Source organism: Amblyraja radiata, chromosome 7 (genome assembly GCF_010909765.2).
Source record: "Amblyraja radiata isolate CabotCenter1 chromosome 7, sAmbRad1.1.pri, whole genome shotgun sequence".
Classification (NCBI taxonomy): Eukaryota; Metazoa; Chordata; class Chondrichthyes; order Rajiformes; family Rajidae; genus Amblyraja; species Amblyraja radiata.
Genome location: NC_045962.1, coordinates 22,908,069 through 23,333,917, shown reverse-complemented (window position 1 = coordinate 23,333,917; position 425,849 = coordinate 22,908,069). Strand labels below are relative to the sequence as shown.

The window sequence follows — 425,849 nt, the reverse complement described above, 5'->3', positions numbered from 1 at the left end:
AGTATGTCTATTCTTAGTGAGTAATATATATGTCTCTGCTGTTCTGACTTTTTAAGACAAAGGGCAGAAATTAATTTGTGCAAATTTGCCCCAGCTCATCAGCACATTTTGAAGTTGTGAAAACATAATATTGGGGAATGTGATGGACTTGCACATAATATCAATAAAGAAGAATTATTAAGAGATTCAGTAGTAATCTCGTCTTCGATTTAATGGACAAATGAAACCTACAGAGAAAATAAAACTAGAGTGACCTATCTGATTGTCCTCTAATTTTCTTAGGAGTGCGCAAAATAATAATTGAATGATACTATCTCCATTAAGATACCTTTTTTAAATCTCTAACATGCATTGCTAAGATTGAGAAGCATTCTTTTATATCTGATCTTAATGGGCAATTTTTCAATATGTGAACACATATGATGACTATCAGCAGCCAATTTGACCATGAAAGAGTAATCTCAAACTTGACCTCATCCAATGTCCAACATGCTGAAAAGGTTCTCCGGAACTAATTGCACATTGGACCACCTGTCCCACTACACTGTAACACTCGCAAATCACTAATAAAGTGGAAAATTACCTGGGTCTTTTCTGTCCAAATAACCCCTGATAAATTGAATCTGGCCAATTTCCGAGCCATCAACTGTGTCTTAATCATCATCAAAGCGAGGGAGGTTTTATGGATCGGACTATCAAGCAATCATCTGCACACTGATAAATGCGTTTCAGTTGTGATAATCACTCAGCTCTGAACCTCATTACAGAATTGACACTAATATGTACAAAAGAGATAAAAATCAGAGATGAGAATGACTGACCCTGACATGAAAACATTGTTTGAACGAGTTTGGCACGAATGAGGCACAGCAAAACTGATTTATAATTCTTGAGACAAAAGGAATATTGTGGCCATGAGCAGTCAGGAGAACAGTTCTTCATTAACTAGCGGCAGACGTTGCGCCAAGCAAGTTTTGCTGAGGGCCAGTCATGTCAGCCACAGGATTTGCTGCATGATTTCCTCAAGCTAATATCCTAGTCTGCTATGTCATTCTACTTTTCATTCTAGTGTCAGAAGTAGGAATCTTGACCAAGATGCCATTGTTAAAAACACATTCACAACTCCCCAGGAGACGGAACAATCCAAGGCTGTGTACTGTAACGCTCAGTCAATACCAGGGCTTGAGCAGATAATTGGCAAGTTACATAAGCTCAAATAGGAAAACCTAACCACTTTCCAATTATATTGAAAGGGATTATAATCATATCCCCAACTCTCAGTGTCCTGTGGTTTACCATTGATAAGAAATTGACTGGCCATTCCTTGTTGTGTCCATAAATCCAGGTCAGAAGCTGAGTATTTTGAAACACAAAGTCTTTACATACCTACAGGAAAAAGGTCAGAATCTAATGAAAAGCATAACAGTTTCCTGGATGTGTGCAGTTCTAAGAAGCTCAATAGCTCCCCAGTAAACTAACTGACTTAATCGTCACATCGACCACCATTATAAGTGTTCATTTTCTTCTTTTCCAGTTTATTGTTGCCACTGGATGTACACCACTTTCAGGGAACCATGTATTTGTACGCTTCGATCCAACTGCTCTACAATCTCTTGCAGGGCCCTACCATTCACTGCCCTGACCTGGTTTGACTTAACTGGGTGGCATGGTGCCACAGCAATAAAATTACTGCCTTATAGCGCCAGTAACCCGGGTTCAATCCTCACTACGGGTGCTGTCTGTATGGAGTTTGTACGTTTTCCCCATTTAGCTTCAGTAAAAATTGTAAATTGTCTCCAGCGTGTAGCATAGTGCTAGTGTATGGGGATTGCTGGTTAGTACCGACTTGGTGGACCAAAGGGCCTGTTTCCACACTGTATCTCTAAATTAAACTAAACTGAATTAAACTCCATTTGCTTTTCGAATGAATAAGTTTATTGGCCAAGTATGTACACATACCAGGAAATTGCCTTGGTGCTCCGCTCGCAAGCTCATGGAAAAAAGTTGTTTTTATTTCTGGTTATGGCGGCTTTGATAGTCCAGAATCACCTTCCAGAGGGAAGTGCTTCAAAGAGTTGTGAGAGGGGTCAGAGATTATTTTACCCGCTCGCATCCTGGCCCTTGCAGTGTACAGTTTGTCAATGGAGGGGGGGAAGGTTGCAGCCAACAACCTTCTCAGCTGATTGGACGATTCGCTGGAGCATCTGGATGTCGTGCTTGGTGGCCGAGCCAAACCAGACCATGATGGAGAAAGTGAGGACAGACTATACGATGGCAATATAGAATTGGACCATCATTGCCTGTGGCAGCTTGTGTTTCCTCAGCTGTCGCAGGAAGTACACCTTCTGTTGGACCTTTTTGACTGTGGAGTCGATGGTAGCCCCCCCTTTCAGGTCCTTGGAGATGATGCTGCCAAGGAACTTAAAAGACTCCACAGATGTGACTGTGGTGTTGTTGATGGTGAGTGAGGGGAGGGGAGGGGGAGCTCTCCTAAAGTCTACCATCAATTAAGAGCAATGAGTTCCAGGTTGTTACGAAGGCACCAGGACACCAGCTGTGTCACTTCCTGTCTGTAGGCAGATTCCTCCCCATCCTGGATCAGTCCAATCAGAGTTGTGCCGTCCGCAAACTTGACATGTGTCTGTAGAGGTGCCATCGTTGGTGTAGAATGAGTAAATGAGAGGAGAGAGTACGCAGCCTTGCGGTGCTCCTATGCTGAGGGTCTGCAGGTCCGAGATGTGCCTTCCCAACCTCACATGCTGCTTCCTGTCTGTCAGGAAGCTGGTGATCCACTGACAGAGGGGTTCAGGCACAGCCAACTTGGAGAGTGTAGTAGCTCTGGCGCAATGGTGTTAAATGCAGAGCTAAAATCAACAAACAAAATCCTTGCATAGGTCTGCTGGGGGTCAAGCTGCTGGAGGATGAAGTGCAGGCCTAGGTTAACTAGGTTAACTGATCATTGGCCCAGTATGCAAACTGCAGAGGGTCCAGCAGGGTGTTTGTGATATTTTTCAGCTGGGCCAGCATAAGTCTTTCAAGGGTTTTCATGACTACAGATGTCAGTGCGACAGACCTTTAGTCATTAAGACCAGTAATCCTTGTCTTTTTGGGTACAGGGACAACGGGATCTGGGGGTCCTTGTTCATCAGTCAATCAAAGTAAGCATGCAGGTACAGCAGTCAGTGAAGAAAGCGAATGGCATGTTGGCCTTCATAACAAGAGGAGTTGAGTATAGGAGCAGAGGTCCTTCTGCAGTTGTGTAGGGCCCTAGTGAGACCCACCTAGAGTATTGTGTGCAGTTTTGATCCCCTAATTTGAGGAAGGACACTATTGCTATTGAGGGATTGCAGCGTAAGTCACAAGGTTAATTCCCGAGATGGCGGGGCTGTCATATGCTGTGAGAATGGAGGTGCTGGGCTTGTATACTCTGGAGTTTAGAAGGATGAGAGGATATCTTATTGAAACATATAAGATTACTAGACCAAGTGCAGACCCATTGGGTCTGTTCCCCCAACGTGCGGTTGTGGGGGGGGGGCACGCAGCGTCACACACACTAACCCCCGCACTCACGCTAATTACCCCCTTGATATTATATTAATATTATTAATTTGCTCCTTTTACCCCATAACCACCCTATCTACTGACGCATAGCCCCCAACTTGCAGTCACATCTAGAGAGGGGCGGGGGGCGGGCGGGGGTAGAGAGTGAGGGCAGAGAGAGAAGGGGCAGAGACAGAGAGAGAGACAGAGACACAGAGAGAGGGGCAAGAGGGATAGGGCGGGTGGAGAGGAGGATAAGAGGGAGGGTGGGTGAGGGGGGGGGGGAAAGGTGGGGGAGGAGGGGAGGAGAGAGAGAGGGTGAGAGTGAGGGGGAGAGAGAGGGGGTGCTGAGAGGGGGGTGAGGTGGGGAGCAGGGAGGGGAGGAAGGGTGGAGGGAAGAGGGTAGGGGGTGTGGAGGGGAGAGAGGGGGGAGGAGGTGAGAGAGGGGGGAGAGGGTGTGAGAGAGGGTGTGCTGAGAGGGGAGGGGGAGAGGTGGGGAGCAGGAAGGGAGGGTGGAGGGAAGGGGGTAGGGGTGTGTGGAGGGGGTGGGGTTTAGGGGAGGAATGGTGGGGGAGGGGAGGGGGGGAGAAGAAGAGGGGAGAGAGAGGGGGGAGGGGAGGAGAGGAGGGGGAGAGGAGAGGAGAGGGGGAGAGGAGAGGAAAGGGGGAGAGGAGAATGGGGGGGGGAGAGGGGGGGAGGAGAGGGGGAGGGGGAGGGAGAAGGGAGAAGGGGGGAGAGGGAGGGGGGGAGGAGAGGGGGGGAGAGGAGAGGGGGGGAGATGAGAGGGGGGGAAAGGAGAGGCGGGGGAGCGGAGAGGGGGGAGAGGAGAGGGGGAGAGGAGAGGGGGGAGAGGAGAGGGGGGAGAGGGGGGAGGGGGGAGAGGGGGGAGGGGGGAGAGGAGAGGAGAGGGGGGGGGGGAGGAGAGGGGGGGGGGGAGAGGAGAGGGGAGGGGAAGGAGAACCTAAAAAACATTTTAGAACCAAAAAAGATACATTCTGCAAGCATTGTAGAACCAAAAGAGACACTTTTTGCAAACATTTTAGAACCAATAAACACTTTTTGCAAACAGTTTAGAACCAATAGACACATTCTGCAAGCGTTTTAGAACCACTAAGGACACTTACATTTGAGCGGACATGTGTTCAGTGTTATTCACAGCTCAGAGAAATGTGACCCTCTGCCTTCCTCCAGCTTGCAGACACTGATTGAGGCACACCACTTCCTGGTTTTATAGTCCCTCCCCCCTGCCGCCAGCAGGGGCAGCAGAGAGAATGGGGAATTTTGTAAAATCATTAATATCTCTGTCATTTTTCATCGACGGGAAAAACCCTTGGCACACATATGGCGGAGGGGGGGCTCTGAGCAAGATGGCCAAAAATGACGGCCGTAGGTGGCGGCGTTCTCTCGGAAATCGCAGCACAGATGGCCAAAACCGGTCAAGAACAGACTTTTAGTAATATAGAAGATTAAGGGTTTGGACACGCTAGAGGCAGGAAACATGTTCCCGATGTTGGGGGAGTCCAGAACCAGGGGCCACTGTTAAAGAATAAGGGGTAAGCCATTTAGAACGGAGATGAGGAAGCAACCTTTCGCACAGAGAGTTATGAGTATGTGGCATTCTCTGCTTCAGATGGCGGTGGAGGCAGGTTCTCTGGATACTTTCAAGAGAGAGTTAGATAGGGCTCTTAAAGATAGCAAAGTCGGGGGATATGGGGAGAAGGCAGGAAAGGGGTACTGATTGGGGATGATCAGCCACATGATCACATTGCATGGCAGCTGGCTCGAAGGGCCAAATGGCCTACTCCCGCACCTATTGTCTATAGTGGAGACTTTGAAGCAGACAGGGACACTACAGGTTTGCAGAGACTGGTTGAAAATGTCTGTGTAGACCGGTGCCAGTTGTTCGGCGCAGAGCTTGAGGGTAGAGGGGGAAACATTGTCCGGTCCTGGAGATTTATGGTTTTTGTCTTCTGAATAGCTTCTGCCTACATGCCCGGCTGATTCTCTTCCTAAATGCCCGGCTGATCAAGATCCCACTAACATTCTTGATAACCATCTTCATTGTCACTGATACCACCTATTCTAGTGTCCTCTGCATACATAGAAACATAGAGTAGGCCATTCGCCCTTTGAGCATGCACTGCCATTCAATATGATCATGGCTGATCATCCAACTCAGTATCCCGAACCTGCCTTCTCTCCATCCTTTAGCCACAAGGGCCACATCTAACTCCCTCTTAAATATAGCCAATGAACTGGCCTCAACTACCTCCTGTGGCAGAGAATTCCAGAGATTCACCACTCTCTGTGTGAAAAATGTTTTTCTCATCTCGGTCCTAAAAGATTTCCCCCTTATCCTCAAACTGTGAGCCCTTGTTCTGGACTTCCCCAACATCGGGAACAATCTTCCTGCATCTAGCCTGTCCAACCCCTTAAGAAGTTTGTAAGTTTCTATAAGATCCCCCCTCAATCTTCTAAATTCTAGCGAGTACAAGCCGAGTCTATCCAGTCTTTCTTCATATGAAAGTCCTGACATCCCAGGAATCAGTCTGGTAAACCTTCTCTGCACTCCCTCTATGGCAAGAATGTCTTTCCTCAGATTAGGAGACCAAAACTGTATGCAATATTCCAGGTGTGGTCTCACCAAGACCCTGTACAACTGCAGTAGAACTCCCTGCTCCTATACTCAAATCCTTTTGCTATGAATGCTAACATACCATTTCGCTTTCTTCACTGCCTGCTGCACCTGCATGCCTACTTTCAATGACTGGTGTACCATGACACCCAGGTCTCGTTGCATCTCCACTTTTCCTAATCGGCCACCATTCAGATAATAGTCTACTTACCTGTTTTTGCCACCAAAGTGGATAGCCTCGCATTTATCCACATTATACTGTATCTGCCATGCATTTGCCCACTCACCCAGCCTATCCAAGTCACCTTGCAGCCTCCTAGCATCCTCCTCGCAGCTAACACTGCCCCCCAGCTTTGTGTCATCCGCAAACTTGGAGATGTTGCATTCAATTCCCTCGTCCAAATCATTAATATATATTGTAAATAGCTGGGGTCCCAGCACTGAGCCTTGCGGTACCCCATCAATCACTGCCTGCCATTCTGAAAACGACCCGTTTACTCCTACTCTTTGCTTCCTGTCTTCCAGACAGTTCTCTATCCACATCAATACTGAACCCCCAATACCGTGTGCTTTAAGTTTGTATACTAATCTCTTATGTGGTACCATGTCGAAAGCCTTCTGAAAGTCCAGATATAACACATTCACTGGTTCTCCCTTATCCACTCTACTAGTTACATCCTCGAAAAATTCTATAAGATTCGTCAGGCATGATTTACCTTTCATAAATTCATGTTGACTTTGTCCAATGAATTCACCACTTTCCAAATGTGCTGCTATCCCATCTTTAATAACTGACTCTAGCAGTTTCCCCACTACCGATGTTAGACTAACTGGTCTGTAATTCCCCGTTTTCTCTCTCCCTCCCTTTTTAAAAAGTGGGGTTACATTAGCTACCCTCCAATCCTCAGGAACTACTCCAGAATCTAAAGAGTTTAAAAAATTATCACTAATGCATCCACTATTTCTGGGGCTACTTCCTTAAGTACTCTGGGATGCAGCCTATCTGGCCTTGGGGATTTAATCCATTCAATTTCCCTAACACCAATTCCTGGCTAACAGTTCCTCCATCTCATTTGACCCCCGGTCCCCTGCTATTTCCGGCAGATTATTTATGTCTTCCTTAGTGAAGACAGAACCAAAGTAGTTATTCAATTGGTCTGCCATGTCCTTGTTCCCCATGATCAATTCACCTGTTTCTGACCGTAAAGGGACCTACATTTGTTTTAACTAATCTTTTCACATATCTATAAAAACGTTTGCAGTCAGTCTTTATGTTCCCTGCCAGTTTTCTTTCATAATCTATTTTCCCTTTCCTAATTAAGCCCTTTGTCCTCCTCTGCTGGACTCTGAATTTCTCCCAGTCCTCTGGTAGGCTGCTTTTTCTGGCTAATTTGTATGCTTCATCTTTTGTTTTGATACTATCCCTGATTTCCCTTGTTATCCACGGATGCACTACCTTCCCTGATTTATTATTTTGCCAAACTGGGATGAACAATTTTTGTAGTTCATCCATGCAGTCTTTAAATGCCTATCCACCGTCAACCCTTTAAGAATCAATTGCCAGTCTATCTTGGCCAATTCACGTCTCATACCCTCAAAGTTACCTTTCTTTAAGTTCAGAACCCTTGTTTCTGAATTAATTATGTCACTCTCCATCCTAATGAAGAACTCAACCATATTATGGTCACTCTTGCCCAAGCGGCCACGCACAACAAGACTGTTAACTAACCCTTCCTCATTACTCAATACCCAGTCTAGAATAGCCTGCTCTCTCGTTGGTTCCTCTACATGTTGGTTTAGAAAACTATCCCGCATACATTCCAAGAAAGCCTCTTCCTCAGCACCCCTGCCAATTTGATTCACCCAATCCATATGTAGATTGAAGTCACACATTATAACTGTTTTACCTTTGTTGCACGCAATTCTAATTTCCTGTTTGATGCCATTCCCAACTCCATTACTACTGTTAGGTGGCCTGTACACAACTCCCACTAGTGTTTTCTGCCCCTTACTGTTACGCAGCTCTATCCATATCGATTCAACATCCTCCAAGCTAATATCCTTCCTTTCTGTTGCGTTAATCTCCTCTCTAACAAGCAACGCTACCCCACCTCCTTTTCCTTTCTGTCTATCCCTCCTGAATATTGAATATCCCTGGATATTCAGCTCCCAGCCTTGGTCACCCTGGAGCCATGTCTCCGTGATCCCAACTATATCATAGTCATTAATAGCTATCTGCACATTCAACTCATCCACCTTATTACGAATGCTCCTTGCATTGGGACACAAAGCCTTCAGGCAAACTATACAATTATGTTGAAAAGTGGCCCTTTTTGATTTTTGCCCTGGATGTGTCTGGCTGCCACTTTTACTTTTTCACCTTGCTACTTATTGCTTCTACCCTTATTTTACACCCCTCTGTCTCTCCGCTCACACATTTAAGAAACCCTTTCCCTTTAACTCCATCCTCGACTATCCCATTTGACACCCCACCCCCCTTATTCAGTTTAAAACCACCTGGGTAGCAGTGGCAAACCTGCCTGCCAGAATGCTGGTCCCCCACCTGTTAAGATGCAATCCGTCCCTTTTGTACAGTTCCCCCTTACTCCAAAACAGATCCCAGTGATCTAAGAATCTAAATCCCTGCCCCGTGCACCAGTTCCTCAGCCACACATTCAGGTCCCGTATCTCTCTGTTCTTGCTCTCGCCAGCACGAGGAACTGGAAGCAAACCGGAGATAACAACCCATGGATTCCTGCTTTTCAGCATTTTTCCGAGCTCTCTAAAGTCACGCTGCAGAATATTCATCCTCTTCTTTCCGACATTGTGCCGACATGCACTACCACCTCCGGCTGTTCACCTTCGCCCTTGAGGATTTTCTGCACTCTGTCCGTGACATCTTGGATCCTGGCACCAGGAAGGCAGCACACCATCCTGGAATCCCATCTGTTGCCGCAGAAACCCCTGTCCGTACCTCTCACAATGGAGTCTCCCACTACAATGGCGTTGGCTTCTTTGGTTTTGGCTCAACAGCCCTATTTGCTTCGCAAGCCAGTCTGCCGCTCAGTGTAATAATGTCTTCTGCCCCGACAGCTTCTAAGTGGGTGAACCTGTTCACAAGAGGTACAACACCCGGGGACGTTTGCATTCCATGTTTCCCTCCCTTTCTCACCGTCACCCACCTTCTCTCTTCCAGTACCTTAGGTGTAACAATCTTACTGTAGGACTTGTCGAGGAACGACTCAGTTTCTCGGACGAACCTGAGGTCATCCACTTGCTTCTCCAGTTCCCCAACACGGTCCTTCAGGAGCTGTACCTGGATGCACTTCTCACATTTGTAGCAGCCAGAGGCATCAGCGGTGTCCTTGACCTCCCACATACTGCAAGCATACTAATCATGCCTTACACATTCCTATCCGAATCTTTGATGTAGATGACAAACCACAATGGGCTCACCACTGATACTTGAGGTACACTGCCAGTGATAGGCCTCCAATCCAAAATGCAATCTTCCACCGCCATCCTCCGATTCCCACCATTAAGCTAATTCTGTATCCAGTTAGCAAGCTCTTCCTGGATCCCACAAAATCTAACCTTCCTGAGCAATCTACCATTGCAGAACCTTATCAAAGGCCTTGCTGAAGTCCATACAGACTATCTTATGGCCATGACTTCTTGGTTACTTCTTCAAAATATTATTTTTATTTTTTTATTTTATTATTTTATTTTATTAGAAGTAAGTACAATCATATGGCACCAAAGTGCCTAATATATATTTTCATAATACATTTTATGTACAACTTTTTTTTTTTGTTACATTGAAAAAAGATTAGAATAAGAAAAAGAAATTAGATAGTAAAGGATAGAAAGATGTGAAATATATAGTGTGTGAAGAAAGAAAACGAGTAAATGAAGAAAGTTGAGAATGAGAAAATAGAAGAAGAAAAAAAAAGAAAAAAAAAAAAAGAGATCATTATTTATGATCTTGACCAACCAAAATATTCTATCAAATTTGTGAAACATTATTTCCTATGCACAAAACCATGCTGACTATCACTAATCAACCAGTCTTTCCAAATGCATGTATATCTTATCCCTCAGAATCCTCCAGTAATTAGCCTCCCAAATCAATCTACAGTTATCAGTCTACAGTTCCCAGGGTTTTCTTTACACCCCTTCTTAAATAGAAGCACAACATTAGCACCCTCCGGCACTTCAACAATGTCTAAAAATTATTCATATATCTTAGCCAGCACTCCTGCAGTTTCTTTGCTAGCATCCGACAATGCCCTTGGATAAATCTGATCAGGCCCAGGGGATTCATCTACCTTCACACCTATTTTAGGACATCCAGCTACTCCTCGACTTTAATAAGAACCAACCTCAAGACATTGCCATTAACTTTCTCTGCTCCCTCGTCATTATATCTTTCCACATAGTTGTCAGAGGGCCATCGAGATGGAAAGGACTCGAATGCAGGCTCACCGAGAAGTTTTGAAGAAAACCCAAAATCCAGACGCAAATGGATCTGAAAGATAGCAACACAATGCAGAACAGATTAGTCAGCACTCAATTGCTGATGATCTCAGGTATTTATACCAAGTGAGAGATTAGGGGAGCAGATTAAATGCAGGTGTAACTCCTAATAACTCAGGGAAGGAGTGTGGAAAGAGTCTTGTATCTGGAGGCGTGGCAAGCAAAGATCATAGAGCGGAGCTTTGGTGGCAAGTGTGACAGGAGCCCCCCTCCCACGTACTCTTCTCAATCCCCTATACTCCACCAGGGATACAGTTGTTCCCAGCTGCATACATCTGACCCATGCTTCCTTGGTTTCGGCCCGAAAAGTTGCCTATTTCCTTCGCTCCATAGATGCTGCTGCACCCGCTGAGTTTCTCCAGCACTTTTGTCTACCTTCCTTTTTATCTCACAGCTTCAATTTCTCTCATCACCCAGGGTTCCTTGCTCCACCCTTCACTCTGACAGGAACATGCCTACCTTGAACTCTCACTATCACACTTTCTGGACATCCCTTTGCCATCAAACAACCAATCCCAATCAACCTTTGCAAGTTCCTGCCAAATACCATCAAAACTGGTCTTGTCCCGATTTAGAAATTTGACGTAGATCAATCTTTTCTTTCTCCATATCTATTTTAATGCCTTAGAACAATGGGCATAAAATGCTCCCCCACTGACACTTCAGTCACTTGCTCTTCCCAATTTCCTAAGAGTAGGTAAAGCATTCTCCTCTCATTTGTAGAGCCCTCTACATGTTGCCTATGGAAACTTTCCTGCACAAATTGACAGATTCCGCTCCATATAAGCATGCAGCACTCCCGGTCTGCAAACTCTCATCATATTTTGGATTTGTTTTTTTTGTTTGTGGTTCATTATCGTCACATGTATAGAAATACAGTGACGCTTGCCAGGATTTGACGTGCCCCCACCTCTCTTCCAACTTTCTCCCTCGCCCCACCACAATCAGTCTAAGGAAAGGTCCCAAGCCGAAAAGTCTCCGATCCATGGTTTCCAAAGATGCTGAGATACTCCAGCACTTTGTGTTTTTTTTACAATGAAAAACCTTTATTTGTACGCTATCCAGTCAAATCAAATCATATTAAAAATGAGTACAATCAATCTATTCACAAGTACAACTGGTAGTGCAGAAAAGAAAACTGCCAGATGGCAGAATACAGCATTATAGCTTTAAAGTTACAAAGAAAAAGTCCATGGTCTGCAATGAGGTATTTTGGAAGATTGGGACAACACCCTAGTCTATGGGAGGATCATTCAGTAGTCTGATAACAGATATTTGTTCCTCTAATTCCCATTGTCAAATTGTGTGGTACAATCCCAACAAGGTGATCATCCCCTTTCAATTTCTAGGTCCACCCATATGGCCTCGCTGGACAATGTGTCAGTAACGTAATCTCTGGCTATTGCCGTGACATTCTCTTTAATCAATAAAGCAACTCCCCCTCCTCTTTCACCCCCACTTCTATTTGGCCTTTAGCATCTGTACCCTGGAACATTAAGCTGCCAGTCCTGTCCTCCCTTAGCCAGGTTTCTGTAATGGCTATAACATCCCAGTAGCACATAACTATCCACGCCCTAATTTCATTTGCATTACCTGTCAGAATTCTTCATTGAAATCAATTGTCTTTCCTCATTCCCTGCTGAGCTCCTGCCAGTCCAGTCTACTGAACCTGCTATCATTGACTTCTGTATCAACTTCCAACCTCCCACCGATCTCACTACTTTGGATCTCATCCCCTGCCAACCTAGTTTAAATCCTCCATAGTAGCACCTGCAACGCTGCCTGCCTAGATATTGGTCTCTGACTAGTTTAGAGGCACCCTAACCCTCTGGTACAGATCACCTCTGCCCAGACGAGATAACAATCGTACAAAATCTGAATCCCTGCCACATTGCACCTACTATTCAGCCGTGCATCATCTGTCCTATCTTCCTGTTCCTACCCTCACTAGCACATGGCACTGGGAGTAGTGAAGTCCTGCTTATTAACCTTTTGCCTAACTCCCTGTATTCACTCTGCAGGATCTCATCCCTATTCCTATCTATGTCATGTTTACCAACATGCACAATGACTTCTGGCTGCTCACTATCCCCCTTGAGAATGCTCTGAAGCCACTTGGAAACATCCTAGATTTGGCACTGAGGCAACATACCATCCTAGTCTTTCTACCATCCCATAATATTTCTAACATGAATATATATTATTGTTGATTCATTGTTCAAGTGAAAATCATAAAACTTCCTATCTGACAGCAGTACCTAGCAGAGGCATCATCTTTAACACCAGGATCACTGTGGTTCAAACCAGCAATTCACCTCCAACTTCTCAAGCACAATCACAGATTAGCAATAAATTAGTAAGATTAAACGAGAACTTACCAGTTTGAAGTTTGATCTTTATTTTATGAGGAGGAACGTTGAGGGAATACGTGAAGAACCCCGCCTACGGCGCATGCGTGTCATTCTTCAAAGCAGCGGTGTGAGGTCACAGATAGAAAATAATGACCTAAGATAGTAAGATTATTAAAGAGATACCAGTTTAAGATATGACCATATAAGGGTGGGAGCGGAGGGCACGTATTCCCTCAACGTTCCTCCTCATAAAATAAAGATCAAACTTCAAACTGGTAAGTTCTCGTTTAATCTTACTATTTTACTTCGGAGTCACGTGAGTGACTTCGTGAAGACTTCAAAGCTCTGTGACCTCATGCCGTGGAACGAGTCCAATCTTCACAACTGCCTTGGTAGTTTGGGAGAAATTGTTACTGGTATTTAAAAAAAAAAAAACACAATGATACCAACATTTTTAAGCAAAAATTGTAAATAATATTTATTAAATCAATTTATCAACCTTATAAGCTTCAGGTGTAAATTAAATAGAACTCAAAATTTTGCCCGAAAACGTTTCTTCTTTTCTAACTGGTTTGTTGTAATATGTGCGAAACGTTTTCTCTGATGACCATCCTGCAGTTCTGAGGATATTGTCCATCGGTACCTCCAGGCGATTAGCTGCTGATGTAGATGCAGCCCTGGTGGAGTGAGATTTGAATACATTAGTGTCCACTCCTGCCTGAACTAAGCAATATCTCAGCCACCGTGAAATGGTCTGAGTCGAGACTTTATGGTATGGCTTCTTATGGCTAATTAAAAGAGCCTTTTCATTGCCTCTGATAGCCTTCGTTCTGTCCATATATAACATGATGTGTTTTACTACACAGAGACGTTCATCCTGTGGATAGGCTATGAACTCTATCACCTGACCCGCTGATCCTGGTCTATTTTGCTTAATAAGGCCCTGGATCACGAAAATCAGCCTTCCTGTCGCCTCCGTCAAGTTATCCAATCTTAACTTCTGTAATGACTGGACCCTTTGCGCTGTGACCAGCGCCATAAGCATAACCATTTTCATAGTTAGATAGTTTAGCGGTAATGCCGTAGCCGGTGACCAATTCCGTAACATTTTTAGGACTACGCTCACATCCCAGATTTGGCTATATCTAGCCCTTGGTGGGTTAGTGTTAAAGATGCCTCGTAGCAGTTTTATTACTAGAGGATGTGAGCCGACACCCCATATGCCGAAATGGTTCCTTCAGAGTCTACAAACCAATAAATTTAGATAATTATGGCAAGGATGGCTGTCCCCAGTCACCGGATGCACCAGCAACTGAGGACTATGTTTTAAAGTAATATATGGTGTAAGCACCAAATCCTGCAGCACCGAGAACCATGGTTGGGTAGGCCAATCAGGTACTATGAGAATCCCAGATGCCGAGTCTAGCTGAATTTTCCGTAGTACCCGATTGATGAGGCAGAAAGGAGGAAATGCATAAATGAACCATTTCCCCCAGTGCAAAGAGAATGCATCTGTAGCTTCTGCCTCAGGATCTGGTTCCCATGATATATACCTAGGTAACTGATGATTTAACCTGGATGCAAAAAGATCAATATCCGGCCTTCCGTACTTTGCTGTGATATCAGCAAATATCTTTCTGTCTAACATCCATTCCGTATTTTCATTAAATTTTCGTGACCTGGCGTCTGCCACTGAATTAAGTATCCCTGGTAGATACGTAGCCGATAACCAAATATTCCTTTGGATACACCATTCCCAAATATGGTTTGCCAATTCATCACAGGATATTGATATATTTCCACCCATATGATTTATATATGCCACCACCGTGGTATTGTCTATCTGCAATCTAACATGCTGGTTAATCATTCCCGAGCAATAAGATTTTAAACCATAAAAAGCACTCAACATTTCTAAGTAATTTATACCCTTTGTGGTAAGTAGGTTAGTTTCCTGTATATTCCATCTCCCTCCAGAGCTCGAGATGGTATCCGTTGCTCCCCAACCCAGTGCACTGGCATCTGTTTGTAATACCACAGATGGGTTTGGAATTACTATTGGGTTGGAGCTATATATAACATTTTGTTCCCACCATTGTAGTTCTTTTATAGCTCTAATTGTTAGCTCCATAGGCCTATCAAAATGGCCTCTATTAATTTTTAGTGCTCTAATTTTCTCTCTCTGTAAATTTTGGTAATGCAATCGTCCAAATTGAATGGCAGGAAACGTGGCTATAATTTTCCCAATAATCCTGGCTACCCGTCTAATGGATGGTTTAACGGTATTAATAAGCTCTGTGCAATCCTTTTGGAACTCAGTGGCTTTCCCTATAGGTAAAGTCACTAACATATCAAGTGTGTTAATAGTGAACCCCAAGTAATCAATATTAGTTGCAGGTGTTAATCTTGACTTAATTGGATGGATAATGAATCCCAGCTGTTCCATCAATTTTCTTGTGGCAACCACTGCTCTACTAGCCAATTCATAAGTTTTCCCCACAATCAAGATATCATCCAAATATGCCATCACTCTATAGTTTTGTTGTCTAAGAAATGCCAAAGCTGGTTTAAGAATTTTTGTGAATAATCTAGGGGCTGACGTTAGCCCGTTTGGTAGCGCCTTGTATTGCCAAAGCTGACCCATCCAATTAAATTTCAAAAACCGTCTGTGTTCTTCTCTGATGGGTACCGTATAGTAAGCATCTTGCAGATCAATACTTGCCATAAAGTAGCCTGCCGACACTAGCTCTGTAGCAGTACTAAAAGTATCCATTTTAAAATGAGCATATTGTACAAACTTATTAAGTGTTGATAAATCAATAATTATCCGGCAACCCCCATCTTTCTTATGTCTAATGAATATATTTGAGACAAATTCCTGTTGTTCATGTTTGGTTTTTTCAATTACTCCTTTCGTGAACAACCTTTGTATTTCAATTTTTGCTTTAGCTCTGTCTAATTTGGTAAGCATATAAGTTCTGTCCGGTGTATGTTGTACTGGAGGTTCTTGTATGTGTATAAACTCTATAAGATATCCCTTAATACTGCTAAGGATATACCTATCCACAGTTAACTTACACCATGCTTCCAAATGAAATTGCAACCTCCCTCCAAGTTCTGTGCTCCTTATTAATTTTTGAGGCACAGACCCACCTACCTCCATGGTTATCGGTGGTGTTACTTTCTTGGTCTTAACCGAGGTTGCGGAGGGCCTTGAGGTTGAAAGTGGGGTAAATGTTGAAGTGGAGGCTTCCGCATTTTCCATTGTGGGCGTCCCGGGCCAACCCCTAAAAAAGGACGCTGTTGCTGGTTTCCTCTGGCCTCTCTCCAATTTTTCGTACTATACATACTAGTACTTGCTTTTTTAGTCGTCCCATAAGGATGATACCGTTTTCCGACATATCCTTTGGTCGCTTTTATTAGGCCCAACGTTTTGGCCTCTTCCTCCAAATCTTTGACCTGTTTTGATAGGTCACCCCCAAACAACAAATTTTGAGGTTTTATGGCTTTCTGTTTGCACAGGATTGCAAATTTTGGGTCTAACGTTGGCTGAATAGCCCCTTTCCTGATGTTGTTCAGTTCAAATTGAACATTGCAAAACAGTGCTAAAGCGTCTTTCATGTCATTGGACATATCCACATTTTCCAGCCTACGGGCCAAAGCTGTTATACCCGCCGAGAGTCCTTTACTAGCATTCTGTATTTTTATATCCAGACTCCGAATATCCTGCCCCACGTGTCTCCAAATGCTTCGGTTCACCTTGGGTACATTCAGAGCCGCACAATTTCGCGGAGGTAAATGTCTTGCCCATACCTCAGCTAAGGTATCAGTTTTGAGGTGATGGGTCGTCATATAATCAATGCTGGCCGCCATCCTGGCCTCTAGGTCTTTTCCAGTTTCTTCTTGCTGGAAATATGTGTGCACCATGTCCAGCAACTGTGTTCCCTCATCCTCCATATGGGAACGTGGCTCTGACTCTTGTTCAGAGTCCGAGTCAGGCAGCCCTTGAACACCCTCTTCAGATGAGGATGATATGTCCAGCAGCCTTTTCTGGCCATGCTCTGAGGGACTTACACCTGTATGTGTGCGGCTTTTATCCATTTTCTGGAGCCTGACACTATGGAGATGTTCCTCCCACAACCGCTCCAGCCGACTTTCGTGCTCTCCCGCACTAGTCGCTCGCGGGTGTTTCTTTTTAGCCCACCGCTCCTGCCGACTTTCGTGCCCTCGGGCACTAGTCGCACGCGGTTTAAATCGCAACTCGTCGCCATGCCTACCGGCTCTGGTTGCTCCCGGCCGCTGCAAACGCCGTTTTTCGCCGTCCCGGTACTCCTCCAAACAGATAGATGACGGCCCCACATGCTGCAGCCACTCGTACTGTTTTCCGAGCTCTGCAGATGCGATCGCTGCCGGCTGCTCTATGCCCTGCAGCTGGTCATCATCACTGCTATACAAGTAAGTCTTTACCGGCGATTTTTCGGGCTCACTTTCCCAGCGGTTCGTTTTGCGTTTCGCCTTCCCGCCCGGTCTAGAATTAGTTTTTCCCGGCGCGGGGTTTGAATCTGGCACAGCTGGCTCAACGCAAACTGCCTGTGCCGTCGGCTGCTGCTGCGGGTCCCCGGCACCTTTACCGCCGACATCCTGCAGCTTCTTCACAGCCTTTCTGCGTCCTCTATCCATTCCTAAAAAACGGTGAAAATGCAGAATCACTTACCTGCCGTCGACCGGCTTTTTAACTCTCCCGTTCAAGGGGACGTCCTCCCCAGGTCCGACACGTTCAATGCGTGTATGCGATATGGCACGCATGCGCCGTAGGCGGGGTTCTTCACGAAGTCACTCACGTGACTCCGAAGTAAAATCTACCATTGCAATCCCATAATCTGCAAGAGAATAAATTAAAAGAAACATTTTGAAATAATAGAGCTAATCTCACATTTTATCATAATGTGAATGCCAATTTATTTTTTGACAAACCATGCAACTTACATTTGCACATTAATGAAGCCGTGTTATGAAGAATACAATGAAAATGTAATGAGAAATGCCACCCTGCATTCAGAATTTGAAACAATGAATAACTAAAAGCTTATACATGATTGCACAAAGACTGGGAAAGATGGCCTTAGGGTAAATTATAGGTGGAGAGCAAAGGAACAAGTAATTGGGTGGTGAAAGTTAATTGTAATGAAAATTAATACTGACCTAAAAAAGACACAAAGTGTGGGAAAAAAAGCTGGAAGAGAGAAGAGGCAGATAATAGTTTGATATGGGGAAGGAGGATTTCTGATAGGCTGATTGTTGGACAAAGACCAGAGGTGCAAAAAACAGCAGGCGTGAGACGAAACAATTGAAAAGTTGCCAATTGTGAAGCTAGAGGAAGAAATGTAGGTAGAAGGAGAAGGGAAGGGGAGAAATAGGAGGGCCCAGGTGGATCACATGAGAAGGGCAAGGGGGAAGAGAAGGGGGGTGGTATGTGGGAGAAGGGAGAGGGAGCGGAAGCGGGCTTTGTGGAAACCTAAAATTGGAGAATTCAATGTTCATAGCATTGGTGCTGGTACATAAGAGGTGCTGTTCCGTCAGTTTGCATGTGTCCTCATCCTGGCAATGGAGGAGGCCCAGGACAGTAAGGTCAATACGGGAATGGGAAGGGGAGTTAAAATGGTTATTAACTGGAAGATCCAGCAGGCCTTGGCAGACTGATCGCAAGTGTTCAGCAAACGCCTGGTCTACACAGTAGCCACATCAGGAACACTGAAAGCAGTAGATGAGGTTAGAGGAGATGCCTGTGGCTTCCGATCTGACCTGGAAGGACTGTTGGACTCCCTGAAGGTGAGAGAGGAGGAATTGGGAAAGGTGTTATATCTCCTGCGGTTGTAGGTTAAAGTACCTGGGGAGGGGGTGGTTTGGGTGGAAAGGAATGAGTGAAGCAAGGAGTTATGGAGGGAGAGGTCTCTGCGGAAAGCAGAGAGCAGGGGATGGGAAGACGTAACTGGAGGTGAGATCACGTTGGGGGTTTGAAAAATGTTTTGGATGCGGTAGCTGGTGGGTGAAATATGAGAACCAGAGAACTACCCTGTGCCCCTCCCCCTCCCCCGTGCTGTCCCAACTGGACTCACACCTTTTTTTCCCTTCCCCCTCCGCTTGCACCTACATCCCTGTCCCTAGCTTTACAATTCGCAACTCTTCAAAACTTTCATCTCACATTTTCAGTTTTTTTCAACTCTAGCCTTTGTCCAACCATCTGGCGATCAAGAAGCCCTCTTCATTCTATTAACCAGTTATCTGCCATGCTTTTTCCTGTGCCTCTTCTCTCCCAACGTTCTTTCCCATCCCCACCCCGCCTCCCCACAAACAGTCTGAAGAAGGGTCTCGACCCAAATCGTCCCCTAACCATGTTTTCCGGAGATGCTGCCCACTGAGTTTCTCCAGCACTTTGTGTTTTTTTTTCGTAAACCAGCATCTGCAGGTTTCTTTGCTAATTGTGGTCAATGGTTCCAGTTGCAGAGGGGGGTTTGGGCCCAAGGTCCAGGACTTGGGAGATGAAGCTGACAACATGCCATGTGCCTGTTATCAACATCAAATATGAATAAAAATAGCTTGAGGGAATATTAACAGAAAGCAAATATTGCTATCCAATAATGGCAACTTTTTGTAAATAAGAATGTCAATGGAAGAAAAGCTATTCATTTATTCAAAATCAAATTTGAATAAATTACCAGTTTTGTAATTGACTTAATCATAGTCATACAGCATGGAAATAGACCCTTCTGCCCACCATGTTCATGCTTCATCAACCTTCCTGACAATGCTTTTCATGCATAGTTAATAATTAACTTTAAAACAAAAGCAAAAAGTGCTGGAAAGACTTAGGCAGGCCAGGTCACATCCATGGGACAAGAAAGGGATTCAATATTTCAGGTCAGAATTGAAAATAAATCAAAGAAGGGAGGGTGAGAGAGTGAGAGTGAGAGTGAGAGAGATGTTTCCGAGAGGGTACACGGGGGTGACCATAAGCTGCAAACAAAGTTAGCTGCTCAATAAGTGAATGGGAACACTGAAGGGTCTGAAGAAGGGTCCCAACCACCAACACCACCCATCCATTCCCTCCGGAGATACTGCCTGACCCTCTGAGTTACTCTAGCACTATGTGCTTTGCTCGTGAATGGGAGCAATTAGAAGGTGAGAATCTCACTGTCACCTAACGCAGCAGAAAAAAGTTAACATTCAGAATGTTGTCATCAGTAAAAAATGTTAATAATCAGCACACAAAAACAGATAGAAGACTCAATTTCTTGAACTTGGATTATATGAACTTTGAAAACAATCATACATGTTCTGCCTGTTACTAACCTCATGAAAATTAATCTAAGGAATGGTTTGAAGTCCTTGGGAAAGAAACGGCACAAAAATCTAGGTTACTTTGTTAGACTTGTTTATTTTAACGGGGTGAACTGATTCAATTTTACCTTTATCAATAGAACCATTGTATCAAGTGCTCTGCAGGTCAGAAGTTTAAAGTCGTGTGCTCACACTACTACCACTGCCAATTTTGGCTTTCATATCGTGTTGACAGAGACTTTCAGAAAAGTCGCATCATTATCTATTTTCATTCTTAGTATACCTATAAAAGTCTCATCTTATCTGTTGTACGTACGTTTGTATTTGTATCTTCCTCAAAACGCTACACGCTAGCTGAAATTTTAAATATTCTAACTCACATTCTTCCCGTCCACGCCATAATCAGGTTTGCTTCAAATTTCATGCTATATTTCACGTTATTGATGATTAAAGCTTTAAAAAAGCCAAATTTAACGTGATTTTTAGTTAAAATACTTCCCGCCAGCTTCCAATACATTTTGATACAAAGTTGCAAGACAGGAACACTCTGAACTTTTCACCTCAATGGGATATCACAGGGGGAGGGTCAATTGGTATTACAATTGGAACTGCTGTGGCAGGCAAAGGAAGTTCAATTGGAATTTTTTTCAAAGCCCACTGCTGAGAGAGGCAGGGGAGTGCTGGAATCTTACATTCGGGAACGGGTTGCGGTGCAATGTTGCGTTGGGGAACGGGTTGCGTTGGGGGACCAGGCCTTCCGTGTGACAGGGACCCAACGGGTCCCACTTGGTCGAGTTAGACATAAAATGCTGGAATAACTCAGTGGGACACATTTGGTCCTCATGTTGATAAACAGCAATAAAGAGATACGACTGATTGGCTCTAGCCCAAGTGGGAGGAGAGAAGTGAGTCAGTGCTGGGAAAACAGTTGAAAACTGAGGAATTTGGTTTGTAAATTGGTAAATCAGGCAATTTATCAGTCAATTTAAGCAAGACTGCTCTTTGCGAGCGGCAGTGAGTGAGCGGCCTTGTGAGTGAGTGCCCTGTGAGAAAAGTGTGAGTCTTTGGCTCGAGAGTCTTCGGCGAGGAGACGAAAGAAGGAAATGTCAGGCAAGCTGATTCAGTGCGATGCTTGCAGTATGTGGGAGGTCAAGGACACCGCTAGTGCCTCTGGCTGCTACAAATGCGAGAAGTGCATCCAGGTGGAGCTCCTGAAGGGCCGTGTTGGGGAACTGGAGAAGCAAGTGGATGACCTCCGGTTCGTCCGAGAAACGGAGTCGTTCCTCGACAATTCCTACAGTACGATTGTTACACCTAAGGTACTGGAACAGAGAAGGTGGGAGACAGTGAGAATGGGAGGGAAGCATGGAATGCCAACGTCCCCGGGTGTTGTACCTCTTGTGAACAGGTTCACCCACTTAGAAGCTGTCGGGACAGAAGAGGTGTTTACACTGGGCGACGGACTGGCTTGTGATGCGAATAGGGCTGTTGAGCCAAAACCAAAAAGGCCTAAGGCAGGCAACGCCATTGTAGTGGGAGACTCCATTGTGAGAGGTACCGACAGGGGTTTCTGCGGCAACAGACGGGATGCGAGGATGGTGTGCTGCCTTCCTGGTGCCAGGATCCAGGATGTCACGGACAGAGTGCAGAAAATCCTCAAGGGCGATGGTGAACATCCGGAAGTGGTAGTGCATGTCGGCACAAACGATGTCGGAAAGAAGGGGATGAATATTCTGCAGCGTGACTTTAGAGAGCTCGGAAAAATGCTGAAAAGCAGGACCTCCAGGGTTGTTATCTCTGGTTTGCTTCCAGTTCCTCGTGCTGGCGAGAGCAGGAACAGGGAGATACGGGACCTGAACGTGTGGCTGAGGAACTGGTGCACGGGGCAGGGATTTAGATATTTAGATCACTGGGATCTGTTTTGGGGTAAGGGGGAACTGTACAAAAGGGACGGATTGCATCTTAACAGGTGGGGGACCAGCATTCTGGCAGGCAGGTTTGCCACTGCTACACGGGTGGTTTTAAACTGAATAAGGGGGGTGGGGCGTCAAATGGGATAGTCGAGGATGGAGTTAAAGGGAAAGGGTTTCTTAAATGTGTGAGCGTAGAGACAGAGGGGTGTAAAATGAGGGTAGAAGCAATAGGTAGCAAGGTGAAAAGTAAAAGTGGCAGGCAGACAAAACTAGGACAAAAATCAGAAAGGGCCACTTTTGAACATAATTGTATAAGGGGTAAGAGTGTTGTAAAAACAAGCCTGAAGGCTTTGTGTCTCAATGCAAGGAGCATTCGCAATAAGGTGGATGAGTTGAATGTGCAGATAGCTATTAATGACTATGATATAGTTGGGATCACGGAGACATGGCTCCAGGGTGACCAAGGCTGGGAGCTGAACATCCAGGGATATTCAATATTCAGGAAGGATAGAGAGAAAGGAAAAGGAGGTGGGGTAGCGTTGCTGATTAGAGAGGAGATTAACGCAATGGAAAGGAAGGACATTAGTTTGGAGGATGTGGAATCGGTATGGGTAGAGCTGCGAAACACTAAGGGGCAGAAAACGCTGGTGGGTGTTGTGTACAGGCCACCTAACAGTAGTAGTGAAGTTGGGGATGGCATCAAACAGGAAATTAGAAATGCGTGCGACAAAGGCAAAACAGTTATAATGGGTGACTTCAATCTACATATAGATTGGGTGAATCAAATTGGCAGGGGTGCTGAGGAAGAGGATTTCTTGGAATGTATGCGGGATAGTTATCTAAATCAACATGTAGAGGAACCAACGAGAGAGCAGGCTATTTTAGACTGGGTATTGAGTAATGAGGAAGGGTTAGTTAGCAGTCTTGTTGTACGTGCCCCCTTGGGCAAGAGTGACCATAATATGGTTGAGTTCTTCATTAGGATGGAGAGTGACATTGTTAATTCAGAAACAATGGTTCTGAACTTAAAGAAAGGTAACTTTGAGGGTATGAGACGTGAATTGGCCAAGATTGACTGGCAATTAATTCTAAAAGGGTTGACGGTGGATATGCAATGGAAGACATTTAAAGACTGCATGGATGAACTACAAAAATTGTTCATCCCAGTTTGGCAAAAGAATAAATCAGGGAAGGTAGTGCATCCGTGGATAACAAGGAAAATCAGGGATAGTATCAAAGCGAAGGATGATGCGTACAAATTAGCCAGAAAAAGCAGCATACCGGAGGACTGGGAGAAATTCAGAGACCAGCAGAGGAGGACAAAGGGCTTAATTAGGAAAGGAAAAATAGATTATGAAAGAAAACTGGCAGGGAACATAAAAACTGACTGCAAAAGTTTTTATAGATATGTGAAAAGAAAGAGATTAGTTAAAACAAATGTAGGTCCCTTGCAGTCAGAAACAGGTGAGTTGATCATGGGGAACAAGGATATGGCGGACCAATTGAATAACTACTTTGGTTCCGTCTTCACTAAGGAAGACATAAATAATCTGCCAGAAATAGCAGGGGACCGTGGGTCAAAGGAGTTGGAGGAATTGAGTGAAATCCAGGTTAGCCGGGAAGTGGTGTTGGGTAAATTGAATGGATTAAAGGCCGATAAATCCCCAGGGCCAGATAGGCTGCATCCCAGAGTACTTAAGGAAGTAGCTCCAGAAATAGTGGATGCATTAGTAATAATCTTTCAAAACTCTTTAGATTCTGGAGTAGTTCCTGAGGATTGGCTGGTAGCAAAGGTAACCCCACTTTTTAAGAAGGGAGGGAGAGAGAAAACGGGGAATTACAGACCAGTTAGTCTAACATCGGAAGTGGGGAAACTGCTAGAGTCAGTTATTAAAGATGGGATAGCAGCACATTTGGAAAGTGGTGAAATCATTGGACAAAGTCAGCATGGATTTACAAAAGGTAAATCATGTCTGACGAATCTTATAGAATTCTTCGAGGATGTAACTAGTAGCGTTGATAGGGGAGAACCAGTGGATGTGGTGTATCTGGACTTCCAGAAGGCTTTCGACAAGGTCCCACATAAGAGATTAGTATACAAACTTAAAGCACACGGCATTGGGGGTTCAGTATTGATGTGGATAGAGAACTGGCTGGCAAACAGGAAGCAAAGAGTAGGAGTAAACGGGTCCTTTTCACAATGGCAGGCAGTGACTAGTGGGGTACCGCAAGGCTCAGTGCTGGGACCCCAGCTATTTACAATATATATTAATGATCTGGATGAGGGAATTGAAGGCAATATCTCCACGTTTGCGGATGACACTAAGCTGGGGGGCAGGGTTAGTTGTGAGGAGGATGCTAGGAGACTGCAAGGTGACTTGGATAGGCTGGGTGAGTGGGCAAATGTTTGGCTGATGCAGTATAATGTGGATAAATGTGAGGTTATCCATTTTGGTGGCAAAAACAGGAAAGCAGACTATTATCTAAATGGTGGCCGATTAGGAAAAGGGGAGATGCAGCGAGACCTGGGTGTCATGGTACACCAGTCATTGAAAGTAGGCATGCAGGTGCAGCAGGCAGTGAAGAAAGCGAATGGTATGTTAGCTTTCATAGCAAAAGGATTTGAGTATAGGAGCAGGGAGGTTCTACTGCAGTTGTACAGGGTCTTGGTGAGACTACACCTGGAGTATTGTGTACAGTTTTGGTCTCCAAATCTGAGGAAGGACATTATTGCCATAGAGGGAGTGCAGAGAAGGTTCACCAGACTGATTCCTGGGATGTCAGGACTGTCTTATGAAGAAAGACTGGATAGACTTGGTTTATACTCTCTAGAATTTAGGAGATTGAGAGGGGATCTTATAGAAACTTACAAAATTCTTAAGGGGTTGGACAGGCTAGATGCAGGAAGATTGCTCCCGATGTTGGGGAAGTCCAGGACAAGGGGTCACAGCTTAAGGATAAGGGGGAAATCCTTTAAAACCGAGATGAGAAGAACTTTTTTCACACAGAGAGTGGTGAATCTCTGGAACTCTCTGCCACAGAGGGTAGTCGAGGCCAGTTCATTGGCTATATTTAAGAGGGAGTTAGATGTGGCCCTTGTGGCTAAGGGGATCAGAGGGTATGGAGAGAAGGCAGGTACGGGATACTGAGTTGGATGATCAGCCATGATCATATTGAATGGCGGTGCAGGCTCGAAGGGCCGAATGGCCTACTCCTGCACCTAACCTATGTTTCTATGTTTCTATATTTAGAACATCATTAAAAGAAAGAGAACACTGGTGAGCTTACTAATCGCAAAGGGACTGGCAGGCCAAGGAAGACCTCCACAACTGATGACAGAAGAATTCTCCCTATAATAAAGAAAAATCCCCAAACACCTGTTTGACAGATCAGAAACACTCTTCAGGATTCAGGTGTGGAATTGTCAATGACCATTGTCCGCAGAAGACTTCATGAACAGAAATACAGAGGCCACACTGCAAGATGCAAACTGGTTAGCCAAGAAGTACCTAAAAGAGCAACCAAAGTTCTGGAAAAAGACCTTGTGGACAGATGAGGCGAAGATTAACATATATCAGAGTGATGACAAGATCAATCTATGGAGGAGAGAAGGAACTGCCCAAGATCCAAAGCATACCACCTCATCCGTGAAACACGGTGGTGGGGGTGTTATGGCCTGGGCATGTATGGCTGCTGAAGGTACTGGCTCACTTATCTTCATTGATGATACAACTGCTGAAGGTAGTAGCATAATGAATTCTGAAGTGAATAGACATATAGAACTGCTGAAGGTAGTAGACATATCCTATCTGCTCAAGTTCAAACAAATGCTTCAAAACTCATTGGCCGGCGGTTCATTCTACAGCAAGACAATGATCCCAAACATACTGTTAAAGCAACAAAGGAGTTTTTCAAAGCCAAAAAATGGCCAATTCTTGAGTGGCCAAGTAAATCACCTGATCTGAACCCAATTGAGCATGCCTTTTATATGCTGAAGAGAAAACTGAAGGGGACTAGCCCCCCAACAAGCTTAAGCTAAAGATGGCTGCAATACAGGCCTGGCAGAGCATCACCAGAGAAGACACCCAGCAACTGGTGATGTCCTTGAATCGCAGTCTTCAAGCAGTCATTGCATGCAAAGAATATGCAACAAAATACTAAACATGACTACTTTCATTTACATGACATTGCTGTGTCCCAAACATTATGGTGACCTGAAATGGGGGGACTATGTATAAACACTGCTGTAATTTCTACATGGTGAAACCAAAATGTATAAAAATACCCTTTATTAAAATCTGAAAAATGTGCACTTTAACCACATGTGATTTTTTCTATTACAAATCTCAAATTGGGGAGTACAGAGGCAAATACTGCAAATAGATGATGGGTCTTTGTCCCAAACATTATGGAGGGCACTGTAGGCGAGAACGAAAGTTGGTGTGACTTGGGTGGGGGTGTGATGGAAGGAGAGGGAATGCAGTGGTTACTGGAAGTTAGAGAAATTAATTTTCATACCACTGGGTTGTAAGCTGCCCAAGCAAAATATGAGATGCTGTTCCTCCAATCTGCGTTTATCCTCACTCTGACAATGGAGGAGTCCTAGGACAGTGTGGGAATGGGAAGGGGAATTAAAGTGTTTAGCAACCTGGTATTCAAGGCTTATGGGAACAGACAGGAAGTGGAGTTGAATTCAAGATCATAGCATCTTCCTTTCAGGGAATAATGTAGGGCAAATGATTGAGGTGTCGTTGGGAGCACTTTGGGACTAGTTATCATAATTTAATTAGTTTTACAGTAGTTATGGAGAAGGAAAGGAAGGCACACAGTTGTCCTAAATTGGGGCAAGGTCAAATTGGAGGCTTTTGGCATGAATTTGCAGAGGTCAAGTTTGGAAAATCTGTTCGCAGTAAGGAGACGGTTGGTATGTGGGAGGCTTTCAAAAGTGTCATAGGCAAATTTCATGGGTGGTATGTTCCTGTCAGGGTGAAGGACAAAGTTGTGTAAGTAGGAACTGCAGGTGCTGGGTTATACCGAAGATGGATACAAAATTGTGGAGTAACTCAGTGGGTCAGGCAGCATCTCTGGAGAAAAGGAATAGGACGTTTCTGGTCGAGACCCTTCATCATAGAATCATAGAATCATAGAAAGTAGGTGCGAGAGTAGACCATCAGGTCCGTCGAGCCCGCACCGCCATTCACTCATGGCTGAACACTAAACAGACACACTTACCCACAAACAGTAGACACAAGACACAGAACACAAGACACTACCCTCCCCTCTATACCGCTATCACCCCTCTCCACCCCAAGAACCGCGTGATCTCCTGGGGGAGGCAAAAAACCGGATAAAAACCCAGGTCCAATTCGGGAAAAAAATCCGGGAAATTCCTCTCCGACCCCAATCCAGGCGATCGACACTTGTCCAGGAGATCACTCAGGTCTACTATACTAACCATACCTAGGTCCATATCCCTGCCCTCTCCCCGTAGCCCCTTATCCCCTTGGCAGCTAAAAAACCATCTATTTTTGACTTAAATAAATTTAACGTTTCTGCTTCCACTGCTCCCTGGGGCAGTGAACTCCACAAACTAACCACCCTCTGGGTGAAGAAGTTCTTCCTCATCTCAGTTTTAAAAGAGCCCCCCCTCACTCTGCAACTATGTCCCCTAGTTCTAGCCTCCCCGATCATCGGGAACATCCTCGGTGCATCCACCCGATCAAGGCCCCTCACGATCTCATACGTTTCAATGAGATCGCCCCTCATTCTTCTAAACTCCAAAGAGTAGAGTCCCAGCTTACTTAACCTTTCCTCATATGTCAATCCCCTCATTGCAGGAATTAATCTTGTAAACCTTCGCTGCACTGCCTCCAGGGCTAGTACATCCTTTCTTAAGTATGGACCCCAGAACTGTACACAGTATTCCAAATGTGGTCTCACTAATACCGTGTACAGCGCATTTAGATAAAGCACTTTCAGATGATTTTTACTACCCTTCCTTCCGTTTTTGCCCCTTTTACATCTAGAGCTTTATCTTCACACATTCTGGATCCTCCTGTCACATTTTGATTTTCCGCTTCCCATCAGACTGGTCCTAAAGCCAGAGGACATGAGGAATCACAGAGGGGGTGTGGCAGAACTCTCGTTGGAGAGAGGAGGAGAACTTTTTCAAAGTCGGCATACCTTGAGGAGATTTTGCAGTGGAGCAGATAAAATGTGTTAGAAGGAACTGCAGATGCTGGTTTACACTGAAGAAAGACACAAAATGCTGGAGTAACAGCATTTGGTGTCCATCTTTGAAGGACAAAGCTGGCAAGAGTAGACCTAATGGGCCAAATGGCCTAATTCTGCTCCTATGTCTTATGGTCTAATGATTTAAACAGTCAGGAGCAAATACCTCCTTGAGTATTTGAAGTGTAGTACATTTACGAAGGCAATCAAGAGGGCAAAAAGAGGACATGAAACTGAGCTGGCGGGCATGGTAAAGGAAAATCCCAAGAGATTCTACCAGTAAATTAAGAGTACAGGGTGTCTCGGGAAGGAACAAACCCCCTTAAAGATTAGCATGGCTGTTTTTGTGTCGAACCACAGGAGATGGGGCAGATATTAAATGAATACCTCTGATCAGTTTTTGCTGGGTTCATTTCAGAGGGCTGTGGGTCAAATGCAGGCAAATGGGGTTAAGTCAAGCAGCACTCCTCCACAAGCATTAATCACATTTTCCATCCAATGCAACCCACCTATCTTTGCTGTATCACTTTCAGGTATCCTGACAGAAATTATTTTCCTTTCTTTTGTACTTTCTCGCAATGCCTTACTTTTATTTCTGGATGCCTCTGCCAACTGTTCAAGAAATGGCATCAAAGTGGCATCATGTATGCAACATCCATTTCCACATCACAAATGAAACCACCATGGACTCAACTATTGGAAGCTTGAAATGATCCATGTATTGTACGAGCTGCTGCAGCTTTCAGCCTAACTTGGCTTATTAAAGGTTGCACTCGGATGCCATTACTCCTGAGGTATATGTGACATGTGCTTTTGAGCCAAAATAGATATATTAGGCAATATCAGCACTGTGCAGAAATCCCAGCTTGGGGTGTCACATAGCCTTAGACAGGATGCTGACATTCATCCATCATCGACAAATACAAATCACCCCAATTGACAGGAAAATCCTTTTAATTAAGCCTCAATTAAAGTACTGTATTGTGAATGATATACATTGTTTGTTTAAATAATATTAGGTCAATATGTAAATCATCTTCGTCCACTGGCTTTCCTTTATGCCATTGTGCAGTTATTTTCTCATGAAACCACAGTTAACTCAAAAAGCCCATCAGATGAGATTAATTTACAATAATCCCTTCTTTTATTAGCCTGTTGTTAACTACTTTGAGGGAAATAATTCAACGTAAAAATAATGAAAATAAAAATGCCTCAGAGGGTGATTTTGTTGCTAACAAATTAAACAGATGTTTAAATATCCTTCTGCGCTCCTTGTTCACATAGAATTTAACAATATTTTTCCGTACTTAATGCCAAAAGCATTCCAACATTGGGCTATGTAAATAAAGATGAAAAAATATCATGTACTCGATATGTGGTCTAACTAGTGTTTTATAGCGTAATTTCACTGCTCTCATATAAAATGTCGAACAGTAAAGCAAGGCTCTTCAACCATGTTATCTGAGGACAGCAAAGGCTAAGAGACTGCAGATGCTAGAATCTGGAACAAAGGCAGAACACTGGAAGAGTTCAATGGGTCAAGCAGCATCTGTGGAGGCAAATTATGTTTTGGGTCAAAGCCAACAACAGGATTGAGTGGGAGGTGGAAGGATTGCAAGTATATGGTGTTACGGGGGGAGGGGACAGATACTGTTGGGTGATCAGTGGAACCAGATGGGGATGGGATGTTGGGCAGATGGAACCAGGTGGGTGAGCAAGGAGGAGTAAGGAATGGGAGAGGTGAACAAGAGGAGAACAAATCCAGGTGAATAGGTAATTGTTCGTGAAGAAAGGACCAGGGATGTAGGTACCATTGGGATGTAAGCTTCCCAAGTGGAATATGAGATGCTGTTCTACCATCATGGCATTTGAAATGGCTGAAGGCAATCAGTTTTACGTGAGAGTGAGAAGTAGGAAGAGTTAAGATGACACGCTAAGAGTTAAAATGATAAGCTTGAGATGCCCAATGTGGGGAGAGCGAGTGAGGGGACCAGAGAGTCACAAAGAGTGTGGTTCCTGAAGAAAGCAGAAAGGGGGGAGACATGAGAGGTGGGAGAGGAGAAGATGTAACTAATGATGGGATTACGATGGAACTGACGGGATAGGCGAAGAATGATCAGCTGGTTGGGAATGGCGGTGGGGTGAGGGATGAAGACCATGGGTACACCATCACTGTTCTCTCTGGGATGGGCAGGCATTTAGGAAATGGAGGGAATGTGTGTGAGAGATGAACTATGCAGGGGGGAAGTCAAGTTTCTGGACAATGGAGGATACCTGATTTTCATTTTTTGTTGTTAATTATCCCCACATGGTTTCATCTGTCCATTATACTCTCCCCATAATATTGGGGAGAGTCTCAATCCCATAATATTGCTGTGTAGTGACAATCCTTTCCCTTGGTCCTTGACGCAAAACATCAACATTTATCTTTTGCTTCCACAAGTGTTGCTTGATGTGCTGAGTTCTTCCAGCATTCACTTTCTGACCTAAAGACTAAACTGCCTACAGTCCAGGGACATGTGGACACTCTTCCCAGGCCACTGTTAGTCATATAGTCACAGAGTGATACACCATGGATACATCAACTGTGTCTTTGGTGACTATCGAGCATCTGTCTACACCAATCCTATGCTATTCCCATTTTATTCTCCTCATCATCAACTTCCTCAAGATTATACTTACACAGTAGAGACAATTTACAGTAGGCAACTAGCTTAGCAACCTACAAGCCTCTAGGATTTGTTTAGTTTAATTTAGAGATGCAGCGCGGAAACAGGCCCTTCGGCCAACCGGGTCCACGTCCACCAGCGATCCCCGCACATTAATACTATCCTACACCCACTAGGGACAATTTTTACATTTACCAAGCCAATTAACCTACAAACTTGTACGTCTTTGGAATGTGGGAGGAAACCGAAGATCTCAGAGAAAACCCACGCAGGTCACAGGGTACAAACGCCGTACAGACAGCACCCGTGGTCGGGATCGAACCTGGGTCTCCAGCGCTGCATTCACTGTAAAAGCAGCAACTCTACTGCTGCACCACCATGACCGCCCATTTGGGAGAAAACTGAACCATTTGGAAGAATCTCCAAGATCACAGGGAAAACACAAAATTCACACAGACAATACCAATCAAATCTGGATCACCAGAACGGTGAAGCAGCATAGAATGTAAAACATAGAAAAGTATCACCCATGAACAGGTCCTTCCGTCCACAGTGTCTGAGCTGAACATAATGCTAAAATAAACTAATCTCATCTGCCTGCACATAATCCATATCCCTCCATTATCTGTGTGTCCATAGCCGCTTAAAACCTACTACCATATCTGCCTCCACCACCACCCCTGGCAGCGTGTTCCAGAGACCCTCCAGCCCCTATGTAAAATACGAGCCCTACAAATCTCCTTTAAACTTTGCCTCTCTCGCCTTTAAGCTCTGCTCTCTAGTCTGACATTTCCACCCTGGGAAAAGGTTCTGACTGTCTACCCCATCTAGTACAGCAGCTCTATTTGCTGCATTACTGAACCGTCCGCTGCTCCTCCACATTTTTTAATATTTTACTGCTCTTCAAATATCAAGATGAAGCGCCAATTTGTCATAGGCACGGAATTAAATTTCTGCTCGCTGCAAGTTTACGGGTGCAATAGATACAACCACCATTAAAAAAGTAAACATACAACCAATTACCAGTTATCAGTTGCATGATAATGCAAAAGGCAAAGTACATAGAGCTAAAAATCCTACTGGTGCAAAGTCCGCAGTTACTCAGTGCTGTGACAGGTACTGGTTGGCGTTGGTTAATGGGAAGAAACAGTTTGTGAATCTGTAGGTGATAGTTCTCAGTCTCCTATACTTTGTTCCCTATGATTGCAGTGAAAAGAGAGTATGACTAGGGCGGTGTGGGGCTTTAATGACATTAGCTGCCTTCTTGAGGCAAGGCTTCCTGTAGATCGTCTTGCTGCTAGGGTGGTTTAGTTTAGTTTAGAGATACAGAGTGGAAACAGGCCCTTCGGCCCACCGAGTCAGCACCAACCAGCGATCCCTGCACATTAACACCATTCTACACACTCTAGGGACAATTTACACATACACCAAGCCAATTAACCCACATCCCTGTACGTCTTTGGAGTGTGGGAGGAAACGGAAGGTCTCGGGGAAAACACACGAGGTCACGGGGAGAACGTACAAACTCTGTACAGGCAGCAGCCATAGTCAGGATCGAACTCGGGTCTCCAATGCTGCATGACTGGTCTATCTCCACCACTTCTGCAGTCTCCTTCGTTCTTGAGTCTTCACATTTTCAAACCAGGCCAGGATGCAACCAGTTAGTATGCTAGTATGTAACTAGCTACCGTAACTCATAGACATTTTTTTAGAGTATTGGATGACATGTCAAATCTCCTCAAACTCTGGGGAAGTAGAGAAGTGAATCACCGTTCTATGTGACACATCAATGTTCTGGGCCCTGGCACAGATCACTGGTGATGTGAATGCCCAGGACCTTGAAGATGTTGTCTCTCCACCATCATCCTACCAATGAAGACAGGTTCATGATCCCTTGGCTTTCCCTTTCTAGGCTGTGTAAGAAAGGATGAATATTCTGGGGGGTTTTTCTCCCAAGAAAAGTAAGCTGCAGGGTGACCTTGTAAAAGTCTTTAATATTATAAAAAAGGCTTTTATAAAGTGGATACAAAGAAAATGCTTTCACCCATGGAAAGGAGAATAACTAGGTATCGGCAATATTTGATAATTGTCAAGAAATACAATGGGAAATCTGGAACCGATGATAAAATTGAATTTGTTTCCATGTGGAGACATTAAAATAAAAAGCACAGACACATGACAGGAGGAAGTTGGATGAGTATGAAGGAGAAGGAATCGAGAGCTATACTGATAGATCTAGATGGAAAAAAGGTGGGAAGAAAGCATAGTGGAGCATAATCACCGATATAGATTGGTTGGGTAAATGGTCTGTTTCTCTGCTGTAAATCCTGTGCAGTTCTTATTATTTCATACCTCTCTCCCTCTCTCCCCCCTCTCTCTCTCTCTCTCTCTCTCTCTCTCTCTCTCTCTCTCTCTCTCTCTCTCTCTCCCTCTCTCTCTCCCTCCCCCTCTCCCTCCCCCTCTCCCTCCCTCTCTCTCCCCCTCTCAGTTTTTCTCTGTCTATCAAATGCATTTTCCCACAGCCATTTCTAACTTTTACATTTGTATCAACATCCTCTTTGTGAAGATGATATAATCAGAACTATGGCTGTTCCTTCAGTCTCCACACTCAGTTACTGCTATGGTCTCTAACTTTCCCCGAACATAACCATTTGAGAAAGATTTTGAATCTGATTAATTTAAGTAAGATGTTTTACAGTGGTAAATCGGTCAGATTAATTGCTTTGCAATTTAATGTAATATTGTAGAATGAGTCTGTGAAACATAATGCTGCTAATAATCAATGTAAAATGAAGCTTGTATGTTTAAAGTTTAAAGGTCACTTGGGTCTGAAACTAAGCACCGTTTTGGACAACTGTCTAACAACCACTCATTGCATCAGTTACCAGGGGAAATCCACGAACATATGATATCATTTAATATATTACGTTTCTCTGTAAAAATAGTAAAATAAACATAAATTTTAGTCGTATTCTAAAACTCGTGTCTGTGAAGATTACAATTATAGCAATACTAACAGTAGCATCACAACTACAAATGCATGCCTTGCCTGTGGCAAAGGATAATGATCAGACACAAACACAGCTATATATGAGTTCTATCTCATATTAACAGCTGCTAGTATTCCATTTTAACTCTCACGGCTGAAGGATTTCTCAAGCATTTCTAAATACCATGGATCTGAGTCCTTGGCTTGGAATTTGTTGCAACAGAAATATTGGCATTGAGTACTCAAAGTTAGGCCCTCTATTCCCTTGTGCCTCAGGGGTCAAATTAAAGTACAATTTGATGGGAAAATAATTCTAGACTATTACAGCGAAGCAATACGATAGCTTATAATCTTTGTTGGTCCACATTTATAGTTTCAACCAACTTCATTTGCTTATTTCTTTATATTTAGTAGAAAATCTTTGAAATCTACTGCGTCGTACATTATTGTATGAACCTTCTCTCAAAATTGAAAGGGCTCTTCAGTAACTCCCACATTGTCCACGAATGACAATGGAGATATTTCAGCATCTGGGTAATTCTTTGTAAGACCTATTCACTTGGAGCCCCTTCTCTACTCTTTCCCCAAGACCCTGTGAAATGTTTCTCTTCATCGTACATAACATTTTCTTGGTTCAATCTGAAGAAGGTTCTTGACCTGAAACGTCACCGATTCCTCTCCAGAAATACTGCCTGATATGCTCCAGAATATTGCGCCTATCTTCGGTTAAACAAGCATCTGCTGTTCCTGCCTACACATTTTCTTGGTCCATTGAAGGCATTATCCATAAAAACCTGTCATTAAACCTCTGGTGATTAGACAACTGATTGTACAGGCATTTCAATTCCCTCTGCTGAATGTTCAATCTAGCTACCCAGGGCATCAGCTCAGGTCACTTTACCTTGTACTTTCAATGCATTAAGCAAACTGTCTTCAGAGTTTGGGCCAAACTTCTGATGGTAGTTTTGGAGAATAGCAAAAAAAAACCAGAAAATATTAACTGTCTACACCATGGTCAGAGAAGTTGGTACTTCAGGTGAATTCTGATGGAACAACATTTTAGAAGGTCAACCCTCAATGGTTTCACTGGAGTTTCTGCATTTATACCTGTAAGACAGAACACTGATACTGTTATCCATTGGGAGATTGTAGTGAAATACACCAAGTTTAAAAATATTTTTATGAGGAAATATAAAATAACATTTAAAACATGTTTTAAAACATGTCCCATTGAAATACGGAAGATATAAAACATTGTAGGATGGCTCAACACAAAAGGAGAGTTTTCAAGCCATTAATCCTGCACATTCGAAGATTAATCCATTTATGACAATTCCCTTTTTCTGTTGTAGCTGGAAAGTTTGTTTCACCAAGCTATCCCCTGTGTCCTGCCCCCACCTCTCTTTTCCAACTTTTTCCCACAGACTACTATTAATCTGAAGGATTAATCTTAACGAGTTGGTCTCCATTTATCGACTTCTTGGAAGCATATGGTGCAACAAAATCGTAAAAACCAATTGTTACAGGACTGGGTGAAGGTCAGGAATATAAATACCTATCTCCTATAATCTCCTACTTTCTACTCTTTTTCTCTCCTCGTTTTTTCTCACTTTCTCTCTTTCCTCCCTTTTCCTTTTCACACACCATACAACACACGTTTTTCTATTTTTTATTATCTATTCTCTCTTTCTCTCTTTTATTATTTAAAAAAAAATGAAGCTCTACATAAAATGTAACATGCCAATATATATTAGGCACCTCAGTGCCACATTACTGTACTTACTTCTAATAAATATAAATAAAAATTAAAAAAAATCTGAAGGAGGGCCCCGACCTGAAACATTGCCAGTCCATTCCCTCCCCAGATGCTGCATGACCAGCTGAGTTCCTCCAGCACTTTGCGTTTTGCTCAAGATTCCAACATCTGCAGTTCCTTTTGTCTCGACTTTATTGGTCCTATTTTTACTCAGCCCAAGATGACTCACGAGTGAACGAGGTTTTAATTTTTAGCTCTATTAGTACGAATGATGACATTTCAAGTGCAATCATCTAATTTTTGCTCTTTGTCCATAGGGAGTTTCCATCTCCTGGATGATCTCAATATATAATGTATTATGAATAACAAACTACTCAAATGAGCCAACCAATATACTTGTCAAATACTCAACAATATTACTACTTTACCTATTGGACATTATATGACAACCTTAGAGACGATGGATTCTCAAACCAACATAATGAAACAGCACAATTAATTTTCAATAAACTGTATCAGCATTTTCTGTGACTTTTCAGAATAACATAAAGAGCAGTTAGGATGAAGTGAATGCAGCAGAGATGTGTAGCAATCTTAAAATCCCTCCACTGCCATTTTCCCCATACATTTGGTTTCGTTTGGGACTGTAGTGCATCCTCAGCATTAATGCGGAGCAAATTTAAGGTAATGTTTGCCCCAAAAAGAAATTGCAGTAGTCTTTTAAGTTCTCTCTGATTGTTGGCATGCTGTCATAGGAAACATTGATATTATCTTGAAGTAACAAGGAACTGCAGGTGCTGGAATCATGAGCAAAACGGAAAATACAGGAGGGGACTCAGCAGGTCAGGCAGCATCCGTGGGGGGAATGGACAGGCAACATTTCAGGTATCCTTTTATATGAGTCAACATGAAAAAGATTAAAATAAAATGGCAGATGCTGCAGTCTAAAACAAAAACAGAAAATGCTGGGAGCACTCAGCAAGTCAGGCAGCATCAAAGACGAGAATAACAAAGTTGCTGCTTTAGGTCAGAGTGGTGATTCTGGTAAAGTTCTTCAACTAAAATGTCAACTTTGTTTCTGTGTTACACTGATGATGAGAAAGAGTGAGCTAGGTGATATTTAAAGGGGTTGATGTGGTATCTACATCATGATACTGAGCATTATACATGTAATTTATCTTGTGGGCATCTGAAATTATGCGCATTCTAAATCCAAGAGTGCAAATTACATTGACTGGTTGAGAATTTGTGGTTCTAATCTATGTGGCATATTATATACTTTATTTAATTCACAATGATATTAAGATTAAAAACGTTCCAATTCTACATTGAATATTTAACAATCCTGCTTTAAAAAAGCCAGGCCAATGGCTTTTGGTACAGCGATTTTTTTTCTCTCTCGTTAAAACCCCTATCGCATGGTACAAGTTCATTTCAAGAGTTCTCCCGATTTTGCCCTGATTCGAACTCGGAGATTTACGGTAATGGCTACTCGTCGGTACTCGGGGCTCTCGTGGACATTTTTCATCATGTTGAAAAATCTTCACGAGTCGTCCCGTGCTTCCCTGCCGTTAGCAAGTCTTCCCGAGTACCTGCCGTTAGCGCTAAGAGATGTCCCCGAGCTCCAAGGTACCCGCCATGTTCATTCTGCGTGCTTACCACCAGTTTGATTTTTTTTTAAACTCGGGAGAGCTCTTGGAATGAACTCGCACCGTGGGACAGGGCTATAAGTTGACTGATACTACTCCAGTAATCCAGCAGGGGGCAACAGTGGTTATATTATGAGTTCCCTCAACCACTGCAGATCAGAATCTTCAAATCTTGATTAGCTGAACCAGAAATAGAAACCGAATATTCAGCTAATGAGACCCATCAGAGAAAAATCCAGATGCTTTAATTAGCTTCAAATAGAAACTTGAAAAGATGAATTATACCTCACATCAGTGGAATCTGTAGATGCAGGTTGATAATAACAGCCTTAATATAAGATTAGCAACCAGACACAACTACTTTGGAGTTACAGATTATATAAAATGTCATCACATTTATTCTTTGATTCAAGGAATAGCCCTTTGGATGACAAGAATGTGGAAGTTTGGAGAAGATTGAGAAAGCTGTGCTCCTCTGGACTAACTGATAAAGATCTTTTGCAGTCTCTTGTGTCTTTGTGGAGTTTGCATGTTTTGGTGTGGTGTGCATGGTGTGACCACATGTTTGCATGGTGTGACCACGTGGGTTTTCTCTGGGTGCTCTGGGTTCACCATATAACAATAAAAATTACGGCACGGAAACAGGCCATCTCGGTCCCTCTAGTCCGTGCCAAACACTTATTCTCACCTAGTCCCATCCACCTGCACTCAGAACATAGCCCTCCATTCCTTTCCCGTCCATATACCTATCCAATTTATTTTTAAATGATAAAATCGAACCTACCTCCACCACTTCCACTGGAAGCTCATTCCACACAGCTACCACTCTCTGAGTAAAGAAGTCCCCCTCATGTTGCCCCTAAACTTTTGTCCCTTAATTCTCAAATCATGTCCTCTTGTTTGGATCTTCCCTACTATAAATGGAAAAAGCTTATCCACGTCAACTCTGTCTATCCCTCTCATAATTTTAAAGACCTCTATCAAGTCCCCCCTTAACCTTCTGCGCTCCAAAGAATAAAGACCTATCTTGTTCAACCTTTCTCTGTAACTTAGGTGCTGAAACCCAGGCAACATTCTAGTAAATCTCCTCTGTACTCTCTCTATTTTGTTGACATCTTTCCTGTAATTTGGCGACTAGAATTGTACACCATATTCCAGAATTGGCCTCACCAATGCCTTGTACAATTTTAACATTACATCCCAACTTCTATACTCAATGCTCTGATTTATAAAGGCCAGCACACCAAAAGCTTTCTTTACCACCCTATCTACATGAGATTCCACCTTCAGGGAACTATGCACAGTTATTCCTAGATCCCTCTGTTCAACTGCATTCCTCAATTCGCTACCATTTACCATATACGTCCTATTTTGATTTGTCCTGCCAAGATGTAGCACCTCACACTTATCAGCATTAAACTCCATCTGCCATCTTTCAGCCCACTCTTCCAAATGGCTTAAATCTCTCTGTAAACTTTGAAAATCTACTTCATTATCCACAACACCACCTATCTTAGTATCATCTGCATACTTACTAATCAAATTTACCACACCATCATCCAGATCATTGATGTATATGACAAACAACAGTGGACCCAACACAGATCCCTGAGGCACCCCACTAGTCACCGGCCTCCAACCTGACAAACAGTTATCCACCATTACTCTCTGGTATCTCCCATTCAGCCACTGTTGAATCCATCTTGCTACTCCACTATTAATACCCAACAATTGAACCTCTTAACCAACCTTCCATGTGGAACCTTGTCAAAAGCCTTACTGAAGTCCATATAGACAACATCCACCGCTTTACCCTCATCAATTTCCCTAGTAATCTCTTCAGAAAATTCAAGAAGATTAGTCAAACATGACGTTCCAGGCACAAATCTATGTTGACTGTTCCTAATCAGACCCTGTTTATCCAGATGATTATATATATTATCTCTAAGTATCCTTTCCATTAATTTGCCCACCACTGACGTCAAACTAACAGGTCTATAATTGCTTGGTTTACTCATGGAACCCTTTTTAAACAATTGAACAACATGCGCAGTACGTCATCAGCTTGGTGTCCATAAATGGAAGAATGATACCAATGACATTGTCCACAATTGATACCGAATCATTATGTCATAAGGTTAAATCCTCAGATGCTGCCTGACCCACTGAGTTCCTCATACAATTCGTTTTTATTGCTCATTGAAGGAACTACACTTGATGTTGTACATCAAAAAGATCCATTGAATTAGATTGAAACCCATGGCGTGAAACTGGTCGCAGCACATAAAATGAGTGATAGTGTTTACAGGATACAGAGAGTGGTAACAACACTGTTTGTATCAGACCAAGGCAGGCAATATAGTGCCACAGAGAACGGTATTAAGGCAGCTGCTTTACATTATTTATATAAGGACTTGAACTTGGGACAACAATTTCCAAACCTGCAGATGTATGCATTAAGTTTGGAGAAGGATATTAATATGTTTCAAGGATATATGGCCAGGCGACTGGAATGAATATATGGAATATGAAGTTCAATGTTGTGAAATGTGGTGTTACATTTTGGTGGGAAGAATGACAAGGAGCACGTCATATCGATGAAAAGGAATTTGAGACTAAACCCTGTGGGTATGTGTGCATAATTCATTGAACATGCAGGGAGGCAGAGAAAGTGGTGGTAAAAACATGCAAGATGCTTGGCTTTATAAATAGTCATAAGATTCAAGATCAGGGAAGTCATGCTGAATTTTTATAAAGCACTAGTTCAATCATAATGTGCCCAGTTCTTGGGTTCTATGCTTTAGAAAAACGTGTAAAAGCTTTGCCAAGGTCAGAAGAGGCTTACAATAATGATTCCATCAATCAGGGATTTTAGTTACATGGATAGACTGGAGAAGCCAGGGATATTTTTTCTTCAAACAGAGAAGCTTATGATAGGATCTGATAGAAGTATTAAAAATCATGAAGGATATAGCTAGGGTACAGAAAAACTATTTATATTGGACAGGCATCACGAAAATGAACGAGAGTGAAGGTCAATGTTAAAGGAGGCATGAAGAGAATTATTTTAACACAGTGGTTGGGGCCAAAAATCCATTAGCCTGGGGTAATAATGGAGAAACAAGGAACTATAAATGCTGCAGACATTGGTTTACAAAAGAGGACACAAAATGCCAGAGTAACTCAGCGGGTCAGGCAGCATCTCTGGAGAACATGGATAGGTGATGTTTCTTGAGTGTGAAGTTACTCCAGCACTTTGTGTCCTCAACTGCAGATGCTGGTTTACAATGGAGGCAGATTCAAGTCTTGTGTTCAAGACAGAGCTGGGCAAGAATCTGAATGGGAAAAAAATTTAAAAGGATTGACATCGATGGAAAGAGGGGGTTTGAATTGAGGCTGGCTGGATTGCTCTTACTTTGGATCAGTACTGATCCAACAGTCCGAAAGAACTTCTGTGCCGCAGCCACTGATCAGATATATCCGAGGACACTTCGGGAAGCAAGAGAGGAGAAAGATTTAATAGGTACCGACCTGAGGGGTAACTTTTTTACATAAAGGGTGGTGGGTAGGTGGAACGAGCTGCCAGAGAAGGTAGTTGAGGCAGGTACTAACATAACATTTAAGAGACATTTGGACAGGTACATGGATAGGATAGATTAGTGGGATATGGGCCAAATACAGGCAGGTTGGACTGAATGGATGGTCAGTATGGGCATGTTGAGCAAAAGGGCCTGTTTCCACGCTGTATGACTCAACAAGTACTCTCTAATTCTGATCTACGATCTTTCTAAAAGGCCATTATGCTTTCTTTCTATGTTTAAAAAAAATATTCTATCAGAAGGTTCCTCAGAAGCTTCAGTGTGGCTGGCAGAAAGCATGTGATATTTATCAGGATGTTGGAAATACTCATGGGTTCCGCCCACAACCACCGTAGGGCTGAATGCAGACTGCAACAAATTGCTTGTTTCCAGCCCTGCTGTTATTCTGAACGCAAAAGGAACTGCAGATGCTGGTTGACAAAAAAAGACACAAAATGCTGGAATAATTCAATGAGTCAGGCAGCATCTCTGGAGAGAATAAATAGGTGATGTTTTGGGTCAGGAGCCTTCTTCAGACTGATTGTGATGAGGGGGAGAAAGCTGGATGAGAGGTGAGGGCAGGAGGTGAGAAAGACTGGCAACTGAATGGCGGATACAGACGAGGGGAGTTTTTGAAATGCAGATGGCCGGACAAGGGCCAGAGATTAAAAGACAAGAATGATGAATTAATGATAGAAGAGATGCGAATTGTGAAGCCAGAGGCAGGGATATAGATGAAAAGTCGTGGTGAAGAGGAAAGAGAAATGGATGCAAATCCAGGTGGGGCAAAAGGAAATAAGGGGGAAAAAGGAGGGTGGCTGTTTTTTGATTGGTTAACTGAAATTAGAGAATTCAATGTTCATACCATTAAGTTGTAAACTACCCAATGTGAGGTGCTGTTTCTTCAGTTTACCTGTCGCCTAACTCTGGCAATGGAGGAGGTCCTGGATAGAAGAGTATGGGAATGGAAGGGGAGTTATTCTGGCACCATCCCAAGCAGAATGTAAGAGATGGAACAGGAGTTGAAAGGCCACCGTTTTAGCAGAAAGCCGCAGCATACCACTCTAATTCTGCCACACCAGCTCCCATGGATTCCAGTCAAACTCAGAAGATACAGTAAGTGCAGATGGTAAACTTGATTTTGTCGTAGAAACCAAAGAATGGTTCAGTGGTGCTTTTATTATCACATGTGCAAAGTGCTAACACTTGAACTTATTTTTTCATACAAACAGTCCAGTAGAGTATTGCCATACCTCTGATCCTTGATTCGCAAGTGTACAGAAATAGTCCACTAAGGCCGCATGCAAGAGGTGCCATGTTTTGGTGCCATTTTCAACGTCCATGCTCTGGTTCTTATGACCGATGCCTGTAACGGTCAAGTCCCAGGCTGTTGCAGTCCTCCAACCATCTCCTTCCATAGACGCATGTCTCTCTCCTTGCCTATCCACCTTTGTTCCCCGGGGATGCCTCTCGCAGCCAACCTCGAAGGCACAGTAGGCCAGTCCCCGATTTCCTCTCCTACCATCCTTGCTCCTTGCCCTTCGTGTCTGTCGTCGCTGACTCCATCTTCCCGGTCTCCCAAAGATTTGCCAAATTATTTTCACTAAGATGTTTTACTTTTAATATACTCTGCAGTCATAATATACTCATCCATTCAACGTGGTCTGCCTGGAATGAGACAAGTATGGATCAAATAATCTAATTTTATTTGCACAAGTGACGAGATTATAAATCTCACAGGTACTCAAATAACAGCCAATGAAATTGTTGCAGAACGGTTATTATTAGATGGTTTATTAAAAAGGCATTGTTCTGGAAATAACATTGTTTTGTTTCAGTCTGATATTGTACTGTACAAGAGGAAATGGTATCTGTCACATCTTCTTCCATGTTGCATCTCTAGCGGCAGTTCTGTCACGGCTCAGTGCACAATGTAATGACTTACCAATAAACAGGAGATTGAAATTCAGGGCACTGTCATTGAAACTGGTGCCTCAGCCAGCATTCATTGAACATGCAGTCACACTATATAATGCTGTGCATCCATCCACAGATACTGATTTCACTTTCTTTTTCGAGACCAACAACAAATTGTTTCAGTTATTTTGAGACTATTTTGATTACAATGATTAAAGCCGTCTAAATTATATTGGAGTGTATTTTATTTTAATGGATTCCCACTTACAATTAACACCCCAGCAATCAGCACTCATTTAGAAAATATCCCAGGCAAGATGATTGAATTTGATGCAGCAGATTAAGCTAACTAGTGCACTAAAGAGAGGGGGATAAAGAATCACTTTTGTTTGGTACAATGATTTTATTTTTAACTGAGAACGACATTTAAGATTTCCCACCAAGCTTCCAGCAGTACATTTTCTTCAGCAACAAATTCTTAACAAAGAACAATTTAACATTCTTTCATTTCACATTTTAAAGAGAGCAAGGAAACACTTCAAGAAATGTAACAAATCTCTTAGGATCTTAATATTATGGCATTTTTTAAAATACAACATTACAATAAAATTACAAAGACGTTTTGATGAAATTACCCGTAAAACATCAAAGGCTTTTCTTTTTGTTTTGAATGGATGTAGGCAAGTATAAAATCAGCCAATGATAAAATCAGGCACAGGGATATTGACATTAGAAAAAGAAACAGCTAAGGATGAAATTGAAAAAAGAATCACAAATTATCCTCAAGATAATCAATATCGACTGGTTATCCCTCAAGGACCTGCTTGATTGATTGCAGAACATTGCCTTTTGCTTTTAAAACTATGGCGAACCTTCATAATCGGTTTATAATTCAGATAAATGTGAATAGCATCCCATAACCTGCTAATATATGAATAATTGATCGATACTTCAATTATCATGTCCCAAGCCTTTCTTAATGAGTAAAATTAATAGCAGGAAACTCTTCAGTACCCATCTGCAAGGTGCCATGGAATCCGTAAAAACCTTGAAAATAAAGACCAAAATAATTGCTGCTGACCATAGATGCACGGGCCATGTGTGATTCCAAACTGTACTGAACAGAAAGAACTTCATCATAATCTTCATTGATATTTACATCCATGGGGTCGCTCTATGACCCACTGTTTTTTGAAAGGAGCTCAGTTTGGATGGAACTTTGATCCAAGGAATGGTTCAGAAGCTCAAGTCTCACCAGGATATTTATGGAATTTATATCCAGTTCGTCAATTCGTAATTGAGAAGGAACAATAATTAATGTTAGCAGCAGTGATGACCAAATTCTACCAGATTTGTTGTAAAAAAAAAAACCCTTCTCGTTCAAGGAAGGACATGTGCCATATTTCCCCAGTCTTACCTATATGTCATCCAGATCTGCCCCATTTGAGATGGATATCACTACAACCTTTGGATGGAAACCATCAAAATGGATGGTTTGAGAAATGGATGGTTTTGAGAAATTATTTACAAATAAATCAACTTGGCTGTTTGTGGGTTACTCATGTTTATCCTTTCTTTTCTACTTCTTGTATGCTAATATATAATAGGGCCATTGAGGTATACAGCATGGCAACAGGCCATTGGGTCCAATTCTCTCTGCCGACCATGTTGCTTAACTGGGCTTGTTCCACTTGCTTGCTCGTCAGGTCTATTTAAAATCTTATCCATTGCAACATAAGCCCTATACTTTGACGTCACTACTGTGGAGAAAAGGCTGCAGATGTTCATCTTATCTGTGCCCCTTAGGATTTTATAAACATCGATAAGGTTACCCGACAGCATTGTACACTCCGAGGACAAAGGACCCAGCCTCGCCAGCCTCACCTTATACCTCAAACCCTCCAGAGCTAGTAACATTCTCAAAACCTTTCCAGTTTAATGACAGGATGACCAGAACTGATGAGTGACACAGCAGCACAGAGGTAGAGATGCTGCCTGACAGAGCTAGAGTCCTGGGTTCAATCCTGACAACAGAAGCTGCTTGATTCTGTGAAGTTTGTATGTTACCCTGTACCCGCGTTGGTTCCTCCTGGTGCTACGGATTCCTCCCACATGCCAAAGGTGTGCAACTTTGTAGGTTAATTGGCTTCGGCAAATTGTCCCCAGTGTGTAGGATAGAACTAGTGCCTGGATAATTGCTGGCCGGTGCCGACGCGCTGGGCCAAAAGGCCAATTTCCACATTGTATCTCTAAATTAAACTAAACTAAGCAGGACTCAGTACTACAAATATAGTCAACCAATGTATTGTACAGCTGTAACATGATATCTCAACTCCTGTTCTCAGTAACATTGCCTTTAAAGGCACATGTGCCAAATGCCTTCTTCACCACCATCCACCTATGTCACCACTTTCAGGGAGCAATGTATCTGCACCCCTCACACACTCTGTTGTACAACACTCCTCAGGACCCTACCATTTACTGAGCAAGCTATGCCATTTGTTGTCTTACCAAAATGGAGCACTTTACTTGTATCTGAAGAAGAATCCCGACCTGAAACGTCATCTCTCCATGTTCTCCAGAGATACTGCCTGACATGTCAAGTTACTTCAGCACTTTCTATTCATCTGCCATCCCTTTGTGCAATGGGCCAGTTAATCAAGATACTGTTGTAATCTCAGATAACTTTATTCACTGCCCACAATACCAACAATTTTTGTGTCATCTGCAAGCTTCCCAATCATGACACCTATATTCACAACCAAATCGTTAATACAATACAATACAATTCAATTTATTGTCATTTGGACCCCTTGAGGTCCAAACGAAATGCCGTTTCTGCAGCCATACATTACAAACAAATAGACCCAAGACACAACATAATTTACATAAACATCCATCACATTGCTGTGATGGAAGGCCAAAAAAACTTCTCTCTCCACTGCACTCTCCCCCCCCCGATGTCAGAGTCAAAGTCAAAGTCAAAGCCCCCGGCGGGCGATGGCGATTGTCCCGTGGCCATTAAAGCCACGCCGGGTAATGCAAGGCCGCACACCGGGTCTTGGTGTTAGAGCCCCCGGCGTGCGCTCGCAGAGACCCGCCGCCATTCCAAGCCGCGCGGGGCGGTGGTGTAAGGCCCCGCTCCAGGTGCTCTTCAACCCCGCAACTCGGGCGGGAGAAGTCGCCGCTGTGGAAGCCCCGAAAAGCGGTCTCCCTCCAGGGACCCGCGGGCTCCTGGTGTTACCGTCCGCCAAACCCGCAGTTGCAGCCACCGAATCTCCGGGGGTCGGGTCGCAGCAGCGTCCACCACAGCTCCACCCGCTCTGGACTCGGCCAGCTCCGCGACGGTGAGGTGAGTAGTCGGCACCAGAGCCCCCGGTCTTCCTGTTGGAGGCCGCTCCTCGTTGCAGCCCCAACGACAACGGAGACTCGACAAAGAAAAGGTCGGGTCTCCCGTGCAGGGAGAGATTTAAAAGTTACCCCCAACCCCCCCACACCACCCCCACCCCCCCACACACATACCCCAACAAAAATAACAAAAACTACATAAAAACATAGACATAAAATAATAAAAACGCAGACGGACTGCAGAGGCCGCTGCTGACGAGAGTCGCGCCGCCTACCAATTACACTACGCCTACTAATACAAATAACAAACAACTGTGGGCCCAGAACCAATCTCTGTGGTACATCATTTGTTACAGACCTCCATTCTGAAAAACTCCCTACCACCACTGTCTCCAACCTTCCAGCCAATGTTGTTACCAATTGGCTAGATTGCCCTGAATTCCATGTGATCTAATGTTCCAGATCAGTCTACATGTGGTACCTTGTCAAAACCTTGCTAAAATTCATATAGGCAACATCTGCACTGCCCTCATCCATTTTCTTGATCACTTCTTCAAATAACCTTATTGATGAGACACAAGTTTTCCACACACAAATCCATGCTGACCATCCCTAATCAACCTTTCCACATGCTGGTGGATCCTATCTCTCTGAATCCCCTCCAATAACTTGCCCAGCGTTGATGTCAGGCTAACCTTTCTGTAATTCCCAGGCTTTTCCATGCAGCTGTTTTTTTTTTAAAGCACCAAAACGTAGCCACCCTTCTGGGATCTCACCTGCGGCTCTATATGACACAAATACATCTGCCAGTGGCCCTGCAATTTCTTCCCCAGCTTCCCACAAGATCCTTAAGATGTTTTACCATGTGCTAATAATGAGTGTAAACTGACCATTATTAGTTTCTTTCATTAACCTCTTCATTTTAATCAGTAATGCTCCATGTTTATTCACATTGTTTTCGTTAATTCAGTAATGTACATTTAAATAACATGATAAACTTTCTTCCTTACCTTTCATACCAGGGCAGCACAGTGACACAGCTGGTAGAGTTACTGCCTCACAATGCCAGAGACCTGGCTTTGATCCTGACCTGGGTGATGTCTGTGTGCAGTTTGCACATTCTTCCTCTCCGTGTGGGTTTCCTCTGGGTGCTCCGGTTTTCTCCTACATCTTAAGAAGGTGTGGGGGTTTGTAGTTTAATTGGCCTCTGTAAATTGCACCCAGTATGTGTAATGCCCCTGTCCCACTTAGGAAACCTGAACGGAAACCTCTGGAGACTTTGCGCCCCACCCAAGGTTTCCGTGCGGTTCCCGGAGGTTTTTGTCAGTCTCCCAACCAGCTTCCACTACCTGCAACCTCCGGGAACCGCACGGAAACCTTGGGTGGGGCGCAAAGTCTCCAGAGGTTTCCGTTCAGGTTTCCTAAGTGGGACAGGGGCATAAGGAGTAGCGCGAAAGTGGTGCAAACAGGTGATTGATGGTCAGCATGGACTTGGTGGGCCAAAAAGGCCTGCATTAATACTGTATCTTTCAATCAATTCAATCACTCAATAGTTGCCATTCTGAGGTAGGGTGGCCAAAATGTAGGTAAAAGTGGTGAGTGTTGAGGAGAGGAAAAGAAAAGATAGACAGAGATGGAGTAAGCTTCACTGAAAGTATTGCAAAGGAGGGATGGCTGCTGAAGATATGGTGATGTGGAGGAATGAATGTCAGCGGTGCACAAAGCGGAGCACTATTGAGAGATCTCAGGGAACTGTAGGACTAGAGGAGGCTATCAATATTGGGAAGAGTGAGAGGAGTTGAAAAAATGGATTCATTTTCTTTAATTGATCAACATAGTGCATTATGGAATATGGACAGCAGGGGTTTGGGTGAAGTAAGATTTTAGGCCACAATATGTTCATATTTGACATAAACAATATTCTTCACAACTCATGAATCGTGTCCCCCCTAATATAAATATGTCAACTATGTTGCAGAAGCAACAATATAAATGTTAATGCCTTCCGTATGCTCCAATTTTTCTTTCTGTATTGTTGCCTTGGATCACGAATAAATGTACAAAGCTCACTTGAAAAACATTTAGATGTTTATCTTCCCCTTTTTGTTGCGCTTTTTTATTATTCCTTGAATGTGTTTGTCTTACATTATTCAGTTTCTTTTATTAGAATATTGGAACAGGAGTAGGTCATCTCATCCCTGAAGTCAATTCTGCCATTCAATGACACCTTGGCTGAGCTGTGACCTAAACCCATATCTTTGCCATATTTCTTTATACATTTGGTTATAAAAAATCTTTCAAGTTCAGATTTAATATTAAACTATTGACATAGCACCAATTGCCGTTTGCTGAGGAGAGTTAGAAACATTCTACCAGTCAATTCATTTTTGAATAGCTTTGTCTTCAGGACATCAAGCTGAACTAAATCATTAAATAAAGGATCATTAAAATTCTTATTTGTTATCTAAATCTTGCTCATTACTTATTATCAAATCAAATATGACCTAACACTTCATGCAAACTTGCTACAATGATTTCAGACTTAGGCAAGTCAGATTTTTGGGGAAAACTGCCTTGAACAATTTTATTTCTCATTTCCCTTTCCTCATTTCATTTTTTTATCTTTCCATTTTTTTTGTATTGTGCAAAGCATTATGACTGGTTATTGCTTTGGAGCTCTCCCCATGTTGACTAATATAACATTCTCACAAATGGTCTATTTACCCATGTAGGAAGGAACTGCAGAAGCTGGTTTACACTGAAGATAGACACAAAATGCTGGAGTAACTGGAGAAAAGGAATAGATGACATTTTGGGTCAAGACCCTGCTTCAGACTGAGAGTCAGGGGAAGGGGAAACAAGAGATATAAAGGGTAAAGAGAACAAATGAATGAAAGTTATGCAAAAAGCAATGATGATCAAGGAAATATAGAGCCCACAATGGTCCATTGTTGGCTGTGGGGAAGGTGATAATGAGTTATACAGACTGTGAAACTCAACAGGACAACAGTGAAACTAATACGATGACTAGGGTGGGGGAGGGATGGAGAGGGAGGGGATACAAGGGTTACATTGTTAGAGAAATCAATATTCATACCGCTGGCTTATTAGATGTCCAAGCGAAATAAGAGGTGATGTTCCTCTAATTTGCATTTAGCCTCACTCCGACAATGGAGAAGGCCCAGGACAGAAAGGTTAGTTGGGAATGGCATTTTCAAAAACCACAGCAGTAATCCAAGAAGATTAATACCCCAACATTTCTTCCCATTTTTGGTGTCAAGGTTTGTTTGAAAGTCACACTATCGGAGGATAGTCTTAAAACTTGAAAATCAATGGTGTATACAATTCTCTCATTTGTGAATTTAAAACAGTTCATGAGAAATTAAATCAACATGAAGAATAATTCAACTTTACTTCAGATTTCACGAGTTGGTCTGTTGAACAGATGAGGCAGTATCTATAGCATTTCAATGGAAAACAATCAAATGATGAGTCTGGAGAAGTGTCCCAACCCGAAACATCAACTATTCCTTTTCTGCAGAAATGCTGCCTGACCCGCTGAGTTACTCCAGCTTTTTGTGTCTGCCTTTGGTTTAAAGCAGCATCTGCAGTTCCTCTCTACACAAAACTCTTTACTTGCTTTCTCTCCTGTAGGTGTCTCTCCCATCCACAATGACAACTCTTCTACCCACAATCTTCCTTCCTACCACTGATTGTAGCTGCATTAACCATCTCCACACAGGGTGCTTATCTCCAGCAATCCATCACCACCTGCTCCCCAGGACCCACTCACGGTCTCAACATTCAGTCAGCAACTACCATTCATTTACCCTGGGCCCTACATGGGCCCCTGGTCACCAGGCCATGGCCCTAGAGACCTTCATGTGCTCTGTCATGAAACGTCGCCTCTTATTTTTCTCCAGAGATGCTGCCTGATCCGTTGTGTTACTCCAGCATTATTATTTTGAAGAGGCTTCATATCTCTTTCGCATAACTAATTGGTTAGATTTAGTCCATGTGGATAGACTATTTGAATTAGGATGAGTGGAAGGACAGAATCTCGTATAATCATTTTTACCATTATGCTTGTAGTCTCAAACCCTCTGCTTCAAGAAGGCTTAAAGTGGCACATGAACAATCATGGAATGGAGGGTTGGAGAACATGTGCAGGCTGGTGTGCGGCTTAAATTGACATTGTGATCGACACTGATATGGTGGGCATTAGGGCCTGATCCTGGGCTATGCTGTTCAATGTTTTAAATGCAAGTGCTTAAGGCATCTGAAGACCACAAGTTCAACAGAAAGGAGAGGGCGGCTGGGTTAGAACTGCAGCAATGGCACAGAATCACTGGCCCAGAGACAGGTGTTAAGGACATACACGGTAGAATGGTTCAACTACTCCTCATTACAAAACAGTACAATCAGAACTGGGCAATTCTGCTGTAAACAATCATTGAAAATCTGGGCTTGCATTGACATTTATTGGGCAATTGGATAAATTATGAAAAGGGAGATGTAGGAAATAGAATTTGAGTTTATCAGTTGCAGCTGAATTTAGCACCACCACGGGTGTGATGGGCATAGCAGTGTTTTGTGTTAAAAATTTAACAATTTTCCATGAAACATTAATTTAAATAAGCCACCTATTATTATTATTATTTTCTATCAATACATAAATAAAACTCTGATCTTGTTATCTTCCAGTTTGGCGGTCTTTCTATTTGCGTGAAAACGGTTTGCGATAGCGCTACAATTTTTAACCAGTTCACTCACCGTTCTCCTGTACTGCGAGTGCGCCAAGTTTCGTTCCGATCGGTTGAATGTCGTAAAAGTTAGCGAGGCTTAAAAATCTTAAAAACCGCGCATACGCAGATCAATCTCTTCTCCTGCCAGTCAGCGCCGCGCGGATTAGTCTCTTCCCCTGTCACTCCCCGGGACGGTCCGCCCCTTCCTGCGCCATCGCATATTTACTGGAGCTGAGGATGGCCGGCGGAGGTTTCCAACCGGACACAATATTCAGAGGGAGCCGAAGCAGCCCAGCCCCGCCTCAAGCAGCCCAGCGCCAAGGAGCCCAGCGTCGGAGACCCGACCCAGCCCAGCCCAGCGTGGGAAACCCAGCCCAGAGTCGGAGATGTCGCCAAACGGAAAGCGGAGACTCTGATCCCGGCGGAGGAGAACGACTAGTGACCAGCACACGCTGTGAGTCCCCATCGCTGTGAGTCCCCATCATGAGGCAATTCCAGCCACTACCCCTCTGGTCTCCCTCACTGGCTCCTCCCCCTCACCCCCATGATGCCCCCCTCTTCTCCATGATTTTTCTCCAAGCTCACTCCCCCCCCTCCCCCCCGCCCACACACCCCTCTCCCCCCACAAATCCTCCCCGCCCATACACCCCTCCCCCTCACAAGCCCCCCTGCCCACACACCCCCTGCCCACACACACACACACACCCACCCACACACACAACCGCACCCACAACCCCCTCGCCCACACACACAACCCCACCCCCACAACCCCCCCTTCCCCACACACCTCCCTCCCCATCCCCTCTCCCACATCCCTCCTCCCACACCCCTCTCCACATACACACCTCCCCCCACCACACCCCCCCCCCCCACACCACCTTCTCCCTCCCTCCTACATTTCCCCGTCCACACACCCCTCCTCCCCTCTCAACACACACCCCTCGCCACCCACCCCACTTCCCTCGCCCCCTGCCCTCCCACACATGAATAGGAGGGGGAGGGGCTGAGGGGAAAAGCGCCGCGCCTGCGCAGTTAGGGGCTATGGATGAGTGGTGGAATATTGCTTTGGGGAATGGGTTGCGTTGGGGGAACGGGTGAGTGATGGAATATTGCGTTGGGGAATGGGTTGCGTTGGGGGAACGGGTGAGTGGTGGAATATTGCGTTGGGGAATGGGTTATGTTGGGGGACCAGGCCTCCCGTGTGACTGGGAGGGTCCCACTTAGTCTAGTTTTAATTAAATACAACAATCCAACAACAAATGTAGCACTGGATCAGCCACTACTGCCTGTGATAATCTATTAAAGCAGCGAGTTCATAAATCACACAAGAATGAATACTTGAGCCACATATTAACAGATGGAACTCAGCATTACAATTTATTTTGATTGTTTTGTTTGAGGCTTCATTGTGATGAAAGTTTGCATCAGACAATTTAAGAACAGAAAGTAACTAGCTCCACAAAATTGCAGCATCCCACAAATAGTTACACAGATAACTTTGTACACAAGCTTTTGTGTAGGATTACAATGCCACTTTTCATACAGATGTGTTGCAATCTTCTGTGGCTGTAAAGTGTGTAGGTGCAGCATTGAACAGGGTAGAACTTGGATGTCTGAATCCAGCCACCTAGAATGAGAAGCAGGAATCATATACTAACTCACAGCTAAAAGGCGAAGTCTGCCATGTGGAGTAGGCACAAACGCCAGGAGTCCTTTACAAAGAGTCAAAGCAGGACATTAGTTCCTATCCTTTCTGTGAAAGGGAACTGACAACCATTTTAGGGTCTCTCTCCAAAACCGGTATGCCCTCATCCATCCAGCATGATCACAGAATGTGCTCACGAAAACCAGACCAAGAGATTAGCTGCAACAAAGTGGGCAAAGTGACCTACCAAATTAAATCACTGCTGGTGCTGGGAAATTTAATGGAGAACTTTGGAATTACTCAGCATGCAGGCAACACTGTGGAAAGAGAAATTAAGTTCGTCAACCATCCTTTCATTCCTTTGCCGAAAGCTGATTTTTAGCTTTTAGTTTTTGAGATACAGAGTGGAAACAGGCCCTTTGGTGCCAACCAACGATCACCTGAACACAAGTTCTGTTTCCCAATTTTGCATCCCACACACTTGGGGCAATTTATAGAAGCCAATTAACCTACAAACCAGCACGCCTTTGGAATGTGGGAGGAAACTGAAGCACACAGAAGGAACTCACGCGGTCACAGGTAGAATATGCAAACTCTGTAGTCTGGAATGAACCTGGGTCTCTGGCGCTGTAAGGTAGCAGGTCTACTGCTGTGCCACCCTAAATGTTGAATCATATCCCCATACCCAATGCATGACCCAACTTTAGTTCCAATCACTAAGTGATGAGCTTTTCTTGACCCGCCCGAACAGCACCCAGCTGAGGGCTATTGTGATACTAGCTACTGTCTGCACATGGCATTCGCTGCACTAGGAATGCTAACAGGAAGCCTGAAGTCTAACATCGGGGAAACATCTGGTTTCAACATAAGAAGGGACACCTAAACCTTTCAACCCTTGCCCTCCCTCATTCTAATATTTGTTTTCAGTTATTAGATACAGCGTGGAAACAGGCCCTTTGGCCAACCGAGTCCATGCTGACCAGCGATCGTCCATACACTAGTTCTATCCTACGTACTAGGGACAATTTACAGAAGCCAATTAACCTACAAACCTGCACGTCCTCAGAATGTCGGTGGCAACAGGAGCACGCAGAGAAAACACACGTGGTCCCAGGGAGAATGCTCAAACTCTGTACAGACAGCCCCCGTAGTCAGGATCGAACCAGGTTCTCTGGCGTTGTAAGGCAGCAGGTCTACCGCTGCGCGACTGTGTTCATTTCCAGTGCCTCATACACAAAAATAGTATAAAGCTAGATTAAGTGGGACCCGTTGAGTACCATGTTCACATGGGAGGGCTGGTCCCCCGACGCAATATTCCACCTCTCCACCAATTCCAATATTGGTGGCCAGTGGGGGGGCTTTCTGGAGACCTGTTATGGGTTCTTGGGGTGGCAGCTCAGTCCCTCAAGCCTGATCTGCTGGCAGCTCACTCACGGCTGGTGGGCTGGCAGTTGACTCATGGCTATTCCTTGAAATTCCATTTCAAGCAGGGTGCAAGGTCACCAAATTCAAATCCATTTTCCTACCATTTCAAGCAGGGTTCAAGGCAACCAAATTCAAGTGCAGTTTCCTACCACTTCAAGCAGGGTGCAAGGCCACTGAATTCAAGTGCAGTTTCATTCCACTTCAAGCAGGGTGCAAGGTCACCAAATTCAAGTGCAGTTTCATTCCATTTCAAGCAGGGTGCAAGGCTACCAAATTCAAATGCAGCTTCATACCATTTCATGCCGGGTGAAACCACCATAAAACCACACAAAACACCAAACTCACAGTTCAGTAGACATTCAGTGTGTTCAGTTGATTCACAGCTCAGACAGAGTCGTGACCTCTCCCTCCCCCATCATGCAGAGACTGAGCCACACCCACACTTCCAGGTTGTATAACCCCTCCCCCTCCCACCGGAAAAGGTGTGGCTTTCATGGCGTGATTGACAGGAGAGAGATTCTCAACATTTTTTAAACACTAATAACACTTTTATTTTTCATTTATGGGAAGAATTCTCTGCACCTGCTCAGCGGAGTGGGACTGAGTAAGATAGCCAAAAATCACAGCCGTAAGTGGTAGTGTTTTATCTAAAATCAATATACAGTGCAAACAGGAAGTAAGTGCATTTGCAGTAGTGCCTTTTAACTTCAAGCCAAAGCACCCAAGCCGCCATTTGCAGTAAGTAGTGCCTTTCAGTTTCAAGCCAAAGCACCCAAGACGCCATTTGCAGTAAGTAGTGCCTTTCAACTTCAAGCCAAAGCACCCAAAGCTACCATTTGCAGTAAGTAGTGCCTTTCAACTTCAAGCCAAAGCACCCAAGCCACCATGTGCAGTAAGTAGTGCCTTTCAACTTCGCCAAAGCACCCAAGCCACCATTTGCAGTAAGTAGTGCCTTTCAACTTCAAGCCAAAGCACCCAAGCCACCATTTAGAGTAAGTAGTGCCTTTCAACTTCAAGCCAAAGCACCCAAGCCACCATTTGCAGTAAGTAGTGCCTTTCAACTTTGAGCCAAAGCACCCAAGCCACCATTTGCAGTAAGTAGTGTCTTTCAACTTCGCCAAAGCACCCAAGCCACCATTTGCAGTAAGTAGTGCCTTTCAACTTCAAGCCAAAGCACCCACGCCACCATTTAGAGTAAGTAGTGCCTTTCAACTTCAAGCCAAAGCACCCAAGCCACCATTTGCAGTAAGTAGTGCCTTTCAACTTTGAGCCAAAGCACCCAAGCCACCATTTGCAGTAAGTAGTGTCTTTCAACTTCAAGCCAAAGCACCCAAACAACCATTTGCAGGCAGTGCCTTTTTACTTCAAACAAACCACATTTTCATTTTCAAACCACATTAAGGGGACTCACAGTTGAGTTGACATTTGTTTTGTGTTATTCAGAGCTCAGAGAGACATGACCCTTTGGCTTCATCCATCTAGCAGAGACTGAGTGAGGCACACCACTTCCTGGTTTTATAGTCCCTCCCCCTCCCTCCAGCAGGGGCAGCAGAGAGAATGGTGATTTTTAAAAAAACATTAATATTTCTCTGATTTTTCATCGATGGGAAAAATCCTCCTATCCCGGAAGGCAGAGGGGGGCTCTGAGCGAGGTGGCCAGAAATGACGGCCGTAGGTGGCGGCGATCTCTCGGAAATCACACCACAGCGATCCAAAAGCGGTCAAGATCAGACTTTTAGTAATATAGATGAATAATTTTGGATATTTTTCTCCTCAAACAGAAAGGACAGTTTTTCCCCATTCACTTCATTTATGTAATTAATATATGAAAAACTCTTGTCATGCATGAAGGTTATCCCCCTTAATTAAAACCCTTTGATTATAATTTACCATCCCTGAGAATAGCTGATGGAGCCATGCCATAACCTCTCTTTCTGTATTGTCTTTTCTACATTTTATTAAATCTGTTTACATATTATAACAACGTGTGCTTTTAATCGCAGTGAACATAATTTACATGTTGACAGGAAACTGTATACTGATCACAAGGAGGAAATGGAAACAGAAAAACGTCACCATGGAGAAAGATACAAGGAGTAGGTGGGTTCATTTACAAATGCTGAAAGTGACCTTTAAAATAATATACAAAGCTATTCTGTCGTTAGATTGAGATCAGAGTTCTTTAAATAATTAAAATATATATATAAAACCGCCGTGGGAAACATAACAGGTTCATGAAGAGACTGGGTGACTCCTCCAGCTGTCTCCAGCTTTCCTCAAGGCAGAGGTTGCTTCTTCACATCGATCCTGCCCGATTCCAAAGATTGCTCACACCAGTAACACCACACAAAAAACTTATCACACATGTTTACGACGGCACTCCTTATACATTTTGTTTTTTTTGTAGAAGCAATTGAGTATTTCAAACAGTTTCATCTGGATGTTTGCCCTTACATCATTATTTAATGGTTAACATGAAACCTCCGACATGATTGATAATATTCATGCTACCCTCCTTCTCACGCTATAGCAAAGCAGAAAACACAAGGCATCCTTCAAAACGTGTCCACTTTGCAAACATTTTCAAATCTGATTAATTCATACTGGAGGGTTGAGCAGTTTTGTTGGCAGAGGTTCAAGCCCAGCCAAAAAGATTGAGGAAGCTCGAGTTATGCTGAACATGTTTTGCATTTAAAATGCCACAATTTAAAAGATTAGGTTGCAATTGGGGAAATTGAATTGAGAAATCCAGCACGTTATTAAAAGAAAAGCCAGGCCCAAGAAATCATTTGAAAACGGAATGAGGCAGCATATCAGAGACATCTGACAAGGGAGTATTGGTGAGCAGCAGTTTGAAGGAATGCCCATAGATGGTTGATGGACAAAACAGTGAACCATTAGTGTCAGCAATTTAAGAGCCTATGTTGTGGAGGTAAAGGAAATTGTTGAGGTAAGATGTAAGATACATCAAACCCATGAATCTTGAATCTAAATTTGAATTTACTTAGATACTATGGCTGGAGAGATAGATGGAAGCAAACAGACTCAATAATAACAAGATGTTGCAAGATTGATTTTTGTGCAAGGTCTGCATTCTTAACTGATCATAAGTCTGTTTCGGATAACTGTCGCTGATAATATTTCTTCCCTCCCCATTATTTAATATGCGGCTTTGTAAAGATCTATTTGGATAAAATATACGAAGAAGATGACCCTGATCTTCTTTCAGGGTCTCCTGGCAGATAGAGTTTGGGACACTCTGGTTGAAAATCATAGGCTATACTGTCTAGCAGTTCATAATTTTGCTTAATCCTTAAGTTTGAAGATTTATTGAACCCTTTTAGCTTGTTCTTTTGAAAAAGGGAACATGGCGAAGGAAGAAATGAGAGAATTTAGTGACTGAGAGGCTCAAGTGCATTGTAGAAATGCATCCTAACAAATCCTTTTAAATAATTCAGTGAATTTCCATTGATCCGACACGATTAATTTACACCTCTATTTTAAATGCTATTGTCATATTACTAACCTCCTTAGGAAAATTCACTGTTACTGACTTTGTGAACCTTTGTTGCCTATTAATGTCTTTTACACTTGGAAGAATTGAGCTTTGGAAAAATAAAATGTAATGCTTAATCTTCACATTTATGAATCATAGTACCCTAGTTAGAATTCAATCATTCTGCATACATTATTACAAAGGGAACAAGATATTCAAACTAAGAGGAGGTTAGCCAGATCAATTTACACTGCCAGTTTAATATTGTCCATGGGTTCAGGTTGTTTAGTTAATTATTAATATTTCACTCTGAAACGACGAAGGGATGTATTTAGGTTGGATAATATTACTAACATTTTGAAAATACTTTCCATGTAACAGGCTTACAGTAAACAGACACAAAATGCTGGAGTAACTCAGCAGGGCAGGCAGCATCTCTGGAGAGAAGGAATGGGAGACGTTTCGGGTCGAGACCCTTCTTCAGACTGAAGGTTTATAAGGAAAATGTTTGTTCCTCAAATGGTACAGTGACAGTTTCATTTTAACATTCATTAAGCCACAGACATTTTACAAACAGTTGATTGATATACCCCATTATTACATGTTTTCCCCAAGTACCAAAAAATAGAAACAGCAACATTTTGCTTGTGCACTGCATATCTCGTTAGCCTTTATTTTCAAGGCAGATGGTATTGCAACACGTTCAGTAAAGCCTAAGATTATGTTGTTTTTTTCTAAAATTATTTACTTTCTGTACATTATTGCATTGAAGTGCTACAAATTAATGCAGCAACATTACAGCTAAACATAACAATGGAAGAATTCTGTGATCAGAAGAAAATTTCTGATTGTGTAAAATAAAAGATCTATATCTTTCTTTAAAAAGTTCTGCTAGAGAATCATTATGAATTGTGCAATACACCGAGCTGATACTTTAAACGCATCTTTCACATTATTTAGCAGCAAAACTGACAAAAAATGCTACCAAACAACTTAAAACAAATTTATCACAGGGCAAAATTGAAACCATATTAATTTGAACTATATCTCATGAGGCTGTGCTATCTGCAAGTTATGAACTTACTGAGGTGTTAAATGTAAACAAGAAGTTAAATGAAGAAAAGCTAACAAAAAAAGTCTGCAGAGTGCTGTGTATAGATCTGCAAGCAACTACACTGCAACTAAACATAAATTACCATTAGAGTTTTAAATCAGACCTGAACAATTCTATCACTATACAAGTTACAACAGTGTTGTATTCAGGTCTGTAACAGCCATTTCACAATCCCTGACATCACAACGTTGTTTTAAACTACAGACGCAGTTCATAAGGAATTCACAATTCACCACATAATGCATTACATTATGTACCAGATATTCATTTATATATTTTTTATACCTCTGTTTATTAGGAAGACTCTTGATGTTAAGTCTGTAGCAACAGATATTTAATGTTTGCCTGTAGATGGATTCCATCTGTGGACAGATTCATTCCAAATAAAAACAGTTATAGACTGTAAGGACTAACTCCATAAAAGTTCCCTTGCAAACACAACCCAGTGTTGGTAAATTAATTAAGAGTCGTATCACACCAGCACTGAGATCACAACTGTTCATGGAGATGCTACGAGCTGGTGTCAATCTGTATACTTCACAGCATGGACAAATACAAGGAAGAAAAATAAGTTGTTTGTTTTCCTATCTCTGCTGGCCTCGTGTTGTCCCTCGATAAGAAAGCATCAATAAGGCGCAAAGAGAAATGACCCAGGTGATGCGCGAATGGGTCCAGGTGCTGGCCTCAATAGGGCAGGTGTTAATGCCGTCTGGAACAGCGAGGTAGCAGGACGTGGGTGGAGGGAAAGCGGAGAGGCCATAGTTGCAGCAGCAAAAGGATTTGAAAGAAAACCAGGTGGCAATGGTTTTATTAAATCCTTCTGAAATGCTATCTTAGCCTGTAATAAGAAAAGACAAAAGAAAACATTTTATTGAAGTGTTAAAATTATTGATGACACACAACTTTGGCCAGTTTCTTACATTATAAAAATATTATGAGCTCTAGAATTACTCCAACGGACAAAGATAATCACATGCTTATAATGATGAGAACATTTGGCCCATTGGGTCTTTGTCGGCTCCCAGAAGAGCAATAGCATTAGTACTATTAATCTTCCCCCTATTTCTGTCTCATACATGCCCATCAACTCTCTTCTGTCTTTTCCTGCCATTATCCCATGCTTAGGGTAATTTATAATTGCTAATGAAACTATCTGATTGCTCTTGGAATGTGGGGGGAAATCAGAGTATCCAGTGAATCCACATGATCATGGGAAAAACATGTAAGCACCACACTGACAGCTCTTGAGTCAGGATCAAACCCGGGTCTCTAAAGCTGTGAAGTATCACACTAACTGCTGCACCCCTGTGCATTATTTACACCTCTGCAATTACTCATACTACCATAAACACTAAGATTTAAGTAGCCAAATTATCAAAGAAAATATACAGTATCTCCAGGCTTTGAAAACAAAATAGCAAAGTTCTTGATCATGATCCATTGAGCACCTTCGGCAACAGGGTGTGGAGTCTAAGCTCCCACATCACACCACTGCTGAAAAGGAAAGGAACACACTGAGTAATTATTGTTAGTAAGCCCAGCCTTTGCTCTCGGACACATTGTTGATCTAACTGTTTGTTGGAAACAGTTTTGAGGGATAGGATTGTCATTTAGAGAAGCACACAGGTTTGTTATGGGAGGGTCTTGACAAATGAAAGGAGATAACAAAATAAGGTTCATGATTTTGGAATTTTATAATTTAATCTACCTGGATTTCAATATGGAACTTGAAGAAATCTTAAGTGACAGACTAATATAGTATAATCCCATAACGTCAAAGGGAACGTGCAGAGTTAATCCAAAATTGGTTCAGTGGGAAGAAGCAAAAGAATGGACCAAGGGTCCTCAGTGACCAGATGGCTCTTTACAGTGGAATTTTGTCGGATGTAATACAATGTCCTTTTATTGTAAGCTCTCAATGCAAGAAGCACCAATTGACTGACCAAAGGATCAAATGGAGATTTACAAATTAATGCAGAAAGACTAGGAAAATAGGTCAAAGGACTGCATGATAAATGATAGAATATTGAGAATTGTAGGGAACAGACGGTTTTGGAGTGCATTTTTACAAATCCCTGAATGTGGGAGGGAAGTCAGAAAGAGACGTCATTAAATGCATGTGGGATATTTTATGAGACAAGGTACAGAATACAAGAGCATGGAAGCTATGCTGGAAAGGTATAAAACAACAGATAGTTCACAAACTAAGATATTACAGCTAGTATGGGATATTCCAGGGAGAACATGACATCACCAGAGAGGGGCAAAAAGATTTATGAGGACTGAGAAGATTTTAACTATCAAGAAAGATTGATTAGACTAGATATATTTTGGAATGGGAATGAGAATACATGTAATTAATTGAATAAAACCATCAGGGCCCCTGGTGGAGTTGTTAAAAAGGCACAAATCCCTTCAGCAGAATAATCAATATTATCAGGTGGCACTGATTTCCAGAGATCAGCAGATGCATATTTGTTTTCCACCACAGTGGGAGTTTGGAAATCAGTGCTTACAAGGTTACAAAGGCAGGAGCCCTTAGTGAATTTAAGTACTTGATAATGTTCTTGAAGTGCCATTAACTATATAATACGGTCCAAGTGGCTGTATCTTCTTCAGCTGCCATGGAACAATAGGATGAATAGCCTCATTTTGTGCTCCGAATATCTTATTATTTAATAATATTTATATATTTTAATAATGCACCAGATCAGAAAGTTATGTCTCACAATATATAATGCCGGTGATATTCTTCAGAAACAATTAGTTGCAACATCACTAACTTAGCGAATAATGTGAATTTGATCACTGGTCCTTGACTAGTCAAAACATAAATGCTCATTGGTAAATTCATAAAATGCATGCTCTATGAACTTACCAATGTTCATAGAGCATGCATGTAGATACGGAGATTAAAACTATGCATCTACAGAGAAATATCACAATAGAACTCTGTGGATAATAAGCTACACTGTACGTGCAGATGGTTGGCAGCATTCCATATTAATTAAGTCTAAGTTCCAAGATCAATGGCGTTATCACCCAGAAACACATGAATAAAGTCACTGGTTTCTGTAACATTTATAAGAGACTGTGTTCCATATTTTTGTCTTGGTTCTTGGTATTCAAGGCAAATCTCGGTCATTCTATACAGACCTGATTCTCGTTTAAGAGTAATGTGTGCAGTTCTGGTTGCTCCATTACAGGAAAGATGGGGAGGCTTTGGAGAGGGTGTACATTTACCAGAGGGCTGCCTGGATTAGAGGATATGAACTAAAAGGAGGTTGGACAAATTTAGATTGTTTTCTCTGGAGCATCAGCAGTTATGGGGAGATCTGATGGAAGCATATGTAATTATGAGAAGCACAGATGAGGTAGATGTTCAGAACCTTTTTCCAAGGGTGGAAATGTCAAAGATTAGAGAGCATAGTTTTAAGATCAGAAACGGAAAGTTTAAAGAGTATGCGTGGGGCAAGTTGTTTACAATGAAAGTGGTTGTCTGGAATACGCTACAGGGATTTGTGGCGTAAACAGATATGGTAGTGGCATTTAAGAGGCTTTTAGATAAGCTCATGGATATGCAGGGAATAGAGGGTTATGTATTGTGTTCAGTCATGGCACTTGGCATCATATTCAGCAAAGGCACTGTGGGCCAAAAGGCCTGGTCCTGTGCTTTGCTGTTTAATGTTCTATATCTTAGTATGGTTGTGAGGAAGAGATAGATGTACAAATATTATTTTCACAAAACAGAATGCAATATTACATGCAAACAAAATACTGCAAGTGTACAAGATCAGTAACAAGAGTTTCATGTACATTACATGCTAATAACTAAACTGTGCCAATATTGTAGTTTTCAGCGCTGAATCAACATTGCAATGGGACTTACTGCCAATATAGTTGAGTTGCGTTGCAGTTTGCTATAGGGACTGTATTTAGGTTTCAATGGTTTTCCTGCAACTCTGTCCTTATGCCTCCTGCTGGATATGTGCTACAACAAAAATACAAACAATACAGTAAATGACGGGGCATTAATTTGTATAATACAAAAAAATGCATTATTCTGTAAGTAGCTTTGCATATAAGATGTAAGTTGACATTTTGGGTCTTGCAGACCCTGCATCAGGTTTGAGATGGAAGATGAAAGATAGCCTGGGAGGAGGTGGGTGTGTGGCTTAAAGGCTAGTAGGTGATAGGTAGAAGCAGATGGGGAGGGGATGATGGGCAGATAGGACCAGCTGGGGAGGGGGAAGGGTTGGTAGGTGACTGGTTGAACCAGATGGGGAGATGATAATGTCAGATGAAACCAGGTGGGTGATAGGATGATAAAAGTGTTGGAGAAGAAAATCGGATGGACACTGTGTGTGTCGGAGAGGACACCAGGAGTATGGGTTACCTGAAATTGGAAAATTCAATGTTCATACCATTGGGTTGTAAGCTTCCCAAGCGGAATAGGACATGTTGCTTTTCCAATCTACATTTTCCTCTCTGTAGCAATGGAGAAGACCAAGGAAAGACAGATTGGTCTGCGAATGGGAAGGAGAGTTAAAAATGGCAAAAGGAAGCTCAAGATGGCCATTGCGCACCAACTAGCCTAGTTGGAAGATGTACAGATGAATCACTGCCTCAACTGGAAGGGCTGTTGATGTCCCTGGATGGTGGTGAGGGAGGAGGTAAAGGAACACCTCCTTTGGAATCTGGGGAATGTGTCAAGGGATAGGGAGGAAGCTAATTTGCATATTTGGATATCATTTATTATTTACCTGTTTGAGTTGAATTTCTGAGTTGACGTGAACATCGCACATTTCACAATGAAAAGTCCTGTTTTGCAATCCTGAACCTTTTGTACCGTTTGGAAGTTTAGCTTTTGATCCTGGTCTGGGATATGATTTAATAGGTCCGGCTCCAATCCGAGCTTCAACCATTGTTTTGTGCTTGGAGCCTGTTTATAACAAATAACAAATTTAGTATGGTTATACCAAATTTAGTATGTCAATGGTTTGTTATAGTTTATGAATTATTTGTCAATGTAATACAAGTAATTTAATGTAGTGTGGGAAGAGATCACATGGTGAACATCACAGAGTTGGTTTGTGGAAAAACATCAAGCATGGTATATGGCAAATATATGACCATTTAGGTGAACATGCAGATGCTCTGATTCATAGACTCATAGTCATACAGCACGGAAAATGGCTCTTCAGCCCAACTCGTCCACGTCGACCTCTAATCTAGTCTCATTGGCCCATATCTCTCTGCATCTTTTTTGTCCGTGATCCTGACCAACAATAATAAATGTTGTTATTACAGCTGCCTCAACCACCTTCTCTGGCTACTCGTTCCATATACCCACCACCCTCTGAGTGAAAATTATGCCCCTCAAGTTTCTATTAAACCTTTCGCCTTTTTCCGTAAACCCATGTTATCTGGCACTTGATTACCCTACCCTGGGTAGAAGACTGTGCATTCTCTCTGTCAATTTCCCTCATCATTTTATACACCTCTGTAAGATCACCTCTTAGCATCCTGCACTCCAAAGAATAAAGTCCTACCTTGTCCATCAGATGTCCACAATATGCCCTTGAGTCCTGGCAACATCCTCGTAAAATATTCTCTTGTTGATAACAATTGCCTATTTTCTAAAAGTTTATGATTTATACCTATCTGGTTTCTGTCTGACTGCTCAGGAACTGGGATTTGGAAGCTGAGATTGTAAATTTAGTGCTCCTGACAGAAGGTGACTGTCTTCCTCAATATTAAAAAATGTAGAGAGGGAAGAGGAGATTATAAAAAATAGATAAACTCTGTAACAGCATAAAAAGCAGGGTACATTAAATGATAAAGACAAATTGGGATGGGAACAGGGCAAAAATGAAAAGGCCAGACTGCAGGAATTCTGAGGAGAGCAGGAAATTTTGGAACTCATTGGGGCCCTTCATCTAATCTGCAGATTGGAGATACTTTTGAGTTTCCTCAGACACCAGTCCATTCTTATGTTGCTGACCTACTGTCAAACTCAGATCTTCTGGCCAACTTGTCAGTGGGATGCCTATATTATTAGTGATCCAGACAGTAGTGACATTTCTCCAGGTATCAGCTTAAGAGCAGGATGCACAGGCTCAGTGAGATTTGGAAAGGAAGGGAGTCCCTGCTTCATTTTAGGACTCAAGGCCAGTGGAGTGGTCTAGAATAGAATATTATGTAGCTTTTTACAGATTTTCAGAATTTCACATTTTTGTAATTTTCTGACTCCCAAGTCAAGATTTTTTCAGTATGGACGGCGCGACTCACGTCGCAGCGGCCTCTACAGTCCGTCTGTCATTTTTTAAATTTTTTGTCTCGTTTGTATGTAGTTTTTTTTTTTTTTAAACTGGGTATGTGTGTGGGGGGCGGGGGGTGGGGTGGGGAAACTTTAAAAAAAATTTCCCCTGCACGGAGAACCCGACCTTTTCTTTGTCGGGTCTCCGTTGTCGTTGGGGCCGAGCACCGTGGAGCGGCCTCCAACCGGAACGACCTGGGGCTCCAGTCGCGGAGCTGAGGACCTACTTACCATCGTGGAGCTGGCCGAGTTCGGAGCGGGAGGAGCGGTGGTGGCGCGCTGCTGCGGCCCGACCTAGGAGATTCGGAGGCTCCAGCCGCCGGCCCGGTGGACGGTGACACCGGGAGCCCGTGGGTCTCTGATGGGAGACCGCTTTTCGGGGCTTTAAATGGCCGCGGGACTTGTTAGCGCACGCCGGGGGCTCCAACATCAAGACCCGGAGCAGGGCCTTGCATCACCCGGCGCGGCTTTATAATTGCCGCGGGACTTATTTACCATCGCCCGCCGGGGGCTTTGACTCTGACATCAGGAGGAGAACGAGGAGTGCAGGGGAGAGATAAGACTTTGCCTTCCATCACAGTGAGGAGGAGATTCACTGTGATGGATGTTCGTGTAAATTGTGTTGTGTCTTGGTTCTTCTGCTTGTTTGTATGACTGCAGAAGCCAAATTTCGTTTGAACCTCTGGGTTCAAATGACAACAAATAAATTGTATTGTATTGTATTGTAAGATTTAAATGTTCTGTTTTGTCTATCTGGTAAAATCTTTTGACTCTTTACTTTTATTTCTTCCTTGACTGCCCTGGTAATGTTTCATTATTGAATGTGAGGTGCCGGTAGCTAATCTACTCTTGTTCCTAAAACTGCCACTCATTGCAGGATCTGAATGTTATTTACCTTTTAATATCTGTTCTACACGGTGATCTCAGAAATCACTGAAAAAGCTTATTTATAGTTTATTCTGCACAGGGGAAACATCACAGTCTACAAGGTCATCCCAAGTTCAGAGCTACAAATTGTAAAATCGAAGGGCAATGTTATTTGGATAACCACACTGAATAATAATTAAAATGGAACAGGCAATATATTTACTTTTCAAATTCCCTTCAGAATTGAGATTGCACAGAGCATTTTAGAGAGGTGTCTCATTCCACTGTGTGTGGCAATAATCCTCAAAGATATTTCACTCACGGGAGACATTTAGGTGAAGTGGAGATTATATATACAATCCCAAACATTCTCAATTTTTTTCTCCCTTACCCTTTGTGTATAACATACCCCAAAATTTATATTGGCGCATGTGAAGGCAGTTCATATGGTTTCCAGAGGATGCTGATAATGACTGATTCAAGCTCACAATCCAGCTCCATTGATAGTTCCACAAGGGGAGCAAGGTTCAGGGGAATAGAGCACATCAGTGCCATAAGAACCAAGTCCCTTTCCACCGACCGAGTTCATCTTTTGTGAAGTCAAAATTCTCAGCAAAGCAGAAGAAGATTGATTTCACCTTTATGGGAAAAGTAATGGTGGATCAGACAGTTTTATTGGGGCAGGGACATGAAGCAACTGTACTATTGTTGCTCAGTGATTGATAATGGTTGCCAGGACAGAAACTGTCTCCATCTGTATAGGCAGCCATCAGAATCGAGAGCAATTTGTTTCCCATCCATTTCCAAGTTGCAAAAGATGCCTGTTTTGAAGTATTTTAACGTGAATGACCATTACACCAGCCTTGACAGATGAAGATCTTACCCTAATGGCAAGGAGGTACAAATGATTTGAGACCAGTGTATGCAGTGGTAAAACTCAAAGAATGATTAAAGTACAAGATGTAACCAGAAAAGGGGATTTTGAGCTTGGAAAGAGAAAAGAGCATTATTCACAAACACGAGTAGGAAAAGGGATGTTTCTCCAGATACAAACTCTAGTTCCTCTGCCAAAAATGCTTGTGCCTGTTCAGCATACAATAATAGAGAGGGCCATGTCCGCACAAACAATCTGCTTTCTCCAGAAGGCAAGTCATGACTGATTGCCATTGACAGGCAAGGGCAGGTTATTCTGAACATTTGCTACTAGGTTTGTGTATGAATTGCAAGGCAAGGCCAAGAGGAGCAATGGGTTTTTTTCCTCTTTGAACAAGAATGATCATGAAATTTTTCATCAAACCTCTTGTGAAAGGAATTATTTAGGTATTCTATTTTCCCTTTGGCAGTCCAACAGGATAGAGGATGGCTTGCTTCCACTTTGGTGTTGTTGGTTCAGAGCAGGCTAGCAAGGCCAATGTTCCCAGGAGTAAATGGAAATATTGCATTTGACCTGTTAACGGAGGCATACGGGAAGATGAGCCACGCACTCAGCATCCACAAAACCAAAGTCGTCTAACAATCTACTACACCACACTGCTCTGTGAGCATCATCTTGAATCTTTCAATTTGTCCTCCTGATAGAATCCCCCTTTGCCAGAGCTCAGAATAGAGCTTCTGTATCAAGAGTCTTGTGTTGGGTAGGTGAATGTGGCCTGCCCAACGTAACTGCTAAGAGTAATTAGGACCTTGATAATTGGCCCCGGAAAGGACATTTATATTCTTATAGTGAATTGGAAGGAATTTGTGAAGCCTGCATAGATAGTATTTTCCCTATTACCTTGACCTGTTCACTGTAGGTAGTCAATGTCTCAGATGCGGGGATCAGGGCTGCCCTGCAGACACAAAGGCTTGTGCCAGGTCTGAGCTTCTGAATCCCAAATGCTCTTTCACTCAATCGATCAATGGGTATGTATGCTGCCACTTGAAGATGGTGATGAGTTTCAACATTTCAGTCTGCAAGTTCCGAGGGGTGGCACTGAGATACCGGAAGTGGTCTACATTTTCCAATGTTTCACTGTGAACTTTTATTGTCAGAGTGTAGTGTGGTGCAGTAGGCTGCTTTGCTAGACGCCATTGGTTTTGTGGATGTTAAGTGCAATGCCCACTCTCCCAGGTGCTTCTGTTAACAACTCAACATTGCCTTGGAGCTCGGATCCTGAGAGTTCATTGCAATTTGACGGCTGAGCAACAAACAATCTGATTGAGGAACTCGGATGAAAGGTCTTGGTCAGAAACATCAATTGTTAATTTTCTTCCAGTGTTCAACCAGCTAAGTTCCTCCAGCAGGTTGTTTGATGCTCCAGGTCCCAGCATCTGCAGTCTCTTGCGTCTCCACTTGACTACTGAGGTTCGAGTGACTGGAATGTCATTGCAGAGATTGAACAATCTCTCAATTGTTCTGAAAATTAGCAAGTCTGTTGGAGATGAGATACAATATTGAGCCGTGATAGATAAAGTGTTGGCACAATGGCACAGCCTTGATTGACCAACTTGTCTGCACAGGTCTATAAAGAACATAGAACAGTACAGCACACAATGTTTGTGCCAAACATGATGCCATGTTAAACTGATCTCATCTGCCTATACATGATCCACATCCCTCTATTCCTTACACTTCCATGTAAAAGCCTCTTAAACGCCACTATCATATCTGCTTTCACAACCACCCCTAACAATGTGTTCCAGGGTCCACTAATCTTTGTGTAAAAACAATTCCTCTGGACCTATTATATATGCAAAACCTGTAATATGAGGTTATACTAATTTAAAGGTTCTAGCATACCCTGTAGGCTAGCATTGTGGTTTGCATGCCACAAGGAGCAAATACAAATAGGTTTTTCTTAATGGTATAATATAATCCAGAGGCCAATCTAGAAATATCCTATCTTCATATAAAGTTCATATGTTGTCAATAAACGTAAAATGCAGATAGGTTGTTTCAAGATTATCTTTTGGATGTTTTATGTTAGTGGAGAAATCCAAAGTATGTCCGGACAGATATTTTGAAAATAGCCATCCACATTGAAAATCCACCTTGCAAGCTACCAAGAAGCATCTTTGTTGTTCCTCAAAACTGGCATTAATTGGAAAATATTTTATCTTTTCCTTTGATTAGCTTAATTTAATTAGACTTAATTTGCACCTGTGGCTGGGAAACAACACACCGTCCACCTACAATTTGCTGGTGCCACCTAATTAATATTTTCACCTTATGTTCTTTCAAGAATCACGATGGAACAATTACATTGCATAATAGAAAGCAGAGCAGATTTTTTGCAGCCAATCCAATTATTATAAAAGCACCAACCTGTATTGTGTGCTTCCAGCTGCGACAATGAGTTTACAGCTACTTTGCATAGTGAACAGTAGAGAAGTTTTTTTGCTTTTTCTTCTTCTGATTCAGTGGCAGGGGTTGCGTTCCCATCCACACTCACCGCTGCCAGGGATATGACTGTCTTTCTTGCATGCTCATTCATACTTGCAGTTTCCCCGACAATGGAAGCGGATTTAGGCTGTACAGTGCCAACACTCGTATGTATTAGTAGATTATTCACAGTTACACTGTTGAATGCCAGCCTGACTGCATCTGTGAGGAAAAGAAAATACATTTTGAAAAAAGTGTTACTTTAAATTAATAATTGCTAACAGTGCAACATTGCCCTTCAGTCCACAATGAGTATTAGTACCTTGTAATACCTTGCTTCTATCACCTAAAATTACAAAAACAACTTTTTTATATTTAGCTTATTATTAATATTGTTTCGTAAACAGAAATATTGCAGCCACTTTTCCCAAATGAACCATATAATCAGTGAAACGTGGTTCAAAATCACATTTACTGAATGTTTTACTGCTGCAAGTTGGGTGCCTTCCACAACCAAGAGACCCTCGATCAGTCTGTGGGAGGCAACAACTGAAAGCGGTCAAAGAAAAAACATCAGAGGTTCTTCATGCTCAAAGGCATCCAGAAAGCGGAGTTAGAAACAAAATGCGTCAACTCCCCGAAGGCTCCTGCTGCAGTTGGTGGGGGTGGATGTTGATGAGAAATGCAACAAGATTATGAGCCAGCAAGTTGTTCTTTTCCTTTCAACTCAACTTCCAATCCAGCATCTATTCCATGGAGTGGGATGAGACATGCCCGTGCTTTTATCCTCCAAAATCTTTGCAGAAGGAACTCTGTGCTCAGCAACCTTAAAGAAAGGGATGGATCAGTACCATCTTGTAACTCTTTCTATGCTGTTTTATACGTCTTTAGAGCCATAAATAACAAAGTCAGACAGAAAGTCCTATCCTTGCCCTGAACAATTTTAGATGACGTGTGGGAAAGTCTGGGGTACCCATTGACTCTGAACATATTGAGTAGGTTTATCCATTCCTTCCAGATGAATAAGACTCCCAAAAGCAAAGGCTCTCTATCTGAGGTGAGCTTAGTTCTGTGAGACTAGATTTTCCTGTCTGTGTTGCAATGCTTTCATTTGGCAGCATATTACAATCCACGAGAAAACGCATCATATCCCTGATCTACAAGTAGAAGGGAAAGAGGGAAGAATTCAGAAATTGGTAACCCATCTCATTGCTTAAAATGGATCACAAAATTCTGCCCAACGCCTTTTCAACATTTAGTTTAGAGATACAGTGTGGAAACAGGCCCTTCGGCTCACTGAGTACATGCCCACCAGCTAACAATGGCAACAGGTTCTATCCTATACACGAGGGACAATTTACCGTAGTCAATTAACCTATAAATCTGCACATCTTTGTAATGTGGGAGAAAACCTATGTGGGCACAGGGAGAATGTACAAACTCTGTACCGACAGCACCCATGGCCATGCAAAGCAGTAGCTTTACTGCTGTGCCACTGTGCCACCCTATCATTGCCAATTGAGTCAGAACTGCTCTGGAGCTGGTGATACCCGTGATGTATCCAGCAGTACGATATCTGTTAGACTTGCTCCATCAGGAATATGATCACCCATGTGTGCAACAGGGCCGCGGGCATTTGCCTGGTCAGCTTGGACCGTGAATTGATGTGATTCTTCAACATAACCATCAGTAGTGCAATTCTCAATAAATTCTGGAGTTAGCCCAGGCTGCTTACTCTCCTCCGCTTTGCGTTTCATTTTTGAACCTTTTGCTGAATTCAGCAGAAAGGATGAAAGTAAATGAGGATCTCAGAGCAAAGTCATGGATGAAAACAGTATCTTCTGCTCAGATCCACCATCAAGCCACAGTCTGGTGAGCATCAATGATCAATTTGACCAGGCCATGAAGGTCAGAGTGAATTACAGCAAATGTGAGTCTGTGTACTTTATTAGCTGATCTGACTGATATTTTGGTCCCTTCAAGGTCAGGTTCATATTGAGGTTCAAGAACTGGGCGGGGTGTACAGCAACTGTGAAACACAAAGTGGGATTGTGAGCGCTTGTTCCCTCTTGACTGCAAGGAAGAGCCTGGTCCTCAGGGGCAAGGTGCTGTCAATGTCGCTGCACAAAGCACGGACCCAGCTCTTGCATGGCAGCAGGTACATGAGCCATGTTTCACTATACAGAGCAGGCCATCTTTGTACTTGGCATCAACCTGTGTACAGGCCTTGGATGTAGAAACACCAAATGTCACTACATGCTGTGTTGTGAAGAATAGGCTTGACCATGTGGCCGATATCTGCACTACCATCAGCCCTTCCCAGATGAGTTTGTGCTACCCCTGAGCAGAAATAATCAGGCATCTGCCAGCGTGAAATGTTCTTCAGGCTCTGCGAGCTGGCGGATTCCGAAAGATGGTCCCATGACCGTCAAATAAAGGCCATGGTTTAAGGCTGTCCCACCAATGCACACTGAGAGACTGGAATCTGTGTAAAGAGCCCCTTAAAGCTCTCACTCATAGAATGTATGTGAAAATCTGTTTTAATTGATCCTGACAGTATAAATCTTGCAAGTAAATGCAATTAAATGCCTTGTGCTGCAAATGGCAACATATTACACATTCTGTACTATATCATGTATATGTTTATGAATAAAGGGCCTGTCCCACTTAAACGATTTTTTAGGAAACTGTGGCAACAGTCACTGTCGCGGCGTGACGCCGGAAATGCACCCACCCTACGACAATGTCCAAGTCAACCTACCTCCACCAGCGACAAGCTACGACCCTGTTGGCAACAAATGAAGACAACTGAATACTTTTATTGACACCGGAACTGTCGCCGGTTGATGTAGGATGATGTAGGTTGTCGCCAATGAAATTCACTGAGGTCATGACCCGGTGACAACCAACATCACCTGGCGTCATCCTGGCGACAACCTACGACAGGAGAAGACAGGCAACATCAGGCAACGTCAAGCCCACTGTCGCCGAGAGGTTTTGAACATTTCAAAATCCAGTGGCGACAAGAAATAAATAACGACACTCGAGGAGACCGCTCACGACAATACAGGCGTCACCCCGCGTCAAGCCGCGACCATGTGGCGACAGCTTATTTTTCGGCTATATCGCCGAAAAAATCGCCTAAGTGGGACAGGCCCTTTAGATACATTTTTGATTTTACAAGAGTTGGGTTAGCAGTCCAAAGACCAACAGTTCCACAGGAAGGTTTCATTAAAAAAAGAGAATTTCATTGCTGGATGAGAAAATATTGAGAGAGTAGATAATTTAACAACTAATACTAAGAAGTAGTCCATACAACCAACTTTCATATAGTAAGATCTAGTGGTTCAAGTCCATTTTCCACCCCATTCCTGAATCAAAAGGTTATGATATTGAAACGTTAGCTCTGTGTCTCTCTCCATGGATGCTGCCTGGCCTTAATATTTCCGCCGGTCTTTTTTGTATTTTGAGACACTCCAAGACTGAGTAACCATAAACAATCTTTTAAAATCTCTAATTACTTGGATTGTGGTCAGTCTGGTTCACTGCCCTTGTTCACCTCCTGCCTTTATCCCACTGCTACACCTACCTATTGCGGCTCTGCAGGTTCTATTGAAGTAGAAGTCTGGTTGCCGTGGCCATTTCCCATGACCGTCAAATAAAGGCCACGGTTTAAGGCTGTCCCACCAATGCACCAATCCCACTCATAGAATGTATGTGAAAATTTGTTTTAATTGATCCTGACAGTGTAAATCTTGCAAGCAAATGCAATTAAATGCCTTGTGCTGCAAATGGCAACATATTACACATTCTGTACTATATCATGTATACGTTTATGAATAAAGGGCCTGTCCCACTTAAACGATTTTTTAGGAAACTGTGGCAACAGTCACTGTCGCACCTGCCCTGGAACAACTGCTGAAGTTTTGGCAGCTCACGGCTGTCAATCTCCTTAATAATTGTTTTTAAAAATCTCTGTAGTCAGTTGTATTTAAAAACTGTGTAAATGGACTTAAATATTTAAGAATAATTTTTAAAAACATTGGAAATATACTTAAAAGCAGCTTAATTGACTCAAAATAAATAAATAAAATGTAGATTCATGTTCTCCAAAGATGCTGACTGACCTGCAGAATTGCACCAGAACTTGTTTCCTTTTGTGCATCATAAAAGCTTTATCAATACATCACACTATGCCGCTCCAGGAAGTTGTAGAGCAGAGTTATAAACTTAATCAATAGTTTATCTGATACACAAGGAAGCTGGATCACCAACTGTTAAATCTATTTATGAAAAGAGGCTGACCCCAAACATCACCTATCCATGTCCTCCAGAGCTGCTGCTGACCTGCTGGGTTACTCCAACAATTGTATTTTTTTAAGTAAGGGCGTGCATGAAACTGGCCTCACAAATCTTGCTGGGGGACTAGTTTCCCCTCAGGATTATGTATCTGGCAGCACACTGGGAGAAGTGCTTCTGGATGTACACCTATGTGAACATTAAGAGATACATCCCAATAAATTCTAACCTGCCAAGGTTCCAAAGGCCACATAATGTTCTGAGATTATCAACCTTCAAAATCTGAAACACACAAAATATTTGCATCGTGAAAGAACGAACGCTTGCAGTCTACCTCTCCCTGGATCGGGGGAATGCCAGGCAACCTGTTCCATGAAAACATGATGCCGCAAGATCAAAGTTCCAGGCACTCATATGCTAATATTCAGGCTGCTAAATTAGGCCTGGAAAATAAAAAAATTCTTAAATCCCCTTGAAGATCAAGGATATATCACCATCTGATTGTTTTCCATTTGTGTATTGATATGACCTGCTGATAACATTTGCAAAATATTCCCGTTAATGTGGATTTAGCAGCAAACATCAGATTTGTAATTGAGATCAATATAACTACTGTGCAACAACTAATTGTTTCACTTGATCACCACCTATAAAGCTTGTATAAAACACACGTCAAAACAGATTTATACATTCCATGCAACATAATCTCCACAGAAAGACCAAGAGAAATATTATTGTTTGGATCTACCTAGCAAATAGGTTTTGTAATTACCTTCCAGGTTATTACTAATCCTTTAGGCCATATACTGATTTTGATATTCTTGCTGATTAATAATTCTCATGTTTCGTCCCGTCTGATTCAATTGCTATACATTTTCTGTGAAATTCACACATAGAACAGTATAGCACAAGAACAGGCTCTTCGGCCCACAATGTTTGTGCTGCACATGATGCCAAGACCACCACCTATATTCCGTTGTGCTGAAGCAAAGCAAGAATTTTATTGCCCTACCTGGGACACATGACAATAAACTCTTGAATCTAGAATCTTAAATCTACCTGTGCCCAATTCACATCCCTCCATTCGCTGCATATCAATATGTCTGTCCAAAAGTCTCTTAAATGTCACTTACATATCTGCCTCAACCACCACCCCTGGCAGCTCATTCTAGGTAATCCCCCCCACCCCCCCCACCCCCCCCCCCCATGTATAAAGGTTGCTCCCGCCAAACACAACAAATACCGAGTTCCCCAGGCCCCCACCTTTCACCACACCAGCCTCCACATCACTCTCCGACATTTCTGTTACTCCCACAGGTTCCTGTCACTAATCACATCTTCACCCCTTCCCTCCTTCCGCAAAGACCGCTCCCTCCGCAACTCCTTGGTTCATTCACCCTTTTGTACCCAAATCACCGCCTCCCCAGGTACATTTCCACTGCAACCGCAGGAGATGCAACACCTCCCTTATACCTTCTCCCTCAACTCCATCCAGGGACCCTGACTGCCCTTTCAGGTTTGTCAGAGGTTCACATGTACTTCCTTGAACCTCACCTACTGTATCCAGTGTACCCGATGTGGGCTCCTGTACATCAGTGACACCAAACGTAAACTCGGCGACCATTTCGCTGAACACTTGTGCTCGGTCTGCAGAGGCCTACGGATCTCCAATGTTACAAACCATTTCAACTCCTCTTCCCATTCCTATACTGATCTTGCTGTCCTGGGCCTCTTCCATTGCCAGAGTGAGGTCACATACAAATTGGGGGAACAACACCTCATATTTTGCTTGGGTAACTTTCAACCCAGCAGAATGAATGTTGAATTCTCAAGTTTTAAGTGACTTCTCTTACACTTCCCTTCACACCTTAGCTAGCCAACAATTGGCCTACCAGGGCAATGTCCTGCCCAAGGTCATTTGTTGCCACCCTTGATTTGTCCTGGTCTTTTCTCGCCTCCAGCCTTCCCCCCCCCCCCCTCCCCCGCTACTTCCAGTCTGTTGAAGGATCCCGACCCAAAATGTCACCAATTTTTTTTCTCCAGAGATGCTGCCTGACCCGCTGAGTTATTCCAGCACTTTGTGTCTATCCAAGTTTGTCCAACCTCTCCCTGTTTCCATGCGAACATTGCCACTTCATTGACATGTTTAAAAATGTTGAATGCATACATTTTATTTCAACCAGCAATGCCGTTGGTTGGGCAGGCAACTGACAAATGAAGCACAGTGAACGTCAATGGGTGCAATTTATCACGATCAGAATATTTTTTAGTATTTTGAGATATCTTTACCACTGAGCTTTTGTTATATTGCCATTCTCTCCATTTGTATGTGGCTGAAATATTTCATTAAGATCTTCAGAAAAATCAGATATTACTACAACTGAAGTAAACATCCACCTTCAGGACTTAATTATCAGCCCATGATAATTGTAAGAAAGGCCCATTCTCTAATGTCCTGGAACACTATAAACAAGGTATTTGGCATCTGACAAATAAGATAGTAATATTACTAATTACTAATATTACTATTACTAATATTACTAATATTACTAACCTGGAATTGAAGTAGCATTGGAAAAATTGCATTTTTTAAATTGCGAATGTTCTCAAAAGTTGCATGAAAATTCATTGCATACAGGGTCAATCTTGTAATATGTTTGGGACAAGATAAAATCATGTTCTGGGGGCATCTAGTGGATTAAATCATTCAGTGGTGTCCCAGTTGTGAGTTGGTAAAATTATTATTTACAGCCATGGGTTAAACAGGGAGTAGTTTTGAATGAAATATATTTGTATTCCTTGGACCCATTTAATTATTCTTGAACATACACTGTGGTAATTTATACCCAAGCAATGAAAGATGAAAATAAATGCCTGATTTTTCTTGGGAACAATTGTATTGATATGTGCAGTCCAGATAATCTAATTTCTTCTAAATTCCCCAAGGTGACTAAAAATGCTTAATTCATGGAGCTTCTCTAAGCATTTAATATATATTAAAAATGCCAGATTGCTTCTGATATTTCAAAGATTGCAGGCCAATTAATTTTAATCCTATATAGAAACAGAAAGTTCAGATTTAAACTTTGCTGTATCCCTTTGTTCTTTTGGTATCCCATAACAGTGTAGGGATGTTAAGAAACTCAAACTATAAACAGGGGAGGGGTTTTCAATTTACACGAAAAATGACAGTGAAATATTCAAACTCTTAGTGATGCCCAATGTTGTGGACAAGGTGAAAGGAGTTTTTTAGATTAATGACTATTGATACACGAAGGTAGGCAAAAATGCTGGAGAAGCTCGGCAGGTGAGGCAGCATCTATGGAGCGAAGGAATAGGCGACGTTTCGGGTCGAGACCCTTCTACACGAGATGAGCTGTTAATATTTTAACTGCTGATTATCCTCAATGGCAGCTCATTGGGATCACAATTCTAGTGCACCCTTTAAACACTTTGCCCCCTGGTTCTTGCAATCTCTTTAAATTCATGTTATGGAAGCAAAAATGTTTAAATTGACAAATTATTCCAATTTTAAACACTTTGTAAAGGATTAAGGTTTCTGTAAAAAACTGTCTTCTTTGTTTAACTTTCTAATTTGAGCAATTCTAAGAACCAGTCAAAACTGCAAAGATCTATTTGGTTAAAGTGAAATATGTAGGAAGGAACTGCAGATGCTGGTTTGAACCGAAGATAGACACAAAATGCTGGAGTAACTCAGCGGGACAGGCAGCATCTCTGGAGAGAAGAAATGGGTTACATTTCGGGTCTACACCCTTCTTCAGACTGAAAGTCACGGGAAAGGGAAACGATAGATATAAATGATGATGTAGAGAGATATAGAGCAAATGAATGAAAGGTATGCATATATTATGTGTTTAATATTAAATCTCTATTAATGACACAACTCATAGAACAACTAACTAGGTGTAAGTGTTACATTTAATGGCATTATGGTAAATCCTTTATACCTGTTCAACACTGCAGCAGACATCTTCTGCCAAACAACCTTGAAGTTTGTCCTAGTCATATCACGAAAATGATCTCTATCCAGACAACTGTGCCATTATAATGGCAGAGAGTTGGAACATTGTTTTAGTATCAGTAGTTCAGGCCAAAAGAACTGTCGTTACTTAATATTGTAGCTAGTGCACAATATTTTTTAATGTGATAAAATTTGGTCATTTTTGTTTTTTTACAGGTATTATAGATTACATCGTAATTATATAATAAAAATATAAAAGAATGATATTTTAAATGGTTGATTCATAATTTCATTGCATTTTTAGTATTTTTTTTAGGCATTCATAGGGCATAAAACTGTTTTTCCATTTATTATTATAATAGTCCAAATAATTGGATGCAACATGTGCACCGTTTCCCTTTTAAAATGAAACAAGTCATGTTTTTGATTTCATTTTATACTCACATTATAGCTCTGCAGAAGAAAAAAATAATAGTTTTATTCACGATATGATTGTAATACAGAGAATGCTAAAGCTATGGATATAACCTGGAAATTATCATAATGGTGTGTCAAAAATTACTGATTTACTGAGCTAGTAAAATTATGAAAAATATTGCCCATTTTATCTACTTTACTAGAACATTTGTAACAGTGCCAGTATTATTTATACCTTTTTTTCCTGCTTTCATAGAATACATTTTCTCAGTTTAACAGAAACAATTATTTGTTTTAGATTTATGTAACTGAACCATGTTTGGATGCCAGAGAGAGGAAGAGAAAGAGAGACAGAGACAAGACGACAAGATTTTGTGGTATCAGATGGCTTTAATTTAAATCTCAGAGATGAACGGGTTATAAAATGTAAGGGAGATAATTTTTCTATCTGATCCCTATTCTGTCTAGACAAATGAATGTGCATTACAAATGACCCATCCTGTTAAGATTAAAGAGTGCAAATATTTCTGGGTCCAGGTCAAAATAAAGAGAAAATAGAAACAAATAAGCAGGAAATGTGTGCTGGAGCACAGAGCAGGGTCTTCCTGCTGTTGGGGGAGATCAAGGTTGATGAGGTTTCTTTGCAATGTGGGTATCCTGACAGTGTTCCCAAGTTAATCCTGAGTTCTGTTTTGATTTTTGAGCCCCCCTCTTGAAGCCCCTAGTCAGTAGGCAGCCAACGTTAATAAATTATTTTGTGACTAATAAAATTAACCCAAAGTAAAATGAGGCAAACAGCCAAAAAACCTCCCCAGTCACAATTGCATCATCACAAATGTTTGTACTCACTGTCTGCCCAGGCAGAGCTCAAACTCATTTCCCCTTCCACCTGGCAGAGAATTCCACAGATCCACAACTCTCTGGGTGAAAAACGAACAAGGCAGAGAATGTCTTGCTGAATGTGTCTCCAGTTAATTGAAATCTAAGGAGAGGCGGTGAGACGCTGAGCAGTGTGATGCTGTGGGGGTGGGTACAGAGAAAGGTGCTGGAGGTTGAGGACACAGAACAAACATAGAACATAGAATAGGACAGCACAGGAAAGGGACTATCAGTCCACAATGTTTGGCGAACATGATAAACTAATCTAAACTAAACTAAAGTAAAAAACTAAAGTAAACTTTGTTCAGTCCACCTGGACCTACCTGATCTCCCGGTTGCTAAACATTTTAATTCCCCTTCCCATTTCCACACTGACATTTCTGTCCTAGGCCTCCTCCATTGCCAGAGTGAGGCTAAACGCAAATTGGAGGAGCAGCAGCTCATATTTCGCTTGGGCAGCTTACAACCCAGTGGTATGAGAATTGATTTATCTAAATTCAAGTAACCCCTGCAATCCCGCTCTCTCCATCTCTCTCTTACCCAAGTCGCAGCAGCTTCTTATTCTCACCGAGCAAATGGCATGTTTCCCTTATCATCGTTACTTTTTTGCATATCCTTCATTCATTGTTTTACGTCTCTCTACATCACCGCCTTTATCTCTCGTTTCCCTTTTCCCTGACTGGTTTGAAGAAGAGTCTCGTCCCGAAACGTCACCCACTCCTTCTCTCCAGAGATGCTGCCTCTCCCGCTGAGTGACTCCAGCATTTTGTGTCTCTAAAGTAAAACTGATCTCATCTGCCTGCACATATCCATTTCATGTTATTCCTGCACTTCCACATGCCTATCCAGAAGCCTCTTGAACACCACTATTGCATCTGCCTCCAACACCACCCCTGCAAGTGTGTCGCAGACCCCCACCACCAACCCTGGTAGTGACAGTGAGTGTGAGTAAATATGGGTGGAGAGAGGTGAAGAATGGTAGGGAGCTGGAAAAGAGGGAGGTGGAGTTAGAGAGGGAAAGGTGGGACAGAAGAAAGGTAAGGAGAGATAGTTATAGGGGAACAGGGTGAGAGCATAGCATCTAAAACAGTACTGGACAGCGAGTGAGAGCATAGAATCTAAAACAGTACTAGTGACAGGAACACGCCCTTAGGCCCACCATGTCTTGCTGAACATGATGCCAAGATGAACTTATCTACCTGTACATGATCCATATCCCTCCATTTTCCACATGCCTATCCAAAAACCTCTTAAATGCCACTATCGTATCTGCCTCCACCCCCACCTCTGGCTGCATGTTCCAGGCACCCACCATCCACTGTGTAAAAAAAAACTTGCTCCACACATCTCCTTTACACTTTTCCCCTCTCAACTTAAAGCTGCGCCCATGAGTCTTTGACATTTCCACCCTGGGAAAGGGGTTCTGATCGTGATAGCAAAAAGAAAGAAGTGGATATAGAGATTAAGCTGCTTCACCAGTTCAAGTGGAAAGCTTCGAGAGGATAAAAAAAACTGACAGCAAACATGATTTCTAAGACTTAACAGTTAATTTCTTGTTTCAGCTTGGATGCACTAGGTAAGGAGTCATGGAACATCATAAATGTGAGTACTTAATGGACATTTTTGCTTTCAATGTTAACAGCATGTGTTTCATTTGGAATGATGACCAGTCTCAGATATTGGAATAAACATTGAATGACAATCATAAATGGTTATGAAGCTGTTAGCACAAATGCAAATGACAACAATTTTAATGCAATTCCGTTTTAGGATCAGACACAGCTTTTCTTACTATTCTGAAAGTGAGATCTTTGTCATGCAGTTCCTTATGCACAAAATAATAACTACATCAATAATTATCTCTAATTATTTGTTATTATCTCAAAGACTCTTGGTCTTATTCTGTCTATTGTCTTGATCGCTTTTGATCACTTCCTCTACACCTACAATCCTCCCCAATCCTATTTTCTTTTACATTACCATGGTAAAGTCATTTTCCCAATTTACATACAACAATTCTCAAAATCTCAACTTCTGATCTCCAATTAAAACAACATTTTGGCAGCTACCTATTTTTTCAAATACAAGATCAAGATCAAGATCAAGATACATTTATTCATCACATGTGCCAGATGGCACAGTGAAATGAAATTCCCATACAGCCATACAATAAAAATAAAGGACACAACACACGATAGAATTTAACATAAAACATCCCCACACAGCAGAATCAGAGTTTCCCACTGTGTGGGAAGGCACCAAAGTCAGAGTGTCACATCCCAGTGTCTACTCTGATGCCCCTGTCCTAACTTAGTCTCTTACCCTGGCTTTGTTTCCTTGTATTGCCTACTGCAAGACCAGAGGGTATGGATATGTAGACGACCAGAAGTAAGAACCAACAAACTGGAATCCAATCCAGTATTAATCCATTCTGTTGTTTGCCAAGACTGTTCAATACTGCACCATCATCTAAGCATACAAAGAAGACCTCTGTCCTCTAACTTCACTACAAATTGCCTTCTTAACCCATTCTTCTCGCTTTCCTCTGGAGAGAATACAGAAAAATGTCCAAGCAACACAAGGGATTCATGAACACAACCGAGAATGAAACCACCTGGTCTGCTGCTTGTAATTAATTCCCTTATATACTGGGCAAGATTTATCCCAAATAAACATTAAAAGAGATCTCGTCATTTTCACACTGATACATGCAGACTTTGCTGTGCACAAATTAGCTGCTGCATTTCCTGCATTCCAACTATGACCATACTTTGAAAATCCTTCATTGGCTGAAAGCCGCCTTGGAACATCTTGAGTCCAGTCATGAAAGGCACTAAAAACAACGATAAATCTGTCTTTATTTTCCTTTCTCCAACTCCACCAGGCCATCGTTCCTCTTGGGTTCTCCTTTGCATTGATCCTGAACATGTATTATTCTCTTGTACTTGATTCCCGTCATGCTTTTTCAAAGACCATTTTGTCCCCAAAATGCACCTCCTGTTCCCTTTAATCTATTCCCACTAAATTTCTGACCACCAATATCACAACACAACCAATATGATTCTGACAAAGATAAAACATTTATCTTTCCTAGCCCCCTAACAAGCAGCTGCATTTGTTTTCCAATATTCATATTTTCCCAGATGTGCCACAGAGTTCTATCGCATAGAGACAGGCCCTTTGGTCCAGGCACGGAAAACGCTATCAAAACATGCGGGGGACACAATTTCTTGGCGAGGCTTCAGCCGTGGGCCCTGTGGATGGTATAATCGGGAGCTGACCTGGTTGATGGCCGACTCCGAACTCCAGCAACAGCAGCTTAGTTCGCCCTGAATCTTGGAGCTTGAATTGGCACGTTCACGGGGTCTTTCATCAGCCGGCGGGGGTTTCAACATCGGGAGCCTCGATTGCCTCAACGCAGTAGTTTATTTTTAAGCCGCACCGGGAGCTGAAAGGCCCCGCGAACGGGCCGATTCAGCTCTTAGAAAGCGTCTGATAAAGTCCGGATTTCAAAACATGAGGGGGGGGATTGTCCCCCAACTCAAAGCAGGGGCCTTTTAGCCCCTGCCTCCCCCCCCCCAGGATTTTTGCCCCTGCTTTGGTCTCCAGTGTCCATGCTGCCCATCATACCTATCTAGACTAATCTCATGCCTGCATTTATTCCTTATCTCCCTAGTAGTTGCTTAATCATGTGCGTCAACTGGACAATTCCACTCCACGCCCACCACTTGCAGCTCATTCCAGAAACATGCTCTGTGTGTGAAGAATATGTGACTCACATCTCCTTTAAACTTTATCTCTTTCACATTAAAACAATGTCCTCTAGTTCAAGACATCCCTATCATAGGAAATAGACATTCGCTTTCTCTGCCTCTCATAATTTTATAGAAATCTATCGACTCACCTCTCATTTTCTTTCGCTCCAAGTAAACAATCCCAATCTATCAAATTTCTCCCTATAACTCGAGTCCTTCAAACTAGGTTCCACCCTTGTAAATCTTTTCTGCACCTCATCTAGCTGACTCACATCCTTTCTATAGTATGGTGGCCAGAACTGCACATAATACTTCAAGTGTGGCCTTATAAAATGTTGTACAACTGTAACTTGATGTCCCATCTTTTTTACTCAATACCTTGACTGATAATAGTAAAACATGCCTTGTGCCTTCCTCACAATGCTGCTAATTTGTGTTCCCATTTTGAGGGAACTATGCACTTGTACATCATAGAAACATAGAAACATAGAAAATAGGTGCAGGAGTAGGCCATTCGGCCCTTTAGAGCCTGCACCGCCATTCAATATGATCATGGCCACAAGGGCCACATCTAACTCCCTCTTAAATATAGCCAATGAACTGGCCTCGACTACCTTCTGTGACAGAGAGTTCCAGAGACTCACCACTCTCTGTGTGAAAAATGTTTTTCTCATCTCGGTCCCAAAGGATTTCCCCTTTATCCTTAAACTGTGACCCCTTGTCCTGGACTTCCCCAACATCGGGAACAATCTTCCTGCATCTAGCCTGTCCAACCCCTTAAGAATTTGGTAAGTTTCTATAAGATCCCCCCTCAATCTTCTAAATTTTAGCGAGTACAAGCCGAGTCTATCCAGTCTTTCTTCATATGAAAGTCCTGACATCCCAGGAATCAGTCTGGTGAACCTTCTCTGTACTCCCTCTCTGGCAAGAATGTCTTTCCTCTGATTTGGAGACCAAAACTGTACGCAATACTCCAGGTGTTGTCTCACCAAGACCATGTACAATTGCAGTAGAACCTCCCTGCTCCTATACTCAAATCCTTTTGCTATGAATGCTAACATACCATTCGCTTTCTTCACTGCCTGCTGCACCTGCATGCCTACTTTCAATGACTGGTGTACCATGACATCCAGGTCTCGTTGCATCTCCCCTTTCCTAATCGGCCACCATTTAGATAATAGTCTACTTTCCTGTTTTTGCCACCAAAGTGGATAACCTCACATTTATCCACTTATTACTGCATCTGCCATGCATTTGCCCACTCACCCAGCCTATCCAAGTCACCTTGCAGCCTCCTAGCATCCTCCTCACAGCTAACACTGCCCCCCAGCTTCGTGTCATCCGCAAACTTGGAGATGTTGCATTCAATTCCCTCGTCCAAATCATTAATATCTATTGTAAATAGCTGGGGTCCCAGCACTGAGCCTTGCGGTACCCCACTAGTCACTGCCTGCCATTCTGAAAAGGACCGTTTACTCCTACTCTTTGCTTCCTGTTTGCCAGCCAGTTCTCTATCCACATCAATACTGAACCCCTAATACCGTGTTTGTATACTAATCTCTTATGTGGGACCTTGTCGAAAGCCTTCTGAAAGTCCAGATATAACACATCCACTGGTTCTCTCTTATCCACTCTACTAGTTACATCCTCGAAAAAGTCTATAAGATTCGTCAGACATGATTTTCCTTTCGTAAATCCATGCTGACTTTGCCCAATGATTTCACCACTTTCCAAATGTGCTGCTATCCCATCTTTAATAACTGACTCTAGCAGTTTCCCCACTACCGATGTTAGACTAACTGGTCTGTAATTCTCCGTTTTCTCTCTCCCTCCCTTCTTAAAAAGTGGGGTTACATTAGCTACCCTCCAATCAAGGTGTATCTGATCAACAAAACTCCCTGTGGCCTGGTTATTCATTGTGTATGTCCTGGTCTGGTCCAATTTCCCCAAAATGCATCACTTCTCACTTGTCCAAGATAAATTGCATCTTCCATTCTATTGGCCACTTTACCATTTGATTTATTTCTTCTTGTAACTGGAGACAACCTTCATCACTGTCCACTATAACACTTTGGTGAGATCTGCAAATTTACTAACAATTTCATCCATATTCTCATCCAAATCATTAATATGAATGACAAATAACAGGGTACTGAGCACCAATCCTTGCAGCACAGAGGTTACAGGCTGTGATCTGAAAAACAACCCTCCACTATCACCCAAAAAGCCAATTGTGTATCTAATTTGCTAACTCAGTCTGGATCCCATGTATTCTAATATTCGAGATCAGCCTACCATGTAGGACCTCATCAAAGGCCTTGTTAAAGTCCATGTAGACAATGCCTACCACCCTGCCCTCAACAAGCCTCTCTGTCACCTCTTCAAAAAAACTCAATTAAATTTGTGAGACATGATGATCTGCTCATAGTCACGCTGACTATCCCTAATCAGTCCTTATCTTTCCAAATGCCAATAAATCCTATTCCTCAGAATCCCTTCAAATTACATTCCCACCATTAATGATTGGCCCTTGGATCTATTCTTGCCCTCTCCCTTTCTTCATTAGTTGGAACATTTTGATTCTGTTACTAGAATAGCATCTAGAGGCTGAATTGTTGATTCAGACAAATGACATTTAGTTTAGAGATACAGCACGGAAACAGGCCCTTCGGCCCACCGATTCCGCGCCGACCAGTGATCCCCGTACACTAACGTTATCCTACACACACCAGGGACAATTTACAATTATACCAAGCCAATGAATCTATAAACCTGTACATCTTTGGAGTATGGGAGGAAACTGGAGATCCCTGAGAAAACCCACGCAGGTCTCGGGGAGAAGCACCCACAGACAGGACCGAACCCGGGTCTCTGACGCTGTAAGGCAGCAACTCTACCGTTGCGACACTGTGCCATCCTTAGACATGTCCTGGAAGCTGCTGAATTGTAGTTGAACACTCATTTTGTTTGCTAATATCCTTTAGAGAATTTACAGTGCTGCCCTTGCACTGTCTGACTGAAATAAGATTCCAAACCACCAATAGTAAGTCTTTCATGGCCCTCAAATGATATTGAATGATTACTACTAATGACCAACCACTAACATCCCATTAATGAAGTTTAAAAAAATGATCAGTCTGTAGCCTTCATGGCAAAGCTTTGTCAGCAATGGCCTCATTTATCCTGGATTCATTGATTTAGATTTGGCTAAATAAAGATGTCTTAAAATAAAATATCAGTTTCCATAAGTATGCAGACAACATTCCTTGTCTATTTTGCATGCATTTCCCTCGATATGAATACTGTCTCCGAATTGTCAGAATGCTTGGCCCGACATTCAAAACTCCTTGAGCAGAAATTCAGGCTAAACATATGGAACACCACGATCTCCATCATGAACTCCACTAATTTATCATCAAATTCAGTCTGCAAATGTCTGAAACTGAACTAGATTGTTCAGAACAAAGATAGACCTAAAATGCTGGAGTAACTCAATGGGTTCTGGAAGCGTCACCCATTCCTTCTCTCCAGAGATGCTGCCTGACCCATTGATTACTCCAGCATTTTAGGTCTATCTTCAGTATAAACCATAATTTGCAGTTTCTTCCTATATAGATTGTTCATTAAACCTCTTTTCATTCATGACCATGAGATGAACTCACCACATAATCACACTATAATAGTGGGGTCACTATATAGGGCGGTCATGGTGGCTTGCTGCCTTACAGCACTTGCAGCGCCGGAGACCCGGGTTCGATCCGACTACGGGTGCAGTCTGCACGGAGTTTGTACGTTCTCCCCGAGACCGCGCGGGTTTTCTCCAAGATCTTTGGTTTCCTCCCACACTCCAAAGACATACAGGTTTGTAGGTTAATTGGCTTGGTAAATGTAAAAATTGTCCTTAGTGGGTGTAGGGTAGTGTTAATGTGGGTGTAGGGTAGTGTTAATGTGGGTGTAGGGTAGTGTTAATGTGGGTGTAGGGTAGTGTTAATGTTCACTGGTCGGTGTGGACCCAGTGGGCCGAAGGGCCTTTTTCTGTGCTGTATTTCTAAACTAAACTAAAACTAAACTAAGCAATAGTATATTAACCAGAAAAAAATACACAAAGTGCTGGAGTAACTAAGCAGATCAGGCAGCATCTCTGGAGAACATAATTTGGTTTTGACTAGGCTGAAGAAGAGTCCTGAACCAAAACATCATCTATCCATGTCCTCCATAGAAACGTAGAAACATAGAAAATAGGTGCAGGAGTAGGCCATTCGGCCCTTCGGGCCTGCACCGCCATTCAATATGATCATGGCTGATCATCCAACTCAGAATCCTGTACCTGCTTTATCTCCATACCCCCTGATCCCTTTAGCCACAAGGGCCACATCTAACTCCCTCTTAAATATAGCCAATGACTGGCCTCAATTACCTTCTGTGGCAGAGAATTCCAGAGATTCACCACTCTCTGTGTGAAAAATGTTTTCCTCATCGCGGTCCTAAAAGATTTCCCCCTTATCCTTAAACTGGGATCAGAGATGCTGCCTAATCTGCTGAGTTATTCATGCACTTTGTGTCTTTAAAAAAAAAATAAACCAGCATCTGCAGTTCCTTGTTTCTACTATCTAACCTAGATATTGGAGTTCACTCATTTTTGGTGTGTTAAATGGATAATGTCTGCAGCACTGACACCCATCAACTTCTCTCTCAACGAAAAGTGCAAAATTGGGCAATAACACATTTTTTTAAAAGCATTAGATTGCTTTGCATTAAGCTTATACATGCTCCTGCTGAGTACCCCAAGGAATCTCACTCTGTTTCGTGGATCTGTGGATACTCTGCGGCACACACTTCCCACTTTGGCATCAGCTGTTAAAAGCACACTCCCCATCACACACAGACAGTAACAACATGCATGGTGGCTGCCAGAGAGGAGCAAAAGGCTTCAGGAGAGAGGAAGAAGCACTTTGTGCTTTGTGACCTTGACATCAATCGAGAGAGCAGCCAATACATCAGAGCATTGCCTGAGGTTGCATGTATCTGTAAAAACTGCCATGAAAAATATGAGTCTGGATAGGCAATGTGCAAAGAATCTGAAGAAGGATCTAAACCCGAAACATCACCCATTCCTTCTTTCCAGTGATACTACCTATCCCGCTGAGTTACTCCAGCATTTTGTGTCTATCCTCGGTTTAAACCAGCTTCTGCAGTTCCTTCCTACATAAGTGTTCAAAGAGGTCCAGTTTCTGAACACTATGGGAGATGCTTCTATAACGGGCATGTACATCTCCTGCCTGAAGTCCCTGCCCATTCATCACCATATTGATTTTGGTTTAGTTTAGTTTGAGGATATAACATGGAAACAGGCCCTTTGGCCCACCAAGTCCACACCGACAATGATCATTCATATGGTAGTTCTATTCTACACACACTAGGAACAATTTGCTGGCCAAATAACCTACAAACCTGCACGTCTTTTGGATGTGGGAGGAAATCGGAGAACTCCGTACAGACAGCACATGTAGTCAGGATCGAACCTGGATCTTTGACGCTGTTAGGCAGCAACTCTGCTACTCCGCCACTGTAGTAGTAGATAGCTCCCATTGGTGTGACTACTGAAGGCCATTATCGCATGAGTACATGAGCACTTCGATGAAGGAAGAAGCACTGATTGTAAGTTGCAGCAAACATGGAAGACCTTTGATGGTCCTTGAGCAGCCTCCAGTAAGTTCTGTTGCCCATAAATCTTGATGTCTGTTGTGTCCCTTCATAATTCAGAACAAAGCTGGAAAGTAGCATGATGTGCTCCTCGTCGAATGGTGAGTGAACAATGAAAGTGGTAAGTTGCACTCAAGAGGCCAATTTATGCCTGGAAATGGGCATCCCACACATTGATGCTGTCAACATTTGAAGGAATGGCACCAGTGGAATCTATGCCATACTAGGTCAACAGCTCGTCATTGTGTCTGGGCCAATGTCGCATTGGTTGCTTCATCTTGAATCATGCACTAAAAAGCTTTTATGTGCTACTTGTGCTGATAAAACGAGTACAAAATGGATCTAGTTTCTAGGCAAGATTTCCCTGTCGAAAGCATTGCTTGATTCAGCTCCTACCTCAGGTCATCTGCTGTTGAAACCATCTTTGACAATTTTTAGAAGGGTCTTGACCCAAAACATCACCCATTCTTTCTTTCCAGAGATGTCTGTCCCGCTGAGTTACTCCAGCTTTTTATGTCCATCTTTGCTACTTTTGATCTCTTTAGATGTAGCTAACAAAACATTATTTTATTTCTCCTTCATTCTAACCGCAACGTCAGCTAATCAGAAACTGTTCCCTCTTCCATGTGTGGACTCAACACGCTGACAACCATTTATCACCCTTTTCATCCACGATACCTGTTATTTCCAGAACTTAGATACTCCAAGATATCTGTGCTCTTCCCATTTTGCAAGTAGTCTTTCAAAAGTTTCTGATATTGATCATTCCACCATTAGAGGTTGGATCTTCAGCTGCCAAAAGCCATAAACATTGATAATTTATCTCCTAGATTCTGAAACTCCATTCTCTTTAAGATTCTTTGTAAACTTGATTTCATATCCAAGTTTCTGGTCATCAACACTAATAACTCAATTTTTGTCTCAGCATTTATTTCCGAAATTCCTGCAAAATGCTTTAAAATGTTTAATAAGGTAGTACCAATGGAAGCAAAATAAATGCTTTAATCTCTGAAATTATTATTTAATGAATGTACGATTGCAATGGCATTTTCAGATGTTGTTACTGCAATGATAAGAACTCAAAGAATTACAAATTCTTTGTAGAATCCATTGCCTGAATAATAAATTAGAATCGCAACAAAAAATATTCAGTTATCCACCAGCTGTTCTGAGAAATTAGGCTAAAAAGCCCTTGGGCTAGAAATATGCATAGCAGAATCCATGTGAGAAAAACCTTGCATCAGTAGAAGAGGTTTGCAGAAAACATTAATAAGCTATGTGAATGTATTATCTAATCGACACATGCCATTATAGATGAATCTTTACGCGTTCTTATTTGGCTTTTAGAATGCAATCATGTAAAGTGTGAAAGTAAATATCCTGAAATAAAATTATATTTGTTGCAAAATGTATTTATTCAATATGCTTGTTTTTTAAATATAACAATTCGAAAGATAAATCATAAAGATACTAAATAATATTGATTGAAATGCAAGTTACTTACTCATATAAAATATGTTTTGAAGAAATTAAGTTGGAACATCCAGCCAGCATTGAAATGTACCAGTAAATTTACAAGTCCATGGTGTTGCAAGGTCATGTAAAATTATCTTTAATTGTTTGAATAGACCATTCCGATGCCAAAGAGACTGAAATCTCCTGATTACATTTGAAAAACTCTAATCTTTGGACAGAATTCAATTCTGATCCTCCAACAGATTGGTTTGTCCAGCATGAGTGATTGGAAAATGAAGCAAAATGTGCAGCTACCTCAGTGGGAATCATGTGAAAAACCTCAATGAATTTGGGATATAGCCAGAAAATATAATTTACCAGTTCATGGAACAAAAACAGTTTATTATATACAGCCAAACCATGTGACACAATGGAACAAATGACTGCGGCACTGATTGAGATCATATTTAAAATGCCATTTGTTCCATCATTCTTAAATAATTAGTCAGCCAGCCAAGGATCAAGCAAGTTAATAACACGTGTAGCAATAAAAGCAGAAATAAGCAGTGTCATGCAAACATACAACACAAATAAAAGGAAATACACAAATGAGGAGAACAAAAGTTTATTTTAACCTGTTTTCTCAGAGCTGTTGGGAGTGATTGCAGTGGTTGTGGTGGAGGTGGTGATAGCCTTTGTGCTGTCCTTGGTAGAAGCAGTTTTCTGCTTATTTTTCGTGGCCTCCAGTGCTTTGAGCTTCTTGGCATGTTTACTGCCTTTGTAGTGCGCCTCGGCTTGGCTCTACAAAGGAGAACAAATGAACCGTGCAATCAGGCTCATTTCTCATACTTTCACTCTTCACAGACAACATTGCAAAAAGAGCTTTCAATAACAGGCACCATACACAAATCAGCCTGCGAGAGAAAATAGCTTGCAGTATTTTCAGTAGTTAATATGCTAAACTGGTGCCTCTATTGAAAGATATGTATTAACACAACTCGTTAATAACATTATTCTACTCAAACAAAGGAACTTATAGGAAGCATGCCACTAGCATAATGACAGAGAATGACTATGTGAAGCACAGTGCTACAGGTAAAATATACTTAGTATGGAAAACATTTGGCCGGTACATGCAAAGATGTTTCTAGAACACATGGTTGTATCATTCCAAATAACTATCTTGGATACAGCTCACTGTGTTGGCAGAATTGAAACAAGCCAGGAAACAGTGGACACAGATTACACAAAACAAGGGAGCACATAACAAAATATCTTTAATTGTTTTTAGATATCTTCTCAGAGAAAAGATGTCTGCCGCGTTAGGACCACAATTGATCAGGTTAAAAGTTGCTTCCAGATCATTTCAAAAAGTATGAAAAGTATGCTAGCATTATCAGTTGTAATATCAAAAGATAAAGCATTCACCTGGAGATTCAATGTATTGGTTTTGCACAAAAACTTACAGGTCGTTAACAATTAAGTACAAAATGACAACAAAACTGTTTTCCATGTTAATACTGTAGAAACCATTTATTGGCCATTCATAATTATAGAACACATGCTATTTTGACAAATAAAGCAGAAGAGATTTCATCGCACTCGAGAAAGGCTTACTAAGTCGCTTGGCTGCTAGTAAGTCTTTCTGCTGATATTTGCAACAAATTCTTAGCCTGCAATATCAGTGTAACCTCCTACTGTCAATGTTTCACTTCTATCAATCCCCATCTATATACATGAGACCTGTTGAAACACAAATCATTTAATAAATAAACGGTATCATTGTAGGATATTGGCTGTATATCAATGAGAAAAATGCTGTATATCATTCAATAGTAAATTTTACTTTAATAAAAATGTGAAAATCTAAAATATTACCATCTACCACCAGCCCGTAATCGATATTTTCCACACCTCAATAGATCCTCTGTATTATACACCGTTTTCCACCAGATCTGGCTGTACATCACTCTTTCTCCACATTTTCAACACACTTGTAGAGCCACCGTGAAGTGCACAAAAATGGCATTTGCGTTGACTTGTTCACCAGATATTTAATGTCCTGATATGTACTTTGTCTTACCACAAGTAACTCAGATGTTATTTGTAGTTCCAACACTGAGAACCATAGGAAACGTTGACATGAGGAAAATCACTTGGAGTTTTTCAATTCATCCTTCCAAGATTTCAACCCTGCTCAGATTAAAATAGCTCCCTCTATATAGCCAAAGGATTATGCCCTGAGTGGTTATTATTGGCAATGATCAGGAGAAAGAAGTATGGAAATGATTAAGGTTTATGTTCTGCTTTAAGGTCATTTCCATTACTCTGTACTGGGTCTATCCAGCTTGGGGGAGTAACAGCTACAGGCTGAGCAAACAAGCCAATTCAGCTGATCTTTAAGAATCATTGAATTTAACTTTTGAAGTATTCTATTGGAGACAAGAATTTAATGCCATACAATTTAAGTTATTAACCTCAGGCATGATATCCTGGCTGCCTTTCAATATTCATGAATTTGTTCTCACTGGCAAAAGTTATTTCTGTGAAAACAGGTTTTGAAATAAAATGAAGTATTCGGTGTATTTTTGTTTTAATACACATCGTCCAGTAAACTGCCAACACTAACTTCATATAATGATTATATGCACTTATATCAAGCTTTAACATAAAAATGTTTCATCAACAAGAAAATAGATCTGCGCTGTGGGAATTGTCAATTACAAGCAGTAGCAGACACAAAATTCATATTTTGCTTCAATAAATTGGTCAAAATATGCCAAAATATACTGGTTCAGCTTTAATGCAACCTTGCTAGTCATAAAAAAAAAACTGTTATAAGCATTATACAAATAAAACTATTTTAACATTTGAAGAAAAAATTGTTGATTTTAAATTAAAATGGATAACAGCACAAGGAAAATATGCCTAAAACTTCTGACTTTGCATATTATTCCTAATTCCACAATTTCAGAAAATCAGCCTTTCCAGTATGTACAAGATCTGTCCAGTTCTGATGAAAGTTTCTCCCTCTCCACAGATGCATTAATGTGTTGGATATTTCAAATTGTCAATAATTCCAATGTTTTGCACATCACAGTGACAGCACTGTTTGATTTTCTCCTCATTTTATTTAACACCCCAACAGATCAATGGAGTGTAGCAAGCCTTTGCCTTTCTCTATCAGTCAGCACCATCTCCACTTGCACCATTCAGTATCTCTTGGTTTCCCCCATCACCTTCATTCTCTCCACCCCTCCCTCTTTTCTGCAAATTAAAATAAGTGATTTTGTAATGTTTCCTAATTCTGATGAAAGTTTATCAATATAGATTGTTAATTCTGTTCCTCATTCCATAGATGCTGCCCAACCTGCATTTTCTTCTGCTGGTATTCAATACTTGACTAAGTGGGACCCGTTGGGTCCCATGTTCACACGGGAGGGCTGGTCCCCCAACGCAATATTCCACCTCTCCACCAATTCCAATATTGGTGGCTGGGGGGGGGGGGGGGGGGGGCATTCAGGAGCACTAGTATGGGCATTGTGGGCTGAAGGGACTGGTTTCCAGAGGGCTAGTATGGACATTGTGGGCCAAATGGATTCTTCAGGTGACAGCTCAGTCACTCAAGCCTGATATGCTGGCAGCTCACTCACGGCTGGTGGGCGAGCAGTTGACTCACGGCTACTCCTTGAAATTCCATTTCAAGCAGGGTGCAAGGCCACCAAATTCAAATGCAGTTTCCTACAATTTCAAGCAGGGTGCAAGGCCACAGAATTCAAGTGCAGTTTCCTACCACTTCAAGCAGGGTGCAGGGCCACCAAACTCGTGCAGTTTCATGCCACTTCAAGCAGGGTGCTAAGCCACCAAATGCTAGTGCTGTTTAATGCCATTTCAAGCAGGGTGCAAGGCCACCAAATTCAAGTGCAGTTTCATACCACTTCAAGCAGGGTGTAAGACAACCAAATTGAAGTGCAGTTCCATACCATTTCAAGTAGGGTGCAAGGTCACCAAATTCAAGTGCAGTTTCATACCATTTCAAGCAGGGTGCAAGGTCATCAAATTCAAATGCAGTTTCATACCATTTCAAGCAGGGTGAAACCACCATAAAACCACACAACCACATAAACACCACACTCACAGTTCAGTAGACATTCAGTGTGTTCAGTTGATTCACAGCTCAGACAGAGTCGTGACCTCTCCCTCCCCTATCTTGCAGAGACTGTGCTACACCCACACTTCCGGGTTTTATAATCCCTCCCCCCTCAAGGGGCGTGGCTTTCATGCTGTGATTGACAGGAGAGAGATTTTCAACATTTTTTTAAACACTAATATTACTTTTATTTTTCAATGATGGGAAGAATCCTCTGCACCTGATGAGCGGAGGGGGACTGAGTAAGATGGCCAAAAATCGCAGCCGTAAGTGGTAGCGTTTTATCTAAAATCAATATAAAGTGCAAACAGGAAGTTGTCAAGTTACCACCAACAACAACCATTTGCAGTGCAGCATTTCAAAGCAGTTACCACCACCACAACTATTTGCAGTGCGGCATTTCAAACCAGTTACCACCACCAACAACCATTTGCAGTGCAGCATTTCAAAGCAACACATTTTCATTTTCAAACCACATTAAGCACACTCACAGTTGAGTAGACATGTGTTCAGTGTTATTCACAGCTCAGAGAGATGTGACCCTTTCGCTTCCTCCATCTTGCAGAGACTGAGTGAGGCACAACACTTCTGGGTTTTATAGTCCCTCCCCCTTCCCACCAGCAGGGGCAGCAGAGAGAATGTCAATATTTTTAAAACATTAATAACTCTTTTAATTTTCATCAATGGGAAAAATCCTCTTGTCCTGCACAGCAGAGGGGGACTCTGAGTAAGATGGCCAAAAATCACAGCCGTAAGTGCCAGCGCTTTTTTCAAAAATCATGAAACAGAAAAACAGAAAGTGGTCAAGATCTTACTTTTAGTAATATAGATTTGAAAACTGAGGGTGCACCAGAGTCTCTGCTAATCTTCTGGTAGGGTTACTGAGAGGTATAAAACAACCCTGCACAAAGTCAACCATACGGAGATCTTCATTGATAGAGAAACCCAATGATTAATGCATCTTGTGTGTATCTTTAATAATTAGTCCATCATAGTCAGCAATATCACCGCATTATAACCACTGAATATGAAACTAATTATGGAATTTGATATTATGCTTGTCTCTAAATTCTTAAGGCAGGAAAAAGCGCTGCTGACAATGCCTCAATTGACTGAAGCGAGCAGGAGAATGTGTTTTTAATAACCGTTCATGAATAGAGCGTATTGTTGTTGAGGTCAGTACTCATTATCACAGTCATACAGAGATACTGCACAGTAACAGGCCCTTTAGCCCAGTGAAACTGCATTGGCTATCTACCGCCATTTACACTGTTCCTATACTAATCTGATCCAATTGTATTATTTGCACATTTTCATTAACTTTCCCCTAGAATGTACTCCTCACCTACACGAGGGACAATTTACAGTGGTCAATAAAGTTACCAAGCCGCACATCTTTGGGATGATATTGGGGGGAGGACAGAGCACCAAGAGTAAACTCACTTGGCCACAGGGAGCAGTTGTAAACTCCATACAGACAAACTCCAAACCAGATCTTTCAGAAAAGGATCATGTTTTCAAATAAAACACTGCAAAACCAGCTCTGGACATCATAAGAGTGTGTGAAATGTTTATATTTGATGTTAATTGTGAAATAAACATTGAAGAATTTGCATTAAAACTAATTTTGGAGGACAGAAATTTAATGGGGAAAAAAATGCACAATTCTATTGCACCAAGAACTTTGAATGATGTGAGGCCATGTTACCACCATCTGGTAACTTTTGTTATAACATTAACATTTAAAGTCCTGTTGCCACATCATTTCCTGTCGTTATAGAGAAACATAAAAGACCAGTGTGAGCACTTCAACACTTTCCTCTTCACATGGAGGATATATATAAAACATATTATATATATATATATATATTCCAGACCTAGTGTGTGGACCCGTTGGGTTCCGTTCCCCCAATACAATATTCCACCACTCAACCATAGCCCCCAACTGCGCAGGTGCGGCTGATGTTTTTAAAGTTTAAAATGGCAATAAATTGTAAAATATAAGATCAATGTGAACACATCTCATTCTCCCTCTTCAGTCCCATATTCCCCTCCTCCATTATCTTCCCTCTCCCCACCCTCCACTAACCCTCCTCTGCTTCCTCCCTTCACTCCCTCCCTCCCCTCCTGTCTCTTCCCCCTCCCCTCCTCCATTACCTCGCCACCCCTCTTCCTACTCCTATACTCTTCCATTCCCCCTCATCCCCAGAACTCCCTCCCACTCCTCTTCACCCTCTTCTTTCCCTTCTCCTCCTCCCCTCCCCCACTCCCATCCTCACCTCTCCCTCTCTTTCGTTTCCCCTACCCACAGTTACTCCCTCCCTCCCTCCATAACCCCCTCCCCTCCCTACCCCCTCCTCCTCGCCACTTTCCCACCCCTACCCCCCCACCCACTGCCTTCCTCTACCTCTATCCCCCACTCCCTAACTCCACACTCCCTCCTCTCCCTCTATCCACTCTATCCATTCCCCACTCTCCCTCCTCACCTCCCCCACTTTCCCCTCCCTCTCCCTCCCTACCCCCTCCTCTCCCTCAATCCCACCACACTCACTCCTCACCGCCCCAGGATCTCGATGTAAACCTCTGCCGGCCCCATTTTCTCCACGATGGCGGCGATGAAGTTGTACTTGAGGCGGGTGCTGTTGGGGGGATGGGCCGAGCGGCCTGGAGCCGGGGGAGGGGGAGGCTGCGGCCTAGTCCTTGCCCTGGGTACCACTCCTCTCCCTCCCCGCGGGCCCGGAAGCCACCTCTGCCCTCCAGACCATGTTCCAGCCTCAGCGCCGCAGTCATTTCAAATCCGCGCTGGGAGACTTTCGGTTATTTCAATATCCGCACGTGCGGATACCCTCAGTCAATCTCTCCCTCCCTCCCTCTCCTTCCTCCATAACCCCCTCCTCTCTCTCTATCCCCCTGCTCCCCCACTCCTCACCTCTCCCCTATCCCATCCCCCACAATGTTGCCTGTTAATGAAAATGGAAAAAGTTGATTAAAACAAATTTCTTTTTTGCAAATCGTGATTTTATTTAATGTAAATGAGATTCGGGATCCCATTGTGATGTCATTGCGATGTGGCTGACAGGCAGAGCATGGAAAAGTGTTAAAAAATGGCTTGTATAATATTTTAAATGTCAATAACGTAAAATATAACATAAATCTGAACAAAACCTATCTCTTTTACATCCCAGGACAATGGTGAGTTAGGTGGGCCAAAAATTGTAGCGCTGTCGTGTACCGTTTTGGCGGAGTTTTGAATCGTCACACACTCACATGCACACGCACATATACAAAGAGAGTTTTAGTTATATACTAGACTAAGTGGGACCCGTTGGGTCCCAGCATCACACGGGAGGGCTGGTCACCAACGCAATATTCCACCTCTCCACCAATTCCAATATTGCTAGTCAGTGGGGGGGGGGGGGACTTTCTCGCGCTAGTATGGGTGTTGCGGGCCTAAGGTACTGGTTTCCAGAGGGCTAGTATAGACATTGTGGGCCGAATGGATTCTTGGGCAGGCAGCCAACTGTTGCAACGATTTTAAAAGCCAAGCCAAGGCAACCAAAATTCATTTTGTGAACACAAACTTTAAAAAAAGGCGAGGCAAACAATTGGGCAGAAGCCACTATACAGCCGCATCGTGGGGACTCACCGTGGAGTAGACGTGCGTTCAGTGTTATTCGCAGCTCAGAGAGCCGTGACCCTCTCGCTTCCTGGGTCTGGTAGAGACTGAGTGAGGGACTACACTTCCGTGCTTTATAGTCCCTCCCCCTGCCGCCAGCAGGGGCAACAGAGAGAATGGCGAATGTTGAATTTGAAAACCATGTATCATTTTCCTTCCACTTCACAATTATGCGCCACTTTGTGTTGGTCCATCACATAAAATCCCAATAAAATACATTTACGTTTGTGGTTGTAACGTGACAAAATGTGGAAAAGTTCAAGGGGTATGAATACTTTTGCAAGCCACTGTATATATATGTATGTGTATACACACACACACACACACACACACACACACACACGCACGCACGCACGCGCACACACACACACACACACACACACACACACACACACGCACACGCACACACACGCACACACACATATATATATAATATAACATGCATGTTTTATATATATATCCTTCATGTGAAGAGGAAAGTTAATACAAAATATTTTAAGGTTTTAAATAGAGCCACAAATTTCCTCAAAGTAGAATGAACACAAAGAAAATGTATCAATTTTAATACCTCCAAGAAGCATGTGCTTAGCAGAACACTGAAGTTCTAAATCAAATTATATTCTCATCTTTTGCAACAGAATTTAAACACACAACCTTTACTCAAGTGCGTATAATAGAAATGCTACTACTTTCTCACCCCAGTTATTAGTGATTCATTTTATTTGGTATGATTCCGGCTACTGAACAAAATGTGATTCATTAATCAGTATATAAATCCTTAATAAGTTGTTATATCTTTGCCGAAGACCTTCATTGTCCATTGGTAACTGCATAAACAATGGGGAAACACTCCTCATAACCAGAGGCTTCCATACTTGAAATCATCCCAATGAATCGGCTATATATGCATTTTTAAGATTTAAATTTCCTTCCATAAATGAGGTAAACCTTAGCCAAATAATGGCCAAATGTTTCATACTAGATAGCGTTAGAGCTGCTGCCTTACAGCACTAGAAACCCGGATTCAATCCTGTCTACCGATGCTATCTCTAGGGAGTTTGTCCATTCTCCCTGTGACCGCATGGGTTTTCTTCGGGTACTCCGATTTCCTCCCACACTCCAAAGATGTACAGGTTTGCAAGTTAATTGGCTTTGGTAAAAAAAAGTTAATTGTCCCTAATGTGTAGGTTTGTGTTAGTGTACAGGGTGATTGCTGGTCGGCGTGGACTCGGTGGGCCAAAGGGGCCATTTCCATACTGTATCTCTACAGTCTAAACTGTAAAGTAAAGACTAATTTAAATGAACCTTTTCACTTTTGCTTTCTATTCCCCATGTATAACATCCAGCACTCTTTTGATCTGTTTTCGTAGCATTAGTTTTCCTTGCTCTTTAAACCACCTCATACTCTATCCACATGCACTAGTGTCTTTCCGATTCTCATTCATTTTATACCTTTTCCTCCTAAAATTTATTTCCTCACAGTCATCCACTTTAAAATATGTGGGTTAATGTCACAGCAGATATGCAACTCCTGTTTAATTTAGTTTAGAGATACAGCGTGGAAACAGGGCCTTCAGCCCACCGAGTCCACACCGACCAGCGATCCCCGCACCTTAACACTATCCTACACACACTAGAGACAATTTACACATACACCAAGCCAATTAAACTACAAACCTGTACATCTTTGGTGTGTGGGAGGAAACCGAAGATCTCGAAGAAAACCCACGCGGTCAGGGGGAGAACAAACTCCGTACAGACAGCACCCGTTGTCGTGATCGAACCCGGGTCTCTGGCGCTGCAAGTGTGCAAGGCAGCAACTCTCCGCTGTGCCACTGTTGTTGAAACACGTATGCTTAAACTCTGAATATTCATGAGGCCAACAGCTAAGCTTCTTGTAGAAATTGCTTAATCCTGCTGTTTCAAACTTTGAGACATTGTGGTAAAATGATGCATGAACTTTCATGATTAATGACTGAGGGTTTAACTTTGAAGTATATTAGTGAATAATTATGCATTAAATTTTTCAAATTGCACTTTTGTCAAGTTCAGGGAGTGAAAAAAAGATTCAAATCTTTCTTTCCTTTGGAGAGCCCAAGTATACCAGGAAAAATTTAGCTTCTTTGAATGTTAAGGAAAAACCTCCCAGTATTTGTAAATTAATCAAAATGCGTCAAAACGTAACACATTGTACCTTGAAAGAATACGCAAATTAAGCTTTGGCCCACATGTGGGTAAATTCAAAGCATCAGTGATTATAGTTGTCTTGACCCAATATGTAAATAGATAGAGTGTTTCTAATGCAAAAAACACATTGGGCAGCCTCACTCTGCAATGCTGAAAATGAGTGTGGAAGGTGCAATGGTAGTATCAGATATCAAAGATGCTGCCAATTGGATTCCCCTCGGGACTGGACCTGATGGCTGCAACACAAATGAGAGGACGTGTGCAATGTTGAGAGGAATTAAGTGTGATTGTTTATGTTTGCTTTTAGATTCTGAAATTATCTGCTGCAGTTTCTGCTGAAATCTGGAAAAGTTCCTTGCAATATATTTTGTTATGAATAAAGTCAATGTATCGACAGCTTGATTTTGACCTTTTGGTCTGTCTTTGAGGTTTATTGGGGTGTAACCTTGAGGTGTAGTGGGGTGTAACCTTGAGGTGTAGTCGGGTGTAATTTCAACAAGCCTTCAGAAAGGGATGAGTTAACAGAACCAGGTTCAGCACTGGTAATTGGCACAGGTTAATCAATGCACACTCTGTAAAGTTCCTGTTATGATTGGGTCACTACAGACAACATGGAAATACATGTTTAATTGCAAAAACATCAGAAAAAATCTATTCACTTTGTTAAAATTCTAAGCAACATTTCATGCAATATAAACATGTTAATGAGGCAGACTATACTGTGTGTCCTGTTAGTAGTTGGGAGAGATGTTTTCAGAAGATTAAGACCACCAGTGACCAGTGGCTCCCATCACTGATGTGCTTGATATTTATGGTTGAATTTTGTGCATCCATTGATGCAAACCTGCTCTCAAAGTCAAAGCCAAAGTCCAAGTATCCTGTATTGTCATTTAGACCTTTCGGTCTGATCGAAATTTTGTTGCCTTGCAGTCATACATATAATAAAAATAACAAAAACACACAATAAACATAAATTTAACATCCACCACAGTGAGTTCACCAGGCACCTCCTCACTGTGATAGAGGCAAAAGTCTTAAAGTCTCTGTCTCTTCCCTCCTTGTTCTCCCTCTTCATTCTAAATGAAGAAATAATATTTTGTGACAAGACCTTGTGCGCTATTGCTCAGAAGAGGCGCAGAATAAATCCAGTCCATAAAACAGCTGAAAGAAACTTTAACAGCTGGTTACGTAGAGATTTTTGGTGTTTGCACCTGTCAAAAATTGCAATTGTTCTGAATTCCAAAAATGACCGTATGTTGTTATGTTTCTATGATTTAGTAGGTGGCCATTTGGCTCATCAGGTACATGCCATTCCTGGTGGAGCAATCCGAATCATCCCCTTGCCCTCCTCTTGTTATATCTGTGTATGATCTCTCACCCATCCTGTCAGCATCCCTTCTGAGTCTTTCTGCCACTGTTATAATAATGAGTGACGTAGTGCCCTACAAGCCTATCAGCATGCCTTTGAGATGTGGGAGGAGATCCCTGCTTTCATGGAGAGCCTAGGAGCTTGTGACACAGACAGCTCTCAAGCTCAGGATCAAGCTTGGGTCCATGGAGCTGTGAGGCATCAGCAACTAAATGCTGCTCCACAGTATAAAATATATACTCAAAAAAAAAGAAAACACAATACAATAGGGATTGTAAATAGAAAATTACAATAGGGATTAAAAACATTCCATTAATCTGAAGTAATTCAAAATATGGAAAGATATTTATTACTTACTTAGGTCTCTACCAGCCAGTCCCCTCCATTCAAATGGATGGACTGACTTTCATATCCCAGATCTAATCTTTTCAAGTCCAGTGCTAGGAATCACCATAAATTCCTCCTCTGCTGCTGGACTCCATGAATAATTCCACGTGCGGACGTGGCGTTGCAGGACAAAAAGCCGAAGCAAAGAAGTGGAAGCCAAATAACCGAACGGAAATGAAGCCGAAATGCCAAATAACCGAAAGCGTACAAGGCCGAAACACCAACTAACCGAAAGGGTGGGATGCCTAAAAGCAAACTAACCGATAGGGCAGGACCCTAAAAGCCAACTAACCAAAAGGGTGGGCCGCCTAAAAGCAAACTCACCGAAAGGCCGCTCTGCCGAAACGCCAACTGCATTAGTGGAGTCAGACGTGAATCCGCTCTATGGTCTTTGGCAGTGACTCGTCCGTGCTGCGATTGCCACAGAGGCTTTTCAACGTCATTTTCGTTGCCCGTCAGATTTTAAACCGAAAAACACTCTGACGCCGAGCGGACATGACGTCAAAAAGCTGACAAAAAACAAAGATACTAGAGCAAGGTCTATGATCTTTGGAAAAAAAGATCTTACTTATCGAAAAGAAAACAATCTCTTTGAATCGCTGACATTGAAAAGCTGAAAAAGAACATTACATATCAAGAAAGGTATTACTGTGTTTAAACAATAAATAAAACATTCTTCTTGTTGTCAAGGGGGGGGGGGGGAGTAGGAGGAGATAAAATTGTTTGTTGTCATGCACACTTGTCATCGGCCCGCCCGGGAATTTGTGTGTGTGTCCATGTTTTAAAAGCAATTTACAATGGCTGCCAATGCCCTGAGCCGTCTGTCCCCGTGGCCGGGGTGAATCACCCGGTGTAGGTGTCAGGGGGTAAATCACCCTGGTCGTGTGTTGGTCGGGGTCCGGGGGGTCGGGGGGGTGAATCACCCTGGTCCGATGGTGGTGCATCGCGGTCAGTGACTTTGGGTGGGCGGAGGGACCAGCCTGTCCCACACCTCTGCTCCACCGGGCGCTGCCGACACATAGCCCGTCACAGTGCGGCCTCATGGGGGAGACGAGGCGGAGGGCGGCCGTGGCTGTGGGAGAGTGGGGGCTGTCCCGAGGGATGCTCTCCTTCGGCCGCTTACAACTTGGTGCTCAGGTTCAGTGTCCAGTCACCTATGGCTTGTGTGGGAAAATGACCCCGACCCTCCCGTCTCCATCGGCAAGTGATGTGATGGACGCGGGGGTCTGGACCAATCGTTGACAAGTCCTGCCCCCCCCCCCCCCGGCGACGTCAAGTCCGTTATTTGACTTTTCGGCAGAGCGGCCATTCGGTGAGTTGGCGTTTCGGCAGAGCGGCCATTCGGTGAGTTGGCGTTTCGGCAGAGCGGCAATTCGGTGAGTTGGCGTTTCGGCAGAGCGGCCATTCCGTGAGTTGGCGTTTCGGCAGAGCAGCCATTCGGTGAGTTTGTTTTTAGGCATCCCACCATTTCGGTTAGTTGCCTTTTAGGCATCCCACCCTTTCGGTTAGTTGGCGTTTCGGCTTTGTACGCTTTCGGTTATTTGGCTTCCACTTCTTTGCTTCGGCTTCTCGTCCTTCGACGCCACGTCCGGGTACCGGAAATTCACAGGCTCACAGGAGAGTGACCAACATTTTTGAGACTTATGCGCTTGCACAGATGCCACAAACAAAGAGAAAAGTTGGCAGTTCCATACAGAACTGCTGCATTTATCAGCAAGTGTTGGCCCATTGCACTCAATTAGAGATGGTAACGTGATAATGATACAGATGTATATGTCTGGTCACGATGCTCCCAAAGTGGCAGCACACTATTGACTTTCTGAGCACACTTAGTAAAATATATCTTGAGCACATTATCCCTAAGCTTTAAATTATAGCTAATTATGAGCTAATATTAAGAAGCTATTTTTGTTTCAAAGAAGACCACCAAGGGAGTCAGCTTGTTCCAGCTATTACAAAATGAACAATGAGTTAAACAGTAAGATTGTTTATGCTCAATCTTAGTGTGACTACTGCAATAATATTGCCAACATTTCATGTTGGAGCAAAACAGGAGCATCACATTAAGACAGTGATTTGCCCCCACTTAACCAAAATTGGATGAACTGACTTCACAGAACTCCGTCAAATGCAGTTGTGTGTGATTTTCTGCAAGGTTGCCTGCTACAAAGATGCACAGTAAATGTGCCGAAGGCTTCAATGCTCATTTCATTACTAGCCTTCCAGTATTGGACGCACAAGTTTTTAATTGCAAAATTTGAGCACAATTTCTTTTTAAAGTAAGATTTATTTTTATCCCAACAAAATGGCAGCACAATTGTAATAATTTCTCAGCCTAAAGTCAATTGTTGTTGAGATCTGTTGTTTCTGAGTTTCATACTGGTAGATTAAAATAACACCTATGCTGCAAATATTTCCGTGAATACAATCTGAGAAAACAATGCAATTCATTTCCTTCGAGTAAAACTCCCCATTATAGAATTTGCGCTGCAATAAATAGAATTGCAATAAATAGTTATAATCTGCATTCATCAGCCAATTAACATTAATAAAGAAAATTTGAAGGCAGACAGTTCATTCATCATCTGGAAAGGTATATTTGTGTTGTGCATCCCTGATCAAAAGATTTTAGATGTACAGTCTACCCTCACTATTACGGATCTCTTTATAACGGATTTCAGTTATAGTGGACCGAGGTTTTTGTTCGTGGTGACGGTTGGTGGGGAGAGGATGAGCAGTAAAACACTCTTGAAGTGCGTTGAAATGGGTACGGGTCTGCAGCAATTGCAACAAGGTGACATCTCTAGGGTGTTGGATGCAGGCACAACTCGCCCTGCATGTGTGTCGCCCTGGCACCTTGCGCCTTGGTTGCCTGGTAATGGCGCACGGTGCCCTTTGTACTGCCCCTCCCTTCCGCCAGTTACTCAACAAGCTGGCGGCATGCGATGTGCTTCTAGTAACGGGTACAGAGAGAGTGAGCGGCATGAGGGCAGCGTGAGTGCTGGGCACACCGCGTGTGAGTCCAAGAACTCTGCAGCTCCCAACCCTGTGGATTCCCCCTGGCTCTAACTAGTCGATGTGTACCCCCCTTACTTGGTTATAATGGACAATTGGCAATATTAGACACCGTTCCGCTCCTCACCATTTCACACTGTTATAACGAGGGTTTCCTGTTAAAAACTGTTATATATATTAAATACATATATATTATATATACTAAGCAACAAATATATATACTAAGCAACTAAGTAATCATTGCAGAGAATAATCCATTTGAATTACCCAGAGATAAATGTTCCAACATGACTTCAGTGCAGTTCATACATTCATTTTTCATAGGTTACAATGGCATTGATTTTACTATTATCCTACACTCAAAATAAACTTCCTTCCTGAAATATAATTCTCAGCACACTTCCAGTCACCACAGAAGACAAAATAAAATGTTTTCAAATAAGTGCCAAAACTAAAATTGCACATTTATCAATAAACAAAATATTATATAGAACCAAAGAAAAGCACAGAACAGGGAACTTCAAACCAAAACTAGAGAAATGTCAGAATTGACTCAGGTGTCTATGCAGTGTTTGATGAATTTGCTTATAACCATATAATAACCATATAACAATTACAGCACGGAAACAGGCCATCTCGGCCCTTCTAGTCCGTGGCGAACGCTTATTCTCCCCTAGTCCCATCTACCTGCACCCCCCCCCCAAGTCTATGTATTTGACAAGAGGTTTTGCTTGAGGGTGTTTCATGTACCAGTTTACCCTCAAAGTTTGTTGCTCCTACTCAAGACTTAAACGTTACTTTGTGATCAACAACTAAGGAGAATTTGGAGCAGTGCTGCCAATCACATTCAATAAAAGGCACAATAACTGCACACAATTACATGAAATGCTATTGAGCTGTTAATAGGAACAGAACTGATGAGGCATAACTAATCACCCATTCCTGGTTGCCATGGAGAAATTCAGAATCATCCCCCACAATGTGGGACATCACGTTTAAGCCTAAATGCGTCTAAATAGCATGCTCCTCCAAAGTAGCAGGCTCAGTCTGAAGAAGGGTCTCGACCCGAAACATTGCCTATTCCTTCGCTCCATAGATGCTGCCTCGCCCGCTGAGCTTCTCCAGCATTTTTGTCTACCTTCGATTTTTCCAGCATCTGCAGTTCTTTCTTAAACAGGCTCCTCCTTAATGGGCCTGTCCCACTTATGTGACTTTTACGGCGACTGTCGGCACCCATCATAGGTCGTTGCAGGTCGCCGAAAATTTTCAACATGTTGAAAATCCAGCGGTGACCAGAAAGATGCTATGACTCTTTGGGCGATTGAGGAGACTACTCACGACCATTGATGCGACATGTCGCGGGGTGAAGCCTGTATGGTCGTGAGTAGTCGCCCAAAGAGTCGTACCTTGTTCTGGTCGTCCCTGGATTTTCAACATGTTGAACATTTTTGGTGACCTGCAACGACCTATGATGGGTGCCGACAGTCGCCGAAAATGTCATGTAAGTGGGACAGGCCCATAAGTATATTTACCTCCCAGTTGGGCTTTATGGATATGGTGTTTGACGTAGACCAGTATTGATTGGGAAATAATTTTTACTTTAGTACAACAATGATTCGTTTAATCTAACTTTACTTCTCAAACACAATACATTTAAGTATCTACTCAGTGGCACTGCTGTTTTATGATCATGGGAGAGGAAATAGTTAAAAACTTGATTTTGATTTCATGAATAATGGTGAGATGGAATCTGTGATTAAGGATGTTGCAATTGGGAAACCAAAAAAAGTTATGTTTTTGCAATAAAATATTATTTTATAGCATGAGAAAAACAAGCATATAAGGTGATAGGTTCCTACGCATGAATAGTAAGCGTACTTGGTTAAGATAGACAAAAATGCTGGAGGAACTCAGCGGGTGAGGCAGCATCTATGGAGCGAAGGAAATAGGCAACGTTTCGGGTCATACTTAAGCATACTTGATTAAGAGATTGATTTCAGCTGACTGCAGAAAGAGGGTGTTATGTGACATGACATGAAAGTGCATTTAATGGTGCAAAGAGGTAGAAACAGGATTCAGGTTTAGGTTGGGAGCTAGCTGCACTGTATTCCACTCAGAAGATGATTGTGGGATATCACTGTCTTCTAATTAATGGGATTGTCTCATAGCAGAAGGTAACACAATGATCCCCGCTGCTATGTGGTGAACGTTGAAACAGTAAAAAAAAAGCTTCAAAGTATTTTTCAAAGTATTTTTCATTATCCTATTTGATTGGATTGGCTTTAAACAAAATTACATTTAACAAAAAAAGCTTTGAAATGTTTTGGCACTTTGAAACTCATGGTAAAATGGTGCTTCAGGCAAGGTCACGGGAGATTTCTAACGTGCGTGACATATCAAGCACACTAGAATTGCACATCTTGGATCTTCTGCAAGTTTACACACAAAAAATATTTGCAGGTCACAAAATTGCAAGATTAGATTATTTTATTGTCATGTACTTCAGGGTGCAATAAAATTCCTTAAATTTTACCTAAAACGAACAATAACGGCACAGTGGTGCAGTGGTATAGTTGCTGACTTACAGCACCACAGAAGCGGATTCGATCCTGACTACAAGTGCTGTCTAGTTTGTACGTTTTCTCCGTGACCACGTGGGTTTTCTCTGGGTGCTCCGGTTTCTTCACACACTCCAGAGACGCACAGGTTTGGAGGTTAACTGACTTCGGTAAAATTGTAAATGGACCCTAGTGTGTAGCATAGTGTTAGTGTACGGGGATCGCTGGTCAGAACGGACTCAATGGGCCGAAGGGATTATTTTCACGCTGTATCTCTACTACATTCCAAAGAAATCTGAGACAATACATCTCCCAATACTCCAATTTGAACTCGACTTTCAAAAATAAATAATAACAGAAATTCTCAAAAAATCGTCTTTATAAAAACACAAATGAACATTGTGATGTTTTAATAGAGTTCTTTAACCTCATAAATAAATATTTGTGGGATAATCCTCAGCTTTGATTGCAAATTCAGATTTTGGACCATAGTAAACATTATGTGTGAACTTGCAAGTCAGATGATCCTAATACATATTATGTTCCACGTATAATGTTAATCCTTATCTGAGGAATTCACACAGAATGAATTTTGCAGTCTGGCAATATGGATTCTGAAATAAAGATCACCATAAAGCAGCCACTTTCCCTTTCCCATTGTGTCCTATGGGTAATACAACATGGTAGGCCACCAAGCTTTCCAGTAGTGGACCCGACAACAAGATGGCTATTGGGTCAGCAAAACTCAATTTCTCTGCAATTATTTATTTATTTGAAGATAACATGATTAAAGAAACTAATGATTGGCGTTTGCAGATAAGACAAACATCGAGGTGATTGCTATGTGGTTTCCAAGGGCATCATACAGAATCAGATGCACAGATATTCCACTTCAATATTTAATTCAGAAAATTGAGCTGATGGAATGAGTCATCATGAAAAAAAATCATACACATTTCAGTTGAGGTATTAAATTCACAGACAAACATTTGTACTCAATGTGCCAGCATAACTCTACTTGTAAGTGTTGTGATTAAACCAAATGAGGGCTTGAAAGCAAGTCTTCTCCTATAAAAGTAGGAATTGGAGGAAGACTACAATGGCGTGACTGGAACAAAACTCTGTGAATGCTGGAAATCTGAAGCAGAAAGTGGTGGGAGGGCTCTGCAGGTAAAGCAGCACCTATGAGGAGACAAACAGAGTCAATGTGTTGGGTCAAGGACCCTTCATCAGAACTGAAACAGGGAAGAAAACGAGGATGTTTCATACTGCAAAGAGGGGAGGGTGAAGATCGAAGTTGTCTCTTGAAGAATGGAGAAAATGAAGCAAAGAGACACCACGACTGTGCAGAGAGAAAACGTGGGATTTCATGAAATTGTTACATTCAGTATGGTCCTCAAGGCTGCAATGTCCCCAGGTGGAAGATGAGGTGCTATTCCTCAGGCTTACATTAGGGATTGTTGGAGCAATGTGGGAGGCCGCATCAAAAGATCAGACTGGAAGTGGTACACAGAATTAATGACAAGGGTGAAGAATCAGGTCACTCTTGTTAGCTGAATGCAAGTGTTCTGTAAAGTGGCCACACAATTGACATTTGTTTTCTCCAATGCAGAGGAGAGCCCATGTTAGCATGGAATGTACTACATCAGAATGGAAATGGCTAACAGCCAGAGTTCTGAAACAAAGACAAGTTCAGATCACAACACAACAGATAAGTCTGTTAAATAAATCTAGAATTAAAAAAAGAAACACTAAGCTTAGTAACATTATAGGGCGGCACAGTGGTGCAGCTGGTGGAGCTGCTGTCTTACAGCGCCAGCATCCCAGGTTCAATCCTAACCTCGGGAGTAGTCTGTCTGGAGTTTGTATGTTTTCCCTGTGACCATGTACTGTAGGATTCCTCCGGGTGCTCCGTTTCCTTCCACAAGTAGTGAGCAGGAAAAATTGGATCAGTAGTTATAGCTCTTAGGCCTAACGGAATCAAGGGATATGGGGAAAAACCAGGAATGGGGTACTGATTCTGGATGATCAGCCATGATCATATTGAATGGTGGTGCTGGCTCGAAGGGCCGAATGGCCTACTCCTGCACCTACTTTCTATATTTCTATGTTTCTTCCACAGCCCAAAGACATGCGGGTGTGTAGGTTAATTGACCCTGTAAGTTGCCTCTCGTACGTTGGGAGTGGATGAGAAAGTGAGATACAATAGAATGAGTGTGAACGGGCGATCGACGATCTGCGTGGACTCGGTGGGCCAAAGGGCCTGTTTGCATGTTAGAGTCATAGAGTGATACAGTGTGGAGACAGGCCCTTTGGCACAACTTGCCCACACAGGCCAACATGTCCCAGCTACACAGGTCCCACCTGCCAGCATTTGGTCAATATCCCTCCAAACCTGTCCTATCCATGTACCTGTCTGTTTCTTAAATGTTGGGATAGTCCTTGGCTCAACCACCTCCTCTGGCAGCTTGTTCCATACATCCACCCTTTGTGTGAAAAAGTTACTACTCAGATTCCTATTAAATCTTTTCCCCTTCACCTTAAACCTGTGTCCTCTGGTCCTCGATTCACCTACTCTGGGCAAGAGACTCTTTGCATCTGCCCATCGATTCCTCTCATGATCTTATACACCTCTTTAAGATAACCCCTCATCCTCCTGCGCTCCAAGGAATAGAGTCCTAGCCTACTCAATCTCTCCCTATAATTCAGATCCTCAAGTCCTGGTAACATCTTCATAAATCTTCTCTGTATCCTTTCCAGCTTGATAACATCTTTCCTATAACATGGTTCCCAGAACTGAACATAACACTAAATGTGGTCTCACCAACGTCTTATACAACTGCAACATGACCTCCCTACTTCTATACTCAATACTCTGGCTGATGAAGGCCAATGTGTCAAAATCCTCTTTGACCACACGATCTACCTGTGACTCCACCTTCAGGGAGATATGCACCTGCACTCCAAGATCCCTCTGCTCTACAACACTACCCAGAGCCCTGCCATTCACTGTGTAGGTCTTGCCCATGTTAGACGTCCCAAAATGCCACACATCACATTTATCTGCATTAAATTCCATCAACCATTCCTCAGCCCACTTGGCCAATTGATCAAGATCTTGCTGCAATTTCACAACCATCTTCAAAACCACCCACAATTACACAATCATCTGCAAAACCACACACTTTTGTATCACATGCAAACTTGCTAACCTTGCCACATATGTTCTCATCCAAATCATTGATTATAGATAACAAACAGTAACGGGCCCAGCTCCGAACCCTGAGGCACACCACTGAGTCACAGGCATCCAATCCGAGAAGCAACCTTCCGCCATCACCTTCTGCTTTCTTCCAGAGCAGCCTACCATGAGGTACCTTGTCAAATGCTTTAAACCCCTGTCTCACGGTGAGAGTTGACACACGAGGTATCCCAAGTTAAAACTCGTGGTAATAACGTACGATTAACGTAGCTGTAACGTCGGAACTCGTGGACGCAACTTAGAGACTCGTGGCGTCAACGGCAGGTACCCGTGAAACTTGTCAACTCTTGAAAAAAATCAAACATGTTTAAAGTTTTCCACGAGTCAAATTTACTCTTGTGGTTAAGAATTGAAACATTTTAACTCGTTGTAAGAACGTAGTGGCCCGTGCCGTTTACTTTAGTGTATCGTGAGTCTACCGTGGGAACTCTTTAACTCAGCGGGGAGGCAGCATTAAGCTCACAACACTGCGAGGATTATGTGTGTCATGTATTCGTGTGAATGAAGCGTGTTGGTGGGCGGGCAGTGTGTAAGATGGATAACAATACCATGGGACAAACTGGAGTCATACATAAACAATAAAGAATAGGACTCGAGAATAGAAAACTCACCACTAACCAAAGCTTCGGCGGTCGCCATATGCATGAGCGTATCGAATGGAGCTCTCCACTGTACCGGCTTCCTGAAGCCTGAGCAAGAAGCGGCCGTCCCTCGACTGGGTCGAGTCCCCTCACCGGGCTCTCCTGTAGTGTTGAAGCGTGTGGGAAGGAACTGCAGATGCTGGTTTAAACCCACGGGGAGAGAGAAAAAGCCGGAGTAACTCAGCGGGACAGACAGCATCTCTGGAGAAAAGGACAAGAAGGGTCTCGACCCAAAACATCACCTACTCCTTCTCTCCAGAGCTGCTGCCCGGCCCGGCCCCGCTGAGTTACTCCGAGAGAAGGAATGGGTGATGTTTTGGGTCGAGACCATTCTTGTCCTTTTCTCCAGAGATGCTGTCTGTCCCGCTGAGTTACTCCGGCTTTTTCTCTCTCCCCGTGGGTTTAAACCAGCATCTGCAGTTCCTTCCCACACGCTTCAACACTACAGGAGAGCCCGGTGTGGGGACTCGACCCAGTCGAGGGACGGCCGCTTCTTGCTCAGGCTTCAGGAAGCCGGTACAGTGGAGAGGTACGAGGCTACCATGGTCCTTGGAGCACTCGGGGATGCCATGGGCTATTATAACGTTACGTGTCACGGGTGCAACAAAGCTGGATTCAAGCTGACCGAGTCTGATTTATCAGCAGAGATAGACATAATGGTTTTAAAACCATTTCAGTGGAGGGCTCCATTCGATACGCTCATGCATATGGCGACCGCCGAAGCTTTGGTTAGTGGTGAGTTTTCTATTCTCGAGTCTTATGTATGACTCCAGTTTGTCCCATGGTATTGTTATCCATCTTACACACTGCCCGCCCGCCCACCATCACGCTTCATTAACACGAATACATGACACACATAATCCTCGCGTGTGTGAACTATGCTGGCACTAAAGTAGAAATAAACGCTTCGGGTATCACTGCTTCAGTGCTGTCCACCTCTTGCTTCGGGCGACTCTGCATTTTCCGTTTAGTTTCACAAGCTCTCGGGAAAGCTCAACATTCATGAAAGCGCCAAATGCGCAAGCTTCCCATTTAAAATCTTGCGGTTGTTATTAAATCGAATTTTGCAACGAATTTGCCGCCCCCTAGGTCCAACTTGTTCATGCCAAGCTAGGTCATTCCTGGATGGCTTGGGTTGCAAGAAGAAGGTGGATAGGTTTGAGTTTTTTTTCCTTTGCAGTGCAGGAGGCTGAGGGATGGTGGATGGTGGATGGCTGTTTGTCGGGTCGGAGGCAGGTGACTAGTGGGGTGCCTCAGGGATCTGTGTTGGGTCCTTTGTTGTTTGTCATGTACATCAATGATCTGGATGAAGGGGTGGTAAATTGGATTAGTAAGTATGCAGATGACACCAAGATAGGGGGTGTTGTGGATAATGAAGAGGATTTCCAAAGTCTACAGAGTGATTTAGGCCATTTGGAAAAATGGGCTGAAAGATGGCAGATGGAGTTTAATGCTGAGAAATGTGAGATGTTACACCTTGGCAGGACAAATCAAAATAGGACGTACATGATAAATGGTAGGGAATTGAAGAATACAGTTGAACAGAGGGATCTGGGAATAACCGTGCATAGTTCCTTGAACGTGGAATCTCATATAGATAGGGTGGTAAAGAAAGCTTTTGGTATGCTAGCCTTTATAAATCAGAGCATTGAGTATAGAAGCTGGGATGTAATGTTAAAATTGTACAAGGCATTGGTGAGACCAAATCTGGAGTATGGTGTACAATTTTGGTCGCCCAATTATAGGAAGGATGTCAACAAAATAGAGAGAGTACAGAGGAGATTTACTAGAATGTTGCCTGGGTTTCAACAACTAAGTTACAGAGATAGGTTGAATAAGTTAGGTCTTTATTCTCTGGAGCGCAGAAGGTTAAGGGGGGACTTGATAGAGGTCTTTAAAATGATGAGAGGGATAGACAGAGTTGATGTGATCAAGCTTTTCCCTTTGAGAATAGGGAAGATTCAAACAAGAGGACATGACTTCAGAATTAAGGGACAGAAGTTTAGGGGTAACATGAGGGGGAACTTCTTTACTCAGAGAGTGGTAGCGGTGTGGAATGAGCTTCCAGTGGAAGTGGTGGCGGCAGGTTCGTTGGTATCATTTAAAAATAAATTGGATAGGCATATGGATGAGAAGGGAATGGAGGGTTATGGTATGAGTGCAGGCAGGTGGGACTAAGGGAAAAAAGTTGTTCGGCACGGACTTGTAGGGCCGAGATGGCCTGTTTCCGTGCTGTAATTGTTATATGGTTATATGGTTATATGATGACCTCGTCTCACATTTGGCCTCTATCCCTCTATAACCTCTCATACCCACCAGGTTTCTGCAGAGTCTACATTACAGCAAGGCTTGTGTTCCATTCAATATTTCCGCCACCATCTCCCACTACCCTGGTAGTTACTCAAGAGTAACTCGGGAGAGGAACTTAGTAACACGGGAGACGAACTTGGAACATCGCAGAAAACGGCAAACTTGTCATACCCGTGGGAACTCGGTTAAACTCTTGATCATACACTTGAGATCTCGTACACAACCACGAGTCTTTCACTCGGGGTACCTCGTGGGTCAGCTCCTACCGTGAGACAGGGCTTTTACTGAAGTCCATAGATACAACATTGACAGCTCTGCCCTTATCGAACATTTTGGTCACGTTTTCACAAAACTCAATCAGATTTGTGAGACACGACCTCCCACGTACAAAACCATGCTGACTATCCCTAATCAGCCCATGCCCATCTAAATGCCTGTATATCCTATCCCTCAGAATACCCGTTAGTAACTTTCCAACAACAGGCTTCCTGAATCTTATGCTCAATGCTCTGACCTATGAAGGCAAGCAAACCGTACGCTTTCTTCACCATTCTATCTTCTTGTTTGGCACTCTCAGGAAAGTATCTCTGGACTTGGACCCCACGATCTCTCTGTAAATCAATGTTGTTTAGAGGCCGCAAGCCCCGTGGCAGGTGGATCCCGGAAAGCTGTGGCCATACCCAGAAGCAGGCCTTGCTCGCCCACCGCGGACGGGAAAACGGTCTGGAGAACACGGCTCACCCGCCGCGGACCAAGAAACTTGCCCGGATAACACGGCTCATCAACCCCAGACTGAGAACTAGCCCAGAGGATCTCGTGGCCATGGCCTGTAGCCATGGAGCCCAGTCCCTGCTCACCCTCCGAGGACTGGAACACTAAAGAGGAGGACGCCGGTGACAATGGTCATGAGGAGCAAGGCTGACAGGAAAGTGAGCCGGGGTCTTGCATCCCACGCCCTCAAGATGGACTACGTGAGGTGCCCCCGGGGCACAAAGGTGGCCGGGCGAGAAATAGAACGTCAGCACGTTGCACTATCCATGGGTCCGCTCCATGAGACCAAGTGCGCAGACTGGACTTTGGATATGGTGCCAAATCTGGTGTCTCTAAAAGAATTTCACTCTGTTTTGCATATGTGACAAGAAAACACTATTGAACTATTAACTTTTGTCATATAATAGGCTCCACACACCATTCCTTGAGTTTGTTGGTAATCACTTCATGGAAAGTGACCGAGGGAGTTCAGCATCTGTTGCTCATTGACTTAGTTTTGTTTTTCCCCAGTAGCACAGCATGTCTTACTGGACACGTCCTGCATCTTTACATTTCTTTCTTTTGCATTTTCACTCATAGAGTCATAGAGTGATACAGTGTGGAAACAGGGCCCTCGGTCCAACTCGCCCACACCGGCCAACAATGTCCCAGCTACCCTAGCCCCACTTGTCTGCGCTTGGTCCATAACCCTCCAAACCTGTCCTATCAATGTCCCTGTCCAACTGTTTCTTAAACGATGGGATAGTCCCTGCCTCAACGGCTTTCTCTGGCAGCTTGTTCCATATATCCACCACCCTTTGTGTGAAAAAGTTACCCCTCGGATCCCTATTAAATCTTTTCCCCTTCACCTTGAAACTATGTCCTCTGGTCCTCGATTCCCCTACTCTGGGTAAAAGACTGTGCATCTACCTGATCTATTATGATTTTGGAAACCTCTATAAGATCTCCCCTCATCCTCCTACGCTCCATGGAATAGAGACCCAGCCTACTCAACCTCTCCCTATAGCTCACATCCTCTAGTCCTGGGAACATCCTCGTAAATCTTTTCTGAACCCTTTCAAGCTTGACAATATCTTTCCTATAACATGGTGCCCAGAACTGTTGTATCTCTAAACTATACAATGTTGTATCACTAAACTAAACTAAACAATCAGTAACAATACTACTGGCCATAAGAAACACCCATTAGGTCCACTCAATGGAAGGAAAGGAAACCTTGTTCAATGTAAAATGTGACTGCAGATCCACCAATTTAGTTCGATCCTCTGTTCAGGGTCTATTAGGGAAGAGCAGTCAGTACAGCAATGGTCACCTTCCATAGGCTAATCGGATAAACTTTATCAGGCCAAGTTTGATTGATAGTAGGTACACAAAAAAGCTGGAGCCTGGAGAAGGGTTTTGGCCCGAAACGTTGTCTATTTCCTTCGCTCCATAGATGCTGCTGCACCCGCTGAGTTTCTCCAGCTTTTTTGTGTACCTTCGATTTTCCAGCATCTGCAGTTCCTTCTTAAACACTTTGATTGATAGTAAATGCATTTTAAACAAAATTCCAGGAAAAACACAGCAGATCAGGCTGCAGTTCTGAAAAGTGAAGCAGTCAGCATTTTAGGTCTACCATACAATGTAAAAACTGGGAAAGAGCAAAATATCATTGAGGGGATAAATTGGGGAGGGAGAGGGATGAGTAAAAAAGGAATGTCTGTGATAGAGCCATGGTCCGTCTGAAGAAGGGTCTCGACCCGAAACGTCACCCATTCCTTCTCTCCAGAGATGCTGCCTGTCCCGCTGAGTTACTCCAGCTTTTTGTGTCTATCTTTAATGCAAATAGCATCATTGGGGCAGTTACCAGCATATTAAACGCTTTGTTCTGTGCAATATGTGCCAAGATGGTGGTAAGGCTGTGGAGTGTGCCTGAATAAGACAAACTGTGTCAACATGACATAAAAAGAAACAGAAAATGCTTAAAAAGTGCAGCAAGTCAGTCGGCATCAATGGAAAGAAAACCAGTTAAGAATTAGGGAAATAAGTTGGTTTTAGCAGCAGTGTGGTGGGGGGGGCGGGGGGGGGGGGTAATAGGTGGAACAAAAGTAATTTCTTCGACTGCTAAAGTCATGCGACAGGTGAGATCGGTTTGAGCTCCAGTCACATGCCCCCAGCAGCCAGACTGCACACATTGCGGAAAAGTGAAAACCATTGCAGGCAAGCATATTCTTATGTTTTCAGGCAAAAAGAATCTCTCAAATTGGAAAATTTGATATTGAGCTCAGAAGGTTGCAACATGCCCAGACCTAACATGAGCTATTGTTCAGAGCACAAAGTGCTGGAGTAACTCAACGGTTCACATCTCTGGAGGATATGAACATGCGATGTTTCTGATCAGAACCTTGACTGATACGTCGAAGATAAAAGACACAATGTGCTGGAGCAACTCAGTAGGTCAGGCAGTGTCTCTGGAGAACATGGAGAGGTGACGTTTCAGGCCAGAACATTTCTTCAGACCTTAGGAGGAGTTTGCCAGAAGATGGTTTGTTTTGGAAGGCTGGTGGAGCGACACAGATAGAGGTTCTCAACAGTTTTCATACCTATATCAAGTGTTACCCTGATCCAGCTTGAGCATGTGTGGTTGGGAGAGGGGGGGATCCAATGGTCTCTGTCTGAGCCTGAGTCCTTTCAGCCACTTGAATCTCTTTAAGAACTTGCAGCAATTGAGAAAATTACCGGCACGCACATTTGTACGTGATGTCCGCTGTCACAAATCAGCAATTTGCTGCCACCACTCACCACCCCTCTGGCATCATGTCTTCTACTACCCATCCCAGATTGCTCCTTTAATTGGTCAATCTGAACCAAGCCCTCGAGCTTTTTATGGGTCATCAAGGAACAAGGAATGAGCTTTTTATGGGTCATCCATGCAGCATTTTCCATTTCAAAAGGAGGGGGAGCAACCTTGGTGCAGCTGCAGAGAGGACACTGCTACTTAACAGATGCACGTGGGAACCCACCTACAAGGCAGCACACAGGTGCAGCGGTAGAATTGCTGCCTTACAGTGCCAGGGACCCAGGTTCAATCCTGGCGAAGGGTGCTGTCTGTACAGAGCTTGTAAGTTCTCCCTGTGACCACGTGGGTTTTCTCCGAGTGCTCTGGTTTCTTCCCACACTCCAAAGACATGCAGGTTTGTAAGTAAATTGGCTCCTGTAAATAGTAAAAATTGTCCCTAGTGTGTAGGATAGTGCTACTGTATGCTGTGATCGCTGGTCGGTAGGCCGATGTGGCCGTTTCCACGGTGTATTTCCAAAGTCCGAATTGAAATGGCACCAGGATGTTGAACACATAAACATGTTGTGTCAATACACAATTTAATGTTGCTCTGTTATAAATTATTCTCAAGCCACTGGCATCATACAATTATGTTCTCATGGAGGATGATAACATTTCTCTGCATGCAGTGATAGGTCACACTGGTTGGCAGCAGTCGGCACTGTTGCATAACATACAATGAGTCAACTTGTCACATTGCCAATGTTGTGCATTACAGGCCAATGCACTCAAGAAAAAGCTTCAGCATCTGCAGTTTTGTGTCTCTCAAGGAAAATCCTGATTGTGACCTGACAGCAAGGGATGCTTTTCAAATAAAATGCGAGCCTTCCGGCAGTATGTGACTGATGCCGAGCCCACCAGCTTATACTGGTCATGAATAGTCTTGACCAACAACAGCATCTGCAGTTTCTTGTGACCAATAGTTCTGACCTGTTGATTTCTATTTCTTGATTATTCTCTCTGCATCCTCTGTTATTCCAGTAAATATGAAGGCGACTATTGATGAAGGTATGCATGGGAGAGTATGAGCAACATGTGTAAGGTCACTTGATGTGATGAGACATCTGCTCAAAGCCACCTGTTTGCTCAGAGCTTCATTTGTGCACAACATTGAAAGTGATGGGAATAGTTGGGAGACCATTAATCAAAAGCAAGTAGAAAACTGCAAAACTATATTGATCCCATCCAGCAATTGTGTGAACAGAATTAAATATGGTACTTCCACTATTGGGACTTCCCCAGAGGATTCTGAAATGGCCAGTTAGTTAAAGGCTTAAAATGAACAAGTATCCTAGTACATACTGTATATGTGCCGTTCATTATCCTTCGGCTGAACCAGTGTGGTTGGAGCATAAATAGCTGTGAAAAGTCACGAAAGCTGTGGGAAACCGTGTCCTTTGCTCCACAGGTTCCACCCGGCAGGGCAGTGCTGACCTCTCAAATGTCCAATAATGCAGATTCACTCAGGATAAGGTTGCTCCAGGAGCTGACAAAATACATGGCATTTGCCCTCACAAAGTTCTTCTCATGACCCGCAACCGTCTGGATGTTTAGGGAATGGGGCCCTTTGAGAAGGAGAAGATGTGGGCACACCTGAGCAGAGTGATTGGCCGATTACATTCAGGGGAAGCCAACGATTCTGGCAAATCACATATGCTACCAACTCCATGGTGAAATCAAGAGATTATTAGAATAGAGCATTTAGCTGGAGTAACTCAATGGGTCAAGCAGCATCTCTGGAGAAAAGTGACTTTTTGGTTTGGAACCCTTCTTCATACCGAAAGGTAGAGGTGGTGGGGAAACCTTTATGACTATCTTCTGCATAAATCAACATCTGCAGTTCCTTCCGACTCAAATTGAGATTATTCCTGTAACTAAAATGCCTCTGATGCTATAGCAAACTGCAAACAGAAATATGGCACAGATCAGCTTTGGTTGCCTGGAATGATCTTATGATCAAGAAGCTCAACAACTAAATGCCGCAGCAGGTACTCTGTTATTTTGATCTCATTGTGGACCATGAGAACTATGAGCCATGCAGTCAGTTTTGAAGTTATCTTATGTCTGCTGGATGTCTTATGATATCAGCAGGATGTATTTTTAAAATCATGAAAAAAGCAGAACATTCTGAGTACAGTGCATTCAGAAAGTATTCAGACCCCTTCACTTTTTCCACATTTTGTTATGTTACAGCTTTATTCTAAAATGCATTAAATTCATTTTTGTTATCATCAATCTACACACAATACCTCATAATAAAAAAGGGAAAATGTGTTTAGAAATTTTTGCTAAGTAATTAAGAATAACTAACTGAAATATCACATTTACATAAGTATTCAGACCCTTTGCTATGACACTCAAAATTGAGCTTCGGTGCATCCTGTTTCCATTGATTATCCTTGAAATGTCTCTACAACTTGGAGTCCACCAGTGGTGAATTAAATTGATTGCACATGTTTTGGATAGGCACACACCAGTCTATATAAGGTCCCGCAGTTAACAGTGCACGTCAGAGCAAAAACCAAGCCATGAAGATGAAGGAATTGTCCGTAGACCTCCGAGACAGAATTGTGCCGAGACGCAGATCTGGGGAAGGGTATAAAACATTTTTTGCAGCATTGCAGGTCCGAAGAGCATAGTGGCCTCCGTCATTCTTAAATGGAAGAATTTTGAAACCATCAGGACTCTTCATAGAGCTGGCCGCCCGTCCAAACTGAGCAATTGGGGATGAAGGGCCTTGGTCAGGTGAACAAGAGTTCCTTTGTGGAGATGGGAGAAACTTTCAGAAGGACAACTATATCTGCAGCACCCACCAATCAGGCCTTTATGGTAGAGTGGCCAGACGGAAGCCACTCATTAAAAGGCACATGACAGCCCTCTTGGAGTTTGCCAAAAGGCACCTAAACAAGATTCTCTGGTCTGATGAAACTAAGATTGAACTCTTTGGCCTGAATGCCAAGTGTCACCAGGCACTGCTCATCACCTGGCCAATACCATACCTACAGTGAAGCATGGTGATGGCAGCATCATGCTGTGGGGATTTTTTTCAGCGGCAGGAACTGGGAGACTAGTCAGGATTGAGGGAAAGATGAACGGAGCAAAGTACAGAGAGATCCTTGATGATAACCTGCTCCAGAGCGTTCAGGTCCTCAGACTGGGGCAGAGGTTCACCTTCCAACAGAACAATGACCCTAAGCACAAAGCCAAGACAACTTCGTGACAAGTCTGTGAATGTCCTTGAGTGGCCCAGCCAGAGCCCAGACTTGAACCCGATCGAATATCTCTGGAGGGAGCTGAAAATAGCTGTTCATCGACGCTTTTGAGCTTTTGAGAGGATCTACAGAGATGAATGGGAGAAATTACCCAAATACAGGTGTGCCAGGCTTGTTGCATCATACCCAAGAAGACTTGAGGCTGTAATTGCTGCCAAAGGAGTCTGAATACTTATGTAAATGTGATATTTCAACTATTTATTTTTAATTACATTGCAAAAATTTCTAAAGACCTGTTTTCACTTTTTTTATTGTGGGGTATTGTGTGTAGATTGATGATAAAAAAAAGAATTTAATCCATTTTAGAATAAGGCTGTAACGTAACAAAATGTGGAAAAAGTGAAGTGGTCTGAATACTTTCTGAATGCACTGTATGCTCTTGTTTTACTTACTTATTGCAGCAAAGAAAACCATTCAGGCCATGAGTGCATGTCAGCTCCCAATAGGTTAATCTAACTAACTAACCTAATCTAATCCAACAAACCTCTCAGCATGCATTCTGGATGTGGGAAGATACCAAAGCACCCACAGCAAATCCATGTGGAGAACATACCGACTCCACAAAAATAGCAACTGAGATTAGGATTGAACCGCTGAACTGCACAACTGAAGGCAGCACCACTGTGCTATGCTTCTGAGTGAGACTCACAAAAGGTTAGTGAATGGAGCCTTGACTCTTATTTACATTGTAATTAGCTGAAATTTGTACCACAAGAGATTGATATCCTCAAGGGCCTGTCCCACTTGGCGATTTTTTCGGAGGCTGCCGGCATGATTGACTGACGTATCAGGTCACCGAAAAAGTTGTGGTGTGTTGCGGTGTGACGACAGGTTTCAGCGACCCTGATAGGTCAGTCAATAACGCCGGCAGTCACCAGAAGAAATCGCCAAGTGGGACAGGCCCTTTTGGTAGATGTCTGATGCTGGAAAAATGCCAGGCACAACTTTGGGTCTCACAGTGGCACAGAGGTGGAGCTGCTGCCTTACAGCCCCAGACACCCAGGGTTGATCCTAACCACGGGTGCTGCTTGTATGGAGTTTGTACATTCTCCCTGTGACTGTGTGTGATTTCTCCAGGTGCTCCGGTTTCTTCCCACACTCCAAAGACGTTTATAGGTTAATTGGCTTCGGTAAAATTGTAAATTGTCCCTAGTGTGTAGGATAGTGCTAGTGTACGGGGTGATCACCAGTCAGCGCAGACTTGGTGGGCCAAAGGACATTTTTATGCACTATATCTCTAGAACAGGAAGTGCCCTCTCTAAGGAAATTGAAAATGTTGTTTACTCAAATAAATTTGGATTTTATGGTGTTAAAAACTCAGTGCCACACAGTCCAATTTCTCAGCATTCTGTTTATGATAAGATTCAGAGACTATTGTTCTTCAGAAAGAGGATTAAAAAAAAATTATAAAAAAACTAGAATGGAAAGGGAATAATTCATGCACTAAAATGCAAAACCACTCACTAATGTTTTGATCAAAGTCAGAAATGGATGGGGATAATACAGTACTGAAAAAAGGTTTGAGCTGGAGAATGTTGCCATGGATTGTACACGTGCAACTTCAAAAGCCCACCTGAAGGAAGCATGAATATTACACATCTATTTCCAAGTCTTATGTTGTCAATTAAGTAGGGTTAAATCAAACTTAAGAAAGGCTTCAAGATTCCTCACATTTTATTTTCTTAGACCAGATTCTGGATACAATGACCAATCACAAGAGCAATCCCATTACATTAACACATATTCGCACATTTGCTTTTGTCTGAGATTATTTTTTGCATGAATGTGTAACACATTGTCATTTCTTACGCAAAACCATTTTTATAACACTAACAATACAGTTCTAACACAAAATAAATGCCAAATTTTACATAGGCTCAATGTAATATCCTGAAGGCATTTTAAAAGGACAAAACTATACTGTTAAAACATTAATGATTGCAGTCCACTTCAACTGTTGGGCATTCCATACGCCCCTTAAATAATATTCTGCTGTACAAGAATTTTAATCCAAATAACTAATCACTCCACCAAACTATATGGCAGGTGTAAAATACATTGTGCAAAGCATAATCTAATTGTCATTACATTCCACATTTCTAGAAATGATACACCTACATCTGAAACAAAAAGAAAACCTAACAATTGCATTGCATGACAGCTATTCCAATCATGACATATTCCCTTGAGCTTTCCCATTATATCAGGAATTAATTCTTCTGCATTGATTTAATACGCTGTAAACCAATGGTCCATATTTATTTACCGTCATCATCTTGAGTACAGATCTTGTTTTTAATTTTCTGTTTTGAAATTATTCCCAAGCATCTTTACAATTATAGTAAGAAACATAAACAATAAATATTTTCTAAGTCTGCCAATCTGGCATCATCATCACTGCTTCCCAAAATAGAGCACGTATTTTTATCATATTTTAAAAATACTAATGGTAATCCAGATTCACAGTTTGCAAGTGCTGCAGCATAATATTGACAAATAATTTTCTCAAGCTAGTCGGAAAATTCATAAGAATCTCGGTTGAAAATATGTAACTCACTGCTAATTGCTAGCTCAGTAAAACGACTGATTCATAAGCAGAAGCACAATTTTTAAGTTAACATTTAAGTCTTTTCATCAGGACAAAAAGTATTACTTGACTATCTTGTTACAGAGGTATAGAAACGTTGTGCATTATTAATACTCACCTTGAAGACAGCCTTCACCTGGATAACTTACACAAAGTAATCAACACCACAGATCAGACAACAGCTGCTCTAAAATAGGTGTAAGCCACACTCATCACCTTTCTACATTACTGCTCCAACAATGGAAAAAGGTACCACGTATCCTAGCCACCGGCGAGGTGCTGGCTAATTTAACACCACGTGAAGTACGTCAGATTATTTCCCGAAATAAGCAATGACAATAAACATGTGAGTGGAGCCATGACTGCATTAGCATTTGTAAAATAATCAAACACAGTTATTTACAGGTATATGTACTCTCTACTTACCTCCGAATTAAATCTGAGCTGGCAGACATTACATGAAATAATTTGCTTCTTTTTAGGTGGAACTGAAACTCCAAATGTGTGGTTGATGACTGCTTTCTGCACGGGATCCATCTGGAGAGCAAACAGAATAAAAATCACTAACGGTAAATCTATTTCAGAAATGCTTGAAAATTTTCATGGGTATTGAGGATGAACGCTAGCAATGAAAGACACCCGCGTGCCGCCTATAGTAAACTGAAATACTAATGTGCATGGCAATGAAGGTTTTCAGATACAGCAATCGTATGAGAGGAAACACTTGTTTGCTGTGTGTTTTTCAGAAATATTACTACAAAATAGTTAAAACAGGCGAGTTTGGCAGGTCAACCTGTCACAGACTAGGAAGCTGGATTTAAACTAGAAATAAATATTGATGCATTTGATTGTACAAATATATTGAGGATAGATCAAACATTACCAACAGTATTTGCTCATATGTATAGTTTGAAATGCTGGTGGTTCATTCACAGTAAGAATTCTGCCACACTGCTTTACAAAGCTGTGCTTGCAGCGTCTTTGAGACAAGGTTATTCAAGATAAAATTGTGCACAGAAGCATGGAAAATTTGCTGCTCCCGCCACTGACAAGCAGTGCTGTCACAAGAGAATGCTTGTTTTTCTCTCTTACACCAGTAAATTAATTATTGAACATTTGCAGCATGCTGTATTAGGAAAATAAAATTGAAATGCCAAGTAAGGTATAGTTTGAGTACCTGGAAGTTGTCCATGAGAGTGATGAAAAAATAACAGTGAGAGAGGTGCAGGAAAGCTAAAATGCCAGCACAGTGATTCTCTGCTGTATACGGGGTAATAATCGAAAGCATTAACCGCATGCCAATGCAGGTTTTTTTTTAAACAACATAGAGCAGGCTGTGCACATACGCCTCAATTACAACAGTGAGAAGCAACACAAGGACAATCTATGCAAACACAACATGGTACGGAGTCTCTCGAGAATGAGTGAGAAAGAATTGTCATGTAATAGGCAATGTTTCTTTATACACAACCAAAGAACAGATATAGTCAGTCCATTATTAATTTACAATAAGATGGCACATTAACATTTAATAAGCTTTAACTATGTCACAAGCCATCGTGTAGTACATGTTTGCAGAAAAAAGCCATATGTTAAAAGATGTGTGCTGTTCTGATAAACTGATAACCAGAGAAACTAAATACAATTACTAGTATTGATTAACAGGTTAAATTAAGTTATTGTTCGATAATGAAAACATATGGAATTATTCCATTTTTCATAAGATATTTGTAGTTGCATTTTTGTGCAAATAAGGTAACAAATCAGGTCAAAAATTAGATGTAAATAATAAAACAATTTATATTGGAGTTAATTAGCATATATAATGGGATAAATTCTTACGATTTGAAGGAAGTAAGATAAAACAGCGCAAGATAGACTGACAATGTAAAACAGACAGACTAAGAAAAATAACTACATCTGATAAATCTATAGTGCTGTCTCTTTCTAAAACTCTGCTAATGTTTCAACCCAAACACTCTTATTGCAGCCTTTGGTTCAGTGTTAAATACATTAACAGGATTCCAGCTTTAAGAGTAAATATATGAGAACTGTAAGGGTTTTCATGCTGCTGATCATGGGAGACCTGACTTCCATCATGTTTTCTTGGGTCAACCTTATATGGCAACCAAAGTAAGTTCCTGGCTGGATTGTACCTGCAGATGCAAAATCACTTTGGGGACAGACACTCCGCGTGCCAGAATGAAAGAGATCTGACTAATCAAAGGCAAATAGCTGCATCGGGAAACATTGTTCAAATAGTTTTCTCACTTCTCTACAAATTGAATGGGGGGAAATGTCAAATGGGTGGCAAAACACATGTGGTGACAGGCAACAGTGAGTAGAAGGGGAAAAACCATCTGAACCCTATGTTTGAAAGCTGGAGTGGAAGTACTGTTGATGCACCCTGAAGCGTTACACAGTGGTTGAATTACCCGCTGAACCGTACAGTTCCTTTGTGGACAATCATGATATCTGATAAATATTGTGATAGCTGATAAGCATGGTTCAGATAAGATTGTGGCTCCTTAATGTGGCTTAGATACAGTCTAGGGTGGCGAGGCGAACTTTGCCTTCTCCGAAATGTCCCCCGTAGCTGGCTGAGAGACACCTGTGGCATACTCACATCAACCCTGAAGAGTATTGTAAGGTGATGCCCAATGCATGGTTGTAAATGTAAAGAAGGGTGGACTTCAGTGTGAGCGGTGTCAGAGTGTGTGGAGTGACGTACAGCAGTCTGACTATCAGTGGACTGTCGGTGTGACTGGTCTTTATTTCCAAGTGTGATTGAAAATCCCACAGGTGATGAATTTTGTATGATGAGCCAATATTGACCAAATTTGGGAAAAACTGCTCGCCTACATGAAAATCCCAGCTAAAGTTGTGGACAGGATGTTGACAACTGTAGATGTGACATCTGGAAACAAGCAATAATTGCTTCAATAAGCATTAATGCCGTTTTGAACAGAACAGTATCTATTTTTGTAACTGTCCAATTTAACTTCTAAGTGTATCTCCCACTTTCAGCAGGTCTGGATGGGTAATTATAATTTAATAGGGAAATGCTCCATGCCTATTTACGTATATTTAAATGGATTTGAGTATTAAAATAGAGCTGCCTCACAATCCCACTGATAGCATTCTGGTCTAGGGCGTGTTAATGTACAATTTTGAATTGGGTGAGAATTTTGAAAAAGCATGCCATGACACCAATTGTTACCAAGTTACAAATCAAGTGGAGTTTACAAGCGATTTCAGTATTCCGACTGCGCATGCCCAGGTCAAAGGTCACTGCATAAACAGCCCTGGAAAGCAGTGGAGCAGTGAAGCAGTAGACCTTCATTTCCTCTGTTTTTTCCAGCTTTGGTTCTTCTAGGTAAGAAAATACTGCTTTCAAACTATGAAATAGTTGTATTTATTGTTCCTTTGTTAAAAGCGAAGACTATTTTGTCGTTTTTATTGCTTTATGCTTTGGTGAGTGAGCGAGATCGTGCTCGTCCGTGGTCGTTGTCGGGCCCGGGTCTGTTGAGTTGCTGCTGGGCCGTCCCTGTCCCCTCCCGGGTGCCCCGACCCTGTCCCCTCCCGGGTGCCCCGTCCCTGTCCGGGGGCGGCTGGAGGCAGCCGGAGGTATCGGGCCGGGCTTGCAGCCGGCGCGGGGAGGAGGCTGTGTTGCTGCAGCACTTTGTGTGTGTGGCTGGTACTCGGCTTTCACCGGCTCGTCGGGGAGGGAGGTTGGGCTGGAGTTGCCGCTTCTTCTCCACGCTGGTGGTGGGCCTGGGGCCATGGGTCTGGGGCTGTCGGTTGGCCCGGCGGGAGTTGAGCTCGGGTTGGCTGAAGAATTCCATTGCCTTGAAATTAGCAGAATAGTGAAATTCAACTCAGATACTATCATTGTTGTTTTCCAGTTTGGAATATATTAATTTTCCTATAATGTGACCACACGATACCCCAGTTCCTCAGATTAAATATATTTTTACACATAAATTATGAATAAAGATAAGAATTTTGTTCAGCCAATGCTTCGTTCGCTTTTTCTTTATGGTGAGTGACCTTTGACAAATCCCATGATTCCTTGTGTTTTTCGGAATACCGAACTCGCTTATTGTCGTATGAGCAAGTACAGAGATAATCTTCCTTGCAGCTGCCTCACGGCACATGCTTAGACACACACCCACACTAAAATATAAATTGTACATACATTAAACATAACAGTAAAAAAGAAAAAAAATGTACAAAAACAACAAATGAGTCAAAGCACAAATGGAAAATCGGTCCATGGATGCGGGAGAGGAGGTCTGTGGTGTTTTGTTGTTGAGGTAGGATTAGGATTATGCAGGCTGATTCACAAACCTAATGGTTTGGTTTAAGTTTTGGTTTATTGTCACGTGCAGCCAAGAGCGGAACTCGCTATCAAAACATGGAGGGGATGGGGGACCCAATCTTTTGGCGGCCACGCGCGCATGCGCACACTCACACACACGCGTGCGAGGCTTCGGAGGCTCAATCCAGCGCTAAATGCAGCTCAACTCTGCCTGTCTCACCGGGTTAACTACAGCCCTGTCTGGACTGACGGGACACCAGCGCTGCATCTCCTCGCTGGTCATATTTCCCGCAAGTCCAGGAAGGGTTGTAAGCTCACCTGGCGGGACAGGCAGAGTTAGCTGGGTTTAGCGCTGTTTCTCTGCGCTGGCCCGACTGACTGCCGACCAAAAATCCTATAGCGGAGGACCTTTGCTGCCGACCTCTCTGGCCACCCACGGGGGGGGGGGGGGGGGAGGATACTCGGGAGGGGACAGGACAGCGCCGGGGAGCAGGCCAGGATCATCCTGGCTGCAGATGAAGCGCAGATCTGTGCCACGTCTCCCTCCTCCAATCACCGCGCTCTATCCTCAGTCCCACCCCCCCCCCCCACTCCTCCCTCCTCCAATCACCGCGCTGAATTATGTCCCGCCCCCATTACCTGCCGACCGACGTCTCTCTCCTCCAATCGGCGCCCTCGATCACCGGGTTTTAAAATCCGGATTACAAAAACTTGGGGGGGATGTCCCCCACCTCTCAAAACATGGAGGGAACATGTCCCCTCTGCCCCCCCCCCCCCCCGGGTTTTCCGCCCCTGCGTGCAGCAAGGTGCAGTGAAAAACTTTGTTTTGCATGCTTTCCAATCAAATCAGATAATATTAAGAAGGGTCTAGGCATTCCTTCTCTCTAGAGATGCTGCCTGTCCCGCCAGCATCTGCATTTTGCATCGCCAACACTAGCATTTTGTGTCTACTTCAGATAATATTATACGTGAGTACAATCAAGCCAAACAGCGTACAAGCCAAAAGAGGTATGAAAGGGCAGGGCCATAGTATCGGATGATAATAAATCCTCCTCTGGGTCCAGCACGCAAAGAGTCACCACCCTCCTGCACCATCTTTTACAATAATAGACCAGAGACGGGAGACGCAAGAAAAAAAATGACATCAGCAAAAGAGAATTAAGAGTAATTGGCACTTTGAGTGTGCAGTTTCATGTAAACATCCCTGTGAACTATTTTTGGAAATGTTGTTTTAAAGAATGGCAAGGACACAATTTCTGGATATACACAGCCGTTGGCATCACACTCTCCAGGGTCTATAATGAGTACATTTCTGGGAGATGTTAAGAGTTGTTGGATGGAAGCTGTTTACTGAATCTGGTGGTGTGGGACATCAGTACATCCTTCCTACTGGTAGCAGCAAGTAAAGGACATCGTCTGGATGTAGGGGTCCTTGATGATAGATACCTTCTTCATGGAGCAACGCCTCATGATGACATTTCTGAGGATGGGGTGGGCTGAGCCCATGATAGACCAGACTGAGTCCACATCCCTCTGAAGCCTCTTGCGTTCCTGTGCATTGTAACTACTATATTAGGTCAAGTAAATCGTGTTTCACTGTACCTTAATTGGTACACATGACAATAAAAAACACGAACCCCCTTGAACCCTTGATGATACAACCTGTCAGGAAAATTTCTACATGCATCTGTAGAGGTTTGTTAGAATATTCAGTAACATGCCGACTTTCTTCAAACCGAAGGAAGTTGAGGCGCTGGTGCACCTTCTTCATGATTGCATCTGTGGTCAGATGCACGACAGGTCATTCCACAACAATGTAGTTGACCTTTCACTATCCATTGATATGATCTAGCATGCCATTCAGTTGTATCAAAAAGTGCCATGCACAGCAAGAGATCCTTGTTATGGGTATGGGGGGGGATGGGGGGATGGGGGGGGGGGGGGGGTGAAGGGTCAAAGAATATTGCTGAAATAAAGTGGGAAATGCTGGGAAGACAGTGAATGGGCAGTTTAAGTTGTGTGAGATATAACAGTGTGTCAAGCCAATGAACTGTGAGAGGTTTGAGTCTTTCGATGCAAAGAAGGGTGTTGGTGGGTAATGTGTTTGGTGGGTAGCGTGGAGGGGAAGCAAACAAGCTCTGTGAAGAGGTGGAAACATAAGGGACTGAAGTGCAGGACTGGACGATCATGCAAGAATGTGCCCCACTATTGTCTCTTCATGGCCGATTAAGGTTGGCCAGTAAATGTTGACATTGCCAATGTCAGCTACACTCCAAGAATAATTAAAAAAAGTATAATAAAATCTGCTAACTGTTTGTCTGCTGGGATCCCGAATACAAGATTACTTAAGATAAATGGGTACGCCCATTCGAACTGAGATGAGGAAAAACTTTTTTAGCCAGAGAGTTGTGAATCTGTAGAATTCTCTGCCGCAGAAGGCAGTGGAGGCAAATTCACTGGATGTATTCAAGAGAGAGTTAGATTTAGCTCTTAGGGCTAATGGAATCAAGGGATATAGGGAGAAAGCAGGAACAGGGTACTGATACTGGATGACGGCGGTGCTAGCACGAATGGTCAACTCCTGCACCTATTTCCTATGTTTCTATTTTCTAAGTCACGCTAAATTCAATACTGGTACACCACCGATTTTCAGGCAACTGTTGGTCTTGCACCTCCTTTAATCTGGACAAGATTACGAGAGCATTGTGTGGCACATGCTCTTTTGGGACATGTGCCTCTGTCCGGAAATAATTAATTGTTTACTTCTTTGTTAATTGTCAATTCTTTATTAAAGTGTTTAGCAGTCCATGGTGCATTAGAGACAAGGGAGGGGTATAATTATTGGGTCAGAGGTGTATTGTTGAATTATTATCCTAACCCTAACCATAACCCTAACCCTAACCCTTGTTCAGTTTAACTCTCTCCATGGACACTACTTGGGCCTGCAGCCCTACATTTCACAGCTTTTACATTCCTTTGACTGTGTTCTCACTCTTATTGCCCCTATTTCATAGTCTTCATGAACAAGAGACAAACTTCACTCTCACCAACTGCTCACAGTAACCTCTCAACCAGATGTCCTTGTTTATGGGTTACCTTCAGAGGAAGCATGGATGCACATATGGCAATCCCTTTGTTCTTCCAAACCCTTCATCGCCCTCTCTCCAATTTAAAACTAGCTTCATCTTTCGTTATCCCAGTTCTGATGAAGATTCTTCAGCCTGGAATGTCGACACTGGTTTCTCTTTCCAAATATGCTGCCGGGCCTATTGAATGCATTGCATTTCTTGTTTTTAATTCAACTGGTCTATTTCTTTAAATTGAAGAGCATTTGCAATGGGCCAAATTTGCGGGGTTTTTTCAAGACCGCTCTGATATTTTTACCGGTATTCTGGTAATTCAACATCAACATTAGTGCCCTGAGCGTTGTTGTAAATAACAGGTCACACCAGCCACTGCCAAATGAAATAAAAACAAAATTGAGATTATAACGATTGCTTGAGGAAATTCAGGTAAATTATTTAGCAGACCAAATTTAACTCATATCCAATACTAGACTAAGTGGGAGCCGTTCCACCTCTCCACCAATTACAATATTGGTGGCCAGTGGGGGGGAGGGGGGGCTTTCTGGAGCGGTAGTATTGGTGTTGTGGGCTGAAGGGACGTTTCCAGAGGGCTAGTATGGACATTGTGGGCCGAATGGATTCTTGGGCTGGCGGCTCAGTTACTCAAGCCTGTTGTGCTGGCAGCTCAATCACTCACGGCTGGTGGGCTGGCAGTTGACTTGCGGCTATTCCTTGAAATTCCATTACAAGCATGGTGCAATGCCGCCAAATTCAAATGCAGTTTCTTACCACTTCAAGCAGGGTGCAAGGCCACCAAATTCAAGTGCAGTTGAATCCTCGGCACCTGATGAGCGGAGGGGGACTCTGAGTAAAATGGCCAAAAATCACAGCCGTACGTGGTAGCGTTTTTTCTATATATCAATATAAAGCGCAAACAGGAAGTGGTCAAGATTAGACTTTTAATTATATAGAAGGCAAGGCAACTTTTATTAGGCAAGGCAACTTTAATTAGGCAAGGCAACTTTAATTAGGCAACACAGCTTTAGCATTTCCAAACCAAAGGCAACACAGCTTTAGAATTTCCAAACTATATTTTCAAACCACATTAAGGGCACTGACAGGTCAGTAAAACCACTCACAGTTTAGTAGACTCAGTGCTCTTTTAGTAGACTTTGGTGCTCAGTGTTATTCACAGATCGGACTGAGAGACGTGACCCTCTCACTCCCCCATCTTGCAGAGACTGACTGAGGCACTCAACACTTCCGGGTTTTATAGTCCCTCCGGAAGGGGCGTGGCCTTCAGGAGAGAGAATCTCAACATTTTTTAAACACTAATAACTCTTTTATTTTTCATCGATGGGAAAAATCCTCATCCTGCGCAGCAGATGGGGACTCTGAGTAAGATGGCCAAAAATCACAGCCGTAAGTGGCAGCGTTTTTTCTAAAATCAATATACAGAACAACAGGAAGTGGTCAAGATCAGACTTTTAGTAATACAGATATCCCAGAGTTAGGTAGGAAAGACATTTAATCCTTTGGGGCAATATATAAAACCAGAGATCAGATTGTCCATTCTGGAGCTCTTGAAAGTTGTTAACATGATACAATATGGGCCGGGTAGAATCTAATTTATATATAAAAATCCATTGGATAAACTATTGAAAACAAATATTCAGTGAATAAAGTATTAGGTTTCTGCTCAGAATGTAATCCTCATACACCACAATTACCTGTAAAAGCTTTGGACAAAACAGCATATTGAAGGTTTCCTTGCATAATGTTTACGTGGGTGACAAACTATTCCGGACACTCCGGGAAGTTTAAGCAATAATGCCAAAGAATGAAATGGATCAGAATGTGTAGCTTTGTTAATAGTGTGCATCTTTGGCAGTGTCGTGATACCCCAAGCCTATTATGGTGCAGGCTTTAATGACAAGAAGAAAGCTGCAATTGACTTCAGGAAGCAGCGCAGCACACACACCTTGGTATACATTGATGCCGCTGAAGTAAAAATGGTTGAAAGCTTCAAGCTCCTAGGATTAACTATCACCAATTTGTCCTGGATCAGTCACATCGAAGCTATGGCCAAGAAAGCACACCAAACCCTGTACTTCCTCAGAAGGCTTGGAAAGTTCAGCATGTTCCTAACAACCCTCACCAGCTTCTACAGAAAACATTTTATAATGTGCACCACAGCCTGGTTTGGGAATAGCTCCATCCAAGTCCGCAAGAAATTGCAGAGTTGAAGACGTAACCCAGACCATCATGCAAACCAACCTCCCTTTCAATTACTCCATCTACACTTCACGTTGTCTTAGCAAGGCCTCTCTAAATTGTCCCCCGTGCTTAGGGAGTGGATGAGAAAGTGGGATAACATAGAACTAGTATAAATGGGTGACCGATGGTTGGTGTGGACTCGGTGGACACAAGGGCCCCTTTCCATGCTTTATCTTTCAATCAATCAAAACATTTTAAAAAAAATTGTGTCGTCAAGCAGAGGCTGGGGCTGATTAGGAAGAAAGGGGAGATTTTCAACGAAAAAGGCTAAACTCAGTGTTAAACGAATACCTTCCAGCAAACTAGAAAAGTGGATGTAGTTGGATAGGCAAAGATGATATGTGAAATTAACAGGGTACAGAAAACACTTCAAGATTAGCTGTTATAAGAATAGTCACTCAGTCCAGATGGGACGCAACATATTGTTCTCTGATAAGGGTACAAATTGTCACGATTGGAGAAAAAATATTCAATCAAATGTAATTGACATGTGAAAGGTATATAACAATGAATGTAATTTGTCACGGATTTACTGAATACAAATTATGTTTGCCAAGCTTGCCATTCCTTGAAGAAGCACCAGAAAAGTATACTAAGAATAGTTGGTCCTGTGCATATGGACTTCTACAAAGAGTTAGATTAATTAAAAGAAGAAAATGCGAGAAGCACACATCAGGTCAGGCAGGCAAAATGTATGTGCAGGAAGGAACTGTAGATGCTGGTTTACAATGAAGATAATCATAAAATGCTGAAGTAACTCAGCAGGACAGGCAGCATCTCTGGATAGAAGGAAAGGATGACGTTTCAGGTCGAGACCCTTCCTCAGACAATGTATGACAATACAACGTATGACAATATATGAGTGGAAACAGATTTAACATTTATATTGACACAACAAGCTGGAGTAACTCCAGGGAATGTTTTACACATGTTTTAATTCACGATCGGACAAGCTGAGAAGACACATTCTTGCTTTTTAAAAAAAATATAGTAGCAAAGAGTACAGAACCAATAAAATTATGCTAAAACATTATATGGAACAACAGGAGGGAGGAAAATCATTGGAGCTGAGCAACTACGATAATCATGAATGCTGGGGAGGTAATGGCAGGGACTTCTGAGGATTAAAGGCCACAAATTTTGGCAGCAATCGAAGAAAACACTTTGCAATTTCGTTATGAATACAAAGAAGAAAATAGAGGATAAATAGGAAAAATCAGTCACAAGAAGAAGTGAAGGAAAGATGCAAATAAAAAGAACAGCATGGAGAACATCATTGTCAGACACATTAAATGCAGTGTCATGACAATCTCATAAAAAAAAATTATGCAGGATGGGAAATGTCTACTCTATCATAACAAAAGTGGAGAATATCATCCATTTAAAGAAGGGTATGAACAGTACTTTATCTCTCAAGATGTATAACTTGGTTTGGCACAGCATTTCTTCAGTGCAAGCAACAGGTGAGAAAACAATATTCAATCCTCCAAATATACGCAAATATTGCTGAAAAACTTGGCAACAGTTTGGAATGTTAATAACTTTCCTAGTCGTAGAGTTATTCAGCATGGAAACAGGCCCCTCGAGGGCAGTTTGTCATGCCGAACAAGATACCAGATCTACATTAGTCCATCTGCCCTCATTTGGCCCATATCCTTTTAAACCTTTCCAATCTATGTACCTGTCCAAAAGTCTTTTCAATCTTGTTATATTACCTGCCTCAACTACCTCCTCTATTATATTACATTATCTATTATATTACATTAATAGAATTCCATGTTAGAATTTTCATGTCAATTGAACTCCTCCAATAAAATCTACTGATACCAATAACTCCCACTGAAGTATAATTATACTCAACACGTGTCCTGAATCTTTCAGGAAACACTTAGTGATTATTTATTTTGAATACAAAATCAGCATAAAAAAAATTAAAAATAAGAAACATTAATGGTGAAACATTTGAGAATCGGTTGTCAATCGGAGAATTTGAGAATCGGAGAGTCGGATTGTCAAGGAGGATTCTCTCTAACTTCTAAAGGTGTACAGTAGAGAGCATGCTGACCGGTTGCATCGTGGCAACTTGAGCGCCCTACAAAGATTACAAAAAGTAGTAAACACTGCCCAATCCATCATCGGCTCTGACCTCCCTTCCATCGAGGGGATCTATCGCAGTCGCTGCCTCAAAAAGGCTGGCAGTATCATCAAGGACTCACACCATCCTGGCCACACACTCATCTCCCTGCTACCTTCAGGTAGAAGGTACAGGAGCCTGAAGACTGCAGTATCATCAAGGACCCACACCATCCTGGCCACACACTCATCTCCCTGCTACCTTCAGGTAGAAGGTACAGGAGCCTGAAGACTGCAACAACCAGGTTCAGGAATAGCTACTTCCCCACAGCCATCAGGCTATTAAACTCGGCTCGGACAAAACTCTGAACATTAATAGCCCATTATCTGTTTATTTGCACTTTATCAGTTTATTTTCATGTGTATATATATTTATATAATGGTATATGGACACACTGATCTGTTCTGTAGTCATGCCTACTATGTTCTGTTGTGCTGAAGCAAAGCAAGAATTTCATTGTCCTATCAGGGACACATGACAATAAACTCTCATGAATCTTGAATCTTGAATCTTGAATCCGAAGCGCAATGATAATGACCCCCTAAAGCAATAATTAGAAAATACTCCAACAACATTACTTTCCACTTAACCCGTAAAATAATAATAAACCTGTTATTGAGGTCAGATAGAGTGTGAATATTTCCATCAATCTACTCTTGGGAATATAACAGATGTTTATAACAGTGAGTAAATCCATGCAATGCCAAGGAGAGATAAATATCTTTTAAAAGTTGACAACTTTTATTCCATTAGGTACTGCAACAACAATTAAAAGACATTGGGACAGGTACATGAACAGGAAAGATTTAGTGGGATGTGGGCCAGACGCAGGCAGGTGGGACTAGTGCAGATGGGGCAGCTTGATCGGCATGGCCAAGTTGGGCCGAAGGGCCTGTTTCCGTGCTGTCTTGCTCTATGACTAACTTGTTTTAATAAAACCTTGTATTATTTTGGCTGTTGCATTCTGACAACAAACGACTGTTACCATGCGATTAGGAACTTAATACACAGCTGGCTTGTTTGTGAGTAAAAAGCTTTTCAAGATGTGCGAAGCAGCAGTTTGAACTATTATGCGAGAGCAGTTCAGTATAGCATTTCAGCTTTCAAATGCAAATCCTGTGGCCATTTAATTGCTTGTTACCATGCACTTGGAAAGATAACGCAAATGATCCAAACTCAAGATGCTGTAAAGTTACACGAGGTCAGGTACAATTCTGGTGAAGCTAAATGGAAATTCTGAAAGTCTGCATGCTTCACAAACACCCACGGCTATGCTTTGCCAGGATCACCCTGCAAAAGCCACACGACAACGGGCCTTCATGGTCAGGTTAAGAAAGTCTGCACTTACAACAACTGGGACTTAGGTCTGAGGTTCCCACCTGCTTTAAGAGGGCATCAATTATAACGGTGCCCAAGAAGAGCAAAGTGACGTGCCTCAATGACTATCAACCAGTGGCACTAATGTCATAGAAACATAGAAAATAGGTGCAGGAGGAGGCCATTCGGCCCTTCGAGCCAGCACCGCCATTCATTGTGATCATGGCTGATCGTCCCCTATCAATAACCCGTGCCTGCTTTCTCCCCATATCCACTAGCCCTTAGAGCTCTATCTAACTCTCTCTAATGTCTGTGGTGATGAAGTGCTTTGAGAGGTTGATCATGGCGCAAATCAACTCCTACCTAGTTCAAAAACCTGGATCCACTGCAGTTCGCATACCGCCACAACAGATCAACGGTGGATGCAATCTCGCTGGCTCTCCACTCCGCTCTGGACCACTTGGACAACAAAATCTCATATGTCAGGCTGTTATTCATTGACTACAGCTCGGCATTTAATACAATCATCCCCTCCAAGCTGGTTACCAAACTCTCAGAACTGGGTCTCTGCGCATCCCTCTGCAATTGGATCCTCGACTTCCTTATTCACAGACCACAGTCTGTCCGTATTGGTGGAAATGTGTCAGCCTCGATAACAATCAGCACGGGAGCACCTCAAGGCTGCTCAGCCCCGTGCTGTACTCACTCTATATTCATGACTGCGTAGCCGGTCATAGTGCGAACTCCATCATCAAGTTCGCTGACGACACCACTGTTGTGGGACGTATCACTGATGGAGATGAGTCAGAGTGTAGAAGGGAGATCGACCAATTGACCAAATGGTGCCAGCAAAATAACCTGGCTCTCAACACCAGCAAAACCAAGGAAGTGATTGTGGACTTTGGAAAGGGTAGGATGGGGACCCACAGTCCCGTTTATATCAACTTGTCAATGGTGGAGAGGGTCAAGAGCTTCAAATTCCTGGCAAATTCTCTGAAGATCTCTCCTGGTCCGAGAAAACTGATGCAATTATAAAGAAAGCACATCAGCACCTCTACTTCCTGAGAAGATTTCGAAGAGTCGGTATGTCAAGGAGGACTCTCTCGAACAGGTGCACAGTAGAGAGCATGCTGACCAGTTGCATCGTGGCTTGGTTCGGCAATTTGAGCGCCCAGGAGCGGAAAAGACTGCAAAAAGTCGTAAACACTGCCCAATCCATCATCGGCTCTGACCTCCCTTCCATCGAGGGGATCTATCCCAGTTGCTGCCTCAAAAAGGCTGGCAGCATCATCAAGGATCCACACCATCCTGGCCACTCACTCATCTTCCCGCTGCCTTCAGGTAGAAGGTTAAGGAGCCTGAAATCTGCAACATCCAGGTTCAGGAATAGCTGCTTCCCCACAACCATCAGGCTATTAAACTCAACTCAAACAAAACTCTGAACATTAATAGCCCATTGCACTTTATCTGATTATTTATGTGTGTGTATATATATATATTCAATAATATATGGTCACACTGATCTGTTCTGTATCTATTTATGCCTACTATATTCTGTTGTGCTGAAGCAAAGCAAGAATTTCATTGTCCTATCTGGGACACATGACAATAAACTCTCTTGAATCTTGAATCTTGAGAATAAAGAGTGGGACAGAGAGAAAAACCATGAAGGACAATGACATGGAAGCTTCTTAACCTTCTCACCTGTCCCACAACACAGCCAAAACTCCACTACTTGCAATAAAAGATTTTTCAGAGATGGACCTTTCCTAACCATGAAAAGGCCATGATACAGGAGACGCATTAAAGTACATTATATTGCTCCTATACCGGTTAATTTGAAGGTTGAGGATTTTAGAGGTGAATTTTAAACTGTAATTTCGTTCCCCCACTCTGCATAGACTTCAAAATTTCAGCTGCGGGGAATTAGTGTTTATAAACAACATTAAACATTAAACTACTGCTGGTGTCTTCTAAGTGACTGTTGATTTAATCAGTGACAAGTTTGTTGCCCTGTGTCAAGCCTTTCGAGTATTCCAAATGATGAGGATTCAAGAGCAGATGAGGAACGGGAGATCCTTTGATGATTAGGTCATGAGCTGTCCCGACAGTATTTCATCAATATCTACGACACTCCAGGTTAGAACCTGATGAAATATTCACCACATCTGAATGAGCACAGCCTGTCAAGACATTTCTCTAAATAAATACTGTTGCAGTGATCACCAAAGTTACATTAGCAAGTCTGTTTCTTTCACTGTTCCAGGGAATTCTGTGTGATTAAAGCAGCAAAATAAAGCAATCTATGATAATACACAAAGTACTGGAGTAAGTCAGCGGGACAGGCAGCATCTCTGGAGGACGTGGATAGGTGACTGAACAAGGATTCCGAACCATAACATCACTTATCCATGTCTTCCAGCACTTTGTGTATTGTTTCGTAAACCTGCACCTGCAGTTCCTTGTGTCTCCAATTTATGAAAATGTTTGTTCCTTTGGTTTAACATAATTAATTCATCTCAATTTAAATCAAAAGCCAATTGATATGCGTAATTGAAAATTAAGAATTGACAAGCAGCTATTGACAAGCAGTGAAGAAAGCAAATGGTATGTTAGCATTCATAGCAAAAGGATTTGAGTATAAGAGCAGGGAGGTTCTACTGCAGTTGTACAGGGTCTTGGTGAGACCACACCTGGAGTATTGCATACAGATTTGGTCTCCTAATCTGAGGAAGGACATTCTTGCCATAGAGGGAGTACAGAGAAGGTTCACCAGACTGATTCCTGGGATGGCAGGACTTTCATATGATGAAAGACTGGATATACTCGGCTTGTACACACTAGAATTTAGAAGATTGAGGGGGGATCTTATAGAAACTTACAACATTCTTAAGGGGTTGGACAGGCTAGATGCAGGAAGATTATTCCCGATGTTGGGGAAGTCCAGAACTAGGGGTCACAGTTTAAGGATAAGAGGGAAGTCTTTTAGGACCGAGATGAGAAAAACATTTTTCACACAGAGAGTGGTGAATCTGTGGAATTCTCTGCCACAGAAGGTAGTTGAGGCCAGTTCATTGGCTATATTTAAGAGGGAGTTAGATGTGGCCCTTGTGGCTAAAGGGATCAGGGGGGATGGAGAGAAGGCAGGTACAGGATACTGAGTTGGATGATCAGCCATGATCATATTGAATGGCGGTGCAGGCTCGAAGGGCCGAATGGCCTACTCCTGCACCTATTTTCTATGTTTCTATGTTTCTATTGCAACAAGATTTTCAGTACCATCCACAGTCCAAACAATTTATTAGCATGCCTGTCATGTTCATCCTCATTGTGGACTGTGTTTCTCATGTTCACTGTGTATTGTGTAACATATTGAGCACTATGCAGTATCTCAACTAGGGCAGCACAGTGGTGCTGCAGTAGAGTTGCTGGCTTCCACTGCCAGAGACCCAGGATCGATGCTGATTATGGATGCTGTCTGTATAGACATGGCACCTTCTCTTAGTCATCACGTGGGTTTTCTCCGGGTGCTCCGGATTCTTCCCACTTTCCAAAGGCGTGCAGGTTTGTAGGATACTTAGCTTCTGTGGATTGTCCCTTGGTTTGTAGGATAGAACCTGTGTACAGGTGGTCATTGGTCAGCATGGACTCGGTGGGCCAAAGAGCCTGTTTCCACGTTGTATCTCTAAACTAAACAAGTTTACTTCCAGGTGACATTTCCCCTGCATCCTCTGCACTAAGGCAGCCAAGAGCAATGATTTGTGTAAACTTAATAACTCTGAGAGTAAGCTTATTCAATCACAGGTTATTGATTTGATTGAAATATTCAGCATGGAAGCATGCCCATCAGCCCACTGAGTTCACATCGACCTTTGATCATCTGTTATCGACATTGCTAGCAAGGTTGCCCTTCCTCCAATGACCCTAACATGAAGAGATAAAAGAGGCGCAAATTGTGAAGCCAGAGAAAGGAATATGTGGAAGGAGGCAGGGGGAGGAGAACGGGGAGAAATAGGTGCACATTCATATAACTGATATTGTGGGGTGAAAGGTGAGGACCAGGGGCACTCTATCCGTGTTCTGTTTGGGGTGAGGGAGAGTGAGAGCAGAATTATGGGACACATGCATGTTGTATGGCAAGAGAATGGGGTTGATAGGGAAAAATAGCTATGATCACATGATGGAGCAGACTTTATGGGCCGAATGGCCATATTGTACAGTGTCTTATGGATGTTATGATTCATAGAAAACATAGAAAATTGGTGCAGGAGTCAGCCATTCGAGCTAGTCAATATGATCATGGCTGATCATCCAAAATCAGTACCCTGTTCCTGCTTTTCCACATATCGCTTGATTCCCTCAGCCCTAAGAGCTAAATCTTACTCTCTCTCTCTTGAAAACATCCAATGAATTGGCCTCCACTGCCATCTGTGGCAGAGAATTCCACAGATTCACAACTCTCTGGGTGAAAAAGTTTTTCCTCATCTCAGTCCTAAATGGCCTACCCCTTATTCTTAAACTGTGACCCCTGGTTCTGGACTCCCCAAACATTGGGAACTTTTTTCCTGCATTCAATGATTCAATCATTTAGGGCACTGATGACTATATTTGGAGGACTGCAGGAAGTATTGGTCTCCTTATTTATTGGCAGCTTGTGAATGTGTTGGAAAGAGTTCAAAGATGTCTTTACTAGAATCAGCAGATTCACTTATGAGGAAAGATTGGATAGGTTAGACTCACATCTGCTGGAGTTTAGAAGAGTGAGCTGCATTGTGTATTTAAGATCTCGGTGTCAAGGCAGGGTGTATGTGGAGAGGATGCCTCCTGCAGTGGGAGAAGCAAACATAAAGTTCACTGTAACTCAATAAAACAAATGTAATTGTTTAGCTTATACCAATATATCCTCGAGGAAACGTAAATATCCAGAGGAACTCAGCAGGTCAAGGAGCAACAGTGGAGGGAATGGACCCAACCTGAAACATCACCTGTCCATTCCCACCTCAGGTGCAGCCTGAACCGCTAGGCCCCTCCAGCAATTGGTATCTTGCTCAAGATTCCAGCATCTGCAGTTCCTAATTTCCTAATCTCCAAATATATCTTTTCTGGTTTTTCATTATTTCTCTTTGACACTAAGCAATTTTTCGTTGCTCATCTTTATTTTTTCTATTTTGCACGTTATACATCAGGTCCAAAACAGAAGACTGTACTTAAAAAAAATGACTTTCCTTGTTCATTTGGGAGCAGCACAGTGGCACAACTAGTGAGCTGCTGCACCACAGTTCCAATGACTGAGGTTCAATCCTGACCTCCAGTGACATCTGTTTGGAGCTTGCTTGTGTGGGCTTTTCCTGGAGGTTCTGATTCCCTCCTGTAATGCAGGTCATTAGATTAATTGATGACTGTAAATTCTTCTTATCGTGTAGGTAGAATTTGCGGGGAGTTGATGGGAATGTAGAGAGAATAAAATGAGATCAATGTTCAGCATAAATTTGTGCCTGATGCTCGGCATGGACTTGATGGGCTGAAGGGCCTACTTCTCTGCTGTACAACTATGACAATTAATTATACCAAGCAAAATATTAAAGTAGGTCAGGACCAACAACAACATCGGCATAATATATCCAACAACCCAGTAATAATTAAACATCAGTAACTTTCAATTTCAGTTTCAAATTTAGTTGTTTGAAACCTTGAATCAAAATTAAAATTTCATCTCACCAACACTATTGTTCCTGTACCCAAAAAGGCAAGGATTACTTGTCTTAATGACTACAGGCCTGTCGCCCTGACCTCTGTACTCATGAAGACACTTGAAAGGCTTGTGCTGGCCAAGCTGAAAAATATCACAATCCCCCTGCTGGACCCTGTGCAGTTTGCATATCGGGCCAATAGATCTGTGGATGATGCAGTCAACCTGGGCCCACAATATCAGTTATATATCAGTTATATGAATGTGCACCTATTTCTCCCCATTCTCCTTGCCCCGTCTCCTTCCACATATTCCTTTCTCTGGCTTCACAATTTGCGCCTGATTTTAGCTCTGCATTCAACACCATTGTGCCAGAGCTAGTACACTCCAAACCTTCCGAGTTGACTGTGCCTGAACCCCTCTGTCGGTAGATCACCAGCTTCCTGACAGACAGGAAGCAGCATGTGAGGCTGGGAAAGCACATCTCGGACCCGCAAATGCTCAGCATAGGAGCACCGCAAGGCTGCGTACTCTCCCCTCTCCTCTACTCTCTCTACACCAACGACTGCACCTCCACAGACACCTCTGTCAAGCTTCTCAAATTTGTGGATGACACAACGACATAACCAGGATGGGGAGGAATCTGCCTGCAGATAGGAAGTGTCACAGATGACATCCTGGTGTCATCGCAACAACCTAGAGCTCAATGCTCTTAAGACAGTGGAATTGATTGTAGACTTCAGGAGAGCTCCCCCTCACCATCAACAACTGAGAAGGTTATTGGCTGCAACCTTCCCTCCATTGATGAACTGTATGTACACTGCAAGGGCCAGGAAGCGAGCGGGCAAGATCATCAAGTTCAAGTTCAAGTGAGTTTATTGTCATGTGTCCCTGATAGGACAATGAAATTCTTGCTTTGCTTCAGCACACAGAACATAGTAGGCATTTACTACAAAACAGATCAGTGTGTCCATATACCATAATATAAATATATACACACATGAATAAATAAACTGATAAAGTGCAAATAACAGATAATGGGTTATTGATAATCAGTGTTTTGTCCGAGCCAGGGTAATAGCCTGATGGCTGTGGGGAAGTAGCTATTCCTGAACCTGGTTGGTGCAGTCATCAGGCTCCTGTACCTTCTACCTGAAGGTAGCAGGGAGATGAGTGTGTGGCCAGGATGGTGTGGGTCTTTGATGATACTGCCAGCCTTTTTGAGGCAGCGACTGCGATAAATCCCCTCGATGGAAGGAAGGTCAGAGCCGATGATGGACTGGGCAGTGTTTACTACTTTTTGTAGTCTTTTCCTCACCAGGGCGCTCAAGTTGCTGAACCAAGCCATGATGCAACCGGTCAGCATGCTCTCTACTGTGCACCTGTAGAAGTTAGAGAGAGTCCTCCTTGACAAATCGACTCTCCGTAATCTTCTCAGGAAGTAGAGGCGCTGATGAGCTTTCTTGATAATTGCATTAGTGTTCTCGGACCAGGAAAGATCTTCAGAGATGTGCACGCCCAGGAATTTGAAGCTCTTGACCCTTTCAACCATCGACCCGTTGATATAAACGGGGCTGTGCTTCCCTATCCTACTCCTTCCAAAGTCCACAATTAGTTCCTTGGTTTTACTGGTGTTGAGGGCCAGGTTATTGTGCTGGCACCATATGGACAGTTGCTCGATCTCTCTTTTATACTCTGACTCATCCACATCTCTGACCCCTCTCACCCTGGCCACAAACTCTTTGAATCACTTCCCTCTGGAAGGCGACTCCGGACTGTCAAAGCTGCCACAGCCAGACATAAAAACAGTTTTGTCTGTTTTTATGTCAACTATCCACGAGTAGTTGCTCTACTCAACAGCCAAAACTGTAGCCTCCCTTTGATCTGGTATTTTGTTGGTTCACATGCTTGATCAATGGTGTTTTATCATTAATGTTTTATTATTATTAATGTTTAGTGTTTTCTGAGTCACTCATAAATGTCACTGTATGTCATGTTGTTACTTGTGGACGGAGCACCAAGGCAAATTCCTTGTATGTGAACACTTGGCCAATAAACTTACTTACTTATTCTCCAGAGTACTATGATAATCTACTTCCTCACTATTGCCTTCCTTGCATCAAGAAACACAATATGTACCCCTGCAAACATTGTACAGGTAAGAGAGCAATTGGTTAAAAATTCACATGTGTACTGGGAAGATTATTGAAAAGAGGATGGGTGGGTGGGGCTGGAAAGTGAAGCTTGCATTTTCATTAAGTAACAAATGACAAGTTAAAACCTATCATCCCATACAATACTCAAAAATAAATCTTATGTATTCACAAATATTTTGCTAGTCAACCAAATAAATGTTAAGTATTTTCCAGTTTTGAATTATTTTGCAAAATATGTCCCAATTCAGACAAACAATGACAGAAACATTCAAATAAACCATCAATCTTTTTTCGCTCTTTGGAAGCAAGCCTGCAGAGTTACTAAAATGCTCTGCTTTTAATCAATTTATATGTTATCTTCAGCGTTTTAACTGGAATAAGTTTTAACAAAGGCCTCGGCTCCTCCCGACTTCAATGCGGACTAAAATAAGGATCCAAGAGTCTTTTGTTTTCCATGCTGCCCCTTGTAAGTATCTACCCAGCCAAGAGGCTGGGGGTTCATAGCAAGGTAGCAGTTCACTGCGCCTGGTGATTTTTTTTCCTGATCCTGAATCACAAATTAAAGGGACACAAAAGGAAAGAAAACTTAATAGAAACAGCTAACAATAACTGAACATCTCGTCAACTTAAGTAATAGTTTCTGGTCACTCAGGTGTGCTTTCCGGAAGGAACAAAGGAGAAAGTTAATTTTCACTGCAATCAATCTCCGAAGCTCTCCTTAATACACCAGGGCATGCAGAGGGAGTTCATCATATTGTCATGAGAACAAGGCTTCAAAAATGTCGTGCTTTGTGAGGGAAGGTAGCTCAGGGACACAAGAAGCAACTCTCTCATGCAGAACCATTGCAAAAAGTTCAATGTGGACAAGGAAGATCAATTGGAGAGAAGGAATAGGCGCCGTTTCGGGTCGAGACCCTTTTCAGACTGATATCGGGGGTGGGGGAGGGGCGGGAAAGGAAGGAAGTTAGCGGAGAGTGGGACTTGTGGGAGAACTGGGAAGGGGGAGGGGAAGGAGGGAGAAAGCAAGGGCTATCAACAATTAGATAAGTTAACGTTCATACCGCTAGGGTGCAAACTACCCAAACAAAATATGAGGTGCTGTTCCTCCAATTTGCACTGGGCCTCCCTCTGACAATGGAGGAGGCCCAGGACTAAAAGGTCAGATTGGGAATGGGAGGGGGAGTTGAAGTGCTGAGCAACTGGGCGATCAGGTTGGTTAACACGGACTTCCCAGTTCTCCCACGTCCTACTGTCTCCGCCTACTTCCTTTCTCTTTCCCACCACCCCCCCCGACATCAGTCTGAAGAAGGGTCTCGACCCGAAACGTCGCCTATTCCTTCTCTCCATAGATGCTGCCTCACTCACTGAGTTTCTCCAGCACTTTTTGTCTACCTTTGATTGTTCCAGTATTTGTTGTTTTCTTTATTCATCCATGGACTTCCTCGGAACTTCTCAGCCCTAATATTGAGAGCCATACAATTAACCTGGAATGCTGTACTCCATTTATAGCAGCAATTACAATGTGTCACCATCTGCCAAAAGAATTCCTTGCTTGCATGTACAATCTTGCATCCCTTCTTCACATTGACACGGCAATTCCACTCGATCCCCTCCAGCAGCTATCTGATAATACCTGGGAGGGCACCCTCCGCCAGACTAACCTGCACGGAACAATCAGTTTTGTTGCATCTGGAACGGAATGCAAATCCATGACAAAGGCCACCAGTTGACAAGAGCTTGCGTTCTCCAAGGAGCACAATATAAATCTGTTGCAGAAGGACGTGCTTCTGCTCAGAGAGATTGAAGACGTGAGGCACGGATCCCTTGTTCAATTAACAGTTGGCATCACTCAAGCCTCATGAGCATTAGAGAGTCAAGACAATAAACTAAAACTGAAACGAGTCGCACAGAACAGAAACAGGCACTTTGGCTCAACTCGTCCATGCCAACCTACAGGCCCCATCTACTAGTCTCATTTGTCCGCAATTGGTCCATTTCCCTCTCAACTTTCCTATCCAACAGGCACGTGCCGTGACTAATTACTCAGGGTAGGCAGTCAGTCGGCTTTTAAAAAATCTTTAACATCGCATGCGCAGATTGTTCTCTCCGTAAGCTGTCAGTCGACTTTTATAAAGTCTTCAAAAGCCATATCTCTTAATAAAGTACCTAGAGCAGCGGATGCAATAGATGAGGTTGGAGGAGGTGCAGGTGAAACGCTTCAATTTTTAATAAATAAATAAATAAATAATAGAATAAAATAAATTCCAGATGCAGCAGAGGTTCACCTGCATCTTCTCCAACCTCATTTATTGCATCCGCTGTTCTTGGTGTCAGCTGCACTATATCGGTGAGACCAAGCGTAGGCTTGGCAATTGCTTTGCCCAACACCTCAGCTCAATTCGCAATAACCAACCTGATCTCCCAGTGGCTCAGCACTTCAACTCGCCCTCCCATTCCGAATCTGACATTTCTGTCCAGAGCCTCCTCCATGGCCAGAGTGAGGCCCACGGTTAATTGGAGGAGCAGCACCTCATATTTCGCTTGGGTAGTTTACACTCCAGCGGTATGAACATTGACTTCAGGTAGTCCTTGCTTTCTCCCTCTTTCCCCTCCCATTCCCAGCTCTTCCACAGCCCACTGTCTCCGCCTCTTCCTTTCTTCTTCCCGCCCGTCACCACACCCACATCAGTCTGAAGAAAGGTCTCGATCTGAAACGTCACCTATTCCTTCGCTCCATAGATGCTGTCTCACCTGCTGAGTTACTCCAGCATTTTTATCTACCTTCGATTTTTCTAGCATCTGCAGTTCCTTCTTAAACAGGGCATTATGTGGAATCTTGTTGTGGGACCTTGTTGTGCAACAGATTGTGGTACATTTTGACAATACTTCCTCCATATGGCTGCACAATGGCACAGTGGTAGAGTTGCTGCCTTACAGTGCCAGAGATCCGGTTCAATCCTGACTACTGGTGCTGTGTTTACGGGGTTCTCCCCATGACTGCGTAGGCTTTCCCCGGGTGCTCCGGTTTCCTCCCACACTCCAATAGCGTACAGGTTTTTAGGTTAATTGGCTTCGGTAAAAATTGTAAATTGTCACTAGTGTGTAGGATAACGCTAGTGTACGGGGATCGCTGGTTGGTGCAGACTCAGTGGGCCAAAGGATCTATTTCCACACAATATATCTAAACTAAACTAAACTACAAAAGTGACTGTGTTTCAAAACAGCTTTGAAAACTGAAAAACGTTCCTTGATCTCAAAGATCAGGAAATATATTATGCGCATATAACTTATTCTATCTATTTTTAATAAACAGATCTTGTGCCTGGTGGAATAAGAATAATTGGACTGGATCTGACACTTACTTTTCTCAGGACAGCAGCTCGTAGCAGACACCTGAAGATTACAATCATCAGAGTTGCAATTGCCAGTCACTTCCTTGGCTCCCTTCCAAGAGTAAGCTGCTATGTAACCTTGTAAATACTTTCAACCATTTTCCACCACATTAGTCATTGTACGTTGGCCTTTAGGATGAACCTAGGAAGAGGCTTGAATGTGTGCAAGGCAAATGCTGTGACTCTGACATACAGCATCAGAAATATGGATACAATTTATATTTGCTTTGTTGCACTGAAAAAAAATATTCATTTCCTCACATCATGGAGATTGTTTTATCCTTAATACAAAGAAGATGATTTGACCCTTTCAGTTTACGCATTCTCTGCATTCTCTTTCATGGGTCCATTAACATTTTGTCTCCCCAACAATGTGCACTTTCCTCATCACCCTCAAATACTACACAGGGGATCATATAATGGATAGTCCATTTTATCAGAAGGGTGATACAAGGAACTGCAGATGCTCTAATCTTGAGCGAAACCCAAAGTGCTGGAGGAACTCAGCGGATCAGGCAGAATGTAGTGAGGGAATGGATTTCTGGTTGGGACTCTTCACCTGAAGAAGGGTCCTGTTCCGAAAGGTCCCCTATCCATTTCCTCCCCAGATATTGCCTGACTCCTGAGTTTCTCCAGCAGTTTGTGATTTGATTAATATTGGTTTGGCAATATGGAGACAATGATTGTTTTAATATTAGATGGGTCATGGATGAACCCATTAATTATTTATTTGACAGCTAAAAGAAGGTGTTAAGGTAATGATAATGAGTGTAACAGAAAACTTCAGCAATATTTTAGTGATAATCCCTACAATGGTGACAGATCACTGATGGGGAGTCAAGGTGATACAGTCACTCAGCTATTTCTGCTTCAATAAAGTAAGGCTGATAATCTCTGTAATGATACCTCAGACCTTTTCAGGTGGTAAATGCTGAGCAAACCAGAGCAAGCTACAATGCAGGGCACATATTGGGTGATATATTACAGAACTGTCAAGGCAATGAAATTGCCCTTTTCAAAGCCTGATGGCCCTTCATCACAACCACTCCATTAGACGCAGGTGCTTCGCTGTAATGTTCTTTTTCTGTTCTCTTTGCAATTCTTACCGGGACTATTATACATTTGTCACCCACAAGCCATCTGCAATATGCTGCATCTCAAGTTACCTACTGAGTTGTAGCCTGCTGTTCCCTTCACAACTTTACTACAACAATATTTATTCAACACCTTTCATGTAGTAAAAGATCCCAAGACACCACTGACTACCAATCTGTTTACACTGTGTGACTCAACTATTTTACACAACATTTTAATGCTGCTGATCATGCAACGTGTTCTTTTTAATAAAAAGTTATGCATTTGACGCAGATTCAAACATTTTCGCTACAATGTAAAGACAAATTCGTACGGCGAGTTATTCCCGGCATTTTACTGTTATGCCATAAACTAACAACATGTTGCACAGTCATTTAAACAAGTACAAGTGAACTCTGCACATGGTTAGCCAGAGCATCCACTTACTGAATCACACTCCTTCAGTGGAATGTCCAACAGCTCATAGCAGATTCTGAACAGTGTGCAATAAAGGGAAAAATGCTCTGAAAATGAGTCCCAGTGGTGAAATATCCGGTGCTAATTACTATACCTTACTTCTTCTCTCCTCCATTTCATTCCTTTCAGTGCCAAGGCGAAGGAATAGATTTTGGACTTTCCATCTATGTTACATTGTCAAAGCCAGGGAATATTAGGAAACCAAACTAATCACAAGCTAAGTATTTTTTTATCGAAACTGATTCCTAGTCTAAACATATTCAAGGAGCTTGGTTTACATTTTAGGCAAACGTGGCATGGAGGTGACCGAAGAGCGGTCAATCAAATAATGAAAGGGTTGGATTGTTTGCCCATTCATAAATCATTCCTGTTCAATAATCTGAGGAGTAGCAGAAAATGAATCTCAACCATGTAGGTGTCATTATTAGGTCATAAGGTCATGTGATAGGAGTATAATTAGGCCATTTGGCCCATGATTCAATCATGGCTGGCCTATCTCTCCCTCCTAACCCCATTCTCCTGCCTTCTCCCCATAACCACTGACACTTGTACTAATCAAGAATCTATCTATCTCGACCTTAGATATATCCTCCTCATTTCCTTCCTAAAAGAACGTCCTTTAATTTCGAGGCTCTGACCGCTAGTCCTAGACTCTCTCATGAGTGGAAACATCCACTCTATCCAAGCCTTTCACTATTCTGTATGTTTCAATGAGGTCCCCCTCGTTCTTCTAATCTCTAGCGAGTACAGGCCCAGAGCTGACAAATGCTCATCATAGGTTAACCTACTCATTCCTGGGATCATCATTCTTATAAACCTCCTCTGGACCCATTCCAGAGCCAGCACATCCTTCTTCAGATATGGTGCCCAAAATTGCTGGCCTTTGATCTGATTTAAAAGGGAGTCCGACGAGTTCCTGGAACTAGGGGCTGCGAATTTGAACCTGGAGTGCGATCTGGTTGAAAAAGTAAGTGAGAAGTGAAAAGCTCTGTAACTGTATAATCCACATACGCACAAACACACAAGCGTACATGTGTGAGTATGTACATGCTAAGTGGCTCCAGGTGGTACTCAGAAAGGATAGACAACGATTCTACTGACATCAGATTCCAGCATCTGCAGTTTCTTGCATCTCTTAACAAATCAACTGTTGCAACTTCCGCTGGAGGAGCAAACTGGAAGGGGAGTGAGCTTTGGATTCAACAATGAGCTGGTTTGGTGCCTCAGTAACTCTCCCACCACAATTAGTGAACGCCTTACGAAACATGCACTTTTCAACATGGAGCCCAACTCTTGCACATGCCACAATCCTGCAAGCTTCAGACCTTGGAAAAAATCCTGATCTGCATCCCAAAGGGAGATAAACTGAATCCCTGGGCAACTTCTGGTGAGAAGGAACACAACACTTCGGCAAAACATGATCGGCTGTGGAGAATACTAACTCCTAGGGGGGCCCTTCCCTTGAGGAAATGCTTGGAGCATGACCTCATCTTCACAAGGACTGTTTTTCATCAGAAGACAAGCACAAGGCATAATGGCAACATCCTCAGTCCAGATACACACCTTTCAGGAGACATCATTGCCCAAGCAAGGACTCAAAAGATACTCATATCACTTTTTAAAAGTGAGGGGAGAAAAATTTAATAGGAACCTGAGGGGGAACTTTTTTTACATTAAGGGTGGTAGGTATTTGGAATGAGCTGCTGGAGGAGGTAGTTGAGGCAGGTACTGTCATATTAAAAAAAAACATTTGAACAGATACATGGATAGGATAAGTTTATCGGAATATGGGCCAAATGTGGTCAGATGGGACTAGTGTAGATCAAAGATCCTATAGGATCTTTGGTGTAGATGGGACAGTTAAGTCATTGTGGGCAAGTTGAGCCGAAGGGTCTGTTTCCACACTGGAAAGCTCTTTAACCTGATCTATGGCAGGCACCATTGTCTCTTTCAACATAACCTGAAAGCAGCAGTGTCAACAGAAGGGATGATACAATAAGATCAATATCAAACTCTCAGGGACCCTACAAGGCTGACTCTCTCAGATAGCACTGCAGAGACAAATGTGAAGTCCCAGCCTACAGAAATCACAGGGTATTCTTGATTAGTATAGATGTCAGAGGTTTTTGGGGAGAAGGCAGGAGAATGGGGTGAGGATGGAGAGATAGATCAGCCATGATTGAATGACAGAGTAGACTTGATGGGCCGAATGGCCTAATTCTACTCTTATCCCTCATGACCTTATGGTCTACAACGTATAGGCTGCCCTGAAATCCACAGTAACTGAAGCATGCGAAAAAATGCTTGGTTTCTCTACCAAGAATATCCAGGAATGGTTTTGTGAGAATGACCAGAAGATTGAGGAGCTAACTACAAATATAAGATGTTCCTGGATTGGAAGATCCACCTTTATTCAAGAGAAAAGAAACAACTCTGCCACCAGAGGTCCAGAAAGTAAAGCCCATGACTTAAAGAACAGATGTTTGCAGACAGCCCTGACATGATTGAGTTCTGTTCCTAACAAGCCATCCACATTTCAACACTCAAAGTCTAACCGCACTGAGAGCCATGAACAAGGGTGATCTTGGGAAAGGCAAAGAGGCTGTTAACATTTGATGAAAGAAACACTTCAAAAGCCTCTTCAATTGCAAATCTTTGTCCTTCATGTGGGTGTCATGAACTGCGTTTAATCCAGTCTTACTGCCATCCTTGACTAACAAGCAGCTGAGAAGTCATGTACCAACTCAAAATTGGGAGCAAATGGTATTCCGTATTGAAATCCTAGAGAGCCCAAGTTTCAAATCCATAGCCAACATTTGGGAAAAGGAGGATATACCTGGGGATCTCAGAGGAGACAAGTCTGACTGCAAAAGTTGAAGTGGAGCGTCCCTACCATTTTGCTTGGGGAAAGTCATCGATAGGGCCTTCCTTGGCCTCTTCCTCCCAGTGTCAGAAGAGCTGCCCCTTGAATTACAATGTGTTTTCCATCCATCCTGTGGCACAGTGGCCACTAATTTTGCCTCATAATAACTTGAGAAAACATGTGGAGAGCATCACACATGGCCTCCTTGAACCTCATGAAAGGCATCACAGCACTTACACACTCAAGGGGTATCGCTTCAAGACATTGCCAACTCATTCACCCAGGAGAGGATGAAATGTACACTGAACATTCACAAGACCAAGGTCTTCTACTAACCTGTCTCTCCTCCGCTGCTCCCATATTGTACCACGCTGCCCTCCAATAATAAAGATTCACAATTGAACCCTGGTGAACATGGACACTTTCAGAATCTTGTCAACCACCTCTTGAATGAGTGCAACATGCTCACCGACTCCTGGGTACCTCTAGCCCACGATCTCTCAAAGTAGAAAAGGAGCTTTAAGGGTGGTCTTAAGAAACGCAAGGCAATGCATCAGGAGTAGGCAGCAGCCTGCTCTAAGCAGCAGAAGGAAAGCATCTCCTCAACAATCCCCACCATTGAGAGACACTCCAATGAGAGACAACTCCAATGAGAGACAACTTCATTAAGAGACACCATTCCTTTCATCTCTGCAAAAATCTGTGGTTTTGCTATTCACTCCATTAACCAAGTCAAAGCCTACAACACAGGAGTGAAAGCGTCATCAATCTCGAGGAACTGCCCAAGGAAAAAGAGTAAACTAATTTTTTTGCCTTGGCAAAGGTCTTTTTGTATCTTTATAGAAATCACCTGTTCTATACAAGTTCCTGGTCCGGTGTCATTGCCTGAGTGAGTGGGTGAGGAATTGTCCACTCATTGACACTAGAAATTAGTCTCTGTCAAATGTTTACATGTCTGTGGCTGACAGGAGGAGAGGAAATGAACTTTCAGTCACTCTTTTCCTGCATTCCCATTGTATACGTTTTTAACTACAGGTTTGTGTTTTCAAATGAGTAACTGAGAATGGCATTATCATTCAGTATTCGCTTAATATTGCATTGATAAAATATTCAATTCTTGAACAACTGGGCAAAAAATTCAATCTCAAAACATTCGAAATGGGAAGTAAGCAAAAAATGCTGGAGAAACTCAGCGGGTGAGGCAGCATCTATGGAGAGAAGGACAGGCGACGTTTCGGGTCGAGACCCTTCTTCAGACTTGGGAGTTGTGATTAAATGAATTTGGGGTAATTACAGAAGACCAATTAAGGACAGAAAATGTGAACAACACCCAGCACGTCAGGTAACTTCCATTATTATTTTTACAGATGACTAAATCCACCTTTCAAATGTTCAAAATAAATTCTAAGCATATCCATTACATTCGCTCAGTCTTCCAAGCTTATGGGAGAGTTTCATATTTTCATTCAAAGTACCTTAGCTAAAGCACAAATCAATCTGTTCTCCGTTCATCTGGAAATTCAGAGTTTACATGTATGCTTCTTGCATATTTTAAAAACAAAGATGTGAACATAATAAGGGAGGAATATTTTAGCAAATACCTTCAAAGGTTTCTCTTTTTTTCTCATTGTCATTTGTAGGTTTCTTTAGAGTGTTTGGATATGAAAAAGCTGGTGGATACTGTGTCGTGACAATTATTTGGGCGTTTTGAGTCATAGAGTTGGATCGCACATTCGTGCCCACCATTTTCCCATTGACATTAATCCCATTTGCTCACATTAGGACCATATTCTTCTATGCGTTGCCTATTTAAGTGTTGTCTAAATTGTATCGGATTCTATCAAATCCTCTGGCAGCACATTCCATGTATCACCACTGAGTAAAAAAATTACCTCTCAGATCCCGTTCAAAACTCCTTAAATAAATGTCTTCTTGTTTCCGATACCCCTTCTTTAGGAAAGAAGATTTTGACTGTCTACCCTATCCATGCCTCTTATATTCTTATTAACTTCTATCAGATCAACCCGTAGCCCCCTTCACTCCAGGGTAAACAAGTCCAGCACTAAATTCCAGCAACCATCATGACATTCTAGTGAATCTCTTCCACGCTCTCTCTCATGCACTCAATCGTATATTGTGGCAATCAGACATTCACACAATACTCAAAATGCAGCCTAATCAGTGTTCTGTAAAATAGCCACATAACATCCCTTCTCATAAACTATGCCCCAACATATGAAGGAAAGCAAGTCGCTTTCAAGGAAGTATGTCCTTGGACCCGGTTCATCAAAGTTCCTTAGTAATCTACCAGTTATCATGTACGTCCAAAACCTATTTGACTTCTCAAAATGCAGCAAATTGTATCTGCCAACATTCTACCCAAATTTCCATCTGTTCAATATTCTGCTGCAGCCTTAAACAGCCTTCCTCATTATCCGTCACACCACCGATTGTTATGTCATCCACAAACTTACTAATCATATCTCCGGCATTCACCTCCAACTTGTTACTATGTGTCACAAACTGCAAATTTCCCAGCTGTACACAGACTTCCAATTAGAAAAACATCCTTCCGCCACTACTTTCTGGCTGTTATTACCAGCCAATTTTGAATCCAATTAGCTCGAATTGTATCCCATGTGCCTTAATCTTCTGGACCTGCCTGCCATATTCCATCTTGTCAAAAGCCTTACTAAAGCCAACACGTGAAGCATTTGCCTTCATCAATTTCTTCGGCTGCTTCCTCAAAAAACGCAATAGTGAGGCAGGATCTCCCCCATACAAAGCTATTTGGTTTATCAGTTGGTTGATCGATTGGTCTGGCTGGATCCTAGGTTATAAATTGATCTGATGCTATTGCCCTCAGGAGCTGTCTTTCCGAATATAGATAAATCCCGTTCCTTTGAATTTTTTCCAGTTTTGCTACCACTGATGCAAGGCTCACTGGCCTGTAGTTACCTGGCCTACCTCTGCTTCCCTTCTAAAATAAAGAACATTATCTATGCTACAGTCTTCTGGTACCTCACCCTGACTAACAATGGTGCAAAGATCTCCATCGGGACCCCAGCAATCTCTTCCCTTGTTTGTCCCATCATATTCTAGGATAGATCTCACCCTTCCTGGGATGCCTCTGCTCTTCTGTGTTGCAAGACATCCAACACCTCCACCCTCTAGATCAGCGTTTCTCAACCTTTTTACCTTTGCGGAACCCTTGAAATAATTTTCATGTCTCAGGGAACCCCAACATAAAAATTATTAAAAATCTTTATTAATCTCTTTCTTTCTCTTTCATAAAGTTCATAAGGCAAACATAATATATTTTTCTGATAACTGGTTTAAGCAAAAAATAACTTAAGTTTTTCCCAAGTTTATTGACAACGCAAAACAAAACTGAATTCAAACTGCTTGTTCAAAACTGAAGCAAATAAAGGCAAACACACATAAACTTTTCATAAACTAACAAAAACATACATAAATAAACTGTTCATAAACTAACACAAATAAACATAAACATACTTAATTTTTAAAAATTCATATAATATCCATGCTGACCCATGTTTGGCCCATATCTCTCGAAACCGTTCATGTACCTGTCCAAGTGTATTGTAAATGTTTTTATAATATCTGCCTCGAGCAACTTGTTCCATATACCCATCACCATCTAAGTGAAAAAGTTCCTCTTCAGGTTTGTATTAAATCTTGCTCTTCTCACTTTAAAACTATGTCCTCTGTTTCTTGATTCCCCCACCCAGGGTAAAAGCCTCTGTGCATCCACCTTATCTATTCCCCTCATGATTTTATACACCTCCCATAAGCTCACCCCTCAGCCTTGTGCACTCCAAGAAATAGTGTCAGACTGCCCATCCTCTCCCTGGAGCTCAGTCCCTCAACAATGTCGTAAATCCTCTCTGCACTCCAGTTTAAAACAAGAAAGAGGGCAAGGAAACTAATTCAGTCTCTTAGGTTTCTGTATGCTTTGAGACAGATTGTCCAGCCAGAGTATCTAATGGAACAATCAAGACAGCAGTTGTAATTACACACAAAAAATACCTGCTTTGATGCAATTTCGAAACAGCACTAGGTTTATGAGCACATTTCTATCGCTGAGACAAGATGACACATAAATAGCATATTCCTGAGATGTTGTTAGGCACTATTAGTGTAGGCCTGTTTGCTAACAAGATTTTTTTATTTGAATTTAAAATTAAAGCTCTGCTGTTTCATTATGTATTGAATTTGCTTTAAACAGTGTTGGAAGCTGTATTCAGTACAATTCTAACCCCCCCCCCCCCCCCCCCCCCCCCCGTTTTCTGCTATGGATTATTTGGAATGAGAATGATTCAAAGTCCTCCTAACATCTGATTAAGTCAATTGTCTGAACGTGTCCCCAATCACCAAAATTAGAGCACATGGTATTGGGGATAGGGTATTGACATGGATAAAGAACTGGTTGGCAGACAGGAAGCAAAGAGTAGGAATTAACGGGTCCTTTTCAGAATGGCAGGCAGTGACTAGTGGGGTGCTGCAAGGCTCGGTGCTGAGACCACAGTTATTTACAAAATATATTAACCATTTAAAACGAGGGAATTAAATGTGACATCTACAAGTTTGCGGAGGACACAAAGCTGGGTGGCAGTGTGAGCTGCGATGAGGATGCTGTGAGGCTGCAGGGTGACTTGGATAGGTTGGGTGAGTGGGCAGATGCATGGCAGATTCAGTATAATGTGGATAAATATGAGGTTATCCACTTTGGTGGCAAGAACAGGAAGGCAGATTATTATCTGAATTGTGTCAGATTAGGAAAAGGGGAGGTGCAACGAGACCTGGGTGTGCTTGTACATCAGTCACTGAAAGTAAGCATGCAGGTACAGCTGGCTGGGAAGAAAGCTCATGGCCTTCATTTCGAGAGAATTTGAGTTTAGGAGCAAGGAGGTCCAACTGCAGTTGTACAGGACCCTGGAGAGACCGCACCTGGAGTATTGTGTACAATTTTGGTCTCCTAATTTGAGGAAGGATATTATTGCTATTGATGGAGTGCAGCGTAGGTTCACCAGGTTAATTCCCGGAATGGTAGGACTGACATATGATGAAGGAATGGGTCGACTGGGCTTGTATTAATTTAGAAGGATGAGTGGGTCTCTTATAGAAACATATACAATTTTTAAAGGATTGGACAGGTTAGATGCAGGAAAAATGTTCCCTATGGTGGGGGAGTCCAGAACCAGGGGTCACAGTTTAAGAATAAGGGATAGGCCACTAGGACTGAGATGAGGGAAAACATCTTCACCCAGAGAGTTGTAAATCTGTGGAATTCTCTGCCACAGAAGGCAGTGGAGGCCAATTCACTGGATGCTTTCAGGAGAGAGTTAGATTTAGCTCTTTGGGCTGAAGGAATCAAGGGATATGGAGAAAATGCAGGAACGGGGTACAAAATTTAGATGATCAGCCATGATCATAGTAAATGGCAGTGTTGGTTCGAACAGCCGAATGGCCTACTCCTATACCTATTTTTCTATGTTTCTATGCACCATTTACCAGGAGCATGATTGCTGGTTTGAATACAGCCCCAAAGACTCACAAAAAGATCAGAATGATCTGGATCAAGCTGACTGCTTGACTAATAGCCCATGAACCTTAATTCCCTTTACAAATAGGATGTGGTAGCTGCAGTACAAACTTTACTGCAGTTATTCATCCAGGTTACTCTGACAGAACCGTTCAATCCTGTGACCTTTATCATCAAGGACAAGGTCAGTAAGTGCATGTGAACACGCTTACTAGTTTGCTTACTAGTTGTACACCATCCTAACTGGGAAAAACATTGCTGGTTCTAAACCCTGAAACTCCTTTACTCAACAACACATGGGAATACCTTCACCAGTAGAACCAGCAGTACTATCATAATGTTGAAGAGACATTTGGATAGATACTTGTCTAGAAAAGGTCTAGAGGGTTATGGGCCAAGTGCGGGCTGGTGGGATTAGTGTAGCTGGGACATGTTGGTCAACGTGGGGAAGTTGGGCTAAAAATCCGTGTTTCCACACTGTACCTCCATTTGACTAGTTAATACATAAACAAGGTTTTCATTACACATCTCAGTACACGTGAAAATAATAAACCAATATTATTGTTGATTGACACAAAAAGCTGGAGTAACTCAGTGGGTCAGACAGCACCTCTGGAGAAAAGGGAATAGGTGACGTTTCAGAATGTAGTCTTTACTTTTTTTAGAACATATTGTTGTCTATCGAATGCTGTCTAGCATCCCAGTGCCAAGGTCATACTGGCTTTATAAAGCTGACTGCAGAATTAGCTGAGCTGCTGTTTGGCATGCTGTTGTTACCCAGCCAAAAGACTAAACTGCAAACCATCAACATTGGTTGCTCGAGGGACTTTGGCCATTTGTTTTGTTTTGCACTAATATGGGGTTTCTATATTTCAAGTCATAGAGTCATAGAGTGGTACAGTGTGGAAACAAGTCCTTTGGCCCAACTTGCTCACACTGGCCAACATGTCCGAACTACACTAGTTCCACCTGCCCGTGTTTGGTCTATATCCCTCCAAACTTGTCCTATCCATGTACTGTTTCTTAAATGTTAAGAGAGTCCCTGCCTCAACTACCTCCTCTGGCAGCTTGTTCCATACACCCACTACCTTTTGTGTGAAAAGGTTATCCCTCAGATTCCTATTAAATCTTTTCCCCTTCACCTTAAACCTATGTTCTCCAGTCCTCGATTCATCTACTCTAGGCAAGAGACTCTGTGCATTTACCTGATCTATTCCTCATGATTTTATACACCTCTATAAGATCGCCCCTCATCCTCCTGCGCACCAAGGAATATAGTTCCAGCTTGCTCAACCTCTCCCTGTAGCTCAGACCTTCTAGCCCTGGCAACATCCTTGTCAATCTTCTCTGTACACTTTCCAGCTTGACAACATCTTCCATATAACATGGTGCCTAGAACTGAACACAATACACTAAATGTAACCTCACTAAAGCCTTATACAACTGCAACATGACCTCCCAACTTCTATACAATACTCTGACTGATGAAGGCCAATTTTTGACCACCCTGTCTACCTGCGAATCCACCATCAAGGAACCGTACACCTGCACTCCAAGATCCCTCTGCTCTACAACACTCCCCAGACCCCTACCATTCACTGTGTCGGTCCTGCCCATGTTAGACTTCCCAAAATGCAACGCCTAAATTCCTATCAACTGTTTCTCAGTCCACCTGGCCAATTGATCAATATCCTGTTGCAATTTTTCACAACCATCTTCACTATCTGCAAAACCACCCACTTATACATCATCTGCAAACTTGCTTTGTATGTTCATGTCCAAATCATTGACGTGGATGATAAACAGTAACGGGCCCAGCACGGAATCCTGGGGCGCACCACTGGTCACAGGCCTCCAGTCTGAGAAGCAACCTTCCACCATCACCCACTGTTTCCTTCCATGAAGCCAATTTGCTGTCCATTCAGCTTTCTCTCCTTGGATTCCATACGATCTAACCTTCCAGAGCAGCATACCATGCGGAACCTTGTTGAATACTTTGCTGGAGTCCATATATACAATATCTACAGCTCTGCCCTCATCGACGTTTTTGGTCACGTCTTTAAAAACCTCGTGTGACACAACTTCCCACGTACAAACCCATGCTGACTATCCCTAATCAGCCCTAGTGCGTTGAAATGCCTGTACATTTATTAGATTTATTGAACATCTTTTTTGGTTTGTTTATTACATTATCTATTGAGTACTATGTTTACAGACCTGGTATGCTGCTACAAGTAAGAATTTCATAGTTCCGTTTCAGTATATATGACAATTAAACATTCTTGAACGGCAATGCTAACTTTGGAAACAACCCAAGTATGTATGATGACAAATGAAAGACAAATCATAGCTTCAGGCGCACATTAATTAAAATAAGATACATGCAGCAAACCCTGCAAACTTAAAAAAAATACTGCCCACTTGATAAAACAGCAAGGAGATATTTTTGTGTTTCCTGTGAGATTTCCATTACCCTTTCCATTTCCATTTCATGTGATAGAAAATCTACACTAAGTATGAAAACATTAATACATACAAGTTGACTTTTGCCAAATAGTGCTTCTGGTTAAGGCACTGGTGTGGTGTGTTTTTAGAGATAATTAATGCCCACTATTATTTTAAATTTTGATATTACTGGAAGTCCAATGAATACATCTGGAGATAAAAGATTCCTAAATGTCCTTTGGAACACTTGCTTCCTTTCATCATAGCAGTAATATGTCAGATGTGAAACTGTATCCATTGATAAAAATATATGCTTAGAGGTGACCCCACATCCAATGCCATTCAGACACACCATAGACTTTGTATCTTCACCATGCATATTAGTCAAAAGGGGCCACATATTTGTCTTCAGCATCAAATCATGAATTTTTTATTCAAATGCTATTAAATGGCATTAAAACAGAATTCTCTATATTTCCAACAAGAACACCTGATAAAGATTACTCAAAAGGATGAAATACTCTTGGTTTCAGTTTGCAAATTTCAATTTAAGTATATGAAAGTATAGAAAGATTGTAAATCATTTAAGAGACACGCAGAATCAACCTTGGCTGAAAATTCGTGGCATTAACAACAGCATAATTTACAGCAGACCAGAAATCCCCTGCTACAATCTCTTTTCACACTAGATTAATTTGCTAAAAGAATTAATGTTGTTAACCACATGGCTACATTTCAAACACCCACAGTCTGCTCCTGGTGATAACACAATTCCTTATTGATTATAGACACACACATGATGCTCAATCTTCAGTCTAACTGCTATATATGTTATCTGTATTTTCTCTATAATGAGAGATGTTTTGCATTGTATATCATTATACTTCCGATGCATGAATGTTTTATTTTCATCCCATAACTTTGTAAAACACGGTATTAATTAGGACGGTTTAAATCTGGTCAGTTGTATTTTTCAGAGCTTACAAGACCCTGCACATAAAGTTATTTATAATTAAGCTGAATTGGTGATAACTAAAATGTCTTCCATGCATTCCTAATAAACCCAAAGCTTAGGCTAGTTGTGCTGTAATGTTTTTTTCAAAGCAGCTCAGTAAGCTTAAAGATTTATGGGCCAGAAACAATTGAGGCTTACCAGTATAAAGCATGTCAAAAGGGGGAGCTTATCACAAGAGAAAACAGCCACAAAACGACATCTATTTCATCACTTTTTATTTAAAAGTTCTCCAGTAATGATCTTTTACGAGCTTACGGATGCTGATTGTGTAGTCCAATTATCAAAGAAAAATTTCAAACATAAAACACTTTAAATATTGTTAATATTTTTCTGAGCAAAAATAGAAAAACGTCCTCTTACTGCTGAGATGCATATGAAATTGATATTTATGGCAAAAATGAAAACAACTGTGTCATAAACCTACCAAAATTGTGTTTCTTTCTTTTGATTCATAATCAATACTCTCCTACTCTGCTGCTCTTTTAGTTCCTCTGAAATCGGAGCAACGGCACAAACATTTTCACAGCGTGAGCAGCTCACAGTTGTTGGGAGTTTGATGCTGCATAACCACAACTACATTGCAATATAGTGGGTTAATAGGATCCAGAAGAACTGGTTGCACGGATGAGCACTGCAAGTCAACTGAATTCATGTGAAATAAAATCAACTAACATTTTGGAAGCATGTTTTATTATTTGTACCTTAGGATTTAGAATCTGTCTACAAAAAAAGCTCCATCTGCTGGATACCAACATGTGAATCAGTCTGAGAGAGGCAGAGAGAAAACAAATGCATTTCAATTTCTACTCACCGTGTTGAAATTTGGGAAAAGTCCAACAGCAGAGCCAGTATCCATTGGAAAAGGTATAAATGATTTAAAATCAAGTGATGGCTGCATCATCAGAGTAGGTGTCCGCAAAAATGCAGGAAGTGTGCTGGCATGGCATGTACTTCCTGTCAATGAGAAAGTAAACAGGGATAAATTGATAAATAAAGTCAAACATTTGTAGTCATCATGTGGAATATTTTTTAGCTGATGAATTACATCAAAGAAACAATTACACTGCATGTGTCAGTTGAGAAGCGAAGCCCACACTATCACTCCCCCGCTGAAGCACAGCATTTCCCCACAGCCGTACAAGTTGAGATGCAGAGGAGACATATGGTGTGTGAGTCATCCTGGCAGGTAGAATGAGTGCGTGTCACCCTCGTCTGTACGATTCTGCTGAGCTGAGGAGGCTGGGGGCAGCCACCTATTAAAAACAGACACTTGATGAAAGCAAGGTGGCCAATTGGAGCATTTAACCAAGTGGCTGCAAGGAGATTATGTAAATCTAGCACAATAGAGGTCATTTTATCATTTAGTGTGTTATCTGTTCACACCATTCAATGTGAAAACAGAATGTAGTTTAAATAGCTTCCGACTTACAACAACAGCATCATGGACACGACAGGAGCAAATAATATCTTTAACAATTCGGAAACATTCCTCATTAAAAATAACACATTTATTGAAAAGAATGAATATTTTACTTTGCAGCAAATGGTTAGTTCTTCTGAAGCCCTGCAAATACAGTTCAGCTTTAATTCTTTAGCTCTTTATTAAATGAAGGTAGTCCAAGTATTTTTGTCTTACGCTAAACAATACAATATTAGCATTAGGTACACAAAAATGCTGGAGAAACTCAGCGGGTGCAGCAGCATCTATGGAGCGAAGGAAATAGGCAATGTTTCGGCCCGAAACGTTGCCTATTTCCTTCGCTCCATAGATGCTGCTGCACCCGCTGAGTTTCTCCAGCATTTTTGTGTACCTTTGATTTTCCAGCATCTGCAGTTCCTTCTTAAACAATATTAGCATTCGATAGAGTCACTATTTTTCTGCTGTAAAAGAATCTTGTCAACCTTGTTACTCAATGAACAGCATTCATTGAAATCTCATTTAATAGATTCTACTTGAACATACCAGGTGACATTTATACGTTTGGTCCTCTAATGTAATAAAATGCTTCCAGGCATTAAATAGTTCAATAACAATGAAATTCAATCACCAATATATATTCCAACTTGGTTCAAGTAACCTATAACATTAAGTAATTACAGATGGCTTGGAGCACAATAAAGTATTATATACTACTAGACCAAGTGTGGACCCGTTGGGCCCCGTCCCACAACGCAATATTCCACCACTGACCAATAGCCCCCAACTGCACAGGCACGGCTGATGGGTTCCCGTTGTGACGCCAGAGATCCCCGTTGTGACGCGGGTCACGGCAAACCTCCCCCAAATGCGCAGGCCCGGCCAGCAGGTGGGAGAGCGACTGCAACGTATTTAAAGTTCAAAATGGCAATAACTTGTAAAATATAAGATAAATGTGAATGCATCTCACTCTCCCTCTTCAGCCCCCCATTCCCTTCCTCCATTATCCTCCCTCTCCCCACCCTCCACCAACCCTCCTGTTTCTTTCCATCACCCCTTCCCTCCCCTCCTCCCCATCTCCATTACGTCGCCATCCATTTTCCTACCCCTATCCTACTCCATTCCCCTCATCCCCCAGCACCCTCCACTTCAGCCTCCCTCTTCTTTCCCCTCTCCTCCTCCCCATCCCCACTCCCTCCCTCACCTCTCCCTCTCCTTTCCCCTACCCCAAGTCACTCCCTCCCTCCATAATCCCTCTCCCCTCCCTACCCCCTTCCTCTCCCTCTATCCCACTGCTCCCCAATCCTCACTTCCCCCCTATCCCATTCCCCCACAATGAAAATCGCAATTCTCAATGAACATCGCGTTTTTTCTTTAAAATAACCTAAAGACAATGTTAGCTGTCAATGAAAACGGAAGAATCTGACTGGTTGCATCGTGGCCTGGTTCGGCAATTTGAACGTCCAGGAGCGAAAAAGACTACAAAAAGTTGTGACCACTGCCAAGTCCATCACCGGCTTTGACCTCCCCACCGTCGAAGGGATCTATTGTAGTCGCTGCCTCAAAAAGGCAGCCAAAATCATCAAAGACCCACACCATACTGGCCACACACTCATTTCACCATTGCTATCAGGAAACAGGTACAGGAGCCTGAAAACTGTAACGTCAGGAATAGCGTCTTCCCTACAGCCATCAACCCTACAACAACGAATAAGCTCTGAGCTCTGAACTGCAAAAGTCTGTATTATTATTGTACGATATTTGTCATTTATTGAACTTTTTTTTCAACTTCCCCCGTTATGTACTATGTTTACATATTCACATATTCTGTGTGCTGCAGCAAGTAAGAATAACATTGTCCCATCCAGGACATATGACAATAAAACACTCTTGTCTCTTGCAAACTGATTTTTTTTTAAAGAATAAAATCAATGCTGATGAAAATCGCGATTTAAAAAAAAAGAAATTTGGGATTCCATTGTGACGTCAATGTGATGTCGAACGCGGCTGACTGGCAGGGAAAGTGGAAAATGTTTGTTGTAAAGTTTAAAATGTGTATAACTTGCAAATATACCATAAATCTGAATGAAACTTGTTTTATTTACATCACAGGACAATGGTGAGTAAGGTGGGCCAAAAATTGTAGTGCTATCATGCTCCGTTTTGGCGGAGTTTCGGGAACACATACATACATACAAACAAACAAACAAACAAGATGATAGTTTCATAATACAAGACCGTGGGACCCAGTGGGTCCCGTTCCTCCAATGAAATATTCCACCACTCGCTCGTTCCCCCAACGTAAACCGTTACCCAACGCAATATTCCACCATTCACCCATAGCCCCCAACTGCGCAGACGCGGCTCATTTCCTGTCATCCCCCAGCACTCCCTCCCCTTCCTCTTCACCCTCCCTCTTCTTTCCCTTCTCCTCCACCCCCCCACTCCCTACCCTCGGTCACCCCCTCCCTCCCTCCATAACCCCTCTCCCTCCCTACTGCCCTCCTCTCTCTATCTCCCTGCTCCCCCACTCCTCACCTCCCCTATCCCACTCCCCCACTAAACACAATGTTTAAATAACATTAAACAACAATCCTCACCCTCTGCTCCTCCCCTCCCCCACTCCCTCCTTCTCCTTACAACAATGTAACAAATCTCTCATTGCACTGGGAGTCCTGTCATTTGTTAACATTGTAACGGGCAGGGCAAGTATTTTATGTAAATGAGACCATTGTGACATCATAAACTGCTAACTGCTAGTGCAAGTTGATGTGATTTTTGTCCAACTGGTGTTTCTAAAGTTTAAAATGTGAATAACTTGTAAAATATACCATCAATCAGAACAAAACTTGATACAACACACCACAGGACAATGGTAAGGTGGTCACAAATTGTAGTACCGTGTACCATTTTGGCGTACTTTCACAGCCAGACAGACAGACAGACAGACATAGAAACAAACAAGATGAGAGCTTTAATATACTAGACCAAATGCAGACCCGTCGGGTCTGCTCCCCCAACGCTCCCGTTCCCTACCCATAGTCCCCAGGGGAGGTGTGGTCCTCCAACTCAAGCCGTTCCCGAACGTAAGATTCCAGCATTCCCCTTGCCTCCCTCCTCAGTGCTCTATAAAAAAATTCCAATTGCACTTGCCCTGCGTGTTGCAATACCAATTTGCCCTCCCCCTGCTAGCTGAGCCATTATGACGTCATCAGTTGAAGCTGGTCGATTTGAAATTCAAGGTATTTAGCCTTTTTTAGACTTTTAATCAGAAATGAGTCGAGAATAGGTCGAGAAATAAATGTTCAGATAAGGTGAAACCCGGCCTCGACGGGAACAATGTCAATCGGAATATGTAAAAATGTAATCGTTACTGCGTAGTGTTTTTGCGAAGATGTAAAGACAACCACATATACACACGTACAAGATCAGACTTTTAATAAGTATACTAGACCAAGGGGGACCCATTGGGTCCTGTCCCCTCAATGCGCGGTGTGCTCCTCGGGTTGCGGGGGCGCGAGGCAGCCTTCGGTGCCACACACACACTAACCACCCCCCCAAACACTAACCCCCCTTGATATTATATTAATATTATTCATTCGCTCCTTTTACCCCATCCCCCGCCCTATCCACTCACACATAACCCCCAACTGTGCAGGTGCGGCTAGGGAGGGGGGGTGGAGAAGGAGGGGGGTAGAGATTGAGGGGTGGGCACAGTGTCACAGGGGAGGGCTGGTTCCCGAACGCAATACCACTCACCCATAGGTCCCAATATTCCCCACTCCCTAGAGAGGGAGTCAACCGCACCAACCGGAAGAGCACAAGATCAGAGTTTTAGTTGTGTATAGATTCCATTAGATAATGTAAATAAGATCAATAGCCTGAGAATAAATGATAGTTTTTATGAAAATACAAACAGAAAATTATGGAACTACTCAGCAGATCAGTAAGCTGCAATGGAGCGAGCGACAGAATTATTATTTCAAGTTGCTGGCCTTTTATCAGAATTGGTAAAACTTAGAAACAAAACAAGATGCAGAGAAAATTAGTGGGGATGGAGGGTGGAAAGGAGATGTGGAGATGGTAAGGGGGATACATGTCACAGAGTGGAGTGCAAGAGAAACTGGATGATGTGAGTGGTGGTAGTATCAACTGAGAAATTGTTAAAGCATTATGACTAAATGTTATTCACCAACATTCATTATTTTCTTTCAGCTCACAGCACACCACTCATGCCATTTAATTTATCTTGGTCTCCAGACCACCAGACATTCCTTTGGATTCTGTCCACCTTTCTCACTTTCCAATAAAAACAGAAGAAACATTTGGCCCTTCTCCCTGCTCCTTGATTCAATAAAAAGCATAGATGATCTTTCACCTTTCCTGGGCAAACATCCTTCCTATCCAAACATCTATCAATCTTTGTCTTGCATATACTCAGGCACTGAACCAGCACAACACTCTTGGGTAGAAGATTGCCAAGATTCATCCACGTTAAACACAATGAAAGGGTGCCGACGGTTTTTAGTAGAGAATGCATTATCGCAAGGCACATCATAATAGGTAACATTTGGTCATTGAAATTGTTTGGATTCATTTTAATTGCACAAGACTTGGAAAGACGTTTTCAGCAGTGTATTTCCCTTTTGTGGCCCATGGTTTTATATAATTAATATGTTATATAATATAAGTAATTTGATAACTTTCAAGAAATTACAAAGCTGAATGATTGGTGTGAGATGAGGCAAAGGGATGAGCAGGGAGAAGCAGGAATTAATGAGATCACAGGCATTTTGGCTATGATTGATTAGTTGGTTTTTTTCTACCATTGTGTTAGTAGTATGTGATTTTATTAATTACCCAAGCAGAGTAGTTAGATCATTTGATTTAAGTAATTTTGCACCAAAGAAAAGTGAACTGTACACTTCAGGCAGATGAGTACCATGTTGCTAACATTGGCAAAAGTCCGAACTCAGACATTCTCCCAGTGAAATTTATTTTTCAGGAGACAGAATTTTATTCTTTCTTTTATTGAAATTGACCTTATCAAACTTTCAAGTTTCTGAATTATTCTATGAACATTGTTCTACTTTGATTCATCAAAAATTACAACATATGTAGCAGGATCTGCAGAACGGATTTACATGATCCCTGACAGCAATCTGCGGCTTATTTAAACAAACATTACAGAATATTTCGAGCAGTTTGCAGTGGTTTTCCAAAGTGACACCATAAATCTGCATGGACATCAATATGCTGACATTCCAAATATATGCTCTGTGTGATTAAGATAATTTTGTCTATCATTTTTAATTATATGGTGACAGACAAACATGAAACAATGCGCAGAAGCTAAGAAATTGAACTAGGGTTAACTCTTTTGGTCCCTTGTGTTATTCTGTCATCCAGATTGAGAATGACTTGCTTCCGATTACGAGCAACAAAATATACATATTTTTTTAACGAGGGTTGCTATTGTGACACATATTGGCAACTTCCATGTGCCATTTCATTCAAATACTGTATTATCTAAATATATAACATGTAATCAGACAGCAGACAAAAGCACCAACATTTTACAATGCTTAACTTCCCACTGAAAATAAAACCAAGTAAAAAGTGAAATTACGTAGTGTTTCAGTTGAACATCACGATTCTTTCACGAATATTTACCAGAGCAACAGAATTTCAATCCAAATCTACTCTTTAGCCAGGTTTAGTATTGCAATAATCTGATAGGAAACAGGCAAGCATTTCAAATTGCCAGTATTCATCTTAACACTTCAAGTCAGTAACTTTTGTCAATATTTCACAGGCTGCTTAAAACTTGAGTCCTGTTTTTCATATTCATTTACTGTATAAGCACATTCTACTCACCAATATACATTAGGTTTTCCAGAAGCCCAAGATGTTGAGGAATTCATTCTGTTTTTCGGTTTCATGCTGAAATTTGGTGAGTACTTGCAATTTACCCAAACCAGAATTTCCCTAATCCTCCCCATGAGCTAAGTCCTTCCAGATTTACCAATATAGCTCTCAGTATACACTGGTATGGAATAGCAGCAGAATTGGTGATAATGGCCAGTACATACCATCTACACCAAAGCAAGGGCTTTGATATTTATGTGAACTGCAAGGCATCCCAGAAAGTTGTTTGAAATATCTGGGGTGTGCAGGCAGTGCACTAGCAATATTCCACAGATGTTGATCCAGGAGAGGTCATGTAAAGATTCAGCTGCAGCTTTCAGAGTAGCTTAGGCATCAGCATGGTGCTGCAGCCATCAAAGGAGCCAGGCTAACTGTTCCGCCAAGCAACTTCTGTGCTTGAGGCTCAGGCTCAGGAATCATTTGTGGGCCACCCATGAAACAACAGGAACACCAGAGGCAAGAGGCACCATTGGCCCCTTATTCATTTTCACCGCATCCAGCTGAGGCAGGAGCTCTTCCAAGTTTTAGAGAGACAAGTGGCCAGCTTCTGACCCTGTTACCGAGGTGCAGCAACAGCAGCTAATGGTCAATCTGCTGGGAATAACACAATCGTTATTACATCTGTCTTTTCACATTTTCTGCCGTACCCCATAAAGAGGGTGGGCACCCCAACGACACACAGACCAGAATCTGGAAACCACAGCTCCAATGCTTTGTAAGTGCTGGTAGATGCCTTTCCGATTTGGTATCTATGAACATTTTATATCCTTGGTTGAAGCATAAATTCTCTGGGAATAATGCAGCGTCCATAACATCTTTGCTGCCATAAATTTTAGATTCAGATTCAGATTCAACATTAATTGTCATTGTCCGTGTACAGTACAGAGACAACGGAATGCATTTAGCATCTCCCTGTCATCATCAAAGCAACCTGATAGCATTTTTCAATGCACGTTGCATAATAAATGGTCTCATCTAGTGAACAAAAGAGAAAAATAAAACTGACTGTTCAATGTTGATTTTAATTAGTGCTGCCTTTATTCTTAAACTGTGACCCATGGTCCCAGACACCTCAGGCTGTAGTAATGTCCTCCCCACATCAAGCCTGTCAAAACCCTGAAGAATTTTCCACATTTCGATGACCTCCTCTTCTAGTTTTAGTTTAGAGCTGGAGCATTGACACAGTATGTCAGGAATGTTGAGAAGCATTGAAGTCCTCCACATGTTTGACAATGTGCAATGTCTGATGTCAGTTGGCAAAGCTTTCCTGGCCATCTTGTAGGCAGGGCCTAGCACATCCATATGACTGTTGTAAAAGCCCTGTCACTGTGCCAAACTTAACATGAAACATTGACATTCGTAGCGGTGGAGTTGCTGCCTTAAAGCACCAGAGACCCGGGTCTGATCCTGACCACAGGTGTTGTCTGGACAGAGGTTGTACATTTTTTCCTTGACCTGCTTGGCTTTTCCACGGGAGCTCTGGTTTCCTCCACACTCCAAAGACGTACAGGTTTGTAGGCTAATTGGCTTCGGTAAAATTGTAAATTGTCCCTAGTGTGTGCAAGATAGTGTTAGTGTGCATGGATCGCTGGTCTGCACAGAATGGGTGGGCTGAAGGGCCTGCTTCTGCAGTAACTCCAAACTAAACTAAACTAAAGACTGATTTACTTATTGAAAAGAAGAGGAATGAGATCATTGCCCAGAAAAAAACTTAGATGAATGTGCACATCAAAGACAAATTAGTGCGGCTATTGCATGTTTGATATTACAGCCATTTTTCTGTATAAATTGGCATAGATAAGCAACAGACAGTAAAAGTGAATCAACGAGTGATTTTTAAAATGTAATTTTATCTCAGAGTTCAAATCATGGGTAGAAACCAGATAAATCTTACTGTTGATGGCACTTTTGGAACACTTCAATCTGATTTTTCAGCTTCTCCTAGATAACCATTTTTATGTACGTAGGCAATTTTGCAACCTCTGCGTAAATGTGATACGTTTAGTGCATTTATTTGTCTTTCTGAGATTGATTGCATGTTTACTAGGTAGTCTACCGCAGAGGTTTTTATGATATATCATTTCAGTTATTAAAGAGAACGTTATGACATAGTTGGCACCTAAAATTAGGTCCCACTGCATTGTTTTGTATTGTACTAACTTCTAATAAAATAAACAAAAAAAAAACACAAAAAAAAAAAAAGAGAACTTGGGAAGTTTGTCTTATGTATAACTGGTGTAACCCGACAGTTTACCGAGGCAAATCTGCACACCCAACTAAAGTGTCAATCTAAGTGTCAGTCGCTTGAGTTAAATGTTCAGTCATTCTCTGCAACCTTACGATAAAATAGATCAAGTCTTTGATAAGATGCAAAAAAAATCAGTGCAACCTAAGGTTGACTGATTGTCTCAGTGTAAGCTGCATAAATTTTCAAAACCATGAATACTTCAGTAACATTACAAGCGTCACGAACAGATATACTGTGGTCTGAGTCACACGTTTGAGAGATGCTTAACTTCCTTAGTTGTTCAGGTCACTAGAAGATTTCAGCAATGCCACTGCCGATGTTGTGGTAAAGGTTATTCATTAATATACAATTCTCTCTCTGGGGTCACAACATCTGGAGCCTGGATTGCCGCGGCGCAGAGGGAGAACAAAGAGGGAAGAGACAGAGACTCTAAGATTTTGCCTTCCACCACAGTGAGGAGGTGTTTGGTGAACTCACTGTGGTGGATGTTAAATTTGTGTTGATTGTGTGTTTTTGTCATTTTTTATTATATGTATGACTGCAGGGAAACGAAATTTCGTTCAGACCGAAAGGTCTGAATGACAATAAACAAATCTAATCTCCACACTACTTATGGTTAATTCTTATTTGTGAGCCCAATTCTTGAGATCTATGTCTATGGAAAAACTCATGTCCCTTGCTAGGAGTGAACGATAGGATTCTAGAGTACGGATGGGTGAATGAAGCAAAGGTGAAAATCAACAATGTATCAACTGAGCGGACCAGAGGGCTTAAATAATTACTCCTCTTCCCAATGTTTTAAACCAGCTTCTTCTCTGATCCTTTTCAACTCATTGCAGTGAAGGGGGTGTTACTGTTTCAGGTATTCTTATCCGTGCTATTTCCCATGCACCCAGGTTTTACAGTCTCTGGTGCTGATCTTGGAGAGAATCTGAGAGAGGGGGTTCTTCTCAGGAAAGCAGCAACATTCACCACCTCACCTTGAAGGTCACGAGAGACAGGCTCACTTGCTAGAGCTGCCATTCTTCCTTCAGATGTAATAATTCCACTTAAGTCTGTGAAAGCTCTACACCTTGCGTTCCTTGTGTAATTATGCTAAGTTTTGGTCACCTGCTATAGGAAGGATATTATTAAGCTGGAAAGAGTACCCAAAGATTTAGTAGGATGTGAGGGTCTGAACTTTAGGGAGAGGTTGGGGAGACTAGGACTTTATTCCCAGGAGCATAGGATGTGATCTTATAGAAAATCTTATAGAAGATGTATAAAATCATTGGGGAATAGATAGGATGAATGCATGGAGTCTTTTACCCAGGGATGGGGAATCAAGAGCCAGAGGACATAGGTTTAAGGTGAGAGTAGCAAGATTTGATAGCAACCTGAGGGGCAACATTTTCACCCAGAGAGTGGTGGACATATGGAACGAGCTGCCGGTGGAAGTAGTTGAGGCATGTACTATAACAGCATTTAAAAGATGCATGGACAGGTCCGTGGATGGAAAAGTATGAGAGGGATATGGCCGAAACGCGGGCAAGTAGAACTAGCTTTGATGGAGCATCTTGGTCAGCATGGATGAGTTAGCTGAAGGGCATGTTTCTGTGCTGTATGACTCTTTGGCTCCAACTATAGCTTTTAAATTGATTTAGGCAGAGATATCAGCTACTTTATATTTTTCAGTATTAGCTGAAATGGTCATATTCTTGGTCTTTTTTTTAAATTTTAGATGCAACTATTATGTAAACCACATACATCTGATTAGTTTTCATTGACTAATATACAAGAAGTATATTAGGTACCCAAGTAAAAGATAAAAGGATTGGGTACAGATGCTAAACATACATTGGTATGTAACCTCTCCGAAGTCCTTGTCTGTTATCAAATCTCCTTCAACTTTCTCTAAGGGCACAATCTCATCTGTTTTAATCTATCTAGAACATTGCAAAAACCCTGCCATCTTCAACATCACAGTCCCACAGCCATGGTACAATTCTACTCCATCTATTTGAAGAATCTCTAATCCCTTACATTTGCTCTTGAAACACAACTTTAAGAAATGGCCACAATACTTCAGCTGACAGCTGAATTATAATAGCTCAACACAACCTCCTTGCTTTTGTTCTGTAAGCCATTTAAAAAGTCAAAGTTCTCATATGCCTTTTTAGCAATTTCCCAATTTGTTCTGCCACTTTCATAAGTCACACTCACTGTGAACGTAAAGGTTTAGTTCATATTATCTCTCGTCATTCTTTCTGCCGAAATACATAATTTCACACTTTTCTGCATTAAAATTCACCTGCCACTGAACTGTTTATTTAAACACTTTCTCTGCTCTCCTGAAATCTGTTGTTGTCGCCCTGCTATTTACTCCACTGGTGATATTTGTGTAATCTGAAAACTTTTCAAATTATTGAACAAAACACAAAGTTCTGGAGGCACTCAGCGGGTCAGGCGACATATGTTGAAGGAATGGAAGGCAATGTTTTGGGTCAGGGCCCTTCTTCAGATCATTCCCTCTACAAATGCTGCCTGAGTTCCAAAAGCACTTTGTGTTTTGCTCAAGATTCCAGCATCCACAGTCTCCTGTGCCCCCATTTTGAAACAATTCCTTAGTTCCCAAGGATAGTTCATTTAAAGGTCTCAAATGAGACCAAAAAGATAGAGAATTAGCTTCATGGAAGGAAGCAGAGGGTGATGGTAGAAGGCTGCTTTTCAGACTGGAGGCCTGTGACTAGTGGTGTGCCTCAGGGTTCAGTATTGGGCCCATTGCTGTCTGTCATCTATATCAAAGATTTGGATGAGAACGTACACGGCATGATTAGCAAGTTTGCAGATGACACTAAAGTGGGTGGTGTTGTGGATAGTGAAGATGGTTGTCTAAAAGGGTAGTTGGGCTAAGGAATAGTTGATGGAATACAGAGAAAGATGATGTCTTGCCTTTTGGGAAGACTTACATGGGCAGGACCTACACAATGAATGGTAAAGCTCTGGAGAGTGTTATAGAGTAGAAGAATCTAGGAGTGCTGGTACATAGTTCGTTGAAAGTGGCACCACAGGTAGATAGGCTGGTCAAAAAGGCTGTTGGCGCATTGGCCTTCATCAGTCAGAGTATTGAGTATAGAAGTTGGGAGGTCACGTTGTAGTTATATAAGATGTTGTTGAAGCCGCATTTAGAGTATTCTGTTCAGTTCTGGTCACCATTTTCTAGGAACAATGTTGTCAAGCTGGAAAGGATGCAGAGAAGATTTCCGAGGATGTTGCCAGGACTCGAGGGTCTGAGCTATAGGGAGAGGTTGAGCAGGCTGGGACTCTATTCCTTGGATAACAGGAGGATGAGGGGTGATCTTATAGAGGTGCACAAAATCATGAGCGGAATAGATCAGGTAGATGCACAGAGTCTCTTGCCCAGAGTAGGGGAATCGAGAAACAGAGAACATAGGTTTAAGGTGAGGCGGGGGGAAAGATTAAATAGGAATCTATGCGGTAACTTTTTCACATAAAGTGTGGTGGTGTATGGAATGAGCTGCCAAATAAGGTAGTTGAGGCAAGTAGTATTGTGATGTTTAAGAAACATTTGGACAGGTACATCGTAAGGACGTGTTTAGAGGGATACGGGCCAAACACAAGCAGGTGAGACTAGTGTAGATGAGACATGTTAGTCAGTGTGGGTTAGTTGGGCCGAAGGGCCTGTTTCCATGCTATGACTATGAACACTCCTGAAATGTAGAGCCAGAATTTGCTAAATAATTCCAATGTGAAAGTGTCACCTACAACACAGTGAAAAAAAACCCAATATTATGACATTATCTGCTTATGCCATGATTGACTCCACATCACAGTTTTTTGTACTCGGGGGAAATTTTACTGCTTTTCCTCGTGAAGATAATTATGAAACATACTTGAACTATCTCTGACACCTCTCACTCCTTTCTTGATCGATCTATCTCCCTCACAGGGTACAGATTATTGATAAAATTATTTTTCAGAGATGCTGCCTGACCCACTGAGTAACTCCAGTAATTTGATTTTATTAAAATAATTATAATAGCATTGCCTCTATGGCAAAGGCAATGGCACTGGTATTTAAAAGTGGTGCCAATAAAAAATGTTTACTTTATTCAGAATTTTACTCAACGCAAATGCTTGTCAAAAGTAGAAATAAAAATGTTCAAATGACATTTCAATTGACCTTTAGTTTCCAATCATTGCCTCCAGTAATATTACTGATCAGACCTTTTGTCCCATGGTCCCATATGTTTACATGGAGCTCCATCAATTTGAGAGTTTTCAGAACACATAATTATGGATTGATGCCTTCCATCAATAATTATTTTTACATTATTTTAATTATGACCATGCTAAACTCCGGGTACTAGGACCCCATGAATACTATTGTTCTTGGTATAGCTCCATCGAGTGCAGAGGGTAATTCGACAATGATAATTCGACAGATGACTACTCACATTGGATATTGGCATTATGAATGGGACTTAGTTTAGTTTTAGAGATACAGCACGTAAACCGGCCCAACCGAATCCGCGCCGACAAGCGATTCCCGCTTATTAACACTATCCAACACACACTAGGGGCAATTCACATTTTAACCAAGCCAACTAACCTACAAATCTCTGGCGCTGCAAACACTGTAAGGCAGCAATTCTACCACTGAGCCCATGCATTGGGATGCCCATAGTCAGCATGGCATATCAACATATCAGCAATTGGCACTTTAGATTTCTTCAAGAGCTTGATCAAATCATGGACTGAATATGTTCCATTTGGCCAATGTCACTGCTCGCACACAAACTATACTGTTGCTCCAGTGTACATTTCGACTGACTCTTTTTTTCTTGTTCAATGTCTATATGATAAAAAGTATCCTGGCATGATTTGTTTCTATTCCTAGCACCCATGAGGATATTTGTGCATTCTGAATATTTGAGTGCAGCACTGTTTTCACTACTTCACATGTAAGAGACACATACAAGCCTAACAAAAATATTTTTAAAACAACTTGTTTTGAGTGTAGAGCTCAACGATAGTAATCTCTCTCCACTGTATCCAATAGGAGGGGCGCCATCCTGTACGGGTATGGCTGCCCAGGGAGAAACTGCTTTTCAGGGTCCCTACCTGGTCGGAGTGGCGTCTTTTCTGCGGGCTGCACCGTCGACCTGTCCTCGCGGTCTACCAGCGGGCCTGGAGCGGCGTTTCCTGAAGGGACCACCCAGAACCTCGGTTTCGGTGGCGGCACAGCGCTGGAGCGCTATCGCGGAGTGGAGCGGGCGATGCCTTGCCCGGGTCACCCCACTGGAGCTCCGGTATGCTGGGACCGCCGATTGGAACATCGCGGAGCTGCGGGACTGTGGAGCAGCCAGCCGCGGGCGGCGGCGCTGAACTTTAACATCGAGAGCCTGGGATCTCTTGCCGAGATCACCAGTGGTGGAGCTCCGTCCAGCGCGGCCTGTTGGCTTTGGAAGCCGCGGTAAGGAAGTGGCCGTTCCAGGCATCCCAAGCCGCTGAGAGGGTTCTCCTGACGCCGGAGTACCATCACCCGGCGAAGAAGGGCCTGTAACATCGGCCCCCGTAGCGGTGACTGCGGATGCCTCAATAGGCCCGACTATGGGTGGACATGGGGATGGGGACTGGACTTTGTGCCTTCCCTCACAGTGGGAACCATTGTGGGGGGAAGTTTTTATGTTTATTGTTAAATTCTTTAATGTTGTGTCTTATCTTTATCTGTGTGCTGCAATGGCAAGTCAAATTTCACTACACCAATTGGTGTATGTGATAATAAATGTCCTTTGTATCCTTTGTATTACTCCCAGAAGCAAAACCTTTTTTTAAAGAAAAATCCAGTTGGGATGTTTAAAGGGACTTGCAATTCATTGCACATTTGAAAGATTGTAATGTTTAAAATTTAAAAGCTGATTTGAGCAAATGCCAATATGTGTCCCTGGCAAGTTACTCAGAACAACACTGGCCAATAAAACATGGAGCTGATTGAATTGACAGAAGAACTTGAACAACTTTTACTGATTTATAACCCAAATAAAAAATGTTTGTACAACATACTTTTCGCATTGACTTTCTGTAACATACATTTTGTTTTAATGATAGTATGGGGGTAGTAAATGAAAACAATGAGAAAGGTAGAATAAATTGGAATTTGCAAAAAATGAATGAAAATTCAAAGCAAAGACAAAAAACGAAGGCTCCAAGATGAAACTCTATACTTAACTCTGCCATGGTGGTGAACAAAAACATTGGGGTGAAATTTGTTATAGACAATACATCACAGAAATTGTATATCAACCCTTCTAATTTTCTGTTCATTTGTAGAAAATATATTCTCTTTACCTGAACAAATACAATTAAATGTACATCTGCATTCAGCTAACATGATTCAGAGATGTGCCAATTCTCAGTTTACAAGAACCTGTGATATTTAAAAGTTAGCCTGATATTATTGTAAAAGTCAAGCATGACATTATTGGAAATGTAAACAGGACACAAGATTTGAGTAATAAAAAGATGCAGCTGCTGCATTCCTAACCTGGCACATATCTAATATGGTTGTCTATTCAGATAAAAGGCTGTAAATTATTGGCTGAATCTTTAATGCTGCAGAACTTTCTTTCTCCTGTGACTTTACAGCGAAGAGCATTTCAAATATTAAAATGATTTGATCACTCTCATACTCAACAGTGATGCATTGTACCACAGATATCAATTAATGCTAAAGGTAATGTTACTCACATATAAAAATAGTATTATGTAAAAATATAAACAATTGAAAGTGAATAAAATACAGTCTGTATGTGGAAGCTTTTCTTAGTGGTTTATGTTGCATTACATTTACACATGATAACAATTATACAAGTTGCAGCATGGGGTGGGTCGGGACAACACCATCTGAAAAACGTCAGGAACCACAGATCTTTGTGTGTGAAATGGAAATAGTTTCCATCGGTTACTTTTATTGACACAGTATTTCATTTCATCAAGCAGCCAGTGCCAAAAACTCTTCATAACTGTTCTATGTATAAATAACTTCATTTGTCAAACATATAATTCCAATGACAGCACTGTAATCATATCCTGAAGTTCTTGTGAACGTAACTGAAAACTGCACAAATTGCCTCTTGGTGCACAGGTCAATTTTGGGTTTGCTCCAATTACATTTGTATGCTCTTTTGTTCCAGTTACACAAATTTCTCCAGCACTACAACCAAATAAGAATATCTTCCATTGCCAATAGTTCAACATCATTATCAGAAAATTAGTTTCTTACTCTGCGCAAAGTTAAAACAAAGCTCAAGGCATTAACAGAAGTATATGATTAAATAAAACGTGATTGCAAATTATAAATGATCAAAACTAAATCGTTTTTGTTGAACTGATATGGCTGCCGTTCTGGAGCTGTAACAACAAGCATGCGTGAACCGTAAGTAGCCATCGATCACTATTTTGATAAAAGCATGAGAAATTTTTTGTATATTTCAAATGGATTATCCTTGGAGTTGTTTCGGGGATATGGCTGATGTTCACTACAGGACCAGGAATGGGCAGATTCACTTGCTGAAGAGTATTGAGCAACAGAGTATAGTGCAATCATGAGTGAAAATCACCACTTCTGACCTTATGACCTGAAAAAAAGGTAATTGATGCAGATGGTTGGGGTTAGGACACTAGCCTGAGAAGCTCCTTCCTGCAGTGATGCCCTCGGGCTGAGATGATTGATCTCAAACCTGCACAACCACCTTCTTTGTACCATATATGACACCAACCTTTGAAATATATTCTCCTTGATCCCATTAAGTTCAGTTTCACCACAGCATCATGATCAAATGCTGCCTTGAAGTCATTCTTACCTCACCTCTATTATCCAGTTGTTTGGTCTATTATTGGACAAAGACCAGGTCTGGAGCTGAGTGATTTTGCTGAAACCAAACTTGCATTAACAAACCAGTTATTGGTAAATATGTGTTCAAGAAGGAACTGCAGATGCTGGAAAATCGAAGGTACACAAAAATGCTGGAGAAACTCAGCGGGTGCAGCAGCATCTATGGAGCGAAGGAAATAGGTAATATTTCGGGCCGAAACGCTTCTTCAGACTGATAGGGGGTGGCGGGGAGAAGGAAGGAAAAAGGAGGAGGAGGAGCCCGAGGGCTGGGGGATGGGAGGAGACAGCCTGAGGGCTAAGGAAGGGGAGGAGACAGCAAGGGCTAACAAAATTGGGAGAATTCAATGTTCATGCCCGCAGGATGCAGACTCCCCAAGCGGAATATGAGGTGCTGTTCCTCCAATTTCCGGTGTTGCTCACTCTGGCAATGGAGGAGACCCAGGACAGAGGGGTCGGATTGGGAATGGGAGGGGGAGTTGAAGTGCTGAGCCACTGGGAGGTCAGGTAGGTTCTTGGTAAATATGTGCTGCCTGACACTTTCCATCATTTAGCTTATGATTAGGAGTAGTAATAAACCAGATTAGATTTGTCTGATGTAATGTGAACAGGTATCTGGGCAATGTTCCACACTGTCAGGTGATTGCTTGTGCTGTAATGTACCGGAACAACTTCACTGGAAGTGTAACTAGTGCAGGAATGTAGGTCTTCTGTACTATAAAAGGGACATTACTGGAACCTATAAGCCAGTTCTCTCAATTCAATGCTCTCAACTTCTTTTGGACATCATTTGGAGTTAATCATATTGACTAAAAATTATTTTTTGTGATGGTAGAAATCTCAGGAGGAAGACAAAAAAATAATCTGGCTGCAAATGGGTCTGTCTTACCTTTTGCACTCACTTATTCTTTTGGTGGATAATCTAGTGCCATAGAAACATAATTATAGAAGATTTAATGAACTCTTATGGAGAGCCTCCAATGATCCCTTTAAATATCACTGACCAGACTGATAACACGTTAATCAATGCTTAAAGCAGCACCTTGTGCAGTTGGGAGTGGCTAGCTTTCAATGGTTGCACCCCCCCCCCCCCCCTACACACACCCACCCACCCCCCTATCACCTGATTCACCTTGATCCAGAACTAGAAACTGTGGCTCTTGATTTGACCAAAACATTCTCGCAGCAACATCAAGCTACTGAGAGGAAATGTTGTGGCTCTTACTTCTAAGAGCCACAACATTTCCTTTGACTTAGATAGGATAATCAGATAGTTAGATAGGATTTTCTCAGGGTGGAAATATCAAAGTCTAGAAGGCAGAGCTTTAAGGTGAAGGGGGCAAAGTTTAGCAAAGAAGAGCCGGGCAAATTTTTCTTTACACAGAGGTGTCTGGAAAGCGCTTCCAAGGGTGGTGATGGAGGCAGATATGATAGTGGTGTTCAGGAGACTTTTAGATAAGCACATGGATATGCCTGGAATGGAGGTATATGGGCAGATATTGGGGGCCGAAGAGCCAGTTCCAGTGGTGTACTGTTCAATATTCTATTTTCTAAAACCTATTGAAAGCGACAATTTGGATGAAATGCTAAATATCTAACTATTTTTTTTGAAAAGGAACACTTTCAATGGCATTTTGCTGGTTTTAAATATTAAAAACCCTATGTTTAAAAAAGTGTATCAAAATGTCTGGAAAGGGAGACGCCAAATATAATAAAGCCACCTATTCTGGATACTCTGATACTCTGGAACAAAAATGGTAAAATGGTAAAATGGTAAGAACATGAGAGAGCAAGATAAATTAAATCACGATCCATTCAAGTTTGCAAGCACAATGGCATAATTTTACATAGCTACTCAGAGAGGTGCAATATTTTGTGATTGTGAAAAAAAAAAGCAATGTAATCAGTATTCTTAAGGATTTTGTTTTCCTGCATTCTCATGTTTCACCTTATGTCAGAGGATATTTTTATTTAATTAAATATGCTCATAAAATTAAAATGTGATTATTGGTTAGGAGTAGGAACAACGTATTGGCTGGAACTGCATACAATCCTAAACACAATTGCTGTGTGAATAGAACTGATTTTAGCAAAGAAACATGCGTTTTGGTTCTCATATTGGACACCATTTTATATTATAATAGTATAGTAACAAATCTTGAAATTACTCAATAGATCCAAAGTGAATACATGGTTTGGTGGCTGAGAAAACCAGTTGAAGATTGACTGTGGCTAATCATTCCAGAATAGCAATTTTAGAAATTTATCACTTTGTATAGAGTTCCATTCAACCTAAATAATTCAAAATTATAGTTAGCATTATTTCAGATACAGCACAGAAATAGGCATTTAAGCTCACCAAGCCTGCTGGAACCATCAAGGCCTCTGTAAAACACTGATCCTACCCCCACCTATTTTATTCTCCCCACATTCCCACCAATTCTGCCCCTTCCCGCAGATGCTGTTACTCATCTACACACAGGCAATATGCAGTGGATAATTAACTGACAAAGCTACACATTTTGGGAAGCAGGAAGAAACTATAAGCCGGCGTCATGTGATGCAGATTCATACAAGAAGTTCCGATACAACCTGGATGCTGCCATCAAAAAGGCTAAAAGAGACTTTTGCTCTAAACTGGAGGATGAGATGGACATTCAGCAGCTGTGACAGGGCTGCATGTCATCACTACCGACACGGAAAACATGTGGCAGCTCAAGTGACAGTGAGGTATCACTCCCGGAAAAGCACCATGCGTTCTACACATGCTTCAATAGGTAGCATCATCAAGGGCCATGTTCTCATTTCATTTCTGCCAACTGGAAGAAGGTAAACCGTGATGTCCAGGTTCAGGAACAGCTTCTTCCCTTCAACCATCAGGCTATTCAACACTACAGACACAAATTAAAATTTGAACCACAAACTGTCTTGGTTGCACTCAGGACTGGCCTTTTGTTTTGCTTTTGCATTAATATGTCTCTTTAACAAATTAGGATTTTATATTCATTGAACTTATTTGTGTTATATGTTGAGTACTGTGTTTAAAGATTTGTCATGCTGTTGCAAGAATGAATGTCATTGTTCCATTTTAGTACACATTACAATTAAACACTGTTAACTGTTGAAGTCAACATGGCCATATTACTGGTCAGGATGGATTTGAGGTTGGTGAAGTTCTAATGGGCCTGTCCCACTTACGCGATTTTTTTCGGCGACTGCCGTCATAGTCGCAGCAGGTCGCCGAATAATTTCAACATGAAAAACTTATGACTCTTTGGACGACTACTCACGACCATATAGGTGTCACCCCGCGACATGTCACATAATGAACTTGGCTTCCTGAGAGACATAGAGTGATACAGTGTGGAAACAGGCCCATTGGCCCAACATGCCCACACCGGCCAACTTGTCCCAGCTACACTAGTCCCACCTGCCTGCGCTTGGTCCATATCCCTCCAAACTTGTCCTTACATTACAGAACATCCTGATAAGTGCTTAAACTGGGAAATTCCTGACTGATCATACTACTTATCAAATCGAGAATGAGCTACATCGGTTTATTGATTCAATCCTTCTGAAATCTTTATTTTTTCACTAATATTATTGTCAAGATGCCATGGTACATTTGAGCAAAAATCAGGATACATAATGCAAAGAAATGAAATAATAAAATAAAAATAATATATATATAAACGGATTTGTCACACACACTCAACTTTTCACCTTTTACCCTGTTTAAAAGCATTACCTAAAGTGAAACCAATGCACACTCAAGGGAACACAGACTTCATCCCAATGCAGCAGGCAGTGGAAAAATAATACAGTACAGGGAAGCAGGGAGAACAGATGCGATGAGCATTAAGTAGAGGGCTGGAGTAGTTCAAGTTAAAGCAAAGTAAAAGAAATCTGGTCCTGATCAGGAATAAGTAGTAATGGGTCCAGTGGGCCTGGGACGAGAACACGGGAAGTGAGAACTCATCGAAAATGTCATCGGGGAAAAGAAGAATAAAAGGAATGAAACGTTTCTGGTCTGAAAGTGCTGAGAAACGGCTGGAGTGTTACGAGCCGTGCCAGAATGAAAGTTCACAAGCATTGGTTTAGTTTGTTGCAAATCCTACATACAAACTCCAACCATTATTATTGAATAAATACGTTTGTTTAGGAGAAACAAAGTTTGTATTCACACTTGCTATTTTAGTTAATGTAAAATATTTGCATTTTACACCATTTTAATATTTGACATGCAATATTTATAACTGCATTAAAGTAAAAGCAAAAACATTGACATCCGTGTATTAAAAAAACATTATCCAAATAAAAATTTCCACCATGACCCATATGATCCATGCTCAAATCTTGCCATACTGGCCTGTGTGTCTAACGTAGATGAATTAACCATAGTTTTTAAAACGGTATTGTTTATGGTGAGCAAGGTTTGCATAAAAGCTGAGAAGACACGCAATTATCCTTCAGGGAAAGAATACTACTTGAATTATGTAATACTCCAGACCTCAGCAATGTGGTTGACCCTTCCTTCCGAAAACAGTTTAGCAGGTCACCCAAGATTAACAAACCTTTACACGAAACAATGAATGAGCTTCTAGGTGGCAAGCAACATTTTTTACACAGAGGCGTGCCAGTCAAATTGGGTGGCACAGTGGTGCAGTGGTAGTTCCTGCCTTACAGTGCCAGAGACCCGGGTTTGATCATGACTTTGGATGCTGTTTGTGGCAGAGTTATGCCCCTGTCCCACTTAGGAAACCTGAACGGAAACCTCTGGAGACTTTGCGCCCCACCCAAGGTTTCCGTGCGGTTCCCAGAGGTTCCCGGAGGTTTTTGTCAGTCTCCCTTATGGTCGAAAGTGGTTTCCACTTCTTCTATGTTCCGGCGATTATTTCAAAAAATTCAAAACTGGCCGCGACTAAAAATAGGTTGCCGTTTAATAAATCGGTAATTTTTTAATCGAAGTCGGTTGCGATGCTAGTTGAAGGTGGTTGCCGGAGGTTGCAGGTAGTGGAAGGTAAGACCTTTTTTTCACCCAGTTATATTCCACCAGGGAGGTCTTGCCTTCCACTACCTGCAACCTCCGGCAACCACCTTCAACTAGCGTCGCAACCGGCTTCGGCTAAAAAATGACCGATTTTTAAAACGGCAACCTATTTTTAGTCGCGGTCGGTTTTGAATTTTTTGAAATAATCACCGGAACATAGAAGAAGCGGAAAACACTTTCGACCATTAGGGAGACTGACAAAAACCTCCGGGAACCGCACGGAAACCTTGGGTGGGGCGCAAAGTCTCCAGAGGTTTCCGTTCAGGTTTCCTAAGTGGGACAGAGGCATTAGTATGTTCCTCCATTGGCTGCATGGGTTTCCTCCCGTGCAGTGGTTTAGGTTAACTGGCTGATTAGGTGATGGCTGATTGGCGTGCACTCCATGTGCCAAAGGGTCTGTTTCCACACAGTATCTCTAAAACTATAAACTAAAACTAAATTGACCATATACAATAAGAGGTAGTCTACCCTCCCAATCTTAAGTGCCAACAACATGATCATCACCAAACCTCCCATCTTCATATTCTGGGGTGTGTGGGTGGTTGATATGTTGTTAGACATGCATTATGGCAAGCTATATGAATACCGACACTACTAATGAAGAAGAACAGGTCAGAGATTGAGTGTACCATGCTGAATATCTTGCCCTCCTCTAGCTACAAGGCACGATTCTGGTGGAATTGTCACCGACTAGCTCCATAGAGCAATCGAGATCGAAGGACATTCCATCCAGGAGAAAGCAGCCAGTTGGACAAGCACTACGTACCCCCTCCCACCCACCAACCCAACATCATAAATCCTCACTCCCTCCACACCAGCTCACCACACCATCTAGAAATAGGCACTTCAGAAACCCACAGCCTTTATCACCAAAGCTAGTACACACTGAAGAAGAACAGGTCTCCTTCAAATTTATCTAATCCTGGAAGTCCCCATTCAACAGCATTGTGGGAATACCTGCATCCGGTGAACTGTGATGGTCCAGGAAGTCCTCAAGAGTGTTTACATCAAGCACAGGCAGTTAATGTTGGCCTTGTTAATAATATGCAGATGCCATACACAAATATATGGGCACGACTTGGAAGCTCACAATTTTTTTGTTTTTCCTTCATTCTGGGTTTAAATGCAGGAACCTCCGACTGAAGCACAATACTTGACCCCACTGACTTGGTATCCAAGAGGATAGGCCCAGTATTACCTTTTCAGAAGCAATTAGGAATGAGTAGCGGGCCAGCGACCAATGTTGTGTTTCTGACCAGAGAGACATCTCTGTGCTGGGGAGAGCTGTGCAGCAAAGCCAAGAGCACTCCCATCAAGTTAGATGCCCAGTCTCTTGCCCAGAGTAGGTGAATTGAGGACCCGAGGACATAGGTTTGAGGCGAAGGGGAAAAGATTTAATAGGAATCTGTTGGGTAACTTTTTCACACAAAGGTTGGTGCATGTATGGAACAAGCTGCCAGAGGAGGTAGTTGAGGCAGGGACTATCCCGACATTCCGACAGGCACGTGGATTGGACAGGTTTAGAGGGATATGAACCAAATGCTGGCATGTGGGACTAGTGTAGCTGGGACATGTTGGCTGGTGTGGGCAAGTTGGGCCGAAGGCCCTGTTTCCACACTGTATCACTCTATGCCCCCCATAGCAGAAGCGTCCACGTCACAGGGCTGGAAACTGGAAGTATCCCGAGCTAATTCTGCTACCACCATCATCTATTGCAACAAGTGATGGCTCCCACTGATTGTCGCCGGAACCTTGCGTCTTTTTCAGGACGGATGATGACAGCGGTCAACATTTGAAACATGGAAGATGGACACGAAAGAAGACTTCTCTATAAGTCGAAGAGGAGGTAACGAGATAAACCTTAGAATACGGGTGTTAAATCAACACACATTGCAGCCACTGCCTGTTCCCGGCAACATCGCACACTCACCATGCCAGACTTGGAGCAGCTATCGAGTGAGTCCTGCATCACGGTGCTGTGCAGCTGCACTGCTTGCCCCAGCCTGCACCATAACAGCCCTCACCTCAGGTCATGCTCCAGTCATTTGCCAATGAGATCACCGTTACTTCTGTTAACAGTCAATTACTCATCTGTAAAATGTAAGCAATCCTACCTTCTCATGCAAGAAAAACATGAATGTAACATTTAGCCCACATCCAACTCAAAGTAGGAGGAATATTAGCATGTGTTTGGGGAGGAGATGCCACCAGCTGGAGCCAACTGCATCCCCCGATCTTTTTTTATATAATATCCTGATCCACAGAGCCTCCTGCTCCACAATATATCTGTGAACGGTGCTCTGTATTGAAATGTGTTGTCTAGTGTATGCCGGATGCCAATGTTACATGGATCAATTCAGCAAAGCAAGAGGAAAGGAGTTGAAGAAAGGAGGTCACTGAAGAAACAAAAACATTTCATGTCTGCTTTTTAGGGATTCCAGATGTTAATCGTTTAAGTGCTCTGGAGCTAGTTTTCTCTTAAAAAATTGTGAATAAGCTCCTTGATCAAACCTTAATCATTTATGGACAGTATTTTTTGTGGTAACAAACAGAAACAGGGAAATGTCTGGCTAATATACAAAAGGATGCAAATTATATAAAAAGATCCTGATTAATACACGAAAGGACACCCAGTGCTGGAGTAACTCAGTAGGTTAAGCAGCATCCCTGGAGAACATCCATATTTTCGGCCAGCCGGTGACGCCATAAGTGTCGTCACCAGCCTGTCTCGTTCCTTTCTTCTTTTGTTGTTTTTAGTTTGTTTAATTTTTATGTTTTAGTGTATCTTTAGTTTTGTATTATGTAAGGGGTGGGGGGGAGGGGTTGGGGGAAACTATTTTTAATCTTTTCCCCCGACAGAGATGCAATTATTTCCGTGTCGTATCTCCGTCTGCACTGCGGCCTTAACATCGTGGAGCTGGCGGTCCCTTTGTTAGGGATCGACATCGGGAGCTCCAACCGCAGGAAATTCGACAGCTCCGATCACGGGAGCCTCGATCGCCCCGTTGTGCGGGCTTCGACCACTGACTGTGGGTGCTTCGATCGCCCCAACTCCGGATGCTTCGATTGCCACGACCGCGGGAGAAAAGGAGGAAGCCTGCCGCCTGTGCTGGTGGGGACTCGGAGGGAGTGCCGTGAGTGCAGTGATCTCAGTGTTTGTGGGGCCATCGCACCTTGAGAACATCCTGGAGTCTGGTGCAGGTGTGGACGGCTTTCTGACTGTTTGGACGGACAGGGACTGCAGAGAGAGTGACAGCGGTCGGTACAACTCTGGTCACATCACGGTGAAGGAGCGTGTGTGTGGCCCCTACATTGAACTGATGGCTGTGGGTCTCCGCTTATGCTGTGTGTCCAAGGGATTCTCACGCGCCGCTGTGGTGATTGTTTATGTTTAATCTTTATGTTGTTTTGTACCTTCTTGCTTTTTTGTATGACTGTATGTTAAATCAAATTTCACAGTACCTCTGTACACGTGACAATAAAGGCCCATTGAACCATTCTACAGGGACACTGCCTGACCCGCTGAGTTACTCCCGCACTTTGTATCATTTTTGTGGTCATAGTTAGCCATTGTATATTATTCTTCCTTGATTTCTCTGCAACGATTGCACTGGTGAACCATATTATCTTCCTATTGTAAAAAGATAAGCACAAAGTTTATTCCTCGCTAATACATTGCCCAACACAAAGTGCTTGTCCTTTGCCATACTTTTGTAGCTGTCATTGAAAGAAATGCAAAAATGTTCCAAATATCACTGTAATATTGCTTATCCTTGGCTCATTATTGACATTGGTATCACAATCCGTGTGATCAGCTTCTACACAGCCTGATGCCAACCAGCAGGGAGCCCAGCAAAGCTCTCTCAAACTTTCACTGACACTAACCTTCTGAACACAATTGCTGAATCCTGTGATGGGCCTCTGAGTAGTACATTTAATGAAATAGATATGTTAGCATAATGCGAGCATCTGCTGCCGCTTGAGTCTCAGTTTTAGCCTGATGATTTCCTGACTTATACAAACGTTTCTTCTTGAAATATTTAACCAAAATCAGGAGGAAGTGAACTTTGAAGTGTTTTAAAAATATAGTTTTTGATTTTTTCTTCTTGGTTTTAATCTTCTCAAGCTCCCCGAAAGTCTGTTATTTTCCAGTCAGGAAAGAAGAGAAGAAAAAAGTGGGACATTATTCAATCTACGTAACATTTGTATCCTTCCAAAAGGCAAATGAATATATTAGTCCATGCAGCTCAGAATCCAGTACAGCCAAAGGGATGAAGTATTAAAAAGAAACATCTTGGTGCCTTAATGGTATTCAACCAGGAATTTTTCACTTCATTTGGCTCTTCAGTTTCAGAAAGAAATTCATTTCTAAACTTTAGGGTGAGTATATATTAAGGATTGTTAGACATAGGACATCCTTCAGGAATTATGTGGAGAGCAGGCAGAACTACAATAGAGAACTGGTTGGTCTTCATGAAAAACGTTCAAATGTAAACTATAGACAGTAATCAGTTTTGAAATTAAAAGGATTGTTCAGTAAACAAGCATTGCTGTCTACAGAGTGCAGGCTAATGGCCCACACACAGCTGGAGTCCACTCGAGAGAAATGGTTTATATCCTGATCCTGAGATGTTAGGCAAAAGGCACCTGTAGATCAGCCACTATATTCCTAATCCATGATCTACAGCACCATTGTGACAAAAATCAAGGACGGGTTCCAGACTAGACTAATTTTGTTATAACACACATCATACGTGGTCATAGGCATATTTCCTCTGTTTATCAATGATTGCGATATTTATGTACACACAGCCCTCAAAACACTAATTAAGGGTATGTGGGGTTTCAGAAGCCTTTAGACCATCTGGGTGAATTATTGTCCCAGCAAAGTGTTTGATATTCAGAGGTGTCTTGTCGTTTAAGACGTGCTCCCATTGTAAATATAATTCAATTAAATCATTTATGTGCACCCAAAATATTGAAGTAAACAATGTCATTGTACCTATTGAAATTGTATTAAATCACCTGCAGTTATCTTTGTTCTTAAGATGATAAAAACTTGACATATTTTGAGTTTAGTGAGATCCTACTGCATTTCTTTGAAGAAACAGCTTTCAACTTGGTCTGCAATCTGCATGCTTGTCATGACGAATATCTTTTATTCAGAATAGCTTCAACTGACTTAATCACAGTCACAACAGTATAATTATAAGCTTCCCATTCATAGAACGCAAACCAGAGAGTACAGAGAGGCCGTCCCTGGGTTTTGAATTTGGACACCCTGAGATGAGCAACTTCCCATCAATATTATTTAATACAACCAAGAACTAGCATTGGAAAAAAAACTGGTTACGTGTAACCTTCCTGCAGTAATCAGATACCATTGGCTCTAAAGAGTACAGACAGTTTCACCCTGGGAGGCAACATAAAGAGAGTTGCTTTGGAAATTGACAAGCAATTGCTTATATTGATTCTTGTGTGATGAACTTCATTAAATAATATAATGGCCTCTAGTATGTCAAGTCCATGAAAACCAGTCATTGAACGTGAAATACTGATTTTGTACCATTGGTATTGATGTTCAGTGTGCATTTTTTGTGACAGTATGCCCTAGTACTACCACTTCTAAAGAGTTAAAAACCTAGATTGATGTACAGCAGCGATTGCATCCTGTGACCTATTGCTATGTGTGTACTGGCACCATTTTGTCAATAAAAAAAGCACTGGATATTGGGATTAGTTTATCATTGACATGTATTCCAAGATACAGTGAAACATGTTGTAACCAGGCAGAGGAAGACAATAACAACGTGTTTATTTTAATTGGCCCTGTTCAGCATCATTCACTGCTATACTGTGGGTGTATTGTTACCATATCAACTGATCTTGCTTATATTCAGACAGAGACAAAAATCGATTTATGGACATCGATATAAATGGAACCTGTTCATATCCCAGGGATGGCCTGTATAGTGGATGTGGAATTAATGGTAGCTCTTAACCAGAATAACCATAATAGAAACATAGAAACATAGAAACATAGAAATTAGGTGCAGGAGTAGGCCATTCGGCCCTTCGAGCCTGCACCGCCATTCAATATGATCATGGCTGATCATCCAACTCAGTATCCCGTACCTGCCTTCTCTCCATACCCTCTCATCCCCTTAGCCACAAGGGCCACATCTAACTCCCTCTTAAATATAGCCAATGAACTGGCCTCGACTACCCTCTGTGGCAGGGAGTTCCAGAGATTCACCACTCTCTGTGTGAAAAAAGTTCTTCTCATCTCGGTTTTAAAGGATTTCCCCCTTATCCTTAAGCTGTGACCCCTTGTCCTGGACTTCCCCAACATCGGGAGCAATCTTCCTGCATCTAGCCTGTCCAACCCCTTAAGAATTTTGTAAGTTTCTATAAGATCCCCTCTCAATCTCCTAAATTCTAGAGAGTATAAACCAAGTCTATCCAGTCTTTCTTCATAAGACAGTCCTGACATCCCAGGAATCAGTCTGGTGAACCTTCTCTGCACTCCCTCTATGGCAATAATGTCCTTCCTCAGATTTGGAGACCAAAACTGTACGCAATACTCCAGGTGTGGTCTCACCAAGACCCTGTACAACTGCAGTAGAACCTCCCTGCTCCTATACTCAAATCCTTTTGTTATGAAAGCTAACATACCATTCGCTTTCTTCACTGCCTGCTGCACCTGCATGCCCACTTTCAATGACTGGTGTACCATGACACCCAGGTCTCGCTGCATCTCCCCTTTTCCTAGTCGGCCACCATTTAGATAATAGTCTGTTTTTGCCACCAAATGAATAACCTCACATTTATCCACATTATACTGCATCTGCCAAACATTTGCCCACTCACCCAGCCTATCCAAGTCACCTTGCAGTCTCCTAGCATCCTCCTCACAGCTAACACTGCCCCCCAGCTTAGTGTCATCCGCAAACTTGGAGATATTGCCTTCAATTCCCTCATCCAGATCATTAATATATATTGTAAATAGCTGGGGTCCCAGCACTGAGCCTTGCGGTACCCCACTAGTCACTGCCTGCCATTGTGAAAAGGACCCGTTTACTCCTACTCTTTGCTTCCTGTTTGCCAGCCAGTTCTCTATCCACATCAATACTGAACCCCCAATGCCGTGTGCTTTAAGTTTGTAAACTAATCTCTTATGTGGGACCTTGTCGAAAGCCTTCTGGAAGTCCAGATACACCACATCCACTGGTTCTCCCCTATCCACGCTACTAGTTACATCCTCGAAAAATTCTATAAGATTCGTCAGACATGATTTACCTTTTGTAAATCCATGCTGACTTTGTCCAATGATTTCACCACTTTCCAAATGTGCTGCTATCCCATCTTTAATAACTGACTCTAGCTGACACAATGAAATTAATAATCTGCATAACCAGATTTGCATAAAGATCTCAACCCTGAGCCTAGAGAGTATACAAATTGTCATCAAGGCCCCTACAATATCTTTCAATAATCTGGGATAGATCCCATCAAGGCCTGGGTTTTATCCATCTTATCAAGGGATCCAACTTCGTTCTTGATCTCAAACTGCTCTAGCATATTATTATAGCTTATAATATACTCACTTTATTCCTGAAGAGTCTGAAGATGGGTCCCAACCTGAAACATTGCCAAACCATGTCCTCCAGAGATGATGCCTGACCCGCTGAATAACTTTGCACTTGGCTTTTACACAAGATTCCAGCATCTGCAGTTTCTCGTGTCTTCATTATATCTTATGTCCCTCTCCTTGGTTAATACAGACACAAAGTACTCTTTTCGCTCACATCCTCTTACTCCAAGCATAAATTCCTTGAATGGACTTACCTTCTCCATACTTAAAGAGTTCAACTTTATTGCCAATAAAGTTTTATTTCAAACCAACAACTTTACAACCAACTACACAAGGATGTAGTAATGAGAAACTTACAGTTCCTCCCAAATGAAATTATCTTTCAAGATCATTCCGTTAAACATGCTAGATGAGTCATAAAGTCACAGAGAGCTACAGCTTGGAAATAAGCGATTTTGCCCACTGAGTCCACGTTGATTATCAACTTCCTATTATCACACTAATCCTACATAAACTAATTTTATTATTCCCACATTCCTGTCAGTCCTTCACAGATTGTAACCCACACAAAACTATTTGCAATAAAACTACTCCCCTGTAATCTTTCAAGACAAGGAGTGACTTGTTGGATCAAGGCAGGCCTGGAGAAAAGTGTAAAAATATCAAGCAGCCTGATATCTTGGAGCATTTCTACACAATGAAATTAAAGGCTAAAGTGGTCTTGAGCCAAGTTAGCAGAGGTAAATATTTGAAACCAATTACAGAAGTTGGTAGATAGTGTGGTTGTAGTTTTCTATTGGGGAAAAAAACCCAGCAGAGCACGGCAAATGCATTAACTGTGGTCTGACGAAGGGACTTGAATTGAAACGTCACCTATCCATGTTCTCTGGCGATGCTGCCTGCCTTACTCCAGCACTTTGTGTCCTTAACTGTGGTCTTAGTCATCCTAACTGACGTGCCTGAACAAATAAATTATCTTTTCTTTCAGAATATAATTTACAAAATATATGTTAGTGGTAAGTTGAATGACCATCTAACTTAGTAAATCACTTTATATTTTCTGCTGCAACTTTAAAATTGATATCTGCCTTTTCCTTGTATTAAACATTGTTGCTTAATATTGGTCTTAGGCCTGACATGGAGTTTATTCTGCTAACATCACTGTATTCCAGTAAAGCCCTGCCAAGTACGTGTAAGAATAGATTACTTTCTGGAAAGCTTACTGCCTCCACAAAAATAATGTTGTTAATGCACATAGTATTATAGGTGGTGGTATTGTTCAAATGCCTGTATCAATGAGCAATCACACAACACCATTCTTCATGCTAATGCAATGGTGGATATAATGAACAATTCTGGCACACCACTATGATAAATGTAGATCACTTCAAGCAAGCATAATTGTTCATGGGTTGATCAGTTATAATCCCAGTGCCTGAAACATAGAAACACAGAAACATAGAAAATAGGTGCAGGAGGAGGCAATTCGGCCCTTCGAGCCTGCACCGCCATTCAATATGATCATGGCTGATCATCCAACTCAGTATCCCATATCTGCCTTCTCTCCATACCCCCTGATCCCTTTAGCCACAAGGGCCACATCTAACTCCCTCTTAAATATAGCCAATGAACTGGCCTCAACTACCTTCTGCGGCAGAGAATTCCACAGATTCACCACTCTCTGTGTAAAAAATGATTTTCTCATCTCGGTCCTAAAAGACTTCCCTCTTATCCTTAAACTGTGACCCCTTGTTCTGGACTTCCCCAACATCGGGAATAATCTTCCTGCATCTAGCCTGTCAAACCCTTAAGAATTGTGTAAGTTTCTATAAGATCCCCCCTCAATCTTCTAAATTCTAGCGAGTACAAGCCGAGTCTATCCAGTCTTCCTTCATATGAAAGTCCTGCCATCCCAGGAATTAGTCTGGTGAACCTTCTATGTACTCCCTCTATGGCAAGAATGTCTTTCCTCAGATTAGGAGTACGCAATACTCCTGGTGTGGTCTCACCAAGACCCTGTACAACTGCAGTAGAACCTCCCTGCTCCTATACTCAAATCCTTTTGCTATGAATGCTAACATACCATTCGCTTTCTTCACTGCCTGCTGCACCTGCATGCCTACTTTCAATGACTGGTGTACCATGACACCCAGGTCTCGTTGCATCTCCCCTTTTCCTAATCGGCCACCTGAGATAGTTTAAAATTTACAGAACAGTCCTCAATACACCCAGGATCAGATGGTCAACCTCTAATACCACAAAAGTAATGGTGCTCAGAACCCATTCTCCTCCATCCCTGCATCAGGCTTCCTGGACCTTATGATAATGCCAACAGGACTCTTCCAGAATTGCTGAAATGAATAATTCACAGGGGCAAGCAACAGCATAAAAAGATCTGCTGACTTTATGTTAGATTTCTGTTAAAGCAAAAAATGCGAGCTGTAAAATACTATTCTCCACGTTAGGTTCAAACTTATAGAAATCTTTGTTCATAAAATAATTTCAGAATAATATCAAGTGTTTCTAATTGTTGATGCATAGTGATCATCAGTTGTACTGTTACCAGTTTCAATATAACCCACATTCATATAATATTCTGCCAATGTACATCACGCATTGATGCTAAACTGGATAGTTAGAAAAAGTGAAGAAAAATAATGTTAAAACAAAATTAAGACAGGCTCATACTTCTTTGAAAATACTTGTATACTTTGAGGTTTAAAAATGAATGTACAAAAAATACTACCCAATGTGAAATCTGATTGGAAAAAAATAAGTAAATTACCAGTAGCTTTCTGCTGCACACATGTCCACACGGTTATAATATACTCCGGTCTAGTTCAAACTTGTTGCTATGCATGGCTAACCTAGGTTTCAGTTCCTTAATCTGCAGATCTTGAGTCGAGCCATTTTTCAACGCAAGCTCACATTTTGATAAAAACTTCCCTTCAATTTACCATTGTTGAAAATAATGAAGTAATCTCCTTGTCGTCGTCATTTATAAGTATGATTTATGCATGGTATCAAGCACAGCATCTTGTGTGAAACATACCTTGCATGGTAAATGTATCCAACAGTCCGTTTCTAACCCAAAGCATCAAAAGCCCAGACTTCTGCAGTCAAAATTCTCTTCCATTGCTGAGAACTGCCTTGATGTAAAGGTGGGTGCTAGGAAACAGCACGCTAGGGTAAGTTTAGACAAAGAGAAGGTAATTGCTGCCAAGCTCTAATTGCTGCTGCTGCTGATGTATGAAACTTGATCTCAGGTGGGTGGGTAACCTGACTGCATCCCTGACGTCACAACTGCCAGTCAAATATCACCTAATGTGATTTCCTCTCAAAACATTCCAACTATGTCATTCAAATGCATTTAATTTTCACCTTGAAGAACAACAATTCGCAAAAGAATGATGATTCTTAAGAAGTGTAACATTTTTAACACTTCTCGGTTTGTGGCTTCACATAACTTTGAATAGCTCAAGAAAATATCTCCATTTCCATGACGAAATGGAAAACAACAATCAGCTCAGAGATCACAATCAAAGGGAAGAGGTGACTTTTTACCCCTCTGCACGGAACAACATAAAGAACAAAGGGCAGATGAATGCCCATCAAGTTTGCAGTCAATAGCGTTCTGCTCCAATGTCCTGTGTGCAGGTTAGGTCTCATAATTTAAGGAAGGACATTCTTGCTATTGAGGGAGTGCAGGGTAGGTTCACCAGTTTAATTCCCGGGATTGCAGGACTGACATATGATGAAAGAATGGATCGACTGGGGTTATATTCACTTTCATTGAAGGATGAGAGAGGATCTTATGGTAGAAACATATAAAATTCTTAAGGGATTGGACACCCTAGATGCAGGAAAATTGCTCCCTATGTTGGGGGAGTCCAGAACCAGGGGTGACAGTTTAAGAATAAAATGAGGAAAAACTTTTTCACGAGAGTTGTGAATCTGTGGAATTCTCTGCCACAGAAGGCAGTCGAGGCCAATTCACTATATGTTTTCAAGAGAGAGTTCGATATAGCTCTTAGGACTAACGGAATCAAGTGATATGGGAGAATGCAGGCACGAATTACTGACTTTGGATGATCAGCCATGATCATATTGAATCGCGGTGCTGGCTCGAAGGGCCGAATGGCCTACTCCTGCACCTATTTTCTATGTTTCTATATTTCTATATCCCCATCCAAATAACAGCCACCCAGGTATAAATACAAATATTCACAGAATATATTACATGATCTTTTTTTCAAGGCATCAATTACTGCTGGCCTCCTTATTTTACCCATTGAAAGCAATATGCCTCCACCATCAGAACAAGACACTAGCCCGCAACACCATCCGTATGCCTCTCATCAACTTTCAGAAGCATCCCACAGCTGCTCAGTTAACACATGACTATGCAGTTTGTAAGCTTGAACTGGGAAGGTGATGCACACGAAGCAAATCATTGTGGGAGAGATCGACAACAGGTTGGTAACCAGATAACCATATGGTGGCAATTAATAGCTATCTGTGCTATCTCAAACGCAGCAACACGGTGACATTTAACGCTGAGTATCGTCTCTGTTACCCTGCAGAAAAAGAGGTGACAGCATTAGTCAAATTGATGTTTACCGTTGCAGCAGTGGAATATGCCAGATACGTCAATCCTGAGAGCATTGAATCACATCGCTTGCCTGTGGTAGTGGTAGGCCTATAATGCACATTATGTGCAGGAATCAAGGCAGCATATAGCAAAACTCTATAACCTTCTTCTGGCTCATGTAGATCCTGCTCATGTAGATCCTACTCAGACTATTATCCTTTATCATTTTCAGCTTGGCACATCGAAACCTGTTGGTATAATGCTAGGTGTGGATAGTGCAGCTCATTATCTCCTTGGCATATCTTCGTTCATCTCGTTTACTCCATATAAAGGATTGCATTTGAATGTAGATATCTATCATCAGAGTTATCATTGCCCACTGCCAATAAAATTGCACTGTTGATTTGTAGCTCATGTGAAAGTTGGTTTTGGAAAATACACTTTTTTGTGTAAATTTCTTCATTCCATTCTGCTCTGCTGAAGTGCCACACGTTTCATTTATTATGCACCAAGGTTAAGCGGTCTATTTTTATTATTATGTTGAAAAATGTAGTGTAATGTTATAAATATGTAAATACATGCATAAATTTCCTTTCTTCAGCAGGTCTGAATACTCAATACACACTTTCACTGGAAGGCACATATTAAAACAAAGCCCTTAATATTCACAATGCGACAATGTGCACACATAATATACTGAGATATAAAACAGTGCAAGGACATGGTCACACAATTGCGACATAGTCTTACTCTTCTATTCTGAACTACAAGTACTTTATACTGACACGGAGATCCTGGATGTAGACAGATGCTTACCCAATTAAAAAAATCATTTAATCATTACTTCCTGCATTAGTTTGGCAAAACAAGTCACTGAATATGCTATCTTTACATTGAAATGATAGCTAATGTCTTTGGGCGCATACTCATAACGGTGTTTGCATTACTTCCCTGGAAGACAGTGATTGCTGGAAAATGGCATGTCGTCATTATAGATGTGCAGTGTGAAGCTTGTCGTGGCCCAGAGCGAGCATCATTAAACTACTAGTGTGCAGTGAATAATTTACTCAGTCCACAGAACATTTTAATAACAACTCTTATTGAAAGCTCTCAAACAATCATTTTCATTTTGAAATATTCTATCATTCATTGTATGATACATTTGTTCATCATGATTGGAAAAATCATCTCACCCATTCAGACTTTTAAGGAACCATATATATTAAACATCTGAACACACACACATTTGACAATCTAACTTATTGGGTAATGAATGAGACCTGTATTGAATGCTTTGCAAACCTTGACAGTGCAATGCCATTGTGGTCCTCGTGTGTAGAGTCTATTCATGAGGTCATATTATCATTCAAGTGAAACCAACACCAAAGGGTCCAGAGGAGGTTTACAAGAATGATCCCAGGAATGAGTAGGTTAACAAATGATGAGCGTTTGACGGCACTGGGCCCATACTCGTTGGAGTTTAGAAGAAGGTTTGGATAGAGTGGATGTGGAGAGGATGTTTCCACTGATGGGAGAGTCTAGAACTAGAAGTCATATCCTTAGAATTAAAGGACGTTCTTTTAGGTGAGGAGGAATTTCTTTAGTCAGAGGGTGGTGAATCTGTAGAATTCTTTGCCACAGAATTCTGTGGATATATTTAAGGCAGAGATAGATAGGTTCCTAATTAGTACGGGTGTCAGAAGTTATGGAGAGAAGGCAGGTGAATGGGGTTAGGAGGGCGAGATTGATCAGCCATGATTGAATGGAGGAGTAGATTTGTTGGGCCGAATGGCCTAATTTTGCTCCTATCTCTTGTGAATATCAAGACAATGTAAACCAATATTAAGATAACTCAAGTAAACCAATATCAAGAAACCTTCATGGCGGAAGCAGATCTATTTCTTGAAGAAGAAACAAGAAATTGTTTCCATTTAAATTGTTTATAATTATTTCTAGTGACCAAGAAATAGTTTTGCTTCAGCTATTCTCCAATAACAAACAATCCAACAAATAGCAAATACAACAACCCACTTCCAACATGTAACAGCCACCCATCCCCAATTTCCCATACACTTCTGACTCCATTATCATCTCTGTTGATAATGAAAATCTCAACCCTTTTCTTGATCAACCATTGATACATTAACTTCCCCACCCGACTGTTATCTAACTTTCAATTCAGTATTCACGAGGCCACCCTGTGATCCGATTTTCTTGCAGCAATGCAGCAGAAGCATTTTTACAATTGCGGCAATTTTAGGCCAATTAACCTACAGACCTGCACATCTTTGGGATGTGGCAGGAAACGGGAGCACCCGAAGGAAACCCATGTGCGAGAACATGCACATTCCTCACAGACAGCAGCCGTAGTCAGGATCAAACCTGCTGTGAGGCAGTCCCACTACTAGCTGCGTCTCTGGTCTTCTAATTCCACTCCACCCCTTCCCCCCCCCCCCTCCCTCTCCACAGCCCCCTTCCCTTCTACTACCCATATATTGCTCCATCTGTTCATCAGCCTTCATCCCTGCTCAGTCCACCAATCGCCAACTGGGCTTCTGTCTCCCCCCTCCCCACTCCTCTTCTTTACACTGCCTTTCTTTCCATTCCATGCTCAATCCTGACACAGGGTTTAAATCCATAACTTCAGCAATTCCCTTTGTTCCCACAGATGCGTCGGGTTCCTCCAGCAAATTGCTCGCTAGCACGTGGAAGCTTGCCAAAAGCCTTGCCAACATCTGCGCAGACCATATGAAGAGCACACTCTCATCCTCACACCTGGTTCCCACCTCAAAAATGATTTAATCACATTCAATGTATTCTCTGTGGCGTAACTAAGCCAGGCTTCCCCAATGATTCTGTGCCTTTCTAAATAAAGATTTATACTATCCCTTAAAATAGATTCCACAACCAAAGTTAAACTAACTGTCCTGCAATTATTTGCTTCAGCTATAGCTCCCTTTTTAAACGTTATTACAAGTTCAGCAACAGTTCAGTCCTCTCACATTAGAGAGTAGTAAACAGTTTAACCTTTACTCACAGTACTACTTACGCTACCACAAAGGTTACATTCCTATATAACCACAGCCCATCCTGTGCAGGTACCCGTGGCCTCGGGATATAGAGTTTACTTGTAAATCTCCTTATGTCTTTAAATGACAAAAACGATCCTGTCCTCCATAAGCAGGTACGGTCACAACTATAACTGAAGAACGTAATGACACATGTCCTCATTTTCCCCTACTTTTACTCCATAAAGTCATATTGTTATATGTCTATTTATTTGCGGACTCGAGTTTCTGTTTGAGTGCACCCTTTAATGCAATTCACGGGATAACTGTGTTTTCCGTACAATATGATGGAAGTTTCTAAGTCGGGTGGCCGAGAAACCATGTTAATATATGCAAATAGTAATTGCAATCCCAAACACTAAGGCAAAATAGGTTTGTCTGGACGCTTTTCTTCCTGCCTCTTTGTTGGGTGTCATTTTTTATTTGACCAGCAGTCTGCAATAGGAACCCACGAGGTTGGATGCAACTGTGAACTCTGACACCCTATGGAGCTGTGGGAGGGTCAGGAGGGCCAAGACATGGCAGCTGTCCTGCTGCTTTGGTGACCCCTTAGCAGCCGGGGCAAGACAGCCCATTAGCAGCAGCAGAGCCTTAAGGGCCTGTCCCACTTAGGCGACTCTTTAGACGACTGCCAGGGACTCGTTTTAATGGATTAAAAGGAACTGCAGATGTTGGAAAATCGAAGGTACACAAAATGCTGGAGAAACTCAGCGGGTGCAGCAGCATCTATGGAGCGAAGGAGATAGGCAACGTTTCAGGTCGAAACCAGACTGATAGGGGGTGGGGGGAGAAGAAAGGAAATAAAGAGGAGGAGGAGCCCGAGGACTGAGGTAGGAAGGGGAGGAGACAGCAAGAGTTAACAGAATTGTGAGAAATCAATGTTCATGCCACCAGGATGCAGACTCCCCAAGCGGAATATGAGGTGCTGTTCCTCCAATTTCCGGTGTTGCTCACTCTGGCCGTGGAGGAGGCCCAGGACAGAGAGGTCGGATATGGAATGGGAGGGGGAGTTGAAGTGCTGAGCCACCGGGAGGTCAGGTTGGTTAGTGCGGACCGAGCGGAGGTGTTCGGCGAAACGATCGGCAAGCCTACGCTTGGTCTCACCGATATAGATCAGCTGACATCTAGAGCAGCGGATGCAATAGATGAGGTTGGAGGAGGTGTAGGTGAACCTCTGTCGCACCTGGAATGACTGCTTGGGTCTTTGAATGTAGTCGAGGGGGGAGGTGAAGCGACAAGTGTAGCATCTCTTGCGGCTGCAAGGGAAAGTGCCCGGGGAAGGGGTGAAGCGGGAGGGAAGGGAAGAATTGACAAGGGAGTTGCGGAGGGAGCGGTCTTTGCAGAAGGCAGACAGGGTGGGAGATGGGAAGATGTGGCGAGTGGTGGGGTCACGTTGGAGGTGGCGAAACTGACAGAGGGCATCGCAAATGTCCTCATTCTTCAGGGAACGGGGGTTCCCCTCCCCCACTATAGATGAGGCTCGCACCAGGGTCTCCTCCATACCCCGTAACACTGCTCTCTCCCCCCATCCCCCCACTCGCAACAAGGGCAGAGTCCCCCTGGTCCTCAAATTTCACCCCACTAGTCGGCACATACAATAAATAGTCCTCTGACAGTTTTGCCACCTCCAACGTGACCCCACCACTCGTCAATCCCTCCCACTGCAGAACATGGTATCCAACTAACGGGCTCATGCTCGATACCCTCTTTGCTCCAGCGGGTGGATAAAATGTCCTCACTTCCCTCTCACAGGTATTATCTTTGCTAGCTTCTCTTACAGCACTGACTTACTCTTGTGGTGGTCACCATTTCTTCTCGCTCACCTGACTGCTCTTGCGTTCGGGAAACCTCCATAATGCTATCTGGTCGTTCTGCAGCAAGGAAACTAATGAGCAATTTCTTCAAAGTTGTGCATAAACACTTACCATGAAACGGATCACTCTGCTTCAGTAAATGGTGCATAGTTTTTTTTCTATGGTCAATTTCAGTAATTTAAAACAATCATGTTTTTGAGAAAACCATGATTTATCGTGTTACAACTTGCAAATATATCAAAGAATCCTTTTCTTTCAAATATTACATACGGAAATGCTATCCAATTGTCCTGAATTATTTGAGATGCTGCATTTGATATGCATATTAGGCTGAATAGAACCTCGTAAGCGATGAGGACAATTCTTAGTGAAAATTACATCCAGATTACTCTACATGCCTAAGGTAGAAACTCAACAGCCATATATTTTTGCTGCCAAAAGGGTTGGATAAAATTCAAAGAATGTTTTGCACAGATTTAAACAGTAACTTGGAATCTCTGGTAAAGCAAATGCTGAACATAGGGCGAGAACATCAAAAGACCAATGATGCATTTATTTGATGCAAGTTCTGTACGAGCTGAGCCTGGCAAAGTTACCCCAAAAATGGAATGGTGCTCCAGATTAATAATGCTAGTAAATCCGAGACAAACAATCCAGGATTGGGAGTTCAAATTGATGTGGAATTTTAAAATTAAAATAAATCCGAATTATAAAATAAATGGTCATTAATAATACCAAACACAAACCTATCATATTATTGCAAATCTGGTCTGATTGACTAAAGCTCTTCATAGGATTAAAGCGGTCACCTTTAACCTGTGTAGCAGACGTGTGATTCCACACCAACCCAACAAGCCACTCAGATGCATCAAAAAACAAGAATACAACGAGATGAATCACCCTGCAGGCACAAAGGCATTGATTCAGACGAGGTAAAGTATGATTCACAAAAATAAATTGGTGCTTCTATTGGTGGGGCTGAATCACAGACCAGTCAAACAACAGCCTAACATTGTGTAGGAAGGAACTGCAGATGTTGGTTTACACTGAAGATAGATACAAAATGCTGGAGTAATTCAGCAGATCAGGCAGCATCTCTGGAGAGAAGGAGTGGCTGACATTTCAGGTCGAGACCCTTCTGCAGGCCTGGAGGTCTTCAGATGCAGCCTGTCCCGCTGAGTCACTCCAGAATTTTGTGTCTAACAACCAAACATTGCTGTTCGCGAAATAATCTGGCCATCAAAATCTCCCGATATGCCTTTCTCATGAGCAGAAGAGGCCTGCCAAAAAGTAGGCGCGAATAGACACCGTTAATTCTTTTTGTTCATTTTGGGGGGAATCAATGTGTTGCTGGTACGGCTGACTCACATTTATTGCCCATCCCTATAGTCTCATGTTTATTGCGAATCAACCTCTGCTGTAATAATATTCAAAGGCACTACATATGTGACCCCTTCGAAGAACAGAAAGCTAAAGACTCTCAAAACATTATGCCTCATCTCTGCCATAAACGGATAACTTATACCACCATTTTAAACATTAATTCCCTCCACCGCTAGTGCCCATTGGCTGCAGTGCGTACCATCTATAAACAGCATTATTGTTACTTGCTGAGGCTACTCCACCAGCATCTTCCAAATACATGAACTCCATTACGAACAAAGTTGAGGTCTTCAGCATTTGAATATAGGTTTAAGGGCCTGTCCCATTTACTCCATTTTTTCGGCAACTTGCCGGCACCCGTCATAGTTGCAGCAGCTTGCCGAAGATTTTCAACATGTTGAAAATCTAGCGGCAACCAGAAAAAGGTACGAAACTTTGGGTGACGACTCACCACCAAACAGGCGTCACCCCGCGACATGTCGGTAAGGTAAGGTAAGAGGAAGAGATGGAGAGAAGATCTAAGTAATGCACCTGTCCCACTTAGGAAACCTGAACGGAAACCTCTGGTGACTTTGTGCCCCACCCAAGGTTTCAGTGCAGTTCCCAAAGGTTGCAGGTGGTTGCCGGACGTTGCAGGTAGTGGAAGCAGGTAGGGAGACTGACAAAAACCTCCGGGAACCTCCGGGAACCGCACGGAAACCTCGGGTGGGGCGCAAAGTCTCCAGAGGTTTCCATTCACGTTTCCTAAGTGGGACAGGGGCATTAGAATATTCTCACCCAGAGCTTAGGGATCTGGAACTCACTGCCTGAATGGGTAGTGGACACAGGTACCCATGCAACATTCAATAAGTATTTAGACGAGCACTTGAATCACAAACACATGGAAGATTATGGACCATGTGCTGGTAAATGGGATTAATATAAGTAGGTATTTTATTATCGGCGAGCATGATGGGTTGAAAGCTCTTTTTGCAGCTGTAAAACACTATGATTCTAATTCATGGCCCATGACTTCTCAAAGTGGAGAAGGGGCATCCAGAATGACATTAAGATCTTACGAGTCAGAAACACAAAATAGCCCTGCCAAAATCCATCCATATGTCCATCTGCCCACCACAACAAGCGCCTCATGCCCCAACTTTGAAAGAATCCACTGTTCCCAAACTGGTTACCTCAGATCAGAAGCTAAGGAACCAGAATGAAAGCAAGTCTTGCTTGATCCTTAGGACCAACTTAAGAAGAAAAATGCTTAAAAATTATTTTCAACTTGTTGAGATGCAGAAGTCTAGGAAACCAATTGTAGAAAAATTATCTCCCATTGCAATTAGTTTGAAATATTCTTGGCTTTGGAAATGGACATCACATGTTTTGAATTTATGTGTGTAGCCTCCATTTACTTGCTCCAACTTTTAGGGTGGCACAATGGTGCAGCGGTAGTGTTGCTACTTAACAGCACCTGAGACCAGGGTTCAATCCTGACTACAGGTGCTGTTGGTATGAAGTTTCTATGTTCTCCCGGTGATCACTGTGTTTCCTCTGGGTGCTCCGGTTTCTTCCCACATCCCAAAAATATAGAGGTTTGCAGGTTAATTGGCTTCAGTAAAATTGTAAATTGTCCCTAGTGTGTAGAATAGTGCTAGTGTAAGGGGTAATCGCTGGTCGGTGTGGACCCTGTAACTCTGAAATCCAAAGTCCAAAGTAAAGTTAACTGGCAGTCTCCAAGGCAGAGATTGAGCACAAGTCTTGCAGATTTGTATTATGAATTCATGTCAGTTTGTTGTCCTCAAAATCACCTTCACCATTAATCAGAATTGCTTTGTGAGTTATGATTCCAAGTTGATTGATTAGCTCATTCCTATTATAAGCTGAACCACAATAATGAAAAAAAACTAAAATGGAATAATTACAAACTTACCGAAGTTTCTTCATATTCACTGGGCAAATCTTTATATTAGGATCTATCTGGTTTGAACATTGAATTACGATATAGGTGATTTTAATGGCATCGATGATAACGCAAGTGTATAACCTGCTTACAGAAGTGATTTCAGCAGAAGCAATTCTTCTGTTTCAATGTTATGGTTTCCATGGAGACCAAAGAATAGTTAGCTCTCTGGAAACAGCATAACATGAAAGATAAATTAGCATGATGAAATAATTTTTACTATTCTTATAATTTGTTGCTTTTAGAACCCAACAGAGTTCAACAAATGCAGGTAATCAGCCATTCCACTATTGTATCTCAGATTTTCAGCTATCAGTCTTTTGCCCACATTCCGTATTTAATATTTCAGATTTAATTCACTTCCTCCTATTTAAACCACCTCACTATATTTTGTTATTCGCTAGCGATTACTGCCTGCTTTCTGCTGGTACCATTACCGCTTATATCATTCAGTCTCTCTTAATCTCCACCTATCAATGACCTTTCCTATTGTTCTCTCCACCATCCTTTTCCCAGTCCTGATAAAAGGCCACAAGAATCAATTTATTTGACTCTGCTTATCTTACCACAGATGCTGCCTGCCCTGCTTAATTCCTACAGTGTTTTCTTTTTTTAACTTAAACCTGTACGCTTATCAAAATACATATAACCCCCCCCCCCCTCTCCCCAGCTATTAACCAGCTCTACATTTCACAACTATGTATCCCTCTTGGGATCACATCTGTCTCTATCCCAAATTTAGCTCAACAAGAACCTCATTGCCTGAGGTCATTTGTTGCTGCGCCTGACTTGTCCTGCTTTTTTTCACTTGCAGTTTTCTTCCCTCATTCTCCTTGCTACAATCAGTCTGAAGAAGTGGCCCGGCCCGAAACGTCACCTATTCATTTTCTCCAGAGATACTGCCTGACCTCCTGGGTTACTCCCGAATTTTGTGTCTATTTTTAAAATATATATATTTTCTCCCTCTTCTCCTCTCAAAGCAATGACTGATAACTGGGTGTAAGAGCACAAACATATGGATTATCTGATTCAGTGTTGTCCGAGTGGTCATATTTCATGTCATAGTTTTGCCAGTAATACTGAGCAATGGATTTGTAAAGAGTAGCACACATTAGAAAAACATAACTTCACATCCATGCAAAATTATTTTCTCAGTAGTGCAAACTTGTCACCATCTGCCTCCCTCCCACCTGCCAATCCCCAGCCCCAACAACTCGCTCATAAAATTGAAATCATCTGAGATGGCATCAAATTTACACCATCGCAGTCTCAGCATTACATCATACAACACATGGAGCAAGTGAACCTTGGGAGCTCCATCACAAACTTAACCTCTTTCTTAATACTTTCTTTCACCATGAAGTATTTCACTTCAGTCATGTGGATTACTTTGGCAAAGATCACCGATTTAAATCCTAGCCTGCGGTGCAGTTTAGCTGTAACTTCACAAGAATCTGTGCAACATTCAATGGAACAGAGTACAGGAAAGTGGTCAACAGCCTTGTGTTAATGGTGTCAGGATCATAACCTAGCTCTTAAAGTCAGCAAAACTAAAAAGTTGGCTGTTGACCTGAGGAAGCAAATGAGTGAACACAACCCTGGGCTCATTCATGGAACTGTTGAAGAGATGGTCGACAGGTTAAAGTTCCTAGGCATCCATACCACCGGCAAACTAACCTGATCTCTTCATAATGATAATGGAAAAGATACTTAGAGATAATATATATAAGCATCTGGATAAACAGGGTCTGATTAGGAACAGTCAACATGGATTTGTGCCTGGAAGGTCATGTTTGACTAATCTTCTTGAATTTTTTGAAGAGGTTACTGTGGAAATTGATGAGGGTAAAGCAGTGGATGTTGTCTATATGGACTTTAGTAAGGCCTTTGACAAGGTTCCTCATGGAAGGTTGGTTAAGAAGGTTAAACTGTTGGGTATAAATGCAGGAATAGCAAGATGGATTCAGCAGTGGCTGAATGGGAGAAGCCAGAGGGTAATGGTGGATGGCTGTTTGTCGGGTTAGAGGCAGGTGACTAGTGGGGTGCCTCAGGGATCTGTGTTGGGTCCTTTGTTGTTTGTCATGTACATCAATGATCTGGATGAAGGGGTGGTAAATTGGATTAGTAAGTATGCAGATGATACCAAGATAGGGGGTGTTGTGGATAATGAAGGGGATTTCCAAAGTCTACAGAGTGATTTAGGCCATTTGGAAAAATGGGCTGAAAGATGGCAGATGGAGTTTAATGCTGAGAAATGTGAGGTGTTACACCTTGGCAGGACAAATCAAAATAGGACGTACATGATAAATGGTAGGGAATTGAAGAATACAGTTGAACAGAGGGATCTGGGAATAACCGTGCATAGTTCCTTGAAGGTGGAATCTCATATAGATAGGGTGGTAAAGAAAGCTTTTGGTATGCTAGCCTTTATAAATCAGAGCATTGAGTATAGAAGCTGGGATGTAATGTTAAAATTGTACAAGGCATTGGTGAGACCAAATCTGGAGTATGGTGTACAATTTTGGTCGCCCAATTATAGGAAGGATGTCAACAAAATAGAGAGAGTACAGAGGAGATTTACTAGAATGTTGCCTGGGTTTCAACAACTAAGTTACAGAGATAGGTTGAATAAGTTAGGTCTTTATTCTCTGGAGCGCAGAAGGTTAAGGGGGGACTTGATAGAGGTCTTTAAAATGATGAGAGGGATAGACAGAGTTGATGTGATCAAGCTTTTCTCTTTGAGAATAGGGAAGATTCAAACAAGAGGACATGACTTCAGAATTAAGGGACAGAAGTTTAGGGGTAACATGAGGGGGAACTTCTTTACTCAGAGAGTGGTAGCGGTGCGGAATGAGCTTCCAGTGGAAGTGGTGGCGGCAGGTTCGTTGGTATCATTTAAGAATAAATTGGATAGGCATATGGATGAGAAGGGAATGGAGGGTTATGGTAGGAGTGCAGGCAGGTGGGACTAAGGGAAAAAAATTGTTCGGCACGGACTTGTAGGGCTGAGATGGCCTGTTTCCGTGCTGTAATTGTTATATGGTTATATGGTTATATGGTTATAATGTGATCAAAAAAGATTATGAGGTTATTTCCTTTCTTAGGCATTTGTGAAGATTTAGCATGTCCAATTTCAACAGATGCACTTTTGGCCAAATGAACCTACAGAGAGTAATGAACACAGCCCTGTCCATGATGGGCTTGCCACTTCCTTACATCCAGTCCATGTTAACAGGCCATTGCATCAGGATGGGCTGGAAGTATCATTAGGATACCTGTCACTCTGACCAGTCTCTTTTCTCTCTTCTACCTTCTGGGAGATGATACTCTACTTCAATCAGTTATTCTAGTATTGTACCTTAATGTTCTTCTGCGCTACTTCCATTTTACACTACAATCTTGCACTGTAGTGCTGTTTTGCACTCATCAATGTATTTATTGTTGCGTTCATCTTTACTGCATGCACATCCTTTACTCTGAGAGCTTCATATGAACAAAGAATTTCATTGTACCCTGGCGTATATGACAATAAACTAATCTAATGCCTACTTCAGTATTGAGAAATATCTGTCTTCGTTACATGTATCTGAGTCTAAATTTGGTGGTTATTAATCTAGAAAATGATGGCAAACAACATAAAATAAATGAAGGCTGCTGTTTTATTATGGGGTATGTTCCATGTTTCTAAACAACTGAATCCATTTATTGCATTATTTAAACATGAAAGATAGAGGAATGTAAGGTTGATACTCCCTTTGAAATGTATATTATGAAGCAACTTTGGTAAAAGTTTCCATGCTAAACTAGGGCTTGGATTATTACCTACTTGGAGTTTCTTATCATCCCTTTGCTGTTTAATATAATTACATGTCAGAGCAAATCAGTGCTATTTTGTGCTGAGCGGTAGAAAAAGCTTCTTGCCTTAATAGATCACACGGATGTTGAGTAAAATTCATCAACTTAATCAACTTAATCGACCTACTTAAAGAAATCTTGACATGGCTTGCTTACTTTAAATCTTTTCTGTTGATACATTTTTGAGCTGCATTTATTGTAATACCTGGAACAAATGTGCATTAGCCAAATAAATTAGACGGTAACTTTTAAATGCACATAGGCATAATGCTGACAAATAATTTACAGCAGTGACCAATTTTTGGAGATAAGAATACATTAAAATGTAAATGCTTTGAAACACAAGTGGACATTTGCTTAAGTAGTGAAAGTAGTGCATTTGCTTTACTGTCTTGCTTCAGTATGAGAGAGGAAATGCTACCATCCTTTAATTTTTTTTTCATCTGTCATTAATATACTGCTGAGTTACTCCAGCGTTTTATGACTATCTTCAGTATAAACCAGCATTTGCAGTTCCTTCCTAACATAAATTGTTAACATTCAAGATCGGAATCAGACCCTGAAATCGTGGGTCACTCTCTATTTCTCAATGGCCACTTCCCCATGCCAGCAGACATCAAGGATGAATTTCAGCTTCAAATCCAATGCATCACCACAGCCTTTGGCCAACATGTTCAAAGATCCACATCTCAAACTGGCCGCCAAGCTGATAATCTACCAAGATCCAGTGATCCCTGCTCTCTTACAACCTACAGTAGGCACCTCGAAACACAAAAGAATAGCATAAATGCTGTGCCTATAAAATTCTTCAAATCCATTGACAGGATTGACCAGCTCATTACAGCATCCTCATTCACACCAACATCCTCAGCACTCAGGCTGTGAACCCAACTAGCATGCTCAGGTTGGCAGGCTAAGTCATCTCTATGCCTGACACTAGACTTGCAAAACAAGCATTTTGCACTGTGCTCCATCACATCAAGGGACTGTCAGTGGGATGGAGAAAGCTCTTCCAGGACTTTCTGGTTCCTGAGGGAAGTGTAATATCCTCATTGAATCATGGAAATCCTTGACCTGTCAGTCTCAAAATAGGAGGTGCAACCAGGAAGGCACTGAGCTCCTTGAATCTCCACAGAGAAGCATTCAGAGATACACTGCAAACACTGAAAGGAGTGCACAATGTTTCAAACAGCCCATCAAGTATCTCTTGACCTACCTTGACACAGAGAAAGTGGATAGACACAAAGTGTTGGATTAACTCACCGGGTCAGGCAGCACCTCTGGAGAAAACAGATGTGTGATGTTTCAGGTTGCGACCCTACTTTAAATACCTCTAAACACAGTCCAGACCCGAAACGTCACCCATTCTTTTTCTCCAGAGATGCTGACTGACCTGCTGAGTTACTACAGCACTTTTTTGTCTATCTTTGGTATAGAAACATAGAAACATAGAAAATAGGTGCAGGAGTAGGCCATTCGGCCCTTCGAGCCTGCACCGCCATTCAATATGATCATGGCTGATCATCCAACTCAATATCCCATCCCTGCCTTCTCTCCATACCCCCTGATCCATTTAGCCACAAGGGCCACATCAAACTCCCTCTTAAATATAGCCAATGAACTGGCCTCAACTACCTTCTGTGGCAGAGAATATCTGGTTCTTAACAGTTCTTTAATATCTCTGATAGTCAGAGATGTTGGAAATTATAAAAATACATTTAAATAATGTTTCTTAAACTGTTAAATAAATTAAAAGAAGCACTTACTTTCCATTTATCAAAACACAAATGAATACTATACAGAGTAACCAGAGCATCTGCAGTTCCTTCTACACTGAGAATGTGGATCCTGCAAAACATTCATTAGCTCTCTCAGAATCCACAGCCTGGAGTAAAGCAAGTCATCCCAAATCCCCACTGAGGAACAAAGAGCAATAACACCCTGAGAAAATGTTCTGAATGCAGTTTGTCCCCAGCCATGAGCTTTTCTCCTGGGAAAACTAACATTAAAATGGCAACTGCATTCATTTGAATGAAATTCTCAGCACCATGGAAAAAATATAACTGCAAATAAATACTTATTTTAAGTTACTCTGTATAGTATTCATTTGTGTTTTGATAAATGGAAAGTAAGTGCTTCTTTTAATTTATTTAACAGTTTAAGAAACATTATTTAAATGTATTTTTATAATTTCCAACATCTCTGACTATCAGAGACATTAAAGAACTGTTAAGAGCCAGATAGTCAGGAAAAGCCTGTTTGAGGTTCTCTGGGGGCAGTGCCTTATTTGATTACCCAACCTCGGGCTTGCTGCAAGGCAGATCTTGCTCTACCTCGCCAGATCCTTGTGTGCAGTGGGGTGAGCTCATTTGGCTCTCTGCATCAGGGAAAGGATAATTAAGTATACAGGTGTCCAGTATATATAGCCTAGTACAGGAATGAGAGAAAGCCAAGCTTGAGTTATGTAAATAGTTCAAGGTTTCAAGGTCAGTTTATTGTCACATGTACCATTTAAAGTACAGTGAAATACAAATTACCATACAGCCATACTAAAAAAAAGCTACAAGACACACAACTACACAAAAGTTAACATAAACATCCACAACAGCGGATTCCCCACATTCCTCACTGTGACTGAAGTCAATAAAGTCCAATCTCCTTCCTCTTTTATTCTCCCGCGGTCGGGGCAATTAATAATAATAATAATAATAATAATAATAATAAATTTTATTACGGACTCGAGGTCCAGACAAGGACAAGGTTACGCAACATTACATTAAAAAAATGCATTGCATATTAAAAAATATCATAAAGTACATATAAAATCTTAGTATATCACATAAAAGCATCATAAATTATATAAAAAAAACACAATACATGTTAAAAATCCAGATTAAAAGAATGATCAATGTCCTACAACGAGACAACGATACCAGTGTCTCCACAGCTGGGATTCGTAGTGTGTAGTGCTAACCCTTATGTTTGACAAGGCCACAATAATTACATTTTTAGAGTCATTTATCCTGCAAATAAATTTATACATGTGATTTCTTAGGATAGCTTCTAAAGTACTGACTCCTGCAGCCACAAACATATTACTGGCACTACACCATCTAGATTTCCTTAGCAGTGTTCTCATGGCATCGTTATATGCCACCTTTAGTCTCTGCAAACTTGTCTTTCCATAGTTCGACCACAGGTGCGCAGTGTAGAGTGGTGTGCAGTATGCTCTAAATAGCGACATCTTCATGACATCTGCACACGCACCAAATTTACGCAAGAGAATATTCGCCTGTACATACAGCATGCGTCAATTGAACCATCCGTCGGGACGATCGACGCTCCCGCAGCTGACGGTCAAAGCCCCCGCATCGGGGCGGTTGAAGCTCCTGCGGCTTGGTCCCCGAAAGTCGGTCTCTAACCAGAAACTGCGAGTTCCACGATGTTAAAGTCCGCAGGCACCCATGGTTGGAGCCCCAAAGACGAACTCCCAACAGGGATCGCGAGCTCCACGATGGTAAGTCCGCAGGCTCCACGGTGGAGCTTCTCGAAGTCGGTCTCAAGCAAAGGCTGCAACTCCTCGATGTTAGGCCACAACTCCTCGATGTTAGGCCGCAGTGACGACGGAGATACAATGCGGATGAAAATTGCATCTCCATCGAGGTAAGAGAATAGAAAAAAGTTTCCCCCCACATAAAACAAGCTAAAGAACACTAAAAACATACATTTAACACATCCAAACAGACAACAAAGAAGGAAAGGACACAGACATGTCCACCCGGTGGTTATTGAGCCAAGTTTGAGTTATGTCACAAATGTATAACGCTTTTGTTACATTATATATATATATATTATTGACAGTAAACCTTCAAGATATAACTTGCATTGAATGCATTTTCCGAACGTCCATTTTTTAATCATTTCATAGTTTGATCCATTGCAAGCCAACATCAAGCTTTATGTGTGGACTCCACCGACCTCAAAATGTTCCAAATTTTTGCATCTTGCAGAATATCACCACATATGGATGAATGGTCTCAATGTAAGAATCAGTGATACTTTGTGTGGTCCAATTCTGATTGCCTAATTGGCAGATTCCCATCAGTAGTTGTCACTGCAACAGTTGTATTGCCTCAAGTAAGACACCTATTCCCATTTGAGTTGACTCCTGTTAATTGGAATAATGTGTGTGCCACACCGCAAGATCACTTTGCTATACATAGGAAGGTTCATATATTGGCAGCTTTCCCGAGGCAGTTCGATGTCAATGGTGTCATTGGTGTAACACAAAGCATCTCTAGTAGTGAACACCCTCATTGTCTCCACTGGTGGAGTCCGCATATCAATATACTTCTATTGGCTTTGTTTATTACTGTTGCCTCGTGTACGTGAAAGATTCCTTTATGTGCCATCCAGGCAAATCATGCCAGACTGGAATAGATCAGTTAGTGCAAAGGAAATAATATCTTGAGTGCAGTACATAGTGTCACAGTTGTAGAGAGAGTGCAGATAAAATAAAGTGTAAATGTAAACAAGGTAAATTGGAAGATGGGTAAAACATCTTTAGCAGAGGAGAGGTCCACTCAAGAATCTGAAAACAGCTGGATTGAGGCTGTTCTTGAATCTGGTGGCGTTTGTTTCCAAACTTTAGTAACTTCTGACCAACAGGAGAGAGGAGAAGAGAGAATGACCGGGATGTGAGTGGTCCTTGACTATATTGGCAGCTTTTCCGGGGCAGCTCAATGTCAATGGGGGAGGCATGTCTGTGTGATGTACTGGGCTGTACAGTCAACTTTAGTTATATTAATTTCAGCGAAGATTATGTCCATATGGTGATTCCAATATAGTTTTGTTTAGTTTATTATTGTCACATGTACCGAGGTACAGTGATAATCTTTATGTTGCCTGCTATCCAGTTAACGAAAAGACTATGCAAGATTACAATCAAACTGTCCATGGTGTACAGATACAAATAAAGGGTTTGGCGTTTAGTAAAGTCCATTAAAGTCCGATTAAAGATAGTTTGAAAGTCTCCAATGGGGTAGATGGGAGGTGGGACCACTCTTTAGTTGGTGAGAGTTCACTGCTAACAGCTGGGAAGAAACTGTCCCTGAATCTGGAGGTATGTGTTTTCAAACTTCTGTACATCTTGCCTGATGGGACAAAGGAGAAGAAGGAGTGACCAGGGTGAGACTGGTGTTGAGCTGGTGGCCTTGCCAAGGCATTGTGAAGTACAGATGGAGTCAATGAAAGGCAGGTAGGTTTGTGTGATGGTCTGGGCTACGTTCACAAGTCTGCAATTTCTTGCGGTCTTGGATGGAGCTGCTTTCCAGGGCACATCTGTATAAGTTTGTGAAGGGTGCTGGGGACGTGCCGAATTTCCTAAGTCTTTTGAGGAAGCTTACGGAAGGGAAAGAGTGAGCATGCTTTATTCAAGAGGGGATGGAACATACATGTAAAAATGATGGGATTTGAAGAAGGTCCCGACCCTAAATATCACAGATCCTTAATCTCCACAGATGCTGCCTGATCCGTTGTTACTCCAGCACTTAGTGCCTTCTTTTGTAAACCTGCATCTGCAGTTCCTTGTTTCAACTAACAAAGAGGACTTATTGTCTTTAATGCTGCTTTAAGAAATGGAACAATCCAAATATGTTTTGAGGGGAATGGGAGAAAAGTAAAGGAAACTTTTGTTTCTTGGTGTCTTCCTCGGACATGTTTTACTCCAATGTATGCAGCTATAACTTGATTGTAGTCACGAAGCCACAGCATTCTCTGCAGTACCCAACAACTTCAGTGAGAGCTATTCTGCCTCCATCATCTTTGTGAAGCTTAACTGGACAATCCATATCACTGTTATCAAATATGACTCTGCATGAAGACCCAATTATATATACCCTTACTGCCAGAGTCCTCTGCACCTGCACTTCTTTTGAGAACAGTATCCTTTATTCTCATTTTTCTTACCAAAATGCAACATTCTGTGTTTTTTCCACATTGAACTCCATGTTAAGCTTTATCTGCTATGCATCTGCCCTTTCCACCACCTTATTTATATCACATTCCAAGTTTTCACTATCCTCTTTAAGTTCACGGTATAGTTAAGTTTGAAGGTACATAAAAATGCTGGAGAAACTCAGCGGGTGCAGCAGCATCTATGGAGCGAAGGAAATAGGCAACGTTTCGGGCCGAAACCCTTCTTCAGACTGATGGGGGGTGGCGAGGAGAAGAAAGGAAAAAGGAGGAGGAGGAGCCTGAGGGCTGAGGGATGGGAGGAGACAGCAAGGGCTAACAAAATTGGGAGAATTCGATGTTCATGCCCGCAGGATGCAGACTCCCCAAGCGGAATGACTGATGGGGCGTGGCGAGCTAAGTTTGATATTGATATTGGTTTATTATTATCGCATGTACTGAGATACAGTGAAAAGCTTTGGTTTGCCTGCCAGCTAATTTGATCAGACAATACTATACATGAATATAATAAAGCCATACACAAGTACACCAGGTACAGCTTTGTGTTATCTGCAAATTTGGAAATTCCGGCTTGGATTCATAAGCGTATAATTTGTTCAGATAGCTGAAAAAATGTTGCCCAACTTGAATCAAGCCTCAGCTCATCAGCGATCTACCCAATAAATAGAGCATCAACTGGATTCTCAAAGTGTGCAGCTGTACAATGATTGGTAAATGCATATTGTAAATTCATCACCCTTCACTTGGCTTTGGTACCTTCAGTCTTGTTATAAAATGCTCACCTGACTGGACTCCAGAAACTTACATTCATTAAAAAATTGTTACCTGCATCAAATCCTGTTCGCCAAACACAACTCTGATTGACAACCTTCACAGCTCCCACATAATAGCATCTCAATTCCCTCTCTTGTTTTAAAATCACCCTATAGCCTCTCCCTATCGTGCCATTGAAAATGTGCAACAATCTCCAAGATCTCTTTGCAACTTCAATCACAGCCTAGTATTTTCAAAGCTTCTGCCTGGCAGGCTGGTATTTGGCTATTTAAGCCCAAATTCTCTCCTTTACCATTTTTACCACTTACTTTTCTTAACATTTGTTCATGTGCTCCAACCTAAATATTTGATTCATATTTCTATGGGACACATTTTGGGCTGTTTTACTGCAGTGCAAGTGTAGATTTATTGATCATATGTACTCTTCTAACCCAAGTTGTCATTATTAATATCCTTGGTATATTGCTTTCCAATATCAGTCCTTCTTAATTAGGTGTAATTCTTGACCGCTTCCCAGCTCTTTTCATCTCACTTTTTATTAAAAACCCTCCTGAGGTACCATCGCGTACCAGCATGTGAAATGTCACAATGATGTTTGGAATTTGTATTGATTTAGTATTATGATGCTGTTTTGAGTGCTATCCAGGCAAATCATACCATACCATACATGAAAAATAGAAACTTAGATACATAGAAAATAGATGCAGGAATAGGCCATTCAACGTTTCGAACCCACACCGCCATTCAATATGATCATGGCCGAACATCTAAAATCAGTACCCCGTTCCTGCTTTCTCACCATATCCCTTGTTTCTATTAGCCCTGAGACTTATATCTAACTCTCTCTTGAAAACATCCAGTGAATTAGCCTCCATTGCCTTCTGTGTCAGAAAATTCCACAGAATCACATGTCTCTGGGTGAAGAAGTTTTTCCTCATCTCAGTACTAAATGGCCTACTTAAACTGTGACCCGCTGGGTCTGGACTCCTCCAACATGGGGAACATTTTGCCTCCATCTAGCCTGTCCAATACCTTAAGAATTTAATATGTTTCTATAAGATCTCCTCTCATCCTTCTAAATTCCAGTGAATACAAGCCCAGTCGACCCATTCTTTCAGTATAAAAGTCAGCGTAAAAAAGAAAATAAATAAAGGGCAGAACATAGTGTTACAAGGAAGCTGTGTGTTGATGGATGGATATTCACCTGCCAATCCTGCCAATAGTTTTGATTACGATATGGTAAAGAAGGCCACTCTTATGACATATTGATTGCACAGCCAGATTTCGAGCAGTTAAATACCCAAATTGTGGTAACTAACGTTAAATATGTACCGTTAAACATTTACGTATCTCAAAGATATACATTGACCATAAAAGAATACATCACATCAACAGTCCCTTCAACCCATAATGCCTGTGCTGAACATAATATCAAGATAAACTAAACTCATCTTCCAACACATGATGCATAATTCCAGCATATCCATGTGCCTATCTAAACCCTCTTAAACACTACTGTCATATCTGCCTCCACCACCACCACTGGCAGTTATTTCCATGCACCCACCACCCTCTGTGTAAAAAAAACTCACCCCACTCCTCTCCTTTAAGCTTGGCTCCTCTCACCATGTAACTATACCCTCTACTCTGACATTTCCATCCGGGGAAAAAGGTTCTGACTGTCTATCCTAATTACGGCTCTCATAATTCTATACACTTATGTGGTAGGTGAGGTTGAGAGCCAAGATATATCTACCAGTTTTACAACAAAGTGCTGAAAAAACTCAGCGGGTCAGGCAGCATATCTGGAGAAGATGGACGGATGATGTTTTAGAAACATAGAACATAGAAAAATAGGTGGAGTAGGCCATTCGGCCCTTCGAGCAAGCACCGCCATTCAATTTGATCGTGGCTGATCATCTAAAATCAGTAACCCGTTCCTGTTTTTTGCCCATATCCCTTGATTCATTTAGCCCTAAGAGCTAAATCTAACTCTTTCTTGAAAACATCCAGTGATTTGGTCTCCACTGCCTTCTGTGGCAGTGAATTCCACAGATTCATAACTCTCTGGGTGAAGAGATTTTTCCTCATCTCAATCCTAAATGGCCTACCTCTTATTCTTAAACTGTGAACCCTGGTTCTAGACTCAAACATCGGTAATATTTTTCCTGCATCTAGCCTGTCCAATCCTTTTGAGAATTGTATATGTTCCTCTCGGATCGCCTCTCATCCTTCTAAATTCCAGTGAATACAAGCCTAGTTGACTCATTCTTTCATCATTCTTTCATCCTGCCATCCCGGGTATTAACCTGGTGAACCCTCGCTGCACTCCATCAATAGCAATAAAGTCCTTCCTCAAATTAGGAGACCAAAATTGCACACAATATTCCAAGTGTGGTCTCACCAGGGCCCTGTACAACTGCAATAGGATCTCTTTGCTCCAAAACCTAAATCCTCTCGCAATGAAGGTCAACATGCCATTAGCTTACTTCACTGCCTGCTGTACCTGGATGCTTACTTTCAGTGACTGATGTGCAAACACACCCAGATCTCGTTGCACCTCCCCTTTTCCTAACTGACACCATTCAGATAATAATCTGCCTTCCTGTTCTTGCCACCAAAGTGAATAACCTCACATTTATCCGCATTATACTTCCTCACAGCATCTTCATCGCAGCTCACACTGCCATCCAGCTTTGTGTCATCCGCAAACTTGGAGATGTCCCATTTGATTCCCTCGTCTAAATCTTTAATGTATATTGTAAATAACTGGAGTCCCAGCACCGAGCCTTGCGGCACCTCACTAGTCACTGCTAAAGGACCCGTTAATTCCTACTCTTTGCTTCCTGTCTGCCAACCAGTTCACTATCCATGTTAATACCCTACCTCCAATATCATGTACTCTAATTTTGCACACTAATCTCTTGTGTGGGACCCTGTCAAAAGCTTTTTGAAAGCCCAGATACACCACATCCACTGGCTCTCCCTTATCCATTCAACTTGTTACATTAGTCAAGCACGATTTCCCTTTCATAAATCCATGCTGACATTGACCTATACTGTTACTGCTTTCCAAATGTGCTGCTATAACATCTTTAACAATAGACTCAAGCATCTTCCCCACCGCCGATGTAAGGCTAACTGGTCTATAAATCCTCGTTTTCTCTATCCCTCCGTTCTTAAAAAGTGGGATTACATTGGCTACCCTCCAGTCCACAGGAACTGATCCGGATTCAACAGAACATTGGAAAATGATCACCAATGCATCCACCTCCTTGCGTATTCTGGGATGCAGACCATCAGACCCTGGTGCTTTATCTGCTCTCAGTCCCAACAGTTTACCTAACACCATTTTGGGTAGTTACTTCAGTACTTTGTGTCGTTTTTTATAAACTAGCATCTGCAGTTCCTTGTTTCTCTAACTAGCACTTAGAATTAACAGGCAGTCTTATCTGAACCGTTTCAGAATGTTTTGGAGAATGGGTTTAAATGTCTGGAACCGCTTTTACCTGAATGAATTATTACAAGGAAAGATGCGGCAAACAAACAAAGACTAACTTCCTTCTTCAATTGCCTTTTGCATTTGGTAGTTTTTTTTCTCTCTTTGGGATATTGTGCAAGTTGGGAGGGGTGGGTTAATGCTGTACCTGGGCCACATCTGCTCCAGGTCAGGCAACATCAGTAGAAAGTAATTTCAAAGGATTTGAAAGAAAGTCCAACCAGTTTATTTTCCCTGCTGAAGTTTACTGTATACCAGTGCTTCTAAGTTTGAAAAAGGTTCCAATTACAGACCAAACACTGTGAGATTGTACCTTCGATATTCCAGCATCTGCAGATCCCTTTTGAACACTGTGAGATTGTATGGTCTGTAATTGGAACCTTATAGATGCTAAGAAGCGGCAAAATGGGAAAGATCACCAGGATAATCTGGACCAGATGTGAATCAAAATTCAAAAATGCTGCAGATGCTGGAAATCTGAAATAAAATTAGAAATTAACATTTTACGCCCGGAAAACTTCAACAAATGGTCTCAGTCCGGAAATGTTATCTCTATTTCTTTTTCCACAGATGCTGCCTGACTTGCTGGTTGTTTCCAGCATTTTCTGTTTTGATTTTAAATATCCAGCATTGTGCTTTCGTTTTATTTTGATTTATATCTGGCCCATATCGCCCTGGCGATCTTTCCCATTATGTTACTTCTAAGTTTGTGTAAGGTTCCATTGATAAACCCTGCAGCATCACAGTTGATGCAGGGAATAGTTAGCACTGAAACACAGTAAACTTCATCGGGAAAAATAAATTGGTTACACTTTCTTTCATGGTGACTTGTATTGATTCGCGAGGAACAACAATGGATTGTTTACCCCTGCTGTGCTTATTCTGCCTCTCGGTGAGAGGACTCTTATGTGAACTGACATATTTGGCCAAAAATATGTTGTGGATTAACAAAAAATCTTGCATTAATAATAACTCATTACCTTAAGGTAATGATATATGTCAGCACCTGGAGGGAAACAGGTGTAATAGTGGTTGCGGCACAAGCTACTTGACAGCATTAAAGAATACAAGACAATTATGAATTCATGATGAAAGTTCCATAAGTGGCTGACCTACCAATTTCCCTTACATCACACCACTTGTAACTATTCTTCTGTCCATCCAAGGTCACAGAACCATTTTCCTAATGCTCTGGCTAATTTGTTTTATTTTTCTGTATTACAAATTTATGCAAGGTGAGTTGACACCGATCATTTTCAAAAGTCAAAAGCATTATTGCAAATGATTTGCCAGAAAATAATCTAAATGAAACGTCAGTTCCATGCCCCTAGGTGGTTCAGTGACTGCAGCCTCATTGTGTGGCCTTTGTTTCTAACCGGGATAATTGTTTCCCTTCAACAGTTTTATACCTAAACTGTTTGCTCCATGAAGCTAACAAAGCAGACTTTGCACAATGCAATGGCACCATGGTGTCTGTCACAGTAACACTTACATCCATGTTATTCAGTTTATAGAGTCTGGCACGGTTTATACATTAATAGAATGATAGTCCTTCCCATTCATGAATGCTCAGAGTGGTTGATAGGACCATGGTTAGTCACATGAATGTTGGGGAAGCCAGCTATCTGGTAAAAATGCTTTTACCTCTTCTGTCAAAATTAACAAAGGTGTTTCAACCAACAAGCACAACTTTTTTCATCTTCCTGATCTGTCATTTGACCCAGTTCTGGCAATTACGATCAGGAGCACAGAGTTGAAAGGATTCGCTCATGTCAAAAATTAAATTTCCACAGCAACAGGGACTTTGCAGAGCCTTTTCTTTGATGAAACGTCTGTGACAACTCAGTGACAACCAAATCAGATCTCCCTGGGAAAGATCAAGGGGGTATTTCTGCCTTTTAAAATTTGGACCTTGGACCAAGTACGCGTTGTTGTCAGAGATTGGGAATGTAAACAGATTTGCCTCTTTCCTTCTTCAAAGTCTAAAATCATAATAACTCCAGGATGGCCCATTGTGCTGCCCATTCTGCGCCTTGCGTGTGATTACAGTTGCGTTTCACAGCTGCTTGCGACTGCAGATTTGTGCAAAATGAGTAGTTTCAAAATTACCGCTGTAACCGTCGGACAAACGTGATGACAAACAGCTACTGCCTGCCATAGTGAGGTCAATAAATAAACCAAATTCAAATATGATACAAATCTGCCACAGTTTTAAGAATGAAACTTAAACAAGCTGTGTTGAGGACCTCACATGATGGAGTATGCAGAGATGCAGAAGTTCAGGAGCCAAAAACTAATATATGGGAATCATCAAAAGAATATTAGAAGATTGCCTGAAGTAAGGCCATGAATATAGCCTTGCATGCTATATGCATGGCCTCCGTAAACTGGAATCTTAGGGGAGCAGAGTTGCACACACTGTGAGTTTTAGCCTCAAGGCCTACTAATCAAATTTCATGGAACATATGTGCAAGAATAAGCATGCACACTCAGAATCAGTTCCATTTTGTAATTATGCATTTTGTAGAAATCGTTGTTGCAGAAATATTGAATACTTTGACAGGAGATCAGTTTCCATAAATTATCAAACATTTTCTTGAGAACCTGCCCGAAAGATCTGAAGACGCAATGTTCCTCGAACATCTAATATAGCACTGAAAGATATCCAAATTATCCAATTATACAGCACACAAATAAAGTCAGCTATTATCACTGGGTATGGACACAAAAAGCTGTAATTACTCAGCGGGTCAGACAGCATCTCAGGAGAAAAGGAATAGGTGACGTTTCGGGTCGAGACACTTCTTCAGACTGTCTTCAGACCCGAAATGTCACCTATTCCTTTTCTCCAGAGATGCTGTCTGACCCGCTGAGTTACCCCAGTTTTTTTGTCTATCTTCGGTTTAAACCAGCATCTGCAGTTCCTTCTAAACATGTATTATCACTGGGTATCTGATCCTTGAATGGATTAAATTTGCACCACTGGATGAACTGGTCACCCTGTCAATCATTCCACATCACAAAGTCTTTTTGGGGACTTCCAAACAAGAGTAAAAACAAGAGTAAAAACAAGGTGGGGGTCAACATGTCAATGAACACAAGGAAGTTTGCTTCAAATCATCCATGTCAAAATATGAAATACTCGATAATTATTTGATTATTTACCTTATTTAAGGATCTGATTTCCCAAATGTTAATAAGTAGTCTACAAGTAAATCAATATATTTAAACAAAGAGTAAACAATGAAAAAAGAATGTCAAACATCTTAAGCATAAAACTATGCTAAAATCTGTATGTATTCTTTGGTTCCAGCCAGGCTGTAATTATTTCCGCTGCAAACATCTAATTTATAGGTTAATACACGCAGTCTTCCTTTTGGGGATAAGAAAACATAGCTAGTCACTTGCCAGTTTGCTCTTTGAAACTCTCGCAGACTTTGAACAAAGGTAAATTTATGTTGTAAGCACTCACTTGGTTGACTAAAACTAACATGCTATACTGTACTTTATTCAAGTGTGCTATGCATAGAGGCTTAATAAATCATTTCCCAAAGTGAGTATTCTGGTGATAGACTGTCAAATGCTCTTATGAAGAATTTCTGTTAATGTTTTTTAACCTGCAAAAACATAATGAACAAACCAGATACCATCTCAATGGAGATTAGGAACCTTGCCTTAATCTTATCTAATTGAAACTTTTAAGGCAGCTGCAAAAGTCACAGGTACACAGATAATTAACATTTGCCCTCAGGCAAATGAGAAAAATTCCTTGTTTGTGCAACTGCTTTATGCCAAGTGAATTTCTACAAGAACTAACAAGTACACCTTGTGAACTAATAGGGAAGATTCTGTGGCAATGCTAAATCAACAGCAATAAAAACACTCAGTAAATCATGTGCTAGTCCAATAAATATTATTCATTTAAACAAAAGAATTGATTCTGCAACAGAAGACAACAAGTAGAAATCATCCCAGAAGCCAAGATATTAATGTTTTGCACTAATAGGGAATTTTAAGTGGTAATCAATCACTTCTTTGGTTGACTGAAGCTAACAAACCATACTGTATTCAGGGAGTGAGGTTCCAAAAATTTAATTTGAAATAGTTGTTTATGAGACTGTAGCACATATAACTACATATAATTCAATGACTGATTAAGTGAATATTTTATGAAAAAATGGCCATAAAATGAAAACTACAAGCTGTTTTGAATTGGCACATTTGTTTGTGGAGTGATTTATCTCCAATCCATTAAACAAATTATTTTGTTGCCAGTTCAATGATCGGGTGTGTTGGCAACCCATATTGTGCAGCTAACTTTCCCTGTAATGTGCTGTGTGTGCCATGTAGCACGCAAACACAAGAAGCAGTTCACTTCCGTGCTTGTTGTTAACAAATACATATTCTTCACTTTATTTTTCTTTGCACTCACGGAACTGACTATTCATCACAGAAGAAGTTCAAATCTATTTTCTATTGTTTTAAATGAACAATATAATCTGTAACACTATATTAATGTCACTGTACAAGTTCACAAAATCAGATGTCTGTATCCATTATAAAATATTAACTCCATCATGTGCCATACATTTATTTACTAGATGTGATTTTGATAATCGAATTTCATTACAATTATATGACAACCACAGTATTTCTTTTAAAAAACATGTGTTCAAAGAATTCCAAAAATATCTGTTACTGAACATCCTTATACAATTGTGAGTTTAAATTACTAAATAACTTTCATTAATTCAGAGCTAAGTTATCTAAAGTACACTCTTCCAGAAATAATTCATTAGACTTCTTAAAGATCAACCAATCTCCATGAATAGTTCACGTACTAATCTTGCAGATGGCAGTTAGAAACTGAAATCTTGTTTCCACATGGTTTTACTTACCCAGCAGCATGTCTCGTATTTAACAAGTTCAGCAAAAGTGTAAGTTATGAAAAGTAGTCCCATCCAACATTAAAAATAAACTGTGGGTTGACTCAGTTCAGTCTTGTAAAGTTTTCACAAAGCGCTGAATGCGAGACTTTAGAAACATGCTTCCATTGAATTGTACCCTGAGGCAAGCGAGATGCTCACTCGCTATTGGTTTTCCTTTAAAGAAACTAACTGAAACAATAGAGCGACTGTCGGCAGCTGCAGCCGCATCTCACTGCAAACCCACAGAGCTGCAGAAAACTAGGTCAGCATGCCAAGATTCCCAACTTTAAGTAGAAGCCCGTAGATAGCTTACTCTCATGCCGATTTAAACCACTTCTACTACATATCTTTTGGCTAAGATTTAGTCTGAAGAACTCAAACCACCATAAATCAAGCCTCAGACTTTTTTAACTCTTTGTTCCACACTGCACACAACTAGAGGGGTGGAATACTAAACAGACATGTTTAATGCCTTTCATTTCTCCAAATGGCAAAATTAATTACTAGAAGAAAGATCAAAGGAACCAAGATAAAAGTTGATGATCATCCTTGTAGGAATAAGGTGAGAAAATTGCAATAATCAGATTTTGTCCAATGGACTCCCTTTTCTTGCTATGCTCATAATCTCATTATTTATATTTGAATTCAATGATTACAATGATTTTATGATACATTTGCTCTATTGGTTGAAACGTTCGCGCTTAATTACATACACTATTAAAAATGAACTTTAAGACATTATGAAGTAATATATTTCAAATACATTTACATGAAATATTTGGTTTCAGTGAAATGAATACTTTTGCTCACTCTGTATTTTTTTAAAGTAACATGTACTTTGTATTGAGAAACAATGAACTGCAGATGTTAGCTTACCAAAAGAAAAGTGCTGGAGTAACTTAGTTGGTTAGGCAACATTTTAGGAGGACATAGATAAGTGACTTTTCAGGTCGGGACCCTGCTTGAGACTGATGTGATCAGAAAGGGGTATGATTTAGGCAAATACTATAATCACAATTTTCTCACTTCTTACCAATTTAAAGTGTCATGAATCCTGATAAGGCCACATTTGAAATTATATTAGTCAGTGTTTGTTTGAGATTATGGTCCTAATTGGTCTAACATGACAGTTGAGTCGACATTCATGTTACCGGTTAAAAAGTTGCTGGAGGAAAATGGAAGTAAACAATGTCACCTGAAACAATGAGCCACTAAAATAGATGAACATAAATTACATTCACAACAAAAAGGGGAGATTCTTGGAAAATAACGAGAACTTAATAAAACAGAGTGCAAACATAGCTGAGGAGACACGTATATCAAAAATATATAGTGCTCTTGAGTATATCTGTTCAATAGATTAATAAAAACTTGGTCAGAGGTTGATAGTTAAAGTGGCAGTGAAATGGAAGATAAAAATGAGTCAAACCATACTGAGCAAGAGGGTCCGAGGAGAACCACCATCAGGACATCTAGGACTTAAGCACATGAAGTGTGCAGGATATCCAGAAGGTCATGCCATGCTGCAATGTAACTGACCATTCACTATATTACTTAAGGAGGAACTGCAGATGCTGGAAAATCGAAGGTAGACAAAAATGCTGGAGAAACTCAGTGGGTGAGGCAGCATCCATGGAGCGAAGGAAATAGGCAACGTTTCGGGTCGAAACCCTTCTTCAGACTGATGTGAGGGTGAGGGGGGCAGGAAGAATAAAGGAAGAGGCGGAGCCAGAGGGCTGAGGGAGAGCTGAGAAGGGGAGGAGAAAGCAGAGACTACCTGAAATTAGAGAAGTCAATGTTCATACCGCTGGGGTGTAAACTGCCCAAGCAAAATATGAGGTGCTGCTCCTCCAATTTACAGTGGTCCTCACACTGGCCATGGAGGAGGCCCAGGACAGAAAGGTCAGGATTCGGAATGGGAGGGGAGAGTTGAAGTGCTGAGTCACCGGGAGATCAGGTAGATTAATGCGAACCGAGCGGAGGTGTTGGGCGAAGCGATCGCCGAGCCTACACTTGGTCTCACTATTTTGCAGTACTAGCCATTGAGAACAGTGGCAAATCAATTTTCATTCTTCACTCCGCTATTCCCATCCCTTTCAAAAAGCCTCATGACCAACTAATACGTCTCAAGTGCAGGCATTGTTGCAAGGTAACCCTCATGACATAGGAATGAAATTGTTCATTTGCACACACCAAGTTCTGACAAGCAGAAATAGAATGATGATTAAATAATCTGTTTTAGTGGATAGAATCACAAAGGTACAACAAAGGTACAACAAAGGCACATGAAATTAGGTTATCTAGTCCATCAAGACCATGCCAATTCAATGTAAGAGGAACCCTAACCCCACTATTCAGATCTTCTTCATTGGTCCTGCAAATATTTTTCTTTCAAAGCTCACTTCCTTGGCAGTACTTTCCAGAGCCGAACTGCAGAAAAATATTTTCTTCATGTCTCTTTTGATTCCATTGCTAATCATCTTTTTTCTAAATCCAATGATAACTGTCCCTACAAAATACTGCCAAGGAATGTTTTACATCCACCCAAGAGAACATACTGGGCCTTGATTTCGAGTGTTTTCTGAAAGATAGCAATTTCCCCTTCAGTTAAGCACACTGCCAGCTAGATTCCGTGCTCACATCTCTCCAATTGGACTTGATTGTGGAACCTTTTGACTCGGGGGTCTGTAAAAAGATTAATGAACCAAGAAAATGGGGAGTAGAGGTTATATACGAATTTAGACTGATTACATAAGAACATCCGGCTCTTCAAGCCGGGCTTTCACCAAGATCTCAGCAGATTCTTTATCTCAGTTACACTTTCCAGCACTATCCCACATCCCTACTTCACACTGTGTGTTTGATTTTCTGTTTTTGGATTGAATTCTGTTTTTAATTTGTGTCTCTGTGATGTCTTTATTACTTGTTATATTCCGATTATATGTTTTTATTCCGATTACTATGTAAGGTGTCCTTGAGATGTCTGAAAGGCGCCCATTAAATAAAATTTATTATTATTATTATTACTTATCCTTAATGTCTCGAAATCTGACCGTCTGTGTTTTAAATGAACACAATGACTGATCCTCCACAGCACTCCAGAGTAGAGAATTACAGATGTTCATCATCATTGAGTGAAGATATTTCTCTACATCTTAGTCCTACTATGCTTACCCTAATATCGTTATGTGGTTCACCCTCATCTGAGGCATTTCATTCAGGGGGTGGATCATTCCTGCATCTCTCCTGTCCTACCATCAAGAAGTTTGTAAGTTTCAATGAGATTGCCCATTCTTCTAAACTCCAAGGAGTACAGTCACCGTCTACTCAGTCTCTTCTCAAACATAACCCTACTATTCCTGGAACTGATCGAGTAAATCTTCCCTACTCTCTCGATTACAAGTATCCTTTCTTAGGGAGAAAGGCCATAACTATACGCAATACTGTGGTCTCACTCAGGCCCTTAACTTTTGCAATGCAACCAAGGAAGCAAACTTCCACGTCACAAAAAATCACATGCTATTTGACATCCTAATTGCTTGCTGCGCCTGTATGTTGACCTTCAATGATGTGTACAAGCAATGAACATCAATACGGCAATTAATATTAATGACGCAAGAATTTACAAAGTGGGATGTCAGGTTATCTTTGTCATCTTCCTGTCACCTCATAGCAGCGCCACAAGAGAACAAAATGTTTCTAACAATTTCCATATCTCGATGGCATCACATTTCCTGAGCATGGCTGAAGATCAATTAATTCCTGCAGGTGGATAGTGTCCCATCATGATTTGTAGACAGTGGAAAGGCTGCCCTGCTCCCATGGGCATGATACGTATGTGCTTGGTCCAGTTGGTTTCTGGTCAGAAGTGATCCCCAGGAGGTTAACAGTGGGAAGCTCACAGAAGATGCAGTCATTGTATTCCAGGGTTAAATAGTTGGACCCTCTCGTGTTGAGTGTCAGACAGTAATTGCCTGGCACTTTTGTGGTGTGAATGTTACACATTACTTTCCAGTTTCTGCTGCCTTTATTCCACCTCAGCGCGCCAATACTAATTAAAGTTAATATAACTGAAGCTGTAATGACAGAGCACCTACCATATCATTTTATTATCATTTAATTTCCTCGAACACTCAGACCCTCCTTTGCTGGATCCCATTGCAGCCTTTTCCTTACTCCTTTGGCATATTTTACAGTTTCCAGCCCATGTCCAGACTTATGTACATGAAGAATAAATCAATTTAAGTTTAGTAGATTGATTTATCAAAGCTGCTGAAAATTCTTTAAATACTAGTTGACAAAAAGTTTAAGCAATCTCAAGATTCCTTGAGCATGTCATTTTACTCTCTTTCCCATTCCCACAGTGGACTATCTGTCCTCAGTCTTCTCCATTGCTATGGAGAAGCCAAATGCAAATTGAACGGAGACCATAACACAGCATAGCACAGGGACTGGCCCTTCGGCTCATCATGACGATAGCAAACATGATGCCAAAATAAACTAATCTCATCTGCCTGCACATAATCCACAGGCCTCCATTCTCTGCATACCCTGTGTCTATCTAAAAGCTTATTAAAGGCTGCGATCATATCTGCCTCCATCACCATCTGTAGCAGTGTGTTCCAGGCAACCACTCCGTCTGTGTAAAAAGCTTTGCTCCTTTCGTCTTATGTTTCCATGGTGGTAAAAAGGATCTGATTGTCTACTGCATCTGCCTCTCATGTTTTATGTACTCCCCTCAAGCTGCGGCGTTCCAGAGAAAACAATCTAAAAAAGTCTAACGTCCCAATCCAGGCAGCATTCTGGTAAACCTCCTGCACCCGTTCCATTGGAGGAACAACATCATGTATTCTGCTTGGGTACGTTGCAACCCATGGTATGAACATTCAATTTTCCACATTTCAGGTAACCCACAGCCCCGGTGCTCACTTCCCACACACTCGGCTGTCCGTCATCTGATTCCATCTGCCCATTATCCCCTCACCATGTAATTCTACCTCTGTCTCTATCACACGCTCCCCCTCCCTCCACAATATGCACTGTACGATATATCAGCATTCTTTCCTGTTCTTCCTTAGCCCTGATGCAGGGTCACAACCAAAACGTCGACATACTCTTTACCTCTACAGATACTGTTTGACCCACTGAGTTCTCACACTGTTCTATTATTGTTAAATGTATGCAGATACTTTTAACTTCAGAGCTACTGGCTCACGGTGCCATTGTCTTGGATTTGATTCTGACCTTGGATGATGGATGGCGATGTGGAATTTGCACGTTCTCCCTGTGAGCACATGGCTTCCTCAAGGTGCTCCGGATTCCTCCCCCATCCTAAAGATTTGCAGGCTTGTTGGTTAATTGGCCATTGTATAACTGCCCCTAGTAAGCAGGGAGTAGATGCAAAAGTGGGATAACATAGAACTAGTGTAAATAGGTGATCGATGGGTGGCATGGACTTGGTAGGCTGAAGGGACTGTTTCCATGCAGTCTTTCTGTTCAATTGAATTGAATGCAGAGCATTATTGTGCTGTATCCTGGGGATCAGAGAACCGAGACTGGAGAATGGATTAATTACCACATGTAGGCAATCCCAGCCTCATGGTAAATGAAGGCTTTCATTTCACATTGGGACAAGGGTTACTATTAAAGAATACGTCATTCTTGGCATGTTCCAAGATTACAAAGTACCAGAATAACATGCTGCTGGAGACGGAATACTTATGCAGACAGTTTTCACATTACTCTTTCATTTGATTTTTCCTTCAGTAATTTTGGTTTCTATGGTCTGATGCACTTGAGTTAATTTTAGAAACCAATTAAACGTGGTTTTACTTGCAATACTCTGAAAGTTTCTGAAAAATCAACATCGTTGAACGATTGACAAATCACGTCCATTTAGAACTCCAACCCAATTGTTCTTTCTTCTCAAATTAACCAAAAGTATACATCAATATCACAATCTAAACTTGACTACCACTTAAAGGTAACAATTTCGTCCTATCCATCCACAATGTCATTAGCAATGAAGAGTTATGTATGTTGTTCTACAAGCTGTTCTCAAAATGAAGCACCTGCTTCATACAAACCATACAAAAGTACCATCAAAGAATCGCTGGCACAGAAATAGGTAATCTAGTAACGTTTATACAATGCACATCCTTTCTTCCACCTTCCTACATGTAATCCCATTAATATATCTTTCTGTTTGTTACACCTTTAAGTGCGTAGCCAATTTGCCTCACTCTGGCACTTGATATTGCACATAACCTGAGATTCATGGACAGCTTTTTCCCTCTGCTGCTTTCAGACTCTTAATCAGACCTCTGATAAGCTTATGATGCATTCATGATCCCCCGATCTACCTTGTTGCCGCCTTTGCACTTTTTTTATCTGCATTTTTTCTGTAGCTGTAATACTATATGTTGTACTCAGTTTAGTTTGGTTTAGAGATACAGCAGGGAAACAGGCCCTTCGACCCACCAGGTCCGTACCAACCAGCGATCCCCACATATTAACACTATTGTACACACACTAGGGACAATTTACACATACACCAAGCCAATTAACCTACATACCTGTACGTCTTTGGAGTGTGCAAGGAAACCGAAGATCTCGGAAAAAACCCACGCGGGTCACGGGGAGAACATACAAACTCCGTACAGACAGCACCCGTAGTTGGGATCGAACCCGGGTCTCCGGTGCTGTAAATGCTGTAAGGCAGCAACTCTACCGCTGCGCCACTGTTTCCTTTCTCTTTGCACTACCTGTTGTACTCTTGTATGGTTTGGTTCCATTAATACATAGAGCATGAAAAAAGGTTATTTGGCACAGCTTGTCCATGCCAAATAAGATGCCCCATTTGCCTGAGTTTGGCCCATATCCCTCTAAACCTTTTATCCATATACCAAGTATCCATTCATGTACCTGTCCAAATGCCTTTCAAAAGCAGTTTTAGCAGCTCCCTCAACTACATCCTCTGGCAGCTCATTCCATATACCTCAGACCATTTGATAAGGTCCCACATAGGAGATTAGTGGGCAAAATTAGGGCACATGGTATTGGGGGTAGAGTGCAGACATGGATAGAGAAGTGGTTGGCAGACAGGAAACAAAGAGTAGGGATTAACGGATCCCTTTCAGAATGGCAGGCAGTGGCTAGTGGGGTACCGCAAGGATCAGTGCTGGGACCGCAGCTATTTACAATATACATCAATGATTTGGATGAAGGGATTCATGGTAACATCAGCAAATTTGCAGATGACACAGTGTGAACTGTGAAGAGGATGCTATGAGAATGCAGGGTGACTTGGACAGGTTGGGGGAGTGGGCAGATGCATGGCAGATGAAGTTTAATGCGGATAAATGTGAGGTTATCCACTTTGGTAGCAAAAACAGGAAGGCAGATTACTATCTAAATGGCGTCAAGTTGGGAAAAGGGGAAGTACAACGGGATCTGAGGGTCCTTGTTCATCAGTCTATGAAAGTAAGCATGCAGGTACAGCAGGCAGTGAAGAAAGCGAATGGTATGTTGGCCTTTATAACACGAGGAATCGAATATAGGAGCAAAGAGGTCCTTCTGCAGTTGTACAGAGCCCTAGTGTGACCACACCTGGAGTATTGTGTGCAGTTTTGGTCCCCTAATTTGAGGAAGGACATTCTTGCTATTGAGGGAGTGCAGCGTAGGTTTACAATGTTAATTCCCGGGATGGCGGGACTGTCATATGCTGAGAGAATGGAGCAGCTAGGCTTGTACACTCAGGAGTTTAGAAGGATGAGAGGGTATCTCATTGAAGCATATAAGATTGTTAAGGGTTTGGACACGCTAGAGGCAGGAAACATGTTCCCGATGTTGGGGGAGTCCAGAACCCTGGGGCCACAGTTTAAGAATAAGGAGTAAGCCATGTAGAACGGAGACGAGGAAACACTTTTTCTCACAGAGAGTGGTGAGTCTGTGGAATTCTCTGCCTCAGATGATGGTGGAGGCAGGTTCTCTGGATGCTTTCAAGAGAGAGCTAGATAGGGCTCTTAAAAATAGCGGAGTCAGGGGATAAGGGGAGAAGGCAGGAACGGGATACTGATTGGGGATGATCAGCCATGATCACATTGAATGGCGGTGCTGGCTCGAGGGGGCGAATGGACTACTCCTGCACCTATTGTCTATTGTCTATTGACCATTTGATCAAAATCCTGCTGTAACTTTTGATTACCATCTTCACTGTCTATGATACCACCAAGTTTATTGGCATCTGAAAAATAACTGATCATGCTTTGAACAATCTCATCCATGTCTTTGATATAAATGGACCCAGCACTGATCCCTGAAGCACACCACTGGTCACAGACTTCCAGTCCAAAAAAACACTATTCTTCCAGCACTCTCTGCTCCTTCCATGAAATTAATTCAGTATCCAGTTAACCGGCTTTCCCCATATCCTTCCAGATCAGCCTACCATGTGGAACCTGTTCAAATGCTAATGGTTGATTTAACTGGATAGCACACAAACAAAATGTGTCACTGTATCTTGGTACATGTGATGATAATAAAACCAATACCAATAACATATTTCTATCCTTGAAAACCCGTTTTAGAAGCAATTTATAATGCCCCTTCATCCTTTTCAAAATTATGCACTCTGTGTGGTCTCTCTTCCAGTTTACATCTTTGCTGTTCAATTATATTTGTTAAAAATGCACCATATATATCATCACATATCACAAAGACACGCAAAGACCAGCAATTTTATAGGGAAGGGTGGGATCAGCCTTTAGTTGTCAAAATAACTATTCAATGATTGAATGCTTTGGCATGTTCCACTCATAAAGTTTGTTTATATTACATATCTGACAACTGATCCGATTTGCTTAAACTTTTAAAGACAGGCCATTAGTGGATTCTGTTGACGGAGCTTGTGTGCTCAAGGGCATGGGATCAGCTCAATGGAAAGATTCCTCCATATGTTTCTGTGATTGCAGACATTTAAGCCAGAAGTAACAGTCGCTCATCATTTACTCACATAATATTGTTAATGGTCTTCAGCAGTTCTATCAAATCTCCATTAGCGCAAGCGGGAGAATCTTGAATGAAAGGACGCAGTTACTGGATGCATTATTTAAAACTTCTGTTAGTTGAAACTTCTTCTTGCACAAGGTGGCGGATCTTTGGAATTCTATACCCCAAGGCGGTTGAGAAGGTTAGATCATTGAACGTACTTAACGAGAACATTGATATGTTTTCGATGGATCAGGGAATTGAGAGGTATGGAGAACTGATACAATAGAGGAGATGAGGCATGAGGAAGATCAACGATCATATTGAATGGTGGAGCAAGCTTGATGGGCTGAGTGGTTTGCTCCTGTTGCAATTTTCTTACGTAGTTATGTTTTCTGACTCAAGGAGAAGGAACATTTTTTTCTAGTTTTACAATGAACTTTCATCTCTGGTACCATTCCAGTACCCCAGTATCTTTTTGAAGGCCTTTAATTCTCCCTACAGTAAGGGGAGCAGAATCTGTTTTTACGACAATTTAGTGCCTTTTTTAGCAACCTCATATTGCTTTATCATAAACAAAACTAATTCAACTACTGATATCTAAAAATACTCTGCCACAGGAGACGATAATATTTTTACATCAGAGTTACCAAACGTCTGGGTCCCAGCAGGTATATCAGAGTACAGAAACATTTTATGCTCCAAAATCACTGAAAATTGTTTTTTGTTTGAAAATATCAATTTTACTTCGGAGTCACGTGAGTGACTACGTGAAGAAGCCCCGCTAGGACGCATGCGTGTCATTACGCTACACGCATTGCACGACTCATTTCGATGGAGGAAGGACGTTCCTCCTAAAGGGCTGGTGTATAAAACCAGCGAAGACAGGTAAGAGATCTACGTTTTTCTTACCTCTAGGATGGACAGAAGACGGACCAAAGCTGCAAAAAAGCTGGCGGGGGAGAGCCGTGCAGGAACGGGCAGCCAGCAGCGGCAGACGGCAGGGCTGTCTCCATTGTCGGGAGCACCTGTGCCGAAGTTAGCCTCACCACCGGCGGGTGGAAAGGCTAAACGCAAAACAGACCGAGCCGTTCTTTCGGACGACTCGGATTTCGAACAGCCCCACGCCACCTACGCTCAGGGGCCTGTGGGGCTGAAGGAATTGGAGGAGCAGCAAGTGACCAGTGACCGAGATCACTGGAACGCGTTAGAGCTGCGGGACCCGCGACCGCGAGCGGGCAGCGCTCGAAAGCTCTGTACCGCGTTGGAGCGGCAGCTGGTCCAGGACAAGCCGCAAGAGCCAGGTGCCCGAGAGCACTGGACGAAAATGGAGCGGCTGATGGAGGCAATACTCCAGAGGGGGTCTGGCTCTACTGGGCAGACATTCAGCCCCTCTGCAGTACCTTATTCAGGGCTGTATCCAGCGTCTATTGCCTCCCAGGACAGCATAGCGGGGCAGGTTTGGACTGACCCTGAACAGAAACTGATGGACACCTCAGTGCAAGGAGTAAGTGGCAACTTACTTGAAATGGTGGCTCAGTTCGCGAAGCCAGAACTCACAGGGGATGATTTACCAGCCAGGTTAGCGGCAAGTGTTAATTACATGTCCCTGAACCAGCTACAGGGACAAGCCCTAATTGACACCATGGGGCGTCACTTGCAACCTGGGAACTGTAAATCCCTTAATGTCCCAACCATGAACGCATGTATTTGGAAACATGTAGGAGCAAGCATCAGGACCAGGGATGTCTTACTACAAAAAGTACTGAAAACCCTCACCGCAGGGATAACGGCATTCACACGAACCCTGGATGAGGAAGATATGAGTCAACACCACAAAGATGCCCTCGCCCTCTTCTGCAATACCCAATATGAACTGAATAATATCAGAAAGAAGAGTATACAGCCGGTACTAGACCCAAAATTTGCGGGATTATGCAGAACAGAAACAACCACCGAAAATACTTACCTGTTTGGAGGGGACCTACCAAAACAGGTAAAAGATTTGGATGAAGAATCCAAAGCCCTGGGAATTATAAAAGCTACCAAACGCTACCCCCAGAAGTACCACCCCTATGCACTCATGGGTCGTAAGGACTACTCCGGAGAACAGTCGAGGGCAAGACCAATTCAACAGCGGTCTTTTTTAGGACATGGCCCAGGCCGGCCCTCGTGGAAGATGCACCCATCTACAACACAAATCAAGACACCGGGGCCTCAACGTCCTCGGGGACAAGGGAAGAAATAAGACCACTGGTAACCATAGAGGTAGGCGGGTCTGGTCCCTTACTTATTAACGATAGCATGGGTGTTGGTGGCAGATTACACTTTTATCTGGATGCATGGTATAAGTTGACATCAGATACTTATATCCTAAGCAGTATCCAGGGATATACGATAGAGTTCTTACAACCACGTAATCCTCCAGTCCAGCATGTACCGAACAGAGTGTTCAGGCTTAACGGCGAAGATAAAGCAAAAGCACATGCTGAACTGCAGAGACTCCATAAACTGGGGATAATTGAACAAACCCAACACGAACCTTTAGAATTCGTGTCCAACATTTTTATTAAACATAAGAAAGATGGTGGTTGCCGCATCATCATAGATTTGAGTAATTTGAATGTTTTTGTAAAATATATTCATTTCAAAATGGAAACCTTTGCTACTGCTAAACTATTAATCTCCAAAGGTTACTATATGGCAAGCATTGATTTAAAAGATGCTTACTATTCAGTACCCATAACAGGTGACCACAGACGTTATTTGAAATTTAATTGGATGGATCAACCCTGGCAATACAGAGCACTACCAAATGGTCTTACTTCTGCACCTACGTTATTTACCAAAATATTAAAACCAGCCTTAGCTTTCCTACGTGAACGTAAACACATTGTGATGGCTTACTTGGATGATATACTTATATTGGGCAAAAGGGTAAAACAAGCAGAATTAACAATAACAGCCACTATACAATTATTTGAAAGCCTAGGATTCATTATCCATCCAATTAAATCAAAATTGAAACCTTCAACAACAATGGATTTCTTGGGATTTACCATTAACTCAGTTCTTATGTCAGTGGCTTTGCCACAAGACAAAGCAATAGCCTTCGAGGAGGATTGCGGCAAAATCATTGACACAAGAAAACCATCTATTAGACAGGTGGCGAGAATGATTGGCAAGATAATAGCAGCCTTTCCAGCTGCACAATTCGGACCCTTGTATTATCAGAATTTACAAAGTGCAAAAATAAGAGCTCTAAAATACAATGGAGGTCATTTTGATAGACCTATGGAACTACCAAAAGAAGCCATACTAGAACTACAATGGTGGAAAGAAAACATTAGGCATTGTTCCAATCCAATCATTATCAGCAATCCGTCTATCACACTACAAACGGATGCTAGTGCTCTCGGATGGGGTGGCACGGATTCCATCACCAGCTGTGGTGGGAGATGGAATGAACAGGAGTCATCATTACTACACACTTTGGGCATAAATTACTTAGAAATGTTGGGAGCTTTTCACGGCCTTAAGTCATATTGCTTAGGGTTATCTCACCAGCATATAAGATTACAAATTGATAACACCACTGTGGTAGCATACATCAACCACATGGGTGGAAACAAATCGACATCATGTGACAATCTGGCAAACAAGATCTGGCAATGGTGTATCCACAGAGGAATTTGGATATCAGCTACCTACTTACCAGGTAGACAAAACTTAGTGGCAGACACCAGGTCACGCAAATTCAATGAGAACATCGAATGGATGTTGGACAAAAAAGTTTTTGCTGAAATTACAGCATGATACGGAACACCAGATGTCGATCTATTCGCATCCAGGCTTAACCACCAAGTGCCAAAATATGTATCATGGGAACCAGACCCTGGGGCAGCAGCTACAGATGCTTTTTCGCTGCATTGGGGGAAATTGTTCTTTTATGCATTCCCTCCCTTCTGCCTCATCAGTCGGGTACTAAGTAAGATAAGACAAGACTCTGCGTCTGGTATCTTAATAGTAACCGATTGGCCTACCCAACCATGGTTCCCATTGGTACAGGAGATGATCAGGAGATGATATTAGAACCTCACATCACCATTCAACACAGACCGGATCTACTGGTAAATCCAGCAACTAGGACAAGTCATCCTTGTCATCGTCACATTAACGTTTTGGTTTGTAGAGTCTGAAAGCTCCTTTATTACACCTGGGCTTAACAACGAGAGCTATGAACATGATCGCTGGAGCCCAGCGAGAGTCAACAAAAAATCAATACCTAGTATATATCAGAAAATGGCACAGGTATTGCAACCAGAACAACATTATCCACAGACCTACAAACATTCAACCGGTATTGGAATTTCTGGTAAATTTACACCATGACGAGCGACTTACGTACAGCGCCATCAACTGTGCCAGAAGTGCCCTGTCTACCTACCTCTGGAGAGAAACGGAACGACAGCCTGTGGGGTCACACCCTTTGGTAGCCAAGCTCATGAGGGGCATATTCAATGCTAACCCTCCTAAGGCCAGATATTCCCATATATGGGATGTTGGCATCGTTCTGAATCTACAAAGGAACTGGACTCCAGCCACTAGCCTGTCATTACAGACTTTGACCTTAAAAACGGTCATGCTGATGGCATTGGTCACAGCACAAAGGGCGCAGTCCCTACACAAATTGAGGCTGGATACCATGACCAGTTCGCAGGAAAATTTACATTTTTACATCCAGGAACTGGTAAAACAGAACAGACAGGGATCGGCAGGCCTAAAAGTGATTTTCAATAACTACCCTGCAGATGAGCGACTGTGTGTGGTAACACATCTCAAAGAGTACATTAAACAAACCAAAACCATCAGAGGCACAGAACAGGCACTGCTCATTAGCCACAGACAGCCTCATAAACGAATAACAAAACAGATAATTTCCAAATGGATAAAACAAGTACTTACTAAAGCAGGTATAGATACTAATTGTTTTAAATCTCACTCCACCAGGGCTGCAGCTACGTCGGCAGCATAAAAGTTGGATGTTCCATTGGATCAGATCCTCAAAACGGCAGGATGGTCATCAGAAGGAACTTTCCGTAAATGTTATAATAAACCAGTGGAGGAAACTGGAACTTTTTCAAAACCTATATTAAGTTCTGTAATATAATTTGTCCCCATCAATATTCGGGGTTTTATGATTTCTTTTGTTAATAAAATTGTTTGTTGCATCCACATACCGTATGGATGTCGAAAATATTTCTCCCCTATACCAAGGCAGATGTGTGTCATGGACTCATCCACGGCATGAAATCACAGAGCTTTGAAATCTTCACGTAGTCACTCACGTGACTCCGAAGTAAAATAGTAAGATTAAACGAGAACTTACCAGTTTGAAGTTTGATCTTTATTTTATGAGGAGTAACGTTGAGGGAATACGTGCCCTCCGCTCCCACCCTTGATCATATACTCAACTGGTATCTCTCTCTAATCTTACTATGTTTAGTCATTATAGTTATCTGTGATTCCACACCGCTGCTTTGAAGAATGACACGCATGCGTCCTAGCGGGGCTTCTTCACGTATTCCCTCAACGTTACTCCTCATAAAATAAAGATCAAACTTCAAACTGGTAAGTTCTCGTTTAATCTTACTATTATATAGTCCAATGAATGCCATATAATAAAACTACAATGCTGGACGATTGGATGTTATTGCTAATGACACTCTAACACATTTTAATTCACACTTTTAGATATTACACAGTGGAATAATATTTTCCAGTAAACTAGGATAAGTGTAAAGGTAGCTTAGAAAATAAGGTCCTTGTTAATTTCCTGGAAAGTGTGGGAGCGAGAACCAGAAGTGTTTAAGAGATCACAGATACATGGACGCAAGTTTAAAGGGAGTGTGGAAAATGAGGCCCCCTCTGTAAAATGGGGCATGGGAACTGGACCAGTGTGTGTAAAATGACGTGCTGAAACCAGGGCTGTGGTGTATGGAATGAAGCACTGTAAACCCCAGTGTGTGTTAGAAAGCATGTGAACCAAAGCCCTGCTGTGTGAAAGGAAACAGAGAAACCAGTGCCTTGCTGTGTGAAAGAGAGAAGGGGAACTTAGGCCCTGGTGTGTGAAATTGACCATGGGAATTTAAGCCATGTTGGGTGAAAGAAAGAATGGGATCTTAGGCTCTGGTGTGTTGTAGGGAGGGTGGGAACTGGAGCCCTGGTCTGTGAAAGGGAGAGTGGGATCCAGAACCTGCTAAGTCAGATACTGGACCTTTGGACTTTCGGAATAGTCAGATAACAGGCTATCGAAGTTTCACTATAGGCTGTTTACAGGAATGTTGGCTCTTTATAAAAGCTTAAAATTCAACTGTGTTATGAAACTCTAGTATAATGTAATATTTGTAAAAACTCAGTGTGTCAAAACCCTCTGTCCATTGCCCAAAAATAAATCAGGGGTATGAAGAGGGGATAGACACAAAATGCTGGAGTAACTGAGTGGGACAGGCAGCATCTTTGGAGAGAAGGAACGGGTGATGTTTCAGACCCTACCTCGACCCAAAACGTCACCCATTCCATCTCTCCAAAGATGCTGCCTGTCCCGCTGAGGTACTCCAGCATTGTGTCTATCGACATTTAAACCAGCATTTGCCATTCCTTCCTACACAGTATGAAGAGGGGTTGTTGAAAATCTGACCAGATGTGACCTTGTTAGATCCAGCAGTACCTACATCTCCAAAAGCTAATAACAGTTTTTCTCTTGTCAATGCAAGTGCCATAATAAATGAATCAACTTGTTAGCAATCTTAAGAGAATTCTTGAACTCAATGGCCCTACCATCAAGGCATGGTTCCAAGATTTATTTATTCAGAACAATGGACATGAATGGTATAGCATTCAAGCCAATAATACAGTCATTACTCCCTCATTACGGGGAGCAGATCATGGTAGAATCAAAAGGTAGAAGGCCAGCTTTTCTAAATCCTCATGTACAATAAGATAATCAAATAAAACTTTACTGAGGCTAACAAACCCCATATTTTCAGCTTTGAAAACACGCAATTCCTTTTAGTACAAGATAATTTATTTAGTTGAGCAAATATCTCAGTAATAAACCTAATTCAAAAACTTCATGTATTTTAACAAAATCGAGTCTTGCGTGCTAGTCTCCAACTCCAGATACTATTACATTTTATGTAGTGCCTCCCACGTTCTTTTCTCGTTATTGCCAGGGTTTTACAACCAATTCAGATCTTTTGACATAAAGTCATGATTGCAATTTAAGAAACATGACCGCCAACTTGTCCACAGCTGGTTTACCACAAGCAGCAGGTTGCATTTATTTTAGTTAAGTCAGTTGGTTGATAAGTATAAGCCAGGATACCGGCTCCACAATCTTTGAAATCATGCAATGAAATACTTCATGCCAGTCTAAGACAGTATGGATGGTCTGATGTCTCATCCAGAAGATGTAAGTGAATGAGTTGTCGTATTCTAAGATTTTTTCAGATAATATATGAGAGGAAATTATGCTGTTGTGCCTGAATAAAAATAATTATATGGATACAGCACATGGGAATAAGACTGAATTTTATTAATCATGCTAATTATTCTGGTGGAAACAAGGCGACCTGGCTAATTGTTAGGGACAGCACAGTGGCACAGCGGTAGAGTTGCTGCCTTACAGTGCTAGACACCCGAGTTCGATCCTGACAACGGGTGCTGTCTGTACGGAGTTAGTACATTCTCCCTGTGACTGCGTTGGTTTACTCCGAGTGCTATGATTTCCTCCAACATTCCCAAAAAGTGCAGGTTTGTAGGTTAATAGGCTTCTGCAAATTGTAAATTGTTCCTAGTGTGTAGAATAGTGCTAGTGTACGGGGTAATCGTTGGTTGGCACGTATTCGGTGGGTTGAAGGTCCTGTTTCCTCGCTGTACCTCTAAAGTAAACTCAAGTCTAAATAAATGTGTATTCATGCTCTCGTGTCCTCTTTATTATGGGATTTATTTTTCTTGTGCAACCTCTGAATAACTTTTCAAAGGTTCTGTTATCATTCATTTCTTGAGATGTTCTTGGCGAGCACATTCAATGCTTGCTGCACCGTAGCATGTTACATACCAAGCCTCATATTGGTTTGTAACTTTGTTAATTGCTCTGTGACTTTGGGCACAGTTGTGGGATTACAGGCTCAAATTGGCTTGAGGTTATAAACGGACTCTTTTCCAACAGAGCGCAACATATATAAACATCTGTATATTACCCATCATATTTGATTTTTCAGATTTATTATTATGGGATGAAGAAATTTAACTCTATAAGCAGTTATTGCAAGAAATGTTTCATGCTACTGAATACTGGAATACTGGTAATGATGCATTAATGTGCTTCGAGGAAGTAATAATCTCACTCTAAACACGAAAAGGCATTGCTTAATGACTTCAATAATGTAGAATATTGATTGAACCCAAATTAAAAATTTGTGTAAGGATTGTGTAAGGAGGAACTGCAGTGCTGGTTAAACTGAAGATAGACACAAAATGCTGGAGTAATGCCCCTGTCCCACTTAGTAAACCTGAACGGAAACCTCTGGAGACTTTGCGCCCCACCCAAGGTTTCCGTGCTGTTCTTGGAGGTTGCAGGTGGTTGCTGGAGGTTGCAGGTAGTGGAAGCAGGTAGGGAGACTGACAAAAACCTCCGGGAACCGCACGGAAACCTTGGGTGGGGTGCAAAGTCTCCAGAGGTTTCCGTTCAGGTTTCCTAAGTGGGACAGGGGCATAACTTAATGGGTCAGGCAGCATCTCTGGAGAGAAGGAATAAGTGATGTTTCGGATCGAAACCCTTCTTTAGACTGACAGACGTCACCTATTCCTTTTCTCCAGGAAAGCTGCCTGACCGGCTGAGTTACTTCAGTCGTTTGTGTCTATCTTCTTATTCTAATAATTGTTAATTCCCGTTGTACATAATACTCATCATGCTCTATGTAAAAAGCCTAACCCTCTGAAGAACATGCAAGTGACTGGGAACATGCATTTAAACTTCATTTGTGGCTCAAGCTCTGCGTGGAATGGAAATGGGAAAGTTTGAAAGTTCCCACACTAATGTGCAGTTTCAAAAATAGAAAATTATTGTATTCCTGTATGAAAAAATAGAAATGAATTACTTTTAACTTACAATTAGCTTGGCACATTGGAGCTTTCTTGCCTCAAAGTCAAAGGTCTTGGGTTCATGATACTTCTTATAAAATGTGGGCTTCTAACAGGCCAGTGCAGTATTGCCGTGGCACTGACTTGCGGAGAAAGCACTGGGACAGATCTTCTGCCAGATCCACTAATAAAATGCTGTGACAGTGATATTTCCAAGAGTGGGCTGAAGCACAGTCTTCCACTCAGCACAGCACCAGAGCTGCACCGTAATCCTATGGGTCAGTGCCAGGTTCCAGATTCAGCAGATCTTTCAGCTCTCAGGCTGTGTGTGAGTGTGAGCGCGTGCATGTGCGTGCGAGTGCAGGCACATGCATGTGTGTGTGTGTGTGTGTGTGTGTGTGTGTGTGTGTGTGTGTGTGTGTGTGTGTGTGTGTGTGTGTGTGTGTGCACATGCGTGAGTATTTTAATCTGTTTTAAAAAAGATTTATTATTTTAATCTAAAGAGTATGTTTTTTTTGCAACAGTTTGAGGTTCAAACAGGTTTACTGGAATTATGCCTGTATTAGGGGAGCATTAGCTACAGGGAGAAGATGCACAGACTAGGATACTTTTCTCTGGAACGCTGGAGGTTGCGGGGAGACCTGATATAATTATATAACATTATGAGGGGGATGTATAATGTACATAGTCAGAACCTTTTTCCCAGATGGAAAAATCAAATACTGAGGGCACAGTTTTAGGGTATGAGGAGCAAAGTTTAAACATAGAAACATAGAAAATAGGTGCAGGAGTAGGCCATTCGGCCCTTCGAGCCTGCACCGCCATTCAATATGATCATGGCTGATCATCCAACTCAGTATCCCATCCCTGCCTTCTCTCCATACCCCCCTGATCCCTTTAGCCACAAGAGCCACATCTAACTCCCTCTTAAATATAGCCAATGAACTGGCCTCAACTACCTTCTGTGGCAGAGAATTCCAGAGATTCACCACTTTCTGTGTGAAAGGCGGTGTTTGGCACAGACATTGTGGGCCGAAGAGCCTGTTCTTGTGCTGTACTGTTCAATGTACAAATGACAATCGTAAACTGAATAATCATGGGAATTGGTGATCCTGGCGTTGTGTTCATGATGATCGTGGAAATGTGAGTGCTGGTGATTCAGGAATTGTGAACGTTGGTGATCTAGTTGTGAACACTAGTGATTCTAGATTTGTGCAGATGGTGATCCTGGAGTTGTGACTGGTGATCCAGTTGTGAATACTAATGATCCAGGAGTTGTGAGTACTGATGATCTAGAGTTGTGCACATGGTGATCCTGGAGTTGTAAGCACTGCTGACACAGGAGCTGAGGTCTCACCAGCAACAAACAGGTAGCCAGTTAAGTTGGAGAGAAGCCTTGCTGCACTGTGCTGTCAAATAAACAGCCCAGCCCAAGGGGGGGGGGGGACTAATGTCTTAGCTAGGCACTAAAATAATGCCCAGTCAATTTTAATAAATGATAAAACTCACCGCTTTGTTTAAAGACCTTGAAATTCTCTTTGTATTTGCCAACATTTATTCATCAGTTGGCACCATCAGAACAGATTAACTGGGCATTTAACTCTGTGCCAGGAATGGGAGCTTGCTGTATACAAATCAACAATGTTTGTCCACGACACTAAAATGGCAACTTGCAGTATTTCAAGTATTTCAAGATCCCCCGAACATGTAAAAATTATTTTGGAAGCACAAGCAGTCTCTTATTTCATGTAACCCCAGAGGAAGTGAAGAATCAGGCGGGGACTGCATTTTAGAAATGTTGGAGTCATTCCAAAATAAATCAGTGGGAACTTTTGTTATTAGGACTAGCGAACAGCAGAAAAACATCAGGGCTGCATGGATTGTTGGTTGTGCTCATTATTTACAGAGAAAAGGAGAAAGACTCTTGGCAAAGATGCAGACAATATATCTTTTGTACAACCCATGTTCTTTCAGCTACAATGTGAGAGTCATACATTATCATGTTTAAAAGATAAACAAATGGGAAAAGATAAACGCCGTTCTGTATTATCCTTGGATGCATTTATTTCAGTGCCTTATCACAGACTCCTTCTTACAAAAGGTCACCCCAGTAATTATAATGATCCAACACAGAATATCTCAGGCCATTCTTTCCTGTGGTTTTGCAATAAGGCAGCCCCAAAAATAATTCCTGCTCTTGGGTATTTTCTGGGCTCATTTTAATAATTAATGTAGCTGAAGGTAAATTGACCAAACCGTTTCTGGCACGATTGAACTTATTTACCCTATGACACAGGGATGCGCTTGGCCCAAGATTTTAACACCCTTTTCGTTACCCAAAGAGGAGAGAGAATGAAAGGGGTTTTTGAAAAATTATAGTTCCCTGTTCCAACCTGTCATGTTCCTGCGGCTGTCTTTACAATGCTGGTAGATCTTGCTGCTGACATAGATCTCACCAGAAAGAAGGTAGGGCTTACTTAGTATTCAATAGCTGTGGCCTGAAGATGCCCCAGACAGCACAGCACATAATTATCCTGCGGTCAGAGGGAGTGCAACTCTTTCTGCAGCCTGACAGCAGAACCGCAGCAGAGATGCTGACTATGTCAACCCTATTCTTCAGTTGTTATGATTGTTATGGCAACGAAGGAAACAGTTTGGCCCATGAAGTTAGTGCCAACTCATTGTGGACTGAATCAATCTGTCCCATTCCCCTCACAGTCAAAACAGACCTGAAAATTATTTTCAAATCAATCCCTATTGAGTGTCATAATTTCCATCAATCTAACCACCTGAATATAACCTTTAATAGTTTTCTTCACATCTTCCCATTTATTTTATGTTCGTCCATTAAATCTGTGCCTCAGTACTTGAGTCACTTGCTGATGGGAACAGCCTTCCTCTATGATCCTTTCTAAACCTATCAAGATTTTAGACATTTCTATCAAACCTTCTTTCGATTTTTTTGCTGTTGCAAAGAGAATGGCCACTGTTTCTCTAGTCTTAACTCTCAACCAGAACACATCATCCTTGGAATCAATCCAATCTTTTTTTCTGCACCTTCTCAAGGAATTTTGCATTCTTTTTGAAGTGTGGCAACCAGAATTAATTTAGTTGCGACCTCATCGGTCTTTTAACTTAATGTCGCCAACTTTGCACTCTGTACCTCATTATTGAAGCCTAAGATTCCACACACATCCTCATCACTGCCTCAACATATCAAAGATTTACGCACATATGCACTTAAATCTCTCTGCAATGTAACACCTTTCAGAACTATGACACTTAATATGTATTGTCTCTCCCAGTTCTTTTTATCAAGATGTATCATTTCATACTTGTGCTAAATGTTCATCTGCCATTTGTCTTTACATCCTATCTATGTCCACTTGCAATCTGTCACTCTCCTCCTTATTGTTTACATACCTCCAACTCTGATACCATCTGCTTGATATTTTATCCTCTACACCCATATCCATGCCTTTCATGCATATTAGAGAAAGCATTTGTTCATGAAAAGCAGTCGCTAGTATTAAGATTGCTAACATTCAAGAGCCAGATTTTTATATTTTCAGATTAACACTCTCCCAACAGAACTGTTCTGGAACATTTAATAAACTTCAAGGTTATTTTACTCACAACACTTGTGGGCTAAACGGGATCACCTTTACCATTTGTTCACAAATACAGCCTCAGCTAAATTCAAGAATGTATACTCTAGGTCTGACACGAGCTGTAGATGGCACACTTAGATCATACTAGACTAAGTGCTCCCCAAACGCAATATTCCACCACTCATCCATTCCCCCAAAGCAACCCGTTCCCCAACGCAATATTCCACCACTCATGCAAAGCCTCCAACTGCGCAGGCTCGGCTCATTTCCCCTCATTACCCATCACTCCCCCCCCTCCTCTTCACCCTCCCTCTCCTCCTTCCCTCCTCCAATCCCTCCCTCACTTCTCCCTCCCTCTCCTTTCCCCTACCCTCAGTCACTCCCTCCCTCACTCCTCTCTCCTCCCTACCCCTACTATCCCTCTATCCCCCACCTCCCCCACTCCTCACCTCCCCCTCACTATTCCTCCTCACCTCCCCACTGCCCTCCTCTCCCCTCCCCTATTCCCCACCTCCCCCACTCCACTACCTCTATTCCCCCTCATCCCCCACTATCTCCTCACCTCCCCAAGCTTTTTTTCCTCTCCTCCTCCCCTCCGCAATCCCTCCCTCACCTCTCCCTCCCTCTCCTCCCCCTACCCTCAGTCACCCTCCCTCCCTCCATAACTCCTCCCCCTCTATACCCTCCTCCTATCCCTCTATCCAGCACCTCCTCCATCTTCACCTCCCCCAATCCCCCCACTATCCCTCCTCACCTCCCCCACTGCGCTCCTCTCCCTCTATTCCCCGCTCCCTACCTCCCCAACTCCTCTCCCTCTATTTCCCCTCCTCCCCCATCAGGCATGAGGCAGGAAAAAAATGAAAAAAGAGGAAGAGATAGATTTCTTCACCGATTTTGAAATTCAGGGAGGCTCCTCCGCCGCCATGGCCCCGTTGTCGCGAGGCCTCACCGCGACGGTCTCGATGCCTCCTGGATCACCGTGTAGAACCTCGGCCGGGGCCTCGTGGGTAGAAGCCCGGCTCGGACGAAGCAGCCGACGGTGCCCGTGACTGGGCACCAAGGAGGCTGTGAAGTGGGGTCGGCCGCTCGCCCACTGACTCGCTCAGCACCATGGAGGTGCCCGCAGACGCAGCTCCAGCCCGCGGAGCATTAGTGATGCTCACTCCGCTCCTTCAGCTTTATATTCTCCTCACCGGGCGCCGCCCGTGACTGACAGCGGGCCTGGCCAATCAGTGTAGCGATGGTGCAGGAAGGGGCATCGCCATCCCGGTGACTGACAGGAGAGGAGACCAATCAGCGTGGCAGTGACTGACAGGAGAGGAGACCAATCTGCGCATGCACAGTTTTAAAGATTTTTAAACCTTAATAACTTTTAAAATATACCATCGATCGGAACAAAACTTGTTGCCCTTGTAGCACAGCAGAATGGTAAGGTGGTGAAAAATCATAGCACTATCGTGTACCGTTTTTGCGCAAATAGAAAAAAAAGAGAAAAAAAACGCAAAACCGGAAGAGCACAAGATCAGAGTTTTAGTTATGTATATTGGACATAGGTGCAGAATTACAACAGTCGGTCCATCATGTCTGCTCCGCCATTCGATCATGGCTGATCAATCTTTCCCTCTCAACCCCATTATCCTGCTTTCACCCCGTAACCTTTGACGCCCTTACAAATCAAGAACCTATCAATCTCTGTTTTAAAAATACCCAGTGACTTGGCCTCCTCAGCAGCCTGTGGCAATGAATTCCACAAATTCACCACCATCTGACTAAAGAAATTCCTCTTCCTCCATTCAAAATGTATATCCTTTCATTCTAAGATGGTGTCCTCTGGTTCTAGACCCGTTACTATAAACATCCTCTCCACATCCACACTCTGGGTCTTTTATTATTTTTAGGTTTCAATGAGATCCCCCTCATCCTTCTAAACGCCAGTGAGTACAGGCCCAGAGCCATCAAACACTCCTCATACATTAACCCAGCCATTCCCAGGATCATCCTGTTATACCACGTCATCACCAATCCTGCTGATTCTATTTGTGCTCTCATTCCTGGCAGTGTATCCCGGACACTAAGTGCGGGAACCAATACAAGGGAAATTCAGACTTGCCTTTGCAGCTGTGTGATGTGTTTGATGAAGCTTGCCAAACTAGTAACCAACCTTCCTGATCCACTGCTCCATGTCTAGGTTTGCCCATCTTCAACTCGTGCCGAACAGCATTGAACATAGACTCTTAAATGGCTGAAGCCATGCGGATTTTGATCTCCTATCTCAAGATGACAGCGCTTAGGGTTGTTCAGCGACTATTAAACTAGCCCTCTGCTGGATTACTTTGAGACGCCACAACCCCTGTGAACAATGGTAGCTGGAGCTAATGTGACATGTCTGAACTTTGATTGGAGGATGGAGATCTCAAGGGTGAAGATTTTTGTCAGATGTTGACCTGATCTTCAATTGTAACATGGCAGTTGTCATTCAGAGACAAAAGCTCAATTTGTACATTTTCACATGGTCATCAATAAAGTATGAAGGTATGATTTTTCTCAAAAGTAGAACATATATTTCTTCAAAAAAAAATGGAGAAACCAATGCTCCAGTTAATGAAATTGGTGCCTTCTGTTTCAAAAATAGAATGATTTTCCAATGTGGTGACAGAATCAGCAGAGGTTTGACAGTGTAGGTAGCACCAGAGAATGAGCAGCTTCTGTTTTTACAGACATCGATAAGCCAACTTTATCCGTAACTTAGGAAATACTCAAAAAAGGTTACTCAATAACACTAACCATATTTCCATTCTAATGAACGACAATCATAACTCCATTTTATTGAATGATAACTATACCTCCATTGTAATGAATAACAACTATACCTGCATTCTATGAATGACAACCCAGACCTAAAATTGTAATGAATGACAACCAAACTTCCATTGCAATGAATGACAACCATAACCCAATGTAATGATTGACCATACTTTCATATTAATGAATGATAACTATACCTCCATTGTAATGAATGATAACCACACCTCCATTGTAATTAAAGGCATGAAAAGCACAAAAGCTGATACGAAAAACAATTTGCATGTACATAGATGAACTTCAGAGTTTATAATATTATGGGAGCTCAATCGTACACACAGGATTGTCCACGTTGGGCATTGGTAACCTGGAGGTTGTATTATGAAGTCATTAAAATTTACTTTGTTGATCTTTATTTTGAACTCAATTGTATTTCCAATAAGTCACCGTTGACTGTGAATTTTATAGAAAGCCATCACTGTTTCAGCTCTAAATGCTATTATTAAAATTTTACTCATTAATCAAAGAATATATTTTAAGTTCGCCACAGCCAAAAAATATACAGTACCTTTCTTACTGGTGGTAAATGCAGTATCAGTGAATGTCGATTTAGTACTTAACAAGTGCAGCCAAACAAACACAGATGAATTACATCAGCGAAAACCAGGCAGGCATTGCCAATGGGTTATTGTTCACCTCATATTTTGTAGTTTCCACCACAAAAAATAATTTTGGCTTTAGGCAGCAATCATTGACTTATATCCAGTGACCCGCTGAAGCTTGATTATAGGCAGTCATGAAATAGACTGAGCTATTTTTAAAAAAAATAGCTTTGCCCCACAGTTATATGGTAACTTAAGTGGTCAAATTTCCACTGAACCATGCGCTTTTCTTTGCTGAGAAAGAGGATTGTATTTTGAATATGATCACCAGGGTCATTAGAGACACGTGCTGAATAGTATCATTTCTGTCACCAATGGTGATACGGTAATGGGGACTGCAGCCCAGTTCTCCAGAACAAGAACTGTAACTACTGTTTGATGTGTAAAAACACCCATAATTAACACTATGAATCAAATCAACAGATCAAATTGAGAAATGCACAGCAGGATTCTACTTATTGCAGTTTTCTCTGCAAGGAGCAGAAAACAAGCGCAACTAATAACCTGGCTGAGTGACAGGAACAAGCAGTTTGCCGACCAGTGTGAAATTTAACTGATGAGAATCTCAGCTGTCTGGGTAGTCAAGAGGGCTAAATTTAGTGCACATTTTTGGAGTACATTGAAAGACCATTAGAAAGGCTCATAAACTGCAAACCTACCAGCGACAGGAAACAGATATCTAATAACAATTTACCGGGGGTCCTGCCATGCTGTATCATGCAATTATAGTGCATCCAAAAAAAAGATGCACATCTGGGCACCACAAAGTCAGAAAAAATGCTTTGCTTGTGTATTATTGTCCATTAAGAAAAAAAATGTTGATTTCATTACTGATGGGCTTCCTGAGTTATTGAACTGAAATCATTGTGTATTCCTAAAAGTACAATGTTAAAGTTCTTGTAGATTGGTTACTTCATACTAACCAATTGCAGTGCTCTATTAGTAGAAGCTCTACCTACAACGCGGTTTATAATATCAGAATTCAGTTCATGCAGTTAGTCTGAGTAGCTGTTAAGCTTGCTTTAACACCATGCTGAAGTATACTGTGAGTAGACTTTAATAAACATGTTGTACCATGTTGCGCTTATGACTGGCATTCTTACATGGTGTCAAGAAGTGGTTTCCTACCCACTCCGTTTTTAAGTTTATTGGATTTTATTTTTTCCAACATGTTTTGTGTGCTCGTTATCTCTATCATGGCAAATGCGCTTCGCCGTCCAAGTCCCCTGACCTTTGACTCCGACATCGCTGAATGACGGCGCCTCTTCGAGCGCGACTACACGCACGACATTCGTATTGCTCATCGCAATGATCTGCCAGAGGTGTGCTTCTGTACTCTTAAATCTTGCAGGCCCTGAAGCAATGAAGCGTGCAGAGCATTTTAATTACGCGCCTACTGTTTTAGACCACAACAATCGGATTGCGGTGCCTGCAGAAACAATTGACGACCCTGCGGTTTTACTCGCTAAGTTCAGACAGTTAAGTGACCTGCAAGCCAACTCAATAATTAAACGCACCAGGTTTTTTACTCGTTTCCAGCAACAAGATGAACTGATTGAAAATGTTTTAAGTGATTTAAAACACGTGGCTGCACGCTGCCGTTTTGGAGATTAAGATGACGAACTAATCCGCGATAAACTCATAGGAGGTTTACTCAGTGACAAAGTGCAATTGCTCAGGAACACAGAATTGACTTTGAACCAAGCCGAGCATGCCTGTAAAATCGCTGAAATAACTGCGTTTCACACAAGGTTTGTATGCTTTGGGCAACGTTCCTAGTATAGTGTTAATGTTGCCGATACCCCCTATCGTAACAGGCATCCACAACCCTCCCCTCCCTGGCAGCCTCAAAGGTCTATTGAATGGTGCCCCAACTGTAACAACTACCATGCTGCAGATCGGGTATTCTGTGCCACCTACAGATAAATTTGCCACAACTGTTAAAAGTTTAATCACTACATGAAATGTTGCCGTTCTCGTGCGACTTGTTCTTCCCCAAGACATAATGTGCACCTGTTAAAACAAGAACCTATTGATAATGACTACCAAGAGCTGGACACGCCATCCCCCGCTCGCCTCCCTGCAGGCCAAGATAACAGTTCAGGCATTCACTCCCTCCTTTCTTCCACTAACAAGCAATTCGACCCTGAAGTCACCTTTATTGTTAATAACAACATTGGACTTGCTAAGATTGATACAGGAGCAAAATGCAATGTCCTGTCCTTATCTTAATTTAAACGTAATGCTGAGCATGTTTAAAACACTACAGCCACACTACTGGCCTATGGGCGTGAGGTTCTGCATCCACTTGGAGATACTGAATTGAACAGCATCGTAGACTCGCAGGCTCACAAACTCAAGTTTTTTATAGTTCGACGAGAATGTGCAACTCTGCTTGGTATCAATGTATGCCAGGATCTAGGCTTTGTCCCATTTGGGCCTGCTGTCCATCAAATCTCTCACACTGAGGGCTCCATGCAGCAGATACTCTCAAAATATAAAAAACTGTTTGACGACAAGCTTGGAAAGCTGCCCCTCAAATACAATATCGCCGTTGGTCCCAATATCATTCCTGTGGTCCGAGCTCCACACCGTATTCCACATGCTATGCATGACAGAGTACACAATGAGCTCCAGCGGATGGTGTCCCTGGGTGTCATAGCTGCAGTTACTGACCCATCTGACTGGGTTTCCACCATGGTGGTTGCAACAAAGAAAAACAAGGAAGAAATCCGAATCTGCATTAACCCCAGAGACCTAAACACAGCGATCAAATGCCCACACTACCCGATGTGAACGGTAGAGGAAGTTGCTGCTCAGATAGGCAGTGCATCTGTGTTCTCCATGCTGGATGCCAAAAGTTTGTTTTGGCAGATCCCACTGGACCCTGGCTCATCCAACCACACCACGTTCGGCACCCCCTTTGGCCAATACAAATTCCTGAGAATGCCCTTCAGCATCAACTCTGCCAGCGAGGTTTTCCAGTGCACAATGGAGCAATTGTTTACAGGGTATCCAGGCACCATCATTGTCTATGGCATTTTCATTGCCAGACACGACATGGCTGAACATGACGGCAATCTGAAAAGAGTACTAGACCGTGCTAAAGACATTCATCTGGAGCTCAACCCCCTGAAATGCAAATTCCGGGTCACGGAAGTAAACTATGTCAGACATGTTTTCACCAGTGATGGTCTCATCCAACACTGCTGCCACCAACGAGATGCCAGTTCCTACTGATGTTCCTAGTTTACAGAGATTCCATGGAATGGTCAACTACTTGGCAAAATTCATTCCCAACCTCAGCAATATATTTGCCCCCCTACGGGAAATGACACACAATGACACTGCCTGGTCCTGGTATTCACATCACCAAAGAGCTTTCGACATCCTCAAGTTGCAGCTGGCCAGCGCTCCCACCCTCGCCTACTTTGCTTTAAAGTTGCCAGTGACGCTCACATGTGATGCGTCCCAGTACGGACTTAGCACTGCTTGCCTACAAACTTCTACCAATGGCAACCACAAGCCTGTTGCATACGCGTCCCGCACCCTGACTGATACTGAACAACGTTACGCCCAAATCGAGAAGGAGTTACTTGCCGTGGTTTTTGCCTACACAAAATTCAAGGACTTTATTTTTGGAAAATCTGTGACTGTGGAAAGAGACTGTGGAATCTTAAACAAACCCATCCATGCCGCTCCGGCTCACCTGCAACAGATGATGATGCAGCTACAGCGTTTCGATTTCACCATAGTCTACAAAAAGGGCAAGGACATGCACATAGCTGACACGCTATCAAGGGCCCCTCGCAAACCCAGCGAACAAGTGAACAGGACCAGTTCTCGGTAATGAAGGTATCGTATGTTCCCACTGAATGCCTAAGCAGCCTGGCAGAGCACACGACTGCTGACGAGACTCTACAATTGTTGTCTTCAGTCATCCGGAGTGGCTGGCCGGATAAACAACACAGTACCCCACTTGAGATTCGTCCAAACTACCTAGTTTACGATGAACTAGTGCTACAGGACAGGATTATAGTCAAGGGTCACAAAGCAGTCGTCCCACCCATTCTTCGGGACAACTACTACGATGCCATCCACAGGGGCCACCCCGGTGTGGAGGCAATCCTACAGAGCATGTTTTACTGGCCTGGTATGACCAAGTATATACGAGAAAAAGTCGAAATCTGCGCTATCTGCAACAGCCTAGCGCCACATCAACAGAAACAACCTTTGCTATTGCACCCGGTTCCTCCACTGCCGCGGTCCACGGTCGCCACCGACATATTCGAATGGTATGGAAAACAATACCTGGTTCTCGTCGACGTTTACGGGATGGTTCGAAATTGACCTACTCCTAACCATCGCATCTGACACAGTCATCCAGAAGTTGTCACGCCTCTTCTCCGTGCACGGTTCCCCTGCACATCTCCTATCCAACATCGACACTCAGTTCACCGGCCAGCACTTCAGAAACTTCGCACAACAATGGGATTTTTGACATATCACCAGCAGCCCTGAATTTCCACAGTCCAACAAACTCGTAGAACGGGCCGTCCGTAGCGCAAAACAATTAATGGAGCGTTCACAACTTGCTAAATCCGACATCTACCTGGACCTGTTCAACCTAAGGAACATTACCCGCGATCCCATGCTGGGGTCTCCAGCCCAACGCCTGATGTCTCGTCAAACCCGTGCTGCCCTGCAGGTGCCCCAGCATCTGCTGCAGCCACAGGTCTGTTCACCTCCCATTGTCCAGAAACAATTCCAGCTGAAACGCGATGCACAGAAACGATCTTTCAGCAAGTCCAGCAAACCACTTAAACCTCTCTCCAGTGGACAAGTTGTTCGCCTTCAGACCGACAAGGGCGATGGCCGTTTGGATCACATTCACAGCCCTGCCAAAGAACCGTGATCTTACCGGATAAGCCCGGACGGAGCCTTTACAGACACAACCATCAACATCTCCTTCCTGTGAAGGAACCACGTCCTGCGGCTCCGTATCCAGAGATCACACGTTTGATGTACCCTCCCACTGCTGGGGCGACTGCTCCCTCACGCCTAGTTGCTGCAGAACAACCACTCACCGTGCCCCCTGTGGCCTCTACACAGCGTTCAGCGCCCTGCTCGCCAGCTTTGCCGCCTCCACTCTGCAGGTCTCCGGTGCTGTCCCCGGTCACTTCCCCGGTCACTTCCCCGGTGAAAGGAGGAGACGCGGTTTATTCCGCATGCGCGCCGGACGGGTCTGTAGGCCATCCCTTAGATATGGAGATTTTGTGTAACCATCAATCCGTCCCTGTAAGTGTTATTAGCATTTTAGCTGCCGTATTATTTAGCCATCACGTATTAATGTGTTTCTGCTTATTGGCTCACATTTTAGTTGTGCTTTATATCATTTCTTCAAGGAAAGATGTAGATTGGTTACTTCATACTAACCAATTGTAGTGCTCTATTAGTAGAACCCTCCACCTACTACGCGGTTTATAATATCAGAATTCAGTTCATGCAGTTAGTCTGAGTAGCTGTTAAGCTTGCTTTAACACCATGCTGAAGTATACTGTGAGTAGACTTTAATAAACATGTTGTACCATGTTGTGCGTGTGACTGGCATTATTACAGTTCTGTTCTGGGTGATTGAATTATAGCAAAGCATTGAATATCTTTTATAAGACTGCTGCTTTTCAGGTTTTAATAAATGTCAAAAAAACATGTTCACTCATTGCATGCTCTCTAGCCACGAGTGAGTCCCAGAGTAATGTTGTTCCTTTATTTGAGAAATGATCCAGGAACTTGCAGCTCGGCGAGCCTCACATCAGTGGCAAGGAAGACTATTGGTACTTGGAAGAGAATGGCTAATTAGGAACAGTCAGTATGGCTTAGTCTGTGGCAGGTCATATCTTACAAAATTGATTGAGTTTTTAAGTAGGTGACAAAAGTGATTGATGAGGGTAGAACGACTGATGTTGTCTATATGTGAATTTTAGGAAGGCATATGCGTAGGAAGGAACTGCAGTTGCTGGTTTAAACCAAAGATAGACACAAAATGCCGGAGTAACTCAGCGGAACAGGCAGCATCTCTGGAGAGAAGGAATGGGTGACGTTTCAGGTCGAGACCCTCTTTAAACAATATATCTTGTGGGAGACCGATCCAGAAAATTAAGATGCATGGATTGATAGTGATACAGGAGTATGGATTCAGAACTAGTTACCCAGATGGGTTAATGGTTAATAGGTTTGCAAATGACACCATCATTGGTGGAGTTGTGGACAGTGAAGTAAAGGGCCTGTCCCACCAGCATGTGATTGCATGCATCTAGCGCAACCAAATGTGGTCGCTTGAGGCATACGGCCTCACGGGGCCGGTCCCAATTCGAACCGCGGAGGCGTATGGAGTTGTGCGGGGCTGGGCCTGACATCATACTCACCAATCAGCTGGGCAGGAGGCGGGCCGACTGAATTTGGATGTCGCATGGCGTCGGGCGGTGACATCATCACGCAACGGCACGCCGGATGGTGACGTCATCGCGCAACGTCAAAACGCTGCGTACGCCCGTCGAGGCGCTGCGTACGGCCTCAATGCGGCTGCGGGCCGACAGGCCGTTGGCGTCCGGGATTTTCGGACAGTGCAAGATTTTCGGAGCCCCGCGCGATGTCGGGGCCAGCCCCGCACAACTCCATACGCCTCCGGCGATCGAAGTGGGACCGGACCCGCGAGGCCATACGCCTCAAACGACCACATTTGGTCACACTAAACGCATGCAATCGCATGCTGGTGGGACAGGCCCTTAAGACATTGAAGACAGTGTCAAAGTATAAAGCAGAATACAGATCAGCTACAGATATGGGTGGAAAAATGGCAGATGTAGTTTAATTTGGCAAGTGAGGGATGTTGCACTTTGGAAAGTAAATGTAATGGAAAATGTATACTATATGGCAAGACCCTTAACAGCATTGATACCCCGAGGGATCTTGGGATCCAAGTCCATATCTTCTTGAAAGTGCAACACTAGATAGAGTGGTAAAGAGATGTTATGCTTCCAATCATCAGTTGGGGCAATAAAAATAAGAGTCAGGACGTCGTGTTGCAGCTTCATAAAGCTTTGGGTTAAGCAGATCTGGTTGCCCCATTACGGGAGAGATGGAGATAGAATTTACCAGGATGCAAGTATTCTTCACATGCATGTATAAATTAAAATATAAATTTGATGTTAATGTCCCAATCAACAAAATATATTTTCTTTGTTTGCTTCACTGATTCATAAAAAGTTTATAACTAATAAAAAATCTCCTCAGATTAACAAATAACAACCATTCGACAATAACTTACCTTTTTCATTGTTTACTATTGTTATCTGCCATCTAAAAGCACCACTATATTTTATTCTTCAAGGTTTAAAAATAGATGAACATGGAAATAAATTCATACTAAGTAATGCATTGACTTTAAGACATCATCAGCCTCGCGTTTCTGTCAAACCTGCCGGGGCTAAATGAGAATGGTGTTATACTACCTTTTGTGCAAATGATGGTGGATATTTGTAAAATTATACACAAGCTCTTACAATGCCAAAGTACACAAAGCTTTTTGATAATTCATCACCACATCCACCGAAACTCTGTGGCACTCATCATCTCTCCATAACAATGGCGAAGTGTTGCTCTTACATTCACGTTAGTTCAGCCATTAGGATACAAACTCAGATTTTGATTAGTTCACGATTTGATAACAAGGTGATTTTTTTGTCTAGTTTCTCCTGCGCTGCACTTACACCCCTTTTATTACATTCCTATTTGGATAGATTAATAAATCAGCGTAGCACATTAAAACTGTAGATTCTTTCAAAGCAGTCTATTTTTAACAACCTGTCCCTAACACATAAATAATGGACTTCACACGTTTATGTTCTTGCAAAATGTAATGAGCAAGGTATTGTGATCAGCAGTGGTGATTATAGACACCACAGGCCTCAAATGAAACCCATCTTCAAATATCCAACAATCTTTGCGTTATAAGCTTTCCTTTTCCCTTTGGCAAAACTTCTAAGCATTGTAGGGATCTTAAGCTTCCCAGAAAAGTGATTGATCAAACTAAGCTGAATTTTTACTGACATCAAACAGAAAGTAAAAAATAAAAAATAAATCCAAACAATTTCAGTTATTAGCAGAAAATAAATAGGCATCTAATACTTAAATGTCTTAAATAGCATTATAGTTCAATAAAACAAAATGTGAATGATTTGTTAAAAGGAATTACACTCTACATATACAAAAATTATGACTTGGTATGCCTTTAAAAATTCACACCATGAAAAAATGCATCGCATTTTTAGTTATTTTTAACGCAAGAGGTACTTACACTAATGTGTTTTTTGTAAGAGCTCACTGAAAGTCACTCTGTAAAACAGTGCACCTAAAAAAGGAGCAGATATCACTGACTGAAACATCTAGATTTCTGTGCATAACTCTACGTCTACATTGGCCAAACATTCCTGACAGGTTCAGTGTGCTTGCAGATGACATGCAATGTTACTGCAAGATCATAACGTGCTGTAAGTTGCCCCAATTTCCTTGAGTCCCAATTATTTACAGTGATTCTGCTTTTTTATACATGGTTAGTTCCCTCAAATACTAATTTGATGTAGCGAAACCGGTTGGTAAGATTAATGTGAAAATTAACTTAACTATTGGCATTTGCTACTAAGTGGCATTCGACTGACCGAAGCTCACATTTTTAGGATGGAACTTATTATACATATTAATTTAAAGAAGACGGGATAGGAGGTCAGGTGTGGGGATATCCACTGATGATTATGCCATGTCCAATTCTTTGTACGATTCTTCACCAATGGTGCTATATTTGTCACATGTGTAACTGCACAGTGAAATTATTTTTGCATATTTACACATGCAGGCTTCTTTTAAACATTGCACAAAAACAGACAATTATTTATTTCACCAATGTTTGCAGGACTCTGCTGTAAACAAATGATAGTTGCGAGATTTCCCAATGATTATACTGAAAAGGTAATGTTGGAAAGAATCTGGATATCTTGAGGTCATGAGAAGCAGTAGATGTAAAGTAATGCAGTAGAACTACATACTACTCTTTTTCAGTGCTTATTGAATGGCTTAGAGGGAGCGAGGATGTGAGGATGAGACCATGCATAGTATGAGGCTCTTCCCAAAGAAGTACAAATTCAGCAAGGCTGCAAAATTATCATGATTTACACTGGATGGAAGCATGAGTTAAGAGATATAAATATAATCCACTGAGCTGATTTAATGACCTATGCCCAGCATGCAGGTTCTGCAAGAACTAATAGGATTGCACTGTTTGGATTGTGCATAATCCCGATGGGCGGAATGGCTCCTGTATAGTAACAAGTGTAGTGGCAGATTATTATATTGTTCGAGAGATCGCTCCCTCTAAGCCATTTAGGAGACAGCATGGGGTTAGGAGAATGTCGTTTTATGCATGTGAGCTCTCCACGAGACTTTCAGAGCTTTTCTAAAGATAAATCTTCATAACACTCTTTTGATTAATAGTTTCTTTATTGTTGAAGAGAAACCGTAAGATATTCATCCAACCTTCTTCTTTGACTCGTACACCTTAATCTTCATGAAACTCCAGCATATCGCTTTGAAATGTTAGAAAACTCCTCATGTCTCAGCGTAGCTCCACATGGTCGAAGGATATTCCTTCTTACCATGTTGAGCTCCAAAACTAAAACTAACTAGCTAACAGCTTCTGCGCAAAATCCCAGCAGCAAACACGCCACAGACTATGCAATAAATTCCACCCACATAATTACAGGCTGGCAAAATTTAAAGGCAAATGCCATAATTTATAACACACAAAATAAAGCCAAATGGCCACTCCAACAAGTGAGCGAGGATAAAACTAATATTGAGTGGAATTGGCTTCCAAACTGATCTTTGGATTGTACACTTGCAAAACTATAAGCTGCGTATTTCTTTTTAATAAAGTCTGCAGCTTAAACTTTCTTTTCTGGGCCAAACATTTTTTTGTCCAACAGGGCCGGGAGAAATACCAGTCAAAACTGTTCTCATGTTCTACTTGTCAAGCAGCGGTGGTAATGATCGCTCAACAATAAAAGAATAGTAATTATTGAACCCACGACAAAGAGTGAGAAAAAATCTTTATGTTTGGGTTGGCAGAAAAGATTTAACTGAAATGTTCCATTCTGTTATGTTTGATCCACCATGCAGAATGAGGATTATTCCCTTTGACTGATTTCAGCCATTATCCAAGCATCCCCCATCCCAAGAACCAAAATATCAAAAATCTTTAGCTAAATCATTAGTCTTTGAGAGAAAAACTGTCTCTAGCTCTTTGTGCCTGACTGGACTTGCTCCAGGTAATCCAATATGCGACAGAGCACTATCCAGAAATAACCTAATTTATCTTGCAACCATTGCATCTTTTCATAGGAATCTGCAAAATGCCTTGTTGAAGAACAGAATGGACTCTTGCCTTCAACTTCTTAGAAAACGTTGCATCTTCTGATTAATATAGATAACCATATCTCTTTGACAGCCTTTCCAAGTAATTTGCTTTTTCAAAACTAAATCCAACTCTAATCACATCCAATTTGTCATTTTAATTGAATGCTCTTCAGAACTTTAACAACTCAAATACTTGAATCTATAATTACTTAAGCCACCATCTCTTAAATATGAATTAGGAGCAGGAATAGGGCACTTGATCTTCAAATCCTAGTCTGCCATTTAATAAGATTATGTTTGTGACCTGAAGTCTACTTTCCCATTGTTCCGCAGTAACAAATCACTCTCTTACTGATCAAGAATTCATCTACCTGGGTGACATGGTGGTGCAGCGGTAGTGTTGCTGCCTTACAGCGCTTGTAGTGCCGGAGTCCCTGGTTCGATCCCGACTACAGAGGCTGTCTGTACGGAATTTGTACGTCCTCCCCTTCACCGCGTGGGTTTTCTCCGAGATCTTGTGGTTTCCTCCCGTACTCCAAAAACGTACAGGTATGTAGATTAATTGGCTTGGTGTATGTATAAATTGTCCCTAGTGTGTTAATGTGCGGGGATCGCTGGTCACTGCGTTCTCGGTGGGCAGAAGGGCCTGTTTCCGCACTATATCTCTATACTAAACTAAACTACCACTGCTTTAAGAATACTCAGAGGCTCTACTTCCATTGCATTTTGCAGAAGAGAGTTTGAGTTCCAAAGACTCGTGGCCTCCTGACAGTAATGAGCAGCTCTAGCTTTTACCACAAGAAGAAATGTCTTTTCCATGCCCATCCTCATAAAATCTCTCAACGTGTTATGTGCTTTAATTGTCACCTCTCACTCTGAATTTCAGTGGATTCAAGCCAAGCCAGTCCAAACAAATCTCATAAGACAAATCTCTCATTGCAGGAATCAGTCTTACCTCCTGTGCCTAATTCCAATGCATTAGTAATCTTTTTAAAATAAAGAGATGAGCACTCAGATGTGTCTCACCAAGGCCCCATTTAATAAGAGCATTGTATCCCTATGTTTGTACTCACTTCTTATAGAAATAATTTCAACGTTATGTTAGCTTTTCTAATTACTTTCTGCAACTGCTGCAAACACTTTGTGAATGTAAGCACAAGACTCCATGCTGAATTATCTTCAGAGCCAAATTATCTTAACCAAACATATCTTCTGCACCACATCAATAGTTGCAGTCCTTCTAAATATTCACAAAATAATGAATGTTCACTGAAAACATTGGAGTGCCCACCTTACGTTCTCTAAAGTACTGTCTCTAAAGTGTGCATGAGTTGTGTTGGAAACCGGACAGTCTGAGGTTGTGAAGGCAACAAAATAAATGAAGATTGTTTATTTTGTGAAGTAACATTAGCAAATTTGCAGATGACACAAAGTTGGGTGACAGTGTGAACTGTGAGGAGGATGCTATGAGGATGCACGGTGACTTGGACAGGTTAGGTGGATGGGCAGATGCACGGCAGATGCAGTTTAATGGGGATAAATGTGAGGTTATCTACTTTGATGGCAAAAACAGGAAGGCAGATTATTATCTAAATGGTGTCAAGTTGGGAAAAGGGGAAGTACAAAAGGATCTGGGGGTCCTTGTTCATCAGTCACTGAAAGTAAGTATGCAGGTACAGCAGGCAGTGAAGAAAGCAAATGGCATGTTGGCCTTCATAACAAGAGAAGTTGAGTATAGGAGCAAAGAGGTCCTCCTGCAGTTGCGCAGGACCCTGGTGAGACCACACCTGGAGTATTGTGTGCAGTTTTGGTCTCCAAATTTGAGGAAGGACACTCGTGCTATTTAAGGAGTGCAGCGTAGGTTCACGAGGTTAATTCCCAGGATGGCGGGACTGTCATATGTTGATAGATTGGAGCGGCTGGGCTTGTATACTCTGGAATTTAGAAGGATGAGAGGATAGGTTATTGAAACATATAAGATTATTAAGAGTTTGGACATGCTAGAGGCAGGAAACATGTTCCCAATGTTTAAGAATAAGTGGTAAGTAATTTAGAACGGAGATGAGGAAAAACGTTTTCACACAGAGAGTTGTGAGTGTGTGAAATTCTCTGCCTCAGGCTGGCTCTAAATGCTTTCAAGAGAGAGTTAGATAGAGCTTTTAGGGATAGCGGAGTTAAGGGATTTGGAGAGAAGCAGGAACGGGTTACTGATTGTGGATGATCAGCCATGATCACATTGAACGGCGGTGCTGGCTCGAAGGGCCGAATGGCCTACTCCTTCACCTATTGTCTATTTATTTCCTATCTATGAGTTCATAACTGTTTTGAAAACTGTTTCATATAAGTGCGGGGAAGTGCCATGAGAGGGATACATGCACTCGATCTATTTCCATCCTTTGAATAATTTAACAAAAAAATCTTGTGCCCAAACCAAACGGACTTTTATCCACCCAAGCAAATTTGTTCATCGGATATATTTAATGCCAAAATTTACCCCTATCTTTGCCAATTAACAAAATTTAACCTTGTCGAAGCTACATTTTCAAAATTTAAAGTTTATTATCTGTTTCAGGCAAGTTATTAACGTCTATAATTAAAGATAATGACTGATCACCTTGGCAAATTTGAGCTGATAAGTAAAAGCCAATGTAGATTAGCAAGGATAGATCTTGTCTAAATAACTGAGTGGAATGAGATGATATTTGTATTGGATTCCAGAAGCCATTTATTACCATGCTAAGTCAGAGAATGTTATCTCAAATTAAAGCACTTGGACTGATAGTCAAATGACTGACTTGTTTAGAAGGTTGGTACAGCAATAGAATAAAGAGGTTGGAGACCTTGGGTGTATTAAAGTTGTGACAAAGTTGCCTATTATACCCCTTCAAGCCAATTTCCCTCCGGGGATGAATAAAGCTTATTGTATCGTAAGCATTTCTGCTAAGGCTTTAACTATTGCTTTATTTAACATTAATTAAAATTAGACAATAGATTGACATGAATCCAAGTTTGCCAAAGGCATAAAGACTATTGGTAAAGCAATCATCGACCACAGTATAAAACTAGAAAAGACGGTAGTCATTCATTAAATGGAAATTAATTATTTTATCATTATTAATTATTAAATGGAAATTAATTCATTATTATATTGTATTTTATACAGTAGTCATTAATTAAATGTAAAAAGAAATTGTGGCTGCTGAATTTCAACAAAAAGACAGCTTACATAGTTTTAACTGAGAAAAAGCTGAGAATGGAGATTCGAAGCCTCTTCAGAATCTCATGAGCAAACAAATTGTAATAGAGGGTCCTGTAGTATGTGAACACTTACTGAACAAATCTTTGTCACAACAAATAATTTTATTTTATTTAAGTCATCACGTAACTAAGGCAGTGTGCTTTATAACTAAGGGTAGGGAAGGCAATTAATCTTACGGACCTGTCCCACTTGACCGTCATTTGTGCCTCATTTACGCGTCATCTGTAAAATAGGTCAACTCATCGTTATGCGCGACATCGCGCGCAAATCACGCATCATCATGCCGTGTGGTGCGCGTGACGTCATTAGAGTACCCTGCAGCGCACGGCGACGCATGGTTACGCACGATGACATAACCATGCGTCACCACGCGATACAAGTGAGACGTCGAGACGCCAGCGTATGACACTAATACGTCAGCGTGCGTACCCAATGCTTCAGCGTGGCGTGCGAGGATTTCGTGCAGCACAAAATCCTGGAGCGCTGCATGATACCGCGCGCAACTCCACACTCCACGCCTCTCCATGCGCCCGTCCCGAGCTACCCACATGCTACCCGTGCGTCACAACGCGACGACCACATTTTTGGAGGTCACGTAAATGGCGCGCAAACGACGGCCAAGTGGAACAGGCCCTTTATGCACCACTTGCAAAAGTGGCTTATAAGACTTCCCAAAATGTGGTTAATTTCAATGAGAGGGTGTTTAATTGGAAGAGATTAACAGAAAGTGCCCTCATACACTGAGCTGATAAATCTGTTTAATATTTCAAAGACTGTGGCTCTAATTCTAGGGACCATTGCAAGCATAAATTTCAAGTATAAATCATGCCTCATTGATCACTTGGAAAATCCCAGTGGTATTGAAGGCTTGTTGAAGGTAGCTCGGCAATTTGTGACACACCTAATACAAAGGCTTGCATGATGTCAAATGTATGCTGAACCTACTGTGAGAGATACTTTGAACATGCAATTGAGCAAAACCTTAACAAGAAAAATTTGGAAAGCAAGGCATTGTTGATTGCCATTATTGCACCAGGTTACCCAAAGTTCATCATTGATGTATGTACCAACATCAGGGTAATATTGTTGGCATTATACAATACAAGTATATTGCTGCTTATCTGTGGCACATTGGCATTCAAAGGGTATTATCTGCATCACGTAATATGGTTGGCAAAACCAAAAAAATGATCATTCACTATCACATATTGCCACATGGAAGAAATACATGCACTGGGATACACTGAAGTAAACACAATGTTTGATGGCAGTTATAACCATGAAACAGTGAATTAACCCATTGTTTCTTGATGTAACCAGTGTCAAGAATGCCTTTGTTTCCCTTGAGTGTGAAGCAGGCATTGACAGAGATGTCTTAACTCACAGGCTGAGTATCTTACATCCGAGGACATTCAAGAGCAGGCAGAGATGATCCAGAAAATGAAACACTGGTTCTTTCACAAAATCTTATTGCAAAATTGTTAAAGGATTACTTTTCTAAAGTAGCAGAGGCTTTATGCAATTTGACAAGAAAAATGATCCCAAAATAGAATGTAGCATAAAGGTTGTTCATGGCATTGCGCTTCTCAACATCCACCTCCATTCAAATAACACTTGCCATATCACAAACTTGTCTCACATGCCTCAGCCTTGTCCTCCTCCACCAGGTAGATTATCTATCTCTCAAGCCATCTTCTTGTGCAAAAACATTTGCTTTTGCTCACTATGGGGTTTTTTTAAATATAATGCTTTAAGTAATAAACACAGCATTTCAATATCTCTTATATTGTTTTGATCTCACCTAACTAAACACTTCAGTACTTGGTAGATAGCTGAACTTCCATGAGAAATAATAGAAAGCCACCTCCTGCTATAAGAATGTTCTTGCAGCAAGAAGTCCTTGAGGAATGTAACACCATTAGTAATCGGGAGAAAATATGTACTCGGGTCAAAAAAAAAAAATCAAAAATGGTCATGCAATGTTAGTCTCAGTAAATTGATTCCTAGAATATATAGAGAGGATTATGGAGTGAGATTACAGAATGTGAAAAGTTACAGATGGCCTGATTAAGATTTGTTAACAATCATCGTGGAGAGAGAGAGAAACTTACTTCACTGGATAGGGCACATTGAGTAATCTTAAAATTGGAGGCCAGCCATGACAATAATGTTCGGAAACACTTCTTCTTTATATACATAAAGTAATTCCCATTAAAACACAAATGCAGTTCAATTAATAATGTTAAACCAAAGACTGATACCATTTTGTTGGTTGATCAATATAAAGCCAAGACAGGTGGACAAGATTTGGATAATAATCGGTCTTCACTGATTCATGGAACAGACCTGAGGGGCTGAAGGCCAACTTTTTTTCCTATTTATTCTGACAGTGTAAGATGCAATTTGTTGTGAAGCCAACTTTTAATTCGCACGGTAAAGTACCCTTTTAATTATTGTGATGTATTCTAAAATGTGAAACTAAATTATTTCTGAGTCCTTATCCACTTAATAAGCAAAGAAGTTCCAAACAGTTTTTAAGTCAAACATCTGTTAATCATTTCCTGATTGTCTTTCCACCATCATGCAAAAGCATGTTTGAAACCAAACAGATGTGGACATTTGAGTGCCAGACAAGCTGATGTAACCTCTGTTCTGCCAGTACAAATGAAACACTTTATTAAGGGTAAAAAAGTCACGAAATCATTTTAGTAACCTTGTATTGATGCCAATCCCCTCCAACATGTAAAAAGTTAAAATGAAATAAAAAATGTCGACCATCCTTTCATAATGACACATATTGTTAAAATGTCTGGACACAAAATATTATTGTGCCAGAAGCAGAGAGAGCGAGTATTGACTGGAAGTAGGTGAGTCAGAGGGAAAAAAGATTTAAAAAGAGCGTCAAAGGCCCGGTTCAAGTGTTTTCCGTGAAAGTCGGAGAGAAGCAGCAGCCAGAAGCAGCGGGAGTGACTATTGGCTTGAAGTAGGTGAGTCAGAGTGAAAGAAGATTTAAAAAGAGAGCCAAAGGCCCAGGTTCGAGTAATTTACTAATCTATATTACTAAAAGTCTGATCTTGACCACTTCCTGTTTTTCTGTTTCATGATTTTAGAAAAAACGCTGCCACTTACGGCTGTGATTTGTGGCCATCTTACTCAGAATCCCCCTCTGCTGTGCAGGACAAGAGGATTTTTCCCATCGATGAAAAATAAAAGAATTATTAATGTTTAAAAAATGTTGAGATTCTCTCTGCTGCCCCTGCTGGTGGGAGGGACTATAAAACCTGGATGTGTTGTACCTCAGTCAGTCTGCAAGATGGGGGAAGTGAGCGGGTCACGTTTCTCAGTCTGAGCTGTGAATAATACTGAACACATGTCTACTAAATTGTGAGTGTGGTTTTACTTACCTTGAGTGCCCTTAATGTGGTTTGAAAATGAAAATGTGGTTGGTTTGAAGTAAAAGTACTGCAAATGGTTGGTGGGGGTTTGGGTTGAAATAAAAGCACTGCAAATGGTTGGTGGGGGTTTGGGTTGAAGTAAAAGCACTGCAACTGGTTGGTGGGGGTTTGGGTTGAAGTAAAAGCACTGCAAATGGTTGGAAGTCTAAAGTTGACAACTTCCTGTTTGCACTGTATATTCATTTAAGATAAAACACTACCACTTACAGCTGTGATTTTTGGGCATCTTACTCAGTCCCCCTCCGCTCATCAGGTGCGGAGGATTCTTCCCATCAATGAAAAATAAGTGTTATTAGTGTTTAAAAAATGTCGAAAATCTCTCTCCTGTCAATCACGCCATGAAGGCCACACCTTTTCCGGTGGGAGGGGGAGGGATTATAAAACCCGGAAGTGTGGGTGTGGCTCAGTCTCTGCATGATGGGGGATGGAGAGGTCACGACTCTGTCTGAGCTGTAAATCAACTGAACACACTGACTGTCTACTGAACTGTGAGTGTGTTGCTTTGTGTGTGTTTTTTGGTGGTTTCACTCTGCTTGAAATGGAATGAATGCATTTGAATGTGGTGGCCTTGCACCCTGCATGAAATGGAATGAATGCATTTGAATGTGGTGGCCTTGCACCCTGCATGAAATGGTATGAAACTGCATTTGAATTTGGTGGCCTTGCAGCCTGCTTCAGTATTTCAGTATTTCAGTATTTCATTTAATGTCATTTTAACTGAGTACTTACATACACAGATGAAACGAAAAAAATGTTTCTCGATCAGTTACCATCAGTGCGGTTAATAAAAACAGAATAAATACATATAGCTTTTAAAAAATGTTAAATTACCATATCTAAAAATAGGCCTAAAAATTGAAATAAAATCAGACATTCAGACCGAACAGTAGCTTTGCTTTGACAGGCGCCTAGCTGTCAAAGTATGGGCGAGGTTAGATGTGTTGGTGTATGATATATGGGGAGGGGACACAGTCCGTTAACCAGTCTTATTGCCTGTGGGAAGAAGCTGTGTAGCATCCTGTTGGTTTTGCATCTGATGCTCCTGTATCTCTTCCCAGATGGCAGAATGGAGAAGATGTGGTGTGATGGATGGTGGGGGTCCTTGATAATGGAGATGGCTCTGCTGATGCTCCGCTTCTCATAGATCTCCAACAGGAAAGGGAGTGGGGCACCAATGATCCTGCTGGCGGTCTTCACTATCCCCTTGAAATGGTATGAAACTGCACTTGAATTTGGTGGTCTTGCACCCTGCTTAAAGTGGTATGAAACTGCACTTGAATTTGGTGGCCTTGCACCCTGCTAGAAGTGGTATGAAACTGCACTTGCGTTTGGTGGATTTGGATCCTGCTTGAAGTGGTATGAAATTGCACTCAATTTGGTGGCCTTGCACCCTGCTTGAAGTGGTAAGAAACTGCACTTGAATTTGGTGGCCTTGCACCCTGCTTGAAGTGGTAGGAAACTGCACCTGAATTTGGTGGCCTTGCACCCTGCTTGAAATGGTAGGAAAATGGATTTGAATTTGGTGGCCTTGCACCTTGCTTGAAATGGAATTTCAAGGAATAGCCATGAGTCAACTGCCAGCCCACCAGCCGTGAGCGAGCTGCCAGAACATCAGGCTTGAGGGACTGAGCTGCCACCCCAAGAATCCATTTGGCCCACAATGTCCATACTAGCCCTCTGGAGACCAGTCATTTCAGCCCACAACACCCATACCAGTGCTCCATAAACCCCCCCCCCCCCCCCCCCCCACAGGCCACCAATATTGGAATTCGTGGAGAGGTGGAATATTGCTTCGGGGGACCAGCCCTCCCGTGTGAACATGGGACCCAATGGGTTCCACTTAGTCTAGTTAGCCCTAAAGTTGTTGATTAGGTAACAGATAAAGAAGTGCAGCTGTAGCGGAGCAGCCTGGTTGAGGTGAAGTGCCTTGGTGAGTAAAGTGTGGCTCAAGAGTCTGAGGCGAGGAGTCTGAGGCAAGGAGGCTACACTTGATCGAAATTTGTGAGTTACACTTCCGGTGGCACTATGGTGGCTTAGGGCACGTACCATTCACCTCCGTACCGCTAAAACGCCGAAAAACCACTGAAAATCCAAACCAGACAGATTTAAAAATAGTCACTGGCAGACATTCAGCAGTTGCTTAAGTGACGTCCTCAGAACGCGACTCCGGTACTTTTAAAATGCCCGGTAGACGCTCGCCAAAACCACGAAGGAAACATCAACTAGAAGTTATTGAAGGCCCCGAAGAAGCCTCGACCTCGATTATGTCACACCCCCAAGAGGAAGCAGCAAGGCAACCTCCAGGTTTGGAGGACATCCGTTCAATACTGTGTCAGGAACTTTCATATGAAGGTAGAAATCTCGGATGTGAAGGTAGAAATCTGTGGCAAGATTGATAAGATTGATGCCCGCATAATGGAGGTGAATTCCGATTTGAAAGGGGAAATCCACAGGCTTGAAACCGATCTCAGCCGTAAGTTGGAACCTATTCTTGCTACTTCACAAAAACACAGCGAGGCTATTCGGGAATTGGAAACTACTGCGGCTTCAAATGTCGAGACAACACACAGGCTGGCGGCTGAGGTGGAGCGTATTTCCGGGTTACCAGCTAAAGTAACAGAAAAATGTCTTGATTTGGAAGGGCGCTCTAAACGTCAGAACCTAAGGATTGTTGGAGTGAAAGAAGGCAAAGAACGTGGTAAAAATCTTCGAGATTTTACGGCTCAACTACTTCAAGTTGTACTCTCTTTGGATGAAAAACCTTGACTTGACCGGGCTCACAGAGCTCTGAGAGCCCGGTCAGACAGCACAGCTCCACCAAGACATTTGATTTTGAGGGTACATCACTGCCATGTTCTAGAGGACATTCTGCTGAAAGTTGCCAACAACAGAAACCTAGATTTTCAAGGTGAAAACATACGAATCTTCAGAGACTTTCCTGCCGAAGTCGTCGAGAAAGGAGCACTCTTCTCCAAATCAAGAGCTATTCTGAGGGACTTACCAGACCTTCGATTTGGCCTGTTATATCCTGCCAAATTGCGAGTTACTTATAAAGGGACTGAAACCTTTTTTACCGATCCTGATAAAGCATTCAAGTTTGCCCAAGATATTATGGGATCCGTCAAGGGATAAGTAACTGAGTTTATATCGTGTTGATACTCAAGAGGGTTATATTGTGTTTATACTGTGTTTATAATGAATATGTTGTTATAAATCTACTGACTTAGAGTCGGTTAACATGTCAAAACAGTGAACTTGAGAGATAGAGAGAGAGAGAGAGGGAGAGAGGGAGATAGGGAGAGAGGGAGAGAGGGAGAGAGGAAGAGAGGAAGAGAGGAAGAGAGGAAGAGAGGGAGAGAGGGAGAGAGGGAGAGAGGGAGAGAGGGAGAGAGGGAGAGAAGGAGAGAGGGAGAGAGGGAGGGTGGGAGGGATGGAGAAGGAGTGAGAGAGAATGTATGTGGGAGAAAGTTTGAGAAAGTTGTGGAAAGTTTTGGGAGAGTGGGAAGGGAAGAGGGAGAGAGGGAGGGATGGAAAAAAGGGTAAAGGGAGAGAGGGAGAGGAGGAGAGAGAGGGGGAGAGCGAGAGAGGGGGAGAGAGGGGGAGGGGTAGAGAAGCAGAGAGAGAGAGAACGAGAGAGAGGGAGTGGGAGAGAGAGAACAAATGTGTGCGACAGGTTGGGAAAGTGTTGGAAAGTTTTGAGAAGTTTTGGAAAGTCTTTGAAAGTTTAGAGAATGTTTTGGAAAGTTTCGGAGAGCTTGAGAGAGGGAGAGGGAGAGAGAGAGAGAGGGAGAGAGAGAGGGAGAAAATGAGTGTGTGAAATAGCGTATGTAATCAATAAGTTGTTATTAATTCACTGACAGTCGGTTAATACGTCAAAACAGTATCAATAGAAAGTTAAGTAATAAGTGCATATTAGTCAAACTTCTCAATATTCAACTACTTAATTTCGTGGGAATGTTGATTCCCTGATGGATTTAAATACTGTTAAACATTTTTAAGGTTTGTTCTGTTTAGTTTTTATTAACTCCTTAAGGAGCGGAATTACTTAATATTATCCATCTTACGGAAGTTTTCACTAATCCAACCACCGTTGGGTGGTATTCACCAGCAGCATTTCTATATGCTGCAATTTCCGTTGTTTTTCTTTTTCACTTTCTATTTTCTTAACTAAATATCTTATCTATCTTTATTAATGCACATTTTTCTTGGAGATATCTCTGGGGGATATCTCACCCACCCAGTAATTAAAGGAAATATTTCAAATAATGTGTTGGACCATTTAACTCAAAAGAGACCATGTAAGCTTTAAAATGCAAGATGATATAGCTAGGAAAATAGGAGGAATTACATTTTGTAGTTGGAATGTTAGGGGCGTTAATTAGAGCCAATTAAAAGGGGCAAAATATTAGCCCACTTAAAATCTATTAATACTGACATAATATTCCTTCAGGAGGCACATCTTAAAAATGGAGCTCACAACAGGCTGAAGGGTAGCTGGATTGGTCAAATATATAAATCTACATTTTCTTCCATAGCACGAGGAACAGCAATTCTAATTCGTAAAGGTATACCATTCTCACACAAATCCACTATAGCTGATAAGGAAGGCAGGTACATTATAACATCCGGGGAATTATATTCAACTCCATTGACTATGGTGAATATTTATGCTCCTAATTTCGATAATCCCCAATTTTTTAATAAAATATTTAATATAATTTCAGACTCAGGTCAGCAGAATTTGATAATTGGAGGAGATTTAAATTGTGTATTAGATCAATACTTGGATAAATCTTCACGTCAAAGTAAAAGTACCTCAAAATCAAAATCGAGTGAACGTTTAAACACGTATATAAATAATACAAACATAACTGATGTATGGAGGATTGCCAATCTGTCTGGAATACTCTTTTTATTCAGGTGTTCATAAAATGTATACACGAATTGACTATTTCCTGGTAGATGCAAAACTTATCCCTTTTATCTATAACCCAAAATATCACAACATTATTATTTCGGACCATTGTCCTCTAACTTTTTCAGTAATATTGGAAGGAATGTATAATAAACATTTGTTTTGGAGATTCAACCCACAAATACTAGCTGAGGCAAGTTGTTGTGACTTCAAATAAAGCAACAGGTGAAAACATTTATTGAGACAAACGACACCCCCAGTATCCCTCCAGCTTTGCTGTGGGAAACTTTTAAAGCCTATGTTAGAGGCTGCATTATCTTATACCAAGCTTTTCAAAACAAGAAAAATAAGACTGAACAATTGTAATTACAAAAACAGATAAAACAGTTAGACTTAGAAAACACGACTGACCCAACCAATGCAAAACACAATAAGATAGCTGCATTAAAATTTAAATTAAATTCTCTCTGCAAAAATTATTAGGGTATTTCATTATACTAAGCAAAAGAATTTTGAATTTGGTGATAAACCACACAAGCTGCTTTCACGTCAACTCCGCAAATTAGAGAATGACCGTACAATACACAACATTAGATCAGAAAAAGGAGATCTGCTTACATTGCCTAAAGATATTAATGAAAAATTCTTACAATTCTACCAAACACTATACTCATCAAAAACAACAGCCGATCCTGCAAAGATGAAAAGTTTTCTTAAGAATTGCTAATATTACTTTGAATCCCTTTATTCTAAATCATTGATGTATATTGTAAATAGCTGCGGTCCCAGCACCGAGCCTTGCTGTACCCCACTAGTCACTGCCTGCAATTCTGAAAAGTCGGTACTGTGCATTTCATGCAGGGTGTGGGAAGTCAGGGACACCGCTAAAGCCTTTGGAAATTACACCTGCAGAAATTGTGTCCAGGTGCATCTCCTGAATGAACGTGTTGGGGAACTGGAGCATCATTGGGTGACCTCAGGGCCATCCGGGAAAACAAGAGTTTCCTGCACAGGACCTACAGTGGGGTTGTCAAGCCAAGGATACAGAAAGAGCGTAGGTGGGTGACTGTGAGAAAGAGGAGTAAATGTGGAGTGCCGGACGATACCTCCGGCAGGGGGGTAATTGCCAGTCCCAGAGAGTGGGACAGGGGATAAGTAGAAGCGAACCTCCGACGGGGGTAAATACCAGTCCCTGAGATAGGGACAGAAGATCGAAGTGCGAAGGCTAAGACCTCGGAGAGACGCAGCCAGAGCAGGACGAAGGCTAAGACCTCGGAGAGGCACAGCCAAAGAAGATTGGTTCCAATCGTGGAACTGAAGAAGAAATACCAGTCCCAGAGAGAGGGACAGAAGATTTAATTGAAGACGGCAGGGCTAAGACCTCGGAGAGGCGCAGCCATAGAAGATTGGTTCCAATCGTGGAACTGAAGAAGATCTCGGCCAGGAAGAGCCTTGAGGTCTATCAACAGCATCGGAACGTATCTGAAGACGTATCACTGGATATGTGAGTACGAATCGATTATTGCCTTTTGAATTAAAATCACAGTTTTAATTAAAAGAATTCTGTTACAGAACTAAGAAGCTGTTTTCTCCAGCGTGTCTGGGAAAGGCAGACAAACCTTGGATGTATCTTACTGTTTTATATTTACAATAAAGAAAATAGTCATTAAAAGACTGTGTGCTGAAGCTTTATGAAAGGAGAAGCTCTGAAGGTCTCTGAGGCAGCTTGCATGCGTACCGAAGATATTCCCCTTATCCCGTCTCACCCAATTAGTGGCTAGGGAGTTAATTTCCTGAAAGATTTGAAAAATCTGCCGCTACATTAAGAGAGTTTATCACACTTGATAGCTTTAAAAGTTTGTTATCTTGCCAAACACCCATTTCCTACTATCTTCCATGTCACTGAATGTTGTTTTAGCCAGGGTGTGCACAGAGTTGTTTCTTGGAATTGTAAGGAAAGTTGTTGTTTTTTGCTGAAAACAGGTACACCCTCTTGGGAGCTGTCGGGACAGATGACGCTTCCAATCCTAGCGATGAGACTCGACTGGCGAGACCGACGTCGGGCAGAGTCAAAGTGGTGGGTGACTCCATTGTCCGAGGTGCGGACAGGAGATTCTGTGGCGGCAGGCGAGACTCGAGGATGGCCTGTTGCCTCAATGGTGCCAGGGTTCAAGATGTTCAAGTTCAAGTGAGTTTATTGTCATGTGTCCCTGTATAGGACAATGAAATTCTTGCTTTGCTTAAGCACACAGAAAATAGTAGTCATTTACTACAAAACAGATAAATGTGTCCATATACCATGATATAAATATATACACACATGAATAAATAAACTGATAAAGTGCAAATAGCAGAAAGTGGTTATTAATAATCAGAGTTTTGTCCGAGCCAGGTTTAATAGCCTGATGGCTGTGGGGAAGTAGCTATTCCTGAACCTGGTTGTTGCAGTCTTCAGGCTCCTGTACCTTCTACCTGAAGGTAGCAGGGAGATGAGTGTGTGGCCAGGATGAATCATAGAATCATAGAATCATAGAAAGTAGGTGCGAGAGTAGACCACCAGGTCCGTCGAGCCCGCACCGCCATTCACTCATGGCTGAACACTAAACAGACACACTTACCCACAAACAGTAGACACAAGACACAGAACACAAGACACTACCCTCCCCTTTATACCGCTATCACCCCTCTCCACCCCAAGAACCGCGTGATCTCCTGGGGGAGGCAAAAAACCGGATTAAAACCCAGGTCCAATTCGGGAAAAAAATCCGGGAAATTCCTCTCCGACCCCAATCCAGGCGATCGACACTTGTCCAGGAGATCACTCAGGTCTTACTATACTAACCATACCTAGGTCCATATCCCTGCCCTCTCCCCGTAGCCCCTTATCCCCTTGGCAGCTAAAAAAACATCTATTTTTGACTTAAATATATTTAACGTTTCTGCTTCCACTGCTCCCTGGGGCAGTGAATTCCACAAACTAACCACCCTCTGGGTGAAGAAGTTCTTCCTCATCTCAGTTTTAAAAGAGCCCCCCCTCACTCTGCAACTATGTCCCCTAGTTCTAGCCTCCCCGATCATTGGGAACATCCTCGGTGCATCCACCCGATCAAGGCCCCTCACGATCTTATACGTTTCAATGAGATCGCCTCTCATTCTTCTAAACTCCAAAGAGTAGAGTCCCAGCTTACTTAACCTAGTCTTTGATGATACTGCCAACCTTTTTGAGGCAGCGACTGCGATAAATCCCCTCGATGGAAGGAAGGTCAGAGCCGATGATGGACTGGGCAGTGTTTACTACTTTTTGTAATCTTTTCCTCTCCAGGGCACTCAAATTGCCGAACCAAGCCACGATGCAACCGGTCAGCCTGCTCTCTACTGTGCACCTGTAGAAGTTAGAGAGAGTTTTCCTTGACAAACCGACTCTACGTAATCTTCTCAGGAAGTAGAGGCGCTGATGAGCTTTTTTGATAATTGAGTTAGTGTTCTCGGACCAGGAAAGATCTTCAGAGATGTGCACGCCCAGGAATTTGAAGTTCTTGACCCTTTCAACCATCGACCCATTGATATAAATGGGGCTGTGGGTCCCCCTCCTACTCCTTCCAAAGTCCACAATCAGTTCCTTGGTTTTGCTGGTGTTGAGGGCCAGGTTATTGCGCTGGCACCATATGGACAGTTGCTCGATCTCTCTTCTGTACTCTGACTCATCCCCATCAGTGATACGTCCCACAACAGTGGTGTCGTCAGCGAACTTGATGATGGAGTTCGCACTGTGGTTGGCTACGCAGTCATGGGTATAGAGTGAGTACAGCAGGGGGCTGAGCATGCAGCCTTGAGGTGCTCCCGTACTGATTGTTATCGAGGCTGATACATTTCCACCAATACGAACAGACTGTGGTCTGTGGATGAGGAAGTCGAGGATCCAGTTGCAGAGGGATGCGCAGAGACCCAGTTCTGCGAGTTTGGTAACCAGTTTGGAGGGGATGATTGTGTTGAATGCCGAGCTGTAATCAATGAATAACAGCCTGACATGAGTTTTTGTTGTTCAAGTGGTCCAGTGCGGAGTGGAGGGCCAGCGAGATCGCATCCACTGTTGATCTGTTGTGGCGGTAAGTGAACTGCAGTGGGTCCAGGTTTTTGTCGAGGTAGGAGTTGATTTGCTCCATGATCAGCCTCTCAAAGCACTTCATCACCACCGGCGTTAGTACCACTGGTCGATAGTCATTGAGGCACGTCACCTTACTCTTCTTGGGCACCGGTATAATTGATGCCCTTTTAAAGCAGGTGGGGACCTCAGACCTCAGAAGTAAGAGGTTGAAAATGTCCGTAAAAACTCCCGCCAGTTGGTCCGCACAGGTTTTTAGAACACGACCGGGTATACCATCAGGTCCAGGTGCTTTTCGGGGGTTCACCCCTCAGAAGGATTTCCTGACGTCGGCCTCTGTGACTGAGACTGAAATGCCATCACAGCAAATGGGGGATCGGGAAGGCACATCAGTATTCTCCCTGTCAAAGCGTGCGTAAAACGCATTGAGCTCGTCAGGGAGTGATCTTTCACCGACATTCGAGCTGCCTCCTGGTTTCGCCTTGTAGGAGGTGATTGCATTCAGGCCCCGCCACAGCTGCCGAACATCTGTCTCATCCTCCAGTTTGGAGCAGAAGTCCCTTTTGGCCTTTTTGATGGCCTTACCAAGGTCGTATCTGGACTTCATGTAGGCCACTGTATCATCGGACATGAATGCCCTGTGTCTGGACTTTAGAAGAGTGCGGATCTCAAAGTTCATCCAAGGTTTCTGATTGGGAAACACTCGGAAGGTTTTTGTAGGGATGCAGTCCTCCACACGTCACGGACTGACTTCAAAACATCCTCGAGAGGGAAGGTGAACAGCCGGCAGTGGTTGTGCACGTGGACACAAATGGCGTCAGGAAGAAGAGGAAGGAGGTTCTACAACGTGAGTTTAGAGAGTTAGGAAAACAACTGAAAAGCAGACCTCTTGGGTTGTTATCTGTGGATTGCTTCCTGTACCTCATGCTGGTGAGGGCAGGGAACAGGGAGAAAGGGGATCTGAATGTGTAGCTGCATGTGGTGCAGGGAGCAAGAATTTAGCTTTATAGACCACTGCGATCTCTTCTGGGGTAGGGGTGACCTGTACAAGAGGGATGGGTTACACGTTAACTGGAGGGGGACCGACATTCTGGCAGGTAGGATTGCTAGTGCTACATGTGTGGGTTTAAACTAAATAGTGGGGGGGAGGGATTGACAAATTGGAATTAGAAAGATGGTTAAAGGGGAAGTGAGTACAGGAAAAGTTATAAAAGATTTCAGAATTTCGAGAAGGGATAAGAGAGTAAGGTAAGGGTCAATAGTGACCGGTATGAGAAGAGAGGTGAATACTGAAGTTAAAGTATTGTATATTAATGCGCAAAGTATACAAAACTTTGGATACTTTGCGCATCAAGTGGATGAGCTTGAGGCTCAGTTAGAAATTGGCAACTGAGAAGTCAATTCTGGATTTAGTGTTGTGTAATGAACCAGATTTCATAAGGGAACTCAAGTTTGAGAGGGTGAAGGGAAAATCAGCAGTGTCAGTATTATAGTTGAGCAAAGGGGAAGATGGAGGCATGAGGGGGGAGCTGGCCAAAGTTGACTGGAAAGTGACCCTAGCAGGGATGACAGAGGAACAACAATGGCAGGTATTTCTGGGAATAATACAGAAGGTGCAGGATCAGTTCATTCCAAAGAGGAAGAAAGATTCTAAGGGGAGTAAGAGGCGACTGTAGCTGACAAGGGAAGTCAAGGACAGTATTAAAATAAAAGAGAAGAGGTATAACATAGCAAAGATGAGCAGGAAGCCAGAGGATTGGGAAACTTTTAAAGAGCAACAGAAGATAACTAAAAAGGCAATACGGGGAGAAAAGATTAGGTACGAAGCTAAGCTAGCCAAGAATATAAAGGAGGATAGTAAAAGCTTCTTTAGATATGTGAAGTGGAAAAAATTAGTTAAGACAAATGTGGGTCCCTTGAAGATAGAAACAGGTGAATTTATTATGGGGAACAAGGAAATGGCAGACGAGTTGAAAAGGTACTTTGGATCTGTCTCCACTAAGCAAAACACAAACAATCTCCCATATGTACCAGTGGCCAGAGGACCTAGGGTGACGGAGGAACTGAAGGAAATTCACATTAGGCAGGAAATGGTGTTTGGTAGACTGATTGGACTGAAGGCTGATAAATCCCCAGGACCTGATGGTCTGCATCCCAGGGTACTTAAGGAAGTTGCTCTAGAAATCGTGGATGCATTGGTGATAATTTTCAAATGTTCTATAGATTAATTATCAGTTCCTGTGGATTGGAGGGTAGCTAATGTTATCACACTTTTTAGGAAAGGAGGGAGAGTGAATTATAGACCAGTTAGCCTGACGTCGGTGGTGGGGAAGATGCTGGAGTCAATTACAAAAGATGAAATAGCGAAACATTTGGATAGCAGTAACAGGATCGGTCGGAGTCAGCATGGATTTACGAAGGGGAAATCATGCTTAACTAATCTTCTGGAATTTTTTGAGGATGTAACTCGGAAAATGGACAAGGGAGAGCCAGTGGATGTAGTGCATTTAGACTTTCAGAAAGCCTTTTTTTAAGGTCCCACATAGGAAATTAGTGGGCAAAATTAGAGCATATGGCATTGGGGGTAGAGTGCTGACATGGATAGAAAATTGGTTGGCAGACAGGAAACAAAGAGTAGGGATTAACGGGTCCCTTTCAGAATGGCAGGCAGTGACTAGTGGGGTACTGCAAGGCTCGGTGCTGGGACCGCAGCTATTTACAATATACATTAATGATTTAGATGAAGGGATTAAAAGTAACTTAGCAAATTTGCAGATGACACACAGTTGGGTGGCAGTGTGAACTGTGAGGAGGATGCTATGAGGATGCAGAGTGACTTGGACAGGTTGGGTGAGTGGGCAGATGCATGGCAGATGCAGTTTAATGTGGATAAATGTGAGGTTATCTACTTTGGTGGCAATAACAGGAAGGCAGATTGTTATCTGAATGGTGTCAAATTAGGAAAAAGGGAAGTACAACGAGATCTGGATGTCCTTGTTCATCAGTCACTGAAAGCAAGCATGCAAAGTACAGCAGGCAGTGAAGAAAGCTAATGGCATGTTGACCTTCATAACAACAGGAGTTGAGTATAGGAGCAAAGAGGTCCTTCTGCAGTTGTACAGGGCCCTAGTGAGACCACACCTGGACTATTGTGTGCAGTTTTGTTCTCCAAATTTGAGGAAGGACATTCTTGCTATTGAGATAGTGCAGCGTAGGTTCACGAGGTTAATTCCCGGGATGGCGACACTGTCATATGTTGAAAGAATGGAAGGACTGGGATTGTATACACTGAATTTTAGAAGGATGAGAGGGCATCTCATTGAAACATATAAGATTATTAAGGGATTGGACACGCTAGATGCAGGAAACATGTACCCGATGTTGGGGGAGTCCCGAACCAGGGACCACAGTTTAAGAATAAGGGGTAGACTATTTAGGACTGAGATGAGGAAAAACCTTTTCACCCAGACAGTTGTGAATCTGTGGAATTCTCTGTCTCAGAAGGCAGTGGAGGCCAATTATCTGGATGCTTTCAAGAGAGAGTTAGATAGAGCTCTTAAAGATTGCAGAGTCCAGGGATATGGAGAGAAGGCAGGAACGGGGTACTGATTGTGGATGATCAGCCATGATCATCCACAGCCAAGAGGTGAGAAAAAACTTTTTCACCCAAAGAGTTGTGAATTTATGGAATTCCCTGCCACAGAGGGCAGTGGAGGCCAAGTCACTGGATGGATTTAAGAGAGAGTTAGATAGAGCTCTAGGGGCTAGTGTAGTCAAACGATATGGGGAGAAGGCAGGCATGGGTTATTGATAGGGAACGATCAGCCATGATCACAATGAATGGCGGTGCTGGCTCGAAGGGCCGAATGGCCTCCTCCAGCATCTATTTTCTATGTTTCTAGGTTTTTATCACAGTGAATGGCGGTGCTGGCTCGAAGGGCCGAATGGCCTACTCCTCCACCTATTGTCTATTATCTAATTCACATTTGAATTGGAGGCATCATTCCATTAACTTAATGATTCTACTTAAGAATGAGACAATCTAACTCATCTGTGCCTTTATGTTTATACATAATATAGGTTCTTTATGATTGCATCAATGTGCTGGGTCCAGGACAGATCTTCAGAGAAATGCATGTCCAGGAATTTGAAGTTTTGAAGAGTCGGAATGTCAAGGAGGACTTGAACTTTTACAGTAGAGAGCATGCTGACCGGTTGCATCGTGGCTTGGTACAGCAACCTGAGCGGCCAGGAGCGGAAAAGGCTGCAAAAAGTTGTAAACACTGCACAGTCCATCATCGGCTCTGACCTCCCTACCATCGAGGGGATCTATCGCAGGCGCTGCCTCAAAAAGGCTGCCTGCATCATCAAGGACCCACACCATCCTGGCCACACACTCATCTCTCCGCTGCCATCAGGTAGAAGGTACAGGAGCCTGAAATCTGCAACATCCAGGTTTAGAAACAGCTTCTTCCCCACAGCCAGACTATTAAACACAACTTCAAACAAACTATGAACTATAACAGCCTATTGCACTTTATTTGTGTTTTTATGTGTGTGTATATATATATTCTATGGTATATGGTCACACTAATCTGATCTGTATTTATGCCTAAAATATTCTGTTGTGCTGCAGCAAGCATGAATGTCATTGTCCTATCTGGAGCACATGACAATAAACTCTCTTGACTTGACTTGAGTGAGAAATTAAACTGGGTGCCATCTTTTCATACCATGCAACTATTACTTTCCAAGCCTGCCATTACATGAACGAGGGAGAACAAAATGCTGCACTGTTCACAGACACCAACTTGACCAACAAATGAACAAAATAAAAATATTTTTAATATTTAAAATTTAATGTTTAAAAATGTAATAAACAAAAATATCAACAATATAAAAATATTTCCTCTGCATTTTCACTGACGTCCACAGTGATGGAATATTGCTAAATCAGCCCATTTTACATGTTCTAGCAGGAAGACAGACAGCACAATTTCACAACCAATGGTGTAAGGTGAAAAGGATTTGCTGATAACATGATGGTTGAGTGATATCCTTATATACTCTGGGAAATGAATCCCCTTGGAATTAATGATGGGTGCACATCTGATCTCTGTTAGCAACAGCAAAAAGTACATGCTGCTCTCAATGACAATTAGGTATCAGTTCAGCCTCTGTTTTACAGAAAAATCTGTTTCAAGGCTGAGTTAGATTGACCTTTTAAAGATAGGGGAGTCAAGGGATATGGGGAGAAGGCAGAAGGAAGGTACTGGTTGTGGATGATCAGCCATGATCACAGTGAATGGCGGTACTGGCTCGAAGGGCCTACTCCTGCACCTATTATCTATTGTCTATTATCTAATTCACATTTGAATTGGAGGCATAATTCCATGAACTTAATTATTAAGAATGAGACAATCTAACTCATCAGTGCCTTAATGTTCATACAGAAACTAGGGCAGACCATTTTCAGCTTTCTTTGTCTTGGCAAAGTCTCATATGGCCACATTTCAACAAGCAATCATGGTTCATGTTAGCCAATAAATTACATCCAAATACTCGTGGAACCAAATATATAATGTGGTAATATGGTGCCAAATATTACTGCTGGAAACAGTGGAAACAGTATCTGATCTCTGATAAATTATATTTAAATCTTCTGAGAAGTAAGAAGCTGAAAATTTCCAGGACAGGTTGAATTTTATGTCGTAATGGATTAGAAAATTCTAACTCCACAGACCATGACAGCATTTTTATATTTGCATGATGAAAATTCACGAATAGTTCGTGAATAGTTGGATGAGGTGAAACAGGCTATTCTCCATTATGCTTTTTCTCCATATAAATATCAGCTTCATTGCATTCCCATAACCCGTAAATTGATATGATCTCTGGTTTGACCACTAACTTCTGAAATGTGGTAAATGTAGGCTAATTCTTTCACTTAAAAACTCACAAACTCTCAAGCATTGTTTTACACACTCACCACAAACCTTGCATGTTCCCCACTTCATTTCACTCCAGGGATAAGATGAACGTCATGACCCCAAAGCACTGACCTATTGTTTTACTCAAGATTCTCTGGCAATAAATTTGTGGTGGTAGTTTTAAAAACGTTTCAGGCCGAAGAAGCGGTTCGGCCCGAAATATTGCCTATTTACTTCACTCCATAGATGCTGCTGCACCCGCTGAGTTTCTCCAGCACTTTTGTCTACCTGCCAATAAACTTCATGGGAGAAGTAGCATCCCTTCAGACTCATGTGTGCTTCTACCAATGGTCACTGTTGCAGAGTTTAAATCAGCCTTCATGAGGGTGAACCAATGGAAAGCAACTGACCCAGACGGAGATCCTGGCAGCGTCCATAGTCGCAACGCAGCCTAGCTCGCGGGAGTATTCATGGAGACCTTTAATCTCGTCCTACTCTGTTCTCAGGTACCCACCTGCTTCACGAAGACCACCATCATCCCAGTGCCGAAGGAAAGCAAGATTTCATGCCTTCACGACTACCGTCCTTGACGTCCATCATCGTGAAGTGCTTTGGGAGGCTAGTTATGGAACTCATTAAATCCAGCCAACAAAGCAGCCTTGACCCACTGTTGTTCATCTACTGCCACAACAGGTCCGACACTTATCCCTGGAACACCTGGATAAGAGAGACCCCTACATCAGATTCCTATCCACAACTCTGCATTTCATATTATTATCCCATCCATAATGTTTTCAAAATCATCTCTTAAAAGTATGTGCATAGCAATCTGTGGTGTGAATTTGTGGAATGGTCTGGAACAGGAGATAAAACTTAGCACAAGCATAATTCAGTTAAAAAAGATGTACAAAACACTTGTTTAAAAGGATATTGGGATGAGGATAGGTGATTGTGAGTGGGATATTTGTTATACTGATTGTATTGGGAAGGGTGATTATAGAGTGATGAGTTGTATATATGACTAAGATACTATAGTGTATGAGGCTTTTTTCTTTTCTTTTTCTTTTTATCTTTTTTGTATGGCTTGTAAATATTTCATTAGTGTATAAATGTAAATAATTTGGTGTACATATAGTGACTGGTGTACATATGGTGTGCATATAGCTGCTAAATTTGTATAAGATAATTACAAGCAGTTGAATAAGGGGTGGGAATTAATAAGCTTTGGCTTCTTCCTGCTCCTTTTCGGACACATACGATTTCATTTATTTATAGATATTGTTTATGACACTTTATAAATATTCTTGTTTTGTTTTTTTGTTTCACACTTGCTTTTTATTCTTTTATTCTGTTCAAAATAAATAATTAAATAATAAATAAATAAATAAAATGACCACAAGGTCATTCCTTGAGGATGGCTACTTTTCCATAAGGGCAATTAACTAAGATAATCAACTGTGAGAAAAGGAGTGAAGAGCAAACCCTTGTATAGTCACAAGGAAAGATGGGGAATGTGTGAAAAATAGTAGATACAATTATAATATTTCTCACATTTAACTCATTATCTCATATTTCTCTTAATATATCATTCACTATGCTATACAGTTCTGTGATTGTCTGAATGTATAGAGAGAGACACACACATCCATCTTACCCTGAAAAGAAGGGTTAAAGGTACATCAATACATGTAAATCAAGAAAAACAAACAAGAATTCTTGTGGAAAGCTCGTGAATTGAAATATTCTTAAACCTTTTCAAAACAATTGCTTTGATTTCAGGCTTATCAGATTCAGCATAGAGAAATCACAATCTCATTAATTTCAACTGGGATTATGCTGCTGCAAGGTAGAGTAAAGTACAAATTACTTTAGAAACATAGAAACATAGAAAATAGCCATTCGGCCCTTCGAGCCTGCACCGCCATTCAATATGATCATGGCTGATTATCCAACTCAGTATCCTGTACCTGCCTTCTCTGCATACCCCCTGATCCCTTTAGCCACAAGGGCCACTTCTAACTCCCTATTAAATATAGCTAATGAACTGGCCTCAACTACCTTCTGTGGCAGAGAATTCCAGAGATTCACTACTCTCTGTGTGAAAAATGTTTTTCTCATCTCGGTCCTAAAAGATTTCCCCCTGATCCTTAAACTGTGACCCCTTGTTCTGGGCTTCCCCAACATCGGGAACAATCTTCCTGCATCTAGCCTGTCCAACCCCTTAAGAATTTTGTAAGTTTCTATAAGATCCGCCCTCAATCTTCTAAATTCTAGCGAGTACAAGCCGAGTCTATCCAGTCTTTCTTCATATGAAAGTCCTGACATCCCTGGAATCAGTCTGGTGAACCTTCTCTGTACTCCCTCTATGGCAAGAATGTCCTTCCTCAGATTTGGAGACCAAAACTGTACCCAATACTCCAGGTGTGGTCTCGCCAAGACCCTGTACACCTGCAGTAGAACCTCCCTGCTCCTATACTCAAATCCTTTTGCTATGAATGCTAACATGCCATTCGCTTTCTTCACTGCCTGCTGCACCTGCATGCCTACTTTCAATGACTAGTGTACATGACACCCAGGTCTCGTTGCATCTCCCCTTTTCCTAATCGGCCACCATTCAGATAATAGTCTACTTTCCTGTTTTTGCCACCAATTTTATTATTTTAATTATTTACTTACATTTAATTTTGGGGATTTAATTCAAAACCTGAATTCAATACATTGCCAAAAATGACTGTGGAGGTCAAGTCATTGGGTATTTTTAAAGTGTAGATTGACTGGTTCTTCATTGCAAGGGCATCAACGGTTATGGGGAGAAGGCAGGAGAATGTAGTTGAGAGGGAAAGATAGGTCAGCCATATTTGAATGGCGGAGTAGACTCGATGGGCTGAATAGCCTCATTCTGCTCCTATGAATTATGACCTAATGAAGTTTACTAATCTAATAGTGTTTTGAAATGTTTTTATTTTTGTTAAAACATACTAGAGTTTTATTCTTATTTAATTTTTAATTACTTCTCGATGTTTCTCATTGAAAATCTTTCAGCTTTGGCAGCGGACATAACTGGGTGGGGTGTTAGATGTCATGCTTGCCAAAACCTTCCCGAGCGTTCCAGTTGGGATTTCTTGTGGCCCACTGTCGCCCGATTGAGTTGCCCTGGAGCTGCTCGCTGTCAGCAAGATCCATCATCCACATCCGGAGACGGGAAATTCAGGGAAATGCAGCTTGCATGTCAGATCTCTCTCGGGAAAATTCAAGCCAACATCTTTTCCAATGGGGCACATTGTTCTAACCAAATTCATATCAAACTACACTTTCCACTCTACTTCCAACTAAATGCAATGCATGGCCAATTACTCCCTCTTGTGGGTCACTATAGCGTGTTAGCATTCTCTCAAACTGTATACTTTATGAATGTGTACCAAAAAATGCTAAGATATACATATAACAGGACACCATCCAAGATGCAGTTGCACAAAGAACACTAATTAAAAACCAGACTTTACTGTGATTTTATCCCAAGTGGTAAAAAGCCAAGAAGCCACAACTTTGCGATTCTTTGAATTGCTAATTGAGCAGACTTTTTGTCTGCAGTTTAGTCCAAAGATAACGCAAGGCTGATGGTTCAGAGTCTCTGAATACAGCATGACTGCAGTGCTGAAAAGCTGTACAGCAGAAGTAGCCCTTCCCTGAGCCAAACAGTGCAGAGATAACAATGACATCTTCTCCTTGAAAAGGGATTTGTCCATATGATTGACAGTGTCCCTTCATCATGCTAAAAGGACAGAAGAGAGAAACCAGGAAATGATAAACCTATTGGGCTCATTGTATTAATTACTCACAAGAGGCTTGTTATTATGGACAAAGTAACAGACCACAGTTATATATCACGGTAACAAGCCTTTCAGCTCAGCTGGTCCATGCAGACCAAGGCGACCTCTTGAGCTGGTCCCACTTACTTTCATTTGGCCCATATCCCTCTAATCTTTATAATCCATGTGCCTGTCCAGAATGGCTTTTAAACATTGCCATTTGACTCACCTCAACCACTTCCTCTGGCACCCACCACCCTTAGTTTGAAATTGTTTGCTCTTAGATCTGCTTTAAATCCTTTTCCTCTCAGCTTGAACCCATGTCCGTGTTTTATATTGCCCATCAACTGCACACATCCCCTTTGCTTCTTTTGCTGCTTACCTTCAGTAAGAGTAGGTGGCCAATTACGTGATGAGCACTATTTTGGGGAATTAGAGTACCTGGAAGAAATCCACACGGTCACAGAGAGACACAAGATGCTGGAGTAACTCAGCAGGACAGGCAGCATCTCTGGAGAGAAGGAATGGGTGACGTTTTGGGTCGAGACCCTTCTTCAGACAGAACATTGCAAGCACCATACAGAGCTAAAGAGCAGAAAATGTACCGGTATGCACCAGAATTATTGACTGCAGTCTCACTTTCACATTTAAATAGTGGGACTTGAGAAAGTTATATTTCTATAAAGTAATGACATCAAGAGTGATGAGACTGGGGCCAATCAGATAATATTGAATGAATGGAGAAATGGGTGGCTGATAAAAGCTCCACAAGTGTAAAGTCATCCCCTATGGATCCAAAATAAGTAAGAGCTGCGGTTTAGGTTATAAACACTAAACTGGTAGTTAATGTTTAATATTCAGGATGCATGGTCAGGTCTTAAACCAAGCAGGGAAGAATGAGTCTGGTTAGTTTTTAAGCTGAAACAAGTCTGTCACCATTAGCAACAGTTGTCAGAAGAACATACAGGCACCATGGATAGGAAATCAGCAAATGTAATTAAAATTTTAGATGGACGGTAACTGGTTTGGAAATTGTTTACATTCCTCTAAAAGGAGACTAAAGGGTCTGTTCCACTTGGGCATCATTTGCTCGTCACGCAGGTGGCGCGCAAAGATTTTGTGAATCCCAAAATCCTGGGGCAGCGCGCGTCACTGCCTACGCCACCACGTCTCGTCACACGTCATGCGCGCATAATGCATGCCATGCGCGTCACGTGCGCGTCACGACGCGTAAATGATGTCGCGTTGTGTGTCGTGACGCATAAATGATGTTGCGTAAATGACGCGCAAATAACGCCCAAGTGGGGCAGGCCCTTAAGTAAGGCTGCTTTAAAAGTTGGCAGTGTAAGGTATTAGCTTGAAAGATTTTAACTGATCAGTGACTAGGTGGTTCGCAAAGGAAAGAAACAAGATATCAGGCAAGGGTGCGAAGCATTTCCTATCAGCTAGCTACCAACAGAATGCTGTGTGGGACAGGATCCCAGTCCAGGACGTTCACTGGAAGCCTTGAGAAAGAATCTTGTTTCTCCAGACCTCACAGGCACTGTTTGTTATTTCTTAAAACTAACCATGACAAGTTTGATGATGATAATACAGATACAGCATGTATACAGGCCCTTTGGCCTACTCGAGTCCATGCTGATCACCGTTCACCCGTTCACACTAGTTCTAGTTGTATGTTATCCCACTTTCTCATTCACATTAGGGACAATTTACAGAGGAGAATTAACCTCCAGACTTGCACGTCTTTGGGATGCACGAGGAAACCGGAGCACCCGGAGGAAACCCATGCGGTCACAAAATGAACGTGCAAACTCCACACAGGCAGTTTTTGCATTCAGGATCGAACTTGTAACTCTGGCGTTGTGAGACAGCAGCTGCACCACCACCTACAAAGGTTCACATAAGAGAACTATTCAGACAAGGTTAAAAACTGTATAGAAGTTAATTGTTTTCTTGTGGTTGCAAAATAAAGAAGAAAAATATATACAGTAGATCTGTTGTATTTTTCAGTTATGACTCAAAATAAAATGCAAAGCTGATTAAGTTATCAGTCTACTTAATGTATTTTGTACAGAAGGTGGCACAGTGGTGCAGCAGTACAGCTGCTGCCTTACAGAGCCAGTGTTCGGGTTGATCCTGACCATGGGTGCTGTCTGTGCAGAGTTTGTATGTACTCCCTGTAATCGCATGGGTTTTCTCCGAGTGCTCTGGTTTCTTCCCACATTCCAAAGATGTGCAGGTTTGTAGGATAATTGGATTCTGTAAATTGCCCTTAGTGAGTATGATAAAACTCGAGTACAGGTGAACTAGGTGGGCCGAAGGGCCTGTTTCCACGCTGTTTCTCTAAACTGAACTAAACTAAAGATTTCCACATTTGCAGTGAGGTCTTGAAGTCATGCTTAATGAACATCATCCATCATATCTGCTGACATTAAGTTTAACTAAAAGTCTAAAAAGATGGTTTCAAATATTTTCTAATATATCCACTCTTTAAATTGCAGTTGTGTTTTAGCAAAGGTTCGGTAGAATGATTTTAAATGTCTTTGCAACTGACTCGGGCATTATTTCTTATCAGCAACATCCTCTGCTTACTTGGGTCATTTGCTATTCATAGCATTGCACATTTTATCTGAAGGGGTCCAGATGCATATCTCTCCCACAAGAAATTATCTTTCTACTCCATGCATGTTTAGCACATCTTTACACCAGCCGTGCAAATGGGTATTGCTCCAAAATAGGACTGTTTTACTACAGTGGTGATTACATTTTTTGTGGAACTTAGCACTGGAATAACATCTTTTCAACTATTATTATGGGTTTAGCTGTGAGAGGCAGTTCACAACACAGCTTTAAATCAACCTTTCAGGTAAAATGTCAAATCTAGTAATTACTTTTGCTATAACATATCCTGAAGTGATAAATAATGTGATACAACAAATTAATATTTTTCTCCTTCAATTTTTGATAAACAAAGATAAGTTATCAAAACTTTTCACCAGCAGGGATCTGTGAAATGATTTATAATGCTCCGTGACCCTAGAGACTCAGTTTAATTCCAGTCTGGAAAATGAATTCAATTTTGGCCATCTATCTCATTCACTGGAGAGAGGTTCATTTAATTAATTCTGTATTTTTCACAGGGGGTTTCAGGAAATGACAATGATTTGTAATAAGGTTCAATTGATTTTAAATTGCAATAATTTCGTGAAAAGTTTTGTTGTAACACGGTAAATATTTCATTCTTGTATTGCATGGATAAACAAGATTGAGGAGTACATTAAGTAACATTTTGATTTAGGTTTCAGTTGAACAGTGTCCCTTTGTTTTGCCAATGCAAGTCCTCCTCACCCAACAGTCTGTGAGACTCTCGCTCTGTATCTGTCCCTGTCAAATATAACATCAGATTAAACTTGCATTTACCTTGTAATATCCCTGGTTGTACAATAATATAAACACTGTTCATTTTATGGCTGCATGAGCTTGAACCTATCTATAAAGAAAATAATCAAAGCCAATTTTTTGTTTAGTTTTGGTTTAATTGTGTTATGTCAATGTTACTTTCAATGCACCATCATGTCCACAGGAGCATGACTGTGCAAAAAAAAAGCATTGTAACAATGGCTAGTGGCAAAAATTGATATCAATGGTACAGAAAGTTGATTCCTTGCCTCACCCGCTGTGTTTCTCCAGCATTTTTGTCTACCTTCGATTTTCCAGCATCTGCAGTTCCTTCTTAAAAAATTTCCTGTTTAACTCAAAACAATCGCCAGCCAAGCTCTGTCTTCATATATGTGGTACGATTAAGATAGCCGGCTGCTTTCATTCTTATCGCCAGTGTCCTCTTGGAAATCAGACCATTTTCTGTTTATTTGTCCACTTACCAGGATGTTGGCTTCAATGGAAGATAGATACAAAAAGCTGGAGTAACTCAGCAGGTCAGGCAACATCTCTGGAGAAAAGGAATACGTGACGATTCGGGTTGAGACCCTTCTCCAGAGATGCTGTCTGACCCGCTGAGTTACTCCAGCACTTTGAGTCTATCTTCTGTAGGCATCAATGGTCTAGCCAGGATTTATTGGCCATTCCTAATCGTTCTTGAGAAATGATATGAGCCATCTTCTTAAACCACTGCAGTCCTTCTCATGAAGGTACTCCTCATGGTGCTTTTGGGAGGCTTTTCCAGGGTTTAAACTCAGCAATAAGAAACCATCCATCAATTTTCAATTCAAGAAGGTGAGTGACTTGGAATGGAATCTTTTAGGTGGTGAGGTGTCCACACCTTTGCTGCCCTTGTCATTTTTAGTGGTAGGGGTCTTCAATTTGGGGGTGCTGTCGGAGCAGCCCAGGTGAGTAACCACAGTGCACTGTATAGATGGTAAACACTGTCGGTATGGTGCCTTGGTCCGGGAGGAAATTAACGTTACCGCTGGAAGATATTGGTGCCAATGAAATCATTTGCTTTACCCTAATGATGAGATTCATGAATACTCTTGGTGTTGCATTCATCATGACATGTGCAGAGTACTCTCATATACTTCTGACATGCATTGTAGATGGTGCAAAGAGTTTGGCAAGTCAACACTCACAACCAAACAGTCAAATACCCAACTTCGGACCTATTCTTGTATTTATGTGCCTGATCCAGTGAAATCTGGTCAAAGGGGATTTTCCGAGACAAGTGTTACTTGTCACTGATCAGTCCATGCTTTAGTTTAGAGATGTAGTGCGGAAACAGGCCCTTCGGCCCACTGAGTTTGCACCGACCAGTGATCACTCATACACTAGTTCTATGATATCCCAGTATTGCATCCTCCACATTAGGGGCAATTTACAAAAGGCAATTAACCTACAGATCCTGCACATCTGCAGACAGCACCAGCAGTCAGGTTTGAACCCACATCTCTGGCACTGGAAAACAGCAGCTTTACTGCTGCACCATTATGCATTGCCTATGCAGGCACAGACTGCTCTCTTGCTGAGGAGCTGTGAATTGAATTGATAACTATGCAATCATCAGCAAACCGTGTTCTTTCTGACCTTAAGATAGAAGGAAAGGCATCAATCGAGCAGGTGAAGACAAATGGACCTGGGTTACTGGCCAAAGGACCTTTTACAGTGATGTCCTAGGACAGCAACAACTGACATTAAAACCATTACCATTGCCCCTTTGATGACTCCAAACATTGCAATGCTTTCCCCTTGAAGCTTATTGATTACACTTTTGCTAGTTCTTTGAAGCCACACTCAATTAAATGCTGTCTTCATGCGGAGCGATCAGCACACCTCTAAAATTGGGACTATGTTAGGACCAAGTCTGCAATGAGGTGTGGAGCCAAGACATCCTGGTGAAACCCTAGTTGGGCATTTATTTGACAGGTAGCCCTATCCCTGTGTCCTTCATTTCTCTTGCCTAGTCAGTCTTGCAGCAACGTAAACAATTTTCATCCTTTTCAACATCAATCAAATTCCATTCATTTTTAAAAGTAATTGGCCTGATTTTAATTTCCATAATATTTTGGCATCACTGAGCCATGGATGAAAGAAAAAGGTCCTTCTGAACAACAATACCTCAATAGAAAACTCTGTTACATAGACTCAATTGGATGCCTACCACTTTTAAGTAGCAACATTAAATCTGTACCAATATGCAGTTGCCCTTATTCAATGGACAAGCTCTGAATTAGGGGTGTTTTCATTATCTCTAGCTCATTTATAATATTATAACAAGCATGACTCCAGAGCAGACAATGCCAGGTGGATGAAAGTAATACACTGTGTTAATTCCAACTGAGTTTATTGTTTGTGCAAATGCAAATTAAGGACTTTATCCTTCTCTCTGGCATTTACAAGCAATAAATATTCTCCATAATGTCTTCTTCCTAAAATCTTAAATAATAAAAGGAAATACTCCTTTAGCTTAATATTAATTTTCATCTGTACACTTTTCAAGCCCAACTCCTCCACCTCTGCTCCCACTCCACATCCTTTTTAAGATCAGCACGGCCATCAGTTTTTGATATCAGTACAAGATCAGCACAGCATGGAAACAGGCCTTTTAACCCATTAAGTCCTCGCCAAGCATTGATCACCTGTCCACACTAGTTCTACGTTATACTACTTTCTCATCCACTCCCTCTACACACTATGAGCAACTCACGGAGACCAATTAACCTACAAACCCGCACATCATTTGGGATGTAGGAGGAAACCGGAACACCTGGAGGAACCCACAGGGTCACAGGAAGAATGTCCAAACTCCACACAGATATCACCCCAGGTCAGGATTAAACCTGGGTCTCTGGTGCTGTGAGGCACCAGCTCTACCAGCTCATTGTACTGCCCGATCAGTTCAACTACGTTATGGCCCAGTAAAAAATTAAACTCATCACAAACACTATCAAAGCTTGAAGTCTATAACTTCTCTGAAACGTTAATTCACAGCCTCAGGCCTTTGCAATAACATTCAATACATTACGGAGAGATCAGGGAAGGATATAAAGAATGGGATTGTGGGATTTAGGCTCTCAGCTGTGAAGAACTAAGCTTTCCAATAAATAAAAGAAGATTGTGCAAGTGGATTGGTGCAGTTTTCAAAGCGGTGGGTGCAAGCAGGCATTTAACTCAGTCTGTGAGCCTAGAACTGAGGATCAAACATAAAATTAATAAGCCTTAAGCAAATGTGAACACAAAAATCTTTTCTAATACAATTTTTTTGGATAGGTGGAACACAGTCCCAAGCAAAACTAAATTAGACTGTGCTAATTAACTTTCATTAAAATGCTATTTAGAAATGTGCAATTTCTAGGCTGAAATATATCATTGCAGTTCAGGTTGTGTAGCCAGGCAAAATGCTGGTGTTTGAAGAAGGGTTTCGGCCCGAAACGTCGCCTATTTCCTTCGCTCCATAGATGCTGCTGCACCCACTGAGTTTCCCCAGCAGTTTTGTGTACCTTCGATATTCCAGCATCTGCAGTTCCCTTTTGAACAAAATGCTGGTGTGTTGCTTTGTTCAAGCCTGACCTGACTTGAGAATTAACTAACGCTGAGCAATGTGAATCGATACAGACAAAAACATAAACACTGAGAGAGATTTGAGAGCATTAATTTAAAAAACAGATTTGACACTGCAATGGACTTACAATCCACACTGTATCAAAAGAAAATGGTACAAGACAGCTTCTTCCAAGAAAGATCATCATTCTGAGCAAGGTCAGATCCAGATCGTGTTGGAAACAATCTACATCCTTTAAACATCATCAGGCAAATGCTATTCATTTTCAAAACTAATTGCTCTTAACTTGCTAAAATATTTTTGACATCACATTACTGGCAGGGGCATGCATAATGTCTGACATACAACCACAGATGGAACAGTACAGCACAGGAACAGGCCCTTTGGCCCACAATGTCTGTACTGGACATGATGCCAAGCTAAAATAATCTCCTCTGCCTGCATGTTATCCCTCCATTCCTTGCATATTGATGCGCCAATCTAAATTCCTCTTAAATGCCACATATCTGCTTCTGCCACTATCCCTGACAGCGCGTTCCAAGCACTAAGACACTAATATAGTTAACGGAATGCTGACTTAATTATGTAAATGTGGTAACATCTTCAAGACCTCATAAGGTCAGTGCCAAAGGACACAAGGAGATAAAATCCAAGGCACAAATTTGCATGGTTAATGGATTTTTGGAATTAAGTTTAGTAACTCAAATGTAACATTTAATTCCAAACAAAAAGCATCCCTTTCCACTTCACACTTTGCTTGAGAGAAATTGTTGCAGCTTCTGTGACATGCTATAGGAAAATATTCATAAATATTGAAAAAGGCAATTATGTAAAGAGCTCCTGGCCTATCAACTTGATCTTACGTAGTTATGTTAGCAGATACAGTAAGTCCGCACTGAAGCCAACAATAGCAAAATTTAAACCAAAGCATTCAGCATCAGATAGAAAACTGTTAACTCTGAATAACTGGAGAGAAATCAAGTCTTTGGGGATAAGGCAGATTTTGAGAAGTGATTTCAAACAAACGCATATTTAATTCAACAAGGAACTTGAGGAATTTGTAAAGTCAATATTTGAAAAAAGTTTTATTTAATATATTGTGCTGCAGAGATCCAGGAAACTAAATATGCCTGATTTTCACTTAGCAGGACGTCCATTAATTTGAAACACACAATGCAAAATTCATGCCTTGTTGGTGCCCGTTGGTTCATGAAATTAAACTGAAGCTGAGTAGGTTAATATTCCTGTGACCTTTATATGCACTGGATTCACGAACATTCATCATCAGAACCAGCAAATGAGACCGGAAGTTGGCAGCACATGATGGCTGAGCAATGACCCGAGTCAAATTGTGCAAGAAACCCAATTATAATAATGTAGATAAACTGTGGACATGGAGGGTGTTTGCCCAGAATTCTTACATGGCTAGGGTTGGTGGTAGTGTGGTTTTGGGGATGAAACTATCTATTAAATATTTGGAACTACCAAGTCAACAAATGTGTAGAATGTTATGGAGCAGGCTGGTTATCATATGGGCCCATCTTGAGCCACCCAGGAAAAGTGATGATCCAAACCAGAATACTATTACAAATAATATGATCAAGTTCAAGTTCAAGTGAGTTTATTGTCATGTGTCCCTGTATAGGACAATGAAATTCTTGCTTTGCTTAAGCACACAGAAAATAGTAGGCATTTACTACAAAACAGATAAATGTGTCCATATACCATGATATAAATATATACACACATGAATAAATAAACTGGTAGTGCAAATAACAGAAAGTGGTTGCTAATAATCAGAGTTTTGTCCGAGCCAGGTTTAATAACCTGATGGCTGAGGGGAAGTAGCTATTCCTGAACCTGGTTGTTGCAGTCTTCAGGCTCCTGTACCTTCTACCTGAAGGTAGCAGGGAGATCAGTGTGTGGCCAGGATGGTGTGGGTCTTTGATGATACTGCCAGCCTTTTTGAGGCAGCGACTGCGATAAATCCCCTCGATGGAAGGAAGGTCAGAGCCGATGATGGACTGGGCAGTGTTTACTACTTTTTGTAATCTTTTCCTCTCCAGGGCGCTCAAATTTCCGAACCAAGCCACGATGCAACCGGTCAGTATGCTCTCGACTGTGCACCTGTAGAAGTTAGAGAGAGTCTTCCTTGACAATCCGACTCTCCGTAATCTTCTCAGGAAGTAGAGGCGCTGATGAGCTTTTTTGATAATTGCGTTCGTGTTCTCGGACCAGGAAAGATCTTCAGAGATGTGCACCCCCAGGAATTTGAAGTTCTTGACCCTTTCAACCATCGACCCGTTGATATAAATGGGGCTGTGGGTCCATTACAAGATAATTACAAACCTGGTTTTGAGGACCTTTCACTATGTGCTTTAAAAGTTAATTTAACTCTCTCTTGGAAAGTGCGTGGAGTTTTTCTGAAGAGTTCCGAGTCATGCATGTTCTACTGTGACTGGAACTGAGGGATGGAGGCAACTGCAGTGGATAATCCTGTAAAATCACTGCCTTTAATTCAGAAAGGTCATTGTTGGAGAGTTGTTTCATCTATTGCAAGCCCAATTAATATATTATGCTGAGCATATCTGGGACTTACCTTGGCCCTTATAATTTTAATAGACTCACACACCACAGAGGTAAATGTTGGACACACTATCACAGTCAGGTGGAAATGTGCCAGACCTCTCTTTAAATCCATTCAACTAAAAATACTCCTCTCATCTATTGCAACTGAGCACAAGTCTAGTTGCCTGCAATCCCTCGTGGTAATTTATATCTCGGTCGAGGTATCCATCAGTTACACTGCTCTCCCTCAACAATCAATATATCCTTGTTTACATGTAATGCCCATCACTCAACACATTACTTCAGATGCAGTTCAACCGGTTTCAAGAGCTGGAAATAAATGAATTATTTCAAAGTAAGTATATCTTTTCTAACACAATGATTAGGCTTTATCAGCTATTTCTAAGAAAAAAGGCTGATTGACACCTCTTTCTGGCAGACATGGAATGGAACGCGAGTTTCTGATGACTCCAGATCTCCTTCACCATTGCACTGAATGTGTCAGGCCATTTGCTGAATGCACAGCATGTCATGCATGAATCATTGAGAGATACAGCAAAGAAACAGGTCCTTTGTCCCACCGTGTACACGCCAATCATCAGTGTCCATGGGCAATTTACAGGGGCGGTGTCACACGCTGGGACTGTAAGAAGCTGGGGAGGCGGTGCGAGCCAAGGGTGGTATTGGCAGGTCCATCCGCCATAACAGAAATCCATTATAAAGGGGTCCATTAAATCAAGGGTTTACTGTACATGCAAATTAACTGATGATCCATATTATTCTCCATAATAAGCGCGTTTGGTATTCTGAAAAACGCAAGAAATCATGGGATTTGTCAGAAGTCAAACGCTATAAGTAAAAATCGAATGAAGCGATGTGGATACGGCGAGTATAATTTGGGTCTGATTTGTTGTCTTTTTTCACGTTTATATTTGTTCGGGGGCAGATACGAGTGGGAGACTGGGGGGGGGGGGGTGGGGGGAGACTGGACCAACTCTCGGCAGCTGCACACACACAGAAATGCACCTCATCCGCAGCCAGGATTGAACCAGGGTCCCCGGCGCTGCAAGAGCTACCGAACCGCTACTGGACCGTCCCTGGTCCCCCCCACTTGAGTGTCCCATCCCCGCCCGTCCGGACCGACGAGACACCGACCCCCAGCCAGCAGGGAGAAGCGCTAACCTCAGCTCAACTCTGCCTCTCCCGCCAGGCCAACCGACAGCCCGGTCCAACAACACCAGCGGCCCCAGACCCACAGCCAGCGCGGAGAATCAGCAACTCCAGCCCAACCTCGCTCCTACTCCAGAGGAACCCGCTCCCCGATGGGCCGCTACGGCGACAAGTGCCAGTTCGCCCACGGCCTGGCCGAGCTGCGCTCCCTCAGCCACCACCCCAAGTACAAGCCGTACCTTGCACACCACCAGCTTCTGCCCCTACAGTACCCACTGCCACTTCATCCGCAAGCCTGAGGAGGAGCGAGGGCCCGGCCTCACCTGCACCAGAGCGTCAGCCTGGGCTCGGCCTCCTCCACGCTGCGGGCAGCCTTCAGCCCCGACCTGGAGTTGGAGCTGGCCCGGACTCTGGGCTTGGGGCTGGGCAAGTGAGGGGGAGGAGGTTGCTGCTGCCGCCAGCACCACCAACAGCACCAGCAGCTCCAGCAGGCGTCCGGCCTGCCCATGGCCGACAGGAGCCCGTCCGCAGACTCTCTCTCCGACCAGGACGACTCCAGCGGCACCGGCTCCGAGTAGCCCGTCTTCGAGCAGGGCCGATGGCTGCCCATCTTCAGCAGGATCTTGGTGTCGGACTGAGGAGAGGGGGGTGGAGGTGGAGGGCTGCCGGCCAACTCGGCGGGACAGGCAGAGCCGAGCTGGAACCAGCGGCTGCAAGTCTGGGGCTGCCCCACCAGCCCTGGGCCACCCCGGACAGAGACGGGAATGGCCCAGCAGCAACTCAACAGTACCCGCAGCGATGGAGAGCGGGCCCGACCCCGACCACAGACGAAACACAAGCCTGCACACAACGCAACACCACCGTTGCCGAGACTGTTTTTCGTTTGTGACCCACGACCTGGGCATGCGCAGTCGGAATACCGAACTCGCTTATTACTATAAGACTTGCCATATCTGATTTTCCCCTTGCAGATGGAAAACATTACCACTCTTCAGAATGCACGCCTTCAATTTCCAACCCATCAGACCATGCAAGGAACAATAGATACAAACACACATATACAGTTGCTTTAACAGGATCTCACATGCCACACTGCTGAATTTACACCCTTAATTAATGTTAGTCTATTTTCAGTTCTGCATTATCTCAAGCATCATATTGCACACCATTAATTGAAGAGCATTTTAATTAGTCTGAATAATTTGCTATTATTTTTGTTGACTATTGTTTGAATGCAAAAGACAAGTAGAATAGTTCTTCAACTTGTGAAAAAATATATTTTCACAATGCTATCGATAATTTCCATTGCATATTCTTCATTAGAGCCACAACTGACTTCTTGATAATGGATTTCATAAATCCTAAAATATGCTGTTCACCTAATATTATTTTAAAAAATCAATTAATGTTTGAAAACCGGTGTAAGTATTCCAGTTTCCCAATGTTGACAAACAGAAAAATATGCAAAATCCACATTAAGTCTTATTGACAAGAGTTTCATGTTCATGCGAACAAATCATGCTTCAAAGGGGAAATTATGAATTTTGTCTCGTGTTCAGCAGCCATCACCACTGCATTCATCTGCAGGGTTTAATTAAGTTTTTATCTTGAAGGGCCACCTTAGCACAAGGTGTTCAGTCTAGCAAAATGTGGCAATTCTGTCAGTGAACCATAAATTGACCATTTCCAGAAAAAAAACTGAAATGAAAAACCATGTGCTCCATGTAAAACTAATTTCATGCTTTCAAGCCAGAGAGAGCTTCCAGCAAGATCCTATCCGACAGAAAGCAGGAACAATTTTCTGGAGAAAGATATTGCTATTGGTATAGTCTATTTAACTATTTAATTATGGGGCCAATATATAGCAAAAATTAAAATAATTATCAAACAAAATCATGTAAATAATCCTATACAATTTAAAATATTTAGAAACTGATTAATACCTCAGGCTTTCATCACATTTCTTTTCGGACATAAGTCAAAGTCAAAGTATCCTTTATTGTCATTTAGACCTTTCGGTCTGAATGAAATTTCGTTGCCTTGCAGTCATACATATAATAAAAATAACAAAAACACACAATAAACGCCGCCACAGCTCCAAGTCGGGCCGCCGCCGGAACGCCGCCACAGCCCCGAGGCCGCCAGCTCCGCCATTAGGCCTCAGCACAGACGAAGAAGGGGGACACGACAAGAAAAAGTCACATCCCCCGAAGGAAGAGACTAAAATTATGTTTCTCCAACCCCCCCACACATACACAACCTAATAAACTAAATTTAACTCTTTAACTAAAACAGCCAAAAGAAAATAACAAAAAAAGAAAAGAAAAGACAGACAGGCTGCAGGCGAGCCGCAGCTGCCAGGCAGCGCCGCCACTTCCTTCCTTTCTAGTAGTATTCGCAGAGCATTCGCAGACATTTCAGAGATCATTCTCTAACATTTCCACCACCAGCCACATCTTTGGGTATCCAGTCCTTTCTGTATTCCACAAAGATCACTCTCGCTGAAACTCCTTGACTCACTCAATCCTTCCCACCCAGTGCCCCACTGGAACTTCCCCCTACAACCGCAGGAGATGCAGCAGCTGCCACAAATCTCATCTCCCATTTCCATCCAGGGAAAACTGCAGCCCTTCCAGGTGAGGCACTGGTTCACTTGCACCTCCTCCAGTCTCACTTACGGCATTTGGCGTTCCCGATGTGGCCTCCTGTATATCGGTGAGACCAAATGCAGACTAAGCAACTGTTGCGATGAGACAGTTAATCAGACAAAGGGTGGTGGGTGTATGGAGCAAGCTACCAGAGGAGTTAATTGAGGCTGGGACTATCCCAACATGTAAGAAACAGTCAGGTACAAGGATAGGACAGGTTTGGAGGGACATGGATCAAATGTGAGCAGGTGGGACAAGTGTTGCTGGGATTTGTTGGCCAGTGTGGGAAAGTTGGGCCGAAGGGCCTGTTTCCACACTGTATCACTCTATGACTCTATGACATGCTGGAGCTCCCAGTTGCTCACCATTTTAACTCCCCTTCCCATTCCCACACTGACTTTTCTGTCCTGGGCCTCCTCCATTGGCAAAGTGAGGCTGCACATAAACTGGATAAACAATGCCTCATATTCCTTCAGTAATTTATAACACAACAGAATTCTCCAATTCCAAGTAATATCCCCGAGCGCCCTTTCCCTTTCCAATACCACCCCCCATTCGGGTATGCTCATATTTCTGCCACCATCTCCCACAATCCCAGTCACCTTGCTCATTTCCCTTGCTCCACATGCCCATTCCCAAGTTCCCAATTTCCCTTTTACCCCCTCCTCCCCCCTCTTTCTGCTTTTCTTCCTCCTCTTCTCATATCCTTCCCAACCGGCTTTAAATTTCATTATTTTTCTTACCTGACACCATTTTGTCACCGTTACATCTCCAGCCTTTGTCACTTATTCTGCCCATCTGCCAATCAACCTCGTCACTTAACCACCTATCACTAGCTTGAAGAAGGGTCTTGAACCGAAACATAACCTATCCATGTTCCGTAGAGATGCTGCCTGACCTGCTGAGTTACTCCAGCACCTTGTGTCTTTTTTTAAAATAATTTGCCAGGCTTTGCCACCTCTATTTTCCAGCTTCCAGAATGATGCAGGCAAACTAACCTAAACTTGCACAAAGTTTGAGTCCATATAAACTAGTTGCATTTGCAGGGCAGATGGATGTTATCTATTTTTTTGCTACACATACAGCCAGGACCATATTGTTCCCCTTCCAGTCCAAGGTTGTTATCAGTAAGTTTCTCCAATGAAGTCCAGCTTAACCTGTGTTATTCTAATCCAGTTACAACCCTTCTTTCTGAATGCATTCTGTGAATTCCTCTTGGAAGCTATCAGAAGCTGATTCATCTTCATTTGCAATACTTAATTCCCATGAATGTAATTTGTGTTCCCATCATGTTGCCTTTAAATAAAATCTGAGTCAGCCATCCAGCCAAAATTAAAATGACCATTCTCGCATGGAGGAGTACACAAATCTGGCCTGCATAACACAAGTATGACTGGGCATTGGTACACCTTCATCGTCATGTTGATTGGCCATTCCAACATTGATCATCCAAATCCTCTTGCTGATTTCCTCATCAATGTCGATTGGACACAGCATTCAAAGAAAAACTAGTTATCCTAAAAATCAGCATTGCCTTATTATTCTTTTTTGACTGTATATCCCAAGCTATTTGTTCACTGATTCATTTTTTCCATTGTTTTGCATGGGTACCATTTGCCAGCTTCTGAAGTACTGCAGATTATTTTCATCAGTCAAAGGCACACGTTTCTGTGTGCTGGGCTTGTACATATAATTACAATACTGTATGACTCCCAAGGATATAGTACTGCTGTGTAAATAAGGTTCAAGTTTTAATCTCGACTCTAACTGTAGTTAATGTGATCTGATCGATCTTTGGAGTTACTATCCTCAAACTGTATTATCAGGAGGTCGGCTGGAAGCAGATGCTTTTGAAAGCTATGGTATGGTCTTCCAATAAATAGCATGAGCTTCAGAATGCTTCCATGATTAAAGCCAGAAAATTACGAGTTGAAAAAAGAAACCGTAGGCACAAGAGGCTGCAGATGTTGGCATCTTGAGTACAAAACAAGTTGCTGGAAGAACTCAGTGAGTCAGAGAGCATCTATGGATGGAAATGGACAGATGTTTCGAGCTGGGACCTTTGCTCAGACTGATGGAGTGATGGGGAAATAGCTGGTAGAAAGAGCTGAGTGAAGGGGTGGGCAAGATTAGCAGGTGATAAGGTGGATTTAGATGAGAGGGAGTCAATTAGCAGAGGAGTTATTTGGGGGAGAGATGGACAGAAGCTGAAGATGGAATAGACAAAAGGGTGCAGATGATGGAAACTATTAGTTTCCTCTTGTTCTACATTTCACTGTCCACCTTTCTCCTTTATTAGAGAAAGGTGGACAGTGAAATGTAGAACAAGAGGAAGGGAAGGTGCGTGGAAGGGAAGAGTAGAGGACAGAAATATTGGGGACCCGGAGCAGACCAGTGAGAGATGAGCGGATGGATTAGTGGAGGAATTGAAAGGAACTGGGCAGATATAGAAAGGTAAGGAAAGGTGTATGTGGTGTGCGGGGGAACTGGGTAGATAAGAAGGGGTGGGGGGGGTGGGGGGTTACCAGAAATTGGAGAATTCAACGTTCATGTTGTTGGATTGTAGGCTACCCAAGCATGTATTGAGCGTACATTAAAAAAAAAAAAAAAAAAACATTTTTAATTACTCAATTGTGCAGTTCCATGGAGGTGGTAGATGTTTTACTGTCAAAAGATACTTGCTGGATCAATATACTCATCCATTAGCCTGAGGGATTCAGTGGAAACCGCCACAACCTGCCTTTCATGTTCTCAAAGGTTTCACCCACTTCAGTCAATGAACTGTAATTTGACATGTTGGGAAATGTGACAACTAATTGCACAGGAAGGTTTTGATGGCAGTAAATCACCCCACTTTCATGGCAGCAATTGCAGAATCAACAGTTAACAGAGCAAAGGAGAACTGACAAAGCCTTTAGTAAATTGTGCTGTGCCATCTTCCATCACCATCTCAACGGGTAATCTCACAACCCAAGAAAAATCTTGGTCTCTTAACATCCCTCACACCTTCATCCACAAATGTTACTTTCAAAAATACGTCTCTGTTTACTGTGGTTTCCTCATGTCACTATTGCCCTTAAATAACTACTAATAACACTCAGTGATATTTGGATGATGAGTGGTAATCTAAAAATAAATTGAGTAAAAAATCCTGGCTTTGCATAAACCATTGAATGAACATTGAACCTCACTTGGGCAACATCCATCACACCATGCCCTCTAGGGTACTCCATTCCACCACGATGTGTGAAAACATGATTAGCGAAACCACAAGTGCCAGAAAAATGTAGTCATCGTCATTGATTTTGAAAAAATATTATTCATCTGCTATTGCCTCATATTTAGCTGGTTGACTGAAAGAAAGTATGGTGTTATGGGATAGTCAAGTCAAGTATCAAGTATCCTTTATTGTCATTCAGACTTTTCAGTCTGAACAAAATTTTGTGCCTTACAGTCATAACATAGAATAAAATAACAAAACATACAATAAACACAGATTTAACATCCACCACAGTGAGTCCACCAGGCACCTCCTCACTGTGATGGAAGGCAAAAGTCTTAAAGTCCTTGTCTCTTCCCTCCTTGTTCTCCCTCTGCGCTGAGGCGATCCAGGCCTCCGATGTTGTGGACCCAGCCGGGTGATGGTAAGCAAGTCCCGCGGCTGAATCCGAGCACCGCGAATGGGCCAGTTCAAACTCTGTGGCCTGGGGCGGTCGAAGCAGCCGAAGCTGCTGCCCTCCAGTCCAGCGGACGAAGCTGTTGTTGCGGGAGCTCCAGAAAAACAGGTCACCAACCTGTGACCTGCGAGCTCCCGATGATGTCGTCCACTGGGCCCGTGGCCAAGTCCACTGGGTCCAGTGGCCGAACCTCCGAGGCAGTTCTTAAGAAATGGATTTAAAGCCTGATAAGCAGAAACTGATAAAATCTTACTTTCCACATTCTACCTTATTCTAGAGCAAGGGTTCCCAACCTAGGGTAAATTTACCCTCCAGGGGGTACATTTGTTGATTCTGGATTTGTACATTTTTTTCTCATTGACTGACTGTGTTTGGTTCTGGTATACCAGTATCTGTTCATCATTAGGTACACAAAATTGCTGGGGAAACTCAGCAGGTGCAGCAGCATCTATGGAGCGAAGGAAATAGGCGACGTTTCGGGCCGAAACCCTTCTTCAGACTGATGGGGGGTGGGGGGGGGGGGGGGGGGGGGAGAAGGAAGGAAAAGGGGAGGAGGAGGAGGAGCCCGAGGGCTTGTTCGAGACGTACCAGGGCCCCATCCCCGACCTCTACCTCCGTTACATTGACGACTGCTTTGGGGCCACCTCCTGCACCTACACACAACTGACTGACTTCATCCACTTCACCACCAACTTCCATCCGGCACTCCAATACACCTGGACGATTTCCGACACTTCCCTACCATTCCTTGACCTCACCATCTCCATCGCAGGGGACAGACTCCTGACCGACATACATTACAAACCCACTGACTCACATGGCTATCTGGACTACACGTCTTCCCACCCTGCCCCCTGTAAAGACTCCATCCCCTACTCCCAATTCCTCCGCCTACGCCGCATCTGTTCCCAGGATGAGACATTCCATACCAGGGCATCGGAAATGTCCTCGTTCTTCAGGGAACGGGGATTCCTCTCCGCCACCATAGATGAGGCTCACACCAGGGTCTCATCCATACCCCGTAACACTGCTCTCTCTCCCCATCCCCGCACTCGCAACAAGGGCAGAGTCCCTCTGGTCCTCACCTTTCACCCCACCAGCCGGCAAATACAACACATAATCCTCCGCCATTTCCGCCACCTCCAACGTGACCCCACCACTCGCCACATCTTCCCATCTCCCCCCATGTCTGCCTTCCGCAAAGGCCGCTCCCTCCGCAACTCCCTCGTCAATTCTTCCCTTCCCTCCCGCACCACCCCCTCCCCGGGCACTTTCCGTTGCAACCGCAAGAAATGCAACACCTGTCCCTTCACCTCCCCCCTCGACTCCATTCAAGGACCCAAGCAGTCGTTCCAGGTGCGACAAAGGTTCACCTGTATCTCCTCCAACCTCATCTACTGCATCCGCTGCTCTAGATGTCAGCTGATTTACATCGGGGAGACTAAGCGTAGGTTGGGCGATCGTTTCGCCGAACACCTCCGCTCAGTCCGCAATAACCTACCTGAACTCCCGGTGGCTCAGCACTTCAACTCCCCCTCCCATTCCCAATCCGACCTCTCTGTCCTGGGTCTCCTCCATTGCCAGAGTGAGCAACAGCGGAAATTGGAGGAACAGCACCTCATATTCCGTCTGGGGACCTTGCGTCCGGATGGCATTAACATTGAATTCTCCCAATTTTGCTAGCCCTTGCTGTCTCCTCCCCTTCCTTAACCCTTTAGCTGTCTCCTCCCATCCTCCCATCCGCCTTCTCCTCCTCTGTTCATCATTAGTTGTTCTTAAATAAGTGAAATAACATTGTTATGTGCTATTAAAGTTGCCAGGGGTAAACAGGACGAAAAAGGTTGGGAACCCCTGCTCTAGAGGATACATGGAAAACTGGAAACCATCCATAGTTTGTGAACCTCATTGATTCCTTCAGTGATTCTCTCGTTTTGCTTTTTGGTAGATGTAGAGGAACAATATAAATGCAGTGAAACAGTTCAGGCATAGGGCAGCGACTGGTTGTTCCTATTGTTCTCCGGTTATTCACTGACCGGTTGTTTCCCTGCCACAGCTGCTAAATAACTGCTCTGGGATTTTGGTTCTTGGTGCAGGAAATCAGTGGCCATGCAAGTAACTGCAGATGTTCGAGTCTTGAGCAAAACAGAAAATGCTGGGGGAAATTAGCGGTGGGCGGGAGGATATATGTGGAGGAACATGTATAGTCCTATCGCTTGCCAGATTTTGTTCTGCCCCAATCTCTCTTTTCCACACGATTCACTCTTTTCCACCTTTCTCTCCCCTAATCCTATCAGTTTAAGATGGGTCCTGGCGTGCATTGTTCTCTATTCATTTCTTCCAGAGATGCTGCCAGACCTGCTGACTTACTCCAGCACCTTGTGTTCTGTGCAAGATTCCAGCATCTTCAGTTTTTCATGTCTACATCCTCCTATCACTTGTCAGGCTTTGTCCCGCCTCCACCTCTCTTTACCAGCTTTCTCCCCTAGTCTGAAGAAGGGTCCCGACCTGAATCATTGCCGGGCCATTTCCTCACAGATGTTGCATGACCCACTGAGTTCCTCTAGCACTTTGTAATTTACTTTCAGTGGCTAACATAGTAAATATTCAAGTTTATCAGGCGTACAGTGAGAATGGACAAATACTGCTCTTGGGTCTACATTTAATCTTTGCTGCAGTTCGAAGAAGCTTTGTCTCATCTACAGCATGTTCCTAACTCAGAAACAGGATGGGACTACTCAGTGTTTCCACCTCCTAGGGAGCACAAACGGAAGCTCTGGAGGTAATGAAGAGGTTCCTGTTTGTTGGGATTATTGTTCCTCAGTTGTCACTGAAATGATGGCTGCCATTAGAATCGACAGTCCACAGATCAGTGGGATGGTAAATACAGAGCCCGATGGAATGGCAGTGACTAAAATCTATCCCTCTCTCAGAGAAGCAGAATGCCAGGTCATGTCTTCCCTCAGAGTACTCTGCTGTAGGAACTTGGGAGGCAAAGCCCCAGACTGGTATTGGTTTATTATTTCACGTACCAAGAAACAGTGAAATGCTATTGTTTGCGAGCTTTCCAATCAAATCAGGTAATATAATGGGGCCAAGGAAAGAGCGTTCACGTCGCGGCCCTGTTTCAACCAATCTTTCCACCACCACGCACAAGAAGCACAAGAAGCGCAAGACAGACACCATTGGGCAGATGCCAAGAAGTGTGTTCAGCTCTGGCTGAACAACTTCTAATCTTGTGTGTGGACTCGATAAGAAGAAGAAGAAGGTAATATAATAAATGAACACAATCAAGCCATATGCAAGTATGACAAGTAGAAGCAAAGAGAAAAATACCAAAGTTCTGAACATACTTTTTCAGCATTGGAGTATAATAGTTACAGAGAAAACGTCCAATGTCCTTAATGAGGTAGGTCGGAAGATCGGGACGATACCCTAGCTTATGGAAGTCAGATAATAGAGAGGAGAGACTGTTCCAGAGTCTGGTGGTGCATTCTATCATACTTTTGTATCCTCTGCCCAATGGGAGTGGGGAGAAGATTGTATCACCGGGGTGAGAAAGGTCCTTGAAATGTTGACTGCTTTCCAGAGGCAATGAGAAGTGCACATGAAGTCAATGATGGGGAGTCTGGACTATGTGGGCCATAAGCAGTTTCTGCTCTTTGCCACAGAAGGCAGTGGAGGCCAATTCACTGGATGTATTCAAGTGAGTGTTAGATATAGCTCTTAGCGCTAATGTAATCAAAGTATATGAGGAGAAAGCAGGATCAGGGTACTGATTTTGGATGATCAGCCATGATCATAGTGAATGGCGATGATGGCTCGAGGGGCCGAATGGCCTACTTCTACACCTATTTTCTATGTTTCTAACTCAGCCTTTAAATATTTCTGTCCGCAGTCAGACACCACTTCAGGCCTTTAACACTTCTGCACATATTGAGGAGATAACTATTTCTTGCAGTGCTGGCCTTTGGAAGGAGCAGCAAAAGAGGGGCAAAAAAAGCACATCTGATGCACAGAGGGGTCAAGAAGGACAACATACTTTCTGCTGTGTCGCCAGATGCAGTCGGTGTAGTCATGTTACTTCCACTTGACAATTACTGTCATAAAATGAAAGTGAGCTGTTGATTTTGTTATTCATGGGATTAAAGTTCCACAGGAAAGGGAGTATTAATTTGGTGCTGACATTCAACGCAGTGCTGATAATTGGTAAAGTTATGTTAGGGCAAAAAAGACATCTAGCAGTTGTCATCTTGCGTTTTGAGAGAGTGCTCCCATGGGCAAGCAGATGAGAAGGTAAACTAAATGTTACAGTGAAGCATCCAGACATTACCTGCCCTCAGGTGTTCCATGTTGCTGTTAATGAGCATCCTGAGAACACATCCGATCTCCACTTACAGAATCTTTTGGAACCAGAGGCTTCTCCAGCCTTGTGAAACCAAATGGGAAATCTAATGCCTGAGCAGGTGATGGCAATTATCAAAATCCTACCTGACACATACCGCTAATTTCTATCTAATGCTGTGTATTGCAAAAGCTCACACGCAGCCTTATCAAGTGGACTTAAGAACCTACCTCTCGTTCAACCCATTGCTACCATCCAGAAAGCAGGTGACACAGTGGCGCAGCAGTAGAATTGTTGCCTTACAGCGCAGATGCCCAGTTCAATCCTGACAAGTGGTGCTGTCTGTTCGGAGTTTGTACGATCTCCCGGTGACCGGGTTCCTTTTTTAATCAGGTGCACCGGTTTGCTCCCACACTCCAAAGACGAACAGGTTTGTGGGTTAATTGGCTTTGGTAAAATTATAAATTTGTCCCTAGTGTGTTGGATGATGCTCGTGTATGGATGATCGGCGCGGACTCGGTGAGCTGATGGGCCTCTTTCCGCGCTGTATCTCTAAAGTCTAAAAGTTCCACTGCAGTTTCTTTTTTCTTAGCTCAGGCCCCACAGTAGAATTTCAGAATATAAAATTATAAAATAATAAAATATGACAATAGTGCCAAGTCAAGAGTGTTTTATTATTATAGGTCCCGTAACAGAATAATGAAATTCTTTCTTGCAGTAGCACAACAGATATGTAAATATAGTACTGTGTAAACCTCATAATAAGCAAGAAGAAGTTCAGTATATAATTACACAAACAATAATAGTGCAGAAACAAAAACAATGCCCCCAAGTTAATGTAGTTCGGAGCTTAGTTGGAGGTTGTTGCGCTTAATAGCTGGATCATTGTTGGAAAAAAGCTGCTCCTGAACCTGGACGATACAGTTTTCAGGCTTCTATATTTTCTTTCCAATGGCAAAGTGAAATTAGATCATTGCAAGGGTTGATCCATCAATGCTGGGGAGGTCAGAGCCTGTGATGGGCTGTGCAGCGTTCACCGTTTTTTGCAGTCTTCTTCGCCGCTGGGCATTTAAGTCGCTGAACCAGGCCATGATCCAACCAGTCAGTATGCACTCCATTGTGCACCTGTAGAAGTTTCAGAGAGTATCCGTCGAAATGTCAAATCTTCTAAGGAAGTAGAGGTGTTAATTTTTTAATAGAGGTTCTTTATGATTGCATCAATGTGCTGGGTCCAGGACAGATCTTCAGAGAAATGCATGTCCAGGAATTTGAAGTTTTTGACTCTCTCCTCCACCATCCCGTCAAGGAAGACAGGTTTGCAGAGTGAGAATGAGGAATTAAACGAGACACTGTTCAATAATAGTCTTTCTGTCCACTGCTCTTTTTCTCTGGCCTGTTCTCCTGGTGTTCATCACAGTAGGACCTATTCCTCCATATGAATTGCCTGCTATATTGGCTTGTCTGAAGGAAAGCTGCTAAATATAATCTGTAAGTGCTGGATTCTTTGTTGAGCATAACTCTTAACAGAAAGACATACAAGACACTGCTTGTTCACAAATTATTCCAAACAGTAGGGATGAATGAAAGAGTGGAGTGAGAAATTAAATTGTGTGCCATCTTTTCATACTATTATGGGCCTGTCCCACTTGGGCGACCTAATCCGCGAGTTCTGGTGAGTTTGCCCTCGACTTGTACTCGCAGCATGGTCGACACGGGGTCGTAGGAGGTCTTCGTAACTCTTCTTCATGCTCGAGAGTGGTCTCCGCGTACTCGAGGCCTCAGTTAGGTCTCGGCGTTTTTTTCAATATGCTAAAAAATACCCTCGAGTAAAAAAATGTCGCCATGGAAAAAATCGATACTTTTTTTACTTGTAGATTTAGTCGTAGTAGGTCGTAGTAGGTCGGCATGTTAGTCGTCGGTAATCGAGGGTAGTCGAAGGTAGGCGTAGATAGTCTTCATCATAGTCGAAGGGAGGTCGAAGGAGGTCGTCTTCACTCTCCACTATTCAGTGTCCAATTTTCCCCATGGTTAGTCGTAGCTAGTCATAGCTAGTCGAAGCTAGGCTTCAACATATTCGAAGGAGGTCTTCAACATCTCATTTTTTCAAACTCTTCTAAACTCACAATTAGGTCGCCCAAGTGGGACAGCCCCTTTACTTTCCAAGCCTGCCATTACATGAACGAGGGAGAACAAAATACTGCGCTGTTTACAGACACCAACTTGATCAACAAATAAACAAGATAAAACATATTTTTAATATTTAATATTTAAAATTTAAAAATTTTAAATGTAATAAACAAAAATAACAATATAAAAATATTTCCTCTGCATTTTCACTGACTTGTCGACAGTGATGGAATATTGCTAAATCAGCCCATTTTACGTTCTAGCAGGAAGACGGACAGCACAATTTCACAAACAATGGTGTAAGGTGAAGAGGATTTGCTGATAACATGATTGTTGAGTGATATCCTTATATACTCTGGGAAATGAATCCCCTTGGAATTAATGATGGGTGCACATCTGATCTCTGTTAGCAACAGCAAAAAGTACATGCTGCTCTCAATGACAATTAGGTGTCAGTTCAGCCTCTGTTTTACAGAAAAATCTGTTTCAAGGCTGAGTTAGATTGACCTTTTAAAGATAGGGGAGTCAAGGGATATGGGGAGAAGGCAGAGGGAAGGTACTGGTTGTGGATGATCAGCCATGATCACAGTGAATGGCGGTGCTGGTTCGAAGGGCCGAATGGCCTACTCCTGCACCTATTGTTAAAGCTATCCTCAGATTATCAGTCAGTCTGCCTAAACCTACATGATCTCCCAGTTGCTGAACCCTCTCCCATTCCCAGATTGATCTGTCTGTCCTGGGCCTCCTCCACTGTCAGAGTGAGGCCCATGCAAATTGGAGGAATAGCACCTCACATTTTGCTTAGGCAGCTTACACTCCAGTGGTTAAGACAGAATTGTAGATGTTGGAAAAATCAAAAGTAGACACAAAATGCTGGAGAAACTCAGTGGGTGAGGCAGCATCTATGGAGAGAAGGAATTGGCGACGTTTCGGGTCTGAAGAAGGGTCTCAACCCGAAACGTCGCAAATTTTTATCTTTGTATGCTTTGTTGTCACCATCCTCAGCTAACAATAATCTATTCTACATTTTGCTTGATCGACGTCCCCTTTGATGTCTCGTTTTCACACCTTGTGTCCTTTATCTCTGTGTCTCCCTCTACTGTGACTCTCAGTCTGAAAAAGGGTCTCGGACGAAATGTCATTCCTTCTATCCAGAACGCTGAGTTACTCCAGCATTTTGTGTCTATCTTCAATGTAAACCAGCATCTGCAGTTCTTCTAACTGATTGGTAATCTAATTTCTGAGCAGAGATCATTGGAAGTAAAATTACAAGACGAGACATTTATTATCAAACTGTAAAATACAAAATGTATTAACTAAACCTAAGAACCACTGATATAGATAACACAATCACTCCCAGTTACCGAGGAGAAAAAGCTAATTAAAAAAATTAAAGCTACATTAGTTTATGATCAATCCATACAGAATACAAACCATATAATGAGTTCCGAAGATAATAAAGCCCACAATAATTTTCCAGGCTATGTGTAAGTCAGATAAAATGTTCTGACATATTAGAGCACAACGACACTAAGCAAAATAAAACACATGATTCTTGATCATGAACAGGATTCAAAGGGGCTCATAACCTCTGAAGGGCTCATGAAGTGCTCATAACCTCTGATTCTGAATGAAGACAAAAGCATTCTTTAAAGAAAAATGGAGCAGCTGTCCTTGCCTCAAATTTCCCAATTCCTTGATTGCCATTCAAACTCTGTCAAGTCCAGTTACCTAGCTTCTTATTTCTTTAGTTTAGTTTCGAGATACAGAGCAGAAACAAGCCCTTCGGCCCACCAAGTCCGTGCCGGCCAGTGATTCCCACACACTTACACGATCCGACACACACTAGAGACAATTTACAATGATACTAAGTAACCTATAAACCAGTACATCTTTGAAGTGTGGGAGGAAACCGGAGATCCTGGAGAAAACTCACCCAGGTCACGAAGAGAAGGTACAAATTCCGTGCAGACAAGCACCCACAGTCAGGATCGAACCCGGGTTTCTAGCACTGTAAGGCAGCAACTCTACCACCCTCTGGAAGAAACCGAGTACTTTTAACACAACCTATTCATTGAGGGCCTTGGCGTATCTGCTGGGAGAGTTGTTCCAAGGAGATCGAGCGCAAGGCAGAATTCATGCAAACATACAAATCAGAGGTATAAGGGCCACTTAGCCCCTCAAACCTGGTCCATCATTCAATAAGATTATTTGAATGTAATTTCTGCTATGTATTTCTACATCCATGCCTCCCGAAGGATAACCCATTACTCCAAGTATTTATTTTCCTCTGTCTTAGAATATTCAAAGATTCTGCTTCCACCCTTCTTTGAGGAAGAAAATGCCAAAGTCTCATTACATAGTAAAACATATTGTCTCAATTCTGTCTTAAAAGGATGGCTCCTTATTTTTAAAGAGTCACCCCTACTTCCAAATTAACCGACAACTGGAAACATCTTCTCCACATCCACCTTCTAAAGATCCTGCAGAACCTTAAGTGCCACTATAGTCCATTCTCATTCTTCCAAAGTCTAACAGGTACAAGACTAGTCGAGTGAACCTTCTCTGAATTACTTCCAGGACTTTATTTAAGGTTTATCATACCTTAATTAAAGAGACTAATAGTGCCTGTGCTTCTCCAAAATGAGTCATAGAATCATAAGCACAGAAAGAGGCTCTTCAGCTCACTATGTGCATGAAATTTATGGCAATCTTGTTTATTGGCATTTTATGCATTGCCTTCTATGTCTTGGCAAAAAAGGTGTTCATCAGATACTTCGTAAATGTGAGATTATATTCCTTTACCGCCTTCTCGGGAGTATGTTCATGATTGCAACCATCCTCAGCAAGAAGATAATTTTCCTCAAATTCTTTCAAACACTTTTACGCATGATCCTCTAGTTTTAGATGTCTCCATTACGAGGAAAGTTATTCACTATCCATTCTCTCTAGGCCCCTCTTATTTTGAATACCTCTATCAGTCCCCCTACTGCTTTATCCACACCAAGGAAAGCAAACCCAGCTTATCCGGTCTTGATTCATCATTGAAACAATCCATGCCAAACAACAGCCTGGTAAATCTCCTTTGCATCTTCTCCAGTACAATCATGTCCTCCTCACCAATTCATCACCCCCGAGGAATAAACTAACGTTCATTAACTTTCCTCATTACTTGACGCACCATCATGCAGTGGCATCCTGGGATACGAATGACCTGACTTGCGGATACACAACTTTACGTAATTTCTTCCATACACGTTTAAAGCACTTTTCAAGCTAATAATAACAATAATAATAGTAATAGTAATTAAATCCTTCCTGGCATTCTTTAATGACTGGATGCAGTATATATTCCACTAGTTTAATTCCAGAAAGTATTGGGGAGGTTATTCAATTAAATTGAATAATTCTTGTATGGAAACATAGAAACATAGAAAATAGGTGCAGGAGTAGGCCATTCGGACCTTCGAGCTATTCAATATGATCATGGCTGATCATCCAACTCAATATCCTGTACCTGCTTTCTCTCCATACCCCCTGATCCCTTTAGCCACAAGGGCCACATCTAACTCCCTCTTAAATATAGCCAATGAACTGGCCTCAACTACCTTCTGTGGCAGAGAATTCCACAGATTCACCACTCTCTGTGTGAAAAATGTTTTCCTCATCTCGGTCCTAAAAGATTTCCCCCTTATCCTTAAACTGTGACCCCTTGTTCTGGACTTCCCCCCATCGGGAACAATGCCTGTCCAAACCCTTAAGAATTTTGTACTTTTCTATAAGATCCCCCCTCAATCTTCTAAATTCTAGCGAGTACAAACCGAGTCTATCCAGTCTTTCTTCATATGAAAGTCCTGACATCCCAGGAATCAGTCTGGTGAACCTTCTCTGTACTCCCTCTATGGCAAGAATATCTTTCCTCAGATTAGGAGACCAAAACTGTACGCAATACTCCAGGTGTGGTCTCACCAAGACCCTGTACAACTGCAGTAGAACCTCCCTGCTCCTATACTCAAATCCTTTTGCTATGAATGCTAACATACCATTCGCCTTCTTCACTGCCTGCTGCACCTGCATGCCTACTTTTAATGACTGGTGTACCATGACACCCAGGTCTCGTTGCATCTCCCCTTTTCCAAATCGGCCACCATTCAGATAATAGTCTACTTTCCTGTTTTTGCCACCAATGTGGATAACTTCACATTTATCCACATTATACTGCATCTGCCAAGCATTTGTCCACTCACCCAGCCTATCCAAGTCACCTTGCAGCCTCCGAGCATCCTCCTCACAGCTAACACTGCCCCCCAGCTTCATGTCATCCGCAAACTTGGAGATGTTGCATTTAATTCCCTCGTCCAAATCATTAATATATATCGTAAATAGCTGGGGTCCCAGCACTGAGCCTTGCGGTACCCCACTAGTCACTGCCTGCCATTGTGAAAAGGACCCGTTTACTCCTACTCTTTGCTTCCTGTCTGCCAGCCAGTTCTCTATCCACATCAATACTGAACCCCCAATACCGTGTGCTTTAAGTTTGTATACTGATCTCTTATGTGGGACCTTGTCGAAAGCCTTCTGAAAGTCCAGATATAACACATCCACTGGTTCTCTTATCCACTCTACTAGTTACATCCTCAAAAAATTCTATAAGATTCGTCAGACATGACTTACCTTTCATAAATCCATGCTGACTTTGTCCAATGATTTCACCACTTTCCAAATGTGCTGCTATCCCATCTTTAATAACTGATTCTAGCAGTTTCCCCACTACCGACGTTAGACTAACTGGTCTGTAATTCCCCGTTTTCTCTCTCCTTCCCTTTTTTAAAAGTGGGGTTACATTAGCTACCCTCCAATCCTCAGGAACTACTCCAGAATCTAAAGAGTTTTGAAAAATTATCACTAAGCATCCACTATTTCTGGGGCTACTTCCTTAAGTACTCTGGGATGCAGCCTATCTGGCCCTGGGGATTTATCAGCCTTTAATCCATTCAATTTACCTAACACCACTTCCCGGCTAACCTGGATTTCACTCAGTTCCTCCATTTCATTTGACCCCCGGTCCCCTGCTATTTCCGGCCGATTATTTATGTCTTCCTTAGTGAAGACTGAACCAAAGTAGTTATTCAATTGGTCTGCCATGTCCTTGTTCCCCATGATCAATTCACTTGTTTCTGACTGCAAGGGACCTACATTTGTTTTAACTAATCTTTTTCTCTTCATATATCTATAAAAGCTTTTGCAGTCAGTTTTTATGTTCCCTGCCAGTTTTCTTTCATAATCTATTTTCCCTTTCCTAATTAAGCCGTTTGTCCTCCTCTGCTGGACTCTGAATTTCTCCCAGTCCTCTGGTAGGCTGCTTTTTCTGGCTAATTTGTATGCTTCATCTTTTGTTTTGATACTATCCCTGATTTCCCTTGTTATCCACGGATGCACTACCTTCCCCGATTTATTTTTTTGCCAAACTGTGATGAATAATTGTTGTAGTTCATCCATGCAGTCTTTAAATGCCTTCCATTGCATATCCACCGTCAACCCATTAAGAATCAATTGCCAGTCTATCTTGGCCAATTCACTTCTCATACCCTCAAAGTTACCTTTCTTTAAGTTCAGGACCCTTGTTTCTGAATTAACAATGTCACTCTCCATCCTAATGAAGAACTCAACCATATTATGGTCACTCTTGCCCAAGGGGCCACGCACAATAAGACTGCTAACTAACCCTTCCTCATTACTCAATACCCAATCTAGAATAGCCTGCTCTCTCGTTGGTTCCTCTACATGTTGGTTTAGAAAACTATCCCGCATACATTCCAAGAAATCCTCTTCCTCAGCACCCTTGCCAATTTGATTCACCCAATCTATATGTAGATTGAAGTCACCCATTATAACTGTTTTACCTTTGTTGCACGCATTTCTAATTTCCTGTTTGATGCCATCCCCAACTCCACTACTACTGTTTGGTGGCCTAACAGTGGAGGATGATGTGGTATGGGTAGGTAGAGAAAATGGACTTTTCTAACCAATGGAAAAATTGACTTATGAACAGGAAGGGAGCCTTTACATAACCTGGAGTCTGCCTGTATTGTCCTTTAGTAATTCATGCACCAGGCTACCCCGAGTTACTCGATAATATGTTATCTTCATCTCAGAGCTCTGCAATCTCTCGCTATTTAGATAAAATGCATGACTTTTTTTTCCTGCCAAAATAGACAATTTTATATTTCTTATGTTCTACTCCATATGGCCACTCACTTAATCCAGCTAAACCTCTCCATGACCTACTTCTGTCCTCTTCACAAATCTCCAATCTTTGTTTCATCGGCAGATTTAATACTATATCTTCGGTGCTTTCATCTGTGTCATTGAAATGAAATATAAAAGTCTGAGGTCCCCACATCGCTCCCTGTACCAACCATCATTATATCTCGTCAGTCAGTGGAGCACCCCTTTAGGCATTCTCATTATTTCCACTTTGTCGGCCTGGAGTATTGGCTCAAGCTCCTTTGAATTTTTGAAACTAGCTTCAGTGTATTATTTAGGAAGGATTTTGTTCTAAATTAATCAATTTAATTAAATGTATGGTTGTTTCTTGCACAATAAACCATGGAACCTTGATCCTGTTCCATTATTCGGTCACGGTGGCACAGTTGCTGCCTTACAGCGAATGCAGCGCCGGAGACTCGGGTTCGATCTCGACTATGGGTGCTGTCTGTACGGAGTTTGTACGTTCTCCCCGTGACTTCCGTGGGTCTTCTCCGAGATCTTCGGTTTCCTCCCACACTCCAAAGACGTACAGGCTTGTTGGTTAATTGGCTAGGTAAATGTAAAAATTGTCTCTAGTGGGTGTATGATAGTGTTAATGTGCGGGGATCGCTGGTCGGCATGGACCCGGTGGGCCGAAGGGCCTGTTTCCGCACTGTATCTCCAAACTAAAATTATTTCTTGCAATGGACTACTAAAATTAATGCTGGATTCATACCGCAGAATTTTTTTTCAGTCGATGATCAGTGTGTCTTCCAATATGAGCCTACATGTTAGACACAAAAAGCTGGAGTAACTCAGCAGGACAGGCAGCATCTCTGGAGAGAAGGAATGGGTGACGTTTCGGGTCAAGAAAAATGGCTTCAACCCAAAAAGTTATCCATTCCTTCTTTCCAGAGATGCTGCCTGGGTTACTCGAGCTTTTTGAGTCTATCTTCATTTTAAGTCAGCATCTGCAGTTGCTTCGTACACGTGAACCTACATGTTTACTGACTTCAGGCAGATCAGTGTAACCTATAATGGTTAATAGCTTGGTAAATCACCTTTGCATGGAAAGATACCATATAAAATATTGTTGAGCAGTACCAGCGTTAGAGTCATAGAGTCATACAGGACAGAAACTGTCCATTCGGCTCAACTTGCCCATGCTGACCAAGGTGCCCCAACTACACGAGTCCCATTTGCCCATGTTTAGCCCATATCCCTCTAAACGTTTCTCTTGACATACCTGTCCAAATGGCTTTTCAATGTTAACGTCTCTGCCTCAAGTACCTCCTCTGGCATCTCAATCCATATACCCATCACCTTTTGTGTGAAAAAGTTGCCATTCAGATTCCTATTAAATCTTTCCCCTCTCACCTTAAAACTATGTCCCTGACTCCCCTGTTCTGGGTAAAAGACGATTCATTAACCCTACCTATTCTCCTCATGATCTTATACATCTCCATAAGATCACCTTTCATTTTCCTATGCTCCAAGGAATACATTCCCAGCCTGCCCAACGTCTCCGCATACTCAGGCCCTCAAGTCTGAACGATATCCTTGTAAATCTTCTTCGCACTCTTTCAAGCTAAACATCTTTCCTATAGCAGGATGACCAAAACTGAACACACAACTCCAACTGTGCCCTCACCATCTCATCATTCAAGGTCAATTGGGTGGAGTCCATATTAAAGTAACCCATTTGTTTGGTCATGGAAAGAGTAAGATTAGCAACACAAATTATTATTACTTGATTCAATTTTATTTATATTCTTAATTTCTCTATATATCTAAAAGTCTTCGTCTGTGTGCGTGTGTCAATCTGGTTAATCTGTGTGTCAATCTGGTTAATTCCTATCTTCTTCCAAACGCTAGGCCACAGCCTTCCCATTTTTACACATCTTACTCACATTTTTCCCCTCGAGGCGATAAACATCTTCCCGTCGCATTCCTACCAATATTTCCGAAGTTAATAATAATTTAAAGTTTTAAAAACAGCCCAAAAAAATCACCCATTTTGGAAAAAAAACCCAGAGTGACGTCACAATGCACTTGCAAGGCAGGACGTGACACTCAAGGAGGGAGGGGCACTCCAGCACTCACGGTGAATGAGAAGTGATGGTGGCTGCCGGTGCCCAATGCCCGGTGGGGAGGATGGTGCTGGAGCTGGAGCGAGGGCCGAGCCCGGGGCTTGGGATGGGGCCGTGACCGGGGCCAAGAAAGAAGCCGCCGCTGGAACCAAGGAAGAGCCTGGGTCCGGGGTCAGGGACGAGCCCGGATATGAAGTCGGGGCCTGCACTGGAGCCCAGGCGATGGCTGAGTTGACAGCTGGAGTCTACAGCCAGGGCCGGGCCGAATACAATAAGCAGGCCCTGGTGCTGCTCAACGACCTGGGTAGGTCCTGGGGCAGGGAATGGGAGTGAGGGGAGGATGAGGAAAATGAGGAGGAGGGAGATGGGGTGGGAAGTAGGGGGGGGGGGGTAGAGGAAGATGGGGGAGGGGGGAGGTGTGGAGGAGATGGGGACGGGTGGAGGGAGATGCCCCATCCCTATCTACCCTCACTCCCACCCTCTCCACCAACTTCCCTCTTTATCCCCTCCCTCTCCACCGCCCTCCCTCTGCCCTCCCTCTCTCTCTCTCGTTCTACCCACTCCCTCTCTACCCACCTCCCCCTGCCCTCTCTACTCCCTCTCCCTCTCTACCCCCCTCCCTCTCTGCCCCCCCCTCCCTCTCTAGGGATTGAAGAGGGAGGGTGAAGAGGAGGAGAAATGAGCTGTGCCTGCGCAGTTGGGGGCTATGCGTGAGTGGTGCAATATTGCATTGCGGGAACGGGTGAGTGGTGGAATCCTGCATTGGGGGAGCAGACCCAATGGGTCTGCACATGGTCTAGTATAAAATAAAACTGTTCACAGGCGGGAAAAGTCCAGCCTGACACACAACAGTGAAGTGTTACAACTTTAACTGGTACATTTCTCTCAACAGCTGCAACCTGCAGAATGTCTTGGAGAAACTCTGTCACTAACATGTGGAATAAAGGGATGCACCAGATTTTCATGGTGCACAGTTCCAATGTTTAGAGATACAGCATAGAAACAGGCCACCTAGGCCAACCGAGTCAATGCCAACTATTGATCTATATACAATAGTTCCATGCCAATTAGCCACAGACCTGCACATCTTTGGAATGTGGGAGGAAACCAGAGCACCTGGACAAATCAAATGCAGTCACAGGGAGAATCTACAAACTCTGCATAGACAGTACCCATGGTCAGGATTGAACCTGGGTCTCTGGTGCTGTGAGGCAGCAACTCTATTGCTGCACCATTTTACCGCCCAATGGAACAGCACAGGCACAGATAAAGCTAAAAGACTAAAGGGTACGCTGTCACATTGCAGCATGGTAATCCAACAGCTAGATTAATGGCATGTTTGAAAACGGATGTTTGGCTGCTCAGCCTGTTAGGCTTCACCAGATTTCATCCAGCTATTCTCACATTTTCAGGGTGGAATATCTGCCCGAACAACATTTTGAGCATAAATGACTCCACAGATTTCTGATAATATAATCCCAGAGATATTATTTCTAATTATTTAGAGGTAGCATGGAAACATGCCCTTCGGCCCACTGAGCCCCTCCTAACCACCCCTCCCAACCTGTTTACACTAGTTCTCTGTTATTCCACTTTCGCATCCACTCAGTACACGCCAGGGGCAATTTTCAGAGGCCAATTAACCTACAAGTCTTTGGGATGTGGAAGGATACCGGAGCAACCAGTAAAAAAAACCCACAAAGCCACAATAAGAACATGCAAACTCCACAGTCAGCACCTGTGAGAGAATTTAAGAAAGCTTTGGTTGAGTGATTGAACATTGTGTACAGATATCTGTTTCTTTGTGCGTGATGTTATTATCTGTGAGTTTTGATCAAGTCGCAACTCCCCGACTAAGCTCAGGTCTAGGCTGGTCCACATATACACTTGTTTGTTCGGCAGTATATAAACCCTGCAGTATATAAGAGCTGCTGTACTCTTGAGGAACTGTCTCCCGGGGCAATTCCTCCATGATATCACGTAATATAGTCTCGCGCCACATAAATCGAGTCCTCGATTGATTGCTCTGACAGCACCCGAGGTCAGGATGGAAACCGGGTCTCTGCTGCAGTGAGGCAGCAACTTAATCAGCTGCACCACTGTGAAACTCAAATATAGCAACTCGTGGCCATAATTGCCTCTGCTAATCAGCTGTTTATCTGCTAATAAAGAAAAGATAAAATTGGCATTTAGTGAGGGTTTTTTAAATTATTTTATCTCTTTGAGGCAAAGGATCAAAGTTAAATGCTTAGCTTCTTATGTATAAAAAGGTAAATAGCTAGAAGAGTATCTGTGAATTGATATTATAGTTTCAGCATTTTTTTACTTGCCCCAACCTGCAAGTTGCAGCTATTGCAAAGAACCATAAGGGTTACTTCAGACTACTCCACACATCGTTTAATTCTTCACAAGGCAACATATTGTTCACAAGGCAACATCAGAAATAGAGAAAAGCTGCTGACAAAAATATTAGGTGTGTGTAATTTCTTCAGTGAAGCATATGCTACAAATCTGTTTTTTAAATACTCTTCAGTTGAAAATGTGTTCTTTTCTAAAATCTAATTCAGAATAGATGACAAATAACTCAATCAGCAAGGTTGAGTGTATTCAATAAGTATCTCATGGTAAACTAAAAAAATTATGCTATTTTGCCAGCCAATCAGTTCTAAAAGATTTCACCAACAAAATAAAAATCACATGAAGCAGGTTAAAAACTATCAGTTAGGAGTTTTTCATGGTTGACTCCTACACTGCTCTGAACAGTTCGATTTTACAAAACCCACCGATTGAAAAACATTTCTGAAGATGCTAGATGTTATCTTCATTTCAAACAGTGCACATTATCCAGAACTCAAATCCAGAAATGAAAATCTAAAATTTACCGTAAAGTTTGTCACATCGATATCATTTATCTATCAAAAAACAGACCAATATTTCAAGGACATCAGTAAGGTCAGTGCATCACTTAGAATTAACGAACTATCGTGATAGTTTACAAAAATAAGATTCAACAGACATGCTTAAAGGACAATATCTAAATTGTGCAGAACACAAACAAACATCAATGAATATATGATATATACTTTCTCCATCATAGTTGCTATTAAAAGGAATAGATTAAAGAGAATAGATTAAAAACATAAATTCAGGTTTAAAGACTAAGATCCAGATCATCTCTTTGTTGGTAATATGTCAAAAAGGAATACCATCTGGCACTTACCTTTGTTAAGAAATCCGTTCCACATTATGAATGCAGCATCAAAAATACTGCTGTAATGCTGTAAAGAATAATAGTCTAATACGATAGCTGTGCCGTTAAAAACTCTATGGTTTCTTGTGAGACGATCTATTTTTCCCAACTCAGAAATCAGGTGTTCTTTATAATCAAGAGAGCCTCAGATTTCCCTGGATGCAGTTGGATCATTTAAAGCCTTGTTCACGGTCTGCAACACTTTGAGGATGAAAATGGACATGTCAGAGTCATTTTGATAGCAAGCTATGTAATTTTCGTTCAATAGCGAGGTGCGGCTACGTTACCATGAAGGAAATGTGCCTCTCGTGAGAAATCCAAGCAGCAAAACATGTAGAAACAGGCAGCGCAAGTCCCCATTGGCAGTGAAGATAATCACTAGCAGTCACATATTCAGAGACTACAATGTTACAATAACTGGTTGCTCAGCATGGCCTGATCAAGCTACACAGATGAAGATTCATCTAAGAACATTGTGTTGCTGCTAAAAATAGCACATCCCTTTTCAATGATAAACAGCTGAGACAGAAGGAAATCAGTGTTCCACACTTCCATAATTTAACTGGCACTCCAGCAAAGAAGGGATGACAAATCCAAAGCTGATGAGTTATTATTGTGAGGGGCGCAGAAAATCAGGGTAATTGGCTATTTTCAGACAAACCAAACCAACATCTGATATCATTAGACATGACAGCTGAGAAAGAAACAAGAAAAACAGTAAAGGCTTGTTGTGAATGGTACAACTTGTAAAGTGTTATTTAATAGGCAAGTAAATCTAATGCAAACTCTTGTCTGGAATGTTAACTAGTATTAATTGAACCAGTTGAAATGAGCTCTGCATCATGCCATTCTGCACAAAATCACAGATTCCTTTGTGCCACTTTTTAAGGGAAAATTATTTCATTTAGAAACTAATGCAAACATTACAAGCATTAAATAAACTAAGGCTCCAAATACTCAGTTATATTTTACTATACTGCAGAGAAATCGCACTTGCACTGAAGTGCTTTCTAAAGTGCTCAAGATGGATTGCATTGCTTTTTAGTATTATGTTCAGGATGGGAAGGCATTTATTAGCTGCTTATTCAGTGAATACACATTACTTTAAAAATGCAGATTTTTGTATTCATGAGTTATGCATTTTATTTCCAATGGTATGAAATATTACTGTCCCAGATTTTTCTGATAAATATTGGTGGTTCTGAACAGAACTCTTTCTTTTTACCCATCGGGAACTTTTGCTGCTGCAGACTCTCCCCAGTTTAAGAATGCCTAACTTATGGATATCCCTAAATTTGATCAATCTCTGATAAAAGGCTCTGCTCTTGAGCATTTGGGGTGGCGTGGTGGCGCAGCGGTAGAGTTGATGTCTAACAGTGCCAGAGATCTGGGTTCGATCCTGACCTCTGTACGGAGTTTATATGTTCTCCCTGTGACCTGTTTTCTCCGGGTGCTCTGGTTTCCCTGTTTTCCCCGGGTGCTCTGGTTTCCTCCCACACTCAAAAGACGTACATGTTTGTAGGATAGCATCATTATATGGAGATGGCTGGTCGACACGGACTTGGTGGACCAAAGGGCCTGTTTCCGTGCTGTATGTCTAAACTAAAACTTTGAACCTATGGAGAGTGGTGAACACAGCCCAGTCAATCACTGGCTTGTCACTTCCTTCCATCTTCATGGTGTGATGCATCAGGAAGGCTAGAAGTATCATCAAGGATGCCTCCTGACTATTCCCTTTTCAAACATCTCGGAGAAGATACGGAAGATTGAAAACCTGGATGATGAGAATTAAGAACAGTTCCTCGCTGCTATGACTCCTGAACCAATCACCTTGATCATACCTACAGTACTTCCCAGAGGTGCTGCCATGTACCCTTACTCTAAACTCTACCCCATCTGGTTATTCTGCTATTGCACTCTGTCAGATCGCACCACAATCTTTGCACTATTCTGTCTTTTTGCATTGGTCAATGTGTTTATTGTTGAGTCTATCATGATCATATACAGTTTAGTTTTGTTTAGAGATACAGCACAGTAACAGGCACTTTGGCCCGCCGTGTCCACACCGACCAGCGATCCCCGCACATTTACGCTACCCTACACATACTAGGGATCATTTTACACTTATACTAAGCCAATTAACCGACAAACCTGTACGTCTTTGGAGTGTAGGAGGAACCCGAAGATCTTGGGGAAAACCCACGCGGTCAAGGGGAGAACCTACAAACTACATACAGACACCACCCGTAGTCGGGATCGAACCCAGGTCTCCGGCACTGCAGGCACTGTAAGGCAGCAACTCTACCGCTGTGTCACCGTGCCGCCTGTCTACTCTATGAGGATCATGCAAGCAAGCAATTTTATTTCACCCAAATGTATATCACTACAAACTAACGCGAATGTGAAATTCAAAAGGTTGACATGCTTTTGATACCATTCGTTACAATACTGTGGAAATATGGTTACCATATTGAGTATGTTGGTGTATTTTCCAATTTGTACACAAAATTGACTGGTGGACATCTGTAAAAATGGAACCTGTTTATTACTCTGGAATGGTCCATCTATCTATCTTCCATCTATTGATACATAACTAAAACTCTGATCTTATGCTCTTCCGGTTTTACATTTTTTTCTATTTGCGCAAAAACGTTACACAAAAGCACTACGATTTTTCTCCACCTAACTCACTATTCTCCTGTGCTACAAGGGCAACAAGTTTTGTTCCGATCGATGGTATATTTTAAAAGTTATTAAGGTTTAAAAACCTCAAAAATCGCGCATGCGCAGATAGGTCTCTCCTGTCAGTCGCCGCCATGCAGATTGGTCTCCTCTCATGCACCATCGGCGCACTGATTGGCAGGGTCTGCTGTCAGTCATGGGCGGTGCTCAGCGAGGTGAATATAAAGCTGAAGGAGCGGAGTGAGCGTCACTAATGCTCTGCCGGCTGGAGCTGCATCTGCTGGCGCCTCCGTGGTGTCGAGCGGGCGAGCGGCCGAGCCCACTTCACGGCTTCCATGGTGCCCAGACACGGGCACCGTTGGCTGCTTCGTCCGACCCGGGCTTCTACACGCGAGGCCCCAACCGGGGTTGTACGTGGCGATCCAGGAGGCATCGAGACCAAGGCGGTGAGACATCACGACAATGGGGACGTGGCGGCGGTGGGGCCTCACGGCAGTGGTGGGGTCTCGCAGCGGTGGTGAGGTCTCGCAGCGGTGGTGAGGTATCGCAGCGGCGGCGGTGGGGCCTTGACGAATTTCAAAATCCGCGGAGAAATCTCTCTTCCTCCTTTTTCAGTTGTTTCCTGTCTCATGTCTGGTGGGGGAGGATGGGGAATAGAGGGAGAGGAGGGGGGAGGTGGGGAACAGAGGGCAATGGAAGCAGTGGGGGAGATGAGGAGGGATAGTGATGTGGATAAGGGGAGATGAGGAGTGGCGGAGGTGGGGGATAGAGGGATAGGAGGGGGGTAGAGAGGGAAGAGGTTATGGTGGGAGGGAGGGAGTGACTGAGGGTAGGGGGAAAGAGAGGGAGGGATTGGGGAGGGGACAGAAGAGGGAGGGTGAAGAGGAGGTTGGAGGGAGTGCTGGGGGATGAGGGGAAATGAGCTGCGCCTGCGCAGTTGGGGGCTACGCGTGAGTGGTGGAATATTGCGTTGGGGAGCAGACCCAATGAGTCTGCACTTAGTCTAGTAGTAGATAAACACTGAAGGCCCAAACTTACCCGGCAGAAGTGAGTGTTTTATTTGTCTTGATGTTTCCCCACTAGATTCCCCGAGGGGTCCAACAGCAGAATTCAATGTTGTTTAAAGATCATCCATTATTTATACTAGGAAGGGACACATTAGGTTTGATCTGGTGAAGGATTCATAATTCCAATGTGGACTGCAGAAATGTGGAGAAGGGAGCAAAAGGAAATGGAATAACAAGGAACTGCAGATGCTGGTCTTTACCAAAGGGAGACACAAATTGCTAGAGCAACTCAACGGGTCAGGCAGCATCTCTGGAGAACGTGAATAGGTGACATTTCAGGTCGGCACCCGGGAGAGCGGAAAAGGGGAGAGGCAGGACAAGGCAGGTGATAGGTAAATATTGGCAAGGAGGTTTTCTGTTAGGCAGATTGTTAGACAAAGGCCAGAGATGCAAAGACAGGTGTGAGCGCAGAAAGTATAAAGAGTTATGAATTGTGAAACTCGAGGATAGAAATGTTGTGAATTGTGTAGTCATTGGAAAGGGTGGAGGGGGAAGGGAGAAACCAGAGCAAGGTCTGGCACAGCTGAGGGAGTGGGAAGGGGGGAGGGGTAAAGGAGGGGATGGCCTTGGGGGAGAAAGGGGAGGGGGTTAGTGTTTTGAAATCTGTCTAATTGTAAAATAAGTAAACTAGCACATAATATGCCGAGAAAGATGGCTGCACACACACTCATGTTGGAATCAAAAACAGGAATGATTTATTTCCAAGTCAAAGGTCACTGACTGATTTACTGAGCATGTGCGAGAATAAGCATAGTATGGTGCAACACAATTCTGAAATTAAACCGATTCACGGACAGGGTGATGGGTGTGGTGAGAAATGAAGCACGTATATCAACATGTAATGGTCCCCTTTTTTTTCTTCTTTATTATTCTTCGTTTTTGTCTTCTTATTCTTTTTTAGGCTTTTACACATTCACTATTTCTTTCACTTTCTCTCTTTCTCGCTCTTTCTCTCTTGTTCTATTTCTTTTTAGTTAAATTTAAAATGGAAGATAAATGTATTTTATATTTTGTCATATGCCGCGGTTTATATTACTGTACACTGCTTCTAATAAAAATATTAATTAAAAAAAATAATAATAATAAATATATAAATAAATAAAAGAATAAGCACAGCTTATATGCATAAATTACATGCATATTGTCACATCCTTTCCTTTTTGACATTTTGGGATTACATTTCCAACTATCCCAAAAAAAGTAAACACTTTTCATAATATTACACCGTAGTAATATGGTTTAACTTAACAGAATAAAACAACTGTTCTGTCTTACTTCACAATTTAAATCATAGTCATACTTGTGACATTTCAATAACATAAACTAATGTTCACATGCTTTCTTCTCATGAGCGTGTAGGTACAACACAGCAAAACACATTACTTTGTGACATACGCGCCGTACCTTTCCGGAGGTCTGACAGCTTTACCTGCCCTAGTCTTTGTGATGGTGTTTCTTTCAGAAATGTTTTTCTTTTCAGTGTGTACTTTCTGTGCATCACTTCTAGTTTCTTTTCTTGTGCAGTTTTGCTGCTCAGGAGCGGTGTGAGCCAGCCTTCCTCTACCACTATGAAGTGAACCCGGTACATCTTGTTGTTCGTCTTGTTCTGGAGTACGACTTTCACCCTACCTTCTGCCAGCAGGTTGGATCCGTTGTACATCTTTAAGGTGATTTTCTCTCGTCTAATGTCCTCTTTGTTGAGTACAAGATGCTTGGGAATCACATTAACACTAGCACCAGAGTCAATCTGAAACTTGATGGCTGCTGTGCCGACCTGCATCTCAGCGAATAGGCCTGAAGAGGAATTGTTTCCGGCTGCATTGATCTCAAGGAATGTTTTCCTAGTTGACCGGTCTGCAATACCAATGATGATGCGATCTCGAATGAGGCTTTCTCTCAGGCACTCACAGAAGCTGCATGTTTTAGCAAGCTCCTTCAGCTCTGCAACATACGATTCAACGCTTTCCCCTGATTTCTGGTCTCGTTTATTGAAAACGAATCTTTCATAGGTTTCATTCGTCTCTCCTATGATGATGGTAGACATCTTGTTGATGATGACTTTCACATCCATCTCATCTGCTACCGTTTCGAATGTCAGGGTTTTGAAGATTCATAGGTACACAAAATTGCTGGGGAAACTCAGCGGGTGGAAGATTCATGCCTTCAGTATGCAGGAATACTGCATTTTGATAGTGTTTCTCCTTCTTATCCAGTTCCGTTATCACTGCATAATTTTCATACATTTGTTTAAACATTTTCCACTCTTCCACCCTGTTCTCTTTGAGCTTTAGATTGGGTGGTGGAGCCACGTGGAAAGATGGACTGGTCTGCGCCATTTTGAAATATCAGCGTATTCCCTCGCTTATTTTATCTTTAAGCACAGTCTCCCACTGCACTGATTTACATGCAGCGTCTGATCTTTGTGTTCTCACTGACCTGCATTCCTCTCATGCATGTAGCTAGTCCAGTCGCTGAGTGTTTAAACACTGATTCCTTTTCAAAGCATTTTTGCTAATCTTCATAGTGTCTATTTGATTCACAAATGCTCACTTTCACTGCTGCCACCATGTTTTGATATCTATCTACTTGTAAAATAAGTAAACTATCACATAATATACAGAGAAAGATGGCTGTACACACACTCGTGTTGGAATCAAAAACAGGAATGATTTATTTCCAAGTCAAAGGTCACTGACTGATTTACTGAGCATGTGTGAGAATGAGCACAGCTCATATGCATAAATTACATGGATATTACATGGATAACTAACAGTTAGTTACCTATAAGTGGAGAATTCAATGTTCATACTGTTGGGTTGTAGACTCCCCAAGTGGAATATGAGGCGCTGTTTCTCTAGTTGACATGTGGCCTCACTCTGGCAATGGAGGCAGCCCAGGACTGAAAGGTCATTCAGGGAATGGGAGGGGTAGTTAAAATAGTTAGTAACTAGGAGATCCAGTAGACCTTGACAGACCGAGCACAAGTGTTCGGCAAAGTGGTCACCAAGACTACTCTCGGCCTCGCAGATGTACAGAAGACTACATCAGGAACACCGGATGCAGTAGATGAGGTTAGAGAAGGTGCACACGAACCTCTGTCTCACCTGGAAAAGGAAAATGATAAAAGGAAAGGGAAGGCAGGCTTATTTTAAATTAGTCAATGTTATTAATTTTTAAATGGTTAATACTTTTTCAATAACTTTTAATTTATAATAATTTGTAATCTTTTTTAAATGCTTCTGAAACCTTTCACTATTTCGATGGCTAAGTTTGGGACTGGATTTTTCACAATTATTCATAACTTCAGGAGCATTGTTTACTAACCTTTTTGGAAAGGGGCCAGACTGATAATCTGAAACACTGCGTTTAATTGATAAATTACTCTTGATTTTGATCATGTACATGAAGACTCTAGACGTTAATAATAGGCTAGTTTCTGCAGATTGCAAACAAGAAGACAATATCAGCTTCTTACTTTAAAGTGCAGGTCCAGCACCTGGCAGCCTGGTGTGCCAACAATAACCTCGTCCTCAACTCCAAGAAGACGAAGGAAATTATTGTTGACTTCAGGAAGAACAAAGGGGGCAGACATACCCCCATCCATATAAACGGGACTGAGGTGGAGCGCGTCTCCAACTACAAATTCCTCGGGGTACACATCTCGGAGGGTCTGTCCTGTTCCCTCAATACCACCAAACTGATCAAAAAGGCGCAGCAGCGCCTTTACTTCCTGAGGAGGCTCAAGAAAGCTCACCTGTCCCCCCAGATCCTGACCAACATTTACCGCTGTACCATCGAAAGCATCCTGACCACCTGCTTCACGGTATGGTACAGCAGTTGCACCGCAGCGGATAGGAAGGCACTACAACGGGTGGTGAAAACCGCTCAGCACATCATCGGTGCCCCGCACCCTGCCATGGATGCCCTCCACCGAAAACGGTGTCTGAGACGGGCCAGGAAGATCATCAAGGACCCCTCTCACACTAACCATGGACTGTTTGCCCTCCTCCCATCAGGGAGGCGGTACAGGAGCCTCAGGTCTCGAACTAGCAGGATGAGGAACAGCTTTTTCAACAACACACTTACATTGCTGAACTCGGAGTCCCGTCGCTAGATATCTTTGGTCTCTCCATCCACATTGTTAACCAGTACTCTTCTTACTCTAATGTATGCTTGTTCTGTATTTTTTTTAATTCCTATCTTGCACTATGACCAGACGCTAAACTGCATTTCGTTGTACCTATACTTGTATCTGTGCAATGACAATAAAGTTGAATTGAATTGAATTGAATTGAATAATGAGTACTGGGTTTGTGAATTCGACAGCATTATAGTTTGAAACCTTTGCACATTTTTTTTTAGTTATGAAGCCTCAATAATAAATTGGATTTTTGATTCAACTGAAAATGTTTAAAATGTTTATTGCTTTACATATTAAATTGAAGTATAATAATTAAAACAATGCACGTTTACCAGTGGATGCTCTCTCACCGCTTCCGGGAAACAATCTTGAGAACATAAAACTTAATTTTCATCATTGCTAGGCTCATTATTGCTTTAAGATCGTTACCTGTGATCCAATTGTGCTGTTTTAATTCGGTGAGACTTGACATGGTTGCAAATGAATGTACTAACAAAGACAAGTAAACTTTTGAAATCAAAACAACAGCAGAAACAGGGTTGTCATCCTTTGTGGGCAGACAGCTCAGGTTGAACACTCAATATCACTCCTTCTGCACTGACTGAAAATAAGGCAGAAAAACAATTAACTGCACAATTGACAATCCGAGATTATAATCATCAAGGAATTAGTTATACTTACAATCTCTTTATCAAAAAATTGTACTCACTGCAATCACAAATGACTTTGTTAAATTCACCATGCAGTAATACTCCGATTAGTCACTATTCACAATTCCTGATGGATTGACACATAGCCTTTCCCAGTGATGTCCCCCTCGCTCCCTTTAAAATCACCAGGCCCACGGTTCCCATTCACTGAGCCCCATTTCAAAGGTTTCAAAGGTCTTTTATTGTCACATGTACCAATTATGGTACAGTGATATAAGTATTACCATACAGCCATACTAAAAAGAAAGCAATAAGACACACAACTACATAAAAGTTAACATCAACATCCACCACAGCAGATTCCCCACATTCCTCACTGTGATGAAAGGCAATCAAGTCTAATCTTCTTCCCTCATTTTTCTCCCGCGGTAGGGGCAGGGGAACCATACCGCGATCAAAGCTCCCGCAGCCGGGGGTCGAAGTCCCTGCGGTGGGGCGACTGAAGCGCCCGCGTTGGGGCGATCGAAGCTCCTGCGGTTTGGAGCTCACGAAGTCGGTCTCAAACCAGAGAACACGAGCTCCACGATGTTAAAGTCCGCAGGCTCCCGCGGTTGGGGCTAGTAAAGTCGGTCTCCAGCAGAGGCTGCCAACTCAACGATGTTAGGCTGCAGTGCGGACGGAGATACGATACGGAAAAAAAATTGCATCTCCATCGAGGTCAGAGATTTTAAAAAGTTTCCCCCCACCCCCCACATAAAACAAGCTAAAGAACACTAAAACATACATTTAACACATACTATAAAACAACAGAAAAGGAATTGACAAACAAACTGTTGGCAAGGCAGCCATTGCTGGTGCCACCCATCTCCTCTTAAACTCACCATGACTGTGTTTCCTGTATCTCATTAAAATTACTATGGTCATGTTTCTCTAGCTCCTTTAAGCTAACATGGGCGCTGTTCCCGGCACTCCCATTAAACCTATCAGATTCACTGGAAAGTATACCATAACACTGTGCAATATCTAATGAAAAGTGTATTCCAAGTGTGTTGAGATATTAATAATATCATGCAAAAGTATGGCAAATCTGGCAGTCCAGAACCATCTAAAACCCGAGCATTTTGGATTAACGGAGTTCCACTGTATAAACCATCTTACAATCTCTGTAAATAGGTCGCAATTGCTTATACATAGAAATATGGTTCAACAGAAAAAAAAAAGTGCATTGCGGGCCAAAAAATAGGCTATTCGGCTCTTTGAGCCAGCACTGCCATTCAATATGAACATGGCTGATCATCTAAAATCAGTACCCCGTTCCTGCTTTGTCCCCATATCCCTTGATTACTTTAGCCTGAAGAGATAAATGTAACTCTCTTGAAAACATCCAGTGAATTGTCTGCCACTGCCTTCTGTGGCACGGAATTCCACAGATTCACAACTCTCTGGGTGAAGACGTTTTTCCTCATCTAAATGGCCTACTCCACATTCTTAAACTGTGACCCCTGGTTTTGGATTCCCCCAACATGGGGAACATTTTTCCTGTCCAATCCATTAAGAATTTAATATGTTTCTATAAGATCCTTCTAATCCTTCTAAACTCCAGTGAATACAAGCCCAGTCGACCCATTCTTTCATCATATGTCAGCCCGCCATCCCGGGAATTAACATGGGGAACCTATGCTGCACTCCTTGAATAGCAAGAATGTTCTTCCTCAACTTAGGAGACCAAGACTGCACACTAGGTGCGGTCGGTCCAGGTGCGGTCTCACCATAGGTTTTAATATCATGAAGATTAAAGATTCAGAAGCACTGATGTTGGACAAATGGTGTTGGATTCCTTGCAGCAAGATCATTTATGTTCTCCTCATTTATGTCAAATTAAACCCTCGCATCAAACGATCATCCCTTGGGTAGGGATTTTTCAACTCTGGACAATGCTATGTCAACATAGAACATAGAACAGTGCACCGCAGGAACTGGACTTTTGGCCCACAATGTCAGTGCCGAACATGATGCCAAGTTAAACTAATCTCCTCTGCCAGCACATGATCAAGACCCCTCCATTCCCTGCATATCTAAAAACCTCATAAATGCCTCTACGTACAGGCATATGCCTCCATTGACATACCTAGCAGCACGGTCCTGGCATCTACCACTCTGTTAAAAATGTAGTCGCTTCCCTCTCCTTGAAACTTTGCTTCTTTCACCTTAAAGCTACGCCTTCTTGTCCTTCACATGTTAACCCTGCGAAAAAATGTTTTGACTGACTACCCTATCAATGCCTCTCATAATTTTATATACTTCTATCAGGTCTCCCCTCAACCTCGGGCAGTCCAGAGCAAATTCCAAACACATTGTAGCACCTATCCAGTTTGTCCCTCTCTTCGGCTGATCTACACTATGTTTCAACAAGCATGTCTCTAAAATGTATTCACGCCGCACAGGCATTTCCTGAAGTCCTATTAAATGTAGCAAAATTGTCAATGTGATTTATGTGGCTGTGTACACTCCTGAGATTGTCTTCACCTTAAATGTTCCAACATTACTCCTTCTCTATTAATAAAATCAATTCATTGATAAAGGATCAATGTGGCAATTGAGCAGCAGTTAAGTTACCAGGCAAGGTATTTCAAGGAATAAAGTAATAATCAGAAACCAGTGTTCAAATTCTACTCTGGTTACAATGGAACTCAGTTAATAATCAGGTATGTTATGTTCAAATTAAGTAATCAGTACTGATGAGCACAGTAAAAACCTCGACTGATTGACTAATGCTCCTCAAGGCAGGAAATTTGCATTCCTTACTTGGTCTGGCGCATTGTTAACTCGAGATCCACCAGTCCTGATGACTCTTACATGATCTCAGGTGTCCCAATAATTAGGAATGAGCAGCACAGTAGTCCATTCCCGACTACAGATGCTGTCTGTGCAGAATCCAAATGTGGGTTTAATCCGATGCCGCTGTTACCTCTCATATTCCACAGACATGCAAGTTAGTAGGTTAATTGGCTTCTGTGTATTGCCTCTAGAGTGCAGAATGTGAAAGTGGAATAACAGAACTAGTGTACCGGTAATTGATGGCTGGCATGGTCTTGGTGGGCCGAAGGGCCTGTTTCCACACGGAATCTGTAAAAAGAATGTCAGCTTTGCCAGCAACATCCATTTCCGAAAAAAATGAATGAATAAACGTGCTAAATGTTTTGCCCATTCCAGCAATGATTGAGAAAATGCTAACAAGAGTTTAACCAGACTACAGGAAGGGTGCAGCAGCAATCGTGAGGCGGCAGAAAAGATTCACCAGCTTAGTTTGGTTTAGTTTTGAGATACCGTGTGAAAACAGGCCCTTCAGCCCAGCGTGCCACACGATCACCCCAAACACTATCACTATCCTACACGTAGGGACAGCACCCATAATCAAGTTTGAACCCAGGTCCCGGGTGCTGTCAGGCAACTAATCTACACGCTGCACCATAGTGCCACCCACCATTCCATTAACTTCTTCTGATTTTAGTTCAGATTCTTTTTTCAGACACTCCTGAAAGTTTTGTATTGTGGTAAATATCCTTTGTGTCAAATTTTGTTTGATGCTGGTCTTGTGAAGTGCTTTGGAATGTGTCACTGCATTAAAGCAGCTTTACAACGACAAGCTTTTGTTAATATGACAAACAGAAGCTGTTCATGGACACCTGAGACAAAACAGTGTGAGCTAGGCTGGGTACTCAGAAAACCATTTGTGGGCAATATGTTAGAAAAGCCTTTGATCTAATTCTGCAAGGAGAGAGAGGTAACAAAGAGAAGTCACCTTGAAGTCAACTCAGCACTCCAGGCTGCTCAAGCAGAAAGGCATCAGCTACTGTAGACTCAAAAGGACAAAATGCACAGGAATAAGTCAGGTTAGTACAAGGAGGTAGCATTTTCATTATAAGTACGCTGCAACATATGTGAAGAGTATTGTTCAACAAAATAAATCTGTAACTATTGTTCAGAGACTTCACTTTAGTGTGAAATAGGAGCTCAGTAATTCAAATCCATTCTTGCCTCATCTTGTATTAACCTGATATGCCTTCAGACACCCTGCCTGAACAACATGTGCACACATCCAAAAGGCTGGGATATTAGGTCACTATTATTGCCCACTTGTTTACACATATTAAAATGTAAGCCAGCTTGTTCCAACCACCTACTGAATCCTATTATTTCACATGAACATTGAATGTTGTCTTCAGCAGAATCAAAATTTTAAAAGACCACTTGCTTGAAAGTTGCCAAGGAGAGTTAACATTTGAAAGAAAGTAGCGCAAAAATTGATCAAATAGTTGTCGAAATGCCAATATTGTACCAGTAAATGCACTGAGAGATTTTATAAATGTAGTCCGTATCTCAGAGCATTCAATGTATTGGTGGAGTAGACACAAAAATGAATTTCAGATATCCTATATCATTTCTTGTAAAGAAAATAAGAAACTTCTTTGTAAATTAACTGTGCAATATAGCTAAGGGATCGGATATATAAGTAACCAATAAACTAAAACAAATGATGCAGGTTCATAAGGCAAAGTCATCTATCTCAACAATTTAAATGAGAATGTACATGATTGGTAAGTTTGCAGATGACACATAAAGAAGTCGTATTGAAGACTGTGAACATTGTTATCAAAATTACCATGGGATCTTGATCAGTTGGGCAAGTGCGCCAAGGAATGGTAAATGGGAGTTGTGCTGTTACATTCTGGGAGCTCAAACCAAGGCAGAATCTTCATAGTGAATGATAGAACACATGGATCAAGGAGTACAAGTACATAATTCCTTGAAAATGTATTCAAGGGCATATGGCATGCTGATCTTCATTATTCAGGATCAGAGTATAGAATTTGGAACATAATATTACAGTTCAAGATATACAGTGTCCTCCATAATGTTTGGGACAAAGACCCATCGTTTATTTGTTTGCCTCTGTACTGCACAATTTGGGATTTGTGATAGAAAGAAATCACATGTGGTTAAAGCACACGTTGTCAGATTTTAATAAAGGGTATTTTTATACATTTTGGTTTCACCATGTAGAAATTACAGCAGTATTTATCCCAGCCATTTCAGGGTACCATAATGTTTGGGACACAGCAATGTCATGTAAATGAAAGTAGTCATGTTTAGTATTTTGTTTGCATATCCTTTGCATGCAATGACTGCTTGAAGTCTGCGATTCATGGACATCACCAGTTACTGGGTGTCTTCTCTGGTGATGCTCTGCCAGGCCTGTATTGCAGCCATCTTTACCTAATGCATGTTTTGGGGGCTAGTCCCCTTCAGATTTCTCTTCAGCATATAAAAGGCATGCTCAATTGGGTTCAGATCAGGTGATTGACTTCGTCACTCAAGAATTGACCATTTTGTAGCATTGAAAAACTCCTTTGTTGCTTTAGCAGTATGTTTGCGATCATTATCTTGCTGTAGAATGAACCGCCGGCCAATGAGCTTTGAGTCATTTGTTTAAACCTGAGCAGATAGGATGTGTCTATACACTTCAGAATTCATTATGCTACTACCATCAGCAGTTGTATCATCAAGGAAGATAAGGGAGCCAGTACCTTCAGCAGCCATACATGCCAGGCCATAACACATCCACCACTGTGTTTCACAGATGAGGTGGTATGCTTTGGATCTTGGGCAGTTCCTTCTCTCCTCCATACTTTGCTCTTGCCATCACTCTGATATGTTAATCTTCATCTCATCTGTCCACAAGACCTTTTTCCAGAACTGTGGTTGCTCTTTTAAGTACTTCTTGGTAAACTGTAACCCTGCCATCCTATTTTTGTGGCTAACCAGTGGTTTGCATCTTGCAGTGTAGCCTCTGTATTTCTGTTCATGAAGTCTTCTGCGGACAGTGGTCATTGACAAATCCACACCTGACTCCTGAAGAGAGAGAATTCTTCTATCATCAGCTGTGGAGGTCTTCCTTGGCCTGCCAGTCTATTTGAGATTAGTAAGCTCACCAGTGCTCTCTTTCTTCTTAATGATGTTCCAAACAGTTAATTTTGGTAAGCCTAAGGGTTGACTGATGTCTCTAACAGTTTTATTTGTGTTTCTCAGTCTCATAATGGCTTATTTTACTTTCATTGGCACAACTTTGGTCCTCATGTTGATAAATAGCAATAAAAGTTTCCAAAGGTGATGGAAAGACTGGAGGAAAGACTAGGTGCTGAGAGCTCTCTTATACCTGCATAAGGAGGCATTTAAACACACCTGAGCAATTACATACGCCTGTGAAGCCACATGTCCCAAACATTATGGTGCCCTGAAATGGGGGGACTATGTATAAACACAGCTATAGTTTCTACATGGTGAAACCAAAATGTATAAAAATGGCCTTTAATAAAACCTGATAATGTGCACTTTAACCACATTTTGGTTGAACATGTGATTTTTTCTGTTACAAATCTCAAATTGTGGAGTACAGAGGCAAATAAATAAATGATGGGTCTTTGGTCCAAACATTATGGAGGGCACTGCACAGGATGTTGAGGATGCTGCCAGATCTCAAGGACCTGAGCTATAGGGAGAATTTGCCACTCATTAGTCAGTAGAAGTTGGAACATATTGTTACAATTGAAAAATATGTTAGTAAGGCCCCATTCAGAGCATTGTATTCTGTTTTGGTCTGAACATAGGAAGGATATCATTACGCTGGAAAAGTGCAGAGCAGATTTGCAACAATGCTGCCCAGACTTGAAGGCCTGAGCTTTAGGGGGAGGTGGGGCAAGCTGGGACTTTATGTCTTGGAGTGCAGGAGAATGAGGGGTCATTTTATAGAGGCATATAAAATCATGACCGGAATTGATAGGGTGAATACACTGAGTATTTTCCCCAGGGTAGGGGCATCAAGAACCTGAGAATATAGGTTTAAGATGAGAGAGGAATGGTTTAATAGGAACATGAGGGGCAACGTTTCTAATCACCAGGTGGTGGGTGTATGGAATGCCAGGGGAGGTAATTGAGGCGGGTATAATAATGATATTTAAAAGACCCTCGGGCAAGTACATGGGCAGGAAAGGTTAAGAGGGATAAGGACCAAATACAGGCAAATGGAACCAGCTTCGATGGGGCATCTTTGTCGTCATGGACAAGTTGGGCTGCTGAACCTATTTTAGTGCTGTGTGACTCTATGACTCCATCTGGCTTGGTTTGGATGAGTTGGTCGGAGGGCCTATTTCTGTTCAAGAGTCGAGAGGCAAGAGTCTGAGAGAGTTAGGGCCTGTCCCATTTGGGCGTTATCTGCCCGTCAGTTACGCGACATAATTTACACGCCACGGCGCGCGCATGGCGTGCATTACACGCGCATGGCGCATGGTGTTGTAGGCAGTGAAGCGCGGTAGCGTGCAGCGCCCCAGGCGTTTAGGATTCTCAATATCCTCGCGTGCCACCTGCATGACGCGCAAATGATGCCCAAGTGGGACAGGCCCTTTAGATAAGGAAAGTTGATGTTCTTATACTGAGGAGGGAAGTCTATGGCTGCAGAACAATATCAATGAGTTGGTAAGGTGGGTAGGGAAATGGTAGAGGTAAGTTAGCCCTGAGACAATGGATATATATTGGTCGCGCAAATATACACAATGAGTTTCCTTGGCAGTTCTGAGGAAAATAATATGCTCTATTCTTCTGTAACAAAGGTTTACCTCTCTATCAACAAGATCAACTTTCTTTGTGCAATCTATGAATTTGGTAAGCATACTTCCTATTATGGAAGATGTGGAAGTAATGTTTTCGAAACGTGTCTGCATATATGTTCACATATTTTTTACATATATACAGAAATTTTAAAAGTGGTCAAAAACTCTCTAAAAGGACTCAGGGTTCCATCAACATAAACGCAGTCAATAGAAAACCTATATAGGACTTGATAATACCTGTCACATATCTCATACCTGTCACCATAAAGTAATTGAAGGTTGTAAAAAATAAAGTAAATTAACTTGTATAGGAAGGTTAGACACAAAATAAAGACACAATCTTAGACACCAAAGGTAGACGCAAAAAAGTTGGAGTAACTCAGCGGGACAGGCAGCATCTCTGTCGAGAAGGAATGGGTGACGTTTCGGGTCTCCCGAAATTAAGTTGACATGTCTCCGAGCTTACTTAAAAGCAACTTGCTTTGGAGAATTTGCTAAGATAGGTACTTAGAGTCATAGAATGATACTGTGTGGAAACAGGCCCTTCAGCCCAACTTTCCCACACCGGCCAACAATGTCTCAGCTACACTAGTCCCATTTGCCTGCGCTTGGTCTATATCCCTCCAAACCTCTCCTATCCATGTACCTGTCTAACTGTTTCTTAAACGATGGGATGGTCCCAGCCTCAACTACCTGCTCTGGCAGCTTTTTCCATACACCCACCATCCTTTGTGTGAAAAAGTGACCCCTTGGATTCCTATTAAATCTTTTCTCTTTCTCCTTGTTCTCTGGCCTTCGATTCCCCTACTCTGGGCAAGAGATTTAATGCAGGCACAGACACAGAGACATAAGGAAATCGCCGGTGAGAAAGTCTGAGGTTATGCAGTAATTACAAAGGTTCAAGACAATCTTTTCAAGCAGACCTGAGCACAGTGCAGAACAAATGCTTATGCTGCCACCTGCAGTATAAATTAAGGTTAACAACCATGTTTCTGCAGCATCAAAGTATTTAATATCAAAGTGCGGAGAAACCAATACCCACATCATTCCAAAACATCTCTGAAGAAATATAGCCAGAATAATAAAACAGAAAATATGGAAGAGCAAGCTCCCACAAAGCAGGATATGATAATGGTTATGTAATTTTCGATGAGTAGGTGGGAACTGCAGATGCTCTGGCCACAACTGCAATCTAAATGATTGTTTTAAACTTTTCTATATTTCGACAAGTATTCATAATAGGAAGTCCACAGTCCAATGTTCTGTGTCCCTCAATTTCCAATATTTTACCCTGAAAACCACCTTCCTCACATTCTCACATACGTAAATATATTTATTTATTGCTCATATTCTATGTCTCTCTTCTAGGGAGATGCTAACTGCATTTCGTTGTCTCTGTACTGTACACTGCATAATGACAATAAAAGTTTGAATCTGAATCTGAATCTGAATTGAATCTGAATCTGAATGTCATGCTTGATTCATTTTTCTTTTTGTAATTCCTTCTATAATATGCTTGCAATTCAGACAGGTATTAGGTCATGTAATAATAAGAATTTCAAACTTCGTATAAATTAAATAATAAATAAATATCTAAAATAAAAACATTTGTGAACCTAAGACTCCATTCTTTATGAAAATTTGAATTGGAATTTCCTGGATTTTACAATTCAAGTCAAGAGTGTTTAATTATCCAATGTACCAGCAATGAAGCAATTACATTCCCACTTGCTGCAGCTTTAGCGGCACATTAACACAACAAATAAATAGATAATAATCAATAATACACTAAATTAACAGTGCAAACCAATGCGCATAGTTCCTAAACAAAGTCTACAGTAGATGATTGCTGAGGTAGGGTTGTGTTTCCTGTTCTGTGTGGCAACAGCACCTGATGGTTAATGGGAGGAAGCTGCTCTTGAACCTGTAGTTCACGATTCTCAAACTTCTGTATCATCTTCCCGAAGGTATTATCCAGATGAGAGCATGGCCAAAGTGATATGAGTCTTTGATAATATTAGTTGTATTTGTGATAGACCAGGCAATGTCCACCACCATTTGCAGCCTCATTCGTACTTAGGCGTTCTATTTACCGAACCAGGCCATGAGGCATCCAGTCAGAACTGTATAAGTTCGATAGAGTATTTGGCAAATTGCCAAATCTCCGCAATCTTCTGAGGAAGTAAAGGTGTTGATAAGCTTTCTTGCTGATTGCATCAATGTGCCCGACCCAGGATAGATCCTCAGAGATACGCACATGCAGGAATGTAAAGCTATTGACTCTCGCCATCACCATCCAATGAATTCTAGTATTACGAAATTGCTTTCCAAACATCGCAAGTGTTCTGGCTTTCTATTTCAGCGGCATTATCCAATGTGGAGTTCTGAACTTACATCATGAAACATACAGAAGCAAAGACATTGGCAAATTAAACAATACAATGTTTACGCAATGCTGGACAAAACAGTGCAAATTCACTGGTGTAGCAAGCTTTAAAAACTGAATTACATATTTCTGTTCCTAAACTTTAATTTACTTCCTTATCTTATCTTTGTAGATTGATGAAATTCATATTAATTCAAGTGGTTTTCTTTGATTACACTGGAGAAAGTCGCAAACAAGAGGGCTGAAGTTATGTCAGCAACTTCAGCCTTTGGCATGAAATCAGAAATAACAAAGTTGTTGTCAGTTTTCCAGTGTAATAAGCATGAAGATTGATAGTTCTGCCACACTATTACCACCAACATTACTAATGTGGAGACCAAGCAAACTTTCATGCTCTTTTTAGATCTCTAACTGTTAAAATCCATGTTAATGAAAGATAAAGATAGAGAAACAAGGAACAAGGATGCTGGTCTACAAAAAATGATGCAAAGCACTTGATTAACTCAGCAGGTCAGGCAGCATTCCTGGAGAACATGGACAGATGACGGATCATATCGGGACCCGACACAAAACGTTACCTATCCATGTTCTGCACGGAATCTGCATGGCCTGCTGAGTTACTCCAGCACTTTGTGTCTTTTTTTAAAATGAAAGATAGAATATTTTTGTTGCTATTAGTGTTATTGTTCAAGTTAACTCAGATCTTATATTAATATATTTAGATGTTATAATTGCCAAATTGGAATGATTGAAAATACAAAATATCTTGTTTTTGTCTCTCACTGCATTCCATCATTGACCATGGCCCTAAATTGTGTTGGATTATACTTGCCAATCTAGCAAGAAACATTCAGAAAATGAAATATTAGTTAACTGAAGTTACCAATAGTGAAGATAGACACAAAATGCTGGAGTAACTCAGCGAGTCAGTCAGCTTCTCTGGAGAAAAGGCATAGGTGACGTTTCCGGTCAAGTGCCTTCTCCAGACTTTGAATTTTCAATGCACAAATATTTCTCTGAGAAGATGGGACTTTAAATCCCTTACCAAACGTAACCTAGATTAGTGCAGTAAGGATGCTGGTTTATGTGAACATTCAGGGATATGAAATGTGCAAGCAAACAAAGATAACTTCAGTAACAGTGGGTTGGCGGTGCGACCGACATCGCAGCGGCCTCTGCAGTCCGTCTGTCTTTTTTTTATTTTATTGTCCTGTTGAGTGTATAGTTTGTGGTGGGTTTTTGACTGTGTATGTGTGGGGGGCGGGGGGGGGGGGGGGGGTGGGTGGGAGAAACTTTTAGATCTCTTCCCTGTTCGGGGACCCGACCTTTTCCCTGTCGGGTCTCCGTTGTCGTTGGGGCCTAGCACCGTGGAGCGGCCTCCAACCGGAACGACAGCTCAAGTCACGGAGCCTGCGGAGCTGCGGACCTACCATCGTGGAGCTGGCCAGCTTCGGAGCGTGGAGAGCTGCGGTGGCGTGCTGCTGCGACCCGACTCCGGTGGATGGTGACATCGGGAGCTCGCGGGTCCCCGGTGGGAGACCGCTTTGCGGGGCACCGGCAACGGCGACTTCTCCCGTTCGAATTGCGGGGTTGAGAGTGACCTGGAGCGGGGCCTTACATCGCCCGGCGCGGCTTTAAATGGCCGCGGACTTGCTAGCGCCCGCCGGGGGATCCAACATCAAGATCCGGGGCAGGGCCCTACATCGCCCGACGCGGCTTTAAATGGCCGCGGAATTGCTAGCGCCCGCCGGGGGCTTTGACTTTGACTTCGGGAGAGGAATGGAGAGCAGGGAAGAGACAAGACTTTGCCTTCCATCACAGTGAGGAGGAGATTCACTGTGATGGATGTTTGTGTAAATTGTGTTGGTGTGTGTCTTGGTTCTTTTCTTGTATGACTGCAGAAACCAAATTTTGTTTGAACTTCATGTGAGGTTCAAATGACAAATAAACTGTATTGTATTGTATTGTATAAAAAACAAAAATGCTAGAATATGTGGCAGATCAGTCAGCATTTGTAGAGAGAGAAACACCACTAATGTGTCAGGTCAAAGCCATTTTATCAGCGAGGCCAGTCAGGTGTACATAGGATTAAGGTGAGAAATATAAAGGAGATCTGTGCGGCAGGTTTTGCCACACAGAGAGTGTGAGTTGTATGGAATAAACTGCCACAGGAGGTCTTGGAGGCACACAAAATTGCTGGAGAAACTCAGCGGGTGCAGCAGCATCTATGGAGCGAAGGAAATAGGCAACGTTTCGGCTGCTGCACCCGCTGAGTTTCTCCAGCATTTTTGTGTACCTTCGATTTTCCAGCATCTGCAGCTCCTTCTTAAACAAAGGTCTTGGAGGCAGATACAATTACAATAATTAAAAGGCATTTGGATGGGTACCCAGTTAGGAAAGATACCAGCCTAACATGGACAAATGGGATTAGCATACAAATAGGCATAGTGGTCAACATGGATGGGATGGGCTGAAGGGCAACTTTCTGCACTGTTGAACCATGATACCACAATCATTGAGCCTTGCAGAGTGCAATGTTGCAAAGGTAGTAATGAAATGCCCTGATGATAGGCTCATATATTTTTACTTCATGTTTGGATCATACAAGTGATAAAAAACGTTGCAAGGATTTTTGTTTTGTCACAGACAGTTGAGTGGCATATGAGACAGTTGAACGGCAGACGAGGGAGTTTAGTTTGACAGTGCTTCAGGCTTTGTGAGAGTGGAGGTTTGAGAGGAAGAGTGATGTTGAGGTGGAGCTAAGATGTCTTCAGCAACAGTGGTTCCAACTAGATGCAGGACGGAACGCCACAGGAGATCCTTCTTCCCAGTGGCTATCAAACTTTACAACTCCTCCCCCTTCTGTCGTGGGGTAGACCAAGACTGACTCCCCTCCCCCCAGTCTTTGCATATCCCCCAAGCCTTTCCACTCATCACTTTAGTTTCATATTTCATGTATTTTTTGTATTTATGACTGTTGGCAGATCAATTTTCCTCCTGGAATAAATAAAGTTCTATCGTAGCGTATCGTATAAACATTCAGAAACTATTTTTTTGGGTCGTGTTGCCAAAAGGCGCCGTAAAGATGAGAAAGAAAAAAGATGATGGATGGTGGATATGAGAAATAAAGGGGTAGGAGCAGCTTTTGAAGACAAGGCACTGAAGGTGATTCCCACGTAAAAACTGAGGAGTTAAAGGGTGGGCATAAAGGGTCTCATCCGATCCAGTGGGATGGTGGTGGTCTGCCTCTGGAGATGGGAAATAGTGATATTCCAGATAGGAAATAACAAAAATTATGCAGTAGCTGTAAGAATAATAAACAAAATAAAAATAAAATCAATTTTCCAAAACCCGGGAAAACATGGCAAAATGTCAAACAATTTTGAACTCTGTAAAATCAACAGTGAATTCCTAACATAACCATTTTCCTGGTACATTACTTTGTTACTTTGTTACTCAGTGTTACTTTGCAAGTCTTAATTTAGGATTCACTTTAAAAATGAGTGCAGGGACATGAAAACGTCCACAGCAGGATCATGTTGGTCTACAACAGTGGTTCACAACCTTTTTTAATTTTTCTGTGCCCCCCCCCTGACATTATTAGCGGAAAAAAAGTACTTCAATATTATAATTCCTTCCATAAAAATATCAGTGTCAATTGCACATATATTCTCTTTGATTCTATTCCACAAACATCAAAAATATTTCAACTGCATAGATTTAAATTTATTATAACTGAAATTTAGGAGAATTGAAACTTAGGAGGTAGCTCTGGGGCCCCCTTCATTGAACCTGTGGCCCCCTAAATTCCAATTTTTTTCTTGGCCCCCCCTGAAATTTGCCATAGCCCCAGGTTGGGAATCACTGGTCGACAACACTTACACTGGACTCCAAAATATAGCAAAGATGCTGAAACCCTGCTGTAAATCAATTCTAAACTTCCATACTCACTCAGCACCAGGTACTGAACACTACGCTCCTCACCAGTGTAATGGAAGCTTTGGCGAAAAAAAACTTGTATGCACAAATCACAGCCAGTGTCATAGATCCTTTCTGAAATTGAATGAACTGACTCTAAACTGATTTGATTTTTGATTTGATTTTGATTTGATTCAATTTATTGTCATTGCACTTTTCAGTGCAACGAAATGGTTTAGCCTGCAGTCATAACATAGAATAAATAACAAACACTCAACACAGTTTAAAGTCCCAAAGTCATTGTCTCTTCCCTCCTTGCTCTCCCTCTGCGCTGAGGTAATCCAAGCCTCCGATGTTGTGACCCCGCCGGGTGATGGTAGGTACGTCCCGCGGCTGAATCCGTGCTCCGCAAACGGGCCGGTTCAAACCCGGGGCGGTCGAAGCTGCCGAAGCTGCCGTCCTCCAATCCAGCGGACGCAGCTGTAGTTGCGGGAGCTCCGGAAAACAGAACTCGAGCTCCCGATGTTGTTGTCCACTGGCCCGCGGCCGAGCCTCCGAGGCTCCTAAGTTGGGTCGGAAGTTGGGTCGCCCCGCAACCACAGCCCCGAAGTCGGCCAGCCTCGTGTTGGTAAGTCCTGGCTCTGCTCCACAGCCTCGAGGTCGGTCGCAGTTGGAGGCCGCGAGCTCCGCGATAGGCCTCAGCGCAGACGGACTCGGAGACGGGGGATACGGCAGGAAAGGTCGCACCACCCCCGAAGGAAGAGTCAAAAAACATGTTACACCCACCCCCCCACAAATACACAACTAAATAAACCGAAATAAACTGTAAAACGGGACAAGAGAAAACAAAAAACAGAAAAGACAAACGGACTGCAGGCGAGCCGCAGCTGCAAGGCAGCGCCGTAATGCATGTGAAAGTCAAAAAACTGCACATGCTACAAATCTGAAATAAAAATAACAAATACTTGAAATACTCAGCAGGCTCAGGCAGCAGAGCAAGACTCTCTTCTCTCTCCACAGATACTTCTCGACCTGTTGAAAACTAACTGTTATAGAACTGAAGTTATTTGACATACCAAAAGTATTTAAACTTACTTTCCTTCACAGCCAAATCAGCATTGTGCCATCAAGACCGACTCCTGCACTGTATTGCACAAGATTTCACTTCCATGTTCCCCACTGTAACACAGCCTGCAGATGACATCCTGATTAACCTACCTGATCTCCCGGTTGCTGGACACTTTAATTCTCCTTCCCATTCCTCCACAGATCTTTCGGTCCTAGATCTCATCCATTGTCCAAGTGAGGCTAAATGCAAATTGAAGGAATAGCATCTCATATTTCGCTTGGGCAGTTTACAGCCCAGTGGTATGTATATTGATTTCTCTCACTCCAGGTAGCCCAGCATTCCCTCTCTCTCTATCCCTCCTCCACCCAAGTCGCACTAGCTTCTCATTTTCACCCTACAAATCTTTCATTCAATGTTCTTTATCTCTCGACATCACCATCTATATCTCTCATTCCCCTAATCCCTAACCAGCCTGAAGAAGGGTCTTGACCTGAAACGTCACCCATTCCTTCTCTCCAGAGATGCTGCCTGTCCCGCTGATTAACTTCAGCTTTTTGTGTCTATCCTCAAATAAAGGAATTTACTTGTATTCCACATCAATAATAAAGCAGATAAAGAACCAAAGTAATTCCTGGAGAAGTACACGTTTGGTCGCAGCTCTTTGGAGAATACATAGTTTTAATTATAAAGGATACAGGCAACATTCAAACCCTCAAATATTATTGTACAGAAAATAATATAACTATTTCAACTTATGACTGTGTTTTATTATTTTGATATGACCATTAAATTAAGAACCAATGATTTGGAAGTGGAGGTGGGAAAGTGTGTGGAGGTGGGAAAGGGCAATGCCTCAACATTAAGAAAAGTTGCTTGCAAAGACTGGAATGGTGCTCAATGCCTGGCCATACTGGACACAGAATTATTGATTCTTATTTGTTTTAAATGATAAGCTCCCAAATCCATCCTTTTATGCTTCCTAAATCTCCTTTAAGAATTGTGAACATGCATGGGGTTGAGAGGGAAAGATAGATTAGCCATGATTGAATGGCGGGTTAGACTTGATAGCGGGTTAGAATTTCATAAATTATGAAGATTAATTTTCATGTTCATAAGTTATAGGTGCAGAAGTAGGCCATTTGACCCATCAAGTCATGGACAGAATCCCAAAGGACCAACTAATAACTGTCAAGCAGTAATGAAGGATACTCTGCAACTCCAGAGTACCTCAGAGCAGACAAGATCTATATGACCTTTCCTACATAATGGCAGGAATGGAGTCCTCGTATTCAATTTCATGGGGCTCATGTATGGCCACAACTCCACAAAAAATGAAGCAGTGCACATCGGCCATCAGCAGTACTCTAATTCCAGAGACTAATATCTCAGTGGCCCTTCCCAACATACAAGACTGAAATCAGAAGTTAGTTTCAATATTCACCAGCTGCAAACTCTGGACGATGAAGCTGTTATGGCAAGGCAATCCTCTTAGCTTCCTACTTGCCCTATCCTTCTTCAGGTGCTGTAGTTGTGGTAAGAATTCTACGCATATTATATTGCCAATAACCCACTGGGCAGGCTCCCTAGTATCTCCCAGCTTAGTATCTCTACCACCAAACAGCATAACAGAAAAAATATTAACAGATAACAAATTTAAAAAATTAATGAACAGAACAATGGCTCAGACAAAAGCATCTAATGAATGGATTATCCAACATCATATTAAAGAATTTAAATTCAACATCAGCGGTCCATGTTAATTGTCACCCATACCTGTATTGGTGCCAGTGACAAACGTACTTGGAGATGAAGTAACTGGAACATGGCTGTTGACTTGTTTTATCCTCTTCAGGTGAGACCTCCCATTGTAATGAACCTCAGCCTGTGCTGCCGAGTTCAGCTGAATGTTGCACGCTTCACAAAGAGCAAGTCCTACATTCTGCTTCTCAATGTTCAACTGATAGCCCAAGTATTCACTGCTGAGTATTTTCCCATCACTGTAAGTGTAAAGATCTCCTGAATTCATCATAACATCTTCAACAATGTGCTCAGGACTCACTGGTTGGTTCATTCCTGCAAAGATAATGATAATTCAATTAAAAAATCAATAAACGTTTATTAATAAATTGCATGTAAAAATTTAGAAACTGACTCTCCTCAAATAAATAATTTGTACTGTTAGATACAATGGTGTGTGGATTGCAATAATAACAAAGCTAACTTCATTATCATTTTACAAATCTCACAGCAAATCTGATGTTCATTCCAATGAGGAGATCCACATGCCACTGTCAGAGATACCTTAATACCTTAGTTTGTGTGTTTCCCAATGAGTTCTGCAATAACCATGGCCAAAGGGCTTGCAAGACCGAGTGAATCTATGAACACCGTAAGCAGCAATTAGTGCCAAATCACCCCTAACATTCTGAAAAATTAATTTCACTAATGTGGAGTTGTATTAGTCTTGGAGATTTTCAAAGATTTTTTTCCTGCATTTTTCCATATCTCTTCTAGTTTGACTTTCAATCCGGTCTGCAATCTCAGCCTTCAGTTGCTTCCATTCATATCCAGTGTTGTCCTTTTCTATATTACTCGGTTCAGACTGTATGATTTAGCGAGGATTCTTCAATCTGATTGGATCCTTCCTGCTGTACTGTTGTTTTTCGTTCCCTGCAGTGAGCGCCAAACTGGAATAGACTGCAGAGGAAATCTCCATTGACAATCCCTTGAAAACATGGAGGGCAGGTGTTCCTTTACCCCTAACCACAAAATCCAAGCTTGAATATCCCTTTGTTTCATGTGTCTGCAAGTGAAGTTTGCAATACATGGGCCCCACAGGAGACGGTACTCTCTCCCTTCCTGTTCACTACTTACACTTCGGACTTCAGATATAACTCGGACTCCTGCCACCTGCAGACGTTTGCAGATGACTCTGCAATTCTAGCTGTATCAGCGATGGGAGGGAAGCTGAATACAATGGTGATGTCAACTACTTCATTGATTGGTGTGGACTGAATCACCAGCAGCTCAACACCGCAAGACTAAGGAGTAAATGGTGGACTTTAGGAGGAGAGGAACACCCGTGTCCCCTGCCTCCATCAATGGTGTGGATGTGCAGTTTACCAGGGAGTACAAATAGCTTGGACTGTACCTGGACAGTAAACTGGACTGGTCCAGGAACGCTGGGAGGCGTCTGTACATTTTGAGAAGGCTCCGCTCCTTCAACATCTGCAGTAAGATGCTGCAGATGTTCTGCCAATCGCTGGTAGCCAGTGCCATCTTCTTCACTGCCGTGTGCTGGGCAGCAGGGCAAAGGCCACAGATGCCAATAGAATTAACAAACTCGACAGAAAGGCTGGCTCTGACCTGGGGGTGGAGTAGGATTCATGGGAGGTGGACTTGGAGGGGAGGATGCTCCTTAAACTGCGGAGCATCCTGGACAATACCGCTCACCCCCTCCATGACACGCTGGTCAACCCGAGGAGCACCTTCAGCAACAGACTGGTTCCACCAAGATGCAGGACAAAAGGCCACAGGAGATCTGTCTTCCCAGGGGCTATCAATATGAACAACTCCTCTCCCTTCTGTCGTGGGGTAGACTGAGTCTGACTCTCCCACCCCCCACCCCCTCCCCCAAATCGTTGCACATCCCCAACCCTTTTCACTCGTCACTTTAATTTAACGTTTCATGTATTTTGTGTTTTCGTGTTTCTATAACTGTTGCCAGATCAATTCCCATCCTGGGATAAATAAAGTTCTATCGTATTGTGCCGTGTCGTATCATAACAATTCAATGTCAGTAACATAAAACACCAATGTGGCAGGAACTTTCACTCAGACCATGATAACAAAGAGTTAATCCACTGAGAAAGGATAATCAAACATCTTGGAGCAGTTACCCAATCAATAGTCTCCAGTATGCTCTAACCTCATTCACTTTTTACCCACTTACATCCGTGACACTTCTGACACTCCTCCACACTTCCTGTCTCCTGGTCTCAGTCCCCTCATTTTCACTTGTCCAATTGCTCAACACCTACATTCCACTCCCGGACAGCTGGAGGGACCATCATTTTTAATCCCTGTACAGAGGCCCAACCAGTCTCCCCCCACCGCCACTGCCCGCCATCAACAGACTGAGCCTGTTCTCCCTTTCTCCTCAAACTCCACTCAGTTTCTTCAAATTAAAGGTAGGGGTCTGGGAATCTGCGTGGCTCCAAATATCTATGTCTCCTTGTGGGAAACATGAACCTGGATACATGGTTCTGTCTTACTCAGAATCCCGTCTCCTCTTTATTCAATACAATGTTAACTGGATTGCTGCTGGTTCCTCCTCCCATGTAAAATTAATTGCATTTTCCCCCTATTTCTACTCTGCTCTCATTTTTGAATAGTTCATCTCTGATTGTTCCCTTCCCTTTTCTGACCTCTATCACTATCGTGACCAATATCCATGGCAAGTACTCAAACTCCCACTGTTATCTAGAGTATTTCTGCCCCCACTTTGTTTCCTGTGGGGACTTAATTCCACTTTTCCAGAGAAGTGATTCCAAAATATCTTCATTTTTCCACACCCATTGCCACTCTTTTGCAAAAACTAGAGGCTTGCAACTGTATCTATTCCATGCTGAAAAATAGTACGTTGAGTGTGTAGTCAGGGGGCCTAATCTTTTTATGCGTGGGTGGTGGTGGGGGGGAAGGGGGAAACTGCTTTTCGAGTCCCTACCTGGTCGGAGGGGTTGCCTTCCTCCGAGCAGCGACTTCGACCTGTCCTCACGGCCTACCAGCGGGTCCTGGAGCGACGTTTCCCTGAGGGGACCTGGCCAGAACATCGGCTTTGGCGGCGGCGCAGAACATCGGCTTTGGCGGCGGCGCAGCGCTGGAGCGCTATTGCGGAGCGGGCGATGCCTTTCCTGGGTCGCCGCGCTGGAACTCCAGTATGCTGGGACCGCAGATGAGAACATCGTGGAGCCGCGGTTCTGTGGAGCGGCCAGCTGCGACGCTGAACGTTACATCCCGGAGCCTGGGATCGCTTGCTGAGATCGCCAGTGTGCGGAGCTCCGTCCGGCGCGGTCTGTTGGCTTGGAAGTCGCGGTCTCCGGTGGGAAGGCAGCCGTTCCTGGCACCCCAAGCCGCTGGGGGTTCTCCCGACGCCGGAGCACCATCACCCGGCGAGAACATCGGGCGCCGTGGCGGCGACTGTGGAGGCCTCAATTAGGCCCGACTTTGGGTGGACAAGAGGATGGGGACTGGACTTTGTGCCTTCCCCCACAGTGGGAATCACTGTGGGGGGATGTTTTTGTGTTGAACTTCTTTTTGAATGCTATGTTGTATTTTTATTAGTGTGCTGCAAGGACATCAGAATTTCCCCTGAATAAGGGGATTAATAAAGTTTAATCTAATCTAATCTAATCTTTTATAAACATGGAAACATAGAAAATAGGTGCAGGAGTCGGCCATTCGGCCCTTCGAGCCAGCACAGCCATTCTATATGATCAGAATCAGCACCCCGTTCCTGCTTTCTCCCCATATCCCTTGATTCCATTAGCCCTAAGAGCTATATCCAACTCTCTCTTAAATACATCCAGTGAATTGGCCTCCACTGCCTTCTGTGGCAGGGAATTCCACAGATTTCACACAACTCTGTGTGAAAATGTTTCTCCCATCCTAAATGGCCTACCCCTGATTCTTAAATTTTCAGGGACATTTGCATAATTTGGCATTAAAAAAACAAAAACCATGCCGACGTTGTACATAATCGTACAGAAATAACCATACAAATATGTTATTAAGTAATAATGCTTAACAGAATGTTTCAGATGTTACTTTACTGCAATAAACAAAAAGATTATATTTTTGGTATTAAATTTGTTGGAATTTTCAGCCGTGCATCTAAATATACTCTGAACAAATTATGTCCAGGCAGGTATTAAATCCAAGAATAAATGTCGAACTCAGATAACACCTGGATTTATAATATATTAAATTAAAGCTGGAGTTAATATCAACAGTGAAAAATTACTGCAACCTTCGTGTGAAAATGTAATTACAGCAAAGTTCTGTTGTAAAAAATAATTGCAGTGAATTTTCCGTTTCCTCATCAGTATGGGAACATCTCCGAATAACTGCTGTTTCTTTAATTAATATGGCTATTAGTTAATAATTTGGTAACAATTGTTTTCGAATGAGTAAGAAAAGTGAAAGATGATTAAGCGGTAATTGTCATGTTCAGTAAATGAGTATTTAACTTCCTAATATGTAGTACAAAATTCCAGCATTCTGGAAAATTGCTGTCTGGTACATAGGCATGATGCACTAAGGAATGCTGGCAGATTATCAGATAATCCTGCTTCACTGTCAATGACATGCTTCATTCCCTGCTACGAAAATGGAGCATAATAGAGGTGATTATACAACACTGTCAAGTCAGTGGCAAAGCTGCGCTCTCATGAAGTGTTTTTCTGAGATAGTATGACATTCCTGTAGTCCATGTTCAATTTAAATCCAGTTCCTCATTGGGATTTAAGCATTACTAATTTTCAAGTGTATTCATCTTTCAATTACAATGATTTTGCTTACAAGATAGATGAACTAAATTTAACATATTACCCTGAAACCGCAGTGGTCAGTGCTTTCATAGTGATATTTAATTTTTAATTTTTTTTAGTTTTAGAGATACAGTGTGGAAACAGGCCCTTCAGCCCACCAAGTCCGTGCTGACCAGCGATCACCTGTACACCAGTTCTATCCTTACAGAAGCAAATTTAACTGACAAACGCACATCTTTGTAATGATTTTAACTCATCAATGACGATGAACGGACATGAATGGACATGTCAAGATACTTTACACTCTCACAGGGAAAGAACATCCTCTGCTTGCCTAGTGGATGATATGGACAATATTTGGACAAGATGGCCAATATCAGTTCATATTGCGACATTGGAATACTTGCAATCTCCAGAAGGGAAGGACCTAACTCGTGATTTTAAATAACCAGCCATCTACTGTCAACAGCAAGTCATCTAGTAAACTTGGGCTGGTCTGTATTTAGTTTATGTGGCTAACTGCATAAACACCTCATCTACAGTAGACTATAACAAAGTACCCACAGCCCACTCTCTCAAAGCATCTCAGCTATCCATGAAACTCACTTCATGTCTGTGTTTGACTATTTGCTACTTAATGAAATGGCAACAGTACATCCCATCAAATTCAGCAGGATGATAGAACCTTGACTGGGCTGTGAGTACAGGGTGGAGTTATAGCCTACTCCTGTAGATGAGGTGTTTATGCAGTAAGCTTGGGCTGGTCTGCATTTAGCTTATGTGGCTAGCTGCATAAACACCTCATCTACACGAGTATATAACTCCACCGTAAGTACTCAGTCCACTCAAGGTTCTATCATCCTGCTGAATTTGTCCTTCATCATAAATACCATAGGGAGGCAAGGTGCTTTTGAGCAGAGTATATCCCACTGATGGGATGTACTGTTGCCATTTCATTGATGTAAGTAGCAAATAGTCAAACACAGACATGAAGTGAGTTTCATGGATAGCTGAGATGATTTGAGAGAGTGGGCTGTGGGTACTTAGTTATAGCCTCCTCCTGTAGATGAGGTGTTTATGCAGTTAGCCACATAAGCTAAATACAGACCAGCCCAAGCTTACTAGATGACTTACTGTTGACAGCAGATGACTGGTTATTTAAAGTCAGGAGTTAGGTCCTCCTCTTCTGGAGATTGCAAGTATTCCAATGTCGCATTATGAACTGATATTGGTCATCTTGTCCGAATGTTGTCAACATCATCCACTAGGCAAGCAGAGGATGTTCTTTGGTAGAGGAATCATAGCTGAACTCGAACCATGAGCAAACAGGCTCTTATAATGGCAAAAATGTTGTTGATAAGGCAGCATAAGACAACAATTGGACTGAGGTCAGTTCTTCGAGGCATTGGTGCTATCTCATGAAGCTGTAATTGTTGGTCAACTATGGGTCTCAAACCAGATACCAGCGTGTGTGTGTGTGTGGGGGGGGGGGGGGGGGACACACACAAAACAGATTTTACTCAGCTGGCTCAGAAAAAGGAACATTTTTCAATTTTATTAAATCACCCATTTTAGGTAACTGCAAAATCCTCCCCCTCGCCCTTCTTCCTCCAACCCCCCGGGGGCTTCAACATGTCCTCTTGGTGTACCCAGACCATAAACTCAGCAGGTTCAAGACATCACCTGCCTCAAAGTCAACTGGGAACATGCAATAAATTTGGTTGAAGACCCAGGACCAAAGGATATATCATTTATTTCAACAAGAAAAAAATAAAGCTGCAAAGGTGGCAGATCAAAAATAAAGATTTTGTTGATGACAAGGGCACCGTGACATTTCAGCAGATTGATGACAGCAGAAGTATTGTGATGAATGTATAGCTGAAAGCAAGCTTCTGTATCTTGTGCCTACGACATTATGCACTGCTGGGACATATTATCCTGAGCCTTATCTAATCCGAAGATAATTACAATGTTGATATTATTACAGCTTGAGCTTGACCTTCAAGCCTGTTGTCTTTCTCTTACACCAGTGTAAAGGGACGATCTGCAATATTTGCATTATCTTTAACATGATACTGATACAGCACATACACTGCAAGTGAAATTCTGGTGGGAATGGGGGCAGGAGACGGAAACAACTTGTTGTTGCAAGATAAAAAAAAGACATGCAGAATAAAAGTAGAACAGATTTCTGGAGCAATTGTTTCTTCTCCAGCTTCTGTCAGATTGTGCAACAAAATTGATTTCTTGCCAGAGGATTTTTTTAAATGTTTTATCAAAACGCCTCTGCAGGATAGCTTCTTCTTTTACCATTGGCAGAAAAGCCAAGGACATCCTGGTCACAGGAAATGGCAACAGGACAGTAAGCAAGTAAGGAAACACTTGCCAATGTTATTTCAGTCTTTATTACAAAATAATGTGTGCATTAAAGTGAATGCCTGACTGCAATTTTACTTCGGAGTCACGTGAGGGACTACGTGAAGAACCCGCTCAGTGCGCAGGCGCGGCATTACGCCAGCAGTGCAACAGCGGCAACCACGGGACTTAGGCTCTCCCGTTACAGAATGAACCGGACCGTCAGGTGAGTACCCTGAGGTTGGGTTTTCTTTTACAGGTGAGCCTTTTTCTGCTTGTGTTTTTTACAGGCAGAGAAAAAGGCTCTGGAACAAAACTGTCCCCCGTTTTCCCGTTGGGGAGGGGGGCAGCAACAGGCGGTAGGAGCGTTACCCGGTGTTCCGTAATTCCCCGACACCGTGCCGAGGCCAGCCCGCTAGTACCTGAGCAGCGGGCTGGACGCATAGCCACTCGAGAGGCATCCGGCAGGTGTTCCCGATGTCGGACGGGACGTCTCTCCACCCGCACGGGGGGAGAGAGAGCCGCCTGAGCCGCTGGAGCGACTCACAGAGCAGGTGCCTGCGGGATGCGCTGCTTGAGGGGCGCTCTCGCTACTACAAGGCACAAAAGCTCCAGAAGAAGGCGGTAGGAACAATTACCGGGCGCTCCGCTATCCCCATCACCGCGCCGAGCCCAGTCCCGCTAGTGCCTGAACTGCGGGCTGGATGTCTAGCCATCCGAACAGGCATCCGGCCGGTGGCGTCCGATTCGTCGGACGGGGACATGTCTCCACCTAAATGGAGGAGAGACAGCCGCCTGAGCTGCATCCAACAGCAATTGGAGCAGCTCCAGCGAGATGCGCAGAAAGAGCGCTCTCGCGGAGGGAGGTCAGGCACCCCCTCCACAGTGTTCTGTACACTGCCCTCTGCTCCCTCATTACTGGAGGCTAGCATTGGTGACCAGGGCTGGGCTGGTCTGGAACAGGGGCAGGCGGACGAATTCGGGAGTATGCCAGGGGTGCAGGAACATGAAGAGCTGTTGGGTGTGATGGACCGCTTGTAGCAACCCCACGGGCTGGAGCACCGCTGGAACCAAGAATGGCGGCCAGCATCAACCATTACTGGAAAAGGTGCTCGCTGAGGTGCTGAAACAACACAGCACCAGAAAACGGTGAGGCCCTCAAAGTAAAAAGTGTCAACAGCCAAATCTGGGTGCATGTGGGTCACACATCCGGACCCAAGAACTCAAGCTACAGCGGATCCTAAGGCTCCTGACGTCGGCCATCACAGCCTTTGCTCGTTCCGTGGAGACCACGGAGATGGATACCTGCCAGCAGGATGTGCTGGCATTAATGTGTACCACACAATTTGAGATCAACAATCTCCGGAGGGAAACATAAAACCTGCCCTCAATCCCAAATTTGCTGGCTTGTGTAAAGCCCCAGCTGCGGAGACGGACGCGCTGCTATTTGGGAAAGATTTCAATAAAAAACTGAAGGAGATGCAGGAAGCATCAAAAACCTTCGGCCTAATGAGGGCAGGCCCCGGGACGAGCAAACCAAGACCTCCGATACCCAAGCGGCAGCACCCCACGGCATCCACCAGTCGACGTCCGCAATATGGGACTGGTGAACGCTTGGGGTCCGCACATTATCCCCAAAGATCTTTTAGATCAGGGCCCGCAGCGGACCCTCTGGAAAATGCGCCTCCCCCCAACATCGCCAGCACGTCAGAACAAAATCTTCAGGAAAATGAAGAAACAGAATCGCCAATAACCATGGAGGTAGGTGGGTCTGGTCCCTACCAGCATATAGAGAATAAGGGTGCTTTATTAACAGGGGGGAGATTACACTTGTTTAAAGAAGCATGGGGTATGGTCACGAGTGACAAGTATATACTCAACAACATTACAGGATATAAAATACAATTCATGTCAGAAAAAACACCGCCAGTTCAACAATGGCCCCAAAGGGTATTTCTCCCTCCGTCAAAGAGAAACGTGAGGGACAAGCTGAACTGGTGAGACTTATCACAAAGGGGGTCATCGAAAAGACCAAACATGAACCTTTGGAATTTGTATCGAATATATTCACTAAAAGCAAAAAAGATGGTGTCTGTCGCATCATCATTGACTTAACATCACTAAACAAATTTGTTAAGTATATACATTTCAAAATGGAGACATATGTTACTGCCAAACAACTGAATTCCAAAGGACACTTCATGGCAAGCATTTATCTTAAAGATGCTTACTATCTAGTACCCATATACAAGGATCATCGCAGATACCTAAAATTTATCTGGATGGTACAAAGCATTGCCCTATGGGCGAACTTCAGCCCAAGATTATTCACCAAAATACTGAACCCAGCCATGGCAATACTAAGAAAACAAAAACATATTGTCATGGCATATCTGGAGGATATTCTGATAGTAGGGAAAACGATGGAATTGGCTGTGGCAGCAGTATCAGCTACAAAACAGCTCCTCGAAACTCTGGGGTTCGTCCTACATCCAGATAAATCTAAGTTGAAGCCATCCACTATCATGGACTACCTGAGCTTCACAATTAACTCAGTCCATATGACTGTTACCTTGCCAAAGGCAAAAATGGTTGAATTAGCACAATCATGCAACAAATTAATGGTCAACGAGCGACCAACTATTCGACAAGTAGCAAGAGTAATTGGGGAAATGGTAGCAGCATTTCCGGCTACACAATTCGGACCTTTGCACTATCAAAAAATTTACAGAGAGCAAAGGTACGGGCAATAAAACGACATACAGGTCACTATGATCGTGTCATGAACTTACCCACTGAAGCAATATCAAAGCATAACGTTTGGCATAGTTTCAGCCCTATCTTTATCACTAACCCTACTTTAGTTATTCAAACAGATGCCAGTGCTCAAGGCTGGGGAGCGACTAACTCCATATCCAGCACAAGTGGTAGATGGACTAAACTAGAGTCATCATTACTACTTACACTGGGCATTAACTATCTAGAGATGTTGGGCGCCTTTTATGGTTTAAAAGCATATGTATCTAATATGCAGCACTTGCATGTTCGGTTACAAATTGATAAATACTACGGTGATGGCTTATATTAACCATATGGGTGGCATAAAATCATTATCATGCGACAAATTGGTCAACATGATTTGGCAATGGTATGTCGAAAGACATATTTGGCTATCAGCTACTTACCTACCAGGTAAGCTAAACACCCATGCCATGAGAAAATTAAACGCCTGGGTTGCAAGTTTGAACAGACCTTACCTGGAACTGGGATTGTCCAAACAAACCATCACCACCATGTCGGCATCCCTTCGAACATCCACCAAGAGGCAGTACTTAACCAGCATCAAAAAAGAGAGAAGTACTGCCAGGAAACATGGACAACATACGCAACAGCTACAGCCACCAACACACTGGAGTTCCTGGCCATCTACACCACGATGTAGGGATCAGCTACAGTGCCATCAACACAGCGCAGAGTGCTCTTTCTGCTTATCTCAAACCAGCGCCAGGACAACAGGCGATGGGATCCCATCCACTGGTGGTAAAACTGATGAAGGGCATTTACAATATCAAGCCCTAAGCCCAGGTATACCCATATTTGGGATATCAGTGTGGTCCTGACATATCTCAGGGAATGGCCACCAGCCAGATCCCCCGGCCTCGAGCAAGCTACACTAAAGACGCTCATGTTGATGGCACTTGTATCCGCTCAGAGGGTCCAGTCACTACACCTATTGCGACTGGACAACATGATCACAGCTCCAGACCAGATCTGTCGTTATCCAGCGACTGGTCAAACAGAGCAGACCAGGAACACCTAATCCAGTCATGGCGTACCCACCAGAACCACGGTTATGTGCCATGACCCACCTACTATCCTACATAGACACAACCAGAATATTCGAGGGAGATGAAAAGCCTTGTGGGTCAGTCACAAAAACCTTATGGTGGGGTACGAGCCAAACCATTGCGAGATGGCTCAAGCAGGTGCTAGAAACTGCTGGGATAAACACTAACATGTACAAATTTTATTCCACCAGGGCAGCATCCATGTCGACGGCTAAAGAATGGACATGCCTATAGACCACATCCTGGCTACAGCAGGATGGTGGGAAGGGAAAAGACCGTTCAGAAATTTTATAATAAGCCGTTGGCAAAACCTGGTTTATTTGCAGTAAAGATTTACGAACTGCAAATATTTAATTTAAGCCCAGGGGAACAACTTAATTCTTTGTTGTTATTGTTTAAAAAATACCATTGTGTTTTTCTACAAATAGACTCATTGGTTCATTACGATAACACTTCCTCCCTCAAGAACTTCGGCAGTGAGTGAAATGAAACTGTTACACGGTTTGAAATCACAGAGCTTTGAAATCTTCACGTAGTCACTCACGTGACTCCGAAGTAAAATAGTAAGATTTAACGAGAACTTACCAGTTTGAAGTTTGATCTGTATTTTATGAGGAGTTACGATGAGGGATTACGTGCCCTCCGCTCCCACCCGCATTATATGGATCAAACTAATAAATTGATGTCTCCTTATCTTTACTATGTTTACTTCAAAATAACTGTGTCTATCTGTGATTCCACACCGCTGCTTGGAAGTATGCCGCGCCTGCGCACTGAGCGGGTTCCTCACGTAATCCCTCATCGTAACTCCTCATAAAATACAGATCAAATTTCAAACTGGTAAGTTCTCGTTTAATCTTACTATTATACGTGCAATGGGAGAACCCGCAAGAGTATGGAACAAATAATTCAAGTGAGAGTGGAATAGCGATTTAAAGTGACTGAGAGGTCAGGATTGTCCTATATTGCATCAAGGTGCTCCATGAAGCTTGTCCTCTCTGCATCTGATTTCTCAAATGTGGATGAATGGAATGCACTAAATTCCAAGGAGTAGAATTGTTTGAGTAACTCAACAATGAGAAGGTGTGAGGTAAAGAAAAATATGTTATACTTGCTGCGGTTAAGTGGGATTGAGACTGAGATGGGGAAGGTTTGATTGGGAAGGAGGAGCAGACCAGGGAGTCGTGAAGGGAATGGTTCCTTCAGAATAATGAAAGCAAAGGGGAGAACAAAAAGATGCGTCTGGTGATGGGAAACTGTGATCTTTTGCCGTGTGAGGGCTGGTCAGGTAGAAGGTCCAGGGGTTTTCTATTCATAGTCTTCTTGAGTGTGGAAATTCAATTATCCGTGTTTCCTTGTCCCTATCGGAGGTGCTTTGTTTGTGACATTTTGCACACATGCTGCCGAGGTACCTTCCATCACTGCGATTCCCCTTTCCCATTGTTGACGAAGCCATCAACCATGTCCCATCTATTTCCTATACCTCTGGTCCAAATTTGAGAGAGTATGTTTGTGGTGGGATGAGTGACTATTTAAGCGCCTGTTCCCTTTAAGAGGAGGAGGTGAGCTGCCATTTACACAGATGAAGTTAGCATTTACGCCATTATTGGGTAAAACAAGGGTGGCACGGTAGCATTGCGTTAGAGCCACTGCCTTACAACGCCAGAGATCTGGGTTCAATCCTGACTACGGGCGCTTGGCTGAACGGAGTTTGTGCATTCTCCCCGTGATCTGTGTAGGTTTTCTCCAAGATCTTCGGTTTCCTCCCACACTCCAAAGACGGGGTTGGTATTGGCTTGGTATAAAAAGTAAAATAGTGTGCGTAGGGTAGTGTTAATGTGCGGGGATCGCTGGTTGGTGCGGACTCTGTGGACCGAAAGGCCTGTTTCCTGCGCTCTATCTAAACTAAACTAAACTTTTTGTTTGCCAGTGTGTCTGCAATGTATGGGTCACTACTGAAACATCTATTGCTACACTTCCTTGGCGGGGGTTCTTTGTCAGAATATAAAAGTGATATTTCTTGAATATGCATTAGTTCCAAGAAGTACCAGGCATATTTCTTGGTGCCCAGATCATAGCAAGAACATGCAATCAGTGACGATAGTTTAAAAAGAGTAAACTGTTCTTTCAAGCAAAAAACTATTCGAAGGTACGAGAACTTTGAAGTTAAATTACTCTGGCAAAGTCAGAGAACATGTTATCTTAAAGGGAACAGACAATAATCCTATTCTGCTTCAATATTTTAAAACTCTACAGTACACCCAGAAGCACATATCTGTTGAGGCTAGTGATCACCTGGGACAGGGCACAAGGTGCCATATGGCTCCATTGTCGGCTATCATTGTCATAGAGTCATAGTTCAAGTTCAAGTTACGTTTATTGTCAAATGCGCCAATTGGTGCTGTGAGATTTGTGTTACCATACAGCCATACGAATGAAAAGAACACGATACACGCTAGAATTTAACATGAACATCCCCACACAGTGGAAACATAATCCCCAGTGATACAATGTGGAAACAGGCCCTTCGGCCCAACTTGCCCACACCGGCCAACAATGCCCCAGCTGCACTAGTCCCACCTGCCTGCGCTTGGTCCATATCCCTCCAAACATGTCCTATTCATGTACCCGTCTAACTGTTTCTTAAATGTTGGGATAGTCCCAGACCCAACTACCTCATCTACAGTTTGTTCCATACACCCACCACCCTTTGTGTGAAAAGGTTACCCCTCAGATTCCTATTAAATCTTTTCCCCTTCACCTTGAACCTATGTCCTCTGGTCCTCGGTTCCCCTACTCTGGGCAAGAGACTCTGTGCATCTACCTGAACTATTCCTCTCATGATCTTACACACCTGTATCCTCGTGTGCTCCAAGGAATAGAGACCCAGCCTACTCAACCTCTCCCTATAGCTCAGACCCTCTAATCCCGGCAACATCCTCGTAAATCTTCTCTGAACCCTTTCAAGCTTGACAATATATTTTCTATAACATGGTGCCCAGAACTCTAAAGGCAGTCTCACCAACGTCTTATACAACTGCAACATGACCTCCCAACTTCTATACTCAATGCTCTGACTGAAAAGGCCAAAAGCCTTTTTGACCACCTTATCTACCTGCGACTCGACCTTCAAGGAACCATGCACCAATAAAATGAAATCTATAAACCATCCAGAGTTTCTTCAACAGTACAAACCAAATCCACAGGCTCTTCTGCTTGATAAAGCCAAGGGCAGCTTGCATATGAAAATGCCTCCACCACCTCTAAATTCATCCACGTCACACAGCAACCGGCCTGGGAACATGATCCCCATCCTTTGCAAGGCTTGGATCAGATTCCTGTAACTCCTAATCAGGGATCCCAGGGCTTTATATCTTTACCTCAGGTACTTGAGCAACTCAGGAGGGCTGTTTAAAGCCTGTCAAGAGGTTAAAGGCATTTATGAAACAACAAGAAATACTGTCTGTGATATAACACTAAGAACCCATGAACAACTCAAAGAAAGAAATGTCCAGGAATTCTGCAATCCTGCATTCCAATCTCTTCAATGTATGCATCTTAACACCACCAATTCCCTGCCTAAAATTGATGCAGTTACGCCTCTCATTAAAAATAATCTCCTTAAGAACTCTTTCAGTCCTCTGAACTACAATCCAACATGGTTTTTTAACTAATTTTCTTTGATGGATCTCCTGCGAAGTGGCTTTGGATAATTTATTACATTGATCGCACCAAATAAACAAAAGCTGCTGTTGATGTTGTAATTTGCAACATTATAGATAGCAATTATCATTTTGGAGTAATAGGGTTATTACTAATGTTATTGCTGTAGTCTTGATGAGATTTAAAGCATTCTATCACAGAGGAAGACATTTATCATTTACAATTATTTACTATTTACAATAAGTAATCGGGAGGAGTGGACAGTATGCCAATGGCATGAGAGAAGGGGGAATGGCATGTTGAATGAGGATATTGTGACCTTGCAGGGAATATAGATAGACCAAGCTCATTAAAACTTTACCTTCAACAGTTGGTTTATGATAAAATCATGAGATGGCTCTCGTTCACAGACAAGCTATAGTTCCTAAATGGCACACTCAAGGGAGACCACAGAATGGCCTCCTAAAAGTGGCACCCAAGCAGATAGAGTGCTAAAGACATATGGTATGCTTGCTTTCATTGGCCAGAGCATTGAGTATAAGAGTCAAGAAGTGATGATGCAGCTTTACTTCGATGAGGCGACATTTGGAATATTGCGTGCAATTCTAGTTGCCCCATTGCAGGAAGGATGTGGACGCTTTGGAAAGCTTGCAGAGAAGGGTTACCAGAATGATGCCTGGAAAAGGGGGTATTATGTACGGAAAGATTGGACAGACTTGTATTCTTTTCTCTGGAGCGCCAGAGGTTGAGGGGCGACCTGATAGAAGAATATAAAATTAAAGGAGACGTGAGAGAAGTATATACATTTCTGAGAACCATAAATATGGTAGACATTGAGAATATATTTCCTTGGATGGAAATATCAAAGATAGGGAGCATAGCTTTAAGGTGAGATGGGCAAGGTTTAGAGATGTGCAGGTCAAGTTTTTTCCCACAGAGGTTGGCGAGTGCCTTGAACGCGTTGCCGAGGGTGATGGTGGAGGCAGATATGATAGTGGCCTTCAAGAAACATTTGGAAAGGCACATGGATATGCAGGGAATGGGGAGATATGAATTATGTGCAGGCAGATAAGAGCTAACCTAGGCATCATGTTCGGCACAGACATTATCGGGAGAAGGGCCTGTTCCTGTGTGGCATTCCATGTTCTATGAAAATGGAACGTTTTCAGCTGGCATGTGAGGCTGTTTTTCTGAAGTTCACACTGAAGATAGGGTTGATGGAGCTAAATGCAATCTATCTTTTAGTCCCAACCACTGACATGCAGTGCCTTGAAAATACTAAGATTCTCACAAAAATTTGATAATTTATGAAGCCGGGTCCAGATTAATTTTATTATGGCCCAATAGCACCTATAACTGGTCAACAAAAAACACTTATCTTGTAAATTAAAAAAACTCGTCCCCCTTGCTTCATCATATTTCCTCTCATGAGTTACAGCAAGTACAGGATGGAAAATGCTCTACCCCTGCAAGGTAGCTAGTATAAACAAAGCCAGGAACGACATATGTGAAGTGCTGCACACATTGTCCAGGCAAGGACATGTAAATTGGAAAGGAAATGTAGTGGAATCAGGTACAGTGACAGAAATAAAGAGAATGGTTTCAGCAGGGGGGAAAAAAGAGGGCACACGGTAAAAAAAAGTCTAGTCTTTTAAAAAGACGAGACCCATTGAAGCCTGACAGTGACACTCCACATATACTACTTACATCTTAGTGCCACTATGTGTTTAGCAGTAATACATAAGCACACCTTAAATTTTAAGGGATAGCCGTGCGTCAACTGCCAGCCCACCAGCCGTGAGTGAATGAGCTGCCCACCAGCCGTGAGTGAGCTGCCAGCACAACAGGCTTGAGTGACTGAGCCGCCAGCCCAAGAATCCATTCGGCCCACAATGTCCATACTAGCCCTCTGAAAACCAGTCCCTTCAGTCCACAACACTGAAATTGGTGGAGAGGTGGAATATTGCGTTGGGGGACCAGCCCTCCCATGTGATGCTGGGACCCAACGGGTCCCACTTAGTCTAGTTAATAATATAATCATTGTGAGGTACCGTTGGTTCAGCTATGTTAAATAATTAAATAGAAGGCCACGGACAGGTAAAATGAATCAAGAATCCCAAATTTGGTCATGATGTCTAAAACACTCCATTAATTGTAATTTCAGAATTGGATTCTAAGAATACTTCACCTGCCCCTGTCATACCACGGCCAAACAGATTGACCCTGAGGGCTCTAATTTATCAATTTAATGTGATCACTGCCAATAGTACATGGAATAGTACACCACAGGAACAGGACGTCAGCTCACAATGTCCGTGCCAAACACAATGCCAAGGTGAACTGATCTCCTCTGCCTGCACATAATCCATATCTTTGTTTCCTCCATGTTCCTATCTAAAAGCCTCTTAAATGTCCCTATCATATCTGTCTCCACCACCACATCTAAAAGCCTCTTAAATATATGCCTTCATCACCACCACTGACAATGCATTCCAGGCACCCACCCCTATTCTGTGTAAAAATCTTTCTCCGGATATCTCCTTTTACCTTTGCCCCTCTCACCCTCAACTGTGCCTTCTCATGCTTGACATTTCCACCATGAAATACAGGTTCCTGCTGTTTTTTCTGCATTTTTCATGGATTCAACATTGAGCTTATTTTGGAAATGCAGCAGCCATTTGCACATGGCAAGGAAAAAGCAACAGTGTAATAATAATAATAAAAACAAATATTTTAACTGGCTATGACAATAAGGCAATGGGTTCCTACTAGAAAGAGCAGGCTGGGCATCAATTTAACATCTTGTTTGAAATCTTTAAAGGTCTGGTGCTCGCTCAATGGATTACGTGCTCAAGTCTTGGAACTCACAATCACTCAGTAATGAGAGAGCAATCATTGAACCTCAGTTGACACTATCATAATCATAATCATAATTTATGAGCCAAGTATGTTTTGCAACATACGAGGAATTTGATTTGCCATACAGTCAGAACAAAAAAGCAACAGGACACACAACTACATAAAATTGACATAAACATCCACCACAGCGGCTCCTCCACATTCCCCACTGTGAGGGAAGGCGATAAAGTCTTATCTTCTTTCCTCCTTTCCTCAGGCTGTCGGGGGAGTCTAACCATCCACAGCCGGTGATTGAGCTCCTGCGTCAGGGGCGGTCTAAGCTCCCGCATCGGGACAGTCGAAAACTCCTGCGGCTTGGAGTACCCGAAATCGGTCCCTAACCAGGGACAGCGTGCTCCACAATGTTAAAGTCCGCAGCTCCCGCAGGTTGGAGCATCAAAGGCCGACCCCTGGCAAAGGAATCGCCCACTCCGAGAAGTTAAAGTCCCACAAGCTCCACGGTTTTGGAGCTCTGGAAGTCCCAAACAAGAGGCCGCCAACTCCACAATGTTAGGCCACAGTGCGGACGGAGAAATGACATGGAAAGAGTTACATCTCCATCCAGGTAAGAGATAATAAAGTTTCCCCCACCTCCCCCCACATAATACAAAACTAAAGATAAACTAAAACATACATTTAACAACAAACTAAAAACACAAGGAAGGAAAAGATGAAAGCAGACTGTTGGTGAGGCAGCCATCGTGCGACTCCCCACTATAGTTCTTTTTACACTTTTTCTCGTGCACCTCAAGGGTTTCCTACTTTGATAAATGAAAGATGTTGTTCAAATGCAGATTAAACTCATGATGAATGATTGTTTCTTCTTCCATAAAAACGAACCGTGGCGATCCGACCATGTACTTTTGACAATTACTAAATTGGAAAATAAAAAATAAAAATGTTTTGCAGACCAGAGACTATTCAAGACACAATTTGTCATTGAGAATATGGATTGTTGAGTCCACCTTCCTTGACAGTGTCAATGTATTACAAGCAGCCTCTGCTACACAGAAAACTTGACAAGCGGATTGAACACACTGAGTGGAATAATGCATTTAAAGTAGGAACTCCGCAGGGAAATGGAGGACAAGGACAGCCCATTGTAATTTTGTCCTTTCTCCCCAGGACGGTCGAAGTATAATACCCTAGACTTTAAAGATACAGCGTGGAAACAGGCCCTTTGGCCCAACAAGTTTGCACCGACCAGCAATCACCCCATACACTATTCTACACACTGGGGATAATTTACAATTTACAGAAGCCAATTAACCTCCAAACCATCACATGTTTGGAATGTGGGAGGACACCGGAGCACCCGGAGAAAACCCACACGGTCACAGGAAGAACGTACAAACTGCATATAGACAGCACCTGCCGTCGGGATCAAATCCGGGTCTCTAATGCTATAATGCAGCAACTGTACCACTGCAGCACTGTGCTGCCCTACTGTAGTGTAAGGGTTAAACTGACAATTTCAGCTAAAATGTGAAATGGAGTTATCAGCTAAGTTAGCAGTCCTACATTCCATAGCCTCTTTAAAACAAGCTTCCAGACGTGTTATCTCCTCGCACCTGTGATCATTGCCTGGGAACGCAACTGGGAACCAAGCCATTCTATGGGGAAGCGTTATGTTGGCAAACACAACAGCAATAGTTGGGTAGACCACCTGCGCCCTCTGCCGTTAGTAGCGCAGAAACGTTGCAAACAAGGGGGCTTATGATTGGCTCGGGGAGGGGGCAACGTCGCGCGGTCTGCTCTGATAAGAAATGCCAGAAAGGATGGTGTTGGATGCCCTTTTAGTGAGATAAACTCAGCCTAGGACCGTGTCGTGAACGGTGCCAGGTGATCAAGTACGAAACATCCAGTGGTGTGCTTTGATGAGTTTGCGAGTGCGTACAGGTTTAGTGAGTCCATGTAGAAACATCCTACGGCATGCTCTGCTGTGTACTCGGGGTTTGCAAGTGTGTTCGGGGATATTCGAGGATACGTGAGTGTACGTGCCTTATTTAGTAGTGTAATAAATTACTGAGTGAATCAAAACTTATCTGAATCCAGTAAGTTATCGATCACAACATTTGGCGTAATCGGCAGGATTCAGATAACGGCCACTTAGTAATAAATAATATGCAAGTCAAAGAAAGCAGTGGAGCCTGAAACTTATCAGATTTCAGGGTGGGTGGATAATACGGACGGGTTTGAGAGTTTGGCCAACTTAATTGCTCAGTCCAGGATGCCCATCGACAGGTCCGATGCACTAAACAACAATCCTAATGTTACATTGACTTCTCTAACTTTAGATAGCTCTTGCTTTGTCCTTCCATCCCCTCCCCCTTCCCAGTTCTCCCACGTCCTACCATCTCCGCCTACTTCCTTTCTTTTCACCACCTCCCCCCCCCCCTACATACCCCTAATATGGGGTACAAATTCGCCGCAATGGGAACGTTCCAAACCAGCGCGTTCCACAGGATCCCACTCGAAAGCTGATTTAAATGGCCATTAATTTACAGCAATTGAACACTAAATCCCTTCCATTTTAGCCTATAAATTAATGAAAATGAGATTTAAAAATCATGTTTTATTGTGAATTCTTGTGTGAATGTTATTTGGACACTTAGGCTATTTAAAAATGTTAATCTTTTCATAAGAAATGGATAGATGTTTAGATTTAGTAATTGAAGTTTGGAATTAGTTACAATTGGGTAACTAACTAATTATATGCTTTAATTTCAGGTCATCCAAGTAAGATTGTTTAATATTTGTTTCAGAATGCTTCAATCTATAATAACTGAAAATTTATTTCAGTTCTCTTAATTTTTAATAAAGTTATGGTCATTCCACTGTCCTCGATCACAGCTTTTGTGTTAAGTCAATGGAAAATCAATAGGGAACAAGATGCTAATTTCCGAGTATGAAAATGGCCATAACATTTTTAATACTGAAGATATGAAAGTGAATTAGGTGTCAAATTAAACTTATTTTTGTGCTTTATCTGATGGGATAAATTGCAGAGTTGATTTTTTAAATCTCAAAATTTTGTAACATTGCTACACAAAGGAACATTCTGGCTGTTGCTGTCGATATTTAAATCTCAACATGAGAATCTTAAACAAAAAGAACAAGAAGTAAAAAACCTAAAAAACGAAATTGATAAATTAAAGGAGCACCCACTGACTCTATCAGAGGCAGTGGAGACATCCAGAAACTGGGCAGCGGTGATGTAAAACTTGGCAGTGGACACTGCTTGTGAGTTCGCCAGACTCAGTAAGCTGAGGCGGCTAAGCACGTGGACTGGCAAGTTGACCCGATTAAAGTTCGTTCACCAATGATAAGGAGGGTGGACGTTAATACCTGGGACAGGGACATCTGGTATGAAAACCACAGCAGGAATCAGGAAGTGGATCAGGGTCCCTACCTTCCCCCACCGACACTTATGACCCCCCCCCCCCCCCCCCCCACCCTGCTCCACAGCCGAGGAGGGGGCAGTGGCACTAAAACAATGGGCCGTGATTATGTCCATGTATGACAACGACTGGAATTATTAGAGCCCTGTGGACTGTGGCTTTACTGCCTCCCTCCTTTCTTATTTGGTTAAGATTGTGGCATCTGGCATCAGGGGGGTGGTACTCCTGCTCCTGGGACCAGTAGTTGAGGCATCTTTTGGGACAGCCCTCAATGCACTTGAGGGGTTGGAACATTTGACCTCCCATGCCTCCTCAAAGCAACAAGTGAGGAGAATTGTTGCATCCAATCCCAGACTAGGGGGTGGGGCCAAGGGGCATCTCTCCATAAAGTGAGAGTGAAAGGGGGTGGGTGATACATGGTCTGCACCAGCTAATGGCTGTGTATGGCACCCCATGGATGATTCAGTCTGAAAACGGGTCCCACTTTACTGGTAACAAAGTACAACAGTGGGTAGCTGACAATGAGGTGCAGTGGACCTTCCACATCTCGTATTACCCGCAAGCAGCAGGTCTGGTGGAGCGTATGAATGGTCTACTGATAGAGCAGATACATACACTAACTTCCTCCCACACTCTCTAGGTGTGGGCCCTTGTGTTACAGCAAGCAGTAAACAACTTGAACCAACGACGTGTGGTAGGGGGGACACCCATGAGCCGACATCTGGCTGCTGCAGTCGAGCCAGATGACACCACACCGACAAGATGCCCGGAAGGTGTGGGTTTCAGACCCTGGTGGTCGACCTCCTCGCAAGGGGGAAAGTTATTGTTGCAGCGCACTTAACCAGGCGAGAGTGAGCCTGCTCCGCCCCCTCTCTACAGAACAACCGCGAGGCGCATCTTGTATACCGGACGATGACGTGGGCTGATACATCTGGCGGTGCTGGCTGCTGCACCACCTGCCTGCATGAAATCAAACACCTATCTCTCCCTCCTGCATGCGTACCTACGTAAACTGAGTTTGTGCACATGTCCCACATCTCAGACAGCAGGACCACTCAGGGGCTAGTTGAGGCAGGGCAGGCTATCCAAGCCCTGAGTGCCAAAATGATGGCAATATGAACTGTGGCCTTGCAGAATTGCATGGCCCTGGACTTCCTACTAGCCGAGAAAGGGGGGATGTGCCATCAAAGGGAGAGAATACTACACTTACATACCGCTACAGATTCTGGCAACTTCCATCTGATCAGATTGAATTGGGAATATACCATGACTCAAGTTGTGGGACTACAACCTCATGGTTAATCAATCAGTGGGCCAACACTGGCCACAAGACATTTCCATCTAGCCAGACCAAACGCACCTTTATAAAAGCCAAGTTTCCACTGGACCATTTCAGCACCTAGACACAACAAAACAGAAATGACAGTGGACATTGGTAATTCATGTGAACAACTCTGATTGGGGGTGTTAAAATTAAAATGTGTGTGGAAAATAACAGGAGTGAAGATGCACCTGACAATGGGATCTGAACAGAGTATTTGAGGTATTGTCTCATCCGATATAATGGCATTGAGGTATCTTTACTCTTTTACTCAAACCCTCCTACAATGGAGGCCAAAATGTAATGTGCCTTCCTTGTAGTGCATGATGCCCATATGTTAACTTTTAATGATTTATGCACAAGGACATACAGGACCATTTGAATTAAAATTCCTTTCCATTTATCACCATTTTATAAAAACAATCTGCATTTCAAAATGTTCTACCCAAGAGTATGGCCTCAAAACTTTTCCACAGAATATTTAGTCTGCTTAGTCCTTGCCAGTCACATAGTCATCCATATCCATTGAAGCCTCCCAGCAATTTCTAGTGGAATAATCTGCAATGTTCGGTATCCCTTACTTGGACCTTTCATTCACATCATATGGTGCCAGCACAATAACCTGGCCCTCAACATCAGTAAAACCAAGGAACTGATTGTGGACTTTGGAAGGAGTAGGATAGGGACCCACAGCCCCGTTTATATCAACGGGTCGATGGTTGAAAGGGTCAAGAGCTTCAAACCTGGGCGTGCACATCTCTGAAGATCTTTCCTGGTCCGAGAACACTAATGCAATTATCAAGAAAGCTCATCAGCGCCTCTACTTCCCGAGAAGATTACGGAGAGTCGGTTTGTCAAGGAGGACTCTCTCTAACTTCTACAGGTGCACAGTAGAGAGCATGCTGACCGGTTGCATCGTGGCTTGGTTTGGCAACTTGAGCGCCCTGGAGAGGAAAAGACTACAAAAAGTAGTAAACACTGCCCAGTCCATTATCAGCTCTGACCTTCCTTCCATCAAGGGGATTTATCGCAGTCGCTGCCTCAAAAAGGCTGGTAGTATCATCAAAGACCCACACCATCCTGGCCACACACTCATCTCCCTGTTACCTTCAGGTAGAAGGTACAGGAGCCTGAAGACTGCAACAACCAGGTTCAGGAATAGCTACTTCCCCACAGCCATCAGGCTATTAAACCTGGCTCGGACAAAACTCTGATTATCAATGACCCTTTATCTGTTATTGGCACTTTATCAGTTTATTTATTCATGTGTGTACATGTTTATATTATGGTATATGGACACACTGATCTGTTTTGTAGTAAATGCCTACTATGTTCTGTGTGCTGAAGCAAAGCAAGAATTTCATTGTCCTATCAGGGACACATGACAATAAACTCACTTGACTTGACTTGACTTGAGATTATGAAGCCTCTGCCTCACCACTGATCTTTGCAGCACTCCATTATCTGAGCCTCCCAACATGAAAATGCTTATTTTTTTTCCTGCTGTCTCCTCATTCCTTAATTCAAGACAGTATATTACGACCAATCCCCTGTGCCCCCAATCTAATTGTAAGGAAAAATTTGCAGTGCCATGGAGGTACTATAATTCTAAGCATTTCCAAATTATATCAATTCATATAACATATTCACAAACAAAAACAATTGCTGGTTTCAGAGAGCAGTTTTCTGTTCACTGATATATGTTCGGCAAGGAGCAGAAAAATTAAAAATTAAAGATATGCTCCGAATATGCTTCATTAATTGCTGATATATCTCAGCCTTTTGACAATAGATATTTTACTGAAGGATTGTTTGCAAAAAACTATGCCCCACTTCATACTTCTGAAATACAGTTAGAATAAATATCTACTTCTCCCCGATGGCAGAAAATCCAACTGTCTGCTCAATATTGGCAATATCTCTTCACGATGCGGAAAATTAGTTTGAGGTTCATGAAGAGTTAATGGACCAGACATGATTTAATTGGTGATCAGGAGACATGAATGTGTTCATCAATCTCTGGAATAAAAAGGATATATTTGAGTTTCAAATGGGAATAAGTGGCTGGCACTTTGACAGACAACACATAACCAATGACAGATGAGGATAATGGAACAATAGCACATCTCAGACTGTGTTTGGGCAATGGAGAGGCGCAGTGGAGACCATCAGTGTAATTGACATCATTAAAGTATGTGGGGAAACATTTGTTTTGGACACATGATGAATCTTGAAATCTCCTCTGCCAAATTCATAAAAGTGCAGGTTCTTAACAATAAGCAATTTCAAATACATTAAAAAGAAAATCATATCATGTAAAGATAACATTGAGGCGATCAAGTCTGTGATTAATGTAGTTTTGACAGCAAAAAATAAGTTAGTGACCCCAATAAAGGCAGCCAGCTGGTTTCACAATCTTGATTACCTCACTACATTAATGTACAGCTTCGGTGAATGGAGCAGGTTGCATTTAACCTCACATGTAAAAGTGCATTGCTGCAGACTGAACTCTTCTTGACAAAACCGCAGTGATGGGATCTCTCACTCTCCGACCTACCAGAAGATCACCCATAATTTTGAAGTCTAGAATCAGAAACAAGAAACTGCAGATGCTGGTTTACAATAAAAGTCACAAAGTCCTGGAGTAACTCAGTGGGTCAGGCAGCATTCCTGGAGAGCATAGATAGGTGAGGTTTTGGGTCGGGGCATTTCATCAGACAGGAGTCCATTCTGATGATGTGTAGGAAACATCTGGACTCATTTGAGCAGAGATTTTGACTTTCACAGATTTGACTTAAACGATTTGTTTCACGAAAGTATTTTCACCCAATTCAGTAGATGTGGAATTAGGTTTTCAATTCGGACATCAATCTACAATGAATCTTGCAAGAGAAATCTGTACAATTGCTGCTGTTGCTATGATTCTGTGAATTTCCAGAGGTATAACAGAGATCCTCTATATTTACTTCCCTTTCTTGGCAGCGCAGTCATTTACAAGCATGCCGTTGCCATGTCTCAACAAATTGCAATAGGCTCACAGACGATTATGTTAGCAGTGAGATCTCTGACAAAGACAAAAATAAAACCTGGCATCATAATGCAGTCTCCAAGAACAGAGCACCCCCATATACTCTGTTTTTAATTCTGAATAAACAGCCATTGTTTAGTTTGTATTGTATTAATAATTAAAATTCCGTATATCAAGTACTGAATATTTAAAAACCAATAATACAATGCTTGATGGGTCCAATTCTAGTCAATTTTCAAATGTTCAGGAATAATAAAGGCTATACAATGGTTTTGTAAATAACGGTATTAAACACACCAATAGGTCACATTTCACTGCATTTTAAATACGGGAATCATAAATAGCCTAAAATTTGGTAGGAAGAAGCAAAAAACCTGGATTGCTAATAAATTAGTATTTGTGTTTATTGACGTCTAAAAATGTTACCTACATTTTAATAAAAACAAGTCTCTTAAGAAGTGATGCAGCTTTAAGTCCAGCTTCATATGTGAAACATTGAGCACCACAAACTTTACAGCCTCCTAGTGTACATTTTTTAATTTAGTAGGTAGAAAATAGTGGGAATACTACTCAGTGTTGCCACTCCACACAAAGTTAATTTCTAAATTACATGGTCCTGATTTCAGTTGTATTCAAAATAAGCTCATGATTAATAGATCGGAGGGGGAAAAAAGTCAATATTTTAAGGTCAGCTGCGGAAGCAAACACCTCGATTTAAATGGCCTGGCGCTCATACATTCTTTTTCAAAAAAGTGAAGGATGGTAGATCAAATCTTGTTCGGAGACTACAATACAAAACCTATGTTTCCTCATCTTATTTTAAAGATATGGTTTTCTGCTATTAGCTTCCCTGATACCAACAATTGAGACATTTAAGGGCCTGATCCACGAGCATGCGACTCCATGCGGCAAGCGCGACCTAAAGGGCCGGTCCCACCAGCATGCGCCTGCATGCGGCAAGCGCGACCAAACCAGAAGTGGGAGCCGCGCGGAGGTCGAATGAGTGACACGGCGTCGAGGCAGCTGCACATCCCCGTCGAGACGGTGCGTATGGCGTCGAGGCAGCTGCGGGCTGGCAGGCCGTTGCCGCGCGGAATATTTCAACATGGTCAGTTTTTCGGAGCCCCGCACGATGTCAGGACCAGCTCCGCACAACTCCATACGGCTCCGGCGATCGAAGTGGGACTTGCCCCGCGAGGTCGTACGGTTCAAGCGACCGCGTTAGGTCGCGCTTGCCGCATGCAGGCGCATGCTGGTGGGACCGGCCCTTTAGGTCGCGCTTGCCGCATGGAGTCGCATGCTCGTGGATCAGGCCCTTTAAACATTACGTCTTAATTGCAGGTTAACGCACTTGAAACAGAGTAAAAAGACATAACAACAATCACAAATACATTGTCCAGTTACTCCATAAAGAATTACTCAAGAATGCAATAGTTATCAATTACTCAATGAATGTCAAAAGATTACAATTCTAGTAAGTGCCAAATATCCAACAGGGAACATAAATCATGCAGCCAAGCATACATTGTTTCTTTGGGTGTAAGGCAAGGAATTTTCCAGGTGCTTTCCAATGTGTTCTTTTTTAATGGTATTTCTCCTTGAAGAAATTAAATCCATTTTATCTTAAAGCGCGATCGACCTTCAAACAATGCCACTTAAATGTATTGAGCTTTCTCATACATTAAACACCTGGCAGAGTACCAATATCTTCATGTCATTGCACGTGCTAAAAGCTGTTTTTGTCTCGCTATTTTCTGTCTCTGCTTGTGTACTGAATCCTTAATTGTTTCAGGGTTGTTTGTGAGACATTGCTATGCAGAGTGTGGCATCCACATTTCCCATGGTAAGTACAATATAAGAAGTCTGTTATTGGCAGTGAAGTGCTTCAGGGGGTAATGATGGGAAAGATGCAGAATAACCTTCATTTAAATAGTATTCGGCAGCAGTGATACACTTAAAAAGAACACACAATACACAATAAAAATTGAACACAAACATCCACCACAGCATTCTTCACTGTGGTGGAAGGCAACAAGGTTCAGCTAGTCCTCCTCCTTGTTCACCTGTGGTCGGGCCCGATGTACAGGCCCTCTCGCCGGGATGATTGAAACTCCGACGTCAGGACGGTCGAACACACTCCGTGGCTTGGAGTTCCCGAATCGGCACTTTCCTACCGGAGACCGCGGCTTCAGGATGTTATAGGCCACAGGCCGGCGGTTGGAGTCCTTCTCCGTTGATCCCCGGCGAGGGATCCCAGGCTCTGGATGGTGAGTCCATGCCCGCGGCTAGAAGCTCCGCTGACCACAGTCCCATGATGCCAAAGTCACCAGGCCAGCATTCAGAGCACTCCTCTCTGGCGACCCCCGGCAACGGTTCACCCGCTCCGCGATGGAAAGTCCACGCTGCGCCTGCTGCTGATGCTCCGGGCCCGACTCCGGGAAAGACCGCTCGATCCATGCTGTTAGGTCGCGAGGGAGGCAACATGGAAACAGTCGCCTCTCCGTGGAAGAGGCGACCAAAAACAGTTCCTCCCTTTCCCCTCCCCACCATCCCCCACACAAGACACACTGAGAGACACCCAAACCAACACTAGACACAACAAAATAACGAACACGCTGCTGGCAGGGCAGCCGACTCGCAGCACCCCCACCGCCCTGTGATGAATAAAAATTGACTGACTTTAGTATTCGTCATTTATCTTCACTTATCACCATTCCACGAATCCACTCATTGCTGAGGTTTTGGGGCAGTTCATATAGACGGTTTAACATAGACTTCTTCAGTTGGAGTCATCAACATATTTCAACAGTCTGCTCCCTGCACCCAACTATTATGAATGCAGATTGAATGACTCCTCCATTGAACACCCCAACTCCCAGAGCTTCCAGATGGCTCTCCCTTTAATTCTACATCACATTCCCACTCCGACCTCTCTGCCCTGGATTCTCATTCCAAAGAAATGTGAGCTCAAGGAAATAAAAGCACCACTTCTTTTGAATACTGCCTCACAGGGTCACTGCTGAGATCTGACACTGCTTGTCCTATTAACAGCCCCTCTTGAGTTGTACCCTCACAGCAGCACAGTGGTGTAGTTGTAGGGTTGTTGCCTTACAGCGCCAGAGACCCGGGTTCGATCCTGATTACAGGTGCTATCTGTATGGAGTTTGTATGTTCTCCCCTTGATGGTGTGGGTTTTCCCTGGGTGCTCCGGTTCCCTCCCATAGGGTTAACAACCTTCACTTAAAAAGGTAAGTGAGGACAAGTGATTTGTTCTTTTTTAATTTTAGTTTACGTTAAATCTGTAATTTGTAAGACATACTGCTTTGTTTGTTCACCTTGCACAATGGCTGCGCAGGGCCCCATTATTCATCTTATTCTCTTTATCATGTATCTGTACATTGTAGATGGCTCGATTGTCATCATGTATCATCTTTCCACTGACTGGATAGCACGCAACAAAAACTTTTCACTGTACCTCAGTGCACGTGACAATAAATTAAACTCAAAATCAACTAACCCCATTGAAGGTGGCAGTATGCTAGACATCCGGCAGCCATAAATGCCGAGTCCAAACGCACATAGCCTACAAGAGGTGTGAACTGGGCATTCACTCTGTTTCCCTTGTGTTGCCACCTGTACACACTTCCTTCTTGTATACCTGACTTACAGCATTGGCAGCCTTTTGCTTTAATTCAAGATGAACCCTGGTAGAAAAAAACATCCACAGACAGTGTCGCTACCAAAAATAATCAGGTTAATATTTTGCTCTGTTTTTTTAATATATTGATCTGCTCTGCCCAAGACCGTAAGAAATTGCCGCAAGTTGTCGATGCACCTCAGTCCATCACACAGATCACACTCCTGACTACTTGTTTACATTTGCATTTAATGCTGCCTCGGAAAAGCAGCCACATAATCAAAGACTTGTCCCACCCCAGTCCTTCTTTCTTCTCCCTGCTCCCATCTGGCAGATGGCAGTGAAGCTTGCACCACCAGACTCATGAAACAGCTTCTTCCTCTGTTTTCAGGCTTACGAACAGTCCTTCCATCAGCCAAGGTACTGTCTGATTCACCTCTACCCCATTGTGGACATTGCACTTTGTCTTGGAACTGGTGCGCTACAATGTTGAGAACAATGTTCTGCACTCTGTATCTTCCCCTTTGCTCTATCTATTGTACTTGAGTTTGACGTGATTGTATTTATATACGGTATATTTGATCTGTTTGGATAGTATGCAAAACAAAGCTTTTCATTGTACCTTGGCACATGTGACAATAATAAACCTAAACCTACATTTCAAGGCCTATGATTTGGAAGCAAGAACTTCAGTTTTTCAAGGTAAATAAATTACCCCCAAATGCAAAGAAAGTTCCAGTGGACTGAAAACTTCAGCCCTGTTAAAATGTAAACAAAATCTTTCAATTTAGCTGTGTTGCTTCCAGTTACAACTTGCTATCTAACTGCATACTTCTTATTGTTCTTACTCGATGAAACAATGCACATTCTCCCTTTCCGCTTAAATATAGCAAATCTGTAGTCCCCACCACTATGGTTGGTAAATATTATTAATATTATCCTTCCGTCAATGAAATGTTGCACATTGAATGGATTAATAACAATTCCAAGAGCAGCTAACTACTTTCAATTGCAGTCCTTAGAAACTATCCCTTAATTTTATTATTCTTACAATGTTATTTATTTGACGAACAAAGCCATCTTTGCTACATCTCTACATGGAAGATACAAATGTATTTAGGGTAACTAAATGGAATTGGTGCTTTATAGCCTGGTCTGATATAAAACTCAGATGTGAAAACAATTCAAATAGGTATATTATACACAAGTTAAAAGCAACAGGAAGACAACATCAGTAGAAATTTTGGTTGTGTATTCTCAGGCGACCATTGCATTTGCTTTTGAGCCACAGCTGCTGTCCTTTGAGGATTTGGATTAAACCTCATTATTATCTTTCAGTTAGTAATCCTTCCGAGCCAAATCAGTGGTCAGATGGCACTTACAAACTACAAGTTTATACAGATCCATGCTCTATATTTTGTAGCACCATTGAATTAATGTTAAATGATCAGTGGGTCAACACATTTTTCTTTGCGTGTTATGTCAATTATGTCATCATTATCATGTAGTGCTTATTTGTATGCAATACAGGCATTCTTTACTCGAGAATGTTACATGTGGATGAATTAGTTTCATGGTTTATTACTGACAGGGGTTTTACTCGGATGGATAGAGTTACCCAGTCATCATGCTAATTGATAGCATATCCCAAATTGTGAAATTCAGATTATTACTTAATACACAGGAAAATATAGTTTATGTTAAATATTTAAAGCACGTGCTCATTTTGTGAGATGAAACTCATCAAGGTTGAATGTAAATAATGCAGAGCATATGATGAAAGAACACCTGAACTTTGTTCCATGAGCCAAATCATAATTATTATCTTTACAGTTGGATGAACAATCTACACTTATATACTCCTCCTAAACAATAGGCCAGCTCATCCAACAAAACTCGACAAAGGGAAACATAGGGAGATATTGGGGCAAGTGGACTAAAGATAGTCACAAAATAAGGTTCAAGCATTATTAAAAAAAGAAAATTGGACAGTTTGAAGAGGGAATACCAATATTTACTATTCATTCCATTCATGTAATTTATATCAATTAGTTTTGATTTAAAACCATGTATTTGTTGGGAACTTGATTTTATCTACATGGAACCAGACTTGCAAATAGGAATGCATTATGGAATAATACTCAGTGAATAAAGGTGTGTTAGCTATACATGACTCAATTTGAGTATTCTGGTTATTCACACCTGGCTATTACAGTTTAAACTGGGAAACTGAAGACAATGCCAACTATATTGGTGTGATGAAAATCAGACACGCAGAAGATGCCAAAATTAGATGGATCAAAGGGCTGGAGATTTTAAGTGGTGACAGAGGGAATGATGAAGCCAGGGAATAGAATGAACACAAAAATATTATGTTAAACATGAAGCATTGCTCCATTGGGAGCCAGAGTAAATCAATGAACAGAAGTGCTGGGTGAAAGGTGAAATAACATTGAATTAGAACATGGCCAGGCAAGGTTTGGATGCATTCCAGTTTACATTGGGTGGAAGGTGGGAGATTGTCCAAGGCACTATTGTCGCAGCTGGAGATAATAAGAAAATGGTCCCAAACCAAAACGTCATCTATCCATGTTTTCCAGAAATGTGGCCTGATCCACTGAGTTACTCCAGCATTTTGTGCTCTTTTTTGGTAAACTAACATCTGCAGTTCCTTTTTATTACAAGGGTGTGCATTTCAGATGGGCAGAGGCAGGGGTAAAGATGGAAAATTTATAACAGCAGAAGGTGTCTTTGGTGATAAAGAGGATGAAGTACTGAACACTGATCACGGGTTCATTCAAGCTGATACAACAACTAACAGTGCATTCAGCATCAGACAATGATGAGGAAGAAAGATGGAAAAGATGGCCAGGGGATAGAATATGTGCAGAGGTGAAAGACAATGTCTTTGTTCTTTTCAACATCTAAGCTAGAGGAAATGTCTGCTGATGCAGCAACTGATGTCCAACAAGTAGTTGAACAAACCAGAGCCAGCAAAGATGTTCATACACTACCATGATAACAGAGGGAAATATATTGTATATATTTTGTTTGGATAAATATCTCCCCATAATTCTCTGGTATAACTAATGACCAGGGAAGCTATACAAATTGGTTTAATTAACTGACAAAGAAACATTTCCAACATTCAGGAACACCCAAATATAATACAACAGGACTAGTTTTTTTTGTTCTTTAGTTTTAGAGATACAGCATGGAAACACACCCTTTGGCCCACTGAGTCTACACCGACAATCTATCACCCCTTCACAATAGTTCAATGTCATTCCACTTCCTCATCCATTCCCTGCAGACAATGGGCAATTTATAGAGGCCAATTAACTGTACGTCTTTGGGATGTGGGAGGAAACTAGAGCACCCGGAGGAAATCCACAAGATCACAGTGAGAATGTGCAAACTCCACACACAGCACCCGAGGTGAAGACAGAACCCAGTCCTATGCCAGCATCAAGCAGCAGCTCTACCAGCTGCACTGTTTTGTCTCCAGGTACAGATTCATTAACAATTAATTTTACATATTAAAATTGGAAGGTCAATCAATAAGAAAAATATATTGCTTAAAACCAATCAACCCATTCAAATCAGCTCAGTTTAAAATAAATCAAAATACTAACAATCTCTGCCCCTCAATGGAGCACAACTCGCTGCATCTGGTCTAAATAGGTGCAAGTTGTTCAAACTAATTTCCAGGAAATGCCACAACCTTGCCCGATACCACTGGTCTCCATGGAGCCTCATGGCAGTTGTCATAAAGTTTGTGTCTTTGTTGATTGCACATAAAAGCTGGTAGAGCTGCTGACTGACAGCGCCAGTGATCCCAGTTCAATCCTGAACTCAGGTGATGTCCACATGGAGTTTTCACCTTCTTCCTGTGACTACATGGGTTTACTCCAGGTGCTCCAGTTTCCACCCACGTCCCAAAGATGAGTCGGTTGGTGGATTAGATATGCCAGTGTAATTTGCCACCATTGTGTAGGTGAGTGGAACAATCTGTGGGGAATTGATGGTAATGTGGGAAGCATAAAAATGGGACGAGTATAGAACTGATATAAATGGGTGTTTGAAGGTCAGTGGGGCTCAGTGGCTCAAAGGACCTGCTTCCATTCAGTATAAGTCTATGATTTTAACTTCCAAAGTTCCTGGCACTTATCCTGGGGAGCTTTTTGCTACTGAGCAAGGAATTTGCGGCATTCTTCCGCAAAATCTTACTTATTAACTTATTCCTGTATCACATGCTACATATCTATGCCAGGTTTCCAATCCCAGGTTGAAACAGTCAGATTATCAAATCATCATCAGCGAAGCTTCATATCCCATATGCTCACCATCAAAAACCATCCAATTCATTCTACGTAACATTTCTGTGAAGTGCCTCGGGAAGTTTTCTGTATGTAGTTATTATTGTTAAGCAATGCATTAAGGCATGGTATTACTTTGCAAAAGTAATCACTGCTTTGTAGCTAATTAGCCCACTGTAAGGTGAACAACGAATCTACAGGCCTTTGACATCTAGCTTGTCAAGTCCCATAAAAGATGTGCATCTATCAGTGACATTGCTGCTCATTCTTCAAAACTTGAGAGTAAAGGCTCCATCTGCTTAATCTACCAACATAGGACACTCACTCCATTCCAGACCCAAATCTGGTGAACTGTCAATTCATTTTTTCTCCAGCAAATACATCTTTCTTGATATAAGGAGTTTATACATAAACACCAGGTGCGATCTAATCAAGGCTCTCTATAAATGCCATAAGATGCCATTGTGACTCAAATCATCAGGCTACAAAGCCCAGTAAACAATTAGCCTTAACTGTGAGCGACTCCTACATATTAACTCACAGTGATTCTTGCACAAGGACACCCAGGTTCATCTGAACACTACTTTTGTCTCCCACCATTGAATGGATAGTCTGTTCTTCTATCAAAATGGAGTACTTCACATTTTGTAATATATTTTTTTATTAAAGGTAATCAATGCTTCATACAATTCAATTTGCATTAAGTAAAACACTAATAATACTTATCTACTATTTTTTTTTAGAAATAATGATAGAAAAAGAATAGAACAGTTATAAATCATTAAGAGAGTGATTAAATAATAATTTGATTATATATAAGAAAGAAAAGAGAAACGAGAAAAAAAAAAAAATGAAAAACCACAATATGTATTGTTAATAACACTACTACAAGTGATAGTATCAATAAAGACATATATGTTAATTCCAATATAAAAATGAATTATTCTCACCAAATCCCGCAGGGTGCACGCCGAGCTGTGTTGCCAAGAACAGCTACTTCTCTAAATACTGTATATATGGAGACCATATCTGTTCAAAAGAATTATACTTGTCCAATAGGACAAATCTAATTCTTTCCAGATGTAACGTCTCCATCATCTCTGCTGCCCACATTTTGGTTGTGGGGGATAATGTTCCCTTCCAAAATTTCAATATGATTTTTTTCCCAATTATCAAACAGTAATCAAAGAAATTTCTTTGATTTACTGTAAGTGATAGATGTAAATCCGGAATTCCAAATATTATTAGCTTTGGGTTAGGGTCCAATTTAACTTTGATGACTTCAGAAATAACTTTAAAAATTTCTGTCCAGTAATAATTCAATTTAGGACATGTAACGAAACTATGTATTAAATTTGCCTCTGCTTTCTTGCACTTATCACAAATAGCGGAGAGATTCGGAAAAATACTATTTAATTTAGTTTTCGAATAATGTAACCTATATAATACTTTAAATTGTATCAATATATGTCTGGCGTTTAATGAACACCGGTGTCTTTACCTATTCATTAACCAGTCTATACCAACTTGAAGTGCCTTTGCATTCTCCTTACAACCCAGAGGCTTCAATTTAATCCACTTGCTTTCGATCTTGAAGATCTGAAGCAGCAGCCTTGCAACCAACCCACTTCTTTCTTCTCAATAACTTTCCTGATTCAAGTATGGAGTTTTGCACAATGTAGTCTAGCATTAAGCTAACTCAAAGATCACTGATCTCAAGATGTAAGAAACAAAGCCACAGTCTATTCTGTGGCGACCTGAATGTCAGCAGATGAGTTCACCAGTCACACTTTAAATCCTGCTCTTTCTCAATATTTACACTCAATAATTTTCCAGTAGTAATCACTGATAAAATAAATCATGAGCAAGAATTGTTTGCCATCTAAACCCACTGACATTGAGGTCAACTTGCCACAAGTAATGGATCACTAACTGGAATCAAACTTGTGACCTCCTTGGTCTATGTGGCTGAGGTCATGAGGAGACCAACGAAGTATATATAAAAAATATATATTTTAAGCGTGAATTTTAGTTGATAAAATTGTAGCTCTGAAGTATGACAAATTACCCAAATCTGTCCTTGGGGCTAATTACTGAAAGGCACCAGCTAACCTTCACAAATACTGTCGTCCTTGCCAATACAGTCATTTGTTAAACTCCACTGGGATAAAGTGAACAGCCAATTTATTTCTGCTCAGCTCTCCCGATTTGAAATGTTGCTTGAAGCTTCTATCGCACTGCTAGGTAAATCTCATACACTTCGTTTTCAAAAAACTGGGCCAAGCTTCCCATTTTTTGCACTGAGATTTCTTCCAAACTCAAAACTGACAGGAAAACATACATCAAACATTTTAATGTACGTTCCACATGATATTTAAACACTAAAATTAAATTATCCGTCAAAGTGGAGCATGAATTTTTGTGGAATTTTTCTTATTTCAAAATATCCTTAAGGACTCTGATTCATCATTATCTTGACAAATGAAACTAGAATTCTTCCTGCCTCGTTTTGCTCGTGTAATAATCTTGCAATAAAAATATAATTAAACAATTTCAGGTGTGAACCTATCCTGGATGCAAAGCTGATTGATTGTGACATTTCTTTAATGCACAGCATGCAAAGCAATAAACCATTTTGAGACAGCAAAATATAATTAAAACTTAAGTTAAGCATGCGATTTTTAGGTATGAATTTGAAAATATGATGATAATCCTGATAAAAAAGATAGACAAAAATGCTGGAGAAACTCAGTGGGTGAGGCAGCATCTATGGGGTGAAGGAATAAGTGACGTTTCGGGTCGAGACCCTTCTTGTCTGAAGAAGGGTCTCGACCCGAAACGTCACCTGTTCCTTCGCTCCATAGATGCTGCCTCGCCCACTGAGTTACTTCAGAGGGTGAGGTTTTTTTTGTCTGCCTAACATGTATAACAGTTCACTTGGTTTTATAGTCTCCTGCTCACCAAAATTTCAATGAAGAAATCTGTATTTTTAATGAACTAACAATTCTATTTTACACAAGTTTAAATGAGCTCAAAAGTGTAAGCTGTCCATTGCTACAATCAAATTAACAGGATAAAACATAGCCTTTAAAAAATTAAACCATGTGACAAGTCACTATATATATATACACACAAGAAACTGCAGATGCTGGCATCTTGAGCAAAAAACACAAACTGCTGGAGTAACTCCAGTGGGTCAGGCAGCATCTCCGGATAGGGATGTTCCAGGTAGGTATCTTTCCCTTGGAATCTAAATGATCTGATGAAGGGCCCTGACCTGAAAACTCATCTATCCATGTTCTCCGGAGACGCTGCACTGACCCGCTGAGATACTCCAGCACGTTGAGTTCTTTGTTCAAGTCACAAATGGCCATTAGGCATGACATTGGGGAGACTTGACTGAGAAATTGTAATATAACTTCATCATGAAGGGATTATGTAAAAACAAATGTTTGGATACAAGACAGGTGGAAGATAAGTTGCTCTGATATGACCGTGGCTGACCTACCTTTGTGGCTTCACTTATCCAGGAATAGTAACTGAAATACCAAAAGCAACCTACCTAATACCAATATGCCATTTATGTAAAGAAACATTGAACAGATTTCATGAACATTGAATTGCTGAACCTCTGTACTTCATTATGATATCTCACACTCTCAACCAGGTAATTTGTCCATCACATGTCAAGATTATTGAGAGACGCTCTCTCAATCTATTGGGATTGGTGTCTCCATAAAATTAAAACATTTAGATGAAGAGAGTATGGCAGAATGTGTTTCTTGAATCTGATCCCTTTGCATGTACTGTAACATACCTCTTCTGATTAAACATATCATCTATCAGTTTGTAAACTGTGCTAAGGTATTTAAAGTATATTGAAATGTAGTCAATGTACAGTCAATGGTGCATCAGGATGTCACAGTAATTTAAAAATAGACCACTTCTGATTCCTTCTGTTCTAATGAAATTGCTTAGGAAAATTTCACAGCTGTGACAAACTTGAGCTCCAGAATAAGTGATACATGAAGAATCCTGTGATATCTTTTGATTTAGTCCATGGAAGTTAATTATGTATCAAATCATGAACATTGTCTTTCAATTGCACCTCAATTTTGCTGATGAAAATACAAAGACAAATTAGAACTGCAGCAAGCAAGAATGTCAATGTCCTATCTGGGGCACATGACAATAAAACTCCCTTGACTCTTGACTCTCTCTTGAACTCAATTCTGAATATATTGGAAACCCGGAGCTTCTACCTTGGTCAATATCTATATAATTAATCAGCACACGGATAGTAATGGAATTAAGTTCCTCCATCAGGTCACTGTATAGATTTCAATGCATAACATGTAATACTGGAGATCTCCATTATATCATGTTTTAACATAAAATCACCAGGGTGGATGCAGGCCATAACTTGCTGAAACCTTTACTAAAAAACAAGTTTGACAGGTAACCAAAATATTACCACTATGCAAACAATAATAGTGTTCTGCCAAGACTTATCTGACCCAGAAAACACTGAAAGTATCCCCCAGATCATAGAGTTATAGACTCATAGTCATACAGCACGGAAATAGGTTCCTCGCCCCAACCTGCCATGCCGACCAATATGCCCCTTCTAAGCTAGTCCCACCTGCCTGCGTTTGGCCCATATCCATCTAAACCAGGAGTCGGCAACCTTGTTCTGCATAGGGGCCAGGACGCATGTCAGTGTGCGGATGGCGGGCAACATCCATCACGTGTACACATGGATCCCGCCCCATCCCGCCCCGATGACAGGCATCAAATCACGTGTTCACATAGATCCCACCCCTTTGAGGACTCCACCCTGAGCCCTGGCACCTAGTTACGGGCGCTCATTAACATGGCGACCTACGGACCATTGCCTTGGCTCTGTCCTGAAGGTGGTGGCACAAATATCACACTCATTCATTTCCGGCCTATTGACAACCCCGATTGCGTTCTTGCATCACCTCGCCAGGGCGCCGCGGCCTCGGGCCCGGGAGAAGGAGCCCGGCCTCACGCAGGGCGATGGGCAGCAGGATTGAATGCGTCTTTTTCACAGTGTTTCACTCGACCCTTGATCTGAAAATCACCTTCCAGGTACAACAATACAATAATACAATACAATACCTTTTATTTGTCATTTGAACCTCACATGAGGTTCAAACGAAATTTGGTTTCTGCAGCCATACAAGAAAAGAACCAAGACACACACCAACACAAGTCTCCTCCTCACTGTGATGGAAGGCAAAGTCTTGTCTCTCCCCTGCTCTCCATTCCTCTCCCGAAGTCGAGGTCAAAGCCCCCGGCGGGCGCTATCAAGTCCGCGGTCACCCAAAGCCACGCCGGGCGATGTAAGGCCCTGCCCCGGGTCCCGATGTTGGAGCCCCCGGCAGGCGCTAGCAAGTCCGCGGCAATTTACAGCCGCGCCAGGCGTTGTAAGGCCCTGCTCCAGGTCACTCTCAACCCCGCAATTCGAACGGGAGAAGTCGCCGTTGCCGGTGCCCCGCAAAGCAGTCTCCCACCGGGGACCCGCGAGCTCCCGGTGTCACCATCCACCGGAGTCAGGTCGCAGCAGCAAGCCGCCGCAGCTCTCCACGCTCCGAAGCCGGCCAGCTCCACGATAGTAGGTCCGCAGCTCCACAGGCTCTGTGACTTGAGCCTCCAGGTCGTTCAGGTTGGAGGCCGCTCCACGGTGCTAGGCCCCAACGGCAACGGAGACCCGACAGGTAAAAGGTCGTGTCTCCATGCAGGGAAGAGATTTAGAAGTTTTCCCCACCCCCCACACATACACATTAAAAAACCCACTACAAACTATACCCTCAAAGGGACAAAAAAATAATAAATACACAGACAGACTGCAGAGGCCGCTGCAACGTCGGTCGCGCCGCCCACTCGAGGTACAGGAGATGACGGAAGTCTGTGGGACGGATGTTTACGGGAAAAAAAAATATGCCTGCAGGCCGGATGATTTCGGGTTACAGGCCGCATTCGGCCCATGGGCCGTAGGTTGCCCACCCCTGATCTAAGCCTATGCCGTCCACGTACCTGTCCAAATGCTTTTTAAACATTGTGATAATACCTGCCTCAATCGGCAACAGCCATGGTAAATATCAAGGCAATTATGTGTTCATAAACCCTTCATCAAGATACACCAAAAATCTTAAGAAAAGATGTGGCCAAGCAATACAAATTTGCAAATGCTGCTAATATACATATCACACAATGAGTAAGAAACAACTTTCCCTCTGTTATCAAGCTTTTGAACAGTCCTTTCATAAGCTAGGGTACAGACCGATTCTCCTCTACTTCATTGTGGACATTACACTTTGTCTCAGAAACTGTTGTGCTACATGCTGACAACTATATTCTGTGTCTTTCCCTTTGCTCTACCTCTTGTACTTGTGTTTGGCTTGATTGCATTTATGCATAGTATTATTTGATTTGATTGGATAGCATGCAAAGCAAAGCTTTTCACTATACCTTGGTACACGTGTCAATAATAAACACAAAACTAAATTCCATTCTTCAGCATTCCCAATTTACACAAAACACTTTAAATGCAAATACCAGTCATTAATATTTATTACAGATTTCAGTAATTAAGATTAATGAGCAAGAAGCATAACATCAGTCTTGATCACCATTCTGCACTAATCAACTCACAACCTCAAATTATATGAAGTGTAAGAGAAAGGATTTTATTTACACTGAAAAGGTTGGGTTCTTCACTTCCTTTTACCTAACTGACCAGAGACCCGAGAGGGGTTTGCTTATTGAATCTGGCCGAGGTTAACTGGTCAGGCTGACCATGAGATGGAACACAATGCAAGAAGATATAACAACTGCACATAACTCATTTTGCACGAATCACATTCGAGCACATAACAGTGATGGTTTGCCTTTTCACTACAGCTGAAATGCTCAGTGTTGATAGCTTGCTTCCTCTGGCTGTATAAAGCAAACATATAACTATTTTTACAATTAAAACAGCAAGGTGGGGGGTTGTTCAGTTTGGACTTGTAACTGGTTTGATCAGATTTCATTTGCATGAAACTGAATTATTTATCCCAGAATAAGCAAGTTCGGTATTACAACTGCGCATGCCCAGGTCAAGGGTCATTTGGGATAAACATTCTCACTAGACAAGCTACTGTGTGTGTTTGTACGGATCCACGTTTCATACGTATTTTCCAGTTTTGCTTCTTCGAGGTAAGAAAATACTGCTTTCAAAACTATTAACGATTTATTTATGGTTAATTTGTACAAAACTAGGATGATTTTGGTGGTTTTATTGCTTTATGCTTCGGTGAGTGAGCGAGATCGTGACGATGAATAACAACCATTTTTTATTGTTTTTGTTTTGGGGGGAGAATGAAATGAAATGCATGATTTCTAAAACTATCAATAGATAATATGAAAAGTATTTGTGGGGTTTTCACCTCTAACTATACTAGTCCAAGGCCACGGGCTGTATGCACGTTTGTTGACTCTGAATGAGTTCTGCATGTACATGTGTAAGTAAAGTTGTGTAGTACAAAACTTAGTCAATATTTACCTGGCAAGACAGCTACATTAAGCAGAGTGAATAATCCCAGATGACTTCTCAATTCACACCCATGGCTTCTGGGAGGGTTCAGAAGGTGTACAGTCAGCTTTCAAAAAACACATTGCCGAATCATCAGATATGGGATGAATTATTTCAGCCATCTAGCATCAAAATAGCTATAGGCCCTGCCTTCTTTGTAGTCGCTAAGCAGGCGAGACTTCAGTGAAGTAGATGGCTGCTTAGCCTAATCATAACTGGGAAGATGATTTGACAGCTCGATGATGGATGTGGGAGGCCAGCAGCTTAGTTCTTTTGATTCTCCAAGCCACCCATCTTTCAATCCGCTCATGGGATCGGGAAGAAATATTTCTCTACATTTCAAGAGTTCCTTGTATCGAGAGTTGCTTGTCGACGTTTTTCTTCACCGGCAGTCGGTAGCACGGTCTTCATGTACGATGCAGCGTAAGCAAATTTGTCTTTTTGTCCCGTCTTTATCATCAAAAGAATGCTTCAAAGCTTCGACTTTCCATCGCAGAAAATCATCCAGTGTCATTTTGTCGTAATTTGGGTCAGCCATAACCAATAAAAGATTCAAAGACGACAAAAATTCAGACCGAAAATGTACTCACAGTTTATACAGCGCTTTTATTTAATCCAAAATGACCTTTGTCAAATCCCACGATTCCTTGTGTTATCGAGATACCGAACTTGCTTATACAGGGAGGCAATGAATATGACGAATGAGGCACTGACTCTCTGGGGGGATATCAGTCGGGAGAACAAACCTGGTACCGATCATCACACTAACTTATAAAACAGACAAAGCATTAATACCACAATAACTACGATCCAAATACTAATCAAAATTATTGTATAAGCCATGGATGGACAACTACATGGTGATAATCTCAAAATTTTCCCGATAGTTTACCATATACAATATAGCAGCAAATTGACGAGAATCTACAGATGCAGCACCAAAGTGTGAATCCTGATAAACAGGGTGGCCACAGGAAGTCCACAAAAATGATGCCTGAAACTGCAGTCATGAGATGGTTTTGTCTATTTCACTCAAAACTTGTGCCTGCTGATTTTGTCAAAGATGGGCAGAGCCCTACTCTGAACCAGATGGTCAAGATCCCAGGATCTTCATTAGCTTAGTTTATTGTCATGTGTACAGTTTAGTGCAAAATAAAGTCCAGTGAAGTCCAATGAAAGATAGTCCGAGGATCTCCAATATAGATAGATGGTAGCTCAGGACGACTCTCTAGTTGGTGATAGGATGGATCAGTCACCTGCTAACAGTTCTGAAAAAACTGTCTGTGAATCTGGAGGAATATGTTTTCACACTTCTGTACCTCTTGCCTGATGGGAGAGGGGAGAAGATTGGGTGTCCGGGGTTAAACTCATCTTTGATTATGCTGTGGAGAGGAAACTGCTTTTTGGGTCGTCTTTCAAATATTGGTCTGGTGAACGATCTTTCTATTGTCCCAGTCTGGATCGCCATGCAAGGAATGACACAGGAAATTCTGGACAGTATAAGAACATTCAGGAACTTTACAATAAATTTAACCCAAGAGCGTACATACTGGGGAAGCACGATTGGAAAAGGGATCAACAGAGAGAAAGTAACTTAAAGGTCATGGTAGGAGGGGTAGATAGATCTAAGCGGCTACAAGGCAGAGCGAGTCAGAATAGAGATAGAAACATAGAAACATAGAAACATAGAAAATAGGTGCAGGAGTAGGCCATTCGGCCCTTCGAGCCTGCACCGCCATTCAATATGATCATGGCTGATCATCCAACTCAGTATCCTGTACCTGCCTTCTCTCCATACCCCCTGATCCCTTTAGCCACAAGGGCCACATCTAACTCCCTCTTAAATATAGCCAATGAACTGGCCTCAACTACCTTCAGTGGCAGAGAATTCCAGAGATTCACCACTCTCTGTGTGAAAAATGTTTTTCTCATCTCGGTCCTAAAAGATTTCCCCTTATCCTTAAACTGTGACCCCTTGTTCTGGACTTCCCCAACATCGGGAACAATCTTCCTGCATCTAGCCTGTCCAACCCCTTACGAATTTTGTAAGATAAATATAGAATGTTGTAAGCCAGGCGAAGGGCAATAAAACTGATTACGAGATAAGAGTTCTTCATTATGCCCATTTGTCAGGTAAATGAATTTTTTTTTAATGAATTAAGAGGGAACAGAGTTGAAGGTTACTTTAAAACAGAAATATTGATCACTGATGAATTATTTCAAAAAATATAAAATCTGCATGCGACCATTATGTCACAAGAATATAAAAGTCTGTGGGTGATTTGAATCATTAAAACACTTTGGGTTCCCTTGGAACATTTCCCCAGTATATACTGTTGTCCTTGAATAAACTGACTTGTTCGAGAAACTCACCATTGCTTTATGAGATTGTGTGCAGTTGCCTGTCTTTAAATCTTTATTCCTCTCTCACTTTCATCTACTGTATCTCTGGCCACACTGAGAACCTTGAACTCACCCGGCAAGAGAAAATAGACAATAGGTGCAGGAGTAGGCCATTCAGCCCCTCGAGCCAGCACCGCCATTCACTGTGATCATGACTGATCATCCACAAGCAGTACCCCGTTCCTGCCTTCTCCCCATATTCCCTGATTCCGCTATCTTTAAGATCTCTATCTAACTCTCTTGAAAGCATCCAGGGGCAGAGAATTCCACAGATTCACAACTCTATGAGTGAAAAAGTTTTCCACATCTCCGTTCTCAATGGCCTATCCCTTATTCTTAAACTATGGCCCCTGGTTCTGGACTCCCCCAACATCGGGAACACGATTTCTGCCTTTAGAATGTCCAATCCCATAATAATCTTATATGTTTCAATAAGATCCCCTCTCAACCTAAATTCCAGTGTATACAAGCCGAGTCGCTCCATTCTTTCAACATATGACAGTCCCGCCATCCCGGAAATTAACCTCGTGAACCTACGCTGCACTCTCTTAAATAGCAAGAATGTCCTTCCTCAAATTTTTAGACCAAATCTGCACACAATACTCCAGATGTGGTCTCACCAGGGCCCTATACAACTGCAGAAGGACCTCTGTGCTCCTATACTCAACTCCTCTTGTTATGAAGGCCAACATGTCATTAGCTTTCTTCACTGCCTGCTGTACCTGCATGCTCAATTTCAGTGACTGATGTACAAGGACACCCCAGATCCCGTTGTACTTCTCCTTTTCCTAACTTGACACCATTCAGATAATAATCTGCCTTCCTGTTCTTACCACCAAAGTGGATAACCTCACATTTATCCACATTAATCTGCATCTGCCATGCAACTGCCCACTCACCCAACCTGTCCAAGTCACCCTGCATTCTCATAGCAACATCCTCACAGTTCACACTGCCACCCAGCTTTGTGTCATCTGCAAATTTGCTAATATTACTTTTGATCCCTTCATCTAAATCGTTAATGTACATTGTAAATAGCTGCGGTCCCAGCACCGAGTCTTGCGGTACCCCACTGGTCACTACCTGCCATTCTGAAAGGGACCCATTAATTTGTTTCCTTTCTGCCAACCAATTTTTTTTATCCATGTTAGAACCCTACCCCCAATACCATGTGCTCTAATTTTGCCCACTAATCTCCTAAATGGGACATTATCAAATGTTTTATGAAAGTCCAGGTACACTACATTCACTGGCTCCATTGTCCATTTTCCTAGTTACATCCTCAAAAAATTCCAGAAGATTAGTCAAGCCTTCGTAAATCCTTGCTGACTCGGACCGATCCTGTTACTGCTATTCAAATGTGCCGCTATTTCATCTTTTATAATTGACTCCAGCATCTTCCCCACCACCGATGTCAGGCAAACTGGTTTATAATCCCCTGTTTTCTCTCTCCTTCCTTTCTTAAAAAGTGGGATAACATTACCAAACCTCCAATCCACAGGAACTGGTCCTGAATCTAGAGAACATTGGAAAATGAACAGCAATGTGTCCATGATTTCTAGAGACACTTCCTTAAGTACCCTGGGATGCAGACCATCAGGCCCTGGGGATTTATCGGCCTTCAGTCCCAACAGTCTACCCAACACCATTTCCTGTCTAATGTGAATTTCCTTCAGTTCCTCCGCCAACCTAGATCCTCTGGCCACCAGTACATTTGGGAGATTGGTTGTGTTGTCCTTAGTGAAGACAGGTCCAAAGTACCTGTTCACCTCGTCTGCCATTTCCTTGTTCCCCATAATAAATTCACCTGTTTGTCTTCAATGGACCCATATTTGTCTTAACTAATTTTTTCCTCTTCATTTACCTAAAGAAGCTTTTACTATCCTCCTTTATATTCTTGGCTAGCTTACCTTTGTATCTTGTCTTTTCGGCCTGTATAGCCTTTTTAGTTATATTTTGTTGCTCTTTAAAAGTTTCCCGTTGTTCTATCCATTGTTCCACCAACCTTGCAACAAATTTGTTTTCTTCCTTTCCCATATCGGATGAAGAAACTTTGACCTTAAGTACTCGTTCCACAGATGCTGCTCAACCAGCAGAACATTTCCAGTGTTTTTATTTTTATTCCTGGGGCAGTTCCATCGACATGCCAGTTGCCTGACGGAAAGCTCAGTTGCCTCTCAGGCCCTTGCACTCGATTCCAGGATTGTTGAGATCAATGTGATCAGCTACCAGGAGCTCAGAGGAATCTCATTGAAACCCATCAAATAATGAAATGCCCAGGAAGCGTGGGCATGGAGGGGGTGCTTCCACCAGTGAGAGAGTCCAGGACTAGAGGACACAGCCTCAGAATAAAAGGCCGTACCTTTAGAATGGAGATTAGGAGGAATTTCTTGAGCCACAGAGTGGTGAATCGGTGGAATTCATTGGCACAGGCTGTGAAGGGCAAGTCATTGGGTATTTTTAAAGCTGAGATTGGTGGGTTCTTGATTAGTAAGGGGATCAATGGTTTCAGGGACAAGACAGGAGAATGGGATCGAGAAGGAAAAATAGATCAGCCGTGGAGCATTTTCGATGAGCCAATTGATAAGCATGGAAGAAGCTCCAACTGAGGATTTCCAGTGATGCATGTTTCATTGTGTGACCTGACGGACAGCTGTGAGTTAACACTGCAGGAAATGGATTAATTCAGTTGCAGCTTGCATTTTCGTTTAGGTTTGACTGAACGTGAGACAATGTTGCATTGAATAGTCCATTTTCTATCAATCCAATCTTTATTTCTCACCAGTATAACATTTACAAAGGTAACAATCGCTCTTTTTACTTCCTGATTTTTACTCCATTTGGAAAAAAATAGATTTGATCAGGCGCTCTGCTTGCTTGATGATGTCACTGTTGAACAACATAAATCTCCTGTAAAGATGTCTGATTGCAAATCTTATCCATTAATGAAACATTTACAGGAAGCTTAATCATTGTGGACATGCTCTTTGAAGTCAGCCATTTTCTCAAATGACCTAAATACATGGGACGTAACATATATCTATCGATGCTTAAATCCATATTATACAAGATTGTTTGTTTTATTTCCTAAGCCTTATTGGAATTAGGAACAACTGTTGCAAAGCAAGTATTTTCCATATCTTATCTGCATCAGAAGCAGTTGATAGAAATGACAAAGTCAAAGGATGTTAGCTTGTTTGGAGCAACCCAGTTTTGATTTGAAGATCAGAAATGTTTTAAGTGTTAACATCATGCACTCTACAAGTCCTGTGGCTGCCATCGTTGTTCTTGCCCATTATGAGCATTACCATCCATTCTATGCAGCGAATACAAAATATCCAACATAATCTATTGTTTTTTTTTTTTTTTTTTTATATTTTATTTTATTAGAAGTAAGTACAGTCATATGGCACCAAAGTGCCTAATATATATTTTCATAATACATTTTATTTACAACTTCTTTTTTTTTTTTGTTACACTGAAAAAAGATTAGAATAAGAAAAAGAAGTTAGATAGTAAAGGATAGAAAGATGTGAAATATATAGTGTGTGAAAAAAGAAAACGAGTAAATGAAAAAAGTTGAGAGAGAGAATAGAGAGAAGAAAAGAAAAAAAAAAAAAAAAAAAAGAGATCATTATTTATAGTCTTGACCAACCCTCGTCCAGTCCTGAAACAGTTATTTTTTACAATTGTGTTGCACCATATGATTCCAAAAAAACGACGAATGGAGACCAACTCGTTATGAATTGGTCTGATTTATCCATTAGGAGGAATCGCATTTCCTCAAGATGAGCGGTGTCCAACATACTTGCAATCCACATTTTAAGCGTTGGTATTGATGTACCCTTCCAAAATTTAAGAATTAATTTTTTTGCTATTATTAAACCATAGTTAAGGAATAGATTTTGAGATGTGTTCAATTTATTCCCATCTTCCATTACGCCAAATATAATCATTTCAGTATTAGGTTCCATTCTTGTCTTGAATAATTTTGTAAATATTTCAAAAATATCATTCCAAAATCTATAAAGTTTTATGCAGGAGACTAAGGAGTGTGTTATAGTTGCCTTTTGGGCTAGACATTTATCACAAGTGGCGGATATATTTGGATAAAATTTGTTCAATCTTGTTTTTGAGTAATATAATCTATGTACAATTTTAAATTGAATTAAATTATGTCTTACATTAATTGAACATTTGTGAATATATATCAGGTATTTTTCCCATTTAACCTTCGTAATTTTTATCATTAGTTCCCGTTCCCACTCTTCTCTAAGTACCTCTGTCGATGGTAGGTCTATATTTAGAATACTATTATATAAATATGATATTAATTTTTGTGAGTCAGCTTCAATATTCATTGCCTCTTCCAATAAGTCAGGAGTTACTTTTTGATATCCTTGTATATATTTTTTCACAAAATCGCAAATCTGAAGATATTTAAAATATTGGTTGTTTTTCAATTTAAATTTTAATTGTAATTGTTGGAATGATAGCAAGTTTCCCATTTCATACATATCCCCGATCCTTCTAATTCCGAGACTTTCCCATTGGTTATATGTCTTATCAATAAGAGATGGTTTAAATAAAGGGTTATTCGCTATTGGCATTAACAGTGATAGATTTCTTAATTTTAAAGATAATTTTATTTGTTTCCAAATTCTTATTGTACCATATATAATTGGGTTCTTCTTATATATTGTGTTATTCAGTTTTTTTGGGGAGAAGAGGATCGTTCCTATATTACTAGGATGGCAATCCTCCTTCTCCATTTTTATCCATTCTGTCTGTTGGGTAGCACTATCCAACCAATAAATCATATTCTTAATATGCACTGCCCAGTAATAATACATAAAATTCGGAAGTGAAAGTCCCCCGACCTCTTTTGGTTTACATAAGTGTTTTTTTGTGATTCTATGTGATCTATAGTCCCAAATATAATTAGTAATATTAGAGTCTAATTTTTTTTTAAAGTATTTTGGTATATATACCGGTATAGATTGAAATAGGTATAGTAATTGTGGTAGGAAGATCATTTTTATTGCATTTATTCTACCTAATAATGATAAGGGAAGTGTTTTCCAAAATTTAATCAACGTATTAAGTTTATTTAATAAAGGCATGAAATTAGCATTGAATAATGCTTTATATTTATAATCTATTGTTTAATAGCTCTGTAATACTTCAGTTGTAGTTCACAAGTTGGCAGAGAACAGAAGGATCACAAGATCTCACATGTGGCACAGGAGATAATCTCAGAGCGGACAGCAATCAGTTCCCCGTAACTAGCACCATCCTACAAGGAGGTGGCAAAAATAGATAGAGTTTATAGTCCTGATCATGATCAGCAACTTATGACATGCAGGATAAAGGAGTTCGGAAGGCATTAGGACAGGAAATAAAATGTTAGTTGCTTCACACCAGCTGTACTTCATGACACAAGTAGCCTGATGTCACAGTCGGAGGATCATTGTTGCAACACTGAAAAGAGGACAGTCTGGATCCACCATGATGCACCTTGAGGAATTGTGTCCGGTGCTTCCATTCTCTAGTGCTTTTAATGTACCTTATTGTTAAACCATTTTCCTTGCTCTTTTAATTAACTTACAAATTATGCGTCAATATTTTATGGGAAAATAATCGAGTAGTCATTCCTCACTTTTTGGTGATTTTGTTTAAATTCCTTTGTTTCAAATTACAAAAAAAATTAGGTAGTCATTCATTATTATTACATTTTTTCCCCGATAGCTTCATAACCTCCTTCAAAATTTCAAAATGGAAACTTTAAAGCATTTTTGCAGTTATCTCTAATCTGCAAATTGACATGATTGTAAAGACGCAAGTGAATTTATATTGTTCCTTTGTCAGTGCTTTATTTTTCCTTCATATAATCGGTTGCCAAATACATTCTATTTATGTTCCAAGAGTTCACTGAAATTACATTGTCCTCAGGCCAAGTGTACATTAAGTGTACATCTATGGACTTCATTCAGCATTCTTGTCATAGTCATAGACTTGTTAGCATTCAGCACAGAAACAGGCCCTTTGGCACATCATGTACCACACTAGCCTTCAACTACCTATCTATACTGATCCCATTTATCGGTATGTGGTCCATTGCCTACTGTTCCTCAGCAATTCAGGTGCTATCCAGATGCTCCTGAACATGCTGCAAGAGTACCTGCCACCACACCTTCTCAGGTAATGAGTTCCTGATTGCAACCACACTCTGGATGAAAATATTCAACCTCAGATCCCTTCCAAAACCTCACCTTAATTCTATGCCTGCTTGTTTTAAACAACTTTGCTATGGTGAAAATGTTACTACGATCTATGCCTCTCACAATTTGGAGTGCTTCAGCCTCTTCCTTTCCAAGTAAACAAGCCCAGCATACCTTGCCCCTCCACATAACTGAAACATTCCAATTAAGCTGACGTCCCAATGAATCTCAACTACACCATCTCCAGACGAATCACGGACTTCCTAATGTGTGGCAATTAGAAATGCACGTAATATTAGTGATGCAATCTATCCAATGTCTTATACATTTGTTCCAAGATCTCTCTGCTCTTATAATGTATGCCTCAAATAATGAATTCATATATCCTATAAGACATCCTCACCATCCTATCTGCACCACCCAAGCCTACACAAGGTCCTCTATTCCTCAACACCCCCTATGTGTTGAGGAATGCACATGCACATTCATGGTGCATTTCTTACCCTTAGTTGTTCCCCCCTCCCCCCACCCGCTACCCCCACAGAATGCATCACCTCACACTTATCAGGATTTAATTCCAACTGTCATTGCCCTGTCCAAATTACTTGTCTTGTATTGTATTGTATTCAAATTTATTGTCATTGTCTCAGTTAGAGACAACGAAATGAATTTCCCTTACAGGCAGTATCATAAAAATAAATAAATAATAATAAATAATAAAACATATTAAAAATAAAATAGAATTTAAAAAAAAAGCACAAACACTGAAAGTCCACGACACAACATAACACAGTGGCACCAAGGTGAGGAAGGCACCATAGTCCAGCCAGCCTCCCCTCCGTTCTTCCCAGATGTTCACTCGTGGTCGAGGCCTTCCTAGCACCCGCAGTCGCCGCCCCGGGTGGCCTGATGTTCAGGCCCTCACGCCGGGCTGGTGGAACGCCGACGCCGATCCCCGACGGTGAACATCCTCCTCAGCGGCCCGGACCGCCAGATCAGCCGCCTCCCGCAGCCGGAGTCCGCAGCTCCCGAGTCCGCAGGCCGAGCCGGGCGGAGTCGCAGGACCCCGCGTTGTCTATCATCGCCGCCCGCGTTGGGAGCTCGCAAACCGCAGCTCCATGATGTCGGTGCAGCAGGTCCAGCACTCCGGGATACAGACGGCGACCCCTGGTAAGGCATTGCCAGCCCCGCGATGTTTCAGCGCTGTCCCGCCGCTGCTGGAGCTCTGGTCGATCCCGGCAGGAAAGGCCGCGCCAATCCAGGTAGGCCGCTGAAGCGACTGAAGGACAGTATCCCCCTTACCGTGCCCGCTTCCCCCACATAAAGACATTAAAAAAAACATCAAAAACACACTTTAACAAAAACAAAAAAAACAAAAAAACAAAAAGATTGGGCTGTAGGTGGAGGCTGCTGGCACCAGCGCCACCGGAAGTACAATACAATACCAACTGATCAATATCATTTTATCAGGTAAGAGTACCTTCCCTCATTGTCAATAACACCCCCAATATTTGTGTCATCTGAATATTTACAAATCATAACCTCCTACAAAGTAATTAGCCTTTTATATCGATATCTGCTTTTGGGACAATATTTAATCATTGAAACAAATCAAACATTTCTTTGTCTCAAAGTGTAATTCCTTTTTTTAAATTGTATTTTTTTCTATATTGTGACCATATCTGCTTCACATGAATTTCTTAGCTAACAGAATGATATTGATCAGCTGACCAGGGCAATGGCAAGTAGAATCAAATCCTGATAAATGTGTGGACACAGGTTGCATTTAGCATCATGGTTTAGTGATGACAGTTCTGTAATTTATTTACCCCAATTTTCATTGTAGTTTTAAAGAGTGGTGTGAGACAGAGTGCAGAAATCAAAGTCAGCTAGTCTAAGTTTGGCAGGGTACTTAAGACCATTAGCTACCTAACTTGGTGGTCAGGTTGGCCAGTGACCCGAAGAGAGGACAGAAACTGAGACTCCACAGGATGCAAGTATCGAGGAGATATGTAGTGGCCCCAATTTTTACAAGAGCCAAAACTGACCACAGAATACATAATGGCCCCTGATGTAGTGCAAATGTATTAGCAAGGTGTTTAAAAATATCCAGAAGTGTTAATAGACTGTGCCTGTTAGAAAGGTGAGTTGCTGAGGTAATGGGAAGTTGGCAAGGCTAAACTCGGATATGGTTTATGATTCTTACCCCACCAAAAATGCTGAATGTGAGTATTTATTCTGTTAGAAATATTTTTAATTAGAGTTTTGTTTGGCAGATGAGGAAGACTAATGATGCCTAACCAGCAAGTCTTTATAACAGAAACAATCAAATTACTGCAGGGTGGTCTCAAATCTGACAAGATAATGTTCATTGATTGGATTCATTCTTAGAGTGCAATGATCACTGATTCTGCAACTTAATTATGCACAGCGAATAGGAGAGAACATATTTATAAATAAAATCTTAAATGTTTATATTTTTACTGGAAATTTGAACTTAATCTGAGCTAGAGGAGAAATGGAATTGGAATTTAATAGATTAGTATTAAGCAATCAATGGAGAAGGTAAGAGGCAGCAGTAAAATAACCATTCCTTTATCTCCATTGCAGCACAATAGGCACAATCTTTAATGTGAAATTTGCTGCAGCTCCTGAAATGAACTGAGTGAGCTGATGGTCATGTGAGATAGAAAAATATGTAACCGTTAAACAAAGTTTGTATTGGTTTGGACTATGATATGCAGATGCCTCTAATAAAAAAAATATTTATGTCGAGATAGAAAAGGTGGCAGAACTACAGTGGAAAAGGAAAAGAGATTGGGACTAATGGGATTGTTCTAATGGGTCTCGCATGGATCTCGTAGGTCATAATATGTCAAAAATATTCACAGAATTTGGGTTTCCTCCAGTTAATTGTAGATATTGTGGTCAAAGAGTGGTGGGTATATGCAACAAGCTGCCAGAGGAGATAGTTGCGGCAGATACTGTTACAGCATTTCAAATACACTTGGACAGCAACATGGATAAGAAAGGTTTAGTGAGATGTGGGCCAAACATGGGCATATTGAACCAGTTCAAATGGGGCATCTTGGTATAGTTGGGCCGAAGAGCCTGTTTCCGTGCCGTATAACAATGATTCTAATCCATTAATGCTGTTCTCCATGCTTTAGTTACAGAATTTTATGTGACATTCAAATTATACTAAACATTAAATACACACATATCCTGTTTCCTTAATGTGTAGGAAGGAACTGCAGATGCTGGTTTAAACTGAAAATAGACACAAAATGCTGGAGTAACCCCACTGGCCAAGCAGCATCTCTGGAGAGAAGGAATGGTTGACGTTTCGGGTCGAGACCCTTCTTCCTTAAAGTGATCGGCGAGCAACAGAGGCACAGTAGCGCTGCTGGAAAAGCTGCTGCCCCAAAGCGCCAGAGACCTGGGTTCCATCCTGACCTCAGATGCTGTCACTGTGGAGTTTGCACATTCTCCATGACCTCGAGGCAACTCTAGTTTCCTCCCACATTCCAAAGACGTGCAGGTTTCTCAATTTGTAAGGAATAATGCGAAAGTGGAATAACATAGAACTAGTCTGAATGAGTGATGAATGGTCAGCATGGACTCGATGGTCCGAAGGGCCTGTTTTCATGCTGTATCTTTCAATCAATCAGAGCATCAGATATATACGGATAGGTGAGCCAACTGGTCTTTTGAATGTGTTCCTCCACTCATTAAAATCTTAGCTGATCCATGACCTTAGTGCCATGTTAGAGTACTATTCCATCTTCCTTATTCTCTTACGATTCAGAAGAAAATATTTCTTTCTGAAGTAGTCCTTAAGGAATTGAAGATCACTTGCTTCCACTCTGAGATTGGTCATTTCTTCCAATCTCATAATTGGAAGAGATGACGAGGTGAACTGAGGAAAAGAATCAAGGAAATACTAGAGAAATGCAACATCCCCATTGACTGTTAAGAATTTCTGTCCTCTGACTGCTTAAAGTGGAGGAGTGTTTGTGATGGTTTCGAGAATCTCAAGTCCATGCAATGGGAGCACAGAGATGCTCTGTGTGAACAGTGGATGCAGTGCCTCATCTCACATATTATCTGCCCTACTCGTGGAAAGGTTTACGTGCCCTTGATCTTCAAGCAACTGCTTGCTCAATCGTCAGTGTCTCTGATGACACATTGAAGGCGAGTCCCATCATCGCCTTTACCAAGACGTAGCTCCCAAGGGATTGAGAATTGGCCCTCGTCTTTTACGATCTCACTCTGAATATTTATTATAAGAGCCCAGTGTAGGATAGTGAGGGAAGGTTGGTGGAGGCCTGTGATCTGTTGATGTCAAGTGCAAGGCTCATCCACTCATATATTTCACTGAGTCAACAGAAGCTTGGAGCTTGGTCTCTGGCTGCAAACAATACAAAGGTCAACCATTAAGGTGTGTAAAATGTCAACACAATGTTCCAAAAATCTCCATTGCTGATATTACATTTCCATCCAGTTTAATTTTCATGGCAGGCACCAAGACAGCAGATCACATTAACCTTGATGAAATAAAATAATGGAATATCAGAAATTGTTAGTTGACAGGGGAGGTGAAGGAAAGAGCGTTCACGTCGCGGCCCTGTTTCCACCAATCTTTCCACCACTACGACAAGAAGTTCAAGTTCAAATGTGCTTGTCACATGCACCATAGGGTGCAGAGAAGTGAATTTCAAGAAAGCGCAAGAAGCCATTGTCTGCAGATGCCGAGAAGTGCGTTCAGCTCTAGCTGAACAAATTCTAATCTTGTAATTAGAAGAGTTGACAGGAAGACAAATATGGCCAGAACATTCTTGTGAACTTCCCAGTTTTCCTATTAATTGTGAAAAGCAAATGTATGTCTTCCTGAGAGCAGATGGAGCCTAAAGGGCCTGTCCCACTTAGGCGATTTTTTTTGGGCAACTACAGGCAACATGTTGAAAAATATGCGGCGACAGTGGCAACAATTTTTGTTGTCGTAGGTGCTATCGTTGGTTGTCACCAGGTATCGTAGGCAGATTCCATTAAAACTAGTCCCTGGCATTTGCCTGAAAAGTCGCCTTAGTGGGACAGGCCCATTATTAGTTTAAAGCCTCAGTCCAAGGACAATAGACCTGAAACTATTGTCTGCATCAAAATATTCACTCATTTCTTGTACTCAATTCTCAGAATAGGCTCACACCCAAGGCCTTCTGACTCAGGGATTAACTTGCAACCAAATAAGATCTGGCACATTTACACAAGAAAGCGGGGAATGAGGCATCCGTACCTCAGTACAATGCCTGGAGAAGCCCCCAAAACACCTATAGAGAACAATATAGTCTTCAGTAGCATTCAATTGACATACGTACCCACAAACGAACAAATAAATTCTTACTTGCTGCAGCTTTACAGCCGAATAGTAATAAACAATAACACACAAATATACAATAACTTAATAAATTATGAATTATAACGAATACTCATTAACCAGACCATAATAGTGCAAAACCAAACACTGTAGTGCAACAAAAACAAAATCCACTGCAGATCATATTTACTGAGGTAGTCATTGGTGTTGTGCAGTGTTCAAGAGCCTGATTAATTGATGGGGAAATTTTTTGAACTTGGAGGTCAAGGTTTTCAGGCTTGTGCATCTTCTTCCCAAGAGTCGTCATAAGATGAGAGCATGGCAATGGATTTTTAAAAATTATATTAGCTGCCTTAATTGGGGCAGTACCTCCTGTGGGTCTTTTGATGATGGAAAGATCACTAGCCATGATGGACTGGACAACGTCCACCACGTATTGTGGCCCCCTTCATTCTTGGATGCTCAAGACACAGAACCATGCCACGAGGCAACCAGTCAGTATGCTGTCAACAGTAGACCTGTAGAGGTTTGATAGAGTATTCGGCAGTATGCTAAATCTCCTCAATCTTCTTAGCAAGTACAGGCATTGATGAGTGCTCTCAGTGATTGCATCAATATGCTGGGCCCAGGGCAGATCTTCAGAGATATGCATGTCCAGGAACTTGAATCTGTTTTCTATCCCCACCGTCGACCCATCGACAAAGACAGGTTCATGGATCCCAAACCACCCCCTCTTTACCTATAGATCTTGCAACAGAAAAAAAAGGTAATTTGGAAGAAGGATACCTTTCCACTATTGACGAGTTCATCATGGGAAATAAAATTAAAGGCAAATAAAGGTTACATAATTATTCAAATGAAATACCAATTGCATGCGTGGCAATTTTATTAAAAATGATCTCCGGAAATCATGAGGATACTTATTCTTTCAAAATATTTCTTCCGTCAGGAAATGAATTTATCACTTCTCATTAATCAACTTAATTCCAAAGACCCAATTTTCAGAGAAAGGAAAATAAATAACACAAGCTCTGCTCCTCGTCCTTAATTTGATTACTCACCCTGAACAGCTATTCACCATATCGTTGCAATGTAGATGCCCCTGTTGTCAGCTGATGTAACATTGTGTTTGACTGGATGTCCCATGTGATTCATCCCTATCTCAGCACAGACATGGTTTGAATAATTAAAATTTACCAGGACAGGATATTTACCATGAGCCACCTGAGCCCGATCACTGACTCACAGAATGGTAACAGCATGGTAGGAAGCATTTGCTTCACCAAGTTCATGCAGACTCTCCTTACGGATTCTTACCGAGGTATTTTGTTTCAGTGCCACACTACAAGATCCACCCTGGCAGGATATTCCAGCCTCTGAATGTGCACTATGTAGAAAAAGGATTTTTATTCATGTCACTGTTTGATCTTTTATTCTTTGTCCCTAGGTATTAACATTACCACCAATCGGAACAACTTCTCTCTATCTCACTCTGTCCATTTCCTCCATGATTTTTAGATAACATCACATTTCCTTTCAATGTCCTCCTTTCCAAGATCAGCAAGACCAATTTCTCCAGTGCATCTGCACAAGTAAAGTTGCTCATCTTTGGAATAATTGCACTAAATCTCTTCTGCACCCTCTCTGATGCTTCTTCGCCTTTCCCTAGAGAAATGGACACAATACTCCAGCTGTGGATATATATTTATTATAAAGATTTGCCACGATTGCTTTTGTCTCCTGCAACTTTCAAAGAACGATACACATACATCCAAATCTGCATTCTACAACTTGTTTTGTAGTTCATGCCAAATTTGTCTTTTCTGATTCTTCCAACCTATGTAACACTTCACGCTATTAAATTTCAACCACCACTTATGTGCACATTGCACCGGCCTCTCATATTCTTGAAATCTATCCAGTAACCGCTTCAGAGTTCACAATTCAAGTTTGGAATCATCTGGACATTTGAAAACTGTGCTCTCTGTATTAAGTAAAGCCACCAATATATCAAGACAGGCATTGATCCCAATCCTGACTTCTGAGGATCCATTGAACTGTTTGTTCACTTTCTTCACTATTAATCTGTTTCCTCTTGCTATGTTTCTTTCCACCATTATTCTTCCCTGTCTGAACATTATGATAAATCCGTTCTTTGTCACCTTAACTAAAATAAGTAGACATATTTCTCTTCAAAAAATCTTTCCTGGCATTGTTCTAATCGTCGCAGTGGCCTCTGCAGTCCGTCTGTCTTTTTGTTATTTTTGTCCCGTTTTAATGTAATGTTGTTTGATGGGGTATGTGTGTGGGTGGGGTGGGGTGGGGGGGGGGGGGGGGGGGGGGGGACTTTTAAAATCTTTCCCCTGCACGGAGAACCAGATCTTTTCCCTGTCGGGTCTCCGTTGTCGTTGGGGCTGAGCAACGTGGAGCGGCCTCCAGCAGGAACGACCTGGGGCTCTAGTCACGGAGCTGCGGACTTACCCACCATCGCGGAGCTGGACGAGTTCGGAGCGGGTGGAGCTGTGGTGGCGAGCTGCTGCGACCCGACCCCCGGAGATTTGGAGGCTCCAACCGCAGGTCCGGTGGACAGTAATACCGGGAGCCCGCGGGTCCCTGCTGGGAGACCGCTTTTCGGGGCTTCCGCAACGGCGACTTCTCCCGCCCGAGTTGCGGGGTCGAAGAGTACCTGGAGCGGGGCCTGACATCGCCCGGCGCAGCTTCAACGGCTGCGGGACTTTGCTAGCGCCCGCCGGGGGCTCCAACAACAAGACCCGGAGCGTGGCATTGCATCGCCCGGCGCGGCGTTAATGGCCGCAGGACAATTGCCATCACCCGCCGGGGGCTTTGACTTTGACTCTGACATCGGGAGGGGAATGGGGAGTGCAGGGGAGAGATAAGTTTTTGCCTTCCATCACAGCGAGGAGGAGATGCGCTGTGATGGATGTCTGTGTAAATTGTGTTCTGTCTTGGGTCTTTTTTTCTTGTGTGTATGACTGCAGAAACAACATTTCATTTGAGCCTCTATGAGGTTCAAGTGACAAATAAATTGTATTGTATTGTATTGTATTGTAATCAATCCACACTTGTGCAGCCCTGAGGTTTAAACTGACTGCCCAGTAGTTATTGTGTTTATCCATGCAGAGCATTTTAACCAGAGGAATAACATATGTCATTTTCCCATCCTTGGGCACAACCCCAGATCATTGGAAGATCATTGCAAGGGACTCTCCAATTTCCTCCCTTTCTTAGACAGCAACCTATGATGCAACCATCAGAACCAGGTGAATGTTTCACTAAGTGAGCTAGTCTTGAGCATAAAAAACAAAACTTGCTGGAAACCAACAATACTTCAAGATGCATCTGAAAATCTGAGTTGACCTTGCATATAATTGCCCAGTTCTGATTAAAAAATAGGTGATCTGGAAAAGCCATCAACCTAACTTTACTTTCCCTACAAATTGTGCCTGATCTACTGCATTTTTCCAAGATTTCATTTTATTTTATTTCAGATTTCCAGCACTCTCAAAGTATTTAACAAAAGCAGCAGCATGGTTGTTTTCCCCTCCTCTATCTATTCTCATGAATCTCCCTCTACTTACAAATCATCCAGACAAATCTTCTGTGATTCCTCACGTTCCACAGCCAGCATCACTCAATCTTACTTGGTCTCCACTCTATCACAGGTGTCCTCTTCATTCCCTCCATCTCTATATTACCATCCCTACCTCTCTGCAATTTATGTCTGTTCACATTCTGACCTTTCCTGGTCCTGATGGAAGCTCATTGACTGAATCCGAGTATTTCCAGCACCTACTTACTGTTCATATTTTGGATTTGTCCAATCTGCATTATTTTAACTTTTCACTGAGCCTTTCTAATATGCCCCTAGAATAATTTTTACCCAGACCTCAATTAATCTTCTTTCCATAATCCAATTTTTTAAAATTCTCCTCACATTCTCATGCACTCCCCCCAAATTCTACCAATCACTACGGGCAATTTACAATGGCTAATTAACCTAGTAAACCACACATCTTTGGGAGGTGAGAGAAGACTGGAGTAGAGAAAACATGCAAACTCCACGCAGGCAGCACCAGAGGTTAGAATTGAACCTGAGCACAGTGATGAAGCAACTTTATTAGCTGTGGTTCCATAGCACAGCATTCTTCCTTGAAGAAGACCAACATAAAGTTCATTCAGTTCCTCTCTGCTTGCTTTAGGTCTGTGGCCAGCTTCACCTCTGCTCTAAGAATGCTTATAAGTTGGCTGTAGTCATTTCTCATGCTCCCTCTCATTTTGCCTCACTTGTCTCCCCAATTACTTATCTCTGTTGTACAGATTAGTTCAACTCGGATGACAAAGTTACAGCACAACCCCCTCCCATAACAAAGGCAATGTTTAGCTTGGCACCATTTCTATATTGAGAAGGTCTGAATGATTGGTGACAATAGTTAATCTCCATCATAATGTAAAGCAGCCCACAGATGAAGTTTGAATGAAGAGAAACACCCTCGTGCATCAATCAGAATTTGTCCTTTCCACTGATGAGAATCCACTTCAGTGTGTAATTGCTAAAACAAAATATACTAAGATCAGAAATTTGATGATTAAAGGTCTCTTTGTTTTTTCAGTGGAATTGTGTATTTTTTTCAGATTTGAAAACTATTGCCTCATAACAAAATATCCTCTTTAATAACTGGCTTGGGACCAGGAAAAAAAACGTAACGGATGAATGATTATTTGGGGAAAGATTCTATTAATTTTACTGATGAGTTTAATTTCGAATCACTATCTCCAGTGTTGACAACATAGACTTAACCGAGTACTATTCTCGTAATGTTGGAGGTCCATTTACTTCTGCTGATTTTAGGATACTGCTTTCCTTTAAGTAAGCTCTTTTTATTCAAACGTCTAAAGAGCTGTTCAATGCAATCAATGCAATTATGGTTTAAAGGCATAGACCAACAATTACCCTCACCTGCTACTGAACCCTTCATTAGATTTTATCATCTTTAGAGTTGACTATTTTACTGTTCTCGGCCGCTCCTTCAACAGTACCCCAAGAAAAAAAAAAAATGCTCATTCCAAAAATCTACTACTGATGTTTGATTGTAAAAGGACTGTTAACCTACCAATGTTGTTCCTTCCAAACAGCACTGGTTCCTGTTCCAGTGATTCAAACTTTCCAGCTTGTCGTTTATTTCCCTCCATTATACCACCCCCACCTCCAACAACCCCAACTTACTTCTTCCAACTTGAAATACGTACCACAAATTCCCCTTTCCTCAGTTTCCTTTCCCAAAAGATTAAGACATGGCTACGGAAATAAACACCATGGAATTCCTTCCTAAACCCTTATGTCATTTGTCTCCTGGAGTACTCTCTCTCAGCTCTCTCTGGTTTAATGGTCTTATTTATTATGCTTCTGGCGATTTTACATTGACAAAACTTAATGGACATATAAATGCATGCTTACATGTTTACTACTACCAATGCAACAGCCATAACGTCACCAGCTGCAGACATATGAAGATAGAATGAAATCATAAAGCAGCTATCAAGAAGGCTGTAATCTATCATCTTTTAATAGGTATAATTAATGCTCGCCTCTGAATTACTCAGTATATATATATACACACACACACACACACACTGAACTTTTTTTTCTCTCATTTATCATATTGTTTACAGTATACTATGTTTACATATTCTGTGTGTTGAAGTAAGAATGTCATTGTTTTATCCGGGATACATGACACTCCTGACTTGAACATTCGTTGCTCGAGACTTACATAAAAGCATATTTTTTTAATATTCTAGTTGGTATGTTACGAGGTGAGGTTTAAAGAAATATCTACATTATAGTGGAGAAATCGGATACTCGGGAAATTTCAAAAAATTATAGTAAACTCTGCAATCAACTTCTTGCCTGCCGGGAACTCCCACTTGTGCCTCAACTCCTCTCACCAGACCACCGCTGATCAGCACAATAATGAGGTGTAGTTTAATCAACTATGTCCCCACAGGGGGGGGGGAAATAAAACTAAGTGGTTATTGAAACCTAATTAAACCAATAGTTAAATCTTTGCTTTGAATTGGCCTTTCGATTAACTGGGTACCCGAACAAGTCCATAAAAATGTTGATGGAATTACACAAAATAAAAAGATGGTGGAAATGAAGTTGAAGGGCACAGTGCTGTTGCAAGCTGAACATTATTTAGGGCTTCAATTCATTGACATTTATTTAATATTGGCAATCCTTTGCTATTTAAATCAACAGCGGTGTGGCAAAGCAATAATCTGAAATATAGATTAAAATCAAGACTGGGACCTGGATGAAGAGTTCAGTCACAAGTTCAACTCATAACAGCTACAGAATTAATGTCAGCAGATAGTGAAATGTTGCATTCTTGAAAAAAAAATGAATCTCCATAATGATGACCACAAAAATACTATAGAACCCACGATTTGGTGAGTTGGGGATGGAGAGGGAGGGGAAAGATTGTGGAATCTGCTATCCTTCCCCAGTCTGAGCTAGAGTCGTTTCTTGTAGTAATTAGATTGGCTCTTAAATGTAGCCTGAAATTCCCGAGCAAGGCTCTCAGTTGTCTATAACTGCTACGTTAAAGCGGGAAAAAAGTTAAATTGGATAAACCACCCAGTATTGATCAAGGAATTACATTTGGACACCATGTCATTCCTAGCCCAATCAACTCTGCAAAGACTCCCAATGACCAGGCTTTAAAATGCAAGAGCAATCCCGATAACCTGTCAAACAACAAATTGATACAGAATCATATCCCAGGGATGACATGCTAAACCCCTATTCCATCTCATCAAAAGCACGGGGAATTCTCATTGTTGAACAACTTTAGAAGCATCACTAATAATAGCAGGAACACAGAATGTACTTTGTGGGGAATATCCATGACTAAAAGTGGCTGGCTATCATTACCACCAAGTTGGCACAAAACTATAAGACAAAGTCACTAGACTGAGTCTCTGACAGGTAGTGACCATAATAAATCAACTTACTTACCCTGTCCTTGCCAATCTACCGATGACAAACGCATATTTCCATAGCCGTAATGGTAGATGTGACCACTGTATAGGCCTCTCAGAGATAAAGGACACCCTCCATCACTTTGTGCAGCAGACAACTGTCCAACACAGGTACAACAGCTCTGAAGGGCAATGGTGAAAAGAAAAGGGCACCCAAGGTGGCACAGCAGTAGAGTTGCTGCCTTACAGTGCTTGCAGCGCCGGAGTCCCAGGTTCAATCCTGACTACGGGTGCTGTCTGTACGGAGTTTGTACGTTCTCCCTGTAACCGAGTGGATTTTTCTCAGAGATCTTCGTTTCCTCCCACACTCCAAAGACGTACAGGTATGTAGGTTAATTGGCTTGGTGCATGTGTAAATTGTCACTCGTGTCTGTGGGATAGTGTTAGTGTGGGGATCGCTGGCCAGTGCGGACTCGGTGGGCCGAAGGGCCTGTTTCCGCGTTGTATCTCTAAATTAAACTAAACTAAGCTATGGACCATTAGCAGCAGCAGATATGTACCGAGACACCATCGGAAACTGCATCTACGGAGCGAAGGAATTAGGCAACGTTTCAGGCCGAAATCGGTCTGTCTGAAGAAGGGTTTCTTAAGAAACGTTGCCTATTTCCTTCGTTCCATAGATGCTGCTGCACCCGCTGAGTTTCTCCAGCACTTTTGTCTACCTTCGATTTTCCAGCATCTGCAGTTCCTTCTTAAACACCACAGGAAACCTCATGGCCCAGCATATGCCTCACTCTTTCATTATAAAGTCAAAAGATAAACTCGAGTTCAATGAGTACAGAAGAGCTGTGAGGAGCTGCACCAAGCAGGCCTTAAACTGAGGTGTCCACATGGTGCAGATGCCATACATACATGCAAAGCAGCAAAGACAGATTACAATAAACAGAGCCAATTGGAGCAAATGATTCAGAGCCTATCCTCAGTATCAACAAAGATCGGGTCTCGCATAAGAATGCTCAAGGCAAGGCTGAAGAGTTTTCTTCGACATTCCACCAGAAATGCTAAGCACTTTTTCCTAAATTTCCCACGAAAGCATCCTCGTTAGTATAGTGGTTTGTATCCACTCCTAGCATGCTTAGAACTGGGGTTTAATTCCGCCCCCCCCATGGAGTTCTAAATTATTTGGGGGGGCATGAAGGTGCAGCGGTAGAGTTGCTGCCTTACAGCGCCAGAGACCTGGGTTCAATCCTGTTTGCGGGTGCTGTCGGTATGGGGTTTGTACGTTCTTCCCGTAACTGCGTGGGTTTTCCCCAGGTGCTCCGGTTTTCTCCCACATTCCAAAGATGTATTGGTTTGTAGGTTGGTAAAAAAAAAATGTAATTGTCCCTTGTGTGTAGGATAGGGCTAGTATATGGGGATCGCTGGTCGATGCGGACTCGGTGGACTGAAGGCCCTGTTTCCACGCTGTATCTCCAATCTCTAAACTAAACTAAAACTAAAAACTGGAAATGCCCTGGCTCCAGCACAAGGCTACAGAACACTACAGACCTACACTCCAGTCTCACTGCATCTCCAGCCAAGTGGTTTGAATTGAATCCTTTATTTGTCATTCAGACCTTTCGGTCTGAACGAAATGCTGTTGCCTGCAGCCATACATGTAATAATAACAAAACACAATAAACACAAATTAACATCCACCACAGTGAGTTCACCAAACACCTCCTCACTGTGATGGAGGCAAAAGTCTTAGAGTTACTGTCTCTTCCCTCCTCTTCTCCCTCTGCGCCGAGGCGATACCCCACCGGGCGATGGTAAGTCAGTCCCGCGGTTAAAGCTCCGCGGCCCGGGGGGTGGTCGAAGCTGCCCGCAGCTGTTGCAACGGGTGCTCCGGAAAACAGGCACCAGCCTGTGACCTGCGAGCTCCCGACATTGTCCTCCATTGGCCCGCGGCCGAGCCCCGGATCCAGGTCGCCGCCGCCAGAACGCCGCCTCAGCCGCCGTAGCACCGTCTCCACTCCGCACCGGGCCGCCCACAAGGCAGCGTCTCAGCCCCGCACCGGGCTGCCCCCACGGAAGCACCTTCCAGCCGGGAGCCGGTCCGCCCACACGGCAGCGTCTCAGCCCCGCACCGGGCTGCTCACACGGGAGCGCCTTCCAGCCAGTAGCCGTGCCGGCCGCACAGGAGTGTCTCAGCTCCGCACCGACCGCCCTCACCGGAGCGCCGAGTCGTGCCGCTACCCGGACGTCGCCACAGCTCGAAGACGGCCAGCCTCGCGTTGGTGAGTCCTGGCTGGCTCTACCTCCGGACCCTCGAGGTCGGTCGCAGGTTGGAGGCCGCCAGCTCCGCCATTAGGCCTCAGCGCAGACAGGGGAAGAGAAGGGGGATACGACAGAAAGTCGCATTCCCCCGAAGGGAGAGACAGAAAGCTCTGTTTCACCCTCCCCCCACACACATAACACCACCTAATAACCAAAAACAGTACTAAACTAGACAAAAAAAAACAACATAAAAAGTAAAAACAGACAGACTGCAGGCGAGCCGCAGCTGTATCACAGCGCCGCCACTCAATGGGCTTTAGAGATACAATGCCGAAACAGGCCCTTCAGTCCAACGAGTTCGACCAACCAGTGATCACCCGTACTAGCACTATCTTACACACTGGGGACAATTAATAATCATACCAAAGCAAATTAACCTACAAACCTCTACATCTTTGGGATGTGAGAAGAAACCGGAGCACCCGGAGAAAACACACTTGGTCATAGGGAGAATGTACAAACTCCATAAAGACAGCATCCATTGTCAGGATGAAACTCGGGTGCCCGGCGAAGTAAGGCAACAATTCTACCACTGCGCCACTGTGTCGCCATGTTCTGGTACGGTTATAATCCTGGCATATTCCTGACAAGACGCAATATTGCCCAGATATTTCCTGTTCACAAAAAGCAGGAAAGATTCAACGTAGCTATTTATCACCCACTGCTATTAATCTTCAACAAGGTGATGAAAACTGTCATCAGTGATATCAATGTTTGCTTGTATGTTTTAGTGTATCTTTAGTTTTGTATTATGTAGGGGTGGGGTGGGAAAGTTTTTTTAATCTCTTTCCTCGACGCTTGACGGGGATGTGACTTTTTCCGTATCGTATCTCCGTCCGCGCTGCGGCCTAACATCGTGGAGCTTGCGATCCCTTTGTCAGGGATCGACTCCGGGAGTTCCAACCGCGGGAGCCTGCGGACTTAACATCGTGGAGCTTGCTTGGTTAGGGATCTACTTCAGGAGCTCCAACTGCAGGAGCTTCGATCGCCCCAACGCGGGAGCTTCAATTGTCGGCTGCGGGAGCATCGATCGCCCCAACTGTAGATGGTTCGACTGCCCCGACCATGGGAGAAAAGGAGGAAAGAAGATAATATGTTATTGCCTTCCATCACAGTGGACTGTGGCGGATGTTTATGTTATTTTTTATGTAGTGTGTCTTGGTTGCTTTTTTGGTATGACTGTATGGCAAATCAAATTCCTTGTGGTTTTACATACTTGGCTAATAAATTAATTACAATTACAATGTTATCAAGCAGCACTTGCCAGGATCACATATTGGTGACCCAAACTGGTGTCCAAGTTCACACATGAATAAATGTTGAAGCAAACAGTGACAACTGCATCAAAAGACACTTGCTCCATGAGATACATTTACAATTCAAAGTAATATACAAAAACTCAGCTAAAGGTTCCAATTGTAGATTAATACTGAAGATATGTCAGACCCGACCGACCCAAAAATACGTCTCAACCTGAAACGTCGCCTATTCCTTCACTCCATAGATGCTGCCTCACCCGCTGCGTTTCTCCAGCATTTTTGTCTACCTTTGATTTTTCCAAACATCTGCAGTTCTTCCTTAAACTAAATATTAAAATAATTCTGTTGTTGAACATGTGATAATATTTAACACATATACTCCCATCTTTACAATTCAAATAAGTACACAAAATGCTAAGTGATGTGCCAAGATTCGTTAAATAAATTTCCTAGTTAGTCATGATGCTAATCTTTATTTTAATATATTAGTGCTGATAATAACCTACTAGAATTCCACCCCTCACAGGGAGGCTCATTATCACCTGCTATGCCAATGCCTCTCACTGATATAAATAGAACAAGAGTACATTAAATTCTCAGCTATCTATTTTAATAACAGCCCTCGTTATGTTCCAAGAATACCAGTAAAGCAGCATTTCAAATCAGGGAGCCAGATTTCTGGGCACTTGTTATCCAATAAGCCTTTATTAAAAAAGTGTTCATGGATTGTTTATCAGCTATTTTGGTTAAACATTTCTGATATTCAAAACACTTATGCCAATCCACATCTACAAGACAAATTGAGTCGCACTTTCTAAGTGGTAGGAGGAATCTAAAAAAATGTTTGATCTGTTTACTAGTCATGGTGCTTACATGGGACAGATTTATAAGCTTGGAATTTCATTTTCTAATGCAGGTTTCCAAGTAATCTTTCGACATGCATGACCACACATCATTTTCATTGAGTTCCATTAAAACTGTGCTTGACACGACATCCACTCAGATTCCACAGAGGACAGAGCAAATTAAGGATACGGGCATGTAGAATACTATTAAGCATTAATTGGTACTAATCAATTACATCACATCAATTACATCCAACTACTAACAGTGAAAGCCTTGCTTCCCAAAAGAGCTTGGGAAATTTCTGATGATGAGGAAATGGTAATTTGCAGTGTGATTCCTGTGGGCACAAAAGCAGAAGTACATTACTAAAAAAGGGTTGAAATAGGTTGTACAATATAATATTCACAGTGATGACACTGCTCTCAATTTCCATTCAATTAAATAATTCAAAAAATTCTGTAATTTTGAATGTGGAGCAGGTTGGCGTTGCACCTTTATTTTGGGTGCAAGGCCAAATTTTTCACACGCTTTGGAGAATGCGATGATATTTTGTTCAGCAAAATATTTTGTGTGAATGCAAGTATCTTTTTCATTCTGCAGCCCAACCACAGTTTTGAATTAGATCTAAAGTGTGGTTCCATACCCACAGGCGTTGAAGTGAAATATTGCAGCAAGAAAGTCTGAGAGAAATTTTGGAACAACAACACATCCATGTTTGGTACTGGTCTATGATGGTCAATGCTTCTTCATTGTCACATATGGACTGCAGAGTCAAATTCTTTTTGCATAGCTTACACGCACAAGTCGCCATATTTTGGTGCCATTTACACAATAGAAAGTCCAAAGTCCAGCCCACATTCTGGTTGTACTAGAGCGCCCCTGATCCAAATAAGCCCCCTGGCTGCTGCAGGGCCTCATCCGTCGCCCTCTCCTCGCCCGACTGCTGCTGTGTCCCAGGGGCACCTCCTGCAGCCAACCTGAAGGTGCTGGAGGTAATACCTTGGTCCCTCTCCTACCAGCTCATTCCTCTCATCCATCATCACCAGCAGCTTCCTCCTCCTCGACTCTCTGGTCCTCGACCTCGGGGCCAAGTTTAGCGGCTTCCAAGCTTCCCCTGCAAGCGGGCAGCGGCCCCTCCGGGTCCCTCTTCATGGCTGTGAGCAGGCCTGTCACCGCGCACTATCCTTCCGCCACAGCGCATTCCGGGAGCCTATTATAGACCCATTGGTGCACAATAAAATGGAAACTAATTACTGTGCGTAGCCAAATTTGAAGAGGGAATTCTGCAGTGTGCCCTGATTTATTTAATTAGGTCAAAGGCAGTCATGGATGATGGTTGGTGCTGCTGCTGCTCCTTGCATTTTTCATGGATTTGTCAACATCTGTTCTTTAGATCCCTGGTGGAACTTTGCCTTCAGGTGCATGTAAAGACATTTCTTTACCCTCAAGAAAATAAGCTTCCTACCTAATAAAGTCATATGTTTGTGGTTAATTATCTCCTTGTTCTCTTGATCATTACCAAATAAGCCCTGATGAACCAAGAGTTTCATTTTAGGAGAATACAGCTCCTGTGGCTGTAATTTGACCATCTATGAGGCATTTCGGGTCGAGACCCTTCTTCAGACTGAAGAAGGGTCTCGACCCGAAACGTCACCCATTCCTTCTCTCCATAGATGCGGCCTGTCCCACTGAATTGCTCCAGCATTCTATCTGAGATGTAAACCAGCATCTGCAGTTCCTTCCTGCACATCTATGAGGCATGCCTTCGCAGTGTTCTTCAGATCCTTAAAATAGTTCTTCTTCCAGCAAAGCTTCTGTTACTGCAGTTGATTTGTGGCCTCGATGATGGTGATAGACAATAGACAATAGGTGCAGGAGTAGGCCATTCGGCCCTTCGAGCAGCACCACCATTCACTGTGATCATGGCTGATCATCCACAATCAGTACCCCGTTCCTGCCTTCTCCCCATATCCCCCGACTCCGCTATCTTTAAGAGCGCTATCTAACTGGGGACCACAACAGCAATGGCCAGCCCAGCTGCTATTGGAGTCTGTCATAATATTAGTTAATGTTGTGTGCCTCCCCTGACCACCTCCTACCAATGTATATCATCTCATAGATGCGAGTGCTTACATCAGCGTGTGTCTCAACATCTTCTGCTTGTCCAATTGGTGAAAGAATATGTTCCACATACAAGACTATGCTCCCAGCATTTTATCAATAGAAGGACCACACTGAAAACCTTGGCTCAGTCGGCCTGGACCTACCTGATCTCCCAGTTACTAAACACTTTAATTCCCCTTCCCATACTGACCTTTCTGTCCTCGCCTCCTCCATTGTCAGAGTGAGGCTAAACGCAAATTGGAGGAACAGCATCTCATATTTTGCTTGGGCAACTTACAACCCAGTGGTATGAATATTGATGCCTCTCACTTCAAGTAACCCCTACATACACTCTCTCTCCATCGCTCCCCCACCCAAGTCGCACCAGCTTCTCATTCTCACCCAGCAAACAGCTAACAATGGCCTGTATCCTTTATCATTGTTACCTTTTTCACATATCTTTCATTCATTGTTCTATATCTCTCTCGACATCATCGTCTATATCTCCCATATCCCTTTACCGCGATTTTCATTCTGAAGAATCTCGACTCAAAACATCACCCATTCCTTCTCTCCAGAGATGTTGCCCTTCCCACTGAGTTACTCCAGTTTTTTGTCGCTCTCTTCGGTTTAATCCAGCTTCTGCAGTTCCTTCCTGCACATAGCTTTCCTCAGACCCTTCTTGCCAATCATACCTTATTAGAGAGTTGCTTTCCTTTCACTCTGAACAGTGAAGTAATCCAGGAGAAGTCATCCAGCTTCTAGCCGCGGGCGCAGTGTGGACTTTCCATCGCGGAGCTTGGAACCCCTTGCCGGGGATCGCCGGAGAAGAACTCCGACCGTCGGCCTGCGGCCTGTAACATCGTGAATCCCCGGTCTTCTCTATAACATAGTGAAGCAGCTGATTCGGGACCTCCAAGCCGCGGAGTGCCTGTCTGTCCCGACGTCGGAGTTTCGAGCATCCGATGTGAGGGATTGTACATCAGGCCTTCCGTGGCGGCGACTGCGGAGGGTTCATGGCCCCGACCACGGATGAACAAAGGAGGAGGACTGACAAAGTTATTGCCTTCCACCACAGCGAAGAATGTTGATTTCACCGTGGCGGATGTTCATGTTAAATTCTATTGTGTATTATGTTCTTTTGTTTGTATGGCTGCATGGTAAATCAAATTCCACTGTACCTTCATTGGTACATGTGGCAATAAATGTGAGAATCAGATTGTCCACAATAATATGGGCTTGTTAATCTCTTGCGCACCGGGCACACCGATGATGCACACAAGGATGCCACACTGATGGACAGACACAGATGCTTATTTCACATGCCTAGACAGTTCGTTTCTCTTCATAAAATAGGATGACGAATAAAATGACAAAGAGCATGTGTAGGATAGAAATAATTCATTTATTCTGTTATTTACGTAAACAAAACTCTTCCCATGTTTGTGACACTGAGCTTATTCCACTTATAACATCCAACTTCTTTGTTTAATTAACATGCCATCCAATGCATCAATGGTATTCTCCACAACCCAATGTATAACATGCTCCATATTCTTACTCTGAAGGATCTTTACTTTTACATTCAGTTGGATCGCCAGTTTTAAGTCCTACTAGATTTTTTGGTCATTATAGCCCGAAGCTTTGGTCTCAACCCCAGAAGTAGATACATTTTCTCTGTATAAACTCTTTCATAATTTCAAAGAATCGTCTCAAGTCATTCTTGTTTATGATCTCTCCCCGAGAACAGCTGTCACTAACCAAACATTGAAACACTTTGCAACCTTTGCTGATTTCTGTTCCACTGTATCCAAGTTTCTGAGTTAGTTCATAAACATTCCTCTTAAGGGCCTGTCCCACGAGCATGCGACTGCATGCGGCAAGCGCGACCAAACCAGAAACGGGGGTCACGCGGAGGTCGAGTGATCCCCGTACAGGGCCGGTCCCACCAGCATGCGCCTGCATGCGGCAAGCGCGACCAAACCAGAAACAGGGACTGCGCGGAGGTCGAGTGAGTGACATGAAGTTCGAGCGACGTCCGCGGGATGTTCGCGAGTGACATACAGCGTCGAGACGGTGTGTACGCCTATTTTTAAAATAGAGCGCACAAACATGGAAAGTTGCCCCAGGAAAAGTAAAGCTGTAGAATTAACCAAGGTGATTCAGAAGAAATAGATTATTTCATTTTTTCTAAGATGGAATGCCCCAACTATGCACGCTAAAAATCTTGTCAACAGATGTGGTGAAAATAAGTAAAGGGTTCTTGTGCCACAGGGTTGTAAAACAGTTCCCTGGAAACTGGTTTTCGTATCTCATGCCACTGTGAAGAAAGTGTTTGAATTTCACTAGAGTACTACAAATTCTGTTTTAATTAAGAAATGTTGATGTTGAATTTGGTGAAGGGTTTGCAGTTATAGTTCTCCAATACTACCAATAGCAACACACATTGTTAAAAGAAAACTTGTACAACATTAGAAGTCATTGGATATTGGGGACATTTTGTAATCTTAGTAAAAGCCCAAAATAATATGCATTTTTGCAAAGAACAAGTTCCATGCAAGCTTTTTCCTGGATATAGTTAATGCCCTATTTTGTACACAATCCCTGTGTTAAAACCAGGAATAAAAACATTTCTTTGTAATTAAAATGTCTTCAAGGGAACTAGAGCAATTGCTTGATGCAATGATAAATGTTTAAACATCATCCATGTAATATAAGAAGATTCCCTTTTTGCGTCATAGAGTCATAGAATGATACAATGTGGAAACAGCCCCTTCGGCCCAACTCGCCCACACTGGCCAACATGTCCCAGCTACACTAATCCCACGCTTGCTTTTGGTCCATATCCCTCCAAACCTACCCGATCCATGTACCTATCTAACTGTTTCTTAAAGATTGGTATTGTCCCAGCCTCAACTACCTCCTCTGGCAGCTTGTTCCATACACCATCACCCTTTGTGTGAAAAAGTTACCCCTCAGATTCCTATTAAATCGTTTCCCTTTCCCCTTAAACCTATATCCTCTGGTCCTCGATTCACGTACTCTGGGCAAGAGGCTCTGTGCATCTACCTGATCAATACTCATGATTTTTATACACCTCTATAAGATCACCCCTCATCCTCCTGCACTCCAAGGAATAGAGTCCCAGCCTACTAAACCTCTGCCTATAGCTTAGACCCTCTAGCCCTGGCAACATCCTTGTAAATCTTCTCTGCACCCTTTCCAGCTTGACAACGTCTTTCCTCTAACATGGTGCCCAGAACTGAACGCAATACTCTAAAAGCGACTTCACCAATGTCTTATACAACTTCAACATAACCTCCCATCCGCAAAGCCAACTCGACATTTTTAGAATTGTTAGGAACGATGTTACTTAATTCTGATGAGGCAACATGCACCTATTATTGAACTCCAACGTATAATGATTCCATTTTTGAACAGCCACAAGCAAATATATAGTTATTTCATTTCCACTGCAAAATGATGAACAAATATAGTGAATAGGGAAAAATGAAATCCACGCACTAACAAAAACACCAAAAATGTAATTGAACCCGAGGGAATCAACTGCAGATATTGTTTACAGCAAAGATAGACACAAAATACTGGAGTAACAGCGGTTCAGGCAGCATCTCTGGAGGAATGGAAGAGGTGACATTTCAGGTCAAGACCCTTCTTCAGACCAGACCCTTCTTCTTCATCTGAAGAAGGATCTCGACCGAAAACGTTACCTATTCCTTTTCACCAGAGATGCTGCCTGACCCACTAAGGTACTCCAACATTTTGTGTCCATCCTGAAGGAAATAATGTTTAATGAAAACCTCAAAGATTCAGTTTTGCTGCAAATTATTTTTTTTAAACAGTCATACTTTGTTGCTGGTAAAACTTAGATGTACAAATTATACTGTAAATGTTGTAAAGTGATGCGAGTTATATTAAAATGTGGTTGTGATATCAAATTTTGGAAGCAAAATAATACCAAAAAAGATTAAAAATAAAACAAATGACTTATTTTGGCTGTCTGAGCAGTCATTCAACTTTCAGAATAGTCATTCGATTGAAAGACGAATCGCATTACAAACTAGAGGTGTATTTCAGGAGCACCAATAATGAGAACCATGCATCTTGTAAAATAGTGGTCAAATGTGCTGGCGGACTTGATGAACAGTCACAAAAATCATAAAAAGGAACTATTTAATTTATGCTAAAGATGCCATAAAAAGGCAAAGAAAACCCATTTCTGGGGAAATTTCATTCAATATCAGAAGGGTCATGCTAAATTTGTAAAGAAATCTACTTAGATGCAGATTAACTACTGCAGATATTTATAATCTCTTTATTATAGTCCATCATAGAGTCATATATTACAGAAACAGGTCACGATGACAGTGCCAATCAATTGCCTGATCTACACTTTATATGATGAAACAGATGCAAAAAGATTTGCAGAGGATACAAGGAATGAGAGGTTACAGTTAGCAGGAGATATTAAATAGGTCAAAGAATGCCTTGGCACAGGCCCTTAGAAGCAACGATAGGTAAATTGGAAAGAGCATAATGTATTTCCACTTGTAAAGTGCATGACAATAGTTCAAGTCAATCCAACAGGGGAATCAGGAGAACCTGCCCAATCGTCAGAATGTGTAGGAAAGAACTGCAAATGCTGGTTTAAATCAAAGATAGACACAAAATGCTGGAGTAACTCAGCGGGACAGGCAGCTTCTCTCTGGAGAGATGCTGCCCGTCCCGCTGAGTTACTCCATCATTTTGTGTCTATCTTCAATCACTAGAATGTGCAGGCTTCTGCGGGTACATCAATGATGAACAGTGCAAATGCATTTGACGAGAAGCAAAATACACAAGAGATAGAATAGAATAGTGACCTAATTAAATTAGAGTGGGAGGGTTTTTTTTACAACATATGAATCAGTGGATTTATACAAGCTGCTGTTACATTCCATATAATTCTTTTCAATTTCAACATTAATAGAATGACGATCATCCATGGCTACATAAAGTTTGAGATAACAGCTATATGACCCAGACATGAAAGTTGCAAATAACAAAATTTCCTGCTGATGAAATTTGAAACAAAACACTGCTTAAATTGTACCTTTGTAATAAACAGTTGTGGGATCATCGATGCATTGACTTTTTAATAATAATGTGAATGTCTTGTTAGATCAAATATGAAGAATACCCTCAGAGTGCATCATATCACTTCAGAGAATAAAATGATAAATAGCCTTCACCGAGATGAAAAAAGTTATTTGCAGAAATTGAGAATCTATCCCCACTTCTTTTTATTTTCACCAAACTAAATTACCATGTACCATGTACGCAGTTCAAATACATTTAGAAAATCTTGTGGAAAAATATAAATGAAACCTTGACAGCTGTGCCCTAATCCATGAATGTCAGGAGAGTTTTCCACATCATCTTTCCACTGGTGATCCTAATAATTGAGTAGGCTTCTAACACCTTGGTGAGGAATGGAACACGTCTAACATTTCATAAACGTTACAATCATAAGACTGAATTCATTACTGCATGGCTTCTTTCAAATGGCTGTGTGTAAAACAGTTGCTGTCAATATCCATTAATTCAGGGCGCACCCCTGCCTCCTTCTAGTTAATTTCTTCAATCCAGATCTCCTGCACCTTTCAGGCACATTTATTTATGTTTATGTTTTATCCCACTCTATATTCAGTTGTCTTTCTTCAATCACATACACTTCAATGATTTTAACTACAATTGATTTCCTGTGCACTCTTCAAGTGGGGAAACCTCATTTATTGATTCCATCAGTAGAGCTTTTTTTCCAAACACAAAAACTTCAATGGTTGCAATGAGAATCTTTTCTAATCAACTTTCTTTTTTATCTTCAATACTTTGATGGTAGCAGCACTAATAGAGCCACTGCCTCAATCCTGACCTCAGGCATTGTCTGTGTTGAGTTTGAATGTCCTCCCTGTGACTACGTGCATTTTCCACCACTTGGTTTCCTGGTTCCTAGCATAAATATATTTTTGAGCTTCCTGGTTTCCTCCCACATCCCAAAGATATGCATGTTGGCAGCTTAATTGGCCACAATAACTGTCACAGGGATGCAATTAAATGGTGGAATCTGGGGAGTGTTGATGGGAGTAAAAAAAATGGGATTCATGTAAGATTGGAGTAAATGGTTCGTGGTTGATGGTTATTGTGGCCAAAGTGGGCCGAACAGTCTGTTTCTGTGCTATATCTTTGACTGTTTCTGTGCCACGACCACCCTGTGGCCAGATATGCTCCTGGTCTCAGAGGCGACCAAAAACATTGTCTTGTTGGAACTGACAGTGCCGTGGGAGGACCGTCTGGAGGAGGCCCACGAGAGGAAGATGGCCAAATATGAAGAACTGGTCATAGACTGCCGCAAGCAGGGCTGGAAGGCAAGGTGTATGCCCATCGAGGTTGGCTGCAGAGGTTTTGCAGGGCAATCGCTCTACAAAGCCTTGAATGCACTGGGCATCAACGGAGTGGCGAGGAGAAGGGCCATCAAGAACACCACAGAGGCAGCGGAGAAGGCCTCGAGATGGCTCTGGATCAGGAGAGGAGGTCCATGGGGAGGAGCGAATGCCACCTGAACACAAGTCGTGGTCTGATCAACCACGGCTGGGTCGCCTGGGTGAGGGTGTCTGATGTTGAAAGACCCGAAACACCCAATGACCCCAGGTTACATCACTGATGATGTGTTCAGGAGCATCTATCGATGTATTTGTATCAATTACCTTTTCATTCAAGGGACCCATGCTACATCTTTCACTGATAGAGCATCCATTAGGAAATAAGGTTTTAAATTAACGTTAATATATTTTTCATGGAACATTGACAGTACTGCACAACAGTCCCTTCGGCCCACAAAGTCTGTGCTGAACATTTGCTCTTAATAAATCATTAAATCTTAATGTCTCAAGAATTTGCCCCCTTATTTGGTGGGGGGAGGTTGGGGCAGGGAAGGGGGGGGGGGGGGGAGAAGGGGGGCAATTACAATGTGGTGGATGCAGGGGTGGGTTGCATCTTCCACACCATCTGGGCAGAATTACCACAAATGAATGGAATGGAATACTTTATTGTCACGCGACAAGTCACAGTGACATTCTCTGCCTACGTACCCAAGATATGCAAAGTCACCACATAAATGGCGCTGACAAAGTTACAAAGTATCCCCACCAGCTCCTCCTTAGTCTGCCGTCCCCGTCCCCCCGCCCCCTCCCTCAAGGCGGTCGGTACCTCCACTCCGGGTCCATTGTTCTTCCTCCTCCTCTCCTCCCCCCCCTCTTCATGGTGGTTCCTCCGCACCCTCATTCAAGATTCAAGATCCAAGAGAGTTTATTGTCATGTGTCCCAGATAGGACAATGAAATTCTTGCTTTGCTTCAGCACAACAGAATTATGGAAGGCATGAATACCGAACAGATCAGTGTGTCCATATACCATTGTATAAATATATACACACATAAATAAATAAAACAGATAAAGTGCAAATCAACAGATTAATGCTATTAATGTTCAGAGTTTTGTTTGAGGAGTTCATTAGCCTGAGGGCTGTGGGGAAGTAGCTATTCCTGAACCTGGACGGTGCGCAGAGACCCAGTTCTGTGAGTTTGGTAACCAGCTTGGAGGGGATGATTGTATTAAACGCCGAGCTGTAATCAATGAATAACAGCCTGACATATGAGGTTTTGTTGTCCAAGTGGTCCAGAGCAGAGTGGAGAGCCAGTGAGATCGCATCCACCGTTGATCTGTTGTGGCAGTAAGCGAACTGCAGTGGGTCCAGGTTTTTGGCGAGGTAGGAGTTGATTTGCGCCATGATCAACCTCTCAAAGCACTTCATCACCACCGATGTTAGTGCCACTGGACGATAGTCGTTGAGGCACGTCACCTTGCTCTTCTTGGGCACTGGTATAATTGATGCACTTTTAAAGCAGGTGGGAACCTCAGACCTCAGAAGTGAGAGGTTGAAAATGTCCGTAAAAACTCCAGCCAGTTGGTCCGCACAGGTTTTTAGAACACGACCGGGTATACCATCAGACCATCAGCTTTTTGATGGTTCACCCCTCTGAAAGATTTTCTGACGCCAGCCTCTGTGACTGTGACTGAAATACCATCACAGCGAATGGGGGCTCGAGAAGGCACATCAGTGTTCTCCCTATCAAATCGTGCATAAAACGAATTGAGTTTGTCAGGGAGTGATGCGACGCCAACATACGAGCTCATCGACCACTGAATGTGGGTCGAACAGCAAGACTCAAATAATTGTGTTACATTTTGTCATAAACCTATCTGTGCTTCATTAAGAATCGAACATGCTGGAGATACTGTATGTCGGTCAATGTCTAAGGAGACAGAAACCAAGTTAACATTTTGGTTTGATGATTTTGTATCATTGACTCAGTTTATCTCCCTCTATGGATGGTCTATTTTCAGTTTATATTTCATTCTTGGAGCATTCTGCTGTGTTCTTGCTGCTTTCTGTTCAATTTATCTTGCCTATATTGTAACTACAATGTTATTGCTCCGTGGGAGACCCATCAAACAAGAACTCATCAACGGGTAGGGTTTAGAAATTTGTAGGGCAGGTCGGGAATTCCAAGCCTGGAGGATAAGCTGCTAATGGTAAATCAATTGAAAGCATCGGTACTGAAGATGCAAATACAAGAAGATGGAGATATCTTAGGAGTCATAGGGATGGAGGAGATTGCAGAGACAGTGAGGGATGGAGAACAAAAATGAATTGAAAACAAGAATAAGAATTGTAAAAACCAGTTGTTGATCGTTCGAGAATGAAACGCAGTTGCAAGACTCATTTCTGAGTTTTGGACATAGAACAGTACAGCATAAGAACTGGCCCTTCAGTCGCTAATGACTATGATGCCAAGACCAAGTCTTACCTATCAGTGTATAATCCATATCCCTCCATTCCCTGCATATCCATATGCCAATCCAAAAGCATCTCAAAAGCAAAATATTGTACCTACCTCAACCAGCAATCCTGGCAGCGTGTTCCACTCAACATCCTCCGAGTAAAACAAGTTGCCCCGCATATCTCCTTGACACGTTGGCCCTCTCACCATAAAACTATGCCCTCTAGTATTTCAGTTTTTCATCTTGGGAAAACCGTTCTGACCTTATCTATGCCTTATCTATGCACTCATAATTTTATACACTTCTATCAGGAATCAGGAACATATAAGATTGTTAAGGGCCTGGATAAACTAGAGGCAGGAAACATCTTCCCGATGTTGGGGGAGTCCAGGGGCTACTGTTTAAGATTAAGGAGTAAGCCATTTAGAACGGAGACGAGGAAACACTTTTTCTCACAGAGAGTGGCGAGTCTGTGAAATTCTCTGCCTCGGAGGGCGATGGAGGCAGGTTCTCTGGATGCTTTCAAGAGAGAGCTAGATAGGGCTCTTAAAAATAGCGGAGTCAGGGGATATGGGGAGAAGGCAGGAACGGGGTACTGATTGGGGATGATCAGCCATGATCACATTGAATGGCGGTGCTGGCTCGAAGGGCCAAATGGCCTACTCCTGCACCTATTGTCTATTGTCTATAATCTCTGCAACCTCCAGGCTGCAACCACCTTCAAGGTGGAGATCAGTCTGGTTCCACCCAGGCCAATTGCCAGGGAGACTGATGGTGTCAGAGAATAGGGAACAGAGTTGTTCCTGAGATTGTGTAGGGTGATATACAAATTATTTTTCTACACTATTTGAGAGACGTACATTTATGATTGTGCAGTATCAGATTTTGGATAAGATGTTGAACAATTTAGGTACCGCAGAGGAAAGGAGAGAAAGAGCTCTTGCTCTTCAAACTATATTACAGAGTGGAGACCTATTTAATTGATGTTGTTATGGACAGCATCTATCATGAGAAACAGGGGGAACAACACAGATATTTGATCAGGGGAGGGAATGCAGTGAGGGGGGTGGGGGGTGGATGCTAGAGGTGACTATGTGAGAGTGGGGGGAACCATGACACTGATTTCTAGGTTATTCCTGCTTGGGTAAGACTGACATTAGATGGGTGAAGTCCCATCTAGCTGGATGATGACAGCGTTGGAAGAAGATAAGTGTGCTTTACCATGCCGAGGACAGCAGCCAGTCAGTCACTGAAGCAGGGTGATATTTTGCAACTTTAAAAGGAACCATTTTGATATTGAACAAGAGAATTGAAGCATCGCGATCCATGAAAGATTTCACGATTTCAAATCCTTTGAGGGCAGGGTCATTGAACTCAACTATTAATTTGTAAGAACAAGCCTCGCATTTATTTTTCACTACAGATTAAACTATATTTACGAGTGCACTTCCGACTGCCTTTCTTTTCCATCCAAAGCTCACCAGCAGGTATGTGATGGATCGGGTGGTCTCCATCTGTGCCATACATCTCTGTGATTATACAAAATAAATCAACCTGCACTTCCCTCCCTTTGCCAGCATCCTCACAGCTGCTGATGTCAGGACTAATCACTCACACTCTCCTGCTCTAAGCCATTCCTTCCAGACACGAAAACAAACATCATCCAAAAATATGATACAATCTCAAAATGTTAACGTCAGGTCAACAGCAACTGTTTACCCGGTCTCACCTACCTTACAGTTCACCCTTCACAACCTGGTTGGAGTCGTACGCCCATGATTTAATCTTCTATCTTCGAGCCTCAATTGCAAGATGGGATATTGGCAACTCTATCCAAAAATCAACTTGATCCTGGTCAAACCATCTGAGGAAAACACAAGGGGAAGTGTTGAAGCTCCAATTGGTGGGAAGCAAAGTAGCCAGACTGATTCATTAAACTAAGTAGTTTGAACCACGTAACCATTCACCGACTGATGTCAAACCCAACTGACCACCCTTTTCCCTCAATGACGAGCTGAACACTTCAGATGTGCTGGTGGGTCTGGATAAGGTAGGGTTTAGAAAATTGTTTCATTCGTCAATTCATAGCCAGAGAAAGGCAACTAAAACGCCGTTTCCCTTGTGCTTAATAACTGTGCTAAATCTGGACCCAAGTAAGAAGATTACACATTTAAAACAGCTAACGTGATGTGACGGGAACCTACAACAGCAGCAAACGGTTGCTTCAAATTGCATTCATATCCCACGTTGGATTACAATCAATGCGGGTGGCTTAAACGATTTTAAAACAAATTAAAGAAAGATTAATAGTTCTACTGGAGTTCATTGTAACCAAATGAGAAATGCCCCTTCCACTAGCTAACGAGTAAATTCGGGAAAAAGTATTACATAGTCAGAATAAAGAGAAATGTAATTTCAGTTTACAAATTCACACTGTAACACAACTACAACTCAATATTATTTTCTTTCTAACTTTAATCCTCTCCAGTTACCCCCACACCAAATTTTTTTGCCGAGCTCCCTTGATTTCTGAACGCATTAACATCCAATATTTGCTGAATGGGTCGCACCAATGTGCTTAGTTCAACAAATCCCCGCTAAACAAATGAAGAAGTCTTCGCGCTTTGCACGTCAAAGCTTCTCCCTCAACTTCCATTTTAGCCAAAAATATCCCGTTATCTGTGAGATCCTCCAGTTTAAAAAAAAAGGCTAGGGAGGGAAAGAATATAGGTCACACCGTCTGAGTGGTCGGTGATTAAAAATAAAATCGCAGCATTTTTCTGTCATTGAAAGTTTAGTCCTTATTTCCCAATAACTGTTACATCGTTGAACGAATGAGATTTAAATATTAACCCCAGATTAGGATAACGGTGGCTAAAATTAAAATCCTGATCCCAGCTCGCCACGTGTCCTTCCTGCAATGAGTTAGAATATATATTTTTAGAGATGTTACGGTCACAAAAGGGATAAAACTCCTCTAATTGACAACAAATTTAAACTACTCCCAGCTCCGACTTAAAGGTCCATCTGTCCAGTTCACAGCCATCCTGTTCGCAGCTTCCATCTAAAAATAATAAGTAGAGCAGCCTTAAAGACGTTCGCCGGCAATAAATGACTCACAGAGTGGGAGCTGAGCATCCAGCCTGATGCATCCAGCCTGATGCACAGCCAGGAGCTTCACCTCCTCCTACACACACACACACACACGGCGGCCCACACCTCGCCGCCCCTCCGCGCTGCAGCTCAACCCAACACGCGGAGCAAGACGCACCGACTCCCCATCCCATCCCCACGCTGCTTGGCCGCCCCCACCCCGACACTCCCGATCCTGATTCCCGTCTCCACTTTACTGCGATTTCCTCGCAACCCGATACATTCCGCCAGCAGCCCGCCGCACGCCTGCGCACTGGGACGCTCCTGCTCACCTGGAGAGCGCAGGAAGCAACTGCAGAAGCTGGTTCACGCCGAACATAGACACAAAGTGCTGGAGTAACTCAGCGGGTCAGGTAGCATCTCTGGAGAGAAGGAATGGGTGACGTTAAGAGTCTGAAGAAGGGTCTCGACCCGAAATGTCAATCATTCCTTCTCTCCAGTGATGCTGCCTGGAGTTACTCCAGCATTTTGCTTCTGTCTTGTGTTCACCTGGAAGCTGGTGCGCCCCAGTTCACGGTGCGCTCGCTTCTTGTTGGCGGACCTGACCGTTCACTCGTCTACCACGCAAGTGATTTCCTTGCAACCTGGTTGCTTGCATGTAAATTAATCCATATTATGGAATATAATTGTTTTTTAAATTGCCGGGGATACTCACCTGATCGGACAGCATGCGTGGAAAGAGGAACAGTTTTAAAGTGAAGAGTGAAGAAAGCGAATGGTATGTTAGCATTCATAGCAAAAGGATTTGAGTATAGGAGCAGGGAGGTTCTACTGCAGTTGTACAGTGTCTTGGTGAGACCACACCTGGAGTATTGCGTACAGTTTTGGTCTCCAAATCTGAGGAAGGACATTATTGCCATAGAGGGAGTGCAGAGAAGGTTCACCAGACTGATTCCTGGGATGTCAGGACTTTCATATGAAGAAAGACTGGATAGACTCGGCTTATACTCGCTAGAATTTAGGAGATTGAGGGGGGATCTTATAGAAACTTACAAAATTCTTAAGGGGTTGGACAGGCTAGATGCAGGAAGATTGTTCCCGATGTTGGGGAAGTCCAGGACAAGGGTTCACAGCTTAAGGATAAGGGGGAAATCCTTTAAGACCGAGATGAGAAAAAC

General features: G+C 42.3%; 1 protein-coding gene and 2 long non-coding RNA genes across 6 annotated transcripts; 1 reads left to right on the top strand and 2 right to left on the bottom strand.

Moving 5' to 3' along the window:
• Nucleotides 1-56,204: 56,204 nt before the first annotated feature.
• Nucleotides 56,205-319,225, bottom strand: znf385b (zinc finger protein 385B). 4 transcript variants are annotated; one of them, XM_033023838.1, is made up of 8 exons: nucleotides 318,921-319,225; nucleotides 161,518-161,660; nucleotides 123,342-123,452; nucleotides 90,548-90,713; nucleotides 69,366-69,644; nucleotides 63,639-63,817; nucleotides 62,765-62,866; nucleotides 56,205-59,713 (listed from the first exon to the last, which is right to left on the bottom strand). In XM_033023838.1, the coding sequence occupies exons 1-8, from the start codon at nucleotides 318,943-318,945 to the stop codon at nucleotides 59,501-59,503; spliced, it is 1,218 nt and encodes a 405-aa protein (XP_032879729.1). In that variant the 5' UTR covers nucleotides 318,946-319,225; the 3' UTR covers nucleotides 56,205-59,500. The 4 variants fall into 4 exon arrangements, with proteins under 4 accessions (XP_032879729.1, XP_032879730.1, XP_032879728.1 ...); XM_033023839.1 differs by lacking the exon at nucleotides 318,921-319,225 and adding an exon at nucleotides 222,638-222,947; XM_033023837.1 differs by lacking the exon at nucleotides 318,921-319,225 and adding an exon at nucleotides 193,890-194,079.
• LOC116975118 lies at nucleotides 255,256-269,927 on the top strand. The gene is made up of 3 exons (XR_004412540.1): nucleotides 255,256-255,267; nucleotides 261,508-261,509; nucleotides 269,789-269,927. It is a non-coding gene; the product is annotated as an uncharacterized LOC116975118 (long non-coding RNA).
• Nucleotides 319,226-344,146: 24,921 nt separating the features above from the next.
• On the bottom strand, nucleotides 344,147-424,789 carry LOC116975117. Its single transcript, XR_004412539.1, has 3 exons — nucleotides 424,699-424,789; nucleotides 423,312-423,442; nucleotides 344,147-344,603 (listed from the first exon to the last, which is right to left on the bottom strand). It is a non-coding gene; the product is annotated as an uncharacterized LOC116975117 (long non-coding RNA).
• Nucleotides 424,790-425,849: the final 1,060 nt, after the last annotated feature.

Coding starts and splice junctions, on each gene's coding strand:
- znf385b (XM_033023837.1), bottom strand. CDS start 193,935: ATGCTTTGGGTTAGAAACGGACTGTTGGATACATTTACCATGCAAG. Junction 69,645..90,547: donor CAACAGCTCTGAGAAAACAG/GTTAAAATAAAC, acceptor TTTTCCTCACAG/ATGCAGTCAGGCTGGCATTC. Junction 62,867..63,638: donor CAGAAATTCAACTCAAACAG/GTAAATAATAAA, acceptor TTTTTGTTGTAG/CACATATCCAGCAGGAGGCA.